This window comes from Thamnophis elegans, chromosome 10, assembly GCF_009769535.1.
Source record: "Thamnophis elegans isolate rThaEle1 chromosome 10, rThaEle1.pri, whole genome shotgun sequence".
NCBI classification, from domain to species: domain Eukaryota; kingdom Metazoa; phylum Chordata; class Lepidosauria; order Squamata; family Colubridae; genus Thamnophis; species Thamnophis elegans.
The window spans coordinates 44,241,565-44,799,367 of record NC_045550.1 but is presented as its reverse complement, the minus strand read 5'-3'; the positions used below and the strand labels follow the sequence as shown (position 1 = coordinate 44,799,367).

Here is a 557,803-nt window from a genome sequence, read left to right as displayed (position 1 = left end):
ACAGCCCCAGGCCTGCCGGAACAGCCAGGTCTTAGTGGTTCCGCTTTACGGAAGGCCGGAAGGGTAGTAAGGGTCCGGATCTCAATGGGGAGATCGTTCCAGAGGGCCGGAGCTGCAACAGAGAAGGCCCTCCCCCGGGGGGTCGCCAGCCGACATTGGCTGGCAGATGGAATCCGGAGAAGGCCTAGTCTGTGCAATCTAATCGGTCTTTGGGAGGTAATTATATACAGGTTATGTGTGTGTGTGTGTCTGTTTGTGTGTGTGTCTGTTTGTGTTGCATTTGTGCTGATAAATAAATAAAGGGAGACTAGTGTAGATTTATTTCAAGCTATTTAGCTCTTATCAGCTAGCCATACCCTTTCTGGGAATCGAACCTAGGCTGTATTACATATCAGGCAGTTGTATAAGCCACTAAGCCACAGGCTCTCCTCCTTTATCAGCTAAGCCAGGGAAATAGGTATGTATTGTGTCACACCCCTGATATGCCCAAATGTGGGAAGAAGCATACTGCTTCCCTTTTTCTGTCTTTCAGCTCACCTTAGGAGCCATCCAGGCAAATGTTGCCTTTATTACATTTGTGCTGTATTTGTGCTGATAAATAAATAAAAGGAGACTAGTATAGATCTATTTCAAGCTATTTAGCTCTCATCAGGTAGCCATACCCTTACTAGGAATTGAGCCTGGGCTGTATTACACGTATACATAAACATAAGTATACCTATACATATGTATGTATACACATACATGCATACATATACAAACGTATTAATCTCCAACAGATTCCAAAGAAAAACAATCACCAACTGAATCCTACACCATTTCTGACAAATGGCAGTCCAATCTCTTCTTGAAAGTCTCAAGTGATGAAGCCCCCACAACTTCAGAAGGCAAGCTTTTCCATTGGTTGATTGTTCTCCCTGACAAAAAATTCCTCCTTTTTTCTAGGTTGAATCTCTCATTGGTCAGTTTCCATCCATTATTCCTTGTCTGGCCTTCAGCTTGGCAGTCCCTCAAATATTGGAACACTGTTATTATATCTCCCCTGGTCTTCTCTTTACTAGACTAGCCATGCCCAGTTCCTGTAACAGTTCTTCATATGTTTTAGTCTCCAGTCCCCTTACCATCTTGGTTGTTCTCTTTTGCACTTTTTCTAGAGTCTCAACATCTTTTTTACATAAATTATATGATAAAAACTTAAGAGTTTTACTCATCAACTGCAAACCTTTTTATTCTCCTTGGGAGTTTTCCTCATTTATCCTAATTGCTGTGTTTGTGCCTCCACAAGCTTGTGTAAAGAGGCATTATGAACTAGATGATCAGATTATAGACGCTGAAGCCAAATACCAATATTCACTGGCCATTATTCTAGGTGATTTCGACAAAGGTAACATAAGGAAAGAGCTTTCAAAATATTTTCATCATGTCAATGCTTGCCACAGATACTTTAAACCATTGCTACACAACACTAAAAGCTGTGGGACACTCTGATCATTGCATGATTGAGCTTGTACCTACCTACAGACAAAGACTTAATAATATCATATGTCAGCTTTGTGAAGACCTATGTGTACCGAACAGGAACTTTTGAACATACAGTAACAATAAATCTTGGTTCACAGCTAAACTTAAGCAGGTGCGTCGTTCCAAAGAGGAAGCCTACAGAAAAGGCTGTAGAATACTGTACAATAAGGCCAGAAATGTATTAACAAGGAAGATCAGAGCAGCAAAAAGAATCTACTCTGAAAAGCTAAGGAATCAGTTCTCAACAAATGAACCAGCGAACATGTGAAAAACTCTTAAAAATATCACCGGTTACAGCAAACCTCCTTCCCAGGCTGAAGGAAATCAACAACTGGCAGATGACCTGAACGTGTTTTACTGCAGGTTTGAAAGGAAACTACAGCCACCTATCTCCACAATCCCCATCCCATACACACCAACAACACCCAAACCTTCTACAACTCCTACAACTAACCTCATCCCATTGGCTTCACAACCCCTGGTGATCACAGAACAGGAAGTCCAAGATCTATTTCACAGACAGAAGTCAGGAAAAGCACCAGGCCCAGATAAGATAACTCCTTGCTTAAAAGTCTGCACTGATCAATTGGCCCCCATTTTCACCCAAATCTTCAACAAATCACTAGAGATGTGTCATGTTCCTTTTTGCTTCAAATGCTCCACTATCATCCCAGTGCCGAAGAAGCCCTCCATTAAGGAACTGAATGACTACAGACTAGTTGCGGTAACATTTGTAGCTATGAAAACCTTTGAAAGGCTAGTGATGTCCCACTTGAAAGACATCACAGATCCACTGTTAGACTTCCTGCAATTTGCATACCGAGCAAATAGATCAACAGATGATGCCGTTAATATGGTTCTGCACGGCACCCTACAACATCTTGACTCTCCAAAGACCTATGCAAAGGTCCTCTTTGTAGACTTTAGTTCAGCATTCAACACCATCATACTGGACATTTTTCTAACTAAACTAAATCAGCTAGCGGTACCTGAAAACACTTGTAAGTGGATCACAAGCATCCTAAAAGACAGGAAGTAGCAGGTGAAGCTATGCAAAATCACATCAGATATCTGTACAATTAGCACAGGGCCCCCCAGGGCTGTGTGCTCTCTCCACTTCTCTTCTCTCTATACACCAATGACGGCATCTCAAACAATCCATCTGTTAAACTACTGAAGTTTGCAGATGATACAATAGTGATTGGTCTCATTCAAGACAACAATGAGACAGGAGAGTGAACAACTAGTCTTGTGGTGCGACAGGAACAATCTGGAACTGAACACAATCAAAACCGTAGAAATGGTGGTAGACTTTAGGAGAAACTCTACTATACTACCTTCTCTTACAATACTAGACAGTATCAACAGTAGAGGCCTTCAAATTTCTAGGTGCTATAATATTTCAAGACCTAAAATAGACACCCAACATTGAAAATGTCATCAAAAAAGCACATCAAAGAATGTTCTTTCCGAGCCAACTCAGGAACTCAAACTGCCAAGGAGCTGCTGATACAGTTCTACTGAGGAATTATTGAGTCTGTCATCTGCACCTCTACAACTGTCTGGTTTGGTTCTTCAAACCAACAAGACAGACATAGACTTCAGAGGATAATCAGAACTACAGAAGAAACAATTATTGCCAACCTGCCATTGAGGACCCGTACATTGTATGAGTCAAAAAGAGGGCCAGAAAATATTTCCAGACTCCTAGCATTCTAGACATAAACTGTTTCAACTCCTACCCGCAAAACGATGCTATAGAGCACTGCACACCAAGACAACTAGACACAAGAAGGTTTTTTCCCCAATGCCATCACTATACTAAACGAATAATTCCCTCACCACTGTCAAGCAATTCACTAAGGCTGCATTACTATTACTATTAGTCTTTTCATCATTCCTATCACCCATCTCCTCCCGCTTATGACTGCAGGACTGTAAGTATGTTGCTTGTATTCTTACAATTTATATTGATTATTTCCTGATTACGTATTTGGCTATTATTAAGTGCTTTACCTTACGATTCTTGACAAATATATGTGTCTCTTTATTTACACTGAGAGTATATGCACCAAAGACAAATTCCTTGTGTGTCCAATCACACTTGGCCAATAAAGAATTCTATTCTATTCTAGTGTGGTGACCAAAACTGGATGCATTATTCTAGGTGTTGTCTTACTAGGGTTTTATAGAGTAGTATTAATACCTCACTTGATCTTGATTGTATCCCTCTGTTAATGCAACTTAGGATTGCATTGGGTTTTTTGGCTGCTGCTGCACACTGCTGGCTTATATTTAACTGGCTGTCCACCAAGATACCTCCCACAATCACTGCTATTAAGACTGGTTTCACTCAGTTTATATGTGTACTTTTGATTTTTCTTACCTAAGTGTAAGACTTTACTTTTCTCTATATTGAATTTCATTTTGTTAGATAGGTCCCAATGTTCAAGTCTGTCAAGATCCCACCCACCTGTGCATCCGCAACAGACCACCCTGTGCATATGCAAGCTAACCCCACACACATGTGCGTGCAACTTCTGCATGGGGGAATTTTCGCTTTCCCTAGGCTTCAGGAAAGCCTCCGGAGCCAGGTGAGAGTGAAAAACAGGGTCAATGGGCCAACCAGAAGTTTTGAAACAAAATTCCATTTTGCCCTTTGGACCATTTTTCACTCTCCTCAGGCTTCTGGAAACTCTCTGGAGCTTGGGCAGGGTGAAAAACAGGCCCAACAGGAACTTCCGGTTAACCTATTGGGCCTGTTTTTCGCCCTCTCTAGCCTCCAGGGGCTTTCCTGAAGTTTGGGGAGGGTGAAAATGGCCTCCCCCTGCCCTGCAGAAGGCTGAAAATCAACTGAGGAGCTGAGGGTGGCCGAGGGCTGCCGAGGGCTGCCATGGTGGCAAATATGGTTCCGCGTACCGTAGGTTCACCATCACAGTTCTAGGGTGTTAGCGATTCCTGTCAGCTTAGTATCATCTGCAAACCCTAACCCTAACCTTAACCCTAACCCTCATCTAAGTTGTTTATGAAGATATTGAAGAGCACTCGGCCTAAGATGGAACCTGTGGTACCCTTCTGCTTATTTCTCTCCATGTAGACATAGACCCATTAAGAATTACAGGTTGAGTATAGTTTGTCCGCCAGTTGCAAATTCATCTGGCAGTGAATCTATCTATCCCACTTTTTTCTAGCTTACGACGCAGTAGATTGTGGTCTACTTTGTCCAATGCCTTGCTGAAGTCTATGTATATTATGTCCACAGTATTTCACTGGTCTACTAATTTAGTCACTATGTTGAAGAATGAAATAAGATTGATTCAGCATGATCTGTTTTTAACAAACCCATGCTGGCTGCTAGTTATTACTTTACTTGTTTCTAGGTGTTGGCAAATAAGTTTTTTTTATTATCTTTTCCAGTATACTGATCTTAGGCTGATTGGTCTGTAATTTCCTGGGTCTGGGTTGTTGTTGTTGTTGTTGTTGTTGTTGTTGTTTTAAGATGGGACTCACATCAGTTCTTTTCAAGTCCTCTGGTAGATCCCTGGTGTTCCAGGATTTTTAAAAGATGTGGTGCAGTGGTTCTGAGACAACATCTGCCAGCTCCTTTAGAACTTTCAGATCCTGGTGATTTATACTCATCAAGATCAGACAGGTGTTCTCTTACCGTTTTTGTTGTTGTTGTTGCTTATATTAACTTTTATTTCCAGTCTGTTTTTTCTACAGTTATGTTTCTGGTACGTTGGGCTACAGTTTCTTTTTGTGTGAAGACTGATGGAAATAATGAGTTAAGCAGTTCTGCTTTCTCTCGGTTGCCTGTTACTTCCTGGCCATCTTCTCACTTTAGTTGAGCAACTGTTTCCTTGATTTCTTTTTCTTGTTATTTATATGTTGGAAGAAACTTTGGAAGCAAGGAAAATCTTGCTTTGGAAGAAAACTGGCCAATAAAATCTCAATTTTATTAAAACGTGATCTCAATTTTACTCAGTCTTCATTTTAGATGGCAAATTTACTGCACTCCTTTTGTTTTTAGTCTTGCATCTGTCAGTTTTATTCTATGCTGTCATATGTTAGTTCTTAATGAATTTTACAATTATAGAATATCCTCATTTAATGACCACTTCTTTAGCTACAGTTTGAACTTACAGCAGTGCTGAAAGAGTGGTACTCCCATGGTGACAATTGTCATTTACAACCTTTACAATCAGAATGCCTAGATATCTAGACTGACTAGTAGACATTGCCATGTTTCTCACTTTTTTTTAATCTTGCTCCTAAGAATATGCAAGCTCACTGATTCAGGAGTGGAATGTTCAATGGATTTTTATCTCACCTTTAATATTTTATAAGTAATTTCAACTTTCCATCTTTCATGCCTAAAGTGGCATTAGAATTAACAGTCTCTTGGTTTCTAGACCAACATCTTAACCACTACATTAAATGTCCAGAAAAGCCTACGATATTCCATTACCTTTCATGTCTAGGACAGTACAAACCACCTCAAGTTCAGAGGATTTACTTCTGGAAGCTGTAAGGAACAGCATAGTCTCTCTAAAAAACACCATCATCTGGGGAAGGTTGTGATATGATGTATATGTCCAGTAAGAGTGTCTATAAGTGCTCTTAAGTGCACCTGTCTGGTGGCAAAGAGGTCGAGTACCAGTCTCCAGCTTTAGACTCAGCCAGGATTGGACTAGACGTATAGATGAATTTCTCTGACTAATTTGTTCTTAATTACTAATTGGCTATTGCTAAAAATTTAATAATTCACTCACTCCCCTGTAAAGGGGACTAGATGACATCCAGATTTACAAAAAAACCATGGTCTCTTAGAGCCGGAAGGGTGGTATGATGATTGCTATCTGCCTGCCGGCAGGACGATACCTAAATCAATATGTTCTCTAGGTAATGCTGGATTTGGATGGGCAATGTCCAACGGTAGTGCTGCAAGAACTTTGGTGAAGATCCTTGGGGATGACGCAAGGCCAAATGGAAGGGCTGCGTATTGAAAATGTTGACCATTGTAACAGAATCTCAAATACTGTCTGTGACTTGGATGTATAGGAATATGGAGGTAAGCCTCCATAACATCTACTGAAATCAAAAGGTCCCCGTGCCATATTCCCACCAGAATAGACTGAAGGGAAAGATCGTTGTCTTACCTGAATGGTAGTTCTCTGTACACTGCAGAAGAATCCAAGCATGGGTTCAACTTCAGTTTGTCTGCCTGATGATCCCTAGAGTTAATTTTAGAGTCTTTTAGCCACCTCCCAGCTTGACTGCTTCAGTTTTCAATGAAGACTTCAACCACAAGAAGATTTGGATGATGCTGTATGCTTTGACTTGGTCATCTTCGTATAATCTGGATGTGGACCTGGACTTTCGGGTGGGATTGGAGTTTCCCGCAGTGCATAGAAAACTAACGTTCAGGTAAGAAAACGGTCCTTCTCCCGTGCACTGTTTGGAAAATCCAAGCATGGGATATACCAAGCTTAATGTCACAAGGGCAGGAAGACGGATTGTCTGGGGCCCTGTCAGTTTCATGGATCATCTGTAGAGCCCTCTGCCCATCGTGGAAATGATACCTTGGCTCAGGCAAATGAGTCAAGTTTATAATTTATAATGAATGGCAATGGGGGGGACCATGTGGCTGCCCTACATATTTTCTCCACTGAAGCTTGCATAGCCCAGGCTGCTGTGGTGGCTGCGCTGTGAGTGGAGTGGGCCATGATATGACCTGGAGGTTGTTGGATTGGTGTTCGTAGGACAGCGCAATGCATATCTGCCTATCTTCCTCAACTATCTGAAGGCCCAGAAGAAGATAGTTCAAGCCATGGTCTCTGGTAAACTGTGGAATCCCCCCCCCCCATATGGTACATGCTATCCTGCTGCAGATCTCGACTAGTCTGAGGCCTAGACACCTGACTCTTGTGGAATCTGGCTATTTCCTGTCTAATCACCTGAGAAATCCATCTCCTGAAACAGGCAGGCATCTTCTCCTCCACCAGGTTCACTGGATGGGTCCCCACATCAGTGGGAATAAAGATTGTCTCCTGTGGTCTGAGAGAATCTTGTGAAGTAGATGGGGAAACTGGTCTAGTCAGCACTACGTTCTCTCCCTGCTCACTAAGAGCCTCAGGTGACCAAGCTCTAGATGTAGGACAGGATCTTAAAGATCTCGAAGGACCAGTGTTGTCAGTTACGCCTAACAAAGATTCACCTGATGTCTTAGATTAGATCACTTATGACTGTCAGATTTTTTTGCTGGCCCGAGTAATTTCCTGATATAATGCTTTTTGTCTCTGTTTGGCCATTTTTTTCCTCGGCTTGAGAAGCCTTCTTGTAAGCCCTAGTCTTGGCCTTAATTTTGGCTGCCACTGCTAGGATAATTAATCTAGGCTTACTAAGACACCCGATATTAGATTTGGACCCCAGAGGTGATGACTCAGTCAGGGCTGGGTCCAAAACAATACTGTTCTCCACCATATCATTACCAATCAGTCAGCCGGATAAAGGTAAGTGTAGTTGTCAACAGCAATCAGGCAAAGTTATGGCAGTCAGCAATGAGGCAGTTTTTGTTGCTAAAATGCTCCTGAGGCAATTCACAATACAGGTTAGGCTCAAATGACCCAAAAGCCCTATAAGCCGGTGGTAATCACAAAACACAGGGCTGGCCCAGATGACCTTTTCCCTGTGTTTACTCAGAGTCCGATAAGTCCTGTGGAAAGCTAATATAATTTTAAATGGTTCTGTCTAACTGACGTAAAAAAAATGGCTTCTGGAGGAAAACAAAATGGCCACCGCTGTTGTCAGGACTCTGAGGCAACCATCTGCATGCCAAAATGAAGAGATGGAAAAAAACCATTGGGACAGTGTAAGTCAATGAAGCCCTCATGGTTTAGGAGTGGTGAGCCTGCAAACAGTCAAATTCGTCACTAGACTCCTAAGCCTCACCACCACCTATGTTTAAAAAATGCCGAAACTGCCAATTTGAAAAGTGGCTAGAGCTGTCAAAAGGGAAACATTGCTTCAATGACTGTCCCGTTGCCACGCTCCTAAAAAAGTGGCGCACACTGTCTCCAGAGCCCAATGGACCCGCAATTGAAATTGAAATTACAATGGTTCATCTGCCACAGCTATAATCAGCTGCTCTCTCTGGTAATCATTAGAGAGGCAAAATCCAGAACTCAAATGGCAAGAAGCCTTGGCTCGCTAGAAACTGGGCTAATGGAGCCCTACAGAAGCACCCACAGTGCTAAACTAAAAGTGCAATGAAGGTACTTTGTATTGTCTTTCTTACCAAAACCAAAAAAACCCACAATCCAGATAATATTAGAATAAATCTTTAAACCCCTGAGCTGGGAGCTCAAGAGAAACCAGTCCTGCGGGCTGAGACTGAATTGAAAAACTGAGTACCTTTATCAAGGAGGTGTGTCTTCAGACTTTCAATTCAGTCATTGAGCTAGTAGGCTAGAATAACCCCATCCCAGACCAGTGACGTGCAGTGAGGTTTATGGCTGGTGAGGCACTGATGTCATCACAATCATATTTGCAAACATTAAAATTCTACAAATTATCTTATCCAATATTTGATTGGCAGCAGTTAACGGATTATGTTTAAAGTCTCATATCAGCATTCTTTACACATACTCAACTTACAACTGTTCATTTGGTGACTACTCAAAGTTACACCACTGAAAAAAGTGACTTAAGACCATTGTTCACTTATGACCATTGCAGCATCCCCATGGTCACATGATCAAAATTCAGATGCTTGACAACTGGTTCATATTTATGATGGTTGCAGTGTCCTGGAATCACGTGATTACTTTGTGCATCCATCTGACATTTTGCAACCTTCTGACAGTAGACAAGCAAAGTCAATGGAGGAAGCCAGATTCACTTAACAACCGTGTTAGTAACTTAACACCTGTAGTGATTCACTTAACAACTGCAACAAGAAAAGTCGTAGAGTGGGGCAAAATTCATTTAGCTGTCTTACTGTGCAAAATAAAACTTTAGGTTCAATTGTGGTCATAGGTTCAGGACTACCTGTCTCCTATTAAAACACGAACACAAATGATCATCATGAATTGCATAGAAAATGGGGAGAATTAATATTCTACTTCAGTTCTTCTTGGAAATAAACAGCTATCAGTAATAAAATTTAGCAGGGAATGGCATACACTGTTGAAAACATATCGTCCCCTACAACCCTGGATAGAAGTTTTGGAAAATATTAATAATTAATTCAATATATGTTGCCTGCACTGGATGTTTGCATAAGCCCTTGAATAAGGAACATTTCTACTACAGAAGTATATATGTTGACCTGCAAAAGTTGCTTCAGGTGAAGTTTTCTGCATATTTAATTCGGAATGGAGGAGAAGGAGGAGGAGAAGGAGGAGGAGGAGGAGGAGGAGGAGGAGGAGGAGGAGGAGGAGGAGAGATGAAAGGCAAAGGGGGAGGAGGAATTCCTACTCTTTCCCCGTGTATCCCTCAGCAGCATACTTAAGGTGACCAGATTTTCAGATTGGTAAAGAGGGACACCTTTGACGGGGGGGGGGGGGGGGGGGCTTGATTAAAATTTTATACGGAGCAACAAAATTTTTCATATAACACAAAAATAGTATTGTAATTTTTTTATTTCAACATAACTACAATTTACAAATATAAATTGTAACCGTTTGCCAAACATCAAAATTTTGATCACATGACCATGAGGATGCAGCAACGGTCGCTAAGTGTGAAAATGGTCGCTAAGTGTGAAATATGGTAATCAGTCACTTTTTTCAATGCCATTGTAACTTTGGTCACTATACCACCTTTCTTGCCACAGTTCTTAAGTGAATAACTGCAGCTGGTATTTTGGATAGAATCTTTTTTTAAATAGTCTAAGACAATTTAAAAAAAGAATCCACACAGAATAAATTGAAGTAAAATTATTTTTAAAAATTCAATGCACAATATATTTCAAAGTATTGTGCATAGAATTTTTAAAAATGGTTTCACTTCAATTTATTTTGGATAGAATCTTTTTTTAAAATAGTCTAAGACAATTTAAAAAAGAATCCACACAGAATAAACTATTTTAAAAAATCCTATGCACAATAAATAAAATATTATTTTAAAATACATTAAAAAATAAAAGAAAAAAACCCAGCTCACTTACTAGCAGGCACAAGTGAGCACTCCAAGTCAATCCAGAATGATATAGATGTTAATACAAAGAACTGAGCAAATTAAAATGGTGAAATTAGTCCCAGGGAAATATTTTTCAAAGAAACTTTGCCACCATTTTTCCCACATCAGCCGACCTCCAACCTCCGTGCCCCTCCCCTCCAGGAAATCTAGGAAGGAACACTCGCTACCTCTCTAGCCAAGTATTTCCTGCAGCTCTATGGTACTTGGTCATTTTTTCTTATAAAATGAGGTAAAAGGGGCACGGGGGGTCCGTTTTCTTGCTTTAACATTTTAATATCTTCAATGAATGTACTGAGACAGAGAGAGGATTTAGACAGAGTGTCTTTTGTCTTGCCCCAGTTAGGATTTCTTAAGCAAATCCACTGGGCTTTCAACATGAAGCCAGAAAATCGGGACTTTTTTAAAATGCCCCGGGACACGGGACAAATTGTTAGAAATCGTGACTGTCCCACTGAAATTGGGACATCTGGTCATCTTACCATAGTATAGTGTGCAAGAGATCAGGTAGATTTCCTTAAGGTTCCCAGACAAGAAGAATTCTGTGGTATTTTGTCAGCTGGAGGTATTTAATACTTATCTGAGTGCATGTAAGGAAAGAAGTATGATAACAATCAGAGCAAGCTCATACTCTTATCAACCAATAAGCAACCTCTTATTTGCTAGCAGGCATTGTTGCATTATTAGTTGTGGGTGTTGAAGTTCAACAAAGACATTCCAAGGAACTATTTTTATGTCTTTTTTATTTCCAAAAATTGTTTTAATTTTGTTTCCTATTTCACAATCAGGAAAGATTGTGAGATGTAGTTTAATGATAGCCCAAAAAAGCAATTATCCAGAGTATTGTACCTCATTACATTGATTAAATTACTATCCTTTACATCACAATAAAAACCTTTGGAAATTAGATAAAACAGATAAAACAAGAAAAGCAAAGAGGATGAAAGAAAAGTGGAAATAATAACATTAGTGGTAATAATAGTAATGATTAAAAAGAGCAAACAGATTCATACGCTAGTAGGGAACCCTTTGAGTCAGATTCCATGTCTTCTGATTGCATTTGGCTGTGGCACAACATTTTGCATCATTCAGAGATAAAAGACAAATGGGCAGGAAGGATTTGTTTACTATGCTCTCTTCATTCCAGTGCTTTGCCCATAACAGGCTAGTGCTAGCCAGAAATAAATAGAAACTAAATGCAAAGTTATAAAAGACAAATAAAATATAAAATAAAAGAGTGGTATGAAAGGGAAGAAACAGAAAACAGAATAACAGAGTTGGAAGGGATCCTGGAAGTGTTCTAGTCCAACCCCCTGCTTAGGCAGGAAACCTTACACCACTTCAGACACTTTTAACCACTTCTGGTTATCCAATCTCTTCTTAAAACTTCCAGTGTTGGAGCATGTACAACTTCTGGAGGCACGTTGTTCCACTGATTAATGAAACTGTTTGGAAATTTCTCCTTAGTTCTAAGTTGCTTTTCTCCTTGATAATTTTCCACTCGCTGCTTCTTGTCCTACCCTTGGGTGCTTTGGAGAAAATAGCTTGACTCCCTGTTCTTTGTGGCAACCTCTGAGATATTGGAACACTGCTATCATGTCTGCCCTGGTCCTTCTTTTCATTAAACTAGACATACCCAGTTCCTGCAGCCGTTCTTCATGTTTTAGCCTCCAGTCCCCTAATTGTCTTTGTTGAAACCTTATGGGGGATACCCATAACACAACCATTTGAACATGGATCTCCACCTAGATGAATATTTTACAATTAGCTACTGCAGTTCTACAAGAAGCAATATTTTTTACAGAAAACTTTGGAAGAGATTTAAGATTTAATGATTTAAGATTAAGATTTAATGGATTTGTATGCCGCCCAATCCCGAAGGAGGTGCTAATTCCAAAGCAAGAACTAGCCAAATTAAGTGAACTTAACTCTAAACCACCATATATATTGATGCTACATTTGATCATGTCTTGAATATGCATCCTATGCTATAAGCTGATATACTAGAAAGACAAGTCCCTTCTTTGAGTAGTTGACAGTCTACTTTGAACGATCTACCCATAGAGGTCCGGACCCTTACCACCACCACCCAGCCTTCCGTAAAGCCACCAAGACCTGACTGTTCCGACAGGCCTGGGGCTGTTGACTAATCCAGCCCCACTTAGACGGAATGCATGATGTGGAATTTTAATAATTGTATCTTTTTATGTTTAATTTTTTTCTATGTTCTTTTACCCTGCTTGTAAGCCGCACAGAGTTCCAAGGGATTGGGCGGCATACAAATTTATTAAAATTAAACTAAACTAAACTTTGTGTGACAAGAAGCACATAGCAACAAGGTGTAGATAGAAGGTTTCTCTTTTTTAAAAAAAAAAAAGGGGGGGGAGCTAATGCACTTGCCATATATTTGTGGTTTCATTTTGGTAGGTGCATAAGGAATGGGCCAAAAGATTTTAGTGGGAAAATAACAAGTATGTTTAATTGACTGGAGCTAAAATCAATTGAGCTTAAAAGTGGTTTGCTTTAGCTACATCTTGTCTCACATTCATTAAAGGCATTATTTGGGGGAACTGAAGAGTTTAGTTACTGTAGAGGACAGTTATCATGTACAGATGTACTTCCCAACCTCTTCCCTTGGGGATCGTTGCACATCTGCCAGGTAGTAGATGATTTGCAAATTATTATAATTTCCAGTTCTGCTCATGACATGTGTAAATTAACTTAGAAATTACATGCTTAGTACTTTACTTCTGTTCCCCATTAATATTTTTTTTTAAAGAACCTTTCTGCAATATGCTACCACAACTTGTCCTTTTCTGTCTTCCTTTACAAACAAAGTTTCCTTCTGTTAATCTAATTTGGGGGTGAGATGAGAGTCAAACACACATGATTAACTTCCCAATGCTGCCTTTGGAGACTGTTTTTTAGAACTTCCCAGGTTAACCTTGAGATTTCCACCTAGCAATAGCACTTAAGAGTTATATACTGCTTTACAGTGCTTTACATCCCTCTTTAAGTGGTTTATAGAGTCAGCATATTGCCCCCTACAATCCGGGTCCTCGTTTTACCAACCTCTGAAGGATGGAAGGCTGACTCAACCTTGAGCCTGGTGAGATTTGAACCACCAAATTGCAATCAGCCAGCAGTCAGCAGAAGTAGCCTGCAGTACTACACTCTAACCACTGCGCTAGCACAGCTCTAAGTATTGATCAGGCTCAAATTTGCTTACTCTATTTATGAATATCCATGCGCTCTACATGGGGATACCCTTGAAAAGCGTTTGGAGACTACAGCTAGTCCAGAATGTAGCCGCGTGAGCGATATTGGGTGTACCGAGATACACCCATATTACACCTATCCTCCGCGAGCTGCACTGGCTGCCAATTGGTCTCTGAACGCAATTCCAGGTGTTGGTCATTACCTTTAAAGCCCTACATGGCTCAGGACCAGCGTATTTGCGAGACCGCCTACTGCCACATACCTCCCAACGGCCGATAAGATCCCACAGGGTGGGCCTCCTTAGGACGCCATCAGCCAGACAGTGTCGGCTGGTGGGGCCTTGGAGGAGAGCCTTCTCTGTGGCTGCTCCAACCCTGTGGAATCAGCTATCCCCACCCTCATGGCCTTCAGAAAAGCTGTTAAGACCTGGCTGTTCCGGCAGGCCTGGGGCTGTTGATCTTATTATGTAGGGTCCAGCCCCAATCAGAACGTATGCGTGTTGGAGAATTTTTATTTATTTTTATTTTTATTTTGTTTGTTTTTCTTTTCTTGTTCTGTGTAAGCTGGCCGGAGTCCTCTGGGATTGGGCAGCCTATAAATCTAATAAATTGAATTGAATTGAATTGAATAGCCAGAATAGAAGTCTATTTATTAACTGAATGAGACATTTTGAGACTCCCACATTTTATCTTAAACATACACACACATCTGAAATAGATTTGTCTGTCTAATCCATTATATCACAATTAAGTGTATTAAGTCATTGTGATGATGGATCCTACAAATTAGCTCATCGGTTAGCAATCTATTAAAGAAATGGACTGGTAAATACAAATGAAAAAATATGTGCCACAAAAGTATTAACCTTATGAATTTTTATGGGACAGATTGAAATACCCTTTCCAAATTAACACCTTTCCCGAAAAAAAGAAAACAAAACAATGGAAAGATGTAAATATTAAGTTCTTATAATGATGGGCAAAAACCTGTCTCTAAATAACATCTGCCAGCCAAAACTGAGGGCTTTATAAAAGCATGCAACCTGGACTGCGCCAGTTTATAAAATCATGCTGTGCTTCAGGGGTTTTGTACAAGAATTCACTTCCAGTTCTAAAGATGGGGATGTATATTTTACAACAGCCACTACAGGAAGATGGTCCTTTTCCTCTTCCAGTCACAGCTACCATAGGTCAATGGCAACATGTAGGTTAGGGCTAGTGGATTGGGAGATTAATCAATAAAAATAGCACTTAGACTTATATACTGCTTCATGGTGTTTTACAGCCCTCTCTAAGCAGTTTATAGAGTCAACATATTTCCCCCAACAATCTGGGTCCTCCTTTTACTGACCTTGGAAGGACGGAAGGCTGAGTCAATCTTGATTCAGTGTTATAGCAATAACACTTAAGCTTATAACACTAACAAATGCAATAGCACTTATGCTTATATACCACTTTATAGTGCTTTTATAGCCCTCTCCAAGTAGGTTAGAACAGGGGTGTCAAACTCATATTATTGCGACATCATCGTGTGATGTATCATGACTTTTTTCCTCCTCGCTAAACCAGCATGGACATAGCCAGCATGTAACGCATCCGGCCCGCGGGCTGCAAGTTTGACATCCCTGGTTTAGAGAGTCAGCATATTGCCTCTAACAATCTAGGTCCTCATTTTACCAACCCCGGAAAAATTGAAGACTGAGTCAACCTTGAGCTGGTCAGGATCAAACTCCTGGCAGTCAGCAGAGTTAGCCTGCAATACTGCAATCTAACCATATGCTACCACAGCTTTTAATAAACAGGAGGAATGCGTTGCCTTCCTTTTGTAAATAGCTGAGATACTTTACTGTATATCAGTAATGGGATTCAGCCAGTTCGCACCTATTTGGGAGAACCGGTTGTTAACTTTCTAAGCAGTTCGGAGAACCGATTGTTGGAAGAAATCTTACTTTCGTTTTTTCCGCTTTACAGGGCTAATCCTGTAAGGAAGGCAGGAAGGAAACATTCTGGTGTTGTTTCTAGCCTAATCTTTATTGCCCTGCTTACAGAAACTGCCTCTCCAGTTAACCCTTATGACATTGTGACAGCTAAGGCGAAGAGCCCATCAACGTGAATGATGTTGAGCTGGCCATGCCCACCTAGTCACATGACCACCGAGCCACGCCTACCCAGCTGGTCATTAGGGGAGAGAACCGGTTGTTAAATTATTTGAATCCACTACTGCTGTATATGTTGAGAAATAGATGGGATTCATCTGTGTGATCCCCATTCATGGTAGTGTGATATGTAATGTATTTAGCTCATGTGTATTTAAATTTTGAGGGATCTTTGAGCAAGTAGCCCTCCACAGCCTTCTCTTATTTAATTAATCACAACTTTGTCTTGCAATTGTTACCATTTTGCACTCACTTATTTCCCTCTCCAGGGTCTAGTCTAGTCATCCATCAGCAGGAGATGATTAGATGAGCAAAACAACATACGCAAGTGGAAGACGCAAGCAATTCCACGGGTAACTCATTGAATCTGATACTCCAGAGAGGGAGACTGAAAAATACTTTGAACAGTACTGAAAAATAAACACCAAAGAAAATCAATTCCTATAAAATAATAAAATGCCCAAACTGTTTCCCATTGGCAAAAACCTTCTTTGGAGAAAACATGTTTCTCTCTTGTTATGCTTCGAAGTTAATCTTCCTCTATATCATTTGATTTCATATCATAGATCTCTAGCAGAGGTGGGTTCCTACTGGTTCGGACTGGTTCAGCCAAACTGGTGCCCAAATACTAGCTGTCTTTTCTGTGGAATCAGCAAGCAAACACAGAACACTGGTTTCTAGAAAAACATCTTGGGAGAAAGGCTACACCTGGCATGGAGACGATGCACTCTGTTTCACGTGGGGAGAGCAGAGCCTGGGTTCTTCCCTCACAGACCAGGTGGCAAGGGGCTTGTGCTCCTCTCCAGCATCTTTCCTCAGACAGGGAGGTCACTGGGCAGAAAACCAAGCAACGCTTCCTATCCTTGGCATATGCCATAGTGTGACTTGATGGTTCGGGAGTGCTGCTTCGGGCTGCCAACACAAGGCCAGACCCATTCTGATGGTCCGCCCCAGATACCATATGGGTACAGTTGATTTCTGGTAAGAAACTGTTTTACCAGAGATCCTGGTCTCTTGCCACAATTGCTTCTGAAAGTTTGTCAGGTTTTCTTTGTTTGATTGTAAATTTACTTTGTTATTGAAAGAAAATACATTTGATATGATAAATCAGATATGTTTATGTGTCTGTCTGTGTGTTTTTCACCAAGTATCAGGCAATGGCCCAGGGGCCGGATAAATGAGATAAGATATCCAAACACAATGAACACACCAGTTAATGAGGTGATTTCAGGCTTTATTAAGTACCTGCAGAAGGCAAATTAAATAGAAGAACCAATCAAATCTTAGAAGATGTTTCCCTTCTCATCCAAAAAGCTCCTTCAGCTCTGATTGGATGGTGGGAATGAGAGGATTGATATTCCTTGCAGACAGCTGGTCATTGGCATTCTTTTAGAGAGTTGTTGAGATGTTTGCCTGATCCTCAGTATCATCTGAGTAGTGCCAACGAGTGTGCAGCCTTTTTGGAACTGCTGAAAAGATTCCCGTAGTCTGCAATTTTTCTGGAAATCCATTCATGCTGCCACACCTTCAGGTCCAAGGATCTCCGTCCAGCTGCTGGGAACCCCATAACCCTCCTATAGTAATGATGATACTGAAAAGCCCTGAGTGTATAGCCCAGACTGTGGACCAGACCATGGTCTGTAACTGTCTGATGCGCATGGAAGTCTTGAGAGGTTTCCTGATAATGCACCTCTTCCCTTCCCCATAAGATGAATTGTTATGCTGGCAATGCTGCAGTCAAGGGACCCTCCTGATTTTGGTTCATTCCTTTTCACTTTCAAAGCTTTGTTTCTCTGTGCTCTACCGTTGTCTATCCATTCTTGGCATTTTGGCATAAATTGTGCTTGTTCTTTGGCCCTTATTTCCTTTCCTTCCTATAGCAATAGCAATAGCAGTAAGATTTATATACCGCTTCATAGGGCTTTCAGCCCTTCTAAGCGGTTTACAGAGTCAGCATATTGCCCCCACAGTCTGGGTCTTCATTTTACTCACCTTGGAAGGATGGAAGGCTGAGTCAACTTTGAGCCGGTGAGATTTGAACAGCCGAACTGCAGAACTGCAGTCAGTTGAAGTGGCTTGAAGTACTGCACTCTAACCACTGCGCCACCTCGGCTCCATATCAATCTCTCCATATTTCCTTTCCCTTTCTCCCTCCACTCTCTTTCTTTTATCCTCCCACCCAACTTAAGGCAGCATCTAGATAATCAAAATTCTTGATGACAAGGGTTCATTGGTTATGAGCCGATGTGGCGCAGTGGTTAAATGCAGCACTGCAGGCTACTTCAGCTGACTGCAGTTCTGCAGTTCGGCTGTTCAAATCTCACTGGCTCAGGGTTGACTCAGCCTTCCATCCTTCTGAGGTGGGTAAAATGAGGACCCGGATTGTTGTTGGGGGCAATATGCTGACTCTGTAAACCACTTAGAGAGGGCTGAAAGCCCTATGAAGCGGTATATAAGTCTATTTAAAAAAAACCAAAAGAATAAATACTTGCTGATACATTTCCAGTTTGTTCATTTAGTCATCTTGATCACAATAACACTAGAAGCAGCAGAAATGAGAGACAAGTATATATCAAGATGGAATGGATGGGGAGTTTCAGGCCCTCCCTCATGGAAGTCATTTAAGGGTATCTCAAGCTACTCATTCACCTATTGCTTGGATTCTTCAGGACATTTTCTCTGGATTCCTAGAGCCATTCCTCCAGATTGTTTCTGGCTTCTTCTGGGGATTCTTGATTGAGTTTTTGCAGAGATGTTTGTAGCTATGCTTGCATATCTGTTTTGGATGCAGTAGAACCAGGCTGCCTGGAACTTGTTAAACATGTTTGAAGCCATCCACCCATTCTTCAGTTTCTTTCAGACCAAACAAGTTCTACCCAAATCACTCTCTCCCATTGAAGAATGGGAATGTTCTGGTAGCAGGAAGCAACCAAACACATAGGGACTTCTATATGCTATAAATAGTTAGAGGAAAAGTGACATTAAGGTTTTGACTTTATTTTATTGTCTAGTTTTCTTCCAAAGCAAGGTTTTTCCTTACTTTGGAAGCAAGGAAAACCTTGCTTTGGAAGAAAACTGGGCAATAAAATCTCAATTTTACTCAGTTTTAATTTTAGATGGTATACCTATTGTTCCTTTATTGCACTTCTTTTCTTTTCAGTCTACTGTGTGTCAGTTTTATTGTATGCTATCATATGTTAGTTCTTAATGAAGTCTACAATTATAGATAATCCTCATTTAATGACCACTTCTTCATCAACAGTTTGAAATCACAGCAGTGCTAAACAAGTGGTACTTATGACTGGTCCCATGTGACAATTGCCATTTACAATCTTCCTGCTATCTTCCTACAAGCAAAGCCAAGAAGTTGTTTGTGCTCTGCCATGTTCAGCAGCAGCTATTCCCAGTTATGGGGGACTCTCATATATGTTCTCCCTGTGTCTTGGCACTTGAACTCTGAGAACATATCAGAACACCTAGATCTCTCGACTGACTAGAAGAGATTCCCGTGTTTCTCACCTTCTTTTGATTTTGCTCCTAAGAATATGAAATCTCATGTTATCTCTTATCTCACCTTTAATATTTTATAAGTAACTTCAGCTTTCCATCTTTCATGCCTTAGAACTCACAGTGTCTTGGTTTCTATACTAACATTTTGATCACTACATTACATGTCCAGAAAGGCTACAATATTCCATTCCTTTTCATGTCCAGAACAGCACAAACCACCTCCAGTTCAGAGGATTTACTTCTGGAAGCATAGTATCTCTAAGAAGCAACATAATCCAGAGAAGGTTGTGATAGATGTCTAACAGATGATGGGAACATGGACACCATTTTAGAAGGAAGCACAGCTGTTACAGAAAAACTCTTTGCATTGCAGTTGGTTCCATTACTGAAGTTCTTTTATGTTAAGATTTTTTTCTCTAACATTTTATGAGAATTTTAGTTTCTCCAAATTATAGTCTGTACTCTGAGATGATCGAGAAGTTATCTTCACCTTCTATGATACTTTAGATATCTCAACATTCTACATCTCTAATCAGTTATTTTTCACAAATCAGAGTGGGGGGAAAGGGAAATGAAAAGGTGATAATTCATATAAAAATAAAATTACTGGTTATTCTTAAACAAGTTAAACAATCAGTCTTTAATTGCGTACAGAAGAAAAGCTTTGCAGTAGTTACTATCTCTTTAAAAAGAAGCAAAATATCCCATTCTATCCTAGTTGCTCATACAATTTTATCATGAGATATACTTTTAATTTTTCATTATTAAATGAGAGGTATAAAATAGCACTAAAGAACCAACAACAAAAGCAAGCGTGCAATTTTTGCTTCAGTTGAAGAACCCTAATAGAGTTCTATTAAGTTAGAGTATAGACCATTATTAAAGATAGTTATCTATCCCTACCACAAACTTGGAACAAATTATGCTACTTCTTTGCCACGGGGGTCAATGTAGTACTCTAATTTCAATCAAGTGAAAAGATGTGGCTTTCACAAGAGTTTCTGTTATAAAGCCATTCTGGATCCTGGTCTTCCATCTGTTTTTCATTATTGAATTATGAGCTATATAAATGGAAACAAATGTCTTCTCCAGTGCTGCCCTCATTTTCTATCTGCAAACAGCAGTATGCTGCAGAACTAAAGATAAATAAGCATTCAGTTAGCATGTGGCATTTCTTCATGTAAAGCCTACAAGATTATGTAAGTTGTTTGTGCATGCCGAAGTATGAGCACAAAGGCCTCAGGGTAATTCAAAGGTTTTTAAGAACTAAGTTAAGTAAACTAGTATTTAATACTATCATTGAGAGCCTTTTCTTATTTCAGCGAGCCATTTCCCTTGCTCCTCCCCCTTCCAGCAGTTTTGAGATATACTTCTCAAATATGAATATGTCCTGGATGATCAAGTGATGAAAGATGGCTTAGCTAATTTCCCACTCAGCTGATATATCATCTATATTTATTTATCTCTGTTTTAAGTGTGAAGTTTCAATTTGTTTGAAGTGTTACTACTATTATACACTCAGTGTTGAAAATAAAATATAAGATAAAATATAAAGGAAACCTTAAGAACATTTTTTCAAACCTGGCTGAAGTCATGTGTAAAAAAAGATGCTAATTTAAAAAGGCCATTTGTAAAAGAATCTTCTAAGTACTTGGCAATTTTTTACATTCATGATTTATGAAAATTTTGTTCTGATACATCTGTTAAGTCTAAGCAAGCGATATTTCAAGAAATGAGCCTAATGAAATATAACTAATTTGCTACAAGAAAATTTAAGGATAAATTATGCATATAGTCCAGAGATGGTATTCAGCAGTTTCTGAGCAGTTGTGGAGAACCAGCAGAAATTCTGAATAGTTTGGAGAACTGGTAAATACCACCTCTGACTGGCAATACCCCCATCTTTTCTCTGCCTCCTGAGTCCCAGCTGATCGAGAGGAAATGGGCATTTTGCAGTAACCTTTCCCTGGAGTGGGGAGGGAATGAAGATTTTAGAGTATCCTTCCCCTGGAGTTTGGTGGGAATGGAGATTTTACAGTATCCTTCCCCTGCCATGGTCACCAAACCATACCACATCCACAGAATCAGAATCCACAGAATTTACTACAGAATCAGTAGTAAAAAAAAATTGAATCCCACCACTGATATAGTTCAATTGTTTCCAAGAAGAATGGCTTCCAACTACATAGGACATTAAAGGCATGTCTGGGGATTGGAGAAATGGCAGGTAAGATAAATGTATTCTATCAAATTTCTGGAACTCACATCCCATGTATTTAAATGAACTTCTTTGCAACTTTAATAAGATTTGTATGCCGCCCACTCCCTAGGGACTCTGGGCAGCTAATGAATATATATATATATGGGCATATATATTCTTTTACAACCCCCGGTATGCCCAAATATGGGAGGAAGATCACCACTTCCACTCTCTGTCCTTCGGCTCGTCACAAGAGACCATCCAGGCAGAAACCCAATATTTTTACTGTTGCCTTTTTACATACATACATACATACATACATACATACATACATACATACATATATATATATGTAAATATATATATATATATGTAAATATATATATATATATATATATATATATATATATATATATATATATATATATATATATATATATATATATATATATATATGTAAATATATATGTAAATATATATATGTATTTGTGCTGATAAATAAATAAAGGGCATACCGGAGGTTGTAAATATATATATATCTAGTCTCCCTTTATTTATTTATCAGCACAAATATAACAAAGGCAACAGTAAAAATACTGGGTTTCTGTCGTGATGGACTCTTGTGATGAGCCAATTGACAGATAATGGAAGCAGTTAGCTCCCTCCCATAATTGGGGCTTACCAGGGGTTGTGACTTTAAATATATATGTATGTATGTATTTGTGCTGATAAATAAATAAAGGGCATACCGGGGGTTGTAAATATATATATATATATATATATATATATATATATATATATATATATATATATATATATATATATATATATATATATATATATATATATATATATATATATACATACACTTAAAGTCACAACCCCTGGTATGCCCAAGTATGGGAGGAAGGTCACACTTCCACTCTCTGTCATTAGGCTCGTCACAAGAGACCATCCAGACAGAAACCCAATATTTTTTACTGTTGCCTTTTTTGTTACATTTGTTATATTTATGCTGATAAATAAATAAAGGGAGACTAGTATAGATCTATTTCAAGCTATTTAGCTCTCATCAGCTAGCCATACCCAAGTTTTTTGGGAATCGAACCTGTGCTCTATTGCCTCCCAGACTCCCTTCAGAGTCTGAAGCAGCCTGAAGATGACGAATGAGACTTCGTCGAGACGTCGCCAAGACATCTCCAATTCTACGAGGGAGAAAACCCGAACAACTAGAGACCCACATATATATATATATATATATATATATATATATATATATATATATATATATATATATATTTAAAGTCACAACCCCTGGTATGCCCAAATATGGGAGGAAGGTCACACTTCCACTCTCTGTCTTCGGCTCATCACAAGAGACCATCCAGACAGAAACCCAATATTTTTTACTGTTGCCTTTTTAGTCTCCCTTTATTTATTTATCAGCATAAATATAACATATATATATATATATATATATATATATATATATATATATATATATATATATATATATATATATATATATATATATATATATATATGTTAAATCTATAATTTCCTTAAATTGCCAGCCAGAAATAATTCAGATTTGAATGATGCATATTTTGTTCTTTGACAGGCTTATCATAATTAACAACCACAGAGCAGATCAATACCATGGATCTTCTTCATGCTGGAATAGTTTCATTAATTAAATAAAATAAAATACTTTTAAAAATAATGACTTACCAAAATGCACATTTTTCTTCTAAAGTGTGTTTTTCAATAAAATATTTTCATACAGGATGCAGAATTTAATTTATCTTTAGTAGGCTTCAACGTTTCCATTACCATGTTTTATCTAAGGAACAAAAATATGTCTAAATAATAGATGAAACTTGCCATGGTAAATATTATTTTTTTCATCACTACATCACTATGAAAAATTTAGTGAAATATGAAAGCATAAACAATTACGAATCACATTGGGATGAAGAATAGATTCCCTGTTCTGATATATTCCTCCTACCCCCAATAAGCAATGGTTATTTCACTGCAGGTTCATGAGATACTGTAAGGCAGGTGAAGCAAGAGGTTTCTTCAACAGAAGCCTATAAGAATATCATTGTAGAAATCCCACTCACTTTATTTTCTCTTGGTTTTGTGATTTGGAACGTATCAACAGGCAGAAATTAAGGCTAGGAAACTCTTTGTTCAGATTCAATTGATGTGTAGTGGCAGCCTTTATTTGAGTGGAAAACTCTAACAGATGCTTATAACCCAGTGGTAGGTTCCGGCAGCGTCCACATGGACATGCATCTTAGCATCTCTGCCATGCTCTCGCTGCTCCGCGGAGCATAGCACAGGCACTGTATGTGCCATGCTCATGCATAGAAGCCTTAAAAGACAGGTAAGGAGCTCAGGCGGGCAGGTGGGCCCTCCTGAGCACCGTACCAGAATGGTATCCAGTGCTCCAGACAGGCTCCGGTATGCCCGTACCAGGATGTACCGCCTACAACCCACCACTGTTAAAACCTTATCATCTTGCATTTTGACTATTACAATCTGAATTGCATGGCCCTGAAAGGCTGGACATAGAAACAATGCAGAAGGTTCAGCTGATACAAAAAAAAATAGCTTCCTCCCTTCTGACAGATGAGACCCATTACGACAAGATAACCTTGAAGTAACATTTACAGTTCCATATTATCTCAAATAGATTTTTTTTATTTTTGAATAAACACAAACACAACACAAAGAATCCTCTTTCTTTACATACTATAGAAAGTGTGTCAATTAAAAGTTATTAAAAGCTTTTGTCCATCTCTTCGACAGTCATCACCTATAATTCATATCAAATCATATATTTTAAATCAAATATATTTATAGATATTGCTATCATCATACCTCAATTTTCATTTAACTTTAATGTCTTTTGCACAGAATATTCCAAAGTTTAAAACGTAACCACATAATGGTATTTAGTTAGCTATTTCCAATATCATCCAATAACATTAAATCCTTATAACCTATTCTAAATAAAAATCAATAATATTTAGTAACCAAGTTTCTAGTCCTCCTTTCCAAATCACTGTTTACAATTTATATACAATTTCCTTTTATTAAGCCAATACATACATACATACATACATACATACATACATACATACATACATACACATACACACACACACAAACACATACACACACACACACACACACACACACACACATATAATCATTATCAATCATTTATTTGACTGTCCATTATCATAACATTTTTGACCTAATATTCAAAGTTTAACTAGATTTAACTTAATTTTTTATTATTAGCTTTTATGTCATAACAAAATTTCTATTCTTCCTTTCATAGTCACCATTTACCATTCATATCCAATTAATTCTTATCAAACCACTACATATGCATCAGTAGTGGGTTTCAAAAATTTTTAGAACCTCTTCTGTAGATGTGGCCTGCTTTGTGGGAGTGGCTTGCCAGCCATGTGACTGAGTTGGAATGGCTTGGCAGTCATGTGGCTGGATGGGCATGGCCAACTTGTAAAATGTGGTGAAACTCACTTAACAATGCTCTTGCTTAGCAACCAAAATGTTGGCTCAGAAACTGTGGCATTTGAAGCACGCAAGTCTTAAAGCTGTCAAGTTAGAAGACCCTTGCACCCCTAACCCTTTAGAAAAAAACCCAGGGTTGTTCAAACTTGACAGCTTTAAGACTTGTGGACTTTAACTCCCAGAATTCCTCCTCCACTCATGTTGGCTCAGGAACTCTGGCATTGAAGTGTGCAAGTCTTGAAGCTGTCAAGATAACACATTGTCCATTGCAATCCAATGTAGCTTAAGAGCCGAGATGGCGCAGTGGTTAGGGTGCAGTACTGCAGGCCACTTCAGCTGACTGTTATCTGCAGTTCAGCGGTTCTAATCTCACCAGCTCAAGGTTGACTCAGCTTTCCATCCTTCTGAGGTGGGTGAAATGAGGACCCAGACTGTGGGGGCGATATGCTAACTCTGTAAACCGCTTAGAGAGGGCTGAAAGCCCTATGAAGCGGTATATGTCTAACTGCTATTGCTACTGCTATTGCTATTTCGCCGCTTATTTCTTCTGTTCTCAAATTTAATTTAGCTTTAAGTGTTTGGGGGCAGTCTCTTTTAAAACAGTAAAATTTCCCCACAAGCTGTACACACTTTCGCTTTCCGTTTCCTTCCGTTCCGGAGCTGTCCCAACTTCATCAGTTTGTGGTTGCACTTTTGTCGCTGGCTAGAAGAACTTCTCTTGGATCAATCAGGGACTTTGCGGGGTCCCTGAGATCAGCAAGACGTATTGTTCCCGATCACTATCTCTGCGGGACGGTTTAGGTCCAGCAACCATTGAGCAGCAAAAGTATTGACTGTGGTCTCGGGACATCGAGATCGTAGGTCGTGTCATTGCAACGTCAGCTCCTCCTTCTTCATCTCAAGTAGGAACCCACAGGAAATATATTAGACTTATTCCAATGAATAGAAAGCTCTGAAAATTTAATTTAATTCTTATCAAACCACTATATATGTATCAGTGGTGGGTTTCAAAAATTTTAGAACCTCTTCTAAAAATTTATTGGTGATGTACTTGTCCATACATTTTTATTAAAGAATGTTGTTACTGATGAATAAGACGTAAAATATCATCAGTTGAAGTTAGGATGGAATGATGACTGATCCTAACTTCAACCAATCCTAACTCTTCCTGAGTTTCATTTTGCAGAGAATTTTGGGATGGACAGAAATTAACAGGATCTTCCCATGTGGTAGCTCCTTAAATGTATCCCTTATGAATTCTTTAACCATGAAAGGAGGCATTTCTCAGGATATTTTGTCCATATGGCCAAATCAAGCATTTAACCCCTTTAACCATATTTCCAGATGGATTACACATTTGAAAAATCTGTCCATATATGCCTGAAAAAGAGCTAACACCTATACAAATTTTGGCATTGGTGAAATGGGAAAGAGAAGCATAAGAAAATAGAAGAGAGAGAATGAGAAAACAAACACTTGCTTTATTTGACTTTGGGTTACTTTCAAAAGTCTTAGTTTCACTATTATTACTGGCTTTTAGGCAAACATATTTCTTGTGAAGTCATTAATTACCCATAACTGGTTTTACGTATTTCTTCCAGCTTCCATCCCATTCATAGTTCACAAGGAATCCTATGCTAATTCTTGGACTAAGAATGTATCACAAGGTTATCTTATAAGATATATTGTAATCCTCAAGAGGGGAAAAATCATCAGATGATTTAAGGAAATATTTTTTAGTTGTAATCATTTTTCTGGAAAGGGAACAAACAAGCAAAATACAGATAAGAAATATCAACAAGATCAGAGAAGTACAATTTATTGTTTGCTGAGATCTCAACTCTACTCCAACTGATATTAGTCACAGACCTTGCAATTGTCTCCCATTGAAACATGTTAACAAGTTAATTGCAACTGTGTCCAGAACATCTTAAGATAGCAAATCTGCATATTAACTACTATGATACATATTATGACATCCTGGATTCTTGGAAAAACAGGATGCGAATAAAAGCCAACACCAATTAAAGGCCTGGCAGCTGTGACTTCACATTGTTGTGAACAGATAGTAATAATAATTTGACCCCCCAGTGAGGCATTATCTTATGAGGGCTTGTATGCTGCAAGGAAAATAAAACATGCATGCTAAGATTAGCTTCAAGAAAGCTAGAACAGAGGGAAGAAAATAAGCTAAAAAAGAAGGCCAAAGAATACATGATTAAAGGAGGTGGGATAACCTGGCATTCATTGGCACAGAGTTTAACAACATACAGCTGGGATGAGAAACTGAAGATTAGTTAAAATCTGACAAAACCTACTTAATAAGGAAAGATCCAAGAAAAGGGGCGGCACTAGGCAACTACAGGCCAATTACTTGCTTACTAACAACTTTCAAATTCTAACTGGGATGGTAGCTGATGTTAGTCTAACAGCCTAGTTGACCACAGTTGATAACAAGTTCTACATTCATACAGTGATGTTGACAAACTCTAGACACCAATGAATATAAATGAGCATGGGATGTTACAGGTATACCAGACAGCTGAAAAAAGGGCATTGGAAGAATATCTGAAGAACAGTGAAAGAAATGCAGTGAAGCTAGTATACTATGAAGGTTTTCTTTCACATTGCTGTGTATATAATAATTTATTTAATTTATATGCTGCCCCACTTCCATAGACTCTGGGTGATGAAAAATCTGAAACCTACTAAAGATATTATCATTCAGTGGTATTTAGTGATAGCTAACTTGATTGGAGTGGTAAATGTTATATGCATCTTTCACTGAAGATCCATTTCAATTCTAAGAAGTGACAGCTCTTTAAGTGTATGTAAGAAATTAATTTTGCTAAAAATAATAAATTTCTTCCTCAAACACATGCTATTTACTGAAGCTCTTTAGGAACAAAAATTTCTTCATTTGTTGCAATGGCTTTGACATAATCTAATCCTGTCTATCTAATGTTAAATCACATTGATTGATCTACAGCAGTAGACTATCAAAAATTCTTAGCTGATCTTGGTAGAACAAAAAAGACTATTACAAACAAACTTTTTCTCGTAAACATGCAATTCACATTGCATACCATACAAAAGCTATTACTACATGAACCCAATATATTAGACTAAGTTCAAGTTGACAGCTTTAGCTCCAAAAGTGAAAGATAGAACTTTTTTTTCTTTTATGGCACCTTTCTCTCTCTCATACTCTCTTTCTGATGCCATTTTTTAAATAGTTGTTTTTCTTTCCATAGTGGGATGCAAGGAAGGGATATAATCATATAACTTTTAACAGAATAATTACTTGCAAAAAACCACTGAAATATAACCAAGAACCACAGGTTTTTTTTACTGTATACTACATGTTAGATATTCCCCACCACCACCACTGACAGTGGTTTCCACCTAGGTCCTCTGTTCTGGCGGGAACAGAGGCTTAATCCCATTGGTCAAAGAGTCTGACAGATCCCTTTAAAAGGGGCTGCTGTCCGAAACTTCCTCAGCCAGATGTTTACCTCACTTGCAATAAAGAGCTGTTGTTACTGAAGCCTTTGTGTGTCTTCCTTTACCTGATCTAACACTACACACTTGTAGATCAGTGTGAATATTGTTGCAATAGAGTTAACTCCAACTGCTTCAGGTTCCTGATGTTGTCCAGAGATTGTTACGTAAAGGTTGATTCTATTCTTCTTAATGTGAGCAAGTCTGCTCAATTAAATTAAGATGAATTTGGATCATGTAGAAATCTCTGTTTCTATTGCAGCAATTTCTCAGAAACATAGGAACGAACATTGATTGAAACCAAATGTTTAATTGTGGAGCTATTTTTAAAAATGTAAAAAGGTTGAATGAAATTTCTAATTAACAACATGTTATAATTCCAGAACTGAATTTTTGCTATACAGACGGAAACCAGAAAAATAAATCAACTCTTTTGATGTATTCTGTCCTGTTACAAAGGATTTGGCTCTAAGTGTGAAGATGTTGTGTTGATATGTTAGTAAAGAATATTATACCAAACTAGATGGTAATACCCAATAATAGACCTCAGGTTACCATTCTTAAAACACAAGATTGTATACAAAAGTTATTTAACTCAAGATTTAAATATCTGAATCTATCACAAAATTCAAAAGACAAAACTCATGTAATAGTTAATATCCTTCCATCTTTCCTACCTTTCAGTGTGCCTTACATGGAAAATTCCTAAGTTAAAATCACCTAATGGAGGTCTTTTTCAGATCACCTCATCAAAAGAGTGAGGTGGACTCTACATAAAATATATATATTTCCATATTTAACACCCCCCCTCACACATACACACACATGTAGGGTGTTCTCTTCCCAGAGAGGTTTAAGTGAGACTCACATTAGCATCATTTTGATGCCAGGTGAGGCCCTTTTTGTTTTCCTAAGCCTTTGAACTGATTTTTTAAATTGTCCTTTCCTTATTATTTTTTAAAAAAATAGTTTTTTGAATAACTGCCTTGGTGTTGCCAAATTTAAGTGGTGAATTTATTTTGAATTTTATCATATATGTTTTTATTCAGACTGCACAACTAAGCTGAAGTTTAAAAAAAGGTTAAATTTATTGTTTGTCTTTGATGCAGCTTTTTCCACTGGAATACAAGAAAAGATTTCATCACTGAGAAGCCTAATTTGAATGAAGAAAATTTATCTTTCCCTGAAATGATTCAGCCTTGTTTCAGGGCTTGTTTTCCGGAATCCATCTGGGACAATATTTCTGATAAAACAGCATCCAAAAGAAATATATACTGAATACGCCAAGAGACCCTGGTGGCATTGAGCCTATTACTCATCTGCACATTGCTTGTAAAAAATCCAGAAAGGGATATTCATCCTTGGTTGACCTAAATAAAATCTTTCTTTTTTCCCCCCCCAATGACACATTTTAGTAAAGAGTCTTTGTGGCTCAAAGGCAACTGTCACGTCTGTGTGGAAAACTAGTTATTGTTTAGCAACTTGTATTTCAAAGGATGGAATAGATGATCAATAGTATCAACAAATTCTCACCCTTTGAAGAACACAGAAATGGAAAAAGAAAAAAGAAAAGAAACCAGAATGGTTTGAAAACATAATAATTATTTGTGGACGAGACCATGAAACTCTTTGCCAAACCTGTCACTTTTCTTCAATTAAATTATCAAGATATTGCACTTCTAACTTCTAAGAGGTCCAAGAAAAAAGCCCTCTGCTTTTCTTCAGATAAAACATCCATGGAATTTTATTTTAAGGCCCCAGGGAAGAACTGCTCCAACCAGGCTTTCTACACTAGGAAGTATGGGCAATCATGGAAGTCTCAGTGTGATGAGAAAATGTATAACAGAAAAAGCAATCACTGCAGAGACCCTTCTCTACTTCACAATAATACAGGATTTTTATTATTTATCTGAGCATTCAGGTGACCTGATTTTTACTTTTATAGTAGTAAAATAGTAATAGTAGTATAGTAGTAAAATAATCCACACAACATTATTCTCAGGTTATGCCTGGTAGGAATGAATAAAACTATCATTTTCTTTTTCTCAAACTCAACTTCTTTTTTTAGAAAAAATCATCAGCTTTATGGAAATACAATGTAAATGTAGGTTGAGGGTTCAATTCTAGGTAGTGGAAAATGTTTTTTTCACCCTAGGATGCAAAGAAAAAAACAATCTGCTATGAACTCTGCATGGCATCAGGAAGGGTATCTAGCCAAACTTTCAGTTTCCTCCAGTCACCCTGATTTTACCCCAAATTAAATGATTACAGTGTCCTAAAAAGGGAGCTTGTATGTAGACTTGTAAAGCCTAGTATGCTAATAATCTCTCTCCCTACCACAATAAAAAAGCAGAATTTATGTATATAGATCCATTGCAGTCTAGGTACTCTCTCTTAATTCATTTGTACACTGGACTTTAAAAGAACTGAACATCATTATTCCAAAAGTCAATGAAAGTATGCCTTGTTTTTAGGTATGAGCCCTAATTATGCAACTTATATAACATCAAAGCAATGTTATATTCTCTTTAAATTATAAACATCTGCTAACTTTGCAATTCTTAAGCATGTTTGTGTATATTGCATACAGATTATATTAATGCAGAATCTTTCGTGACCCTATATGATCTTTCCATAAATTTGAAATGACTTATTTTGTTTTATTTGAAAATAACTCTAAAGTGAATTTAGGGCTAATTTCATGAGAATCTTTTTGGCTTCTATGATCTGTCCACCAAGCTCAGCCTATAGATTTTCCAGCAATATGTGGAAAATTAAGGAATTATCCATTCTTACAATAAATAACTTGGATTGCCACATGGTGCAAAAGTAAAGGATGATTCAATTAAAACAACTTAAAGCCATCAACACATTTCTGGTACTATAGATCAGTGGATTGATTTTTAAGGATGTTTCATCTATTTTGAGGAAAATATACAAGAACTGCATGATGAAAAAGCCACACATGCCTTCAAAGTGTATGATCATTATTTATACTGACTAGGATAATCCCAAACAACCAGGTTTATTCACTTTTTATTAAAACTATGTTATCTTTGGCAGATGGTGTATCAGATAATGCACCTTAGTTCACAGACTACACAAGGAGTCATTTTCATTTAAAACCAAGAAACCCTGTGACTTATTGGGTCATCATTTGAGAGACGGTAGTGCACTATGATATGACCAAAATAAATATTAAATTTTAGTCTGATCATATATTTTTTAATTTTTTTAGAAAATTTTTATTAATAAACATGTAAAATACACACACACACAAATTAGACGTACATCACATTTATACAATACAGTGCAAACAGGAACTTCCTGTTTTTTATAATAGCAATCATCAATCGATATCACTCACCTTATATTATTTCCCCTTCAATTGTATTTCATTTAGATTTCACCATTCGTAACCCTCTTATTTTACTCATAACTATTATTTTTGAGTTTTGTCATATTCTTTCATTGATTTTTGTTTCTTTCCTCCATCCACCTATATCATTTATCCCATATCTGGTAGAATTCTAATTCTTCCTTTTCCTGTATTTCTTTAGTTAGTTTATCCATTTTGGCACACATGATCATATTTTTTTATCCCAATGCTGGATAGTCCCATGATCATCTAATGAGAATGAATATCATTAAAACAATTGTAGTATTTAAAAAAAACCCTTCAATAATAACTCAACAGTTATTTACTAAAAAAAAAAAAAGCAGAAACATCATGGGCAGACAAAAAAGCAGTGGGAGTGAGAATGACATCCAACTCTCCCTTGCAGTGAGACAGGTGACAAACAAATTTAATAATAAATAAATAAATAAACTTCCTCCCAATTTTCCCATTGACTTTGCTTGTGAAAAGCTATCAAAACAGGAAATCACTATCACATTACCACGGGCATGCTTCAACTCTGCAAATAAAAGTGGTCTAGATTTTGTGAAAATTTCAATTCTGCAGGAATAAAGGATCCTGGATATTTTACAAACTCTTTAAGTTAATGGACATAAGATACATTGATTCAATAATTGTTAGATACATTGATTCAATAATTGTTGCACTATAATGAACATTCGGGCTAACTTGAGGGTATAAATAGACAAATGAAGAAATGCCATGAGAAATTTACTAATATCTAGATATCTTTATGCAGCCTTTTAGGAAAGAAAGTCCCTTTTAAGTGGTTCATAGAATAAAAGTATTTCATATTAAACACATAATAAAAATTTATTGTAGTAATAAAATAGGCATTTGGCCTTAAAATATCAAAAATTAAATAACTAATGCAGTCAAACTATCCATAGAACGCAGAATCAAAGTTCAAGAAGCCATAGAAAATACAGTCTTGAGATATTTACATTGGATTTACAGAGTTTCATTGCTACAACTCCAGAAAGTAAAGAGAAGTCTATCTAGCTCACACTCACCAATCCATTTTTTCTCAGAGGAAAATAAATAACAGCATTCATTTCACATATTAAAGGGAATGTAAAACCTTAGGGGATAACATCAATCCTTAGAATAGAATAGAATAGAATAGAATAGAATAGAATAGAATAGAATAGAATAACAGAGTTGGAAGGGACCTTGGAGGTCTTCTAGTCCAACCTCCTGCCTAGGCAGGAAACCCTTCAGCCACCTTAGCTACAATGGTAATGACTATGATGACAATGACAAAGATTAAGATCTTTTTACCAAAACAGGGTGCTAAACAAAATGACCACAACACAATAACTGCAAATCAAAGTAGGTGATCATATTGCAGTTATATCTCTTGGATACTGAAAAAGTCAAAATTTGACCAAATTTATGTGCAACTTTTGCTTAGAATTCTAGCTAAAATTAGTTTTTCTAAAGAATGAATATATCCAATCCACATTTACATATGTTTCCTGCATATAAAGTAAACATTAATGGCATGCTTTCATCTGCATTTTCCCATTACAAAAGCTGTAGCCAAGTAAGTAAGTAAAATCTTTATTACGGTCAAAGACCAGCAATACACATTAATTTTTAAACTATATTAAAAATACTAACATTAAAATATAATTTAAAAGTATTGACATTAAAAGTGAATAATAACATAATGGTCCAAAGGTTGTTAGAGGTATGTCCAGATAATTTGTACAAGATGGTACTATACTTCTGTAGCCAATTTCTTTTCTTATGGACATTGCAGCAGCACAGAACTTTGCCAGTGTAAACGTGGTAACCGGGTTAGTGTCCTGGAGGAGAAAGTCTACATAAAAATGGTCTGCCCTCCCTGGCAATCTCTCTAATAAGGGGAGAATATGTGCAGACTTACAAGCTCTGTATAGCTTGCAGTGTAATAGAATATGTGAATTATCTTCCACTTCTCCTTTACCACATATACAGACCCGTTCTGCTATAGGTGTTTTCTTATACCTGCCCTGGTGGAGTGCTGAAGGAAGAATGTTAAATCTGGCTCCAAATTCTTTGTTTTGGGGAGATCAGGTCATTTAGATATCTTACCGATTCCCACACACTCTGTTTGATTCTGTCCCTACTGTGGAGAGACAACCTATTTAGTTCTTCTTGGAACTCTATGTCCCTCATTCTATTAATTACTACTTGCTTTGCTTGCTCAAAGCCTAGGGACATTAAGAATAATGGTGAAAGCCCATAAGAGCCCAGCTTGTGATCAATTGCCTGTTTCCAGGGGGAAGGGAAATTGTCAGTCAACACTAGTGGGGACAGTCCTTCTGGAAAGAAATGCATTTTAAGCCAATAAATGATCATCGTCTTCCATGCTCTTACCTGAATTTGAGGCATGCCTGTCTCAATTCTTAACAGGGCATTTGGAGTTCCATTGGGTGCAGCTAAGATGGCTCGCAGGAATTTAGTTTGTATTGTTTCTAGCAAGTCTCTCTTTGCAAGGATTCCTGTTTATGCCCCGTAAAAAATTTGTGCCAATATTTTGGCCTCAAAAAGTTTTAAGGCAGCAGGTACTAACTGACCTCCACCTGTATAAAAGAAATGTTTGATTGCATTTGAGGACCTAATGGCTACTTGCAATGTGTGATCCAGGTGTGCCTTCCATGTCCCTAGCAAGTAGAAAACCACACCAAGGTATCTAAATGTTCTAACCTGTTCCAAACTATATCCTTCTATTTTCCAGGAGTATTGGCTTGGTCTTTTAGCAAAAACTAATTTTTTTGATTTATTGAAGTTAAGGACCAGTTTGTTTTGCCTGCAATAGCCAAGTGTTGCCCTAATTGCTCTCTTCAGTCCTATGGGGGTTTGTGAAATGATAGCGGCATCATCAGCATATAAGAGAATTGGCACTTTGCATCGTGCTAGGTTAGGAGGATGGAAATCCGGGTTCTGTAAAAGATCAATCATGGGATTAATATAGAAGTTGTAGAGGGAGGGGGACAGGATACAACCCTGCTGTACCCCCTTTTGTACCCTTACTGAGCCAGTTAAACTCCCTTGGGGATTGCACCTCACTTTCAGGGTGGAATTGGCATACAATTTTTGTATGAGGAAGAGGAGCCGTTTATCGATAGTGGTGCATTTTAATTTCTCCCAGAAGGTGATCCTGGATATTGAATCAAAGGCCTGTTTAAAATCCAGGAAGGCCAGAAAAAGAGAGGATTTTTTAATATGTGTATTTTTGTACTAAATGGTGGCGTAAAAGCTGAAGACAAAGATGTTTTGATTTTTGATATTTGTTTGGAAATCCTGGCTTGTGCTATTAGAAGATATTGTAATACTTGTGTCTTACATAATTCTTTTGAATAATATTCATATTATGTCCTGATTACATGTCATTATACAGTATGTATCTGTCCTTCATGCCTTGATTCCAACTTTGATAACTGTGGTTAAAACTGAAACATGAGACTTCAGAAGAATGAAGAATGTCAAGAACAGTACAAACAATAATAGTATCGGGTTACAAAGGGAGGATCTGGCATTACCTACATGGAGATTATCTCAATATTAATTACGATATGAATGAATTACAAATATTCATCAAGTGAACAAATATTCAAGGGAACACCCTACCTATAGAATTCGTAAAGTAGTGCCAAGTCGATCAGCCTCAGGCTGTTTTGATCGATCAGCCTCAGGCTGTTGAGTGAGGGAAAAAGTGGTGTAGTCCAGAAGCCCTAGGATCAAAAATAGGGAAGACTCAGTAGAGAAAGGGAAACATAATCAGTTCAAAGCATGATGATTTGCCTCTTGTCAAGGTTTTAAGGTTTTGTAGATCAATAGGAACTATAATCTATCTCTCCATCCATCCATTGCCTGTCAGGCTAGCCAAGAAGAACAACCAAGAGAAATTTATCCGAAGTTGAGTTCTTTATTTGTTTCTATACAATAGACAGAATCTTGCCAGACTAAACTTTTATTACTCTGACCCTAAAACATCTAATTCTCTACTAATCTGGGAGATCCAAGGGAGTGGCTCTCCTTACTCTCTTCCTATGCTTCCTATGCAATTCCAGACTATACATTGTTTTTGTCTCACCACGACCACTCCTTTCCTGACTGTGCTTCCTCCTCCCTACCAAACTGCCACTTTACTGTAGTCTATCACACCAGCTCTCCCTCCACTGACACTCTCTCATATCACCTGAATCTATCTTTCAGTCTTTCTCTCTAAAGCTCCATTGTGCATCATATTGCTGCAGTATTGACCCTGCTTCTGAAATAAATCATTTATATGTGCTCCCACTAAAATATTTGAATGCTGATTCTGTGATTATAGAGAACGGCACAACTTAATTCTTGAACAAAATATCTAATAGGTCATTTAGCAGCATAGTTTACCCATAGTTCAGTGTGACAGTGCAAGGCCGGAAACAAACAATGATTATTTTTTCCATGACGTTCCAGCAGCCTCCCCTGCTTTACTGGTTTCTTCCAGTGAAAGTATCATCTGCCTTTATGCATTCAGTAGCAATAGCATAGTAATGCCACAGTGTTTTCTTACCATATGTGGCTTTACACTTTAGCAGAAGATATGAACGAATTAGTATCTAAATGATTAACTTGTTTTGACTCAGAAAAGATCCATTAGTTGGATTTAATTATTGGTCGATGTGTCAGATATTGGCAGCACACAAAGTATGGTATGTCAAGTAAGATGATCTTTTGTTTCAGTGTTGCTAAAAACACTTGAAACAATTGTATTAGTAGAAAATTGTGTTTGTATGTTGGAGGATTTTTTTTTTTTAAAAAAAAACCTATTCTAAAAATTGAAAACAGTAAAGTGGAAAATTGGCCTTTAAAATGATTTCTTTGAAATCCACCAACATGTGAATAGTATGTCCTTCCCTTCTTACTAAATGGAACGAAATTCATGAAAAATTGTGATGGTTTTGGATAGGTTTGCAGTATGTATGCATGTACACCTCAGTGTTTTGCACTGCATGAAACAACCTTCTTTTTCCAGAGACAGATTTCTTTTTTGGCCTAGAAAAAAGGAAAACTGCTGGCTTTTGTTACAGCAAATTTATTTTGAAGACGATTACAAAGTCTAGGTCATACAGAAACATATCTTTCTATTTTATTAGTAACAGGGGCATATAAATTCCAGAGTTATCAGGATTTTGTTGTTTTTAGAGGTCTTTTATGTTAAGACTTATTTGACAAGAGGTGTAAAATACAGGAGAATAAATGCCTAAAACTGCATAAAATTCTGTATGTGTTTGTAAAGTGATCATTTGGTGATACATTCAGAACTTTTATAAACTCCTTTCTTAGACCTGGCAGGCAGGCAAACAAACAAACAAGGAAGCCAACTGGGGATAAAATTAGGTAAAGGAATAAGACCGAACTGTCTGCCATAAAATATTTAAACAGAACATTCTTAATGAGAAAAGCAGATGCTCTTAAGATGCTTAGAACATGAAAAGTTCAGAAATGAAGTAGGACTTCCCCTTGTCGCGATTGTGATGCTGACATTTTACACATATTGTGGAAGATGGCCCATTATGTGTGCATTCTCTGGTTGCCTAGATCTGCATGAAGCAATACCATAGGTGATCACCCAGATAGTTGATTTGGACATCCAGTTATGAGGCCAGTGCCATACACCCACAGAAGCTTTACTTATCATTACATGAACTGTATTTATGTATATGTGTGTGTGTGTGTGTATTGCAAAAGACAACATTGTGTTTTTTCTATAAGCATCCAATCCTTTTTAAGTTCATAAAGGTATTCCTGAAAGCTTCCTTTTACTCACACATAAGCACTGCTGTAGTTACCTACATGACCTTTGGAGATGGTTCCATTTACATGAAAGGTATAAATACATCCTCCCTTCTATAAGACTTCCTTTGCCTATGGACAAAATTGACTGTTTCATGCAGATAGCATTATGGCAAGTTGTTTGAATGTGGATGCACTTTGTTCTGCTGTAGATGCAGCAGAGGTGACTGTTCCATTACTATCAGTTTGGTTACCAGTTTGGTCAGCAAGATAAGGAGTTCTGAGCAGGCAGTGTATCTTAGCCTTAATGATCTGTCCATCAGATGAACTGCCCATCACAGTTGTAAAGCGTGACAGTCATAATATAGGTAGGTCACATGACCAACCTGATTTTAAGACTTTTTAAAAAAGCAATTGTTAAGTAAATGTGGCACACGTAAGTGCCACCAGTCATTAATTGAACAAAGCAATCATTAAGCAAACCAATGTTTTGCTATAGAGAATGGTTTTGCCAAAAACCAAGAGTAAATGCCAGTTTTCAGCAAAACTGCCATAAACTGCCATGACCATGTAATGAGTAGATGCTGCAAAAACCCATAAATGTGGGTTATGAGTAGTCCTAACAGGGACATACAGTCAGGGGAGGCAAGGGAGGCAGGGCCTCACCAGTGTCATGATGAAAAGAAAAATTAAAAGGAAAAAGGCTAAGGTAGTTGCTGCCAGAGTCACAGTGGATAACTCTGCTTAGTGCTAACTGCAGGGGGAGGCGAGAGAACCACGTGCCTCCTTTGCATAAGGAATTTTTCGCCTTTTAACTCTTTCTTAACTCTGAGCAAGGGTTAAAAGGTGAAAAATTCCTTATGCAAAGGAGGCATGTGGTTCTCTCGCCTCCTGCTCTGGCAGCAGCAGGTCTTGCCTTTTTATTTTTACATTTTTTTACATTTTCATCATGGCGGGCGGACAAGAGGAGAGTTGAAATCCTCTGTGACACAACTGGAAAAGGTATGTGGTCGGACGGAGGGAGGGGGGGAATTCAAAATTATTGTAATTTAATTTGTAAGTAATTTTTTAATGTGAGTTTCTGTGTGTGTGTGCGCGCGCGTGCGTGCGTGTGTTTCTTTCTTCACTTCACTCAAACAAACTCTGTCTCAATTTGAGAGAGAGTTTGTTTCAGAAGAGAGGGAAGGGGCAGAGGCAGGGAGGACAGCCTTGTTTGAGAAGAGAGTGCAGCCCTCTCCCCCCCCCATCGGGAGCCCCATCCTCCTCCTCCTCTCCCTTTCCTCCTCCTCTTCTCCCCTTTCTTTGCCAGCTGCCACCTCTCCCCCCCGCCTCCTCCATCCCCGCCGCTGTGTCCGACAGGCATCTCACATTTATGTCCACCATAAACATGAGACGCCTGTTGGACACAGCAATGGGGTCAGAGGAGGCGGGGGGCGAGGCGGTGGAGCTCCTTCATGTTCAGCCCCTTCAGGGCTTTTCCCGCCTCCAGGACATTCCTGAACTGCATGAAGGAAAAGCCTCCCCATCAGGCTTCCTGGGCAGGGAGGCTTCCAGGACTGTCCCGAAGGCAGCGAAGGTGCTCTTCAACTCCTCTTCCGTGCACTTGAAGCTGAGGTTGCGGACGATCAGCGGGGCCTTCTTGGAGGGCCCCCCTGGCCTTGGGGAGCTCTGGTGCTTCCCGGGGGCGTCTTTGCCACCATCGCCACCTTCTCCTGCCCCCCTCTGCTTCTTCTTGGGCCGCACCAGCACCAGGCTTACCCGGCGGCCGCTGAAAATGCGGATCTCACTCAGGGCCCGCTGCGCATCCTCCAGCAGAGAGAAGCTGATGAAGCCTAGCCCGGTGCATGTCACTCTGCCGGGCGCTGTCATGGCCACCGCCCACTGCCTCGCTCCCCCTACCTCCTCCGTCCCCGCCGCTGTGTTCGACAGGCATCTCGCGTTTATGGTGGACATAAACGCGAGATGCCTGTCAGACACAGCAGCGGGGCATTGCTTCTTGCTGCTGCCATGCTCTGCTGCCTTGCCCCCCTCCTCCATCCCTGCCTGGTGTCCGACAGGCATCTCACGTTTATGGCAGACATAAACACGAGACGCCTGTCAGACACAGCGGCGGGGACATTGCTTCTCGCTGCTGCCACGCTCTTGCCTCACCAACCGTAATCCTTACAACACATCACTGGCCCCAAAGTATGTCCATTGTAACTTCAAATGGTTGTTAAAGGACAGGTTGTAAGTTGGGTATTATCTCTACATATATACCCCTATATTGAATTTCAAAAAACAAAAATAGACAAGCAAAAAGAATTAAAATAAAAGTCAAGAAAAAAAGCAATACAGAAGTACAGAAAATAAAAGGAGCAAAAAAGTAAGGAAAATAGAAATAATTCCTGACTTTCTTTGCTACAGATAATAGATAAAAATACACCAAACTCTTATTCTAAAATTAGCAATAGTCCATATTATTTCTATAATCCTATCCCTTCCTAATCTCCAATTCCAGTGGGCTTCAGTAGGCAAGAACCAGATCAGCATAGCTGCAACTGCTTTTATTGATTCAAAATGGAACTGGGGAACTGTAGGCAAATGCCAGTAATTTATACTCTGGGCCCATAGTACATGAAAAACCCTCCCCAAATATGCATATTCTAAGTTTTGCTCCAAAACAGTTGGAGCTAACAGTTAGGGTAATCTAAAGGTTAGTTTCACTTTAGTAGTTAACAGTTAGAGTTATCTAGAGGCTAGTTTCAGTTTAGCAGCACTTAACACTACTATATACATTCAATACATAACAGCTTCGGCTTCTACATCAGCTTCCATTGGGATGTCAGTCTATAATGTTAAGTGATCCTAGTTGGTAATGCCAGTTAATAGGAAAAAGGAGATTTATAATGAACTGAAGGTACCAATATTGATAACATATCTTATCAGACTTGCTAGTTGCAGCTACTGGAAAGTATAATTCAGTTACATTTGAAAGGTCATAGTTTCCCCACTTCCACCTTACTAGATCATTTTGAAACTCACCAAGTTTAATGTTCTTTATACTAGAAATGGCCTACTAGGTACTTCCCACAAACACACTGCATATGTAATGTTTATTTTCATTGATTGCATCCTGCAGTAGGCACTTATTGCCATTAAATTCAGTTCTGATAGTTAATAATTGTTGGTAAATTGTCTAACCATTTGAAAAGCTCTTATTCCATATCAAGACTGCAGATTCCATAAGTCAGAATTATGCTTTAAGTAAAGAAAAGGTTTTCCCCATTCCCATTAATCTCTGCCTTTTAATTAATTTTGTACCATTAAGTTAGGTCTCAACTATTAGCAACAATATAGATTTTGTCCATAATCTGTTGCTAACCTAGTCTTTCAGATTATTGCTTATTCTTATTTTATATTTAATAACCAAGAATAAGCAATAGCATGGAAGTATTTTTGCTAAATAATGTTTAGAAATTATTGGAATTTTAGAAAAAGAACCATTCAATCCTATTTATTGTGAACACTTTCTGATCATCACTCCATTTATCTTACTAATTAGCAAGATGTAACAAGTGTTCATTATTTCTTACAATACCTCTCTCCCACAATTCTTATATAAATAGTTCTGCAAGTGATTAAACTGTGAGGAATACGTAGGATAAACTCAGTCTAACACACATGTGTTTTTGAGATGGTACTTAACCTGACAGCTTCCATACAGACAATCCAACCAGATCTACATAGCTCAATGCTTTTGCAGCAGCAGCAATATTTTCTGCCAGCTCTCTAACCACCACCGAAAGAAGTCAGAAAAGAGAACATGTTCTACCATCATAGCCAGGAAAGTAAATGAGTTATCAGTGATATCATTCAACTTCCTTGGCTAGTGCCTTAAGCCTGAAATAAATTGGGATTAATAAACAGAATTGCATCTACTTATGCCAGGGGTCTGTAAAGAATTCTACTGACTTGGAACTTCAACAGTCACATCCTAGCAACTCGAGAGCTGTTTGAAAATATTTAACTATTGATAGGTAGAGAATCTTCTTAAGTGTAGCAACTATTCTTACAATTGTGGATAGCTATTTTGGAAGAATGAAATAAGGGACAGCCTTTGGACAAGCTGACTTTTAAAAGTAAATCCATATGAAATGGATACAATTCTAAGGACAATGAGTCATAAATACTGCTAGGATTTTAAGATATAATAGTTTCTATCAAATATATCATCCTGTATAAAATGAATAATAAATCTTGCAGTTTTTAACTTTTTTCCAGAAAAGCAACCTCGCCTCTTTTTCACAGGAAAATAAAAATGTAGTTTAAGATTGGTTTGGGAATAGTACTAAAGCATATATTCACACCAACGATCTTCTCCCTGCCTCTCATTGAATACCAGATATCGTTAGCCATGACGTTATTCTGGCAATGCTAGATTGTAAAATAAAGAGACATTAGAGACAGCTTTATTAGTAATGGCAACTCTTGGATTTCTTATCCTAGATTTTTACTGGTGCAGTCAGTGGTAATACATTACCATAGACACTATTGTACCAAAGTTGATTTAGCTCTTATGTTATAGCACTTAGCGCTTAGACTTATATACCCCTTCACAGTGCTTTACAGACCTCTCTAGGTGGTTTACAGAGTCAGCATATTTCCCCCAACAATCTGGGTCCTCATTTTACTCACTTTGGAAGGATAGAAGGCTGAGTCAACCTTAAGCCTGGTGCAATTTGATCTGCCAAACTGCTGGCAGTCCATGATCAGCAGAAGTAGCCTGCAGTACTGCCCTCTAATCATTATGTCACCGCAGCACTGCGGTTATATTGATATTAAGGTGACATTTGGGGATCTAGTAAATGTTATAATGTATTTTTAACATGCATATAAAGTGTAGTGAATGTATAATTCTCAACATTTTGTTTGAAAATTGTATTTCTAGTTGCAAAAGATATAATTCTTTCACAAGAAGTCAAGTGTTTATCTTTTCATTACATGTTTGGCAACAATTGGAATAAATGGGAAAGATCCATGCAGGTTGACCTTGAATTCTGTCAATTGGACAATAGTCAATTGGCAGCAATATAGAAGTTGTTAACCATTGCCTTTTTCCAGGAATTTTTTTGGCTGCCCTGTCTAGTCAGACCAGTACCGTATTTTCACAACCATAAGGCGTACCGGATTATAAGCCGCAGTATCAGTTAACGTTAATTTTTCAAACTTTTTTCATATATAAAGCGCACCGGGTTATAAGCCGCGGTTCCACCACAAAACCGCGATGCCCTTATCCGCGCCGACATAAGTGCGGAGGCAAATCCGCGTCGTCCGAAGCGCTGAGAAAAAAAATGACCCTACCGCCGCGACAACAGCGCGGTGACAGAAGGGCGTTCTACATGCTTCGTTCTTTGCCTCCAAAGGTAGCCCTCCTCCTCCAGCTGACAGCGGCAGCGGGCACGGGGCAAAGCGGGCTGCCCAGCAGCAGCAGCCCGCGGGAAGGGTACAGCTCAGCCGCGGGGGGCAGCAGGAAGCGGAGGAGGACGCGGCAGCGGCTGAGGCTCTCCCGGGCCGGCGAAGCGGGCTTGCCCGGCGGAGGCAGGCTGCCCTCTTCTTCTTCCTCAACAACATCTCCTTGGAACGGGTGGCCTCCACCGCCAGCGGCTCCCCCGGAGGAAGAGGCAGGGCGGGCGGCGGCTGAGGCTCTCCCAGGGCCGGCGAAGCGGGCTTGCCCAGTTGCGGCGGCTGCCCATCCAAGGAGATGTTGTTGAGGAAGAAGAGGCCGGCCTCTGCCGGGCAAGCCTGCTTCGCCGGACCCGGGAGAGCCTCAGCCGCCGCCGCTGCTGCGTCCTCCTCCGCCGCCAGTGTCAGCAGCCCTGCTCGGGCCCCCCGCGGGCTTCCTGCTGCTCCCCATGGCTGTGCTGGACCCTTCCCGCAGGCTGCTGCTGCTGGGCAGCCCACTTTGCCCCGTGCCCGCTGCCGCTGTCAGCTGGAAGAGGAGGGCTACCTTTGGAGGCAAAGAACGAAGTATGTAGAACACCCTTCTGTCACCGCACTGTTGTCCCCGCGGTGATGATGCGCGGTGATGACGTCGCGACTTTAGTGACACGATTTAATCTCCGCTATTTTGCGTAGCGCGGTTTTGTCGTGCCACGATAAGCCGCACGGTTTTTTTGCAACATTTCCCCCCCCGCCTGCATTCCATTTCCTAGCCTGCCTGGCCACTCGTTCATTCTGTTTCCCCCCTGCCTGCATTCCATTTCCTAGCTTGCCTGGCCACTCGTTCATTCCGTTTCCCCCCCTGCCTGCATTCCATTTCCTAGCTTGCCTGTCCACTCATTCATTCCGTTTCCCCCCTGCCTGCATTCCATTTCCTAGCCTGCCTGGCCACTCGTTCATTTCGTTTCCCCCCCCCCGCCTGCATTCCATTTCCTAGCCTGCCTGCCTGTAAGATAATAAATGACAGTAAAAATATAAAGCATAATTATTCTTTTTCTTTGCTATTCTTATATTATTATTATTCCATTTGGAAGGTTATAAGGTATAGTTTAAAATGTTTTGAAATCCACATTTCCTCCCCACTCCAGGGGTAGGATACTGCAAAATGACCAATTCCTCCCCATTCCAGGGGAAGGATACTATGAAATCCCCAAATCCTCCCCACTCCAGGGGAAGGATACTATGAAATCCCCATTCCCTCCCCACTCCAGGGGTAGGATACTGCAAAATCCCCAATTCCTCCCCATTCCAGGGGAACGATACTATGAAATCCACATTTCCTCCCCACTCCAGGGGTAGGATACTGCAAAATCCCCAATTCCTCCCCATTCCAGGGGAAGGATACTATGAAATCCCCAAATCCTCCCCACTCCAGGGGAAGGATACTATGAAATCCACATTTCCTCCCCACTCCAGGGGAAGGATACTATGAAATCCCCATTCCCTCCCCACTCCAGGGGTAGGATACTGCAAAATCCCCAATTCCTCCCCATTCCAGGGGAAGGATACTATGAAATCCACATTTCCTCCCCACTCCAGGGGAAGGATACTATGAAATCCACATTCCCTCCCCACTCCAGGGGTAGGATACTGCAAAATCCCCAATTCCTCCCCATTCCAGGGGAAGGATACTATGAAATCCCCAAATCCTCCCCGCTCCAGGGGAAGGATACTATGAAATCCACATTTCCTCCCCACTCCAGGGGAAGGATACTATGAAATCCACATTTCCTCCCCACTCCAGGGGAAGGATACTATGAAATCCCCATTCCCTCCCCTCTCCAGAGGTAGGATACTGCAAAATCCCCAATTCCTCCCCATTCCAGGGGAAGGATACTATGAAATCCCCAAATTCTCCCCACTCCAGGGGAAGGATACTATGAAATCCCCATTCCCTCCCCACTCCAGGGGTAGGATACTGCAAAATCCCCAATTCCTCCCCATTCCAGGGGAAGGATACTATGAAATCCCCAAATCCTCCCCACTCCAGGGGAAGGATACTATGAAATCCCCATTCCCTCCCCACTCCAGGGGAAGGATACTATGAAATCCACATTTCCTCCCCACTCCAGGGGAAGGATACTATGAAATCCCCATTCCCTCCCCACTCCAGGGGAAGGATACTATGAAATCCATATTTCCTCCCCACTCCAGGGGAAGGATACTATGAAATCCCCATTCCCTCCCCACTCCAGGGGAAGGATACTATGAAATCCACATTTCCTCCCCACTCCAGGGGAAGGATACTATGAAATCCCCATTCCCTCCCCACTCCAGGGGAAGGATACTATGAAATCCATATTTCCTCCCCACTCCAGGGGTAGGATACTGCATACGACGTGTGCATGCTTCAAGTTTGAGCGTAAGTAAAATCAGGAGGGAGAGACCCAAGGGACGTGTGCGTGCTTCAAGTTTGAGCGTAAGTAAAATCGGGAGGGAGAGACCCAAGGGACGTGTGCGTGCTTCAAGTTTGAGCGAAAGTAAAATCGGGAGGGAGAGACCCAAGGGACGTGTGCGTCCCTGCTCGCGGTCATTCGCTTGCGAACTTCAAGTTTGAGCGTAAAATCGGGAGGGAGAGATTTTCGATCTTTTTCCATATATAAAGCGCACCGGGTTATAAGCCGCACTGCCGGTTTTTTATCAAATTTTAGGATTTTCAGTGCGGCTTATAGTCGTGAAAATACGGTAATTGTTTTCTCTTACTTTCACTACTGATTCATTGTTTAGAACACAGTATTGCAGGTTGATTTTGCTGATTGCCAGCAGTTCGATTCTCACCAGGTTAAGGTTGACTTAGCCTCCCATCCTTCTGAGGTCAATAAAATGAAGACACAAATTGTTTGGGGCAATATGATCACTCTGTAAACTGCTTAGAGAAGGATGTAAACCACTATGAGCTAAGTGAATATAAGTCTAAGTGCTATTGCTGTTACTTAGGAGTAAATCAGTTTTAATACCTGGGATTTGTGTGCATGCGCGCACTCACTTTGCTTGCAATGGCACTTCTGAACATGCACATGATGATGTCTGGGTGAGTGGGTTGGCAGAACCTCCTACCACCGCGATTACCGGTTTGCCCGAACTGAGGCAAACTGGAAGAATACCACCTCTGAGTCAAATCAGGAAAAGCTTGTAATGCTACCCATGAATTTACATATGCATTTCTTCTTAATCATGGACCTTTTCATTTACTGGCAAGTTCTATAAAGATTCAGAATAAAATAACATAATAAATTACATTCTGAATAGATAAAACCCATTTTATTTGTTTGAAATTAAATCAATCTTCTATTTAGGTGTGGGTTATTACTTATGAAATGATTGGATTTTATTCCTTCTCATTCATCGTTACGTCCTTTTTCATTTTTCACTATGAAGAGGCGGGAATTAATTTGCATTTTAAAATAGGGGGACCTATGTACATTTTGGAAGAGCCGTCCCACATATATAACATAACCCCATCCTAGTATTCTCACAAGTCAAGAAGAAACTATTCTTGTTCCTTTTTAAAATTTAAAGATTTTTATACCATTGAAATTACACACCAAGCCCCCCAGAGACCTAGATATAGCTTGTGTGTTGCTATGATGAAAATCAGCTGTGGCTTAGAAGGATGGAATTCATGATTTCTTCGTGGCAGCAGTCATGAATAAGAAATCAGATTTGGCTATTCAGATGAGACAAGGGATGTTCAATTGGCAACCCATAGGCAATTGAAGTCTCTAAAACCAACTTTTAGTTTTTAATATATTTCCCAATTTTAAAACTAAAAATATTGTAGTAGAAATATAAATAAACATCGCCAACTAGCCTTTTGAAGGGATTTTTTAAGAATATTTGTTTCAAAATTAGGATTTCTAGTCAATGTTTTTTATACAATATTATTTTATATAACTCTGAAAGCTTAACTATAAAATCAGAGCTAACTATATTTGACATACTAGTTATGTTTTTATATGAACATGTTGTTCCTGGATTAGTGTCTGGGTAAAAGAATATATCTAGAATATAGATTTTATTACTCTTGTCTAAGGACAGCTGTTTAAATTGAGAAAAGATATGTTATTTTTATAATACTCTATTAACATGCTTTCTATGTATTTCAGAAGATACCAGGGTTAGTCACAGTGAAGGAATCTTCAGTGACCTCTGGAATGTGCTTCATAGCATGAAGAAACCCACCAAACTATTGTGAACTACTCAAAGAAGGAAAATAAGAACATAATTTAGAGAATTTAGAATCATGCCAGTAATCTATTCAGAAGCCTGTTTCCACAGTGGATAATAGAGCTGGCAGTCTTATTGGCATGACTGACTGGCAAAGTTAGCATCTCCTAGAAATAATACATTATATGTAGTCTTTGCAACATTTTAAAACAAGAAACATGAGAAAAAATATGAGTCTGTTATTACTATTATAGGTATTGGACAATAGGATAGACATAAATAGTTTGAATTATGCACAATTATCTAACAAAAAGTACACAATCTTAGATTTCATTCAGTGAAACACTCACTCAGTTCAGGAATAAGAGAGGGATAAGAAGAAGGAAGAAAATTGAAATTTTAAAATACTGGGGGAAAGAAATAAAGAGTTGCAAAGCTATTACTGTGGATAAAGCAAACACAGAGACTAAAAGGGACCATACTTCTTGATAAACATGAAAACTAAGACTGAACATTTGCAGATTGTAGAAAACAGCATGATATTTTTATTCCCTTTTCTACCTCTTAATAAGCCTGCTTTAATTAGGTGTGACAGGAGTAAAACACAAATGCCATTTTAGCAACTGTTCCCCAAACAATGGAAACAGTAGCTAAGCAGAAGGGAGGAAACACCCTGGCCAGTTACTTACGTTAATTTGATTAATGCTCAAATTACAATTCATTGTAATGCGTTGTACGTGAAGCTGCCCTTGAAGAGTATCGGGAAACTTCAGTTGGTGCAGAATGTGGTGGCAAAACAATTATGTGTGCCTCTAGAATGGCACACTTAGATCTCTGCTCTGATTGACACCAACTTGTAGTTTCAAAAATTCTATTATGTTCTCTTCTGTAGAATGTTTTGAGATTTTTTTTTCTCTTCTAGGAAAAGTGCAGTGGAAGGGATGATCTGGAATAAATTGATTGTGCAAGTAGGCTCAACATTTTCCCCCAGATAATTTCAATCTTTCCATTTCATGAAAATCATGTATTCAGTTTGTTCTGTTTTGATACTTATATAAGTGCTGGGTACCAAGAATTATCAGTAAAAAGTAACTCATCTTTTCATCCTCTCATCTACAAGAATGGGAACACATTTAATCTGGTAAATTATTACTTGTGTCCTTATTATCTCAAGCTACCGGTAATAAAATCTAATAATTAAAAAGATAATAATATCCACCAAATGTGATTTTTTAAAAAAATCTAAGCCTGTGGTCTTGACTGTTCTTGTCTTAAAGTTTTGTTTTAAACTTCTAGTATATGCCTATTATTCTTTTCCTTCTCCCCTGCCTTGCTTTTTAGTTACATATGGTAGTCTGTGTTCAATTTATAGCTATATTGCAAGCTTAATCATATGCCAGCTGGGAATTTGCTTTCAATTTTTTTTTTTTTAAATATATTTTATTCATTTTCACTTTCCATTTTGCAATCACTTATATACAGGGTATTTGCTATAAGAAAAGAAAAAAAAATGAAATAAAACAAAATAAAAAGAAAACACAACTCATCATTCACAACCCCACCTAACACTTCCATCCTCCATACACCCCATCTACCCCCTCCAACTTTCCTTTCTCCCTCTAACACTCCCCTCCTACTTCCCTTTCCCCTCAAACCTTCCTTCTCCCCTTACTCCCCACACGCCCTCCTTACATTCCCCTTACTCCTTCCTTACTCCTCCCTCTTCTTTCCCTCTACCTCCCTCCTTGGTGTATGCCTTTATTCGAGTGTTGTTTGATCTGATAAAAGTAAAATGAACCAAGGAAAAAAGAAATAAAAAAAATAAAAGAAAAAAAGAACCACCGTATATAAATACATTCTTGTTCTTATTAAGACTATGTTAACACCCCCCACCCCACCCCCCACAAATCCCCATCCCTAATCCTCCCGACTTCCCAGGGCCCACACCTGGCACTACCTTCTGTCTAAAATATCTTGTATACATATGGATTAAAAAATAAAAGTAATATATCAAAAGAAAAAAAAACAGAGAAAAAAAAAAGAGAAAAGAAAAGAGAAAAGAGAAAAAAGAAAAAAAAGAAAAAAAAAAGAAACCACTCTTTGTGTTGATCTCAGCCCCCCATCTTTATCTATGCTTAAATAGTATAAATCATTCTATCTATATTTTATTCTCGTCTCTTACTTCTTTGCTATTTACCCCAACCTTCTGTAGATTCTCCCGTTCCTCTTCCTAAACCTCATGATCCCTTCCGATAAAATTTAAGCAACGTGGTTCATGCCATATATTCAAATATAACTTTACAGACAAGTAATCAAACTTTCCCTTCTAGTAAAATTTAAACAGCGTAAATGATCTTTCTTTACCCCCTTTTCAAACAGTAATTCAAAATCCCCTACTTAGTAAGATTAAACAGCGTAGATCAAATATTACTTTACACAGGAATCAATTTCTATCTTAAGATAATTCCAACCGACTTCCTCTTCTAATAGGATTTAAATAACGTAGTTCATTCCACATGCATTTTACCCTCATCCCTCACTTGTCTGATATTTACCACTATCAAATTTATACTAGCATTTGTTTAAAATATAACTCAGAGCTATTTCAACCAACTTTCCCTTCAAATAAAAGTTAAGTAGCATGGATCATTCCACATATTCAAATAATACTTTCAGCAAGAGTCAGTTAACCTTCTATTTTAAAGTAATCCCTTCTAACAAAGTTTAAACAACATAAATCATTCCGCATTCTTTTTACACTTATCTTAAGATAATCCCAACCGGCTTTCTGTTCTAATAAGCTTTAAACAACGTAACTTTTACCCTCATCCCTTGCTTGTCTGATGTTTACCACAAATAACGTAGTTCCTTCCACATGCATTTTACCCTCATCCCTTACTTGTCTGATATTTACCACTATCAAATTTATACTAACATTTGTTTAAAATGTAACTCAGAGCGATTTCAACCAACTTTCCCTTCAAATAAAAGTTAAATAGCATGGATCATTCCACATATTCAAATAATACTTTCAGCAAAAGTCAGTTAACCTTCTATTTTAAAATAATCCCATCTAACAAAGTTTAAACAACATAAATCATTCCGCATTCTTTTTACATTTATCTTAAAATAATCCCAACCGGCTTTCTGTTCTAATAAACTTTAAACAACGTAAATTTTACCCTCATCCCTTGCTTGTCTGATGTTTACCACTATCAAATTTATGCTAACGTTAATTTAGAATCTAGCTTAAAGTAGTTTCACCCAGCTTTCCCTTCTGATAAAAATTAGTCCGCTTTTTCTACCGGAGAGAGGTCTCAAACCCCCATTCAGTCCTCAAGCATTTTGAAATGTCTAAATTCTCGATCTCCGTTTTTCTGCTTCTCCGAGGGAGGAGGGGCTACCCCCTCCATCTTGCAGCCACATGGCCGGCCGCTTGCCTTCTCCTTCCGCTTGTCTCTCCTCTCTTCCAAGCGCGTCAGGAAGTCCCGCCTTCAGAATCCTACAATAGAAATCTTGAGCCTCCGAAACAGAGTTAAGACGAAATCTTTGATTCTCAAATGTAACCGTGATACCGGCAGGGGCCTCCCATCTGTATCGAATCTGTTGACTCCTAAGCTCCTTAGTTAAAAAGGTGTAGTCCCTTCTTGCCTTCAACATCTGAAAAGGAATATCTTTGAAAACAATCAGGTCCTGGCCGTCAACTCGGAAACTGTTATTATAAAGCTTTTGCACAATCGCATTTCTAGATTCTTTTGTAGAGAAATGTATAATTATGTCCCTCGGGAGCTGTCGCTGTTCCGCTATCAATGAGTTCTGGCGATAGATTTTCCGAATCTGCCAATCAAAGTTAAGTCCCGGGCTTCCCACCGCATGGCTGAAGGCTTCAGCAAAGGTCTCTTTCAAATTCTCTTGCTCCTTTTCACGGAATCCTCTGACTCTTATTGCAAATGCCTTCCTATTAAAATTTATCATCATAAGCTGTTTTTCGTTATCTCTAATTTTTTGTTGTAAAATTTGAATATTGGTAGTCAAATTAAAATTAGCCTTCTCCAGACTTTCCAATTTGTTCTCGATTTCAGCAGAGTAATCTGACAGGGCAGACATGGCTGCAAACGTATTCGCCTTCATTTGATTAACTTTAGATTTTAAATCATCATAAAGTTCCAATACAAATTCCTTAATTTCTTGCTTAAAGGCATTAAAGATTTTAAAGAGATATTCCTGTGTTAAAAATTCTCCAGTAGAGGGCGTAGGAGACAAAGGCTGTGTTTCCAGTAAAGATTCTTTAAATTCTTTAGACACATTTGTAGCAAGACGCTTCTTTGATCTGGGTGCCATAATAAATAAACAAGTAAGCAGCGCTTCGCTCCCCTCTATTTCCAAAGAAGAAGAGTTTATTTTGTTAAGAAGCGGTCTGCAGGAAGATAACACCGGCTGAGTACATCCAGTATCAATCATCCACGGAGAGAAATCGCCATTTTGAGGTCTATTTAGACAAAGAAGTCTCTAAGACGAATGGTGCTGGTATTTAAGATAGTAATAAAAGCATAAATCTCACAGGGGTGGTACCCTCCCGTATCAATTCTAGCTTGAAAAAACTTTGTTTTGTCCTGGGGGGGGCTAGCCTGTCTGGGGCTGCCAAAAAAAAAGGCAGCTAAGAAGAACTGGCTGGAGATAGAAGCTCCGCTCCGGTTGGATCTAATCTCTTTCCACAGCCAAAAAAAGAAAAAGGCTGTGGCTTACGAATAGACCCTAGCCTACGGAGCTATCCTCCCTGCCCCTTTCTTAGCCAAAAAGGGGTGCTATCTATGATCTTATTTAGATATACAGACCAGATCTCTGAGGAGCTCGGTGGAGCCCTCCTCGGCAACAGGCCACGCCCCCAGGAAGCCGGAATTTGCTTTCAATTTTGAAGGAACTTCTTGTGATTCTTATTCCATAGGCTTTAGAGAATGCCAGTTTGTCTTGCTTGTATTTTATTTTAAAAGTACTTTTTAAATTTAGAATAGTGGTGAATGCATGTTTCCTTTTCCAACTTCAGCGAGCATTGGAGTGGAAAGTTATACAGCAACTGGAAGACCTGAAAGCTTGTTCAATGAAGAGCTGCTGTCTTGGAAAATGGGACGACTGATTCAAACACATCACTTTAAAATGACTCAAGGGTGAAATAGGCTGGCTGAATTAAGCAGAACTTATTCCCAAGTACATTAATATAGACTTAAAACCTTAGAGTCCTGAACTTGTCACTGGTTCTTCTCTGTCTAGCTTCTGAGACTGTTAAATCCATACAGGTGTCTTATTACTTATGATGTAACTCTATTTTTGCCTTCATTTCTGTTTCATTTTATTTCCATCTTCCCCATCACTTTAATTTTTGGTATAGATCTCTTGACCATTGATCCTGATCACAGCTTTCCTTATTCCAAGATGCCCAAAGTCCAGAAGTTACGTGAATCCAATTTTCTGTTTCATACAAAAGGGGGAAGTAGGCTGATATTGCCATAATGATTTCAGCGTAGATCAAAGGATTTTTTTAAAAAAAATCAAATACCATTAAATAAAGTAATCAGGATCCAACTCAAAATTGAAGGTAAATTGAAGATTAATAGCAAACGTAGTTAAGATTTTTAGAGTTGCTTTCTCCATCTGTATTGATTTTTATTTTTTAAATTTGAGCTGCCAGAGGTATATTGCCTTAACTGTTAAAAGCTTACCTATTTCCCATTCCATATATAAAAATAGAACTTCAACACAAGTAATTGTATAGAACCATTTGTTCTTCTTGATCTTTAAAGTCCAACTAAGGAATTCAAGGAAACATAGCATTGTTCTCCAGCACATTGTTCTTTTCTCCAGTACCCCAAGACTTTTTCCTCCCACTTATGACTAGTCCCCAAATTGGAATATAACCTAAGCTATAATATGCATTGTTCTAGTTATGGAAATCATTGGACATTTCTTATATGACTTCATATGACCATTACATTACTGTCTAGGTTCTAAGTTCATGATGAAGGGCAAAATATATTCATTTAATTTGGTTCTGTTTTTCTGCTTTTTTATGATAATGCATGCCATGGTAATTAAATATTTTCTGTGTGCTTTTTTCAAGCCTTTTTCTGAAAAAATAAATGTTCTACTACTAGAGGTAAAATAACCCAGCTATTCTTCAATTTATTTATCAAAAGACAAATGTACAGAAAAAATATTAGCAAATTAATCTTGAATCATATCTGTTCAAGGTTTTTGCAGGACATCTCTACAGAGAGTTCACAATTGTTATTAGGCAATGTTAAAAAAAAACACTTTCTTTCAATTTAATTCGATATTTATTTCCAGTTAAATTTTGCAGCTACTGTTATGAAAATGAAAACAGACCTAAAAAAATACTGATCTTTAATAGAACGCATTCTTTCAAGCAAGGAAATTGTTCTTGCCCTTCTCTATTAAAAGAAATAATAAAATGTTTAACAATTAAAATAATGAGCATTACAAAAAATGCCCACTAATTACAACCACAAAGTGAAATTTCAACTATTCTGTTATAATTTGTAACAGCTTTTTAAAAAATAAATAGTAGTGGCATAATGACAGCTTTGAAAAAACCTAATATAGTTGCTTCAAAAATGTTTTCTACCTTTCTTTTATTTATAAAATAGTGGACCAATTGTTGAAAATTGATTATAAAATTGTGAGTTACACTAAGCTGTATTCACTAGTTTTTCATCACTGAATGATTGGTTATAAAAGACCAAAAATATTTTCACTACATGTACTGTATATATTGATTATATTCTATCATCATCATCATCATCATCATCATCATCATCATCATCATCATCATCATCATCATCATCCTTTTAGTTATTGTCTATCCACTGAAGGATAAAAGCCTCTTCCGTATGTTTTCAACCAACATGGTCCTGAGCCTTTTTTTTGTCAATTGGGCCCACAATACTTAGTGATGTTTATCGATCCATCATGTTTTAGATCTCTTTTGTGTATGCTTTTTATGAAGTGGGATCCATTTAATGACTGCCTTGGTCCACCTGCCATCAGTTCTTCTTGCTATGGACCAAGGCAGCCCTTTTCCATTTCATTTTTTTTACTCTCTTGATGGTATCAAAAACTTTCGTTTGTTCGCTAATCCACATACATGTCTTTCTATCTTGTTTTGTAATGCTGAGCATGTGTCTTTTCATGGCTCTTTGCACCACTAGTAGTTTTTAAACTAATTGTGAGTTTAGTGTTCATGTTTCACCACCATATGTTAGAACAGATAGCACACACTGATCGAAAACTTTGCTCTTCAGGCATAGGGAGAGATTGTTCTTGAAAATTACGCTTAGCTTGCTGAATGCCTGCCAACCACATTTAACATACCATTCAATTTCCTTTATAATATCACCTTCCATTGAAATTCATTGGCCAAGGTACACCTAGTAGTTTACTATATATAAGTTGTCTTCAGACATATATTTTTTTCTTTGTTTGATGAATTTATTAAACATAACCTGGGTCTTTTTCAGGTTTATTTTTAAGCCACATGATTCTCCTGTTTGGTTCAGCTTTTGTATGTGTCTTCTAGGTCTTCTGAGAAGAGAACATCATCTGCAAATTTTAAGTGATTTAAATAGGCGTCATTAATTTTAATTCCATTTTTTGCCCACTCTTAGTTTGCAAAATACTTCTTCAAGGCAGGCTGAGAAAAGGATTGCTGATATTGCACCTATTCTGCCTGCCTGCCTGCCTATCTGCCTATTGTCTGTCTGTCTGTCTGTCTGTCTGTCTATACATCCATCCATCCATCCACACACACACACACACACACACACACACACACACACACACACACATCTTGGGGTCACAGGAAATTTTCCATCCTTAATGAGGGAAATTTCCATTGAGTAAGTAGTACAAAAGAAGAATTAACTTCGTTGTGCAAATATATTCAGTTCAGTTTTCTAAAACCAATCATTCAATTAAAGAGATGCACACAAAGCAACATCAAGGAATTCGGTGTTTTTATATAATGTTTATTGAAAGTTTTTAGATACATAAAAGAAAATGAAAAGAAAGAATATAGAAAAAAGACTAGAAACAAAAAATAGGAAAAAAAATTAAAATGATGTGAAAAACAATGAAAAGAAAAAGAACTAATTCAAGCATCAACAATCAGGGGGAAAAAACTTCTGACCTTTTCAGCAGTTATAAACTTATTATCCAACTTTCCATTCTAATCCCAAAACACCCCTTCAGACTCTTATTTAATTCCTTATCAATTATTAATAAATGATCAGTTTTTTTTCATTTTCAGGAAAAGGTTTTCCAGTCTTTTGTAAAAGTACTTGAGGTTTTATATCTACTAAACAGATCAGTTTTGCCATTTCTACTATCTTCACAATCCATTCCTCCACTATCAGTATCTGAATAATCAAGGTATATAATAAACTGAACAACCAGGGTATATAATAAACTGACTCTTCTCTAATTGGCTATTCATAAATCAGCGAGATTCAGTTGATAACTTAGGGACTATTGTCCTATTTATATTACAGACATTTATTATTAAGAATACTATCAGATTGCTTAGCAAAGAAATCAGGAAGGAGTAAGAAATACTACTCATAATTCTTATTTTACCAGCTGTTTCTATCCAGAAATTAGTAGAAAATGCTAAGCACATGAACCTTCATTTTAATAGCAGATCTTGGCCTTCTTAAGTAAAGGAAAACAAAGTTATAAGAGGAATGGATTGTTATAGTGATGAAGAGAGAGGGTGGGAGGGAGGGAGGGAGGGAGGGAGGAAAAGAGAGAGTGTTTCAGCTGTTTTTCAAACATTCAATATTTAAAAGGTGACAAGGCTTAAGTGTTGTTGCTTTCACATATTAGGTGTAGAAAACTGGTCTGACATTTTGCAAATAAAGGCAAAGTACTTTATAATAATTTAAAGACAGAGAATATCTGTCATATCACAAATCTTCAAATCTTGGCACAAAAACATTTACCACAGTTACTTTTGTGTTCATTAGTTTAAAAAAAAACAGTTTAATCAAAGACACATTTGTTGATGGGGAATCTAAATCTCTGTCAAAGAATAATTTTGACTCAGTGGCTGTTTCAGCAGTGCCAGTTCTAACAGAAGAGGGAGGTCATTTCTACTTTTCTTAGTTTTTGTCCAAGCTCTCACTGATCTGCAGAAGAAGTCAGACTCATCAGTGGTTTGGCTCACAGTTGCTGGTAAAGGAAGCAGGCCCTGGAACACTTCTTTAAAATTGGGTTGGGAGAGGATTATATGTATCTCTATTACAGTCAAAATGGAGCCAAGCTGATTGTTGGCAAAGAACCATCTTCTGCTGCTACTGTGCATGTGTTGTATTTTGCAAGCTTTTACCTCAGGCTATCTGCCTCCCTTTCATACCTGACCTAGCTTTTCCATTCCTGTAGTGTAGTATTTTAGGAGACCAGTAGCAGAAACAAGAGAGAAAAGACGGGAGTGGGAAGAATCAAAAACAGAAAATTGCTAAATTGAACATTATTGCATTATTGCATTCTTTGACAAAGTGACAGAATTAGTGGACCAGAGGAATGCCGTCGATATAGTTTACTTGGACTTCAGTAAGGCATTTGATAAGGTGGACTATAACCTACTACTAGATAAAATAAAAGAATGTGGATTAGACAGCATCACCACCAGATGGATTCATAACTGGCTGACCAACCGCACTCAACGTGTAGTCCTCAATGGAACTGCATCTACATGGAGAGAAGTATGCAGTGGAGTACTCCAAGGCTCTATTTTAGGCCCAGTACTCTTCCACATCTTCAGCAATGATTTGGATGAGGGAATAAATGGAGAACTCATCAAATTTGCAGATGACACCAAGCTGGCAGGAATAGCCAACACTCCAGAAGATAGGTTTAAGATACAGAAGGATCTTGACAAACTTGAACATTGGGCACTATCCAATAAAATGAAATTCAATGGTGAAAAGGCTAAGGTTCTACATTTAGGCAAGAAAAACGAAATGCACGGGTACAGTATAGGTGGTACCTTTCTCAATAGTAGTAACTGTGAGAGGGATCTTGGAGTCCTAGTGGACAACCATTTAAATATGAGCCAGCTGTGTGCAGCAGCTGCCAAAAAAGCCAATACAGTTCTAGGCTACATAAACAGAAGGATGGAATCAAGATCACGTGAAGTGTTAATACCATTTTATAATGCCTTGGTAAGGCCACACTTGGAATACTGCATTCAGTTTTGGTCGCCACAATGTAGAAAAGATGTGGAGACTCTAGAAAGAGTGCAGAGATGATTAGAGACTGGAAACTAAAACATAGGAAGAACGGTTGCAAGAACTGGGTATGTCTAGTTTAATGAAAAGAAGGACTAGGGGAGACATGATAGCAGTGTTCCAATATCTCAGGGGTTGCCACAAATAAGAGGGAGTCAAACTATTCTCCAAAGCACCTGAAGGCAGGGCAATAAACAATAGATGGAAACTAATCAGAGAGACAACCTAGAACTAAGGAGAAATTTCCTGACAGTTAGAACAATTAAACAGTGGAACGACTTTCCTCCAGAAGTTGTGAATACTCCAACACTGGAAGTTTTTAAGGATTGAACAATAATTTGTCTGAAATGATATAGAATTTCCTCCCTGAGCAGTGGGGTGGACTAGAAGACCTCCAAGCTCTCTTCCAACTCTGTTATTATATTCTATTCTAAGATAGAAACTGCAGGCCATAGTCGAATCAGCCACTGTACTATTCAATTTGTGTAGGCTTTTGAAGGCCACAAAAGCCATTATAGCACCTTTTTGTAGGAGCTGTGATGGCGTAGTGATTAGAATGCAGTATTGCAGGCTAATTCAGCTCACTGCCAGGAGTTCAATCCTCATTGGCTCAAGATTGACACAGCCTTCCATCCATCTAAAGTCAGTAAAATAAGAAGCCAGATTGTTGGGGCACTGTGCTGACTTTTTAAACTGCTTAGAGAGTTCTGTAAAGCATAATTAATGATATACAAGTCTGAGTGCTATTGTTTTTACTACCTGCATTGCTTAGTTCTTTCTCCTCAGAACCCTTTCTGATATTAGCAGAATCACCCTAAGCATTCAAGACTCCACTGTGTCATAATACTGTATCTGCACACACACGCACAAGCACACACACACACATACGCAAACAGAGAGAGAGAGAGAAAGAGAAAGAGAAAGAGAGAGAGAGAGAGAGAGAGAGAGAGAGATTTTGCCAATTCTGTAACAGATATCCTTTCCTTTTCTGATTAGCACTACATCCAATTAGCATCTAAACTAAGGTGACCAGATTTTCAGATTGGAAAAGAGGGACACCCTTTACCAAGGGGGGGGGGGGGGGCTTGATTAAAAAAAATTTTTTTGTCAAAAGGTCACCCCAGGACACTGAAACCAGCATAAATACAAATCTGTTGCCAAACAAAATTTTGATCACGTGACCATGAGGATGCTGCAACGGTCGCTAAGTGTGAAAAATGGTCGCAACGGTCGCTAAGTGTGAAAAATGGTCACAACGGTCGCTAAGTGTGAAAAATGGTCATCAGTCACTTTTTTCAATGCCATTGTAACTTTGGTCACTAAATGTTTTCCCCCTCCTCGAGACTCCTCACTTCTTCCTTCATTTCTCTTGCTTATCTACCTTCACCTTATCTGCTTTCTGCTCTTTCCCTCTCTTCCTTCCTTCCTCCCTCCTTCCATCCTCTTCTTTCCTCACTCACTCCCTTCCTCCTTTTTTCTCTTCCTTCCTCCTTCCATTCTTTATACGATATAAAATTCAATGAGGGTGAAACACACCAAATCTGGCAAAGCTGCCTTGCACCAACCTGGCCTGCCCATAGAATAGCAGCCACTTTGAGACACATAAACCTGGTCTGAACATATTGCATCACAAAGATTTGCAAAGATCACATTTGCAAAAAGGAACATTTCTTGTAGTAAATACATTTTATAAACAATTTAAAAGTAAAAATCCCCCCAAAATAATAAAAAAGGTATTCTATAAATAAAAGAAATCCTTAAAAACCATTGTTAAGTATTACACCAGCAATAATTTATACTGTCACCATTTCAAACTATCATCAGAAATACGAATCTGTTGCCAAACATCAACATTTTGATCGCGTAACCATGAGGATGCCACAACGGTCGCTAAGTGTGAAAATGGTCGCTAAGTGTGAAAAATGGTCATCAGTCACTTTTTTCAATGCCATTGTAACTTTGGTCACTAAATGTTTTCCCCCTCCTCGAGACTCCTCACTTCTTCCTTCATTCCTCTTGCTTATCTACCTTCACCTTATCTGTCTTCTGCTCTTTCCCTCTCTTCCTTCCTTTCTCCTTCCATCCTCTCTTCTTTCCTCACTCACTCCCTTCCTCTTTTTTTCTCTTCCTTCCTCCTTCCATTCTTTCAGCTTCATTTCTTTTGCCTATCTACCTTCTCTGTCTTTCTGCTCTTTCCATTTCTTCGCTTCTGTTCCTTCCTTCTTCCCTCCTTTCCTATTTCTTCCTTCTTCCTTCCTTCTGCCTATCTACCTTCACCTTCTCTGTCTTTCTACTCTTTCCCTGTCTTCCCCTTTCCTCCCTCCCTCCCTTCTTTGCTTTCTAGTTACATCTTTTCTTCTTTCCTCTCTCCCTCTTTTTCTTTTTTCCTTCCTTCCTCCTTCCTCTTGCCTATCAACTTTTTTTATTTTTTTTTGTTACATAGACGACACATACCCACAACAATAAAAACAAAACAAAAAGAAAAAAACCCATCATCACATATAGCATGTCATTTGGTTACAAGTGTTTTAACATTTATCATTCTTATACATTTATTATTTCATTTAATAGGTTATAATATACAGTTTGGGTTGCTTTGTTTACCATCCCTTCCTCCTGTTATAACACCACCTTATTTTCCCTTTCTTTTCTCCCTTCCTCCCTTCTCTACTTTCTTCCTTCCTGCTCTCCTTTCCCTTCCTTCTTCCCTTACCTTTCTCCTACTCCTGCTCTTCCTCTTCCCCTTTCTACCCTCTCTCCCCCTCTTTCTCTCCTTTCCATCCTCCTCTCCTTACCTCTTTCTTCTTTCCATCATCCTTTCATTCTCTCCTCCTTTCAACCTTTCTCCCAACTCCCTTTCTGGGAGTTGAAGTCCACACACTTTCAAGTCTCCAAGGTGGAGAAAGACTGATCTATCTAATTAATATAATTATTTCTCCCTCTCTTTTTCACTCTCTCTCCAGCACACACACGCAAATGCATAGGGCAGCCCACCTCACACACAGGTAACTCCGGGCGGCTTACGGGAAGAGGACAGCCGACCACTCAACCACGCGGGGGGGGGCAGGATTTCGCCAAGAAAAGTTAACTTTCCTGCGAAAGGGGCCGGCAGCCTCTCAGCTGTTCCCGGCCGGGGAGACCTCCCCCCACTTCCACTCCTGCTACCCTCCTCCAGCCTCCTCGGAGCTTCAAGCAAGCTAACTGGGAAGGCCGGGGAAGAAGAAAAAGCGGCGGCGCGGGGGCGTGGCAAAAGCCCGGCTGCCGTTTCTCTTGCTGAGGGCGGAAGGGGAGGAGGAGGAGGAGAAAGTTAAAGTGGCAGCCCGATCCCTTCAGCAGCCGAGGAGGGAAACGTGCGTTTTGACAGGGCTTGCACAGCGCTGTGCAAGCGCTGCCAAAGTGTCCATTTCCCGGGCGGGCTGCCATTTCTCTTGCTGAGGGCGGGAGGAGGAGGAGGAGAAAGTTAAAGTGGCGACCCGATCCCTTCAGCAGCCGAGGAGGGAAACGTGCGTTTTGACAGGGCTTGCACAGCGCTGTGCAAGCGCTGCCAAAGTGTCCATTTCCCGGGTGGGCTGCCGTTTCTCTTGCTGAGGGCGGGAGGAGGAGGAGGAGAAAGTTAAAGTGGCGACCCGATCCCTTCAGCAGCCGAGGAGGGAAACGTGCGTTTTGACAGGGCTTGCACAGCGCTGTGCAAGCGCTGCCAAAGTGTCCATTTCCCGGGCGGGCTGCCGTTTCTCTTGCTGAGAGCGGGAGGAGGAGGAGGAGAAAGTTAAAGTGGTGGCCCGATCCCTTCAGCAGCCGAGGAGGGAAACGTGCGTTTTGACAGGGCTTGCACAGCGCTGTGCAAGCGCTGCCAAAGTGTCCATTTCCCGGGCGGGCTGCCGTTTCTCTTGCTGAGGGCGGGAGGAGGAGGAGGAGAAAGTTAAAGTGGCGACCCGATCCCTTCAGCAGCCGAGGAGGGAAACGTGCGTTTTGACAGGGCTTGCACAGCGCTGTGCAAGCGCTGCCAAAGTGTCCGTTTCCCGGGCGGGCTGCCGTTTCTCTTGCTGAGGGCGGAAGGGGAGGAGGAGGAGGAGAAAGTTAAAGTGGCAGCCCGATCCCTTCAGCAGCCGAGGCTAATTCTCTGCACGAACGAGAGCGTGGGGGCAGCGGCAGCCGCCCGCACAGAACTTCCACGCGCTTCACGGGCTTCTGCTGGGCGGCGGGAGCCCCGGAAGCGAGAGGAGGTTCTCTGCGGGCGGCTGCCGCTGCCCCCCCCTCTCCTCCTGCCGCGGCGAGCGGAAAATTCTCTGATTAGAATTAGATTAGATTACTCACCAACAAGCGCAGCTGCAACCCCAAAAGACGAAAGGAAAATGGAGACTTGCGCAGTACTCCTCAGGCTAAGGAGTCCAGCCAATCAGTGAGCTGGTTGGGATGGAAAATTTTCCATCCCAGCCAGCTCACTGATTGGCTGGAGTCCTGGCCAATTAAATCAGTGAGCGGCAGGCTGGGCTGGCTTAAATTTGTAGGTAGCAGATAGAACAGAACGATGAGCCAGCCCAGCAAGCTAGCAGCTGATGGGCGGGAGCTGCCAGCGCCAAAAAAAGCGTGCTTTTTAAAAAAGCGTGCGGGACGCGGGAAAATGCATTAAAAAGCGGGGGTGTCCCGCCAAAAGCGGGACGCCTGGTCACCTTAATCTAAACTGTCTTCTTTGCCAAGTAACATCTTAATAAGATAAAGCACAGAAAGTTTGTACAGTTTTTACAGGTTGTGTGCAGGGATGCAGGGATACACAATGAACCAGGGAAATGCTGTGGTAAATAGCAGGCTCATCAGAATTGTACTTGCTGTACCATAGATTTTCCAGGCAACATAATCAAGATTGAAAACTGGGGAGAAACCATTATGGAGACAGTGGGCAAATACATATCCTCTCCAACTTGGGGCAAGGAAATAACTAATGCAAATGAAGCATTACATGGCTAGATTGTCTGAAGAACTCTCAAGTGAAATATTCATTGTGTTGAGGTTCCAACAATCATTGTATGCCATATGTGCACATAATAAATCAAAGATAAAATGTTTGGTACTAGTTATTTGGTTTCCATGGTATTGGCAAAACTGGAGTGAGACTAATTGCTTGCAAACATATTTTGAATTCGATGCATGTGGTTTTAAATGTGGTGTTTTAGCTTCAACGTTTTAAGCTGCTGAATTGTGAAATAGGCATTTTTTTCCATGAAAATGTAGGGGAAAATTGGATAGTTATTGCATCAAAATATTTTCTCTGAAGCCAAACAGTACAACAAAATGATTCAAGATTATTTCTGCTGTTTCAAAATTAAATATATGCAGTGCCCATCTATGCTAAACTATGTAGCAATTCCATTTGAATAAATGAGCTTATTTAAATGAAGCCATTGACCAAATTCTAAAGGATTTTCCAAGAACAACTCTGCTACATTAAATCCAGGTTCACCTATAACTTCATTGTGTTTTTGTAATAGCTTATGGGAGGCCCCCAAGTAAGGCTTAAGAACAATAACATCCTTCTCCTTGTGTTCCCTATGAGCTGGAAAATTACTTTGGATACCAGAGGTAATGTACCATCATCCCAAATAGCAGCCATTACCACAAAACTGGAATGCAGTTTACAAGGCAAAGCAATATATTCCAAATTTGTAGTTCATATATGGTTGCTGTTTTACTTTTATGTGAAAGTAAAATAGTATGCATACTTATAAACTGACATATTTTCCCTAAATTTCATTCCTATCTTTTTCTTTTTGCAAAAGCCATATTACCTTAGATAGTGGAGAAAACTATTGGGATTTGGGTGGTTTAGAAACAACAAAAGACAATATAAAACATAACTAAAAGCACTGTTAAAAACAAAATTAAAAAGGTTAAAAATTAAAAGTTAAACATGAAAATTAAAGTTAAAAAGCTTAAAAGGCTAAAAGGTTAACAAGCTGGAGAGACTACAATCAAGCCACCAGCCATCTTCAAGGTTGCATCACACTTAAAGGTGACCAGATTTTCAGATTGGTAAAGAGGGACACCTTTGACCGAGGGGCGGGGGAGTTGATTAAAATTTTTATACGGAGCAACAAAAATTTTCATACAACGCAAAAATAGTATTGTAATATATTTTTTTATTTCAACATAACTACAATTTACAAATATAAATTGTAACTGTTGCCAAACATCAAAATTTTGATCAAGTGACCATGAGGATGCTGCAATGGTCACTAAGTGTGAAAATGGTTGCTAAGTGAAAAATGGTCATCAGTCACTTTTTTCAATGCCATTATAACTTTGGTCACTAAGCCCATTATACCACCTTTCTTGCCACAGTTCTTAAATGAATAACTGCAGCTGGTATTTTGTATTTTGGATAGAATCTTTTTTTAAATAGCCTAAGACAATTTAAAAAAAGAATCCACACAGAATAAATTTAAGTAAAACATTTCAAACTATTCTTTCTATGCACAATATATTTCAAAGTATTGTGCATAGAATTTTTAAACATGGTTTCACTTCAATTTATTTTGGATAAAATCTTTTTTTAAATAGTCTAAGACAATTTTTAAAAAGAATCCACACAGAATTTTAAAAAATCTTATGCACAATAAATAAAATATTATTTTAAAATACATTAAAAATAAAAGAAAAAAACCCAGCTCACTTACCAGCAGGCTTGCACTCCAAGTGAACCCAGAATGATGTAGATGTTAATACAAAGAAGTGAGCAAATTGAAATGGTGAAATTAGTCAGAAAAATATTTTTCAAAGAAACTTTGCCACCATTTTTTCTACACGAGCAGACCTCCAACCTCCGTGCCCCTCCCCTCCGGAAAAATCAAGGAAGTAACACTCGTGACCTCTCTAGCCAAGTGTTTCCTGCAGCTCTATGGTACTTGGTCATTTTTTCTTATAAAATGAGGTGCATGGGGGGGGGGGGTCCGTTTTGTTGCTTTAATGTTTTAATATTTTCAATGAAAGTACTGAGACAGAGAGAGAGAAGGTTAGACAGAGTGTCTTTTGTCTTGCCCCGGTTAGGATTTCTTAAGCAAATCCACTGGGCTTTCAACATGAAACCAGAAAATCGGGATTTTTTTAAGACGGCTCGGGACACGGGACAAATTGTTATAAAGCGTGATTGTCCCACTGAAATCGGGACGTCTGGTCACCTTAATCACACCCATTCTTAGACCCACGCTAAATGGCAGACCCAGGTCTTAACACTCTTCTGAAAATCAGAAGAGTGAGGGCCTCTCACCTCTGGCATTAGATAGTCCAAAGGGCAGAGTCAACAGCAGAGAAGGCCCACTTCTCCACTGCTTGACTAGGTGGGACATGTGGATATAATTGGGACAGACAGTTCTTCAAATACCCTGTCTTATACTGATCAGACTATTTCTTTTTGCCAGCTCACTGCAGACAACAAGGTCTGCTAAATGGAAATCATGTGGTCTCTTCCTAAATTTATCAAGAATATTAAATATCTAGACAATATTTTATGTTTTTAAAAATGTTAAGCAGAATCATTGTTCTGATGAGAAAGCATCAGGGCATTCCAGAGTGGTAAATTAGCATGAGAAGTAAAATATCACCATCATCACCCCAGAACAGAGCAAAACAGTAACTGCTGCTTGTGTACTGCTGCTATCTAGTGGTCATCCAGATGTTTTACAGCTGTACCCTGCACAATCAGGTTTGTTGAAGGCATGGTACAAATTGGGCAGCACATGGAAATGCAGTGGAGCTCAAGGTATCTGTCTTCCCTGTTTATCGTGTATTTAACCCACTGTATCTTTTGTCCTATTTATTAATTTGTTAATACATTAACAAATTTGCCTTTCCTTTCGAGCTCAGGACCATATATAAAACAATCCTTTATTCACTTTTCTTCATAATAACTACTTTGTGAGATAGGCTGACAAGTCATGAGTAGTACCAAGTCACCATGGGACTTCCATGGTTTGCATTCTTTTTTGACAATATGTAAATGGATATTCTAGTAACAAGAAGTTTCCTTACTGTCCCACTTCAGGAATCTACTCTTGCATTCTGAAAGCTTGAAACCGAAGTTACTAAACTACATGGATATACTGCATAAACTATGATATTAACACAATGAAAGCAAATAGGATAAACTTCATTAGAATCCAAAGACTTACAACTCTAATGTGGTTTCTGTCCAGTTACATTGATTTATTCAGGATTTAAAAATGAATCAGTAATTTAGTATCAATGAACTGTATTCTTTGTGTAACTGAATGAAATGAAGATCTAAATGGAGCTGGTAAACAGACCAAAATCTGTGGTTAGTGGACTGTATGCCAACACAATTAGTTTCATTTTATTTTATGCATTGAAAATCTGCATGCTTTTCCTGTGAAATACAATAATCCACATATAAGAAGAATTTTCTGTGAGTTTTTCTTTCCTTTGGTACACTATTACATTTAACAACAATCCTACTTGTACAAGCTATTCCTAAAACATTTTAAATAAAATGAAGCATTTAATGGGAAATTTCACTTATATCACTTTCATTCAAACAAAAACACTCTCCATTCCTTTGAAAAGTTCAGCAAATTATGTTTTTATGACTTTTTAAAAAAACAGAAAAATGGGAAAAAGCCTTCGCTTTCTCTTTTTGAGGTTTGTATCACCAGGGACCTAACTATAAAACAAAGTAATAAAAATGTTATTAAACTATGTGGTTGGTTTTCTTCAGAAAGTCCACTACATGGTGCTTTAACATTGTGCTGACCTATTTATCTTGTGAAACATTCCTGTAAAACTGATCTCTGGAGTCTCAGCAGTGCTACTGTTTCTAGATTTCCTCTAAATGTATATGAGCCCTAGTACAATGCTTAGAAATGTGCAAGATGAATCTAATCAAGTTCCTCTTAGTTTTATTGAAAGTATTTATTGAATAAATGGTCACTATATCTGTGGTGGTAGAGAGGCAGTTTTCTGAAAAGCCAGCAAAGGCAAGATTCCTTTTAGATACTGATAATATCCAACATTTCCTTTTAAAACAAGCTGTCTTTAAAACTGGGAAAGACATCCAAAACCTCTAAGATTGGTTTAATATCTCCCAAAGCCCTGATTTATTATACTGTGTGCCAAAGAAGAGCACCACTAGCCCATGGGCATCACTTTGGCTACAACTGCAGTATTCAGTGAAGAAGATCCTACCATCCCTTTAAGTTCATCTGCTCTCATCATAAGGATGTTTTTATAATGGTCAACCAAAATCTATCGTTTTATAATATGAGACCCTTATATCTGCTTCTATTTTTTAAATTCACTGGAACACAATTTTGCCTGTACCAGCGGATCAGCCTTTTTGGTTCTGGAAGGTTGCTAAAATATCCCTTAAATCATCTCTTCTTTAGATTAAATAAGATTACTTGATATAAATAAAATCACCCCACTGGGATTGGCTCTTTCCATTCATGCATCCAGAGGAGGCACACTATGAGTTCCGTCAACCTGATTATTCCAGCTTGGGGGAGGGGGAGGTTTCCAGGAAAAGGACCTTGTCTGCTCTTGTTTCTACTGGAACAAGAATATCTTGCCCCCTCATGTGAGGTTGGCCTCAACTCTCCTATATTTTTATAAGGGCCTAAAGACCTGGCTATGCCAGTTGGCCTGTGGCCCCAGGGGGAGACCAGCACAATGAAGGTGGGTGATCAAGTAATAATAGATCCCATCTCCCCCTATTCTGTCCCCACCTTCCTCATGTGCTCCTTGATTTTAATTGTGGTTTTAATTTATTGTTTTAATGTAGATCTATTTTTTTATGTCTGTAAGCCACCCAGAGTTACCTTATGGTTAGCTGGGTAGCCAATAAATAAAATAAATCACAGCGGCATAGTGGTTATAATGCAGAACTGCAAGCTACTTCTGCTGACTGCCGGCTGCCACCAGGCTCAAGGTTGACTCAGCCTTCCATCCAGGTGGGTAAAAGGAGGTCCCAGATTGTTGGGGGCAATAGGATGACTCTGTAAACTGCTTAGAAAGAGCTGTAAAAGCACTGTGAAGTGGAATATAAATCTAAGTGCTATTGCTATTGCTATTGCTATTGCTATTGCTATTGCTATTGCTATTGACATACATACATACATACATACATACATACATACATACCTACCTACCTACCTACCTACCAACATTTCCTCATTTGTTTCCAGAAACTTTGAAAAACATTAAAGGCAGTCCTTATCTTTAGTGACCATTTGTTTAGTGACCGTTCACAGTAATAATGGCACTGAAAGTAATAATGGCTACTTACAATCACAGCATTGCCATGATCACATGACCAAAACCAGCGTAAAGTTATAAAAGCTGCAGGATCCCAGGTTCATGTGATGGGTATTTACAACCTTACGAGCTGGTGTCAGTATCAGATCAGTGATGAATCCAGATTTGCTTAATGACCATATGATTCTCTTAACAACTACAGTGATTTGTCTTACAACCACAGCAAAAGAAGATCATAAAATCAGACAAAAATCACTCACACACCAGCTGGCTTAACAATGGAAATTCTGATTCCATTTGTGATAAATAAGTGGAGGACAACCTGCATTTGTTCACATTTTACAATAACGACAAACAATACAATAAAATGGTTAAAAAAGGAGACTATTCATGAAACTAAATATAAGTATTTCCTTAGTATTCCTCCCACACATTTATTTCCATGCACTGATCTTTATGACATTCCTTTGAGCCTATTCTGACTGCTTGTATAAGATATTTGACTTTTTTTTTTAATTCCAAGGAACAGTGGAATACTTTTTCGCACTGTAAACCTATAAATCATTCTCCCTTCCTCACAGGAATGTACATCCAAAGCACATAGAAAGAACGTCAGAAAATATATAACATCCAATGAGATCTTTCCCGAAAGTCAAAATGTAAATGTAGATTTGGAACATTTTTCAATTAAAGAGCAACGCAGAAACAAGACTTAAGGACATACAGTATGGAGAAAGGTCACAGGCCAGAACTAAATGGGAAAATCTCCCAGCCTTGATTTTATCTTTCAAGCACATAATCACGATAAGTACATCTTCTTTAAAAGCTGCATGTACTGATATGCTTCTTCTTTTTTTTGTGATTCGTTTCCCAAGAACCAGCCTTCACTGCACAGCATTTATAATAACTTCAAAGGGGCTTGCCTAGTTTTATTTAATGCAAAAACTTACAATTAGATATCGGATTTTGTTTGGAAATACAGAGTTCCCATTAAAGGGAGTTATGATTAAAAACAGATGTTTTTTCCCTCCAATAGTTTGACAAAAAATGGCCTTTTTTTAATGGCTTTACAGTAAAAAGTCTAAACATGTTACGTTTCCTTTAGGCAGAGAAACAACACCCAGCAGCTGTATAAGGCAAATAGTGAAATGCAATACATATGTGGAAGATGAGGGTCTATTGAAGATAAAGGGGGAAAGATTATATATGTATGTCTGATAATCTTGTCAATCAATTCTGTCTCATTACCAAATACAATCCCTAAAGGGTTCCTAAACCAGCAGTAAAAAGTGAAAATATATTCTATTGTATAGGAAGTCTTCAACTTACAACAGTTCATTAGGTGACCATTCAAAGTTACAACAGCACTGAAAAAAATGACTTATGACCATTTTTCTCACTTACAACCATTGCAGTGTCCCCATGATCATATGATCACCTTTTCCAACTTCCTGACAAACAAAGTCAATGGAGAAGCCAGATTCACTTAACAACCCTGTTACTAACTGAACAACTGCAGTGATTCATTCAACAGCTGTGGAAAGAAAGGTCATAAAATTGAGCAAAACTCACAGAACAACTGTCTCACTTAGCAGCACTTGGCAGCACAAAACTCACTTAGCAACTGTCTCACTTTGGAATCAGTTGCGGTTGTAAATTGAGGAGTAGCTATCAACAGGTTCTCTGCCATTTCCAAGAAATCAATAATGGCCCCACCCAATATTAGGGAGTGCTTGTGGCCAAAGGATTAGGTTGGTTGCCAAATGGACACATACACATTTAAGAAGGGAAAAAACAGTAAGTGAAGATGCTTCTTGAAATAAGGTTTTGTTCATGAATGGAAACTTTAGAAGAGTTTCTATAATGACCTGCAGATGAGCCGTAGTTGGAGCTTTGAATAAAATGCTTCAGTTTTAGGCTCCTGGTTGTTAGAAATAAAATTTCTAGAATTGTCACAGTGTGGGAAGATATTATTTGTTTAATCATGGTTTGTTGAGTGAGCTGCAATTGACTGAGCGGACATATTATGATGTCATAGGTCATAGTGGTAGAATTCACAAAACATGCTAAGTAATAAATCAGTCAATGATAGCTTAGTATGATGTATGAACCTTTGTGGGTTTTTTTAATGGCAATCTTTCATCTTCCCATGCATCTGGATTTTCCTTGATATGCTAAAAACCTGACTTTTGACACTTAGATTAGGGTGAATATTGGCTTCCATATTTTTATTAAGAATTGATATTCCAACCTCCATCTGGAATATGACCAGAAACCCATTATCACCAACAATATAATTTCATTACTAGATCATATTTGATTTCCCTCTTCCACATAAATCCAACAATCACCAATCATTCATAAAATTCAATAATTTCCACTGTCACTCTCTTTGTATGCATGACGTTTGTGCATCGTGTTCAAAGAGGACTTTGACATTTAACAGGTTGTGGGCTGTCCAGGATGTGTCCACAGGTGGCTGGTAAGGCCTAGACGGGCATGAAATATTCTACCACATGTCGGGCAGACATGTGTGGGCACCATTTTTGCAGCATTTGCAGCTCTGCCTTTGCAGAGTGCTCGCTTCTCTTGTGCTGTGGTTGTTCTTCTGTCCTCAGATGTCTGGCAGCCTTGGTGGATCAGTGTGTGCCATATCGATCGATCTTGTGCCAGGGTTTCCCAGGAGGTGGTGTCAATTTCCAAGGACTTGAAGGAGGCTTTCAACATGTCTTTGTTTTGCCCCATGTTGTCCCCCATGAGATTGCTTTCCTTGTGACAGCTCACCATAGAGGAGCTGTTTGGGGATGCGATGGTCGGACATCCTTGCAACATGGCCTTCCCAGTATGTCTGGGCTTTCATCAACAGGGTGTGAATTGATGGCAGGGTCCTGCTCTGGAGAGGACTTCTGTGTCAAAACAACCCATCGTCAACAGCTAAGAAAAATGTCTTCAACAACACTTGCAAGACAGTACAGAGCAAGCTTCACAAGATGCAGAACTCCTGGTTGAGTACCAAAGCAGATGAAATAGAATAGAATTTGTATGCATACACAGTTGCAGAAACACACATAAAGCCTCTGCCTTTCTTTTCTTTTCGTTTTGACAAAGATCATCGCGGCCAATCATCCCAGCCAAAGCACAGTTTAATTTCACATAGAAAATTCCCTTCCCTCTATTTAGTAATGAATCCCATCCAAATCACCATTGTTTAATAACTAAAATGTGCCAAGATTTTCTGGCAAAGCAGTGCACTAGTGTGGGCTTGTCTAAAAGCATTTGCGATTTCAAAGAATCAGATTCATTACGTTTCAATCATAGTCAAAGCACATGATTTTGAAAGAGCTCTTATAATGGTGACTTTTAAGCTTTCTATCATTTGATTCTATAAGAACTACAATTTAGTTTTCGGCTATATATTCAATTACTTTTTTTAATTCAAGGTTTTGTAGATACAAGGCAGATTTCCTTATAGACAGACCAATAACTGGCCCCCGGACCAAAGCACTCAATGGTCCATTTTCTCCAGTAACCACTAATAATCTTGAAACCACTGGAAACATGGCTGGATATAAAGAGACCACCCAATGATGTATGGAGCTTACTTCTTTCCACTGAAATCCAAGAATTAATAAGTGACAAATACAAAGTTTCAACTGGAACCCACTGCCAGAATCACTTTTGGGAGAGGAAAGAAGATACTCCTTCAAAGGGTTACTGTTTTTAGGGGATAGAACATCCCTACCAACATGCTTACTAGTCTGGTTTCTTGTATTAAAGCAGTTCTCATCATGTTGAAATAATTCCACGGATTATTTATATAGCATCATTATTCTGTATGAAGCCAAAATACATAAGAATAGTTCTGTGCCAATAGTTTATAGTCAAAAAGCCAAGAGGTTCAAAATTTAAAATTCAGCCCAGGGAAAACAACCATGTAGAAAGAGACAGGAAAATTACACATAAATTTCAGTAAAGCCTGCAGACCTTGGCTTAAGGCTGAAATAAGCCGTTTTTTTTTCTTATTCTGCCTCAAGACTGCTGGAACATGCTTGGTGGCTTTGTGACAGCACTGGACTGAGTGGACTTTTTTAATCATTGAGGAATTTGGGGGAATCTGAGTGTTTTGGCGACAAGGTTGGTGTCTTAAGTCTCAATAGAGACTTAAGACACCATTAAATCCATTAAAAATCACTAAGAAAAGTCCAAAATGGTTCCCCTAGAATATTTAGGAGTTGTAAATGGGATCTTAGGGAAGTGGAATATGAATTGTCTCTTTTTTACTTAAAGCTGTACATGCAAACTTCATGGTCATTTTGAAGGAGCTTTTCTAAGTAATAGAATTAGCTATAAGTCTTGGAAACTTATACCAGTAAAAGACAACAAGTAGAAATGAATGAAGATCTTCATTTCAAATGACAGCCAGAAAGATGAGTGAAATAGGCTTTGGGAAGATCTAATCAGAGGCATGTCAAGATGTACCCTAACATGAAAACTAAACTCCACAATATGAAATTCAGACAAAGACATTAGTTTCTTGAATACGTATTCCGAACATAATAGCATTAACAGCTATATTGTACTTTATATAGTAAACCAGAAAGTTTGACTAATGGACATAGGAGTGTTGCCATTTCATGCTCTGTTATGTGAAACAGGTTTTCCTCAGATGAGTTATCATTTTGCTGAAAGAAGTAGTAGCATTTAACCTGCTACTATACCATACTATGTCAAATTTTGCTATCTTATAAATTCATTGGAAAATACGATTTGACCAGGTATATTTAGACTTCTGATGCAATTTTAAATGAACAAAAGCAAGTATTTCAGATAAAATCTCTGAGTTATTTTCAAAGGAAATCACATCTAATCCGCATATCATTAAACTTGAATTATCACAGCCAAAGCTATATTCCTTAGGAAACATGTTCCGTCAGAGTAAATGTCTATGTAAAGTATCTTTATTAAAATGGCTTTTTTGAATTGTAAATGTAATGTCAACAATGAGGTTGACATTCATTTACTTCAGTATCATGCCATGGGTGGTTCAACTGTGTTTCCAGATGCTGAAGTACAACTGCCAGAATTCTTTGAGATTGGTAAAGGATTGCTGGCAGGAATCAATCTATTTGCCTCTAAACTGGATTAATGAGATATGGTTGACAGCACACTATGCTGTTTTCCAAAAGTATTGGCAATACAGCTTCAACAAGAAATAGGTTAGGGATAATGTTAAACCCTTCAAAATATTTTTTTTTTGTACCAGCTTGTGCCTGGTACCCATGACTAGGTATCACCTAATACATGATTGCCACATATTTGGAGAAAGTAAGCAGACTAAAAACTACGTCCTCTAACAATCCATCAGAGAATCAGGATTTTCTGGGAGACAATTCTAGTTGTGCTCTAGTTCTATGAAATTGGGAGAACTGAAGTGGTGAACCACTATTTTACAGTGGTCCTTTGGATCTACCCTTTCAATTGAGGCTACTTTGATTTTATTAAAAAATAATTTTGATTTCATTACTATTATTGCTTCAAACTAAGGTTTTGCACAAGGATTTAGTTCTCACTGTGGATGTTTTAGGTGTTTTAGTGGGTATTTTTTTTTACCATGAATATTTTACAAAAGTAGATATTTTACCTGCACATCACTGCTAATTGCTTGGAGTTTTGTGGGATTTGGCAGTATACAAGTGCAATGAATGAACAAATAAATCCATACTCTACAATTCAATAACTGGATAAAGCTAAAATATGATTTATATATTTGTGTTTTTCTATGCTATATAAATATGATTAATTCAAGTTTATTCAATAAATGATGATTTAAAAACTATGGCTTAGTGCTATGTCTGGCCCTATTCAATCTTTGTCTATACTTTTCTTTCTGCAGTCTAAAGCTAAATGGCTGCTGCTTGTTTTGATTGTTGAATTTTGGTAAGAAGTCACAGAAAGAAGTGGGATGTGGTGGCTCAGTGGTTAAGATGTTGACCTTGTTGATCAGAAAGGTCGGCAATTCAATGGTTCGAATCCCTAGTGCTGCGCAATGGAGTGAGCTCCCGTGACTTATCCCAGCGTCTGCCAACCTAGCAGTTCGAAAGCTAAAACACAAGTAGAAAAAATAGGAACCACATTTGGTGGGAAGGTAACAGCGTTCTGTGTGCCTTTGGTGTTTAGTCATGCCTGCCACATGACTATAGAAATGTCTTCAGACAGCGCTGGTTCTTCGGCTTTAAAAGGGAGATGAGCACCCCCCCCACAGAAGTCGGGAATGACTAGCACATATGTGCAAGGGGAACCTTTACCTTTAACAGAAAGAAAGCCCCTGTCAGTATGGAATGCTGTTGGGAAGGTAAAGACCAGAATGGAAAAATATTTCTATTCCTCTCATTGCCTATGCATTAGTGAAAGTTGCATGTATCAATATAAAGGGGAAATTATCACTGTGGTGTTGAATTATTAACTCAAAACTTTTTAAAGCCTCCTTAAAAATGTCCTGCTTGATATGGGTGCGGCAAAAGTTTTGGATGAGAGATACTTGCACTCTAGCATTAGCATGTTAAATATTTGTCTCTTTAGATAAAAAATAATTTATGTCCTCTTTATTTTGTAATCTGATTCATAGTTTAATTGATGATATAATTTCAATAACCCACATTCAGCATATGAGTATTAAACTTCAGTTTAAAAAAATGGCAGTAGGAGTCTAAGGTAAAAGAAAGGTCATCATTTGTCCTTCTAGGCCTGAGAAACCCCCTCAGCTGGTTCTCAGATGCCTGCAAGAGTATCAGAATAGCCCAGTGGTGGGATTCTAAAAGTTTTAAAAGTTCTGTTGGTGTGGCTTGGTGGGCTTGGTGGGTATGGCAGGGGAAGGTTACTGCAAAATCCCCATTCCCTCCCTATCAGCTGGGACTCGGGAAGCAGAGAATAAATGGGGTCGGGGCCAGTCAGAGGTGGAATTAACCAGTTCTCCAAACTACTCAAAATTTTAGCTGCCGCTTCTCCAGAACTGTCAGAGCCTGCTGAATACCACCTCTGGAATAGCACCTAAATATCATCCTGCATCTTTGCATTCCGCTGCTTTAACCGATAAGGAATGCTTCACCTGCAGGGATTATGGATGGCTCCTCATCCTATTTTTCAGCACCCTTTTATCAGAATGAACAGTTTCTCTTTCTCTCTCTGCAAATCTTGAATGAAAAACACGTTGAAAGAAATTAAGAATTGATGGATTCAGAGTCCAGACATCACAGGGGTTCATTCTAAAATGCCCCCTTCCTTTGGAGGGTTTATTCTTTTTATACAGTTTTTACAAGCAAAGCAATGAGTATATAGCAACAGCATTGTAATTGGCACATTCTCCTTGTCAATCTCTAAGAACATGCCACCCAGAGTAAAATCTCACATAACTCAATAGTTCCTAGTAGTGCCTAGTTCTGCTAATTAGGTGAGCTCATAGACAGTTGAGGTAATCGGTTACTAAGGTGCATAGCAGTTTGCTGCTCACGGCCTCTCCATAACCTTTCCTCTATCCCTACAAAAAATGTGTTTTTTGTCCTGCCCTCCATCTAGCAGCTCTGCTAAACTGTGCAGCCTTACCATAAAGGGCTGTCCTAGCTGATTTCTACTGAGGAAAAACTGCCCTAAATAGTTCTCCATATACATGATAACCCTATCGTTCTATACCAGAGGTGTCAAACGTATGGCATCACATTGTCATCACACAATGTATTGTGACTTTTCCCCCCTTCGGTAAAATGGGGTGAGTATGGCCAGTGCATGACACATCCGGCCCGCGGGCCACAAGCTTGACATGCCTGTTCTATACACATAATTGCTGACAATATGCTTTATTGATTTTTGACAGGACCCATTTCAAATGCAGCAACTAGGAATAATATAACATGTAATTTAATAAAACAATATATCTAAATACACTGTAGGAAACAGCCTCTCCTCTGTGTGAAATATTTTTTGGAATAGAGGCAGAATATTATATTTCCACAAAGGAGAAATGGAAAAAAAACTTAACAAAGGCAGAAAGCAGCCCCAACAGCTTCCAGCAGAAGCCTTAAAGATGGATATCTTGTGGTCATTAAGACAGACTGGGTCAATCTATTCATAAACAAAATGTACAGAAGGTTGGAGCTGGTGGGATTAAAATTTACACACACACCACACAAATTCTAAGAGCAGGACATGACCTTTAGGACATAATAAGATTAAACCATCACCATGGAAATAGAAAAATATACAAAACTCCCTTCATTGCACAATCCCAGGAACAGTTCAAATTCAAAGTCATAGAAATCTATAAAAATCCTTCCACTCATTCAATCATTTTGTCAGCTGTCCCAGAACTGCATGCTGCTGATCAATAAACAGTGCCCTTCTTTCCATTCAGTCTCCATTTTATTTCTGGTGCCTTTCTCTTGGCTTGGAATTGGACTGGATTTTTCTTCCAACAACACAAAAGGACTTGATCTCTTTAAAAACAAGGTTCAAATTGATGGCACCATATGAGATTCAAAAATATTAAGCAAATCAATTGAATAAGGAGAATGGGTAAACCCATGTTTTTTTTTAAGAAGCTACTGTACCATTATTACGGTTGGTCAACAATCATCTAGATATTTCGTCTGGATTTGGTATTTTATCCATCTATTGAGGCCCTCCCAAGGAGCTACAATAGGCAGAGGTTGTTGTTTGATAATATCAAATGTGTCACAGGATGTATCACTGTTTTAATGAAAGCTGCCTTTTGCAATTGTCTGATGGTGGTTTCATCAATGTTGATGGTGTTCAAGTGGCACCTCAGTTTTTTAGGATTGCACCCATGGTGCCTATTACTAATGGTATTTTGTCATAGTTGTTCTACTTCTATTAGCAGGCCTTTGTATATTTTGATTTTTCATCCAGTTTTTTTTCTTGATGTCTCCAGGTACTACAATTATGGTTCATTGCACAGTCCACCAGATGTTTAGATTGGATGTAGCAATTTTAAAATGGTTTACTGCAGTCAGCCAGTTGTTTAGACTGGATTTGGCATTTTAATCCACCTATCAGGCCCCTTCCAAGGACCTGGAATAGGCAGATGTTCTTTGATAGTGTTAAAGGTATTGTTGCGGGATGTAAGCTTTATAGATTATTGTTATTATTCTCAAATAGAAAAACACTTACTATGAATTCAAAATAACCTGATTTCTCATTAGGGGAAAATCCTTTTCATACCTCAACCTTAAGTTTCTGATAAAATTACAAATATAAGGGAAAAACCAATGGAAATCTCATAATAACTATCCTTGCAAGAACTACAATAGTGACCACAATTTGAAAGGAGTGGTTGTAAAATATTTGGCACATCAAATAGAAAGCCAAAATAGGACTTTCACCAAGCAAAGAAAAAAAATGAGAATAACCAGAGTTGGATGTACAAATTAATAGTGTTCCAACAGGATTTATATTCAAAGTTCTGAAGTCTAAATATAGGATGCCTTGGGAAGAATGGGAAATAATTTGGAACAGGAAAGTGTGATTCATGCATCTCGCCTGATGTAACATTTTGTAGAACCAAAAATCCTTGCAATTTAGTCTTTTTAAGAAAGGTGTTTTAGATTTAAGATTCCGTTGCAAAGCGCTATCTTTACCAATGGAAATGTGGTTATGCTGGAAGTGATTTGGGGGGAGGGGGAGAATGACATTCAGAAAAATATAGGAATGTATCCATCCATTACAGACCAGTATCCCCACCCCTCACCCCACTTTCTCTAGTTTAGCACCATAGAGTTGTATCAAAGCCAAATCCAGAAATTTGCAAGGGCTAACTGAGAATGCTGAATTGAAGACCAACTCAGCTTTTCCTCCAGACTGTACCTGAAAAGTTGATGCTTTAGAAGCTTTGTCTATTCTTCGCCAGGAGGGAGATACGCACACCTTGTACTTCCTACTTTCTCAATCGTGCAACTCCATCTCTCAGGCGCTCTGCTGAAGGAAGGGAGGGAAGGAGCAAAGTGGCGAAATGGTGCTATTTTGAAGCCTCTGAAGGATGCCCTGCCTTCTAGGGCAGGAGTCTCCACATGCTGGCTGGATAATTCTGGGACTTGAAATCCGCACGTCTTAAAGTTGCCACGTTTGGAGTTCCCTGCTTTAAGAAGGAAGATAGTCCTTAAGAACCGAGTGGTGGCGGGGAAGCGCCACAGCGGAAGAAGTCCCTCTGGAGCAGCGAATTACGACCAGACAGATACTTATGGAGATTCACAGTCTTCCTGGTCATGGTTACCCCAAAAGTGTTTTTTTTTTCAAAAGGCAACTGGACTTTGTTTTTTTTCTTTGAAGACGTTTCAATTCTTATCTAAGAACAAGATCTTGGATGAGAAGCAAAACGTCTTCAAGGACGAAACAAAGTCCAGTTACGTTTGGAAAAATCCGCTTTTGATATGACCAGACAAGAGTCCGAATCTCGCTCAGCTAAGCTCCCCGGGAAGCTGGAGGACCTGCCAATCCAGGCGGCCCCTCAACTGCGCCTCCTCCCTTTTCTGCCTCCAGGAGGTGTTGGAAAAGCGCGTCCTAGCCAAACTCAAGAGACCAAGCGGGATATCTAGGGAAGTGAATGGGTCGTCGGTGCAACCTCCACACCCGGCTAAGACTTTCTGAAACGCTGGGCGATCCGGGGAAGCCGGGAGGTCTGGAAAGCTTCCCACGAAAGGCGACCGGGCAAGAGAACTGAAGCGGCGTTAGAAGGAGAGAGCACGCGTGGAGACTCCGGCTCCCCACCACGCCTGCTCCAGATCCGAGTGGGCGTGTTTTGATCCTCCCAAACTGGGATCCACTCCTGCCCCGTGCAGCGGCTTCCCTCGCGCGCCGCGCATCTTTCGGATCCTCCATCAAGCGCGGTTATTTACGTGCAACACCCAGGAGCGTGAGGAAACATCCACGCGGATCCATCTAGGGAGGGAGAGCAATAAGGTTCAGGTACGTTTTTATGTTTTATTTTATTTTTATTTCCTGGAACGATATTTTGGAAAGCTCCCGTGGCGTCTCCCCCCCCCCCCCTCCAGCCAAATTTTGTTTGGGGACTTTTTAAAAAAGATGAAAACTAGCTGCTTTGCAAAACACCAGCTGATTCCCTGTTGTATGCGCCAATCCTCGAAAATATGTTATAGTAATAAATGTATAACGTTCGGTTTTTCAAGATATTGCAGACACTCCGTTGGTTTGGTTGCCAGAGAGTGAGCTGATATGGATGAGGCATTTCCCGGTGTCAACCGCAATGCTATTTATTACAGTGCATATTTAATTCTTGTCAGTAAGGCGCTTAACTACATGGCTGTAATTTCTTGGCAGACGTCAGATTCATTGAAAAGAGTTGACAAGACGTTTAAAAACAAAACACCCTGCACAGAAGCTTTTTATTACATTTGGACTTTTGGCCTCTGAATTTCTTCAAGGGTGGATCTTTATTTTGTTCTGGTTTGTTGCATTTTTTTTTTAAAAAAATGTAGCTATCTCTGAAGATCCAATTGGACAGAAGAGTAATTTCCAAATAACCCTACAGTAATTTCAAAGGATATCTGAAAGTACCTTTATTTTTCATCCCCTAAGACTATCTTCATCAGCTGCAATATGTGACAGTCCTGATAAATGAAAAGTGTGTGTGGGGGGGGGAGGGTGTGACACAAATTCAGAATGAATCTAAAATCTTCACATATGCTGATCAGCCTTAAAAGATTGGTTGTCTATTAATTACAAATATGACATTGAGTTAGTGCTTTATGATGCAAGACATGGGAAACAGGGAATCACTGATTTAAATAACATCTGTATTTCATGATATGGTACCTGATGTTTGAGTTTGGGAAGAGAAATTGAAATCTAAAAATCATTATTAGTACTTTTATTTATTTAGTATCACTTCTCCAAATAACTTTGGGTTAAATAAATATTCCTTTTCATGACAACCTAGTACATCTATAGACTTCAAAGAAGACCAGAGATTTGAACTCTATTATTTTACAGTTATACCAACATTCTAATCCTACATCATTCCATGCTCAAATAACTCTTGAATTAGCATCACCAAGAATTCCTGTTCATGATCTTGATGGAAAATCCAGTTTTTTACTATGTTAAATATTTTCAGTTTCAAAATACTATTAGGAAAAGAATCCTATAATCCTACAGCAATAGCACTGATGATGTTACCTAGTTAAGATAATGAAATGCCTGCAAGAAAACAAGCAAGCTCAGAGAGCACCAAGGACCCCTCAATCCTATAGTTTGGAAGGAAGGAAGGAAGGAAGGAAGGAAGGAAGGAAGGAACCACAACTTCTGCACCTTGCAATTTATCGTACCTAGAACAGAAGGTGCATTTACATTTTTAAGCAATTTAGTTATTGTTTCAATAAATACAGTACATCCCATTGACAGTAGTAAAAGGGAAATCAAGAAAGCAAACATTTCTGAAAACATTCTGAAGAAATGAATGCTAAAAAAAAGCTAAGATTTCTTAATCTGCCTCTTCTATTTGATTAAGCTCTTTGAGGTCATGGAATTGCAAGGTCTAGTTTTTAAAATATTTGTATCAAGGGAATAACTCATCCAAACAGAACATGGAGATTTGCAGGATAATACCTGCAACTTTATGGCACTCTTATTTTCCATTAAACTAATTCTAATCTATTCATGTAGCATTATAAAATAAAAAAAGACAAACCAGAATGAAATAGAAGTCCGCAGTAACAAGATGAGGCATAGCTTTCATTCCCTATAAAGGTGGAGGAAAGTAGGAAAATCTTTAACTGTTTTCACTATTGCTTCTCTAGCTTTTTTCACCAGGACGGTTGTCTTCTTAAACTCCTAATTCTTTGAGGCTTAATTTGCTTGGCAGGGAAAGATTGATGTATTTGTCAGCAAAAAACCAATCACAAGCAGATTTACGACTGCTTTAAAAATAAAACTGTGGTTCATCAAGCAGAATGTTTAAATTCCAGTTTCAGTAGCATGTCAAATTCCAGATTGTAACACCTGTCAACAGCTTCTCCTATTCCCTGCTACATTCACTAAAAGCAAAAACCTTGTTAGGAATGTTTAAAGGAAAGAGGAAATACAAGGGATCCTTGGTTAATAACCGTTCATTCGGCAACCATTTAAACTTACAGCAGAGCTGAACAAATAGTATTTATCCATGGTCCCCAAAGATAATCATTACAGCACCTGCTTGGCCACATGATCAAAGTTTGTGTGCTCGGAAGCCCACCAGCACTTATTATTGGCTTTAAGGGCACTTCAATTCTCCCCATCCACCTATCTCCCTCCCTATTTTTCCCCTTTTGGCCACTCTGCAGTCTGCATTGGAGCTTCCTTATGCTCCATCCAAGCTGCTGCTCTGCTCTTGCCTGGCCCTCTACTCCACTTGCAATTCCCAGCATCTTCACCATCTTCTTTCTCAAACTCTTCACAAAGTGCACCTGGCCAGATGCTTGGTGAGCCAGCTGCTGGCCGTTGCCAGTCCTTTTTCCCAAGGCCACATGGGGCCTTGTCTAAGTTATGTATGACCTCATAAAGAGTTCAGGGTGGCAAGGAGAGCAGAGCAAGGACAGAAGGGCAAGGGAAGCACAGGATGGCCAAAGCGGCAGAGATAGGCAAATGGGTTGAAGAAGAAGCTTTTATGAGGTTTAGGGCTGAGAAAGACCAAGCCTGGATTGGGATGGGTCCTTGTCTAGGGACTGCTGGAATTGCCATCACTAAGCAATGGTAGCCATGTGACATGTTTTATAACCATATCACTTAGCAATGTATTTGTGTTCCAATTACCATCATTAATTGAGGACTAATGCTTATGGGTAGTTAAACTGCTGATTGTTTTTTTTCCTTGAAGAAGTAACCCTTATGGCAGCTTTCTCCAATCCACCATTCTTTAGGTATGTTGGACCGTTATTTGAGCATGGAATGATGTAGGCTTAGAATGTTGGTATAATTGTAAAAGAATAGCGCGCAAATCTCTGGTCTCCAAAACATCCAATGGCTGCAGATTAAATGTGTAGCTTTTCTCTAGAACTGCTTAGAAAAACGTAAGTAAAACTAGCCTGCTCAAAGCCACAAGCTTTTGATGTGGCATCTTAATCTGATGCTCTCTGTTGTGTTATTTTCTAGAGTATTCTTTGTTCTCACTTGGCTGGAAGGATGGTCATTTTAAAACTTTTGTCACACAAGATGAAAAGAGAAAGAGGAAACCATCCCTATGCAGTAGAAGTTCTCTTTGGGTTCCTCTTGGCTGTCTTTCCTGGCACCAGTGCCTGTCCTAAGCTTTGTGCCTGCTATGTCCCGACTGAAGTCCACTGCACCTTCCGGTATCTAACTACCATCCCACTGCACATCTCTCAAAATGTCGAACGCATCAATTTAGGGTAGGTTTGCATGATAATGCTGAAATCCTGAAATTAGTAATGCTGTGCTAAAATTTGTTTTGCAGCTTCTTAGAACTTCCCTTCTCCTATGAAAGTGGCTTCCCTTTTTCTACGTTTTTTTCAGGATGCTTAAGAAATTATTTCAAACCTTATTTATTTATTTGTATCTATCCTGCCTTTATTATTTTTACAAATAACTTGGCATGGTGAATCTATCCCAAACAAATTCCTCCTCCTATTTTCCTGACAAAAACAACCTATGAGCTAGGTGGCTGACAAAGAGTGTCTGCAGCAGTGGTAGGTTGCAGACTGTACGCTCCAGTACAGGTGTAGCGGTGCCTGCTGGGAGCAACGGGTACCATTCCGCTACGGTGCTCCGGAGGCCCCCAACTGAGCTCCTTTCCTGTATTTGAGCTCTTTGGCACATCCGCACACATGCATGGAGTGTACAAAGCCTGCACGATGCTCCACCAAGCAGCTGGAACATTGCAGAGGTGTCGCGGAGATAAGGATGCATGCACACATGTGCGCACATGCTGCGTGTGTGCATGTGGGGGATGCCGGGCCTATTGCACCGTACCAGTTGCAACAGGATCCAGAACCCACCACTGGTCTGCAGGGGTGGGATTCTACCAGTTCGATCTGTTTGGGAGAACCTGTAGCTTCGAAGTTCAATTGAGAGAGAACCAGTTCACTCTCACTTGCAAGTGGGCCCGTCCACCTGCCCCTGCACTTTATCTACCTTTATCTTCGCAGCTGAGTCACGTGGCAGAGTGGATTGCCATGCCTCAGCTGTTTTCATTCCCAAGCAGCAATCTGGAAGGTAAGTATTCTGTAAACTGTGCACGCGCGCAGCAAACCAGTTGTTAAATCGGTAGGATCACACCACTGAATGTCTGGCTGAAGGTCACCCAGCTGGCTTTCATGGTTGAGATGGGACTTGAACTTACACTCCCACACTTTCTAGTCTGATGCTTTAACTATTAGACCAAACTATCTCACTTAATATTTTTGAATTTACTTGTTATACTTTGATGGTGCTGTATGTTAGGAGCCATGGTGGCACAGTGATTAGAAGGTAATACAGCAGGCTAACTGGAACTTGACCATCTCAAGGTTGATTCAGCCTTCCAATCTTCCGAAGTCGGCAAAATTGAGGACTCAGATTGTTGGGGAAAATGTGCTGACATTTGTAAATCACTCAGAGAATGCTGGAGCAGTATATAAGTCTAACTGCTATTGCTATTTTCTTTTCTATTATCCATCATTCTTACTCCTACTCAATGTTTTATACCTTCTAGAGTAGTTGCTTACTTTAATTGAAAGAAGCTCAGATTACTAGAGAGATACTGGATCCTCTTAACTAAATAACAATGTTACACAATGCTTCCAATTACCTTACAAGAGCATGGTTTTGAAACTTGCGGGATAAACAAGCACTATTAGAAACCACGAAAGTAGCTTTTTATGGGAAAATGTGGTAACTGAAAAGTCTTGTTATGCAAGAAGTCACAACTGTTTTAAAAGAAAGCAGTTAGTTATTATATTCATAGTGTCACACACTAAGAGGCAGTATGTAACTGGTTTCATCCTTATTATAAATTGTCAAATGTAAACAGCCAGATCTTTCTTTATGGTATGCACTACTTTGGATATTGAACAGTGGAGGGGCACCAAACTCTCTTCTTTTGGAATTTCATCAGTTTTCTTTCTTTTGGAAAAATTGGAGACAACATCTTGTTCATCTCTTTTAGTGAAATTGATAGGAACAAAAAGGTCAGGAAAATTATGACTGCATGACAATAAGAAATAGTAATGAGAACAACTAACATGTTCACTGTTATAAAATCTTTTCAGAGCAACTAATGGCAAGAAGCCTCCTGGCATTCATCTAGAAGATTTCAGCTATTGATTAATTTGCCTATAGTGATAAATTAAAACACATGCATCCAAATTCTTTTGTATGCCTTTATGGCTAAGGATTTTTAGACAAGTAGAAATGATGATTGCTGGCTATTCACAAAATTATTACCATAATCTGTGTGACAGTCACTAAACAGCAGAAAAATATCTAAGTTTGTTGATTTCCTCCTTCTCCTGCTCAATAATGTACATCAATCCAGTTATTCTTTGTCTTGTTTCTGGGTGAGTGGATATAGTTCCAAGCATGGTGCAAAAATATAGTCATTCCTTTAATGGATCCGATATGTGGGGCATTTGGCTTTCTTAATTCAGATGCTGGTAAAATAGTGCTTGAAATTTTACAATCCAGATTACAACAGTACATGGAATCAAAACTGTCAAGTAAATAAATCAAGTATATAAACTTAGAAGATACAGAGGCTCCCAAGATTTCAAACATCTGGTGCACAATGGAAAAGGCAAGGACCTTCAAAAGTTTTTTCCTCCTTCTATTAATTATATGAATGCTTTTCACAATGCTATCCACAAATTGTAGCTGGCTCTTAAAGGTATGAGTGTGCTAGTGTCATCTCATCTATTTATTGAACCATTCACCTATTGATCAAGAAGCAACAGAACAGAATATGGACCAACTAAATGGTTCAGAATTGGGCAAGGAATGTACCAAGGTTGTATACTGTCACCTTATTTACAGTACTTAACTTTCATGATGACTATAGCATGAAAAAAGTTGAGCTAGATGAGCTACAAATTGGAATGAAATTTGCTTAGAGAAACACCAACAACTTTAGATATGCTGGTGATACTGATTTAATTCTGGAAATGAGGGAAGCCTAAGGAATGTCTTGTTGAAGATAAAAAAAGAAAATGCAAAAAGTGAACTCCCGGTCAATAATTTAGAAAACCTAAAATTATATCAATAGGTAGAAGAGCTGAGGTGGCACAGTGATTAGAGTACAGTACTGCAGGCTACTTCAGCTGACTGCTAGATGCAGTTCTGCAGTTTGAATCTCACCAGGCTCAAGGTTGACTCAGCCTTCCATCTTTCCGAGGTGGATAAAATGAGGACGCAGATTGTTGGGGAAAATAAGCTGATTCTGGCTGTAAGAGCACTATGAAACGGTATATAAGTCTAAGTGCTATTGCTATGCCACTCTGATATAAACAGATGAAGAAGAAGTTGCACTAGTAACATACGTTATTTTCATAGGATCAGTCACAGCATGGTGCTGTTGCATTGAAATAATCTGCTTCTGGAGAGAAACATCACAGCCAATCTAAACAACCTATCCAGGTGCAAGGACATCACTCTGTGACAACATAAAATAAACGTACATGTTGCCAAAGATGTGGTTATCTCAGTTGTAAAATATGGCAGTGATCATTGGATCATCAGAAAGACTGAATAAATTAATAACAAATGCCTTTGAACTGTGGTGCTGGAGAATATTGCTGGAAATTCTTTGGACTGCAAAAGGATTAAACCTCCATTTCTGGCTGGAGTAAAACGAGACAGATGTGATGCTCACTGAAAGCATTAATAATGTATCTGAACCTTAGCTATTTTGTACACATAAAACAAAGGTAAGAGTCACCAGAGAAGCCCATGAGGCTTAGGAAAATAAAAACGAATGAAAATAGAATGAGAAAATAAGGTGACTACGGTATCATGACAAGCACAAGTTTACAAGAAATCAAAAGGGTTACAGATAGGCAATCCTGGTAAATGAATGTGCATTGGATCAGGAAGAATTGGAAATGATTGAATGTCTGAAGCACAATGTGAGTTCCAGAGTCATTACTGGAAATAGAGAGGATACACAAGACTGGGAGCTGATTTTGATAGGGTTTATTTTTTTAATTTAAAAAAGGAAAAACAATAAAGGCAGGTGGGTAAGAGTGCCTGGTATACATCAAAGATGATGGCATCCTTGATGTGTTGTCAGCATCTATCATAAATTGATTCAACCAGAATTTGTTTTACGGTAAATCTGTAGAAATTCTCAGTCATCCAAGTCATGGTTGTCCCAAAAGTGCTTTTTTAGGAGGCAACTGGACTTTCTTGTTTTTTCTTTGAAGTGAAACATCTTTGAAGATGTTTCACTTCTCATCCAAGAAGCTTCTTCAGCTCTGACAGGATAGTGGGGAATGGAAGGATTTATATTCTTTGCAGACAGCTGGTCATTTGCATCCTTTTAGAGGGTTCTTGAAGCTTATGTGTGTTCTCAGAGTCACCTGATTAGTGCTCTTGACTCCTGTAGTCTGCAGTTTTTCTCTAGAATTTGATTTCATTTTCTATTTAAAAACATAATAAAGTTTATGTGTCATTACACCAGAGAATGCATAGGTGTATGGTACATTCCACTACTTTTTGTAGTTGTTGCAGAGAAAAATATAAGATATCTTCAGAAACAATTACCTTCTAACTGTCGAATAAGAGAGAAGGATTCTGTGGTTGGTCAGCAATGAAGAGGCAGGTGAACAGGCAGAAGGAATCATTTTTGTTTTGCTTTTAACTATTGAAATAACTATTGTATCAGTTTAGATTAAAAGTGCACAAAGTTTTAAGTTTGCAAAATGCTTTAAATAATGTTTTATTTGTGTAAATAAATTTTCAGTAATTAAGCTTAACAATGTCCCAAATATAATAAAGAATGAACCTTGTGCTGTTCCATGTGACATTAAAATAAATTTATCTTGTTTGCTGGTTTGTTTTTACTCTAATTTTTGACTTGCTTGGGAGAGTTTATGGAACAAACCAGATTAAAATTATCTGGGGTAGATGAGAAACTGTTTAAATATTATGAATTCTAGCACAATTCTAGCAACTCCAGCTAGCATAATTTAAGTAGAATGGAGTTGTCAGATCTAGGTTAGCTACATATGTCTTGAAAGCCACAGCTTCCTGTGGCGCCAAGGTGGCGCAATGGTTAGAGTGTAGTACTGCAGACTACTTCATCTGACTGCAAGCTGCAGTTCTGCAGTTCAAATCTCTCCGGCTCAAGGTTGACTCAGCCTTCCATCCTTCCAAGGTGGGTAAAATGAGGACCCAGATTGTTGGGGAAAATAGGCTGACTCTGTAAACCGCTTAGAGAGGGCTGTAAAAGCACTATGAAGGGGTATATGTCTATGTACTATTGCTGCTATTGCTATTCCTGACCCCAGGTTTAGTTTTTATTCCTGATTCTGACTTATGAAGTTTGAACTCAATCATTCACATGTAAGTCCAATAAGGATTTAAATAGTGAAACAGTATAATTAAAAGCCAAGTTATTATATGTGACATGCAGCCAGTTAAGATAAACCATATTTGCTTGGAAGAAGTATACATTCTAAGCCATGAGCAGAACCATTCATTTTGCTTTTGAAAAAGAAGACAAAATCAGAATACTTGTACACATCCATATCAGCAATGGATTCTGGGAACTATAGTTGTCATGATGTTTATGTTGTCCTAGCTATATTGAATGTGGCTATTCAAATTATAGTTGGAGCCATCTCATAAAATGGAGGGGATGAAAGAAGGAAGGAAGGAAGGAAGATGATGGATTATTTTTAGTAGATCCTATAGAACCGTGATGATGATCCTATGGCACGCGTACCACAGATGGCATGTAAAGCCCTCTCTCTTGGCATGTGAGCCGTCACCCAGTCTCGCTCCATCCTGCATGTGTGCACACCTCCAGTCAGCCAGCTGACTTTCAGGTCTCTGTCGGGAGAGGCATGTGCATGCGCAGGGGATAATGTGCATGGAGGGCAGGGGAGAGCCCCGCCACATCCCATTTTTGGTTTTAGCGGGTTTCAGGGTGGCCTGCCAAAATGGGCTGTGGGGGATGTGCCTGTTTTTGGTCCCAGGAGGCTTCAGGGAGATCTGCTAAGCCCAAAAAGGATGTGCAAGGGGGGGTCACACACATGTGTGGGAGGCGTGGGAGCATGGGGGATCATACGTGCATGTGCAGGGGTCAAACGTGCATGAGAAGGGGGAGGGGTGCATTGCATTATGGGTGTGGGTACGCACACACGCGGTCACGCACAGATGCGCATTTTCAGCAATTGAGGACAAAAAAGTTAGCCATCACTTGTATAGAATATAGACTCAAACTTAGTGTGCAATAAGCTTTTATTTGGATAAAACATTTAAAAAATTTTGTATATAACATTTTTAAAATGTTGACCAAGGGAAATCTAAATCCCATATCTCCCCCAGCAAATGTTATAGTTAACAGTTTCAGATCAAAGCAGTTATAGCATCTGTTTAAAACTTACATATGCAAATCAGCTCACAGAACCATCTTTGTCAGTGAACCATAATTTGAGGCTGCTTTGATAACCAGCTATATTTCAGTGGTCACTTATAATTCAGCAGTTTCTCTGAAACTTTGGCAGTGAACAAGTATTTAAGCTTTCAGAGGCCGGCTGGAGTTTACAAACATGAAGCAACAGCAAGAAAGATGATCACTGTTCATGAATGCCTTTGGCATTTAGTGTGTATCGAGTAATTCCCCTCTATTTCCCAAGATGCAGAGGTCAGGAAAGGAATAGATTTATTCCTCATCTTTTCATTTCATAAATAATATACAGTATAAACATAACTCTGAATCTGTATATAGTGCACAGAATGCACTGAATAATTCTCCCATGTGTTATACCTCATAATCCATAAAAGGGATTTTTGGAACAGACACTATATACAGTACTCGGGAGGTGGGGAATTCACTAGATTACAGAGCGTGTGATTTCTTGTTGCCTATAAGAATCTTCTTCAAGTCTGTTCAAGTAATCTGTTCGTATGCAAGTATTCTCATAAACAAGAAACCATAGGAACAAGATGACAGCTGCACCCTGCAACAAATCATTATTATTTATTAAATTGATATGATTCATGGTTCCCAATAACTGTAATTACCTAGAATTGAAACTGGGAAAGCCTTTTATCATTCCCATGGTGGGATAGAGAAAATGTGCTGGGAAATTGTTCCTCTATTCTGGAACTCCCATCCAATTCTCCAGTGGACAAAATTTGTGCTTTTTACACAGCATGTTATGTCTGGTAAATTGATTTTTCGTCTTTAAATCCCTTCTGTTTGAAATACGTTGCTTGTTTTTAGCATGCCTTCATGTATTTTTACTTATTATCTTGTAAAATACATTTTAATTATTTATTTTATTTATATTATAGTATAATAAAATGTATTAGTTTACTTCGTGTTTTGCTGCTATTAATCAATTTCAGCCCTGTTAAACCCTCATTATTATGCTGCTCTATGTCAGGTTGCAAAATGGGAACTCATGACTCTGGGGCACTGTCACTGTCATAAATATGAACCAGTTGCTAAGCGCCTGGATTTTGATCATGTGACCATGGGGATGTCACAACAGTTGGGTGAAAAACGGTCATAAGTCCATTTTTTTTCAGTGCTGTTGTAACTTCGAACAGTTACTAAATGAATTGTTGTAAGTCGAGGACTTCTTGTATTAAACAGTGTTTAAGAAATTAGGTTCTAAGCCTTTTTCTAATTCTTCCATTTATATGTGTTGTGTTCATGGTGGTTTGATGGTATTTTTTTGTTTTGTAGTGTAATTTTATAAATGTATTATATGAAACAGTGTTTCATTGTTTTTATTATCAGAACACTTTGAGAGGAACAACAGAAAAATGTATAGATTTAACACTGATTAGGTCATACCCGAGTGCATGATAACACGAGCCATATTTTTCATTTGTTATTGCTTTGATCAAAGTAATTTCAATTTTAAATGACAAAATCTAATTACAGTCTGCTTAAACACCTTCAGAACAGAGATTCTATTTTTGTTTGTTTAATGTTTAAACTATAGCTGACTAACTAAACCCAGATATGGAATGAAATATTTGTTACAGTTACAACAATTTGGTTAAACTGACTGAGACAGATTTTTCTGGCCTGGACAAACTGGAATTGTTGATGTTGCACAGTAATCAGATACATACAATTCAAGACAAGACATTCTCTGATTTACATTTGTTAAAGGTAAGATTAAGCTGGAAATTGTCCATCACTGATTTTGTTTAGAGTTGGCAAAGTTTTGCCCTCAAACCTGTTGTTGGGTGGGAGAGGGGGAGAATGGTTATGAGGAGTGTAAGATCTAAGTTTATTACACTCTATTCACCTTTCATTTTCATCATTCTTCTCATTGAATAAATCCTAAACATCTTTGATAAAAAATAAGATTCACTGAGCATAATTACAAGTTCATTCATAGGTTTAAATATGGTTTAGCCACAATTTATTGAATAACCACACTGTTGGGATATACAATTACCTCCCTGCGACCAATTAGATCACATAGATTAGGCCTCCTCCGAGTTCCATCTGCCAGTCAGTGCCGACTGGCAACTACACGGAGGAGAGCCTTTTCAGTAGTAGCTCCGACCCTTTGGAACGATCTCCCCGTGGAGATTCGTACCCTCACCACCGTCCAGACCTTCCGCACAACCCTTAAGACCTGGCTAGCCCGTCAGGCCTGGGGACAAAGATAATTGCCCCCACCCGAATGATGAATGAATGTTGCTTACTATTTTATTTCTATGTATTGTTGTGTCTATTGTCTGTATACCCTCCCCCTTATTTTATGTAAGCCGCCCTGAGTCCCCTCAGGGAAAAGGACGGCCTATAAGCATTAATAAATACCAAATACCAAATACAACATACTAAGTCAAAATCAATGAAACAACATCATTTAGCATAATGTGTGAATTGAGATCATATTCTATTGTTGTGTCATTCTGAAAATCACTTTTTAGAAGTTTTTGAATTACGTGTAACTTCAGCTTAGATTTCTTTTCTTATTCAATTTTTTATCAACAGATCTTAAAGATGAGCTATAATCAAATCAAAGTTATTCAAGCAGATACATTTCATGGTCTCGTGGCTTTGGTACGTTTGCACCTGGATCATAATAAAATTGAATTTGTAAACCCAAAATCTTTCTATGGTCTCACATCATTGAAGTTAGTCCATTTGGAAGAAAATTTACTTAAACAACTTCATCCAGATACTTTTGTCACTTTGAGGTACCTCAAGGTGTTCAGAACATCTGCCATAAAGCATATCTACTTGTCAGACAACTTCCTGACTTCTCTGCCACAAGACATTTTCTCATATATGTCTGAACTAGAAAGTCTCTATCTTCATGGAAACCCTTGGACTTGTGATTGTGCTTTGAAATGGTTTGCCAAATGGGCAGAAAGGCATTCAGGTACATATTGTCTTTTGTATAAATTGCAACAATACACCTCCAATGTCTGCTGGTCTCACTCACAAAAATTGCAGTAATTGACAGGATGCAGAGATAATATATTATACTTTTAAAAAAATATCCAAATGGAAGAGAATATATATAATTCATGGTTGAACTATGGAGTCCTTGGTGCTCTCTGAGCTTGGCTGTTGGCTTAGGGATCTTTCGATACCCAGTTAGGTAATATCAGTATTAATGAGCTTTGCTCAACAGCCATAGAACTATGCTTTCTATGCCATGGTTAGTGTGGTGCGGTTTTCTCTTTGGTAGTTCATTGATTAGGGTATTGTTTGCTTGCAGATGAGCTAAATACAAAACCACTTGGGAATTCCTGGAAGATTGTGATTAAGACAAACCAACCATCAATAGACACATACCAGTGGTGGGTTTCAAAACTTTTTGGAACCTCTTCTGTAGGCGTGGCCTGTTTTCTGGGTCCACTGGTGGAACCTCTTCTAACCGGTTCAGTAGATTTGACGAACCGGTTCTACCGAATAGGTGCGAACTGGTAGGAACCCACCTCTGACACATATAGATAAACTATATTTATACATCATTCAAAAGAAGCAAAAAGAAGAAGGAAACTAAAAGATCAAAACACACCCTTTCTAGCAGGCCAACATCCAAATTTGCAGGAATTAACATCAGACAATCAACCAGAAAACAATAGCCTGTTCAAGAAACTAACAAGGAAAAAACTACACCGCCACCAACAGTGGCAGAGCAGCCTATTGTATATAAGCAGGAAAAAACCTCCACAATCACCTGCACTGGTGTTGTTACATAGTCAAGTAATGAAATATTTGCTAACAAATAACCAAGCATAGAGAACATCAAGTATTCAGCAAAAATAAGATTGTTGAAGCCTGCTTGCACAACTAGATGGAGCATCTGATGGGATGTCACCGCATTTCCTTCAATATTTTTATTAATGACTTGAGTAATGAAGTAGACAAATGTTTATTAGTTAACACAAAACCAAGTGAGAAATCTATTACCCTATAAATCAACATGAGATGAAACTGAATTTAAAATACTATAATGATATTTATCTGAGCCACGTAGACGGTTCTTCACTCAGGGGGGAAAGGAGAAAATGCACTTGACTGAGCTATGGTTTGCATGTAAAGCAGAACAGGGCAATGTTTGAGTCGCAATTCAGTCTCTTAACTTTCCAGAGATGGTGGTGATGGTGATGACAGAAAACATTGGAGAATGTGGTGACAACAAAAGGGGCAGGGACAAAGTTTGTCAATCAGTTTGGGGAGGCTGAAGTGGCAAATAGAAATGTGTTTAAAAGAAACAATTTGAGAACAAAAAATGTTATCACACAACTTGCAGTTTTAATTTCTCATAAGAAGTTTGGATTTAAGGGCCTACTTTGCTCCTTCCAATTATGTTTTGTATTGGCTACTAAATGCTTGCCTTACTGGTACCAGAAATATCTTTCAACTGATTTGTTCTACAATAGAACATCAATTTACTTTTTCTGATCTCTTTCTTTCCAGATGTTGTAAAATGCAAAAAAGGCAAAGAGGCTACAGATGCACTGCAATGTCCATTGTGCACCAACCCCAGGAATTCTAAAGAAAAACACTTAACTGAAATTCCACTACCTTCATTTAATTGTAGTAAACCAAGTATAGACACAGATTTAAAATTGAAAACTGAAACTATGGTAGATGATGGAGAATTCACTTCAGTGTCTCCCAAAGATTTTATGGCCCCTATAGGATCTGTGTCATTAAACTTAATAGACCAATCAGGAAATCAAGCAAACATAGTTTGTAATGTACAGAAACCTTCAAAAATGTCTCCAGTTATATTTACAAAAACAGATAATAACACGCTACTTGAAATATCATTGTCAACTTTTCTTAAGTGTAGCATTGACCACAATCGTATTCATCAACTGTGGAGTATTCTTGCTCTTTATAGTGATTCTCCACTAAAATTGAGACAGGAACACTTATTAACAGAAATGCCTTATATTCGTTACAAGTACAAACAAATAGATTCTAAAAATGAAGACCTTTTCACCGACATAGAAGCTGAACTGACAGCTGAGCCTCCTTGGTTGATGCAGAGTCAAGTGTCAATGCAATTGGACAGGACCACAACTACACTCAATATGCTGCATATCCAATATTCAATTGATGCTCAAATCATTCTTCCTGATGATGTCCCAAAGCCCACCAAACAAACGTGGGCCATGATCTTACGAGACAAGAATTCCAAAACTGAATATTCGGTTTTAGTCAATAGTTCTGTAGAATTGGATTGCCAAGCAATTGGAGACCCTGCCCCTGTAACTGAGTGGCTATTACCTGATGGGACCAAGGTTAAGGCTCCATATGTAAGTGAAGATGGAAGAATAGTAATAGAAAAATCTGGTAAGCTCTCACTACATTCAGCAGATCATTTTGACACTGGACTTTATCACTGTATAGGAACCAACTATGAAGATGCTGATGTCTTAACTTTTAGAATTACAGTGATAGATCCAAGTCTTAAGCACAAACTTTTAAATGGACAACAGCTTTCAGTGTTTTTAGGTGAAAGTATTGATCTTCCCTGCCTTTCTACAGATGGCCCAAGTGCCTCTATTAATTGGGTCATACCAGGAAACATGATTCTTCATAGTTCTTTTAAAAATAAACTTCTGTTTGACAATGGCACATTAAAAATACAACCAATAACAGGACAAGACAATGGCCACTTCATGTGTATAATGGCCAATAAATATGGTGTAGATTATTTGGTTTACCAATTACTTGTTAAAAGTAATTTGAGCAAGTCACAACACCTCATAAAAAAAGATACTCAACTAAGTAGTGAAGCAACAGAAGGGTCTGGCAACCAAGAACATGACTTTAATGGTCAAATTAAAAAATTTCCTTCGGTTCCTGCTGAGGTAACTAGCCAAACATCCACGCAAAATTCATTTACAAATTATTACATACAAAATAAAACCAAAAACAACTACAAAGAAGTATACAGGATCAATAGAGGCAAGATAAGCAGAAGGTTTAGAGGACAAAAGAGATTTGGTCTCTCTACCAAGAGAATCAATCCATTGCATTGGGCGACATTTTTAGAAAAAACAAGGAATATCACATTGTTAAGAAGACAAGAAAATATAACAGTAAAACCAACCGAAAAGATATTTCTGTCTTCAAAGAGCTCAGGAAATGAAGAAGAGATATCTGGAGATGATATATTAGCCGAGGAAGAACTTATATTTTTAGCAACTAGAAGACCTTCAAAATACACCTTGAGAGAAGCATCAGGAAATGTAGTGACAGCAAAATTTGGAAGTATATCAGATAATTACAGCTCCTTTGCAACACATGCCACAGTTACAGAATCAGAACCTTCAGCAACCAGTTCTGTGGTTATGCAGTCTGAGACACCTACGAACCAGAATTGGCTAAATAAGCCAAAACCTGAAATAAAAGGAATAAGCCTTGAAAGATATCAAACACTGCCTACGCCACCAACCCTGATGGAAGTAACAATGCCCTCATTGTTTAAAGAACCCAACAGTGCAGGAAACACTTCAAATTCTTTTCAGACATTGGTAACATCTGAAGAAGCTAATGTCTATTTTAAAAGCAAGCCAACAGTAACACCAACAGTGGCTATTACTAATAATAGCCAATTTATAATTTCACACAGAATTGTTGAAAAACCTGATTTATTGGCAGAAAATGCTAAGGAAGTGTCAAAAAAATCAAACCATCAAGTGCCCTCAACAGCAATCAGTCTGTCTAATGATGCATCGCAACATGGCTATATTTACAGTAGAAAAAAAATTACATTTCAGGTATCTCCAGGCTCAACTATTCTTACCCAGCAACAGATTGAGGTAGCTAAGGATTCTGCAACTCATAGTCCATTCCCCAGATGGTACAGCAGACGAAGAAAAACCTTTGGAAGAAGACGAATTATTAGACCTGACCGTATTCCCAGTAATGCAGGGCATAGATTTGCTTTTCCTAGATCAGGGTTTGTTCCAGAAAGCTCAAGTCTTACTCTCCCTGCAGAAATAAGCATACCAACTCCTTCTAATATATCTGTTGAATCATTTAGCCCACAAACATTTATGTATGCATCGATCAAACCTCAGCATCCAAAATCAACAATTTCAAGTCACACTGTGATATCCTCAAGTAACAAGATAGATACAGATGAAGTGTATGAAGCTTCTACAACTCTCCCCTTCTTCTCTAAAAGCACCCAGATTGCTCCACAAAGAAAAGTAAAATCAGATATACATCAAGCAATCCCTGATATAGATCCATCAGATAACATCCAATTCACAACTGATATCCATAAATCTAAGTTTAATAGAAAAAGTACATTTACTGGAGCTAATATATTACCTTTCATAATCAAATCCACTATTCCCTCTTTTAGTACCCATGATGTCTCTTCCAGTGTTTCAAATGGAGAAATACCATCACCTAATGCTTTTGTTACCAGCTATGTCCAAAAAGAGCTACTGCAGAAGCAATTGATAATACAAACAAAACCCACATCTGAAATACCTGTTACAGATTTTCACACCTCAGGCCCAACATTCAAAAATTCACCAATATATGAAACTGATGTTTCCAAAAGTGACAATCAAACCGATGTTCCCATAGACTCATATCATATCACACATATCAGTGAGAATATATCATTACTAAAAGACAATCCAATAGTATCACTCAGTACTACAGAATCACCATCCCCAGGGCTTATGTACAATGTTACAACTGATCTTAATAAAGAAACTGATACTACAACTATCCAACTGATTCATAATCCTGCTACCACTTCTGCAAACAAGATTTTCAAACTCAAAACATTTCGAAGACATAGAAAGAAGGGTCAAAGGAGGAGAAGACCTCTGCAAAAGTCAATGCCTTTCCATAGAAACATTTCGATCAAAGAATTTGTAATACCCTTTAAAAAAATTATTCCTTCTCCTATTATGAAAACAATAAAAAATGTAACTGAACCTCCTAGTCGCATACTGACTGAATTGTTTCCAAAATTCACCACTATGGATATAGATGCAGTTACACCACAACCAGCAATTCTTAGCACAGCAGATATAAAAAAAGACAATACATTCTTAAATATCACTCAGGAATCCCTTGACAATGCTTATACCATTAAGCCACCAATGGAACTGTCAACTGAAAAACTTTCATCTACAGGTCCACAGATTGAAATGTCATGGGATACAACAAAGATAAGCACAGCATTATCATACATATCCTTGGTAACAACTGGACCAAAGTTTACTAAAGTAGCACAAACTATTAGACAAGTGAATAAGGAAGCTTACCCATATGTGGGACAAACTGCAGCTCCAAAAACACAAATAACAAAAACAGCTCTTCATGTAAAAAATGAGATAAATCCACACATTCCTACTAATGCAATTTACATGACCACTAGTCCATTACTATCCCAAGCAAGACTTATCCAAGCTACACAAACTACTTTGTCTCCCAGATGGGGTAAAATTTCACGGCAGTTTCCATTTTCTAAAATCAGAGATATTGGAAAACCACTCATAATTAACACATTCACTGTATTAAAATCACCTCAAAGCTCCACCCTGTATACTCCTTTGTGGAAGACAGAAAAAAACAATTACATCAGAAACTGGTCTGAAAGAACAGGCCATGTAGCCTCCACCACCAATCCAGAAGGTTTAAATTCATTCTATCAAACCAGATTGGCAAAACCCAGAATAAGTGGAGGAAAATTTGCAGTGTTTACCGTCCTGGCTAATTCAGATGCTTTCATTCCATGTGAAGCCAGTGGTAATCCTCAACCAACCATCCATTGGACCAAGTTACCAGCAGGTAAGCTTTTCAAATTAATATTGTACATGTGTTCTCTTTTCTCATAAACAAGATGTACAGTGGTGGGATTCAACATTTTTTACTACAGGTTCTATGGGCATGGCTTGGTGGGCATGGCAGGGGAAGGATACTTTAAAATCTCCATTCCCTCCTCACTCCAGAGGAAGGTTACTGCAAAATCCCCATTCCCTCCTGATCAGCTGGGAAGCAGATGGGGACAGGGAAAGTCAGAGGTGGTATTTACCGGTTCTCTGAACTACTCAAAATTTCTGCTACCAGTTCTCCAGAACCTGCTGAATACCGCCTCTGAAGTTGTGACTTAAGTGAAGCATGCAAAATTAATTTCTTATGCATGTTCACAGTCCTAGAATTAAATGATGAAAGAATAACCACAATGTGATACAGTGTTAGATTAATACTCTAACAATGACTTAATACTCTAACAATGTCTCAAATCTAACTTTCATAAAATGGAAAAGAATTACATGTGCCAGAAAAATAAATGTATATAAAGAAAACAAACAATAATAACAATCCAGATTTTAGCTAAATTTTCTCTAAGCATGGAAAATAATGGTGTGACACTGTATTGTTGCTCCAGAGCCATACTCAGAATGTTCAGAATGATTCTGAGGGAATTCTGCACTATTAGGTTGAACAGCTATACTTAAAAACATTTTTAACCAGGATCTTACTTAAACCAGAGTATTTTAAGAGGATAGTATATAATGTATACACTTAGTCAGGGGTGGATCATACTGGTTTAACAACTGGTTTGCTTTGCTCTCACATGTGCCTGACATGCCAGAAGTGCGCTGCGCCCTCATGCACAGTTTACAGAAAAATCACCTTCCACATTACTGCTAGGGAGGAAAACAGTTGAGGTGTGGCAATTCACTTTGGATTGCAAAATCCCCATTTCCTCCCAATCAGCTGGGACTCGGAGGCAGAAAATAGCAGGGCCAGTCAGAGGTGGGCTTCAGAAAAGGGAATATAGGTGAGTATAGCACAGGAGCAGGCGGGTGGGCCCAGCTGAAATTCAGAGCTACCGGTTCGCTCGAACTGTTCCAAACCAGTAGAATCCCATCCCTGCTCTTAGTGCAGTAAGGTGTAGTTTTAAGGTAGGGTTGACTCTGGCAACTGTCCAGTGAGTCCCTGAAGTTTTCTTGGCAAACTTTATTGGAAGTGGCTCGCCATTGCATCCTTCAGCTGAAAGAGATGACTGGCCTAAGACCATGCTGCTGGTTTTGCACCTAACAGGGGAAACTCAGTCTCCCGCTTTCTTGCCAGTGCCTTAATTATCACACTCCACTGGCATATTGTGCAAAAACCTAAAGCACCAGCTTTGCATAAAAAGCATTAAACTGTAATATGTTTTCTCTGGTTCAGAATAATATAATTCATCCCATGAGGAAATATTTCTGCTTTTTCCTGAACTAGATGAAAACATGCCTGTATAAATAATGTAGATATGGAGCCAATAAGAATTTTTCCAAATAAACTATAAAAGAAAGCACTTTAAGCCAGGAATCTTGTCCTATAAACCTTAATGTAAACAGTCCTTATGTTAGTATACACAGTTCATTGTTTTTCCATTTCTTGATCAAAATGGGTAAATAATCTAAGGAGGGATAGCATCACATTATATCAAAAGCCTGGAATAATAATCAAATAATTCAAATAAATCATAACCATAAATAATCTTAAAGCTAAATTTTGCTGTTTTACAATAAACCATTATTGGATGTTTATAGCAGTAGACTTAGCAGTAGACTTATATACCGCTTCATAGGCCTTTCAGGCCTCTCTAAGCGGTTTACAGAGAGTCAGCATATTGCCCCCAACAATCTGGGTCCTCATTTTACCCACCTCGGAAGGATGGAAGGCTGAGTCAACCCTGAGCCGGTGAGATTTGAACCGCTGACCTGCTGATCTAGCAGTAGCCTGCAGTGCTGCATTTAACCACTGCGCCACCTTGGCTCTATGTGAAGCTGTTGCAAGTATTTCTTTTTATCCATTGTATTAACAAGAGAAAGTAAACATCACATTATTGTTGATACTGGTTAGATCAAGATTCTTGGATTAATATATGAATGCAGTTATGTGATGCTAGACTAAAACAAAAAAACATTTCCAAAATTATATATATATATATACTTAAAGTCACAACCCCTGGTATGCCCAAGTATGGGAGGAAGGTCACACTTCCACTCTCTGTCATTAGGCTCGTCACAAGAGTCCATCCAGACAGAAACCCAATATTTTTTACTGTTGCCTTTTTTGTCTTTTTTGTGACCTTCCTCCCATACTTGGGCATACCAGGGGTTGTGACTTTAAGTATATACCTCCCACCCTGGCTGGCTGATAAAGGAGTCGGTCTCTGTAGCTCAAATGGTTAACTCCCTGCCTGGGAGGCAATAGAGCACAGGTTTGATTCCCAAAAACTTGGGTATGGCTAGCTGATGAGAGCTAAATAGCTTGAAATAGATCTATACTAGTCTCCCTTTATTTATTTATCAGCATAAATATAACATATATATATATATATATATATATATATATATATATATATATATATGTGTGTGTGTGTGTGTGTGTGTGTGTGTGTGTGTGTGTGTGTGTGTGTGTATAGATGTATAGATGTATAGATGTATATGCATATGTACTCTGAATGTAAAGTAAATACATGCCTAATTAATGGGTATAAGAAGCATAGCTAAACCTAATAATCAGTATATGTATATGAAATTAATTGAGATATTTAATTTGCTGCCTATAGTTGTTCTAAGGGAAAAAAAGCTAAATTGACAAAATAATCCAAAGGGAATTTTATGAAGAAATTCAGAATCTTATTTTCTTGTTTGCAAATTAATACTCTAACAAGCCATGCAATGGGCAACATTTTAATAAATCTAACATTAGTTTCTTTTTGGTTAAACAGGAGCTGATCCATCAAAAAACAAATATGGTAACAGATTTAAGATTCTTCCCAATGGTACACTCTCCATTCAGAATACAAACATCCAGGATCGTGGACAGTACTTGTGCGTGGCTGCCAATCAACAAGGTTCAGATAAGCTTCTGGTCACTTTGTCTGTGGTTACCTATCCACCAAGAATTCTAGGGAAAAGTTCCAAGATCATTACTGTTCACTCTGGCAAGCCAGCAGTTATGAAGTGTGCCTCTGAAGGCCGTCCCATTCCTTCTATAACTTGGATCCTTGCAAACAAAACTCAAATCTCTGAATTTTCAGTGGAAAATGAGGCTGTTTCTCTACACTCAGATGGCACTTTACTGATCAAGAAAGTCAATGTTTATGACCGAGGGATATATACCTGCAGAGCAGATAATCCATTTGGCTCAGATACTATGGCAATAAGGTTGCAAGTCATTGCTGCACCACCCATTATACTGGAAGATAAGAAGCAACTTATACTAGAGACCATGGGGAGAAGTTTGAAGTTTCCTTGCACTGTCAAAGGAGACCCTCATCCAACTGTTCACTGGGTTTTCCCTGATGGAACAGAGGTAAAACCACTGCACCCTTATCTAAATGATAAGGGTTTTTTGTTCCCTAATGGAACACTTCTTATCAGGAATATAGTTCCTTCTGACAGCGGTAAATATGAATGTATAGCGACAAGCTCCACAGGTTCAGAAAGGAGAGTAGTACTACTTCAAGTGGAACACCAAGATATAATACCCCGAATTGCAGCTACATCCCAAAGATGGACTCAGCTGAATTTTGGGAATAGGTTACTTCTGAATTGCTCAGCTATAGGGGAGCCAAAACCCAGGATAATATGGAGATTGCCTTCCAAAGCTGTGGTTGACCAATGGCACAGGTAAGTTTTTTTGGAAATTAATTTAAAACAGTTTCCAGCTGGCCTTGACTGATTTTTTCTGACATGAAGGTTTTTATGGCTGTTGCTTGAGCTGCTTAGATGGCAAGGAGATGGGGAAAATTAGTGACTGGAAAAGCTGTAGAGGGGTTTAGTGTGTAAGTGGAATAGGATAGAAGAATAAAAGGGGAACTGAAATGCTAGAATTAGTTAAAAGAGAATGGATGTAAATAAAAGAATGATGGATAGAGAATAACAGAAGAAACTAATTTAAAATAATGAAATAATTATAATTATAAAATAATAAAATAATTAGCCAAATGCTTACTTGTTGGCTTTGGACCTAGCTGTAATTTAAGACTGAGCATGTAAGTTCCTGAGAACAGCCCTGCTATATGAATATATAAATAACCAAATATTCCAAATAACTACTTATTGTCCATAATCACACCAGGAGCAAATTATTAGAAATAACATGAAATAGGAATAATACAATTGATGGACAAAGATAAAGAGTTAGGTAGAGTTATATATTTTGTTAATATTAAATTCACAAGCATATATTTGGATCAGAGGTGGGTTCCTACCAGTTTGCACCTATTCGGTAGAACCGGTTCGTCAAATCTACCGAACCTGTTAGAAGAGGTTCCACCAGTGGATCCGGAAAGCAGGCCACACCTACATAAGAGGTTCCAATTTTTTTTGAAACCCACCACTGCCCCCCCCACTGAGACAGACAGACTGACACAGAGAGAGAGAGAGAAAGAAAGGAAGAAATAAATAAAGAAAAAAGAAAGAAAAAGAGTGAGAAAATATGAAAGAAAAAAAGAAAAAAGGGACAGAGAGACAAAAGGAGGGAGAGAGAGAGAGAGAACACATGGCCGGCAAGCCAGTCCCACCAGGTCACATGGCTGGCAAGCCACTCCCACAAAGGAGGACACACCCACAGAATAGGTTCCAAAAAATTTTGAAACACACCACTGATTTGGATGCATAAAGAGGAGGAAATGAGATAATTGCAAGATGTTAGTTCACTTTTATTCACTCCTGCAATCAGATAAAGGAGTAATCCACCTTTAAATCATAAACAATGGAAGTACTTTTATGACTGGTGGCAGAGGTCCTGAGAAAAGCAGTGTTTGGGGATGGATGATTTCTATTTGGAAATCTCTCTAAACTATTACAAAATGTTACAAGCCCCCAGCAATTCCCTTCCAAAACAAACACAAATACAAACACATTTTCCTTTGGAATATCTCACTGTTGGCAAGTGGGATGAGCAGACCATATGACATATTATATTCATTAGGATAATTTTCTTAACAGATTAAAGTAACACATTGTTGGTGAAAATTCAAGCAATGAACTTACACAGCAAAAATATTAATGCATAATAAAATGTTAATGCTAGAGAAAATTCTTTGACATGTAAAGCGCTGGTAGTTTGGGCCTTCCACATTAAAATGGTCCTATCAGAAAGTTTGTCTGCTCCATGTAGCAAAAAGCAATGTGTGGTACTAGGTAAATGCAATGTTCTCAAAGTCTACGTTCACAATCACATGAAGTAACAATTTCACTAAGTTTACTTCAGTGTTGCATCTAAGTGTGAACATCAGAAAGGAAGATTAGGGGATTAGAAACTAATCCTTGTAAAGAGGGATTGAGGGAACTGAGTATGTTGTTTAATCTTTGAGAAAATATAACTGAAGGTAGACATTTTTTTAGTACCAAGCAGGTATTACATAGAACAGGGGTCCCCAACCCCCAGGCCACAGCCCACTACTGGGCCATAAGCCATTCAGATTCAAACTTCAGAAGGAGTGGGTAGGCAAGTGTGCATTTGCATGGACACAACCCCATATATAAGCAGCAGGAAAGTGTATGTACGTGCACTCCATTCGCACAAACAGAGCAGCATGCACCTGCTTGCTGGACGCTCTCTCCCCCTCCCCCCTGCTGGTCCACAAAAGCAGAAATGGGAAAATATTGTGATAAAAAGACAGAGTCACAAATTGGGGCATGTAAGGATGTATAACTACATAAAGATAATGATGAGAATAGCTGGGAATTGTAACCAGGTCTACAGCTCTACCAAAATTAGGTGTGTGTGTGTGTTTGTGTGTGTGTGTGTGTGTGTGTGTTTGTGTTTGTGTTTGTGTGTGTGTGTGTTAAAAGCACAATGACTATATATGTATACTTTTATGTTATATCACTTTTTTTACTAAAAAGAGAAGAAAAAATAAATATGTATATTGAAAAAGAATTATAAATACCATCAACATAAAAGGGAGCTTGCTCAGAAGCAGAAATACACCAAGTAAATGAGATGAAGAGTGGGAAGTAGACCAGAAAGGTAAGGAAGAAGAGAGGGAGAGGGCAAAGGGGGAAAGAGGGAGAGAGAGAAATAAAGAATGTTAAGAGGAGGGAGGAGAAGGAGAGAAGAAGGGTAAGTTGAGAAGAAAAGGACAGAGGGAAGAAAGGAGGTAGGGAGGGGGAGGAGAGAGGGAGAAGAAAGTGATGGATAAAGTACAAATATGGTGTCTGGAGAGCAGAAGAGCCAATAATTGGTTTTTGGGAGTTGTTGGTAAGATGAATTGATGTAAACATTTAACAATACAATATGATGTTGGTTATGTAATAGTATTATATCTTATGAAAATGGAAAAATAAAAAACTTTAATCAGAAAAAAAAGCAGAAAGGTTGAGGGACTCTGACACATGTGACACATGGCACAGCTTTTTCTTTAGCCTCCTTTTTGACTTACCTTTTGTAATTTTGGAGAGAAAGTATCACACCTGATTTATAGAGCAAACTTGCCTATTACATGAAATTCTATCTATGTATATGTCAGATGTTCTTTGTGCAGCCTACCTTATAGGTAAAGGTTCCCCTCGCATATATGTGCTAGTTGTTCCCAACTCCAGGGGGCAGTGCTGATTTCCTTTTCAAAGCCAAAAAGCCAGCGGTGTCCAAAGAAGTCTCCATGGTCATGTGGCCGGCATGACTAAACACCGAAGGTGCACGGAACACTGTTACCTTCCACTATTTTTCTACTTGCATTTTTACTTGCTTTCAAACTGCTAGGTTGGCAGAAGCTGGGACAAGTAATGGGAACTCACTCTGTTACGCGGCGCCAGGGATTCAAACCACTGAACTACCGATCTTTCTGATTAACAAGCTCAGTATCTTAGCCACTTAACCGCGTCCCTACACCCTGCCTTATAGCCCACTTAATAATAGTATTTCCTCTAGTTCTGAGGGCAATTTCATTTGTTTCTTTTTTTAAAGAATTTTTTTATGCTGTATTATTATTTTTATAAGTAACTCCAGGAAGCCAATATTATTTCCTCATCGTATTTTCCCCAAAACAACCCTGTGAGGTGAGTTGGGCTGAGAGAGTGCCCCTGGCTCAAGATCATCTAGCTGCCTTCCATGGCTAATGCAGGATTAGAGTTTGTGGTCTCCCCTTTTCTAGCCTGGTGCCTTAACCACTAGACCAAACGGACTCTCTTCTTACTTACAGTACTGCTTACTGTTCAACAAGAACCCAAACCATTGTATTTTACTGTTTTATTATTTTTTATATTTTCAATTGTTATATACTTGACTAAGATGGGCAGTCATAGAACTAAACAAACAAATATCTTTAGGTAAATTGCAAAAATTCTTTTAGCAGCCATTGTATTAAATACAAATCTACTGCTTTCACTTTTAGGACCCCACTAATATAAGTTATATTTCATCAGCACTGACTCTGACAGCTAATTAATTTTTTTCTCACAGTGGGTAAGCTTAGGTGAAGTATTTAGGCTGCCTGTCAGGAATACTTTAATTTGAATTCCTTTACCAATAAGGGACTTTGAGTTGGGTTCCTTCCAAGCCTATAATTCTTGAATAGCTTTTTAAGAATTATTCAGTTACTATGAGAATCAACACCTTTGACATACACCTGAAAATAAATGATTGGTTTATTCCCCTTTTTTTCCAGAATGGGAAGCCAAATCCACGTGTATCCTAATGGATCCTTAGCTGTTGAGTCAATCACAGAAAAGGATGCAGGTGATTATATTTGTGTAGCACGAAACAGAATGGGCGATGATTTCACCCTTTTGAAAGTCAGCGTGACAATGAAGCCTGCAAAAATTGATCACAAGCAGTATTTTAAGAAACTGGTACCTTATGGAAAAGACTTCAAAGTGGATTGTAAAGCTTCAGGATCTCCTGAGCCAGAAATATCTTGGAGTCTGCCAGATGGCACAACAATCAATAACGCAATGCAAGCCGATGATAGTGGACATACGCTGAAGAAGTATACTCTGTTTAACAATGGGACATTGTATTTCAATAAGGTTGGAATGCTGGAAGAGGGGGATTACACTTGCCATGCTCAAAATACACTGGGAAAAGATGAGATGAAAGTGCAGATAAAAGTGGTTGCAGCTGCACCTCGTATCAAGCAGAATTTAAAGGCCTATGCAAAGATAAAAGCAGGAGATGATGCATTCTTTGACTGTGATGCTATAGGGGAACCTAAGCCTAAAATATTTTGGCTGTTGCCTTCTAACAAAATGATTTTAGCTTCTACTCAGAGATATAGTCTCCATATTAATGGATCTTTGTCAATCATTAAAGTAAGGCTTTTAGATGCTGGAGAATACATGTGTGTAGCACGCAATTCTGGTGGAGATGATGCCAAGGTTTATAAACTAGATGTAATCTCTAAACCACCTCTGATCAATGGTTTGTATTCTAACAAGACTGTCATTAAAGCAACAGCTATAAAACACTCAAAAAAGCAAATAGCTTGCAATGCTGAAGGAGATCCTGTGCCCCAGATTATGTGGATAATGCCTGATAATATTTTCCTAACAGCCCCATACTATGGAAGTAGGATAACCATACATAGGAACGGGACTCTTGAAATTCGCAATGTAAGAGCTTCAGATACGGCGGAGTTTATTTGCGTAGCACGTAATGATGGGGGAGAAAGCATGCTGGTAGTCCATTTGGAAGTCCTTGAGATTCTAAGGCGCCCAATTTTCAGGAACCCATTTAATGAGAAAGTTATAGCAAAACCTGGAAAAGCCGTATTTTTGAATTGTTCTGTTGATGGAAACCCACGTCCTGAGATAATTTGGATATTACCAAATGGTACATGGTTCTACGTTGGTACTAGAACACTCCGGTTTTATTTGGGAAGCAACGGCACCCTTGTCATCAATAGACTTTCTAAAGCAGATGCAGGAAAATACAGATGTACAGCTAAAAATCAAGTAGGCTACATTGAAAAGTTGATCATATTGGAAACTGGTGAAACACCCACAATTTTTTTCCATTCTGGAGGGGAAATAAAAAGTATGAATGGGGAATCTTTATCACTTCACTGTCTCGCTACTGGAAGTCCCAAGCCAAACATTATATGGACGGTCCCCAGTGGCTTTGTCTTAAACCAGCCTCAAATTAATGGGAAGTATTCATTACTGGAGAATGGTACCTTACTTATTAGAGAAATCAATATTCATGATAGAGGAAGTTATATGTGCAAAGCTCAGAACTATATTGGTGATTCAAAGGTAGTTGTTTTTGTAACGATTGTGGGACATTCACCAAGGATTACAAAACGACCCCCAAGGAATATTCATACTGTGGCTGGATTGGCGATTCAGCTTCATTGTATGGCATTCGGGATACCAGATCCAGAAATTACATGGGAGCTGCCTAACCATTCATTATTTTTCACAGGCATCAAAGGTCAACTATCTGGAAGTGAGACTATTCACCCACAAGGAACATTAATAATTCACAATCCAAATTCATCAAATTCAGGCATATATAAATGTGTGGCTAAGAATCAGTTTGGCAGGGATTTCACAGTGACATATCTTCAAGTTATTTCAAATGGGAATAAAATCTAAAATGGACCATTTGGCTTTCAAAGATGTTTAATCAAAACCAGTCAAAAGGCATTTCAATTTTGGTGCTATTATTACAATTCTAACTTTACAGTTGTCAAGCTAAAAGACATTTAGGTTTGGGAAGGTTTTGCATTATGACCTAGTGTTGATTTTAAGACAATATTAAAAAGTAACCTTAAAAACTTAAGGCACTTAAGTTTCCAACAAAAATAACAGTAAAAATGACAACATATTCTCTAAAGATACTTGCAATACAAAATATTTAGCACAATAATGGATTTTTAAATGCTAGTTTTTATTTCCCACTTGATAGTATAAACAGTGTAAAGCTTTTGAAAAACATGATTGCTGGTTTCATTTATTATTGATGTGAATGACCATTTTCTAATTCTTGATAGTTTCAAATATTTTACAACAAAGAATATGGATTTGTTTGTAATACTACAATATTCTTTCATGCAGAAGTCCTTTTGTGGGGGCAGTGGAAGAACAAATATGAAATACTTATTTCAATGCTTTTTAAAAAAAATTAAGCTTGCATTATTTTTTTACAATGAATGCTATCAAAACTGCATGTGAAGAAATGAAAATGTAAATATTAATTATATTGCCAATTATTGTATGTGAGGAAATATTTTTATATATCATAGGTTTTAAAGCATACTATTTATTACCAGTATGCTTTATTGAAAGGCAAGAAATCATGTTTCTTTTTATGGTCACATGAAATTAATATGATCCAGAGTGCCCTTAAAATAACAGAAATGGTATGTCCAAAAATATTGTCCTAGTACTATACGTATTATGTACTAAACACATGCATATTGTTCTTAAGCTGTCTTCTCAGGGCAAATTTTTAAAATATGCAAGAACATAATTACTAATAGGAAAAACTTAGCTGAGGAAGTGGAAGTAGCAAGGACATCAGAAAAAAGTTACCATGTAATATTGGAGATAACTGATTCGAAAGGAAACTAAATCTGAATACAATAAATATGTATATTCAACTTTTAAAAAGTCAGATTTTAATAAAGTTAGCAATTATAAAAATGGTTTTGTGTTAGGGAGAAAGTGATAAGAAAGAGAGCTTAAAAATAGTAAGAATTTCTTTAAAGAGGAAGTATACTAAAAGAACAATTGCAAATAATTCCAATGACCAACAAATGGAAAACAGCAAAGTAAACCAATGTGGAAATGTAATAATTATGAAAGTGAAAATGAAAGAAAAGCCGCCACTGACCATCTGACCTGGTGCTATGCGAGTCTTACAAATTCTTTAATATGGGTATTCTGCACCTCTTAGAAGACGATGCTAATGCTGAAGAACATCTTTGATGGCTAAAAATGCCATGTTAAAAACACAGTAGATCCTTTTAAAATGGACAAAGATGTCTAGAAAGGAATGTGTATGGGAGGGGATTGTTATCAAACTCGAGTGGATTACAAAATTATAACTCCCAAAATAAAATTTAGAAATATCAGCCATCACAATAGAATATTTCAGTGGGATGTGAATGATGGTGGATGGATTGAGAAATGAATGCCTATAGCTTGTTGGCTACTTAAAAGAAATCCCCTTTCCTGATAAGATCAAAATTAACAATAAATCCATACTAAAAATTGACAGATTCTATAAAGCAGTCTGGATCTTTGATTGGGAAGCAGGAATGCACACAAAAATTAATTTTACTTAGCTTGATTTATCTGAAATATTTTAAGGAAATATGTATAATATCTAATGCAGGTAAATGAATGCTACAACTTAGCATAAACTATTGTAAAGATGTTGAAGAACTTGATCAGTGCGGAGAGTGGGATTGGTAAAACAGCAATATATCAAACTATATTACAATGTAAGTTAAAATCATGACAAATATTATAATCTTTTAAAAATTGTCAAAGTCATTAGGATGACTAATGATTACCTACCTCACTGAATTTTTTGAGTAATGGCTCATGAGTATCTACATTGCTACAAGTACAGTACATGAGTATGTACACTGAATGAAAAATGTAATATAAATCAACTAGGTTGGAAGCTGAAAGACGTTATTACTGTATATTCAAACTTCCTGTAACAAGAATCAAAGGTCCTTAAATATTCCTGATCCTCTTTCATATTAATCAGATTATATGACCACGTAAATATAATCTAATAAAAAGCACATGTCCTCGGCAGTGTTCCAAGATTTCAGAAATAAATAGAAAAGAGTAAGATCCCTTTTGGTTAGAGCCAACAATCATAGATTATACTTTTAGATGTTAAAAATGTGTTCTTGCAGTGATCGGATAGGATGACTCTGCACTTGATAGTTTTAATCCATCAGAAAGGATAAGTCTGCATTGTGTGATGGTATTTCATGGGAATCAGATTATATAAAGAATTAAGGGTGGGCAGGGGCTATGCCCCTTCTTTTCTAAATACCTCACGATAGTATGAATTTTACATATTCACACTGAAAAATGTGAAAGTATACCTGTTACTGAATGATCAAAATATGAAATTATACCTGTTACGGGACAATCAGTAGTGGGAGTTGGGTTCTACAGGCAGAAATTGTTAAATCCCCGGAATCAAAGGGGACGACATCCTTGTGTCAGTGAAGGTTTGGATTGTGAGTCTGAATACAAGCCTATTGGGAAAATGTAACAGGGAACATGGATAAAATTGGAGTACTGATGGTGAGTAGCAGTTGTCCAGTGATTGTGTAATGAATCCTCATTTTCCGTACTGGCCAGTAGTCTACATAGACAAACTAAAGAGATCCTATCTGTGAATGCTAGATGTTTCAGGATAGTTGCTATGATGCCAGAATTTAGACTTGTAATTGTACTTCACGGTCAATCTCAGTGGGCAGACTAACATGAATTACTGTTTGGACTCCACTTCACTTGTGGTTCTTTCAGTATCAGCCCCTAATACCTAGAATTCCTCAATTTACAAGCAGCTAGGTCTACAGCATAGTAAGGATCTGTCTACAAATGATCCTCACTGCCATCCTAACAAACACAACTCTTTGTCAATGCTTTGAAAGAGAGGGTAGTCTTTTTAGGCATCCATATACAAAATGACCAGAATCTCCAAAATATAGATAGACATCTTGAATGCAACATTTCAGCTTTGTTCAGAAAGAAGAGCTCTGCTAAATCTGAGTAGTATGCATGGATTCAACTTCTAAAGTTGCTAGTGCATGGGAAGGAAGGAATGAAAAAGAATAGTTGCTACAAGCTTCATGCAGACATGGCTATAAATCTCAGATAACCCATTATTCAGGAATTGTCTTATTTGGTAGAAGTTTTGTAAGACATGAATCAACAAACTTACTTTCCTTATTGCACATAAGAATGGAAATCATATAAGCAGAGATTGTCCAATGCAATACACAAAAATCAAACTCATTTATAGGCATATGCTCCAGGATTTATATTTAATGGCTTTTTTCCCTCTTCTCTTTCTAAATTCATGGTCACCTGCCATTCTCCTGATGACCCTGAAAGACACCTGATTTATTTTAAGAAATCGTTGTTTCTAGCACATCTTCATTCTTTACACAGCCAATCTGACAATTTACTTAGCAGGAACAAATTTTGTCAGGCTTGCATTTTTTTTAGATAAATAACTTAATCAGATCCTATTGATGGAACTGAATTATTCCTAGAGTATGGCTCTGGAAACCATAAGAATAAGAATAATTCAGAGAAACTGAATTTCCAGTTTTAAAAATGACAGCAGGACATAGAAAACTAGGAATTAAATCCCATTAGGAGAGAATAACGTAACTGGCATGTTTAGCTTTCAGAGAAGAAAACTGATAATATTTCAAACAATGAAAACAGTGTGATATATTGAAGAGTAAGAAAAATTGAAATTACAAGAAGTTTGCAGTTGTATCTTAGAAAAATCTTCTTAATCACGTAATTCAGCAGTGGAAGCAATTAACAAATAGTGATCACTGTTTGTAGGTTTACTTATGCTGGGTCCGCTAAAAGACTACAAGCAGATGATAGGCTATCATTTGTAGGAAAAACCTGAGCAGGAGATTGAATTCAATGGTCTCTCCAATGTTATGATTTTATAAACAGTGGCTATAGTTCAGGGGTGAACCAGTAATGAACCAGTTCAGGCGAACCAGTAGTGGCGGTGGCAGGAGGCTCTACCCACCTGCCCAGACGTCATCACGAAAGCTCTACGCATTTGCAAACGTTCTATGCATGTGCGCTCTAGGTAAGAGGATTTCATGCCTGCTATAGTTTAAGTTTACATTTTGTACATTTAAACCTATTGTTTGGAAAGAGGATAAGATAACTTCGTTGCCCAATCATGAGCTTCAATATTGAACCAAGATTCTTGCTATCATTAATATGTAGACTACACATCTTAATTTTTTTCAACTTTGGAGGATATAATTCATTTTTGCTGAGTTTACTTTACACAAGAGTTAGGTGCGTGTGTATGATTGTGTGTGTGACTTTGTGTGTATGTATGTCTGTGTATCCTAATTTTCCTAAATCTATAGTTGTTGCTCTAGAAATCCAACTTATTTTTCTCCTCAATATGTTAGCTGCTGAAGGACTGGAGTTGCCTACTTTTCATGCCCAGGTAAGAAAAAAGATGAGAATCAACAAATATTTATATATGGCTAAATTCAACCATTTACTTGACAACTTCATTAATTTTGTTATATGTAACACCAGGAGAAAATCAATATTTCAAGGTTCTCTTAAGAAATTTACTGTTAAAAATGATTTCCTGGTATGAATAAGAATCTCAAGCTGACATTTTCCCTGGCATAATTGACCTGGAATGTGGTGATTTAAAATGCTACATTTTGAACAAATGTCCTGTAAACCAAGATTTAGTCCACCTGTTTGTGAATATAAGTGCATTGTTATAACCATACCTTAAAACCCAAACATAATATTCTGTTTTGATGTATGATGCACAATTTACACAATCTTAATTTGTCTATGCCCCTGTCAGGCATTCTCCATGCCAATTCCCTTTTCAGAAATATAACTTCAATCTTTTGCAGCCTAAGTGCTTTCCAGATGCATGGACATGGTCTGCCCAAATTGCTTGCCTGCATGGCTACTGCTGATAATTTTGGAAGCATGCATACACATCTGGAGTTTGTTCAGAGTGGGAATAGTTGACTCATATTCTAACTGAAACTTTATAAAGACTCAAGCAGCCATATTTGGCTTCATCTATTATAAAAATAAAGTAATCAACATTTCTGTAAATTTGCCAGATTCTTATCAGGCACTGGCAACAAAAAGAAGATTTTCATCATCATTCAGTCTAAGAGCTTCCAGAATAACTATTACAGGAAAAAGAATCTAGAAAAAATAGGCCTTTTTTTTAAAACCTCCAGCCAATTCTTAGTTTTATATTTCAAATTCCATATCTAAAAAGCATATAGTAGTTTCTGATTTGGATTTTCACTGGGTTTTCTATGCCAGTTAGGCATATTTTTGAATATTATCATTTCAGAAATATATTTTTATCAATTTCACCTAACGATAAGCCAGACTCCATCCAATGATAAAATCTCAGGACTATTTGTTGATCTCCAGATTTGATGGACTGTCACCAAATGAAACATGAAATGTAGGAAAACTGAAACACCTACCACCCACCTATAGTGCTGGGATGTGCCATCTTTTGCACATTATATATTTAACCAGTGACTAATAGTAATAAATATTATTCTGCATTTGTTATAATTGCACAGTGACATCAAAGAATATAAAATCAGCAATTTGTTGCAATACCAAATATTTTTAAAATATATTTACAACTGTTAATTATTTTTAAGAAAACAAAGTCTATAATAAGGAAAATAGGCATGGTTTCATTTCAAAGGTAAATAATGTTATACATTCAAATTACAAGAAATTTCAAAAGTTTTTTTTCACAATGTGCAACCTAAATGTTTTCACAGTGTACATAGTAATTCACAGAAATATTTATTACCCTAAATATTCTCATATCATTATGAGAAGATAGAAATGCATTGGCTTGGTGTTGCAAATTCAAATTTTAATCTATATCAATGGACTGATTTGCTTAATAGACATTATTTCCTCCACAGTAATCCTTACTGTAATTCTATCACAAGAAAATTTATAATTATGACAGAATACGTGGTAAAATAGTCTCAAATATTTTAAATATGCCCTACATGAAACACATTCAAAAATTTGTTCATCTAACTCTAAAAATACTCAAAATTCACAAAACAGTTTCTTCTATTTAGTCTTTACCCAAATATGAGCAAATATCACTTCCACAAAGTTAAAATAGTTTCTATTTCAGATATAAATTCGTTGAATAATATAGTTGTGCTTGTGCAACAAAGTTATAAATACAGATGTATTTACATAAATAAAATCAATGTTTTTAACTTCTGAATACCTATTATACAAAATGAAAAGTCATTATTCTAAGGCTCAGACGCTAAAGCCGAGTTCTTACAAACAATCAATACGGTGGATAAATATTAGATTCTACCACTGAGATAACCAAACCTGAATTCTACAGTATAACATCAGTTTCTACTTGATGATTCATTACAAAATGTACCTCCTCACAAAGCTAACACTGTAGGCATGCCTCCTTAATAGATTAGTTGCTGTTATATAGCACATGGGTGTCAAACTTGGGGTGACACCTTGCTGTCACATGACATATCGTGACATTTTCCCCCTTCACAGAGCTGGGGTGGGTGTGGCTTGCACATGACTCATCCGGCCCATGAACTGACAGTTTGACACCCCTGATATAGCAGCTTTTTTTAAACTCCCCATTTGAGACATTTTGTAGTGAAAGCCCTAGCTGCAATAAATATCATCAGTTATTGGTTTTCCATTGGATCTGCACTTAATAAATCAGTGAAACAATTTGCTTCCAGAAGTTGTGGTTGCTCCAACCCTGGAGGTTTTTAAGCAAAAATTGGGCAACCATTTGTTTGTAATGGTATAAGGTTTCCTCCTTGAGCATGGGGTTGGACTAGAAGACCTCCAATATCCCTTCCAACTCTGTCATTCTGAATTCCTTCTCTTTCTCTTATACCAACAGTCTATGACATGTTAAAATATAGGACAGGGTTCCTATTTATAGAATATTTCTCATCTATGAAAACATGCATATAGATATATACCTTCACACATACACGCACATGCATGCATATGTCCATATGTGCACATATGCATGCATGCATGTATGCTTCCTACAGAAACACACATATACATTCTCTGGCATGTTGAATGCTCCAATTACTAGAGAGAGCTTTAATCATAACATGGTAGTCAGAATCCTATTACCTATTGAAAAATTGTAGTTCTTGGAATTATTTTGGATCATTCATAGACTACAAAATAGCAAAAGGCCATTTTAATATCTAGTGAGCTATCTAGTGAAAACCCTAGGAGTATGTTCTCTGAAAACAGAGGAAGCAATCTGAAAGAAATAATGCTTCTTACCTACAGTATCTAAAGGTGCAAGCTGTAATTCTTTAAAGAAAGGGCATAATTTACATCACACAAATGTTAGCAGTGAATGGATTTGGATAGTAATCACCCTGTACTACAGTGGTTTCCAAACTTGGCAACTTTAAGACTTGTGGACTTCAACTCCCAGAATTCTCCAGCCAGCTCTGCTTTGTTGGTTCCCAAGTTTGGGAACCACTGCTGTACTAGGTTATAGCCTGAAATCAGCTGTGACATCTCCAACACCAGCTAACAATTCCTCCCCTTCCCCTCGAAGTAAGATGCACAGTGATAATTGAGGCTTTGAAATCACATTTTGATTCTTTGCATGTCATCACTGAAAAATAAATTTAGCAATTTTATTAGGGTTAAATTATGGCTGCAGATCAAGAACTGTGGAGTCCATTTGGAACCCAATGTGCTTAGCATAGGACATGAAAAAAATATATGCCATTCCTATATAAATATACACACAACCAAAAATTAGCAAATGAGGGGAAAATAATTAATAAATATATAAATAAACAAATAAATAAAGGTGTCTTTTTAGTCAGCATTTGGTCCAGCACAGTATTAATTATTTAGAAAAACTTTTTTTTGCACAAAAAAGAAATAGTCAAGCACCAAATCCATATATTTTGCAGCCGCAGGTTAAGTCCCACATAATTTATATTTCTGTAATTTGCTACGGGCAAAATGATAACATAAAATCTTCTATTTCTTACATATTCACATTATTGGCAACACACACGCAGACAAATGGTGAGAGTAATTAGTGCAACAAATTCCGCTCTCCCTGTTCTTCAGTGCAAATACTTTCTCTTCCTGACATTTTTCAGTTTCAGAAGTGTGGAAGATGACTGTACGGATTCATACCTTGCTGGGGCTGGTTACCTAAGGAGCAAAAACATAAAAATGGTGTAATGTCATCAAATTAAAATCCCATACAGCAGGTCAAAATGTATTTCCAGGTAACAATTGTGGGGGGAAATATCGAAAGCCTTAGTTTGAAACAGACATGAACTTTACATGCCTAAAATTCAAATAATGATTATTCAAAGGCACGTGTATGGGGCAATGTATATATTTTGAATTCTAAGGAACTGGATTTTTTTTTCTGAAGCTCTTTTTATTAGTTTATTTTTTTAAGAAACGCAGTGTTCTGGTTTCACTCACCTCATAAAATCTTCATACTGCTCATATACCTCTCCTATCACTTAAGGCTATGGGAAACTAATGGCTAATAAAGGACTAAAGGCAAAATACGAAAACATTTGGCAATAACCAAAGGTGCTGTTCTCCAGAGGACCAAGTGTGAGTATATTTGGATTGCAGGAATAAGCTATGGTGTGATCCTTCTGTTGGAATTTCTCAAGGTGGAAGTTGTTTTTGAATGAACTTAATATTTCATGACTCCCATGGCAAGCATGAGTTTGGCTAAGGTGATCTCTGTTCCAATTTATACAGAAGGTCATATATTGCTTCTTGTCCATATTTCAGAACAGATGAGGCATGAAGATGGAAGTCTTTTGTCATGGTCTGGTCATTTTCTGATTCAACATATGAATGATTAGAGTCTTTAATCTCTGAAAGGATGGATAACTAATTTAGACTGGTCCACCTCTGGTATATTATAGATTTGACAATCCAGGGCTTTAAGAGTCATTGAGAATTTGTCTCCCCAATTGATTGGTAGGTAGTTCCATCACAGAACATACCCATCCATGCCTTCGCCACCTACTTTGGGAGATGATGAATGCTTCCTTGAAGAGGATTTTGAAAATCTGGTAAGGTATTAGCTTCAAAGGATTCTTGATGAAATGCACCATTTGAATCCTTTCCTTCAGATTCAAATTTGAACTTGGGACTGAAGCTACATTGTCGCTCTTATGGTTGATCTTCATTAGGATCTGATTGGAATGTACCCTTTCTAATCCTATGGGATTCAACAGCATTAATCATTGTATCCTTCTGAAAAACCTGTAAGAGTTGCGGACACTGATGGTTTCCAATGGATTAATGGGGAATAGTCTAGTCTTTGGCTTCTCCATGATAAGTGCTACAGGACTTAACATTTGATAATATGTTATTAGGCTTCTATATGAAAATATATGTGTTTGGGTGAGAGCATCCTGTGATATGAGGTAAGGCTATCATCAATATGATAATGATACAAATTGACCTGTGGCTGGACAAGAGATACTATGGAGATCTTTATTTAATGTTTGGAAGCTATAAGCAACTAGATGTTACAAAACCAGCTTGAATATAATTTATTTATTTAAAACACTTAAATAGCCAACCCTCTTGTACTAAATCCTGGGCAGCTTACAACCCCTCCCACCTGCCAAATAAATAAAACATCTATTTGCAATAAATTCTTTTCATGTATAAACAGCCAAGCATGTTTGTTTGATGGGTCTCATTCCCCCTGAAGGAACAAGTCTGTAACTTGAGGGTTCACTCATGGCTTGTACTTAAGCAACACATAAAGCCTACAGCTTGTGGGGGGGACATTGTTCAGCTTTGCCTGATGTATAGTTATGATTTCTCTTGAACTGAAATAGCCTTGGCACCTGTATCTAACATCTTTCTTACCTCATGCTTAGGCTACTATATTGCTCTTTACCTGGGACTGCCCTTGAAACTATTTGAAAACAACTATGGAAACTTGGTTCACAATAAGGCTGCTTATGAATGCTCTACAATTGCCTCACAGGAATAATTGCCAATAGATTTTCCAAGTCCAAATTACTAGTGTTAACACATATGTCATTTATATATCTTGACACACTGCCTGCCATGGTCAAAATCTACCCATCCTGTATAAACATTCTGACAGAAGATATTTGGGATCTCTGTGTCACAATGAGTCAAGACTGGAAACACATATTTTAAGTGACAGCTCCGGAATTATGAAAAAGCTTGACCCTGAGATAGATCAACTCTCAGCCTGTTGGAGTTCTGCAAAGTTCTAAAAATGATCTTATTTAGACAGGCATTTAGAATCTATTGATGGTTTGGATTTGAACTGGAAAACCTTCGGCTTGTTGGGTTCAGTAACAGATTGTTTTATTGGAGATTTTACTTCTGTAAATTGTCTAGAGCCTTGTAATAGGTCAGTATATAGGTCTGTAATAAATATATTAATTCCTTATATTATTGGTTGGTTAGCTAGTTAGCTACATAATCTTGAATGTATATGAGTAGATCTCCATCCATTTTTTTAACAACCATATGAAAATAAATTTTATATGCAAGTAGGTTGACCACCAATCCATGACAAATAAGCTGAAATACAATATTTAAAACATTCTTACTAAACAGCAGTGTCCATACATCTAGTTTGTAAGATAGGGGCTTTATCACTAACAACATTCTTTTACTCTCCAGCAATGATAGCCAGATTTATTATTTAACCATAATGAGTTGGCAGTTAACTGTTTTCCAAATATGCAAAACCCCAGATGGAAAGAAGCAGAAAAGAATCTTTATCTAATGCTACATACTTACTTGACAGCTGTTTTTGGAGTTGTCTGACTAGAGCAGCTGTTTGTTGTTGCTGCTGTGTCTGCTGCAAACCTTGTCTTGGGAACTGCAATATTCAACATCAGAAAAAATTAGCAAATTACTCACAGAGACATGTATATTGTCTTCCTAATCTCTTGTTTCTTGGGAAAGTAATGAGAAAGTGCTCATTTCCTATGGACTTTTTTCTCTGGCAAATATATATCCCTAACCAAAAAGGTTTTTTTTTCCTCCACTAAGGATCCTCTTCAAAGTCTTTAGGGGTTTGAAGACTTGAATTTTTAGAAATATAAATATCAAATGTTTTCAAGATAACCGAAACTCTTTTAGTAGCTATTATAATTTACCTTCTTAAATCAAATCGTTTATTGAACAAATGACCAACTGAACAGAGTCAAACTTGCCAGATTTGCTCATTCTCATTCACCATCACTACTAACAAGTAATAAAATAACAGAAATACACAGTCTCAATATCTCAGTTACACAGCTACAGAATGTTGAAATAAAGCTAAGGGAAGTAGCAGTATAGGACAAGTGGCACAAATGCAGGTAGTCCTTGATTTATAACCATAATGGAACTGCCATCTGTGACAGCTGTAAAACATATTGAATAGTACAATTTTATAACCTGTCTGCAGTGGTCATAAAAAACATATATAGTATTTGTTAAATAAACCAATGTTTTTTTCATTGAAACCATTATAATTAACACACACACACACACACACACACACACACAAAATAAAGAGCCAGTTTTGGTCTAGTGGTTAAGGCACCTGGCTAGAAATACGGATATGTTTTCAACCTTGAATTATTTGTGAAACTAATAAAGGCGGGATATAAACAAACAAATAAATAAAAATGGAGATAAGTACCATGTTCTGGCACAACCATCATAAAATATGGTCATGTGACCATGATAGGCTGCTAATTGCGATCTTTCATGCTGCCATTAAGTCCTCAAGTATACCCTGATCAGGACACAAAGGGGAGGTAGTATCCATATTGTCAGATTTCCAACAAATGTCCTAATTGATTCATGAGCCTTGAGTCAAATTTCAAAAGAAAACCAGTCATTTATTAGGAGCATTTTGGCAATGCCTTTTTTCACATTCAGATCTTAGCCTTATGTGAATTATAGCTGAACTTTACCCTTGTTCCTTTCCTCCCCTCAGTCTGTGTCATAAATCACATAAATCACATTCCCCAATGAGGTGAACCCCTCCCAAGTCTGCTGTGGTAATCTGAGATCTGACTCTAGCTGAAGGTATGCATGGAATGTGCTCCCCGCCTTTTCTCAGTATTAGGAGTTGTCACATATGTTGTCTGCATGTCACCACAGTTGCAAAAGGCAGAAGCTACCAGATAACCCCATTTGTTCAAGGTGGTACTCAGTTAACAATCCACAAGGTGGTACTCAGTTAACAATCCCTAAGAACAGCAACCAGAATTTGTGATTGCTAAATGATGCAGTCACATGGTATCTTGCTTTATGACTGCACTAAAAGCAACAATTCCGGACTCCATAATGGTGATAAGTCAAGGACTACCTGGACTTCGCTTTTCCAACATAATGAAATGGACAGATAATTTATAAAATATGCATGTCCAATAAAGTAGAGTTTTTTGATACATTAAACTCATCTCAAGATATTAAGAAGCACCGTTCATATTATTTGAATTTCTTAAATGTTAATTTGTTAGAATGGTTACCCTTTATGCTAGAATTCTCACAAATAATTGATATTTATCTTAATAATGTTTGTTTATACAAAGTGCCATAATTTAATAATCCAAAATATATACTAGGGTAATTTTGGCACCAATTCATATGTTTTCAATGCAGTCAAAACTGTGCAGTGAAGCTATGTTTTATGTAAATATATTGTCATTTCACAATTTGGGTGAAGTGCATGTAGCCTGTGGGTTGTGAACCCTGTGCTAAATGGTAAAACTTTTGATTTGTATTATTTTCTTAATGACTGTATGAATCAGGTGAAAATATTACAGGTTATGACATAGATAGAATAGCAGCATCTGTTAACTATAAGTCAGAACTGCCCTTACACTCAAAACCGAAAATGAACAGGAAATCCTAAAACGCTCAAGCCAACTCATTTTGGACTTGTCTGTATTTATTAAAGCCAAATGCACTTTAAAGACTAAAATTAAACTCATAAAATCCTGGAAAAAATGCTAAACAATGTTATCCAGGATATTTGATAGATTCTTATGATCTAAGAGGAGTTTAGAGTAGATTAGCCAAAATGTGCTCTCGGAGTGTGATAGGGAAAAAATATTAAATCTTTTGAGATAAGTTATCAGGTGTACATGTCAGAAAAAAATAGCAGTTTTATTTTTTCCCTTCTTTTTTATCTTTATGTCTAATCCCCTGTTAAATAGCAATAGCAATAGCAGTTAGACTTATATACCGCTTCATAGGGCTTTCAGCCCTCTCTAAGCGGTTTACAGAGTCAGCATATTGCCCCCAACAACAATCCGGGTCCTCATTTTACCCACCTCGGAAGGATGGAAGGCTGAGTCAACCCTGAGCCGGTGAGATTTGAACAGCCGAACTGCAGAACTGCAGTCAGCTGAAGTAGCCTGCAGTGCTGCATTTAACCACTGCGCCACCTCGGCTCTAAATGGTTAAGGCATTTTAATAATCAAAACTATTCAGCTACATTTCAATATTTTCTCTTAAATATTAACACCCGATTCTTAAATTAGTTTTTTAAAATGTAATCTGCTGTGAAAAAAGTCAAACTAAAACTTATATAACAGAAAGTTGATTTTATGCACACACACACACACACACACACACTTCTAGTTATCATGCTTAGCTATAAAAATCTAGATATAAATTTACAGAATAATCAAAATAAATATTTAAATGATAGAAGAATTAAGATAAATGAAAATAATATCTAGTCTTGTAATTTAAATCAAATGCAATTATGTTATGGTCTCAGAAAATAGGGGGGGGGGCGGATAACATGCCCACAGATTGGCTAGAAAGGCCCCAGTGTTGCACTAGCGTGATTTTAATTTCTTGCCTGCCAAAACACATTGGTATTCTCAAAACAAAGTAAACTCCACAAAATTTAGTGTATCAGGATACTAAGTGAACATAACAACTAACTGAAGAGTTCAATTAGGGATAAAAGCTCTCTTTCATCCCTAATACAGGTAATAAAATCGTAAAAGAAGAAAATTCTTGAAAAATCGCAGTCTCTGCTTCATACTTGAATTGTGGACTTTAAAGCCATATTTTAACATAAAGTTACCTGAAGTTGCTAGTTATTGAAATTTGAATTTGACTATGACTGCCAGGCATTTAAATGACCCCAGCAAAAAATAAATATTGTGACTGTTGCTATTCATTATTTTAGGATGTGAATGATGAATGTTTTGTGTGACAGAATATGTGGTATCGCAAAACTCAATGTGAAACTCAGAAGCATCTAGATACTAAGGAAACTGCATAAATGATCTTTAGCAATAGCAATAGCAATAGCAGTAGACTTATATACCGCTTCATAGGGCTTTCAGCCCTCTCTAAGCGGTTTACAGAGAGTCAGCATATTGCCCCCAACAATCCGGGTCCTCATTTTACCCACCTCAGAAGGATGGAAGGCTGAGTCAACCCTGAGCCGGTGAGATTTGAACCGCTGAACTGCTGATCTAGCAGTAGCCTGCAGTGCTGCATTTAACCACTGCGCCACCTCGGCTCTAACATTCAATATATTCAGAAGGTGCAACATTTGAACATTCAGAACTTGGGTGGCGGGATGAGGATTTGGAAGAGCACTATTAATCAGTAGTGCTTTCTGCAATTTTTGTTCAATTGATAAGAGTGCATCCAGATTGCCTATTTAACATGCTTTCCTGATCTGTGAGGCAGCACATAGTATGCTGGCATGGTTTCCTCTGTCTACATAGGTGGTCTTATTGTGCCTCAGTGGGAAAACCAGAAGTGATTCTCTCCTGTTTTCTGCATAGCTCATTTAACTGCTGGAGAGAAAAAGCATCCATCAATCATTGCTCTTAATATGGACAGTGGCTGGAGAGGAGCCAAGTTTTAATAGCTAGTTAGGGCCATCTGTGTGCCAATAGAACCAATAGATGTGTTTAGCCATCTGTTTGAAAGTAAGTACTGTTTTAGCAACCTCATTATCAGCTTTGCACAAAAAAGACTCTGATCTGCCACCTTTTCTGGCAATAATGGGGCTATCATCTAAATGATGTGCTTATCAACTTGTGTTCTATTCTACAAAAAAAGAGCAGAGGTGGCGCAGTGGTTAGGGTGCAGTACTGCAGGCCACTTCAGCTGAGTGTTATCTGCAGTTCAGCGGTTCTAATCTCACCGGCTCAAGGTTGACTCAGCCTTCCATCCTTCCGAGGTAGGTGAAATGAGGACCCAGACTGTGGGGGCGATATGCTGACTCTGTAAACCACTTAGAGAGGGCTGAAAGCCCTATGAAGCGGTATATAAGTCTAACTGCTATTGCTATTGCTACAAGACATTCTCTCTTTGAAACATTCAGGTTTCCATAATGCAAGTATCTTCTGACTTCGTTCCAATAGACTAAAACTGGAATTCTAAAGGTTATTTCCTTTGGAAAGTTCAAAAAGGAAATTTCTGGCCATTTATGAAATGTGAAGGCAATATGTTAATGTGGATACTTGTCTCTTGCTTTAGAAATTAAGCAACTGTTCCCAGATGTGTATTTTGGCAAAACAAAAACAAAATCATGATTTTTATAGTTAAATTACCCTTTTCTTATTCAGAAGCATAAATGCTTCTCAACCGATCCTCTAAATCAAAATAAATAAAATTTATTAACACAGCGTCTAAATTCATTTGTTTAGATCTCTGTGAGAAATTTAAAGCAAAATGAAACAAAGACATTTTCAATAAATTGATAGAAGAAGTTGAATGTTGCTGCACAATATTTGACTAAAGAGAATGGATCCTTAAAAATGTTCCCTAAGTATTTGGAGCACAAATGGCTAGCTTTTTTTTTTTCTATAACTTTAGTACTTCTTGGAATAGCCAGGTGATCACATAAGGATCTTACCATTGTGCTGTTTATTCTATAAAGTGCTAAAGTTGTAGAAAAGATAATTGCGTTACTCTCAATAATAAGGGCACATGGAACATTTACAAAGTGAAAAAGCAAATAGACCTCCTCTGAAAAAGTCTCCTGCACCTCTCCTGAGAACTTTTAAATAAATTAATCTAACCCTCTAAAAGAAGTAGTACAAATAAGTCTTTTTCAGTGGAAGTAGAAATTATCAAGCATAGCGGGCAGAGGGCAGCAGTATTATAACACAGTTCATCAGGAGGTTGATGATCATTGTTCAAATTAAACACATTTTTAGCAGCAATAAATTTGATTTCAATCAGACTAGTAGTGAAATTCAAAGATACCTAATCCACTAGATGGAGTATTTGCACAAGCATTAAATATATATACACAGTTACTATCACAATGTTTCAGAAAAATATCTACTTCCTAAATATGGGAAGCATTATATGGGTAATATTCCAAACAATAATTACCCCATTAGAAAATTTACAGAGATCATACTATAGAGTAGCCTAATTTTTTACACAAGAGACAGAAATAGACATTCAAAGCCACTTCACTCTTATTATTGTGAGTGTCTTCTTATATCAATTCCACCTTTCTCCAAGAACATGGAAACAAATAGCAGTAATTAGTGGGACATGCTAGTTTAAACCCTATGACTTTCTCTATTGTGGAAGAAGTCCAGAATATGGTTTATTATGAATATTTGTCTTACGAAAGATTGTTGTTGAGGCTGCATTGCTTGAAGGCTAATGATTTGTTGTTGATTCTGTTGCTGCTGAAGCTGAAAGAAGAAGAAAAAGGGAAAATGATTATAATTCTGTTTACCTTTAAAAAAAGTTGTAAAAGTTTTTTACAAGTTCTTAGAGTCAAGCTTCATCCTACTGAACATGTTAAGATATCCATTTTCCTGGTAACAATATGGAAATTGTCTTGGGATGTTTTTGCAACTCCTATTGCAATAATAAGGCAATAATAATGCCAACTTTCAGAGGATGACAAATCTTGTAGTTGATCAATAAATTAACTAGTAGAAGTTGGATTCAGATTTTTCCCCCAGTTGGATTGATCATTTACAGAAGGCTTTTGACATTAGACTGAGAGCCATATGACCAGATTAACTTCCCCTCTCCCCAGCTTGAGAGCATGTACTGTAGTAACATTCTGCTCTAAGAAACATTGCTTTTTAAGAGTTGCATTCACAAAATACAAATAATTTTGTATTTTAGAATTCCTCCTAGCTGCCACCTTTGTAGTGCTTAATAAATGATAAGAATTAATTCTCATTTCCCAGTCTTTGTCCAGTTTTTCTAATTAAATCATCTATAAATTTCCACAACTTTAAGTTGTTCAACTTGTAATAAAGATCCTTCTGGAGATATGAGAAGATAGGGAAAGAGTTCAGGCTTATGTGGACATACCTATAGGAAGAACTAATATAGTTCAATGAAGCATTTCCTGAGCTTTGCATACATTTCAGAAGAAAAGATATGGTAGATTATGGTAAGAAAAAGTCAGGAGTAGGGTAGGAGTAGCTAATACATTTTTCAGCTAATAGATTTTTATTAAAAGGAATAACCTTTTGTGAGTTGTAGACCACCATCAGATGACTAGACTGATAAAGGATTTAAAGTGAGGTGCAGCCGGAGAAGACAGATTGGTTATGCAGAAGCAGGTTACATGTATTGTAAATCAGATTACTAGGATCTTATCAATTAATTGCAATGTATTAAGAAGCACATTATATTTGTTGGGATCTTTAGAGATTGTCTGAAAATTTTGGATACATGTGTATTTAGCAATATTTCCCTTAGGGGTTATATTAAAGTTTATATTATAAATTTTATATTATATTTTTTTTCCAAGATGGCCATTTTAAGGTCTGACAGCATAGACTCTCTTGGGAATGGGTTATTAATGTCCTCGAGCCTACAAAGTAGACCTAATCGAGAAACTGGATCCACAAAAAGGTTATAATTGAGCCTCAGTGGTGCAGTGGTTAGAGTGCAGTACTGCAGGCTAATTCTACAGACTGCCATCTGCCTGCAGTTTGGCAGTTCAAATCTCACCAGGGTCAAGGTTGAGTCAGCCTTCCATCCTTCCAAGGTTGGTAAAATGAGGACACAGATTGTTGGCGGCAATAGGCTGACTCTGTAAACTGCTTAGAGAGGGCTGTAAAGCACTGTAAAGGGGTATATAACTCTAAGTGCTATTGCTATAATTGTAATTTATTGTTGTTTTTCTATAATGTTCCCAAACTGCACTACTGAAAGGCTAAAGTAGACTTAGTAAGGGCTTTAATCCTTTCATGTGATCCCAGGCTTCTACAATTTACTATTATGAAGAATTATGAAGATAAGTAACTGAAGATAGTGCTCTTGTAGAAAGGTCTCTAATTAAGAGGAGAGCCATCACCATTCTGAATAGGTATTTTAGAGTAGAGCTGTATATTGACATAATGGAGCATTACCTGTTCAAATATTGTCCTATGAACACTCTGATCATTGTAATAAAAATAATCATTTCTAACCAAAATTAAAGACACCAAACCTGAAGGAATCTTTGTTGCCGAATTTGCTGTTGCCTCTGTCTCATCTGTTCCTGAGACACTTGGACAGAGTAAAGATTTGCCTGGGCAGATGTGGCTGAAACTGCATCCAGAGGTCCTCCAACCAAGTTATTCTGCTGCAAAGACTGGTGAACTGAACTGAGAGACATTAAAAAAAAATACAGAGTTTCCAAGTATGAAAAATAGAAGTAAAAAAAATAAAATTTATGAAATAAACCATTTTATTTACTTTTGTCTATAGGGTGATTGTTGAAATTTGAAATTTGAAGATATTGAAGATACATCTGAACATACAACTATTGTTTGATTGTAATAATAGGTTTAACATGGTTGTTAACTATATTGCTTTCCTCTTATACAAATATTGTAAAATAAATAAGTCCAATGTTCTATAAGAGCATGAAATAATTTCAGTGGAGTATCAACTAACAAAAAACAATACATGGATATTAATAAAATATTGATAAATTAAACAGATGCATATTGAAGCTCCACTTCTCAGCTAAAATTTGTAAATAATTTCTTTTATTTAAATCATTTTCATCCCATAATAGAACTATGATGAAACTTTTTTGAAACACATATGAATAAATCTTTATTATGGTCAAAGACCAGCAATACACATTACTTTTTACAATATATTAAAAAAGTACTGACATTAAAATATATTTAAAAAGTATTGACATTAAAAGTGAATAACAACATACATGTACTCAAACTGTTCGGGTCACTCCCTGGTTTACATGGATGAAAAGCTGATAAGTATGGGAGTAAATACAATCAATGTACATTTGAAAGTGAGTTGCCATGCTATGCTAAACCAGAAGTTAATTTCTTTGGTTTTAGCTTAGTAATGTTATGTAAACTACAACATTATAGTTCATAGACCATGATTTATAAATTGTCATGTTGCATGAATCCAGTCAATTGTGAATTCATTATAAAACAAAATGATACACTATAGTTAAAATAAACCATATATTAGCAAAGGATACTTCCATCTTAAATATCCGTCTACTTTAAGGATTGAAATGTGATCATTATGGAATAAAGACGGCTTTGAGAAATTAGCATGTTTTCTCTTTTCTGCTCAGTGTGTACTGATACTGACATCTTTACACACTAATCAAAAAAGATATTGATGCATTTGAGACTGGAAAGTTGTGAACCCTCAGCAAAATAGCAATTTAGTTGCAATTTAGATTAAGATGGAAAACTAGAAAGAAAAGATTAAGCTTCACTGAGTTTAGATACATGATTCTGGGGGAAAACAAACTTTCTCAGCCCATTTTACTTTACTAAACTATTATAGAGAAAAATCAGGCTGACTTGCAGATATAATAGCTCTCTCAGAAAAGATATATAAATCCTATTTATATCAAAAGATTTCTGCAAAAGCAATATATCATAGACCGCATGATAATATAGAAAATTATTCCACTTCAGAAGTCATTTATACCCAAATGTATTTTACATGCAGTTTTCCACTCAAAAATTCTTTATTCTGATATTCATATTAAAGATGGAAATGTGGGGTCCTGATACCCTCTGAACTTCGCTTTCTGTAGAGGCTTCATTAGCAAACTAGATAACTTCATGTCTGCTAGATATTCACCAAGCTCAGAGGGCAGCAAGGAAGCCACAGTTCACAGCTCCCTGAAATACAAATATTCTCTTCTAAAGATAGAAATAAAAATCAGTTTGTCTAAATGTAGATAGCTGAGTGCTGAATGATATATTAAGTTAAAAATATTAGTCTCAGGTTATATTGAGATATTGTGTACCAATTCCAAAATTATTTGAATAAAATTTGAAAGTTTCACATATGCATTCCTGGCGAGTTCAGCTACTGCCAGAGAAGCAAGATTTCAATACTGCCTTGTTAAAATTAATTTGTTAAAAATAATATTTATGACTTGTATAGAAAATAATTGGAAAATGGAGATATGTTTCAAGTACAATTATAATTTATATTTATTGCCTATGCGTAATAAGGATGTACAAGTATTAATTAGTAAATTGAACTTTTAAGTCAAAGGTGTGAATTTTTCATTTTACAGCTTGCAAAAACATTTAATGTGAATAACAAGAAATTCGGGAGGCTGTGCTTTAAACATCATTCCAAGAGAAAGCCTCAGTAATGCTACAAGAATTTAGTATTCCATTCAGCAGAAGATTAAAAAAAATATTTTCTAGGTACAAAAAAAATAAGCAGTAATGATTTAGATGAAACTTTAATTTGCAACTGAGAAGGCATGTGTGCTTTCTTTTGTAAAATAAACCATTTTTCCCTATTCACTACTAAGCATTAAGACTGCAACATGCTTTTCATGATACCCTCAAATGATGAAATTTGTGCAGAACAGGTCCAACATTTGCCATTCCCCAGTGGAGCAGCTGAATTTATCCTTGCCTATCAGTTCCTTTGGCAAGGGGAAAATAGAGAATAGAGATTAGATGCCTCTATTCTATCCATTTAAGATCAGTCATGCACTTTACTTAAACTGCTTGTCACAGACAAGCAGGATTTACAACAAAATTTGAATAGACTCTGCCTTTTCATCCATAATTAAATCTGGGTTCAAATGGTGCTAAGAACAAGAAAGTCTATTTTCATAAACACAGAAATGAAACATTTGTTTTACTGCCTCGGGGTGGCTGTCTAAAAAAGAAAAACTGATTTTTTTTAAAAAGCTTTTAAAAATTGATATTACATCTTTAGAAAGATGGTCTGTGGAATTAGACAGAAATATTATACCTTTGAATGACTGAATAAATTAATAGGATCTCTTGATTAGCAAATTTTAGGACCACTTGGTTTATAATTTCCAAAAGCCCATTTAATAGCTTCAAAACACATAAATTAATTAAATAGAAATTACATAATGATATGTTTTTAAATTATGCCGTACACACATATACACACAGAGAGAGAGAGAGACAGAGAGAGAGAAAGAGAGACAGAGAGAGACAGACAGACAGACAGACAGACAGAGAGACAGACAAGGTGAATTCCAAATGTATATAGCATCAACTTAATTCTATCTAGTCTGAGTAGTAAAAAGACAGGTTGAAGCTACATGTAATTCAAAGCAAAGTGGGGCTTGGGAAATAGTATAGGGATAACATACCTGTCTAGGTAGGGCTGACTGTTTGTATAAGATTTCCCCAATCTGATCCCATTAAGATATTTAAAGTTTCAACTCTAATTTGTTTTGTCCTCAAACTAAGTTGGAAGCCGAAGTGATTTGGAAGGAATTAGACTGTCTGAATTTATAAGAAATGCATTGTTTTCATTTTCCCCCAGAAAAGTACAAAACATCTGGTTAACAAAGTTCTGGAATCATAGGATCTTACCGCTGATTGCCTGCTAAAGGCTGAAGGTAGGAAGCTGCTTGCTGATGAATGTACCCGCTTGGCTGCTGTTGCATTTGCCTTAACCTTTCCATTAAGACTGGACTAGAATGAGTTGCTTGAAATGATCTAGGATTGTAGGTAGGTGAAAGAACTAAACCCCCGGTCTGTTGAGATGGCAATGACATCTGAGTACTATACATTGTATAGCCATGAGGAATTGTCTGTGTGGAAAACAGTTCAAAACACACGATTTGGACTTTTAGTTTTTCTAAACATCTATGCATTTTACTGGTTTTAAAAATACTGTAACTTGAGATAGGAACCTCGTATGTCATTTTCTTTCTTAAGCTAAATTGAGTGTTCTAGCTATTCATATAAAGCTCATGTCAACTTCAATTTTTGTTTCTTTGTTTAACATAAAGTCTGGATGATGTGGAAGAAATTAAAGGTATAGAAGTAGATGCTTCCCTATACACAATTTAGGTGAGAATGGGTAGACTATTTATGATTATAGTGATTTTTTTCCGGTTTCTGCAGTTGTGTCACCCATAGCTTTGGTATAAAAATATTAGTTCCCACAAATAGTATCTGTTAGTGGTTATTGCTTGTTTACAACAACTGGGCAAGACCATTTATTAAAGAGGGAGTCATGAAAGGCCACTTTCAGGACTCTCCTATTTTTCAAACATTGTAAAACCAAGATTACTATATCCACCATCAAATTTATCTGAATCCCACTGAGCCAATTTTTAAGAGGGATGCTTTACCTGTGATTGCTGTATCCCTGGATACTGTGTTAGCTGAGAAGAGGAAGGGCGGACTTGTTGAGCAAAAATGGAAGCCTGTTCAATTGTTGGACCCTGTAAAACAGTTCACCAATAAAATTAAATGCTGCTTGTTATATATCAAAAGTTTACCAATCTAAACATGCTCATTTTGAGCCAGTTTGATCTAATAGTTAAGGTACCAGGCTAGAAATCAGGAGATGGTGAATTCCATGGTCACCTTAGGCATCAAAGTCAACTGGGTTACTTTGGATCAGTCGTTCTCTCTTAGCTCAACACACCCCACAACACTGCTGTTGTGGGGAAAATACAAGATAAGAAAATAAGGAGAAGGAAAGATATTAGATATGTTTGCTGCCTTGAATTAGTTATAAAAATAATGAATAAAAAAAATCTAAAAATAAGTGGTAGAGCAATATGTGCAATAGCAATAGCACTTAGATTTATATAGTGCCTCATAGTGCTTTACACTCCCCGCTAAGTGGTTTACAGAATCAGCATATTGCCCCCAACAATCTAGGCCCTCATTTTACCAACCTCGAAAGGATGGAAGGCTGATTCAAACTTGAGTCAGTCAGGATTGAACTCCTGACAATGAGCAGTTCTTGATGCAGTGGCTGTTAGATTGACATGCAATTTATTGCAAGTACTGTCAGTCTCTTAAAACACATGTAGTGTAAGAGTAAGCTGGTGTGACAAAAAGATCTTTTTTAAGTGAGATTATTTTTGTGGGCAGATTGCAATATGTCTAAATTCTGTTTCCTTAAGTACTGTCCAGTTTTCTGTGCACAGACCAGCCATACACATTAATTGAGACAAATGGCAGATAGCAATGGGCAGCAGTGAACATAGGAATATTAATGTGTGTACATAATATATTTGGTATTCTTGAAATTGGATTATCTTCCACTATTCCAATCCAGTGAATTTTTGGATGTGGAATGAGAGACACTATTTTGTTTCCTACCTTCCTGTCCTGTATATATACACTAAGCTTACTTTGAACCCATCATTATTTTCTTCATTTCCTTGTCCTAAATGAAGAAAAGTTTAAATAAATAATCCATCCAACTTCTAAATATAAGACAAAACAGTTTTAAAGGCCTTGCCTGGCTCTGGTGCCTAAGAATCCGCTGTTGTTGAAGCAATTGTTGCTGCTGGTGATGAGAAGAAAGAGTGTGAATTGCTGGGGGCTGCATCATATTGCTGGAACGTCTCTGCAGCATGTTAGAGAGCACTTGTTTTGTGTTGCTTGGCACAAAGGAGCCTGTAGGATCCAATCTGGAACCACCTTCAAAGACATTGATTAACAGAATAATTACAGGATCACTAAGCCTGCTCCAGATGTGATGCTACAGGTTGGGAATCAAGCTGATTGGTTAACTGTGAACCAACAAAGGTTTTCTGGACAAACAACATATATTTTAAAGGTAAAGTAAAAGATAATAAAAGAACAATATTGTTGGAAGTATCTAAATTCAAACATTAAATATTACAGTAATATAGTAGGTATATAGTATACTAGAGTATAGACTGTTAACCTTTAGAATCTAAAGTTTTATGGTTTCACTTCCTGGAGCCACATGTGGCTCTTTCCTCCCTCTGCTGTGGCTCTGTCACCAGTCGGTGCCACAATTTTGAGAGGCACTTCCGGTGAGGGTGGAGGGAGAAGCACAGTGCACCAGGAGAAGACTCTATGGCAAGAGGAGGGTTTTCAAGTTGTCTCCACAATTGATAGGGCTTTCGGTTATGACAGGTAAGGAAAAAGTATGCCGCGCTAGAAGGAGACTCTATGGTGGGAGAACTGAACTTCCAGCCAGCTGCAGAATTGAACAGGGGGCTTCTGGTTAGGACCTTTGTGGTTCCCGGTGTTTTTTTTCTGTGGGAAATGAGTCCAAATGGCTCTTTGAGTGTTTAGGTTTGCCGACCCCTGCTCTAGAGTATATGGGAAAATGGCCTGCAAGTTATGGGGATTTAATGAGGAAATATATATAATCTCTATAATAATCAAAAATAATTATTTTCTGTGACAGATTTCCCTGCTTTACCTGGTGGAAGAGGCTGGTTCTGGACAAAGTAACTTGACTGTTGTGGTTGTCCTATAACATTGTAACCCCACAAAGCAGATTGAGGATGATGCAACATTTGGGAATAAAGTGGTGAAAAATTAGGAGCCATTCTACATCCATTGTTCTGAGGATATTCCTTGAGCAAAATAGGAAACATTAAACATTATTGACATTCAAATGATAACGATTTATAAATCATTTTTCCTTATGAATTATTAGGCAATTTATGACTATTACAATTAGGCTTTATTTCACATATTATTTGGCTGTCTCATAATGCTTAGTTTTCTACTATTTTTCTGCATACCATAATCTACTAACTGTACCTATAATTATATCAAAGCATCATTATTTAGGTAATTAGAAACATTCCTGGGATGGAAATTACAGGAAGGAATTAGGTAAACTGTCAATAAATTCAAAATTTTAAAACGAAGCTTTCTAAATTTTATAATTTCAAGAAATGCTTTCCATATTTGTTTTAAAACCACAATATCCCGGTGCATTGTCAAGGACAAGATGTATATGAACAGTAAGTATCACTGTTTAGTTTTGTTGGGCTTCTCTGGACAGTATATTTTCTTCAAATGTATTTCAAACTGTGAAATTGCATTTTCATAGCATTGAGGAAGTACATTGGTATACAACCTAAAATCAAGTGGCTATAAAGACAGAAGTTCTCAGGAAAAGTTAAATAAATAAATAAATATTTTGAAATGGGTTTCGATATTAGTAGCTGGATTTGGTAGTTAGGCTGTTGGTTTGAGCTCCAAGCTTGGCAATTTGGTTGCAAAGTTTTGTCACATCTCCTTGAATAGTGATGAAATATTTGCAACCAAATTGCCAAGCTCAGAGTTCAAACCAACATCCTAAATAAGTACCGTATTTATCGGCGTATAACACGCACCGGCGTATAACACGCATCCCCCATTTTAACACAAAAATTTGAGTAAAAAATTTTTTCATTAAAAATAAATGACTTGGAAGCTCGGAACTTAATGTTGGATTAAAATTTATAACATTAGAACATGAATTACTTCCCCACCCTCTTCTGTCACATCATTTTCCCCCCTCTGATCCCCCTGTACCACCTAATCCCCCCCCCAGATCCACCTGTACAACCTAATCCCCCTGTACCACATAGTCCTGATACCACCTGTACCATATAACCCCACCCCCCATATCACATACTCTTTCCCCCTGCGCCACATAACAAGCCCCCCCCACATAAACCCCTATTTCTATATGTTTTTGTTTTCACCACAGTACCTGGCCTGTGTCGCTAGCAGACTCAGGTTACTCTTTAATTGCGCTGACGAGTAACGTCCTCAGCGTAACGTCAGGGACGTCACTCGTCAGAAGTACGGTGGCCTCAGAGGGTCCTGAGGAGCAGCCTTTAAAACAGCAGCGCGGGCGGCTGCGGACTCACAGCTGATTGGGAGAATGCCGGCGCGTACACTTGGGACCAGAGAGCAGGCGGGCGGGAAGGTAAGCACCCGCAATGATGGAGAAAAAATACAGGCAGCGGGCGGCTCTCTGGCCGCTGCGAGCCGCTGCTGCTAGGATGGGGTTAAATCAGGCAGCGGGCGGCTCTCCAGCCGCCGCTTGTTCAATGATGGGGTTAAAGCGAACAGCAGGTGGCTGGAGAGCTGCCGCCACTGCTGCAAGGTAGGGGTTATATCAGGCAGGGTAGCTGGAGAGCCGCCGACGCTGCCATGAAATGGATGCTGCACTTCTATGAGTATCATGGGCGCCGGTGAATCAGCTGGAGCAGGCAGTTTGGGACCCGGCGTATAACACGCAGTATCGGCGTATAACACGCAGGCAGGGTTTAAGCTTGCAATTTTAGTTTTAAAACTGCGTGTTATACGCCGATAAATACGGTATTTTAAAATATTGATAGATATAACCCATATACAGTAAACCAAAGCTCTTTGGGGCCCTCAATTATTTTTAAGAATGTAAAGGAGCGCTGAGACCAAAATTTTTGAGAAGCACTAGGCAATGAATTTATTGCAATATGTATTGAAATTAGAGTCCTAAAATAATTCTCTTATTTTAACCCTTCATTAAGCATTATGTAGCAGGAGAATCTTTACTGAAGCATATCTGAATAGATTTTACATGAAGATGGTTCAAGAGGACTGGGAGGACTGCTTAGAAAAGAAAATGTTCAATTATTTCATAGAACTGGCTACCACATTGTAGCCAGTTCTGTTAATTAATTTTGGAATTTTATATATTTGATATTATCTCCTTTCAATTTCATTGATGGGATGGAATTCAACCTGAAACATCTCCTATAACTTTGCCTTGCTTTCCCAAAATATGTGGGAATTAAAAAAATGATTTAAAAATATCATGAGAGCCATCTATAGAATTGAATGTGGTGGTCCATCCAATGGTTTCATCCCCACCCCCCTCTCAAAAAACAGTGCTGTCTCAGTCATGAAAACGGAAGCAAGCACTTCTGCAAAAGTCTTAGAAAGGCACACAAACTGTTCTGCTAAATCAGCAAAAATGACTAAGTGCTATATTTGTGAGTGTCAAGAGATTAAGCAATCCGTCATGAAAGGAATGGCTCTTATGAAACTTATAATGGTTCCACAAGCCATTTATGATGAAAGCTACACTCACTAGTACTGAAAAGCTATCACCCTTATCCAAAAGGCAATTGATTCAAAAAAGAAAAAGAAAGAAAGCTATTAGAAAGAAATAAAGAAAGTAAAGCTTGGCAATGTATAATGCCCCTAGAATGAACATATTGGAGGGACTGAGTAGTACAGTTTTGTCTCTTATCCTTCTGCAAGATGTCACCTAATGTTGCAATAATATTACTCGAAAGGATCACAATGAAAATCTTATCAGCCCATTTTTAAGAATGCAGAAAGCAACATATCTCCCTTCCAAATCTCCAAAACACCTTTCCTGTCATGCATGGGAGATCAGGAAACTGTAGTCAGTTCAAATGCACGTAAAGGTTTATTGTAAATGTTCTATAAGTATCTGAACTACTAATGGTCAAAGGAAACACATGGTACATAAAAGTCAATGGAATTCAAGGTGGCTGGACTTAGATCTCTTATGGGCATGAAGGGACTCAATATGTTTGACATCTCTCTCAGGCTCAGCCTGGTCATCTCCTACATTTCCCTACTCATAAAACCAACTAATCTCATGAGATACTGTATATTTGTCCCTGTATACAGAACTTACGATATTTAATTTTATGTTATTTCTTTAATGTCTGCTCACTCACATGAAATCATCTGATGGTTACCAGTACCTGTCAAGATGACCAATTCATGCAGGACCACTTTTTAAACAAAACTTTAGATCTTTTAACCACTTACATCAGTTTTGGAAGCTGCTTTTGTCTTTCTTTTTCTGCCTTTCCCCTTTCTTTCTTCCTCTGCTGAAGGTTTTCCCTGATCTGAAAGCTCTGCTGACTTTCTTTCTGGTTCCTGAGATGCAGGAGTGGTAGGTTCTTCTTCCTCCTCCTCCTCCTCAGGAGGAAGAGGTAAAGGTTCGAGGTAGTAACTTCGTGGCTTAGGTTTAGGGTGTGTGTGGTAAAGCAGAAGATGCTGCTGCTCCTCATATTTTATGACTTTCCTATCAATGCGAACAGTTCCAAACCAAGCCCAAGACAATGGAGCTGGATTCTTACTGCCTTCCAGTAAATCCCAAGGAGATACTTTCTGTTTCATTGAAACTTGAAGCCCCTGTTCCAAAATAAATAAGATGACAGTTTGCTTGATCACAATTTCCTTCTAATTTCGAAATACATATAATTGCAGTTATGAGCTGACTATTAAAATAGTGTTGCATATAATCACCAGAGAAAAGTATCAGTAATATCATGTACATAATGATACAATTGATTGAATGATATTTTACATGTCAAATTGAAACATGTATAAACATGACATGAAACAAAGGAATATATTAAAGTTTCTATAAAATTATGTTCAACAGAAAGTTGATATATCAGGAAGATTTTAAAGAAAAATGCTTATCCTTGCCTGTTTCTTATCTATGGAATCAAATCCAGCGATTTTGTTTCCCTTCGTATCAATCAGTGATCCCATAGGCTCACAGGCAATAAGGTCACACATCTGCTTGGGCAAAGGCAAGAGCTGACGAACTTTGTCAATACTTTCTGAACTTTTATCGCCCAGTTCTTTCTACAAGAGAACAAAAAAGGGGGTGAAAGTTTTTTAAAAGTTTTAAAAAATGAAGTTCAAGTGGAGAAGTTTCAGATGAATCATTTCCTTGTACTTTTACTAATTTTATTCAAGTTGTGTAGCACAGTTTTTGAAAAGTGCTTCATAAGCTTTTCTTTTCCTAGAACAAAAATTAATTGCAGGATCTCTCTCTCTCTCTCTCTCTCTCTCTCTCTCTCTCTCTCTCTCTCTCTCTCTCTCTCTCTCTCTCTCTCTCTCTCTCTCTCTCTCTCATCTTAGTCAAAGAACTATGGCCATCAGATCCTTATTTTAGCATTCAACCAAATCATGATATCAGGATTAAGTATTCTGAAAACCATAATCTTACCAATGTTTCAAGCAAATGTTTTTCCTATCATTTGCTACCAAGAATGTTTAAAGCAGTAATGCAAAGGATCTGGCCCTTTTGTTTCTACATTATACTTAATGTTACTTCCATATACCAATATTACTTGATGAGCATCTTAATATTTCTAACAGAAATACGGGAATGTATCCTGCAGCATGTCAGATTATCTGTCCTTTTAGTTGACTATCTTCTATTCTGAAAAAAATCTCCAAGGTATCAATCACAATTTTTTGCATCACATCCTACTTGATCTCCCTTTTTAATGGGGAAGCCAGGAATTGTTTCCAGCAAAAAGTTGGAGGAATTCAAACAGTATGTTTTATCTAGCCATAGAATAAGCATACGCGTTTTCATATTGAGCACAGCTAATACATGTGAGGAAGTAGCTTTTTGAAAGAAAAGAAATGTTATATTTATAACGTTGATTTAAATCATATTGTTTATGTATACTTCCTCTTAATTAATCAAGTGAGTATATTGCTACTGTGTGTTTGTTTGATAATATATTAGTAAAAGGGTTCTACAGCAAAACACTACAATCTGCTGGATTGCAGCTGAGGCCAGACAATTTAAAATTTGGGAAATGAACCACTTCAAAATGTAAATGTTCTCCTAATTAGTTTAGCTTAGTTTAGTTTAGTTTATTGTCACTGCACATGGTACAACGAAATTAAATGCTATCTTCAGTGTACATTATAACTATAAACAATGAAAAACATTCTTTAAGAATGTTTTGAACTGTCTTAAGGCAGCAGGAGCTATAAAGCTCTTCCAAAGAGGAGAGAGGACAATCAATGATCCTTTGGACAATGAATCCTATCTGCCAGAATGCAATTGGCAAACCATTACACAGGTGCAGTAAATTAAAATACTCTATTAATTTCACAGAGATAGCTGATGTTTTGTCCCAGTCTTCCCCAATTTGATATCTTTCAAATGTGTGGGGTCACTACAATCTCAGATTTCTTCATTCAGTATGACAGTCTGTCTGTCTGTTTGTCTGTCTCTGTCTCTGTCTCTCTCTCTCTCTCTCATCTATCTATCTATCTATCTATCTATCTATCTATCTATCTATCTATCTATCTATCTATCTATCTATCTTATCCCACCTTTATTTTCGGACAATTCAAAGTGCATAGATACCTGGCTCCTGCCTCCCCACAACAAAAAGTTTTTGAATAGGCAAGGATGATAGGTAATTATAGACCCAATATTACCGAACATTTTTTGAGCCCTAGGGAGAACTAGAACTCACAGTCTCCTGGTTTCTAACCCACACATTAGCTGCTAAACATTTTACAGAAATCAAGGGTCAGATGAAAACACACTTTGAGTTTTTTCACCAAATTCATGTATGCTCTCTTGTTCTCTTCAGATCCCATTTGAGATGCAATTGAGAGGTCAGAAGCTAAAGTTCCATTGATCAGCACACTCAACATGTCAAGCACTGTTGTAAATAATTCACTAAAAAGGGAAAAGGAAAAACAAATTATCTTCTGAAGGGCAGTACTAGTATCTATAGTAAAGCAGAGGCTTAGTATTTCTTTCTAAAGTGTCAAATCATTCACTGTTATACCAACTCAAGCATGATGAAGTAGCCATGTCTTACAGCAAACCAAGGTAAATAAATTGTAAATTGTAAATTTAATGAATTTATATGCCGCCCAATCCCGAAGGATTCTGGGCGGCTTACATAAAAACAACTCTAAAAGAATACAAAAAATATAAAATAAAAAGAAAGCAGGTTAAAAAACACATCATACACTCAGTCTTAGTGGGGCTGGACCTCAGTTATGAGGTCAACAGCTCCAGGCCTGCCGGAATAGCCAGGTCTTAGTAGCCTTAAGGAAGGCCGAGAGAGTGGGCAGGGTCCGGATTTCTGGGGGTAGATCGTTCCATAGGGCTGGGGCAGCTACAAAGAAGGCCCTCTTCCGAGGACTCCGAGGAGCCGCCAGATGACATTGTCTAGTCAACGGCACCTGGAGAAGGCCCATCCTGTGTGATCTTATCGGATGCTGGGAGGTATGTGGCAGAAGACGGTGTCGTAGATATCCAGGTCCTAAGCCATGTAATGCCAAAATAATTACACACGTGCAACAAAATCATCATACAAATACTATATATATATATATATATATATATATATATATATATAATATATATATATATATATATATATATATATATATATATATATATATATATATATACTTAAAGTCACAACCCCTGGTATGCCCAAGTATGGGAGGAAGGTCACACTTCCACTCTCTGTCATTAGGCTCGTCACAAGAGTCCATCCAGACAGAAACCCAATATTTTTTACTGTTGCCTTTTTTTGTTACATTTGTTATATTTATGCTGATAAATAAATAAAGGGAGACTAGTATAGATCTATTTCAAGCTATTTAGCTCTCATCACCTAGCCATACCCAAGTTTTTGGGAATCGAACCTGTGCTCCATTGCCTCCCAGGCAGGGAGTTAACCTTTTGAGCTACAGAGAACGACTCCTTTATCAGCCAGCCAGGGTGGGAGGTATATACTTAAAGTCACAACCCCTGGTATGCCCAAGTATGGGAGGAAGGTCACACTTCCACTCTCTGTCATTAGGCTCGTCACAAGAGACCATCCAGACAGAAACCCAATTTTTTTTTTTTTCCTGTTCGGAATTTTCTTCATAATTCCAGGTTGCTTCTCTCCTTGATTATTTTCCATCCATTGCTTCTTGCCTTGCCCTCTAGTACTTTGGAAAATAAATTAACCCCCTCCTCTTTGCATTCTTTCAAATACTGAAATATTGCTTTCATGTCCTTACTAATCCTTCTTTTCTCTAGACTAGCCAAACCCAAATCCTGCAGCCATTCTTCATATATTTTAGTTTCCTGGCCCTTAATCATCTTAGTTGTGTGAATCATGACATAAGCCCTATATTTTTAAACTTGGATTGCAAAGTCACATGCAGAAATATAAGGACAGAGTTTATGTTTTAAAAAGAGGAAAGGCATCTACAACTGTTATTCTCAAAGAGAAATACCATGTGACACCATAAACTTTGTGCAATATTTCAAATCAGGTTGTGGAGTAATATCATCTCCCATGCTCTATTTTATTTTATTTATAAATGTTGAGGAGCAGCCAAGCCTACCTTGTCAACACAAACATTATCATACTTACCTTTGTCTAAAACAGTAACCAGCACTAGTCAAACCACATTCATATCCTTGGCTGAATCCAAGGTAGTTAAGTTACCTTAATTTAAGAAAACTCATGAATAGAACTTGGAGAAATTATTTTTGAAATTAGTTTAGAATTTAAAATACATTAAGAATTCCAGATCGATCTGGAGCTCTGTTGTAGGTTAGACAGGCCTTCGGGAAAGCCTTGCCAGCTGCAGAAGAAATGGGCCTAGGTGTGCGAGGACTGGCTGCAACTGTCCGAAGGTAAGTAGTAGGGCAGTTCTATCCCCACCCTAGCTTAATTTTTACCTGTGTACCCTGGAGTGGGCAGGATCTTAATTAAGGATTATTTTGGGAGGTAGGGCTTATGTTGGGTACACAGGTAAAAATCAAGCTAGGACTTACTTTTTGAGCAGGTCATATTTATGGGGAAACACGGTATTTATTTACTAAATGTATATGCTGCCCAGAGTCACTTGATAGTCAGATGGATGACATATAAATTTAATAAATAAATAAATATTCCCGTTTTTGCAAAATGAATGAATTTTTGCATTACAAATAATATTGTTACTCAAATTACTAGAAGCCATATTATATAATACGCATTAGATTGCACATACTTATTGGTTTGCATGTCAACAGTCCCCGATGTTATTATCTGAAGGAGTAGAAGTGCCCAGTCTGTGGTCCACTGAGTACTTCTTTGCACTGTATCAAACATTCCGCCAACCTAAAGCATTGAAAAAAAAAGAGATAAAAAAGATAAACCAAATGTGCTGTACAATCATTATTTTCTAACTATTCTTTATGAGTAAACCTGCACTGGAAATGTTTTAGACTGTAATATTGTATGGTGTGCAGAATTCCAAGCAGCTTAAGTAGGGGGTGAAAATATGACTATGAAGGATAACCTGAGAGCAATTAATATGTGATCAAGACTTTTTTTTTCATTTGCCTGGACTTTTTGTGATCAAAGGGAAAGAAACTAGGAAGTTTTTTCTTCTCTCCAGTTATTTTCTGATGTTTGATTTATCACATTGTTATGTGTTATTCTTATTTAATCTTATATTTGTGATACCACTAAGTTTAATCTCTTTAAAGATGCCAAATTAATTTAAGAAATAGAATAAACAAACAAACAAACAAATCTAAATTGTAAGGAAATGCATTATTTATTCTCTAAAGAATGAGGAACAATAATTAAATTAAGAAACCTTACAAGTCGCTTTCTGCTTCAGGCAGCCTGAAAGATCACTCTGGGAAGAGGCACAACATTATTCTAAATAATAAACAAATATCCCCTTAAGTAAATAAATATTCTTCTTTCTTACCAAATTAAGACGGAGTTGTAATGCTTCATGCATCATTTGTCTTGCTTTAACATCATCTTGGTATCGTTCTTCCCTCCAGTTGCTTAATATCTAGGAAGAAAAATACGTTTGCACCTATGTGCTCTATTTGTTTATAGACCTGTATAACATGATACGTCTTTTTAACATGTTATAGGGGTTAAGATATTATAAGATTTCCACTTGAGCAGGGGGCTGGACTAGAAGGCCTTCAATGTCCCTTCCAACTCTATTATTCTGATATTTGCTGCTGAATTTATTGTACACTTCTCTTCTTATTTGATCACTTTGCACTTCTGCTTGCTTTATTTACTCTGTCTCAACCGTTTAAACAGAACGCTACATTTATGGAAAACTACAATATTATTTCCTATTATAATATTTATTTTGAAATTCTTCAAAGTAAAATATTCTGTCAGTTAAAACAATGATTATTTTAATATTTTGTAGTAAGATTGAGAAGTGGTTTATTGTTGCTGCTTCCCTAGGGCTGAGAGAAAATGACAGGCCCAATGTCATCCAAGTGGCTTTGCACCTAAGGTGGGACTAGAACACAAGATCTCCTGATTTTTAACCCAGTGCCTTAACCACTGCACTAAACTGGCTTTCCTCTAGTAATAGCTATATAAAAATCCCATATTAACAAGGCAAATAGTAAATATCCCTCCTAGACAATACAAGGGTTTGGATTTTTTTGGGAACAGACTGACGATATCTTTCCACTTGCCCAATCCATTTACAGGTAGTCCTCGAGTTATAGCCATAAAGGAGTGTAGAGATTATGGCCATGAATCATAATACTGGTAAATTCACTATGTAGTTTTATAACTTTTTTGTGGTGGTCATTAAATGAATGTGACAATCATAAACGTAAATGCCACATTTGTTAAACAAACCCATGGTTCATTTTGCTAAAAACTGAAAATGCTGGGTTTTTACAAAACCAGCATAAAACATGGCCATAGGACTGTGGCATTCTGCAAATGGATATAAATGTGGCTATATTTTCATGCACCCAAACTTAGGGGGGCAACTATAGAAACGTTTGATATGGGTTGCATGTCCCCTTTTTGAGGTAGAACATAAGTCAAGGACTTATAGGAAATATTTTGAAAGGTTGAGGTTAAATTTTGAAGCACTAATTTTTTCTTACACAAAATACAAAATTAATACATGCTCCAAGTCCAATACAAAAGGGATTGTTAATTCTACTACCTCATTTACTTTAATTTGTAGGACAGGTTTTAATAGACAGTTGCATAGCTTCTGGACAGGACTCTTGTGGAAATTGTGTCTTAGTGCCTCAAAAGTCAATTCTCCTTGTCATATAAGCTTCCATTGGTACAAAGACAAGTGTTATAGGAGATTACAATGAAAAATAATTAAATATCTCACCAAGTTCATATACTGTAAATGTAGGAGTTCATTTGAATTTTGTATTATTCCTATAAAAAGATCTGGAAGGCGTTACTGAAATGGAATAAGACTACTACTATAATACAAGGAATAGGTTCTTGTTGACCTGGTGCAGAGATGGGTTGCTCCCATTTTGGCCCGGATTGGGTGAACCAGTAGTAACAGCAGTGGAAGTCTCCGCCCACCCACCCGAACGCTTCTGCGCATGCAGAAATGTCGCACTCATGAGCACGCCCAAACCAATAGCAAAAAAAAATTGGCAACCCACCACTGGCCTGGTGAGTATTTTTATTTCTGAGAAATTCAGCAGATTTGTAGAATACTAAAAATGGTGAAGGAAATCAGATCAACAAGATTTATAAATGAATTACTTTCACTGATTTTGCCACAAAGGGTATGAATGTAGTTTGAGATATAGTTGAGATATAGTTTCCCATCTGCCTCAGTCCATTACTTTAATTGGTTTTTAACAGATGCAGAACACAGCACTGTCTGGTTATTACCTGATTAATTTGATTTTGCAGAGATGTTAGAAGCCCTTCACGCTGTTCATCCTGTCCCTTGAGACAAGTGAGTACCAAAGATAGGAATGGTTGCTGACTCAGAAGAGACATACTTTAAAAAAAAAACACAGGATGGACACTGAATTAGATGTGTCTTTCTGCTACTTCCTCTCTCCAAATTCTTCCTTCCCCTTGTCAGTATTTCTCTAAAAGGTTTTCTTTATAAATTCTCATCACTATTTAAAAACCACAAAACTGTTCCTGCCTTTACTCATGCATGTGAGCAAAATGATGTGTCAAACGGACTATGGTCAAGGCGAAGAGAGCTTCCCTTATGAGTCATTCTCCAAGGCAGATGGGCAGTTTGTGAATGTGATAAATAAATCAATAAAATATTCTAAAAGTAGGAAGCTTCTTCAAAACATTGATAACTTTTGCATGAATAAACAGTGTCTGAAAATAACAATTTACAGAAGTACACATTCCCGCTATTGAAAAATGCATCTTAGAAAGAGTATTTTTTAAAATTTTCTGCAGTGATCTATAAATCAATTTACATAAGATTCTTCAGGATAGCAAGCATAAAATGACTTGTTTAGGCAAATAATTTAATATTGCCTAATAATAAGAGATTATGAAAGATAAACATCTCAAATCGTCTTGTACTTTGAGACAAGTCAGCTGATCCTAGTGACAAGGTAAAGAAGTAGATTCTTGTTTTTCCTGTTTTTCCATTTTGTATTTTACTTTCTTGGTGACAAAAATAGTATGCAATTTTTGAGGCTATTTAGGTTACTAAGTAACTCAAAGAATATTAACAAGGAGCATTTTCTCATCTTGGCATCAAAGTGTTATTTAATTCGTTTTTTAAAACTGGTTCAAGACAAATTAATACTAATTAATGGCATAAATTTAATTTTGAAATATGAAATTTGATGTGGATAATAACAGAAAAGAAAGAGAAAATTCCAAATTTAGACAAACACCTATAATATGAATTGGTATTCAGGAAAAGACAGACATCTTAGTATGTCATGATTTACCAAATTCCTAAACACAATCCTAATATTTATTTTTTTACAAAAGTATATTTGTGGTAAGTAGATCTACTGCAAAAGCAGTCAGCTTCACGTTTAAATTAAGGACAAAATAAGTTATTTTGATGCCCTTTTCTTAGTTTTCAGGATAAGTATTTAGTTTACTTTTCTAAACACAATATTTATAGTAATAGGGAGCACCACAAGTAGACTTCATTTCATTTAAGAATTTACAGGGCTCATTTTCTTAAAAATGAATTTACTACACTTGAGTGTCCTCCCCCCGCAAAAAAAATCAAATCTGGTTTCTACTGGTTTCTTTAAAGAAGGATAAAATTCTACAGCTCATCTTTGCAGCAGAGATTACTAGTTTGAAATACAGCCATATTTTCCAGTATCTTCTACCTCTTCTGTTTTTGCCTGTCTCTCTCCTTCTTTGAACATGATCCCAAGTGCTGGCCTTTCTCTAGTTCTTCTCCAGCTGCTTTCAAGACTCGGCCTTGAACAGATGTCGGCAGCTTTGCAATCAAGGGAGCCACTAACCATACACCTTGTCTTTCAGAAGAACTAAAGACATGAAACAAATCAGATTTTTGAGCAGAATATTAATCAATATGTTCAGTACTTTTTCTCACACACACATACTTGCACACACGCACATACACACACATAGACACAAGAGATTTTAGTAATATACTATATGCCTTAAATAAGACTGAGTTCTGCACAGGGTATTATTATTAGCATATGGCATTGTTACATAAACCAAGTGACCACAATCCTATTGCAGAGTTAGGGCTAGGGTTAGGATTAGGGTTTGACTTTGGCTGCCAAGTTGAATAAAACTATTTCTATTGAAGAAAACGCTCACATGCTTTCCAAGGTAGCCACAGGAGAGTGAGCTGGCTTCGCACCAGATAGAAACATGAGAACATTTTCCTACAGCAGTATCCTAGGTCTTCCCAAATGGACACCGCAACCAGAACAGTTCAGAACCACACAGGTTTATAAATAATGGTTAAATAAGAATCAAATAAATCTTAGATTAAACTGAGAACTGGTGTGGTTCAAGTTAACCCTCAGCCATAGCTGATGTTCACTGTATGATTTTGGCCAGTCATGCTTTGTTTTGAAGAGGAAAAACTTAAAGAGAGAATGCTATGTATGTGCCACTTTATGCTTTGGGAAGAAAGGATATCTATCTATCTATCTATCTATCTATCTATCTATCTATCTCTATCTGTCTATCTATCTATCTATCTATCTATCTATCTATCTATCTATCTATCTATCTATCTATCTATCAAAATCTATATCTATATCTATGTCTATATCTCTCTATATATATATCTACTTCTCTATCTCTATCTCTATCTCTATCTCTATATCTATATCTATCTATCTACCTACACACACATACAAACACACACACACACACACTGGATACACAAAAACACACACGCACTGGATACAGTATTAATAGTTTACAATTTTTTGATTGTAAGCTGCCCAGAGGCATTAATTGAGATGGGCAGCTATAAAAATTGAATGAATGAATGAATGAATGAATGAATGAATGAATGAATGAATGAATGAAATTCAGTTTGACTAAGTATTATTTAGAACTCCTGATTTAACACTCTGGATGTAGACTGCTTAGATAGACATTTCTTATTTCCTCCCATTAAGAATAAACTTGTTAAAAATGAAAAATAAAGACATTATATCTCATCTTAAAGTAACAATTATTTTCCTTAAAGTTAAAAAAAAAAGTAGAGTTCACCAAGGAGTCAGGTCTAATTTGAAGCTTTTAAAATGACATTTTATTAATTTCAGCAATCTATTTTATTTCTAAATCAGAGAAGGATTATCAAATTATTTATTCATTCACTCAAATTATTTATTTAACCTGCAGCTAACATTGTGTTTATCTTCTTTAGTGTGTATTTACTAAACAATCAAGAGAATGAGGACATTCTCACCTGCCCAGGAACTCCTTGGCGGAAATAGTTTTTGCAGGCAGAAGAAATTATTAGTACTGTGTGAAGATTTCGGTTCAGCACACTATATTTCTCAGAGTTAAAACCACAATTATTCAGCAGCAGTTTTTGTGAGTAGACCACTCTCAAGGGCTTCTATTTTTTTTAAAAAAAAGTGCCCACAATTTCATCATTACCAATTCAGATTGGTTACATTACCTTAGGAATGTCTTTTTACAGTTCTGCCTTGTAATAGGCGTGTCAGCATTTCCAAGAGCGTTTGGATTGAAGAGGCCTATACCAGAGTTAGAAGAGTTATTGTTTAGATCAGCGGATTGCTGAAACACTTCTATTGTCGCCTTTGCAATATTATCCAACAAGCTGTTCATTTCAGCCACAGACCCAGAACCCTACAGTAAAACATAAGTAAACTAGCGCATTCATGTTATGTTTGCTCATACACTAAGTTATTTTGTAAAGGTACATAATTAATTAAAAAGAAAGGAAGAAATACTCACAGGTTCCTTCAGACACTGTTTGATCATTAGCTGAAGTTCCAGCCATGACTGTCTAAGAGTCCACTGGTCTATATTCTGGATCAAAAAACAGAGGAGAAATTTTTTCTTCATAACATTTGTAGAATTATTATTTTCATTAATAAAGTTGATATATGGTTTTATTATGTGGGATGAAATATTTGGCTACAAACAGTGACGTGCAGTCAGGGGAGGCAGGGGAGGCAGAGCCTCACCACTGTCATCATGAAAAGAAAAAAAATGTAAAAGGAAAAAGGCAAGAGCTGAGGTCAGGCTGAGCTAGTTGCTGCCAGAGTCACAGTGGATGACTCTGCTTAGTGCAACTGTTTAAAAAAGCCTCCAAAAAGTGCCCTCTACAGGAGAAGGCAGGAGAACGATGTGCCTCATCTAGTCTGACTTTAGGCGTTTTATGATCACACGAGCAGAGTTAAGCAAGTGTGGTGTGTGTGTTTGAGAAGGGGAGAGGGGGGAAGAGTGGGAGGAAGGAGGGGAAGGGAGAAGAAAAAGAAAAAGAAAGAAGGAAACTTATTTCGCAAAGGAGAAAAACAAATGCTGTCGCTTTAAATCAGAACTGAGCATGTCTGGCTGAGGAATTCTGGGAGTTGAAGTCCACAAGTCTAAAAAAAATTGTGTCAGTGCCTCACCAGCCATAAACCTCACTGCACGTCACTGGCTGCAAATGAATATTATATACAGCTAATTTTGATCAGGTGGGATCCTGTGGGTGGATTAAATTGAGAAAATCTGTCTGCAGAAGGGGAATATGACTTTATAGCAATACACTTGATCAAAGTTTGTCTTCCATTCAAATCTAGTTTAACAATGGGAATGCCATCTGTGCATATGCTTTTGAGTTTCCATATTCAAATCCAGCACTTTGCATTTCTCCCTGTGAAAATTCAACTTGCTAGTTTCTTCTAATTGTTTCACTCTTTTATGAGTCTCTTGATTTGTATACTGTTATCAAAATGTTGTTTGCCTCCCCACCCACACCCCTGTAGATGAGATGATCTTATCTTCTATTTCTTAATCCAAGTTATGTATAAATATGTGGCATAGCACTGGGCCTAAAAGACAGCTTTGTAGTAGAATGCCATTCAACTTGAACCATGATGCATCCAAAGATAATTGTAGAACATATTACAACGAATAGAAGGTGAATCATAGCCTGCATCATAACAACAGTGTTGTGCAGCTATCCTCCCCATCCCCGAACCAATAGCAATAGAATATAATGTATAGTTCTGAGCATCAAAATTTTAGCAAAGACACTGAGAAACTTAATTGTATCCAAAAAACAACAACCAAAAAGTAGTAGAAGGCTGTCCTATAATTTTCCTAAATATAAGAAGTATTTAAATAGAGGCTGGACCGTGATGGTCAGGAAGTCTGTGGTAACATATTCTCAGACTGATGCAATTTGATTAGATAATTCCCAATCAATTAGAACTGATTCCATTCTATGAATCAATTATTCCACTTTTATCATTGCACACTGTTTCTATTTAACAACTTCTGGTGGTGCACTGGTTAGAATGCAGTATTGCAGGCTAACTCTGTCCACAGAGGTTTGATCCTGATGGGCTCAAAATTGACTCAGCTCTCCATCCTTCTGAGATTGGTAAAATGAGGGCCCAGATTGTTGGGTGCAATATGCTGACTCTGTAAACTGTCCACAGAATGCTGTAAAGCGCTATGAAGCAGTAAATAAGTCTAAGTGCTATCAATAATTATGAAACAATATTCCAAATATTTACTTCATTTGGAAAAAAGTAAGCAACAATAATGCAATGGAAAAAGCAAATCAAACTTTTTTTCTTATCTGAGCTTAAATAATTTCATTTTAAATGTGGTTACCTGAAGAATGCGCTTGATGTGTTGTCTCTGAGGATTGTCCCCTTCTGCACATTCTTTAATACTGTGCGGGTAACAGATAAGCTGCAACAATTTCTGTGCTTGTTTGTTGGAGAGAACTGGATCCAGGATAAGATCTTTGTCGGTACATAGCCTCTCGGGTTCTTTCAAGCAGTGTTCTCCTACCCATTCCTACTCAAAAAATTAGATGGAGAATAAGTATCAGTACAAAAGTCAAAGCTAAACTTAAATGTTTAACTTGAATGTAGCTCAAGTATATAACAAAAACACAGTATTTTTCAAAAATAATGAAATCATACTAGATATTACTTCTGTATCACAAAAAAAGGAGTCTAACTTCATCTTGCACTGTAACTTCAATACTTGTACTGAAGATCTGACTTGAACATAAATATTGTAGATGTCATTTCTACTGTATACATGATTTGAAATAATTTTGAATAAAATACCGGTTTGCAGTATTATAGTTATTACATGTAATATATTCATATCTTGCCTTTTCTTTGCAAGAGTTAAAATGTATGTCACTGGCATTTTATCATCATAATACTATTAGCTCTAGTTTAGGCTATACGAGAGACTGGACATGATTGAAGAGATTGAAAGTCAAGGTCTTGATTGTCTTTGGTCCTACTCCACATTGATCCTATTTACACTTAGCAGAATATACTGGCAAGGATAATGACTTCAATTCCACATGGACACACAGACCAATGCATACCGCAGGAAGTCTGCAGTCATCAACTTTCACAATCTCTGGAGTATGGCAATAATGTCACTTGCAAAATTGTATCTATGTACACAATAATAAAGGAAAGGAAAGCAGGTGTTACCTGCTGACAAATGCTTCTTAGTACATATCTAGCATATTCACTGAGTGTAGCAGTTTCTATGGAAATGGTTTTTTCATACAAAGACTTTGAGGTAGCTTCCCATATCTCATCATCGTTTAGATCTCCCAATAATCTCTGTACTGAGTAATCTGAATTTTTCAAGGAGGGAATATTGTTGCTTCCAATTTCAGCATCACCTATATTGTAGGAAAAGTAAAAAAAAGATGAAAATATGTATTAGTCCTTTAATATAGTTTGGCTTTCACCTAAGTACCCTCTTAATTTATTTTTGCTTAATGCTACTTTCAATTTTAGAAGTTGTTGTTGATATATTATTTTAATATTTGAGGATTTTTGGCTTTTTTTTTTTAGAAAAGTTAGTCTAATAAACATTTCTTCAATTATGTACACTATAGTATAATATAATTTACCACCCTAGAATTCTTACAAGTATGCAAGATTAAAAAAATATATATTACAGCAAATAAAAAACAATGCCATACAACACCAAATTTAAATACTTTAATAAGCAAACACATTAAAGATGAATTTATATCACTGTAGAGGAAGAATACTGATTGGTAGACATTATGTTATTTAGCTATTAATTTTACATCCTGGCTTTTTTTCCTAGGAGTTTAAATATAAATGGAGGATATTTCTTTGTTTTTACCAAGTACAATAACTTAATTCTTATGTTAAGCTGGGAGGCACTGATTGGCCCAAAGCCAACACTGAGATCTGTGGACAAGTGGGCCTTCAACTTAGTCTCCATTGGCCTGTGTCAAGTGCAAAGGATCAGGACCATATCTGTTTGCAGTTTGCAGCACAGAAGATTTATTTAGGCCTATACAGAAGAATCTAGTCAATGAATGCTCAGCACTAAATTGACACTAGATAAGGGTCAACAGAATTCAAGAGGGGGGGGGGGCTGGACTTGGATGATTTGTGGAAAGGCAAGGTCTCTAAGCTGATGACACATTTAACTCCTTCCCCCAGTTCTGCCTACCCGTCTGCCCAATATTTTAACCAGTACCTTCCAGATCATCTCATCCAGTTTCCTATATTATGTCCCATTTGTTCTTTTATTAACCTATGATTCATCCTGAAAGATGTTTCTGGCACTGTGATTCACTTCCTAGAAAAGTTTCAAGTTTAGAATCTATCATGTTTTCAGTAAATATCCAAATGTACATCTGAGAGTAAATCCCATTGCATGTCCAAACAACTAAAAACAAGGACCGTTCCGCCCCTCTTTCCCATTAGTCTGCTAAATATTGAATTCCCCAACACTGACTCCTGCCTAAAGATATTTATCTATGTATCAGGGCTGTGTTGCTATTATCCTTCTCATCTTTCCCATTACTTTCTCCTATTGGTTATCTTATGATTTATCACTTTGTTGTTTATATGTACACTGAGAACTTATGTTTGTATGTACACTGTATATTTGTATGTATACTCAGAGCTTGAGAGACCGCCTGCTGCTAATTACTTCCAATAGACCGATCAAATCCCACAGATTAGGCCTCCTCCGAATTCCATCCGCCGGCCAATGCTGACTGGCGACTACCCGGAGGAGAGCCTTCTCTGTGGCTGCTCCGACCCTCTGGAACGAGCTCCTCGTGGGGATTCGAACCCTCACCACCCTCCAGGCCTTCTGCAAAGCCCTTAAAACTTGGCTGTTCCAACAGGCCTGGGGCTAAAGAGTTTTTTGCCCCCCTTCTCGAATGGTATGGTTGTTGTGTGTTTTTAAATTTTGTATTGTTATGTCTCGTCTTTTTTATCCCCCTGTCTGTACCCCCCTTCCCTGATTGAATTGTGAGCCACCCTGAGTCCCCTTCGGGGGAAAAGGGCGGCATATAAATGTAATCAATCAATCAATCAATCAATCAATCAGCTTATGTGCCAGAGACACATTCTTTGTGTGTCCAATCACACTTGACCAATAAAGAATTCTCTATCCCTCTGAGGACCATATGCCTAACTTCAAAGTAAACATGTATATGAAGAACTTTAAAGCATGATCATACCAAGCATAAGAATTGCTTTCAAAACAGCAAATACTGCTCCCACTTCAATGCTGTTGTGAGCAGCACTTAAAAGGCGGCGATCGCAAGATGACCGAATTCCTGGAAAACATTTTTCTGTATAAAAAAAGATCAATATGCTTTAGGAATACTGATTTATGTTTCAGTGGCACAAAAACTATTTTACTTTAAGAGAGGAAATGAATGTGGAGTTCTTACCATTTGACAGTAGGGAAATCATGGGTGTTTGGAAGAGATGTAGAAGAAGCCGGCAAGTCATCCTTGCCCCTGGCTCAGCATCTGGATCTCCACAAGCTAAGAAAAGAGGACAACTTTATTATTACATCACAGAAATCTAAATTGTCATCCTCAGTGCAACTGAAAAAAATCCTTTCAAATGATTTGAAACATTTGAATAAAACAAAAATAAAAAATAAGGCTTTCACATATCAATGCTGAAGAAAACTCTTCCTAAATCAAATGTTCTGCAAAATAAAAAAAAATTAATAAAGATTTTTTCATAAATATATTTTGATCCTGTTTGGCTATCTAATTTTCCAGCTTAATATTTCATCTTAATATGAAATAAGAAAAGATTTAAGCTATTGTTTAACGTGTTGAATGCATTTTAAGATTTGATAGATACTGATAAGACAACATATGAAGAAAAATGACAAATGTGAATTATATGATTGAAGAAAAATGATTTGTAAAAAGACATAAATGTTGGATGTAACAATGAAGAAAGATTATGGGAAATAACAATGGAGGAACTGGAAAATATAGAATAGATGTAAAAAATATTTAAAAAGTGAAATATGAATTTGTGTGAGACTTTTAGAAGTGGTTTCAAGTAAACATAATGCAAGAGCTAAGATCGGATGAATTTATAAAAATTCAAAAGTAAGACAATACCATGAGAGGGAAAACAATAGCTATGCAACACACTATACCAAAGCCCAAAGCAAAATTAATATTTTATGGCAGAAACATCCCAAATAAATATTTCATGGCAGGACATCCCAAATAAAAGAATAATTTAAAAAAACCACATTCAATTGATAAATGCAAAAAAGATAAAATGCTTTGATTTCTAGCACAGAGACAGTTCGTGAGCAAATGGGTTGTTCTACAAACAATCTTAGCAAATCTTGTTCCCCAAGAAGTGGGGACTTTTATTGTTTTAATACACATTGAAACCTCACCTGCTGTAAGTAAAGAAGGGAGAGCTACGTGTTGAACAACATCCTCAAGGAAAAAACATTGACGAGCTATCAGTATTGCAACAAAGGTAGCTAATGAATCATGGAATGAAAGATCACTCACCTTAAAGGAGAAAGAGAAAGAGAAAAAGAAAGGCTCTACATTTCTGTTGGTTCACTTGATAATACAGAAACATGGTCTTTTTACATGGATTTCATTTTGTAGAAGTATGGTTTTCTTTTGTATGGTTTTCTATTTCCTTCTATTGATCGATCTACCCTTCCCTGATTCTGTGCCACAATATATCATTTGCTAGTATTTAGCTTGTTTTGACCCCGCAAGTCAGAGATCTGAAAGTGTGAAGTCACCATTGGTGTACAGAGATAATACAACTCGGGACAAAAGTAACAGTGTTCAGCAGCTAAGGTAACTTGCATCACAATTAACACAACAGGTAGATACATCCAGCTGCCACCAGACTATACTTGTTCTACTGCACTGAAATGACTTTATTATAACATTATGCCAAGACAAGACACCATGATTCAGTTATCTTGTCAATGGGGAATTATCGCCCAAACTCGGAGAATAAGGGAGTACATAAAATGCTACCCTAATTTTAGTTCAAATTTAATAATTCCACTATTCTATTAAATGTTGTTAATTAATTCAGTGTATAAAAAGTTCTATATAGAAAAGTCCTTGGACTTCAATGAACAGTTACAGGTTTCTCAAACTACTGCTTTCCCTTTTACAATGGGTGTCAAACTCGCCATGTCATGTTGCCATCAAGTGATGTATCACAATGGTTTGTCTCTTTATGGAGCTGGGGTGGGCATGGCCTGCATAACGCATCTGGCCCAAGGGCAGTCAGTTTGACACCCCTGCCTTATATTCTGGTATCAGACAGAATCTCTCATGAAACCAGTGGAAAATGCAGAACATTGCAGGAACAACTCACGTAAATTAACAACTAATATTGTGTTATGTGTAAGAAGCATAATACCAAAGAATTATCTGCCTTTTTTATTATACAAGAAAACTAGAAATATTAACCATGCGAAATAAAAATCAGACATCATTTTATGTTCATCTTTTGCACTTACATCCACACTGCAGAGAAGATCATTAAATCCCCAGACATGATTTGAAGAACAGCAAAGGGCTTTCAAGACTCCTAACCACTCTGAACTTAGGACTGTACAGCAAGCAGTTAATTCTGCACACAAGTTGGCAATATCATTAATTCTAGGAGACAAAAATTAAATTTTAAAAATCAGGCTAATAGTTTCACGACAGTCAAATATTTGCTGTGTCCAATGATCTGCAATCAAACACACTTTCTTTTTATTAACATATTTAGATAAAATAAATGTGTAAAGAAGGAGAAGAGAAAAATGAGTCTATGCTTGTAAAATATAAGGAGTTAAAATATATTATTTAAATTAATTCTGGGTATAAGCTATTTAAGAGTCTTCTTAAAATATTACTACTCAATTATCAAATAGATGGATTATCTAACAATTTTCAGTTAGAAGAGTTAGTCCTGTATCTGAAATTCAAGAGATTGCAATGTTGCAGGGCAATCTGATATCTTCCAATAGCAATACCACAGTACCTTACAAGAAGATGCATAAGCTTTAAGTAAAAATGCAATTTATAGCATCTGTCATATATGAATTTCTTAGCAGCATGCTAAGACAGTTTTATTTTAACAATGTTGGTTGAATGACTTATAAATATTGGCTTCACATATTAAGCCATAAAATATATTGGGTTTTTTCTTCATGTTTAGCACACAAAGCATATTAGGATTTAGGACATATCAGAATTTAGGGTAATTCCATCAGTGATGGAATTGTTAGAAAGCTTTATATCATCGGGGAACATTCTTATGCATGATTTTCCTTCAAAAAGATATTTATGTAGAAAAAGCAAATGTACCATACTATACTATACTATACTGTACCGTACTGTACTGTACTGTAATAGCAGCATAATTACAAATTTTAGAATTTGGAGGAAGGAAAACTATTATCTATCTATCTATCTATCTATCTATCTATCTATCTATCTATCTATCTATCATCTATCTATCTACCTACCTACCTACCTACCTACCTACCTACCTATCTATCTATCTATCTATCTATCTATCTATCTATCTATCTATCTATCTATCTATCTATCATCTATCATCTATCTATCTATCTATCATCTATTTATTTATTTATTTATTTATTTATTTATTTATTTATTTATTTATTTATTTATTTGGTTGATTTAGAACCCACCTGACTCAAGAATAACTCCATGCAGCTTACATTTAAAATAGGAAAACAAAAGAATCTAAACATCTGAACAAAGTGTACAACCAGCCAGCCAGAGCTTCACAAACACCCCATTCTAAGTCCTGGGAGAATACAGATTTTTAAAGACTTGTGTAACAATACCACCATCAGAGTGGGATATAAACTCCTGTCGGAGGGTATCATTCCAGATGGCAGACACAATGACAGAGAAATCATACCTTGTCATCCCCAATATGGTTTAATTGAGGAAACCAATGCATACCAAATGGTATGAGACCATAAGAGATATCCTGGACCTAGGTTTTGAAGGGCTTTATGGGTGATAAATAGCACTCTGAACTGTATTCAGAAGCTATTAGCAATCAGTTTATCTTGGAATAGTATCACATGGGTGACTGCTTGCACTGCTGCATTTTGAACTAACTGCAGCTTCTAAGTGGTCTTCAAGGGCAGCCCCATTACAGTGCATTACAAGAGCCTAATTGTGGAGTGATTAGAACATGAATAACTGACTAAAGGACCTACTGATTCAGAAATAGGCACAACTAGCAGACCAGATGAAGTTGAAATTGTGCAAAGATTCTTAGCCACAGGTGTCCTTCCCATTGAAACAGGAGCTGTGAATCCAATACAGCGCCTAGATTGTGCAACAGTGTTGCATGTGGGAAGAGGAACCCTATCCAAGAATAAAGATGGAAAATCCCCAGGTCCAGAGGCCAAAAAAATACACAGTCTTGGCAGGACTAAGTCTACATTTGTTCCTCTCCATCCAGCACTGCAAACCTTGGCACTGGGACAAAACATTGAAGCATCACCTGGGTGGCTTGGAGTTGAAGTGTACATAAACATATTAATGATATCAGAACCCAAACTGACTGATGCCCTCACCCAATTGTTTCATGTAGCTATTAAACAGAGAGGGACAGAGTCCCAGGGCACTCCACCATGAAGAGCTGTCAGGCCTTTGGGGTGTTCCAGACAAGAAGCACAAACCATGACTACTAACAATACATTTATTATAATGCTACACTAATAGAAAATTGCAAATATATCTTCTTCCTTTACTTTTACTTTCCAGAAAACTAGATCTCTAGGGTTCCTTCAGAAACACGTCACACGTCTCTCTTCCTTCTCTGGGCTGAGATACTTTTGCATGATAGTTGTCTAAGCTGCAGCTCTTCCTCCTGTTTTCTAAGGTCATTCTCATAGGGTCACTACATTCTCAGATCATTACAGGGGCCAAAGGCATGATTGGTTCTCCCTCCATTGTCAACACTGAACTCAGCCTCTGAGAGTGAACCAACATAGCACAGTGCTCGCAACTATCAAACCCTGCAGCTGGTCCAGCCAAAGAGGTGCAAACTCTTAGCCCAATCAGCCTGCTTTCATTATTTTTTTTAATATTTGAAATAAAATTTAGAGGATTGAATCCCTATGTCAAAATTATCCATGTGCAATTTTGTTCTTCCTGTATTCTTATAGGAACATCTTATGTCAGCACATCTTATAATGTCAGAGTTTATGGAAGGGAGCCATGGCAGGAAAACCTGCTGATAGGAGAGTAATCATCAGTGAAGGACAAGAGCAAGATGTCACGTTACGATGCATACCCTACTTCTTGTATGCACAAATGTATGCACAGAGTATGAGGAATAAACAGGGAGAATTAGAAATTCAAGTAAAAGATGGCAGATACAATATTGTTGCCATTACAGAAACTTGGTGGTATGAAACTGATAAATGGAACATACAGCTAGAAGGATTTAAATTATTTAAAAGAAATAGATCAAATAAAAGAGGAAGTAGAGTTGCACTATATATAAGAAATAATTACCTCTCTACAGAAAGAGAGCACAACAATGATGGGAGCTATCTTGAATGCATTTGGGTCAATATTAAAGGTTGGGGGGGAAATGACATTGCCATAGGTCTATACTACAGGCCACCCAACCAAGCAGAGGAAGTAGATGAACTTTTTGCTAGTCAGCTAACTAAGGTATGTAGGAAGCACACCACAATAGTAGTGGGGGATTTTAACTACCCTGACATCAACTGGGAAACAAACTCTGCACCAAGTGGAAGATCCAACAGGTTCCTAACGAACCTAGCTGACAACTTTGTTTCCCCAAAAGTAGAGAAGGGAACAAGGGGATTAGCCATATTGGACTTAATTCTCACTAACAGAGAGGAAATGAGAGAAGGAGTTGAAGCCACAGGAACCCTGGGGGCAAGTGACCATGCAATATTGGAATTCAACATTATGCAAACACAAGTAGTAGAACAAAGTGAAACTAGAATCTTGGACTTTAAGAGAGCTAATTTCAATAAACTTAGAGAGAGCGTGGGAAAAATTCCATGGATGAGAATCCTCAAGGAGAAAACAACTCAAGAAGCTTGGGAAATTTTGAAAAATGAGATTACAAAAACCAAGTCTAGCACAATACCAATGAAGAAGAAAAGTTACAGCTTCCAAAAGAAACCAGCATGGCTGCATAAAGAACTCTCTGACAAATTGAAAGACAAAAAAGATAAGGATAAAAAGTGGAAAGGGGGGACATAACTAAGGCAGAATATCAGCAAATAGCCCGGGCATGTAAAGATGAAGTGAGGAAAGCTAAGGCTCACAATGAAGAAAGGCTTGCCACAAAAGTAAAAAATAACAAAAAAAGCTTCTTCCAACATGTTAAAAACAAGAAAAAGGTTAAGGAAACAATTGATACATTGCTGGGAGAAAGTGGCAAGAAGGTGACAAGCAACAGGGAGAGGGCAGAACTATTTAACTCATATTTTGCATCTGTCTTTACACAAAGGGATAAAACAGTCCAACCTATCAAAAACAGCACCACAAAAATCAGATTAGGAACACAAGTTGAAATAGGGAAGAAAATGATAAGTGAGCACCTGTCTACCCTAGATGAGTTCAAATCACCAGGACCAGATGGATTACACTCCAGGGTTCTGAAGGAACTGGCAGACGAGATCTCAGAACCACTGAACTTTATCTTTCAGAGATCCTGGAGCACTGGGGAACTACCAGAGGACTGGAAAAGAGCTGATGTGGTTCCCATCTTCAAAAAAGGGAAAAAATAAATCCAGGAAACTACAGACCTATCAGCCTGACCTCAATACCAGGAAAAATTCTGGAAAAGATACTCAAGCAATGAATTAGCGAACACCTAGAAGCAAACAAAGTAATAGTCAAAAGCCAACATGGGTTTGTCAAAAACAGATCATGCCAGACTAATCTTATTGCATTCTTTGATAATGTGACAAAATTAGTGGACCAGAGGAATGCCGTCGATATAGTTTACTTGGACTTCAGTAAGGCATTTGATAAGGTAGACCATAACTACTAGATAAAGTAGAAGAATGTAGGTTAGACAGCATCACCACCAGATGGATTTATAACTGGCTGACCAACTGCACTCAACGTGTAGTCCTCAATGGAACTGCATCTTCATGGAGGGAAGTATGCAGTGGAGTACCCCATGGCTCTGTTTTGGGCCCAGTACTCTTCAACATCTTCATCAATGATTTGGATGAGGGAATAAATGGGGAACTTATCAAATTTGCAGATGACACCAAGCTGGCAGGAATAGCCAACACTCCAGAAAATAGGCTAAAGATACAGAAGGATCTTGACAAACTTGAACATTGGGCACTATCTAATAAAATGAAATTCAATGGTGAAAAGAGTAAGGTTCTACATTTAAGCAACAAAAATGAAATGCACAGGTACAGTATAGGTAGTACCCTGCTCAACAGTAGTAACTGTGAAAGGGATCTTGGAGTCCTAGTGGACAACCATTTAAATATGAGCCAGCAGTGTGCAGCAGCTGCCAAAAAAGCCAACACAGTTCTAGGCTACATAAACAGAGGGATAGAATCAAGATCACGTGGTGTTAATATCACTTTATAATGTCTTGGTAAGGCCACACTTGGAATACTGCATTCAATTTTGGTCACCATGATGTAGAAAAGATGTGGAGACTAGAAAGAATGCAGAGAAGAGCAACAAAGATGATTAGGGGACTGGAGACTAAAACATATGAAGAATGGTTGCAGGATCTGGGTATGTCTAGTTTATTAGAAAGAAGACTAGGGGAAACATGATAACAGTGTTCCAATATCTCAGGGGTTGCCACAAAGAAGAAGGTGTCAAATTATTTTCCAAGGCACCTGAGGATAGAACAAGAAGCAATGAGCGGAAACTAATCAAGGAGAGAGGCAACTTAGAACTGAGGAGAAATTTCCTGGCAGTTAGAACAATTAATCAGTGGAACAGCTTGCCTTCATAAGTTGTGAATACCCCAACATTGGAAGTCTTTAAGAAGATGTGGGATAGCCATTTGTCTGGAATGGTATAGGGTTTCATGCCTAGGGAGGGGGTTGGACTAAAAGATCTCCAAGGTCCCTTCCAACTCTGCTATTGTATTGTATTGTATTGTATTGTATTGTATTGTATTGTAAATGCAATGACAAATAAAATAATCACATCTAGTTTTGCATAGCTTTATCTAACTTTCTTGTTTTGATCTAATTGCAGACCCCAATGGGTAAGTCCTTGTGAAATCTGTCTAAATAAGAAGCTTTATATCTTACCTGTCTGCGTCTTGATGGCCCATGCAGACATTCATTAGTGCATTACACACAAAGCTATAGCGACTTGGTGCATTGTCACTCAGAATCTTGCCCAACATTGAATATTTAAGGCTGCGAATGGAGGGATTCTCAATAAAATCCAACATGAATTCAGGATCCCATAACAAATTGGAATTTGAAGGTTGAACGTTGCTATATATGGTCTGCTTTACCTTTGAACAGGCACTACTAAAAAAAAAGGAAACAGAAAGAATCAAGCAAGGAAAACAACCATTTCATACAAAACAAAGTTATGCACCTAATGAGTACTGGGTACAATTTACTTTGCAACACTTGCTCATAAAGGATTGTACATATAAAATAACTGAGAAGAATTGAAACTCCAGTTTTCAAAGAGACCACAAAATACACAGTTGAACCAGCCAAAATTGCATGATTGAAAAGTATAGTGTTGATCCCCAACCTTTCCAGCTCCATGGAGTGGCAGAAGTGGCAGGTTGGGAGAGGATGGTTTCACACATGTGCCACTTGCGCAAATGGAGCTTCACACACTCTTTTGCCACTTGCGTAATCCTTTTCCCAACAGATCACTTGCAGTATATTGTCTACTAAAAATGAATAACAATGGGTCTCAAAACCAGGTAACTCCTAGTCAATTCTTGAGTGATGGATTAAGATGTTGCAGTACAACAAAGGAAAAATGTAAGAAAACTTTTCAATAGCAAGTTCAAAAGCAGGAAAAAAACATATATATGTATGTATGTATGTATGTATGTATGTATGTATGTATGTATGTATGTTTGTATGTATGTTGTATTTGTGCTGATAAATAAATAAAGGGAGACTAGTATAGATCTATTTCAAGCTATTTAGCTCTCATCAGCTAGCTATACCCTTACTGGGATTTGAACCTGGGCTATATTACATACTAGGCAGGCATCTTAGCCATTAGACCACAGGCTCTTATCTGTTATCAGCGAAGCCAGGGTGAAAGGTATCTATTAGATTTTTACAACCCCCGGTATGCCCAAATATGGGAGGAAGATCACTACTTCCATTCTCTGTCCTTTGGCTCATCACAAGAGACCATCCAGGCAGAAACCCAATATTTTTACTGTTGCCTTTTTGTTACATTTTGTTGTATTTGTGCTGATAAATAAATAAAGATGCCTGCCTAGTATGAAATATAGCCCAGGTTCAAATCCCAGTAAGGGTATGGCTAGCTGATGAGAGCTAAATAGCTTGAAATAGATCTATACTAGTCTCCCTTTATTTATTTATCAGCACAAATAGAACAAAATGTAACAAAAAGGCAACAGTAAAAATATTGGGTTTCTGCCTGGATGGTCTCTTGTGACGAGCCGAAGGACAGAGAATGGAAGTAGTGATCTTCCTCCCATATTTGGGCATACCGGGGGTTGTAAAAATATAATATATATATATATATATATATATATATATATATATATATATATATATATATATATATATATATATATATATATATATATATATATATATATATATATATATATATATATAAAAATAAAGAGAGAGAGAGAGAGAGAGAGAGAGAGGAGAGAGAGAGAGAGAGAGAGAGAGAGAGAGATAATATACCTAAATCAAGTGGCAAAGGGTATTACTACATGGCTGGGTATGATTCCATACACCAAGTTGTCTATCTGTTTTATATCCTCTCCGACAAACATCTTGGACATTGTCATACTAGAAATAAGAGGGGCAGCAAATGCAGTCAAAATCTTGCTGCAGAGGTTTTGTAAAAAGAATGGAGATTTCCCCATGCCATATATATTGGGGGAACCACATCAGCATTAACAGAACCCTTAATTAGTAAGAGAAAGAATCTCAAATGAACATTCAACCCCTGAATATTTAAAAGACCCCTTGCCGTCCTTTACAGATCCGACTTAACATCTGGCAATTCCAGAAATAGTCTTGGTTAAATGTTTATTCTGAACATAGCTGTATGATTCAAAGTGCATTCCAAATGGGGTGACATTATTCCGATGCTTATAAACACATACCAATCTCTTTATTTATTTTTTCAAGCTTTTACTTTTTCCGCCCTGGTCTATAACACATTTTCTGAAAGCAGGCAGATTAGTAGTTTATACTGATTCCAAAACATCAGTTAAATTTTACGCTAAAATAAAATAATGGTACAATTCTCTATAAAGTTCTCATTCCAGAACTCAGAAGCAAACTTATCCATTACTATGTGTATACTATGCATAACAGAACCCTCACAGTACTGTAATACGTGGCAGTGACGTAAAGAGAATTTTAAAACATTAATGATTTGAAACAGGCTTATCTCTGTATAAGCACAGAAAATGTTTCTCAATCACTAGAAAGGGGAGCATGAACCATATATACACAAATATAGAGTACCACATACACACTATTCCTTTTTAAGATCAACATTAAATACAGCACACAAGAGCCGTAAGAAAAGCAGTAAGACCAAAAAAGTTAAAGGAATAAGATAAGGCAAATCTAGCTAAATCTAGTTCCTTTTAACACCTTCTTGTGGTTATCTATCTTTGTGAATCATCCATAAACTGCTTCATATATTGTCTTTTATTCTTTTAAGTTTTCATTCCCTCTCTTTTTGATTATCTCAATCCTTCTCTTCACCTCCATATCCTAAGGTGGCACACCCCCTTCTTAAGAGGCTATCCTTGGGCCCAACTGTATTGGAAAACATATGATCTAGTCTTTCATCTTCTCTTTTATGGAACATTGTTGAGAGAAAAGTTAGTTTCAGTTATAGAGAGAACTGGATGAATAATCTGAACCCTTTTTAACCTGGGTTCATGCTAAGATATCATATGGAGAGTACATTGGTTGTGGTTATGGATGGCTTTTGGAGAGCTTGAGATGGAAATGGTGTAACTGACCTGGATATCTTAGCGGCTTTCAGTATCATCAACAATGGTATCTTTCTGGATTCACAATAGAAAATTTCATTTATGTATAATGTTTCTTTAATTTTCTAGGTCAAACATGTATTAATTATTAATTATTAGATTCATATACCTTGTTGTAGCATAATATTCACTACAAATCATATTGTGTTATCAAATAACAGCATGAGATCAATTGCATACTGATTAAACAAACAGGGATGTTTCCAAACACCTCTAGAATATCCACTAACATTTTGACTACCTTTATTCATCAATATATTAAATGAAAAAGATACCCTAAACCCTTATCTTACTTCCTGTTCTATACTGAGCCACTTTCTAAACATTTCAGTTATTCTCAGAAATATTCAGCTATCAACCTTAATAACTAAACACAATTCAAACATCTTTACATAATAATAGACTTTGTCTGAATCAACAATCACAAGTCTTTTTCACATTCATACATCTCTCAATAAGGCAAACAGCAACATTCCAATGCATGATAATGGCATTCTTTTAATTGTCAGGTACAAACACATTCTTCACATATATATAAAAGAAGTCACACTGCTGTTCCAGATATAGAACAGCAGTGGAAATGGATAGATACATTAACTCTGATCCAGATATGGAATCAATACTTTTAGTCTTTTCAACATACAACAGTTCTGACTTGTTTTCATCATTTTTTGTGAAGACACTAACATTTATAGCATTTGTTTCAATTTGTGTAATTTAAAAGCCCAACAAAGCTTTAGAGAAAGGAACAGGAAAGATCTGAAAACCATTATTATACATTCATTAAATTTCAGGACTGGTCATATTAGATAGTAGAATATAGGGGTACCACTGAAGGCATGATAATAACAGTGGACAGATGAAAAAAATAAATATTTGCCAAGTTATATAAAAACTTAGGACAGAGACAGTTAAGCCACAAAATAATTTGGTACTATAGTGTTGACTTTGACTTTGAAACTGTGCTAAGAATTAATTTTGCCCCTAATAAAACATATTTTGTCCCTTCAGACTAATTAGAACTATAACAAGTGGATTAAAAGACCCATAATAAATACCTTATACATATTTTAGTGCATTTTTAAAGCAATAGGAAAAACTCAACACTTGGTTTCTCAATACATGCAAACTTTTAAGAAATACTTTTAAGTTTCCTTTAAGCAACCTGTCCACAGTGGAAGGTTTAAGAGATTTGCAGAAGTAGTATTAACACAGCAAACAGGCAGAGATCATGCTTGGCTTTTCAACATATGACCAGAAGCTTTAGAAAGTGTAGATAATATAACTCATTTTGAAAATGAGGTTTTTTTTAAAAGGAACTTCAATCAAAATGAATAATACATAGGAAGTCACAGTATGTTAACTTCTGATTTGTATAAAAACATTCTTCAAAGAAAACAGAGGTAAGAACTTCATTTGAATTTTTTTAAATTAGATCATCTGATTCTACATTTTAAAAAATGTAAAATGTTTACTTTGAGTTATATATCATAATCTTATTGGAAAAGCTAAGCTGTATAATACAACAAAAGTAATATACCTGTTCACTTCCGATACATTGATATATTTTGTTTGTGTGTGTATGTGTGTGAAAATAGTACTTTCACAGGTAATTTAAACCAGACTTTTTAAGTTGTCAGTTAATAGAAATAAAATTATGTAAATTGAATTCAGTAAGGTTGAGGTGACTTTAGCCATTTTTAAAAAGTAAGGTTGACTTCCCCTATTTTGGTCAACAGATGCAAAGCCAAAACATCAAGAAGCAATACTTTATTTCATATTCCTTTTTTCAGAAGTGAATTATTTTATGTGGGATGGCAACATATTAATATTAGGATAGCTATACATTTATTTATGGACAAATATCTCAGAGAAATCAGTCCTATTTGTGAATCTATTAGAAAACAGAAAAAAGTTGAAGTAAAATATTAACTGAAATCAATTATAATACTATGCAATCCTTTTTTTTAATAATGTGCATGTCTTGTACTATGTTCTCCAAGTTGTATGCAGGTTTCACAATTCATAATGAGAAATTTGCCTGGAAATCTGTAGAACTGAAAACCTAAGAAATCTGAAGGGAACTTTTGGGGGAAACTTTCAAGTCCAAGAAAATATGTCTAAAATATTAAACAGAAAAATCCCAAATTCTATCCCCTTCTAACCATTTATTTACAAAAATTATTTACTGCTTTCTTCTAACTGTAAGGTCAATTGTTAAATAAGGATGGAATAAAAATTTCCATAGCAGAACCAGAAAATATGTGTATCAAATGCCAAACAGAAATGTTTCTGTTATATTTTAGAAAGAATTCATTTGTTATAACAAACATTAAAACAGGTAATAGTGTATATGCATAGAAAAAATAGGTATTAGGAAAATGAATGTAAAATTGTGTTAGCAAAGATTGGATAAAATATATAAAAATGTCAGTAATAGGAAATTGTAACTGAAAACATATAAAACATTTTGTGTGGAAGTGCCTATCTAAGTCAAAATGAAAGCATGTACATGATCTTTTTAATACGTTGTAAAAAAGCATCTAAATAAACTTCTTTATACTTCATAACAGTCAGATGTGTTGGGATTGATGTTATTAATTCCAATTCCATGAGCTATAGATCCCATACATCTGAAAGATAACAGACTGATGAAGGATTGTTGCATGAAAGTTAGTTGAAATATAAAGTAAAGTGTACATTGTTACTACTAACCTGAAAAGATCTCCAAATTTACTTCTAAGATAGCTACAGGATCCATACAGATCATACAGGTAGGCTAAAATACACCTTTCAGGGGAAGAGCATTCTGATGGATTGACTATGTGTTTGACAACACCACATAATCTATAGAAAGATAAATTCATTATTAAAAATTAGAAGTCAGTCACAGTACTGTCCTTTCACATGATTTAAAACTAAAGGATTGAATATGGTCTTAAAACCTATTCTGAATTTCCAAGACAGCGAATAATATTTATATTTAATTCTAGAAATACAATTGCATACAAACCAGATGAAGAATTTGCATCTTATGTGCTTGGAGCTATCTATGACCCTCTAATGTAAAGCCTTCTAAAACATTGCCAGCAAATTATAACTGTAAATGTGATGATTTGGGGAAATAATCAAGTGCATGGGAAGTAATGAAATTAAGTGTATATAATTACTTAACAATTATTGTTTAATTCAACTTTAGATTTATCTTGGCTTGCTGGAACTCAACTCTAAAGCTAGATACAACCTCAGTCTAAAACAAGGTTCTGTATATCCACCCTAGCTATGTTATGGATCTGTCTATACTACAAATATTTTGATACTCTCTAAGCCATAATAGCTGATATGTACAAAACACAAAACACACGGTCTCTTCAATCAATGTAGTTAAAACTAATCTGGTTATAAAAAGTGTGTGTGTGTGTGTGTGTGTGTGTGTAATTTTAAGGCTATAAAAATAACACTTATAGAATCACAAAAAAAGAATTCAAATATATAAAACCTAGAATTAATGTGGAAATGTATCCTGTCCAACACGTAAATGTATCTATATTGTATTAAACTACAATTCAGATCTTCCTTCTCGGATCATGGCCTATTTTAGAATTGAATTGAATTGAATTGAATTTATTAGATTTCTATGCTGCCCAATCCCGAAGGACTCTGGGCGGCTTACAGAAATGAAAAGAAATTAAAAGAACTTAAAAACAATAGGACACACGAAGTTAAGAAAAGGAACGCAACAAACACCCAATCAGAAGGCCTGCCGGAAAAGCCAGGAAGAAGTCATTAGCTGAGAGATAAGGCTACTTCAGGCACTTTAAAATCTTAGATTGGGAAAATAATGAGTATTTGCATTTCTAATTCTATTAAGTTTCTGCCTTTCTGATTACATGAAGGTGTTAAATTTATCATCGAACTCTCTAATAACACTGCATCCTAATTACAAACTGAACATACTAACATTAGAAAACTAGTGTTTGAAAAACTACTACAAACCCTTCAAAAACCTGAGCAGTTTGATCTGGATTCAAAATGAGGCAAGCATGATAATGCCTTAGCACAGCTACAATGCAAACACACAGTCCAGTTGTGTAATTTCCTGCCAGGCTGGATGACTTCAGTAGTAGTTCAGCTTCCACCACACTCAGCTCATTCAGCAGCTAAAATAAAAGGTTAAATATCGCTTTAGGATTCCTCTCTAAATCTAAATGCCACAGAATTGCATTGTAGTTGTTTGCAATTGCTGAACTATTTAAGTGGATATACAGTGGTTTCCGATAGAAAAAATTCTGGCCTCCTAATCAAATCCTAATCAAAAGGTACCTAGTACACACTAATTTGATCACATCCACTCAATGAAGTGTCCTGGCCTTCTATTACATGTAGTTGTATTCATAGTTTATTTAGAATATTATCTCAACCAAGAACAACAAAAACTTAATTATTGATCTAAATGATATGTTCAAGAAACCACAGCTGAAGCCATTCATATAACATGGATTTTATGGATCTATATTATGGATCTATATGTTCCCATGAACACTTGGTAGTCAGAAAGCATCATCACACTGATCTGACACTCCTGCACTGATACTCATTGCTTATAGCTTAGAAGGCCTTAATTCTGGCTTCCTGTGATATATAAATGCTCTTCCAGTGTTGCAATCTCTTTTTATTAGAAGAGATACATTAAAAATGTAATAGATTACGGACAAAAATATAAATACTCTCAGGCAAGTCAATAATTTGCAATGATCTTCCCTCACCTGAGAAGTCTTTGACTTTTCTCACAAAGTTCTATATCTGGAACAAACTTCTATTTATTCTCTTTCAAAAAAGATTTTCCAATCATTAAAGTATACCAAAGTTGAAGTGAATCTGAAATACCTCGACTCTCAGAAACAAATTCTAGATTTAGATATTTCTTAGCATGAAAAATTGTATTACTGGGGTTGGATAGAGCGTAGTATTGTAATTATGACTCTAAATGCTATGTAGTTTCCTGACTTAAGGAGTGAAAGCCATTTTTACTCTTCATGAAGCACCTTCGCTTCAGAAAGGTACTAGAAACTTTGCCTTATTTTAGCTGAGAATGGAAATAAACTACCATGCCATCGGAATGCATGCATACTGGCATTTGCAAACTTATTGCTAACATCACTAACACAATATCACTGCCATTCACAGGAAGAGGCAAAAAAAGAAGCCCACTACATTTGTATGTGGTTGATGTCACATGAACATGCAAAGTGGAAGGACTTTAATCATGCTGCTGCAACTGTTATCTTGCCTTTTTGGATCCCACTCTCTCCCCACGGACACAGGTGCCTAGCGCTGACCAGCTAAATTGGGTATGAATTATCTTCATCTATCTTGTAACATCTAATTATTTTACAAGATTCCAATGTGGTCAATGCAAAATAAAATTCTGCTGATTGGGAAGTGAACATTCTACGGATCGTGAAATATCTTGCATTCATTCCTTTAAAACTGGCTTCAGAGAGAGAGAGAGAGATTTCCATATTAATAAAATGGAATGGGGGAAACTTAGCAATTCTCTTTCCAGTTATTGAAAGTATTGTTTTAAATATTTTGCAGTTTTCTTAAAAGCTCTTAAAGTTGGAATAAAATAGTTTAAATAAATAAACTTCATTTTAGGTACCTGAACAGCAAAGTCAATAAGTCCATTAATATTTAAAGCAGGTTCCATTAGATCAAAGATAAATTCTATGTGATGAGCTAGTGGAAGATGGTATGATGTTCCTGATGCAAAACTAGTAATCTGCTCCAGAACATTGTTGGAGATCTGTTTAAAAACAAACAGACCCATTAGCAAAGTGAAGCACTGTGGGAACCAGTACAGCAAAAAATTAGAAAGCATACATACACATAACTGTAAGGGGTGGGATGGATGTATAAAGTTATAGAGATATTAATTCAGAGAAAAATTATAGACCAAGGTGAAACTGAATATCTACAAAAAGTCTGTATCTGAAAATTAGGCTTCATGGATGAGTTGATGCTTTGAAGCTCTGGGAAAAGGTAGATGCTGGATGCATTAAAAGAAATTTATTTATAGAGTGTACAGTTTCATGGCTTCTGTTTATTGATGAAATGAGTAATACCACATGAGACAATAAACTATGGTCCTATCTTCTTTGGAGCAGGTATGAAACTGGAGGACATTCCTCTTATTTCCCCAGAATTATTTTAGGGGGAATAGAAATGTATACTTCCATCTAAATAATTCAAATGACAATCAGTTTGATGTAGTGGTTAAAAGCACCTGAGCTAAAAAAAAATGTGAACACTGTACATTCTAATTTTGCTTTATGTAGAAAACCAGGTTTGCCCTCGGAAGTAGGCAATGGCAAGCCGGTTCTGAAAATTGTTGCAAAGAAACTGTAGGTCAAGTGTTTTTTCCAATGAGACTGGCCTATCAGGGCAACCTGATCTACCCAACTATGGGACAGAGCATACTGCTTCCACTTTTGCCTTTCAGTCCCAATCCAAGAGCCCTCTTCCTTTATTTCTTTGTCGGTAAATTGTAAATTCAACACAAACTGCAGGTCCTTCTCTAGAATGTTACCAGAAACCAAGAATGACTTAAAATCCTACGTATAAGCATGAATATATATATATATATATATATATATATATATATATATATATATATATATATATATATATATATATATATATATATATATATATATATATATATATATATATATTGTATTTGTGAGCATTCTGCTTCTTTGAAAGAGATATCACTTGGCAATTTCAGTTATGCATATATTCAGTGTCTTGAGGTCATTTTATTATGGTTGTATTGCTTGACAACTTATTATGAAAAGGGGGGAACCGACAAAAAGTTAGGCCTTCTCTTTAGTAACCCCAATATTTTGGTATTCTTTCCTCCCAGGAAGGTGCTTGGCCCTCTTGTTGCTGTAATTTACAAAGACATGAAAGCAACTTTCAAAAAGCAATGGTCATTCAGCTGCTATTTGTTTTTTAATGTACTGCATTTTAAAGAGGTTGGGAGGTGGAATTTTATTCTATTTTATAGTAGGCTAGGAGGTTTTAATATATATTTTCAACATTGCCTGAAGTTGTGTGATAAAATCAATTTTAGAAAGAAAGAAAGAAAGAAAGAAAGAAAGAAAGAAAGAAAGAAAGAAAGAAAGAAAGAAAGAAAGAAGTACAAATATTACCTAATGTTACAATAATAATTAACAACTTTATTAAAAAGCAGATTTTAAAGTTAAAGTTAAAGTTAACCCCCAAACTGCTGCATTTTTTTGTCTACAATTAGAAATTCATCATTCCTTGTAATTTTCTAATAATTACTAACTGTTGTAGTTCTATGTGCTTGTCTCATGGTATTTAGTGGAAAATATGAAACTTAACTCAGACCAAGTTTAACAATGGCATCCTTCAAATTTAAACAGTTTCTTCCTCCAGCCTGCCATACTTTCCTCAAGTTAAATTTTGCAGTCAGTACAAAATTCCACTTTCTATCTTTTGTCCACAAAGACAAAAATGTACCAGCACTGAAATTCTTCCTAGCTCAGCCCTAGAATAGTTTTAAACTCTTTTAATTTGTTTCAACACCACTATAAAGATTTAGTGTGGTGAGAATGTCTGATTTACACTCTATTGTACTATTGAAATTCAATGAAAGTATTACAAAAATGAGCTTGCAATGCTGCTGTGTCTGTTTTCTTTTGTGTTTGGCATCAAAGCAAGCACCTCCAGCTGTTCATGCAGGCTAGGGCTAATTTTCTAGTGATGACTATAGTATGAATCAAGACTCTTAAGTTCCTGGCAACTGTGATTTAAAATGACATAGGGAGAAACTTCATTTAAAGTACTTTAGATCAGGGCTTTCAAACTTGATTTCATTGCGGGATGCATCAGGGTTGTGTTTGACTTCAGAGGGATGGGTGGGCGTGGTCAGGATGGGCATGGCCAGTTTGAGGTTACTCGTGTCGGGAGTGCCTATGGTGGCCGGAGCGCTCTGCCAGCCAAAATGGAGCTCCATTTTCACTAGCAGAGGCACAGCAGGCTGGTCTTTTGCTGTTTCCAGGGTGGCCCTGTGGGCCTGGTCTAACCACCCCATGGGCCAGATCCGGCCTGTAGACCTTGAGTTTGACACCCTTGTTCCAGACGAACTAACTATTATAACTTGAGAATGAAGACAGAGGCTCTTATTCAGTAACACTGTAACCAATTTTAATGTAGCAGTAACCTGAGTGAAAGTAACAGTAACTTGCAACAAAGTAACTCTAGTAGACCGGGCTGTGTGCGCGGCTAAATGAATGTAACAAGAAGTAGACCGGGTAGTCTGTGGAGAAGAGGCAGCGAAGCAGTTCCGAGTATACCGGGTTGTTCGGCTGCTCTGGTAGATCGGGGTGGCGGTTGGAGAGAGTCTGCCCTTTTATATTCCAGCAGACTCGCGCTTGACAGCTCAGCAACTGACAGGCGCGTCTGATTGGCTAAGACGCGCCTGGCTGCTGCCGAGCTGTCATTCGTAACAGCGAGGACTACCTTTTACTATACAACACTAACAATTACATGTGATTCAAAAGTTAGTAAATTTAGTAGGTTAGTCTGAAATGTTTTCTTTGTTTTACTACCCACTCATCTAAAATCCATTTTCCAGCATCTTCTCACAGTCCAATCCTTTTTGTATACTCAGAAACACATGCACAAATTTTCAGTAATTTAGCCCTGCTGTACTCATCTAGCAGTTCTTTCCCTGTGATGAAACTTCCATTTTATACTCCATGTATATTGTATTACGTTCTAACTTCAATGCGATTTCTGTTATTAATGCATAGTAGTACCTGACTTGTCACTTGATGCTGGTCAAAGTATGAGAGCTGCTGAAGTTTTGTAAATACAGTCTCTAAAGTTGGAAATGCCTCCTGCCTGTTCTTCCTGACTTTTTGCCCTTCGTCGCCACCTAAAACATAAGTTTGTTATGCTTTGCAGTAAATAAAAGTCATGTCTTTTTTATGTCAAAAGCAATTTAAAAAAAAAAAAAAAAAAGCATCTCTATTTAAATATATTTCTGAATCAAGAATATGAAATTACATTGCAATCTGGTATGGAAAACCCTCAGCTTCTTCCTTTTTTAAAAATCACCATACTTTTCAATTTACAATCTTACAATGTTCATATAAGTGGCTTCAGAACAATGCCATAAATTCTTGTAAGAAAGTCTTCCCCTGTATGGTATTTGCTTACATTTTCTAAATTGGTTATGAAAAACCAAACCATATAATTGCAAGCTAATTGCAAGGAAGAGCCGAGGTGGCGCAGTGGTTAGGGTGCAGTACTGCAGGCCACTTCAGCTGACTGTTATCTGCAGTTCAGCGGTTCTAATCTCACCGGCTCAAGGTTGACTCAGCCTTCCATCCTTCCGAGGTGGGTAAAATGAGGACCCGGATTGTTGTTGGGGGCAATATGCTGACTCTGTAAACCGCTTAGAGAGGGCTGAAAGCCCTATGAAGTGGTATATAAGTCTAACTGCTATTACTATTGCTATTAATTATAATTGGTTTACACGTTATATGCGTCACAGCAGTCTTAAAATAGTTATTCTCAGAAGCGTAATTCTCATTAAAAACTTAAAAATGTTATAAAGATGTCCCTTCTCAACCCACAACTGTGCTATTCTATGCACTGCAAAATAAGCATCAACAGCTAGTTAATTACCACTCGTTTCAGAAGTGCTTTTCTTATTTAGGATTTTCAGAATATCTCGGGTAATCTTCTTCAGTTGATGCCTGGCCTCTTCACGTTCCTTTCCAACTCCATAAAGAAGTATCATGCGCTGGTTATATTCATGACTTGATGATTCATCCTTTGAATCAGAAAAGAAACAACAGGTATTGACAAATAAATAAAGTACATCGCTTTTCTAATGATAAGAGAGTATTTCTTCATGGCTTTTCTATGAAGAACTGACTGTCTGGGAATTATGGAAACAAAAGTTCATCTATGATACTAGAATAGCAAAGGCAGACCCCTTCTTAAAAATAATTACCATATTTTTCAGACTATAAGACACACAGGTGTATAAGATGCACCAAGATTTTGAAGTGGTAAGTAAGAAAAAAAGCTTTTTTTCCTCCCCTACCCCAGGAGTACTCTGCAGGCTTTTGCAGGGCTGAGGGAGGGCAAAAATGTCCCCATTGTTGTGAAAAATGGGCAGAAAAATGTGGGCAGTTTCGCCTTCCCCCGGTCCTGCTGAAGCCTGCAGAGTACTGCTGAGGGCTGGGGAAGGCAAAACACCTACGTTTTTGCAAAAAACGGCCTGTTTTTTTGCCCATTTTTCATAAATATTGGATGCGGGGGTGGGACTTCAGTGTATAGGACACACCAACATTTCCATGCTCTTTTAGGGAGGAAAGGTGCATTTTATACTCCAAAAAATACAGGTAACTACTTGAAAATAGCTAGTATATTGGATTTGACATTATTTCAGTAATGGAAGTTCTGATCCACTGAATACTTTAACAAAAGGTATGAGAAAGACATAATTTAAGCAAGCTCCTCATTTTCCCTAGAACAGTTGTCCCCAACCTTTCTGGCTTTGCAGACTGGTGGCAGTGGGTGAGTAGTAGCAGTGGTGTGGGGTAGGGAGGGGATGGTTTTGCACTTGAAACCTTAATCTCATGATATGTGCAAATAAATGTTTGCATGCTCATTCACTGCTTGCCTGGCCCAGTTTCCTACAGACCAGTGGTGGGTTGCAGGCAGTATGCTCCAGTACGGACGTACCGGTGCCTCCCCGGAGCCCTGGGTACCATTCCAGTATGGTGCTTCGGAGGGCCCGCCCGCCCAAGCTCCTTTCCTGTTTTTAAACTCTTTGGCACTTCTGTGCATGTGCACGGCACATACAGCACCTGCGCAATGCTCTGCTGAGCAGCTGGAGGCTCGCAGATACGTTGCTGGAAGGTAAGATGCATGTGTGCGCTGCATGTGTGCACGTGCTGCATGCATTCATGTGGAAGATGCCAGGCCCCGTTGCAACTATACCGGTTGCAACGGGATCCAGAACCCACCACTACTACAGACAGTGTACCGGTACCGGGTGATGGACTGGGGGTTGGGGACCCTGCCCTAGAACATTCTCAAAATCTTCAGGATGCTTGTACAAGTTTTGTATGTATGTATGTATGTATGTACGTACGTACGTACGTACGTATGTATGTATTCAAGTAAACCTTTATGTTCAGTTCATGCATATTAAAAACAATGAAGAGTGTAATATAACCATGAAGTCTGATGATAGAACAGGAGTGAGAAAGGCACAGGTTCTAGTCCTCCCTTAAGCACAGGAGCCAGCTGGGTTATTTTTGATTGTACAAGAAAGTAATGGAATACCACTTCTGAAATCTTGCCAAGAAAACTGCATGGATCTGATCATGAAGTTACCAGGACTCAGGATTCAATAAGAGGAGAGAAGAGGCTTGGCTTCAAAAATATCATGAATACAAAAGTGAAGAACTCTATATATAGAAGCAGTAGTCTTTAAATATGATTTCAAAGAAAATAAATGCATTAAATATTTAGTGAACCCAAACTGAGGCTACTCTTAATCTGATTGGAAGTGTTCTTCACAATGTAAAATTATAAGATATTTCATATATTTCATCATAAGCCTTCCTATGGGCAACTCCCAACAACCCCAACCAACAATAATAATGGTTAGCCATGCAGAAATTTTCTTCATGTCATGAAAATTTGAAATTTTTGATGATAAAATATTAGCAGATCATAACTCTGATCAACAGGGTTTATAAATTTGCACAATAGATTGTAGCTTAAAACAAGGCTTCACATAAAATAATAAAAATGCACAAAGAATACAGTATTGAATCCATTCTGAAAAGAGGTACTTATCTTTTACTAATCATAAAGCCATTCATTTCATTAATGTAGTTGAGCTACCCAGCATAGTTCCTTCCAAAAAGCTTTTAAATTATATTATGGGGGGTATTTTGGGTTGTTTTTCAGCAGTATTGTTTAATTTGATTTGCATCAAAAGATTAGGGCCAGACTCTACTAGCTTACATGAGCGCTCTTCTAGTTGAATTTAAAAGAATAATGACACTGGGCTATGAAATATTTTTTAAATTATTTTCTTAATCAGAAAACCTTCTATTATTATGATGCAGGACAGTAAGTTTAGAAAAACTGGAACCCTCCCTCTGGTTTCTAATTGATTATATTGCAGCTGTTTAAAGGAAAAAGTAAAATTAAGCCCTTTACTTCCCCATATGTGCTCTGACTCACTCAGTTCTATCACTTCTGTTTTGCAAGACCGATCTCTGCTGATGGAGTTTGCTACATAAGCCTTATTTTGGAGCAAATAGTCAATCCAAAATAAAAAGAGAGGAAAACAGATCAAAAAACCTTTCCAGGAAAGGTAACTTTCCAATGAAGGAAAATCCAGACACTTAAGGTAACTTCATATTTTTCATTGTAATTTTAGGATGCATTTCTGTTCAATAGACCTTTCTTATGATTTGCAGAAGCAAACAGTTCAGTATATACATTTTAATCTTTTAAAACATTCAGATTATTGATGTTTTATTTTGTTTTGCTGTAATTCTGTAATGTTAAAGTAAAATCCTCACTACAATGGACATTTCTGCAGTTCTGAAGTCCAAGAACAATTCAATCTATATCTTCTAAAAGTAAACACATTTTTACTTCAGTTTATTTTGGACAAGATATATGAAATTCTGATCTTTCAAACATTTAAGATGCATCTTAAATATAAACATGTCTTAAATATGAGTGTTTGACATAAATGGACAAAACAGCATTCACAGGTATTTGTGTATACACTTGTATTAATTAACTTTGCCTATCAAAGTAAAGCAGCTGGAACATTTTTTACTTAAACTGACTAAATGAGTTTTCTTCGATTTGTTTTGGTTTTATGAGGAAATTGCAGCACTAGGATTACTATTAAAAGGTCTCTGAGTTCAATGATATTGTCGTCATAATGTCTTTATTTTTTTTACAATACTGACATTCCTTCAAGTTAATTATATTGTTCTTCCATGTGAGTACATTACTTTGTGAGTGATGTATTATAACAATAAATTGGTTGAATTTTTTCATTTAGAATCTCAGTTATGTGGGTTCTTGAAACAGGGTGTATTTTTTTATTTAAAGACTTTTATTGTTAAAAGAAAAAAAAACATTAGACATGGTGAAACCATCTTGGTGATCTCTCCACCATACAGAGTATAACACAGGTCTCTTGTGTATTCAATATCCATTACTACTTACTAACTATATATACATACTTAACCTCTTCTATATGATTACAATTACAATTACAGTAGCATATTGTAATGCCTATATTGTATCTTATTTCAGTCTATGCATCCTTGTTCTTGTTTGATCCAACTTCCCATCGTTAAATCCAACCACTGATAAAATCTATCCCAGATCTCATAGTACTCTGTCTTTCCTTTGTTCTTCAGTTCTAGCATCAGTCTCAGTTCTAGCATCAGTCTCTATCACATTCTGCCTAGTCAAGCATTTTCTTTGTTATTTCTCTTTCTTCGGGTATGCTTCCACTCTTCCATTTCTGAGCATAAACTATTCTTGCAGCTGTTAAAATATGTAGTGTTAAATATATTTGCTTAATCCTCTTTGACAATTCCTAATAGGAATATTTCTGGTTTGAGTTCCCATCTCTGTCCAGTCATTTCTTCCAACCGTCTTCAAATCTTTTGCCAATATTCTTTTGCTTTGCTACATGACCAATACACATGGTAGTAGGTTCTTGGAAATTGACCACATTCCAGTATTTAGGTGATAATTTTTTATACAGTTTGGCTAGCCTGGCTAGAAGTAGGTGCCACCTATAGAAAATTTATATAGGTTCTCTCTGTACGATGTGGCCAAAGTCAGTTTCCTGAAACAGGGTGTATTTTATATGCTTATTCTCTGGATTACAGAGCTGTAAACCTAAACTGTCAATTATTTATTTGCAACATTATTTAATTAGGTCTTTTTGAATTTGTACTTTGCAATTCCTAAACATGCAGAATCTTTTCAGCAATGAATTTCCCAAACGAATGCTTCCCATGTGGGTTGGATTTTCAGTTTAGCATCGCTGGCATTTATGGCAGCTGCACCTCAGATCGTTTGAAGGGCATCGTTTCAGGACAGGTCTACTGCTGACACAGTGTTCCGATCACTGCATTGAAAAATCTTTCTATGCCATAAGTTCTATATTAAAAAGCTATCCATGCTGTTACTTGTATACAGAGAGGGCTTAAAAATACTGGATTGAAGCATTTATTAAAATAGCTGACATTTATGACTAATGTGCTTGTTTTGTTTTGGTAGAAAGCAATTAACGCTACGATGGGACTAGACTTCAGCCCTCCTGAAAACAGCAGCAATTGCACCACAGACAGCAAGATGAATCAAGTTGTCTTTCCTTTGTTATATACTATTATCTTCTTTATTGGCATAATCATGAATGGCCTGGCCATGGGAGTTTTTTTCCAGATCCCCAGCAAATCAAATTTTATTGTCTTTCTCAAGAACATAGTGATTTCTGACATCCTGATGGTATTAACGTTTCCATTCAAAATTCTCAGTGATGCAAAACTGACTTCCTGGCAATTGAGAGGGTTTGTTTGCAAGGTAACTCAAGTCATATTTTACTCCACCATGTACCTCAGCATTATTTTTTTTGGACTTATAACAATTGATCGATATCTGAAGACTGTCAAACCTTTCAAATCATCAAGAATTAACAAACCACCAGCAGCCAAGTTTTTGTCTATAATTATCTGGGTTTTCATGTTTTCCGTTTCCCTCCCAAATATGATTTTGACAGACAAGAAGCCAACATATGAGAATGTGAAGAAATGTGCTGACCTAAAATCTTCCTCTGGACTACTATGGCATGAAATTGTTACATATATTTGCCAGTTTATCTTCTGGATTAATTTTGTTATCATAGTTGTATGCTACATACTCATTAGCCAGGAACTATACAACTCCTACAAAAGAACAAGACGTTTGGGAAAGGCAAACAAGAGGACTGTGAATATCAAGATTTTCTTAATTATTGGTGTGTTTTTTGTCTGCTTTGTTCCTTTCCATTTTGCTAGAATTCCTTATACTCTGAGCCAAACCAGAGATGTTTTTCAGTGTTCAACCCATAATATTTTGTTTTACATAAAAGAGACCACTTTGTGGTTGACTTCCTTGAATGCATGCTTAGACCCATTCATTTATTTTGCCCTCTGCAAATCATTTAAAAAGTCTCTTTTAACCAATTTGCATAGATGTTTAAGGAGAACAAGAGAAGATCATAGTAGAGAAACGACAGATGAAGAGACACCAATGTAGATAAACAAGAAACCTAGTCAAATATAGTTTCTATCACTCTGATTTAAGTTATATTTTCTAATAGAAATTTGTCATTTTTGGTTTTACAGAAATCAGGAATTACATATAGCCCATGATACTAATAACCAGCTACAGATCATCACTGCTGCACTTTCTTTTAATATCATAGCTACAAAGAATGATTCACACTAAGAAAAATTAATTGGACAGTAACAAAATTTCTGTACACTTAAAGAACAAGGCTCTTTAGAGGAAGCAGGGAGCACTAAGTATACAAAGAATGAAATACTATTAAGAAGTTCAGTGATAGTGATAAGTAGACATCACTCAGAAATCCTATAGACTTAAAAAGAAAAAGGTGTTTCAAAATCTTCAACCCAGAAATTGCTATTAGTAATTTTTTATTAACATCTTTTTAAGGTCTAATTCCCAGACATTCTAAATCAACACCTTCAACTCCCTTTCCCTTCAGAAAGGCAAAACTATTTATGCATCAATAAATTTTTGCATCATTTTTTTTCAAAACACCTGAGCCCTTTGTTTCTTGTTTAATTAGAAGTCTATTTTCCTTGAATTACTTATGTAAACTAACCAAACAATTTTAATACATTACTTGGTAGTTTATTTAGTTAATAAAACTAAATAACACTGGCAGTTATTTAATATAAATCATTTCCCCCCAAATTGTGGAAAAGAGGCATCTAGTTTTGTTTATAACAATTTAGTACCACAAGTATTTAAGAAAACAGGATAAGCAGTACTATAAGCATTACTTTGTAAGTATTACACTGTAAGGCCATATTATTATTTTTACTTTAGAATAAGATCTTATTTGCTGCATATTAGTGTCTGATATGAACTGTACCATGAAATCTATGATATTTAGTGACCACATAGATTTTTTTCAGGACTTTATATCAATAAACATCTTATAAATCACTGTTTGAGTGCCTTCAAAAAATTTTTAAGAAATAAAATAATGTCCTATACAAATTATTTTTGTTAAATGATGTAATATTTTGGAAAAAAAAAACCTGCATAACAGAAAATATGTCTTTGAAAGAAAGAAAAAATTTCTGCTTAGTAAGTCTTTTTTTCTAAATTGCTTTCTTAAGCTGAATAAAGTTCTTCATGCTTTTCAATTTAATTTTTTTTAAGTACATAAATTAATTATAATTCTGGTATGGATGTCATGTAACACACAATATAAAACTAAATTTTACTGAGTTGAAAACGGTAATCAGTTGCTAACTAATTACTAAAAAAAACCTGTGAAGTAGCAAATTATAAGTAAGATCATGGCAAACGACAATTGCAAAAGTCACAAACATCAAATCTCAATCACAGTATATGAAGCTGATTTAGAAATCTTGAACAATATGTTTGTATGATTGGCAATTATTTCATCAAATTCACAAATTACTAGGGAACAGTTTTGACCATTGTTTTGCTTGATGAAATTGCTGTGTAGGATAATAGTAGAGAAATTAGGGGAGTAAATAAATGGGAAATGAAAGCAGTTTTAGGTTGTGGTTTGTATATTTAAAAAAAAAAACCAAAAGGAAATAAGACACAAGTGGAACCAATTAAAAAACATATATGAAAATCTAATCAGAACATGATAGATGTCAACGTTTGTAACTTGATGTTATTTAAGCAGTCCTTCTAACTCGCTGCAATCCACCTGATTTGAATAGAAATATTGATATGAACAAACATCTAGACAAGTTCATTTAGGGTGAAACTTATTTCAAGGACACAATAGTTGTTTTCTAACCTGAATAATACATGCATTATAATATATATTGCTTGATTGTAAGCACTGTAATTCCTATTTCATTGAATAATATGCAAAAGAAACATTATAGTTTCACTTTTATCAAAAAGAAATGGAAATGCAAAATCTTTGCAAAAGCGTAAATTAAAAAAGACATTTGGAGAATTAGGCTACATTTAATATCCCCCTTCTTAGTAAATTCTTCAAAAATCCTAATGAACACAATTCAATTCACTAAAAACTTGTTCATCTTGCCAGATATTTGTATCCATTCAATGCACAATGGTGGTGTTTAGTTATAATATTGTATCCAATTTTCTTTTATTGTTGTTGTTGAATGGGGGTTGCCTTCACTATCTGCTTTAATTTGGCCATGCTTTCATCTTCTCCACAATGGCTTACAAATTTAAAAATCTCATAAAACTATAGTGGTACTCAACTGCTTTGAAAATCATTGAATTTGTTACTTTTTAATTTGTTCATTTTGTCCCTTTACTCATCATTTGTTTGGTACTCAATGCACAAGGTAGAACTTGTCAGTACTAGTTGGCTTGTGACTCACTACAATAATCCTTATGGGAAGAATTTGTTTGGTAACTGTCATTTTTGGTACTCATCACGCCTCCTGGAACCAATGGTGAGTACCAAGGTACAGTGTACCGTAAAATACACCTTTTGGTAAAGAGTTAGGAAACCAGGATAACATTAACATACACTAAAAGCACATACAATGGATGGTATTGGATAAAAATCATGTTGCTTTGGATAAAATTCTCTCAAGAACTTTCAAATAGGGTGATAATTAAAAATGTTCTTCTGCCCTCACTACTTCTCTTTCTTTAGATATTTAGCTGAGACACAGAATAGAACTTTCACTTTCTGGAACTAGTCAATGAACATTTTCTACAGTGCCACCAACACTTCCACAGTTTTTCTCAGCATTCTTTTCTTGGTTGTTAGGTTTAGCCAAACTCAATTCCATGTTTCAGGCAATCTGTGTGTTTTTTTTTCTGTAGATAGAAGGAACTTTATATTGAGTAATATACTTCCAAATATTTGGTGTATGAATATTTTTTCTTGAGATTTGTAGCATTTGAACCAGATAGGGGGAAGTGGAGAGGATGTTTTGGAGACAGAGAAGCCAGGCTTGTGAAAAATGAGGAACAAACCTGAAGCAAAACTGCTTACAAAACTAAGTTGTTCTGTTCTACATTTCCAAGTCTAACGTCAGTCCAGTACTTCTTCACAGAGAGGTAAGCAATTTTATTCTTGCCTTATGGATCATTAACATCATTATTATTATCAAGCTACAAAGAGAAATACCTAAAGTCATAAAAAATTTAAAAGAGTTTTCAAATATATTATTTCTATATAAAATATTTCATTAATTTTAACCATTTTACTTATTTGGGATGAGATATAACATCTCTTGTGAGATTTTCAGTTGAGAAAATACTCATAGTTTGCTAGTCAGTGCATATGTGGAATACTTATGCATACAATTCAGTAAGATTTCAAGGAAAGGCTTTTCTTATAATTTGGACAAAAATCAGGATTGGTTGGATAAATCACATTTATTATGTATTCTTATTTCATTTCTTCAGAAAATTGTAGAGAATTTATAGTGTTCTCTGTTCACTTATGGTTACCTCCCATTGGTTAGGTTAGGAAGAGAAGATATGGAAGAAAATAAAAGAATGTGACAATTTTAAGGCCACCCAAGTTATCAATAGCTGTGCTCCAAAGAAGCCATCTGGTCTGAAGCACAGAGCAGAATCTTTGTCTTTTTATGAAAGGAGGAAGTTTCTTAAAGTACAGCTTATGTCATACTTGGAATTCAGTAAAAATTCAAAAGGCAGTAATAAAAAACAATACTGAGCTATTTAAACTGACCAATTTAATCGTCGAATTTATTGTTTGAAGTAGTAATATGATACAAACTCAACTAACCCAAGGATTTCAATAACTTTTCACAGAGAAAAATGCTGCTGTTTATAAAAGACTACATAGCCAGATGTGAAAGAGAAATTACGCTGACTATTTAATAAATTAATCCATTTTTTGACTTGCATGCAACATGGAACATGAACTAATTGTAAAGGCTGGGTTCCCATAACACACTAATGCATAGGAAAGCTACCCAAATTTTTAACCAACAACTGTATCCTATCATATACATATCACTGAACATGAACGTAGCACAGTATTTTTCAGGAGGTTAGAGAAAAGGCACAGATCCTGCTCTCTGCTTCAGATGGATTGCTTTTCCAGCAATCTTTGAAACTTATCAGAATGGCATTTACAAATATGTACAACAAAATCTCGGCAATCACTTAAAGAGAAGGAAAGATTGCATTTAGAAATGCACTGGAATTATTTTATTGCTTTTGTTTTGCTGGGTCTACCTGAACTTCTCAGTGTATGTTTAACACAAATATTTATATCTGTATCACAAATGCACATCTATCATTTTGTTTGTGGGGTAGGGAGGAACAATGGGTTAAGAAAGACGGCAAACACATTTCTCTCCTTCCCATTTGGCATTTGCGTAACATTAGCAGCTGTCCAAATGTATGCATGTCGTTTCCATCCTGTCTTTTGTTAAAGTAAATTCATTAAGTCGGATTACCACAATTTCCACCAAAACCTTTGGCTTTTTAACTTCCTTTTCCAGGAAACAAAAAGAGCCAAACAGAATGTGCAGCCAGTTCATTTCTTCAGCCAAACTGCTGGGTCTGAGCTTTAAGCAGTTTTCCAGCTCAGAGATCTATCTAATTGGAAGAATATCTCTTTCCACAAGTACTTAACCTAACCTCCAGGATTTTCTTGTGCACCTTTTTTTTCAAGGTCTGTGCCAAATGAAACCCAGCAGATAACCAGTGAAAAGGCCTTTCCAGAATTACTTTAATGCTTTTTTTAAACTGGTGAGTAATTTTTAATTATTCTTTTTGTATCTTAAATAATCTATTTTATGTTCCTAGAGCTGAATGTATATGATAGTCTATAAGTAATGTTAGTCAAAGAAATAATGTAATTGCTTTGCTTTCTATGGTTCTGGAATATCTGCAGGGGGGGGGACACCCTCAGATCATTTTCCCTGTGTGAGCAAATTCACCCATCCTTCACTTTGCACCAAAGTTAGAACCAGGTTCACACAATTCTTAACCACATAGAAAATTAAACCTCTTTTTTGATATGAAAAATTCCAAATGATGTAATGTCATATATGCTTTCAAAATGTATGTATTGCTCCTGAAAATCCAAAATGGTTCTATTTTGTTGCAAAGTCTAGCTGCTTTCCAGTCTTCTTACTTTTGTACTTTTTTTTTTTAAGTAAAACCTTTACGCGTACTTACTTTCTATAAATATTATTATTTTCCCCAGATTCCTGCTTAAACCATGAATGGAAGTATCAACGCTTCCAACTGGACATCTGCTTCTGGGCAATGCCCCCGAGATACCAGGACATCTCATGTTGTATTTCCAATTTTGTACAGCATTCTTTTCCTTTTGGGATTTCTACTGAACAGCGTGGCTGTAGTTGCTTTCTTCCAGATTCCAACCACTTCAAGTTTCATTGTGTATCTTAAGAACACCGTGGTCTCCGATTCCATCATGACTCTCATGCTGCCTTTCAAGATTCTAACAGATTCAGAAATGGGGTTCTGGCAACTTAAAGCATTTGTTTGCCGTTTTTCAGCGGTAATATTTTACCAGACCATGTATATAAGCATTGTGCTGCTTGGACTTATTTCCTTAGATAGGTTTCTCAAGATCATTCAGCCGTTTGGGAAATTCTGGTTGCACAAGATCTCTTCAGCTAAAGTGGTTTCATGGTCTGTTTGGCTCTTCTTCTTTGTCCTCTCCTTGCCCAATGTGATCTTGACAGACCGTGAGGCTACATCTCTCCCAGTGAGGAAGTGTGCTTCATTGAAAAGTGACTTGGGACTGAAATGGCATGAAGCTGTCAATTACATCTGTCAAATCGTCTTCTATACTGTGCTGATTTTGATGCTTCTGTTTTATGTAATTATTGCTAAAAAGATTTATAGCTCTTATAAAAGAACCAAGATAGCAGAGTGTAAAATTAAACAAAGAGCCAAAAGCAAGGTGTTTATAATTGTAGCAGTTTTTTTCATCTGTTTCGCCCCTTATCATTTTGTTCGGGTACCTTATACTCTTAGCCAAAGTGGCCAGAGTATGAGTTGTACTAAACAGAATCAATTATTCATAGCCAAAGAAAGCACTCTCTGGTTAGCTACTGCAAATATATGTATGGATCCATTAATATATGTGTTCTTATGCCGGAAATTTATAGAAAAAGCCTTTTGTTCTAAATTACAAAAATCCAGGTATACAATTCAAGAAAGTACAACCCTGGCATTGGATACTGGAATATCTACATAGATGTTATATTTTCAGTAAATAAGTGTGGGAAACTGTTTTTAAATGCCAATTGCAGGTTATTAATAGAAAACAACTAAATAACATTCCTCTATGCTTGGCTAATACATCATTGTATCTCAATTACTTGGGTTGTGTATTTTCTTATGTGGGAAAATAGAATTATGATGTTATCTGCAGGTATTTCAAAAGGAAGATCACACAGCTATTATCACAGTACATTTGTTTGATAATTGTTTTCTTAAACTGAAAAATAGAGACAAGCTTTGTTTAGTGCCATATTTTGCTCTACAACAGAATACAGATCTGTACTCCAAAGCTTTGGCTTTAGACCAAGGGTGTCAAACTCAATTTCATGGAGGGCCGCATCAGGGTCGTGTTTGACTTCAGGGAGCAGATTGGTGTGGCTAGGGCAGGAATGGCCAGCTCGACGTCACTTGTGTCGGGGGCACCTCTGGTGACCCGACTGCTCTGCCAGAGAAAACAGGCTCCCAAGCTCCATTTTCAGCTGCGTTGGCCTTCTGCAACCCTCTGCCAGTGAAAATAGACCTCAGAAGGGGGGCAGCCCACCTGCCACCTGAACTCTGTTTTTGCTGGCAGAGGCACCACAGGGCTTACTCTTTCCAGGATAGCCCCATAGGCCAGATCTATGTACCCACGGGCCAAATACAGCCTTTGGGCCTTCAGTGTAACATGCCTGCTTTACACAGTGTACTTTCTTTAACCATTTGGTTACTATCAATTCATTCATATGAAATGGTATTTTGACTGGGATTTTTTAATTGTAATCATTTAGGTATCAGACAAATATTTCAGTATTGTCCCAAGTTTTAAAAAAAATGTCCTACTATTCTGCATTAGTACATATTTCATATGTCTTATGATATTATGTAAACCAGCTAGAGAATGGGGTTTCCGAGTGAACTAAATAAATGTTAGAAATATATACATATTCTGATTCTTCTCAATTCTATTTTGTAAACAGTCTGTATGTATTTCTGCTATTGCCCAAGATGTGCCTGATTGGTAATATTGCATTTCCAAAATGGTTATGATTTTAATCTTTAATGTTGCAATAAACTTGATCCAGATTACATAAAAGGTTATCTTTACCCATACCAATAAGTCCCAATGTTATTTTTCTCGAGAGAATGCCTTTTGACTTCCTACAAGCATTCCTGGCCCTTAAGGTTATGCTTACAACATGAGGGCTTTTTTTCAATAACCACCCTCCAATTTGGGATGAGTTTCCACTGGATCTTTGTAAAGTTCTTTTCTCACTTCCCTTGAAAAAAAACATTTGGCTTTCCTTGAATAGTATTTTTGGGTGGTTGCTTTTAGTTGTCATCATTCCCCTTTATTATCTTTACTGATTTTATCTGTTTTATTATACTTTTTAATAGTATGTACATAGCCTTGAAGTGGTTCATGCTTTAAATAAAGCCTAAAGTAATGTCTAGAAACCAGTAATTTCAAACTGATAAAAATGCATTTCTTATTTTCATAAAGGTGACTGGGAAAAGGCTAATAATTATAATCATAACATGCATTTTGATCAGATAGCTAGCAAATTATAATTAATGGGGGTTTTTATATTATAAATAAGTCTGCTTTAAACAATATAAAATGCATAATTTTGACATAAATAAGTGTTAAGTCTGGCCTACATATTAAATTTAGAGGATAATCCAATGCAAGTTTTATTTAAGAGAGATAACAAAATATTCAAGTAAGCAAAAACATAGAGCTATAAAATATAACAGCAATACCATCCAAAAATTCAAAAAATCTTAGTAATGTCTACTGTAGGTGGGAATTTGGGTTTTTTTGTGTATTGTGAGGGAAGACGCAGGAGCCATGGATGCAAGACAGATCTTTATTTCAAACATGGTTTGAGAGGCGACAGATTTCGCGTGGCTTTTGTGGCTGATGTTCGCGTGGCTGCGACTGGCTCATTCTTTTTTTATTCCAGGCTCTGCGGGAATCGCAAATCCCATCCTCGTCGCCAGTTTTGTGTAGTGTGAGGGAAGACGCAGGAGCCATGGAACAGAGAGCAAGATCTTTATTAAGTACAAGATGACAGCGATTTGAATTTCCCTGCAAACGGACAGGGTATTTATACTCTCCCGACAGCAACTGTCATTAACTGTCAAATGACCAGCCAATCAGGCTATGCTGCGTCCCAGCCAATCATGGCGCAGCATAGCCTGTTGCTGGCGTATTCAACAGGGTTTAATGTAACATAACTTCTATTTTACTGAAAGGCCCAATGTGGAATCTGAATTAAAGAACCTGGAATTATGGTCATAAATTATTGCGACCATAAATTGAAGCACCAAGTGACCAACTTCAAAGTTACAGCTGTATTTTTAATAATCATCATTAAATGAAATACTGCAATCATTAAGTAAATCCGTTTTCTCCAAAGCATTTTTTGCTGGAAACTGGAAATAAATGCTGGAAATCAGCCAAAAATGTTGCACATTGTAGCAGGTGACTTCAGGATGAGGGACCAGATTAAAAGGACAGCAGATATAATAATTGGTTTTTATCTTTCTGGGAGTTGATGGCAAGAAGAACTGATGTAATTATTACTTAATACAATATGATATTGGCTATGTAATAGTATACATGTGATTATATGTTATGAAAATGGAAAATAAAAAAAATTACTATAAAAAAAGGGATAGCAGATATAAAAGAATAACACAGCTGGAGCCTGAAAATCTTCTAGAACAATATCCGCTCAAGCAGGATACCCTATACTCGTGATGGCGAACCTATGGCACGTGTGCCAACTGTGGCACGTGGAGCCATTTGTCAGGGTACGCAAGGCGATGCCCTGTCAGCTGGCCAGCATGCACGTGCTGGCCAGCTGACTTCAGCCTTCTTTTGCAGTCATTTTTCACCCTCCAGAAGCTTCCCCGAAGCTTCCAAAGCGTAAAAAGCCAGCTCTATGGGGAAACTGGAAGTTTGGGAACAGACTTCTGGTTTGCTTGTAGGACCCCCCATCCCCAGAGCATAACTCTAACCCTAACACTAACAATCTTTTCAAATCAAATAATATATGCTCCTCTTTGGTAAATTCTGCTTAGTAATATACTTGGCATAATATTAAACAAGTGGTATCTTGCACATTAAGCCAAAATCGATGGTCATGTTCTGCAAACTTAAGCAGCTGCAATTTAGAATGATGTTTCCATTATCAGAGATCCTAATGAATGAAAATTAAGGACAATCAGTCTCATTAGTTTGACAGACAATCAATCTTTCAAAACGATTGCTCTAGGAAAGAAAATCAAAATCTTCTTAGAAGTTACCTTCTACCATTGAAATATATCATGCTGATAAGAGATAACACTTTAATTTTATTGAACTTGAAATATGAACTTGAACAATGAAATTATTGTTGTTATTAGTATTATTAGTATTATTAGTTAGTATTAGTATTATTAGTATTATCATTAGTATCATTAGTATCATCAGTATTATTAGTATTACTATATCATGCTGTTATTAATAGATTTAAAGTCATGCAGAGATATAGATAAATCCTTTCAATTTTTTATTATGCCTGACAGATTAAATAAAAACTAAAAATGAAAAAAGGAGATTTAAAGGAAATAAAAAGTAGAGAAAACCAAGAAAGAATATTAGCCAACTATGGCTAATTGGAAAGAAGATACCAAAAAAGCTATAATTCTAACTAAATTGATATTAATGAAGCAAACTATGAAAACATTTTTTTTATTTAAAAAAAACCTTTTAGGCAATGCCTAAAAATAATTTATATCAGTGATTAATTTATACGAAGTTTGATTTGGACAAAAGGAAGACTTTGAATTTTTTATTCTTTCAAAGATCAAATTGATGCAAATTTAAACTTACTATTAAAAATAACCTATTATTTAAATGTGCAATTCTATATTATACCTCTGTGAAAATAGTGCGATAATAACCATAAGCCAATCTTGAAAACAATAGGATAAATAGTGCAATTATTGTTGTTGTTGTTGTACCCTGGGCCTAGTGCTTTTCAATACAGTTTATTAATAATTTGGTTGAAGTGGAGTAAATGCTTATGAGCACTGCAGCTAACTCAGCCTGAGTTAGTGAATAGATTAAAAGAAATCAAATGTGAAACAATCTGGATAAATTAGAGAAATGGATTTAAAAATAACTGCAATTTAACAGGCATATGGAGCCATCAACAAAGAAACACATGCAAAAAGTACAGGTATAGAAGATACATAATTTGCTAACAATATTTGTTACTTTCAAAAGTAATTAATTGCAACTAAAATTTCTGCATCTTAAATTTTTGTCAGACTTTCTCCTCTTTACAAATCAGTACTGTTTCTCATTTTCAAAAATACGTACCAAAAAAAAGGAAAAAATGTTCACACATCAGCTTAAGTTCACTAAATCAGCTTTTCAGAACAGCAGCCATATTGTATTTGCAATAAAGAGCTTCACACATAAATTGAGGCATAATGAGAGGTGGTATTCAGCTGGTTCGGACCGGTTTGGATGAACCGGTAGCAGAAATTTTGTTTAGTTCAGAGAACCGGCAAATACCCCCTCTGATTGACCCTGCCCTCCCGCTCCCATCATTTCCTGTCCTATGTTCCCTTGTTTTTTAGCTCAGCTGATTCGTGCGGCAGAGCGAATTGCCGCACCTCTCTGAACTAAAAAAACAGCTCAACTCACCAGCGCTGATACCAAGGATGGTCTTTGAGTGCTGTGTACACGAGTTTTAAGTTTAAGTTTTATTTTATTTATATGCCGCCCTATTCCCTAAAAGGGACTCAGGATGGCGAACAACTTAAACGGGAAGGGGAAACATACAAGTACAAAATAAACATATTAAAATGACCAACAACCACACCTGTCAAGAGGGGAGGGGAGCTCATCAATCCCAGGCCTGCCGACACAGCCAGGTTTTAACGGCTTTTCGGAAAGCAGGGAGAGAGGTGAGGGTCCGAATCTCTGCGGGGAGTTCGTTCCAAAGGGCCAGAGCTGCAACAGAGAAGGCCCTCCCCCAGGTCGTAGCCAGATGGCATTGGCTGGTGGATGGAACCCAGAGGAGGCCGGCCCTGTGCGATCTAATGGGTCTTTGGGAGGTAATTGGCAGCAGGCGGTCTCTCAAGTACCCAGGTCCAATACCATGAAGAGCACACTTTCATAGAACCAGTAGAAAAAGATTTGGAATCCCATCACTGGATAATCCTAATTCATTATCAGAAATTTTATTGCACATTTATGAGTCCAAAATCAGTTTAGCACTAAAAGCCAAAACAGATTATGCTGTTAGTTAAGCTTTTTTATTTCTTTCATTCTTTTCAAGAAATCTGAGAATTCTGGGGCATGTCTTAGAAAATGAAAAAAATCAAAATTATGATGCTAAGATGAATGTTCTAAATCCAAAAATAATCAGGGAAAACATCTCTTTTGCTCTATTTTTGGATGGTGTCAGTTTCAAGCCATGCAAAAAAAAAGATTTCCTTCCTTTTTAAAAGCACTACTATCTTTGGTTTGTTGTGAAGGAAAAATATAAATCATCTTTTGCCTCCAGACCTTTGGCAAGAACAAAGGGTGAGGCACTTTAGTCTCTGATTCTTCTTCCTTTCACCAAGTTCTTGTTTTTACATTTGCAAGAGTGCAGTTTGTTTGTACTTTTTTCTTTGAAACTAGAGTAAAACCTCAATCTAGTTGGACATTCCCACGGTATATGCCTCTCCATTGCATAACTTAAATATTGCACACCAATTAATTCAAATTACAAAGCAAAAAAACTATGCTGAGTGCACACAAAAATTCCAGATGGTAGGACCCATTTCGCAATAGAATAAATTGTTTCAGAAGATGATGGACTCTCTTCCACTAAAAGTTTTCAAACACAGGTTAGAATCAATCCTTAAATGTGCTGAGCAGTGGTTTTCTTATAGAGGTAGTCCTCAACTTACAACAGTTCATTTCATGACCGTTCACAGTTGCAGCGACCCTGAAAAAAGAACTTATGACCATTTTTCACACTTATCATCCTTGTAGCATCCTCATGATCATGTGATCAAAATCCAGATGCTTGGCAAGTGATTCATACTTATGACCATTGATCCCATCATTTCTATTGTTGTGAGACATTTGTTAAGTGAGATCTGCTCCATTTTATGACCTTCCTTGCCACACTTGTTAAGTGAGTCACTGCAGTTGTTAAATTAGTAACATGGTTGTTAAGTGAAACTGGCTTCCCAATTGACTTTGCTTATTAGAAGGTCACAAAAGGTGATCACACGCCCAGGACACAGCAACCATCATAAATAGTTGCCAGTTGTAAATGTCTGGATTTTGATCATGTGACCATGATGATGCTGCAACAGTGGTAAAAATGAAAAACGGCCACTTTTAAGCCACTTAACGGCCACTTAAGTCACTTTTTTCCAATGCTAATGTACTGTAGCTTTGAACAATCACTAAATAAATGCTTGTTGAGTCAAGTATTACCTGTAATCATCCCTGCTAGGAACAAATTAATATCACTTAGAATGTAAAAGAAGCAAAGAGTAAAACTGCAGGAGAAGTTGAATGACTAAAGCATTTTGTCCTGCAAGAACAAATGTGAACTTGAGAATGTAAGTGATATATAAACTAGTTGAGTCCACAGTGGTGGGATTTAGAAACTAAGTGAGAGTTCTATTTCAGAAAAAGAGAGAAAAAAAATAAATTGATTATGATAAATAAAGGAACTATGAAAACAAGGACAAGTAATCTGTATAAACAAACTTGTAATAAATCTCTTAATATTGTTAACAATTATAAAATCTAAACATTCAAGGTCATCTTTAGGCCAAAGCTGAGCAGGCATTGGTTTAGCGTGCCAAAATCTAGGCAATGTCAACACCACGTCTTCATCTGAATCATTACAAAGTGTTAATCTTCCCACCAGCAGAATGTGGAATCATCAGCCAATGTTGCCTAGAGGCACCTTGTGCTGGCACTCGTCACAAATAGTTCAGTGGTCACACTAGCTTTTACACACTTTGTTAAGGAATGCATTCCAAGATTGGAAGAGATTTGCAGGATTATTTTACTGTATTGGGGTGGGGGCGGTTGTTATCAAAAAAAGTCAAGATAATGCACACGACTGATTGATGGAATCTGCATCCTTTATCAGGTTGCCCAGATTGCAGTTTCACATCTGGGATTTAACTGATCTCAACATTAATTCTTGCAAACATATTTGTTCTGACCTAGGTTTCCCAAGAGCATGAAACAAACTCCTGGTCCAGACAAAAACCTCTTTTATCAATTAATGTGAATTCTGCTCATTCACATCCAGTAAAGCCTTTCAAGGGAGGATTTACAGTCACAGACCTTAGCTGGCTTGGAGAGCTGATAGGCCAATACCTGAAAAAACTAGGCAAGGAGTCTCGGAGAGTCACAAGCCAATTAAGCGAACTAATTGTATCCTGCAATTCCACTCCCTGTGGCCTTACTCCCAAGTCCTGTCCTTTAGCTGTTTGGCAATTCTGTGCATGCACACACTGGAAACAGGCTCCAGCTGTTGGTCTGCTTCACTGATGTCTGACTCTGAAGGCAGCTGATAACTGGCATATGGCTCTGCCCTCCTCTCTTCCTCTGACACAGAGGAACCTTCCCCAGGCTCCAGGACTGGCCCATGTTCCTTCCCAGCCTCCTCACCATCTGAATCTGCTGCCAGCTCTGCTGGCCGCTGGCGGGCCACAACGATATTACATAAACAACTTCCAAGCAACAAAGGTTTTAAAATGCAAAATAAAGACTTTTGTGATAATCAGCAATTGATATCACAAATCACTGATTGCTACCTTATATTTTCTACTGAAAAACTCTGAACCTCTACTGTTTTAGAGGCTGAGAATGCCACCTTGATACAAGTTTGTCTGGCTTTTCATCCAACACATGCAAAAACCAACACATTTTAAAGTATTGCCTCTAAACTGGATAATATCTCTTTCCTGTTCACTCCCATGCCATTATTTATTGCAGAACTCTTGCTAATCCACCTGTAATAAAAATAAAATAATACTCTATATACTGTAGATTCTCAGCTATGTACTTTATACTTGGCTCTTTTTTTGTTATTAATGTCATGAGGTTTTTCCATTACCTGCTGACAGAGTTTAACAAGCCTTAGCTTGTGGGCTGGCAAACAAATGCTTATGTTAGAAGCACACCAAAGTTCAATTTTAACTACCTCAGTACAATAACTGTGTTAACCCATCAAACTGTTTTAGATGTACCAATTCAACTATATGTTGTGTCCAGTGACGTGCGGTGAGGTTTATGGCTGGTGAGGCACTGACACAGTGGTGGGTTTCAAAAATTTTTAGAGATGTGGACTTCAACTCCAAGAATTCCACAGCCAGACATGCTCCGTTCCAATTTAAAGTGACAGCATTTGTTTTTCTCCTTTGCAAAATAAGTTTCCTTCTTTCTTTTTCTTTTCCTTCTCCCTTCCCCTCCTTCCTCCCTCCCTCTCTCCCTCCCTCCCTCCCTCCCTCTCAAACACACACACACACACACACACACACACACAGAAGTTGGATTGGACTATGTCTCCTACCCCCTTCCCTCTCTCTCTCAAACAAACTCTATCTCAAACAAGCACACACACACACACACACACACACACACACACAAAGTTGGATTGGAGGGAGTCAGGGAGACCACAGGAGGAGGCAGGAAACCAGTAAAAGAACCATACTGGAGCACACACACTTTCCCCCAGCCCCGGAAGGATCCAGCCCAGCTTCACTGATTACAGGTTTGAAAAGATAACGTGGTTCTGCCTGCAATCAAACTACACTTGGGGAGGGAGAGCACTTCCCTCCAGCCTTTGTCCAAAGCCCCGCACCAGGAGGATAAAGTTTGAACTCCTCCCCCTCCCTTCGACCCACACATACCTTTTCCAGCTGTTTCAGAGAGGATTTCAACTCTGTTCTTGCCTGTCATCATGAAAAGAAAAAAATGTAAAAGGAAAAAGGCGAGAGCTGAGGTCAAGCTGAGCTAGTTGATGACTCTGCTTAACGGTTTTAAAAAGCGCCCTCTACAGGAGAAGGCAGGAGAATGACGTGCCTCACCTATGCCAGGAATTTTTAGTCTTTTAACCCTTGTTTAACTCTGCTCGAGTGATCATAAAACACCTAAAGTCAGGCTAGATGAGGCACATCGTTCTCCTGCCTCCTCCTGTAGAGTGCGCTTTTTTAAGCACTAAGCAGTCATCCACGGTGACTCTGGCAGCAACTAGCTCAGCCTGACCTCAGCTCTCGCCTTTTTCCTTTTACATTTTTTTTCCTTTACATGATGACAGTGGTGAGGCTGTGCCTCCCCTGCCTCACCTGACTGCACGTCACTGGTTGTGTCTATGTTTCTACAATATTAGTCCTACAATTTCTGGGCTGTAAAAATCAGAATAATCACCAGATGCAGAAAAAGTAAAAGTAAAGGTGTCCCTGAGTGTTTTATTTTGCTATTCATGACCAACTTTATTGGGCAGTGCTCATCTCTGTTTCTTCAACCAAAGAGTCAGGTTGCCCAGAGATATTTCTGTGGTCATGTGCCCAGCATGACATCATACCACAGCACAGAATGTACAGAGAAACACAGAACACTGGTACCTTTCCATATGCTTTTATGTGGTACCTATTCATCTACTTGCATTTATATGCTTTCAAAATACTTAGTTGGAAGGAGCTGGGACAAATGATGGGAGCTCACTCCATCTTGTGGCACTCGGGTCTTGAACTGCCAAGCTGTAGACCTTTAATGGTCTAAGACTCAGTGTCTTAACCACTGAGTCACTGCATCCCATAAATCACTAGATGGCAGCAAGAAATAAAAAGACTCTTGTAAGCCAAATACAATACACATAACAATAATATGTAAGTTAATACAAATTAAAATAAACAAATTTATCAGCAATATGCAATTAGCGCTAATGTAATATTATTTTCATGAAAAAAAACTGAAGCTTTAGTTAAATAACAATGACATTTAGACAGAAATAGATCATGATATTGCAGTGGATGTAAAAGGCACCTTAAAAATGCTTTCATTCTGGATTTTACAAAACTATGCAGGTAGTTCTTGATTAGAGACTGGCACGTTTAGTGACTGCAATTATGACAGTAATGAAAATATCTTTACAACCAGTCCTCACATTTAAAATCTTTTCAGGTCTGTAAGCAGACCTGTAAACTGAAGTAAGATCATAAGCACAATCACAGGTTCACATAGTGACCATTTCACTGTACAACCAAGTTGCCTGTCCCAATTGCATTTGCTAAATAAGGACTACCTGCATTCTGGTAAATGGCAAAGTTTATCATATGCAAATTTTCTTTTCTTAGGAAAACTCAACTGGCAAAAAATGACAGTCTTTGAACAAGCAGAAGGACAAGTTTTATTTGTATTTGTGTCTTTTCTGAATTAAAGTTAGTCTAAACCTTATCTCTCATTCAGACGATCTCCAGCATCCTGGTACAGCACAATTATCAAAAAGACAACATAAAAATGCTAATTGCTTTATTCACTGATAACATACCACATATGAGTATAAATTATTTTGCCTCTGTCCCTTTGAATTATTTTCTTTGTGAATCATGGTTATTTTTTAAACAGCGTTGCTGCTCCTTGCACATATCTCAAATGAAAAGTAAGCATCTTTTACCTAAAACTTTGCATGGGTAAAACACGCTTTTCTGATTTTTTTTCCTGTGCCGTCTATCACTTTAATTTTGCCCTTGACTCAGAAAAAAATAGTCCTAATTTCCAAATCTCACCTACACTAGTTTGTGAGTCATGGTACTGATCAGCCAGTTGCTCAAGCTCTTCCTTGCTGAAGCCATTCGGAACAGTTCAGGCATAGAAGACCTGAAGGACATTCTTCTTATTAACAAATTCATTTTATTCAAAGAGATTTTATATATTTCCAGTCAGGATATATGTTTATCTTTTTTTTTTCCTGGTTCAAGCTAACAAGAATTTTTTGTTGTTGTTTTGGGGAAGAACACAATGCAACCTGGAAGTAGTGGGAGGAAAATGAAGAAAGAAAAATGACAGGTAATGTTTAAAAGTTCTCAGACAGGGAAGCCTATGGGCTGTGATTGAATTTTGTGTTATTTCATGATCTTCTTGTTCAACAAGGAATGTAATTTGGAGTGAAGTGCAATTAGCGAGAAGGAAAGTGTTTCTGAAGGTAGAAATCTATACTGATATTTGTTGAATTAATTATACAGAAGGAAATATAAGTTGCTCTATATGTAAAAGAGGATAAAGTTCAAAATTGGCTTATTTTATAGTAGAATGCAAAGTAGCATTATATTATAAAAATTTGTATGTTCCATTTTTTTAAAAGTGAAAGAATACTCTTAGAACTTCTCGCTCTTGTTCAAGAAAAACAACATTGGATTTTAACGCTCTTAATTGTACCACGGATACAGAAGGATCATGCTAGCACATGTCAGACTAGAAATCCCTAAAAACTACCATAAACAAAAGTATTAACATTCCACATTTTTAAATACCATAAGTGTAGTTGCTAAGCTTTCACTCTTGGTAAAAAAAAAAAAAAGACAAAAAAATAGGACAGTGCTGTAAACTTCTCTACTGGGCAATTTATCTGAAAGGTAGATAATTTGAATTTTCAGAAAGTTTAAAAATAAATCCTGTGACTTATTAAAGTTTTCCTACTTCACTTATATTTAATATTTTTCTTTTTTATGTAAAGATGTAAAGCTTCTGTTGCGGAGTCTGAATAATTTTACAAATGTTGCAGGTACATTGTTCTAGGATTTTTTTTTCTTTAGAGTCAAGACATTAAATATGTAGAATTATTGAATACGTAAACATCATTTGTTGATTCCTTTGACAGCAGAATCAAAGACCAAGTGCCTTTCTTCATAACTTATTTGTTCGTTCTGTGGTTTTCAAGTAAGGTTGTGAGAACAGATCTCCTTGATAGTTGCCAAAAATTACATGAATGTGTGGAGAGTCAATAAGGACTCACAGTGACTCACAGTGGGCATGTGAGATGAACCATAGAGATGGTGCACAAGTTCTGAAAATTCTCAGCCTGTACTTTCTTATTTCCTTTCATCTACAACTTTCCCCGTTACATAGAAGTTGTCTTTCACTGTCTCCATTCTTTAATTATGATTGCCTTTCCTCCACTCCCAACCCTAAAGGAACTCTGGACAGAGTGAAGTCACTCAGCTATACAATTTCTCTTGCAAGTAATAGCATGCAGTATTCTCTGGATGTATTCTACTTCTAAGATACTTGGCAATTTAGGACATGTTGTTCTCTACAATATAGTCGTCATAGTCATAAGGTATTACAGTCCCTAGGAATACTTTTACAGTTACATATCTAAATAGAAAATGTTTTGTGAATTTATTTGTAAATATTTCATAGCATGCTATGAAATGCCAAATGATTAAAGGCAAATTTGTAATGATTTATTGGAACAGATTTATCTGTACTTTAATTTGCTCCAGTATAGAACAGCTCTTTCCTTTGCAGAGCTTATTTTAAGCAGACAGACTAAAGAAGATGGGACCTGAGAAATAAGAGGAACTTAGATTAAATATGAGCTGTCTTATGTTTACTGCTTGTCTCTGAGTAAAGTAGCTTGCAAAGTTAAATAAAAAATGATGAAATAAGAATGGATTATTTTTGCAACCAAGTCAATGAATGATGAGAGATTTTTATTATAAATACTTCATTTTAAGACTGAGGGTCCGATGCTGTTTGCCATGATATGAAGATTAAATGGTCTATTTGAGGCAATTCTCAGATATCAGACTCCTTTATCTATAAATAGAAGACATATAAATTGAAGGCTGTTTCCAAAGCAGGATATACCGTACCTGCAGCAGGTTAATTACTTAATGAATGCAATGTTATTTATCCATTAGTTTCTCTTTTACTATCTTGAAATAATTCACATACAAATGTTTTATCTTTTTTTCTTCTAATCTACACCTTTCAATTTTGAATTCTTAAAGTCTGGAAAACAGAGCTAAAAGTCCCATGTGCATTAAAAAAGCAAAATGTATTTATAGAAATGTTATTCAATTCAGAAGAAAAAAATTATGCTTGCAATGAAAATAATCTCATCTCTATTATTTATAGTTTGATGCATACCAAGTCATTAAGTAAAAATTGCCCTAGTTTAGTTTACAATTAGAAATTAAATGATGGGGGGGGGGAACAAACCAATGAAAAAAGGCATGAGTAGAGATTCCAAGATTTGAAATACTGGAGGGTGGTGACTTTGGAAGAAGAAATCAAAAGAATGCTATGGGCCATGATCCAAGGATCACAAGGTGGTTCCCTAAACAGCCATAGGGGCAGTGCTTGTAGCTTACTTAATCTTATCATGTGGAATTATTACCATGTTTCCAACTCTGTTATTCTTCTAAATCATGGATTTCAAATTTTATAAGAATCTTACAATGGATATCTCTAGTCAATAAATTTCCTTTTGATGCAATTTTATATAAAGCAGTATTTCTCAACCTTGACAACTTTAAGATTATAGATTGATGTAAAAGGAAATATGAGCAGTTGTAACATAATACAAAAACCAACATAAACTGCAGCTAAAATGGTCGTTCCTATTGTTTCTTAAACTACCACTGTCTTACTCTGTTTCTTGATTGTTTTGCAAATTTCAGGCACAGAATTGTTCTTCCTAGAAATAGTCAATAAGGTTCTTTAAATAGAAGCCCAGTATGTATGTAAAATTAGTGTTACATTAACATGTTGTAGATGGGTGCTTTTACTGCTTTAAAAAGTGGCTAGCACTTTTGATAACTTGGAAAATTTTGCACCCTCCAAATCCAACATTTAGAATTCCCAATTAGCAAAGTCATATTAATTGTGTATCCTGGGAATTCCCATCCCAACTTATTTAGAGATCACTAGTTAGAATGTTAACTTAGTACGCACACAACACATCTCTCACTGATATTGGTACTACTGTTTAAAGCATGCTGCTTGTTGGTATAAAAAGCAAGGCAGGATATTTAGAAACTTTTAAAAGACTATGCTTCAGTAAATTAAAAAAACATAAGCACAGGTTCCTAGTTTATAGATAAAAAGTGTATTGAGGAGCCTTGGTGGATCCTGGGCTTGTTATTTTCTTGTACATGTTTAATTATCCAATTAGGTAACTTCATCATTGCTAGCAAGATGTTAGCACAGTATAGCACTGATGATGTTGGGTAATAGAACATCTGGAGGAAAACAAGCAAGCTCAAAGCACTAAGGACCCTATAATTCTATCCTGAGCTAGAAATATTCTCTTCTAGGAGGCACACTGTACATGACAATGTGGCAGAAGATGCATATGCAACCTGGCATAAATTTATTTACAAAGAATTTATCAAAACAACAGGAGAGGATCCAAACTATTAACTGGAGAAATTTCTTGGATGAGAAGAGAAATATCTTCAAAGAAAGTCCAGTTGCCTCTTCAAAAAGCACCTCTGGGACATCTAAACTAGTGTTTTATTGAATGCAGGGAGTCAATGAACTTTTGAATCTTGGGCTTGCCTCAATGCAAGATTGGTAACTGTAGGTCTCCTTTTGTGCCCCCAAGTCTTTCTGTCTGCCGTTTTTGGATATTCTTTTTAAATAGTTGCATAGCACTAGCATAGCACATAGTTTCTTTGTCACTGGTAAGAAAGCCTTTAGACTCCATTGCTGAAAGAGTAGGCTTAATTTTCTGATAAATGGATGTTTTGCATTTCATCATGGCATTCACTTTATGAATAAGAAAGTCTACCATGGTAGATGTTGTATAGGCACCCACAATATCATCTCAAAATCTCAAGTATGTATTGAGCACTGTCTTCAGTGTGAAATATTGTGGTTTCTAACAGAACTAACAGAGGGTAAGAAAAGGACAGCTAATCCAGAGACACACATAGTACTCACATAGTACTCTTTTTCCACCATAGTAGTCCTTTTTCAAAATGCACTTTTATTGTTACAGTTAAAATATAAATACAGTTATGTTTATATTTTAATAGCATACAGTGAACATCTATTCATTTTAATTACAAGCCTAATTAACTATCTGGTAGATATTTAAATACAAAGCTTGCTTGGAATTCTTTCACTGTTTTAATTGCTATGTGATATTTCTCATGTGTCTGACAAAAAGAGAAAAATCCAGCCTTGAGACAAAAGGCAGCAGAGTCTCAGCCTGTCCTGACATAAGTGCCTCTTGGGAATTAGGGCAATTTTATTTTCTTAGCTTTATATCAGGTTCAGTAGAACAAAGCAATAGAGTTAGTTTTCTCTGTTAATCCTATATTAAGGCGAATTAATATATAGTTAGGGAGTCGATATAAAGAATATGTAAAGGAAAGAACAGTGTACACTTCCCCTACTGTAGCTATTGCTGCAATGGTGGGTTCCACTCCCGTTGCAACCAGTACGCTGCAACAGGGCTGGGCATCCACGATGTGCATGTACACAGTGTGTGCATGCATACCCACTGCCCGTGACGCTCCAGCTGCTCAGTGGAGCATCGCGCAGGTGCCATATGCCCCATGTGTGTGCGCAAATGCCTCAGTCGGCTCAAATAGATGTAAGGGGAGTGGGCAGGCCGGTGGTCCCTCCGGAGCACCGTGCTCCCAGCAGGCACTGGTATGCCCATACTAGGGCGTACCGGTCATATCCCACTACTGTATTGCTGGGACTTATTACTAATTGTGTATAGAATTACTTATTTAGGGCTAAAATTATGTTAACTATTTCTTTCAAAGTAAGCTATATAAGCAGATAGGCCACAGCACCATTGGATAGGTGCAGCTCTATCTTGAACATGGTCATAGCAGGAATTTGAAGAATGTTTTAATTTATTGTTGTAGTCTCAGAGTAGACTATTTTACCAATTTGCCAAAGTAAATTTACTTTAAAGTCTGTCAGTGCTAAAATTAATTAATCATGTTCAATTAATACCATGGGTAAGCAAGAACAGAAGTAAAAAGTTAAGGTACTGTAGTTTGGACTTTACTTGTTTTCATTTGCTAAATATTGTCCAAACTATTACATACTATAAAAACACACAAATTGAAGCAACAATGAAACATAGTTCTTAACTATCATGTAATAAATCAATAGAACAGATGCATAAGCTTATTATATACCACAGTTAATGCACTTGTTGCTTTTTCAGTTCTCCTTTTACTCTTTTGTGTTAAACAAAATATTTTCACTGTAAACGTCTATTTCATAATTTCAGTATATGTAGAATGGATAAAGTACGTAATTTTGCTTCCCTAGTTATGTACTTCATGATTTGCTTCCTAAATTATGAATCTCATAAATTATGTACACTTTGTGATTGGAAGAAAAAAAATAAAGCATAATTGTAATATAATTTGTGGGACAGGCTATATTAACACTTGTATAACTTGGTATGACAATCTATAGAATTGTAGAAGGGCAGAGTCAAAAAAGAAATCAGCCTAGAATCCCTACATAGCCACAAACAAAGTCCAACCTTTCTTAAATACAGTTAACCCATATGTAGCATCAAAATAGTGCTAACCATTGGTTGAATAGATTCCCGTGCCTAGGCATGAGTAAGAATAAATTGGTTTCATTGGAACTTCAAATGTGGCCCTGATCTTACATGCCTGACAAGAATATAATTAAGGGACTCCTGCCCCCCCAGGCTGACCTTGAGTCTACGCTGGTGAAGTAGAAATATTTTATGCCATTTGTTCAGAATTATTCCATCTCTGAAAGCATTGTTGTTATGGGGAAAACCTTGGTTTACTTCTGCTTTCAGAAGTACTCAACCTTCAACATTAGCTAATCTTGCTAAATTTGTGTCTCATTGCTTGGAATTTAAACAGCTTTCTTCTGTTTGGAAGGTAATTGCTCTGGCAATTAAATGCAAAGCAACTGAAATAATGCAGATTTTGCTTTGGTTTAATTAACTAGTTAGCTGTATTAATTTATGTTTATGCTAATAATGATTAAGCTATTAAATTTTGTATTTTGCTTTGTTATATGCACATTTTCTAGAATGGCTATGAATATTATAATAAAAAGTCAACACGGGTAGTCCTCACTTAGATACCACAATCGAGGCAAGAATTATCTGGTCATGGTTTGTTGCAGTTGTTAAATGAGAAACCCATGTAATCACATCATTCTCCCAGTTGCAGCCGTTAAGGAGGCCAAAGAAGGACAGGCAGTTCTTTCACTCTATGTGCAGAAAAGAACTCCTTCACTGGATGGAGAAAATTCAGCCCATCCAGGAAAGGGGTTTTCTGCACTCTTTAGCTGACCAATGCTCCATTAGGCCAGCCCAGAGAGGAAGTTCGCTTCCATGAAGAGAATGAAAGAACAGCCTGCCCTCCTTCAGCAGGCAATTCTTTTACTGTCTCTGCATTCCTTCTCTGGGTGGGCTGAACAAGGGGCATTCTGACTTCTTTTGGCTAGGCAGTTCCTCCCTCCACTCCCTGTGCAGAGGAGGATATTTTCAGCCAGAGACTGGAAGATTTCCCTGCCAGACTGATTTGAACCAGCATGGGGTGCTCTCCTTTGGTCTTTCCCCTGATATATTATTGGCTTCAACAATAGCTAGTGTAATTGAGCAGATGACTGAAGGTACAGAAATACAAAATTACCTCAGTCAAGCGTCATGGATGCATAGTCTTGAACTTGACATAAAGAAAATATACTTGCAAAAAAATGAGGAATCAACACATGGAAACTCTGTTAAAAGTTTGTATAAGAAAAACTGGAGAGAGAAGCAAAAATGACATTGTCCAAATAGATTATTTTGGACTATCTGGGCAGACAAAAGATTCATATCAGGCCTTGTGTCAGATAACAAGTCTGTGTCATGTGATAGTGATAATAGAAGATTTCAATTATCCAGATATCTGCTATATTCTGTCAAGGTGGATCTCTAGCAAATGCATGTCCTCTCTTGCTGATAACATTGTATGGAAGACGGTGGATAAAAATAAGGGTGATCTGTTTTTCTAAATCTAATTTTTATCAATTTGTTAAGAAAAGACTTGTACCCTTATGAATAACAATCATGTTATCATTAATTTCAGTATAACCAGAGGAAAAGGAACTGAAAGAATTAGTCCTGAATACTTCAGAAAAGTGGAGTTTTATGAAAATTGGATTGGATTGGATTTATTACATTTATATGCCGCCCTTTTCCTCTAAGGGGACTCAGGGCGGCTCACAATTCAGTCAGGGAAGGGGGTACAGACAGGGGATAAAAAAACGAACATAACAATAGACAATTAAAACACACAACAACCATACCATTCGAGGAGGGGGGCAAAAGCTCTTTAGCCCCAGGCCTGTCGGAACAGCCAGGTTTTAAGGGCTTTGCGGAAGGCCTGGAGGGTGGTGAGGGTTCAAATCTCCATGGGGAGTTCGTTCCAGAGAGTCGGAGCAGCCACAGAGAAGGCTCTCCTCCTGGTAGTCGCCAGTCGGCATTGGCCAGCGGATGGAATTCGGAGGAGGCCTAATCTGTGGGATCTGATCGGTCTATTGGAGGTAATTGGCAGCAGGCGGTCTCTCAAGTACCCAGGTCCAATACCATGAAGGGCTTTATAAGTGACGACTAGCGCCTTGAAGCATATCCGAAGACCAATAGGCAGCCAGTGCAGCTCAAGGAGTATAGGTGTTACGTGGGTGAACCGAGGTGCACCCACAATCGCTCGCGCGGCTGCATTCTGGACAAGCTGAAGTCTCCAAATGCTCTTCAAGGGCTGCCCCATGTAGAGCACTTTGCAGTAGTCCAGTCTAGAGGTCACAAGGGCACAAGCTAAGTCAGATCCCATGGTTTAAAACATTGAAAGAGAAAAGTATCTGGGAAGAAGTATCTGGGAAGAATGAGAAAGTCTATAAAATGAGATATTGAAGGAGAAATCATGAATATTTGTACACCAAGAAAAAAATAGAGAAACTAAGAGACAAACTTGATCTCTCTAAAATGGTGAAAAGGAAAAGGAAAAGGAAAGAGATTGGAAATGAAACACATAACCAATGAAGAATACAAAGATTATGAAAGTCTTCAGAAACTGGTAGTATAGTATTAAAAAGTTTAAGCTAAAATTGAACTGAAATTATATAACAGAATGACATTTTAGTACATGAGAGACAAAAGGAGAGTGCCAGAAGGTGTAGGGTAAGAAGAAAGTGATGAACTGTAATGGCTGATGCTGCGAAAATAATAGTTATCAAGGGCTCTTTTGCATTTCTCTTATTTCAAAATGGAAACAGAACCTTGTTAGTAATTTTATGCAATTGGAAGAAGTTTAATAAACAAGGAGGATTAAGAGAGATCTTAGCTAATTTCAATGATGAAACTAGTAGAAGGGAAAACAGAATTGCTGTCTATAATCTTTGAGAACTGAAAGATTGGTGATTGTGCCAGGAGACAAGAAGGGAACAAATTATACCCCAGCTTTAAAAATAGGGGAAGCCCCAGAGAGGTGGGTCCTGACATCACTATGACACGACATGCAATCTTGGGGCTACAGGATTGCTCTGTTGCTGGATGATCCTTTTGGGATCTAAACCATTCTGAAGGAACAGTGATAGAGAAGGGCATGTCCTGCTGATCTCAGGGGCATTGCAGAGCCTCTGATTGATCCAGAGAAAACTCTTTTGCCTGCAACAAGAGAAGCAGCCATGGCTGCAGAAGGTTGGGACAGACCCCTGAAACGGAATCAGAATAGGAGAGACAGTGTGTCAAAATGGTGAGAAAAATCTTTATTATTAGAGAAGAGAAAACCCAAAAGACTAGAGTTAAAATAAAATTGAAGACAGAAGAAAGCAAGTGGGGAATTAACCCTGGTTAAAACTATTGTGTTATCTTTTCACTTTAATTTTGTTTGTTTTATACGGATGGACTTTTTACAAATGCCTCTTACTTTTAAACTGGACTGGTCATTTTTTTTCCTTCTTCCTCTATACTTTCCCATTTTTGTATCGTGGATTAAAAGTCTTTCCTCGCAAGGCTCATCCGGATCGTAATCTTTAAACATTTTTTTCTCTTCTGGAGTTCAGAGCTTAGAAAGAGGCAAAAATAGAGGGAAAAGATGTAACATTGCCATCTAGAGGCTAGAGACTTGGTAACATCTGCTATTACAAAGCTATTGGCTTGTTTACTGAAAGGGTCAGTGGAAAGCAGTTCATTTATACAGGTGTTCCTTTGAAGGAAAGAGAAACCTTTGACCTGAAAAACTTCACTGAATTTGTTTGACACCCAGCAAAAGTCTTGGATGTTTTAGTGGCCGTGTTTATAACCTGGAAAATGGTGCAATATGAAGAAGAAACGGAACTAACATTGCAAATAATTATGCTAGAAATTCAAAAAGTCTTAACAATCACAGAGAGAATTGAATAGACTTGAAATCATAGATCAAAATACAGAAAGTATGGAGGGAAGAGTTGAGAATACTTATAAAACAACAATGAAATTTGAGGACAGAGTTCAAAAAATCACAGACACATATGAAAGTGATAAGAAAATTGTTGACACTGACAGCAAATCGAGAGTGGACGGAAATGAGAAGTGCAAAATACATAAAGGAGAGATCGATGAACTGGAACTCTCTGTCAGATGTCAAAACATAGGTGAAGAAAGGGGAGAAAATTTGGCAGAAAAAAAATGAGAGTAATTTCGGCAGATACAGGATGATGAAATGAAATGTCACAATAAAATTTAGTTAAATGTAGTTAAACTTTTGAGTACTATGTATAATACAAAGTAATAATAGCTATAGTCAAATGAATGATCAATAATTATAATAAAGCATTTATATATACTAGATTGATAATATGAAATTTTATACAAACTGTAAGTGAGCATGATGGAGATGATGTTGAAAAACCTTTTTATAAAAGATAAATAATTCTATATAGAATAGAATATAAAGATGTAATATCATTGGATGATTTCAGGATGATGTAATCAAACGCCATAATATAAATTTACTTCAAATTTAATATGCCTCATAAAGAAAGGATGTAATAATAGCTATGCTTAATGGATGTTTAACCATTATAACAATTTGTATACATGTATATTAGATTGATGATACTAATAGTGGGGAAAAAACGTGGAATTGAAAATTATTAGAGAATGTTATCAATACTAAAATAATAGAATGACTTAGAATAGGATATAAAAAAATCTTTATTATTGGATATATTGAAGATGATATAATGAATCATTATAATACAAATGGATACATATTTAGAATACCTTGTTCAAAATGGAGAAACAATAGTGATAATCAAGTAAATGAAGTATAATAATAAAAATGTATATAAGATATTTGATTGCCAATAAGTGATTTTTGATAAAGCTAAAGTGATGACTATGGAAAGGACGCAAAAAGACCTTGTAACCAATCGACACGCTGTATGCAGTTGAAGAGGTTTTTATGTTATGTGTTTTGTGTGTTTGTGTTTGTTTGAAAATAAAATTTTTATTTTAAAAAAATGGGGGAGCCCCTTATAAATATAGATTTGTCAATGATGTATGTGAACACTTAGACAGGCATGTTACAATCAAGAGGAGCTAGCAAAGGTTTAGTTTCTAAATAATGTGAGGTGAACATTACTTCCTTCATTGAATTATTATTTTAGTAGATTAGGGGAATACTATGCACATATTTTATCTGAATCTCAGAAAAGTTTTTATTTGCTAATGATTGCAGTGATCTATATTGCTGTTCTCAGCAATGGCATCATAAGGAAGATGAATGAGTCCCCTTTAAAATATTAGCCGCCCATTGTCATTTTGTGTGATCTGCAAAAGTACAAGGAAGTAGATCAGTCTACATGTCAAGCCTGTGTCAGCCAAGCTATGACAAGAAGGGGTGACTTCTACTTTGCTGGCAGTCCTCAAAAGTTGAATAGTCATTAGTCAAATGACTCTAGTGGATCATAGGTTGCAGGAGACAGCTTATAGCATTCTTCTCAATTCTATAGATTTATGTCTTATTAAAATTAAAAGATAATTACACACTGTGTCTAGAACAATGGTGGGTTGCATGCGGTATGCCCCTGTACGGGTGTACAGCTGCCTGCCCGGAGCACCGGGTACCGTTCTGGTACAGAGCTCCGGAAGGGCCATGCGCCCACCTGAGTTTCTTACTTGTATTTAAGCTCTTCGGCGCTTACGCACACAGAGCACGCAGCGCTTGCGTGATGCTCCACCGAGCAGCTGGAGCATCGTGGAGGTTCGCTGTGGCATTGCAAGAGGTAACGACGCATCCATGTGCGTTCATGTAGTGGATGCCGGAACCCACCACTGGTCTAGAATTAAACTAATGAAATTCTGACACTCACCTAACAATATTGTAACCTAAAGCATCAATATAATGGATCAACTGAGTAGAGATAATGTTCTAACTATATTCCCCAAAATATAGTCTAGTCAAACAGTGATGTTGCTTTGATTGAAAATGTGTATAAAAAGATGCACGATTATGTTTACCAAATGGATTTGTTCTAGTATATATTCCATATTTGCTCTGTTATAAATAGCAAAGTTTGCCTACAAAAAAACCTAGCACTGTACTGTTCTAAGCTCTTAATGCCAAAACTGGAAAAATGGCTAAAATATACAAGAGAATTCCCAAGGTACTTTTTATTGTTTTTGAAAAAAACTAAACTTGTATTAATCCACTAGAGTAAACACTTGTAACAATCAAGGATGGCAATTTTAGCTGAAATGCCAAGTGCTGCATTGGTGCTCCACTGTAGTAGACAATTACACAAAATCTCCTCTTATGAAGTTCAACAAAAATATACAAACAGCAGATGTCCACACCCTGTGCAAACAGCCTCCCTCATTTCTTTCAGAGTTGAGATCTCTCTTCTCCATCAAAACAGACTTTCTGTCAACCTGCTATGTATTATTTCACAGGCTTCAAGAAATAGAGCATCCATATCAGGCTACATCAAAAACACATCCAGAATTAAAATTATTGGATTGTTTGTAATCAGACACTGAAACAAACAAAACAGATGGAAACGGAAATGGCAACCCAGGCTGAGATTTGTATCTCTTTATGCAATATTTTTTAATCATCCTTCATTTTGAAACATATAGAATAGATCAGATATTTTTATCTATTATCCTTCAATCTATGATTTGTTTCTTGAGTAAGACTGTTACTTCTATATCCAAACCTGTCCGTCAACTTTACTGATGAATTGCATAATACCTGTAACATCGTACATACCTTTTATACAATTATCCCATTTGATAAGCTCTAACTTATACATGTTATACAACATAGAATAACAAAATCTATTAAAATTATTAGCGAAAGTATTCCTCTTTTCTTTTAAATTCTTGTTGAAACAGCTATGTAGTGCATTAGCAAAGGACAATTAAAGCCTCTGTTGATAGTCAAATTATCAAATATAAAAATATTTGCAAAACACTTGATTACGATTTGGACAAACCTGGTTAGGATTATTTGCATTTGAATATGAAGCAACTTACATTGACTGCAAGGCAGTGGGTTATTCTATTGAGCTATGGTGGGAATTTTTAACATGTTAAATGCTGTCATACTGAATTCCTTAAAGAGAAAAATTCAGATGTTTATAATTAAGCAGGAAGACTTTGTTTTGTCATAAACTAATGTCAAAAATGCACAAAATGAAATAGTGCAAACAATGGAATAAAAGTGATTGCCACTCCCTTCTGAATACACAAGTAATAATTATATATATATATTTGACAAAATGAAATGTGGAAGCAATCTTCAGTTGGCCATGAAATTTCAGAATGACTTTAAGATCTGATAGGCAGCAACATTTTAATAGCTTCTATTTGAGATTCAAATTAGTTGACTTTTAGTCCTTTGTATTGCAGCCCTATACATACACTTCTTTAAATGTTACTTGATTTTAAAACCATTTCCAACATTCTAACATATGTTCTTAAAACATATCTTATATCTCATCATAATCTATGTTATATATTTTGAATAGACTATACCTGCTTGAACCTCACTGCCAGTGATTGTCTGAATTGCCATAAAAAGCGTTGGGAAGGCAAATTTTGGCATGAGATAAAGGTTAATGGAATCAAAGAGATGTTGGACTTAGTCCAGTTGTGGTTATGTACTGGCAATATGCTGATTGCTTTTTTGACTCTGCTCTCAGGCTCTGTTACTCCTTCACCTGAAATTTTGGAATAAATCCAAATTCATCCAACCAGCTATCTTTCCATACTTACATTCAGTCTGGGTTTAGTTCATTTTGTATCTGAATCCCCTTATAACTTGCCTGCATTCATATAGATAAGCAAAGAAGATAATAGACCTGAAGTGATTTTTATGAAGGAAAAATTTCAGCCTTTCATAAAAAATATAATGGTCCCAGCATACTGCTAAGTCAGTGTCTTTCTCTCTTTCTCACTCCTGGTCTCCCACACACACATTTTCTTTTCTTCAAGGATTCTCAAATGAGTCCCATAGTTTGAAGTAGTTTGATCGTAATAAGATTTATTCAATACTTGTCGTATATAAACATTGTTTTGCTGTTATCTAAACACTAGGCATACAAACTTCTTTTTCCAAGCGCCCAAAACATAGCAGAGCATCTGTATTCAGTAATTCTCATACAGGTTCCAAAGTATATTTTATAGAAATATAATGTATACCAGAACAATGCTGGTCATTCATAATGTAGACAAAATGAAGAAAAAAGGTTGTGACCACTAAAAAAAACTACTATGTGGGTAAATCTCTGCTGATAAATATTTACTTACATATTTATCTCTACCTCTGATGCATGCAGAATGCCAAGATTAGCTCTCCTTATCCATATATACAGTCATATTCTCTCTTTACCCCGAATCAGGTTTATAAAAAAATCATTCCATGAGGATTTCATGATGAAACTAAGTTGAGGAGACGTTTGATGACTTGTACAAACAATAGAAAATCCCTGACATCCTCCAAATAAGCTTCACATCTTAGTATTTATTTTTTCTGCTTAGATAATTCTGGGAACAGAAGAATTCAATAGTATTCTTTCCTCTGTTTATAATGATAGGGTTTCTTTATTTAACTTTCATGTTACTGGAAAACTTACTAAGTACAAAGAAGAGCAACCAAGATAATTAGGAGACTAAAACATGATGAATGGTTGCAGAATTTGGGTATGGCTAATCCAGTGAAAAGAAAGACCCAAGAAACACATGATAGCAGTGATCCAATATTTGAGAAGCTGCCCGAAGAAGAAGGCATCAGCCTATTTTCCAAGCACCCAGAGACAAGACAAGAAACAACCGATGGAAACTAATCAAAGAGAGATCCAACCTATAACTAAGGAAAAATGTCCTGACAGTAAGAACAATCAACCAGTGAAACAGTTTGCCTTCAGAAGTGATGGCTGCTTATTCACTGAAGGCTTGTAAGAATTCTTATTTGGTGATTTGTCTTTCAACTTACAGCAGAGACTGCTGATAGAGTTCAACTACAGTTGTTGAAACCTGGATCTTTTTCTATTGGGAAAGAAAAGATTTAAAAAGAAGAGTGAGGCACAGTTGGATAGTTAAAAACAAAATAGGAAGCATTGATATAGAAGAATGTAAACTGTGTTAACAAATTAGAAATATGGTCATTATGGAAAAAAAATAATATTAGTACTACTTGAAATCGAGAGTTCCATCCAAATCAAGACCACTGATTTGAGCTCAATTTGTGTTCATTAATAAGATAAGGAAAGAATGGCAATACAGAAAATAACTGTCACATGTTTCTTCACAACGTACCATCATCTCCATCTGCTTCTTTCCCTGTCCAGTTATTGATAAGATAGTTACACTGAATTATTTGCTTATTGTAAATATTTACATTTTTATATTTTTCAGAAATTAAAATTTGCACAATCCATCATATACTGCAGATCAGTTTGCCACCAACATGACTTCTGAAAAGCATTTCATGTGCAAATCAACAGTAATAATGGGGTCTAATATATCATATCTGAACCTTACAGGTAATAATTGTTGTGTTTTTTTAGGGGGGAAGGTAAAGAAGGAATTCTATAACTTTTAAGTGGTTTCCTCTGCTTTTCAGCATAATTTTGCAAGATTCACATAACATTTTGCAAGCAATGTTATGATTATTTCATTGCTATTCAATTGTCCGGTTGAGTCGCTGCTATTTTCTTTGCAAGATTTTGGAAGTGGTTTGCCATTGCCTGCTTCATGGGGTGAAAGAGAATGACTGTCTGAAAGTCACCCAGTGAGATTAGAACTCACTGTCTCCCGGTTTCTTGCTTGGTGCCTTAACCGCTACATCAAATTGGCTTCAGTTTCATGAGGACTTTTTCTAATCTTCATATAACATTTAAGATAAATGCCAGAGCTTTGGATAATCTGTATGCTTTATGAAATCTTACAAAATAGTGTTAATGGTAGGGAGAAAGCAATACTTTGAAAGGAAACTATTGACACTGCAGCCAATTTATTTAGGTGAAGCTAGTTAGTAAACAAATTGTGTTTTCTATGTGAATTGCATTATGATTATAATTATATTATGTATAGTTGTTTCATTTAGGTAACATATGTTTCCCAACAAAATTATCACTCTGATATTCACGAGAAACAATGAAATTTCATGAAGCTCCTGGAGAAACTTTTAGCTTCTTGTGAATTCCAATTTCTTTTTTAATTATTATTAAAGTTTTTTTTGTCAAAACAAAACACAACACATTAAAATCTTCCTTTTTTACATACTGTAGAAAGTGTATCAGTTGGTTACAAAAAGACTTTGTGCATCTCTTCCACAGTCATTAAGCATAATTCATATTAACTCAAGTATTTTAACTCAGATATTTATACATGTTACTGTCATCATATCCCCATTTTCATTGGACTATAGTCGTTTAAACGTCCTTCATCATAAATATACCAAGATTTAATACATAACCACATACGGGCTTTCATTTACTATTTCTAAAATCCTCCAATGACACTAAATCCTTATATCCTATTCTAGCTAAACATCCATAATATTAATAACAAAGTTTTCTATCCTTCCTTTCCAAATCACTGTTTACAATTTACATCTCATTTCCTTATATTGTACCCATACATATGTACGTTATTATCATTATCCTTCCTTTATTTGACTATATCCTGCATCATATCATTTTCCCCCTAGTAATCAAGACTTAAACTGAATCTAGCTTAATTCTTTTTTATTATATTAACCTTTATATATAATCCAAAAGGGTTTCTAATCTTCCTTTCATGGGTACCATTCAATATTCATATCCAGTTATTAGTTATCATAACACTACACATTGTATACATTATTATCATTATCAATTATGTATTAAACTATATCTATTATCACTAAATTTTGCTAAGTTTAGCTAGTTTTAAATTATACTCTTCCATCTATCAACTTGTATCTTTCCAATAACAAACAGTGTCATATCTTCTGCCATTTGTGGCGTCAGTCCTCTAATCATCACTTTAATCAGCTTTATATGGACTCCTCTTAGCAACTCTTTGCTTATAAGATCTCTCATGTAATTTGACGCCCTTCTTCTGTTTCCTTAATCTGCTTCTTTGATTGTTGGTGGTGTTTATCAAAACTATTGCTAATAAGATTTCTCTCTTTAAATCCATAATTCTTTATTTTTTCCCCTTCTGTATCTTCTCATCTGGGGTAGGTTCCCCTCCATTTAATTCCTCTTTCAGTATTCCATTCTTTCCATTTTCAGAAACAAACAAATCACCATAAATATCAGCAATTTAATTTCTTTATATTCATTTTCCTCTTCGATTTTTTGGATTTTAACTGCCACTTTTTCCATTTGATGAACATATTCAACTTCTCCATCATATTTTACTGTTAGATGCACTAAGTAATCCAACTTCTTCTCTATCCTCTCACTTGTATTTGATAATTTCTGTGTTTCTGAGAATATATTTTGCAGATTTAAAACTTCTTTCCGGTGCTGAAAATGTGCCATGATTTCCAGCTGACAAACACTGCTACTCTAGCTTAGAAGGTTTTAGCAGGATTAAGTATTACAATAACATTTCACCTTTCTCTGGTTAAAAATCTACTTCAAAGGAACATCTGTGTGTTTTTCTTCTTCTTATCACTCTCTATAAATAAGCTGTAAGTCTTTGAAGTGCCAAGCCAGGATAATCAGTGAAAAAAGTATTTCGTTTCCAATACACAAAAATCTAGTTTCTGAGTAGCAGCGTTACAATGTTACCATTTCTTTGTTTCTTTTTTTATCTTTTTGTATTTCAAGTTTTTAAAAAGGTCCGATTCTTAAATGAGTTAGAAAAACACCCACAGTAATGAAAGAGGAGAGTTTTAGGTCCATAATTACAGAGAATAGTCAAAGGAAAAAAAAATAGAAGAAGGAAACTTAATCTGTTTGTTTAAAAGGCTTGCATAAATTCCATCCGTAAAAATAGCATTTAAAAAGTAAGATAACCCACTGTTCAAAACAAGTCCAAATTTAATTCCGCCGCTTATTTCTTCTGTTCTCCAATTTAAATTAATTTTAAGGTTTTTAAAACACTAAAAATTCCTCACCAGCTGAAAACACTTTCTCTTTCCATATCCTTCCATTTTGGAGCCGCCCCGACTTCATCAGCCATTTGGCTAGATTTTTTATCACCAGCTTGAAGAGTTTCTCTTGGATCAATCAGAGACTTTGCGATGTCCCTGTGATCAACAAGATGTATTCTTCCTGTTCACCGTCTCTATGGGATGTTTAGGTCCTTTTGGACCAACCAGAGGCAAAAGTGTCAACTGCAATCTCAGAGCATTGAGATCACACGTTGTGTCGTCGCAACTTCGGCTCCCCCCCCCTTGTGAATTCCAATTTTATTAAGTATTAAAAGAAAATCATTTGTTTTGAAAGAAACAAAGTGTCTTTTCCTTCTTACAACCATTATTTTTATATTAAATTTAGAAGTTTAAACAGCCAAAAATATATTGGAGAAAAGTGTGCTAAGTACTTAAGCCTAGTTTATTTCATGTTATCATCTGAAATGCTGATACCATTAATATTAATGTAAAATTTAATATTCAATAAAATAATATTAGTTTTCGCCCAGGAACATATTATTTCATTCATCAGATGAACATAACAGAAGATGCCTATGTAGGAAATTTGGTTGAAAATAATCCAAATTCCATTAGGGCAGTAACTTTATATGCTAATACCAACTTAGGTTCCATAGACCCCAGTCCAATTATCAGCTATATTTCCTTTTATGTAGTCTCTTTATTATTCTTCATAAATTTGCTTCCTGAATTGACAGCTTGCAACAATTATTCAAAATTTAATTGGCCTAATAAATTTACTTTAGTTATTATTAAAGTTGTTTAATTATCTTAATAATTACATTATTTAGTTTTAAAATACTCACAAACATTTTGCCAATCTAAAGCTACTCTTTGTGTTCTTGTCTTAGTCTTAAAAGCATATATAAAGTTATTCTATGGGTTATCCCATCTTTATCATTCATTTTATTAATGTTAAAAAAGTGTTCCTCCTTTTGTAAATTAAAGTCATAGAGCATTGGATTGCAGATCTTTCTCAAGAATTTCCCATAAACTGTTCCTTCCTTTTCTATGCATACTTCTAACAGTGTAAATCATGTTTAACATTAACTAGCATACATGTTGTACATTATTTGTAATCAGCTACAAAAATGCAGCCGAATTCAGTAAAGATGATCCATGATTGTATGAACTCTGCATTTAGAAAAGCAATGACACTGGCAGAAATTTAGAATTAGATATCAGTTACCTCGCCAATCCTATATAACTATTTTTCCTTTATTCGGTAGATCACATAATGTATCTTACTGATAGTCTCATATTTTAGACATGCAATATTACACCACCCACACACCCCACACACCAAAAAAGGCTTCAAAGTTTTCTTAGGAAGTTTGTTCAATTGCTGGATTGATCTTAAGAATTATAACACAAAAGATGTATTCAGAAATTACTTCTTTCTCAGTTCTCTTTGTATCCCTAAATATTCAGAGGCAAAGCTCAACAAGCCCTTGCATGCAGCAGGAACTTACTCATCTGTATTACTAAACGTATTCATTATTTAAAACAATGTACTCCCTGCCACCTCATTGTTGTAACTGTGGTCTAAAGCTCTTTTTTTTTAAATACAATATTAACACAGTACTAATAATTTTCTTGAAATACCAGTTTTGTTGCTGAAAGGCAGCTTTAGAAGAAAAACTTTCCCAAATGAATTAAATGTCAAACTTTATATGATCCACTGCAGAAAAATACTACAAAGCTTGACTTAAAATCTGTTGTGTCTCATTCCGTGTTTCTTGTAGTGGTCAACCTGAAGCTTTTGAAAAACTGAAAAGGGTAGAATAAAGCAACAATAATTTCCTGATGTCATTCCTCAGGGATTGAATGGAGTTGAATATGGAAACACACAAACCTAAATATCATGACCAATAGAACTCTTTCCAGACATTTCACCTGTACAAAAGTGACCCTTAAGTGATCTTTGAGAATATCGAGTCTAATATGCAGCTGAGTTCTTGCAACTTCAGCATTTCTTCTGCGTAAATATTTCCTACTAATAAGTAAGAACATCTCCACTCCACTGCTGCACAATTCTTCTATTTCACAGTTCCTTCTAATGCTGAACTTTGTCTTTTTATAATTTTGCCCACTAATTCTAGTGCTGCTCTCTGAGGCAACTACTCAATTATAGGTTCACAATTACTTGAATTTAAGCATTTACAGTAGTCTGTGTGAATGTGTATAGTAGCACATAACAGACAGTTATAATCAAATGCCCTTTACTACTACCAACTGCATAATTAATTCATTTGGGTAAATACATATTTTTAAAAGGATGCTACTTTATTGAAACTCCCAGTTTCCAATCCTTGCTATAAAATCAATGAGACATGATGTTAAAGCACTAATTATCATGATCTTGGCAACTTATATACCATTTCTACAATCATAACTAATAGTGCAATATCAAGATTAGTATCAAGTTATATATGTAAACCTGGTAGAAAATTGGTCTGTTCTCATAGCACCAGATGCTCCAGTCCTATTATACTGAATAGATCTTAGGAAGAGATTTATTTTGGTTGAGAGAATGCCTAGAAAGTACTTCTTAAAGACTCTTGGGTTGGGCAAAGAAGGAAACTTCAGCATAATACTGACTTGCCATAAATAAGGAAAGTAACCCACATCACACTACAATAGCAATAGCAATAGCAGTAGACTTATATACCGCTTCATAGGGCTTTCAGCCCTCTCTAAGCGGTTTACAGAGAGTCAGCATATTGCCCCCAACAATCTGGGTCCTCATTTTACCCACCTCGGAAGGATGGAAGGCTGAGTCAACCCTGAGCCGGTGAGATTTGAACCGCTGAACTGCTGATCTAGCAGTAGCCTGCAGTGCTGCATTTAACCACTGCGCCACCTTGGCTCTTAGCCAAGATTCTCATGTCTTATGATTCCTGGCCTTTGAACTAGAATCAAAAGAGAAATGAGTCAGACTTTTCTGCCCATCATTGTGATTATGATTTATGTTAATACTTCCTGAGAGCATCGTTGAAATAGTTACAATTTTTTAGTCTGTGTCTGTCGTCTGCACCTCTATAACTGTTTGGTTTGGTTCTGCAACCCAACAAGACAGACACAGACTTTGGAGGATAATTAGAACTGCAGAAAAAGCAATTATATCCAACATGCCTTCCATTGAGGACCTGTACACTGCACAAATCAAAAAGAGGCCCGTGAAAATATTTACAAATTACCTCACATCCTGGACGTAAATTGTTTCAACAACTAGCCTCAAAACAACGCTATAGAGCACTGCACACCAGAACAACTAGACACAAGGACAGTTTTTTTTCCCGAATGCCATCACTCTGCTTATAAATAATTCCTCAACACTGTCAAACTACTCACTAAGACTGCATTACTATTAGTCTTCTCATAGTTCCTATCACCCATCTCCTCCACTGCAGAACTATAACTTTTTTGCTTGTATCTTTATTGATGTTGTTTCCTGATTGCTTATTTGTACCCTATGACTATCATTAAGTGTTGTACCATATGATTCTTGACGAATGTATCTTGTCTTTTTATGTGCACTAAAGACAAATTCCTTGTGCGTCCAATTACACTTGGCCAACAAAGAATTCTATTCTATTCTATTTAACCAACCTTTTAACCATCATTTCTATAGATCATCAGTCTCCGGGTCAAGACATCAATCTTTGGGCCAATTATTCACAGACCTAATTGGGAATCCCATCAATAATGAATTACAACTATTGTTTTACCTCTGCTTTATCTCCTTATATTCTTGGCAAGCATCTTTCTGAATAGCTTGGCCGTATGGATTTTCTTCCACATCAGAAGCAAGACCAGCTTTATATTCTACCTCAAAAACATTGTAGTTGCAGATTTGCTGATGACTCTGACATTTCCATTTAAAAATTATTGAAGATTCAAGGCTGGGCCATGGTACTTCCATTTTTTCCTATGCCGGTTTACAAAGGTTTTGTTTTATGCCAGCATGTATACAACAATCGTTTTTCCTTGGACTTATTAGCCTTGATCGATATCTGAAAGTGGTAAAACCATTGGAGATTCCAGGATGTACAGCATTACTTTCACTAAGATTCTGTCACTTGTGGTTTGGATTGTTATGGTGTTTTTAGCTTTGCCAGATCTGGGTCCTGACTAATAGTTACCCAACTAGGATAAATACCAGTGACTGCTTAAAACTGAAAAGCCCATTCGGAGTCAATGGCACAATGCTATCATTTACTTCAATAATGGCATATTTGTCATTGTGCTGATTCTATTAATAGGATGTTATATTGAAATATCCAAATATATCTATAAATCCAGCAAGCAGTTTATTAGCGCTTCAAGTCACAAGAGGAAACACAGTCAAAGCATAAGGGTGGTGGGGACCGTATTTTTTATTTGCTTTGTGCCATACCACCTATGCACAATCCTTTTTACTTTGTGCCAGTTAGATAATTATTTAGGTGCTTCAGCCCACAAGATCTTGTACTACTGCAAGGAGTGGCTATTTTCCTATCGGCAAGCAATGTCTGCCTAGATCCAATCACTACTTTTTATGTGTAGATCGTTTTCACGGCGGGCTTTTCAGAAAATCAAACATACGGACAAGGAGTGAAAGCATCAGATCCTTTCAGAGTATCAAAAAGTCAGAAGTGAGGATTTATCATGAATATACTGATTTGTGACATCATTGCTAAGCATTTTTTTTAATGGTTATTTGTACCAATGTTTTATATTTGTAAATAAAGGTATTTTGCTTGTTTTACAAATCTGAATATATTTTGTGATTAACATTTTCAGCCTTTCCATGATTTTCTGTTTGAAAAGGAAGAAAATAGTTGTTCAATAATTATTACATAATATATGTCCTTTGACAAGTGAGGATTTTTTTTTTACTTACATTAGGATTATTTTAAAAGATATATGGTGCCATCTAGTGGACAAAAGCAGGGTGTGATACAATGCAAGGACTTAGCAGCTCAAACAATGCTATCTAAGGATAGTTCAAAACTGTAGCTAAGTGCTTTTCTCCCAGGCTGCTCCCAGCTGTTTCTAAAGACAACTTCAAAAATTGCAGCCTTGTGTGTTGGCAATGGGACTAAGCCATAAACATAAGGCCCGATTGGTTGTTTCCCTATTTCTTGCCCTTCCTATCCCTTCCTTGCTGATTGTTTCCTCTAACTAGTTCTCATATTTTCCTTAGTTTTCCCAGATATTCTCTCTCTCTCTCTCACACACACACACACACACACTCACACACACACACACACACACACACAAACACCATTATTGCTCTTCCTGCCCTAACTTTCCCATATAATATCTTTTGATAATAAACTTTTCTTTGCTGACTTATGGGTACCATTATTGCAATGATGCTACAGTACTCAAAGCATTCAGGGACATGTTGTCCTTTTACTTCTACTTATCTGAAAATCAATGGGAATTTTGCAACAAAGTACACTGATTGTAACATTTCTACATTCTAAAACTTCCCAAAGATGATGTTTAAAATATAAACAAAACGGAATATAAGCTTTGCAATACTAAGTCTGGGTGCAGAAAATCAGAGGGTGCATAGTTCATTCAACATCGGTGGATATCAAAAGGGAGTTCACTGGGAGACATAAGGATTGAATGGAGCAATAGTTTCTGGGTTGAGGATAGTTCATTGACTTAACTGCCCCCTGATGGATCACCAAGATTAAGTGGGGGGGGGGGAATAGCATCTGTCAATCATTGTACATTGCAGCCTATTAGAGCAGAGCAAAATAGCTGCACAGGACATGACCCACCATTGCGAGAAAGCATGCAAGGTGTTTTGACCAATCACAGCTAAGCTGTCAAAAGATAGAATGGAAGCCCTGAAGACCAGAAAACAGTTTCTTTGAAACCAAAAGCTGTAAAATACAGGTGTGAGATTTATTTCATTGGCCTGGGAAAGGGAGAAAGATGATGTCATAGGTTTCAGCTGTCCAGAAATGATAGCAATGGGCCAAACAGAAAGTATGGCTTGTACAGATTCATGGTTGCCTAACTGATATTCTGTAAAACTTAAGTCAGGCTATAATACAATCAATTTAGGCAGAGACCTCATAATAAGCTGCTTTTAATTCATCTTACAAGGCACGACTGGACAGGTTTCTCCAATCTAGTTTCCAGTCAGGTTAGCTTTGGCATAAACCACAAGACTAATTTAAATAGCAAACAAATAATCACGAAAGGGTTCCCACTGTGCCAAGATAAGTGGTAGCCCTGTTTCAATCTATTTCCTCCTTGAAGAAAGGGAATACTAATTAAAATTCAAGGCAATCCACTTACTCATATTTATAGCACTATCTGAAGCAAAATATGAAATGCATTAACTTCTCCTCAAAATTTTCCTTAGGCAATCATAATGCAAACCTTTAAAATAAGCAGTAGAAGCGAAGATGCCATTTTGAATTTTATCAAATGGAAGCTTTAAAAGTAAGATTATTAGCAGCACTAATGTGCATAGCCAAATGGTGGCAATATATTACTGTCAATAACATATAAACTGGCATGCCTAACAAATTCACACTAACATTAATTCAAGGGAGGTTGGACTTAGTTTGCTTGTGGCTATATAGGGATTCTAGGCTGCTCTTTTAACTCCACCCCCAAGTTCTGGCACTTCTACAGTTCCCACCCCCCCCAAAAAAATTAATGTCTCTAATATATAGTTCTGTGCACTTTGGTATTTAGTCATGCTGGCCACATAACCACAGAGACGTCTTCAACAGTGCTGGCTCTTCAGCTTTGAAAGGGAGATGAGCACCGCCTCCTAGAGTCGGAAACAACTAGCACATATGTGCAAGGGAAACCTTTTACCTTTTTCTGGAATAGCCACAGGGTCCCTGAATATAGGGACGTGGTAGCTCAGTGTCTAAGACACTGAGCTTGTCGATCAAAAGGTCGGCAGTTTGGCAGTTGAATCCCTATTGTTTTGTAACAGAGTGAGCTCCCGTTACCTTCTCAGCTTCTGCCAACTAGCAGGTTCGAAAGCATGTAAAAATCAAGTAAAAAAATAGGAACCACCTTTGGTGGGCAACATAACAGCGTTCTGTGCGCCTTCGGCATTTAGTCATGCCAACCACATGGCCACAGAGACCTTTTCGGACAGCGCTGGCTCTTTGACTTTGAAACAGAGATGAGCACCGCCCTCTAGAGTCGGAAACAGCTAGCACATATGTGCAAGGGAAACCTTTTACCTTTTAATGTATAGTTAAACACAATCCAAATGCAACTCTTTGATCTTATGACAGAGTTATCTTAATACATGCATCAAGCCTTTTTAAAATTCATATCAATTTAATTATGCATTATTTAAAATGGGCCCACTTCAAAGAGTTTCTCAGCAACTAACAGCAAGATATAAAATGGATTAAAAACATGAAAATAAATAATATAAACACTATAAAATACCCATCAATACCTATGATGGCCATTCACAATCAACTAAAGTCAAAGAGAGATAGAAAAAGGAGTGTATTCGTTTTGTTTGTTTGCGAAAGGCATTCAGAATTGGGGCAATAGAAACATCCAGGTTATTCTAAAGACTGGTGCTCTAAGAGCAAAAGTCCTTGTCCCATGGGCTTTTGAGGAGTAGGTACTCCCAAGAGACTTTGTAGATTTGACCACATAGGCAGAATCAGTTCCGGCTATGACAATTCTGGAGGAATCCCACTGCTGCATCTCACTGGACTTTAAAGGTAATAATCAGCATTTTGAATTGGGGCTGAAAGCCTATCAGCACAATGACTTTAATTTTGAAGTTATTCTATTATGGAATTATTGTCTCACCAGCAAAATAGTCAAACATTATGATAATTGTACAAATATCTCTCCCTTACCTTACCAGAAAATAGATATCCACCTGACCTCCACATCTGCAGATGCAAGTAGTTCTTGGCTTACAACCAAATATTTCGCAACCATTCAAAGTTACAATGGCATTTAAATAAGTAACTTATAAGCATCCTCCCACTTATGACCATCACCAGATTCCTATGGTCACATGATCAACATTTGGGTACTGGGCAGCCTGCATGTATTGATGACTGTTGCAGTGTCCTGGAGTCATATAATCTCTATTTGTGACCTTCCCAGGAGGTTCTGACAAGCCCAATCAATGGGAGAAGTTGGATTTGTTCCACATGCAACAACCTCGGCAAACAAAAGGTCATAAAATCCAGCACAACCAACATAACAATTGCCTTACTTAGCAGTAGAAATTCTAGTCCCAATTTGGTTGCAAGTTGAGGACTACCGGAACTATAGAGAAAAATGTGATGCTAAAGTAAACACAGTTGACAAGATTCTATATACAAACTCCTGTTTTCCTTTAAATAATCTGGTTAATAACAATGTGTGATCTTCTAACTTTCATGATGGCATGTGGTTGTGAAGGGTTTGACACAGATCACTCTATTCATGGTTGTATTATGTGCTTGTATAATGTCATCAACACTTTCCTGTGAATTTCTTGGGAATAACAGTGGCATAAAGGTAGACCTCAACTTTCAACCCACAATTGGGACTAGAATTTTCTTTGCTAAGTTGTTAGGTGAGCTGCAACCCCTACAATCTTTTTGCTATGGTTGTTAAGTGACTCATTGTAATTATAAGTGAATTGCACAATCTTTAAGCAAATCCAGCTTCCCCCATTGATGCTGCTTGTCATAAGCTAATTGGGAAGGTCACAAATCACATGACCCTGGGACAGTGTAGTTGTCATAAATACCTGCCAATGGCCAAATGCTCAAATTTTGATCATGTAACCATAGAGATACTGCAACGATTGTAAATGTGAGGACTGGTTGCAAGTCATTTTGTTCAGCGCCGTGGTAATTTCAAAAGGTTGTAAATTGTTTACAAATGGTTGTAAATTAAGGACCACCTCTGCTGGCTTGGTATTTTGAGGTTTGAAACAGTGGTGGTTCTCTGGGTGTGGCTTGGTGGGCATGGCCTGGTGGGCATGGTAGGCAAAGGATATTGTAAAATCTCCATTCCTACTGCACTCTGGGGGAAGGTTACTGGACAATCCCCATTTCCTCCTGATCAGCTGGGACTCAGGAGGCAGAGAATAGATGGAGGCAGGGCCAGTCAGAAGTGGTATTCACCGGTGCTCCGAACTACTCAAAATTTCCAAAAATTTATATTTGATAGTAAGTCCTAATTAGCCAGGCTTTCTTCTTAATAAGAATGCTCAAGAATAAATCTATAATTGAAATAAACATAGAATGTGAGACAGAGAAAAAGAGACAGAGAGAGGGAGGGGGGAGGGAGGAAGGAGGGAGGGAGGGAGAGAGGGAAGGAAGGAAGGAAGGAAGGAAGGAAAGAAAGAAAGAAAGAAAGAAAGAAGAAAGAAAGAAAGAAGAAAGAAAGAAAGAAAGAAAGAAGAAAGAAACAAATAGGAATTATGCCAACATTTAAGGAAATGTAAACAATTGTTCTAGCTCCTATGTCATTTCATTCTTAGGCGTCACAATGTAGCCTGTTTTATATAAGCACAGCTACTTCTTTTTAAAAGTTCATAGGGAATAAAGGCAGACATTGTGGTATGTGATGTTTCTCAATCTTAGATAACAGAAGATGAATCTACAGTTGATGGTTCATTCAAGTGGCATATTTAATGCCACCCGTGTTCTTTAGAATTATACTGTGGCAATTTCATTGTGTTCAATGTTATTAATATTAGGACAAAGTTAAATAGTTATTCCTCATATAATTAGGTTTATATCAGAAAAAAGACTATTAAAAAAATTCTTTCACATAATTACACCAGGAATTGCAGCTTCTTGGATCCATAAACTCCTCCTGTGTGGCTCTCAACAGGTGGCAAATTTCCAAAAGATCTGACTGATTCTATACAGCAGTTCCCACAAGGACTTTTAACATATACTCATCATGATTTCATGTATTTTCATTTTAAACACTATTCATTTCTGATTTGATGTAAAAAGAAAATAATTACAAAGCATGTTTCAGGTTTTTTTTTAAAAAGGGAAGTTACACTAACAAAATCGAACAGCATTTTGTCTGCAGCTCTTGCAGTTATTCCACTATTCCATTATCTCTTTGCAAAGCACCAGCACTTCTTCCATAAAAATAATGCAGTCCTAGAAAAGATTTTCACTGCTTCCATACAAGGCACATATCACTTTGAAAAAATTCATTAAATCTCACCAGATAAAACAAAAAACAAAAAAGTACGGTTAAATATATTTTTTCTGCTTAATATGGAAGTACAGATAGAATATTTATTACCAAAGATGTGTACTTCAGTAATTCTAAAGTAAATAAATGAATGTGTGGTTCGTTGCTTCTGCCAATTTTGTGGGAACTGTTTAGTTTCTAAGAACTGGGCACGTAAGGAGGAAATTAGAATTTGTAAGAGTTGCTATAGCTATTAGGGAACTATCATGGTTTCAGCTTCAACATTTCCTTTTTCTTTTTTTTTGGCAATATTTTAGATTTGGCACTCACAATTTAATCAGCCTCTCATGTCCAGCCCAGTATCAGCTGGGAGCTGCACACTCTACAACTCTGGGGCTTTTAAACCAGTGTGGGAAGTGCTGGGAACTTCATTTCGGCATGGATTTGAAAGGGCATCATCATTTCTGAATCATCTGAAAAACTACCAAAGTTTATACTGGTAAGAAGTTACTATACATTTATTTGTTTGGGGGTTTTTAATATATTTTTGTCAAAATGCTTGATCCCAAATCTTGCTTTAGGATTATAACTCCAAACAGCAGACTAGAAAAAGATATTTGAAACACAATAAATGGAATAGATGTCTGCTAAATATGTCATCATATTACTGGTACAGTATATTATTTTAACAAATAGTTTTTTGACTATACAGCATTCAATTGCAACACCATTATAAAGGTTATGTTAAATCTCATTAATAAGATGATATATGTTATGATAACATAATCTAATTTAAAACTAGTAATAAGAATCAAACACCCCAGTTAGTTTACAAATAAAAATAATATTAGTTATTCATTATTAGATATACATTGCATTAAATATAGCTTTCCCTGAACTAATACTCAAGTAGTTATAAAACTAGCCATATCTTATCTTTGTACCTCTCATACGTTAAAAAAATCTATAAAATGTTAAATCTGATTACATTTGTATTAAAGATTGCTTGCATCTCAAATATATCAGTATAATTAGCTATCTCCTTATAGTTACTGGGATGTGATGAGAATTTATTTTTTAAAAAAAGATTTTGGTGAAAAATAAAAGTGGAAAACAAGTTTTACGTGTTATCTGTAGAAAGCCAGGAAGGCAAAACATACCATAACTAGAAAGTGGAGAAAAGTTAAGACTCTTTAAAAGTCTTATTTGTATTATTGGACTGGATACTTGCAACACAAAGTAAATTTAGCTTGATAACCAGTGCTAATGAACAAATGACTTACCAGTACCTCTTATTATGAATATTCAGTATAAAATAGCATTATTGAGCAAAGAATATAGCCCATGCTGGTTATTTTTTACAGAAATATTGCACATTGCACAAATTACAATATTTAAGATATGTTTATTACTGTGTTATTTTTATTATTAAAACAAATTATTATTCATTGTTAGAAATCCTTGTCTTTCTGTAAACTTTCATGCTTGGCAGAATAATTTTGGGTTTCTGACATCAGAGCAATCCAGTGATTTCAAAGCTCTGCAGAACAGAAATGGGGGGATGCTTTTGGTTTATAATAAACTGTGCTTTTTAGGGATAGGTTGAACTGAATACCAACATACATTACACTGCTGTATGGATGGCACTGGAGGAAAATATAGGTTCTAAAAAGAGGGGAGTTACAGGCTTATGCAATACAGATGTGATGGGATATGATGACAAGGTATTTCACTGTATATAATAAATTGTGCTTAGAGGATTCAGAGGGGCCACTAGAGTACAATTATGAAATAATAAGGAAAACTACAAAGTCAAATGTGGCTTCTGGAAATAAAGAGCAAAAGAAGAATATTTTATGACATAGTTTCTTTCTTTTGCTTTTCCTGCTCATTTTCCTATTCCTGCTTTCTTACTTCCCTTTTCTTTAACTTGTGACCTTTCCTTGGCCCTTGAAATATTTGATGCCTTAGGAACAAGTTTAGTTTTCTTGGAAATACATTTTTGTAATGTATTTCGTGGCTCAATTTAACACCATAGATTCAAGCAGTGCTTTGATTTTCCTGGGAAGATATACTTGGGCTAGGGGCTTTTAGCTGGGCCTGCAATTCTACTTTGGGTGTTAACAGTTGGTATAAATGCTACTCTGGTTTGCAAGCAGAGAAATGAAATGGGCCCAAATTTCTTCTGGGCCCATACTGTGGTAAGCTGTTACAAACATTTATTGTAGGTATTGAGTTGCTCACATTGAAATCAATCAGTCTAAAAAGATCACAAGACATTCTATGAACATTAAGGTCTCCAAACGCTCAACTTTTCTCTGATCTTAATTTAAGGAAATGGATCTATATATCGAGCTGTTGTCTTAAAAGGCCAGACTGAAATTTTGGAGTTGTTTCAAAGAAAAGAGAGTTGATACATTTTTCACTGGTTTCCATAAACACATTATATATGTAATCCCATGCAGTTTATTTCTGCAATCTCTTTGGCCTTCTCATGTCCAAAGTCAAGTTCAATTGTGTAAATATCACATATTTCTTTTAGAGCCTTCATTTTTAAATCAACTCATTAAGTTTTGGGCTATAAATGACAATTATAGAAATTGCCAATGTATGCAGAAATATTTCTCACAAAGGTATTTATGGATTTGGGGAAAAAACAAATCCTAGTTGCAATTGGGTAACTTGTAACTTGTCAACTAAAGAAAGGAGATTTTAAAAAGAAAGAAAGGAAGGAAGAAATCTGAGTACCGGTAATACCAATACTGTTCACTATACTTCCCTATATATTTATCTGATATAACCGCATATAACCTTCTTTCATTTTCATACACTTCATATATTGCCTTTTCTTTAAACTTCTCATTTTTTTCTCAAAACATCTATAGCTTATGTGGTCTTGTTCCTTCTCTCAATTTTATAATATTTGTAATTTATTCCTTATTCGTCCATTCCATACTTCTTGGCATGTTCTTCAAGACAGAGATTTTCATTTATGTCAACTGCCAATCATCCCTTGCAAGAGATTGCATATTACTCACTGCCTTTCCCTCAGCATTTCTACATCTTAAAATTTCTCTGTCAATTTTCCAATTTTAGCAAAATTTTACCTAGGAACATAAGGTCGTCAACTTTAATTTTGCAACATTTATATGTAATTTGGATTCAATCACAGTATTTCTTGTACCTGGTTCTAACACATTAATATTCAGATCCATATTTCTCACTTTATCATTAAATGAATCTGGTGATGGTCAAAATTGACATGAGTTGCTTCTTTTCTCTCACATTTTCTGCAATCCTGCGTTTGTCCCAGAAAACCTTATATAAAATAAGCCTCAGTGTATTTTTATCAATAGTAATTCCATAAGAGTAATAGTAAGATTAAGATTAAGAATAAGAGTAAGAGTAATTCCATAATTCCATAATAGTAAGAGTAAGAGTAAGAGTAAGAGTAAGAGTAAGAGTAAGAGTAAGAGTAAGAGTAAGAGTAAGAGTAAGAGTAAGAGTAATTCCATAAGAGCCGAGGTGGCGCGGTGGGTAGAGTGCAGTACTGCAGGCTACTTCAACTGACTGTTATCTGCAGTTCGGTGGTTCAAATCTCACCGGCTCAGGGTTGACTCAGCCTCCCATCCTTCCGAGGTGGGTAAAATGAGGACCCAAACTGTTGGGGGCAATATGCTGACTCTGTAAACCGCTTAGAGAGGGCTGAAAGCCCTATGAAGCGGCATATAAGTCTTACTGCTATTGCTATTGCTATAATAGCACTTTTCTATTGAGAAAGTTTGCCTACAATTTTCTCAAGTTCAACTCATTAAAAGAAGTAGAAATGCTAAAATGACAAAAACTGACTTTATAGACTTACATAACTTAAAAAGGAGACAGGAAGGAAAAGCTGCATTTATGGGAAGTGGAAGTAGGATTGGAACATTTATCATTATAGTAATTCCAGTTATTTCTAAATTGTGGTGTCCTGAACAAGAATTCAATCCAGTTATGCTTCCCCCAATTAAAACAGGAGTCGCAAATCAGAATATACATGAAGTATGAGACAGATTTTTTTCTGTGTGTTCGGGAAGGGATTATAAACATACAATTTTATTTTAAAAAATATCACATTACAATCTTATATTCTAAATACTTGGTCATAGTGAAAAGGCTTCTATATGTGCAGAAATCAATTTCCATAATCAGGATAAAGTTAAAGATAAAGGTTCCCCTTGCACATATGTGCTAGACATTTCCAACTCTAGGGGGGGGTGCTCATCTCCGTTTCAAAGTCAAAGAGCCAGCGTTTTCCAAAAAGGTCTCTGTGGCCATGTGGCTGGCATGACTAAATGCCGAAGGCACACAGAACGCTGTTATCTGCACACCAAAGGTAGTTCCTATTTTTTTACTTGAATTTTTACATGCTTTTGAACTGTTAGTTGGCAGAAGCTGGGACAGGTAACGGGACCTCACTCTATTACAAAGCAATAGGGATTCAAACCACCAAACTGCTGACCTTTTTGATCGACAAGCACAGCTGAGTTACCACTGAGTTACCACTTCCCTATATTCATGTGGCTATTCCAGAAAAAACAGTAAACATCAATATCTGTTTACAAAAATAATAATTATATATAGGTCCATTTCATCAGAAGCAAAGTATGTGATGAGTTATTCTAGTTAATAGATTGTGTGCATCTTTTGTGTGCATCTACAGATGCATTTGTATCTGTAGTATTTCTGGGAATGACCTTGGGAGACAGAAGCTGAGACAGCCATCAAACAAAAGGTCTCTTAGCCCAGAGAAGGAAAAGGAATGTGGGAAGCATCTCAGATGGGGCTATACCTAGTTTTAAGGAAAGGCAGGGGATAGTAAAGTATTTTCAGATCTGATAGATTTTGTTATAGTAACCCTTACAATAAAGGTAAGTTAGTATTCATCGTTTGTGCTTGTTGTATAGATTTCCTCAAACAGCTGGTATAACTCTTACAAGTCTGAAAGAATTGATCATCTCATTTACTTCCCAAAACTAAGAAGAGTCCTTTTTATGGTTTTTTTTCCTTCTGTGAGCTGAGATATCTTTTATAAGTAGGTGAAGTTAACAAATGAGAGCACCAGGCTTTAAATGTTGGGCTTGGACAACCTAGAACTATGCTGACTAAGGTCTGACCTAAGTGTAGTCCACAAAATTATCTGCCACAACGTCCTACCTGTCAATGCTACATCAGCTTCAATCACAATAATACATGAGCACACAATAGATACAAACTCAAGGTTAACCGTTCCAAACTCGATTGCAGAAAATATGACTTCAGTAACAGAGTGGTCAATGCCTGGAATGCACTACCTGACTCTGTGGTTACATACCCAAACCCCCATAATTTTAACCTTAGACATCTACTGTTGACCTCACCCAATTCCTAAGAGGTTTTTAAGAATGTGCATAAGTGCACCAGCATGCCTGCAATCCTTGTCCTACTGTCTCTATTAATTCAAACCTATTTACTTTGTTCATATTTATGTTTTATGCTTATACTTGTTATCTTTTACATGTTTGACAAATTAAATAAATAAGTAAATAAAACATTGTTAAAAGATGCTTTATAAAAAGGTGAGTTTCTGAAGTTTGAGGAACCTGGAATGAATATTTCTACTATTTATATATTTCTTAAAATATTTATGTGTTTATGGGCCTATGTAAGAATAGGCAATCTTGGCAAGCTTTAAAAAAACTGAGCAGAATTACTGGCTAATACTGGACTGGAAAACTATCAGGAAATGCAGCTTAAACTAAATTGGCAAGTTGAGTGGGGGACCATTTCTAAGAAGATAATGGCAAAATATTCCTTATTCTTATAAGAAAACTACAAGCAGGTGTTGTTATCAGAGGCTGACTTCAACTTTCAGTAGAAGCAATTAATTATTTCCTTCTATCCATTAAAAATTACCATTCTCTGACAGTACTCAAGGGTAGTGCATCTCGACATTAAAAGAAACTGTTTACAAAACTAAAGTAAATAAAAACATAAAAATCACACATTTTTGTGATGACTATTGTCTAAAGATTGCTTTGATCCTGTTTGAAATTATATTTCAAACAGTAATACTTTATTTGAGAAGGTTGCCTTTTTACTTGCAATGGCATGTGGACCATATGATATTATAAAGAGAAAAATGCATGGAAATTGTTTTCTTAAACTTAACTTGATCTTTTTTTTCCCCAGGGACTGTAAATGAACTGAACATGGTCGATTCAAGGAATACTTCAGAAAGTAACTGCGATAGAAATAAAATCATTACCCAACAAATTATTCCATTGCTCTACGGTTTCATTTTTATAGGTGGAATACTGTTAAATGCAGTGGCAGCTTGGATCTTTCTTCACATTCCTAGCAAGACAAGTTTTATTGTTTATCTCAAGAACATTGTCACAGCCGACCTTATTATGAGCTTAACTTACCCTTTTAAAATATTTTCTGACTCCAAAATTGACATTGGCAGCTCGACATCGTTGTCTGCCGCTTTTCTGCTGTCATCTTTTACCTAAATATTATATTAATATAACATTATTTGGACTCATAGGCTTTGACAGATGCTTTAAAGTAATGAAGCCCAATTCAGCACTTCTGCTTTCAGTGTCCAGTGTAGCAAAATTGTATGTCTGGTCGTATGGCTGCTACAGATTGTTATCTCTTTTCCCAATATTATTTTAACAAACCAACTTCCTACAAAAAACAATTCAATTGACTGTATGAAGCTCAAAAGCCTCTTGGACTCCAGTGGCACAAAGCTTCAAACTACACATGCCTAGGAATTTTCTGGATTGTGTTTTTCTCCTAATAGTCTTCTACAGTTGCATTGCCAAGAAAATATATATTTCCCACCAAAAGTTTAAGAAAAACTCCCACGCTGGCAAAGAAAAGACCAACCGAAACATTTTCACCATCATGTTTGTGTTTATCGTTTGCTTTGTTCCGTATCACTTGGTCAGAGCCCCATATACGTTAAAACAAATCAAACCTGATTACGACTGTCAGATTAAAAATATACTGTATTACCTAAAAGAATTTACATTGATACTGTCAGCTGCAAATGTTTGTCTTGATCCAGTTATTACGTATTCCTTTGTCAACCGTTTAAGGAAAAACTGTACCAAAAATTGCATCTGAAAGTTAAAACATCTGAAGAGTTTGAAAATTCTAAATCAAAAAAGTCAAATGCTATTGTTGAAACTGTTATTGTTTTATAATTTTAACAGCAACATTATGGAAATGTGGGCATGTTGTTGTATTAAGGAAACAGTGTATGACTGATAAAATAATATTTGCCCTACTCAATCATTGCTGTAATACCTATCCAGAAACCCTTCTCCTTACATGATGAATTGATTACACACTTAATTATTCAAGTAGTACTCGATTTCCAACCGTAGTTGGGATACATGATCAAAATTTGGATACTTGGCAGCCGGCATGTATTGATGACTGTTGCAGTGTCCTGGAGTCATATAATCTCTATTTGTGACCTTCCCAGCTGGTTCTGACAAGCCCAATCAATGGGAGAAGTTGGATTTGCTCCACATGTAACAACCTTGGCAAACAAAAAGATCATAAAATCCAGCACAACCAACATAACAATTGCCTTACTTAGCAGCAGAAATTCTAGTCCCAATTTGGTTGCAAGTGTAGGACTACCGGAACTAAAGAGAAAAATGTGATGCTAAATTAAACACAGTTGACAAGATTCTATATACAAACTCCTGTTTTCCTTTAAATGAGCCGAGGTGGCGCAATGGTTACGATGCAGTACTGCAGGCCACTTTAGCTGACTGTGATCTGCAGTTCAGCAGTTCAAATCTCAACAGCTCAAGGTCAACTCAGCCTTCCATCCTTCCGAGGTAGGTGAAATGAGGACCCGGACGCGGGCAAGTTGCTGACTCAATTTGCTAAAAAATTTGTAAACCGCTTAGAGAGGGCTGAAAGCCCTATGGAGTGGTATATAAGTCTAATAAATAAATAAATAAATAAATAAACAAATAAATAAATAAATCTGGTTAATAACAATGCGTGATCTTCCAACATTCGTGATGGCATATGGTTATGAAGGGTTTGACACAGATCACTCTATTCATGGTTGTATTATGTCCTTGTATAATCTCATCAATACTTTCCTGTGAATTTCCAGGGAAATAACAATGGCATAAAGGTAGACCTCAATTTACAACCCACAATTGGGACTAGAATTTTCATTGTTAAGATGTTAGGTGAGCTGCAACCCTTTCTAAAATCTTTTTTGCTTTGGTGGTTAAGTGAATCATTGCAATTATAAGTGAACTGCACAATCTTTAAGCAATCCAGCTTCCCCCATTGATGCTGCTTGTCATAAGCTAATTGGAAAGGTCACAAATCACATGACCCCTGGGACAGTGTAGTTGTCATAAATACCTGCCAATGGCCAAATGCCAAATTTTGATCATGTAACCATGAAGATACTGCAACGATTGTAAATGTGAGGAGTGGTTGCAAGACATTTTTTTCAGTGCCATTGTAATTTCATAAGGTTGTAAATTGTTTACAATGGTTGTAAATCAAGGACCACCTCTGCTGGCTTGGTCTTTTGAGGTTTGAAATAGTGGTGGGATTTTTACTACTGGTTCTGTGGATGTAGCTGGTGGGTGTGGTAGGGAAGGATAGTGTAAAATCTTCATTCCCTCTCCACTCCAGGGGAGGGTTATTGCAAAATTTATTCCCAATCAGCTGGGACTCGGGAGGCAGAGAATAGATGGGGCAGAGCCAGTGACAGGTAACATTTAACGGTTCTCTGAAACTATTCAAAATTTCCACTACCAGTTCTCCAGAACTGGTCAGAACCTGCTGAATACCACCTCTGGTTTGAAAGTTGCACACAGTGGATACACAGTTATGTGATGCTAAGTCTAATTAGCCAGGCTTCCTTCTTATTAAAAATGCTCAAGATAAAACTATAATTGAAGTAAACATAGAAAGTGGGGGCGGAGAGAGAAATAAAGAGAGAGAGAGAGAGAGGGAGGGAGGGAGGGAGGGAGGGAGGGAGGGAGGGAGGGAGAGAGAGAGAGAGAGAGAGAGAGAGAGAGAGGAGAGAGAGAGAGAGAGAGAGAGAGAGAATAGGAATTATGCCAAGACTTTATCAACATTTAAGAAAATTTAAGAATTTTTCTAACACCTATGTCATTTCATTCTTACGTGTCAACAATGTAGCCTGTTTTATATAAGCACAGATACTTATTCTTTTCAAAAGTTCATACGGGGAAAAAATAGACATTGTGGTATGTAATGTTACCCAATCTTAGACAACAGAAGGCTCATTCAAGTGACATATTTCATGCCACCCATGTTCTTTAGAATTTATACTGTGGCAATTTCATTGTGTTCAATGTTATTAATATTAGGACAGAGTTAAATAGATATTCCTTATATAATTAGGTTTATATCAGAACAAAGAGCATAAAAAAACTTCTTTCATGTAATTACACTTGTCAGAACCATGAACTCTTTCTGTTGGCTCTCAACAGGTGGCAACATGAGATCTGACTGATTTTATACAGAAGTTCCCACAAGGACTTTTAACATATTAATCATCGTGATTTCATGTATTTTCATTTTAAACAGTATTCTTTTCTGACTTGATATAAAAAGAAAATAATTATGAAGTATATTTCAGATTTTTTTAAAAAAAGGAAGTCCACACTAACAAAAATCGAACAGCATTTTGTCTGCAGCTCTTGCAGTTATTCCATTAATAAGGATATTATCTCTTTGCAAAGCACCAGCACTTCTTCCCTAAAAATAATGCAGTCGTAGAAAAGATTTTCACTGCTTCCATACAAGGCACATATCACTTTGAAAAAATTCATAAAATCTCACCAGATAAAATAAAATAACAAAAAAAGCATTGTCAAATAATTTTTCTGCTTAATATGGAAGTACAGGTACATCTTTATTACCAAAGATGTGTACTTCAGTCATTTTGTACTGTTTCTAAAGTAAATAAATAAATGTGTGATTTGTTACTTATGCTAATTTTGTGGGAATTGTTTAGTTCCTAAGAACTGAGCATGGAAGGAGGAAATTAGAATTTTGAAAGAGTTGCTATAGCCACTAGGGAAATTTTATGGTTTCAGCTTCATACATTTCCTTTTTTTGAGGGGGGACAATGTGTTTAGATTTGCCTCTCATGATTAAATCAGCCTCTCATGGCCAGCCCCAGTATCAGCTGGGAGCAGCAAACTCTATAACTCTGGTGCTTTTAAACCAGTGTGGGAACTGCTGGGAACTTCATTTCGGCATGGATTTGAAAGGGTATCATCACTTCTGAATCATCTGAAAAACTACCAAAGTTTGTACTGGTAAGAAATTACTATACATTTATTTGTTTGGTTTTTTTTTTAATGTATTGTTGTCAAAATGCTTAATCCCAAATCTTGCCATAGGATTACAACTCCAAACTGCAGACTAGAAAAACACAATAAAAAGTAGATGTATGCTGAATATGTCATCATATTACTGACACAGTATATTATTTTAACAAAGAGTTTTTTGACTATACATCATTCAATCCCAACACCATTATTAAGGCTCTTGTTAAATCTCAGAGAAATTTAAAACTAGTAATGAGAATTAAACACACCAGTAAGTTACAAATAAAAATAAAGAAAATATTTAGTTGTTCATTACATTGAATGAAATATAGCGTCTCCTGAACTAATTACTCAAGTAGTTATAAAACTGACTATATCTCATCTTTGTACCTGTGATACTTTTAAAAAATCTAGAAATAGTTAGATCTTATTGCATTTGTATTAAAGATTGCTTCCATCTCAAATATATCAGTATAATTAGCTATCAACTTATAGTTATTGGGATGAGATGAGATTTTATTTTTTTTTTAAAAGGTTTTGGCAAAAAATAAAAGTGGAAAACACATTTTATGTGCACATGTGGAAAGCTAGAAAGGGAAAAAATGCCATAATTAGAAGGAGGTAAGTTAAGACTCTTTTAAAAGTCTTATTTGTGTTATTGGACTGGACACTTTCAATATGAAATAAATTTAGCTTGATACCCACTGCTAATGAAGAAATGACTTACTGATGTCTCTTATATGAATATTCAGCAGTGGTGGGTTCCTACGGTTCCTTCGGCCAAACATGTAGTGGTTTGGCGGCCTGGGTCATTGGAACCAGCAGCGACCAGGCCTGCCACGGCCAGAAACAGGTTCTCTGGGTGGCGCAATAAGCATCGCCATCTTGTTTTTTGTTTCTGCGCACACACAGAACAATTTTTATTGCAGCACACATCGAGCGTGCCGACAAGTGAACCCACCCCTGATATTCAGAATTAAATAGCTTTATTGAGCAAAGAATATAGCCCACACTGGTTATTTTGTGCAGAAATATTACACATTACACAAATTACAAGATTTAAGTTATATTCATTACTGTGTTACTTTTATTACTAAAACAAAGTATAATTCATTGTTAGAAATACATGTTTTTCTGTAAACTTAACACTTGACAGAATAATTTTGGGTTTCTGACATCAGTGCAATCTAATGATTTCAAAGCTCTGCAGGACAGAAATGGAATGGGGGAAACGCTTTTGGTTTATAATAAACTGGGTGTGCTTTTTAGGGACAGGTTTGAACTGAATACCAGCATACATTACATTGCTGTGTGGACAGCACTGAAGGGCCTTCTCTAGTTTATTTCCCAAGGGGAGAAGAAATAAAAGTAAGTTAGTATTCATCATTTAGGCTTGTTATCTAGATTACCTCAAACAGCTGGCATAAGTCTTACAAGTCTGAAACAATTGATCATCTCATTTACTTTCCACAAAACTAAGGAGGGTCCTTTTTATGGTTTTTTTCCCTTCTGTAAGATGAGATACCTTTTATAAGTAAGTGAAGTTAAAAAATGAGAGCACCAAGCTTGAAATGTTGGGCTTGGACAACCTAGAACTATGCCGACTAAAGTCTGACCTAAGTGTCATCCACAAAATTATCTGTAATAACGTCCTACCTGTCAATGGCTACATCAGCTTCAATCACAATAATACACAAGCACACAATAGATACAAACTCAAGGTAAACCATTGCAAACTCGATTACAGAAAATATGACTTCAGTAACAGATTGGTCAATGCCTGGAATGCACTACCTGGAATGCACTACATACCCAAACCACCATAATTTTAACCTTAGACTGTCTACTGTTGACCTAGGAATGGTTTGAATTCCTAAGAGGTTTTTAAGGGATGTGCATAAGCACACCAGCGTACCTACCATTCCTGTCCTACTGTCTGCATTTATTTGTACTTGGCAATTTGGGCGGGGAATCATTTCTAAGAAGGTAATGGCAGAATATTTCTTATTCTTTTTAAGAAAACTACAAGTAGGCGTTGTTATCAAAGGCTGATTTCAACTTTCAGTAGAAGCAATTAATTATTTTCTTCTATCCCATTAAAAATCACCATTCTCTGATAGTACCCAAGGGTCTGCTTAGGCAGCGCAGCTCAACAATAGATGTTTACATAAGATACAGTAAATAAAAACATAAAAAAATAACAGGCTGTTTTGCGATGACTATTTGCTAGAAATTGCTTTGATCCTGTTTGAAATTATATTTCAAAACAGTAATACTTTATTTGAGAAGGTTGCCTTTTTACTTGCAATGGCATGTGACCAACTGATATTTTAAAAGAGAAAAATGCAGGGAAATTGTTTTCTTAGAGTTAACTTGATCTTTTTATTTTATTTTCAGGGACTGCAAATGAACTGAACATGGTCAATTCAAGCAATACTTCAGAAAGTAACTGCGATAGAAATAAAATCATTAAACAACAAATTATTCCATTGCTCTACGGTTTCATCTTTATAGGTGGAATATTGTTAAATGCAGTGGCAGCTTGGATCTTTCTTTACATTCCTAGCAAGACAAGTTTTATTGTTTATCTCAAGAACACTGTCGCAGCCGACCTTATTATGAGCTTAACTTACCCTTTTAAAATATTTTCTGACTCCAAAATTGGACATTGGCAGCTCAGCATCGTTGTCTGCCGCTTTTCTGCTGTCATCTTTTACCTAAATATGTATATTAATATAACATTATTTGGACTCATAGGCTTTGACAGATGCTTTAAAGTAATGAAGCCCCAATTCAGCACTTCTGCTTTCAGTGTCCGGTGTAGCAAAATTGTATGTCTGGTCGTATGGCTGCTACAGATTGTTATCTCTTTTCCCAATATTATTTTAACAAACCAACTTCCTACAAAAAACAATTCAATTGACTGTATGAAGCTCAAAAGCCCTCTTGGACTCCAGTGGCACACAGCTTCAAACTACACATGCCTAGGAATTTTCTGGATTGTGTTTTTTCTCCTAATAGTCTTCTACAGTTGCATTGCCAAGAAAATATATATTTCCCACCAAAAGTTTAAGAAAAACTCCACGCTGGCAAAGAAAAAGACCAACCGAAACATTTTCACCATCATGTTTGTGTTTATCGTTTGCTTTGTTCCGTATCACTTGGTCAGAGCCCCATATACGTTAAAACAAATCAAACCTGATTACGACTGTCAGATTAAAAATATACTGTATTACCTAAAAGAATTTACATTGATACTGTCAGCTGCAAATGTTTGTCTTGATCCAGTTATTTACGTATTCCTTTGTCAACCGTTTAAGAAAAAACTGTACCAAAAGTTGCATCTGAAAGTTAAAACATCTGAAGAGTTTGAAAATTCTAAATCAAGAAAGTCAAATGCTATTGTTGAAACTGTTATTGCTTTATAAATTTTAACAGCAACTTTATGGAAATGTGGGCATGTTGTTGTATTAAGGAAACAGTGTATGACTGATAAAATAATATTTGCCCTACTCAATCATTGCTGTAATACCTATCCAGAAACCCTTCTCCTTACATGATGAATTGATTACACACTTAATTATTCAAGTAGTACTCGATTTACAACCGTAGTTGGGATACATGATCAAAATTTGGATACTTGGCAGCCGGCATGTATTGATGACTGTTGCAGTGTCCTGGAGTCATATAATCTCTATTTGTGACCTTCCCAGCTGGTTCTGACAAGCCCAATCAATGGGAGAAGTTGGATTTGCTCCACATGCAACAACCTCGGCAAACAAAAAATGTCATAAAATCCAGCACAATCAACATAACAATTGCCTTACTTAGCAGCAGAAATTCTAGTCCCAATTTGGTTGCAAGTTGAGGACTACCGGAACTATAGAGAAAAATGTGATGCTAAAGTAAACACAGTTGACAAGATTCTATATACAAACTCCTGTTTTCCTTTAAATAAATCTGGTTAATAACAATGTGTGATCTTCCAACTTTCGTGATGGCATATGGTTGTGAAGGATTTGACACAGATCACTCTATTCATGGTTGTATTATGTCCTTGTATAATCTCATCAATACTTTCCTGTGAATTACTTGGGAAATAACAGTGGCATAAAGGTAGAACTCAACTTACAACCCACAATTAGGACTAGAATTTTCATTGTTAAGTTGTTAGGTGAGCTACAATCCTGTCTACAATCTTTTTTGCTATGGTTGTTAAATGAATCATTGCAATTATAAGTGAACTGCACAATCTTTAAGCAAATCCAGCTTCCCCCATTGACACTGCTTGTCATAAGCTAATTGGGAAGGTCACAAATCATGACCCTGGGACAGTGTAGTTGTCATAAATAAATGCCAGTGGCCAAATGCCCAAATTTTGATCATGTAACCATGGAGATATTGCAACGATTGTAAATGTGAGGACTGGTTGCAAGACATTTTTTTCAGTGCCATTGTAATGTCATAAGTTGTAAATTGTTTACAAATGGTTGTAAATCAAGGACCACCTCTGCTGGCTTGGTCTTTTGAGGTTTGAAATAGTGGTGGGATTTTTACTACTGGTTCTGTGAATGTAGCTTGGTGGGTGTGGTAGGGGAAGGATAGTGTAAAATCTTAATTCTCTCCCCACTCCAGGGGAAGGTTATTGCAAAATTCCCATTTACTCCCAATCAGCTGGGACTTGGGAGGCAGAGAATAGATGGGGCAGAGCCAGTGAGAGGTAGCATTTAACGGTTCTCTGAACTATTCAAAATTTCCACTACCAGTTCTCCAGAACTGGTCAGAACCTGCTGAATACCACCTCTGGTTTGAAAGTTTGCACACAGTGGATACACAGTTATCTGTGTATCTGTTATCAGCGTGTCCAGAATACAGCCGCGCGAGCGATTGTGGGTGCACCTCGGTACACCCACGTTACACCTATCCTCCGCGAGCTGCACTGGCTGCCTGTTGGACTCCGGACGCGCTTCAAGGTGCTAGTCATTACTTTTAAAGCCCTACATGGTATCGGACCTGCCAATTACCTCCTTATGACCAATCAGATCCCATAGATTAGGCCTCCTCCGGATACCATCAGCTAGCCAATGTCGACTGTCGACCCCCCAGGGGAGGGCCTTCTCTGTGGCTGCTCCGGCCCTCTGGAACGATCTCCCCGTGGAGATTTGGACCCTCACCACCCTTCAGGCTTTCCGCAAAGCCCTCAAGACCTGGCTGTTCTGGCAGGCCTGGAGCTGATGAGTTCCCAGCCCCACTTGAATTGTTGCGATAGTTGTGTAGCTTTTAATCTGTTTCTTGTATCTTGTTTTTGTCTTGTTCGGTTTTTTTGTATCTCTCCCTTCCCCACTTGTTTGTTAGCCGCCCTGAGTCCCTCGGGAATAGGGTGGCATACAAGTATAATAAACATAAACATAAACAAACATCTGATGGTAAGTCCTAATTAGCCAGGCTTCCGTCTTATTAAAAATGCTCAAGAATAAAACTATAATTGAAGTAAACACAGAAATTGGGAGAGAGAGGGGGGGAGGGAAGGAGGAAGGGAGGGAGGGAGGGAGGGAGGGAGGGAGAATAGGAATTATGCCAAGACTTTATCAACATTTAAGAAAATTTAAGAATTTTTCTAACACCTATGTCATTTCATTCTTATGTGTCAACAATGTAGCCTGTTTTATATAAGCACAGATACTTATTCTTTTCAAAAGTTCATAGGGAATAAAGGCAGACATTGTGGTATGTGATGTTACCCAATCTTAGACAACAGAAGGTGAATTTACAGTTGATGGTTCATTCAAGTGGCATATTTCATGCCACCCGTGTCCTTTAGAATTTATACTGTAGCAATTTCATTGCGTTCAATATTATTAATATTAGGACAGAGTTAAATAGTTATTCCTTATAGAATTAGGTTTATATCAGAACAAAGAACATAAAAAACTTCTCTCATGCAATTACACTTCTCAGAACCATGAACTCTTCCTGTGTGGCTCTCAACAGGTGGCAAATTTCCATGAGATCTGACTGATTTTATACAGAAGTTCCCACAAGGACTTTTAACATATTAATCATCGTGATTTAATGTATTTTCATTTTAAACAGAATTATTTTCTGACTTGATACAAAAAGAAAATAATTATGAAGTATTTTTCAGTTGTTTTTTTTAAAAAAAGGGAAGTCACACCAACAAAAATCAAACAGCATTTTGTTTGCAGCTCTTGTAGTTATTTTATTAATAAGGATATTATCTCTTTGCAAAGCACTAGCACTTGTTCCATAAAAATAATGCAGTCCTAGAAAAGATATTCACTGCTTCCATTCAAGGCACATATCACTTTGAAAAAAATCATTAAATCTCCCCAAATAAAACAAAAAAAAAACAAAAGAAGTATGGTCAAATTTTTTTTTTTTGCTTACTATGAAAGTACAGGTAGAACATTTATTACCAAAGATGTGTACTTCAGTCATTTTGTAGTGTTTCTAAAGTAAGTACATAAATAAATAAATGTGTGGTTTGTTACTTATGCCAATTTTGTGGGAATTGTTAAGTTCCTAAGAACTGGGCATAGAAGGAGGAAATTAGAATTTTGAAAGAGTTGCTATTGCCACTAGGAAACTTTTATGGTTTCAGCTTCATACATTTCCTTTTTTGAGGGGGGACAATGTGTTTAGATTTGCCTCTCATGATTTAATCTCATGGCCAGCCCCAGTGTCAGCTAGGGGCTGCAAACTCTACAACTCTGGGGCTTTTAAACCAGTGTGGGAAGTGCTGGGAACTTTATTTCGGCATGGATTTGAAAGGGTATCATCACTTCTGAATCATCTGAAAAACTACCAAAGTTTGTACTGGTAAGAAGTTACTATACATTTATTTGTTTGGTTTTTTTTAATGTATTCTTGTCAAAATGCTTAATCGCAAACCTTGCCATAGGATTACAACTCCAAACTGCAGACTAGAAAAAGGTATTTGAAACACAATAAAAAGTAGATGTATGCTGAATATGTCATCATATTACTGACACAGTATATTATTTTAACAAATAGTTTTTTGACTATATATCATTCAATTCCAACACCATTATTAAGGCTATTGTTAAATCTCAGAGAAATTTAAAACTAGTAATGAGAATTAAACACACCAGTAAGTTACAAATAAAAATAAAGAAAATATTTAGTTGTTCATTAAATTGCATGAAATATAGCGTCTCCTGAACTAATTACTCAAGTAGTTATAAAACTGACTGTATCTCATCTTTGTACCTGTGATACTTTTAAAAAATCTAGAAATAGTTAGATCTTATTGCATTTGTATTAAAGATTGCTTCCATCTCAAATATATCAGTATAATTAGCTATCAACTTATAGTTATTGGGATGAGATGAGATTTTATTTTTTTTTTAAAAAAAGGTTTTGGCAAAAAAGTGGAAAACACGTTTTATGTGCACATGTGGAAAGCTAGAAAGGCAAAAAAATGCCATAATTAGAAGGAAGTAAGTTAAGACTCTTTTAAAAGTCTTATTTGTGTTATTGGACTGGACACTTTCAACATGAAATAAATTTAGCTTGATACCCAGTGCTAATGAAGAAATGACTTACTGATGTCTCTTATATGAATATTCAGCAGTGGTGGGTTCCCACGGTTCGGGCCGGTTCGGCCAAACATGTAGTGGTTTGGCGGCCTGGGTCATTGGAACCAGCAGCGACCAGGCCTGCCACGGCCAGAAACAGGTTCTCTGGGTGGCGCAATAAGCATCGCCATCTTGTTTTTTGCTTCTGCACATACACAGAACAATTTTTATTGCAGCGCATATCGAGCGTGCTGACAAGTGAACTCACCCCTGATATTCAGAATAAAATAGCTTTATTGAGCAAAGAATATAGCCCACGCTGGTTAATTTGTGCAGAAATATTACACATTACACAAATTACAACATTTAAGTTATATTCATTACTGTGATATTTTTATTATTAAAACAAAGTATAATTCATTGTTAGAAATCCTTTTTTTCTGTAAACTTAACACTTGACAGAATACTTCTGACATCAGTGCAATCCAATGATTTCAAAGCTCTGCAGGACAGAAATGGAATGGGGGAAATGCTTTTGGTTTATAATAAACTGCTTTATGCAGTTTATTGTGCTTTTTAGGGACAGATTTGAACTGAATACCAGCATACATTACATTGCTGTGTGGACAGCACTGAAGGGCCTTCTCTAGTTTATTTCCCAAGGGGAGAGGAAATAAAAGTAAGTTAGTATTCATAACTTAGGCTTGTTGTCTAGATTACCTCAAACAGTTGGCATAAGTCTTACAAGTCTGAAAGAATTTATCATCTCATTTACTTTCCACAAAACTAAGGAGGGTCCTTTTTATGTTTTTTTCCCCTTCTGTAAACTGAGATACCTTTTATAAGTAAGTGAAGTTAAAAAATGAGAGCACCAAGCTTGAAATGTTGGGCTTGGACAACCTAGAACTATGCCGACTAAAGTCTGACCTAAGTGTCGTCCACAAAATTATCTGCCACAACGTCCTACCTGTCAATGGCTACATCAGCTTCAATCACAATAATACACGAGCACACAATAGATACAAACTCAAGGTAAACCGTTCCAAACTCAATTGCAGAAAATATGACTTCAGATTGGTCAATGCCTGGAATGCTCTACCCGACTCTGTTATTACATACCCAAAACCCCATAATTTTAACCTTAATCTGTCTACTGTTGACCTAGGAATGGTTTGAATTCCTAAGAGGTTTTTAAGGGATGTGCATAAGAATACTAGCGTGCCTACCATCCCTGTCCTACTGTTTCCATTTATTCGTACCCATTTACTGTGTTCATATTTATGTTTTATACCTATACCTGTTATTTTTTACATATATGACAAACTAAATAAATAAATAAATAAAACATTGTTTAAAGCTGCTTTATAAAAAGGTAAGTTTCTGAAGTTTGAGGTACCCGGAATTAATATTGCATACTATTTATGTATTTCTTAAAATATTTATGTGTTGATGGGCCTATGTAAGAATAGGCAATATTGGCAAACTTTAAAAAAAACTGAGTAGAATTATTAATGGCTGGTGGAAATGCAGCTTTCAACTAAATTGGCATGTTGGGGGGGGGAACAATTTCTAAGAGGATAATGGCGAAATATTCCCTATTAATAAAACTACAAGCAGGTGTTGTTATCAGAGGCTGACTTCAACTTTCAGTAGAAGCAATTAATTATTGTCTTCTATCAATTAAAAATTACCATTCTCTGACAGTACTCAAGGGTAGTGCATCTCGACATTAAATGAGGCTGTTTACATAACTATAATAAATAAAAGCATGTAAAATCACACGTTTTTGTGGTGGCTATTGTCTAAAAATTGCTTTGATCCTGTTTGAAATTATATTTCAAAACAGTAATACTTTATTTGAGAAGGTTGCCTTTTTACTTGCAATGGCATGTGACCATATGATATTATAAAAGAGAAAAATGCAGGGAAATTGTTTTCTTAAACTTAACTTGATCTTTTTTTTTCCAGGGACTGCAAATGAACTGAACATGGTCGATTCAAGGAATACTTCAGAAAGTAACTGCGATAAAAATAAAATCATTACCCAACAAATTATTCCATTGCTCTACGGTTTCATCTTTATAGGTGGAATACTGTTAAATGCAGTGGCAGCTTGGATCTTTCTTCATATTCCTAGCAAGACAAGTTTTATTGTTTATCTCAAGAACATTGTCGCAGCCGACCTTATTATGAGCTTAACTTACCCTTTTAAAATAGTTTCTCACTCCAAAATTGGACATTGGCAGCTCGACTTTGTTTTCTGCCGCTTTTCTGCTGTCATCTTTTACCTAAATATGTATATTAATATAACATTATTTGGACTCATAGGCTTTGACAGATGCTTTAAAGTAATGAAGCCCCAATTCAGCACTTCTGCTTTCAATGTCCGGTGTAGCAAAATTGTATGTCTGGTCGTATGGCTGCTACAGATTGTTATCTCTTTTCCCAATATTATTTTAACAAACCAAATTTATATAAAAAACAATTCAATTGACTGTATGAAGTTCAAAAGCCCTCTTGGACTCCAGTGGCACTTAGTTTCAAACTACACATGCCTAGGAACTTTCTGGATTGTGTTTTTTCTCCTAATTGTCTTCTACAGTTCCATTGCCAAGAAAATATATATTTCCCACCAAAAATTTAAGAAAAACTCCACACTGGCAAAGAAAAAGATCAACCGAAACATTTTCACCATCATGTTTGTGTTTATCGTTTGCTTTGTTCCGTATCACCTGGTGAGAGCCCCATATATGTTAAAACAAATCAAACCTGATTATAACTGTGAGATTGAAAATATACTGTATTACCTAAAAGAATTTACATTGATACTGTCAGCTGCAAATGTTTGTCTTGATCCAGTTATTTACGTATTCCTTTGTCAACCGTTTAAGGAAAAACTGTACCAAAAATTGCATCTGAAAGTTAAAACATCTGAAGAGTTCAAAAATTCTAAATCAATGTCAAATGCTATTGCTGAAACAGTTACTAATTTATAAATTTTAACAGCAAAGGTCTTCAATCTTATGGAGATGTAGGGATGTTGTTGAATTAAAGAAACAGTGTGGCAGATGTCCCTGAATTATAGTTCAGAAGTTGAATCAGATAGACAGTAAATTAAGATTGGACAAATTGAGGTTTAACACTGACAGTTTATCAGAGATCTGTGATGATCAAGCAAGTTTTCCTTCAGTTGCACTTTTGTCATTTGCTACTAATATCTCTAATGACATCAGCTTAAAAATGTTCCTTAGCTTCAGAGAACCTCAAAGCTCTTCTAATCTGCATTAATAATCTGCATTATTAATATGCCTGTAGACCATGGAAGCTAACTTCAAATTCAAACCTCAGTGCCCAAAGACCAGCAATAATAAATATAACAATTCTGGGAGAAACATTAATTAATGAGTAAAAATAATCAGAAAGTACTGTAATGTCTTTGCATACTATGTTTTGAATTATTACTCTTCTCTCCTGCACTAGGGTTATTTTCTCTGATGTCACACACACTGTTATAAAGCAATACTTTACTTGTTCACAGTTTCCACAATGTCTCAATTAGATTATAACTCTCATCAAAAGAGCATGCAAAAAGAACTTAGGATTTTAAGTCTGTGAAGAAAATACAGACCTAGCAGTGTTTAGGCATATAAAAGGATACCGCAGGAAAGGAACTAGAATAAGAAATAATAGTATTAATTGCAGTAATAAAAATCTTGCCAAAGTTGCCAGAGACATTTCCTCAATAGCATGTAAATCTGTTTAATATATATGATGGAATAGTACAGCAAGATTTAACAAAAAGTCTTCTTCAGCTGGTCCAATAGCCTTGATGTTTAACTGGGCAAGTCATTTTATTATTACATTGTACCATTGCTATAGGAACAATGCTGGTTACGAAATGTTGCAGAGTACAATTCAAGGTACTGATCTACCTTTAAAGTCCATTATGGTTTGAAAAGACTATATAACCCCACCCCACCCCATGCCATGCCTTTCCTAGATAGTTTATGCTTGACCGGTCAAGGGAGACAGTTAAAGCTTGATGAAGACTAACATCTAACAGGAGGCTGGGCTCCAGACATTTGCTGTGAGAGCTCCTCTCCTCTCATTTGGAATAGCTTCTCTCTTGAGGCAAACATGGGCCCCACAGTTATGGCCTTCTGGAAGCTGGTAAAGATAACAGCTGTAGCAGAGGGCTTTCAAAGATCAGTTGCAGAGTCAGTGTATATAAATTAGTTAACATATGAGCATTATATTGGAATTTGTAATCAATTACTGTTATTATTTTACTTCACTATTATTATTCATTTATTATTGTTGTGTTTAGTATTGTTTTTTGTTATTAACTGTAAAACATGTAGTGTCTTCCCCAAGTAATTGGGAAATAAATACTGTATTGTTTTCAAGTTCTTTACAATTGACTGATTATGTACCATTTTATCATTTTAACTCCAGTGACCAATAGATGATCTACACTCAATCTATTTCATGTCTCCCAAAGATGCACTCATACCTCTGTGACTGAGTTCATCCACTTTGCTGCTGGTCATCCTTTACTTCTCTTTCCTTCTAATTATAGTTTCTGTGCATGTTGTTTTATTCCTAACAATACAAGAGTTGTTTATCATTGCTTTATCCCAGGGTTATGAAATGATGCCTTTGCCATTATCGCTAAAGTGATTGTTTGCCTCCAGCATCTTCCTATATCTCTGTTGCACCTTATAGATGCCTGCTTGCTTTAGCTGGGCAGCTGGGAAGAACTTCACATGCATTCAGTGGTGGGATGCAACCAGTTTAACAACCAGTTCGGTGAGTGTGTGCTTTGTGCACGTGTGTGCCTAATGTGTGCTTTGTGCATGCAGCATTCAAAAACCACCCATTTTAAGCTTAAAAACTTACCTTCTATGTCAGCGTAAAACAGCTGATGCATGGAAAATCGTTGTGCTGTGCAAATCAGCTGAGCTAAAAAACAGGGAAATATAGGACAGGAAAGGACAGGAATGGGTGGGCAGGGCCAGCTGCTCATCGGAACTACTGGTTCACCCGAATGGGTCCGAACCAGCTGAATCCCACCTCTGCATACATTTCCAACATTAGTATACCCTTCTGACAGTCTTCAGTTCCTACTTTCCTGGAACACACCACCACCACCACCATAAGGTAGCAGAATAGGATTGGGATGGGGTGGGGAGAGACTTTGAGTCAGTGTTGACACCTATCATTCAGCTGGACAAGTCCCTCCAGTTTTCTTGACTGTATTTCAGAAGTGACTTGCCCTTGCCTCCTTCTTCGGTTGAGAGGACATGACTGGCCGAAGGTCACCCAACTGTTTCACATGTAAGGCAGGAGTAGCACTGACTACAACATCTAGTTTCTAGCCTGGTGCTTTAACCACTTCCCCAAACTGGCTTGCTTCTTTGCAATAGATCTCTTTAATATCTGTTTTAGATTTCAATGCAAAGCAGACCAAATTTCGTCAGATCTTTCTTTCTCTCTTTAAAAAAAACTTGGAATTATCTGGCACTTCATCTGAATATGACTGAACCAAACTAAGAGATGATTAGCCCTGCCTCTCCTCTCTTACCTTTCTCTGCAATAAAATCTTAGGGCAAAGGAGGGCACCAATACATTTTATCACTTTCACTGGGGAACTGCATCTCTCTCTTCCCCCCTCTCACTCTCTCTCTTCCTTTTTTTTTATTTGCACATATCTGAAAAATAACTTTGTGTTGTTCTTAGTGTCTTTCATCAACTTCACCTCATCTTAATCTTTTAGCATTTTTGATGCCATTGCTATATTTTGGCCTCTATTTACCCTTGTAGTTTATAATTCATTCATCTCCTAAATATGCCTGTTATGGGTGCAACCTCAATCCTGAGGTTGTTTGCCTGCCTCGGAGCTCTTATTGAATAGGATGTGTTACTTGGAACCCTGACAGTCAGCTTTCTTACTTTTTTGTGCACATGGATCCTTTCTACCACCCTCTTTCTCCCAACCCCAATTGAAACTGTTTACAAATCAGTTTCTGCTATCTGCTTTTTTTTAAAAAATCACCCACCTTCCATTGCATTTTCTCCATTAACTGCTCCCACCATGAAATGCTATTATAATTGTTCTGAGTTCATTAAAACCTACCTCAGCATTAACTTCTCTTAAAAAAACAAAAAGTCCACTATTGCATAATACCTTCCACTCAATGCTCCTATTACCCCCATTTTTTCAGCAAAGTCTTCCCTTTGAGTTAAATCAGTTGAAGTACAGCTAAATCTTTACACAATAGAGATACAACAATAGAAATTCTACAAGAAAACTAGCTTCCTTTCTTCATAAAAAATCATTATTGCCTATTCCTAATTTTACTTACTCTCACTTTCTCACACACATACACAAAACGCTTGTTACAAAAACAGAGAATTGATTTTATGCTCCTGTGACAAATTTATTTTGCTATCTTGCATAAGATATTTTTCTATATCTTTCTTTAAGCAGCTTTAAATTAGCTATCTTGCAGACATAAAGATTTTCAACTAAATTCTGATTTCACATGCATCAACTGGAACACTTGAAAGGCACAGGAAATTCTACTTTACAAGCCACAAACCAAAGAAAGAACACGCTGGGCAACATTAAACAGAGCTACTTCTGTTTTTCTGATAAGACAGCAGGTATGTACCTCTTAAAATATAATTCATTATCATTCTCAAACTATTTAATTTCATATGTAGTATTGTATTTTTTTTTATAAATCTCCAGGATAAAGTTGAACTTCATCAGTTACTGAGATTTAACCTGAGATAAATTAAGCATCTGAGAATTTAAAAAGCAAGACAAACCAACTACTTTGGTGCTTTCAAATATCTAATGTAATACAGGTCCAGGAATCCATTACTGCCTCAGAGAATTGTTTTTACATTATTTAGCCCTTTAGATTTAGCAGAATGAGTAACTTTTTAAAGCCATAAATAGAGGTGTAAGTAAAATATGCCAAATATAGAAAACAGCATATTTACTCATGGCATAAATTGTGTGTGAGTGTGTGTGTGTGTAGACAGACAGACACTATTAATAAATGACTAACAGCTCCTTTGCCACCACATGCAATGAGCTACCTAAAACAGCTGATCATTCCAGCTCAGCTCTGCTCTCAATTGCACTCAAAATTGCTGAAAATTCAACAAGAGATTCCCACAAGTAGGTATTAGCCAGTTCTCTCTCTCTCTCTCTCTCTCTGTGTGTGTGTGTGTGCGTGTGTGTGTGTATGTGTGTGTAACTGTGCACAGATAATCACAATCGAGCCCAAATTTATGTTGCTAAGTAAGATAATTAAGAGTTTTACCCCATTGTATGATCTTTCTCACTATAGTTGTTAAGTGAATCACTGCAGTTGTTAAATGAGTAGCACAGTTGTTTGTTAAGTGAATCTAGCTTCTCTGTTGACTTTGCTCATCAAAAAGTTGTAAAAGGTAATCACATGATCCCAGGGCACTGCAGCCATCATAAATATGAACCAGTTGCCAAGTGTCCAAATTTTGTTCATGTCACTATGGGGATTACACAATAGTTGTTAAGTGCAAAAAATGCTCATAAGTCACTTTTTTCAGTGACACTGTAACTTTGGATGGTCACTAAATGAATATTTGTAAGAATCTGACCCGTAGTCAGATTCATATGTTAATTTTAGTCAAAGAGTTTTAATGCTAATCATGGCAACATCCATCCATGCCACAAAACTAGCACACATATCCAATTACCTCTGGTTTTTGTACAACTCTCTTTGCAAGGGGATAAATGAATTCCAACATTTTATTCTTTGTGTGAGCAAATAATCCAAAATCCAAGTTAAGAATTGATTTGGTTGATAATAGTTTTTTTAAGTAATTGCAATAGTTTATTTTTAGGCAGCTTAGGCTAATTTACCATCATACAAAACACAAAGCATAGACTAAAAATAAAAAACTAGTAGCAAATATAAACAAATTATTAAATATAATTTATAAATGATTATTAAAAGTAGAAAATTGGATTAATTAAAAGGAAACCACAAACTACTGTAAATTCTGTAACTGAACATACCAACGATGACTAAGTCAAATACACACTTCTTTAGAGACAGCCTGCAAGCGTCTTAAATCATACTGGCAGTATTGGCTGTAAATACAGTATGAATGCCAGATGTATAAAAGAGCTTTGTAGATCAGGGTTGAAATGAGATTTATAATGCCAAGAAAAGTCAGTGGACATTGCCATTTTCAATATAATGGAGATAAGATGTAGTCTTTGTAGTGAAAATACAGCTTTGGCCTATTATGTCAAGATGTCAATAATTTATAAATTATAAGTGGAACAGAACTCACAATAAAGGGATCCAAAGTCAGAAGTCAAATGACCCTTGCTGTGAAAACCTCATTCAGATAATAATATTATTGCCTAAATTTCACTTTTTCAGAAAATTTCACTGTTGTCAATTCACAAACAAATAGAGAGAAAAATATACAGAATATCACCAGTGGGAGATTAAATTTAATGTACATATCTGTTGTACTGTGATGGCAACTTAGATCATACCCCACAACAGGGAGTTTGCTCTTAATTCTGGACAAGGGAAAGATAAAGGGGATATCACCTAGCCTAACTTTTCTAATAACATTTTGGATAAGGGAAACAGTGTCGATCAAATCTAGAAGCTTCCACATCTGATACTTTTCTAAAGAACATTAAACAACCAAAAATTTCTCATGCCTTCTATGGCTAAGGAATTCTGGAGTTCAGTATTCAGTAAGAATGAAAACATATGTTCCATTCCAGTAATCTGGAATTATTAACTGTAACATATTTGTAATTATTCACCAGTTAAAACAAATTAAGTCACCAAAAGGGTTGTATTTACAGCAGTGGGAGAAAAAAGCCAGACTAAAATATGACTCTCTCTGACTGTAAAATTGCTAACTACAAAAGGAATGTAAAAGGTTCATGGCAAGGTTTATACTACTAAAGCCTCTTCAAGTCATTGAAATGCCTACCAAATTGGATATCATGTATTATTGTTATTACAAGTTTGTTCTACTCTTAACAGTAAAATAACAGGCACAGAACAGGATGCAAAACCACCTTTGAAACAAAACAGCAGACCGAGCTTCTCTTTATTTATGGCAGGCTGAGGCAGGTCTAAACTTTTTCCATAGTTGTCTCTCTCTCTGCTCAGTGAAGTACAGTTTGATCAGGAGAGCACGATAGAGTTGGGTATTTTTACTTTTTTCTTTGCTTTGGTTTGCTTTTTAATTATTTTCTATTTTCTGGGCAGAATATTTCTGGATTAAACAATTAGCAAATAAATAATGTACAAACAAATAGCCACAGAGCTGAAGAAATGAAAAAAAGGAGAGTCCTCTTATTCTGATTGTGAAGGTAGTGGACAATCATAACATGGTACCAATAAAGGAGGATATTTATAGGGTTGAAATGCGGGGTCCTTGGTGCTCTGTGAGTTGGATGTGTTTCTTGCAGATGTTGTATTAACCAAACTAGGTAGTTTTTTTTCTGATTTCTCTTAATATATTAATGACACTACACCTTTTTTAAGACTGAGAAGGCAAATGGTAATATTTCATATATTTATTGGAAACTCAGTGTTCATTGTTTTTCATTTGGGTGAAGTTACTTTGCTTCTGCTTCCTAGAAGTAGCAATCTTAGCACATTTATGTTGAAGAGGAAATGATTGCTTTTATAATTGCCTATTCAGCATTCATACTCAATTTACTACAATTGTTACTACTTATACTGGTACAAAACTACCACTTTTGTTGCAGACTAACACCTTAAACATGCCTACATGCTATCCAACATGCCTACATTCTATCCAACACTACTATTTATATCTTAATTAAGCTATTTTTAAGGTTATAGGCAAACAAGAGACCTTTCTCAGTCACAATGCCTGCCCTTTTCCTATCCTGCTCTTATTTAAAAGCTTTTTAAAATTCTTTTCTACATTAGATTTGATAAGTTGTGGGGCTCTTATGCAAATACCCAAGTGTTAGTTTGTGTGTTTTGTTACTCTACCCAAATAATTATTTTTTTCTTTCTTCCTTCCTTTCTTTCTTTCTTTCTTTCTTATTCTGTCTTTCATTCACAGATTTGAGGCGATTCCTACAATTTGGCTCTACTTTGAAAGATTCTAGATGGCTTCAACCAATTCTTCAGACTGCAATATTTATTCTCAGATGCAGCCATTCACTTATATTTATTATTTGATTTTTCTTATTGGGTTCATCGGCAGCTGTTTTGCCCTCTGGACCTTCCTGAAGAACAAGAAGCATCGCAAATGCATAAATGTTTACTTAATTAACCTACTGACCGCAGATTTTTTGCTGACCCTTGCCCTGCCAGTGAAAATAATTGTAGATTTAGGAGTTGCCCCGTGGAAACTGAAAATATTCCACTGTCAAGTCACAGCATGCCTGATCTACATTAATATGTACTTATCAATCATATTCTTGGGATTTTTAAGCATGGACCGATGTCTCCAATTAACAAAGGGATACATGATCTATAGGATTCAGGAACCTGGTTTTGCCAAGATGATTTCAGCAGTGGTATGGATAATGGTTCTCTTCATAATGGTACCAAATATGATTATTCCAATCACAGAGGTCAAAGAATCACCAAATGTGGGATGCATTGATTTCAAAACAAAATTGGGAAGAGACTGGCACGTGTTCACCAATTTCATATGTACTGCAATATTTCTGTATTTTTCAGCTATGGTGCTCATCTCTAACTTTCTCGTGATCAGATTACTTTTTCAAAACAAAGGCACAGAAGGCTATCCCAATGTAAAAAAGGCTCTGGTAAACATCCTTTTAGTTACCGCAAGCTACATTATATGTTTTCTTCCTTACCATATTGTTCGAATCCCATATACGCTAAGCCAAAGCAAAGCTCTAATCACAGACTGTTTTCTCAGAGAATCTCTCTACAAAGCAAAAGAATCCACTTTGCTTTTTGGTGTATCAAATCTGTGCTTTGATCCCATTTTGTATTTTTATTTTTCAAAAACATTTAGACTAACAGTAACTAAAAGTTTTGCATCCTTTAAAGGTAGACACGTTTCTCTAGATGATCAAGAAATGCATGGAGAGAAAACACCAGACTTTCCGGTTACAGCTGAGACTGCAATCCTTTCCGCATGAACGGGACATTAAAAATGCATTTGTTCTTCAACTTCATTAGCATCCTGTAGACTTCTATGGTTTGAATACGGCTGGGGATTATTGGGGGCGAAAAGTGGCAAGGCTGAACAGAAGGAGAACATAGACCTTTCAGGGAGTATACCAAATATATTTCATCCTCTAGATCAGTGGTCTCCAATTTTTCTGGCTCGGTGGACCAGCGGAGATATCAGTGGTTATGGGGGAGAAAGCAGGAATGGTTTTGCGTGGACAAGAGCTCATTTCACAATGCAAGTTCACCCACAAACACTCCCCCACCAGTTCCATGGCTGGGTTCCCAATAGGCTACAGTCCAACACCAAGCTAGAGAGCAGAGGTCAGGGATCCCTGCTCTTGATTGCAATGAACCTCCCAGAGCAGATCATAATTAAATAATTAAATAGTAAAAATATAGGATCAACATCATCATACAAAGTTATAATTAAAATATTAGAAAATAAATGAAAGACATGAAACATGAACACTGGCTAAAAAGCTCATTTAATAGACATGTGTAAGATTTAGGTCTCACTTGTTACTGAAAAATGTCTCCAAAATTTGCCCAAAGATTATTTCATTTCATCAGTGAATAATTGTTAGATGTTTCCAGAGTTCAGATTAAGAACTTTTGAGTGTGGTGAGTCACATAAAGATCTTAAAAGAGATGCATGTTTTTATGATCTGCTTAACAGTAAGTACATTATTTCTTCGTTGGTTTTAATACACGCATGAACTGTAAGTTATTGAAAGAGAAATTCTAATGAAAATGATCACAGATAAAAGAAAAAGTACACAAACTGAGAACTTTCTCATGCATGCATCTGAGCCAAATATGTATCATTTAGTACATAATTTTCTATTTTAGTCTTCCCCTTATTGCACATCTGCCATTGATAAAGTAGAACAGATGTGTGTCAGCTCATTATTCCCAAACTGATGTCCTTCAAATCTATGGCAATGTTAAGCCCCTTTGAATAGAACTCAGTAGGAAAATACAGTTTTCAAAGGATTTCATCAGGTATTCTAAGCATGGCAGTAACTTGATACATTTAAATTGCTGACAATTTTCAGGCTTACAATCAGGAGGACACCCAGTTTTCAAAAATTGAGGGGGAATAGATTGCTAACTCTGGTTCTAAGCCTAATATCTCATACCTGTGAGATCATGCACTTTTCAAAAGGACCCCATTTTTAATTATTTATAAAATTGTGCTTTCACTAAAACAAAATGTTTTATCTCTCTGGACAAGTTCCTGCAGTTTGCTTGGCAAGATATTCAGAAGTGGTTTGTCACTGCTTTCTTTCTGGGGCTGAGAGAGAATAACTGGTCAAAAGTCGCTCACCTTTCTTTATGCACGTGATGGGATTAAAATTCAGAGTTTCTCAATTTGTGGCTCAATGCCTTTAACTACTACACCAAACTGACTCTCTGAAGTCTATGTAGCAAAAAATTCATGCATGAGAGTTGAATCTTACATTATATCATAATGTTGATTCTATCCATTCCAAGTTACATTTCTAATTGATTAGGTCCCATTACATATAACAGAATATGTTTAGTTATGATTAAACTATTACTCTTTTCAGGGAAGTTTAAATAATGGAGAAGCCAGTTAAAGAGCAAGTCGCCATGCAGCTAAATTGTGATGTAGACTGCAGATGACAATAAATTAGGAACTGAATAAACTTACCCAGACACATTTCCTAAATAATATATGTATATGAAGTGGATCTCATTGCTCATAATTTTGCATCACCTCTTAAAGATGGGAAAGGTTACTTACCAAAGGTATAGGAAAATGTGTAGCATACTGCAAATGTCGAAGGAGGTGGTAATTTGATGGAAGAATCAGCTCCCTTCCTTTTTCCTTCTTTGTAGACTTTTCGTTATTTACTGAAGCTCTTCTGTTTTGTACTGGTATTGAATTCAGATTTTCACAAGACTCCCCAGGCATTGGAGAAAAGATCTAGGCCATTTAAAATATTTAATATTATAAACATAAATGTCCTCCAGATTTATAGTATGGTTATTTTTAAAAAAAGAAACAAGAAATAAATCAAAGGTATCTATGATTTATTTTGAATATAATGGAATGATATTAAAATAGGCAATAATGAATAGTGAAGTTAATGAGCAGCTGGGATTGCATTCAATACTAACAATAAAACAGTTGCTATTCCAGAAAACCCCCTGCATTCCATGAAAGTAGCAACAGTCACTTATAATGAACAACTTCCTATTCCAGCTCCCAGCTTTTACGTTGCAGTAATAAGAAAATGGAACAAATGCAAACTTCTTAGTAAAAAAAACATAAAGATAGGGTAACTGTTTCTAATGCCAAAGAAACCTGCCTATGTAGAGTTAGTTCTCGACTTACAAATATTTGTTAAGTGACCATTCAAACTTACAACAGCATTAAAAAAGTGACTTATGACCATTTTTCACATTTATGATTGTTGCAGTATCTCTGTGGTAACATGATCAAAATTCAGAAGTTTGGCAACTGTCATGTATTTATGATGGTTGCAAGGTCCCAGAATCACCTTTTGTGATCTTCTGATAAGCAAAGTCAATGAGGAAGCCAGATTTGCCTAACAGCTATATTACTAACTTGATAACTGCACTGATTCGCTTAACAATTCTGGCAAGTATGTAAAATAGAGCAAAATTCACTTAGCTGCCTTGCTTAGCAATGGATTTTGGTTGTAAGTCGAGGGCTACATGTGCCCACTGTTCTCTTTTAGGTAAATATAGATAAAACATAACGGTAGTCCTCAATGTACAATCACAATTCAGAGTTGAATCATTAAGTAAAGCAATTGTTAAGCAAGATGCCCACATGTTGGCATCATTCAATTCCAATTCTCCCAGTTGTGGTCATTAAGTAATTGCATGGGTTATTAAATGGATCACCAGATACAGGGCCTTCTACCTGTCCCACCATGCCTGAGATGCCCAGCCAGGCCTCTTCACATTCTACCACACCTGGGAGATGCAGGGCCTTTTCCCGTCTACCATGGCCTGGAAGCCCAGTACTCTCCTCACCATGTCCAGGTCCGCTTAGGTTTGCCTTTTTCTGCAGTTGCAGGCGTGACTAGACAATCTGAGATGCGACCTTCCTTCTGAAGCTGCTTCACAGCATCCATAAGACAGGTCCTCAAAATAGCATGAAAGATGACTAGAAATCTAGCAAATGCCGTGGTTCTGAATACTTCTTTCTAGTCTTCAGAATGATCACATTTCCTAGTTTTCCAGCAGATGAGAAGAACACCAGGTGTATAAATGATGGTCAGATCTTCAGGATTTGAGCTCCATTTCTGCAGGTTGGTAGAGGGGCTGAGCGATGCACAAAAGAAGAAAAAACCTTCTCCAGGCTGTATAAACACTCCTTGAATCATCGAGCATAAGCCATTTCTTCAGCCCGATAGAGGGGTTGAGCTCCAGTCAGCAGGCAGTTCTTTCAGCCAGGCCTGAAACCAGGTGGGCAGCAGCCTGAAACCCTGCCTGCTTTCTCACTGACTTTCTAAGGAAGCCAACAGAGAACATTGCAAATGGCAATCACATGATTGGGAGGGGGTAGCTGGCAACTATTTGTTAAGTGAATATCCATTGCCATAAAACTGAAAAGTGATCATGTGATCATGGGGAGAAGAAAACATTATATTCTTAACAGTTCTTGGAGCTTGAAGAAGCTGCCTTGGTTGCCAGTCTGGTTCTGGGTGCAATTCCAGGCTACTTGAGGAATTGTCTCATCCCACTGAAATTGGCCCGTCCCATCCATGCCAGTAGAGGAGACATGCTGTGGGCTCTGTCGGCCCATTTGTTCTGGCCAGCAGGTTCCAGCAGAAGGGCTTTCTCTACCATTGCACCTGGAACATTTTGTCCCTGGAAGGTTGGCCCCAACCCTCCTGATCTTTCATAAGGGCCTAAAGACCTCACATTGCCAGTTAGTTGGGACCCCAATGGAGGAGCATCACAATGGAGGTGATTGATCAATTAACAAAGAGATCCTATCTCTCCATCTCCTTTGCCATCTGTAATTGGATTGGTGTGTGGGTGTGTGGGTGTGTGTGTGTGGTGTTATGTCAAAGCACCTGGTATGCCCAAATAGTTTATAAGCAAAAATGCAACAAAATTATATATGTGTATGTGTATGTGTATGTGTATATATTACGTATACGTATACGTATATATAAAATCCAGAAGTGTTTTATGGGCTATATAGCACACTTTCGAAGACCAGCATAACTTTGAATGGCTCACTAAAGGGTTGGTTCTAAGTCAAGAACTACCTGGTTCAATATGCATGCAGATATTTGTAAGTTTTCAGCTAATATGAATCTTGTTATATCTAAACATCTAGTTCCTTCACTGCAATTTGCATGTGAAACAATCACATTTACAATCATATTACCACAGGATTTCTATTGACTCATACTACTGATGAGTACCAACTTACTACTGTCAGTTAGCAGTAGCTCTCTGGGATTTTAGAAAGTGGGCAATCTGACATTTCAGTTTGGTTTCGTTTTGACTTCAAATAAGCAGCAGTCTCAATTAGCATGCCCAACAGACAGAGTTTCTTTAAAAAATCCTTTTTAAACTCTTCCCTGCTACTGATATAAAGTTTGGAAATAGCTCATCATGCAGTAAGATGAAGAGCCTCTATACCCAGGCTAACATTGAATTAAATGCTTACAGTTAATTCTATATAAATGGACGGAGATGATGATTCACCTATTTCAGAAACATCTAAAACAAATAGTTTCTATTATATCAAGAAAACAATTATAGTATGCTTTTGTACAATACTGAATATTAAAGAAATGTAAAACATATTTATTGATTTTTCTTATTTTATAATATGGGAAACATTCATCTTTGATGACTGATTATTCAGGAGCACTTATTTCTACACATCACACTATACGCAAACATTCTCTTTGGAATCTTGGCACTCTACATGCTGAAATTTGCTTCAGATGATATGGCTATCCATATTAAAGTAACAAATAAGGGTGAACATGGCTAGAAGGTCTATGAAAGAATTTGTATTTCAGGGTTTTCAAAGGAAAAAACAAAAATAATATGAAGATATACTTGAACTTGTGCATGATGCCTTCACCACATTGGCATTTTGAACATTAGTGAAACTAAATGAAGAAGCTTGAAAACCTAACGTGATACTGTTTTTCAGAATGAAAGTAGATTTCTTCTAAACAAATTGAGGTATGTGAAAATGTGAAAAGAAATGTACAGTAGGCAAGCAGAGCATATTTAATGATGTCATGTGGCAAAGGGAAGAATGAATAAATACATAGTTTGTGGGTTTAAAATAAGGAGTTAAACCTACTGGAAATTCCGAACCAAAGTCTGTCTTAAAGTCATTCTTGTCTACATCATCAAAAATATTAGTGGTTCCTGAGTCAATATACATGTGTTCCATAAGACTATGTTCCTAATTGTCACCAAAGAGACAAAAACAAAAATGTGAGTCAGAATGTAGTGAAAACTCTTTGGACTGATAACAAATTATATGAATTCAAGCATAATAAAGATTACTGATTTCCGTATTTTTCCGAGTGTAACACGCACCTTTTTCCCCTTAAAAAAGAGGCTGAAAATCTGGGTGCATCTTACACACTGAATACAGCATTTTTGGCCTCCTGAAACCCCGTCCCCTTTGCAAAAATGGCCATGCATAGACTTTAGGAGGCTTCCAGAGTGCTCCTGGGGGCTGGGAGGAGCAAAAATGAGTGAGACACAGGCCATTTTTTATCATTTTTGCGTCCAGCCCCCAGGAACACTCTATAAGCCTCCTATACATGCCCTTTTTTGACAAAAAAAACCCAGCCTGTTTTTGAGAAAAATGGGCCATTTTTTGGAGGTGTGAAGAGTGCAAAAACTTTTTTAAAATTTTCCTCTTCAAAATCTTGGTGTATCTTATACTTTGGTGTGTCTTATACTCTGAAAAATACGGTATATGCAAGAAGAGTGAATACTTTATAATAGTCAATGGGCATTACAATCAAGATAGGTTATCTTTGGTATGTGCTTAACACAATACAATTAAGAAGCTTGAGGAGAGTTTACTCAGGAGATCAGCCTGTAAAATTGTTTACAATTGAATGAATGATCTCCCAGGAAATGAGTTTTTCTGCTGTGGGATCAGGTGCTTCAATGAAGAGGAAGAAAAAGTGTAGCAAACCAGTTTTGGCTGCTCTAGACGATTACAAATTTCTCTAAGGCACCGTAAATTACAATGTATTTAAAAGCTGGAAAGAAATTATTGTAGTTCCAAATAATAAGCAGTCTTAAATATATGTTTGTACATTTCCTCTCACACAACTGCGCTTCTTATCCTTCTCCCAATCATATCCCATCTCTAAGATTTTTCTTAAGGCTGATTCTGGAGGGTTTCTGGTTTCCCCAGTGCTGTTTATGTTACCTAGTTGGGTAGTGAAACATCTGCAAGAAAAACACCAAGGACCCCACAGCAGTGGTGGGGTACAAAAAATTTTACTACTGGTTTTGTGGCCATGGCTTGGTGGGCGTGGAATGGTTTGTGGGCATAGCCTGGTTCGGTATGGCAGGGGAAGGATACTGTAAAATCTCCATTCCCTCCCCACTCCAGGGGAAGGTTACTGCAAAATCCCCATTTCCTCCCAATCAGCTGGGACTTGGGAGGCAGAGAATAGATGGGGGTGGGGCCAGTCAGAGGTGGTATTTACCAGTTCTGCAAACTACTCAATATTTCCACTACTGGTTCTCCAGAACTGGTCAGAACCTGCTGAATACCACCTCTGCCCCACAGAAATTATTGGATTTTATCAAACACCTCAAAAAGAGAAGCAAGGGCCTCTATAGTGTGTGTGTGTGTATTGGGGGGGGGGGAGTTCCCAAAAATGTGCTTGCAAATTCTAACTATATCTTCGCTCCTATATTGGTGTCCCCACACAGGAATAACAGACTTGCACTAACTATTGTGACCTTTCAAAGTTGTGCTTCTCAGGATTTCTCAAGTTGCAGTTGCCTGGCATGCATTGGCACAAGGATTCTGTAACATTTATTATTGCTTCATTATTATTTTTAAATATTGTGCTTGCATTGTGACTTTTAAACTTTGTTCTGTTTATTTTTATTACTGTAAAACACCAGGAAGTTGTATATTTTTGGAAATATTTGAATTAGAAAAGTTCATTGAAGTTTTTTTTTCAAAAGTAACTACTTCTACTGTTATTGTTTTATCAATACCATAGGAAGCCAGACAATTACAACATGATAGGTGTCACAGTCAAGTAGCATTTTATTTCATTTCATCCACTAGCAGCCATGGATACCCAAAGATTATGGCAAATCGCAAATTGTCCTGTAAACGTATTGTTTCAGATTTCTTCCAACATTACATATCAATTCAGAAATCAAATAATCCAATCTTACATACATACACTATTTATTAAATTTATATGCGTCTCATCACCATGATAAGGCGTCTCATCACCATGATAAGGCGTCTCATCACCATGATAAGGCAGCAACGGACTCCTTACCTCAAGTTTCACATCATGTTCCTTAGAATAGTGCTCATCCATGTTTTCCCCAGTTGGTGAACGTGCTCTAGAAGCTGCAGCGACAGATAAGTCTCCACGTGATATTAAAGTGCACATGTAAGCGTCATGCGAAAAAACATCATGCCGTATAAATTCACCAAAAAGCAGCACTAGGTTTACAAATTCAGTTTTTTCATATTCACTGTTTGGATCAGCTGACAATAGATAAAAGAGTTGAATTTTATTAAATACCCAATAAATCCAAGCAGGTACAAAAGGTAATACAGTTTCTGGAAAAATGTTAAATGTATTTAATCCTAATTTGGAACAGATATAATTTGATACTTACGTAATGAGGGGGCTTGAGTATCTAAAAATCTAAGGAGAACGTTCTGGAAAACAGGCAGGCTAGATCCAGCAAATGATGCTGAAGAAATGGACTCCTTTTCATCCATGATTTCAACTTCCCCACATCTCTATAAAAGTATATAAAATAAAATAATAGACTTGTGGTATCGTAGCTATAAAAAATATCATTTCCCCTCTTTTTCCAGCAAAAGAACAGCTAAATTAAGGAGAAATGACTTATCAATTCATTTGTAATAGGAACAATGTGATAATCTATGAAGAAATCAAATTTAAGAGTTCCCTGAATCTTAGCTTAGTAAAACACAAGTATAAATTAAGAAACTGTATTCCAGCATCACTGTGTTGTTGTTTTTTTGCTAAAGAAATGAAAGGCTATTCCTACATCGCTCTCACACACTAGCACTATAAAAGATAACTTTGATTGATAGTTATTATCTGTTAACAACAATGTGAAGTCATAGCTACCAGTTCCTTAGCTGGGGTTGGTCTTCATACACATCAAGTTTTAGAATACCCAAGAAACTAGAATATTGTTATTTATTGGTCAAGTATATGTGTGGATCCAAGCAGTGTGGCCTTTTGCAATCCACATAAATTTTTAACAATGTGCAGATTTTTTATATCTGATGTGCTATGAGCCAAAACTTTATACTCTGTATGTAGCAATCCCACAATATTTTAATGTTTATTTTCAGCTATTTCTTCAGTTCTACGTTCCCATTCATTTTTCATTATGGGTACGTGATAGAGTTTGCATATAACCCAATGAATCATTTTGGTGACAATGTTATGTTGTTGTTTATAATCAGTTTATGTGATCTCTTTCCATAAGATGAATCTACTGTTTTCTCCGTTTCTTTGCACAATCTGCACTTGGAATCACTTGGAATCCATTTCTTTGCACAATCTGCACTTGGAATCACTTGAAGTACCCTTGATTGCACTACTTCAAACAGCTTGGTCTTCCACAGCCCAAATTCAGTTTCTTTTTTTTTTTAATGTTCGAGGCTGTGCTAGGTTTATCTGAAACTACTTTCCTCTTGATCCTTGGCACAAATTAAACTATATAAGGCTTTTCATTGACAGCATTCAGTTTTTGTTTTTATTACAATATTTTGAAATTCAATTTTTTGTTTCCTCTACATTTAGTAAGTTCACGTTTTTAACTTCCATTAATTGTTGTTTTTGGCTGTCTTTTATATAATTAGCCAATGTCTATGAAAATTCTCATGACCATCCAGGTCATGGTTGTCCAGTTTCAAAGGCAACTAGACTGTTGTTCCTTCAAAATGTTTCTCTTCATCTAAACAGGAGGTATGTGGTGTCGTATTCCCTCCCCCTCTGTTAAGAGAGAGCTGTTCACTCTTAATGTAGATGGCCTTTTTGACCCCTCTTTCAAGCTAAAAGAGGTTTGAACCAAAAGAAATTTGAAAGAGGGGTCAAAGAGGCTATCTACATTAAAGTAAACAGCCCTCTCTCAACAGAAAGGTAGGGATACAACACCACATACCTCCTGTTTACAACACAGTCCTTTCAGCAGTTCCAAGAAGGTTCCATACTCATTTGCACTATTTAGATGAACTTGAAAGCATAGATCAGAGATGGGTTCCTACTGGTTCGGGCGAACCGATAGTGGTTTGCCAGCCTAGATTGCGGAAACCAGCAGCAACCCAGGCCAGCCATGCCTCCAAACTGGTTCCCAAGTCGGGGCAGCATGTTTTTTTTTTCATTTTTTAATGTTATGTGCATGCACAGACCTATTTATGGGCAACTGTGCATGCACACGGAGTGCAAAATTGCACACACACTGAAACGGCAGTAATGCTGGCAGAAACCCACCCCTGGCACAGATGAATTTCCAAGTAGCCTCAACAACTCTCAGAATTAGTGCTAATGACCAGATGACTGTGAAGAATATAAATCCTTCCATCCTCCATCATTCAATCAGAACTGAAGAACCGTCTTAGATGAGAAGTGAAACATCTTCTAGGAAAAACAAAGCCCAGTTTCTTTTGAAAAAGCACCTTTGGACAGCCAGTGCATGCTTTTCTTTTTAAGTTTGTTTCACCAGAAGTAAATCTCTGCTTTCATTTATGGAGGCAGGTATAATCTATTAATATCACTACAGGGATGTAATAAATAGTGAATAGGCAACAGTTTTCTAGTTTTTCAGTCTACACTGTCCAGTTAATAATTCCAGCAATATATGATGTCGCAAGAATGGCCCAGCCATTTATAGCATTGATGGTATTATTATGGTTTGTAGCACAGTCAGTCAGATGTTTAGACTGGATTTGGCATTTTTATCCACTGACTTGAGTCTTTCTATTGAACTATTAAGACCTAAGAGCATCTCAGCACATAGGCAGTTCCAAGTAGGATGGTTGTTGTTTTTTTGCAAAGTCATAATATTGAGGTCTAATAAATTCTAATTTTCCATGTCTCTAGGCAGCTCTTTGGTATTGCTCCAAATGTACAACCATTGATTTATTCCTCAAAAGTCACTCAACTTCAATTATAATTTTATAAATCTTATAAATTTGTTAATTTTATTTTCTATTGTGGACATTTTAAAATATGAAAACTATTGCTGCTTATGCTTTCATTTGCTGTAAACCACCAGGGATCAGTTGATTGCAGAAGGTATACATTCAACAAATAAATAAATAAATAAATAAATAAATAAATAAATAAATAAATACACTCTTCAACACTGGAACATCTTTTATAACCTTTCTGTAAATAGCGACTAATGAGACTAATGAGATTCTAGGTTGCATACAAATATTATATACATTGAATAAAATAATTAATGCAAGCCTTCATGAATTAAAAATATTACTATGGTGGTTCCTGAGTTACATGAATAAAAAGGAGCTATTGAATCTATTCACTATATTTAAATATCTTCTTTTACATGATGTGGTAAAAGAGAATATCTAACCATAGCCTGAAAAATCATTTCAGCCATTTTAAAGTTGCAGTTTAATATTTTTCTTTAAGTTATACAATTTTGATTATGTGTCATAATACATTCATAGGAAGTCCATGTGTAAATGTTTTTTCATTGTTTTCTCCAAAAATGTGAGACACATGCTAAAGCTCCTTTAGAATTATTCTAAAGTTTCTCTGTAGAGAGATTTGCATTGGAGATCAGGAACATCATGCTTGATTTCTAAAAGTTGAACCAAATTTTCCTTTAGAAATGAAGACTAGCAGATGACTTACTTCTGCCTCAATTTCAGTTTGCCTCTTCTCCAATAGTTTAGCTACAGCCATTGCCCGGTGCTTACCAGATCTTTTACTACTCACAGCCCATTCACAAAGCAATGTTACAACAGCTTCATCGTTAGAGGCAACCTATTAAATCACAAATCAAATGTGTTATTCATTTGAGTGTTAGAACATTTTAAAGAATATTACATAAGAATATTTTATTAGAGTTTTACACTTTTATTTAGACTTATAAATCATGTTTTATTTGGGTTTCTTTGATATTTGTTGATCTTCTTATTCTTGACTAATCACAGCCTTGAAGATAGCTTGCCCAGAGAAGTGAGACAAAATGTGCATTTCAAGAACAGCTTCTTAATTAAATGCATTCTCAGAAAATGTAAGATTCTCTGGAAAGAAAGGAAGGCAGGAGGGAGGGAGGGAGGATTGATTAGATGGCTGGTAAGAGGATGGTGGTATTGTAAAGGAATCTTGATAGGAAATGAGAGGTCCCACTCTCAGTCTATATTATGTGGTGTTATGCAGGATTCAGTATTCTTTCCACTCCTGTTTAAGGTCCATCTGAAGCTGATGGATGAGATAATCTGTCAACATGGGGTTGGAAACCATCAGTATGCTGATGATAGCCAGCTTTACATCTCTAACCCTAATGATGATGTCCTTTTTCAGTACCTGGAGACTTTGTGGATCTGGAGAGGTAACAGCCTTCAGCTGAACTCTTGTTAAGACTGAGCAAAAACCTTTACATAATTTCTTTTCAGTATTCCATTAGATTGAAAAACAAATAAATAGAAAGAATAGGAAAACAAAGGAGTACTACTTTTGATCCAACACAGAATAGAATTGTGAATAATTAAAAAAAAATAGCAAAGGATATAAGGGAATGCTTTAGGAACTGAGTTTTGATAGCTTTTAAAAAAAAACCTACTGTTTTTACTTTTAAAGCCTTCAGGTATTTATAATTAATAATATTTTAATTTATTTCTGGCCTTCAAAATTTCTAAATAGGTTCTTTAATTGTATTCCACTGTTCCATGGTTTTGTTTCAAGTTTTGTATATTTTATCTTTTATTGTACATTGTATTGGTGTTTTTAATTCATAAAAATCACAAAACTGTTACCCAGTAGATTTTGCCCATAATCCACAAAAATTACAAAACAACATTAACATTTGACTAAAAATAAATAATAGAACATAAGAGCCAGTTTGGTGTAGTGATTAAGGCATCAGACTGGGAACTGACTGGAAACTGAGAGACGATGAATTCTAGTCCCGCTTTAGGCACAAAACCTGTGTGTGTGTGTGTGTGTGTGTGTGTGTGTGTATTCATATTGAATGGAATAATACAGGAGTGTGTATATATATATGTGTGTGTGTGTGTGTGTGTGTGTATGTATATTTGCATTTGTGCTGATAAATAAAGAGAGACTAGTATAGATCTATTTCAAGCTATTTAGCTGTCATCAGCTAGCCATACCCTTACTGTGATTCGAACCTGGGCTGTATTACATATTAGGAAGCTATATTAGCCACTAGGCCACAGGTTCTCCTCCTTTATCATGTATATGTGTGTGTGTGTGTCTATATATATATATATATATATATATATATATATATATATATATATATATATATATATATATATATATACATACATACATACATACATACATACATATATATATATATATATATATACATACACACACACATACATACATACATACATACATACATACATACATATATATACATACATATATGTCTCTAGTTGTTCGGGTTTTCTCCCGCGTAGAATTGGAGATGTCTTGGCGACGTTTCGACGAAGTCTCATTCGTCATCTTCAGGCTGCTTCAGACTACTTCAGGTTTGGTGTTTCCAGGAGTAGTGGAAACACCAAACCTGAAGTAGTCTGAAGCAGCCTGAAGATGACAAATGAGACTTTGTCGAAACGTCGCCAAGACATCTCCAATTCTATGCGGGAGAAAACCCGAACAACTAGAGACCTACATACTAACACCCGCGAAAACCTCAGAAAACATATATATATATATATATATATATATATATATATATATATATATATATATATATATATATATACATACCGTATTTATCGGCGTATAACACGCACCGGCGTATAACACGCATCCCCCATTTTAACACAAAAATTTGAGTAAAAATTTTTTTCATTAAAAATAAATGACTTGGAAGCTCGGAACTTAATGTTGGATTAAAATTTATAACATTAGAACATGAATTATAACATTAACTCCTCAACATAAAGTGCCTTCCTTCCTTCCCTCCCTCCCATCCCTTTCTTTATGTTTTCTTCATGCTTTCTTTTCTTTTTCCTCTGCTCTTTTTAAATCCCCCCCCTTCTTCTCCTCCTCTACATTTAGGTTGGATTAGTTTGTACAACGGTCATCAAACTTCTGAAGTAAAAATAAATAAATAAATCATATTTAAGAAGAAGAAGAAAAAGGAAGACGTTTTTAGTTAAGTCAAACGTTTTAATAAAAGTTTCATCTTTTAAGATTTGTCCAACACATCCAATTGTAACCTTAACAGTAAAGAATATCACCCCAGCTGCTAAAGGTTCAACCAGTCTGAGAACCATTGAAAAGACAACAGTGCAAAATCCAAAAGACACAACTTCCTCACCGCCATTGCTTTGGTACCAAATCTTTGAGGAAGGGGCTCCAGAAAGAAGGAGGAGGAGGAGGAGGAGGAGGAGGAGGAGGAGGAGGAGGAGGAGGGAACCAAAGAGAGGCTTTTACCGAGTCTGCGCCCCACAGCCAGGACCGTCCTTGCGCCTCAAGCCGCGTTTCTTCCCCGCAAAGCCCTTCGGGCAACCCGAGAGTTCCTTTTGGCGCCAGAAGGGCTTTGCAGGAAGAAACGCCGCGTTTCTTCCTGCAAAGCCCTTCTGGCGTCAAGCGGAACTCTCGGGTTGCCCGAAGGGCTTTGCAGGAAGAAACGCGGCTGGAGGCGCCAGGACGGTCCTGGCTGTGGGGCGCAGACTCGGTAAAAGCTCTCTTTGGTTCCCTCCTCCTCCCCCTCCTTCCACAGTCTGTGTGACGCTGCCGCCAGGCTGAGAGCTGCCGCTGAAACAAGTTTGGGGAGGTCCTTTGCAGGCAGCCAGTTCTAGCTGCCTGCAAAGGACTTCCCCACGTTTGCTTTGAAAGAAACCTCTGCGCGGGAGTTAGAAACCTCTGCGCGGGGGTTTCTTGCCATGTGCGCGGCCGCGCGGCCGCGCACCTTAGAGGGAACAGTGGACCCGGCGTATAACACGCAGTATCGGCGTATAACACGCAGGCAGGGTTTAAGCTTGCAATTTTAGTTTTAAAACTGCGTGTTATACGCCGATAAATACGGTATATCCATTTCCATAATTCTATAATATGTGATGAACACTATGTACACACACATACACATACACATACACACAAATACAAATATTCTAGTGTTCATCACATATAGAATTATGGAAATGGATATATATATACAGTACAGACACACACATTATTCTAGTGTTTATCACATATTATAGAATTATGAAATATGCATCTTCAATTCATCTTATCTGCAAAAGTACATTAATAATTGAAAGTTACCAGATATAAATTATATATAATAATAATTAGAAGCTTGGGGGCTGCAATCCACCATCATTCCTTCTCTGGATCCCAGAACTTTCAAAGATGGAGGAGGACAAAAAATTGATGTTTTTTTTTCCATTTGAAGTTGGCAGAGCCCTGCAGATGCTCTAATGTACCCATTTACACCTGAAACTAAAACACTTGCAAAACACGCTTTGGCTTTGTAGAAGGGGAAAACAGCTAAGAACATCCTGTTCTTCCTCTTCCTTTTCTTTACCATCTGTATAACCCCAAGATAGTGAAGTAGAGAAACCACAGCTGCTCACTATCTCCAATTCTCCAATTTGCTAGAATTTTACCACATTCTGGTAGTCACCCACACATAAATGTCACTTGTTCCTCTCAACAGAGACCAGCTCATGAAGATCTCTGGTCATGAGGAACAAACAGAATGATGCTTAAATACTAAAATAATAAAAACTTAAAGATTTAGGTATCTATTTGTCACAGACCTTTTTTCCAGTTGTATCTTCAACCTCAAATGTGAAATAAATTAAATTGGCAAAAGGGGAGGTTAGATTAAACAAATGTATATAAATGTATATAAATTGTGATACTACAAAATAAAAACTAATAGTGACACCATTAGAAGGAATACAAAACACTTGCTTCTAGTTTCAGAGAAGCACAGTTGTTCCTATGAACACCTGGAAACAAGGTCATCCAAAATAATTTTCTTTACAGACCAAAGCCTGAGATTGAGTTAATACCATAAAAGAATAACAACACTCAATTGCCAGCATTGAAATTTTGCTCTTCTTCCAGAACTTATGATTTTCAGAGACTGATCCAAAAGCACACAGAGTATAGATTATAAAGCTCGATTTGTTTATTAGAAATAGCAACAATTTATTGAAACAGAATAATCTTCAGGCAATGATTCTATACTAAGCTTCTCTGAGTTGGAAAATTATAGGTGTCCATATTGTCTATTGTATGAACGGGGATTTTGATTAGGAACAGAAATAGAACGCAATGACTAAAACCAAGGTGGAGTCCAGGAAGAGCAGATGTAGTAGTGAAACTTTCTACTAGGAAAAGCAGATTAAGGACTGTAGGCAGAGCATATAACTAAATTTACAACAGCGTCTTGATTTATGAAGAACAAAACTAATGGTTCTTTATGAAGAACAAACTGCATGGTCAAAGCTATTTTAGGCACTACCAGCACCGTGACTACAAATAGTATGAATATTCAGGCCATTTCCTTCCTTAGGCCACTCTACATCTGATGAGTCAAATTACAAAATGAGCTGGGTGCTGTAAAAAATCTGGATATCTATAGCATCATACTTATGTATCTTACTGCCTTAGACCAAAAATATTGACCTTAAAACTTTAGAATCTCTATGAACCACAAATCTGTTGTTCCGTCTTTCATTTATGTAACATGCTCCAGATTCTGCTTAATTTATACAATACTTTCCTGCAACTTAAGTTCATATGAAGGATCCTAACAGAGATGATTACAAAATTAAGTACCAGAGCTTCATCTATTATTAGTATAAAGATAGATGTGGAATAATTTTTAAGCAAACAATTGATTGATTGATTATATGCCAATGGATTGCGTGAACTGACAAATACGCACACGACAAAAGCGCGCCGACAAAAGCGCAGCGAGAAAACAGCGACATCATAAATACACACACAACAACGCACCGACAAAACCGTGTCCACAAAAGCGCGATTTAAGTTAAGGTAAGGGTTAGGTTCAGGGTTAGGGTTAGGGTTAGGGTTAGGATTAGGGTTAGGGTTATTAGGTTGTTATTAGTTGTTTATTTAAGGTGCGCTTTTGTCGGCGCGCTGTTGTCAGCGCGCTTCTGTGCATTCGTTGGTGCAATTTCGACCTCGCTGTTTTCTTGCCGCGGTATCGTCGGCGCGCTGTGGTCAATTCTTAGCAACTACATAGATTTTCCCCATGGTAATTTATCCCTAACCTGGTCTTTCAATGCAGAAGGAGCATAGGGTATCCCATAGTCCTTGTTCCCAAGTGAAGTTCCAGACTAATAGCACTGATCAAGAGGTAAGGAAGCTGCTGCTAGTAAAAATTCAAGGCATAGTATTGTAAGAAACAATAAACTCTTCATTAGGAAAGTATGACAGGATTCGGTTCTGTAAAAATTCCTTCCTTGTTTAACAGAGATCTAGAAAACTGGGTGGTAGAGCGACAGTGGCATAAACAAAGCAAAAATAAGAAAAACCAGCTTGTTCTTCCTCACAAAAGCTAAACATTCTTAAGCAATTCAGAATAACAACAGTGACTTTCTGCAACCAATGTGTAAATGTTTACAGGAACTAAATTCAATTTTCTATTTAAAAAGGAACGTGTGATAATTTTTGAACACTTAGCAGTAGCTTAATACAAATAATCAGAAATGTGTAGAATATCATTTTAAAAAATGTATTGATGACTGAAATCATATCACACATCATTTTAACCCAACTTTCAAGAACTTTAAGGGAAGACTGGTCTGGTTACCTTTGGACCCAATTCCTCCATGTATGGAAGATTTTCAATACCTTTTATGGCTATGTTTGTTTAATTCAAACAAGACAAGCTGTTGGCTCAAAGTTGCTTAAAGCAGAAAAGATGCCTATTTAACTTCATATTAAAAAGTAAAATTAGCTTAAACTATCATATTTAATAGTGATTAATAAAATAGTATTTAATATTTGAAAATCTACTTGTTAAAGATAGGTTCCTTTCCTGTGGGATGGTAAATGCATCCTACATTTAAAAAATCTTAATATATAGTAAACTCTACAAATAAATTAAATATGTACTGCTGATTCTTAGTAAGTTGTGTGTTACCAAACTTGTAATGTTACGTTAGTTGACAAAAGCAGAAGAAGATCCCAAAAGTCAACCAAGCATCAAAGAACAAAATTCAAAAGCTGCAGCTTCATATGTAATAATAATCCTCAGCATTATTATTTTTTTGCTTCTCAACTTTGCAATCTCTCCTTTGCTGCTCAATCTTTACAACAGGAAATCAACTGAAAATTCTAGTAATTTTAATGTTTAGTTAAGTCAATTTCTTATACAACTTTCCGCAAAATCAACTAATAGTATTTGCCTTTCTATTTCTGAATTTTTCCAAAACTTCATTTCATTCTGCATATTTGTAATACTGTCTTCTGATCTGCAGACAATTTTCCAATTTATCATTTAGAGTATGCTAAATAACATTCTGCTATAAAATAACCTCAATGTCTTTATGAAGTAAAGTATATCTTTTTCTTATGTCAACCAAATATTATCAGCAAACCACCTCCTATGACAGGAAGAGGTTAAGATTGTGTTAGTGAGGCCTTTCCCATATCACCCACCACAGATCCACTAAAGCAAAAAACACTTTGCAGCTGAAAAATACATTAATACATCAATAAACAGACAACTTTATCAACTTTAAACAAGAAACATTGGCCTATTGTAGATCAGCCATAGCTGATAGTAGCACATGCTGCAGCCATATTTTATGAAAATTGGATTAAAAGGATATGAAAACAGAAATTTCATACAAGTTTCACAAGTTTCAAAATAAGACAAAAACTATGTGTGATTTAGTCTCACATAAACCTAATACTAGAATTAGTATTCTAGTATTTGGACGTTAAAGTCTTACCAGGCTCAGCCTTCCATCTTTCTGAGGTGGTAAAATGAGGATCCAAATTATTGGGGGTAATATGCTGACTCTGTAAACTGCTTAAAGAGAGCTGTAAAGCAGCATATAAGTCTAAGTGCTATTGCTATTGCTATTAAAGCTGCCACTCTAATCAAACTTTTCTATTATTAAATTCTCTGTTTTTAACCTAATTTTTCTACAGATGTGGGAAGGATACCTTTAACAAGAAAAATATCAAGGAAACTATGGTAAGGGATAGAACATGCAAAAGAATTTCAATGGGCAATGACACATACAATTTGGTCTGCTGAATATTTCCCTATCTGCACATCTATTTGTTTGATCTACATTGATGGATTGTATTTTTTCCATTTAATTTCATTTGTAGTTCTTAAGAATAGGACTGTACAGTAGTGGAAAGAGAATAAGTAGACCATAATTATTCCTTATGAGTTAGCCCTTTTCTTATTAGGAAAACAGTTAATGAAGATTCTCTAACTATCTTCTAGCACAGATCTTGTGGAATAAGGATTTAGGGCAGGCATCATGCCCGATTGTTTTCCTGGTAGCATATGCTTTCTTATTCATTTCCAAAAGAGTGAGCATTCAGTTTTTCACTCCAAATGGACAAAAATGAAGGGTAGACTTATTTTTTAAGAAAATGTTTCATTTTGACTCAATGTCTGTGTTAGCTTTTCTAAGAATTTCAGCTACTGACAACAAGATGTATGACGTGAATGTTTCTTCCAACTCAGCTTGTTTAGAAGGGTTAGATTAATCTTCTGGTTGAGCCTGAGGTATGCTTAATATATGGGGCTTCTTGCATGAACTAATGTTACACATCATGAATAATGAAAATTAAAGAGAAACTACAGCAAGCCAGTGGAAAATAGCAAAGTAAGCAAGTAGCCAAATGTTTCTGATCAGAACTTAGAGGTAGCTCTAAGAACTGATTTTCCAAAAGAAGTAGTTTTGGGGTAAGGGGAAGATGATAACCGATACCAGGAGACAGTATTGTCTCTAAAAGCAGACTTTTAGCATGAGGCTGTGTATCTTCTCCACAAAATTAGATGAAAAGTAACATCAAAGGGTAGTAGCAGAGTTCATGAGAACACAAAAACATGGCTTTGAGAAGCTAAATAAAACTGTGATGTTGACTGAACTGAAACTTTTGCTACCGATGGATAATTTAGTGCTAAATAAGTTGTTTTTATTAAGGACTTTACTGGAAAACTTTAAAGGCATGTTCTGAGTAAATACTCAGCAGGCAGGGAAGGGATAAAGGTTGCTGTGAGTAAGTTCTCTCTGTCCCTTACTTTTTTACTGTAGGAAGTTAGCATCTACTCTTCTCCTAGAAAAATGATATTTCCTGGGAAATATTGAAAAGGCAGAATATATTTCCCTGGATAAGAAATGGGGAAACATGTTTTAGGCAGGAAACAGAGTCACTTTTAATAGCCCCCACCTTTGTTTGTGGGCCATTTTTAAAAATGCCCAAGCCATTCTATTCTACATAACAAAGAGTCGCCCTTCAGCTCTAGGGTGATGAGATTAAGGCATGATAGTATTAGCCCTTTACCCATCTCACCACAGGGCACCTTGGAAAAAGCAATGCTCAACCAAACTTGGACTCAAGACAGCCTAGAGAGTTGCCCCTGCTTGGCCCCATGGGAGTCTAACAACCAATCAGAATACATTTCTTACACAGGAACAGGAAACAGAGAGGTGGGGCCGAACAGAGTATGAAAAAACCAGCAAGCCCCTTCTTTGTTCTCTTCTTCTTCATCCAACATCTGGAAGCACATGATCACTTTTTTCCCCAAGACCTCAAGCCATGTGGTCCTGTCTACCATTAAACCATCTTTCCAAGCAGCCCCCATGTTTCCAGTGTCTTTTTCCCCACTTGGAACTGAACCCAGAAGGACATTTCTTCAACATTACACAAAAGTTTTATTTCTTAAAACTTCCAAAAGTTATTCTCCTACAACATGAAATAAAAAGGACACAACTTATATTTATTCTCCAAGTCATAAATATTACCTCAAAACACTTGGCTTTTCCTGATGTATTCCTAAAGAATTCTGGATAATTTTAAAATGTTATATAATTAAGAAAGTTAAAATACACTTTTAACAAGTTAAAATAATCCAATAGTTTTTTTTTGTTTGCAAACTTTATGTTCAAAGGCTTTGAATTTGTGTTTACACAAATTTGCAAAGATAAAGATACCACAACTTTCATTAAGAAAAATATGATTATGTGCCCAGTGTTGATTCTTCCTGACCCTATGGATAGATTTTCTCCATGATACAGAAAACTAAACACTAAATAGTAGTAAAACCATACTGCTAAAGTAACTTTTTATTTATCTATTTATTTTTCTATCTCCACTCACATCAACCAATTGACACTTTTACATCAGCTAACACTAACTTTAATTTTAATAAATTTAGTCACTCAAGTATTTTTGTAGACTTTTACTGAAATTCATCAATGTTTCAGTCTAAATAATTTAACTGTTTTTTAAATTGTATATATGAAATAATTTCACTCTTGTATATGCACAAGACACTCAAAAATTATATGGTGAAACTGAACAAAAAATATAATCCATAACTTGCTAGAAAGAAAAAAACTACAAAAACTATTTTGAAAAATATTCAGGCCTTTATATCATGGTGTCCAGCTTTAAAAGAAGATACACTGTATTAGTTTTGCTCTTTTTTTGATAAAGAAATAAACTGCCATCTAGTGGTTCAAATGCTAAACTGATCACCTGAACCATGATTTAATGGTTATTATGGCCAAAATATATCAGTATTTTATTTGTCATAATGAAAGACAAGGAAAAATGCTACATCTCTTAGATGAGATTAAGATATCATGGAAAGCAAATTTTCCAGCTAACTATAGTGTCACTCCCATACTAGTTTTTTGACCATGTATTCCAGAAAAGTTACTCACAACTTTCTAAAAATATTATTCATCTGTAGCTGAGAATTGGCAATTTGTCCAGCTGCAACCAGAAGCCAACATCAGCACGTACACAATTATAGCATTTGTTCTGTCAGTTGCAAGCTAAACGCTTTAAGGGAACACATTAATTTATGATGTTTTTGTCATTTCCAGCATGGAAATGCTGGATTTGGCAAACAACTGTGGCTATCGTAAAAACACTAATAAAATTAAATGAAGTTATGTAGATACCCACTTAAAAACCATCCTGACACAACTGAAAATCCAGTCCCAACTCTGATCATAAATTGAGGACTACCTGTATGAACTCATACAGCGTTCAACTTACCTGCAATTTTGCCAAGACTGAGGAAAACATACATGATAAAAACAACTAAGATTTCTAAAGCATTGTGGCCTAACTATTTACTGGTTAGATATTCTACAAAACAGAGCTTTTTCCCTCTTTCGTTTGATAACATTAATTACTGCAATTCTTGAATAACTTTAAATGAACCCCTGTAGTAAATATTATACTGAGGGATTTTGGTATATCTACTTACAAAACTTTTTTTTTGTTTCTTCCACTGTTATCAAGTTAATTGCATGACACAAGTTAGAATTTTGAACCATAAGCATGCATTAATATTAATAGCACAATTATTAGAGTTTTGAATTCACTTTGAACATTTTTAAAATGCAAATAACTTTCATAAATAAATGTGAAGAGTGGAGCTTATCTTCTGAGGACTATTAGTTTTCCTATACAGTCTAGCTTTCAGCCCCAGGATCTCTTGGAATTGTCCCATTCAATACTAATTAATTTAGTTATTTATTCATATATTCATACCACTGAAATAGCTGTTCATTTCATGAGATAACTTTAGATGGAGTACAAAAGATATATTTTTTAAAAAATTAGCCCAAATACACAGAGAGAGACAGCATATAATACACTATATCCTTGGGTTAAAAGATACAATTCTAATACAATTATTGAAACAGTGACTAAACAACTAGCCCAAATGCATTTAATGCCTTGCAAAAAGCAAACAGGGTTGGGGCCAACATATCTCTGGGGAAATAGTGTACACACCTTAATAATCAGTTCTGATCTTATTTTAGGTTTTTTTTCTAGACTATTATGCTGTTATCTATGGCAGGGATCTCCAACCTTGGCAACTTTAAGCCTTGGCAGACTTCAACTCCCAGAATTCCCCAGCCTGGCTGGAGAATTCTGGGAGTTGAAGTCCACAAAGTCTGCCCGGCTTAAAGTTGCCAAGGTTGGCGACCCTCTGATCTATAGGAAGAAATTAACACTTTCCTTATTCTATTTTTAAGGTAAATCCTGTATTTGAATGTGTATTTCTACTTTGACCAAATCTCCCCTTGGTTTCTCAGAAGTACATCCTACGAATACCAGATAATAAGCCTTGTTGAACTCAATGGGACTTACTTGGGATAAAAAGAAAAGATCCTGCTGTTAGCCTTGTTTTTATCAAAGCTAATCAGAAATGTCCTTCCATCAAATATGCTACATATTTGCTATGCTACATAAGTACAATCAAATCCAAATACTAAAATGAAAGTATTCAATTCAATATTCAATCCTGTAGTTTTAGTGTTAACCTGAATGTGAAAATAAAAATATATTCCTCTGCAGTGTTATAGAAATGGTTTGAATAATTATTTACATAAATGTTTGGTTTCAGCAATGAATCAGCATCATAAAATTTATTTTGAATGCCAGAGGAATGGGAAAGGGCAGCTAACATCAAATCATTTCTGGAAAAATGTAAATACTTTTATTGTGTTGTTATAGGCACAGCTGTTCATTTGACATTTCTGTACACAATTGTCAGATCAAAAATATAGTTTCTTGGCAAGTTGGAATCACAAAACATAACATAAATGAAGTGGCACAACATTGAAAAAAATGTCTCAGACTTTAACTGATACCTTGAAGTCTACGTTACAGACTTCATATAGACCATAGAGTCACAATCTGAAAATCAACTAGAAGCAAATATATTGAAGAATAATACGACTAAACACTAGGGGAAATGAATATGAATAATGTAAATACCTCCTGGTTATCCTTATTATGGGTTCCCCAGAAAATCTTGTTATAAAGGATTTCCATTGAGTTGCTAGAATCTGAACGATCAAAACAGTGTCTATCCAAAACCTCCAAAGTGTGCAAAACACGGCTGATAGTAACCCCTGGATTAAAAAAAAACAGAAAAGAAAAAATGATGGTACATTCAAATTGTGACATCATAATTATTACAATTGTTGGAAGAAAACTGGTATTGATTAGGAACTGCCCTTTGTATTGTTTTATGGAATTCCACTCCGAATACTTTTGATTGTCTTCCTTATCACTAACCTTTCCCTACAAGTCCTATGTCTGTCCTCTTAATTAACTGCTATATTGATAACTAGGGTTTTGAAATGTGTTGATAGCTATAAAGCTGTTATTGTTTATTAGACACTTAAGTAAATCTATAAGGTAAGCTTCTGTAACCAGTGTCCACCAGATCGCTTGAGCTACAGATCTTATAACTCCCAATCAGCATGGCAAAATAATGAGATTTGGAGACTGAGATCTCTGAAGAGCATCCTATTAGGGAAAGTTTCTATAGCATAGAAAGCTTAAAGATGTTAAGTATACTAACTGAGTAGACTCTTACACATACACTGAGAAAACTTTAAATGACATAAATATTTGAGAGTGGGTGTCTATTCAGTTTAAGTGATAAAAACGTAGTTGATTGAAGAAAATAGATTTTCTCTGAATGTGATTAAATGGGAACGTTTTGTAGACTTAAAATATGAAAAGAGATTTCTGATATTTTAAAATTATATGTGAAAGTACCATGAGGCTCAACTGTGAAATGTGGAACAAAAATCTCTTGGGAAAATGCATAAAACTACTGGAACAATAGAACAAAATATATCCTTTAAATAGTTGGCCTGCTTACCAGAGGAAACTATAACTTTTCAAAGGAAGAAAAAGAAAGATAAATATCGGAATGAGACTTATCTCCTCTTTTTTCCTTAGGGACAGGCTGTGATTCTTGGGAACTCAGGGGTACATGCAGCTTCTTACTTACATCAAAACAATCCTTCCAAAAATAGCCTGGTCAGTGTTCCCAAAATAATCCCAAAATATGACAAAATAGTCAATAAGCATAATTTTTGAAATACAGAAGCAAGGCCAGATGTTCACATTTTTTTTCTTTTTGGAAGACAGGTATTTCTTTCACTGATTTCTCAACACACACATAAGCAAAAATTAACACTTTTAAGTATCACTTTTAAAGCAATCCCCTCCCCCAAGAAGAAAAAAAGAAAGATGACCTTGGTGAAGCTCAACTCCGTGTGTTTGTGTGTGTGTGTGTGTGTGTGTGTGTGCGCACGCACACAAATGCAGTTTTGGCAATAGTACAGAAGTATGTCCATCGTGTTGTTCTGAGAAGTTCTGGAAGTTTTCATTCAACTTCAAAGTCTATCCCATAGCTTTGGAGTTTTTCCTATGATCTCAATAGTTTCTAACCAGAGCCGTCTTCTTTTATCTTCCAAACTCAGACAAAGAACAGCAGCCACCTCTTGGTAAGCACTATACAAATTAGCACTGTTATTTTCCTCTTGGCAATGTGTTGGGAAAGAAGTTATTTAGATTATGTTGATGAATCATCATAATAACGATGATTTTTGCACAAATAAATAACAGCTTAATAAACGTAAGTATTGATTCTAATTATTCAGGACTAGAACAGTTGGAAACAGCATCTAGACCATTAAAGCGTGATATTCAGATTCATGGAAATATCACCATAAATAGTTTCAATCCACACATATTACTAATCACACACTGAATCACAGTAGGGAAGAACGTGGTGCGCATGAAGGCCAACTTAAGCTAAAGAACTGGCAGCTGTTAATTTCACATTGTGTATATAACAGTAATAACAACAGTAACTGCATTTATTTCTACTATTGCAATCACATCTTATCTTTATCTATTTATTAGAAAATTTATTTGCTGCCCATCTCGTATCCAACAACTTGGCATCCTTAGGTGGGGTTGTTTCAAACCCATGACAACATTTTTGATAAAAAATAAAAGTAGCAATGAATATTTTTGAACATACTCATTCCAGATCAGTTCATCTTCTACACTCTAAGTAGACAATACCAATATATTTAGAATAAGGCTTTAATCCAAGACTGAAAAGCAATAAATGGTAACTAAAAGGCAGTTATCACTTGGTTTTAAAAATCAATGAATTTCACTGGATGAAATATAAGTCCATAAAGCTTCATGGCTTTCACAATCCATTTTGGTGCTTACCTGCAGTTGATTCTTGGCACTTGTCAAATGACCACCGTACTTCAACAGCTCGGCCCCTTTGTTTTATCTGCTGTTCTACTTCAAAAATCTTTGCACGGACCTGTAAAGAAAGCAACAATTGCATAATGCATAATGTACTACATAACACATACATTTTAGTGCTGGCTTTGCCAGAGCATGAGGATATATATCTGAAAAATGAATGCATGGATGAAAACAGGAAAGTAACATACTCTTGTAAGTTACAACAAAATAGCCTTTTGATCTGAAAAACCTTAACATTCGTCTTTCTGAAAGTTTTAATTAAATTTGTTAGCATTTGAAAAATGCTGCAAAGGAACAAAGGAAATGGTGTGTTCTTTTATATGAATATTCCAACATTCTCGGAAAATTCATTTCTAACAGTCTTTTTTCTACTTTTCTTCTACATTCGCATGAAGCAAACTCCTACCCGTTCTTCCTATATAAATATATGAACTCTACAATGGAGATGCAGGAAAAGGTGATGAATGAGGGACAGCCACTAGCTGTAAAAGACAGGATTGTGGGATTTTTCAGCAGAATGGATTGTTCATGTTTTGAAACCCAAGTAAAAACTACCTGCTGATTGAATACAGAATTTCCTCCTGGCATTGGTAAGCTGGATGGAGAAACTTGAAGTAAATCCAAAGGTGAGCCAGGATTTATGTTTTTACTTTCATTTGTAGAATAATTCCAGACCAAGGCACTTGGGCAACAGAGAGTTATAGTCTGAAGTAGAAAATGGAAAAACTTAAATGATGTAATTAGATTATTCGATTTTATAGAAAGCAGCAAAAAAAATACCTTTTAGAAAAAAGGGTTTTGTTTTGTTTTTAAAGTGCACACAATTTGTTCAAAATGTCTTTATACCTATTTCATTATATTCATCAAAAAATATATTGGTTTAAGATCATTGCAATTCAAGAAATAATATGCGTTTAAAAATTAAACATATTCTTCTCTGAATTCTCAAACTGAAGCAAACCATCAGAATTGATTTAAAAAAATAAAATAGAACGTATTATTTCCCCAACACCCCAAAAAACTAGAGATTCTACTGGTTTTGTAGACTACTTTTACTAGAGAACAAAAGTAGATGCTCACCTTCATGATACATTATAAAAAGTCACAGTGAATGGGCACAATCCTAAGCCTTTTACTCCAATTTTATAGCTATGTGATTATTCTAGACAGTCAGAAGAAAATGGTCTTTCTAGAAAATATATTAGAAAGTAAGAAATAATCACCCAAATATTTGTCAGGAAAAACACTATTTTAATCCCAATGTCTTCCTGATTAAATTTCAAACGTATCTGAGATACTTTAAATTCAATTGCTTAAACAATTGCTTTCTGTAAGCAGAGGGACGGAGAGATCCTCAATGCGGTACTTATTCAATAGTAACATAACCAATAAATGTTATTTCAGAATATCCTCTTGGCTATGCACTTACCTGCAGCATACAGCTTAGGCCGTATACAAGAGGGCGGTGTTGGGGGCAGGAAAGGAAATCTGAGCAGGCAAGCTGGGCAGGATTGACTACAGTACCAGTTGTCGAAGAGCTGGGAGCTGCCAGAGGAGGATTATTTGGTCCGATAATAATATGAGGCGAGTGGGCAGCTATGAGGTTAGTATTGTCACTTATCAACAAAGAGACACGTCTGGCACAGAAGTAAGCAAGGCGACGCGACAGGTAGGCTGACTGAACAAACTCTTCAGAATACTGAAAGACATTAGTTTTTTAAAACCATCATCAGAGTGCATATCGAAATTTCCCATCCAGTTGATGTTACTTTCTTTAGCATCCCCAAACATCAAAGTCTTAATTCCTTCTAAGGACTTCCAGGCTCTCACACAAGGAAGCGTTTGGTGTATCAAGTCCACCAGCACTTTTTTTTTCAATTACAAACTTTTCCAACCCATCTCTCCTAAATCAGAGTTGGCAACCACAGGACTTCCAGTACCTTTTATGTGATTTCCTAGACTTCTGTCCCAGACCATTCCCCCCATGGCCAGGCTCTGTGCTGTCCGTTTTGTCTGGTTTATGGGGAAAAAGATCTGGTGCGGGGTAAGGGGTAAATGGAAACCTTAACTCTCAGAAGAAAAAGAGCTAGACACTGAGAGAATCGGTAGTCGTATGTAAATAAAAAGTATAGGGTGAGTTCTAAAATAGACTTTTAAAATGTTAAATACTATAGAATCAGGATGGGAATCTTTTCAGTCATTCTTATGATTTTCTATACAGGAATATGTAAGCAACGTTTTAAATGGGCCACAAGCTGAATAAAACCTTGTAAGATTTCCACATTCTTGCCTGAAATCTCACAAGATCTATTGATGCAATTTGGAGGTCATTGCCATCTCACTTTCAAGCTTCTAGTACCGGGATGGCGAACCTATGGCATGCATGCCACAGGTGGCACACGGAACCATTTGTCAGGGCACGCAAGCATTGCCCTGTCAGCTGGCCCTACAGACAAACCAGAAGTGACTTCCGGTTTGCTCATAGGGTTGTTTTTCATCCTCCGGAGCCTTCAGGGAAGCCTCCCGAAGGTCCCTGAAGGCTCCAGAGTACTAAAAATGGTCCTACGGAGAAACTGGAAGTAACTTCTGATTTGCTCATAGGGTTGTTTTTTGCCCTCCATAGCCTTCAGGGAAGCCTCCGGAAGGCCCCTGAAGGCTCCGGGGGGCTAAAATCGGTCCTACGAGCAAACCAGAAGTCTATTCCTGAATTTCTGGTTTGCCCATAGGGCCATTTTTTTGCGCTCCAGAGACTTCAGAAAACTCCTGGGGGGGCAGGGGAGGCTGTTTTCATCCTCCCCAGGCTCTCATAAAGCATCTGAAGCCTGGGGAAGGAGAAAAAAGCATGAAAAAATGGGGGTGGAGCATGGTCATGTGCACATGTGTGCTGGGGGTCACATATTGCATTATGGGTGTGGCACACCTGCACACAACCCCCCCCCTGCGCTCCCCTCTTTTGGCACGTGAGCCAAAAAAGGTTCAGCATCACTGCTCTAGTAGCTTTGTGAATTGAAAGTGAATTTTTGCAGGCATGAATTTTACTGAGTTCTCTGTACCAAGACTTATTGAGGTGAAAGTTAGCACTGATACCACTCTAGAAATTGAATGACCTTTGGTCTAGAATTAACATATTTCCCTGTATATTAGGAGTTTGAGATTTGAGTCTTTCTTCCACAGCCTTACAACTGTTAATTACAGAGAGGAGACAAATATTTTAGTCAATAAACTGAAAGTTGGCAGATATTTTTTATTTATACCTGTTATTTGACTTCTTATCTGACATAAAACCTTGCATTCCAATTATAAACAAGCTACACTCAGTTTAACATTCTGAATTCTGAAAACATCAACTGTTTGAGTATTTTGGGAAAGTGGCAAATTACATTAACCTTTGTACCTGCAGCATTAGTGGTAGGAGGAGTTTCAAAAGTTCATCATCAGCTGGTCTTATTTTTTCCAAGACATCCAGGATCCATGTTAAATATTCATGTCTTTCAAGCATTCCTTCCTTAAGGAATTTTAGAAATATATGTAAAGAAATTCCCAAATTCAGCAGAAAACAATTACATCACTGATTCATTGCTTAAGATGCCAATTAAGAATAAATGCCACAAAACTTAATGTCACAAAACTGACATAAATTACAAAACAATGTTAACATTTAAAATTAATAGTTTAAAAGTCGCATACCGGTTACCTAAACATCTGAAATGAAACAGAATCATCATTATCATCCTCCAGTGTCAATTCAGTTCTTCCTGTAATGGTGCTTAGCCAAAACCTTACCATTCACAAACAAGAATCAGAAGACCAAGCCAGATTCACTTCAGTGAAATGCAGTGTTCAGAGTTGTTTAAGCAAAATAAATAGATAGGGAAATGAATGAAACAATGGTTGATCAAGAAAGAAAGTAGAAAAGGCAGAGGTTTTTATTTAAGAAGATTGAATGCTCTTGTAGCTTGATTGTTCAGACTACTTACTTATACTAAAAAATTGTTTTACGCACTTACAGGTATAAGTGTACCTAATATTCCATTCTAAATGGAAACAGAATGCTTTCTCTTTTTTGAGGAGGCAGAAAAAATGTAGGGACAAGAAATAGACTAAAAGTTTGAAAGTCTGAACTGAAGCCCTCTACTACAGCTTGTTGTGTATAACTACTAGTTGTACTATATTTTAATTGTTCTCTTTTTGACAAAGACTGAGTGTGTATCCAAAATATGGTAAATATATGCTAAATGGGTTCTATACTTCCTTTTTCTTGGGAAGAATGTGAAAGGAAGGCATTATTGGATAATTCTATAGAGTACATCTTTTTCAAAGAGTACAAGGTTAATTTATTCTGCAACTAGTATAGTTTTATTTTTCATTAGAGATGCACAGTTTTGGCATGTATGCTGTTTATAATACCATTACATATCAATTAACAGCATCTGTCCTTGCTTAATAACTCTAATTGGGACTAGAGGTTCTACCACTAAGTGATGCAGTTCTTAAATGAAACAACATGAAACCACACTGTTTAGTGAAAGCAGTTTTGGTTGTCCCAGTTCCAGTTGTTAGGCCAGGAACATGCCATGTTAGATGAGGACCTCATGCTTCTCCTGGCCTGCTGTGTTTGCCTCCACTTAAACTCTGCACACCCACCTATCTACCCCACAACTCTGCCTTTTGACTATCCTGCACTCCATTGCTGCTGCACCTCTGCCAATCTCTGCTACCCCAGCTGTCTTCATCATCTTTGTTCTCCAGCTGCCAAGGTGTGCCTAGCCAGGCCTTTCATGAGTCAATGAGTTCAGGATGGTGAGGGTGCAGAATGGAGTGCAGCGTCGTAGGGATGGCAGAGACCAGGGCAGCAGGGAACGCAGAATACAGGGCAGCCAACTGGGCAGAGATGGGAGGGAGATAAACAGGTAGGAGAAGTTGAAGCACAGATTGTGAATGTAAATGCAGGTAGGCTGCCAAGCACCTGAATTCTAATCAACTGACCATAAGAGAATTGCAATGGCCGTAACTTTGAAGATAAGTCATAAATATCATTTGTTCAGCAGTGTCATACATTTGAATAGTCACTGATTGAATGTTCATAAAGAGAGAACTATCTGATAAAAGTAGTATATTCATAAGCTGTTTTTTGCAACTATTTAATTTTGAATCGTCTGACTGATAAGTCTTCATTGAATATGTTTAACATGCACTTTTTTCACTATAATCTGACATTTCTCATAACTACTCATGTAGTTTAGTATAACTACTAAATATATGCAGATAAATAATTTGTGGTCAGGGCAGTGATTCTGATCGTTGCACGAAATGATGAATGACATACAGTAAATGCACATCTGTAATATTGCTGTTGCTACTGCTCTTGTTATTTGCATTGCTTTAAATTATTAAATTCTACATTTCTCCACACCTGATATTTCAGATGTTAACAAAAAAGGACTATCTGGCCGGAAATAAGACTGGCTTTAATTACCAACTATTTAACATTTAATACAGCCTGACACTAAACACATTATGAGCAAGGAGACTGAAAACAAACTAGAATCATATTGTACTGCTTTGCAAAAATTTTATCCTGCTTCATTGTAAAAAAAGGTTACCTGGAACATATAAAATGCCAACTTTTCATTATATTCCCACTGCTTCAGAGCTTGTTCCACTTCACGAGGCACAACTACAGAGTTTTTGCCTTGGCCTGTAGACATGTGATAAAATTCTGCAATCTTTACCAACTGTTCTCTTAGGTATCTGGTAGAGATTTGAGTCCATTCTATAGAGACACAAATTAAGTAATCATTGACATTTACTTTTCTTCAATGACAAAACTGGGCCAAAAAAAATCAACACAATTGATTTATATTCAGCTGAGCTTCACAAACCCATAATCTTCAAAATAGTGATCAGTGTGAGAGCTACAAGAATCCAGTTTAAATAGCTTTTAGCATGACAATCTCTTTATTACAATACTTTCAAAGAATGCAAGCTTGTACCTGTAGTTTGCTAAAGGAAGTTTAATGTCTTGTTTTCAGGGATCACATTTATGTATTTTGAGCAAGAAGAAATGAATTATAGTTTGATATGAACCAGGTTTGAGAATTCATTTGAGAATAAAAATTATTCTTCAATAATTTCCATGTAGTATCAGTCATCAAGTGAAAATAATTTGCTTCACTTTGAGAACATAAATTCAGAATTGACTATTGGCTTTACATAGACTCTTTATGTAAAATAAGTGATTATATTTGAAATTAATATTAATTCTTCTCTCACTCTGAAGAGTCATCATCTGATTCTGATACAAACCATAGAGACTTCAGAGCAGAGTTATATTTTGCAACATTGCAACAGTTGACACCAAGGAAAGATTCTAAGCCCTCACAAGGGCAGATCCCTCAAAAACTATGACCAAGGGATCAAAAAGTAGAAATTGTTTAATTACAAGGAACAGGTATCTATCCCCCACACACAGGTCTGCTTAGGAATCAATCTTTCCTCCTGAACACAGAGTAGACCTGAAGGATGGAGCAGAGGCATACAATATTGAAACAAATTTTATTTTGCCTTTGGAAATATTCAGCAAACTTGTCTTCATTTAAGAACTATTGAGCTGCTGAACTGTGACACCTGACTGCCCTTCACTTTGAAATTGACCTCTGGAGCTTCTTTGGTTCCTTAGCTGTTTACTTTCCGCCATCTTATGGCTAGTATCTGAGCTACAAAACTGGATGGCAGCAGAAAGATCCAGATCATCTGTCATTATCTTTCCTGATATTTGTAATTCAGATCTGTTAACCCTTGCTGTGATGTGAGCACATATATTTTTTCTATATTCAAATTATGCATTTGAGAGCAACTCAGTTTACAATTTTTAGAAAAGGACAGCAACATTAGCAGCTTATTATTTGAATATTTCACCATTTCACAGTTAACACTGTGCATTTTGATTGCTTAAATCCCAGTGATATGAACTCAGGTGACAAGAGATGTGGAACAATCCATTTTGCTATCCAATACAACAGTATCCACTCCCAATGATAATTGCCATCCAACAAAATAACTAATTCTCCTGATCTCCCTTATCTGCATACCCCTCTTACTGTATTTCTGAAATCAGCTTCCACCTACACATCATGCACTATAAAAGGAGAATGCAGCTCAGGAATGTTGAATCTTTTCCAAAATGCAGTTTTAATTCTCAAATATATTTTAAACCAGAGGAATTCCTTTTATCTAATGCATAACATGGAGTTATATTTAAATACACAGTTTTCATTTTGTTTCATAGAGTTCAAAACTAGATATTATTCATTAAAACACATGGTAGCTGAGATGAAGATTTCTACAGTGTCAAATGCTTTAGAGATGACATTTACAAAGTTCATTTTTCAACTATTTTGGCATAGCTTTCATTAGCTGAAGACCACACATCTGAGTGGTATATTGAGAGATACATACTCTTCAAACCCATGAGTAGCAAAGACAAACTCAAAATTTGTTTTATTTGCATAATTTAAGTGAAATTAAATATGCTTAAGATATTTGTCTCTGAATATATAGTTATTCATTTTCCCCTTCTATAACGTGAAAAGTAGCAATTTGTAATAATCTTTTATGGTTTATTGGCTACCTGCAACAGATGTTGATTATGTCTTAGTGACTAAATTGCTTCCAATTCCTACAAGCCAAAAATTCATTTTCCAGCCTACATTTTGCATAAAAATAATATGGAAAAAAATGGTAAGTTTTACACTTCCATTTCTTTAGAGATGCAATGATACATAGTTTATTTATTTTTTCAAGAGATATTATAGTAATAAACTAAGAGAATCGTTTCAATATTATGCCAGTAGATGTTTCAGAATGGAATCCTCCATCACTATCAAAGATTTATGCAGTACTGCATTAATGTTACGGACAGAACATGCCAAAGGGAAAAATATTCAAATCAAACTGTCAACATATCATCTTTACAGCAAAACTCTACTTCCTGCTGACTATTGACTGAGCCTTTCTATTTTCATAATCCATGCGCCTCTGAGATACTCACCGAGATCAACATATTATAGAGTAGATATGAAACAATCCTAGATTTAAAATGATGCCTCTGGGCATTCAAGAAAATAAATTAGTCTTATTACTTCTACAGATCAGTCAATAAAGTATCTCGGAAATTTAATGTGACAGCTATTAAAAAACTAACATTCATTGTATTTGCTATATCAGTAAACATGCCACAGTATATTGTATGCTGACATTTTAGTTAGTGATGTAAGTACTAAATTTATTTCTCTCACCAAAAATATCACTCGAAGCCAAGACCGCCAAACAGAGGCTGTCATACTTTGGTCATGTCATGAGAGTTGAGTCACTCGAAAAGTCAACCATGCTGGGAATGATCAGTAGCAAAAGGAGAAGGGGCGGCCCTAGTATCTGTTGGCTGAACACTATAAAAGATGACACTGGGATAACCAGGGCAAATCTGAAGGAGACAGTATAACACAGAGGGACCTAGGGAGTGCTGATCCATTGAGTGGCCAAGGGTCAGACACAACTGAATGACTGATGACAAAGATGGAAGTACTAGAACCGTGATGGCGAACCCATTGGAACAGGTGGTACGCGGAGCCATATTTGTTGGCACATTAGCTGTTAGCCCTGGCGTGCATGCACATGCCAGCCAGCTGATTTTTTGCCCTTCTGGAGGGCCAGGGGAGGCCATTTTTTTCCTTCCCCAGGCTTCAGGAAAGCCTCTGAAGGCTGGGAGGATGAAAAATGGCCTCAACAAGGCAACCAGAAGTTCGGAAATGATCCAATTCTGGCTTCCAGGGAGTGGGGGAGGCCGTTTTCATCCTCCCCAGGCTTCACAAAAGCCTCCAGAACCTGGGAAGAGGTTGTGCGCATATACACAGGGGGGTCTCGCATGCATGTGCAAGTGGGCAGGGAGGATTACATTGGTGTAGGTACATGGGCACACCATAAGAAAAGGGTTTGCCATCACTGTACTAGAAGATTCTCAAATTTAGTTAACAAAACTTAAGGCACAATTTGACTTCTTTTCAGCTAAGTATGATGAATGTCATAACATTATATGTGAAAGGGAGTTTCATTACATTACATTCCTCTTATCCAGTTATTTTAGGAGCTAAAGTTTAATACATCTGGACAGCACATGGTTGAAAAACTATTTTACATATATAGTAATAAGTCATATTTTGCAAGGCAATTTATATTTGCTTGGAGGCACTAATAGATAGCTATGAAGACAAAAGTCTATAATATAAAAGCAATTGGAAAGAATTATTGTTTGAGGCAGGTTTAATTAGGCATCCGGAACATGTCATATCAGCACTACAGTAAGGAAAGCTCTAGCCATATGCATGTTTGTTATGAAACTCAGCTAAGCACATCTTATTGAGCAAATGCACAAACAATACAGAATAGCTTAATATGCAAGACTGAATCTCACTTTGTGAAAAAATGAAGGTATAAACATTTTTAAACTAACAGCAACGACCAGAATATTTCTTTAAAAGTCAACACCAGTGTAATTTTTTAATATACATCTTTTACTTTAAACTTAAAGTATGCTTAAAAAGGAAAATGATTTGCATAAGAAGTGAAAGGTAAATCTAGATTCCACTTTTACTGTGAGGTGAGCTCTCAAGATTAGAAGGGAAAAAGCTATTGCAAACAAGCCCCCTTCAATGAATCATGTTGGCAGATCTCTCTTCAGAAATAATATTTAAATAAATGTGGGGAAAATCTGAAAACTTCTTGATGTAAATTGACTGAAAATACAAGTGAAAAGGCATAGAAAATTCTCCATATTTTATAAACTTTGCTAAAAAAGATATGAAGAGATGTAGTGTAAACTAGCTTTATTTCCTTCCATTTTTACCCTATTTCCTTAATTTATTAACTACTTTCCTCCACTCCAAATTATGTTTAGCCCAAAGGAAATAGCATGATGAGTATGTATTATCTACCAATATCAATAGTTTAAATAAAAGGAGTGATCCATTTTGAAAATTGAATATATAGTGACTAAATTTCTAATTAAGCGATGAAGCTACCATTCTTGAAAACATGGTGTTAATAATGTAAAAACCAAATGTCATTAATAGATACAGCCTATTTGTCTAGAAAACAGCTGTCAAACTCCCAGCCCACAGGCCAGATACATCACACATGCTGGCCACGCTCACACCCGATTTAGCGAAGGGGAGAAAGTCCCAATACATCATGTGACACTGACATGATGATGTGAGTTTGACACCCCTGGTCTAGAATCTGCTCATGTTTCTCATTTAAGATAGCAAGAGAACAATTAATATATTTACATTTAGGTCATTAATCATGCTTTAGCTTTCATTCTGCTCTTGTACTAAGCTTATGATTCTTGGTTTTTTGAACTGCACAGACACCTACTGTAGTTTATGAAGCATACAGGAAAAAGTGAAGCACATCAACTTATACCCTCCATACAATAGCTGTGCAAAAATAAGATATTACATTCAGCATTTATTACCAAGATTTGGATCAGCTGCCTGGCGTTTCTTGATTTTAGCTTCAGAGATGGCTGAGTAGTAGGCACACGTCATTTTTATCAACCATGCCGCTCGCAAGAGTGGCACAGAATATCTTGCTAAATAAGCAAAAACGTCTTCCTTTTTGCTGAGAATCGGGACCTATATTTGAAGACGAAGAGAAAGAACTTTAAGAAGTGGATACAGTATGCTAAACCTTTTAATAACAAATTGTAACATCTAATTCAACTTTAGAGAGCGAACAATAACTGAATGACATCTGTAGTGGGTTTCCATTATTTTTACTACCCGTTAGTGACTGATTGGTATCAGATTAGTCAAACTGTTGCTTCTTGATATGTCAAAAATAATTTATAGGTTTAAATAATATAGAGTTAATCTGGATCAAATGAAATTCTGTATTATTCTCATTAAAAGCTGCTTTATTTCTAATAGTGAACTTAAAACACACTTGTTGACAAAATAAATATTTTATTCATTGATCAAATGCATTTCTCCATATTTTTCAAAGAATATTGAATAACAATAGCTTTATTATGCTGCTTCTGAAAAATGTTTGAGGCAAACTATTCTAAACTTATGTAGTCTGTTACATTGGCAGCTCTTACATCTCAACGTAATTAACAGCTCCCATAAAATGTTATATTTCTTAAAGATGCAAGCCCAAAATGTTGTATCTAAGTCCTGTGAAAAAGAGAACAGTTCCATTAATGCAGATTTAGTGAAGATTCTTAGGTGACATTTAGGCTTGATTTAACAATATCTAAAAATGAGCAACATTTCTACCCATCAAGAAATAGATTTTATCAGGTTTCCTGAAATATTGAAAAGTTTCCTTCACTATTGTGTTTAGGATTCCTATTATTTTCAAAAACTTCCTTTTTAATACTGTCTAGAAGTTTACACACAATATGTTCACTTTACTAGGAAACAATATGTGTTAGTCAGCACCTAAAGTGGTGGACACCTTAGTAAAAGACAAAATTCTAACATTTTTCACAGCTCGCCACAAGGAGTTTCACACAGATATAATTTTTTACCAGTTTTTACTCTTTTTATTGTCTCTGAGGACTTGAGCAAGTTTCAGTATCTATTTGTGCAATATATCATAGTTACGTACAACTCACTGGAGGACAAGGTGTCATTTTACGCACTGCATTCCAACATAGATAATAAGAGGGCCAAAGCACTTCTTGTTGCTATTATGTACAAGCCATTCATAACTCTGAAAATCCAGAAGTCTTGCTCTAATACGCATATTCTCCATGGCCATCCAGTAGCTACCTCTGTCTGCTGCTGAATGTCACTTCTTGCCAATATTTGCAGCATTAGCCAGAGATAGTATTCATTTGTTATAAGTCATTCTCTCCTGCTCCACCTCATAACTCAGTTAGTCAGCTTTGCCAGTAACTAAACTTAGCATTTCAAGCATCTACCCAAACTGACACAACTCTGTACTATCTCAAATGACCAAAACTGATTGGTGATTGTTTTTCACTGACAAGGGAAATGAAGGAGAGAAATCCACCAATCCCTTTCCTTAAATCACTTGCAAGGAGTAATTAAGGAATCATTTACTGGCCTTATTACTGCCGGACAATAGCTATAGGAACAAAATTGTTTTGTCCACCAAGAGAGTCATAAGTAATACATTGTACAAACAGCTGTAGAAACTTGCATGAGTCCTTAAAGATCATTTATGCTGGCATCCTTTTCGGTAGGCTCAGCATCAGGTCAGGTATAAGAAAGAAGACACCATAGAAAATTTGAGAAAGGGAGATGAAAAAAACAATACGGATTGTTAGAGATAAAAATAGAACAAGAACTTTCATAATTTATTTTGCAAGAAGCTGGACTTAATGAAATGCCTTGCTTATTTTGTTAATATTGCACACCTCCTCCCCTCTCCCAAATAGTGAAGAAGCCATCCAAGTACCTTTTTTGCTAGGAAAGTCAGAGGTTTATTTCCTGCCAAATCTGCAAACCACGTATGAATTGCACTCTGGGACCGAGCAGTAACTAGCCAGTAATTGTCTTTAGCATTTATTTGCAATTTCTTCTTTCCTGTATCCTGGAATGTATTAAGTTTTAACTTCTCTGCTAATATGCTGCTAAAATAAGCACCAATCTGATAAGAAAAGAAAACACAAACAGAATAAGCATTTCCTAAAAGAAAGATATAGATAGATAGATAGATAGATAGATAGATAGATAGATAGATAGATAGATAGATAGATAAAAAGATCAAGTGTACTTTAAGTACTACCTTGATAAGATTAGCCTCTAAATTCTTTATTGTAGTATTCAGATACTTGATAATCTAAACAGCTAAAATGGTCTCCCATTATCGTTCAGGTGTGGATATACAAGTTATTAACAATGAATATTTAAATATCTCTTAGGAGATAACTGGATTTCTTCGAGGGCCGGATCAACATTGTAGTTCTCCTCTGTGGACCAGTGTGGGGCAGAGGAGGGATGGATGCCTCCTGCAGCACCTGCTGGCCAAAATGTGCAGCCCCCTGTGCCTCATTTTCACCCTCCATGGCCTCCTGCAGCACTCTGCAGCCAGTTTGTGCCCCTTTTCAGCCTGTTTTTGGCCCATTTTTGGGGCCGTTTTAGCTGCCAGAGGCATTGCAGGCCGGTCCTTTGATATTTCCAGGCCAACCCTCTGGGCCAGATTTAAGCACCCCACAGGCCAGAACCAGCCTGCAGGCCTCGAGTTTGACACCTGTCTTAGGCTATATTAAAAATAAACCTTATTATTAAGGCATAATTGCACTTAAAGAACCTGTCCAGAAAAGGCAATTGTTAATTTTGAAGTCTGTGACATTTTCTTTCTTTCAAATATCAATTAAAAATCATTTGTAAAAGTAGATCCTTAATCAGTATATTGAAGACTCATTTCAGACCAATATATCCAGACGTTTCAATTAAAACTGAAGGAGTAAGGCACTCCGCATTAGGAAATCAATATCTTTGTATGCATGCATTCACATGTATGCATGTATTCACAATTTTCAAATTACACAGATTTTCTGTTTAAAAAGTTTTAAAAAAAAGACACCCATTACCAAATCAATAAAGAAAATATTGCAAAACAGCATACCACATTTGAACTTCTTTAGAGGAATCACTTTTCGGTTGCAAAAAAGCACTTACCTTGGATGGGTTAATAACAATATTTCTAGCAGACCCATGTTCATCTCCTGAGAAAGCTGGCTGATTACTGAAACCTTGTTTTACATTTACAGCAGTTAGCTCATCCTACAAATAAAGAATAATGTTAACTTAGTTTTGCAAGCAGGTTCCAAATTCAAGTGAGGTCAGATTCTCGCTAAGGAATTAAAATTTCTGTTGTGCTATGCATATGAGACACATTTCACGCTTTCTTTGCAAATGCAAATCTGTTTATGAATTTTTGTTATAAATATTTTATACACAAATATCTTATATTATCTAAAAATAATTAAAATTTGGCACTTATCAAATTGATCTGAATATTTTTTTTAAAAAAAAGTTAGACAATGTCACACATTAATGATACAAACTCTGGGTTCTTAAGGTAAAGGTAAAGGTTCCCCTCACACATATGTGCTAGTTGTTCCCGACTGTAGGAGGTAGTGCTCATCTCCATTTCAAAGCTAAGGAGCCAACACTGTCCGAAGACATTCTCCGTGGTCATGTGGCTGGCATGACTAAATGCCAAAGGTGCATGGAATGCTGTTACCTTTCCATCAAAGGTAATTGCATTTTTACATGCTTTTGAACTGCTAGGTTGGCAGAAGCTGGAACAACTAACTGGAGCTCACTCTGTTATGCAGCACTAGGGATTCAAACTGCCGAGCGACTGACCTTTCTGATCAACAAGCTCAGCATCTTAGTCACTGAGCAACCAAATGGGACACCATTTGGGTTCTAAAACATATAGGTAATTATTTCTTCTACTTCAACTACTACTAGTTTTACCCTAAAACATTATCCATGGAAAACCAGTTTGATGTAGGAGTTAAGGCATCAGGCTAGAAAGTTAGTGAACTGTGAGGTCTTAGTCACACTTTAGACATGAAGCTGGCTGGGTGAACCTGAGCCAATCTTTTTCTCTCCGTTCTAAGAAAGAAGTAATGGCAAACTACTTCTGAAAAAAATCTCGCAAAGAAAAATGCAGAGACTCATTCAAGTCTCCAAGAATCAAATATGATTGAATGCGGGGAGGGAATCAAAGATCTTATCCAGATTGGCATTTAGGAATGAGACGATTTATGGATAATATAATAAAACATATTTGAGTACTTTGGTTTACTCTGTTACTTGTTTCAATTAGTTCATTCAGCTGTTTCTGTTAGCATTTTACATTACAGAAACAAATGATTAGACGACCCAGGATGCAATTGGTTGTGGTTGTGATTCAGGTGACCTTGAAGGCACAGATAAACTCCCCCAAGTGGCCGCACTAGCTCTCAGAGGGAGTGTTAATGACCAGAAGACTGCAAAGTAATACAATTCTTCCCTCTGCTTCCATTTTATCAGAACTTATCCTTCAATCCCACCCTCACCATCACAACTGAGGAAAGTTCTTGGGTGAGAAGTGAAACTTTTTCTTTCTCCTCTCAAGGAAAAAACAGTCCACTTGTCTTTTTGGGGGGGAAGCACCTTTGAGACAACTATGACTTGGAATGACTGAGAATTTCCATAGGGGTTTAGATGCTAGTTTTAGTTAATCTGGTTAATTTAGTTAAGACTAAAAATAGCCTTAACACAACATGCTATTATGTTTCATTCTTATAAAATTCGGCAACAAAAACACTCTGGACTTCAACAGAGATCAAAATTCAAATCCTTGTCATTAGTTTCGAAGCTAACTCATGTCAACAGTGAAGATGAACCAGCCTTCTGTTTAAACAATAGCACAGCTGTACAGATGAAACTGTGGTTCATTGTAATCCATCTGAACTTCTATTTAAAAGATGCAGATGCAATTTTGAAGATATCCTTAGTAACTATATCCTTCACTGGTGTCTGCATAAGTTTGTGAAATGTCTAACTGTGATCATGTGCAAATTAATTATAAAGCGAAAACTATATACTGTGTCGCAGTTTAGCATTTAAAGTATTTCTGCCTCTGGCACATCATCTTTCCATTGGAAATTAACTCCTATTTACACATCAATAAATCATGTTTCCTAAGTTTCTATCTTGCATAACCTACCTACAAGGAGTAATGAATCAAACAGCCTATATCAGAAAGGATGATGTTTTTCCCAGTCACGTATATCAGGGCCATTTAAAGGACAAAAGGTAGAGACTGATGCTACATTTTAATGTATTCACTAAACCAGTAGTGGTGAACCTTTTAGAGGCCGAGTGCCCAACTTGCAACCCAAAACCCACTTATTTATCGCAAAATGCCAACATGGCAATTTAACCCTAATAATGAATAATTTGCCTCCCTCTCTCTTTCTTTCCTTCCCTCTCTTTCCCTCCCCTTTCTTTCCCTCCCCCTCTCTTTTCCTCCTTTCCTCTTTCTTCTGTCTTTCCCCCACTCTTTCTTTCTGTCTCTCTTCCCCCCTTTCTCTTTTTCCTTCCTCTCTTTCTCCCTCCCTCTCTTTCCCTCCTTCCCTCTCTTTCCCTCCTTCCCTCTCTTTCTCTCTGTCTTTCCCCCCTCTTTCTCTCTCTCTCTATTTCCCTGTCTGCCTCTCTCTATTTCTGTCTCTCTATTTCCCTCCCTTTCTTTCCCTCCCTCTCTGTCTCTCTCTTTTTTCTCTTTCTCTTTTTCACTCTGACACTCTCTCTCTCTCTTTCTCTCTCTTTTTTTCTCTTTCTCTCCCCCTTTCTCTCAGTCTCATATAACTATTTATCCATCCATCCATATATCCATCCAACTATCAATGCTCTCTTACCCATCTTCACATGATGTTTGGATCCAACCACGTGGGCTGTGGAGGTGAAGTGGAGGCTGGCAGACAAAGCCAAGCATTAAGAGATCCCCATGCAAAATAAGGCAACTCCAACATGGATTCTGTCAGGGAGACACCCCCCTTCCCTATCCCTCTTTCCCGCTTTCCATGGCAGAGGCCCGCATGGCCTGAGCACAGCTGTTTCCTTGGAAATGACCAGCAAGCAAACAAACATGGTGCTCCAGCTAGGAGGTGGTGGTGCAGAGTCCCACCTTCGGCCAGAGAGAGCAGAGCAGGCAGGACATATACCTTCCCCATCACATCAATGGCACTGGGCGGGAGAGATGTCTGAGCCAAACATTTGGAACTGTGCTCGGCAGAGTTTGCAAGTGGGCTCGGTGGGGGCGTTTAGCGGGGAAGGAGACACTGACCCATTTGGTTCACTTCAGTGCAGGGTGGGAATGCAGAAGGCAGAGGAAATCCATGCCTCTTGGCATTCAGCCCTCAAAAATTGCTTTCGGGTGACTGGGAGGGGGGGGCGAGGGACGGGGCCAGCCAGTGGTGGGATCACCCAACAGGGTGCTGCAGTGAAGAGATGAAAGAGCCTCCGCTTGCCAACATGTATCCTGTGACATACTATGCTGGGGCAATGGCACATGTGTCCACAGAGAGGGCTCTGTGTGCCACCTCTGGCACTCCTGCCATAGGTTCACCACCAGGGCTCTAAGCCATAAAATATATATCTATTATCTTAAATAAACAAATTATAGAATGTTATTGAAAAGCAAAATTGAGCAAGTTCAACTATGTACAGTCATTTCAAAATGCATATAAGGATTTTTTTTTGAGCCAGCTGAGACACATCCTTTTGTTTAAATGAAACCAGCACACTAACTTTCTAAATGCAAAGAGACACTTTTGAACAAAAAGTCTTCCTTGTGCCTTCAGGCTTGTAATCCCAGCACTTCTCTGAAAAATGTACATTCAGTCTTAATGTTTGCAACAAAAAAATCCCATACTGTTTGCCTTTGTTGTACCACACTATCAAATGTACACAGTTCCCAATTCAGAACAACATGAACAGCTTCAAATAACAGCAACCACAAAGCATTCCATTGATTTGCACCATAGATCTTATTTTTATCCAAGAACTGGATGTTCTATATTGGGAAAAGTTTTTTTTTTCTATCCATAGATACACAGATAAATTTTAGATATAAATCAGGAACAGCAGACATAAGATATTGTAACAAAAGTGTTCTATCGCAATAGGCATCTGCAACAAAAAAAAATCTGTTCACCATTCAATCATCACACAGGTAGACCTTGATTATAACCATTCACTTAGTTTGAGGTTTTCATTTAATGACCATCTGAAGTTACAACAGCATTGGAAAATGTGACATCACAGTTTTTCACACTTGATCATTGCATTATCCCCATGGTCACATGATAAAAATTCAGACTCTTGGCAATTGGCATGTAGTTATAATGTTTCCAGTGTCCAGGGCCCTATGATCATTTTTTCTGACCTTCTGACAAGAAAAGTCAGTGGAGATGCACTGAACTGCGTTACTAACTTAACAATTGCAATGATTCACTAACAACTGTGGCCAGAAAAAAAAAATCTCATAAAATGGTACAAAATTCACTTAACAACTATCTAACTTAGCAAAAGAAGTTTGGGGTTTAAATGTGATTGTAAGCCAAGGACTACTTGTAATTCCTTGGTCTTACTTTATGGAACATGATATTCACCCATTGCATGTTTATTCACATCCGTTCTTTGATATTTCATGAGAGCCCAGTTTCATTTTCCAGAAGTATTGGGATTACAACTCTCAATATTCCCAGCCTATATGACCTAAAAGTTTAACAGCAATCTATCTTGTTGATCTTGTTAGCTGCTTTAGGGATTATTAGAGTTATTCAGCAATTAAAACCAGCTGTAAAACAGCAGTGATTCAGACATGACATAGTGACCTAGTTTATTCCTCAAATTAAATCACAATTGGCTGGGTACATATACTGCCCTAAGCCATAAACAAAAATGCACAAATGATTCCGTTTGTCAATAAAGCTGCTGGTCTCTTGGTGTGTGTGTGTGGTTGTGTGTTTGTGTGTTTGTATGTGTGTATTTCCAAGCTGTGACATTTGTGGCGCGGTGGTGGTCACTGCACATTTTGGGTTTGCCTTTTGCTTTGGTGATTCATTTCAGTGGAGACATGCCGTCGTTTGCATTCAGTTGGACTCAGAGAAGACAATACAACAAAACCAAGCAAAATATATTTTACCATGATGTAAAAATCCATATTCTGTTTCCAAGCACAGAAGAATCTCCCCCTTTTATACCTCAGTTGCTTTTCTTCTTCTTCTTCTTCTTCTTCACTAGAACTACAAACTAAGATTCATTCACCAGGAAATGGTGGTTAAAAAGGAGCAAGATTGAACAAAAGGTGTCAACATTCCATGGGGAAAAAATGTTTCAAATGTGTTGGGATAATAAGATCCCGGATTCATTTTCACTTTTATAAATCTATGTGATTGCTAAAAGTCAACACCACTCATTTCACATAATCAATCAAATCCTCACTCGAATATGGAGAAATTCATAATCTGCATTTAAACTATCTGCAAAAGACATCACGATCACATATTCTAATAAATTGTTTCTAGTTTAAGATGCAATCTCTAGGATTACAGCTCTATACAATCAGAATCCATAAAGTATTTAGGACCATTGTACTTCCAGATTCCAATCGTAATTTTTTCAGTTCTGATTTTTTTTACATCAAGCTCTTTTTTAAAAAAAAATCAGCCTTGTAAAAAATATACAGTGTTTTATTCAAAAAATTTATTTTTTTGAATTATCTTTACTCCATTCAATTTATGTCAGAATCACACAATGGTTTCAGACAGCCATCACTGTTCAATGCACAACTGCATAGACGACCTGAATAGGCTGAATCACAACAGTTTTTTACAAAGGAAGGTTTTTTTTCTCTTTCAAGCTTTTACACTTGGACATTATTGGCAGATAATTAAAGCAAACCTGAATTGTAACTCCCTGATATTCTACATATGCCAAACCACAAATGCATGTTTATTTTGAAAACGCCTTGAGGAAATCTATTGGATTTATTCACTGCAAACACTGCTTAGCCTTACATCCAATTCTTTAAAAGAAAAAAAAAAATAGTTTTACACATGTTTATTTAGTGTACCAGATTGGGTGGGAGGGGGAGCAGAAAATTAAAATAAAGGAGACAATGAGTTCCACACATAATTTTGCAATAGCAACCTTTCCACATTTCTTGAAAATTGTATTATCTATATTATCTTTTCTACCTCAAATCAATATTCACAAACTAATTTTCGCAGGAGATGCTTTGATTGTCAGAAAGGATAGATTCCCATATATTACAATATCATTTCTCTTGGAGGAAACCTCAGCATCAAATTATTAATATTTCTTAGTTTGAATCCAGATGTGGATAATTACAAGTTCAGTGAATTCAATTTATTTCATTTTGATCAATAATCAGTAATTATATAAAATCCAAACTCATTGAGTTCTTAATAATACCAGAAAATTAAGTATTACATTCAAGAAGAAAGAGCATGGGACCAGTTATTATGGATTCTGAATGTTTATATAATATTGAGAAATAGTATACTCTAAACCTATGAATTCTAAATTAAAAAGCCAATTATTCATGATGATAACTTAAAAAACACAAAGGTGAATCCAAGAATTCTATAGTAAATAGGGGGGGAGATGACCTCTTCTAACAGCATTAAGCTAGGGGGAAGTAGAAATTCTGAAATACACATAAATGTTGCCAGTCATGTCACGGAATTATAAACTGGGGAAAAAACCTCTCTATTGAACTTCTGCTTGATGATATATTCTATATGGACTAGACAGGACTAAGATAAGAAAAAATAGTATAGCCCATAATATTTATGCTTTATATTATGGATATTTCTCCAGATGAAGCTACAGAAAGCCATTTTGTGTAATTAAAACTTGGGGTACCTAAAATAAGTAATATCATCATAATAACTAACATAGTGATTAGCACCGATTATGTTACCTAGTTTGTATAATGAAATGTCTGCAAAAAAACAGCCATGCTCAGAGAGCACCAAGGACCCCTCATTTCAACCCTGAACTACAAATATTCCCCTTTAAAAGTGTATTGGCCACAAAGGTGTATGTATATGTATGTATGTATGTACGTAATACATACATACATACATACATACATACATACATACATACATACATACTGGATGAAAAGCGGAATTATCCATCATTAAATTAATATAGACTTTATATAAGAACTTGCTAGGATGCACCCATCCGACTTTTTCTTTGTAGTTCACATCCAAACACTTCTTCAGCATAATTGCATCATATTCATAAAATATTCACAGAGACTCTCAGATAAGATTCTAAAAGGTATACAATAAGGTCTAAAATGGTTTCACTAATTTTAGTTACACATAATTACAGAACTGTGCAAAGACTACTATACTCACTTGGAGGGTCAAATACAATGGTGCAAAAACACAGCCCCCCTTCCTCCTAGGCAGTCAACAGACTAGAATTTATCTAGAAGCCTGTTCACACATGTCTATTTAGCCTAAGGCTACAAATCATCAAATGCTCATAAAAATCTATTCATTCCACATCTCTGGAAAGATAAAGCAGGTTGGTAATCTTTATAAGGATGACATTCCTCTCTCACTATGACAGCTCTCCTATTCCCACTTCATGTGACATCTCCAAGATTGCAATTTGGGTAGCAATGTGTTTTCCTTTTTGAACAAAATTTTGTTGGTGAAGTTGACCTGGTGAAATTGTCCTGGAGTTTTGTGAAAGTTTTTGAATCGGAATAGGATAGGCCGGATGCAGCTTCTCTGTCTCTGATAAGTAAAGTTTTGTCCAAATTGTTTTCCATTAGCTCCAAGGTTCAAACAAGCTTCAAACGTGACCCTAGTAAGTAAGAGTCACATTTAAGCACATACAACCTTTTCAAGAATCAGTTTCAACCAATACACCAGATTCAAGAATTGGATCCCTTTTATGGCTTTTACAATTGCAGCTTATTTAATGGCATATTTTTATGCAAAAAGAAAGGAAAGAAGTGAGCAAGGTCAGTCAAATGTGCTTATACTGAATGAAGAACTAGCCCTACCCAAACTATATTAAATATTAATAATTGTATAATATTGCACAATTATATATGTAATTCTATTTATTTCTATGCATCAACTTCGGAGAATCTATTGGCAGAAAAGCAGACCAAAAGAAATACATACAAGACTTTCCTTGTTTCAGGAAATCAATACAATAAATTAACACACCAGCATATTAGAAAGGCCATCGGATATGTTGTATATACAGTGTATTCTCAAGGCACAAAAGGAATGATTTTAGATAATTTGTTTATTAAATTTGGCATGTATTGGCTGGATCCAGACAACCTATTAAGCAATAATGTGCTTTGTTCAGTTTCAAATTGTGGAATTCATGAATCTAGACAGTTATGGGCTACTTTATTCAATTATACTTTGTTGAATACATGACTATTAGCTACGTTTAAGTAGAGTCAATGCTTAATAACCACAATGGCTAAATTTACTTGACAAGCTAAGCCAAAGATAACAAACCACATTATATCTTAAAATTGTTTTCAAACTCAAGTCTGATGTATTACATCAGATTAATTTGGAATTATGGGAATTTGTATTTATATCATCAATACATAGAGAGTGGGTTAAATATGAACCAAGGGAATTCAAGGCCATAAAACCACAGCTGAATTGAAATCTCTACAAAGAAAGATGCTAGGTCAAAGATTATTGCTTCAAGCACATCAGTTTTTGATAACCAAAACATGGTATTTCCATACCAAAGATTGTAAATTGTATATCTTTAACTCATTCTGAAATGCTAAGAAGATGGATGGCATGGAAATATAGTATTCTACATACATACATACATACATACATACATACATACACACACACACACACACACACACACACACACATTGAATTAAAGGATAAGAGTAAGATTAATTACAGTGCAGATCCCAGCAGTATAAATATCAACTTCCTAAGATATAAATCCACTGAACAATTCCTAGTTTAGGTTTTTAAAATGGCAGTAAACAATGTACTGATCAGATGACATATTATTACATAGTACACAAAATTATTATTCTATAAATTGATAGGTGTTAGAACAGTCTATTTTTCTCTACGTAACATGAGACAAAGTTATTAAAATCTGAAAAATAAAAAAAATAAACTTATTTTTTCACATTCCATATGGGTATTTTTAATAATAGAAAGTCTGGGGAGATTAATAAAGACCTTCAGTATTATACTTCTAAAGTGTTTTGAACTATAAAATAGCATCAAGATTTCTCTTATGGCCCACAGTACTTTCCAGCCTTTTTTAAACAAATTTTAAGATAAAGATGAAATTTTCCTAACTCCAGATGTAAAAAGTTATAAGAATTTCACAATCAGCCTTATGAGGTAGTCCAGATACGAAGCATGCCCCAATGAACTATTAAACTTACTTTTTTGTAAGATTGCATTAACATAATATTGCAGGTTTGAAAGTACTGTACATCTCTTTCTCTGTCACCTTTATAGCTCAGGAAAATAGAGAGCGTCCCTTCTGAGACTTTTGCTATCACCACATTCCTTCTGCAGCTAAGCTGCCTCTTATTCAACCATTTCCCTAGTTGTGGATCCTCCTTTGCATTCCAAGGTCCCACATATCACGAAATCCACACATGAAAGGGTTTTTTTACATTTTCTATGGATCACCAGAAATGGACATTATTAACAAAAGTCATTGAAGAAAGATTTGAAATTTTTACTTTACAAAAAGTTTTGATTAAAAAAGAAATTGTCCCTTCACAATTATATCAGTGGATAATGTCAAGAACCCTGATGGCACAGTGGTTAGAATACAGTACTGCAGGCTACTTCTGCAGACTACCCGGCTGCCAGCAATTCAGCATTTCAATTCTCACCAGCATAAGGTTGGATTCAGCCTTCCATTTTTCCGCGATCGGTAAAATGAGGACCCAGATTTGTTGGGAGCAATATGCTGACTCGGTAAACTGCTTAAGAGTGGGATGTAAGGCACTGCGAAGCAGTATATAAGTCTAACTACTATTGGTATTATGTATTAAAATTTCAGAATACAAAGGTTTGAAGAAACTGTGGACATTATCTTCTACACACACACACACACACACACACACACACACACACACACACACACACACACACACTCCTGCCCAGAGCAGGAATCACTATTGACTGATACTAATTTCTGGGAGAGGAATGGAACTAAGCATGTCTCTGAAGACTGAAGACAATGGTTGCAGCAAAGAGTGAACGCCTGGTTAGTAGACTAATTCTTCAGAACCACTCTGGATAAGAAAAGGACAAGATATTAATTACATATGCACCAGACAGTTGCTCCTTGTTAAAAGATTATAGGTCAGCAAGTTGAGTACCAGATGAAGGGACCAGCCATCATGCTTACAACTGCATTGTGGCTTTTTAAAGGACACTCTATTCATCAATCTCACTTTCTAAACATTTTCAGGAATTGCCTATTTAACTATCTTAACACTATTAGAGACTTTCAAATTGGTGAGTTGAAAAGGTGCCTGGTGAGTGATTTTATTTCCATTCATAAACAAAAGAAAAATTAATCATAAGTTTAAATTTTAAAGATTTGGAAATAAATGATAAAAAGTTAAATACATAAGACTTTGATTCAAGAAAGGTATAAATGAATTAAGAATCCAAACAAATTTGGAATATTGAAACTTTTACTATAATTTGGAAATAAGTATATAAAATAAAGAGCTTTTTGTGGAAAGAAAATCGTTTTACCTATCTAAAATGATAAGAAAGATTTGAGACTTTATGATTTCAGAAACTGGATAAAGAGGGAATTAAGGATTCCAGCAAAAAAGGAAACTTGCCTTTGGGTTCTGATAAATATGTAATATTTACAAAATAACATTAAAACATTGAAAATATTCCAGAAGAATTTTAAAGAATGAGGCCAGAAATTAGCCGCTACAATGTCAGAATGATGTCTGCTTCTGTAGATAAACTATGACCAAAAATGTTAATGAAGGAATGGCAGATGTGAAACAAATTTTGCCTGATGTAAAAATGTTAGAAACAGAAAAAATAGATAACAAAAAAAAGTGAGTTGTAAGACAGAGAAGGCAGCCTGGAACAGAAGAACAAATGACAAGCCAAGAGAATAACTTGGATAAAGACTTTCTACTGCATATACAACAGATGTCGGTTGAAGTTTGACATTCAAAGTGGAAATACAAATAATAAACCAACAGAATAACCTGGATAATTACTTTTTACTGGACTTACAAAAGAGATTTGCTAAAGCTCCCAAGAAGATGGGGGAAATCTCCCCTTTGACATGGGAAAAATAAAAATTAAAGAAGAGCCAAATGAATGGATTCAAGGTCAATATTGTCAGAAGAAAGGTATATGAAGTTAGTTTGTTTGACCGAGATCAAAATAATATGTGTCTCCATGAAATTCTGGTAACCTTTTGTGGACTTTTTCTGAAACCAAGACCAAAACATTTATGATCTATGGATTTGTAAATAGATAAGGGGTGGTTTATAGGAATAAAACATATTTGTAACATTAAAAGAGTAAAAAGTTATTACTTTTGCTTATACTTGTGATGAATATCAGAAGCAACTTTATATATTTCTTTTCTTTATCTTACTTTCTTCCTTTGCTTTTTTCTTTCTTTGCAGGTTTTATGCTTTCTTTCTATTTGTCCTCCTCTCTCTGAGTTTAGTTTGTATTTGAGATTACTATTGTAAATAAAATATTCAATAAAAAGTATAAAAGTAGATGCAGTCTACCATAGCATAATGTCAACAACATCACTGTAAAGATAAATACATTGTATATACAATGCTTAAATCAGCCTCTGACTTCTTTCCTTTACCTTTGGAATAACCCCTTAGACCCAATACTTATTTCCAGCATATTTTGTGGAACATATATCTTTTTCATAAGCTACTTAACTGCTCTTCTTTCATCATGTACATCTATAATGAGAGCCAGCTTGGTGTATGGGTTAGGGCAGGAGTCGGAAAACTTAAAACACTCAAAGAGCCATTTGGACCCGTTTCCCACAGAAAAGAAAACACCAGGAGCCACAAAGGTCCTAACCGGAAGCCCCCTGTTCAATTTTGGAGCTGACCCGAAGTTCAGTTCCTCCACCATAGAGTCTCCTCCTAGCGTGGCATACTTTTTCCTCTACCTGTCATAACCAAAAGCCCTATCAATTGTGGAGACAACTGGAAAACCCTCCCCTTGCCATAAAGTCTTCTCCTGGTGCACTGTGCTTCTCTCCCTCCCCCCCTGGAAGCTGCTCTCAAAATTGTGGCGCCGACCGGTGATGGAGCTGCAGCAGAGGGAGGGAAGAGCCACATGCAGCTCCAGAGCTACAGTTTGCTGATCCCTGGATTAGGGCATCATGCCAGAAACCAGGAAACCATGAGTTCTAGTCCCACATTAGGCATTAAGCCAACTGGGTGATCTTAGACCAGTTACTGCCTCTCAGCCCGAGGAAGGAGGCAATGGCAAACCACTTGTGAAAAATCCTGCCAAGAAAATTGCATTGATCTGGAACTAAAAAAAATATTTATATTACCACATGTATATACAATTATTGTAACAATTATTTCCTATAAGAATTATAAGAGTTTCAGCTACATAAAATAAAAATTGCTCCAATAGGACAAAGTTGTAGTGTAACACCCCTTTCTAAAAAGCATTAAAACAGATTTTACCTAGATTCACCCAACGCTATGAAGTGTAAACTATGATTAAGTAACCAACCAAAACATGTTGGAGCATGTTGAACGAACCAAACCATCGGACTAAGATATAATTAAAGTTTTTTTCTTATGGCTTAGCATGCATGATGAGTGCCAGTGTGAACTGTTAACTATAGTTTTGGCTGTGGGCCAAACACGGCCTTTTTATGGGAATGGCCATAGCCAAGCAAGAAACAATCTGCCCATATTACAGCCAAACTGCTAAACCACATAAAGGTTACAATACAGTTAAGGGAACCCTTAATTTATCAGTTTCTTAGTTACTTGCAACTTTAACCTACAGAGGACAGAAATTAATGGCAACTGAATATCAAGTGAGTTAAGGAATCCCTTGATAAATTGTACTGAGCATTATAACAACCTTCCTTCTCTCACCCTCCCCCCCCCCCCAGCAATTATCTGTTAATTACACGGTGCCATAACGTCATGGTTACAACCCAGTGCCACTAGCTGGAACAATACACGCAAAGTGCCAGTGTTTTGAAAGTCATCTGATTTGGGGTGACTAAGAGAAGCAGCTTCACTCCCATCTGACCAAATGTCAAGTCACTGGTCCATAAGCAATGTCTGTCAGAAAAGCCCCGCTTAAGGAAAGCTCGGGAATGGGGGGAAAGGGAAGGGAAGAGAAGCCGTTTCCACCTGCTGGGGGAGGGGTGGCCTTCAGTCACCAGGGGTTTAAGACTAGCCCGGGGGCTTGATTTAGGTGCGCAAAAAGGCAAGTCGGGGTTTCGGAGGAGGGGAAGCGCCCTTTTCTTTTCTAGCTGCTGTCTTTCAAAAGTTTGGGGAGGGGGGGAGGAAGTGCACCGAGAAGAGACGAAGAGGAGGGGGCGGGTATCTACTACACAGCCCCAGAGTGCGTCAGGGCCCGTCGCGCAAGCATATCGCCTCCCCCACTTCCCCAACCCATACCTCAACGCTACGAAATCTCTCCGGGTCCGCAATCAGCCTTGCGAGGAGCTCCGCTCTGAGGCTGGCAGGCGCCTTCTCCTCCTCCTCCTCCTCCTGCTGCTGCTGCTGCCCACCTTAGCCTTCCCTTCCCCCTCTCAGGTGATCTCCGGGCAAACTTCTCCCCCGGACCAGGTGTATGCGCGGACGGGCGCCAGCGAAACCCCGGGCTTACCTCCTTCTGCTTGGGGTCTTGCGGATAGACGTCGGGCGGCCCCAAACGGGACCGTTTGAGAGGTCTCTGCTCATAGCTCAGGAGCCCGAAGGCGGCCATGATCTCTCATGTTAGCCGGCGAAATGAATGAGAGAGAGAGAGAGAGAGAGAGAGAGAGAGGAGTTGGAGATGGAGCAGCCTCTGAGCACCAGGGAGCAGCACTTGGCTGGCAGACAGACTCCCCCCTCTGGGTCTGGCTCTTTTCCTACGTGGGAGACATACATAGATACGTACGCGGGGAGAGCAAAGGGCGGCTAGGATGCGGCAGGATTGCAACCCAACCCACCCACAGAGGCAAATGTCACACCCCCCACTCGCGCAGACAAACGTCCCTGGAGAGCTGAGCGAAGCGAGGGTGATGGCAGGGAGAGGAGGGGGGTTGACAAGAAGGACCAGACGGCGGGGTGAAAATGGATAGAGAGGCCAAGGAGACTCCTGTTCCTTCCTCCCACACACCAAGAAGAGATGAATCCTTCCTTCCCAATAGTTGCAGGATTTCTTCCTTCTCTTACCCTAGGCCAAATTCCACAGAGAGATATTGAAAGGCTTTTAAAAAACAAAAACAGGCATGTAGTTCCCATGACAGCAGACACCACTGCCCTTGCCCCAGTAGCGCATGAGGTTTCAAAGTCACAAGTTCAAATGTCCTCCACACAAAGATCACGGACCTCTGGTCTAAAATAGGTTATCACACCCAATTTCATGCCCAGTATTGCTACAGTGGGCTAAGTGAATTTCCGTCTCTCCTATAAATTGGAGACAAGAGAGTAAAATCAATCTAACTGATCTTGACTATAACTTGCCTTAACCAGGATATCTCAACCATATCGGTTCCTTAATTAAATGCATTGACTGGCGGAATGTGTTAGCATGTGTTGCTGTTGGACTCGCATGACAAATTAGCATTGGTTTTTTTTTTTTTCCTGCACTGGAAGATTGTGGAGAGAAACTACTTAATGGAAATACAAAAGGTGATACAAGGTATTTAAGGAATATTACGTAAACTATGTTAATCAGTTCTGAGTGTTTACTTACAGAAGTCCCAGTGAGGCCTGTGTAAATCTGTATCTGCTACATCACTGCAACAAAATATATGATGCAATCAAATAGTTAATCAATGCCCAAGGCACAGGAGATCCTAAATGGAAAGATTTGTTCTCTTGGCAACCAACCAGCCACTCCAACAGATTGCAGCTGCCTTGGCTAGTGGTATAGAGCGTCCTCCATTGCTCTATACCACTACACCAAACTTGCAAAGGCTTTCATCATTGTTCATGCTGACTTCCCAGAGAAATGGCATAGCTCAGCCAGAACTGGGAAAGGAAGATCCTCTCTCTGATCCTCTGGTTGTACTGCCGAGCCATACCTGAAAGCTGCAATTTGCAGAAAACAGATTTAAGGCCTTGTATTCCAAATCTCCCAAAAAAAAAGATCAAGAAGAAAATGGGATGAGAATTCCATAATGGAATTCTATTCCTGAGAATTTAAGGAGAAAGAATCTTACCAGTGTGTGTTTGGGTAACAGGGTAGTTTAGTATTGCTAAGACCTTTCACCAGCTGTCCCCTGTGTAGGACCTTTCACAAGCTGTCCCCTGTGTGAGAGCAAAATGCCAAAAGTGTATTTGTGTGTTCATTTATATGTTTACCCATCTATTCTAGGTTGCCCAATTTCAAAACAACTCTGGGCAGCTTCATGATTTAAGAGGGGGGAAAGGGAAAGCAACACTATATTAAAAAAAAAAAAAAAAAACAGTCACTCCAGAGGAACAAACAAACATTCCCTTCAAATGCCCCAGGTCCCAGGCCTGGGGAAAGGACCAAGTCTTTAGAGATTTCTAATGCAGGTAAGTTATTAACCTGCCCCCAAATTTAGAAGCTGTTCAGCTCCTTTCTATATCTATGTGTGGCTTCACTATGTAGAACTCAGACAGCTCATCTATTTTCCTGTAGGCCTAAATGATAAATCATCAGCTGGGCCATGGGTGAAAGATTACTGCTTCCTGGCCATAAAGATAGTTGGAGAAGTAACTATTTTTAGAACAAGTGCTGCAGGAGATGGGGGAATTTGATTTTTAATGGGGGCAATTTGAACCTTATTTAAACCAAGTTTGTGACCTTTTAGACTTCCTCCACATAAGTAGAGTTCACTTTTTGAATAAAGTAAGAATTATATGTCACCGGTCAGGATTTTAGAGATGCTTAGGTGGGGCATGGCCAAAAAAAGGTTGGGTATCACTGGTCTAAACTGAAGAATAGAATGATTAGGGACGACATGATAGCATTCTCATGGTACTTAAGGACTGTGACCCAGAAGAAGGGTCAACTTATTCTCCAAAGTACCCAAGGGCAGGACAAGAAGCAATGGGTGAAAGCTCATCAAAGAGAGATCCAATCCAGAACTAAGAAGAAATTTCCTAAGAGTGAGAACAATTAATCAATGGAACAGCTTGCCTCCCAGAGTTGTGGGTGCTTAATCACTGGAAATTTTCAAGAAAAGATTGACCAGGAAAATACAACTTTCATCTAAGATATTCAGGATAGTCTCAACTTTAGAAACACCTGAACAAGCAAAAAATAAATTAAAACAGCAGAATAAAGTTTGTAGAACCATTGATGATCTCTTCTCCAGAATTCTTGCTCCAAGGGGCAGAAGTAGAACAAGCAGGGAGAAATTTAGAGATAAATATATACGAAAATTGTTAATGACAAGAACAGTTCATCTCTGCAACAGAAGGTGACACCAGGAGCTGGTTGTATATGCATCACTGAAGTATTTAACTAGATACTAGATAGCTCCCATTCATGAATTTTTCAGGACCATCATATTTTACAGTTTCTCCATTAACTAGGTCACCTGGCAGGATTTTGGGATCTTTTGGCTTTGCTTATCTGATTCACTTTCTATGCCAACACCCATTTTTATAGCCATTTTAAAGGGACCCAGAAAGCAGCAAATTTGGTTTGTCTTTCTGGGCTCTGGGCTCAGTTATTTTAATGTATTCCATTCAGAGGATCTTAAATAAACAGTAAGCCAGAATCACGAGTAATCATGATGAAAAAAATGTTTTAGGAATTATCCCTAGATACAGTGGAACCTAGGGTCATGAACGGTTCTGATCATAACCAAATTAGGTGCCGACCAAAATATCCCCTAAATGTTTCACTCTGTTCATGAACCCATTCTCGGGTGGTATCAAACACAGCCACAGCAATTTCCCTGCTGTAGCGTTCTCCCCTTCCGTGCCTTTGTGTGTGTGTGTGTGTGTGTGTGTGTGTGTTGTGTGTGTGTGTGCACATGTGCAGTCAGTCTTGCTTCTGATCATGACCAAATAAGGTGCCAACTAAAGTCCTGACCGGAGGTCCCACAGTACATAATTTACTACAGTGAGAGGAATAATTATGATCATCAGAAAAATCATATTTGCTGCCCTGACATTTCATTTATAAAAGAGTTGCGAACTCAACCAAAAGCAAGATATACAATATTGTAAGCAGAGAAAGTACAACGTTGCAAAAGGCAACATAAGCTCTTCTTGGCCCCTAATTGACAGCAGGGCTAAAACTGGTAAAAACATGTCGCCTTGGGAAAAGCGAACACCAGAAACTTAATTATAATTAAAATAAATCCCTTCGGGATGCAGGAATCTTGAAATTACATAATGTGGTACCCCAAAATATGCACCCCATATACACTCAAGAAATCAAGATACCCAGTAAGGTGAGAAAATGATGTTTTCACCTTCCAGAATGGCATGTCCTTCAAAACAAACACCTTGATCCACACCTCACAAAGGATCAACTTTATTATAAATATCACTAGGGTCCAACCTCCCATTTGGTAGTTACCACAATTGCTGTAACCTATGCTAAACTAATAAATTACCCTCCTTTTCAAGCAGCTCATCCAGTGCATCTCTTTCATAACCTGGCTTGGAACCAGAATTTTCTTCTGACATTGTATCAGTATTTTAGTGCATTACCTTCAACTATATCTAGTTTTTGCCTCTTCTGCGAGCTTGAAGGCCACTCAAGCATGCTATGAGCCAAAAGATTAAATAGAAATTTAAGTCTCTGCAACCTTTGTGCAGTGCATTTTCCTCTTTAAAAACCTTTCAAATGTTTTTTTTTAAGAAATAGGAAAAAGATCAATTTTGCAATTCCACCAATTCTTAGAAATTCTGGTAGTAGTAGATTGCATAATTGATCCGTAATCTTTGCATATCTTTTAAAGATTATTGTAATCTTTGTAGCATAAAAGAATATGCTTTTAAAATCTTTATATTTTATACACAGAAATCCAGGAAGGAATGAAGAAATTTTACTGATAGCAACCAAAACTGTATTTAACCTAAAAAGCTACACATGCAGATGGCCACAGAAAAACACTCACATTAGTTCATATTTTAGAAGTTAATGATATGAGTAGATATAAGCAAATCAGCTATAATATCCTTTCTTCTATAGATTCCTCTATGAATACATTATAGATTTACCTCTTTTTTTAAAAAAAAAACCTCTTTCATAATGAAAGGTAATAATACATTAATAATAAAATCCATTATATAAAAATAATGTCTGTTCTTGATGATAGGACTTAATTTGGAACAATAGATAAAGTATATTATAAGATCATGGTCTAATACCGCTACATGCAAAAACTTGATTTAGGAAAGCAATTACTGTTCATAAAGTATAGCTTTTGAATTTAGAGCTCTATGAAATCTTCTCACCTGACAGATTACATAAATATTCATTTAGCTTTTTAATTAGTACATTCAATCTCTGAATAGGTTGCCTACTGTGCCTATGCAGAATTTCAGTCACTTGAATGCTGGGTTGACTAATTCTCCAGTGGGGATTGTAACATTTTATATTTCAGTATAACATCTCTATTTTAGGGCAATTAAAAAACCCATTATCATCATTTTCTACTTTATTGACTCTTTTTTCCTTCTTCTACCATTTCCACACACTTGTGTCCATGCAGGTAGTCCAAACTATTTTCTTAGTCCAAATACTTCTTAGGTTTTAACACAAATACTTTATTTTCAAATATTTCTGACAGCACAGAGTATCAGGGCCAATTTTTATTACTAAATCTGGGTTTCAAAACTAACAAAATACCATTATGGAACTGTATTCATTTCTTTCCACACATACACAGAATTATGTGTGTCACAAACTTTAAGTGAAATTTATCATGACAGAAGTGTCATTTTGTATTGTCAACACCAACTATACATGGTGGTTAAATGTTTGGTTAAATGTGGAAATGATCAGTCCATTTCATTTGAAAGAATCAATGGTTCTCGCTTCATTGAAATATCAAAATTAAAGAAGTAGATTATGACACTTGTATTGAGGAAACAAATTATGCTCTATTCCTAGTGACTTCATGCATACTTTCATGTTGCTTTCTTGATTAAAATACCAAATTTGATTACAAGACCAAATAAAGTGGCTTTTCAAGTTCCCAATCTAACCTATAGCCCTGACTAACACTTCTGTCACTTCACCATGAATCTCCTCCTCATCACCATTGCTTGTCTGCTGCCGTTAAGGCTGATCTTGGTCTCCAAACAAAATGTCAATTCAGATACCTGATGGAGATTTACACTATCAGAATTGGTGCTGAAGGTCATAGGATGGTATACATAAGAGGAAAATATGACCATAGCACTACTATAGTGAAATAAAACTTCTGGCATAGGATAGGTATCAATCAAGATAATATTATGAGGAAATAACAGAAAACAATGATTACTGGGTCATGTGAAGGAGCCATATTTGGATTCAAGTTGTGAAAGGCTGCATCTCCCTTTTTTGATGCTTTTGAAATGCTAGCCTGGAAATTAAAGATAAATTTATGCTTTGTCTTCTATCAGTTGAAAAGGTTGATGTGAAATTAGATTTTGGAAATCAATTAACATGTTAACATGCACTAGATTCCACCCGCATTTTAAAAAGAAAATTTAGATAAATAAATCCATTGCTGGAACAAAATGTTCTGGACAATCACCGGATTCAGCCTAATTTCTCTACTATGTGTTTGCTGTAACCTTTATAGCTCCAAATTTCTTCATAGAAATTTCCTCTAAACCTATCACCACTAAGTGCCAAAAATGTACATGCACATTAAACATTCAAAACATGTCAGTTATTTGGGGGGGGGGAAATATCTGGAATTAGCGTATTATTCTTAGAGCTCTGAACATATAAACATAATTGTTGGTATGAATAACCTGCTTAGAGGTGTATAAGAATTGGTGCAAGTTCTCTTCCCCGCTTCTTACAATATGTATGAGGAAAGAACAAGGCAGCAAATTACACATGGAAGGATAATTACATATGCATAAATTAATTAAGAATGCCATGGTTGAATTAGTCCAGAAAGAGAGAATGAAAGAAAGAATTCATATAATATGTTGCTTGGTACTACAACATGCTTAAACTTTAGAGATTATTTGCCCTGCTCAAATTCAGAAAACTGTTCTACAAATGTCAGGTTTTACATAAATCCATTTCAAAGCACCATTAGAAAACAGGTACTGTATGTGCTATACACAATGTTCTACTTACTATTCTACTCTTCTTCAGTGAGAGATTTACAATGAATAAGTAAGAAGTGTATCTAAAATCTACAAGCTTTGAGTTCAATTAGTTGATTCTACTGCACAATGAAAATAGTTAAATCGTTGCGATTGAGAGAAATGGAGTTAGGGGGATAATAAACAATTCCATTTAACAGAACTAGAACATTTAGATGTGCATTAATTTAACTATGAAATTGCTTAACTAGAAAAGTTGTTTGAATTAGCGGAGATGTTTACAAAGAGACTGTTTTTGTCTCTTTGCTGGCACCTAAAGGTCATCTGGGATTTTGCAGATAACACTTGTTTGAAAGAAAGCACTCATCCAGTTGAATGGCTTTGTGACAAGTAGTAAAATAGTCATTACCAATTGTCCATTCATATGCCCAATCTGAGGATCTGAGGATAAAATAGAACAATGTCAGCCTTATTTTAATAATAATATTAAGCATACAGACCTCGTATCATCTGCCTGAATCACATTTTAGTGCTATGCAAAGATAAAATGTTAAAATCTGAATATTTTTTTTAATTGTGTTCTTCCTGATTTAAATTTAAGCATCATTTCCCCCCTCCCTGCACACAGTGGCTAACTTAATCCAAGAGCCAGGTCTCATTCTGGAATTTTCAGTTCACCCAATCAGACAAAGGCTATTAAAAACAAACAAGCCCAAAGAGGGCACTCATCAAATTACACGGAGGTTTCCATCTGTTATTTTAACCTTTGTTCTCAAGTATCATTGAGAAGGGATGCTTCAAAATCCACCTTACTAAAGGTTTCATTTGAAATTGTATTTTCACATTTTTCTGCATGCTTCATCTAGGATTATATATGCCAGCCCAACAGAAGAAAGTTGTTTTCTGCATAGCTGGTGTGTTCAGTTTTGCTTGTGCTCTGGCCATTGCAGCAGCTATAGGAACTCAGCTATGGATCCAAGGAAAAATTATTTGCAAAACTGGAGCATTGCTGGTTAATGCTACTGGCCAGGAGTTAGATAAGTTTATTGGTGAAATTCAGTATGGACTATTCTATGGGGAGAAGGTTAGACAATGTGGCCTTGGAGGGAGACCTTTTCAGTTTTCATGTAAGTAACAATGACAATCTGAATTATTTAATACTTTGTGCATGCTATCATGGTCTGACAGACAAAGTAAATGAGCTTTCTCCTGTTTCTTCTGAAAGATTTACAAATGGGAAATGCAAAATTATAGTGCTGTAATATATATATTATAATCTATCATTTTTTTAAATTGATTTCTGTTTGATACTCTTATACTATATTATATACCTTTGCATAGGAACAGGCAGGCTCAACCTACAGAGGTTTGCATGGAAGTAACATCAACTTAATTCCATAGGGCATTTTTTTCTAAATACATTTGCAGAAAATTACAATATTAACTTCTCAGCTGCTTCCCCCCTCCCCCATAGACCTTTGTCTTCTGTTTTAATCTGCTTAAATGAGTGGGAAGAAGTGCAGGGAGACATGAACTTTAATTTTAATAGATGTAGAAAATGAGAACTAAATACAGTAGTGCAATCCTACCTGTAGGCAATTCCATTTATGCAAAAAGAAGGGTACTTGTCTTAGACCCATAGATGTGTAAATATAAGGTGAGCTCTCACAAACCTAATATGGCTTAGTATTTTTAAAAGAAAGATGGATTCAGTTCCAATAGATTTATTTGTATATTGGAACACTACCTTAAGTTGAGAAATAAAATGTTGATTGTGCTGCTAACAACTACTCTCCTTGATTGACACAAAAGGAATTATACTTTGGAATGCAACAGTTTATCTTCCACCCCAAAATATTGTTAAAGCTGCCAGTCACAGAGCTGACTTCTTTGAGCATCACACAAATCATGGGTATGTAGACAACAGCTGATAACATGTCACCTAAAGTTTATTTTATTTTCTCAGCAAAAATTGGCAGGCAATCTGCAGAGAAGCAGTTCTGGAGGCTCCAAATAATTTCCAATAGTCTAAAATCTTTGCTGTGATGGTAACCATAGTCATTCAAGATATTGACAAGAATAGCCTTGTTAATTAAATTTTACAGCAAGCAGCTTGTACACTTTTGTTTTGTCAAAAAGTTCTCTTTATTCCTTTCCGCTGCAATTTGAAGATCTACTTTTCAAATTGCAGCCTACTATTTATTTTATGAATGTTGTTGTAAAGAATGGAACAGGAACTTGATGTTATTATTACTAAAATCATCTTGCTTAACATTCCATCCCCATGAACTGCTGTACTAAGGGTACATGAGATAAACTGGAAACAATGCATTTTACTGAACCTTACTCTCCAGATACAATTGCATGAAAAGGATAGTTTTAGATGAATTGGATTAGTGAGAAAACACAAATCCACAAGTCACATTTAGATGATTTCAATAATCCAGTTAAATTTAACTACAGTTTGCTGTGTTTGAATCTGAAGATTTATTTCAATAATTCAGTTAAATTTAATTACAGTTTGCTGTGTTTGTGTAATACAAACTTTGGTTTATAAACAACAGAAACATAATCTTCTAATCTTTTCACTGATGCCAGAATTCAGGCCTAGTTTAAAATGAGGCAAACTAAATAAGTATGCTCTTACAATATGCCTGAAAGTGTTTAGTTATGACGGGTAAAAAGGATCCTAAGAATGGAGACCATTCGTCTCTTGTAATATGAGAGCTTGGTTACTAATTTGTTAAATGCAAAATGGTGACCAATCTGGAATCAGGCAACAAGGCAAGTTTCATGTTTTTGTTAAAAAAGCCATGATGACAATATAACTGTAACTTGAACATGCCTCTTAAGCAGCTGCTTCATCGGCAGTGCAAATAAAGCCTCTCTTTTTTTTTTCACCCAGCATAAGCCAAAGGGGATAGTGTTGCTTTATTAGGGCAGGGGGAGAAAAACACAGCCTGGATGTTACATTGCTGCTCTAGTCAAACCAGACCTTGCTAAATGGGGCAGAAGAGAAATATTCTTCATATGCAGTGGGGTATACATGCTTCAGAAATGATTAAGAAATCCAATCTTGCACTGGTGTTCACTGAAAAGCTGCTTGCAGTTTTCTGTTCAAGGCTGGCAACAGTGTTGCTGCTTTTAAGGATCACATGGACTCTGATAAGTGGATTCCTTAAAGCAGTAGCTACAGAAGCAATTCCTTTCAACCTCACATAGAAATTTTAAAGAAGTAGCCTATTTCCCCCAAAATAAGACCTCCCCGATAATAAGTCCAATCAAGCTTTTGAGTGCATGCGCTAAAATAAGCCTTTCCCTGAAAACAAACCCTCCCCTGAAAATAAGCCCTCCCCAAAAATATTGCAACATGAGGTGACCACGTTTGACGTCTCCTGTGCCTCAAAAATAACAAGGCCTAAATAAGGCCAAGTGCTTAATTCTGGGGTCAAAAGAAAATAAGACCCTATCTTATTTTCGGGGAAACACGGTATTTCTCAAACTTGGAAACTTTAAGATGTACGGACTTCAACTCCCAGAATTCCCCATGCTGGCAGGAGAGGTTGAAGTCTACCCATCTTAACGTTTGAGAAACACTGCTTTAATAGAGAGCTTGCATTCACACAAAGTACAAATCATTTCCAAAATGTACACTATTAAGTGAATCTGGCTTCCCATTCTCTTTGCTTGTGAGAACATCGCAAATGGTGATCACATGGTCCCAGGACACTGCAACCATCCAACTAGCCAAATACTGCCACTGTTGGCTGATGGTGGTTGCCCAGATTTCACTGCAAATTTTTACACCTACCTATCAGGCAGAGGTGGGTTCCTACCAGTTCGAACCTATTCAGAAGAACCGGTTCATCAAATCTACCAAACCAGTTAGAAGAGGTTCCACCAGTGGACCCGGAAAGCAGGCCACACCTACAGAAGAGGTTCCAAAAAATTTTGAAACCCACCACTGGTCCTTGGATATGATTATTCTACACTATCATGGTCATATTTATAAACCTCAGTGCCTCTATGAAAGGTAAGGTTGACTACTGCATTTGTGGTGCAATCAGAACATTGCGTGTATTGAAGTTGTTTTAACGCAAACCCAAGATGCCTTTTAAAAAACAAGTTTACATCATATTCTTATGCATGCCAGTGCTGTGTGTGAGGTAATTTAAGGTGGTTCTGACAAGTGTCGTCGGCATCTTCCTATCCGGTCACATGGGTGGCAAGCCACTCCCATAAAGGAGGCCACACCCATAGAGTAGGTTCGAACAATTTTTGAAACCCAACACTGCTACCAGGAGATATTAAAAATCAACTCTGGTGTTTTTTTGACTGCAAAACAGAAGTTCCTTTACTTAGTTACAGAACAAATTCCTATTGAGGAGGCATAGGTGTTAGAAAGAGGCACAAACCTCTGAAGGAACATGTTGGACACTGGACATACTCCTGTCATTATAAACAAGCACAAAATTATTTTAATAGAATTTTAAAATGTAAGTTATTTTAATAGAATTTAAGCATTGTGTTGCCAAGTGATCCATTGTTCAGGCTATTGGTTCATTTGGATCCCGAGAAAAATAAACCATTGGATAAGGAGATTTCAAACTTTATCATTTAACCATAACAGGAACTAAACAGAAACACAACAAAGCATAAGCATTCCAAGCAAGATGGTTTCCCTTCAGCTGCAGGGAGACCCGTTTCAAGCAGCAGAGGTAGTCCAAGGCCAGGGGTGCACAGCGCGGACTTTATAATCCTGTGCAGAGGCACAGAGCTTAATGGACATTCAGTGTTATTAAATCCTGGCACCAAGACTTCGTGGCTCTGCTTCCATGGTCACCAGACCGCAAGATCTGGCCTTGACCAGATAGTGTATAATTCTGGAATGGGAACGATCATTCTGATAAGCCAATGCTCGCCTAAACAATCTTCAGCTGTTTGCAAATTCTTCCTCCCTTATTTATCAAGGAACAGTAAAAACAAGTAGATTAACTATAGCTTGGAATGAACTCAATTTCCTTAATATGAAGGAGAAATCAAAATATAGATAGGCCTCAACTTACAATCCAAATTGGGACCAGAAATTTCATTGCTAAGTAAGGCAGTTATTAAGTGAATCATGCCCAGTTTTATAACCTTTGTTGTTGTTAAGGAAATCATTGCGGTTGTTAAATCATAGTCTCCCTTTGACTTTTTCTCGTCATAATTGTTTAATGTGGTTAAAAATGTCATAAATACAATTTCCAAGCACCCAAAGTTTGATCGCAAGACTGTGGAGATGCTGCAAGTGCTCATAAGTCCAAGGACCAGGCATAAGTCACTTCCTTCACGACCACTATAACTTCAAACAGTCACTAAATGAATGGTTGGAAGTAAAGGACTACTGGCATGCCAGTAAATTCCTCAAAATACAAAGGTGTTCCATATTGCAGCCAGAGATACATGTTATGAGTAAAATCAAATTCTAAACAGACAAATGGACTAATAACAACAGATGAATGAATGTTTATAAAATGTTGTGGCTTATATTTATTTGACAGCATTTCCAAGCAACACCTAATAAACTCTGGGTGTCAAACAGTAAAGCAAACTGTAAAACAAAACAACAGCAACAGTGCAATTAAAACAAACCACCAATGATACAATAACATTCCTATTAGGGTTTATACTATTTCGTCTACAATTGCTCTTCAAAAAATTGCTGTTTTGTGCTTTGGAGACAGCAGCAAATTTCTCATACAGCCTATCTACATCCATTGAAACTGGTAAGCAACCCATGGTTCTAAGATCCAATCCAGCCTTCATGTGCTGTAGGTATGCTTGGGCAATATGATCAAAGGCTAGAGCAGTGGTAGTCAACCTGGTCCTTACCGCCCACTAGTGGGCGTTCCTGCTTTCATGGTTGGCTGTAGGGATTTGCTGTAACTCTGCTTTATAAATTTTATAAAGTAAAGTTACTTCCCTATTTTATAAATCACCATTTCTGTGGAACTGGTGGGCAGTTAGAAAATTTTACTACTAACAGAGATACAAAAGTGGGTGGTAGGTATAAAAAGGTTGACTACTCCTGGGCTAGAGGAATAAATGAATATCCCTTCTAAATTTGGAATTTTGATTGTCTCGTTTACAGGAAACTGGGTAAAGCATATATATTATATGTGTGTGTAATATGTACAAGGCTGTGCATATATGGCTTTACCAATACATGCAAAAAATGGTGTCTATGGTGAAATGTATATAATCCTTCATTACTTGGGTTGTTTGTATATAACTTACTTTGTTTTTATACTGAAAACAGGTGTTTGTACTGAAGTCCTTGGCACCAGGAAAGTGTGATTAATCTAGGGACAGCAGAAAGCAATGATGGTATAAAATAGTGGTAGCACTTTTAATGCCCTTTTTATGGGCTTATATTTTATTTTGCACTGTAGCTTTAAGTCAGCTAATTCCTATGAAAAGTTTAACACTCTTTTCATCAGTCTTTGCAGCGCCACTCATGCAAACTCTATTTAAATCACAAAAAAATGTTCCTTGTGATGTTACCATTTACTTACGTTAGCTGTGTCTGCATATCAGTGCATTGAGTCCCTGTGTGTCATGCTTGAGAAGAAAAATTAAATAATCTGCCCATTTTTAAGACTATTCTCCAATTAAATGTATTTCCTGTTAACCACTATATATTTTTTTTATTGTAAAATGAATTTGTCCTGCCTGTAAAACCCATACAGGCTCAGAGAGAGCCTTCTGCTTCGTTTCCTCTGACTTTTGTCAGTTTCTGGGTCAGCAGTTCATTTTCTAAAAGGCCATCAGCATTCAGATTTATTCCTCACCGTTTAAAGTGGCTTTGCTTTGAGGGCAACATTGTTGCAGATTAAATTTTATTAGATGGTCAGCTATAAATTTTAATGATATATTAAAGAAATTTAAATGTACTGTAGCTACGGAGAGAAATAGGTGGTGTGTGGCATGATGTCAAGTCTAAGTATTGCAATTGCTTAAAAAAATGTTCACACTAGCTATCGAAACAATCAACATTTTGTGATTTACATGTACATTATGCACATTTTCACACAATATTCATTGTAGCTCAAAGCAGGTTTACTCATGATCATCACATGAGTTTACTCGCCAGCATAGCTTTCCATAATCTGGAACTCTGCATAAAATAGGTTTATATGTTGCTTTAATTGTGTGATAAGACTACAGATGCCACAATGTGTATGGTGACCTAAATTCTAGCTTGGCATAGTGGGAGAAGGTACAAATACATTTAGAAAGCCAAATTCTTGAAGTCAGTTATTGAATGCTTAGTTTGACATTTTTAGCTTTAACCCGTGCTGTTTTGTGCATTCTGCTACATTGAGCTCATCACTTATTTAAAAATAAATTAGAATATGACAGATCACTGAAATTCCCAACATCATCATAACGTAAATCTTTGGATATGCCTGTAAAGTAAAAAATTTTCATAGACACTAGATGCCTTAGACATAATCAATTTTGTTGTATATATAATCTACAATTGCAATAAAGCTATACTACATTTGATTAACTTAATGTTTGAAAAATTATCCTCTATAAGTATCCTTGAAAGGAGTACAATTACTTAAACCATGAAAGACCAGTTGAAATAAATATCATAGTTTTATCTGTCATCGGCAATAGCTTCTTTATCCAGATACCTTATTTCCAGAGAAGTGTGCATAGGCATATTTACAATTCTAAAATCTACACCAACTTTTTATTAAATTCTAAAAAACTTCACCAACTTTTTATTAAGTCAATCAAAATATTCTTTTGTTTATCCATACCACAATAAATAAATTTTGTGACTTTATTTGTTTTGTTTATTTCTGCTAGTACAGAACAGAACAGAATAACAGTTGGAAGGGACCTTGTAGGTCTTCTAGTCCAACCTCTTACTCATACCTTATACCATTGCAGAAAAATGACTGTCCAATCTCTTTTTAAAAGCCTCCAGTGATGGAGCACCCACAACTTTTGAATGCACTGATTTATTATTATAGTCTGCATATCTCTATCAGCTATTGAATGCAAAAGTGGTAGGATAGTGATATTTATTTAAAGAAGAAACTGCTCTTCAGGTTAAACTAAATCTCCCCAAAACTTATAAATCAAATGCGGGGGGGCGCACAGCAACAAAAACAATTCTCATAACAAGGAAATGTGTGAAAAAGGAACAAAATAGTGTCAGACAAATCTTTTGGGGGAACGAGCATATTGGGAACAACTATTTCTTCACTTAGCACCTGTCTTGCCTCTTGAAGACTAAAAGCTTGGAGACAAAGCTTTGATAATGATCTGACATGTTCGGGCAGGCTTGTTGGGGAAGACATTGTCCTTCTGATAAGTGGATCCAAACTTACACAGATTTTAGAGATTAAGTTCAGGACAGGACATTGAATTGTGCTTGTAAATGAAAAAGTAATTAATGTTTTTACACCAGTACATCTAAGCCTCCCACTTGTGGGCAACGATCTAATTTGCAATATTGAAAACTAGAGCATCATTTCAAAGTAAGAGAATGTTCTAGAAATCTGCATTTTAAGCCCAACAGCACCGTCTACCACACCATTACTCCACCAGTAAATTATAATATTACGATGAAGTGCAGGCATCTCAAACCAGATGGAATTAGAGAGTTCAAATGAAGTTGCAGATAATTTATATTATACGTGCTATATAAATTTATTTGCAGTACCTACATTGCTTTTTCTCAGCATGTTTTAACCACAGCCAAGCAATTCTAAGGAGTTATTAGCACCAGTTTAATCATACCCCTGTGGACTAGGAGCAGTTATCTTGTATTCTACAAATCATTCTAAAATATCTGTTGTAGCTAACTCAGCAGAGGTATTTAAAAATCAGTAGAAAGATTAATCCACAAACAATTCTCCATATATATATATATATATATATATATATATATATATATATATATATATATATATATATATATATATATATATAATGGATGTATATATATAATGGATATATATATATAATGGATATATATATAATAAATAGTGCATTTCTTACTATATATTAATACACAATATGTTTAATAAGACTGAACCAAATTAGAAAATGACTCACAAACAAAAAACATACCATCTTTGGAATGCATGCTGTATTTAATTCAGGCCTACAGATATCTTTTCTTTTGGATCTTTGGCCTGCCACACTTTCTATTATTCTAATATGCAGTTTCTATTGTGGGAAAATGGGATAGGGATTGTAAGGAGTTACATACTATGTAGCCATAACAAAATTTCTCCTAGAAAGCCAAGGTCATCCTTTGTCTTTGCACCTCTGCACCTGACCGGAATTGGATGGGTGGAACTGCCAGCATGGCAGTGGGAGATTGGACCATGTGATGGACTTCTGGATCTTGAACTTTCAACTAGGTGGAGAAAACCGGGAAGCTTTATAGAATAGAAATTTTGAGCAATACTTTGCCTTGGACTCTGATTTACTTTTGGATGCTATTTGGAATGCTGACATTTAAATCATTTGGAAATTAAACTGTACAGGTAGTCCTCTTAAAAGCATTCAATGAGCAATCATTCAAAGTTATAAAGGCAAAGTTGTAAAAAGTGATTTATCGCTGTTTTATTGCACTTAGGACAATTGCAGCATCCCTGTGGTCATGTGATCAAAATTCAAATGCTTGGCAACTGGCATGTATTTATGACAGTTGCAGTATCCTGGGTCATGTGAACATCTTTTGCAACCTTCTCAAAAGCAAAATCAGTGAAGAAGCCTTAATAACCATGTTACTAACTTAACCACTGCAGTGATTCACTTAACAACTGTGCCAAGAAAGCATGTTAAGCATGTTAAGTGAGTTTTGCTCCATTTTACAACTTGCTTGCCACAGATGTTAAGTGAATTACCGCAGTTGTGAAGTTAAAAACCACGTTCTTAAGTGAATTTGGATTCCCCATTGACTTTGCTTATCAGAAGTTTGCAAAAGATGATCGCACATCCCCGGGACACTGTAACCATCATAAATATGAGTCAGTTGCCAAGGATCTGAATTTGGAACATGTTACCATGGAGATGCTACAATGGTCGTAAGTATGGGGAAATGGTCATGAATCACTTTTTTCAGTGCCATTGTTCACTGAGCCGAGGTGGCGCAGTGGTTAAATGCAGCACTGCAGGCTACTGCTAGATCAGCAGTTCAGCGGTTCAAATCTCACCGGCTCAGGGTTGACTCAGCCTTCCATCCTTCCGAGGTGGGTAAAATGAGGACCCGGATTGTTGGGGGCAATATGCTGACTCTCTGTAAACCGCTTAGAGAGGGCTGAAAGCCCTATGAAGCGGTATATAAGTCTACTGCTATTGCTATTGCTATATTCACTTAATGAACTGTTGAAATTTGAGGCATACCTGTACACTAAATAATGGAGAATAACCTGAAGCAAATAAATACCGTGTTTCCCCAAAAATAAGATAGGGTCTTATTTTCTTTTGACCCCCAAAATAAGCGCTTGGCCTTATTTTTGGGGAGGGCTTATTATTTTTGAGATGCAGAAGGTGGCGAGCATGGTCACCTCATGGCTGCTGCTTTGTTGCAATATTTTCAGGGAGGGCTTATTTTCAGGGGAGGGCTTATTTTAGCACATGCACTTAAAAACCCAATTGGGCTTATTATCTGGGGAGGTCTTATTTTCAGGGAAACAGGGTAATATTGTCCATATATGACTGTGCTGCTGGCTAGAAATTTTTGGACTGAAGTCTAGCCCTTCTGGAAGATACCATGTTAGGAAATGTAGGAAACACATTGGAACGCTGATTGGCAGATTGATGTACCTCAGTCAGGTTTGAATATATGAGCTTTGTTCCAGTAATAAAACAAAAGGAACTTAAATGACACCAAACTACATTTAAATTGCAAACCTTTCTCAGAAAATGGATATGTATTAAAACATAAACAGTGACAATATGTCCTCTGTTATATCAGTTTTACTATCTTCATATAGTTGCCTATTTTATATATACTTCTATTTAATTTCAATCCTCGATCATAAATAAGTTACTAAAACATCTTGCCTTGCTTATCAAGATTCCTTCCACGTTGATAGTAATTCCATGTTCCAGTCACAATGATTGATGAGGCAACATGAAATGTCATAGATAAATAAATGACTATTGTTGTGCATTATTTTTTCAGATTTTATAAATAATCAATATTTTCCCACTCTGTTAGTTTTTCCAGAATTATTCAAAATTATGCCTGCAAGTATCCATGTAAGTGTCATCCTCTTTTGCTTGGCATTGTTCGTCTTTGCACTGATTGCCACTGGCTTCTTCATGTACAATGCGTTTGGCACTCCTTATGAAACCTTACATGGTCCATTAGGACTCTATCTGTGGAGCTTCGTTTCAGGTAAGATCAGTAATACTTTGGCATGTAGATATAAATGCCTTTACCAGATTCTTGTATAAGATGAGGTGGTCAGTTATTCAAAGCATGTTCCCAAGCATTTTTTGCTGGTTATTCATTTTATTTTACATTGAAAAAAACAAAGATATGTTTTCTTTTTAAACTGATTTTTCTACTCAATATGTTGTCATCATCATATGCAATCTTACTTGATATTTTGACAGTTGTTAAAAGAATTGCTCCAGTTGTGATTGTTACAGCCTCAACATCTCCTTCTAGTGTGAGCTGTCATCCTTCCCTTTTCCTTCCTTCTATTTTTTTAATACGGGTAATGGATCCACATAGTGGCTAGACCCTCAACATAGAACTATGCTTGGATTGTGAAATATTAACAACAGTCTAAAAGTGACTTGTCCTGAACAGTTAACCCACTATAACCCTTCTGGAAGTTGGGAGTTTGAGATGCTATAAACATTTAAAATAGCTATTAAAAGAACACTACATTGTTACATGTGCTAAAGATTAAAATGTAATTTTATACCCAACAGTTTTACAAAATGAACAAAATAGCTTACATAAAATTGGCAAAGTACAAAAGTAGACAAGACGCAGAACTACAAACTAACAAGCAAAATCCAACTTGAATTTAAAATAAATCTTGGTTTAAAACAGCTCTGAGTTATATAACTTCCAAACTGTATCCTTAAATAAAACCATTTTCATTACTTAAACCTTCTAGCACCTACTTTAGGAGATATTGATTAATGATTCTTTCACATTCTGCATGGAAATTAGAAGGCTTTCCACTTGCACAACAATCATCCACAATATACCTTACCATGGTCTGAATAAATCCTTCATTCTCATGTGCATGTAAATCCTTGGGAACATATGTATACAGCCAGGGATCAATCCAAGGAAAGAATTGGTACTGGGAATGTGAGTCTTCACTTATTGACTATAGACTGCCCACTGGGTCTATCTGGGGCAGAATCACCCCAGCCAGGAGCAACAGTGGGGAAAACCTTATTAATGTAAGGACCAAATACCCAAAGCACTCATTCTTGCTTGGGTTCACTCAAAATCCATTGCAATCCAGACCCTTCTAGATTCCAGACACTGGGACAGGACTATTCAATCTTTTTGTTCAAGTTGTACTGTGGGAAGCTGGAAGCATCATCTACAGGGAGAAAACTTCCTTTCTGAAGAATCTTTGAACAGAGATCTGGCATGCATAGCACATTAGACCCCTAGTTTTTGCTCTTAGTAGAAAAAGCTATTTATGACTGTCTCAAGCAACAGGGAATAGAATTAGCTCAGCAAGTACACTTGCTTTACAAGCAGTGGGAAAGAAATAGTTCAACAAACATTACTATTCAAACAGATTAATAAGTTTTATTTTTCATGCACAAACAGATTTGGGGGAGCTTTGTTTAATTTATTTAAAAAAAGCTAGAGTTAGCATGTTTACCCTTTGATACATGAATTGGAACACTCATTTTAATCCAAGCAAGTAACAAATAGAGCAAGAAAGGGGATCTGTCAGCTGAAGCTGACGGGCTATACAAACCAGGTGAAACTCAGTGGAGTGTGGATTTCAAACAGATATATTTAGAGAAAAGGTGGAGAAGAAATGGAGCAAAATCGAGATATAATTATCTGTTCTTATTAATTATTGGATTCAACTGGGACCAAACCTCTTAAGGAAGAAAATAGACAGAAGAGCTAATTTATAAATATTGAAGTATAACAACAAATGTTGTAGAATTAGGTTGAAAAATTGACCAAATATTAATTTTGCATTTCTTTCTTTTTCAGTTACTTGTGGCTTTCTTATTTTGATACTGTTTTCTTCAGAAGTGAAAATCCACCACCTCTCTGAGAAAATAGCTAATTATAAAGAAGGAAGTTTTATTTTTAAAACGCACAGTGAGCAGTTTGCAAAGTCCTTCTGGATCATCCTGGTGTGCTCATTGGTACACTTTATGAACATTTTGCTTATACGCCTGGCTGGATTTGCGTTTCCTTTTTCAAAATCAAAAAATTCTGAGGCACCAAATGGAGCGATGGATATAATGTACTAAACATACTTTAAATCTTGATTTATGCAAATAATTCATCTTGTCTTTTTTTCCAAAAGATGCAAAGAATACACATATTTAAAAGGTTGGTTTTTATAAGTGTATTTTAAGGCAGAAACATACACAGGTTACCAGCAAACAGAACGTAGTAAGAGCTTTATTCAGTAACATTATTTTCATTAGATTATCATTTTTCATCACAGCAATACAAAAAGAATGTGAAACAGAACACCTGCAGCAATCCATAACAGAACCTGTTTATTTCCTATTTATAAAATTGTGTTGAATAGTGTTTGTTCAGAAGTATTGTCAGTTCCTACTTTGAAATATATTTGAAATATGTGCAGCTAACTCAGTTTTCATTTCAAAGAAATAAGGGCTCAAGAATTAAAATTTAAAACATGCAGCAAGTCATACAGATTAAAAAATTGATCTAATGAAATTGTTAGAGATGAAAAAGTGTGTGCAAAATCAAGTATGAATCAACATTTCTAATAGAAATGAAAAGTGCCAATTTGAAATCAGACATTATAATTGGCATCCAGTATTTTCAATTCACCTCAAAGGAATTTTTCACAAAAGGAGAGTTTACTCATCTGTCGGTCTCAAGCAGCTTCTGTTCATTGACTACATCTATTGTGTGCCATCTTGTATTATTTCTATTCTACAGGAAAGCATTTCTGTTAGAAATTAATGTTCTATAATTAATTCCTAACTGAAATGTCTTTTTATGAACTACCAAAGATGTTTGTACCTTCTGTTTAATGTCATATTTGAGAGCGCTTGGCCCATATGTAGTAAACTATGCATACAGAAAAGTTGTAATATTTTTCTTTCCTTATTAAAATATGTATTTTAGTTTCCACCGTTATCCTTTAGTTTGGGATCTGATCTTTCTCGTATAGAATTTTATGCTTCATAAATAAATCTCTTATACTTCCCCTATACTTCAAATAATTGTCAGTAGAAAACAGAAGAAAATAAAATATCTGTGTTGGAACTTATTCTAACTCATCTTGTATGTTAGTATTATGTGTAACAAGAAATTTTAGTCATTATATCTCTGACATTTTTAATTTTATTTTTCTTTTGTACTGTTATTCTGTTATTTCATATTTATTCTCATCTTTACAATTCTAGTTCCAATAGTTGTGCTATTTCCAAAATGCATAATGGACATTTTCATATATTTTTGTGTATCAATTTATTTCTTCCCCCAGCATATTCCAGTACCTATGTCAGAAAATCATCATGCTGCATTATCCTAAGATAACTGGACTATGTAATATAATAAGAATTAGAGACAGCATGTCTGAAAAGTATCAAATTTGAAAAGGTTGTCATAAAGCGTATCTCAAGTAAAACAATAATTTGGTTTCTATGGCATGCTAAATCATATTGTCAGAGGCTGCACATCACACTAAACTACAAACTAAAAACCAACCAATCAATATTGAATTGCAGTCCAAGACTAAATAATAAATGTTAAAACAACCAAATATAAGTCCTCAATACAACCAATAGTAAGCAGTAAATCACTTACTTCTACTGTTGGTCTGAAAACAGCAAAGTCTTATTGTTCTGGGAAACAATTTAGCCATGTGTGGTTTCAGGATGTTTATCTTGTAGGGGAACGACTATAGAAAAGAATATATAACAACAACAAATTTTATTGTATAAAACAGAGATTCAAATTTGAGTGTAGGATTGGTGTTCTAAAAAGATGTTGGATTACAAAAATGATATGGAGAAAGATGGTATGGATGTGAAAATGGACTTCAAAATGCCAGACTGATATGGAAAAAGATGACAAAATGATTTACAAATGAACCCAGCTGATGTCTTAATAATTAAAGATACATACAAATAATAAATAAATAATAATAATAATAATGTGGAAGACCTTCTTATCTCAGATTTCTAAAAGGAAAGTATGAAACAAAGGAAACTGTTTCTGAGAGCAGATTAAGAGAAAATGATAAGAGATCAATCAGTGGGACATTAATGTGAATAAGGATAAAGCTTTTTAAAGTTAAACAGAACATCTACAAAGTGAATCAAATTGATCAGAGTTAAAATACGTAAGTTGAGGTTTCTGTTATTAGTTATTAATGAAATTTATTTTTGACCAGGATTGAATGATGCAGCTGTAAGGATCTGTTTATAAGTGGAAAGATTTTTCACTTTGTTTCTTAGAGAACAATATTGGATTACAAAATGATTTTTTTATTAAGGTTAAAATAGGCGTGTTAAAATTTCTGATAACTCTTAATAGACTTTTGCTGATTAAAATTAAATTATGTATTTTTACTTCTTTAATAATGGATTAGATATTGGAAGAAGAGGGATTTTAATTGAAATACTAGAGAAGATGTTAAGTTACTGAAATTGTTTATACTTGCCTAGAGGGAGAGGGGAATCATCTTTTTTTTTCTTTTTTCAATCACTTTGCATTTTTTTCTTTTTTTATATATTTTCCTTAGTTTGTATTAGTCTTTTATCTTTGTGTTTGCAAACATCAATAAAATTATTGTAAAAATAATAAAATAATGTGTGAACTCCACTCATATATTCAGGTTTATGGTTCAATATAGGCAGTTGGGGTATTGATTAAACCACCGTTATCCATAAATAGGCACATCATACAAATACAGTATAACCAATGTGGTTTGGTAAAGAAATATTGGTGCATTTTGGCCAAAGATATAAACTCACATTTTATCAGAGTAAATCAATAGTACAATTGTGTTATGAAGCTGATGAAATTCTTATGGTCATTCCTCAAGTTTTCATGGTTTATTATAGCCTTGCAAATACCCCTCCCCCAAATATTATCTTTACTCATATAAATGCCAAAGGAGTGACTCTTTATAAAATTAGACTAATAAAAATGTTATGTCTCCCCAACCTGGCAATATGGAAATAGCATTATGTCAAGGTGACCTTCTTTCAGCTGCTTACTAATGGTTCTGTCAGAACATTTTGAGGACTTTTCAGTACTCAGATAAAAGCCGATCTGAGTTTTGTTATGGCTTCAGACTAAAAATGCCAGGAAATCTAAGGGAATATCAAGATGAGAATTCTAGAAAGTTATTAGCTGAAATAAATGGAATTCAAAATAAAAACATTTTGGGGTTGGGAGGTCGTAGGACAGCTGCAGAAAACATAAATGCTGGCTTTAAAGATGCAAATTCCATTTTGTGGTTTTGGGAAGGATTATCCTGCTCAAAATATAAAAACCTACATATTGCTTCAGAGTAGTATTGGGATTATTTCTTTCTTTCTTTACAGTTCCTTGGGATTCCTGCAGGAACATCTGTCATTCTTCGTAAACGTCATTCAAAAATCTCTAAAGCCAGGGGTACTATCCAGGGTCCTGAACCTTTCCCTTTCCAATTACAAACCATTTTTTTAGATTTTTTTTTATCCCAAGTTTTTTATTTTTCTAAGTAATTCAAAGAGGTGAACATGTCTAACAATCCTTCCTCCTCTTATTTTACACACAACAACTCTGTGGGTGAGTTGGGCTGAGAGATCGACCCAAAGTTACCTTTTATGCCTAAAACAGGACTCAAATACACAATCACCTGGCATCTACGTTGGTGTCTTAGCTACCAATCCAAACTGGCTGTATTGTTCCCACTTTCCTGATCTATCACCACAAAAACATGGAAATGAAGCTATTGTGTTAAAATGAGGTAGAAAGTCCATGATTCTGCCAAATTAGTAGATATTGGACTTTTTAATGAGTGAATTAAAAGCGCTTCTTTCTATTTTAATCATTCAAGTGCTGTCAACTTCCTGGGACTAAACAGTACAGAAAAATACAATCGATACTGTGATGAAGTTGTATTTTAGAGAATCTTGTCACACATTATTGTCCCATCTCATTAGGCATATTACCAAATCAGAAGCACTATACTGATAGCAGAGCCTTAAAAAAAAGCTGACGGAAGTTCATTTTCTACCGACGACTGATTTCCCAGAAGATAAATTGCTTTATAATGACATCACATGTTTAAAATGTATAGGGCTGAAATAGGACCTAGAATAAAAAATAGTGGAAGTATCATTCTTTCCTTTTTGAAATACATTTTCTTTCCCTCTTTTTTCTACTACAAGTCAAGATAAAATATGTTGCTTTAGCAAGAGACTAGAAGTGTTTCTTTCAAATACTTTTTACCAAGTGCCACAAAAAATAGCTATCATAACACATGTAGTCATATAGCATGACTAGAGTTGATTGCAGATATCTTCAAATCATATGTCCTGAAATTACCATTGGTTTATCTGTGAGTAGCAGAAATCCCTAGGAAGTTAGCTGAGTTATTAATTTTCCTACAATGCTTCAAATAGTTGACACAGCAACTATTCATGAAATTTGAAAAATCATGGCTTGTTTGCAGGCAAGCATTTCCTGGGAAGCAATGAACTAAGTCATTAGTTTGAGACTGCTAGAATTTTGAGCTTGCTCTGACTAGAGACAATTTTATCAGATTGTGTTGCCAAACCTTTTTTCATTTTACAACTGAAATTAAATTCATTTCTGCACTCTTGTAGAACATGTAGGCATGTTCTAGAAAGAGGAAGTAATTAAGAAATGTAATTGATCAATAATAGTAAACAATACTATTTACCAATTACTATATTGCTCAATATAGGTCTGAAAGGTGAGAAAAGTATTGACATTTCCACAGAAACAAAGGGGAGGGTGAAAACTCCACACATGGCCAGACAGAATCCAAGTGAACATTAAAGATTGGTGGCATTTTATGATGAAAATGCAGGTGTAGCTTTTAGTAGAATAGAGATAGAGAATTTTGGTCCCTTCCTTGGACATCAATTTGCAAGTAAGAAAAGCAAAATCAATGGAGTAGATGAGAAAGAAGAAGAAAAGCTAAAAATGAAGAAAGTTTGAGTAATTGGTTGCAATGCCACAGTAAACAGCAAATAGAAATCTCTCTAGCAGGAAGCAGGCAAAGGGGTGTGAATATAAAACCAATATTTATATTATAGTCCATTTAATTTAAAGGGATGATTGTGTGCTTAGATATAGATTTCCATTATAAAAGTCTTAGTTTCAGATTATCAAGAAGAATGAATGTGTTTCTCTGAAAAAAATAATTCTTCTGATAATCTCAGAAGCTCTATTTAGTACTATTTATCTGCTATTTATACCTCTTCTATGGTTATTTATGGACTGCAGAGGCTTGGCAATAATTTACAGATCTCAAAGGAACTTAAAAGTTTAGCTATCACTCATAGGAAGCAGAAGACTCCCAGAAGCACCTTGCCAAGATTAGAATAACAGAGTTGGAACTTAGAAGGGACCTTGAAGGTCCTCTAGTCCAACCCCCTGTTTAGGCAGGAAACCCTACATCATTTCAGACAAATGGATATCCAACATCTTCTTTAAAACGTCCAGTATTGGAGCATTCACAATTTCTGGAGGCAAGTTGTTCCATTGATTAATTGTTCTAACTGTCAGGAAATTTCTCCTTACTTCTAAGTTTCTTCTCTCCTTGATTCATTTTCACCCATTGCTTCTTGTCCTATCAGGTGCCTTGGAGAATAGTTTGACTCCTCTTCTTTGTGGCAACCCCTGAGATATTGAAACACTGCTATCATATCACCACTTGTACTTCTTTAAACTAGACATACCCAGTTCCTGCAACTGTTCTACCTATGCTTTAGCCTCCTTCATATGTTTTAGAATTTTTATCACATACAAAAATGAAGCCTCTGCTTATAAGCCTCTGCTTATTGCACTGCTTATACACAGCAGTGCAAAGAAACCAGAGATTTGTGCAATTATTCGCCAGGGTTTAAACTCTAGGCTTCTTCTTCTTCTAGTCATTCTGAATTCACAGCTATTTACTGAATGGCTTGGTGGCTTTGAGCATTCCTTTCACAGCAGCTCTCACTAATCACTTCTGCTTTCAGCATGCCATTCAAATATAGGCTAACTTCATTTTAAAATCAACACCTAATCATGGTTTCAACCTGTGATTATCCCTGCCCAGAAACAGCAGCTGTTTTTCTTTCTTACAATAATTTTATTACACATGACAATTAAAAACATAAAAACCAATATATATATTTTTAAAAGGGATAAAATGAATAAAGAGGTTCAGAAAAGAAAAAAGAAAAAGAAAGAAATTAAGAAAGAATAAGAAAAAAGGTATATAAAGAAATGATTTTTCCCTTCATCACAAGCATAAATAATTTTAGTAATTTATCGCCTTCTCTGGGATTAAGTTAATTACGGTAAATGCACTCACCCCTTTCCACATCCATGCCTACAGCATAAACAGCTGCACTATACAATTTTAACAAATAGCATAAATATAAAACCTGCCCTTGCAGATGTTACACACATCTGCTCTCAAGTCCTGCAACCACTTTGCATTGGTGTTACATGTCTTCCATTTCTCCCAAATGTTCCTCAGGTACTATTCCATTTCTTGTGTTGGTTACTACAGTATATTGTTATCCTGAAGTTGGGAATACACCTTGGATAGTTCTATGAAGAACAAGGCATTTATCTTCTTGGTTTCTGCTTTCCTAAAGTATCTCCTAGCCACTGCTGTTTAAGTTTCAACTGCTTAAAATATAATCAGGTCCATGTATTTTTTCAGAAGCCAAGTCTTATCTTCATACCTTTCTATAACTCCAGCAGTTATTAACCTCTCTCTGAGTTGCCTTGACCTTAGCCCCTAATCTGATTTTCTGGAGAGGTATGAACTGCTTTTCTTCTTGATTGTGTGACTAAGCATGCCCACAATGACAGCAGCTGAAGTGTATACCAGTTTATTGGTTTAAGTTATTGTGGCAGTAGGGATTATTGTGAGGGTATCTGATGGTACTTCTTTACTGAGTCTTGGTAACTGGTCTTGTGCATTGATCATAGCTAGCTTATCTATGATCTTATGCAGTAGTGGGTTGCAGGCAGTACGCCCCAGTATGGGGATGCAGATGCTTGCCAGGAGCACCGGGTACCATTCCAGTATGGTGCTCCGGAGGGCCCACTCCCCCGCCCACTCCCTTTACCTGTATTTGAGCTCTTCGGCACTTCCATGCACGTGCATACATCATACAGCACCTGCGTGATGTTACGCCGAGCAGCTGGACCATCGCGGAAGCGTCGCAGGAGCTAAGGACGCATGCGTGCATGCTGCGTGCATTCATGTGGTGGATGCCAGGCACCATTGCACTGGTTGCACCAGGATCCAGAACCCACCACTGATCTTATGCATCCTATCAGCTGTTGTGCTCTGTAATGGTGGTAGTGATGTTCCAACTTCAATGGTTGACTGCACATCAAGTTGTTCTTCTTGAATATGGGATGTAATGTGTAGTAAATCTATCTCAAATTGTGAGAGCATCTACCTCTTCATTATGTTGAACCATTGAGTAACTAGTTGTTTCTCAGTTAGTGAAAGATATAGGTTTTCTCTCCTTCATAGTTGCCTCATACATTTCATATATCCCCTCTCATTAGGTCTGCTATTATAGTAGCCTTCCACCAATTTTGGGTTCTCTTGTCCATGATAAACTTGTTTCAGTAGCCCATTTATCATCAGATTGTCCTGCTTCCTAAACATCAGACGCAAATCTGGTTAATCAGTGTGTCATCCAATTATATAGCTCTCCTATTTTGAGTAAGCTGATGAAGCATTAGTAAGGTCAGTTAAATCTGAACCCCAGTCTCCCAAGTTGAAAGTAGCCTTCTAACCATACCTTATCAAACTGCATGTTACATATACATATTATGTATATGTATACAGTTGTGTGTGTGTGTGTATTCCCTTCTTACCCATATGTGTCAGTGTGTGTGTCCGTGTGTCCATGTGTGTGCTCCATTCTTTCCTGTAAATTTTCCATTTTCCTGTTTTATTTTCCATTTCATTTCGTACAGTCACATATATACTGTGCATAACTGGGGCCATATAACATTGAACAATAAATACAGCCATCCCTCTTGTCAACAATACCCCCCAAAATACAAACCCAATATACCCCTTCGACCCTCCATACACCCTTTCTTTCGCCCCCCTCCAACTTTCCTTCTTCTCTCCAACATTCCCCTCTACCCTACTTCCCCTCCCCTCTATCATTCCTCTCTCCCACTACACTGGAGTGTGTGCTCCATTCTTACCCTTATCCTGTATCTTCCTCAATTTCTGGTCTTTTATCAGGTTCTGTGCAGGATCTTACCTATTCCTAATACTGCAGTCCTCTGGACAGACAGCTCTGATTTTTGTCATTCCTGGGATCTGTTGGGGCCCCTCCCACTTAGGAGTGTTTCTACCACTACTTTGGTCTTTTCTCCGGTTTCTCATACTCCTTCCTGATTTTGCTATAAATTGCCACAGCTACATCTATCACCACTGCTGTTTTGGGGTACTTTATCTGGTTGATTGGCAGTAGCTATTTGTCTGTCTGGATCTGAATCAGGAAATGCCACAGGAATTTAGCCTCCTATTTCTCACAATCTTCTGTGGAATCTCCCATCGAGACTTAGGACATCCTAGTCCATATTCTGTACAGATCTTCCTACATATAATACCAGCTACTTGGTTGTGCCATTCTGTGTATATTGTTTCTAACTCCCACTATATGCAGCAGTGGTGGGTTGAAGGCAGTATGCCATAGTACGGGCATACCAGAGCCTGCCCAGAGCACTGGATACCATTCTGGTACGGTGCTCCAGAGAGCCCATCCACCCGCCCAACCTCCTTACCTGTCCTTTAAGCCTTTGGCACTTCCGCACACGGGCATAGCGCAAACGGCGCCTGCACAATGGTCCGCTGAGCAGCTGGAGCATCGCGGAGGCTTGTGGAGGCATCGCTGGTAGGTATGACGCATGTGTACACCCTGCGTGTGTGCGCACGTGCCGCATGCGTCCATGTGGGCGATGCCAGGCCCGTTCCAATCGTACCGGTGGAATGGGATCCAGAACCCACCACTGATATGCAGATACAAGCCAACATAGTGGAAGGGTATAAGATATACATATATACATATATACATATATACATATATACATATATACATATATACATATATACATATATACATATATACATATATACATATATACATATATACATATATACATATATACATATATACATATATACATATATACATATATACATATACATATACATATACATATACATATACATATACATATACATATACATATACATATACATATACATATACATATACATATACATATACATATACATATATATATATATATATATATATATATATATATATATAGAGAGAGAGAGAGAGAGAGAGAGAGAGAGAGAGTGAGTTCATGGGAAGCAATAGTGGATATCAGGCACAACAGTGAGAGCAAGAGTGGTCTGGGCAGCTCTACATTTGCGTATCTTTTCATCCAATTTATGAAGAAAATTTGCAGTAAGTTTATGAGCAAAAATTAAATTTGGCTGGTAAGAATAATTTCTCCTCTCCCAAGTTGGACTTTCCAAGTACTCCTGGATTTCTTTCCAAACAGACAGCAACAGCAAAACAGCTCACCAAGAATTATTTGCTCTCCAATTACTGCTCAGACCTGGGTTTGTAGCATGATTTAAAACAACTGTGATGTTTCATCTAGATCAGTGTTTCTCAACCTTGGCGACTTTAAGTCCTGTGGACGTCAACTCCAAGAATTCCCCAGCCAGTGCTGGCGGATTCTAGGAGTTGAAGTCCACAGGACTTAAAGCCGCCAAGGTTGAGAAACACTGATCTAGATGTTCAGAGAAGCCCTATTGCCACTTTATTTATTCTGAATTTATAGGCTTTGCTCGTGTAGTTTATTTCACCGCTCACCATAACAGTCCTGTCCTGTCCCATCCTGTCCTGACCTATTCATAGAAACTCATTAATCTCATTAAATTAAAATAGCATTGTGGCATTGCAGTGCAAGCTCCACCCTTTGGGGCCATGTGTATAATGTAATGACATATGTTCCAAAGAGACAGCCATAAAGCTGTTGATATCATTCTGACATCCCCTGCGGATACTGATTCTTATTTTATCCTTTCTGTACCAAAATATATTCCAGAAAAGAAACACACATCTTGTAGATAACCCAAAGCTAGAGACAAGTGCACACATTTCCAAGATATCTGAGGTCCTGCCCATGCTGTACCATTGGACAGAGTGGGCATACTCCAGATCCCATTACTCAAACATTGCCACCTGATGGGGCCCAGGAAGTAGGCACCTGCCTGGTGGAATAGCATCCCCAAAGAGTTCTGTATTGCCAAGATCATACCTTTAAAAAATCCTTGTGTTTTCCTTGGTTTCCTTGTGAAGTGGCTTCATGTGAATAAAGACTGCATTCGCACCTAGAGCTTGAAAGTAATACCATTACTGTTTTCCCAAACAAAGAGAAAGGTAATAAGAGTAAGTGTGCCTGGGGAGGTATTTGGCAAAATTCTCTCTGATAAGGTTGATGATGAAACAGAAGTTGTGGAGCTGAGTGCTACCCTGCATTGGGCAGGAATCTGCATCTACATTTTTGGGTTAGGTTACTTCATCTGGTACCGGATCACCAAGCAAATGATTAAATCATGGTATCAGATCCAGGCATATCATATTGTTTGAGAGTATATTTTACTCAGTGAAGATACAAAAAATGTTAACACTAAAAAAAAAAGATTAGACAGAAGATCTGATGCAACGGCTGCTTTGTTGCCTTTTAAAATACCGAACTAAATATGAAATATATTCACAGTTTCATAATTAAGCATCAGCTTCATATTAGTCACCAGTCACTTGTTTATCTATTTTTTCTATATGACTCATCTACTAGATAAATCTAAGAACTCAGATGTCACAATACATGTCTGTTCCTAGTTTTGGATTTTAAAATGTACAGTAACATATTTCTATCATCATCACCAACACCGCCATCACTATAATCTTACAAATAATGACCTAATGTGATCAAGTATTTAAATATCTTTCTTGAAACATCAAAAAAGATCTGACAGAAATGCCAGATATCTAAAGCTAATCTAAAAGCAGGGGAAAATAATCTGCTAGTGTTTGGAAGTGAGAAGTACAGCATTTTTCACAGTTTAACTTTATGTGTGATGTTAACATATATGTCACGTAGAAACGTATACATATATACATGTATAGCTGTTTATATGCTAGCTGCCAATAAGGGATATTTATAAAGACCACATTATCTTCAAGTTAAATTTCTCATTTCACAAATGTGACATTATCTTATAAAGAGAACTTTGTGAAACACAATTTTTACTGCTGGATTTCATGTTAGGGCACAATTTTGGTTTCATTTTATCCTGCCAAGCATTCTGCTACCAGCAAACTGAATAAAGCATTAACCCTCATATATGCTGCCGCCTGCCCAGTGGTATGAAAGTAATCTATCAATCTTCTTCACTGGATCCAATTTCCCTGAAATGAGTATGTAATTGCAGCCTGTTTTTATATAAATCTGTGTCTGGCATTAAACATTTATGCCATATATACAATGGGCAGAAAACACAGGGCTATGTACAACTCTAATGAAAGTTTAATTGCAATGCAACAGTATTAAGTTTACAGTAAGTGTAATGAGGAGACAGGAAAGGGGGCAAGGTCCTAGGGTATAAACCTAGGTTCAAACCATTTCTGATAGGTAATTATATAAAAGAGGCTACAGTATTTTTCTGTCTCGGGAAGCTTATTGCTAATTGTGAAAATACATAGCTTTGTGCATCAAACAGATGGACAAGGAAGCATCTAGTGATATGTGCAGCTCAGTCCAAATGGAGCTAGAAGAGATATCCAGCAAAATAGCAGATCTAGACAAGTGGAGAAAGATTTTCAACGTTCGTGGGTAAGGTTTTTTCCCTCTATAATTGTATAAGTACTAAAAATTAGATGGCTTTTAAGGTCAAGGTTTTATGGAAATAAGACCCACGTAATTTATGAAGACTTTTTTGTAAACATGTTTAGGACTGGAATGTTCCCTATCTAATGTACTAAGAGGTGAAGTGGTTTGATACAGAATGGTAACCTTTATGATGATGTATGCGTAAGCTATCCATTTGCTAGATGGTTATTTTCAACTGTGTTTTTCTCCATAGGTTGGAGATCAGTCACAGGACCTTTCAGGTAAGTGTCCTTCATACTTTTTCAGTATGTTGATCAGGTTGATCTTTGTTCTCACATAAAATTGAATGTATCAGTAGATTAATCTTGCCTCAACAACCACTCATAAAAATAGCTTGTGAACCTAAGAGAGATGATGAGAGTTTTCACTTGTGCAATAAATCAGAGAAACTATTCAAATGGGCACTCAAAAATGTTTTCACACAGAGATGTTTCTCAATTTTTGTAAGTTTAAATGCATTTTAGAAACCTTTGCATATTTAGATACCTTATGTATTACTACTAGTGCATTTTAAGAGAGAGAAAATCTAATCCAGTTTTTCTACATCAATTTCTAAAGCATTCTAAGCTAGACATTTGTTTTTCTAAAAATATAGATATGCTTAGGATAACTATACAATTCTGTCTTTCTCCAGCACTGTATCCACACATTTTATGGTTCTATTTTTACAAGTAAGTGTCCATATCTATAATATCTGTGGTCCAAGAATGATAATTAAAAAGTAATCACAGCAACAGCACAGCAAAAAAATTTCATATGGACATTTTGCATTAAAAATAAAGTGAATCACATTGATTGTGTTTTGATTAGAATTGTATGTATAACTGCTGATAAGATCAGAAGCCACACACACAAACATATAATATACATATTCATGTTTTCTGATCTTTTATTATTTTTCTCTATCCCTTTTTGCTTTTGCTCTCTTCTTTTTATCTCTTTTCACATTTATTTTCACATTTACTTTTAATTTCCTCTTTCCTTTTTCACATTTACTTTTCTTTGAATGTAATTCTTATTACATTATAAAATCTTTCAATACAACTATTTTTTAAAACAATACAGTAAAAAAGTAACTGTCATCACTAAAATCAACCTGAAAGTGAAGAAGTGAGTTTATTTATGAATGCAGAGACTACGATGTACCTCAAAAAGTATGACTTGGTCATCTAGGTTATGTATATGCGTGAAAGTGGGAAATCATAGCTGGTATGGTTTATATTTCAATCCTATTGGTGGCAAAAATAAAGGAAGAATTGGGTGTGTTTTGCAGGGGAAAGTGTAGCATTCTGAATAAATGTGGTAATGAGGAAATTATTCTGTTACGCAATAGTGACGGGAGATAAAAAAATCAGAACTTGAAAACTGATAAATAACTGCTTTGTTGTGTGATGTTTTGAAATCTTGGTTTAAGTGTAGATCTATTTATGTAAACAAATGGAAAGATTGATGACAAGTTTTGAATATGGGTCAGAATTTTGGTACTGTCAAGAAGGCATCTTGGGAAAATGATATGAAAGAAAGGGAAAGACTCTAGAATAAAAACAAATTGATTGCTGAAAGAGAAAGTATGAGTTTTGTCTGAATAGGAAACAGATGAATTGGGTATAAAGAAAGAGGATATGAAAGCTGTTTGAAACAAATGTGAAAAAAATCCATTATAGAGTTCACAGAAGTGTGTGTGTCATCAGGGAGACAAGTATGTTGTGATAGGCAAGACTTAAATTTAGCAGCAGGATGCTCATGATTGACATATGCCTTTGGAAGGAACAGAGTCAACAAGAAAGGTCTTTGTGCTGTACAGAGCGGGCGAGATAGATGGATAGAGAGACAGAGATACTAAAATAGAGAGACAGAGAGACAGAGACAAAGATGGATGATGGATGGATGGATGGATGGATGGATGGATGGATGGATGGATGGATGGATGGATGAAGATAGATAGATGATAGATAGATAGATAGATAGATAGATAGATAGATAGATAGATAGATAGATAGATAGACAGACAGACAGACAGACAGACAGACAGACAGACAGACAGACAGACAGACAGACATAGATTTTGGTAAAAATAAAGAAGAGGGGGGAAAGAAATGCCTTTATTAAAGACCCTATTGGACAAGCAAAAAATGTAGATGAAGCCGTTCTGCATCCTATGTACTTCTCTCAAAGTGACAAACAATAGTGATTATGAGAGATACATACACAGCTCTCCAAAATGCTGAAGATAAATAAACCCTTCCTTCTACAGGAAATGGAAGGAGAAGCTTATAACCAAAGATATACTAGGTAGCGTCCATAATATGTAGGAATTTTGTCAGAAAGGCCAAGAGCTGAGGCCTGTAAGAGATATCAAAAACTACAGAGTGCTCTTTGAGTTAGTTAGAAACAAATGGACACCCAGAGACTATAGTTCCATTGTGAGGAGAAAGTATGAATTAGCAATAAGTGATGATCAGAAAATAGAATTTCTTAACTTCTATTTTGTGCCTGTCTTCTCTCTGAAGAGAAATAGAGCACTCACTTTATTTTCATTCTGCATTGGATGAAGAAGAAAACTCCAGTTTGGGATAGACAAGGAGAGGGCAAGAGACAACTTAGCTGAAATGAAGGAAATAATGAAGGTGATCATGGAATCATTTTAACTCTCATAGTGTTTAAGAACTTCCAGAGGCTTGTACAAACCCAAGATGAGCAAAAATAGAGGGGGGGGGGGGGAGAAGAGAAACTAGAAATATGTCAACATATTTGGATGTGATTGGATAGGCAGGAGCTAGTAAAGGTTTAGCTGCAAATTAATCATGTTGCATTACTACTTTAGTAGATCAGAAAACCATACGCCTATTATATCTGGATCTCAGCCAAACCTTCAGCTAAGTTGCCCATGACATGTTCCTTAAAACAATGGTAAAGCATGGCTAGATGATACTACTGTTGATGGACTGATGATTGTCTAAGATATTGTACCCAAGCATCCTTGTTAATGGTTCCATTTCACTAGGAGGGAGATATCAAATAGAGTGCCATAGAATGTGTAATGGATTCTAAGCTATTCAGTATCTTCATCAGTGACTGAAATGAGGGAGTTAAGGAGTTCCTGATCAGCTCTCCAGATAGTACAAAAATGCTGCAGCTGGATAATACTTTAACAGGAAGAGATTTTTTAGAAAAAAAATCTAGATGTTTGAATTGTGGGCTGAAATGAACAGCATGGAATTCAAAGAAAACTGTAAAATTCTTCATCTGAGAAGGAAAAATGAAAGGCAGAAATATGTTCATAATAAATGTTCCATAGTTTATTTATTTATTTATTAAATGTATTAACTGTCCATCTTATTACAGGGTGATTATATAGAATGCAGGAGATCCACATTGGCAATAGTGCATGTGAAAAGTATGCGGTGTCCTTATCAACCATAAGTTAAACCTTAGTTTGCGGTGTAATGCAGCTGCCAAAAGGCAAATGCTATTTTGGAGTACATTAATAAAAAGATTGGCCCTGATCACAGTAACTGTTCATTTTAATTTTACCCAATCAGAACCTATTTGAAATATGTGTCCACAACTGGGATCGGACCAATAGTTCGAAAAGGATAGGGATGAATTAGATAGCAATAGCACTTAAGACTTATATACCACTTCACAGTGTTTTACAGTCCTCATAAGTGGTTTACAGAGTCAGCATATTGCCCCCAACAAACTGGGTCCACATTTAACCAACCTTGGAAGGACAGAAGGCTGAGTCAACCTTGTGCTGGGTCAGGATTGAACTGTCAAACTGCTGGCAATCAGCAGTCAGCAGGAGTAGCCTGCAGTACTGCATTCTAACCACTAAACCACCACGGCTCATGAGTAGTGTTATGACTTTTTTATTGTGTTTGTAAAGAGAGGATACATCCCATTTGTTGGAAGAATGCCATTATTGTTCCTTTGCACAAAAAAAGGGGGGGTAATAAGAGGGAATAGTAAAACTACACATGGATTGATTCATTAAATATTCTTGGACAGGGATTTTGCAGAATTCCGACTTAATAAGTATAAGTAGTCACAATACCAATACTTGGACATGCAGTCAGGTTTACGCCTAAAAGGTCATAGACCAGTTTTAACTCTTCAGCAGTTCCGTGAGAAATGTATGTGCGCATGTGCGAGGAATGGAAGATGGCTGCTCGAGTGAAACGCTTGAGCTGTGTGAGGAGAGAAGAATAGAACTGAGAGGGATGGAGCCCCAGAACTTCAAAGGGAGAAACCCCCTCATTGAGGTTATCCACTGAGCAGTCCGGGGGGAGCATTTTGGTTGGAGGGGGGTCACCCAAACAGCCCCTAGATGCCTGAATGCTCTGAACCTTTTTTCCATCTTCATGCCGGCTTGCGGTAAGACGACGGCGCTTAAGTCCAGCTTTCTGAATTTGGCGGTGGCGGCAATGGCGGCGTTAGGACAGCAAGCCTCTAAACTCCTGGCCGCTAGACTTTGAAGAGAGGAGTGGGGAGTGCCGAAAGGAAGGAGTGGGGGAGCACTGAAAGGGGTGTCGCTCAAGTGGCCCCTAGACACCCTGAATGCTTTGGATCCTTTCCACCCCCCACGCTGGCTTGTGGAAAATGGCAGCGGCGGCACTCTGAATTCGCCCTGAGTTCGGCATTTTTTAAATTTAGTGGTGGCGGGAACGAGGGTGCTGGGATGGCAAAACTCCAGCTCCTAGCTTTTTGGAAGGGAGGAGCCCCCTTACTGTGAGATTGGGAGCAGTGGCGGTGAAGGCGCTAAGGCGGTGTGCGACCAGGACAGCGTGCAAATTTTGATCTCCGTGCTGGGCCACAGACTTGGTCACAGACTTGATTGAGTTAACGTGCTGCGTTGGGGCTTTGAGGAGGAGTGGTGTGTGGTTTTATCAACTGGACCATGTCTACCATGGTTGGGTGGTTGGCCTGTGCTGCTGCTGCTGCAACAGCCTTCCCAGCCCCCCACAGACTTCCCCCCTCCCCCCCTCTCTTTTGCTACCCATTATCCATCATCTGCTACCCCGCAGGAAGACCTTTTACGACCGCACCCTTGGCCGGGCCAGCTACCACTCCAGTCATTTCCAAACTTTCAAACTTTGGACTTTTGGACCTTTTCCCCCCACTCCCCCCCACCCCTCCTACCATTGTTCTGAACGTTGCCCTGTTCCATCTACGCCCCCTTGGGACTGTGCCCCTTCGGACTAACGGCGAGAAATGGGGGGGTGAGGCTTTGGACTGCCTCTTGTTCTAACTTGGCATTTATGCCCCCCCATCTACATCTACAACTATCCCATCCATCTTTGACTCTGGACACTCACCGCCTATGCCTTCACATTGTATATTTGTTGATTTAGAAAAGCATATGAAAAACTGAACAGGCTTGTATTATGGAAATTTTTGCATGTATTAAACCTTGGTTGATGAATGCAATCGGGTAATATTTTTGAGAGTAAAACAGAATGCCTACCAAATGGTTTTGAGCAGGATGTAATGTGTTATGTTACCTTGCTGGTTTAATGTATTCATAAATAAATGTATTGGGACTCTGTAAATGAATTATAATTCCTTAACCTATAATAACATTAAACAAACAAGTCTAATATGTGACAATGTTAGAGTTGTGTTCATGGGGACATGAATGCGTGTGTACTTTGAATACAGATGACGCCATTTTGCTGGTAGAAAATTCAAATGATTTGCAAATGTTAAATGAATTGTCTGATGCAATGAGGAATATGGCTCTAAAACGTAATATATCAAAAGCCATGATAGTTGTTGTTTCCGGGCTGTGTATAATGTAGCTTTCTCTAAAAAGAAATAATATGATGGGTATGTATGAATATACTATATGGATAAATACACATTCCAGCACACATTAATCACTTAGAGATACCTTCAAAATTGATAGATGGATTCCTTATATGAGATCAGGGCAAGAGCATGTTTTTTTTAATCCACCAACAATATTTTGAGTCAGCCAATGTTTATGCAAGTGAACAAATATTAACAGAATGGATGTATAAACCACGCATATGGCTGTTTTAGAATAAACAGCAAAATTGAGATCTATTTAGTTCAGTAGTGCAGCAATTATTCTTTATCCATATAAATATACTGCATATGGCTCATAATCAGCCTTCACTAAAAAACAAATTAAAAAAACTATTTAAAGCAACTATTAATTTATGTGGAGACAGGAGAATAATTTGAAATTTCTATATGAAAAAAATATCTCTATTTTACTTTGACATTTGTTTCTAAATAACATCACTTTTCTTCAGTAATTCAGAATATTGTATTAAGTCTGTTCTCCCTTTTAAGTGCCACCAGTCACTTGATAACTTGTGACGTCTTTCATTCTATCCGTTAGCTATGGATAGCAGACTGAAACTAAGTCAGCTCAAACGATGGGTAGGTTCTAAGTTAAGTTATATAGAAATATTGCAGGAGGAAGTAAACAGGAATCAAATAGTAAGTAAGACAAATATTTGTCTTTTCTTTCTTAATAAGAAAGTGAAACTGACATGTATGCTTGGGAATTCCAGGAGTTGATTATTTTTAATTAGTTAAGTTTGCTGTAGACTATAATACATGAATCAGAATATAAATGAAACAATGTATGTAGCTCAGGAGTAATTGTGAATGCTCATTCTGAGCCTCCAAACTCCAAATATTTCAATGGAATTTGCTTCTAAGGAAATTTGCTTAAGGTAACCAAGTGCCCACATTATTATTGTACCAATTGTACTTTCTGCAAGTAACAATATTGTTTGCCTTTAAATTACTGTCATCTTTTTTTAAGAGAAGCATCTGAAAGAATTGAATTTTCAACCAATGAGTGAAATTAATACAAAAACCTTGCTATTACCTTCCAGTTAAAATGCTCTCATGTTTCTGTTTGTTCCTTTCTTCATCTTTTTCAGAAATACCAAGACTGTAAATCTGATAATGATAAAGAAGATGCCTGTGGAACATGTCAAAATATAAACCCCTCAGAACAGAGCAGGTTTCCATTTAATACTTTATATTCAATTCCCAAAGCTGTAATCATTTCATCAGACCTAGGAGGGCATCCCATCTTATTGGAAATGGCTCTGGTAAGCAGATCTTATCAATTAAGCATGAGCTGAAACTTAATCTTGCCAGAATTAAGGAAACAGAGAATTCTTATCCAGCCATGCTGTTACGAAGAAGACTGCAGGATACTGCTGTTAGAATAATTAAAATAGATGTTTATGGGGAATGATCACTTGAAATCCACAAACCTGATACCTCACTAGGTATAGAGCAACATAGACATTAGAACCAGATCTCACAACAAAGGATAATGCGTCTGAAATTACATGAGTTATTTTGGTGAAGAAGGGCTTTCTCTTTTCGGCACCCTCTCCTACTAACTAGCTAGCATATAAAACAAGATTAGTGAAACAACTCCTTTGCTTGCCTAACAAGCGATGCTCAAGCAATCAAATCACATTATGATTTAATATGATAACCTGGTTTACATAACCTGCTAAAACATAGTTGACTTCTATATTATAATCTAATTTAACCTAGACTACCAAATCAAATGAATTTAACCACAGTACTGGGATCTCCATAATTTCACACCCCCTAGTTCCAGGGCTATTATATGCTTGTTCCTGTTGACTACCACAATCTCTGTTTGAAAGTGTACTTCCAGCACTCCTAGGCCTCTGTTTATTTTGTTACTATAGTGTTGTTCTGGAAACAGGCTGTCAAAATTATATTTAATGATCTGCCTTGGAAAGGATCAGTTTAAAGGGGTTTCAAAACAAAAGGTTACAAGAATAGGGCATGCCATACAATTCCCTTGTTTTGGCATGGTTGCTCAGGAGGATTCATATAAAATAGAGGAAATGCTCTTCACTTTCTATGACATTTTAAGAATGGTCTTATTGATTGCTTTGTAAGCTAGCAATTTTACTTTGTTTTTCTTCTATCTCTAAATCGTTTGGCTCCAGGGATTTTTTGTTTTTACTTGGCTCTCTTTTTATTATGTCTTACAATGATTGTATATATGAGATTTTTAATATATCTACATCACCAAGAGATCTTTGATTATTGGCCGACTTAACAGTGAACTAAATAAATCTATTTTTCCCATTCAAAGGAATTGCGAAGGATGTTATTTGGAAACACATTTCAAGTCTTCAACTATGAATGGAAAAGATCATATTTCAGGTTTCACCACCCTTTTACTGATTTGGCCTATGCCTTAGAGATGGATAAGGTAATGTCTGCCCAACATTTTTTTAAATTGATAAGTACTGTATTTTTTTCACTATAAGATGCTCCATACTATAAGACGTACCTAGCTTTTGGGGAGGAAAAAAAATCTGCCTCTGCTCCCAGCAATTTGCCTCCTTGCAGCAAACAGCAAACAGTCTGGTCAGCTTCAGCAGAGCCTGCTTTAGGTGGTTGGATTGGCCTCCCAGAATACCATTGATCAGCTGATCCAGGCTATGGGGATCATCACTGCCCATCGCCGTCATCAACACCGATCACCACCACCACCTATTGCTGCCTCCTGCACCCCATTTTCAGCCTCCCCATGTCCCATTTTCAGCCCATTCCAGGCAGTAGGGATCGCTGCTGCTGATCACTGCCACCTATCACCACTGATTGCCACTGCCAATTGCCACTGCTGCCATTTGGATCGGCAGCGATAGGTGGCAGAAATTCCCACCGCATGGAACAGGCTGAAAATAGAGCACTCAGAGGCTGAAATGGGGCATGTGGAGATAGCGATAGGCAGTGGCAGTGATCAGTGGCGATGACAGCAATGGGCAGTGGCGATCTCCACACCCTGGAACAGCTGGAACAGCTGATCGGTGGTATTCCGGGAGGCTCATCCAACCACCAATCAGCTGCTCATGCTATGCTGAATCTGCCCAGGCTGTGCTGAAGCTGCCCAGGCTGTTTGTTGTTTTCTGCAAGGAGGCAAATTGCTGGGAGGCAGAGGCCAAAGGGTCTCCACCCTTCAGGTGGGGACCAGTAGGTGACTGGGGCTTCAGCAACATTCATTCTATAAGATGCACAGACATTTCCACTCACTTTTGGGTGGATCTTATAGTGCAAAAAATATAATATTTTATCAGGATCTCACCTATTTACTGGAAGCTCCAATCAAAGCCATATTCTTCCATTCCTTCTGTCTTCTTGAGAGACTGCCTGCTGCCAATTACCTCCCAAAGACCCATTACATCGCACAGGGTCGGCCTCCTCTGGGTCCCATCCACCAGCCAATGCCATCTGGCTATGACCTGGGGGAGGGCCTTCTCTGTCGCAGCTCCGGCCCTTTGGAACGAACTCCCCGTGGAGATTCGGACCCTCACCTCTCTCCTGGCTTTCCGAAAAGCCCTTAAGACCTGGCTGTGCCAGCAGGCCTGGGGTTGATGAGCTCCCTTCCCCTCTCGACAGGTGTGGTTGTTGGTTATTTTAAGTGTTTATTTTGTATTTTCATGTTCCCCTTCCCGTTGGAGTTGTTCGCCGCCCTGAGTCCCTTTTAGGGAATAGGGCGGCATATAAATAAAATAAAACTTCAAACTTCAAACTTCTCTTTTCTGGAATAATAAAAATGGATTGCAAGCAATCTTACTCACTTAAAGAAAGATTTATATTTTTAGATCAGCTTTCTTTAATAAATACTTGAACAAAGTCTAGCACATATGGAAAATGTCAAGTAGTAGAAGACTTTCTCAACTGATTATGTGATTTTTAAGAATGTTTGCACTTTCTAGAGAGAGAATTGGTAAATCCCTCCTTTATACTGTAAGTTCAAAAGTTTCAACTCAGTGCTTCAAAACTTTTCATGTAAAGCCAAAAAAATCTGCATGCCAAGTGTCTGTTGGCAATATTTACCTTTCAAACACAAAACATATTCATAATAATGTGAGCCAGTTTGTTAAACTAATAAATAAATAATAACAGTGACCAATAATTTATTAAATATGTATGCCACCTGATTTGCACAGTCATGTAAATCTGGAAAACACTATTCATACTCAATTTGTGATATAGTATTTCCTGTATCCAAGACCTCTGCTTGACATCTTCTTCCTGCCAGCTAAGCAGACAGCAAGGAGTTAATAGATTTTTGCTTAATTTCATGACATGGAAAAATGTTTGCCCACTATTGTTCTAAATAAGAGCTCGGGAATGTATGTTGCGTAACACTTAGTCTCCTGTAAGGATTGGAGAAGGTCCCCCAACACATTGGGTTTGTATCATAGTGTAAGCAAATCACAGAGCAATTGACTCTTGATTTTTGTTTTTTTTCTTTTAGGGTGGAGCCTCAGCAATCCAGATGGCAGTTCAGGTTCACATCATGAAACACTTTTTGTTTGTACAAAACAAAGAAGTAAATATCTCCCTTCAAAGGTAAGGAAATGTATGCATCTGGGATGGGGGGAAAGTTTTATTTATTAATTTCTAGATGGAGCAGGAAGAACATCGTACAGGTAGTCCTCAATTTATAATCACAATGAAGTCTAAAATTAATGTTGCTAAGCGAGACAGTTGTTAAGTGAGTTTTGCCCCATTTTACAACTTTCCTTGCCACTTTATTCACTTTATTAAGTGAATCACTGCAGTTGTTAAATTAATAACACCATTGTGAAGTGAATCTGGCTGATTTTGCTTGTCCCCAAAAGTGATCATGTTACCCAGGACACTGCAACTGTCACAAATAGTTACCAAGCATTTGAATTTTAATCACATGACTATGGGGATGCTGCAATGGTCATAAGCGTGAAAAAGGGTCGTAAGTTCCTTTTTTCAGTGCTATTGTAACTTTGAACGGTCTCTAAACAAAACTGATATAAGTGGAGGACTGCCTGTAGTAGCATTTTTAAATCATGACTTAGAGCAGAGAGACACTGCTTCTTCTGGACTGAAAACATCAGTTGGACTTTGAGTGGTCTGCCTTGGGTTTCAGTCCCCAAAGCAAGGGTGGGATTCAGCTGGTTCAAATCGGTTCAGGGGAACCAGTAGTTCCAGCGATCAGTTGGCCCTGTCCACCCGCCCCTGCACTAGTCTTTTCTATATTTCCTTTGTTTGAAGCCCAGCCGATAAGTACGACAGAGCAGATTGCCACGCTTCAGCTGTTTTCCACCAGAGTTGCAGTAGAAGATAAGTTTTAGAGCTGTTTTCAAACACACTGTGCGCATGTGGAGCACTTGTTTGGCACATGCATGTGTGAAGTGCACGTATGCATGCAAAGTGTGCACTCAGTGAACCGGTTGTTACCCAGTTGAATCCCACCACTGCCCCAAAGTGACAGGTAGATTTCGATACAGGTAGTATCTAAATCTGATTTTATTTCATTTATTCTTGAATTTAATTAAAATTGGAACATCATCATATTTTTCTCCAATAATTCATTTGTTCAAAGAGTTTGGAGGTCTTGATGACCACAGCCAAGGCTTAATGGTATCCCTTGTAGCTCTAAAACTGCAGGATTTGCAGATATTTTCATGTGAAGGGCAGTAAGCCTTGAATCTCCCGCTCTTCTCCCACAAGTCCAGAGAGGGAATGTCACTTCCTTCAGAGTTCCTTTAATTAACCATATGTAATTTCATTTTTCAGACAGCACTCAGTCCTAAATTTGAGGAGTGTAGAGTGTAGTAGAATCACTCCAGCATCTATTCAATTCATGTACATGTTAATTTGCTGCCATATCTCTATCCAGTGGAGTGACACTAAAGGGCAATTTCCACTGTGAGTTATGAATAGGCAGGAACTTTATAATTTGCATTAGGAAAACAATACAGAGAGTAAAACACAGAGAAATAATTTAAGCAGTAATAAGCAGTGGGACTTAGTGCGATGTATCTTTATGCACACAGCAGGAAGCTTAATCATAGCTAGCACTCCCTGCCCATTAAACTCAGCCATCTTAGTTACAACTCATTTCAACAGCATAGTACATAGTAACATAGCTGAACTGTTTCTTCCCACCTTCTTCCACAAATGTCCACAGCAACAGCCATCCCTCTGCAAAAAGTCTCAGGAAAACGGTCCCCCCTCACTCAATTCTGCATCACTCCAGGCTCTAATCTGCTTCTCCCAGTATCAAACCTCAAGTTTCCTCCAGTTTGGCAGTTTCCTCACAAATGAAATCTGCCAACCATTTTCTCTGTCTCTGTACATTATCTGGCCTGCTACTCCATCTCCAAGCTGCCTCCTCTCTGATTCCAGAAAGAGGAATTCCAGCTGTCAAAGCATGGTAGATTTTATTTATTATCTGTCTGTCTGTCTGTCTGTCTGTCTGTCTGTCTGTCTGTCTGTCTGTCTGTCTGTCTGTCTATCTATCTATCTATCTATCTATCTATCTATCTATCTATCTATCTATCTATCTATCTCTATCATATTTAAACTCTGCCCATCTTGCCTAGATGTGACTCAGTAAAAACAAAAGGATATAACGCTGAAACATTAAACAAATATTAAAACTAAGCCTGGTTTAAAATGGGCAAAGATGGGAAGGGAACAAGATGCACATGAGAAGGAAATGGATCTTATCTTAGTCCACAAAGCACTTCCAGAAGGACACATGCGCATGGGGGTCCCAAGCCAAGCCAGTTGACAGAGCCAGATTTTCAGGCCCATTTCGAAGGCCAAAAGGGTAGGTGCTGATCTCACTTTGGGGGTGGGGGTGGGGGGGCATGATGTTCCAAAAGGTGGAAGTCACAGCACAGTCTTCTCCTGCCAGTCAGCATTCCTTGACTATTGAGGTCTGCTGGTGCAGGTGGGATGAGCCAATCCCATTGGGGTTCTCAAGTAATCTGAATCCATATGAACCTGCACAGTGGCTGCTGGGCAACATTCTGCAGACTGAAGAAGGGTGGAGAAATCATGGTGTTTTGTTGCACTTATCACCATGAGGTAGGTTTTAATTGTGGTTGTCATTCATGTTGGTTGAGTTCCCCCCTGATTTCCTCCTTTTAATTCTTGCTGAATCACAACTAGTATTTTTATCCCCATTGATGTTGATCCCTTGGTCACTTCAGGCTGCCACTCTCTAGGTTAATTTCTTTTTCCTAACCATCTCTCTAAGCTAGTGTTTCTCAATCTTGAAAATATTGCATATTGGACTTCAACTCCTGACATTTCCCAGCCAGCATGTTGACAGGAGAAATGTGGGACATATCTTAATTTGCTATGGTTGAGAAAACCGCTGTAGGCGAAACTTCTGCTGCTCAACTTTCTCCTTTTTTGCACTTGTTTGTCTATTTGTGTCTCTACCTATGTTCATAGCTTGTTATCTCTTTTTTGTCTCTGAGGTCCATTTCTTGCCTCTTTATGATCTTGGGGGAAAACCCTCCCTTCAGAAGGTTTTCCATTTCTGATTTTCCTACCAACTCCAAGCTCTCTCCAAACCCCACTTTATCACTTTGCTTAATCTCTTTTCACCTTAGCATCTCCAAAGATCTTTTGTCCTCTGCTTTTGACCTTCCTCTGCTAAACATGTGAAAGTACCATATTTTTTTGCACTATAAGAGGTTCCGGACCATAAGGCGCATCTAGCTTTTGGGAAGAAAACAAGAAAAAGAAAATCTGCCTCTTCCTCCCAGCAATTTGCCTCCTTGCAGCAAACAGCCTGGTCAGCTTCAGCACAGCCTGCTTTAGCACGAGCAGCTGATTGGCGGTTGGATCGGCCTCCCGGAATACAGCCAATCAGCTGTTCCAGGCTGCAGGGATTGCATTTAACATTAATCCTGGTAAGTTTCATCACCCAATTTAAGAAATCGAGATTTGAACCTACCTTGTTGAGTTCAACATTTGACCATAGTTTCTTACTCAATGATATATGATATACATGTAATTAATAAGAGGAACCATTTTGGAAACTTTTTCTCAGCCACTTAGGGAAAGCTCTGGTATGAGAATGCATCCAAGTCTTGCATATCGTATTTAAATATCATGCTAAATCATGGTTTGGGTTTTGTTTTTACACGTCCAATCCAATGTCTTGGAGAATAAAAATCAAAGAAATGGTTCAGAATCTAGTGATTTACTTTCATGGTTCCCTACAACTTTTTTCTGTTTGGATTTCCAGTATATCTGACATAAGCCTTAAAGAGCAAGAAAAAACTCTTACGACAGCACTAGCCGATATTCTGTGGACAGCAGGAGAAAGTCAGAGAGCGACTATCTGCCTTATCACGGATGGTGCTTACTTTACTGCAAATATAGACTATGAAGTGGATCACTTTACTGAACAAGTAAGATAAGCTATTTTAAAGATTGGGAAGGGAGAAATATTTTAGTTGCGTTTAGACCCAACATAAGAAAAACTCAAAGGTACAAAGCTAAATAAATTCCACCCATTCAAAGCCAGAATTCCAAGAACCTAAGTAAAAGTACAGGGAGCCCTTGACGTACAACCGTTCATTTAGCAACCATACAAACTTACAATGACACTGAAAAAGGTGACACACAATTCGCCATTTCTCTTATGACTGTTGCAGCATTCCCACAGTCACGTGATCAACATTTGGGCACTTGGCAACTGGCATGTATTTACAACAGTTGCACTGCAGTATCCCATTTGCAATCTTTGCAGCCAGTTTCCAACAAGCAAAGTCAATACAGAAACCTGGGTTCACTTAATGACCACATGATTCACTTAACAACTGCAATGATTTGCTTAACACTATGACAAAAAAATGTCCTAAAATTGAGTGTGACTCACTTAATCACTACTTTGCTTAGTAATGGAAATTCTGGCCTCAAATGGACTATATATGTCTATATATGTACGTAGGTATGTATATGTATATATACACACCTACATACCAGAGGTGGTATTCTGCCAGTTCAGCCTTGTTCGGTAGGCAACCAGTAGCAGCGGCGGGAACCTCCACCGACCCGCCCATCATCATGGACGCTCTGTGCATGTGCAGAAGCGCCATATGCAAGTGAAGCAAGCGTGCGCACACACAGGCTCCCAGTTCCAAACCGGTAGCGAAGATAAGAAGAAACATACATACATATATACATACATACATACATACATACATACATACATACATACATACCACATAAGTCGAGGACTATCTATAATATTGACAGGCTATTTGGGGAAGACTGCTGTATATGATAAAAGACGAAACCATATGTGGGATGCAAACATTCAAACAACCCACTAGATGCAAGGAAAGAGTTAACTTTTTTGTATTACTTTGCTGCTCTTTAGGAGGCATCCACATTTTTCTAACCCAGTGAAATCTGGCAGATTTTACTAAGGTGAACTCTAGGATATGCGAGGTACATAATTCAAATCAGAATAAACAATGCTTGTCTGTGATAATGCTGAATGAGGTAGTTACTATATCTCACAATATTTGTTTTTACTGGAATCCAACCAGTTTATGGCCATTCTGTAGTTCTTAATATTTCTTTGCAGGTTCAACTGTTTGACTTTTTTGAGAAAGAAACAATGCAGCAGTTTATCTTGAATCACATACACTGCGTAAGTAGAGAGTGTGCAATTCATTTGCAAAATTGAATCTGTTCCAATCATTTATTTATTTTTATTATACTCAGAAAGAGAACTACATTTCTGTGTATTTTTCTCTTAAATGATTACTTGTTTGTTTAAATGTTTAAATGTTTATTAACATTTGTAGGCCGCCATTTTCCCTGAGGGGACTCAGGGCAGCTCACATAAAATCAGGAAGGGGAATACAAACAATGACGTAGACACATATAGTAAAAATAATAAGCAACATTCATTCATCATTCGGGAGGGGCGGCTATCTTTGTCCCCAGGCCTGACGGGCTAGCCAGTTCTTAAGGGCTGTGCGGAAGGCCTGGACGGTGGTGAAGGTACGAATCTCCACGGGGAGCTCGTTCCAAAGGGTCGGGGCTACTACTGAGAAGGCCCTCCTCCTTGTAGTTGCCAGCCGGCACTGGCTGGCCGATGGAATTCGGAGGAGGCCCAATCTATGAGATCTAATTGGTCGCAGGGAGGTAATTGGCAGAAGGCGGTCTCTCAAGTACGCAGATCCACTACCATGCAGGGCTTTATGGGTGACTAGTAGCACCTTGAAGCGCATCCGGAGATCGACAGGTAGCCAGCGCAGCTCGCGGAGGATAGGTGTTATGTGGGTGAACCGAGGTGCACCCACAATCACTCGCGTGGCCGCGTTCTGGACTAGTTGAAGTCGCCGGATGCTCTTCAAGGGCAGCCCCATGTAGAGCACATTGCAGTATTCCAGCCTAGAGGTCACAAGGGCCCGAGTGACTGTTGTGAGAGCCTCCCGATTCAGGTAGGGAGGGACTTCCTGTTTACTAGGGATTATTCTTAAATCATCCTACACAGGATTGCTGTATGGTTCATATCCAGAAGTGTTAACTAATTCAATTTTATTCTGCTGCTAAACGTTTCATACATTTTGAATAATCATGTTTGCTTTTGTATGGAGAAGTTTTCTTCTCCAGCTCATGGGTTAGAGTGGATAGTGGGTCCTGTCTACTTGATTGTTGTTCTTCTAGCATTTGGTTATTTTAACTACATTTTAAAATTATTATTTTCTGTATATAACCCAGAGTTGTTGTTGAATTTTGCAGCCACGTAAATTTTAAAATAAATAAATAAATATATGCTGGTGAAGAAAGGGTGGCTCAGTGACTAAGACGCTGAGTTCGTCAATCAGAAAGGTCAGCAGTTCGACGATTCAAATCCCTAGCGCAGCATAACGGAGTGAGTTCCCATTACTTGTCCCAGCTTCTGGCAACCTAGCAGTTCAAAAGCATGTAAAATGCAAGTAGAAAAAATAGGAACCACCTTTGGTGGGAAGGTAACAGTATTCTGTGTGCCTTCAGCATTTAGTCATGCTGGCCACATGACCACGGAGACGTCTTTGGATAGCTCTGGCTCTTCGGATTTGAAACAGAGATGAGCATCACCCCCTAGAGTCAGAAATGTGTGCTAGGGGAATCTGAATCTGAAGAATTTTGGAAGTCCCAGTATATCTGGAAAATACTGGGTTAGGGAAGGCTATTTTGGATAATTTTGTAATTAAAAACAAGAAACAACATCTAATTACAATTGTCAGAGAAGTTGGGCAATGTTAAAATTATTGATGTTTTTTTTTAATCTATTTGAATCAGCTAAACTCTGAAGGAAGTCATGGGGTGATCTTATTTCTGTATAGTTTACTTTTCTCCAGAACATTTGAAAGGTAAAATGTTTTTTTTCCTTTTTTAAATACTTAGATTTAAGTTAAGCAACTATTTACCAATCAATGTGTATACCTTTAAGATTCTGCAAATGCTATTTATATTCATAAGTAAAGAAAGTTTTATAAGATAAGTTGATTGATCCATATACTATCAATTGTAAGAAAAAATTACATGGGATAATGCAAATGTAATTGTTAATTTGCAAAGTTATCAAGTTTTGGTCAAAAAGATTACTGTGACGCCATGGGCTAAATCCAGTTGCTCAGAAGAGATTTAGCAATATTATTTTATTTAGGCATATTGAAACAAGTCCTACCCACTTCCACAAATGTCTTTCATGCAATAGCTGGTCTCTTTCTTACTCTCTGTAGCCTCTCAAAATGATTCTTGCCATCCTACCCTACTTTAGTTTTTTGTTAGGCAGGTAAGCATATTTCTTTTTTTTAAATGCATTCATTGAGCTAACATGCTGATTTTCCAAGGTTGGCTGTTTAGAAACACATTCCGGTAAATGGGAGGTTGCCACTTTCAGCATTTCAGCATTCCTTTTTTATTGTTAAAAATTCTATAATTAGGCTAAAGGGGAAGAGTGAGCAGGCACATTAGTGCTCAGGCATGCCTGCCTAGGTTGTACAATGATTCAAATTCAATAGAAGAGTGCTAATAAATGAGAATATTTGTAGGTCAGTTTTGACCGTGACCCATCAAAACCGCGGTCCACTAAAGCGCACCCGATTAAAGCGTGTACCTGACGTCATCATCAGTGCGACAAATACGACCGTGGAGAAAAAAGGGCGCTTTAAAAAGCTCTTTTAAAGCAAGCCAATTCACATAAAGGTAAGGGTTAGGTTTAGGGTTAGGGTTAGGTTTAGGGTTACATTAAGCATTAGGTTTAGGGTTAGGTTAAGGGTTAGCGTTAGGTTTAGCGTTAGGTTAAGGGTTAGGTATAGGGTTAGGTTAAGGGTTAGGCTTAGGGTTAGGTTTAGGGTTAGGTTTGGGGGGTTAGGTTTACATTTACACGTTAATTTTAAGTTTACCGCTCACAGCGTGCTGTTTTCATCGCGCTGTGATGACGTCACGTACGTGCTTTCGTCGAGCGCACTTTAGTCTACCGCGGTATTGTGGTGGAACCATTTTGACATGAGGAGTCCTTGGTGCTTTCTGACCTTTGGTTGTTGTTTTTTTGAAGATGTAGGCAGATGTACCTAGATGTAGATCTAGGTAACCTCATCAGTACTAGTCCCTGGTAGTGATATGATTGGACGGAGCAGTATGCCAGATTTGTGCTATTTAGGGACATCCCTAGAAGCGTAGTCACTATCACTGATGATGTTACCTAGTTTGGGTAATGAAATGTCTGCAAGAAAATAAGCAAGCTCAGAGAGCACCAAGGGCCCCAGAATATTTGTAGCTCAGGGCTGAACTATGGCGTCCTTGGTGGTCTCTGAGCTTGGTAGTTTTCTTGCAAACATTTCATGACCCAGTCACGTACCCAATGCCAGTTGGGTAATGAAATGTCTTCAAGCAAACAACAAACCAGAGAGCATCAAGGACTCCATTTCAGTTTCACAGAGAAGCTATTCAATATATATGGATATAAACATAGTCCTTGTTTGCAAACAGTCCCATTTTTTTCCCTTGGGGAAAAAAGAAACCTTTGATGTCTGGAATCGCTGAATGTTTTTCTGTTGGTTGCAATGTCACAATAACAACAACAGAGTTATAACCATGTACTATGCAAATTGTAAATATAAAACCAAAGTAGGAAAGAAAAAAAGGTTCAAGAGATGCAGGTGATTTTACAGAAAAGCTCTTAAAAAAAACCCTTCAATTAAATGACCCTTAATTTTCCAGGTTCATGTTTGTTATATCTTTGCTTATTATTTCCATATCCTGCGTCTCTAAGGGAGATTTATTTGATTCTCTTCCTTCTATTTTATCAATTTCATAACTCTGCTACTGCATATAAATTAAACTTGAGTGTTTATATAAAGAAAAAGGCTGGACATGATCTCAATAATATTTTAAAAAATGAAATGTGCTGTGAAATAACAAATATTCATACAGAATAACCTTCATGACTCGATCTGGTCTCCCAGCTAGGTCTGATGTTTCAGTTAGTATCATACTGATTATTACACCCTGCAATGATGTTAAACATTGTTCATTCTCCTTCTTATAGGCTTTGCCATAGGATAGCTGAAACAGGATTTTGTATAGATGGCAAACTATAAATAAAATGAACTTAATTAAGTGAAGTTTATTAAGAGTTAAACTATAAGTGAAACTAATTCTGTAGCATTTTCTTTGTGTTTGGCTAAACAGGCTTCAGAGAGATCTCGACTTCACCACAACTCACTTGTTACATTGTCAACATGGAGACATTAGCTGCAGACAAGTATGTTTCTAAATATGAAATTTATGATCTTTGACTATTTTTCAAAAGTACATAAAAATGAAAAAAAATAATATGTTGCTATACTTTAATGAGGGACATAGTGGCTCAGTGGCTAAGACCCTGAGCTTGTCGCTCAGAAAGATCAGCAGTTCGGAGGTTTGAATCCCTAGTGCTGCGTAACAGAGTGAGCTCCCGTTACTTGTCCCAGCTTCTGCCAACCTAGCAGTTCGAAAGCATGTAAAAATGCCATTAGAAAAATAGGAGCCACCTTCAGTGAGAAGGTAACAGTGCTCCATGTGCCTTCAGCATTTAGTCATGCCGGCCACATGACCACAGAGATGCCTTTGGACAGCACTGACTCTTCAGCTTTGAAACAGAAATGAGCACTACCCCCTAGAGTCGGGAACGACTAACACTTATGTGCAAGGGAAACCTTTACCTTTACTTTATATTTTAATGTTTCCAGTTACTGGGCAATGTTAGGTTTTAGGGTTTAGAGATTGTAGCCAAGACAAAAGATTTCCTGATGTTTTGCCAGCAGCTGGAGCTGACACCTTCAGAGGCAGGTTGGTTTGCCTAGCAGACTCCAGGCAACTGAGCAGAAATTTATTGGGCTCTTGTCTTTATAGTCAGGTCTCCTGATTCTTAATATTACCTGGAAGTATAATATTGGTCTTTTCTCCCTTTAGGCAATTCTGAATCTCATTTTAACAGGCAGGGCAAGTCCACATGTGTTCAATGGATGCCAAAGGCTTGACACTGAAGGCAGCGTGCAAAAAGTACTGCATGGCATTCTCTCGCGTAGTGATGTTGGCTACTTACGATGGAGCAGGGAAGAAGCAGAACAGTACAGATCTCTACAGGTGTGGGAAAAAAGCATTCAGCTTACAAGTATTTGAAGGAGTTTTTCTCCCTTGATCAGCCAGTCCAGTCCCCATAAGAGGGTCTCAAAATAGCTTTGAGACACCATGGGCCAACAAAAGTGAGGACAATGAGAAATGACAGCCAGCATATAGAAGAATAAAAAAAACATATTTCTTGATGAAATAAAAGGTTGATTTAGTTTAGCATTTTGTTCTGACAGGGTCCAAGCAGGTGTTAACAAGAAGCTCTTAAACAGATGTCCTTCCTATAATCCCTTCTCCCAGTAACTGATAGTAATACTGGACATTATATGTGCAAGCAAGATTTTCAGCCTCTGAGCAGAGACACTCGCCTGCAATCTACATCAGGCCTCCCATGGTCTCTCTGCTACTCTTAGGCACCCTGCACTCCTTACTCTACTGCATTGCCTCTCCACTCATGGGCTGAAAATCCTGATGAGATTTCTGCTCCCTCTCATCTCTGGAAGCTGGCTGAAAAAGCTCCCTGACAAAAGCCAAGCCAGCACAGGGCTAAAATCCTTCAGTGCTCCTTGCCAAAATCCAAGCAGACTCAGAGCTGAAATCCTTCAGCAAGGAACTTTCTGGGTCAGACCCCAGAGATGAGAGGGATTCCTTTGGGCAGGCAACGGCAATTTGCAACAGTCCCTGCTGGTTTTCCCATTGACTTTCTGGGGAAGCTGGCAGAGAAAATTGCAAATGGCGATCACATGATCATGAGGCACTTGCCGACCAGATGTAAGCGTGAACAGGTTGTTAAAATACCTAAACTGCAATTATGTGACCATGAGTTGAGGGCACATCCTCTTTTATCTGGAGAAGTTCCAAGGAACCAGTCTGTTCACCATTGGTCTTTGCTGCAGTCATTGGCTCCATTTTAGCAGAGCTGTCTTAAGTTTACCATAATCCCCCAGAAGTCATATTTCATGTGTTTAAATTTCTGCTTAGTATTTGTTAGGTTGGTGATGTTGCCACAACTCTTAGAAGATAATTTTATAATTCATGTGTTTTTCTCTTTCATCATTCAGCTTCGCTGGATAATTCCGGCTATTTCTTGGACTGCCATAACTTTCACAGTCCACTTGACATCATTTTAGAAGAATTGAAGATCTTAGGAAATGGTAGCTTACTATCCCAGACATGGCTAATTAGACATCCCTCAGAAAAATCCAGAATTGTTCCCAGGGTGCTTGAAATAAAGAGCCACTTTTTACAGACAATGAATCTCATTTTACTTTTATGCCAGTTTAACCTATTTAGAGTTAAGTGTTTGCATTTTAAATTTAGAAATATGTAATTCCAAAAAAACATGCAAATTCATTTTATTTCACTTGATGCATAACTACAACTTTTATACTCCAGGTTGGAAGCATGTTGAAGACACCAAAATTGCCAATATGGCTGTGCAACATAAATGAAACATACAGCATTCTCTTCAGCTTAAACAGGTTGCTATTGTCTGATTGGAAAATGGAACATCTCTTTGATTTATATTTTTATAAAGGCAAGCCCTCCCAAAAGAAAACTATTCATCTAACAATAGGTAGGCATTTATATTTCTTGGAGAAGTATTAAAGAAGATGCTTATTTCTTTTTCTTTCCCCCACAAGTAATGCTTAAATCCATTTCCCTGTCATTTCTGATCATTGTAAATCAAAATTTAAAAGTGATATTGATTTAAATGCCCCTTCTAATTTTTAACTGTAAAGTGATGAATCCCAGATTAAATAGTATTCCTAAAATTCTTGGAAAATCACCCAAACTACGAACAAATTAAAATAAACAATATAACACCTTAAAAGATCCAGCTCTGACTAAGAATGAACTTGAAAGAAATACAGTTTCTGGGGAAAATTCCAAAAGTATTGCTAATAAAGATAAGGGAAATACTACAATTGTTTCAAGCCATATAAGCCATTAAAGGACTTGCCTAAAGATCATATATATCATAAAACTGCTCTCTATTTTTTACAATAAGTGATGTGCTAGAGTGCGATTATAAAAAAGTGAAGGTTTGAATATCATAGCATGGAATACTATGCTAGAATGAGAAGGCAAGAAGGGACTTTTTAAATGGAATGGGACAATTCATTGTGACCAACTTGCCATGGACAAATCACCATGGGACAATTCGCTATGGACAATTCACATCAGGACAATTCAACAATTGGGTTTAATTGTTCAAAACAACTACAAACAAATATTTTATTTTTGGTCATTCACATTTTATTTTGTCCCTCCTTTGGTATCTGTTTTTAAATGGTTCTATTCCACAAGTTCTTCAATATTAGTGTAACTCTTGTTCCACAATGAATTGTCCCATGGCAAGTTGGCAGCGATGAGTTGGCCATGGTGAGTTCACAATGGCAAGTTGATTGTGGAGAATAGTCCTACATCCCTTTTTAAATATTTGAGAGGACTCCATTCAGTGGATAAATATATTAATAAATAGATGAATGATTGGATGGAGAGAGAGAGAGACAGAGGGAGAGAGACTGAGAGAAAGAGAGAGAAAGAGAAACAGAGAGAGAAACAGAGAGAGAGACAGACCAACCATTGAAATCAATGGCCCAATAAATGTGTGAAGAAATTCCAACATTCCATCATGTTGGAATTTCTAATGATCATTCTAATGATGTAGAATGATAAATGCATAATTGCATTTTCATATTTCAAAATATTCTGGGATTCATAGACTTGGAAGAGGTCATTTAGGCCAGGGGTCACCAACCTTTCAGACCTTGGGGACCACTAAATTCATAATTTTAAATCCTGCAGACCACTAATATGATTTTTTTTTAAAAAAAGATAAATAGTATTTAGTACAATATAAAAATGCAAAAAAAAAATTCTTCAGACCACCAAAATTTTCTTGCAGACCACCAATGGTCCCTAGACCACTGGGTGGTGACCACTGATTTAGCCTATTGAGCCAAAGTCTTTGATCAATGCTATTATCCAAATTAAAGCATCCTTTCCCTACCTAGCCTTTATTTGAATATCTTCCATGAAGGAACCCGGTATACTTTTGGATAATTGGTTTCACTGCTGGAAATGTTTTTTTTCTAACATTTAACTGATATCTGCTTTCCTATGTCTTCCATTTCATGTACTCTGGAACTGATCTTGACCACTTGGTCTTCTGTATCAAGAACTGTAGGCAATAGTCCTAATCTGAAATGTAGCTATGTGAACATAGGGCACAATTATTTTCTTTTATATCATTTCTTTCACGAAAGTTACATTTTGTGAGCTTTATTCTAAGAAACATTTCAAAAAGTGACTGAGACTGATTTGCACTTTTAATTTCAATATATGGCTACATGCTGAATTAATCCTAAATTGAACTCAAGATCTGTTTTGCCTGAAACAGAGTAAATGCATGTTTGCTGTTTTCTTCTCAGATACACATTCTCATCACTGGGAAGAAAACCATTGTGTGGATGACAGGGATCCCAACAAGAGAGTGCCATCTCTGGAAATGGCCATTCGAACTAAATGGGAAGGAGCTGCCATCAGCTGGAATGGGACAACTCCTTTCTTCTGATCCATGGGACTGGAGGAGATGGTCATCTTTAAAGGTGCTGCCCACATGAAAGTGAGAAGAAGGAAGACAGTGTATTACTAATTTTAAAAGTTGCTACTGCGAATTATAGAAAAAAATTAGCATAACTCACTCAATTGCTAAATCACTCAATACATCAAGATACAATAGATGGTAGCAAGATGAGTATTTGTCTGTACAGTCATCATTTAGTGACCACAGTTAGGATCAGCAACTGGTCGCAACTGAAAATGTGCAATAAGCAGTCTTGCTCTTGAATAGAGGGAATGGTGAAAATTATGCAAATAGTATTATTCCTCGTGAACATAGTTTTATGTGATGTCAGGCACAAAAAAAAACCACTTCTATTTTGAAGGTTTTCTTATGGCATAGAAAACATCATTAATTTTAAAAAATAGCCAGGGTATGAATCTCAGTTTTATTGAACAAGTCCAAACAGACCTAATCAAAATAGCCAATGAGCTGATGCTTGAACTGTAGCTTATTGATATCTCACTGGTTCTCAGTTATGTGTTCAGAAGCTCATTATAAGCAGAACTGATTTTCTTCAGATTAATGCTATCACAGCATCAATCAACGAAGTGATAGACATACCAGTGGTGGGTTTAAAAAAAATTTCGAACCTACTCTGTGGGTATGGCCTTCTTTGTGGGAGTGGCTTGCCGGCCATGTGATCAGGTGGGAGTGGCTTGCCAGCCATGTGTTCTCTCTCTCTCTCTCTCTCTCTCTCTCTCTCTCTCTCTCTCTTTCCTTCCTTTTGTCTCTCTGTCCCTTTTTCCTTTTTTTCTTTCATCTCTCTCTCACTTTTTCTTTCCTTTTTTCTTTTTTTCTTTCTTTCTTTCTTCCTTTCTCTTTCTCTCTCTGTTTGAGCCTGTGTGTGTGTGTGTGTGTGTGTGTGTGTGTGTGTGTGTGTGTGTGTTATGAAGATGCCGGCGACACTTGTCAGAACCACCTTAAATTACCTCACACACAGCACTGGCATGCATAAGAATATGATGTAAACTTGTTTTTTAAGAGACATCTTTGGTTTGCGTTAAAACAACTTCAACACACGCAATGTTCTGATTGCACCACAAACGCAGTAGTCATCCTTACCTTTCATAGAGGCACTGAATTTTATAAATATGAGCATGATAGTGTAGAATAATCATATCCAAGGACCAGTGGTGGGTTTCAAAAAATTTTGGAACCTCTTTTGTAGGTGTGGCCTGCTTTCTGGGTCCATTGGTGGAACCTCTTCTAACCGGTTCGGTAGATTTGACGAACCGGTTCTACCGAACTGGTGCGAACTGGTAGGAACTCACCTCTGAGGCATACATATTATGTCATGGGAGCAATATTAGCCCGGATTTCTTCTAGCCATTGGGTCAAGAAAGCTCTTGGATAGTAAAGACCTAAATAGAGATAGTATCAATTAGAATTTACATCGCATTTTTGTTGCTCTGTGCATGTGTGGAAGGTCCTGCACATGCACATAGTTGGTGCATGTGAGCAAAGCAAGTATATGTGCACACATGCTCACATTTGAGAACTGGCAACAAAGGTAAGTTGATTTCACCCCTGGAGCCGGTCACAATTGGACTGTCAAACTGCTGGCAGCCAGCAATCAGTGGAAGTAGCCTGCAGTACTGCATTCTAACCACTGTGCCATCATGGCTAATTTTGAACCCAGAATCTACATGGTACATGCATGTTGTCTCAATCCTGATCTTAATGTTTTGAATGAAACAGTCCGCAGGAGAACCTTAAGAGCCTGAGAAGTTTGCATACATGAAACATTCCGATTTTGTCCAGTAGAATGTACAGAGACGCCCCTTTTTAGAACTTACTCAATTTGTGAAAGTCTGGGACACTGAAATCTCTGCAAATTATTATGATATAAATACTTTTGGCTTAGATCAAAGGTTTCTTTAGAAGTGGTAAAGGTAAGGCTAAGCATGGAATAAACAGGATTAACACTATGGGTAATGGGAATCTGGAATCATACTCTTTTAACAAGGCAATATTGAAGCTGAAAGATGCCATGGATAGGCTGTTGGACAAAAGATAAAAATGTTTTTAAAAATTCTGCCAAAATAAAAAATCAATAACAACATCTATAGCAAATCAATCACAAAAACAGCAAAGTAAGAGTAAACAAAGGTGTTAATACATATTAAAATAAAAAGTTTTAGAAATAATTTTGCAGAAATTCACAAGAATGTACTTGTGTGTTTCAGTCAGTTTGTATTTTCATAGAGGAATCAAATAATTACAAGAAGTAAAACAACTGGTTGTTAAATTGAAATATTTTCCCATGAGCAATTTCAGTGTTTCAGTATGTTGCTGATAAGTTGCTCCTATTTTAAATCAGTATAGAATAATAGAAAGAATATAAAAATAAATTACTGGTAATCCACAATGGTAAGATTATATTGGGTAAATTAATATCATTGGAAGCCTTAAAACCTAAAAAGCTTTGAAAATAAATGTAATTCAATAACCATAAAATGTTCAGCGCATTGAATATATAATTTATTCTTAAGAATTAGAAAAAACAAGAGTATGAAAAACTCAGAAACAATGAATCTACAAAGTCCTTTGATGTACAGCCTGCATGTCCCTGCTATCTGCTTGTCGTCTTCCATTCTCACTCATATCAAACAACAAAATCTGTGGTGGCACTGAGAATGAGGGTATTGCACTGAGAATGTCCTCATGGTCTTCTGAAATAATCCAGAAGATGGCGCTCAGAACTACAAATGAACCTTTCAAGTCAATGACGTTCGTTGCAATATCACTGTTTAATCTTCACAATCCACAGAAAGGAAGAAGCACAATGTTGTTTGTGAAACTTTCACCAACAATGGCAAGGTAAATTTGAGGTACCAGTTGTGTGAATTCTCTAAAAACACTCTGTACAAACCAACTTGTTACAACATGTATACACCCTGGAAAATTCTAATTCACCTTAAAGCACAAACTTTGTGCACCAACTAGTCATGAGCCACCCAATAGCATTTGTGAAAAAAATCTTGTATCATGTTGTGTCATAAGTTAGTACTGTAGTAGTAACAGTCTTGCTAATAGGATTCTGATAAATTTGGATAATAGGTCACCCTAAAATACCTATTGTCATCCCAGTGGCCTCAAGATGTGTTAGATTTTAAATCTCAGAATCCATCATGTATCAGAGAACGTGTAGATTATGGTTGGTTTGAACCAATACATCTGAAAGAGACCAATTTGGGGAAAGCTAAGAATTTTTTAGCAAATCTACTATTCTTTCAATATATGAATGAGAAATTGATGGATTCTTGACCCTTCTGTTTTCTCCACCTCATTGTTTCCCATCCTTCCAACATTTTTATATTTAAAACCAATAGTAGGTTCATAGGCCTTATAGGCAATATCTTTCTTAGGGCAATGGAAACATTGAAATGTTATATCTCTATTTTTCCATCCGAAATTGCAAAATAATACAGGGTTTCTCCCCCCCCCCTCTTAAATTATCTTTCAATAATGAAAACTTTTGGAAACTCAGAAGCTTTAGCTTTTAGCTAAAAAGCTTTTAGCTAAAGCTTTTGAGTTTCCAAAAGTCTTCATTATGCAAACTTAGTTGGAGCAAGTGGGGGGAAAAAACACTTTATCACTTTGCATTTTGGACAGAAAAATAGAGATCCTCAAGACATGCAAATGGCATAGCTATCAGAGTAGTATTCAATTGAATTGGAGTCTTTCAACATTTTCTGGGAATAAAAGTGAAATGCTGATAAATTCCACATCTTAATTCATCCTTTAAATAACCACCTGTTTCCAACCTCTGGGGAAAACAAGAGAAATCAGCTAGCAATCTTCCTATTTAACAAAGATGGAAAGTACCTTTTATCTGGCAATTGTTCTTTACACAGCTGACTAATTCAGTGCATATTTGTTCCTCTAAAAATGCCTCAGCATCTCGTGCTTCTCCATGTTTGGGATATAAAAATGTGCTGTTACTGTTGCACTGCACTATACTTATGTAGGTGTGACACCATTTTGTATTTTTCTAATGTTGGCTTATTATGTGCTCCCAAATATTACCAAAGTTGATGTGTTATGTGATATATAAATAATATACTAAACAAATAAGCCCAAGTCTCATTTTTGTTTCATGTTATTACTTAAAGACGCATCCAGCATATGATGGACCCATGGGTAAAATCTTCCCTGTTCGGCCCGCTTCAGCCAAACCAGTAGGGACAATTGTTGCTGGTTCTGTGAACCGGCAGGGAAAAAAAGCTTCCGAGGACCGCATGGTTCAGCTGTGAGCCATGCAATCGTTGGAAGTCCCACCCCCCAAACTTTTAAAAGCATTTTTTGCTTGCCTATTCTCCTGAACCAGCAGGGAAAAATGCTTTAAAAAGTGGGGGGAAAGCTTCCAACGATCGCACGGAGGGGAAAAAATGCTTTAAAAAATGAAAAAGAGATCTTGTTGCATAATCCATTTGCATGACTTGAATTTCAACCTTCAACACCTGATGAGCAGGTTTTACAATATTCTGCTGTAGAACTCTCCAATACAAAGCAAAATTCATATTGCAAGTATTTTATCCACTTTCATTGAACAGAACTATCCTGGGAGAACCACTAAGTTAGTAGCAATAGAAATAGCAATATACTGCTTCATAGTGCTTTACAGCACTCTCTAAGACAGGAGTGTCAAATTCACATCATCACAGCGGCGTCACATGATGTATAGGGAGGGTTTTTTTTACCTCTGCTAAACCATGGGCTTGGAGTTTGAAACCCTGCTCCAAGGGGTTACAGAGTCAACATATTGCCCCCCAAAATCTGATTCCTCATTTTACTGACCTCAGAAGGATGGAACCTTGAGCCGGCAAGAATTGAAGTCCTGGCAGAGAGCTGAATTAGCCTGTAATACTGCAGTCTAAGCAGGGGGCCATGAAAAAATTCTAAGTCTTTGCTCTCATCTTTTTCTCATTTGGATTTTTGTAGCCCAGATCATATAGTCATAACCAAGGGAATGTAAAAAAAAATGAGTTCATGAATGAGTTCTGTATTGCCTTATGAATCCATTGCTCTTTAGGCAGGGAAGAGGACTGACATATTTTTCCACTATGAGAAACAACTTGAAGAATTCCTATATTGTAGGATTTATTGAGCAAGTTGTACTAATCCATGTCTCTATCTTTTCATCACTTTGGGAAGGGGGGAACTGCCTATGAGTCAAGTTTCTTGTACCTGCAATTTCATGGGCTTTTGGTTTTCCTGCTTAGGAATTCTGAGAGTTAAGTCCAGAACATCTGAAGAGCACCAGACTCAGTAAGCTGAGTCTACTTTGTTGACAGCACTTTTCTAGTGCCCCAGTTAAAGGGATCTTCCTTATCTACTGTATAATCCTTTCAACTGACCTGGAATTGTCTGCATTTGTAAACCATGTGCCCTACTGGGCTATTCTCAAGTTTGCTCAAAACAGAACAAGACTGTTACTATGGTGATTTGGAATGGGGTCAAAATATCAGGTAGGAAAATGTATATATCCACTCCATCTTTCAAAGTATGCATTAAAGTATTACTCATTATAAAGTGCTTGTAAGTGGAATGTTGCATTTATGATACAATTGTAAGGAATGTATTCCAGTAACATAATTTATTTTCTCAGGAAAACTTTTCATATATACTTTAAAGAGTTGCAGTTGGCCAACATTATTTTTTTTTGTCTCTAAATGTATCCCTAGATACTATTCTAAAATGGGCTTGCAATTGTCCAACATTATTTTTTGCCTACGTGTAAACTCCCAGGTGGTATTCTAAAATGCATTCTTTATTTCCAAGGTCCAGAGGAGAAAGAAAAAATAAACAGAAGCAGATGCACATTTTGGCAAGTTATTGCTTTTCCATCAGGGGATGCTATATCTGGGAATATAATGAATTACAAAAACCATCTTCTTTTCTGTTTGTTATCTTAAGGTTCCATAAGAATGACAAGCTGTTATATTTATTTTAAAATCTCTCTCTTCTGCAAAGTGCTCAGAACATTTGAAGCTGATCTCTTCTCTTATGATGTCTAACTAAAGATTTACCCTGGTATTATGCTAACACTGGTGCAGGTAGTTACTGGATAGGACAAAACATTCAGAAAATGAGCTATCATTATACTCAATGCTCCAAGTATCATCATTTTAAAGAATGTATAAACTCAAATTTGTGTTTGTGTGGGTGGATGTGTAACACGCACATGTCCTTTTGTGGACATGTAACTTGTGTATAAACTAGATTAATAATTTCAATGGTTTGCATGACACTGTAAACCGTGGTTTGTTTAACCAGGATCAATTGCATAAGACATTAATCAGGTTATGTTTGCACAATATGCTAGGCATAACCTATCACTTATGAATCAAAGTGCCTTGATTCAGGCAACGAGCTAACCAAATTTACACAAATCGTATGATTTGAAAACCAGAACCTGGTATTTAGTACAGTGGTATGTAGGATACCAAATTTGTCAGATATAAGTGAGCTATGTGGTACCCTAAAGACTAATGGTATGCATGGATCTGCAGACTAAAGCCACAAAGAATTATTATTAATGCTTTAAATTGCATTAAATTGCATTTGCCTTTTTTTGAAAATTAGTCATTTTGTGGAAGCACCCACAACATATTTTCAAAATTTCAAAAAGATCCATTTAAGCATAATAACAGGGACAAAGCATTAGAGAATAACTTGAGATTATTATTAGTGTGGGGGCAGGGAAAACTACTTCCAATAAATGCTTCTTTGCTATCTTTGTATTTTAAAATTTACTTGTTAAGGAAGAAATGTAAGTTAATAGCATCACATCTGTTGTATTCATTTCCTTATTCTGTCAAGATTATGCTATGAGTCTTTACTTATGTAGCCAATAAAGCATCACCCACATACTGGAGAATCACCTGGAGGTTTTCAGAAATATGATATGATAAATACACACAGGAACAAAACACCGCACTGACGATGAGAATCTTAGTGGTGTGGGAGAGGAGCTGTTACACTTCTGATAGCAATTTCCAGCTTGCAACAATGTATTTTGCACTAGCTAGAAACCTCTGATTCTGATTTAATATTTGAAGTTAGGCATGATAACATAGTTTATGTTTATAAAAGAAAAAAAGAAAGGCCATCGCTGAGCACAACAAAGTATTCCATAGAATGTTTCCTGTAAATAATCTTATGGCAGAGAGAATGAAACACACAACTTCAGAAGTTTTTAAAAAAAACCTGTCATAAGAGTATGTGATGAAAATGATTTCTCATTTTTATGTGACCCTACGGGTTACAGCAACATACGAGAAAGTTGTGGTAATGGCCAATTGACGCACAAATTGACAGTGCCAAAAAGAAGAAAAATGCAGCAGCTCTCAACAGAATATCACATGTCATTAGCAGATACATGTAGGGCACCTATCCCTAAAGTGTACTACAAATCCATTGCAATAAACAGATGCTATGAAATTGCTTCCAATACAATAAGGTACAATTTTCAACTGTGATAACCCTGATTTCTTAATCACAGTCACATCTATCATCATAACTACCGTACATAGTTCTTAAATTGTTCCTCTCTGAGTGTGGAGGAAATAAGTTCATTTTTCAAACTGTTTAGACTGGTTTTTTTCAGAATTACAACATTCTTTATGACTTTTTACTGACTGCAATGTCTTAAATCCTGTTTGGCACATATTCCATTAGAATGTTATTCTTCATAAATAAGGAAGAATATTTCTGGCCTTCTGAAATCCTTTGAAATGACTCCCAACATAATGCTACTTGGATAGGTTCAAACATCTACATGCCTAACCATGAAATATGCAGTAGTGTCTATTTCCAGCTTGTCAACTCTCTTCAGTCATTCAGATCAATGAATATATATTCAGACATGGCAGAAGACAAAATTACAAATGTCTCCAGGAAGTAGGATAGTTCAAGATGAGTTGATGAGTTGATGATCATACAGTTGTGCTGCTTCATTTGCAGAATTATATAATGGGCTTTGAAGAGATTAGGCTGTGGGAAGTTATCATCCAGCCCTCTCCCAGAAAAACGAAATATCCTAGGAAATATTGAAAAGGCAGAATATTTCTCTGGATGTGAAAAGAAAGAAACATGTTTTAAAAGACAGAATAGTTGCCTGTAGCTTCCTGCCCATCCCCACTGTTAATGAGCCATTAAGACGGCCAGGCTAGTCCACTTTACATAATAAAGACTTCACCAGCAGCTACAGGAAGGCATGATAATATTGGAACTTTACTCAACTGACTACATGGCATCTGAGAACTCATCCATACCTGGATTCAAAACAGCCCAGAGAGTTGCCCCTGCATGGCCCTATGGGAGTCTGACAACCAATCAGAATACATTTCTTACACAGGAACAGGAAACAGAGAGATGGGACTAAACAGGTTATAAAAAGCCTAGCAAGCCCCTCCTTCAGCCTTCTCTTCTTCTCCACCAACATTGAAGCATGTGATCACCTTTTCTGTTCAGGGCTCAAGCCATGTGGCCCTGTCCAACAATAAACCATCTTTCCAAGCAGCCTCCATGTCTCCAGTGTCTTTTTCCCCACTTGGAGCTGAACCCAGAAGGACATTTCTTTCATCAAGGCAATTCTGTATCAGAACCTTAAACTGCTCCTGCTTAGTGCCCCCAGATGAACTGTAGACTGACTGGAGAAAAATGTTTCTGATTTTTAAGCACTGGGACTGGATTTAGCTTCAGACTGTGATTTAGCATGGATCTCATTGGACAATTCCCCTTTTATTCAACTATGCTCTGGAACATCACCACATTGCATTGCTTACGGACACACATTCATATCTGTAAGTCCATAGTGTCCTACTATACTCCCCAAATGCTGGAAATAACAATTCCTGGTATTTGGTAGTTATTTATACAGTGTTCCCGTTATTCCAAGGAAATCCTTCCTCATTAAGAGTATCATGTGCTCTGCATTCGTCTAGTACTAATCCTGGTATTGATTCCAAAACATTGACTCTTTTTTCATCCATATAATAAGATTGCAGCTGGTTGTGATAACAGTTTCTATGACATTTTTTGCCCTTGCTTTGGAATCAAAACCAGGACTGCATCCTCTTAGGAGCTGATTGAGAGCTGATTGGTAGACTTGCTGGAAGGAAGAAGCCACCTTTTGAGCAGTTGAAGCCAGAGCTCTGCCTTCCTATATCAGGCTACCCTTGAATAATCAAAGCACAGGTGGTCTGCTAGTTTGGGTTTAATGTGATGTGCTAATTGCTTATTATATTATAATTTTAATTTATGCTTAATTTATTTGTAACGTGCATTTATATTATGGATTTTATAACTATATTGTCAGCCAATATTTTTACAAGGAATATATTATGATAGGTAGTGCAAGGGACAGTCCCAGTTTTTAGTATCACTGTGTTGATTGCTTGAATAGTCCTTGGGTGTTTAGTTTCTATGTATGATAATTTTGTTTTATCATCGGCAAGAAAAAATAAATCTGTACCATGAATGGATGCAGAAAATAAAGGAAGAATTTATACTGCAATCTCTTATACATATCTAATCAGAATTAAACCACATTAAATTTAATCATACTTTGGAGCAAGTAAATACAGTAGCTGCATTTTGCCCACACTTCTTATCCAAATGAGTACAATGCCAAATGAGTACAATGTTTAGAAAAAAGGTGTGGAAATACTCAATACAGAAACAATTGGAGCATTTACACATTCTGATTTCTTATCTAGCATTCCATTGCTCAATCATAATTCTCCACACCTCTTAGCTAGAAGTAGAAAACCATTGCAAATCGGGAAATAGTCCTTTCCACCAAGCAATTCACCTTCAACACGTCTTCTAACAGAGTGTTTGCAAGAGAGCACTTCACTGCATCCATCCAAGAAGTAAAAAGACAATTTTGCACCCTAACTCATCCTATCTCAGTAGACACAACATTAAAAATGGAAAATGTTCCTGCCACCACTTCTTAGATAATGAATCAGCATTATATAAGCAAAAAAGAGACCAAAGAAAACCTAGCCGGTATCTCAATTGTGTGCTGCCATGTTTCAGATGTTCAATACAATACAATACAATACAATACAATACAATACAATACAATACAATACAATACAATACAATACAATACAATACAATAGCAGATTTGGAAGGGACCTTGGACCTCTTCTAGTCCAACCCCCTGCCTAGGCAGGAAATCTTGTACCATTTCAGACAAATGGCTATCCAATGTCTTCTTAAAGACTTCCAGTGTTGGGACATTCACAACTTCTGGAGGCAAGTTGTTCCACTGATTAATTATTCTAACTCTCAGGAAATTTCTCCTCAGTTCTAAGTTGCTTCTCTCCTTGATTAGTTTCCACCCATTGCTTCTTGTTCTACACTCAGGTCCCTTGGAGAATAGTTTGACTCCCTCTTCTTTGTGGCAACTCCTGAGATATTGGAACACTGCCATCATATCTCCCCTTGTCCTTCTTTCTATTAAACTAGACATACCCAGTTCCCGCAACAGTTCTTCATATGTTTTAGTCTCCAGTCCCCTAATCATCTTTGTTGCTCTTCTCTGCACTCTTTCTAGAGTCTCCACATCTTTTCTATATCATGGCAACCAAAACTGAATGCAGTATTCCAAGTGTGGCCTTACCAAGGCATTATAAAGTGGTATTAACACTTCACGTGATCTTGATTCTATCCCTCTCTTTATGCAGCCTAGAACTGTGTTGGCTTTTTTGGCAGCTGCTGCACACTGCTGACTCATATTTAAATGGTTGTCCACTAGGACTCCAAGATCCCTTTCACAGTTACTACTGTTGAGCAAGGTACCACCTATACTGTACCTGTGCATTTCGTTTTTCTTGCCTAAATGTAGAACCTTACTCTTTTCACTATTGAATTTCATTTTATTAGATAGTGCCCAATGTTTAAGTTTGTCAAGATCCTTCTGTATCTTTAGCCTATCTTCTGGAGTGTTGGCTATTCCTGCCAGCTTGGTGTCATCTGCCAATTTGATGAGTTCCCCATTTATTCCCTCATCCAAATCATTGATGAAGATGTTGAAGAGTACTGGGCCTAAAACAGAGCCTGCATACTTCCCTCCATGTAGATGCAGTTCCATTGAGGACTATACGTTGAGTGTGGTTGGTCAGCCAGTTTGGTGGTGATGCTGTCTAATCCACATTCTTCTACTTTATGTAGTAGTAGGTTATGTTCTACCTTATCAAATGCCTTACTGAAGTCCAGGTAAACTATATCAACAGCATTCCTCTGGTCCACTAATTTTGTCACTTTGTCAAAGAATGCAATAAGATTAGTCTGGCATGATCTGTTTTTGATCAGCATAATGTGATCTTGTTCGTGCATGAAAGTTCAGCCAGAAGCAGTTTACTGATCTGCTCATCTATTATATTGCCATTCATGCTAAATTCACAAGACAGTGTACCAGTGTGAAGCAGTCCCTTAAAACTACGTCAATTAAATGTGATGAAGTCAAAAACCATCTAAATTTAACAACAACAAAACTGGCTCATGGCTAGAATCACAGAAGAATCACATGCTCACAAGAAGTCAAGAAATCTTTTTCAGTGGAACAGGGCACTGCAGACTAAAAACTGAACTCATTCACAAAAATTTAATGAATATATATTTTATATACAAAGAACAAAGTGATCTGAAACCCAGCTTCTGTTTGTAACATTTCTTGGTGACTAACAGACTGATACTTGTGTTGATTATGCTGATGGGGTGATAAGAACATTTTTTTCAGAAGGAAGCTGCTCCATACTGTTTCAGATTACTGAAAATCAAATCTTGAAATATTTGATTGCACATTACACATCATTATCAATAGGCTAATAAGAGGGAATATGACCCTTTAAAATACTTTTTAAAAATAACTTTCTTTTCCAAACATACTGCGGTTCCTGGGAATAGTTGTTCAAGCACAACTTTAAAAAGGCTATTTTACACGCCTGACATTTTCTTCCAGAATATACATTAATTCGTGGTATTCATTTTTGGCTGGAAGCATATTGCTTCTACAATTATTTTTTTATTTTACATCTTCTTTATGGAGACGTACTTTTTTTTCAGAAAGTCTTTGGACACCCTATTGAGCTGTTAGTTTATTTATGTTTGTTTGTTTGTTTCCCAATCTTTTCTATAATTGAATGCCCTTGTCCAAAGTACCTGATTAGAGTCTTAGAATACATTCTACTTTTCTGTGCGAGCTCAAAAGTACAAGGGTGGAAAAGGACACTCTTCCTTAATTTTATCACAACAATCCCAGGAGGAGGGAGATTGGGCTGAGATCGATTGGCCCCGAACTGCTCAGAGAATTCCACGGCTGAGTGGGAATACTGACTTAACATGGGAGTCCTGCCTTACTGAACAGCTGCTTGGGTTAATGTTGTTTATGCTACCCTCCCACAAACTGCATATCTCCAGCTATGTGGATTGTGCTTTCCAGCAGGGCCACTGGTGACAATGCTGAAAGAAATATAGGTCTTTAAGCACATACCGAGTGAAAATACGAAAGACTTAGCTGCACACTATCCAGGGTGCATTGCTAGTTCATATTTCCAGACAGTTCTGGGTTTCAAAACACAGCTGTTTAACTCTGTGCTGCAGATAAACTCTGGAATCATTTTTATCAGCAGTATGTGTTTTATCGAACAGTTAAATCATTCATAAGTGCAGTGTTGGAAGAAATGTCCACCTGGGTTCAGTTCCAAGTTGGGGGAGAAGACACTGGAAACATGGAGACTGCTTGGAAAGATGGTTTAATGGTGGACAGGATCACATGGTTTGAGATGTTGGGAAAAAAGGGAAGAGAAGCTGAGAATGCCCTGGATTTATGCCCTTTCTGGGCCCCATCCCAGAGCTTCCCATTCCCGTGCAAGAAATACACTCTGATTGGTGATCAGACTCCCAGGGGGCGGGGGTCTTGGCTAACTTCGTAGGTTGTCTGTCTTTTGAGTCCCAAGCTTGGTTGAGTTGTTGCTGGGTGATGATGTAATGAAAGGGCTTTGGGATTCCTATTATGGCTCTGCCTAAAGTAGGTAGATCTTTGTTATGTAGAATAGACTGATTCAGGCCTTAATGGCCCATTGACAAGGGGACGCAGTTGCAGGGAGCTGCTTTGTCTTTAAAACATGTTTCTCTTTTTCTCATCCAGGGAAATATAATATTCTGCCTTTTTAATATTTCCTAAAATATTTCATTTTTCTAGGAGAGGATGGGTGCTAACTTCCTACAGCAGGAAGTTGACAAGCCTAGTGGACCTGTCCACCAATACTATTGGTAGTAAACGCTATTCATTTACTATTGCCACTTATCTCAATTGCAGAGTTTTCCATAAGTGCATGGGTGGGGGTGGGTGGGATTGTTTTGTGATCAGGTCAGGGTTTTTTTTTACATCTGTTGGTACACCTTTCAACTCTTCGGTCTGCTGGAAAAATTAGCAGCCAGTTTGCATAAGTGAGGTTTTTGTTTTTTTTTTTAAGTGAAAAAGTCGGCTATAATAAACCCATTTTGGGGAGATACAGTGAACTGAAGATAACTTTACTAAAGCAGAGCTGACAATCATGGCAAAGACCAAGCAACAGGTGACAATGAATGAGAGATTGCCCACTTGTTGCTCTGGACATCTGGTCCTTGCAAGGAGACTGCAAGTCAGCAATATTATGCAGGTTTGAAAGCCAAGAGTGCCAAGATCAGTCATCTTGCTTTCAACTACAGCGGAGTTTTTCAAAGGACACTAAGTTCAGAAAACTCACTTTCTAATCACTTTTGGAAATTGCCTTATCTTATCCATCTTAATTGCCTTATCTTATCCATCTTAAAGCTATTAGAGTTCAAAAAAATATTCACCGGGCCTGTTTATCTTTAGAATAAAAAATAATTTTAAGCTTCAGAACTTAAATATTTGAAATAACCAGGAAAAATCTTTTTAGTTTTTTGAGCAAAGAAAGTTATAAATGGATCAAGGGTCCAAAAAAATTTGGAATGCTGACTTTTATTATAAGATATATTTTTTCTCTATTATTTTCTCTTTCTCTGACTTTATATAAGATTTTACTATTGTAGTATAGTATAGGTATAGGTATAAGTATAAGTATGGTATGCTATGCTATGCTATTAGTATTGTATTAGTATTAGTATTAGTATTAGTATAGTATAGTTAATATTATATTAATTATATTATATACAATACAATAGCAGAGTTGGAAGTCTTCTAGTCCAACCCCCTGCCTAGGCAGGAAACCCTATACCATTTCAGACAAATGGCTATCCAAAATCTTCTTAAAGACTTCCAGTGTTGGGGCATTCACAACTTCTGGAGGCAAGCTGTTCCTCTGATTAGTTGCTCTAACTGTCAGGAAATTTCTCCTCAGTTCTAAGTTGCTTCTCTCCTTGATTAGTTTCCATCCACTGCTTCTTGTTCTACCCTCAAGTGCCTTGGAGAATAGTTTGACTCCTTCATCTTTGTGGAAACCCCTGAGATATTGGAACACTCCTATCATGTCTCCCCTAGTCCTTCTTTTCATTTAACTAGACATACCCAGTTCCTGCAACCGTTCTTCATATGTTTTAGCCTCCAGTCCCCTAATCATCTTTGTTGCTCTTCTCTGCACTCTTTCTAGAGTCTCCACATCTTTTCTACATCGTGGCGACCAAAACTGGATGCAGTATTCCAAGTGTGGCCTTACCAAGGCATTATAAAGTGGTATTAACACTTCACATGATCTTGATTCTATCCCTCTCTTTATGCAGCCTAGAACTGTGTTGGATCTTTTAGCAGCTGCTGCACATTGCTGGCTCATATTTATATTATATTATATTATATTATATTATATTATACTATACTATACTATACTATACTATATTATATTATATTATATTATATTATATTATATTATATTATATTATATTATATTATATTATTATATTATATTATATTATATTATATTATATTATTACATTACATTACATTACATTATAACATTACATTATCATATCATTTTATTATTCAAAAATAACCCCATTTTCTCATTTGTTCTTCTCCTCTCAAGGTAACAGGAAACCATGTCCATTTCTTGGGCAGTTTGATCAAAACAGATCTGGAATCCAGAAAAGACTGTTTGGGGATGACATGTGGTTTCAAGACCACAAACGGTATACCTCTAATGGAAAACAGGTGTTGGTACGTGTGCAAGAGCAATACAACCAGACTGATCTGAAAGTATCTAACCTCACTCTTGATTCTGGGGAAGCAAATTAAGATCGTCCGGTTACATCAGCATGGCAAGATAGCTTGCATCAGGTGCTTATGGTGTTACGTCAGGCACAAATCTTCTGATCCAGAAAGCGAGAGACCTCGCAGACTTTCCCGGAAAGGTATTTCTGTCCTTTTTCAACAGACAGGTAGGAACGGCCAAGAGTTAATTCGCTTGGCCTCTGGGGGGGGATAAGTAACACAAGGAGGGGATTATTTTGAAAGTCGGGATGCTGGGAAAGCAGTGAGCGAAACACCCAGCAGATGGCGGTCAGAGAGCCTCAATTCCGTCTTCGCTACGCTTGAAACAATAGAGGAAAATAGCTCTCCTGCCCATCGATCCCTCTCCCGCCGTCCTCTGCCCCCTTTCTCTCTTACTTCCTCGGCCGCCGTTTGGATCGCGGGGAAAAACCGCGGGAGGAAAGAGAGAAAGAAGAAAAAAACCGAACGAAAGAGGGTAGTGACTGCCGTCTCCGCCTGCCATTCGCAAAGGTTTAGGGCATGCTCAGTAGGAGCCAACCTCGACTTGGGAGCAGCCTGTGACTACACCACCCCCTGTCTCTTCCTTGCGTCAGATTAATGTTCCGGGGAGGGGTGGGTGGGGGGAGCCGAGAAGGAACCACGCTCGGTTTGTCCGGGGGGAGGAGCGGAAAGGGCTGCTCGGGGGACGAAGGACTTGGCTCGGAGCGCCGAGCTGGCCCGCCGTGGAACGTTGAGGCTTCTCTTTTGGAACGTTGAGACACTTTGGAACGTTCGCGGTTTCCTGCGGCGCCAAGGCGGAGGCCCCGAGCCGGTTCTCCGAGGAACGGCGGCTCCAGGAAGACGGGGGTGGTTGTTTTTAAGCCCCCTGCGGGGCTTGGGTGAGCGATCCGCTCGGTGTCCGCAGTTCGATGGTTTGTTCCGACCGAAATGAGCCGCCCGTCCTCCGCCGGACCCAGTGCTAACAAACCTTGCGGCAAGCAGCAGCAGCAGCACACGCCATCGCCGGCTGCTGCTCCCGCCGCCAACACCGCCGCCGCGGCCGCCACCATCTCCGCTGCCGGAGCCGGCTCTTCCGCGGTCCCTGCCGCGGCCGCTGTGATCTCGAGCCCTGGAGCTGGGGAAAGCAGTGGGGGGGCGGTGTCGCCTCAGCACCACGAGCTGACCTCGCTCTTCGAGTGCCCGGTGTGCTTCGACTATGTGCTGCCCCCGATCCTGCAGTGCCAAGCCGGGCACTTGGTTTGCAACCAATGCCGGCAGAAGCTGAGCTGCTGCCCCACATGCCGGGGATCCTTGACCCCCAGCATCAGGAACTTAGCGATGGAGAAAGTGGCCTCGGCGGTCCTCTTCCCTTGCAAGGTAAGGCGGGTGGGAGAAGCCGGTGGGGCAATGCCATCGGGAAGGAAGGAAGGTGGGCGGGGAGAAGAACGGGATGGAGCGACGGGGACCGATGCTGTTGGTCTGAGCACCTGCCCTTGAGGTTGCGGCAGGGAATCGCAACTGCTTCTCCAATAATTTTTTAAAAATCCCCCCGTTTCCCCTGGGGAAGACTTCAGGTGATCGCCTTGAAATTGTAGTTCTGATGAGAAAAGTCTTGGGTTTTCCGTTCTGGGGTGGGGGACCTCTCGCTCTCTAACACGCTCGTGAAAGTGAGGTGTACCGTGTGTGTATGCACACGCACACACACACACGCCCTGGGATTCATTCAGACAACCATTCCAGTCGCTCTTTCGGTTAAGAATTGCGTTCTCTTTACTCTTCCTATTGGACCGGGCATTAGCATTTCCCGAAACGAAACGAAACGATCTGTTCAAGATTTCTGCTCACAAACCATCTGCCGAAGTGAGAAATGAACAGAGTGGTTGCGACTGCATTTTCTAGGGAAGAGACTGAAGTTGAGATAGGAAGGCACCGGATATAAATCTCACCTGGACCATGGATTGTAACCAAGTCAATGTTCCTGTCTCAGCTCTTGCTACTTGCTCTATAGGCTATTTAAAGGTAGTATCTTAGGTCAGCAAGTCCTCAAGTAGATCCTCTTCAGTTGTACTGGTGCTGCCTTTGGCCATGGTTAGCGAATGATTCCTGGAGTTGCAAACCTGTTTAGGTTGGAAGGATAATCAAGTTACAGAATGCTGCCCTAAAGGATTGTTGTAAAAAGATTGAATTAAATGTATGTAAATGCAGTAGTCTTGAGGACTTAAAAAAATAGGTAGGCTGTGTAATCACTAACCTTGTTTTCATAGATCTTTACAGCAAACTTGTCTCCCTAGCTGAGTTACTCTGGGGGAAAAGGGGCGGGGCGGAACCAGAAACTTATATGTTTACTACCATAGTCTTTTTTAAAAAATATTTGGTTGTTAAAAGGTGGTATTGGCTGTTTTTCTCATCATTCCCGCCCCCCTCCAATGTTCTCCATAGTTCTTACAAATCGATAGTAAATCACTCTGGAATATAAATAGGAAGTGTGAGATTTCTTATGAAATGGAAATAAAGCTTCTCAGCCTAAACAGAGACCCTGTGGATCAGTACCAAGAAGGAAAATGGGGAAAAAAAATATGAACATTGCTAGTACATTAAAGAGGAAACTCTGGGAATTGGAAATCTGGCTAATTTGGATAAGCTATGAAATCAGTCTTGGATGAGTTGCATTGCCATGGAAAGATCAGACTGAATGCTTGTAGGCTCACTACAAAGAATTGCTGTGGCTGGAAAATATTTTTTTTGCAAGCTTCAGCTTGAACAGCAGTTGTGGCTCTGTGTGAAACAATTGAGCATGGCTTGGATAATATCTTCATTAATTACAAACTAGACAATAGCAAAGTATTTAAGAGGTGGTGCCTGTGTAACTTCAAAGTGCAACTTTTTTGATGCTGGCAACTTACAAAAAATTGGGAAACAATTAAGTTTTCATACCAACTGATTCTAGTTCAGAAGTGCTAATGTAAATAAAGCAATCCCAAATGACTACAGGCAGGAATTTTTGTAAGGTATAATAATTTTTTAATAATCTTGCCTATGCTTGCAGAATTGTGTAGAGGATACTTTATGACTGCTAATCACTAAGATGTGTTAGATTAATATGGACAAGAAACAGTGTTGCAGCCATTAATGAAAAGGCTCTGTGGTCTGTTCTTTTCAATTGAAATGTTAAGGGTGCTGCAGAAATATTTATGTTTAAAACTTCCTCCAGTGAAGTTCATGGATGGCTAGTAAATTTAAATTTGTTTTTCAAAACTTTCTTTATGTTGGTGACTGTGCCTATTGTCCAAGATTACTCTTTTTTATACATTGTTTGATGAAGTTGTAGCACTGAAAAGTCTCTAAAGCAGGGGTCACCAACCTTTCGGACCTCAGGGATCACTAAATTCATAATTTTAAATCCCGTGGACCACTAATATGATCTGCCTAATGACCAACTGGATGGGCGTAGCTAGGTGGTCATGTGACTGGGTGGGTATGACCAACTTGGTGTCACTTAGAATGGGGCCAGTTCCATGCATGATGTAGTCCCACTGGAATAAGGCCCTCCGGCTCTTCGCCACCAGCAGCGCTTCCTCCCAGCCTTTGCTGAAAGCCCTGCACCAGGAGGCTGAAACAGACCCCAAGTCAAAATTTCTGCCCCCCTCCGACCTGCACCAAAAGACCTCGAAGGGGGAGACTCTCTGCTGCAATACAAACGTTCATTGCATGTCTCCGGCCCAGGGGCCATAGTTTGAGGACCCCTAATTTAGTGCAATATAAAAAATGCAAATAATTTTTCTGTAGACCACCAACATTTTCTTGTGGACCACCAATGGTCTACAGACCATCAGTTGGTGACCGCTTTTCTAAAGCATTTTAAATAATAACAAGAAATAAATGTCCCAGTTAGTGGAGGTTGGGAAAGAAATATTCTTAAATATCTGGAGAACATCACTCTTTGACAGCTACAAAGTCATATGACTGGTAAAACAGGAATAAATGGAGCTGTTCTAAAGTGCAGGTTCTCACCACTTTGTATTAAGTTAAATAAAAGCTTCAATAGCAGCAGTTATAGAAGTTTCTATAACAACAGTTTAGTATGCATAATAGTTAATGGACGCCCTGCAGTAATTTAACTAGACACTTTTACAGACTCTCTTGGGATGATGCTAACCTCTATGCTGTAGTATTTAGTAGCATAATGTAGTATATCATTACAGGATGCTTCTTTTAGGCAATTGCTATCCACCTGGTGACCTATACATGTGTGAGTATATCCATTGGCCATGTTAGCTCCAAAAAATGGGCATAGTGATTTATATCTGAAGATGTCTTGATTGAGGAAGGTTGCTTTCAGCTGTATGTGGCCTGAAGGAGTCTTCTCTTGATCTCTCTTCCTTTTAGTTGACTATTTAATATTCCCTACATCTTATGAATCCTTTTTCCAAATCTTTATCAGATATTATCAGTTTAGGTTTTTAAAATATGCATCTTTTTATTTACTGATTGCTACCCTGTTTCCCTGAAAATAAGACATCCCCAGATAATAAGCCCAATCGGGCTTTTGAGCACATGTGCTAAAATAAGCCCTCTCCCAAAAATAAGCCCTCCCAAAAATATTGCAACACAGCAGCAGCCATGAGGTGACCATGCTTGCCGCCTCCTACACCTCAAAAATAAGACCTCCCTGAAAATAAGGCCAAGTGTTTATTTTGGGGGTCAAAAGAAAATAAGACCCTTGTCTTATTTTCGGGGAAACAAGGTATATGTCTGCACGCACATGTGTAGACATGTAGCACATGTACTAACTGCTCCTTATATTTTTTCTGGTGGGGGAACCCATTTTACTTCTCAAATGATAGCCACCCAACCATCAAAGTTCATTATTAAATAAAAAGATTATAGCTAGTCGATATGGTGAGCATGGATTCCACAATGTAACACTGATTCCCTTAGGATCCCTTCTGTGCTATTTATTGCTTCATCTTTAAAATGTCTCTTTACCTTTTTCTGCTTTCATGATACTTTTACTGGGGGAAGCAGCTACTGTACTGCATCTAAGTGATCTAATATTTAAAAAGAAAAAGATGTGTCAGCTGGCAAGGGAGAGAGCTTTTTTTACCCTTTTTAACACTACTAATCTCAAGAAGCCACTCTTAACTTGATATCCTGGTATCAGTTTCAAGTGTCTTTTGCTCCCAAGAGTTAGGTTTAAGCTGATCAATATGCACTCTAAACCTTCTAAAGTGTCATTGAGACACTTTAGGTCAGCTGATAAAAGCAAGATTGGAAATGCTACTTGAGTTATCCAGAGGAAAGGCTCCAAGGAAGAAAAGAAAGCTGAGGTTGAAGAAGTAGTGTTGTCCTATTGATCCCCAGGTATGAATTAAAGGGGGAGAAGACATCAGATACAATAATTGTTTTTCTTTCATTTAGGGAGGGGGAAGCGTTTCGGGTTCCATATTTGGGTTCTCTAGTTCAAGGATGAAACATATTGTTTCCTGAAGATGTTAGGTAAGAAGACTGAGTGAGACCTTAAACTGGACACTTTCTGTCAATCATACCTGGGATGTTGGATTAGATGAACCCATGGTATGATACTTATGTCTAGTTCTGCTCAGCATAACAGGCTATTTTATATTGAATCCAACCATTGGCTCAATTAGATGGCTTGTCTTAGATAGTGAAGGGTACAGTTTCCATCAGATTAATTTAACATGAATTGTGGTTAGGAAAGATGGCAGCTGTGGTCCAAATCAAATGGAGAACATTGACAGAGGAAAGTTGTCTTACATTGATTAACCGTATTTCTCAATGGTTTCAGCTGCAGATTTTTCCCAGCTCTATTTAATTTGTGTATTTCCAAATTGAACTGGGAATATTTTTCATATAAGCATATGTGTTACTTCTGAACTATTGAACTGTTTCCCATTAAGCTACCCAACCCATCAAGGATGTAGTAAGACCTGTCAGGCATTAATCAGCTCTTTTGTCACCAAGAGGAAATACTTGAGCAAGAAATTTGACAATGTATACCACCTCATTCTGATCATCAGATTACCCCTATGAAGACTTAATGGTATGACATTCAGCTGGCTTGAACATTGTACTAAAAAAGCCCATTAATCAAATTAAGAGTGATATCAAGTGGGCCGTACCAAAATTCAGGCCTTGGTTTCTACTCTTCAGTATTTTATTAGTAATGGATGAAGAGGTGGAGGAACGCTTATCAAATTAACTGATTATACAAAACTGAGTGGCCTAGCTAATACCTTAGAAGCCAGAAATGAAATATCAGAAAATAATAGAGTAACATTTAACATGAAAAGTTCTTCAGTAGGAAACAAAAATCTGAAGCACAACTACATGATGGGGAGTAGTAGCTTAATAACAGCATTTGTGAAAAGCTGATTAGTAATTTATTTCAAATTAAATATCAGCCAGATGATGTCACGTAGACTATCAAGATCTGTTCTCTTTTTATTAAGAGTTCAGGACATGGAATAATGGATGTAAGTTACAGGAAGCCAGATTTTGATTGAATATGAACAAAGCTTTCTCTAACAATAAGAGCAGTGAGATGGAATAAGAATAGTGAGACTAGAAAAGTGGATTTATTGGTCCCAATGTTGCACTGCTCTACTGCTTCATTGGATGTGTTTAAGTGAAAGCTAGACAACCATTGGTCAGGGTGCTTTACTTTGGATTCCTGCTCTGACTCCTGGTTGGACCTGATGATGTGAAGTTCTCTTCCCATTTTATGATTCCATGGCAAAATGAAATGGCAAATAAGCTTCATAGAACTTATGCGAGCCAGTATGGATATTTTATGCACACTGTTTGGATTGGCATATTGCAAATGAAACATGATGAAGGTAACTATAAGGGGAAAGTGAACCTAATTTATTTTACCTTTAGGCAAAATTATAATAATTTAAATCTTCATTGCTATTTATACTTTAGAGACCTTTTATTCTGCAGAAGCTTCTGTGTTTATAATTTAAAAATCAAGCACACATTCAAAAAGTGTTTAATAAATACTGGTTTCAGGCTCAATATATGCTAATAAACTGTTGCTCAAATGAACTGTTGCTCAATTGGAAAACCTGGGAAACAAAAGAAACAAATTATGCACAATGACCTGGGAATAAATCTTTTGAACACTGAGTAAATATGTATATAAGCCAGACTAAAGTTCAGTTATCATTTGGGGAATTGGCAAAATCAGTTCACTTTATTCATAGTATTTTTAGCCTGCTCATATTGAAAATATTAAAATCAAGACAGGCATACACATTAGTATCCATGTGAATTTATTTTACAGTATTTACTTAAAAGATTTCCAAAAGGACTTTTACCAGTTCACAGAAATGAAATAAAGTGGGTACATTTGGGGTAAATAATTGTCACCTGAAGACAACAAAACAGGTGTCAGTCATAGTTTTTTGAGGTGAGAATATTCTACATCTGAAGTTCTGAAAAAAACTTTTGTAGCAAACTTGGGTAATAAGACTGAGAAATTATTATTATTGTATCTGGTCACACAGTCAGCAAGATGTTTAGACTTGATTTGGCATTTTTATCCACCAGTCAAATCCTTCCCAAGGACTTGAGAGACCGCCTTCTGCCAATTACCTCCTCGCGACCTATAAGATCTCACAGATTAGGCCTCCTCCGAGTTCCATCTGCCAGTCAGTGTCGACTGGCAACTACGCGGAGGAGAGCCTTTTCAGTAGTAGCTCCGACCCTTTGGAACGATCTCCCCGTGGAGATTCGTACCCTCACCACCCTTCAGACCTTCCGCACAGCCCTCAAGATCTGGCTATCCCGCCAGGCCTGGGGTTAAAGATTATAATCCGTCCCCACCCGAATGATGAATGTTGCTCTATTTTTAATTATGTATGTTTTATACGTCATTGTATGTATCCCCTCCCACATAAGTTGTAAGCCGCCCTGAGTCCCCTCAGGGAAAAGGGTGGCCTATAAATAAACTTATACTATACTATACTATACTTATGATTGACAGATGTTGTTTGATGGTGTTAAAGGTACTGTATCTCCATAGGATTTAAGCTGTTCCAAAGAAATGATAGTGATTTTGTCAATATGGATAGTGGTCAAGTAATGTTCTGGTTGTTTCGGGATTGCACCCAAGGTGCCTATTACTATTGGATTTTTTTTTTGTCTCGGTCATTCTATTTCTATTTGCAGATTTTTGTATTTTGTTATCTTCTCCAGTTCTTTTTCTTCTATTCTTCAGGTGCCAAATCCACTATCTAGACTTTTTGGGCTTTCTTATTGAAAATTATTAAGTCAGGAATGTTATGTGGCAGGTGCTTATTTGTTTGAATTCTAATGTCCCAGAACACATGTTCTATTACTTTGTCCATTTTGTGGTCCCACCAGTTCTTGATTTCAAGCAAGTGATCTTTCTTGCAGATATTTCATGGCACTGTTGTTGCTACTGTATCATGCCACTGCTTGTAACCAGTCTGTATAATCTTCTTGCAGCTAACTAGGTCCATTATCCTTTTTTATTCTTCAACTGTGTAGTGCATTTGCAACATTTTGCACCCAACTATTTTCCTTGTTAAACAGGGTCTGCCAACATCACTGTGTGGATGAAATGCATGATTCATTGTCAGGGCGTAGTGTAGCGTAGCATAGCATAGCACAGTACCTTGGAGGTCTTCTTGTCTAGCCTCCTGATCAAGCAGGAGAACCTATACCATTTCAGATAAGTGACTGTCTAGTCTCTTCTTAAAAACCTCTAGTGATGGAGTGCCCATGATTTCTGAAGGCAAGCTGTTCCATTGGTCAGTTGCCTCTGTTTATACAACCCAGAATTGTATTAGCTTTTTTGGATGCTGCTGCCCACTGCTGGCTCATATTCAAGTGATCATCTACTAGGACTCCAAGGTCCCTCTCACAGTATACTGTTTTTGAGCCAGGTCTCACCTAATCTGTACTTATACCTTTGATTTTTTCCTGCCTAAATGTAAAACTTGCTTTTTATAATGTAAATGTAAAACATTGCTTTTTTATATATTATTTTTCTAATATTTCTATCCAGAACTTTTAATTATGCTTGAGTGCATTTCATTATTCCAACTGCATATCTAATGACTGGAATAGCCCAGGTGTAATGCCTTGGTGATATTTCCTCCACCAGGTTTAGACTTCACTCTTCCTGATGTATTCTAACCTTCTTCTCAACTTCAGTGTACTGGATGATGTCAGATTAAATGATGTCCAGTTATTTGTAATGAGTAATGTAACTATTAATATTATTTCCATGGGGCATCTTGATTCCTTAAGCTTTTACTATTTTTCCTCTATTGATGGTACATTTGTTCAGGACAAGCTCCATTGCAATATCTTGGTTGTATATATAGACAGTGTGGAACAGCTATTCTGTTTCAGGTGGTGCTTTTCCACTGAACTTCAGATCATCCATATAAAGGAGGTGAGATACTTGCCAGATGTTTTTAAGTTTGACAGACATTGTCTGATTTGTTTAGTATTATTGTCAGAGGAATTAGTGCAATAACAATAGTAGTGATGATAGTGAATTTCCTTTTAAAAATCCTCTCTTGATATTAACCCCTCCCAGTCTATCACCAATGACCAACAACTATGTTTTCCATTGTGCCATTGATCTTTGCACAAAGCTTCTGATGTTTCTCCTGAGTTGAATAGGTTAGTCTTTTGTGACTTAGAACAGGTGGTTTCCCAAGTTGGAAGGGAAGAAATACATCATCTTTCACACTTAGGGCTTTTTCCCCCTATTTGCATTTCCTATTCTTACATCTCTGCTTAAAATCTATATTGCTTGTGGTCTGTTATTTTTAAAACTCCTGCCTTGCTTCTTGAGTCATTTCTCTTCCTGACTATATTTGCTTCAGAATTTGACTGGTATGAGCCAGAAGGCTATAGCACTTCCTTCTGACCCGTCTGTATCTGTGAAAATATTTTTTTTCTTTTTCATATCTGCCTCAATTAAGGGCAGCACTGTCAAACTTTTCCAATGAAGTCAGGAAGAAAATCTTAGCTGTTTCTCTTTTCTCCTGCAAGTTTGAACACTCCATGGATGAACACAATTGATTGAACACAACCACGATGATTAGGGGACTGGAGACTAAAACATATGAAAAACAGTTACAGAAACAGGGCATGGCTAGTCTAGTGAAGAGAAGGACTGGGGAAGACATGATAGCAGTGTTCCAATATTTGAAGGGCTGCCCCAGAGAGGAGAAGAGAAAGCTATTTTCCAAAGCACCTGAAGGACAGACAAGGAATAATGGATGGAAACTGACCAAGGAGAGATTCAACCTAGAAGTAAAGAAGAACTTTCTGACAGTGAGAGCAATCAACCAATTGAACAGCTTGCATTTGGAAGTTATGGGAGCTTCATCACTTGAGACTTTCAAGAAGAGATTGCCATTTGTCAGAAATGGGGTAGGGTGTCCTGCTTGAGCAGGGGGGTGGGGGTGGACTAGATAACCTACTAGTCATCTAGTACATACAGAGAGAGAGGGGGGGGTGTTAATCTGTATATTGGCACAAATTGTATGGGAACCGGATCATTAGCACTGAACCTTCAAACTAAATATGTACCGAAAACATCCTTTAAGATGATTTCATTTTGTTAATACTCTAGGTAAGAAATCCCTAATGGAAGGCAGGAATCTGTTACCAGAAAGTGTCTATAAATTGACTTCTTGGGCTCTTAAAAGGCAAATGAAGAATACATACTACTGGTTTTACTTTTCTCCAGTAATTTGCTCAGAAGTGTTTTACTGTATCAGACATTTCAGATAAGGCTCACTTATTTTGAACTGCAGCTCTAAGCACTATATCCACTTATTTCATTCGTACACTTTGTGTATTCAGGTATACTATTAAAACCTCTGAAAATCATTTCTTAAGTGGGCAGTATCAATTGCAGAGCAGTTGGTGAAAGGAAGGCAGAGTTCACTTTTACTGATTTGACTTAATAAGGAAACCAATCCCCTGTAGACATATAGCTAATACAACTATTTGTGTCTTTCAGAGATATTTGTGAGTATTAAAGAAGATATTGTATTTGTTCTATTGACCAAGAAAAATCAGTACTATTTATTTGCCTTTGTCAGTTGCCCATTTAAGCCCACCTGTTTGAAAGAATGAGAGTTATTCTTCCCTTTTAACATAGGTGTGTTGCCAAAAACAAAAGTCACAGCAGTAGGCTCATGTTACTGTTATTTAGTATAATGTCATTGCTTCAAAGAGTTAATAGCCTCCAAGGAAAGCGGGGAAATCATAGCACATTATTAGAAGTACTAGTTTTTCCTGCTTGAGAAGAATATCATGGGAAAAATGCAGTTCATGCATAATATAATTAGAGCAGATAACTGATGTCAAAATTGTGTTGGTCAACCCATCTATCTTTTAAACTGATTTATAGTGATCGCAATACATGAAACTTTTATATTATCAGTCAACTTAGCTATCTTGAGATTTGTCCCAGCTAGTTGTTAGAATCAAATTGACTGTGGCTGGTCTCAAAAAGCTAAATAGACTTGGATTGATTTACTACATGGATTGAAAACTATTGGGAACTCCTAGGCTAGAAGTTAAAAAACATTCCAAATGTAGAACTAGTACATTACTTCTCTATAGTGGCTAAGAAAACTGCATGATTTTTTTCCTGAAGTCAACAACTGACAAGCTTCTCTTGAAGGCAGTTTTGCTTTCTTATTCAATCTGTATAAGAGTTCTAGGATACTAGATCATGAAAATCAATTTTGGGAGAAGTTGAGATGAATCCAGAAAACCTAAACTCAATCATCTCCTAAATTGAATTGATTTAATTAGTTAAATTATAAACTTTTACCTCAGATAAATGCTGATTTATTATGAATATGGCACTTTTATAGGCCTCATGTGGAAGCAAGGAAGCAAATTATGACCATAATTAGAACCAGACCGGCTATCACTGAGATGGTTGTTCAGTGAATTGCACCCAATTTTATAACTTTTTAAATCAGGGGTAGTCAAGCTTTTTATACCTACCGCCCACTTTTGTATCTTTGTTAGTAGTAAAATTTTCTAACCACCCACAGGTTCCACAGTAATGGTGATTTTATGAAAACCTAATGAAAATGTTTAAATAATGCTATGAATTTTTTTTTAAAGTCAATTAAATTTTTTAAAAAAGGAAAGTGCTTCAGTATCGCACAAAACCCCTACCGCCCACCATGAAAGCTGGAACACCCACTAGTGAGCGTTAGGGACCAGGTTGACTACCACTGTTTTAAACTGTCATCGCTGTGAATCACACAATCATTAAGCAGACCCAGTTTCCCCCATTGACTTTGCTTGTCAGAAGTTGGAAGTAAATTTGCAAATGGCAATCTCATGGCCCCAGGATGCTGTAGCTGTGATAAATACATGTTGGTTGTCAGGGTCCTGCATTTTGATCATGTGACCATGGGGATGTTGTGACAGTTATAAGTGCGAGGACTCATCATAAATTTTTAAAAAATCAGCACTTTGTAATTTTGAACTATCACTAAATGAATGGTTGTAAGTCTAGGGCTAACTGTGCTTGCTTTAATTGCAGCCACATCAGTCTTCAAGTTCATACAACTACTATTCCAAGCTTGTTTTCAGTACTGTTATCAAGACAGGAGTCTTCCAAGTGAAAAATGTTGCATTTCCCTGTGTTAAATTTTCTTTAGTTTTTCTTTCCTTTCTTGCCTTACCATTCTTTACTATAGAATGAGTATATCATTGGACACCATAGGTCTCTGTCAATAGCAGCTTATTCTAATGCTTTGCCATTTCCAAGTTCCTTTAAAATATGCCTGAAGGCCTTTTTAAATATTTTTGGCCTGCATGATTGAGTCTTCATCTGACTGATTCAAGCAGAAGAGGGAAGGGAAGGGATAATATTAAATAGTTGGCTTATTTAGAGAAGAAATCCTAACGGCTTATAGTACTAATAGGTAGGAATTAATTGTGTTGACCTTTTCTAGTCTGGGCTACCAGCTCTCCATGTTTTCTGTTCATCTTTCTTCATATCCAACCGTACCTAGATTTTTCAGGCCACATCCAAAGTCTTTATCAAGTCCTGATGTAAACAGAAGTTCAGGAAATGTCAACATCAGAAATATGGATCTTAACTTCATTGAATGTTTTTTCAACCTACTAATCTTCCTTTAGTTTTGGATTTATTAAAGCATCTTCTCTTAATTTAATTCAGCAGTTCTCCTTTCTGGTCTTAAAATCAGGGCATCTATCCAGATTAATTCATCTTTGTTCTTCATCTAAAAATAATGTTAATTAAAATGGACCAATAGATCCTTTTTGCTCTTGTTCTGTCCCTGAATAGCTTTTGTCTAACTGAATCAAAAGCTGTTTTGTAAAGATCAAATATGAAGAAGAGCAAGATAAAAGAGACCAGAAAAGGCTTGCTTTTCCACAAATGTTGTTGATAAATCAGATGGGGCAGAGCAGCTATTGATCCTGGTTATATTGTTGGTGCATTTAATGGATAATTTATGAACGGATTTGAGTTTCTTATTCACAAGGGTAGGATTTTGGCTGCTCTAGGATGTATCTTTGTAATATTTGGACTAGATTGTAACAAGCAGTGTGGGCATGGCAAGAGCCAGTCACATTTTCTGGCTAATTTATTATTTTAAGAATAGATTCAGACTGGCTTTGTAAATATTACTGGGGGAGGGGTTGTACAGCTATAGAACACATAACCAGTTACAAAACCTTACCATAATACTTCTTAAGCAATATTTACCCCATCCAGTAAGATATTATGTACTATTGCTATGTTTTACAGCCGAGATTCAGAGAAACGCATTTATTCAGGTCAGCTAAACAACTAGAGATGCAGTTGTATAATATATATGACATTTGATTAGCATGTTAGCCTTTTTATGGCTTAGCACTTGTTGCAGAAATCTAGCCTGTTTGGTTAGTTTAAGTAAGGGTTAATTCAGTAGCTAGGTTAAACAGGTGATATAACCTAGTCATGCAGCTGGGCTGCTATGCACAAACAAGTTTTAAGGAGTCATTAGAGAAAAGAAGGGATCTATATCAACAGAGCTTAGAAATCTAAGAAAGGAAATCAAGAACTGTAAGCTGCCCAGAGTACCTTAGAGTAGAGATAATAAATAAAGAAAAGAAAAGAAGGAAAATCTGAACATGGCACAGAAGACAGACTGTGACATTATAAGTTCTATATGGTTGACCCACTACCAGCTCAGCTGTTGCTTCCTATTAGGGCTGCATGACTCTGGTTCCCAAAGAAGTTACAGTATTTCTCCAAGAGATCTTGACCCTTTGTCCATTCAATTCTTCTCAGACACAACATTGAACAATACTGGAACCTGCTGCTTTGGGTAGCTTTCCACTTTTTTTAATATTAAAAGATCAGACTAACATAGTTTAATGGGCAGGCAAAGGTCTCGGTAGACACATACAGAGGCCTGAAGCAGTGGTGGGGTTTGGATCCCGTTCCAACCGGTATGGTTGGAATGGACCCAGCGGCATCCACATGGACATGCGCAGCGCGCACATGCATCTTAGCGTGCACATGCATCTTAGCGCCGCCGCAAGCCTCTGTGACATTCTAGCTGCTCACCGGAACATCGCGCAGGCGCTGTATGCACTGTGCACGTGCACGGAAGCGCCAAAGACTTAAAAGACCAGTAAGGAGCTTGGGAGGGCCCTCCAGAGCACCATACTGGAATGGTATCTGGTTCTCCGGGCAGGCTCCAGTACGTCTGTACCGGGGCGCAGCGCCTGCAACCCACCACTGGCTTGAAGATACCAGAGGACTGTATCATACTACAATATTATTACTTTAGCATCACTGTTTGAAAAAGCAGAAGATAATGCAGATAAAAGCATCATGTGGTGCTTGCTTGTGTTAATTGAAATCTCTTGTGGAGCTCCAGGGAGACCCTGTCTATCACGATGTTGTAGAACAGGGGTAACAAAATCTGGCCCACTGAGTGCTTAGATCTGGCCAGTAGGGCCACTCTGAAAACAGTGAAGGACCAACCTTTAGTGCCTCTGACAGCAAAAACGGAGGTTGGGAGGACTGCATGCAGCACTCCTGAGCTCAGTTTTCACGGGCAGAGGGCTTCAGGAGCCATTGCAACAAAAAATAGAGCTTGGGAGCCGGTTTTCGCTGGCAGAGTGCTCGGGCCACCACAGGTGGCCCTGACGTGAGTGATGTCAAGCTGGCCATGTCCATCCTGACCCCCTTAGTCAAACACCACCCTGATGTGGCCCTCAATGAAATTGAGTTTGACACCCCTGTTGTAGAAGGATTATCTTCGAAGCAATGAAAATGTTAGATAAGATGTTGGAAAGCCCTATTTCAAACTATTTGTTGAGCCATTAATGATTTGAGCTCATTTGTTGCCCTTGGTTCAGTTGCCATTTCTATAATACTCTCTCAAGGGAATATTATAAAATAAAAGGAAAGGAAGAAAAGAGATTAGATAACTCAAACTCCTTGAGATAGAAATGCAATATAGTAAACATTACATCCTTCCTTTTACAAACTTTCTTTCAGTAGACTTTGGCCGCAGTGGATGAAATCTGTATTTTCACATGATTTTTCTGTATTTAATATACATTAAATAAATTATTCAAATTTTAAATAAAGCTGGCTGAGGAATTCTGGGAGTTGTCGTCCATAGGTTTCAAAGTTTCCAAGGTTGGAGACCCCTGCTATAGAGTTTTTACTCTTTTAAATTTGGGTTTTTTTCTGAGTTTTTCCTCAGTTGTTTTCCCACAAGTCAAGGCTATCCATTTGTTTGATCTCAGGTAGGAGAAGAGCAACCCTGCCCATGATTTTGCAATCTTGCTTGCTTGTTCTGTCATTTTCTGATTCGCTTGTGGTGCTTGCTACTTCAGCACTTTTAATACCTTTCCTGTCCATTCCTGGTAGACCTCTTTCCTCTTCAAGGAGAAGCTTGGAGGGGTTCAGACATCAAACAAAGTCTAATGAGACTTCTTTGCTTTTGGCATAGTGTGGAAAGTCAGCCGTTGTGATCTGCCAGTCAAATATTTTGCATGCATACTAGACATCTTAAGCTGTGGTTAATTTGATGAGTGAACCCCATACTTATATAGGATTTCAGCTTTAGTACAGGATTGATTTAGTGTTCTTGGGTTGTCATTTTCATTGCTCATTGACAAGGATCATTATAAACTTGGATGTGCATCCCGGCTCAGCTTGCCGCCTGTCTCAGGATATAGTTGCCCATCTGACATTTTAAAGAGAAAAGAAGAAGAAAATGTAGTAAGTGAATAAACGAATTGTTATAAAACTAGTGATTTTAACAAAAAACAAACAAGCCTGGAATTCATCTTAGGAATTCTACTCATTTTAGAAATTATAAGCCTAGAGATCTACAATTCAGCAAGCTGCCACAGGTATTATTGACTTTTGTTCCTCACCCAATTCTGATTTATGCACACCTGGCCTTCAGGTGAAAGTATTAAGTAAACTGCTCAGCTGTATGAACACCTGCATTGTGCAGATGGCACTGCTGCATTACTAGGCAAGCTTTTTTGCTGACGTGATGCACGCATCCTTTGCTTTCCTTTGTCTTTTCCCTCCTCTCTAAGATGCCTGGTTCAGCAGATCGAACTGCAGATTGTTCTTATCTATTGTGGATTAACAGCCTCTTCATCTGCCTGCAGCTTTGTTCTTGCTACAAGCAGAAGCTAAGCTTTTAAAGTTTTCGTAGCCCTTGGATTCAAGACAGCCCCACTTCCCTGGATATCTGAACTGGGATAGAGGCTTCTGAAAAGATGGATGGGGAATTTAATCACATAATTTTACAGAGAGGGTTCCTTTTTGGATTGTTTCTTCTGGGAGCAGCAACAGACTTCTGTCCTTTGTCCATATCTGAATAATAAAGATAACCTGTCCTAAAGTGAGAATCTGAGGCATATAATGCCCAAAACATTCAGTAAACCAAAAGACTCAGTAGCTCAGAGAAGAAAACAAAAACATGAGCCATCCACAATTTACAGTGTAATGACTATAACAGACACTGTTTAGGACAGACAGGCAGAATACTAGCGGAGCACTTCCATGAACATCAGCTAGCAATCTGAAGACACAATGCAAACTTCTTTATCTGACAACAAACACATGGTCAGACTCAACTCAGTCATGGTTTCAGCTGGGAAACTGTGAGCATCCTAGACCAAGCGAAATCTAAAAATGCTGGGGAATTCAAACAAAGCAGCCATCAATAAACATATGGGGATAAACTACACTTACACCACATTCAAAAGACACAATAAAAAAGCTAAGAAGGAAAATAAAAATCCAGAAGACATCCACTCCAGCAGCCTACTTCTAGATAAGCAGAGATTAATATCAGACGAATAATCAAGCAGAAAACAATACCCTAATCAAGGGACTACCAAGGAAAAAATCACACCCCACCAGAACTGGCAGGGCAAGCTACTGTACATAAACAGGGAGCAAACACTATCCTCACATGCACTGATGATACTATCTAGTTGGGTAATAAAATATTTGGAAGCAAACGATCAAGCTCAGACGGCACCACTGTTCAATTCTAAACTATGTATATTCTCTTCCATGAGATTCTATTCTAGCAAACAAAGTGTCCAGAATTTTTCCTAAAACATTAGGAAATCACCTGTGTCTAAATTCAGTGCTCAAGCTATAAAGCTTCGTTCAGACCCAATAACAGAAGTAGGTGATTTAATCAATGAGATCTTAGTGTATTCTCAAATTGTATATAGTTGTTTTCCTTTTCATGATTGAGCCTGGTAATAAAAAATACCTTCATTCTTTCTGGCAAGGCTACAGTATTATCAAAAAATGCCACATGTACAAGATTTCTGTGTTCATACTTTTCTGACTTACTGTCCTTGAAATTCTTTTTTTCTCATTTGATATACAGAAAGCAGTTAAGATCAAGGCAGATCCCGAAATATTTGTTGCTCCCATATTTCCTTGATCGTTGGCTTGTGCTTATGGACTAGAGCATTAGATTGCCTACTCGAGGTTAGATGGAAACCAAGAAGGTTGCTTACATCCTTAAATCTGAAACTGTGCCCCAATACACAATAAAAGATGGGTTGGAAACATGATGCTTGTGGCTTCTGAAAATCAAATGAAAATTAAGTTTAACATTAAAATACTGGGCATTTGAGTTCTTTTGTAATACTAGAAGATTAGATTTCTGATGAGATTTCATGTGATTGCTGTAACATTGATTCCTGGCTTTTGCAAAGGTTACTAACCCTGCTGTAAATCAAATACATTTCACATTTGTTCAGTTTTCACAATTCTTCCACTATCAAAGAGAGCAAATGATACTCCAGTTTCTTTTTCCTCATAAATTAAAAATTTGCATCCAAATGCAAATTGTCTACTTGCCTGGACCAAACCTAATACAGTCTTAATCTTAATAAGTTAATTGCAGAATACAATCACCGTGTTTCAAAAGTTCTATTTCTGATTGTATATCTAATCTGCACTGTTATAATTCGCTAATTCAGAAATAATAATATAAGCAAACAATTAACTCTGTGACTAACACAGCATGTGCCAACCTGTTCAGCTGCTGAGACTGTGGCTAACCATGATTGTGGGAGGTGAGGTGGGGGGAGGGGTTAGCAGTCTCAAATAAAATGTGAAATAATTGGAAGGGACAATGGCTGAATGGATTAAAACATTACGAATGTCAGCTTTCTGTATTCAAATTTCAAAGATTTAGGTATAACTTACATAAACCCTAATGATCCATTGATTTCTGGGTGGTACACAACTTTATATTTCTTGGTCTGTTTAAATGGGTTTTCTCACCCATGGCTTTTACATTTGCCTGTGGACAATAGATCATAACTGTAATCTGAATGGAGCACTTCAGAAGAGTTTGGAACAGTATTTCTCAATCTCAGCTACTTTTTAAGATGTATGGACTTCAACTCTCGAATTCTGCTGAAGATGAACTGCTGAGGTTGAGAAACACTAGTTTACAGCATCTTAGAAGATGCTCAAGAGACATCCTTTCCAGGATGCATGTCCCAGCACCCTCAGCAAAATTGGCTGGATGCTGGGTCACACCATTTTGCTGTGTCAGTGTGTCTTCACACCCTCCCACACCCTCCACAAACTATATAATAGTACTGTAGAATTGTAAGCAATCAGAGGGGAGGGATCACTTAGTCCAATCCTTTTTAATGCAGGAATGACACACTCAAGTATTTTAAAGTTGTCTTTTCAACTGCTGCTTACATGTTGCCCTAGAGGAAAACCAACCGCGTTCCAGTCTATATTATTGAACAGTAATAAATATTTGATTTGTTTGAATGTATGCAAATAATCCTTTCTCTTTGACAAATGCTCAGAAGATACATTTTAGGCACTTTTTCCCCATACATAGCCATACTTTTCCCATGTATGTCAGAGGTGATATTCAGCAGGTTCTGACCAGTTCTAAAGAACCGGTAACAGAAATTTTGAGTAGTTCGGAGAAGCGGTAAATACCACCTCTGACTGGCCCTGCCCCATCTACTCTCTGCCTCCTGAGTCCCAGCTGATCAGGAGAAAATGGGGATTTTGCAGTAGCCTTCCTCCGGAGTGGGGTGGGAATGGAGGTTTTACAGTATCCTTCCCATGCTACGCCCACCAAGCCACACCCACAGAACTGGCAGTAAAAAAATTTGAATCCCACCGTGTGTGTGTGTGTGTGTGTGTGTGTGTATGTGTGTATGTGTGTTAACAGGTAGTCATTCAATTACAAATTTAGAAAGGAGTTCTCCTCCGTCTGATGCCCTCCACATGTTAGAGTCTGGAATTCTCATCCTATCCAACCACTGGAATCCTGGGAAGAAGTTGTCACTAGAAACATCAAAACTGTTTTGAGTGAGGCTGTTCTGAAATTTCATAGACCTGCCTTTTGATTTGTTGCGCTCTCTTTCATTTGTAATCCTCCTGATTTCCCAGCACCATTTTTCTCTCTAGGGGGAAAAAAAAACTTCAAAAAGGAAGAGATGAAATAGAAGCTCTCAGTTGGGGAAGGAGCGCATCAGACTGAGGAAGGTTGCAAAGCATCGTAATTCATACTACTCTAGGAATATGTAGCTATTAATGGATCAAACTCATACTAGCCATTATTCCCGAATATCATAGATTTGAAAAAGATAAAAGCTTCAGAATCAGTTATAACCTGAAAATCCTAACCAGGATTTGACTTGTGAAAGATCTGCATTAATGAGTCATTTCTACAACCTGTCAAGGCTGACAGGGCCAGGCAATTTTTTACTGACAAAGATTTCTCGTGATATTCTTAGAGAGGGGAGATGTGGACCATAAGGCAAGTATGGCTAATGTTTCAGGAAGAATGTCGAAGATTTTATTTGCTTTTTTAAATGCTTAATTTTGCAGCTGTCTCAAAATGCGTGGTAAAGTGGGTCAGACCACAGACCTGGTCTAAGAGAAATGTGAGAGCTGCAGGTAGGTCTTGGTGGCCATTACTGCCCACCTATCCTGCAGGATACATATACCTGCTACCGTATTTACTTCCTGCTCCCATATTTCAAAAGAATTGTCTAAAACATTCAAATTTATTATTGAGACAAATACGGCCTAAAGTGTCCTCTTTTTACAGGGAGGAGGTGTCTAGACATTTCCTTCTAGAATGCCTTTCTAGTCAGATGAGTCATGTAATAATCACCCCCATGTTTTTTAGCTGTCAGAAAGAACCAATAAGAGGCAAATCAAGACAGATCACTCAGGTACAAGTTATTAAAAACAATGAATATAAAAGTGTCTGTCAATAATGACCATTAGGAGAGTTAGACAACTGCAGCACTCTGCCTTCAGCTATGCTCAGATATATTCCTAGTTTTCTCTCTTCTTGGGATTACAGAGGTACATACACAAACTTCATAGCCTGAGCAATAAAACCTAAATATTCTTACTGGGATTAAGACACAGTCATCATATACTGTATATGTAGTATATGGGTCAGATTTATAATCCAGGTTATGTACGCTTTATGCTAAAAGTATTTGCATTCCAAGGAAACTGAAGTATTCTGGCAACACAATATTTATGCATATATATTTATTTTTAAAAAGTCTTTGCCTGCATAGTTTGAATCATCATCTTTCAATTCAAAGAAGCTGCAGTGGTACTGAGGGAGAAACTAAAATAAATGGACACCAGGCAAAGAAATGAGTACTAAGAGCAATTTTCAGCATCTTTCATGCCTCTTGCAGAAATGCTAATTTCTTTCATTGTAACCATGAGGCCTGGAAACTTAATAATTTAAGTAGCTCATCCATGCACTGAGCAATTGCAGTAGAGTCCAGAATGATTTCTTATAAGAATTCCTCAAGTACCAGTTAATAGAAGTGCCTCCCTTTCCCTCTCTCTCTCTCTCTCTCTCCCCTCTCTCCCTTTCCCTTTCTCTTTCTCTCTCTCTTCTCTCCCTCCCTTTCTCTCTTTGTCTCCCCTCCCTCCCTTTCCCCCCCCTCTCCCCTCCCTTTCTCTCTCCCCCTCTCTCTCCCTTTCCCTCCCTCCCTTTCTCTCTCTCTCTCCCCTCTCTCCCTTTCCCGCTCCTTTTCTCTCTCTCCCTCTCTCCCCTCTCTCCCTTTCTCTCTCTCCTCTCCCTCCCTTTCTCTCTTTGTCTCCCCTCCCTCCCTTTCTCTCTCCCTTTCTCTCTCTCTCTCTGTCTCTCATTTGATCAATATTTATGTAAAATTCAAAATATTTTGGCTATTTTCTGCAACAGTGTTGCAGTAGATCAAAGAGCTGCCAGCCAAGAGTTATTCAGGGGTTACAGATCACTCCAGTAAATGTCCCATCTGTTCACCTTGTTCCCAGCCCAAAAAGATTGCTGCAAACGACCAGGGAATAAAAAGGCACCAGCCTTCCCTCTTGCAGAGAACATATTATTAGCACAGCACTAGGCAGCTCTCAATACTGTCAGGAAACAAAAATGCTTCATACCTTTTTGTTGACTTAGCTCTAGCTTTTCCGTTGGGCTTGGTAATATCTCACTTAGCAACCTCAGCAAATCTGATCAGACTTCATAGGTAGCCCAATTATGAATGCAGCATTCAAACGGCAAAATGCCATGGGAAATGCCTCAGTGCAATTATACAAGGTAAAGTGTTAATCCAGGATAGAATGATAACTGCTGGGTAAAAATAAGTTCCGCTTGAAAACCCTTGATGGTAAATGAATAAATGTACAAGCCATGTCAGTCAAAAGAAGTGTTAGCAGAGAAAACTTCTGTTTGGAATTCCAGTGCATTCCAGTCACTATTCCACAGCCAATGGTCTCTCTCTCTCTATGTATTGATCTATCTATATTTATTTATTTATTTATATCTTGCCTTTATTGTTTTTATAAACAACCCAAAGCAATGAACATAACTAATACTCTTTCCTTATTCTATTTTCCCCACAACAACCACCCTGGGAAGTGAGTGGAAATGAGAGAGAATGACTGACCCAAAGTCATGAAGCTGGTTTCATGTCTAAAGTGGAACTAAAACTCAGTCTCCTGGTTTTTAACCTGGCACCTTAACCAGTAGACCAGACTGTCTTCTTAACTTACATTAGGTTGCCTTGATTTCCCCCTCCACAGCCTTTCTGTCCTTCTATAAATGTTGCAGTGGCCCCGTGCCTGCTAATGGCCCTTGCTCGGACATAAGCTGTTCCATTTTGATATGCAAGTAATAGGACTTGCAACTTGTACATTATCAATGATGATCTACTGGAAACAGTTTAAACTGAATTTGTGGTTAGAGGTAATATTCCAGACCAATAAATAAACTTACATTGTTTATCTGATTCACAAACTTAAAACGTCCTTTAAACCTTTGGTGGCCTTTCAACTCCGGCGGTCCTTGGATGAAACCGATTATCTGGATTCCTTTCAGTCTGGATTCAGGCCTGGCTACAGCACAGAAACTGCTTTGGTCGCGCTGATCGATGATCTCTGGAGAGCCAGGGATAGGGGCCATGCCTCTATCCTAGTGCTCCTTGACCTCTCAGCGGCCTTCGATACCATCGACCATGGTATCCTTCTGCGGCGGTTGCGGGAGGTGGGAGTGGGAGGCACCATTCTTCGGTGGTTCTCCTCCTACCTCTCGGACAGGTCGCAGTCGGTGTTGGTCGGAGAGCAGAGATCGACCCCTAGGCCCCTCAACTATGGGATGCCGCAGGGTTCGGTCCTGTCCCCCCTCCTATTTAATATCTACATGAAGCCACTGGGTGAGATCATACGTCGGCACGGGATAAAATACCATCAATATGCGGACGATACACAGCTGTATCTGTCCACCCCGTGCCAACTCAGTGAAGCGGTTGAAGTGATGTGTCAGTGCCTGGAGGCTGTCAGGGTCTGGATGGGAATGAACAAGCTTGCACTCAATCCCGACAAGACCGAGTGGCTATTGATGCTCCCTCCCAAAGATTGGCTATGTACTCCATCTCTCAGGCTGGGGGGTGAAATTATACGCCCCTCAGAAAGGGTTCGCAATTTGGGAGTCCTCCTGGACCCACAGCTGACTTTAGAACATCATCTGTCGGCTGTGACCAGGGGGCATTTGCCCAGGTTCGCTTGGTGCACCAATTGCGACCCTACCTGGACCGGGAGGCCCTTCGAATAGTCACTCATGCCCTTTTGACCTCAAGACTGGACTACTGTAACGCGCTCTACATGGGGCTGCCATTGAAGAGTATTTGGAGACTTCAGCTTGTCCAGAATGCAGCCGCGCGAGCGATTGTGGGTGCACCTCGGTACACCCATGTTACACCTATCCTCCGCGAGCTGCACTGGCTGCCCATTGGGCTCCAGACATGCTTCAAGGTGCTAGTCATTACTTTTAAAGCCCTACATGGTATCGGACCTGGGTACTTGAGAGACCGTCTCCTGCCAATTACCTCCCTAAGACCTATCAGATCCCACAGATTAGGCCTCCTCCGAATTCCATCTGCCAGCCAGTGCCGACTGGCAACTCCTCGGGGGAGGGCCTTCTCTGTGGCTGCTCTGGCCCTCTGGAACGATCTCCCTGTGGAGATCCGGACCCTCACCACCCTCCCGGCTTTCCGCAAAGCCACTAAGACCTGGTTGTTCCGGCAGGCCTCGGGCTGATGAATTTCCAGCTCCATTTGAAGCTGCGACTGTTGTTCTATTTTAATTTGTTTGTCTTTTATTTTCTTATTTGTATCCCTTTCCCCCTTGGTTGTTAGCCGCCCTGAGTCTCTCGGGAATAGGGCGGCATACAAATTGAATAAACTACAACTAACTACAACTACAACTAAACATAAATAGAAAATGATTCATTGTATTATAAGAAACAATTCAAGTAATTCAAGTATCGTATGCAATGGATATGCAACCCCTTTCTGATTTTTGGAATCTTTAAATGTAGGTACTACAAGTGTTAATTTAAATAACTTTTGGATGACTTATTCAGTTTAACCCACCTCATAGGGTTGTTGTTATGGGAAAGATAGGAGAAAGAAGGAATATTAGATATGTATATATGTATATAACACAGAGACACTCCATTTTCCTTGAGGACTTAAAAGGGATACATAGCTTCCCTTCTCCAAATTTCCTTGCATAACAACTGTGCTTGAGAGAAGCTGGGCTGAAAAATCTCAAGAGTGAAGCTGAATCCAGGTTTTCCCATATGTTCTCCTACTTTCACCACATGGCCTCCTTTTTTATGAATAAAGACTCTCTGAGAACTGCGTTCTGAAGTTAAACTAGATCAGTGTTTCTCAACCTTGACAAGATATGCAGACTTCTTGCTCATGCTAGCTGGGAAATTCCGGAAGCTGAAATCCACACGTCTTAAATTTGCTTTGGTTGAGAAAATACTGGACTAGAGGCATGTCAAGTACAGTATATGAAAGACGATCCAAGCAGCATACTTCCATTGCTTTTCTCATCTCCTTGCAAAAATAGTCCTTCCTGGCCTAAATGAACTCATAATCTGTAAAAAGCAGATTCTTATGCTTCTCCACGTCATGTTGTTCAGCCATCCCATCTGTTCCACCCCTACTGTTGTATGTTATTAGGTGATGTGAAATATGAGTGTGGACACCTGGCATCAAACAACAAAAATCTAAGCAGAGAGTGAGTCCTGCTCATTCTTCAAGGGTTCTGTAAATCACAGAGCATGCTAAATCTGATGGAGGAGAGAACTGGGGAGGCAAGGGTTGAAAATTGTGTTGAAATGTCAATAACAGAGACTACAATTCTCTGGTTAATTTTTTAAAAAAAACTTTTATGCATGCCCTAAAGGGTGGGGAAACAGGATTGCATTGGATTGAATAACAAAAACCAAGGCACTTATTTATGTATGCTTTGTTTTCTGAGTTTTATTCAGACTGCAAAGATTTAGAACTTTTCTGCAACCACCACCATTTACCCAGAGTTACTGCAGAAAAAATGTACTTGCAATTCTCAGTAAAGTGACCTGTGTCAATAGCAGAGTACTTTGAAATTGAAGTATAGATTGGCAGGGGAAAAAAGAGAAAGGAAGGGGGAAATAAAATGCGGTGACATCATCATTTAGGTAAATTCTTCCGGACAGCATGCAGTGGTAAGAAAATGAGATCTCTTGTTGAAATCTGAGCAACCTTAGCAAATTTATATTATGCCTATTTTGATTCTGGAATTTATTATTTTGTTATTGCAAACAGTTAAAAAATATTGTTAAAGGGTGGGAGTGAGCGATAAAAAAGATTCAGCATTTCTTCTCAAACAAAACAATATAGCAAGCTTGTAAAAAGCCAGATTCTGAAATGAATAGGAGTTGAATTTAAGAGACCATATGTAACCCATACTGACACAGCAGGAACTGCATTTCTGTGGAATAGTGTTTAAAGATGAAGTGTGCTTGTCATTACACTTGTTGAATCTTATCTCAAAGAATAAAACCATGATAAAACTCATGCAATTAAACTTCTTACAAATACTCAGATGTATCCTAATATCTGAAGGGCCTAATAATGCAGCTTTCAAAAACCAATAGGAGGTTGAATTGCCCCTGCCCCGAAAGGATTAATTATCCTACTGAGACAAAACTCTTAACAGCAGAGCATTATAGTTGCATATATGTGGCATCTTAGAGATGTAATTAAACAAAAACATTTCCATGCAGAAAGTCCCTGGTTCTAAACCTACCATAAGAGCCGTGGTGGCGCAGTGGTTAGAATGCAGTACTGCAGGCTATTTCTGCTGACTGCTGGCTGATTGCAATTTGGCAGTTCAAATCTCACCAAGCTCAAGGTTGACTCAGCTATCCTTTCGAGGTCGGTAAAATGAAGACCCAGATTGTTGGGGGCAATATGCTGATTTTGTAAATCACTAAGATGTAAAGCACTATGAAGAGATATATAAGTCTAAGTGCTATTGCTTATTGCTATCTCATGACACAGAACTGGGAATATCTGTTTACCAAATTCCTAGGGGAACTAATGATATGTCCTGCTGTAATCCAAGTTTCTATGTTACTGATCAGGAGAATTTGTTTCCTTTATCCAGTGTCCACCAAAATTAAGACATAGAGTTTTGATATATAAATGTTGGATAACCATTTGTCTGAAGTGGTGTAAGGTTTCCTGCCTAAGCAGGGGATTGGATTAGAAGACCTCCAAGGTCCCTTCCAACTCTGTTATTCTATTTCTATGTCAGGAGGCATAAGCTTTGAATGCAAATAGTTTTAATTCAGTCTGGTTAAACATTTGGGCACCAAATGATGAGAAAGATCTCCATCTATGGCTCTGGAGAGCTCTTACTAATCAAATTAGATGATGTTAGGCTGTACAATAGAAGGAAGTAGAATGATTTTGCAGAACATGTGAGAGCTTGAATCAAATAGAAAATAAACAATTTAACTTAATGATCTTTCATCTTTTCAGTATGCCACCACAGGCTGTTCCCTGACACTCCATCATACAGAAAAGCCAGATCATGAAGACATTTGTGAGTATCGCCCTTACTCCTGCCCATGTCCAGGAGCATCATGCAAATGGCAGGGCTCCCTGGAAGCTGTGATGTCTCATCTAATGCATGCTCACAAGAGTATTACGACTCTTCAAGGAGAAGACATTGTCTTCCTCGCCACAGACATTAACTTGCCGGGAGCTGTTGATTGGGTGATGATGCAGTCATGCTTCGGCCATCACTTCATGCTGGTTCTGGAGAAACAGGAGAAATATGAGGGCCATCAACAGTTTTTTGCCATCGTCTTGCTCATTGGCACTCGCAAACAAGCAGAGAACTTTGCATACAGGCTAGAACTGAATGGCAACAGACGGAGGTTGACATGGGAAGCAACACCACGATCCATCCATGATGGGGTGGCAGCAGCTATCATGAACAGTGACTGTCTTGTGTTTGACACTGCCATAGCACATCTATTTGCAGATAACGGGAACCTTGGAATCAATGTGACTATTTCTACGTGTTGTCCGTGATTTTTTGTGTAACTTGTGAAACCATGTGGTTTCTCTGGGCATAGTGCTTTCATGTTTTGCGGAGTCATTTCTTTTTTTAAAAAAATGGTATTCAACTGTTGCCCTGTCTTTTCCTTCTCATGCAGATCATAAGTACATGAGGAAGAGCAGGAATTTGCCACCAGTGCCATCACAAACCCGTCATTCACTTTGGAGTGATGTATCTGTAGTGTAATCTATATAAATATATACACTCCCTCCATTATATGAAATCCTGCACAAATGTTAATCACTGGGTGGCAATGCACCCACATAGGGAGTGTATCTTCATATGTAATACAAGTCTTACCCTGACATTTTAATAAATTATATTCATTGGAAATTTTAAAATAAGATTTATCAGAATAGTTATTATAGCAAAATCAATGCCCTTTTAATCCAAAAGGAAAGAGATATATTTTTAAGAGTTTCACTGGCATTTTTAGAGGGAGAAACAATATAAAAAGCAAAGTTTTTTAAAAAAAACATAGGGAATAAAAGACGGGGACATCCATGAGATGTAGATCTTCAATGCCTAAAAAGTCCATGTACAAGTTTGGAAAAATGAGGTGCTTAAATACAGCACTTCTTGTTACAAGCAGGGAACACCTTATTTAAACAGTTCCATACAACAGAAACATGGTACAGCAAAAATGATGTCACTAAATTATAGCTTCTCTCCTATAAGGCTGTGCCACTTAAGGAATATTTTTTTTTACTGTGATAAAATTTTTGAAAATGTGACCATTTACCCACAACATGGAGTCTATTTCTATAATCTCAGTACTTTGGTGGTTCCACTATACTTCATCTCCAGGAAGGAGCAGCACACTGCTTCAAGCAACTGATAAAAGTCCTTGACCATCTTTGTAACAAAATATTAAAAGGAAAGAGTAAATAAAAAGAATGTGACAGTGTTGGAATTGCTTTATTTTTAAGCTTTTAACACATAGGAATTTGTGGATATAACATTTTACAGTTTTGCACACGGGAGAAAAAGTTTACTTTATCAAGTGAGCTTTCTTGCTGTTTTTCTGGCTGGTGAATTGGTTGAGTTTTTATCTTTTTTAAAAATGAATGTTTTCTATTAGGAATGAAGACTTGGATATCTGCACAGTGGGCCCGTTTCATCCACTCATCTGCCTATTTCTATAAGAGTTGAAGAGAGTCTTTGTCAGAGCTGCTTACCTAAGGATTGCAAAACACACACACACACACGCACACACACACACACACACGGCATACTTCACATGCACATTAATATTCTAAAAAGTGATCTAGAATAACATAAGGGAAATAGATATGAGGGTGGTCTTCTTTTCTGCTATTTAATTTTTTTCTGTTGGCATAGCCATATTTACTCTAGTTTTCTAAATAAACCTTTTGCAAAAAAAATAACTTGTGTGGGCTCATTTACTGAGTAGAAAAAGAACACCTGAGCATCAACTTTTCATTCATATCGTAGCTGCCAAGGACAAATATACCTCAATGGGACAGCACATCTTATGCACTGGCCTAGTAAGCTTTTCCTGGCACAGTGACAGTCAGCAAACAGACATGGAATTTATTCTAGAACTGTATTCCCATGATGTCAGATGATCATGACATTAGTGAACAAAGTATGTCGCATCACATATGAAGTCATTCTGCATGACCATTACTTTCACCACAGATCCCCATACTTCTCATCTAGCTTTCTGACTGAAAATATAGGTGTTCATAATCCATACTAGGGATGATAATAGACTGGAGAAGGTTGAAGTTAACTCTTCGAATTCAGGAAGCCAAAGAGAGCATAGTTGCTTTGGTTTTAGACATGTTTGGCTTTTCAGTCTAACAATATACTGTATATTGACTTTTATCAAATAACAATGCAAAAATAAATGAAGAAAATTGAGTGTTATGCAATATGAAAGCACCTGGTTTAACTTTTGGTAGTGCTAGGACCTTTTTCTGCCCAGGGAGGGAGGCAGCTATTTGCAGCTACTCAAAATCATACAGAATAATTATTTGGCATTCTGAATGTTTTTATTTATTTTTTCCTGGTATGGAGAAAGCCTTTACTTTCTAGAATTGAAATACCTCACTTTTGACCTGTTGAAGATCAATTGGAAAATAGCTGTAGATATATTTTGATTAATATTGACTAGGTATAGATTTGGCTTTTTTTTTACTGTGCAATCAAAAATATTTTTTGTATGCAGAAAAATATCTGGCCTAAATACTACCGAAGCTCACTAATTAAACTTCTGAATAGTTTTTTTTTACAAATCATATTTTATCCATTTCTAACTTTTTTTTAAAAAATGCCTTTTCAAGGACTTGCTTACAATGTTGCCATCAAACAGGTGTGAATATTTAAAAGCACTTTCCTATTGTTACTAACCCATTTCCAGTGGTTCTCCAGTGGCCTACTTTCCTTTCATCTTTGTACTTGCTATGTCTGACTTACTAGTTCATAATTTTCATCCTTGCCCAATTTTCATCACCTATTATATGACTTTTATACAGCCAATAGAAAGGCAACAGATTTGTTCTGAAATGCCACAAAGAGCTTCTGCTAAAGCCCAATAATCCATTTTATCCTTATTGTTAAAACAGATTTGACAAGTTAATTATCCGTTACTCATTTGATAAAATCATCTTAATGAATGCATATGCCGCTTTTACAAAGGGTTGCCTAATCATCCAGGTTACAGATCAAATGTTATGGCTTAATCAACTTTGTTACTGTTGCATCAAAACAGTTCTGTGCTGTTTACCTGTTCAACCAATAAATCACTTTCAATATGACTTGCCAAATAATAATAGTTATGACCTATTTGTACTATCTGGTTTCTATTTCTGCTTTAGAGAAATATATCCCAAAGAATTTCAAACATCAATAATTAATTACTGATAAGTTACTGATACCAATATAAGATTTAGACTAAAAGAAGAAATTATCTTGAGGTGGTATCTAAAATATCATTTTTTCATTTGTATAATCCTGCAAACAATACCTTGAACATCATAAAATATCAACATCTACCTATCCCAGGTCCTTTTAAAGGATTCAATAGGTGTACAAATGCCAAATCCAGTCTGAACATCTAACTTACTATGTGACAAATCAACAATACACATTTTCTATAATATTTTGTAGGGATCAAATGTTACACTTTCTATAAATACATGTATATCAGTAGAAAATTACCAGAATTTTAAAATGCTCCTAGAAAACCATTTTAACAAAACTTCAAAATCCTTCAGCTCCTACTACCAAATATAAATTTTAGTGTAACAGGAAAATTTATTAAATATATTAGAATTATTATATTAATGGTATTTATTTAAATTTTGATCTGATCCCATCCAATTCTTTGTCTTGATCACACTCATTTTCTAGAGTATAGAAGACACTGCTTTGAGGTGAAAAAATAGTCTCAAATCAATTGCATTAAGAATTCATGGTTTCTTGGTCTATGTGCAATCCTATTCTTATGTGTTTTAGTGAACAATTCAACAATTATAACTATTTATAAAGTAATGCTTGTAAAAGTCTGTAGAGATTCTCAGTCATCCAGGTCATGGTTGTCTCAAAGGTGCTTTTTCAGGAGGCAACTGGCCTTTATTGTTTTTTTTTCCTTTTGAAGATGATTCACTTCTCATCCAAGAATTTCTTCAGCTCTGACAGGATAGTGGGGAATGGAATGGTGTGGAAATAAAAATGAATTTCCACTGGAAAAAAATTGCAGACTACGGGAACCAGGAGCACTACTCAGGTGACCCTGAAGACACAGATAAACCTCCAAGTGCTTCAAGGACCCTCTAAAAGGATGCAAATTATCAGCTGTCTGCAAGGAATATAAAACCTTCCATTCCCCACTATCCTATCAGAGCTGAAGAAGCTTCTTGGATGAGAAGTAAAATGTCTTCAAAAGAAAAAAACAAGAAAGTCCAGTTGCTTCCTGAAAAAGCACCTTTGGGACAATGCTTGTAAACTGTAGCTGAAAGCATTACTGCTTGAAAGATAGAGAACTAGGATGTTGGAAAATGCTGACTTGAGCATAAGATGTTAACAAATGCAACACCTTAATACTTCCATGACGTACAAGAAGCGGATTGCAAATATTCTGGCCCAGATAGTCTAGATCAGGCTTAACCACATAGCTTTATAACATAACACTTTGGGAGTAGAAAGTCTGAGATAACTTATGTGGATGTAAGCAGTTAGAAATAAATTTAGGTCACAGCTTAAGGAAATCATGGTTCAAGTCTTTCTGATCTTCATGGGAGTGTGATGTCTTCTATTTCTACCCATCTGCTGCAAGGATTTCCTTTGTAACTCTGAACCTTTTGCACTCTAGTTGACCACATTCAGATGTTATTGGTCTCATCTGAAACCATATCCTGAATGTGAGTCTGATCTTTAAAGCGTTTGGTAAATCTCTTGGAAAAGTATCTGTTGTGACAGACAGCAAAATGTCTTATTCATGTAGACAGATGAGTCAGTTCTCAGTTAAGAACTCTATTAAATTGTTCCCACTGTTTCATTTAGCACAAATTAAATGGTCTGATACCTACAGAGGGGAAAATCCCTTTTTGAGACATAGATTTTAATTATCCTGCATGGGATAGATTTAGTGACCATAGGTGTTAAAAGAAGTGAACTCACAGAACTCAGGAGATGACTTAAGATCCTTTAAATTGTGGCACTGAGTACCTAGAATAGCTACTATGCATTTTAAAAGTGACCTCATTTGGCTATTAAAGCCAGTCTGTTAGCACAGCAATGCCTACAGCTGTTCTTCCTTGTCACTTCCCGGGATGTTTTTTGCATTCCTCTGCCAGCAAGCCAAAGGGGCAAACATAATCTTTGACCACAACCATATAGAATTCCATTATGATGAGCAAAACCTACGGAAAGAGGAAAAGAATGCCGCAACTTCCTCAGCAATATTTCCAACCAAAATGTAAACCATCTCAGCAACAAGAGATTTTTCCCAGAGATTTTTCGTGCTACTCAGAGCACGAAATGGATTTTCCCCCCATCAGATAATAAAATGGATCAGAACAAAACAAAACAAAATTAAACTATGACCAAGGATGGTTATGAAAAAATTATCTCAAATATAGAAGACCTGTGACTATATAACAAATGTTTACTTTTGACTCTGTGATGACTAATATTCAGTAAAGCTGCATATAAAATATTGAAGTGTTAGTATCCTTTAGTGGAACATTAAAAATGAGATATGATATAAAATATAATCAACTTGTAACCAATAAACAAATTTACTGAATGTCACATACTACAGAGTCTACCTAGATTCCTAGAACTATTCTCAGTAGTGGAGTAACTATAATTAATCATGTTTTATTTATTTATATGTGATATCTATATCCTGTTTTCTTGCAGAAACTCATACTGGCATACAGTGCACTCCTTCCTTCAATTTTTCCCACAATCACTACCTTGTTGTCTAGGTTGTTGCTACTTTCATGGCTAAGGATCAGCTAGAACCTGCATCCTCCCAGGATCTAGACGCCTAAAAACTTCTTTTTGTAACAACCCTGTAATCCAGTGGTAGTCAACCTGGTCCCTACCGCCCACTTATGGGCATTCCAGCTTTCATGGTGGGCGGTAGGAGTTTTGTCGATACTGAAGCACTTTCCTTTTTTAAAATTTAATTGACTTTCTTAAAAAAAATCATAGTATTTAAAAACGTTTTCATTAGGTTTTCATAAAATCACCATTACTGTGGAACCGGTGGGCGGTTAGAAAATGTTACTACTAACAGAGATATAAAAGTGGGTGGTAGGTATAAAAAGGTTGACTACCCCTGCTGTAATTCCTTAAATTGGAGCATAGTTGGGCAACTGGGTGGAGCTGAGCATTTACAAGCCAGATGCTTTTCCTGACGCCACACCAAGTTTTCAGCAGATTTTTTTTTCTTTGTGCCCTAGGCGAGAATAATTTGCCACAATCTAGGATTGAACTCTCAACCTTCTAAGTGGGAGGTGAGCATCTTCACCACTAAGTCACCACACTGCTTATCTGGGTGCCTAACAACAAATCATTAAAACCCTCCTATCCTACATTAAAACAATAATAATTGGATAGTTATCCAGAATAAACCATTGTGGGCCAAAGATCGATAGAAAAAGAGCAGTGTTCAGGGTCTTCTACAGCACTCAAGGAATAAGGGGTCACACATACATCCACATATTTCACTGCAAAGACCTGCTTCTTCTCATATCAGCGAAACTCTCAGTAGATCATCTCTGTATGTTTGGAGTAGATGGGCCAAATCATTATTTGGTAAATCGGCCCTTGATGTAATAGCATCCTGCCATGACCAGAATCAATTAGTTATAAAGCGTATACAGGGGAGGGCTGCTACGGGTTCACCCGCGTTTGGGAGAACCCATAGCTAATGTTATGGCCAGTTCGGAGAACATCCAAATCCCACCCTCGGCTGGTCCCTCCCACTCCGCCGCTCTCCTCCCAGGAGTGTCCATGTGGCCCGTTTTGAATGTTAGATAACTGCAGGGGCCGCCTAAGGCTTGGGGAGGGGGGAAATGGGCTTCCCAGAAGGCCTCCAGAGCCCAGGTGAGGGTTTTTGTCCTCCCAGAGGCTCGAAGAAAGCCTCTGGAACCTGGGGAAGGCAAAAACTCCCCCACCCCTGGTACAGGAGGCTGACTAGGCTATGCCCACCATGGCCATGCCCACCCAGCAACAGGGCAGAGAACCCATTGCTGAAATTTTTGAAGCCCACCCCTGAGTGTATACATACTTACTGAGAAGCACCAACTACTGAGCATTGTGGGATCAATTAATGAACACACAATTGTACGGTGATCAGAATTCAGGAAAATTTCTATACTGGTTTTGGATTTTAATTTTTTTTTTACACTGTATTTGTTCATATACAAATATTTAACCAGAGTTCTCTCTATAATGTACTGGTGTTATTAGATATGAAGTGAAAATATACATTTATAATATAGTGTTACGTATCATCAATGCTGAACTAAGAGATTAGAGTTGATCGATACATTTGTTAACACAAATAAACTGCTCTGGAACTATACATGAAGAAGCATCTGGAGGGGTGGATCTGGACAGATAGTGATCTGGGTACAAACAAATCAGTATGACAAGTTAGGAGACGGATTAGTTACATAAATATTACATAAACCATTTGAACCAATTCTCAGATGAAGGAGTCATCTGGCTTGTAAAGAAATCAATCAAGTATGGGAAAAGGTCAAGGTGAGAGACATTGAGAAACAACTGGAAGGTCTGAATAAGATGTGAAACAACCTCAGCTCACAAAGGATAAAAAAACCTGCATTTCTAAGTGAAAGAGAAAATTTCCATGATTGCTGAGCTCACATCACCACTCTGTCTATACAGCCCCATTTTTTGCTTCCTGCCATTAAAATCTACCTCATGAACTACTTAAGCCTACATTTTAGTTGGCATATAATTGGATATATTTGCTTTCTATTTACTTTTCTTTATTCTTCTAAGCAAATTTAAGCGATTACCTCTGTGTTAAGTTCTCAACTCGCTATCTGGTAAAGCAGAACAGATTCCATTTGGTTTTCCTATCTTTGTTCAACATTTAAGCTTAAAAAGGAAGTGAGCCCACAGGGAGTTTTCAGCAGATGCTGAATTAAATGCAATCAGGAAAGCTATTGTTCTCTAACAAAAATGTAAACTGAGAAGTTGGGCAAAATAAGCTCTGATAGACTGGATTTTGACAGACTCTTGGGGAAGGAAGAGATGTCTATATTAGTTTGAATAACCATGTCTATCAACTCTGGGTAGGTAGCTTGGTTAGCTTATTTTGCAATCATTCCATAATAAATAATTTTAGGAGTTATTGGTGTAGCACAGAGCATCTGCTTAAGAAAAACTGTACAGGATATAACAATAGAGTAAGAAAAGAGGATGTCAAAAAAGAATACACTGAGTATAGAAAGTAAAAAATGTGTCCTCTTCTCCCTCATAATCCAAATCTGTTCCATCCCATGTTGAACCATAACAACCACATGGTGCAACAAATAATTTAAAAAATGGATACATGTACTTTTGTCATATCTAGTTAATGTAAGAATTTTATACAAAATAGTGCTTCCGGAATGAATAATTGTGATTAAAAACATTAAACTAGTAGGGGTGCATAGAATGATTACAAATGGAGGGAAATAAGGTTTGGAAAATCTGTTTTTAAAAAAGGCAGTGATTGAAGGATTCCTAATCTACTTAAATGTCAATGTGATGTGTCATTATTTATACAGATAGTCTTCGATTTACGACAATTGAGCCCAGAACTTCTGTTCTTAATTTACACATTTGTTGAGTTTTGCCCCATTTTACAACCTTTCTTGTCACATTGTTAATGAATCACTGCAGTTGTTAAATTAGTAACACAGTTGTTTAATGAATCTGGCTTCCACATTGATGTTGCTTGTCAGAATGTCGCAAAAGATCATGACCCAGGGGTGGGTTGCTGCTGGTTTTACTACTGGTTCGCAACCCACACACTGTGCGCCCATGCGCTGTTCAATGTAAATTGTTCTGCGTGCATGAGAAGATTTACAGTGAACTGCACATGTGCAGTCACTAAAATCCAACATGGTGGCGACATCAGTGGCGGTGAGGGAACCGGTTTGGGGGGCAGGTCATGCCTGGGTCACTGCCGGTACTGTGATCCAGGACTGAATTTGGCCAAACCCAGCCAAACCGGCAGCAACCCACCTCTATCATCACCACGGAACACTGCAATCATCAGAACTGTGACTTAGTTCCCAAATGTCTGAATTTTGATCACGTGACCATGGAGATGTTGCAACTGTCGTAAATGTTGTAGGAAGTTATCACCCAGCCCTCTCCCAGAAAAATGAAATATCCTAGGAAATATTGAAAAGGCAGAATATTACATTTTCCTGGATGTGAAAAGGGAGAAACATGTTTTAAAGACAGAATAGCTCCCTGCAGCTTCCTGCCCATTCCCCTTTGTCAATGGGCCATTAAGATGTCCAAGCCAGTCCCTTTACATAATAAAGAGTTATCCTCTTCAGCTCCAGGGTGATGGGATTAAGGCATGATTAGCCTTTACCCACTCACCACATGGCATCTGAGAACTCAACCAAATGTGGATTCAAAACACAGCCTAGAGAGTTGTCCCTGCATGGCCCCATGGGAGTCTGACAACCAATCAGAATACAAGCTCAAGATCAAAGGCCAGAGATAGGCATAAAACCAGGGACTTTCCTCATCTCAGCTCTTCTCTTCTTCCTCACCCAACATTGAAGCATGTGATCATCTTTTCTGTTAAGGGCTCAAGCCATGTGGTCCTGTCCACCATTAAACCATCTTTCCAAGCAGCCTCCATGTCTCCAGTGTCTTTTTCCCCACTTGGAGCCGAACCCAGAAGGACATTTCTTTCAACAATGTGAAATATGGTCATCAGCCACTTTTTTCAGTGCCATTGTAACTTTGAATGATCACAAAATGAACTGTTTTAAGTCAAGTATTACATTTTTACTGATGCAACTAATATTATTTTATTTTCCATGCAGTACTTTATTTGCTGGTTGGATATGGGGGGGGGGGGGGGGGTTGTATACCCAAGATACTGTGAAAGCTGAACAATACAGTTGGGACCTGGAAATCTGACCAAAGCAGCTGGAGAAAACTAGGGTGGAAAAGATGGATTCTTGAAAATTCATAGCAGGCCATGTGGCCTATACAGCTTCCCTCTTCAGAAGGAAATGGGCATTTAGGAAACACCCCTCAGCAGTTTTCTCCCTTTGTTAATGCCAGGAAACAAGCTGATTAGCCAATAAATCAGAAACCACTGTCCACGTGTCTCATGAAGTTGCAATGTTGCAACATCCATCATTTAATGCACTTGTTACTCAAATTCTGAAAGGTAAAGAATTGCTCAAATTCAGTTCGTGGTGTACTATATGGACAGGTCCCTGCAATTTTCCAATCTGCTCTACAGCGTTACGATTTCCGGGTAGCCTTGAATTACTAATCACGCCAGATGTACTTGGCTCTTTTTCCGAGATGAGTTAAGGTCTGCTACATGCTGCCCCCTGCTGCAAACGTATTTTTAAAAAAGAGGCAACAGGACTGAACACGCAGAAGCCAAACCTCTTATCACTTGCTGCGTGAGGCGTCATAATTTATTAGCGTTGCTAATAACGTGCACGACCAAACATTCCAGACGGAGAAAAGAACCAGCCTGAAAAGTTTCTTATCGATGAACAGGCAAACGGGGTCAAGGAATCTAACCTCAAAGGGAGGTCGGGATACAAGGCACCCGCACCCGCACCCGAAGCACCAACAAATAAGCCACGCGGAATGAACAGCTAGTAACGGATGGAGTTTCCGCCCAGCCGTGACAAGGAGCGCTTGAGCTCCTTCCCTTGAAGTCCGGGAGAGTCGAGTCCTGCTGCGCCGTCTCCCGAGAGACTAGAATGCAAAACATTTCACGTCACAATGCACAGAGAACATCGGTTCTCCAAGCAACCCGTGGCGTTTTAAAGGGGCCGTCTGAAGTGCAGTGAGAGAGAGTTGGCGCGCGGATGATGGAAGGATTTTCTCAGACCCCACGGAAAAATCGGGATGGAGGCAACGATTCAGGTGCTGGTCTAGCCTCGAATGCTCTGTACCATCGGGGTCCTAGAGAAACACGCGAAGAAGTCACTGAAAAGAGTATGGTAGGATAGAAAAAGGGGCGTTTGAGGTGTGCCGCCCCTCAGGGACTTGGGCGCAGACCGCAAGAAGCGAGGAACACGCGTGAGTTTAGTGTCACGTGCGCAGAGAAAGACCAACGGTCTCCAAAAGCAGAAGTGTTGTTATGCTCGGCTAATAAACGCCCATCAGTTGATGAGGGTTTTCTTAATGGGGGTTTAGCGCACACAGAATAGCCGTTTTTCGTCTGAACGTTGCTTAAAAGTTCAAGCTTAGGTCGAGCTTTACGAATCTTCTTGTAAATGATAAATGGAAGTTACTCCTTTATATATAGCTTGTTCCTGTTTTTTTATGGGAATTGAAAGTGGTGTTCTTGGGGGCCTTCTAATTTTAGTGCCACAACAACAACTCTGGGGAGTAAGAATTTCAGAGCCCTGAAAATTGGAAGGGTGAGTAGATGTGGAACACCAATGTGTGTGGTTGGTATCAACTATGAAAGAGGTTTGGGAAAGAGCTGGAGAGAGCAGCCAGATGTTCTCCAGTGCAGAACATTTCTCCATTTCAACATTATAAATACTCTGGGAACACTTATTTGTTGGTTCCATCCTTCATGTTGTCAGCAGCTGTTGAGCAGAAGAAACGTAAATCGTCCTTAAGTGTTTCTCTCCCTCTCGCAACCTTTAGCATAGAGGTGTATAAAATCGGTAAGATTTCTTGCACCACATCTAGAAAAGAATCCAGCAATTGCATTGATTTGAAACCGGTAAATAACAGACAGGATTTAAGTAACAGGGGTAGGATAGGATCAGCAAGGGGCTCAGGCAGTTTCATCCTGGTTTAGTTTTTTTATGCAAACATTTGGGCAGAAAGCACTTTGGCTCACTAGTGAAATCAAGGCCTAAGGAGATTGGATCAATTCACCCAATAAGCACTGTGGTTGAGTGGAGGCTTGAATTTATGGCTCCCTGGTCCAAGCCCAGAACCACCGATTTGGTAATTTCTTTCCCTTTTTACATTTTTCCCAAGGCAAAATTCCAAGAATAGACTTTTCTCTTACAGTGTTATCATGGGAATGGTTGAGGAATTTTTGCTGTCAGAACTGTAGACACACTCTACATTTCATTCTTGCATTATCTGGCTCAAAGGAGATTAGGATGGGAGTTGAGATAATTTCTGTCAGTGAGATATATACCTCATACATGAGTCTATCTCTTATATTTATATCATATATTTGTCTAATCTTGTGGGTTTAAACTAATTTGAATTTTATTTTATGTGATTCAAAATCTAGTTTTATGTTCAACAGGCAGTATCCATAGATACATAATGTGGTTAATGGATCTCAGTGGTATCTTACTGTAAAAGTATAGTTTCTGTAGTTAAACACAATCACAATCACTAAACATTTCAGATTTTTTTTTTGCCAACATAGTTTATTCATGATGTATCAGCTATGTGTCATGTGTGAAATAAAAAGAAGTTGACAATATCTAATCCAGTGGTAGTAAACCTGGTCCCTACCGCCCACTTGTGGGCGTTCCAGCTTTCATGGTGAGCGGGTAGGGGTTTTGTCTGATACTAAAACACTTTTTTTAATTTAGTTGACTTTTTAAAAAAATTTCATAGCATTATTCAAAAACATTTTCATTAGGTTTCATAAAATCACCATTACTGTGGAACCTGTGGGCGGTTATAAAATTTTACTACTAACAGAGATACAAAAGTGGGCGGTAGGTATAGAAAGGTTGACTACCCCTGATCTAATTTGTCATCCACCACTGTTGAGAGAAGGGAGTATGTCTGTCAAAATCTTCAAGATGTTGGATATAATGTTACAATCCAAGGCCTGTCCCACCATTTTGCAGATTTTGGCCATCCCTTTCTTCCCTACCCCAAATGCCTCACCGTTATCCTTCTTTACAAATAATCTGATGTTGTCTAAGTTATGTTTGGTTTTTAAAGTAAGGAACATAGGATGAGCATCTGCTTTTTTTAAAAAAAAAAAGCAATCCATATTTGTGCATATGCCACACAGTCCCACCCCAATTTTTTTAAAATTGTAAAATGGTAGATGGGTGATAATGCTTCATCCTTGGAAATTCCCTCAAAATTCTTTATTTAAATAACAGAATATTGGGAGACTTGTATAAATACTTACTGCTTTTTTACGTTAACATCTACAGGGTTTAAATATTATTTTTCTCCTTGTCTTTATTATTTTTATAAATTACAAGGCAGTGAACATACTGGACATAGTATTTCTTTTTATTTCCCCCATAACAACAACCCTGTGAGGTGAGGTGATCTAAGAAAGAGTGACTAATGGAATAATTCTCTTAATAGCTTTAAAGTTTTTGAAAGAAAATGGTTTAACTCAAATCCATGAGATGTATCATGATTTTTAAATCCCATTTTAGGTCTCAGTCAAAGCAGTGACTGATCCCACAGAGATCTCCTTGGAAATAGATGAGGTTGAACTAAGACTGGAATCAAATCCTGAAACATGAAATTTGCTGGATAAGTTTGGGTCAATCTTTCAGTCTAAACTATTGCTTAGCGTTATAAAAACATTGGGTGGGAGAAAGAACATGTATTTACCTTTTGACCTTTTAAAGAGAGGTCAAATTTTATTTTATCAAATAAATATTCTTAACTTCTCACCTATGATTTTCTCTGGATGGAATGGGGATCGTATTTAGCATTTTTCAGTTCATAATTCAAAACCTAGTAAATTCATCCATATATTATAATAAGTGTCTGTATTTACCAGATAGCAAAGATGCCGGAGAAGGAAGTTCATCTTCTGAAGCTGATAATTCTGATAAGTAAGTGAATGGTAAAAATTGTTTTCTTTTTATCTATAGTTCATCAGAGTATTGCAAAGAAAATGAATATACTCTCAAAGCCATCCAATAAAATTCATTAATAATAAATTTAGGCTAAAAGTCCGAAAGTAATTTCCCTATGCTTCACACCATTAACTTATGGTATTAGTTGCCAAAGATGTGGCAATTGGAAAGACTTAAAGCAACAGGATGAATTAGGTAGTGTTATGGAAACTAATAGAAATCTCTCACAGTACAAGTAGCCAGCTAAATGCAAACACAACTGTCTCACTTGAATGGCTTGTCCCACAGAATTATCTGGCAAAAATTCAGATCGGTCCCTTGATCTTTCAATAATCTACTAGAATTTATTGATCCTTAGTACCAACCATTCACATTTAGACTCTCAGTCTATGCACAAGAGAATAATTGCTACAATTTCAATAGGAAGTGGTCAGCTTTAGTAAGAGAAGTTATATAAAATCCTACACTTTTGAATAGCATTCTCCTGAAAAAGTGGTAAATGTCTTAGTAAAGTTATCTTCATTGGCCCCAGTGCTGCATTGTAGCAATACGTTCCCTATAAACTGACATCGATTTATTCTCATACAGTGCACTGGAAGATAATGTGACAATTCCAGAGCAGACTACAATTGAGCCCATAATTTCTGTTGTTAGGTAAGGCAAATGTTAAGTGAATTTGCCCAGTTTATGCCGTTTCTTGCCACAGTGTTAAGTGAATCATTACAGTCGTTAAGTTAGTAACACAGGTGATAAGTGAATCTGGCTTCCCCATTGACTTTGCTCATCTGAATGTCACAAAGATGATCTATGGCCTGGGGACACTGAAATCATAATAAATATAAACCAGTTGCCAAGCACCTGAATTTTGATCATATGACTATGGGGATGCTGCACAGGTCATTAAGTGTGAAACATGACCATAAGTCATTTTTTTTCAGGGCCGCTGTAACTTCATACAATTACTTAATGAATATTAGCATGCAGAAGAAATGATAATTTTTTTCTTGTGTAGCATATTTCCATTTTTTATATTTATCTATCCAACACAGGGCTCTTGATCTCTAGCCAGGTGGAACATTTTAAATTAATCTGAATAAAATTAAGAAATTGTTTTTTGCTATTTTAACCTCGTAGTTAAGAACAGGAACCTATGGTGCTAGTGGTTTGAATTTCCCTCCAATCTATTGAATGGAATAAAATCTGAAGCCAATAGATCTATATCAGGATTTATATGGAACTACATACAGTTTAGGCATTCCCAATACGTAAGTACAGCAAAAGGGTTCGAAATAGTAAGGGAAAAAGTTATAAATATAGAAAAATGAATGGAAGTAATAGCTAAGATCATTTACCAATACCATTCATTACACCTCTCCTACTCAGTCCTTACAAATCATCCTTCTACAGATCCATGCACCACTTCCATAAATAGCAATTAAATATTAGTTCTAGCTTCCCTCATTATGGCTAAAAGTCCTCAACTTTGTTTATATATATATAATAAGAGTCAATATGGTGGAAAATGCACATCTATTGCTAAGCTAATATCTTGGGTTCCTGGAGTAATCAGTTGCTTATTTTGCCTTCAATAATTCATATACTATCATTCTATTTCTTGTAGGTCTTCTAAAGAAATCGTAATAGGAGAAATAATGGTAGTCCAGATATGAGATCAGATAGAGGTTCTTCAGAGAAAAGATGGAGTTGTCTTCCACAAGTGCCACAGGGATATCAACCTCAAGCACAGGTACTTTGTCTCAATTTCCTTATAGAAATTCAATAAGTTAAGAAGGCAGAGAATAAGGAATTTCAAAGCCATCACACTGGTCATAAAGAAACATCTAAGTGCAATTGCATGTATCTTTCTGCTCCAATCTAATGTTCTCCAAATGTCGTGGGATTGTAGTTTCCCCAAATTTTCAGCCAGCATACCAAAGTGCTCTAATTCCAATGATTTGAACCTTCAGGAAGATCATCACTTATAGGTCCCAAAATTAGGTAGTCATCACACTTGCTGACTATAATATTTATAGAAATTTGCCCTATAGTATTATGTTAATTTGGCAATATAAGATCTTCAGCAGTTGCATTCATTCCTATATAATGCAATAAATTTTCTGCCTATGTCAGAAATGCAAATAAAATATATCAGTATCACAGTTCATGGTCAACACACACATGACCTTAGGAAGAACTACAGTACTAATAGCACTAGCACTTAGACTTATATACATCTGCAGAGTGTTTTACAGCACTGTCTAAGTGGCTTACAGAGTCAACATATGCTCCCAACAATATGGGTCCTTATTTTACAAGATCTCAAAAGGATGAAGGCTGGTCAACTTTGAGACAATCAGGATCAAACTGCCGGCAGGGGCAGAGTTAACCTGCAATACTGCATTCTAAACACCACCACCAATGTAATTCCTTATTGATGCTGGATCTCCTATTAACGTGACAGTATGCAAAGAAAAAGTATAGTTGGAGTAACCTCTTAGCCAAATGAGTACCAAAATGATGGCATTAAAATGAAATTTAGCAGAGTTATGTTAGAATAGATTTATCTGTTTCTGTTTATATGGATGCAGACTAAACTATGTGCAATCAAGTTCTTCATTCAAAACAATGCTTGTAGGAATTTTTGACAGACCCTATTTGTCTTGCAAGAGGTAGGGGAAGACAGCTATAATAAACAGTCGAGTCAAATCTGATTCCATTTGAAATATCTGAGAAGGAAGAGGGAGGATAGATTTCATTAAAACAACAGAAGCCCAGATTGGTTCTAGATGCTATTACACTTGGCATAGGATCTTTTCAAAATCAATGGAATTAGTCATATTTAATCTGTTGGTCTCAATTTTGATCCAAATCAGCTACAACAATAGTAAACATGCTATAATGCTTTAAAGACTTAACATAAATTATACATACTATTTCAATGCAACAAAACTATAACACAGGTTGCTATCATGAGTGTTGCAGATGAAGCTAAGAGTTGGTTCATGAGCTGACAGTGGATGCTATAGTTTAATGATAGTTTTCTTGATTCATAGTTTTCCATTAAATATCTCGGTTTGAAATAAAGGAAAATTCTTGTAGCTTGGGCTTTAGATTTTGGCAGTAGTTTGCTCTCCCAGCTTGTTTCAATTTAGTTCCTGAACATTTTGTTACCAGACTAGGTAACATCAGCAGCAGGATTTTCTTGTCCTAGCTAAAGAGGAATAAGGCAAGAAAACCCTGCTGCTGATTTACCTAGTCTGGTAATGAAACATTTAGAAACTAAATTGAAACAAGCTTGGAGAGCAAACTACTGCCAAAATACTTCAGTTTAATTGGATTACTGATTGATTTTACAGAATGTATGCCTCACCCTAATCCTTAAAGGCACTGGATATCATACAGTGTCAAATAAACAACAAATGAAAAACAGTATAAAAATATAAAACACAAAAAAACAAAGATAAAACCCATAAGGTGCCCCACCCTTAGCCCTACTGAAATTCAACAGCAAACTGACCAAACATTGGTTCTGTAATTTAGGCCCATTGTTTGTTTGTTTTGCAGTGAGGATATTAAGGATGAAATATTACTAGCTGGCTCTAAGAGCAGCTGTTATTATTCTTGTCCCATTCCCACTTAATTCCCATAGAAACAAGCTGAACTCCTTAGACCAAAGATGGCAAACACAATTTCATTGAGGACCGAATATGGGTTGTGTTTGACCTTAGTGGGCCAGGGTGGGTGTGGTCAGCTCGATGCCGCTCATGTTGGGGGCGCCTGTAGTGGCCTGAGTGCTCTGCCAGAGAAACAGGCTTCCAAACTCCGTTTTCGGCTGTGATGGCTTACTGCAACCCTTTGCCAGTGAAAATTGAGCTTTCACCGGCAGAGACACCCGGCCCAGTCCTTTGCTGTTTCCAGGGCAGCCGCGTGGACCAGATCCAAGCACCCCATGGGCCAGATCTGGCCCCTGGGCCTTGAGTTGCTTTAGGGCCAAAGCATTGTCTGACAATCTCAGGCCACAATCTTTCCAGGATCATTTGCCACATCTGCTGACGACCTGAAAGTTTGGAGTCTGAGCCAGAGATAATCTGTTGGTCATCTTCAGATATTTAGTTCACTTTCTGCCAAGACAGAAAGGTCTGGGTGGTCACAATATATTCAAGACATAGAGATGGGCTAGAAGCCATTAAAGCTATCTCAAAATAAATGATCTATAGGAAGGTATTTTATATTTAAACTTTTCATAGCCAGTACAGACCAAAATTTGGTTTCCATGTGAATGATACACTTGTTTTATGAAACAGGAAAAACAAAGAGCTTCCGAGTATATTGGAGGAGTTCGGAGAGAAAGTGAAATCAGAAGGTGAGTATTTAAGATGAGTAGCAGTCTAAATAAAGTGAGATCATGTCACTATTAAGTAACAATGTTCCATGCTTTCATGTTGTCTCTGTACATTCTTCTCTTCCAAAGATGGTTGGAAAGGTTGGAAATAACGTATGTTCCTTCTAAATTGTGTTTTAAACAATGAGTGTAATTATAGTCTCTTTTCAGCCAGGCAGCTAACAGGTTTCCTAGGAATCAAGGTATCTGTCGGTTTTGTGAAATGCTGGACTACATTGTGTAGGTCTAATGATGTATACACATGGGCACCTGCTGGGGACAGGAGAATAAAATACAACATTAGCATATTAAATTAATTAACAGTAACAGAGCTAGAAGTAACCTTGGAGGTCATCTACTCCAACCCCCTGCTCACACAGGAGACCTATACTAGGGATTTGAACCACCAAAATGCGACATTTCTGATCATCAAGCTCAGTGTCTAGCCACTATTGACCTTGTGTCTCAAATTCCACAACATACTTGAGTCAGACTTCGGGACTCAGTCGATAATGGTGGTATTTCTCTGATGATACAATTGTGCATGTGGCATCATTGTGGCTTACTGTGAGTGTTACTGCTTTCTGATTGACGGAAATGCATTCTAGTTGGTTTTTTTAATCTTTTAAACTTATCTATGGCTACAGTTTTGTGCTTGCCGCTGAATTAATTTTTCATGATTGATGTATTTCTTTTCTTCTCTTCTTTCTCCTCCTTTGATATGTTTATCAACTTGTTTCTTGGAAGAATTCAGTAACAAATAAGATTAATTGTGATCAGATAAATATCTCTCAAAATAAGAAAGTTTTCTATTTTAGCCCACTAAGTATTAAGAGTTATACTGGATCTTCGCATAGAATGCTACCTTATCTGTTGGTAAATTGCCTCCAATATTTCGCTTTTCTATTGTTTAAAGCAGTGGGCAACAAATATCATTTTGGGGCATGATGCATTGGAGTTATTTGAAGATAATTTGATTGCATGCTTTCTTATATCTGCTGAAAGGGAAATATGGACACGATTGCTGATATGCCTCAGAGACCCTTAGAAATATCTGTCTCAATGCAGACAGATGCAAGTTGGCTTCATGACCACATCTACAAGAGAAAGTGTAAGTAACAAGTTTATTGCAATGTTGGAAAATATATATATATATATTCAATATTATATTATATAATATTTATATATATAACTATATATAATATAATTGAAGACATTTTCATGTCTTGAGGAAGGAAAAATCTGGTATTTGTTTACTCTAACTGGAGGTGCTTTGGGGTTTCTTTCCACAGCATTTTGCTATTGATATGTTTTGTTACAGAAAGTAGACTATTTGAACCTGGAATCCTTGGCATATAACAACATGCTTTACCAACCATTAGTGGTTCTTCATGAAAGTACAGTTAGCTATGTACCATAGGCAGGGAATGAATTTGAACCCAGGATTTTCTGTTAAGCACAAATCTTCATTCTGCAATTTATCACACTATATAATTACTACTTTATCATTGTCTGAATATCTCTAGGGAACTTCAGTTTGTTTATGGGGATATATCATTGCAGGCTTATTGGAAAGTTCTGTCGCTCTGAAATTTGGGAGCTGGACTGTTAAAGATAAAGGAATGGAAGATAATGTGCTAATCTTAAATAACTTCACTGATTGCCACCTTTCTGGTTCTGATTGCTATTTATTTTTCCTAGAAAGCCACATACAACTTTGGAGTCTAGAGTTCAGAAGGATAGGCTACTTCCACTCAAATTTGTCCAACTGCTAAGGGCCTTTTATATAAAATTTGTAGAGCTCAGGTTAATGAAGGCAGTAGAACAGTCTGAATTGTGACACCCTGCTGTAGAATACTTTTTTTCTGGGAAGATCTTCTGGCATTGAATCTGGTTGCTGCAGCTGGTGTTACTCAAAACTGTGTGCTGGTATTGTTTGGTATCCTAATTGTACTTTTCATTTAAAAATATATTTTTTGCTCAATATGAATTGTTAAATTGTTAAACTTTATTAGAAGCTGAAACACAGTACATATTAAATCTTTTAGATAAGAATGCATTAACCGAGTTTAAAGCATATGTCCAGGCTCATGAGTATCCTGCTTTTACTTTACGAACTATAGTTAGGCCACTGCTTTTCAACTGCTTGGCAACTTTGTGTTCATTTCAACTCCCAGATTTCCCAGCTAGCATGGAATTGAAGTCAGCTAATGTGTGGTGACCAAATTTTAAAAAAATATGATCTAGAATCCTCTTGGTCAATTTGGTATCAAATTCTGCTATCCTGCTTGCTACCAGGTGCTACCAGTTCTAAAGTGGTAATATTGGAAGGAGTATTTAACATATATCCAGTTTTCATTTCATACTTGTTATTTTTTTTAATGTTTTCTGTCTGGCTTTTACCTTCTGATTGAATTCTGTATTCCTCTGATCATTCAAAATCTAAAGTGGAAAGCTGAGTAACATTTTCTGAATTATAAATATCAGGGTTTAAGTTTGAGGATATTTTTCCTACTCTGTATATTTTAAAGGAAAATACCTAGAAAACCAAAAGTTTTCTATTCCTTGTCAGGCTGAAAAATGACATAGGTAAGGTGGTGACAAAAAACCTAGGTAGAACATCCAGTGAAATGGATGTGGTTTAATTTAAACTGAATGATGAAGTAAAGTGAGTGTGTGACTGTGTGTGTGTGTATGCCACCTCATTGTTATCTTTGGAAAGGGCCTTAGGGTAATCATGGTTACTCATAGTTTTGGAGGCTGTGATCTCTAGTTAAAACCCTTGTGGTTGGCAGTGCATGCTGTCTCTGCAAATTGCAATCTCATATTGCTGGGAAAATTTAATTTTTCTGGTTTGAAAAACAGCATGAAAGCAGAGGAGCCTACATGGTTCCCAGTGACCTGTTTGGACATTCATTTTCTGCCCAGTTGCTGCCTCTGATCATTTTCTATTTAACCTATTTTTGATCTTCTTCAAAAGAGAGAAAGAAGAAAAGAATGTTGATAGAATTGGGCTGCTTTTTTCCCCTTTTCAGCTCCCCTTTCAAGCTCCAAAGGAGCACCAAGAAGAGGTTCCTCTGAGAATGGTAAGTTGCTACCCCAAAACATTTATTATTCATTTTGAGAATAATTTTTATTTCTATACTTTTTGAATCCACAGATTCCTATCAATGAGCTGTCAGACTGTCTGTACATCTACCATGTTTCCCCGAAAAAAAAGACAGGGTCTTTTTTTTTTAACCCCCCCCCAAACTAAGCGCTTGGCCCTTATTTTGGAGAGGCCTTATTTTTGAGGTGAAGGAGGCGGCAAGCATGGTCACCTCATGGCTGCTGTTGAGTGGCAATATTTTCGGGTAGGGTTTACTTTTGGGGGAGTGCTTATTTTAGTGCATGCGCTCAAAAGCCCAATTGGGCTTATTATCCGGGGAGGTCTTATTTTCAGGGAAACAGTAGTATGTTATTGCCTTTTAGCACTAGGCTGCTAAAGACATTTAGCTTTAATTTCCATGAAAGCCGAGGCATTTTGATGGTTGCTGGTAGATTCTCTCTGTCTCTGAATTGTATAAAGGCTTTGCTGTGATTTTCTGGCGTGCCTGTCAGTATCTGCGACAGATTCTAATCAATAATTAGGTAAAGGTAAGATTCCCCTTGCAGTATGTGCTAGTGTTCCGACTCTAGGGGGCAGGCTCACTCTCCGTTTCAAAGCCGAAGAGCCAGCACTGTCCGAAGATGTCTCTGTGGTCATGTGGCTGGCATGACTAAATGCCGAAGGCGCACGGAACCCTGTTACCCAAAGGTGGTTCCTATTTTTCTACTTGTATTTTACATGCTTTTCGAACTGCTAGGTTGGCAGAAGCTGGGACAAGTACACAGAAGCTCACTCCATTACACGGCACTAGGGATTCAAACTGCCGACCTTTCTTATCAACAAGGTCAGGATCTTAGCCACTGAGCCATCGTGTCCCTGATCAACTAATTAAAGTTACTTTAATTAGCTGAGGTTGTAAAAAGGGCCAAAGAGCAAGTTAACAAACATGGACTGTGGAAAAACAGGAAAAGGTAGCTTCTTCAGGCTATCTCTTTGCTCTGCAAGTTGGTGAGGGGAGGAAAAAAACAGGTCAGTAATAGAACGATAGTATTAACTGACTGTAATAGTAAACATATAACTGACAGTCATCAGGAATGTGGTAAATGTGGACATTGATTGCAAAGTCCCTTTTTCATCGCTGTTGTAATGGAGCAATTGCAGTCTGAGATGGTTCTAAATGAGAACTAACTATATATTCCATAAATTATATGCACTATTTTTATAATGTTCTAGCACAGGTGTCAAACTTGTAGCCCGGGGACAGATGCATGATGTGCTGGCCCACACATCTCCATTTTATCAAAGGGGAGAAAGTCACGATATGTGATATGATGACACAAGTTTGACACCACTGTTTTAGAAACTAAATGATCCCACTCTCTCTTCCTAAAATGTAGTTTTCTTCCAGCCTAATTTCCCCAAACTGCTGACCCAAATGTATTAGCCCCACAATGCTGAGAGTGCTAATCTCTGCATTGTCCAGTGAGACCAATTTGAAGAAAGACTGCTGGAACCTAAGAATCTATTTAGAGTTGGCTTTTTTTTTTAGAATTTCACTGGCTACCACATGCTAATCTGATTAGATTGGGATTGAGAAATTTGTGGTTCTGCGTGCTGTGGAATTCTAGATATTGAATTAACATGTTAGGCTAACCAGACCATCACATGATGTAATAATATGATTTGTCAGGGAAAGCCTGCTATATTACATAGTCATGGTGTTTGTTAATTTGGATGTAATACAATGTATTGCCTAAGCTATATATATATATATATATATATATATATATATAATATATATATATATATATATATATATAAATATAAAGTTCAGAAAGAAGAACATACCCTTTCGTAACTAATTTGTTTATTGATTCCTAGATATCTATGCTGTTGTGCCCCAAGACCTCAGCTACTTAGAAATTTTTATGCGACACAGAGGTATTGATCATATGTGGTCTCTATACAATTTAGTGGAACTTATTTTCATTTTAGTTTGCCTATCTCCTTCTCCATCCCAGCCTCTCACAGTTAAATAAAAATGGAGACTGTTTATTGTGCAGTGATGCTGGAGGAATACTCTGAACAAGTGGTTGAGGTTTGCAATAATTTATTTTTCTCTTTTTTTAAGTTTAGAGAAGACTTCTTAAAACTGTTTCAAGAATCTCTGCAGACAATTTCCAGTGTTGGCCCACCTACTATTATAGCTTATAGACCAGAGTCATCAAGAGCAGATATTCACATTGAGGTAAATGAAAGTTTAATGAAAAGAAGGTTTAATGTTTAGTTTAATGAAAAGAAGGGCAAGGGGAGACATGATAGCAATGTTCCAATATCTCAGGGGTTGCCACAAAGAAGAGGGAATCAAACTATTCTCCAAGGCACCTGAGGGTAGAACAAGAAGCAATGGGTGGAAACTAATCAAGGAGAGAAGCAACTTAGAACTGAGGAGAAATTTCCTGACAGAACAATTAATCAGTGGAACCGCTTGCCCTCCAGAAGTTGTGAATACCCCAACACTGGAAGTCTTTAAGAAGATGTTGGATAGCCATTTGTCTGGAACGGTATAGAGTTTCCTGCCTAGGCAGAGGGTTGGACTAGAAGATCTCCAAGGTCCCTTCCAACTCTGCTATTGTATTGTAATGGCTCTACTCACCCACCTCCTGTACATTACTTTGCACTGTAAATTTGTAACTTCTTACTCTTTACTGAAATAGTCAACACTGTTTACCCATTTCCCTTTCCTCCTGGATAGGGAGGAGCACTTTGGAGAATGAGGGTGAAGAAGGGAATTAGGAGAGATTTTAAGAAGACTGATTGTTCCATTTTCACTGGTATTCTGCTCAAAATTCCAGTTTCCCATAGATCAGGGGTGACAAACTCAAGGCCCGCAGGTTGGATCAGACCCATGGGGTACTTAGAGCTGGCCCATGGGGCTGTCCTGGAAACAGCAAAGAACCGGCCTGCGGTGCCTCTGTCAGAGAAACGGAGCTAGGAAGGGCTATGTTTTCTCTGGCAGAAGTTTGCAGGAGGCCAGCACAGCCAAAAATGGAGCTGAGGTGCCCGTTTTCTCTGGCAGAGCACTCGGACCACCATAGGCACCCCCGACATAAGTGATGTTGAGCTGGCCACACCCACCCTGGCTATGCCCCCCCCCCCCGGAGGTCAAACACAACCTGTGGCTCTTAGTTAAATTGAGTTTGAAACCCCTGCCATAGATATTTCTGCTGGGGAAAGAATTGTGGGAATATATATTATGTTCAGTTTAGCTTGGAGGATTAACCTTTGGTTTCTGAAGAAAGAAAATAGTTACCAGTACACGCTTCTACAAGTTTACTACTTCAGAATAAAATTGCCTGACAGAATACTTCTCCTTAAAATTCTGTACGGATGAAAAATTCTGATGAAAAGCTGTCCGTACCAGAAAAAGTGGTGCATTGCCTTCTATCCAATATATTAATTTCTGATTACAGTTAGCTTTCTTTCTTTTCAAGTTTATAATGCTGAAGTATTTAACAAATGAAAAACACAAATGCAAGCAATAGTACTAAAAGATCAATCCAGCCACAAAAATTATAAAGTAATGAAAGAGGAAAAACAAATCCCCTTTTGTAAATTATGTAACAAACCAAATAACTCCCAAGAATTTGGCCATAAATTCAGTTTTTACCTTTCTATTTCTGGACATAAGAATATGAAACTATTCATACATGTGGTCTTCTCACTTGCAGTCTGACATCTCAATAAGACTGCATCATATATAAGATTTTAGGCTAGCTTAAGTAAATATCCGAAGATACATAAACAAAATGAGATAGAGCAGCTGCCTTGGATAATATTGGCAAATTCATTCTAAGAATATAACAGCTTTTAAAAGCCAGTTGTCTCTAAGTTCCCTAATGAAATTGCAAAATGAATCATTTACAGTTGGTTTTAATCCCTTTAGAAAGAAGAAAAAGCAGGGCCTTTTCCTACTTCTGAAACAGGTGGGGGTTAGAACAAAAAAGCAGCAATGATGCTTAGTAATTGTAGTGCACAGCTGTCTAACACCATCTGTTCCAAGGAAGTTCAGAAATAAGACATGAAAACGCACAAAAGGGTTTTTACACCACCTTTCCCATACAGCAGGATTGCTTTCATATACTTTATGTGTTGTTTACTACAGACAGAGCCAGCGTCATCCATGTGACAATTCATATTTGTGGTTTTCATTTATTTTCTGAGGACTGGCTTTTTTTTTTTTTTACAAACTTTGGTTAAACATTCCTGAAAGGCTATTAGAAATAAACAAATATCAGGGCAATGTGACATCAGCCAAGGCTAAGTAAAAGCATAATTAGCTCTCAAGTTGAAGTTAAAAGATCAAGTTTGCTTCAAAAGCAATTGGATATTTGACCAAAAATCAATGATTTGAGATTTTCTCTTTTCTCCCAATAAGCATTTATAGATACAGATCAATATATCTATACCTACAAATGCTGCTTAAGGGAGACAAGAAAAATCTTCCTACCAATCAGCCAGCTTTTCATGTTGAAATCTGGAAAGAAGAGTAGAAGGGACCATTTTTTTTTCTATATACCTTGTGCATACAAAATCCTTTGACAATCCAATGTTTTTTTTTACCTAATCTTTTCCATTGATGTTTATTTTATTGGGTTCTGTAGGGTTTTGTCTAATTTTGTGTTCAGATAATTGGTGTGTATTAAATTTTTGAATAATACTAATGATTCCTGCCAAATTCCAACCTTGCTTAATTATCGCACATAGTATGAATAGTATAGTTGCTATATTCATAAATATTAATCTTAAATGGTTTTATAATGGGGAATAGGAAATTATGAAACAAGCAAAAGTTTTTATGTTTCATTGATTTCTATTACTATGAGCTAGCATAAATTTAATACTGTCATATAGTGGGTTTTAAGAGTTCTTAACTAAATTTTACAGCTAAATGCCAAATTACCATCTGGTAATACATATAGCTAGATAATTAATTTAGAGAGAGTTGCATGTTTCTTTTTCTCTTGTTAAGTTAAAGTTACCCGTGTCATTTCTGTTTAAGCATTCTAAATAGCAAGACTGTGTAATACTTTGGATTTAATTCCAAAACAGAGCTTTAGAGTGTATGAAAGCATAAGCATGGCTTCCATTTGCTACTCATTAAGGCAGCCATGTCTTTCTCAGGTTCATATGGCTGTGGGTGCCATGCGATCTCAGGAAAAGATGTGATACTTCAAGTATATTTTGTGGAAACAGACCTAAAGCAGCCCTATTGAGAAGTTCCAGAACATGTTAACAGTAGATGGACAAAGTTATCCTTGTTCAGGATTATAATTCATCTCACTTGTTGTAACTGGGGTGGGTATCAATCTTAGCAGCAGAAACTATAGAGTACAGACAAGATGGCAGACACAATTTTCAAAGTCAAAGTTGTGCTTGCATATATGATGTATATAAAAAATCAGGTGCAGCTTTGATTTGCACCATCTTGGCTTTTGTTATCACACTCTGCAGATACCCATGAACCTTAGTTTGGACAGGATCTGTTCTGAACTCATTAAATCACTGGCGGACAAAAAATGTTATGTGTCGTTGTGGGGTGAGAAAGCAATCAAAGCATCTAATTCACACAAGTTTGTTCTAAACTCTGAGCAATTCTGTTACAGGTAGCCTTTCACTTACAACTGAGCCCTAAATTTCTGTTGCTAAATGAGATGTTTGTTAAGTGAGTTGTGTCCCATTTTATAACCTTATTTGCCACAATCGTTAAGTGAATCACTGCAGTTGTTAAACTAGTGACGGGTTTTTAAGTGAATCTTGCTCCCCCACTTGACTTTGCTTGTCATAAGGTCACAAAAGTGGATGACATGAGCCTGTGACATTACAGCCATCATAAATATGAGTCAGTTGCCAAGCGTCTGAATTTTGATCACGTGACCATAGGGATGTTGTAAAGATCATAAGTGTGAAAAATGGTCATAGGTCACTTTTTTCAGCGCTGTTGTAATATCAAAGGATCAAGGACTACCTGCAATAGCATGCAGAAAAGATAATTTTTATTGTGTAATATATTCCCATTTTTATTGTTTATCCATGCAAACAGTGGCTGTTTATTTCCAACGAAGTGGAACATTTTAAATTAGTTTGAATAAAATCAAGAAACTAAATTTTGCTATTTTAACCTCATGGTTAGGAATAGGAATCTAGGATTGCCAGTGGTTTCACTTCCTCTTCAGTTTTGTTATTCAGTAGTTATTATTCCGTCCCATTGTAAGTTGAGGACCATTTGTATTTGTTTTTTAATGGAAAGAAAGAAAAAGATCCAAATATATTTAATCCATTCACCTTGGTTAGTGCACAGGGAGAGAATGAAAGCAAAAACTGGTTGGAGTCAAAATGATTACGTCTTGATGACTACAGTCCACATAGGCCTTATAGTCAAAATGTCAACATAAAATGTGATTTTTAAATAGCCAACATAATAGGCCAAATTTTGTGATTTTTTCCTTCAGGAACTCCTTTACAATATTCTTTGGGCAAGCAAACAGCATTTGCCTCTTCTGTTCCTGTTTCCTTCTCCAATTACCCATGAAACTTTGCTTTAAATTTCACATTTGTTAAGTAAATAAAATTCTCACTCCTTCTAGATGTGAATAAATAAGATGGCCAGTCTTTTAAACGTTGAGTGTACATGTGGCCTACATATCATTCATGACAATCCTCCCCAATGTAATATATGTCCCACTGATTTATTTACCATAATGATATACTAACCTCCTACAATCTGTTTTGCTCCTCACAAGAAACACTGCAAAGCCCAAGTCAGTGATCATTTTCCAGTAGCATTGTTTTTAAGTGACGGTCGTAATGTTTATGCCCGAACGGTCTGCCATCACTCTTCAGGCACTGGTATTAATCCAGAGTCTTTAAAATGAGGCTCTTCCCACTCGCCCAATCATCTGTTATTTTGAGCTGCCCACTCTACTGTTGTATCAGGGGAGTTTTATGGTCCTGTTTTCTTTACTTTAAACTCAGAGATGTTTACAATAATCTGTGACTGAGAATAGGGTTTTTATATCAAGATATAGGTACATTTTCTAATGATACCAACCATGTGTTTTATGTGCGTGTTAATAAAATGCACATGTATCTATTTTGAATTTTGCTTCAAGAAGATACAGGAATGGGTATTTATCATTCTGTAATTTCCGCACCTAGTCCCATCCATGACAGGATCATGCTAGTGGGAAGGGAAAGTGGCTACCAAAAAAACCCCCATAGACTTCATCAGAATATCTAATTTCCTGTACAAGCTCAGAGCCATTAACAATATGGGTAAACTGTATTGGTAACATCAGTTGCATATGAGGCATAAAGGCAAGCACTTCATTGAACTAGAAAGTTCATAGAAAGAAGCACACTTTTTCTGGAATGTCATTTAAAACAATACCTTTATATACATTTATGTTTAAAGATTGATTTTTCCAAGCTGGATACCTATTGATTCTTAGTCAGCATAGCCTTTGCTGAGAAATTTAGGAGCTGAGATTCACATCCCTAGAAGGCCCTCAGGTTGGGAAAAAATATTCTTTATGTAGGTATATATAAAGGCAGGTCGATTTTTACTCTATTTGCATTTCAGCTGAGAAAAAAGCCCAACTCTGGGTTCCAAAACAGGCCAACTAAGAAGTCCCAGGGTGATGTAGAAGTGTGGGCACAAAGCAAAAGAGACCCATATCCATCTGATAGGTTTCCCTCCAGCAAGAGTAAGTCCACTAGCCTGTTTTGCAACCTCTAGAGCTCTCTTGCCTGTCGACATTCAGTGGCTCTTTTGTGGTTGAATCAATGCCAGTTTTAGCATTAAGCCTTAAAAAAGCTTAGCATCCTTTAACTGGCTGAAACGCCCCAAAGTGATCCTGAAATCTGCATTACTTTCAAATGTCACTACTTTACCTAACCAGTGATGATAGAGCCTCCTCCTGCAGAGTCAGAACATTCTAACATGGGGAGCCAGAATGCAGTATTTTAGGGGAGACTGTTCTAGTCTGTACAATTCTACCCTCTATTGGTAACTGGGTCGGCAATGAGGAGAAAAAGTTCCACCCCATAGAAACCCAGGCTATGAACCCTATACCTTTTGTCTTGATAACTGTGATAAAACTTTCCAAAATGTTCCCCTCCCTTCTTTTCTGCAGGTTCCGAAGGAAACTCTAGAAACATGTGAATTCTGTGGTAGCCCCATAAAATACTTTCCTTCATTTGAAAGTCTGGAACACATAGAAGAATGGGGAAATGTAAGTAATGACAGCACATTTACCACATGGTTTTCCATTGGGTACAAGGTTCATCTGTCCAGCTGGTAACAGCAGGACTTGCTTTCCAGCGTTTCTGTTGCCAGCAATGCCGGGAGCTTCATGAGTTTATTGTCAATGAAAAAAATCGCTATCCAGTGAAAATGGAGAAGATTAATATTGCCCCTCATAAGGCCCATGGAAGTCAAGCTGACCGAGAACGGGCAAAAGAAAGAGCTCGACAAAGGTATGGAAAACTGGGGTGATAATAAATTTGAGCCCTTAAGATGATTTGGGGGACCACTGAAAACTGATACCTCAGAGCTACCTGTACCTCTGAAAGCTCTTCATGCTTCCTTCATAAATCTCTAGATGTTGATACCAAATTTAATGTACAATATGACAGAAAGAAAATTACTAATTACACAGCTGGAGACTAATAACTATGTTGAATTTTAATTTAAATGGAATAAAAGTTTATTTTTGTCCTAACCTCACCCATTACTTTTTGGAGTGCAATCTATAGAGTATGCAGCTTAAAGTTAGGTAGCTATTCTCAAAATGGACCACTTTAAAACACCACTTACAGTGCAAGCAGCAAGAAAGGAAGTAGGAAGGAAATGTACAACATAGAATTTAGAATAACAGAGTTGGAAGGGACTTTGGAGGTCTTTTAGTCCACCCTCCTGCTCAGGCAGGAAACCCTATACTATTTCAAACAAATGGTTGTCCAATCTCCTCTTTAAAACTTCCAGTGTTGGAGAATTCACAACTTCTGGAGGTAAATTGTTACTTTTGTTAATTGATCTAACTGCCAGGAAATTTCTTATTAGTTCTAGGTTGCTTCTTTCCTTGATTAGTTCCCATCCATTGCTTCTTGTACTGCCCTCAGGTGCTTTGGAGAATAGTTTGACTCCCTCTTCTTTGTGGCAACCCTTGAGATATCAGAACACTGCTATAATGTCACCCTTAGTCCTTCTTTTCATAAGACTAGACATATCCAGTTCCAGCAACTGTTCTTTATGTTTTAGCCTCCAGTTCCCTAATCGTCTTTGTTGCTCTTCTCTGCACTGCATTCTAGAGTGTCAACATCTTTTTTACTTTGTGGTGACCAAAACTGGATGCAGTATTCCAATTGTGGCCTTACCAAGACATTATAAAGTGGTATTAACACTTCACGTGAATCTTGATTCTATCCCTTCTTTAATGCAGCCTAGAACTGTGTTGGCTTTTTTGGCAGCTGCACCACACTGCTGGCTCATATTTAAATGGTTGTCCACTAGGACTCCAAGATCCTTCTCACAGTCACCACTATTGAGCGAGGTACCTCTTATACTGTAACCTACATTGGGTTGTATTCTGCAGAAAATGCAGTAGAGAGTCCTGATCCAGGCTGAGATGTACAAAACAGATTAAAATTTAATTCTAGCAACATAGTGTTACTATTGATGCAGAAATCCTCTGGTTCTGTATATTGCTTCATGTAGAATTGCACTTTCCCTTGGCCTGCAATTTTGGGGTTCTCCTGGACTCTCAGATTCTGGAGAATATCGAGTGGAAATCACATCCAAGAGAGTTTTGGTACAGTTTCATCAAGCATGCCAGTCTATTCCTGAATTAAAAGATACCGGAGACAGTAACCTATGCCACTGGGTTATCTCAATTACACTACAGAAGTTTGTCTGTCCTTGAAGACCATTCAGAAGCTGTAGTTGGCACAAAACGCAATGCCTTCTGACCATCACTAACCAATTTAGTAGCATAATTTCTATTCAAGAACTGAAGTTGCAGGTTGCACAAAAGCCTCAGGTTCAATCTCTCTACCTACAGTATAATCTTGCCATGGATGCATAGCCCTAGAGAGGGAAGGCAGGGACCTGAAGTATGGCATTCTCACTGACAGCCCACTCTGAGGTCAGGCTAGTCCCCATCCATTACCCTTTAGGAAGCAGGTTAAAACCATTCCCTTCCCCAAGGCATTTAGGGGGAAAGAATTTAATAGATGATCGCAACAGATATTTTTAAAGCTGTTAATTTTTTTAAACTGATGTTATGGATGTTTTCATGTATCCCAGTTATAAGCTGCCTAGAGTTATTTTGAGTAGGGGACAAAGAACTGTAATAAATAGATTTAAAAAAAAAATTCACACACCTCATATTTTAATGTTGCAGGCTCAAAGAGAGACAAATTGCAAAACAAGTCGCTTACATGGCTGTAGAAGCAGAAAAGAGTGCATTACCAATGCATATCCCTGAATGTAAGTTGGATTATTCCACTGTTATTTATGTTTTTGTTACTATGCACAGAAGGAAGAATGATTCTTTTTCCGTATTCATTCATAAAGAAGAATCACCCAAATGCATATCAAAACTTTAGCTCTAAGTTACTCAGTATAATTTCAAGATTAATTGTGAACTAGAACCTAGATTTCCCTTAGTCCATTACCTTTATCATTATAACATATTGCCCCTCAGGAATCTATTTTTATTTGATCTGATGCACCCAAATATGGGCAGATCACAGTAATTTAAAAAATGAATACAACAAAATATAAAAAAATAACTACCAGAAGAGCAAAATTAACTACATAATAATCACCAGATTATTCTAACAACATAGCAAGCAGGAAACATCAGGCGACAACCATCTGCCCTACTTCAAGTCCTGGGTAAATACAGATAATCCTTGATTTATGATCACAATGGACCCCAACATTTCTGTTCCTAAGCAAGACAGTTGTTAAGGGAGTTTTGCCCCATGTTATGACCTTGTCACAGTTGTTAAGTAAATCACTGCAGTTTTTAAGTTAATAAAATGGTTATTAAGTGAATCTGACTTCCCCATCGACTTTGCTTGTCAGAAGGTTGCAAAAGGTGATCACATCACCCCGGACAATGCAACTATCATAAATAAATAGATACCAGCTGCCAAGTGTTCCATTTTTTATCATGGGATTTTGGGGATACTGTAACGGTCATATGAAAATTGTATAAGTCACTTTTTTCAGTGCTGTTGTAGTTTTGGTCACTAAGCAGATGGTTGTAAGTCGAGGACTACCTGTAGGCAGGTCTCTAAGGCCCAAGCACAACTTGCTTATAATGCAAGTAGAAAATGATTGTGTATATAGAGAAAATGAGAACAATTGTTGCCAGCTTTGCACAAAGGAATTTTTTCTCTGTAGCATGTTCTCCAACAATTTCTAGCTACAGGATTAACAGTAGACTAGAATATTGTCTAATCAAAGGAATTGGAAGGAGCTGTTTAAAATCCAATCATCTGCTTTGTATTGAGATACAAATTTAAGTATTCTAGATAGATAGCTACCAAGTCTGTGTTTGAATACATCCAGCGAAGAATATTCACATTTCTGGGTATGAGGCAGCCGGGATATCACCATATCACCTGGGTATATGAGCCCCCAGGCTCTAACTAGCTTTTGAATATCAATATAGACTTAATATGGATTTTTATTAAGTTGCAGCAAACCATACTGGAACAGTGTGGCAAGACACTATAAAGGAGGGGCACAGGAAGCCAAGCGTGGGTGTAGATGAACAGAGATGAAACTGCCGATAGTTTAAGACATTATAGGAGCTTCTCTTTTTGTATTTTTCCTATGTACTTCTCTGTTTGTAACATTCCAAAATGAACTTCTCCTTTTCGAAATGTCATATTTGTCTCGTGTATGGAAACACCGTGAGAAAGCTCAGTTTGTAGCACGGTATAAAACTAACCCCCCCGGGCAGAGCCCAGGCAGTTCAGATTTTGGTATGTGAGCACGCTTAACTCAATGCATCAATAAACCTGTCTCTCTTGCACCTTCGTGGTCTCACGTCCCGTTTTTCTTGAGCATTGTGGCGAAAGCCTCAATCTGCTGCAACAGGTATTTGGTTTCATTGTTAAATGGAATTATACCTCTATCGTAGTTGTCTTTAAAAGCCCCTTACCCTATCATTAGCTATTCATTTTAATGATGCCATTTTCAGTATGTCCCAATATCAGTTACTGAGATAGCAAAAGCATTAAAGAATTAGGGCTGTTTTGTTATTTCTGGAGTTTCTCTTGAAGCCTCTGGATTTCTCTTTATGCAAGATGCTGGACTTCATGACCCCTTGTTTCTAAATCAGTTTTAACATACAATAGCTTTATTATTTTAGTGCTGCTTTATCATAATTGTAAATTTTAATTGTGATTTTATTCAATACATGTTGCAATCGCTTGCTATAATTTTGAAACTGCTTGGGTTTCATTGTAGTAATGTTTTATTTTGAAAGCAAGTCTGGATCTTCCTATTGCAGGACAGGGCTTTAATAAATATCCCATTAAATTAAAATAGTTTCCTCTAATAGTGTGAGCCTCAGATCCAATATTTGAATTCTCCTTGCAAAAGTTGCATGAATGGTGATAAAGGCACTTCCAAAGTAGTAGGCAATACTACTTTGTTGTTATTTATTGGATATATATGTTGCCAACTTTATTCAGACTAATGACATAGAATGCCACTTATAATTTTCCCCCTAACAATACTTTAGATATAATCTTACATGTTGACAGTTGATAACTAAAAATCCACACAAAGGAGTTTGCTTGTTCCTTATAAGTCAATCATCATTTAACTCTTATTTAATATTTTATTTTATAGACAATAAACAGCTTAAAACAATTTCCTTCTTAATGTCTCAAGAGACACTTTCTTCGGCAATAATTCATCCACCAAAATTAAAAAAGCAGAGGTTGTGGACAATACATACAGCATCTCATGCTGTGATCTCACTATTGCAAATGGAAAGGTAAACACCTGATTCTATATACTAGAAGCAATTTTTGAATTTTACATTTCCGGCATAAAAATATGCAACTTTTTTTAGAGCTGAGGACTAAACTTTTAAAGCAATGTGCTTAATATACCCATGCCAATTATACGTGGGATTAATATCAAGTAATGGCTAGGAGCACTTGATTTGAATTTTAAAGGTGAAGTAAATATAGCATTATTTTCACTATATGATCATTAATTTATTTTTGTGGCAGTGAAAATACAATTCTTTAAAAAAAAGAATTTGTCCAGGAATTAAGGAGTGCAAACAGCACTGATAACAATGGTGAATCCATGCCATTGGCATGGGCTTGTAACTAATTTTTGAATTGGAAAACTAAAATAATCCATTTCAAATGGGAATTTGAGTCCCCCTGGGATTGAGCGGCATATAAACCCATTAAATTACAAAATTACGAATTACGAATAGTATTTCAGAATACTTTACCTAAAGTGCAAAGGGAAAAAAGTGTATTTGTTACAGGGCCCTCTCATTTTCCTTCCTCCCAATTAAGGCGATATACCTTCCAATCTTTATGCCATCTTTTGGGACATATAAAAATCAATGTACTTGGGAGTCAGATGACATTGTTAGCCACTGCAGACAATAATAGGACAGACTGCAAATTGAATTTCTAGTGTAAGGCTCCATTTCCTCTCTCATTTTCTTGGTTTAAGCTTGTCATTTAGTTGCTGGCATACTCAGATTTATCTGTTTGTCTACATAATGGCATGTATATATATATAAAACAAAGCATGTAGTGCACTGTGGCCCTTTGTTAATAATAAACTAGATTTCTAATTAACTCCATTTTGTACACCAGCCTTATTATTCTCTTTATCTTACCTAGCTCCTGAATCCCATAGGGAACTCTAATCTGCATGTTGTTCTTTTTTTTCATCAATAGTTGATAAAAAACCAATTCATACAACAGTACTACAAAATGGTGTGAAGTTCCTTACCATGTTTCCAGACGGCACTGCACAAATATTGTATCCTTTTATGACATACTCCTTTTGTGACATACTTTGTTCTGTGGAACTGGATCAGAAGCAAAGGGCTGCAGCAAAATAATCTGCAGCAAAGGTCTTCGGGATGACAAACACAACTAATGTTCTGTTCCTGCTATGCTTTGTAGTGACCTTATTTTTTTATAGCCACCTTAATATACAACAATCACCACAGTTAAGATTAGAATGTCTAAAATGTATTGACCTACAACAATTAAACCTCTATGGCAATGCTTCTCATTCCTGGTATCTTTTAAGATATGTGAACTAACTCCCAGTGTTCTAAGAGATGAAGTCTTCACATCTTAAAGTTGCTAAGATGGAAAATAATGTTACAGCACCATAAGCTGAGGATTCATAGGATCACTTGACTAGACAAGACTACAACTTCATAGGCAATAATGCAATACCAAAGTCTGCTTACTAATCTCTGTTGTCCCATTTCTGATGCCATAAGGGTCCAAATTTTTCATAACTACATGCCTTCTGGAATCCCGGATTTTGCCTGACAAAAATGCAGATGACAGTTAACAGAGATACAACATATACATACAGAGATACAGTACAGCAACAGCAACACCCCTCATAGAGTTAATCATAAACTTTTCTGCTGCTGAAAAATGGAAAAGGCTTAAGGCTACTTTTAAACACTTTTTCTATTTTTGTACTGTGTCTTATCAAAGCCTATTTCATGATGCAGGTAGTAAAATGCATTGAGTAGTCTTTTCAACATTGGAGCCATTCATCTTTGTTGACTTCATCATCCAGAATTCCCCAACTACCATGGCTGAAAGACTGGTGATGGGTTTTTATCCATCCAAGTGAGACGACAAGTTGAGAAATGCTGGGCTGGGTTATAGTTCAGGTCTCTTGCAATATTACAGTTCTGAAGTACAGATAGTCATTAACTTACAATCACAATTGGGACTAGATTTCTGGTTGTAAATCATGCATCTACTTCTACAATATTGTGATGCTTGTTAAGCAGATTACTGCAATGGTTAAGCAAATCTGGGACTTTTAGGCCAACACTGCAGTCATAAATGCAAGCCGTTGTTTCAAATGAGTGGTTTTTTTGCTAGAAATCAGCAAAAAAAAATTGTAGTCATCTGACCATAGGATGCCGCAATCTATTGGGCAGGTGAGCAATTGCCAAGTGCTCAAAAGGCAGTCACATGATTGAGTGGAGAAATGTCAGGTTGTATAAAGTCCAGAAATGCTTTACGGCTGTAAAACACCCATTTTGGGCCTGTCATAATTTCAAGTGGTTATTAAGTGACCAGTCATAAATTGAGGACTACCTGTGTTTTGAACCCTTACGTGACAAGGGTTCAGACAAGATCAGACCCTTGAATCAAGCTGAGAAACGGTTGCACATTTTAGTCTGTAATCAAGTCTTGGCAAACTTGAGCTTCTAGACATATAAAGTATTTTATAAGTTATACATACTGGTGATCATTTTCCTTGTGTAGTATCATCGATACTGCTGTACCACTGCAAAATTAGGGAGTGTTTTGATATTGGTACAAAATTATAATAAAAGTTCTACTTCTAAGGTAGCTAAATCTATTCTGTTTAAATAGTATTTGCTATTTAAAAAAAGACCTTAGCTACATGTACAGCTATCCATCTGGAAATCTGGCAATTATTATTGTACAGAATAAAAATGCAGGGTACATTTGTATAGTCCAAGAAGATAAGCGTGAGAAGCCCAAAATCCAGGCAATATTTGACTCTTCTGGGAAAGGAACTTGTTATCATCCAAACCAAATTGTATGGTGAGCTAACTATAAAGATTAATTTTTTGCTGTGGATTTTGTATTTAATATTTAATATTTCATATTTGTGGTAGGATTTCCATTACTTCGACATATGCAGTATTATTAGAAACATCCTTTTGTGACTGGAACCATGCTCAAGTTGTAGAAAATACAATTATTTCTAAGTGATAGATGATAAATTTATCATGCTGCAATTTTTTGTTCACTAGCTTTTTCCTTGAAATTGCAAAAATTATAAATTTGCTAGTCATTTCTGAAGTGTGATTGCTAATATCATGTTGCTTTATTGCTATTGACAGAGAAGATATGTTAATTTAGTCTTCTCATGCCAATGCACCAAACCATGGTTTACCAGTAATTAGTTGTTTTTGTGAATGGTCACATTCTAGGTATCTTGCATTTTATTGTCCACTAAGCTTATAATTTATTTTCCCCTAATATAATTTGTATGTTTATTTAGACTTCATGCATATTATCAAGTAAACATTTGCAAGAAACTTACGTTGTAACAAAAGCATTACTGTTTTCATTATAATGGGCTAACTTGGTTGCAATTCTGGAAACAATTACAAGCCCTTTTTTATGTATTTGCTTGGAATGATGAGGCAAAGGAATCAATAACTGAGCCGAACCTGTCTTTGTAATTTTTATATAGAATATGTTAAGATTGTGGTTCAAATATACAGTCAGTTTATTTTTCTTCATTGTAGGATAAATATTACAATTCGAGGAGGACATTACTCAGATCAAGCTGGCAACAAAGTGAAAACATGGATTTGGCCCAACAATCTACAGAAGCACAATCCTCGCGTAGTATTTAAACCCATCTTTCTATCCTTGAACCTTAATGTTGGTGTCAGGATACTTGGGCAAGATAAAATTGCCATTTCTTTTCTTGCAATGGGAAAACAAGCAAAAATCACGTAGGAACCAAAGTGCAGGTACATGTCAGAGAAATTAATGTTTACCTAGCCTTACAAGTTACAATTAAGCAAGGCATGGAATGTTTTGGGGTGAACAGAAAATCTTCAGGGAAATACAAAAACTTACGTTTTATTCAAAATTGATCGTTCGTGTTCTCCAGCGTTATTAATCTGTATAGCTATATTACCTAATTTAAGTTAATTGCAACATTGCTTTCATTCCCATGCAACTGTTTGAATTTCTGCTAGTCAGAGGTGTGCACTTTGGATACTGAATTACTTTTTTTTCTCTTAAAGCCATTGCTGAACACCTTCCATGGCCAAAGTGTGTAGCTGAAGATGATCTTCTGCTCTTCGCCAAGAGATTAAAGATTCTTCGCATCTTTGCTAAACTGAATAGATATTTAGACTTTCCTGCCAGTGACTGGTGGACTAAACTGCAGCTCCCTTCATTTCTTTTGAAACAGACTTCGAAATTAATATACCTTTGTAAAGAATGTGAAATAGGCTGTGCTCTGGATAAGATAATAATGGCAATACTAAATTCACCAGTTTGATCAACAGCTGATTGTTGTTTGATGTTGACTGAACAGTATCACTTGCTTGTTTAAAATATTTAATATTTATTAATCTGTTGGATTCTGTAGGTAAACTTATTTATATTTAATATTTATGTATTCATAAAATATACTATATATGGATATATGTTTGTTGCATTAGAAAATATAAATATGAAGCAAACTTCAGTAAGAAAATTGAATTATAAGGTATAAGATTCAGTAACTATTCATAAAACTCTAAACCCATTTTGCTATGGTTAAAAAAAATCATAAGGTTTTTAAGTCCATACTAATTCATCATAATTCATCTGCTTTTATTTCTCCACACTTCTTCAAGCAAGATAGTAAAATAAAACAATGGTTGGGCTGAGGATGAGGATGCTCAAGCCACTGGTTTGCATTTAGTTACAATCTGGATTGAATTAGATTCTACCAGCCACTGCCATGTTTTCAGATTACACATAAGAGTTTTGTAAAAGCTGCTGGGAAAAAAAGATTTGTTGTTCCCACTGTCTGAAATCAAACCATCCAGTAAGTACTCAGACTCATGTCCAGATTTACAAAAAATACCTAATACACCTTTATTAACTGTAAAAGCAATAGAGAATAAAAAGGTATCCTTTATATTAACAATGCTGTCTTGTTGATAAACAACCCTAGTCTTGATATATTAACGAAGTGTTATCCACTACACATGGAGGAAACTATTTTCTAGGATGTATGTTCCAGGGTCAGAAAATAACTTTCCATATACAATGCTGATGCTGATATTTTCCAAACTACAGAATGATTGTCCTAAAAAGGAAAATACTCTTAGCACAGCAGATCATTCCAGACTCTCAAATAATGCATAACTGGTTCAGGTGCAATAAAATTCTTCACAATCACTTGAACACCATTTCATGACTTGTAATGGTTCTATTAGCATAGGTAAATTCCATTTATGTATATATGTAGTTGATGAATCCTCAACTTTATAGATGATTTTATATAAGCACTTTCTATTGTTATTACTATCATCCAATCAAGGCATAGTGTTACAAACTAATTTTGGACAAAAAAGCTATGAATTCTTGTTATCTCTTGATATCTCCTTTTTCTTTGAGTTAATGGACTATTGGAAGTAGATGTGTTTAACAAATTATACCCTCCGAGGAGTAGAGAGGATTTAAAAAATGTAATTGAGTAATATGGTAAAACAGCAGCAAAAATGGTAGGACATATAATTAAAAAGGTGGGGCTGGGATGGCTATTACTTATTTTCCATTTCTTTTCATCAAAATACTCTACTAAGAATCTATGTTAATAAAGCACTCTAAAAGCCCAATTATGTATCAAAATACTTTATATTCCTATGAATGCTTTCCTAGATGTAAGCATTTAAATCAATGGGATTTGTTTGGAGTAGGATGTACTGGTATGAAAAGTTCAATATTTATATAAGTGCAATTTGCAGGGACTCTGTTTTTCATTTTTCATCCTAGTTTATTTTATCACAATTTATTTACTTAAAAACTGCCCAAAAGCAATCCCAAGGAAGCTAACTATAAAAAGGAAACCAAATGAATGGACAACCATAAAATTGCAAAGGACACAACCCTGAAAAAGTCCCTCCCAAAATATGCTTATCAAATAATAAACTTGTCCTAAATGCTTTCTTAAGTAGCAGTAGAGCTAAATAAGCAGAACCAGACAAAGTGCAAATGGACCTCATGGAAGAGAATTCACAATCACAGAAATAAAGGTATAGATAAATCTGCCTCGCATAGTTTAATACTATATTCAGAGGCACTAATAACTGATTGGTGTGTAACTTAATTCATACAGCATGTTTATAAATAGTCAAAGTACTACAGAAAAGTTCTCACAAAAGGCTTGATTTTAATATGCCATTATTGCCAAGGTTAAGGCTGAAAAGCTCTTTTTTTGTTCATGGACTAGTTCACAAATTCAAGTTTTAAGTGAGATATCCAAGTAATTTGAAATTATTCATCTGTTGGAATTGTTCTGAAATTATCTTATATACAGAGAGAAAGAATCAAAAAATGACTAGCGAGCTCTTAACTCATTTTAAAGGGTGGGATTTAAATACATACCTACTTCAGGTGTTTGCAGATTTAATTTTAAAAACTGAATATAGATTTCAATCCTTTAAACCATATTCAAAATACACCAGGAGCAATTATGCTATTATGACTATTACGAGTAGAGTTTCCCAAAGATCCACATGAAGACAAATAGGACACTCACACTGTATTATCTGTTTTAAAATACTTCATCAGGTAAACTATATCAATATTTACTTACTAGTTAACCCATCTTTATTTTCAAATAACCAAACTTATGGCTGAGAGGAAAGCCTCTCTTGATCAGAACTGTGCTTATCTGGTTTTTATGCAGTGGAGATTGAACATACTGTTCTATAATCTGAAAAACTGTTGAAGGGAGAAGAGGCAGAAATTAGATCTGATTTAATTCCATTTTATAAATCATTTCATATTCCAAAGTTGGAATGGCCACTGCCTAAATCAATAGACTTACATGGCTTTATTTGACCTTTTCCCTTATATTTCATCAGCCTGGCAAACTCAGCCCTTATATCCTTGTTGTACAATGAATACACAAATGGATTTATCAGTGAATTGGTTTCTCCGAGAAGGAATAAAAAATCCCGTAACAGTGGGCTCAGATTGCAGGATTTACAGGTAGCTTTCACAATGGCAGTCCCATAATAAGGGCCCCAGAATACAATGAAACAAACAACCACAATAAGGGTAGTCCTCAGAGCTTTGACGTAACAGAGATGAGCAGAAGGCATATCTGCATGCAGGCAAGAGCGCTGGATCTGCTTATGCTGTCGATAGGCAATCCTTCCTACCGGAGATATGCAAAAACACCAAGATCAACAATGCAGGAGTGAAAATGCCGAAACAGATTATGTAGATGTAATCACTTTTGGCAGCAGACAGGAGCCCACAGTTACCCTTCAATTTGTTCTGCCGCAATCCTGAAGAAATAAGTGGCAAGTGTCCTACCAAGAAGGAGAGAACCCAGAGGACTACAAGAGAGAGGATTACACGTTTCTTGCTCATGAGGGAGGGATAATGAAGGGCAGTTTTACCGCCAAATACTTGTCCAGAGAAACCAGGAGTAAGGTGAGAATAGAGCCAATACAAGGAGTAATACCCATGCAGATCCTTATAAGACAAAAAACCAAATTCGTATCAAACAGTGCATCTGTTGCATCATCCAAAGCATCCACAATGCACATCACACCCACAAGTAGATCAGCAGCTGCCAAGTTGAGGATAAAGACATAGTTTCTGCTTGACCTCTTCTTCAACCGACGGATGATAATGATTATCAGTAGATTAGCAGATGGGATAAATATACTTAAGATGACATGTAGCACTGCACAAATAATAGTTGACATCTTCTTTACTGTAAACTAGTAGATATATTAGGCTTAGATATGCATTGCATATGCAAACTGTATCAAGTCTTTAGGAGTAAATTTGCTTTCCAATCACCAAAATGTTTAGTCACAGCAAGAAGTGAAGACATGATAGCTACAATCCTTCTCTGGTCAGGTTTTCCTCAAAATGATGGCTAGTCTGTCTCAACATTTTTGTTGCCAGTTTGCTTCTCTTGTAAAATTCATGATACTCTTCCCTTGGCAGAGAGACATCTGAAGATACATGGAGGATCAAAGTTCTCCCAGTTAAAAGCTTCAGACAAAATCAACTAATTAGCCGAAATGGAAGGGATGTAAAATAGTCCGGAAGCAAATTTGTTCTATTTATGAAATTCTCTGATGCAGAAAGATAAGGAAGGAGTTTAACAAACAAAGAGAGACACTGCAATATCAGTTACCATTACAATCTAAGGGTGTGTGATTGTTTGTCTTCTCCGTGCATTCAAATGATCTTATGTGATGAAACAACCAATAGATAGAACTTCTCCAGAGTGTCCCTAGCTACTGGAGCCTGGGAACAAAACTTAGTTATTTCAGAGGTCTAAGAAAAGGAACAATTCTTCCAGGTGGGAAAGGGATATTGAACTTAAATTGAAAAATAAATTAGAAAACTATCACTGGAATGCAAGTTTTGTATATAGAGCCGAGGTGACGCAGTGGTTAGAGTGCAGCACTGCAGGCTACTTCAGCTGACTGCAGTTCTGCAGTTCGGCTGTTCAAATCTCACCGGCTCAAGGTTGACTCAGCCTTCCATCCTTCTGAGGTGGGTGAAATGAGGACCCAGACTGTGGGGGCAATATGCTGACTCTGTAAACTGCTTAGAGGGGGCTGAAAGCCCTATGAAGCAGTATATAAGTCTAACTGCTATTGCTACTGCTATTTGTAGCTTGTCTGGGTTCAAGGGGACTATTAAAGAATGATTGGGAAGACATTTTCTAGATTTTTCTACATTTACAAGTAGTCCTCAACTGAGACCAGAATTTCTGTTGTAAGTTCATCTTAAGTCCAGTCCAGTTAGATCTCTGTTTTTACAGTGGTTATTATGCAAATCACCATGGCTGCTAAGCTAATCACATAGTTGTTCAACAAATCACATTGTCATTAAGCAAATCCAGCTTCCCAAGTGGATGTTTTTGCTGAAAATTGGCAAAAAGGTTTGTAAATTGTGATCACGTGACTGGCGGATGCTATAACCAGCTGTAAACACAAACCAATTGCCAAGCACCCAAACTGCAATCACAGCACCATAGGGATGGTGTGCGATGTGATGATTGGAACTGCAAGTGTATCCTTTGGCAGGTCCATGTGACCCCACTGCGGTATATAAGTGTACTGCTATTTTCAAGTTGCACTGGTTGCCAGTGTGCTTCCAATATGATTCAAGTGCTGATTATGATTTACAAATCTCTACCTGATCTCTACCTACCTCAAATGCTATTTGAGACTACCTGTATTCAGCAGCTTGTACTGAGAAACTACTTTTTTAAGTGAGACATTTTGAAAGAATTAAAAGGTACTTCATGCAATGTAAGTGTTTTTTAAATAGAACCTACTATTAGGGTTGATCTATTAAATCCAGCCCATTTTTTTTGTAATGCTGGACCTTGAGAATAAGCTAATAGATTGAAAGAAGAGTGCAGAATGGATACATTCAGAAGTTAACGGAAAGTTACAGAAATAAATGGTTGTGAGAAAGATTTTCTCTGTGCAGAGAAAAGTTAATTGAGATAAAATTCCCTTGCCTGAATGAACATATGAGCACACTTTGGCTAGGAGAGATTATGTAGTACAGTATTTCCTTGAAATAAAAGCACACTACTAAGAAGCAGTCAAATATAATATAAAGAAAGTTGTGGCACATAAATAGAAGGTGCAACATAAAATACAATGTGTAAAACATTTTTCTCATGCCCCTCAAATAATATCCTTTAAGATTTATCTTAGTAACTATAAACAAAGGGAGAAACAACTGGAATTTTACAGCACTTTTAAAATATTTTAATACGATATAAGGAGAAAAAACTGGCAAGTTTGAAGCAAACAGATTATTTTTAGAAAAGACCCTAAATTATGCTCACATATGGCATTCTAAGGTTGTTACAATCTGAAAGAGCAATGTTAAATTTAGGGAGATAAGAAATGATAAATAATAACAAAATCAAGTACTCAGTTGAAAAACCATCTATGTGGAATTTAAAAAGTTATACTTAGCTCCCTAAACTCAAGGAAGAGGGGAAACAATACATAGGAATACACATTTGAGAATGGGGATTTATAGCATAGAGACAGATGTAGTTGACTGCTATATTTAGTTAATCACATGGAATGGTTCAACTGTCTTAATTCTAACACTAACTTATCCTCTATTCAAACAATATATTCATTAAGTTTACAATTATTGCAGCTTCAGATTTTATGTCAGCTATTTTGAGATAGATATCACCAATCTTCTCATTAATGGTCACCAAAAGAGATGCAGTAATAGCTCTGCAAACACTATTTAAAGGAGTCTGTACTTTTGGGTTGTTTCAAAGCAATTAACACAGCTTTGTCAAGCTTTTATAGCTTGAAGCTTCTATTTGTTTTAAGAGTAACTAATTACAACAGCTTTATATGTGCCTACTATAGGTGCTACATTATCTTAACTTCTGACCAGTAAGCTCTAACATTTGGGTGGCAGGGTGACAGGAGCTATAGTCTGTGTATTTGGAAACCAATAGGTTGGTGAAATCTGCACCAACATCTTGCAGAGTTAGCAGGAGGAGACTTTCAGGAATATATTTATGTATTATTTCCTACAGGCAAAACTAAACATGTGATACCTTGCTCTAATATGCCAATCATGCACTTTAGAAATATTCTAACAAAAGGTAAATGATATATATACTATTAAAATTATCATGTTTTGTAACTTTAACTAGGCAAAATTATGCATCACAGAGCAGCACTTGTTGAACCATGTACCTCAAAGGGCTAAATTACAGAATGGGCATAAATCAGAAACCCATGACTTCCATAGGATTGAGATTCAGCATATTGTTGCGTCAGTGCTGCTGTGACGCCACCTGGAGGTTCAGTAGACCAGTTGCACCCTAGCCCTCTTGCTGGCTAATTAAATTAGATAAATTATTCCTTTGGCCACTGAGATCAAGCAGAACAGTCCTTCCCTAGCCCTCCAGATACCGGGTAGGCCAATCCCCTCATCAACTGCTGGAGACCAGTCAGCGACTGTCAAACTGACAGGAAATTCACTTCCATTTCCTTTGTTTTTGACCTTGGTCGTTCTGTTTCCTCTGTTTAGATAAGGAAATATCTCTGAAACAATGCACCAAACAGATCATGGGTTTCTAGTATTTAAGATTTACAGCAATTTTATGAAAATATAGTGTGGAAACAATCTTCTATTTTGAATGTCAAATTCTTAGTACAATTAATAGCACCTAATTTAACATTTTCATTCCAAAGTCACACACACTATATCAGTACATGTAAATTTGGAGTTCTTTCAGGTTTATTTTTCAATGAGATTAACCCCAGACACACATAAATGTACATAAAACTGAATTAAAAGGGCCTAAGCCGTATGAAAGACTTAGGTTTTATTGAAGTCCAACAGTTTCGATATATAGTAAAATATAAAGTTGATTATATATAAAAGCAGAATTCTATTTTGATTGGCTATGGTGGTTAAGCTTTATATATTTATTTCTTCCCTGAGATGAGATTTACAATGATGTATTACATAGAATTTGAAAAAAATGAGAAGTTTAAATTTGGAACAAGAGAAAAAGATATGTATTCTGAATGAAATAAATAATGAGAGTGGGAATATTACAGAAACCTAAATACATTACTATATATCCTATGACCAAACCAATAATTTCCATAGCAATAACAAAATATATTTGAGGATGCAGAGAAATATCTGTTATTAGTTGAGCAAACGTTATGGCACACTAATTTAAAAAATACACCATGTTGAACATATCACATAAACATGTGTGGTATATATGTCAAGCAATACTTAATCCTGATTTAAAATAAGACAAAAATCCCAAATGTATTTCAAACTAAGTCTTTCTCACAGAGTTTACAGTAGGCATTACATATACTGAACAAAACCAAAAGGGTTAGAAATCCACAGACCATTATGAATTTTCCATCATAACTGACCTGAATTAAGTAGATTTAAATATATATATATATATATATATATATATATATATATATATATATATATATATTAATATATAATATATATATATTATATATATATATATATATATATAAGATATATATATATATATATCATTGGAACTGCTGATTTTCATAAAATCCTTGAAGTTTGAAAATGAGGTGATCAATATATCCATCAAAATTTGTTTTTATTATTTCTTCATATCTTTAAATAGTTTTAATTAGTTCTTGTTCCATGCTGGTTGTTTGGATTTTTTTATTTGTTTTGTGGTTGAGGTAGAATCTCAATCATTCTGCAATTTTATTGTTGTCACCCCCCCCATTCAAAATCTACTAAAATATTGTAGATATATGGCAAATAAGTAAACACGTTGTTCATTAATGTTTGCTGTACTGTCAGTCAATGTGTCTAGGTGTCAGAACTTTATTTTTGAAAACATAATTTTTACAATCAAGGGTAATATTTGTAGCTCAGGGTTGAAAGGAAGGGTGTTGGTACCTCTGAGCTTGGTTGTTTTCTTCAGATGTTTCATTACCCAAACTGATAACATTATGAATGTCTGCAAGGAAAACAACCCAGTTCTCCGAGCATCCACCTCCAGGAGCACCTCATAATTGAAAATTATTTTAAAAACAGCTTTTTACAAGGAATTAATTTTGTAGTAAGAGTAGAAACAAGTATCTGCAAAGCTTGTGCAACTATGTAAGAAGTCAGAACTAATAGTTGCAACACTACAGGCAGTCCTCAATTTACAACCACTCATTTAGTGACCAACACTGACAAAAGTGACTTACGACCATTTTCCACACTTACAGACATTGCAGCATCCCTGGGGCCATGTGATCAAAATTCAGATGCTTGGCAATTGCCATTTATTTATGACGGTTGCAATGTCCTGGGGTCACGTGATTTTACCTTTTGCGATCTCGTAAGCAAAGTTAATGGAGAAGCCAATTTACTTAACAATTGTATACTAACTTACAATACTAACAACCAACTGTGGCAAGAAAGCTAATAAATGAGGCACAATTCATTTAACAACTGTTTTGCTGAAGTTTGGGGCTCAATTGTGACCATAAGTTGAGCACTACCTGTAACTGATGTTTATCAAAGTAGGGCTACTGCAAATATCCACTCTATTCTTAAAAATAAGGGGACCCATCATGTCAATGCTTTTGCTTTGGAGACACCAGTGTGCAATACCCTTTTGCTGGGGAAAGCTTTATTTTCTATCCCAAACCTCAAACTAATTTTGTCACACATCAGCTCTAGATCAGTGGGTCTCAACCTTCTTAATGCCGTGACCCTTTAATACAGTTTCTCATGTTGTGGTGGTCCCCAAACCATAAAATTATTATGTTTTCTGTATTCTTTCAAAAATATGTGTTTCCGGTGGTCTTATGTGACCCCTGTGAAAGGGTCGTTCGACCCGCAAAGGGGTCCCGACCCACAGGTTGAGAACCACTGCTCTAGATGTTTCCTAATGTAAATTGATATTTGAGTGGAGAGGGGAATAGTTTTCCTCCAGAAGATACCACTGAACAATGCTAATTAATAAGATCACATTATACTTTGGAATAGGGAAACCAAATGTCAGCTATAAAAGACAAACTTGAAAAAGTTCGGAAGCAACATACAATCTTAAGAAGTGGCAGTTTAAGGTTCCCAGACTTTGAGTTAAGATGGTTAGATTTCCATGTTGAGTATGTTACATGTTTGTTATTCACCATCTTATTTATTGTTGATTGTATATTTGTTATTTTGTTATTAAGTTGTGAGCTACCCAGACTTTTGGAGTCAGGTGGCATATGACACAAATAACAATAACAATATTGAAATTATTGCATTGCGGAATGGAACTCTTCATCACCACCAACTTTTAAACTAAAAGTTGATTTAATTATGATTATAAGTTAACCATAAGAGTAATAATTAACAACCAAATAGCAAGTTGTGCTCTCCTGGACTTCCAAATAATAATAAATTATTTGCCAGAAATCACAAGAGACAAATTTGAAATAGGTATCTAGGTGTTGTTTGCTATCTACAGGATTATGTTGATCAGATATGATTAGTACTTGGAGGACCAACATGAAAGGCCAAGAAAGTCACAAACAAATCCCAAAAGACACAAATGGCAAACCATTTCAGTATAGTTGTGGAAAAAATACCATTGATATGTTGAGTTAAACTCAACTCAAGTAAGATTTGACTTTTTAGGTGTTACATTTGCAGATTATAATTACTAGGATTTAGCATGTTTTATTTATTCCTTTATTATTCTATTAGACAGAGTTCTGGAAGATCAAAATATCCAAATTTTAGATCTTAAATTGGCCTTAGAAATAGACTATCATAGATTATACTTTTTTTTCTTTCTGTGCTATTGTAGCATTTCAGTGTAACAAAACAAGTCTTAAAATATCTCCAAACAAGAACTCAGAAGAACCTTAAACCCATGTAAGAAGTTATGCAAATTCACAACTTAGCAAATCAAATTAATTGCAAGTCCATCTATGATTATATGCTTTCTGAATCCAAACTGTTTATATACACGTAGGACATTATAAATGGAAAGTACAACCCTTTTTTCTACATTTTTAACCTTATTTGTTACTACAAATGTATTTGATCAGTTACTCAAAAATTGGGAACCAATAGAGGCTGCAGCACAATTGAAAGAATTGTGGCTGGAGCCAGAGTATATTTTGTTGAAAATAAACTACTCAATGAAAACCTTTTCTTCAATGAATTAAATTAAAAGTTCACACAGTTCAAAATATTGTTTATTTTTCAACGTGTGGTCTAAAAATATTATCCTTTAAAAAGTGGGATTACTTTTTGGATGTATATGTTTCAAGTAATGCCAAATATTATGTAAGGGAAATTCCAAACATCGATAATGTATATGAAATTTTTGCTTCTTTCTTCAATATATTATTCAGACAAGTTTATGAAGTGATTTAAGCTGATTTACTCACAGTAAATGAAATTTCTTTATTTAAATTAGTTTACTTAGTTCATATTTTTGACAGCATAAAGGCCGACTACTTGATCGTACAATTTGGGCCATGAAAGAGACTTCAAATTGTTGAGGGAATCTGAACATCACTTGGACTTCTGAAGTCATGACGTAGAAGGTAGTTACTCTGCATATAATTTGTTTATATAATTTAATTTTACAATGCACCATTCACTCAGCAATATACTCTGAAAATATACAAAACTTACATAACCAAATCAGTATTGTTCAGCAGCCACCAATTATCCAAACCAGTTTAAAAGACAGCCAGTACTTCTCAAGATTGATTTAAATCACAAATATTCTATAAAGGCCACATAAAGCAAATGACTTTTTCCCAGGGAAATATTAGAATATTAACTAATTTTGCCACCTTAATAGACATGAATATAAGAGTTAGATCAAGACTCCACTGGTTGCATTTAATCCACATTAAATTTAATAGGTCTGAAATGCAACTTAGTCTGGATCTAATCAAATGCAAAAAATTGCAATCAAGTAATACCTGCATTTTTTTTTCTAAAACTGAACTGGCTAAATTACTTTAAAAAAACTATACAGTGTTATTGCACTCCTTGAATGTGCAGTTCTTGGACACATACCAGTACTGAAAGGGATCTTGCATTAAGATGTTCAGAAGGTACAACATGAAGACAAGTAGACCATCCAGTCTGTACCAACAGCTTTCTGTCTTCAGTACAGACCTTCATTTATTTCATTCATGTTGCCTTTCGAAAGTATCACTTAATGTCTGAAAGTAAAATAAATCAAAACAGAACAAGTTACAAGATAGCCTCATAAAGCAAGCTCAAAGATATTCAATAAAAAGGATTAACACCCCCCCCCCCAAAATTAAGGATTTCTCCATAAGCAGACTCTACTTCAGCATCCTTCAACCTTTTTGGCACCAGGTTCCAGCTCCACAGAGGGTGATTTTTAAGCAGACCGGGAGGTGTGATTTCATACATTGCCTAGCTCTCACACATGTGCAAATGGGGCTTCACTCGCTTGCGTGGACAGGTTCCTGGCAGGCTGCGGGCCAGTGCCTGTCTGCACCCTGGGGTTTGAGGATCCCTCTTCTACTTCACTACTTAAATATCCTAGATAGGTATAGAATATGGTCAGAAGGAAAGATCTAACTGTCAACAAATTCCAAATACTCCTTCTTGATCAGCTAAATGCTTTAACTAATATTAAATAATTGTATGATACATATATACACACACACACATATCAAACAAATTAATCATTTTAAAAACTTACAAGAAGTTTTCAGTACTGATGAATGGGGCTATGATCTATGATGTGGCATTTGCTCCATATGCACATTGAGTTTCATTTCATTATCAAGGATTTGAACAAGTTGCTGCATGGAAGGAAGATGCCCAGACTCCAGCTTAGACCACACAGGGACATCTAAAAAGCATAGGTAAAAAAGAGTAAAATATATAAGGTGAAGAAACAGCTTTTATAGCTACCTACATTCAAAATGCTTATGCAATCTATGGATACAAGCTGGTCCCTTCTAAACCAAGCAAGAATTTCACAATGCTGAAAAATCCACAGAAAATATAAACATTGCAATTCTGCAAACAAAACGTATTCTCAGAAAGCCTGGAAGAGACAATATGCAAAATCTCAGTATTGTTGTTCTAGTTACTCTGTAGTTAACTATATCATTCATGAAGATTTTGGGATTTCAGTGAGTATCTGAAACTACAAATTCAAACAGCTACTCCTTTTGTTAATGATTCAAAACATTGAGAGTAAGAAATTAAAGTTTTGAAAAGTAAAACCAATATTTATTTATATTTAATTTCATTTGTTTCTTTTTAATATCAAATGATAAGACATAAATTCTCAACCAACTTTAAGCAGGCTCTTGAAAACACACGGCCATTTTTAAAACATTAGTTCAGTACAAAATACATGCATGAAAAACCCCCTCCAATTCCCTTATCTTATTTGAGAATTTTCAAAATGAGAAATACAAACTGATTGCTCTCTAAATTCAAATGAAATGACCTTACTAATCTAAAGAAGACCATAACTAACATTATTTCACTGTTAGGATACAAATGTAATAAACAAAATAAGTAAAATAATCTTAGTTTTGTGAAAGTTTAGGCTCAGATCCAAAGAGGTTCTTTTTATCTTTAGAAAATCGATGTCTGATCTTGAGTATCAAATGACATTTATATATTGATAAAATTCTTAACAAATAAAGTCCCCTCAAATCAGGTTTGTTTCCAATCTATGTCTTATACGGATACATAAAGTCAATTTTAAACTTAATGGGAGACAAAAAATATTGAAAACTTACCATTTAATGTTATTTCAAATGCACCTGTTGACATACACTGGTTCTCAATCATGTTGCTCAGGAAGAAAACCATCATACAAGCATATACCTAAAAAGAGCATTTATCAGTTATTAAATCACACAATATGTTATATAACATATTTGTGAGTTCCCCAATTAAATACATAGCAATATCTGTTATGCATACTTGTTTATTATTCTTTAATAGATTTACTGATTTGCTATTTTTATATTAGAAAAATCATTTATATTTAGAAAAAAACAACTTATGAATAACACTGGAACATAAAATTTTAACAAAAAAGCAACCTAAGAAATGCAATATATAAATACTGTGTGTGTGTGTGGTGTGTGTGTGTGTGTGTGTCTAACAAAAGCTCCATTAAAAAAACTTATAGTTTCACAATCTGCTTATTAATATTCTGCTACAGCCCTAATAATACTTAATGAGCATTTGTTCAGTATTATTTAAGGATGAGATGATATAAATCTTACCAAGATGGCTCGGAAATTTTTAGTCAAACATTAAAGAAGCACTTTAAAAATACACTTTCCTCAAAGAAAGTATATAACCAGGACCAAGTTATTAAACTTCAACCCATTCTTCATTCAGTTATTTATTTTAAAGTATTAAAATTTTAAAATTAAATTCTAATTTTGAAGACGTTAAATAGAATTTTAAACACTCTTATATCAATTATAACCTTTTTGTTGTTGGGTGCCAAAAAATGCATGCTGGCACAGGTTGGCTTCCCTGATTTTGCCCTCTTCCAAGGTGGGGGAAGGGCTGCGGTCGGGTTCTGGTAGCTGGGAAAGAGCTGTAGGTGCTGACGCCCCCCCTGCTCAGGATGTGACCTGGGGGGCCTCAGCCTGAGGTCCCGAGGTTCTCTGCTTTAGTCCAGCCGCAATTCCTTGTTTTATAGCTTCCGCTATAAAGTCCTGGTAACTAGTGGGCATGGCTGGCATGGCTGCAGGGCATACAAGGCTGGCAATGAAGCCAGGTGCTGTTCCGCGTGAAGGCCAGCCACAGTCGGGGTGAAGGTGGCCTCCACGCTCCCACCTTGGAAATGAGGCCCAGTGGTCCCCCAAAGCCTCGATGTGTTAATTGGCAGCATTGGGCTAAACGGACCAGGATTTAAATCAAGCTGCAGTGGCGGCAAGGGACTTGGTTGCATGGTGCCCATGCCTCCTTCTGTTGGGAGGAGGTATTTGAGTGCTTACTGTCGGAAGAGGCCTTGGATGCCCTCTTAGTCTTTAAGCCCTTACTGCCTGAATAGCTCTTGTGGGAGGTCTTAGCCTGAGATGGGGCTGCCCTAATAGGGGAAAGAGGGGCCTTTGCTGTAGCAAGGAGACCAGGGTCAGATTCAGCGACATCCCTGCCAGTGCCTGAGGAGGGCTCAGGCATACCATCGTCGGCCATTCTGCCACCAAAGCAAAGGAAGGCATAAAATGACATCCGCAGATCTTTGGGGCACTCTGGGCTCCGCCCCCTCTGAAAATGGCATTTGCGCCTTTTTAAAAAGCAGCTGAGGTCTCTCAGAACAGCTTTGAGCCTCGCAGAGAAGCGCTCGCATGCCCTTACGAATTTTCAGCTTGTCAGGGCACTCGCAATCGTCCTAGGCTCTCCCTTGTGGCTTGCTGCTCTTTTAAAGCGAGGGCAGCCTCGCCCACACTGTCGGAGCCGCTTCGGAAATCGGTGCGCTTCCCAGCCGCTGTGCGGCGTTCAGGACTCTCTCCCTGTCTCGTGGCTGTCAGATTTGAAAGAAAATGCCGCCCGTGCACGCTGTCCGTTATTCTCTGCCTCCCAGGCGCGGCGTTTAAACTAGCGAGAGAGCAGACTGCTCCTTGTGCTGTTCAGGGGGGAGGTGCGTGGCCTGTGGGCAGCAGCCCTGTGGTCCCAAACGTCCAGATCCCCAAAGTTTGGATCAAGGATACTCACAGTTGTTGTTAAGAATCAAAAGTTCTGAATCTATTAAAGTTTTGACCAAATAAGGTAAAGAAAAGAAGGATAACACGACCGTCCCAGAATAGAATGAGTCGGAAACTGGGTGTTTCCACTCATGGAGACGGGTTATATGGTGGTTAATTAATTAGTAATCAGACTCAGTCCAATCAGAGCACGGACAGTGTCAACCCATGCATGGATGCTATCTCCACCCTTACTGAGAACAATGGTAAGCCACTTCCAAATAATATTGCCAAGAAATAGGGGCTTGTTCAAGCAGTCCCAGAGTTAAGACTAATACATAGGCATACTGTATGTATATATACATATACATACACATATATACACACAAACAAATCTTACTTGCAGCCAAAAAATCTCTGAGCCCATTTTTTTTCATTCCTAAATAAGATGTTTTAATTGTATTACTATGCTTGTAATGTTTTTAAAGTACATTGTTTCAAATGTTATAAGAGGATACTCATGTAATGTGGTTGAATTAAGTAAACATAGTATAAAATCTGCTTCTAGCACAATTAAAAAATAAAATGCTATTAAGAAATAGTACCTTATTTTCTTGTCCCCACTGCCAGACACTTGGAGTTTGCATGCCAAATAAAGCAAAAGGATCCTTGCCAACAATAATGAAGCCTATTAGCACTAGTTTGAAGACTGACAAGAAAGATGCTATATGTCTGGCAGAAGAAAAAAAAAGATAAGTTAATTACCAGAGTAGGATAAAATAAATTTAACTAATCTAAAGAAACAAAAGTTATGTCATGCCAATGTGAATTCCAGTGGATTTTGCTTTACCATATATCTGAAAAGCTGCACATAAACTTTAAAGAACATTAACAATGGCTGAATATTATTCTTTAAAAATGGAGTCTTTGGTGTTCTCTGAACTTAGCTATTTGCTTATAGATATTTTACTACTTTTCAGATTGTTACATTATTATATTGTACCCAGTAATTAAAACTTAACCAGAATGCAATCAAATATTGCTTTTGAGATTTCTTAACATTACAGAACTTGATATCACCCAATCCATTCAGGTAATTCAGGGGTGTCAAACTCGTGTCGTCATGGCGGCATCACGATGCATTGGGAGTTTTTCTCCCTTTGCTAAACTGGGCACGAGCATGGCCAAGCGCATGACGCATCCACCCCGCAGGCTGTAAGTTTGACAGACCTAAGGTAAATTGCTTAGCATATTTTAACTCAGAACTAACTTACCTATATATAGGTTGGGGGAGATAGTTTTCCCCTTCAATGCGGATGTCTGGGTACCGCTGGCTAATAACCCGCATGTACTCTTCAAACACCCGCCTGTATCCTCAGGAAATACTGCAAAAAGTTTTTTATCACAATTAGTACTGGTGTGATTGAGTATTTTATACATACATATACACACACAACCCTTTCCTCCATACCACTCTGATAAATTCAAAAGCTCTAGAACTCTAAGGCAGATAATTAAAATACTGGCAATGAGAAAAAACAAAAAACGAATATCCCCCAAAAGTGTTTTAATAGGTAATAGTTGCTAGATGTTTCTCACTTTTACCCGTGATTTTGTATAGAACAATGCTTGATATATAGATTTATACTGAGGTTGTAGAAATGTTTCCCCTCGTTATATTATATTGGAAAATGACTAATACTGATATTTTATGGTTTTATTGTGACATTAGTTTATACTGTATTTTTATTTAACATACTGCATGTAGATACACACTATGCAAAACTATATGGCTAACTTTAATTCCACCCAGTATACTTTGACCTTTAAAATATTAGCAAAAATGAATAGAATAGAAAATAGCAGCAATTAAACAAGATTACATTTTTTTGTGCAATACCATTTGTAACATAAAATTATTACTTTGTTGCTTCCATAGTGTTTCACATTAAAATTTGTTACAAGTCTTTCAGTAATCAGTGTCTATATTATATCTGAATGTACAACAATCCTGTAGTATCTTGATAAGAAACAATTGGAAAAATCAGAATAACAGCTTTGGTAGTAAACCAGTCTCTTTCAGCATAAAACAAAAAAGACTTATTTAGTGCTATGACTAAGGAATTGTACATAACATTATTTATTTAAAAACTTTATTAAATGGTTGTTTTAAAAATAAAAACCTTAAAAGACTAATGTGAAATTGTTTTTTAAAATTATCTCCTGTTTTCCTACTTTAATTCCTATGTGTTTTGTTATGCTGATGCAACACTGATTCATCAGAGACATAACAATGCTTGTTTAAAAATAGTAAGAAATAGGCACAAATATTCTTAATTCTGAACACTTCATGGGGGAAAAAGAAAAGACAATTAATTAAGAAAAGAATCAAAAGATACCTAGGGCAGAACAAAAACAAATATTCTCAAATTTCAAAATCACAAAATCTTTAATCAAATTTAAGTGGCGATCTAGCTTGTTTAGTTTCAGACTTGTAATTCATAATGTTGAAATCTCATTTCCAAAAGTATGTATGTATGGACTTAAATTTTTAAAAGATATATTGTCAGTTCATATTCACCCTTAAGAATGATAAAAATTTTGCTATTTTAGAAATATTTTGCTAAAACCGATGGCTAAAAAATTCTTAGAATAGAGCATTTAATTCAGCAATATGTGGAGGATTATATCTCCAGCACCCATCACAGTTGGCTCTCCTGGCTCAGTTTCTTCAAAGCTGTAGTTTAGCAAATCTAGGCAACCCCTGGTATCCAATTCCACGGGAAACGCTACATATAAATGAAATGTTAAGTATGCTTACTGACAAGAATTATCCGTTTTTAGAATTATTCAATTGCTGTGTCAATTCTATGCATATAAACTCAGGAGTAAGCTGAGTAAGTCTGCACTGCCTGATTTGAATAACCTGTATTTTATTGCTTCATTCCTAACCATATGTTACTGAGCAAAGATTAAGTTAACTTGTTTTTTATTTGGGGGGGAGGTTGCAGCTAGGAAAACAGATAAAAAGATGAGCAGAACCATCTACAAACATTTCTACCATGTTTCCCTGAAAATACGACATGTCCTCATAATATAGCCATGTCACATTTTTCTGGTGGGAAAAAATATAACCTCCCCCCCCCTGCATATGAGACCCCTGGACAACCCGCCACCTCCGGCCAGGCAGAGCACCGCTCACCAACCTAGCAGTATCTCGAAGGTGGCGGGTTGTCCAGGGGTCTTATATGCAGGGGGGAAAGTGATCGCGTTGCTTGGCGCCTTCGGGATACCGCTAGGTTGGTGAGCAGTGCTGTGCCCAGCTGAAGAGGGGTGTTGCCGGGAGGCTGCTCTCTTGCGAGCAGGCTCCCAAAGAGCCAGGCACAGCCTCATGGATGAATGGCTGTGTTGCGCTGTCGCAGCAGCGGAACATAACAGCCATGAAGCGACCACGCTCACGAGCAGCCACCTGGCAAACCCCCTTTGCAGCCGGCAGTGGCCACTCTGGACGCATGCTCTATGGTTGTGGGCCAGTTGCCTGCAGAGCATACAACCATAGAGCGTGCGCCCAGAGTGGCCACTGCCGAAAGACTTGGATTGGAAGCCGTGGAAAAAGCCAGGCTGGGATGGCGGCGGTGGTGCTGCCCTGACTCCGTAATGAGAGCTGGGCCATGCATTGTGAGGCTGGGAGGTGGGTGAGCAAGAGCGGAACAGTCACTCGCGCAACCCCTCTCCAGCCGTGCAGAGCGCCATTCACTGGCATTTGGAAGGCGCCAAACCACGGGAGCTGGGCAGCGGCGAACAGGCACTCACATGGCTTGGCTATACCCCTAGGCCAGTGAATGGCTCTGTGCCAAGCTGCAATGGGGGTTTGCCAGGTGGCTGCTCGTGAGCGTGGTCGCTTCATGGCTGTTGTGTTGCGCTGCTGCGACAGCACAACATAGCCATTTGCCCATGAGGCTGTCCCCGGTTTTTTGGGTGCCCACTCGCAAGAGAGCAGCCGCCCGGCAACCCCAAAACAATAAACCCTCCCCCCATAATAAAGCCCAAGCCATATTTCATAGGTAAAAAGAAAATAAGACCCTGTCGTATTTTCAGGGAAACATTGTACTATCCCAAGTTAACTGCTTTTTTCACTGTAAAGTCACAACCCACACATTACCAGATTAAAGACAACTCTGTTTTCTCTACAATTTCTGAATTTCTGCATCCCTCATCCTCACTCCAATCAAATAAATTCACTGTATGTAATCACACTTTAGGCATTTCTAAACTGTCAAGTTATATTACAGATAATCCTCGACTTATGACCATAATTGAACTCTAAATTTATATTAGTAACTGAGGAATTTGTTAAGTGTGTTTTGCCCCATTTTACGCTCTTTCTTGCCACATTTGTTAAGTGAATCTAGGTTTCCTATTGACTTTGCTTGTCAGAAGGTCACAAAAGGTGATCATATGACTCTGGAACATTGCAACCATCAACAAATATGATCTAGTTCTCAAACATCTGAGTGTAAGTCATATGACCATGAGGATACTGCAACGGTCATAACTGTGAAAAATGGTTATAAGTCACTTTTTTCATTGCCATTGTAACTTCGAAGTGACACTAAATGAACAGTTGTGTCAAAGACTACATGTACTCATCTACCTTCAAGCTGATGAAAATTACGCTGGCATGATTCTGCTGTCCCACTGTCAAATCCTATCCAGCTGTATCATCAGTGCCCAGAGTAACCTCCAACAGAAGGGCTAACAAAATTTAACAATCTGACAATTTATATACAACTTGAAGATTTCCTTGGACAGCATCAGAATAAGTGGGAAAATACTATTTAAATGTAAAACTGTCAGTTGTGCTAAGAAAAAGATGAAGGCAAGTAATATGAGACAAAAATGGTTTAAGGCATAAAGTCCATACTAATGATACTTTCCAGCACTATATATTACAAGTAATCTTCAACTTACAACTACAAATGAGCCCAAAAATTCTGTTCCTAAGCAAGACAGTTAAGTGAGTTTTGCCCCATTTTATGACCTTTCTTTCCACAGTTAAGTGAACCACTGTGGTTGTTAAGTTACTAGCATGGTTGTTATGCGAATTTGGGTTCCTCATTGACTTTGCTTGTCAGAAGGGTGCAAAAGGAGTTCATATGATCTTGGGACACTGCAACCATTATAAATACATGTCAGTCTCTGAAGTTTGATCAGGTGACCACTGGGACACTGCAACAGTTGCAAGTATGAAAATTCTTCATGTCTTTTTTCAGTACTGTTGTAACTTTGGACACTAAATGAATGGTTGCAAGTTGAGGACTACCTGTACTGTTCTCAACTCTTTTATCAGAAAACACCAGCTCATGTTGTGCTATTAAGCACTTAAAGTTACCTCTCTGACTTTCAAGGCCTTCCAATTCTTAAATAGCTGCCCCGTATTTATCTGATCTAATTCCAAGCTCACTTCACACACATCTTTTAGCATAATTTCAAAATATACTCAGTAATCTACAGAAATGTAAATGAAAGGCTAATGAGATTATTTAAAACTGGATCTTGCCTGTTTAATATGCATACTACGGATGTGGCAAGTTTGCCTTGATTAGGAAGGAGAGTTTGCTTTGCCAATAATTCTTGGGGGAGGGGAGAGAAAGGCAAAGGTTTTAGTACTTCCTAACTATTACAATATTGTATTTTTGTAGCCTCACACCTGCCTGCATCTCCATTCTATCCTAGATATACAGAATCCACACTGTATAGCAAACATTAATACAATCAAGCGAGTCCAGAAGTATTTCACAAGAAGAATATTCCACACCACTGCTCACAATAGAATACCTTATGCCACCAGGCTTGAAAGTTTGGGCTTGGAGAAGCTAGAACCAGGCCGATTAAAGTCTGACCTAAGCGTAGTACACTAAATTGTCTGTTGCAACAACCTGTCAGCCACTACTTCAGCTTCAACCACAATAATACACGGGCAGACAATCGATACAAATTCAAAGTAAACCGCTCCAAACTCGATTGCAGAAAATATGACTTCAGCAGCAGAGTGCCTGGAATGCTCTACCCGACTCTGTTGTTACATCCTCAAACCCCTCCATAACTTAAATCTTAAATTGTCTAAGTGGACCCTCACCGCATTCCTAAGAGGTCCAAAAGGGGCATGCATAAGCATACCAGCATACCTACCGTCCCCGTCTTACTGTCCCCATTTAGTCGTACCCATTTCCTGTGTTCATGCCCATGTTTATACTTATACCTGTTATCTCATACATGTTTGACAAAATAAATAAACAAACAAATCAATAAATATCTCCTTGCTGTTATTCTTAATATTAGCAGCAACCCAACACCGAAGCTGGCGCCAAGTCCCAGCCGGTTTCCCTAGAAAAGAGCCAATCTGCAGAGACATGCAGAGATTTGCATCGCCTCCTCGGCTTCTCTCAAGCGCCACCATCTCTCCGCCTCCTTTCCCCGCAGCTTCCAGAGTTCAAGATCGGCCTCCATTCCAATTCCCCCCGCCCCTTCTCCCCACCACACCCGGCACTTCCACTTGGGTCGGTTCCCCCGTCGTGACATTTCTTGCCGCTTCCCCACACCAACCGCCGCCGCTTCCTGAACTCCCTAGAGCACGGAAATGAGGAAGCGGCAGCGGCGGCGACGGGCCGGGGCTGATCTTGGCGCCAGCTTACGGTGGGGAATCAGCGGGCAACGCAACAGGCCTCCGCACTCACCAGATCTGGAACTTGAGCAACGGCCCGGTGGCGTAGGCCATGCGTAGCTTCTTCCCAGGCGGTAGACCGCCCGGCTGAGCTCCAGCGCCGCTCAAGGCCACCGCCACCAGCAACAGCAGTGCCAGGGTCGGCTTCATCTTGCTCCCGCTGCCCTCTGGACCCAGAACGGCCCCTCCCTGCGCCGCCTGCCGACCCCCTGGGCCCCGGTGTGGAAAGCTTCCACCGCCCGCTCCGCCGACAGCGCTCAGGTCACGCGAGCCGGCGTCGTAATGCGCCTGCGCCGGAATGTACCTATCGCGAGCCCAAAGGGAAAGGCTGCTCCAACCGCCGCCGTCCTGCCCTTCCCCTCCCCCCCCTCCTGCTCAGGAGCGGGGAAATGAACGAGCGGGCCCTGGTATCGCTCAGGGAGGGTCGTAGGAGCTCCTCGCCGTCGCCTGAGTGCCGGTTCAAATACGCGGCGCAGGGTGAGCCTCTGCTGTAATGGCAACGGAAAGGAATGACACCGTGCCTGCCTCAGATATGGTATTGTGACAGTCGTGTATAAATTCATACACAAGTATGTGGTGGAAGTTCATAGCTGCTTTGCGCGTTGGAGCAGGTCACTTTTACACGGGGGAGGGCGAGATGGAAGACTCACTGGCCGTGAGGGGCAGAGATGCTTGAACTGTCGAGAAGCGAACTGGCGATCGCTTTAGGTGTGTTGGAAATGTGGGGTCCTGTTGTGGATGTGTTCTCCTAAAGGAAGTGTTTCTCAACCTTGGCGACTTTAAGTCCTGTGGACTTCAACTCCCAGAATCCCCCAGCCAGCCGGCCCGGTGGCGGGCTGGGGGATTCTGGGAGTTAAAGTCCACAGGACTTAAAATCGCCAAGGTTGAGAAACACTGTAAGGTGATTGCTGTGGGAGAATTCGCAATGGTAAGCATAAGCTGCCCAAAAAATATCTGGGCGGAATAGGACTAGCAGGATGTTCTTTACAATCCCAGCTTGTGTGTGATAAAACTCCCCCCCCTCTCCAAAAGTTGGGGGGATAATTTATTTTATTTTTTTGTTGTTGAAAATGTGGGATGCAGCGACTTATTGGAAATAAACTATACACAATAAACTTTGTTACCTGAAGTTTTAGGCTTCGTTGTTAGCCTTTTAATAAAGGTAATATTAGCATCATCTTTTGAAATTCGGGAAACCATGTTTTCCTTATAGCCAAAACCATTTCTTTTATGGCCAATAACTTCAGCAGGAGGGGGAGCTTATTCTGAATGTCCTTGAACACCCCTTGAACACCCTTGCAAGTTTTAAGAAAGTTACAAGCTCAACTGGAAAAAGGAGTTCTAATGTAACCCATAAATTTGCCACTTTTAGAATCAATGTTTTCCATTGTTCAATTCTACATTTAATCACATCTGATCAGTTGGTTTCCCACATATCATATATACTGAATGTATCATTTATTTGTGTACCCTATATTTATATCCTGTATAAATATTTGATCTCCCTTAACAAATGATTTTTGCTTTTCTTGAATTACTTTGTGATTCATATTTTTGGATGGTAAAAATGTCCCTTTGCAAAAGTAAAAATGTTTTTATCTCCCAAATTCAAGGATCAGGTCTTCAGCTCCACGCCAACTTGGGTATTGAAGCAACAAAACTAGCACTTTAAAAAAAAACTTGTCAGTTTCCAATTTTATTTTCTTTATTTAAAATAATATTTTGGGCTGAGAAATTAATAGCTGCCACATTTTAGTCACTGAAGTTTCCCTGGAAACAGAACTATACCTGCTCAGGTTGGCATGGCTAACATAATACTATTTCTGAAGTTAAGAGAATATTTATTCCATCTTCCAAAACTTGAAAGTTAAGGCTTGGTGAAATTTGACATTCTTTTGAAGAATTATGCAAAGAATCCCTGATTTGAAAGAAAATGGTTGTTTCTGTTTTTAAACTACCGAGAGTAGCAGTTTATGTTTATTTTATTAACATAGCACTGTATATGTAAAACATTTCTACAGCAAGACTGACAGTACATTGAGGCACCCTAAGAACAACATCCTTTTCTCAAAGAAGTGTCTCTTCCCACCGCTAAAATGATTCTTCTTCTTGTGCCATATCCGTCATCAGACGTTGGCAATCATGTTGGCGATCTTATTTTATCAATAGCCGCACAAAATAGTGTTGTTGAGTTTTGTCCAAGCAAGTCCCTTAGATTTGAAGCCATGATGTTCTTCTTCTGCCTGGACTTTGTTTGCTTTCAATCTTTCCTTGGAGGAAATGATTGAATTGAAATTATATGGTCATTAATGAAATTAAGACTGAATTGGTTGCTAAAATGCAATTAAGGTACTATTCAGACACTATTCAGATACTTCTGAAGTTAGACATCTGCCTGCCACATGGAGGACTAAAAATATATTTTTTTCAAAATAGGAAGCTGAAGTTTTTATTAGAATCACAGGTACATTTTCTTTTAGATGAAATTCTGTTACAACTCTAATGCTGCAATCTGCTAGTTATCCTGATCTCTACACCTAAACAGTAGGCTGTGCTACATTGTACTAATAGATGTCTTTTTTCCTCAGAAAAATTCTAGATTTTTAAAAGCACATTTCTCTAGAAAATCCCAGCCATAAGAAAAATATCCTTATTGTGATCTTCTGGATTCTTCATAAATAACGCAGTTGCATAATTAGTCTCCAAGGAATCCTGCTTCAAAAATAATGATCCTCCTGGGTGTCACTCTAAGGTACCAGTCTGTTATTGAACATAAAAATAAGAGTAACCAATGAGGACATCAAACTGTCAACACTGTATTTTTAAATCACAATTTTCCTTTCATAACATTTCTTACTGGAACTAGGAAGTTGTAGAAGCTGCAGCACCCAAAGAAATGAACCTCACATGCAGGAAAATTGAGATGTTTGTCTAAATTTATTCATTGAGCTCTGCAAATGGGGAAAATGAAAATAGAAGAGTTGTGTATCTAATAAATTCAAATAAGTAAATAAAGGTAGACTGCATTGACACAATATGGGCTAAACATTTTATAGTGGAGAATATTTATATGGATTATTTTTTCAGCCCATTCATTTCCTCTCTGTCATGCTCAAAAGACCATCAATGAGAGCTGATGTTTACAATATTTTTTCATCAGAATTAAGAAAAAAACAGTATGGTAAGGCTTCCAATCATAGGTGTCCTTGACTTGCGATTGGTCACTTTGCAACCATTCAAAGTTATGACAGACCTCTCCAGAATGATTAACAACCAGTTTTGAAGTTCCAACAACCAACCCCAGTAGTCACCCGATCACATTTTGGATGCTTGGTAATCAGCCCACGTTTACATCTCTTTGCAGTGTTCACAATCATGTGACCATGGTTTTCAGCATTTTTTGCCAGAAGATGGCATTAACTAAAATGGGCTTACTTAGTGACTGCCACATTCACTTAAAAACCATGCATTCATTTAATAAGCACCACAGAAAATATCATAAAATTGTGTGTAGCCATGTGATGATGCACTTAATGACCATCATGACTTAAAACCGTAATTCCAGGCTCAATGATAGTTGTAGGTCAAGGAATAACTGACAAACCTTAAATAGGTTCAGAAGCTAGATAAAACTTCCTAAGAAATCCCAACACTATAGACTAGGCTAAGAAGGGTTTTTTCACCCTCTTACCTAAGTTTTATATAGGGATTAATTAAATTCCACAAAGGATTATACTAATAATATTACAAGTCTCATGGAATTTGTAAGACATAAAATATAAAGTCTTAAAAAGTACAGAGAATTCTTATTCCTACAAATTACTATGTTTGATCAAAAGTTTCCAGTGATCTTTATATCTCATTAGCCATAAGAATTTTAATATTTTCAGTATTGTCTTAAAACTGCTATGAAAAAATACTACAAATTTCAGTGCAATTCTAAATATATTTTTTCAGAAATAATTTTTCAGTATACTTTTTTGATAAATTAGAATATCTTCTATTGCTGGTTATAATTACCATTTTTTTTGGAGTATAAGCTGATTGGCAGTTGGATCTGCCTCCCGGAATATTGCCAATCAGCTGTTCCAGGCTGTAGGGGTTTCCACAGACCATCGGCACCTCCGTGTGTCACATTTTTGGCCTCTGCACACTCCATTTTAGACCCGTTCCAGGCTTCAAGGATTGCCACAGCACGTTGCTGCCAATCGCTGTATCTGCGCTTCACATTTTCTGCCTCCGCATGTCACATTTTTTGGCCTCTGCACACCCTGTTTTCAACATCTGTGCATCATGTTTTTAGCGCATTCCAGCTGGGGATCGCTGCTGCTGATTCCCGCCACCTAGAACTGGGCGAAAACGTGATGTGCAGGGGCCAAAAATGTGACGTATGGAGGCCGAAAACAGATGAAGGATGGAGCCAGTGGGTGGGCAGGGCTTCGACAACATTTGATGTGTAAGATGCACAGACATTTCCACCCACTTTTAAGGGGAGTGCGTCTTATACTCTGAAAAATGCATTATCTTTTTCTACTTATTTCTGCTTTGTGAATAGATGTTGTGGCCATATTGCTTTATGCTCTGTGCATGCTAAGCAAAGATATATGATAACTCTTTGGCTTTCAAAACTGTGAAAAAGATCAGCCAATGATAGCAATGCTGCAATGAAGGATATTTGCTATAGGTCTTGAGAGTGATATATTTGATTTTTGGGGATAATTTTCTATCAGGGATAAATGCTGAGTGAGAATGGAAAACAAGAAGAGAGCAGCTTAAATTGAACAAATATTTCCACAGTTCTTATTCTATTCTTAACTTGGTAGAGTCTACAGTGTATACATAACCACAAACTGCCTCCTAAAACTGTCCAAACCACTAAGAGAACTACAGTTCTGGTTTTCCACTCATTTGAAAATCACTCTTGGGTAATTTCCAGTTTGAGCTATCAGTACATTTGGTCATAACCCATTTTTGTGAACTAAGGGGAATAAAAGCCAGGAGACATTGTTTCTCAGTTGCTGCTCTGGTGTGGCTTTGTGGCAAACCCTCTCCTTAGAATTACAGTATAACTTGCTTGATCACTTCTAATTTCCGGAAGCTGTGGAAGAAATTTCCAAAAGTGTTTAGTTGAATAATTTACAATCGCAAATAAATTAAATAAATCTTTAATTTATTTCATTTTGAATTATTTATATTTACTTTATATTGATTTCATTATTAATATTTTATTGGTTCTCTTATTATTTGTTATTCTTCAGCACTATAATAATGTATCCTTTAATACTTGTATTTGATTATTTACCAGTTGTTTACTGGTAAATTATTATCAGTTATTTGTGAAGTTTCCAAAAGATGACCTAATTATTTTACGAGCCTCAAGACAAAGTTCAAAAGAAATCCATTCATTTATTAGGATCAACATTTTGGCATGTTCTTCTGCAGAGCCGAAACTGATCTCCGCTTAATGGCATCTGAACTTTACCCCTGTATCCCCTCCCTTCTGTCTGTGTCATAAATCACATAAACCAACAAGGTGTTGCGGCAGGCTATGAACATGTGCATTTCACACGCTAGCTGTAGAAATATGAGACCTGACTCTGGCCAAAGGTCTGCATGGCATTCTCTTTTTTATGTCAACTTGATAATAGTCATGGAATGCTTTACAAGTTGGCATCTTACCAATAAATGCTATGCTGCTATTGATAACTTTGCAAATTATTATAAATTCCAATGAAGCAAAACATCCCCTTCCCTAATTACCTTCCAATGAACTGGAAAACAATCAACACTGTCAGTGCAGCCATAAAACACATAGCAGTTCAAGAAAAATTGATAAAGCTTAAGAAGATCAAACGACTTTGGAAAGCAAAAGAGCTATAAGATAAACCCATAAAAGTAACTCTCTAGAAAGAAACTTTTTGTAAAATACTGCCCTTGTTCTTTCAATAAATGAAAGTTTTTATAGTTCCACCCCATTACTTCACTGACCTTACTTAACATGTTATGCTATGAACCAATTCAATGTAAATCTATTTTTCTACATCTAAATATTTGTATTATCTAATGAGCATAATGTCAACCCTGAAGCTAACCTGACTGAAGCCATTTTGAAGCTTCAATGTTGCCACACTGAGCTGAGGGATAGGGAGTGGGGAACAGAGGTAGCTGGGGTTTTGTAGCCAAAACAAAATACTTTCTCCTGGGAATCAAGGACATTCCCACAGGTGGCTAGAGAGAGGGAGAGAGGAGGAGTGATGTTACTAGGGAACTGGATGGCACCTTGATTGGACCATGTGACTGATGGTTTGGGAAAGGAGGAAAACTTTTAATTAGATGAAAACCGCAGGAACCTTCAGAGACGTTTTTCAACAGAACTGTACCAATATGATATATCCAATAAAACTATTATTTGAGGAATCTATCTGCCTCGGAATTCTATTTGCTATTGGTGTATTATTTGGAACGCTGACACATAAATATATGAGATTTATCGTTAGAAATTCAGATCTTCGTATATTGCCTCTGGTATAATTACAATACAATAGCAGAGTTGGAAGGGACCTTGGAGGTCTTCTAGTCCAACCCCCTGCTTAGGCAGGAAACCCTATACCGTTCCAGAAAATGGCTATCCAACATCTTAAAGACTTCCAGTGTTGGGGCATTAACAACTTCTGGAGGCAAGCTGTTCCACTGATTAATTGTTCTGTCAGGAAATTTCTCCTCAATTCTAAGTTGCTTCTCTCCTTGATTAGTTTCCACCCATTGCTTCTTGTTCTACCCTCAGGTGCCTTGGAGAATAGTTTGACTCCCTCTTCTTTGTGGCAACCCCTGAGATATTGGAACACTGCTATCATGTCTCCCCTAGTCCTTCTTTTCATTAAACTAGACATACCCAGTTCTTGCAACCGTTCTTCATATGTTTTAGTCTCCAGTCCCCTAATCATCTTTGTTGCTCTTCTCTGCATTCTTTCTAGAGTCTCCACATCTTTTCTACATCGTGGCAACCAAAACTAAATGCAGTATTCCAAGTGTGGCCTTACCAAGGCATTATAAAGTGGTATTGACACTTCACATGATCTTGAATATATCCCTCTGTTTATGTAGCCTAGAACTGTGTTGGCTTTTTTGGCAGCTGCTGCACACTGCTGACTCATATTTAAATGGTTGTCCACTAGGACTCCAAGATCCCTCTCAGAGTTACTACTATTGAGAAAGGTACCACCTATACTGTACCTGTGCATTTTGTTTTTCTTGCCTAAATGTAGAACCTTACTCTTTTCACCATTGAATTTCATTTTATAAGATAGTGCCCAATGTTCACTTTTGTCAAGATCCTTTGATGAAGATGTTGAAGAGTACTGGACCTAAACAGAGCTTTGGAGTACTCCACTGCATACTTCCCTCCATGTAGATGCAGTTCCATTGAGGACTACACGTTGAGTGCGGTTGGTCAACCAGTTACGAATCCATCTGGTGGTGATGCTGTCCAACCCACATTCTTCTACTTCATCTAGTAGTAGGTTATGGTCTACCTTATCAAATGGCTTACTGAAGTCCAAGTAAACTATATCGACGGCATTCCTCTGGTCCAGTAATTTTGTCACTTTGTCAAAGAATGCAATAAGATTAGTCTGGCATGATCTGTTTTTGACAAATCCATGTTGGCTTTTGGCTATTACTTTGTTTACTTCTAAACAAATGTATGATGGTACACAATGAGGGGTGGTCTGATCTCTGCTTATAAATAAACTAGTGCAAAATACCAAGCTGATATACTTAGATTTATATCCTAAAGAGTACATCATCCATCATGATGTCATTATGCTAATGAAGTGTGAGATTTTATGTCATTAGAAATGACATAATTACACAAATAATTGACAGAAAAGAAAGTATCTGTTGAACAGTTTGCAATAATTCCAATTTGGTGGAAAACTCTTAACATTAAAGAATTGGTTCAAATACTGTTGCAAGATAGTCATGCCTATTTTCTATGGCACACTTGGTTGCACAAAGACAATGCGTGGGACTTTTGCTAGCTGCTTTTCCTGCCACTCAGGTTTAGGAAGTGCTTTCTCCTCCATTTCATAAAAGACATTCTTATAGTCTGAGTATTTCATTTCCTGTGCTGACAGGAAACAACTATGCTATACAATTATTGTGATGAATATTGTATAAACAAATGAAATCTGAACTAGACAGGATCAGATGTGCCAAGGATATTAGAATTTACTACACCAAACTATGTTTCAGCAGACTTTGCAGGACATTACAAGATCAATCCTGTCAGTTGCAAATGGACTAGTCTCCATCTTTCTAGGGACAAAAGGCATGAGGTATTAATAGCAGTAGCACTTACATACTGCTTCACAGTGCTTTACAGCCCTCTTCAAGCAGTTTAGAGAGTCAGCATATTGCCCCCAACTATTTGTGTCCTTGTTTTACCGACTTTGGAAGGATGGAAGGTTAAGTCAACCTTGAGCCGCTCAGAATCAAACTCCTGGAGCGAGCAGTGAGTTAGCCCTGCAATTCTAACCACTGCATCATCACAGTCTTAACCCAAAAAACATACAAAGGATGGGTGGACCAGAATTCAGAACAGAATTCAACTGAATTTGTACTTCAGAAAAGGTGCATTAAGCAATTAAGGTGACATGGTCTGATTTAAAAACCTGCTAAGGTAGCAAATATGAATAAAATTTTAGCTTATAGTAGTGTGAAAGCTAAACTATTAACAGCCCTTTGTAGGGATCTATAACATCAAGTGTCAAATGTGAGGGGCGCTGTTTAATAGTGATGAGAAAGTCTATCATTTGCAAGTGAAAAAGCTATTGCTTGACTTTTCCACTAGAGGGCATTTAAAGCATTTGTTTCTTTTTCCTGCCAGGTATCTGCCAACGTGACCTTATTTTGCAATAACTTTTAGCATAATAGAATGCAAGGTCGGAAGAGATCTTAGAGATCACGTAAATGACCCCCATACCCAGTGCTACTACTACAATCACAGTGTCACTGAGAGACATCCAGCCCGTTAAATGACTCCAGCAAGAGTATATTATCTCACACAGTAGTGAGTTCTAAGGTGAGCTGCTGTTACTATTAGAATATTTTTCCCAATGCAAGACCAAAATGAATTTCCTTGCATTTAACCCCATTGTTTCTTTACTAGTCTTCAGGAACAATTCTGAATAATTTTGTCCCATGCTCTACATAACAACCTTTCATGTATCTGAAGAAAATAATCATGCTTCTCTGAATCTTCTATTTTTCTAACTTCAGCTATTCTTCATAAACTTTCTTCCAGCCCTCTTATCATTTTAGTAACAATCCTCTGGATTTGCTCTAGCTTGTCCTGGGAGGATTTGTCAAATGCTTTATTCAAGTTAATGTTGTATTAAATTCCCTTTTTAAAAAAATCAGGTTTGTTATGATTTATTCTTAATAGGTCTAGACCGGCTCTTCTCTTTCACTCTCTCCTAACTCCAAATGTAATTATGAGAGTCCACCTTTTTCCAGGATATGTGTAACTTTTCAATCTCTACCCTGGCTTCTGATGAGGATACATGACAAACCAAATATTCTTCAAAGGGCAGGAAATGACATTGCAGCAAGAGATCAGCAGCCACTCAGTGGATTCTCTCCAGAAAAAGGAGGAATTATAAGATCATCCGCTTGCACTCTGAAGATTTGACAATAGAGAAAGCCAGAAGGAACTAAATATTACATTTAAAGAACACTTAAATTTGACTTACTAATACAGAACGGAGCAAAATAATTCAACATAGGACATATTGAAGGATATGTGGGAACAATAGACTTGAATAATTTAATAATTAATCATTTTAAGAGTCTCTGCCAATATTGACAATCTGTGTTTAAAAGATGTTGCAGAAAGGAACAAGTTTTATCAGACAAAATTGAGACATTTAAAAGTGGATTTAATGACAGGCTAAAGGAATGAAATGGAAAGAGATGCTACACTGGATATACAAATGAAACTAGCTGGTATCTTAATAATTAAAAGGAATATACAAACCAAACCAAAAGAGTGACTTAACTCCCTATATTGAATTTACAAAAGAAGTCTGTTAAAATTTTGAAGGATTTTGTGAACAAAGAAAAGTATAAAAAGAAATCAAGTTCTAAGACATTACATGAAAGGCTTAAAGATAAAGATTGCTAACATAAAATAAATTACATAAAGTTGATTTATTTAATGATTAAACTAGATATATTATCTCTGGAAATCCTTAATAGTCTATTGCTGACAAGGACTGAATGACAAGACTTTTAAGGATACATTTATAAATAAGAGACAAGGCTGATGTGGGATATAGAAAAGATAGGGAAGAGATCATTTGTTTTGAAAGGGTGATAAGTTGCTAAAATTTATGCTTGTTGTGATGAAGGTGGAAATCATTTCTTTATATATTTTTTCTCTGTTTTACTATATTTTTTTGCTTTTTTAAATTTTCTATATTATTTTTATTTTTAGTTTGTATTACTTTTTAACTTTTTAATTGCATTTAGTAACTTTTTAAAAAAACCCTCTACCTTGACCATTTTTATTTGGCTCTCTTTTTTCCTAATCATTGCTCCAATCTCAATGATTTTATTTTTCTACATTTTTCCAACTTTTTTGAGAAGCTGCAGTGATGGGTAAACATAAGGAAGTCCATTAGTATGCTATTGTTTCTTTCCATTTCTTATTTTTTTATACATTGTTTCTCACATTGCAAATATATTGAATGAAATTTGCTAGATGAAGAACTTTAGCTAAAAATAGTATTTGGATACAAGCCAAGAGTTGCAATCAAACTTGAAAAGTAAATGTAACCCAGAAAGTTGCAGTAGAATTGGAAAGTAAATAAATCTATTGCAAACTGGAAGAAGCTGCCACTAGAACTAAATAAATTAACTCCAGTACTACGGATATACTTGCACAAGATTGTAGCTGAAGAAATGTTATTCATTACCTGTATATGTTCGTATAGCTATTGTATTCTTATTGAAGCTAGTAAACCACAGTAAGCTATGAGCCATGTTGGCACAGTGGTTAGAGTACAGCACTGCAGGTTACTTCTGCTGACTGACTGCAATTTGGTAGTTCAAATCTCACTAGGCTCAAGGTTGACTCAGCCTTCCATCCTTCCAAGGTGGATAAAATGAGTTGGGGGCAATATTCTGGCTCTGTAAACCGCTTAGAGAGGGCTGTAAAGCGGTATATAAGTCTAAGTGCTATTGCTAAGTGCCATTGCTTATGTGCATATAGAGATTGATATTTTAATTGATGAAATGTGGAATTTACTTTATAGGTCACCTGATGGCTGAAGAATTAGCAAAGGCTGATTTAAAATGAATTAGATAGAAGCTGAAGGGACCCTGCTGGAAGATCCTCCTTGTGAATCAGCTTCTCAAACTCAAGACCAGGTACTGTACTGCTTTAAAACACATATATCAGAGCTGTCAAACTCACAGCCCATGGGCCAGATGTGTCACATGTTGGCCACACTCACGCCTGATTTAGTGAAGGGAGGGGGAAGTCGCAATGTCACATGATGTCGTGAGTTTGACCCCTCCTAACATAGATATAAACTCTTATTTCTTCTGGCTTTATCATATTAAGTGATGGTAACCTATTAATGAAACGTTTTGTTCCTGAATATCCAATCCGTTTTTATTTGTTGTGGAAAAAGGCTCTTACATTATAGGAAACTGATTTTATGTATGTATATATAATGTAAATATGTATACATCATACATACACACACATTTATGTATGTATATATGTATATGTACATATGTATGTTTTAAAGCTGTTTTTAAGAACTTAAAGACCTAGAAAACAAAAATGTGTGTGTGTGTAGTATTTAGTATAAACCATGAAATAGCTAGTGAAGCATCACAACCAAAGCACAGTATGTAAATCACATGGTTTGCTGATTGAACTGCAAACTTCTACATATATATGTACCAAGCCTTTGTTTAAAAACAATATATATCAGGATTACATCTTAAACTTAGCATTTGCCAAAAACATAGGTACTTCCAACATACTTTATTTGGATTTCAGCAATACTGTTTTGGAATTGAGATAACTGATTTACTTCTAAATTATAATTATTTTACATTTTAGAAGGTAGGCAGGAAAAAAGTTAACCTATATGGAAAGTAATAAAAGTGAGCATTTCTAATTATTTATTTTCAAATGAATCCATAGAAGAAATTTTTAATTTTAATTTTCTGTAGCTCAAACATCCAGTTCCAAGTCTTCCAATTCTTTTAGAAGGATAGCCTCTTTCTGAATTTTCTCCATCTACAATATAGACATAAGACAATCTTACTTAGTGCACATAATGAAAAAATAGTATAAAATATAATCAACAATTATTTACAAATGTATCAGATTTAAGATTGCCTGTCTTCCAGATTCTTTCTATGTTCATCAATCTATTCAGATATGACAAATGACGCCTCTATGCTGCTTCAAATAAAACAATAAAGCTTCCGAGGTGGGTGAAATGAGGACCCGGACTATGGGGGCAAGTTGCTGACTCAATTTGTTAAAAAAAATTGTAAACCACTTAGAGAAGGCTGAAAGCCCTATGAAGCGGTATATAAGTCTAATAAATAAATAATATTTAACTTAATGTAAGACAATAAAACTTATGAAATTGTGTAAGGTTTAGAAAAGAAACCAATAGTTTATTTGAAACTTATGTGAAACAGATTGCATAAATAAAAGTCCTTTGTTGACCAATACCCAATTTCATTTATAATTATCACTATCACAAGTCACTAGCACTGGCTGCTTGACTATCATGCTGGTGGCTAGAAATTATCTGCTTAAGAAACAAAAGAAAGTCTTTACTGTGAAACTGACTAGGGTCTTGTCAGTTAAGAAGAAGCAGCTGCTAGTTGGCTAATAATTTACAAAGCAATATTAATATACATTTTCAGAATTCAGGTGATGTACAAATTATAGACAACTCTATCTTAAGAATATGATAAGCATACCTGGTTTTTCTCTAACTGTTTACCTGCAGCAGCCTGATCTTTAGCTGTTCAATAGCTTTGAGTTTCTGTAATTCAGAAAACATTGTTAAAAGCACGGCAAAAACAAGATTTGTTTTCTGTGGTGCATGCACTTATGTGGAGGATCTTATATATATATATTGAGCTGAAAGAGAATACTGCAGTGTCTTTACCAATGTCTTTATATTCCTTTCGTATACACTACACAAAAACAATATTTCAATTGGTTTAATATAAAGCAGATTCTTAAGTTCCTAGAAAATATCCAAACTTCTTACCTCTCTTCTTTGGTTGTACAGATACGCATAAGACTTACATATAACATTTAACTGTTTAATTTTGGTTTATTCCCAATGTTGCATCCTGCAGCACCTAAACTAATCAAATGCAGATTTGGATAGCACATTTTTTGCAGTTTGGGGACAACGTGGAATTTTATAAAGCTTATACCAAGGTTGGCCCTTGTCACTGCCTCAATTCAAAGTATCCAGGCCCATGATGTAGTCCTACCCAACCAATGACTTTATTACACCACAACTATACTCTTGGGGCTCTGAGAAGGTAAGACAGATAAAAATGATGACAATAATAGCAAAAGTACATTTCCTATTTCCCAATCAAAAAAAGAGCTGCATCTCCTAGCTTAATATGCTTTATATGCTAAATTGCTGCGGTTTTGTAAACCAGCAAATCTACAGGGATAGAGGGGATTCAGAAAATTCAAGATGGCAGCCATAATGACAATTCTAGTGGCCACTTTTGATGGAAGTTGGAAGTTTTGGATGCTGTACACGTTTTCAGAGGCCATGTGGTCCTAGGACCTCATGTTATGTACCTTGGACATATAGCTTCAGCTGTCACAATAAGAAAAAGTAAAACAAGGATCACTAATACTGCTGTTCAACAAAAGGAAATGGGGAAAGGATCTATCAATAGCTTTTGTTAGGAAAAACTTACCTTTTTAAGATTTTTTATCTTTTTCTCCAATTCAGGATCTCCTGATATTTCAGAGGATATTGCATTGCTCGATTCATTTTGTATTGGAGGAGCTGGAGTGATTTCTTGGTTCCCTTTAGCTCTTGCCTCCTTTAATGAAATGTATCATTAGTTAAGATGACTTTTAAATGAAACCATTCTAGGCAGTAATTTTATTGATTAAGATGTTTTGAGTTCTCTGGAATTTTTAACTTTGGCTTATGTGATAGTGAAAGAGTGGACACTTTGAGGTTAATACAAAATTCTATGCAGAATACTACTAAACAATGATTTACAAAATACTATGGGTTCAAAATGCAATGAATCATGCTTAAGAAAAAATAAATAAAAACAGCTTATACCTGTTTAGCCACCTTCTTGGCTTCATGCTTCTTTTGATTTTTCAGTGCTGTTTTAGATAATGGCTTATCACCACTTTTTGACTGTGTTCTCATGTTCTGGGGTGGCTCATCCTCATGCTATGAGGAGGGAAATCACAAAAATAATTGATGTATAAATAACCAGCTATAATTAACTGGTGCAGAGGCATAGAAGACATAGCAGGTATCTTCCGACACTCTTCCGTGAAGATAATGGTTACTTACCAATTTAGAACTAGTTACAGGTTTATTTCTGAGAGCTGGAGGTCTATACGCTGGGGCAGCCTTGGTTCCTCATTTAACACTTTGCTTGGAACAGCATGATATGTTATTGGCTTTGCTGGAAATACTCCGTCCAAAAAGGGCTGCCAAGTAACTTGCCAAAGTTCTGCATTTGGCTGAACTTCGTATCTGTATAAGACAGAGCCAGTATAATGCCAGATCTTGAATCCATTCCCAACTCTCAGCCTTGGAGAACATGTAGCTGTTACTATATGCTCTCCATCAGGGCACCATGCAAATATGTAGAATCAGAGGCTTGTGGTTTGGAAATAAGTTTGTAGTTTTTAATATCCCATACATCGAGTTGTCCACTAAGATTTCCAAATCCAGCTAATACTAAGATCTGTCCTTGAGGACTGTAGTACACAGCATTGTGGGGACCAGTCCCGAAGTCAAACACAGGATCACATTTTAGATTGAAGACAGTAGATTTAGCAGGCATGAAACCATACACAACGCAGAACTCTGTGGCATTGGGATTCCAGGCTGCATCATAAATTGGACCATTTTTTGCTGTACAGGGAAAAAAAAACAGCTGAAATTGTAAAACAATATCTAAGTTGATGAGAGACAAGTAAAATAAAAAACTTAAACGTAATACAAATTACAATTGTTCAATGAATTCATAAGTGCTACTAAATTTGCTAATAAATGTTAGTTAAAAAGCCAAATAGGAAGGAGGAATATAGTCTGTATCTACTGTAGAACCAAAAATTAAATATAGAAGGCAAGCCAAGCTAGTTTTCTTATTTGCAAATTGAAAATGGTTTTCGGGTCAACTTGAATTGTTTTAAGAAGTGCCAAGCCCCTGATCTATGACTTTAAATAACTCAAAATTAAATTATACATCTTTGTATCTGTAAATTGTTGAGAATCTAGAGACCACCACAATATGTTTATTTAACATTATATTTAAAATTGTGTTGGCCTGCTTGACACTATAAATGTTTCTTTGCAACTAAGTAGCTACAGCTCCCATTTCTGTTCAGAATCAGTTAACTGTGAACAACCTGGCCAGCAACTGGAGAAACATCTGCCAATTCATCAGCCACAATATTACCCAGGTCCCTTGCCCACACTATCAGTCATAAAAGATTGCTGAACAAGGGTTACTGTAACCATTTTTTAATAGTTACATACATTATTTACTTTTATTATAGATTGGAAAAAGCCTCAATAGGCTTAATAATAAGGAACAGTTTCAGAATTCAGATCACATACAATTTTGCAGTTGTAAGTCATTGGATCTTTTCCTTCCATGTGGATATTTCTTTTAAATTTGGTTATTACATAATCATGATGAAACTATAATTCAAGGTCTAAATCTATACAGTTTCATTAAATGCAATCATATAGAATAAAGTAATTAAGCAGTTTTTAAGAGAGAAATCCTTAAAATTCTTTGGCAGCCCCAGAGTCTCTTTCTAGTGTAAGTCTGGAAAGAGACTTCTCATATAGAATTGGTCTCTCTGTTCCATAAACATCTTTTTTTATATATGGAAACTTTCACTTTAAATCTTAAATATTTTACTCCATTTTAGTCAGTAAATACTGGTTGATCATAATATCTAAATATGGCTCTTTAAAGGTGATCTTCAAATTCTCATGGGATTCTCTTTCCATCATGTGTTTAAATGCTTTAAAACATAATATAAATATTACTAGAGCCACTTACGTAGTGTACGACAGCCGTTTCTCCATTGGTTGCTATGTAATGTAGAGTTTGTTCTCCATAATAAGATGCTCCTGTTTTATCAACTTCTGTACTAGCTATCACAAGCATTGCAGTGGCTATTCAGATGAAGAAGAAAAGTTTATTTTTAAAAAGAAACTACACAGTAATCTATTTTTTTAATAATAAACATATGCACTCTTGCAGTCTGAAGAGCAGTATGATTTTTAAAACTAGCTGTGGATAAAGGAGACCATTTTAATCCCAACATCTTTCTGTTTCTTCTAAATCATAATTTGCAGCTGATGCCCTCTGACTGTTGGGCTATAATATCCAGGGAATGCAATGGCTGAAAATTATGAAAATAGTTACTTAACAAAACCAAAATGTTCAAGTTAGAAAAAGGTGCTTTGGTTTCTCCTCCAGATCCTTATTCCTAAAACAGAGTTTGCACAATGGGAACATTTCTCAGTGTATTCTGAAGAGCTAACTTTCAAATAAGTGTACAGGGGTTTACTGTATGTTAGAATTATACAAAATGGAATTGCCATAGCATAATACCAAGTATAAATGTCCTTTGGGCATTTTGATTATTCAAGCCTATATCTGACTACATATAGAAAAAGAAAAATAGACTCAAATAAAGACAATGTTTTTTCTAAAAAAATACCTTTGCTATTCCACAGCATTTTCACCCTATCAGCTTTAAAGAAGCTTTTGTTTGCCAATGCCGATTGTGGGCCTTCAAAGTTAGGATATTGGTAAAGCCTTACAAAAGATGGGGCTCCTTTGGTTCCAGGAACATAAACAGCAACCTGCATTAACAAGAAGTGAAATATTTGTTAAAATAAACATTAAAAATAGGTATGTTCTAAAATCTGGATGAAATCAAAATTGTACTGGGGAAAGAATTCAAAAGAAAGCACCTTGGTTGGCTGATCTCCTGGCGATAACACAAAATCATTGATTTTCTGCAGATGAAGTTTATTTGCAATTGTACCTGCAAAGATCACCATCCTCAAGTTAACAAAATAACAAAAACGTTTGTGAATTGTTAGGTAGCATTGCCTATGGGTTTTCAGCAAGTAATAAGTAAATAAACAATTGTAAAATATATTGTACACATGGCATATTTGCTACTTTAAAAGATTTTACATGAATTGTATATCTTTAAAAGTATGAGAAAATAACTGACTATAAATTTTATCTCAAGCAGATTGAATTTAATGTAAATCTTGTAATATAAAATATTTTAAAGCTTAAAATGGCTGCATTTTAGGTAAAATACGACCATATAGCAAAAGGTTTAGAGGTAAATAAAAGATATAAGTAAAATTTCATATTACATATAGCCCTCACCTTACAATAGTTCATTTTGTGACCGTCCTAAGTCACAACAGCACTGAAAAAAGTGACATGATCATTATTCACACTTATGACTGCTAAAGCATCCTCTGGTCACATGATCAAAATTCAGATGCTTGGCAAGTAACCAGTGATAATTATGATTGCAGTCTCCCAAGATCGTGATAATCTTTTGCAAGCAAAGTTAATATGGAAGCCTTATCACCTGCCGTAATTCATTTAACAACTATGGCAGGAAATGTAGTAAAATGGCAAAACTCACTTAACTGCCTCAGGAACAGAAATTTTGGGCTCAATTGTGTTTGTAAGTCGAGGACTACCTATACTTAATGGAACTTCAAAACTATTAAAGACTAAAGGTGGGAACTGCAATAAAGCAAGCAGCTGAAAACATAAGAAAATCATGAAAAGATTAAACATGGATTGCTTATCTAGAGAACAAGAAAGAACTTGCATACTGAAGTTGTTGTTTTCAAAGAAATGAAGTTCATTGTTAACACTCCTGGCACACAGGCTTTCATCATCTGACCAGCAAGGACACCTAATGATTAGAGAGTGGGGTGGAGTGAAATAAATATTAAAACCAACACCTGGTAGTTGTGGCCTTCAGAAAAAGTATTTTAACACTATTTTTAAAAAGCAGATTTTAAAATATTAACATTAAAAGTTATATATTTAAGTTGTAAATGTGAAAAGCAAATTCATAGATTCTAATCATTACTTATTATATTTTCAAATGTCCCCAAGAATATGTTCTTCTCTGAAAACAAGTTACATTTTTTAAGAAATTAAAAATCAATGCCTGAAAAAACAGAGGACATGCATGGAGAACACAGCTTATGGAACCTTTCCTTTTTGACCACAGGACCCATCTTTATCTTTTCTGTACAATGAAGTGATTTGTTATATCATCTGCATCTCTGTTGCTGTATTTGTTTAGACACATGCATTTGGAAGCACAGGACAGGATGTATGCATTATCATCTGATCAGGTGGGATAGGTATTCAGAATGAAGCTGGTAGAAACTTTTTGAGTAGCTGCCCATAAGCATGCGGTGGGACAATATTTTTAGAATTTTTGTCTCTCCAACCCATAGACCATTTTCCAACTCATTTTTTCTTTTGCTGGCTTCTCTTGCAGACCAAACATGGTCTTATTGTGTTCAGTTTTGTAGAGTTAATGTGTTGAGAGCTAGAAAGATAGAGATCAAAGGAACTTTCTGCACAGTTGAAAAACGTATTAGACATTCTAGTGTTTCAAATACCATGTTCTAATAATAAAGTACATTGAAATACTACTTACCAGTTCTGTGACTTTTTCTGGATAAATGACTTCAAGCATTTTCCATTTTTCACACTGAAAAGTTGAAGGTTAGGTTCTCCTGCACCATCTTTTGAAGCTACAACATACCAAATGTATACATTATACCACATCTCCAAAATTATCGCTGTTCCTCTGCAATACACCACCGATCCAGGTGATGTTTTGTTGCAAACCTTTGATAGAAAAGGAGCTTTTCTCCCATAGTCCCTTTTTGTCAAGTACAAAGTAATATTTTTATCATCAAAAATTGCTAACAGTGATAGCTTTCTTCCTCTCAAATCAAAATTAGCCATTCGTGCCACTGTAAGATGAAATTCACTAAACTACTGGATAAGACAATTCTCAGTTGTCAACCTTTTGCTGACAGAAAGATATTTATGTATTTGAATATTTGGAATGTTGACACTCTACTGTTTTTTTCTGCAATATCATTTTAACTGCCAACGGTAGTGGAGTAATGGAGAAAATATGTGGCATGACAAATCATAAAACAATTTCCTTTTTCTGTCGTAGCGAAACCATTTTGTAAAACAGTGCAGCATTAAAAGTAATCACACTCTTCGCACCCCTTTGGAAAAAAGAAATAATATCACATATGGTTAGGCCCTGGGGGCCTGGATTGTTTATTAAGCATAGAAGTGAAGTGTAGAGATACATGGAAATGTGTCTTCAAATATTTTAATTTATTTATTATATTTATTTATTACATTTCTATGCTGCCCATCTTCCCTACATGGTGACTGTGGGCTGCACAGAAATTTAATACCTGAAGAATATCGCACAGAAAAAATCAGTACACTCTACTGTCCCAGAGTTCACAATATAGAAATAATATTTAAGTTAAGGAAATCAATGTTGGGGATTGATTAAACGTTTCTGGGCAATACAATGAGGTTCAGAAAAAGGAACATAGCTCAAGTCATACACATTTTTGCTGTTTTTGATTGAATCCTCTTTTCCTCAGAGGGTGTATATTTTGATGTTCCAGGTCAGAACAAAAAAATAATCTACTTGATCATTATATTATTCAAAATTACATGGTTTGCTGTCATGTTGCAGTAGCTGGAGGAAAAACCTAGAATACCACTTGTATAAAGCTGCCATGTCACCAGGACATTGCTCTTTGGAGAGAATTCAAGGCAAACTGCCTTTGGCAGATCAAAAGAATGCAGCAGGTTGTGGTTGGCGACATTTACAATGTTTACTCTGGAACCAAAAGAGGTCAGCTCAGTCAAACTTGATTACTCTGGTTAATTAATAGCTTATTAGCTGTTCCTTCTAAATTAACTCAATTCCCAATCACAGAAAACAGTTTCATTCTTCCAGTTACTATGTTGCTTGATATTTCATCAATGCACTAATTCAGAAGCCTCAAAATATAATTAATTAAACTAAATTAGAATATATAGAACTCCAGAGTTTCCAAAACTTGTACACACACATTTCACTAAAATGTCCTTGAGAATCAAGGTAGGTAGACATCATTTCCCTGCTGATACACCACATTTCCCCTTTTCCCCCTTGGCCAAAGAAACCAATACAGTACCTATAGTAATAGGAACCTTGGGTACAATTCTAAAATATCTGGAACATCACTTGAAATCCATCAGTCATTTGCAAAAGGAATTTTTTCTTGGAACAACTTACATCCTACAACAATACCTTTAACACCTCAAACAAAATCTCTACCCCAGATTCTTGAAAAGGGCTCGACAGATAAAATGCCAAATCCAATCCAAACATCTGGCTGACCAACTATAAATTATGAAATTATATGCCACCCAAATCCCAGTGATTCTTGGTGACCTACATTTTTAAAAACATTTAAAAAAATGCAAAACTATAAAAAAAACTATGATAACAACCCGGAGGGGAACAAAAGGAAGAAAGAGACATCAGTTATCTTTAACAAAGGCCTTGGCAAATAGCCAGGTCTTTAGGGTTTCTTGTAGGGTGGGAATCATCTGAATTTCAAACTTCATTCCAGAAGATAGGGTCCTGTTGCAGAGAAGGTGTCGGGGGTTCAGAGAGATGACATTGTTTAATTGATGAAACCCAGAGTGCACCAACCTTGCTAATTAGAACTAGCCAGACAACTACGATGAGAGAGACAGTCTCAAGCATTTAATCTAATCAGTGGAAACTACAAAAACCAAGTCTTTATACTCATTACATCATTGTGTGATATATTAAAACTTAAAAGAAATTTGCAAAGTTTCTCTCAGTTAATCTTACCGCTGGAATATTTTATGAAAATTTATTTCTTTATTCATTAGTTTATTCATTTAATTTGTATGGCCACTCATCTGAAATTCATGAATCTGAGCTAACAGCAGTTAAAAATACCATGAAAATGTAAGTTTAAAAAACAAATGTAATCAGTAACTGAGGTAAAAACAATACAATCAACATAGCCATTGCATAGATTCTGCCATAAATAGATGGAGCATCCTCTGCTGTTAGACCTAATGGGACAGGGAGTCATAATCGGGGAGAGAATAGGGTACTACCTATATAAAATTAAGCAAAGATATACCCTACTTATCCAGAATATCATAATATAAAAATAATTTGTACTCACAGTCCACCAAAGCAGATGGTCCTCAACTTACAACCAGCCCCTTAAAACAGGCTCTCGGATTTGCATGGGCCCTGTGGGGATGTTCCATAACTGAAGTGGTTAGTGGATTTAAAAGTAAGCTCCATCTCTACCATATTTTATATTGGTTCCTTCCTTTGCTAATTTTGGTTAATGTTAAGGTTTGCCATATTTATGATTAAAATATTTTTAAAAATTTTAAATTTTATCATTTAGGGTGACCCAGAATTACTTACTAGTGATATAGGTAGCATATAAATTTATAAAATAAATAAATATACCAGTATAGCCAAGTCCATTATACCTTTTTCTATTCCTAATATATCAATTAATAAATGGAAATATCGGAAAGCTTGTCAATTTTTTATAAAATAAAATCTTAGAATTCGCATTAAAATAAGAAATAGAATGATCGCTAGTACATAATTTGGGATGTTTGCCTAGTTTTAAAATAAATCTTATATACACCTCATAAAAGGAAGAGGCAATTGGTTACAAATCTCACAGAAAAATGTAACCTACATGTTGTGCTCTTTTGAAAAAGATTCAATCATGATTCTTCTCCAAGACAAATTCCTTAGAAGCCAAATGAAACAAGTATATTTACTGATTGCAAAAGTCATAGTAACCTGCTTTATAATAGTGAGTATGCAAAATATTTTCCTACTGGAGGCAGTATCTGGCTAAAACTAGTGAGCTTATTTAAGCAATGTTTTAATATATATTATTAGAACTATAAACACCCCAAAACACAGAAAAAGACTAACTTTTCTCCATTGCCCCATGCAAAAAGGGATCCATCTCTGTGAAAGTAAACAGTTTTGCATTTTTCCCAAAATCCTGAAGCAAAACAAAACAAATTAGAATTTAAATAACTCTTAAAAAGAAAAAAGAAAATTATTTTGATGAAATACGAAGTATCAATTTTTTTTAAATGCTTCCATTTTTTATTTTGATATAAAAGAAATAAACATTACTATAAAACTAAAACAGAAGTGAAATAAGCCAGATGAGATATATTTCTCACCAAAAACAAATGCAGATTTAACTATGCATTCCAGTAACACAATGGTATGTCCATAGTATGCTTGTTTCATTTCTGTCTCAGATATGTGAATAAATATGTGGAATTGCTTCATTTTCCACTTAATAACAAAAAATGTCCTGCCCTATCCACATTAGCAGCTAAAGATGTAAATTAATAGTCCAAAACATTATTATTATTACAAAAACCTGAGTAATATTTGAAGTGGCAACTAGAAATGTACATTCATATTTACAAAATTTAAGCTCTACTGAACACATGTGGAGACATTCCAACCTCCACATATGTATCTGACTATCTGTTATTGTTATTTTTCAGAAATGGGCATCCTAAAGCACATTTAATAAAGCCAAAAATTTAAATACCTTTGAAATGTTGTATGCTCTGTAAAATGAGGTGACCCATGCAACATATAGAGTCCTTCAGATCCTCGTACTGGCAAAATAATGAAATAAGTCATATGTTTATTTTGCTCCAACTTAATACATTAATCCTTAGTTTCATACAATAGAGAAAATTTTAAGTTAATTGAACATATTTCAGTTGAATAATAAAATATGAATTTTTATTTTGTACAATAACCATGCCAATCAGTGAACAAGCAAACCCGAAGCCTCATATTTATTTACTTGTTTATCAATATATATTGTGCTCATCTTGCAGTTTGAAGCAACTGTAAACAACTTACAACATAATAAATCAAATGGATATAAAAACAATCAAAAGTATAAAACAGATTAAAATTACAAAAACCATGGGTTTAGAGTAGAAAGGTAGTGGTGGTTTCTGTTACTATGCTAGTCACTTCCATCCAACAACTGCTCCTTCAGGGTCTCATGCCAACTGACATAGCCAGCATTTCCTGAAGGGCAGAAAGGGGGAGACAGACCCCACCTCCTGCAGCAATGTTCCAGAGGGCTCTGGCAAAAAAGGCTCTTGTGGACCTCACTGGCCACAACTCCTTGGCTGATATGGTCTACAATAGGCTCTTCTGCCAGCATAGGTGGAGCAGGCCAATCCCATTGCACCTTCTGAAATATCCTAGAACTAAGCCACATAGGACTTTAAAGCTAATGACCAACACCTTGAATTGGACCCAGAACAGATCAGCCGCCAGTGCAGCTCACATATCAGTGGTATTACATGTACTGCACTACACTACCTGTACCTCTGAAACTGTAAATGCTGCTGCATACTCTGTAACTGCCTAGAGTTGCTTCGAAATGAGATAGTGGTAAATAAATTGAATAAGTAAAATAAACAAAATAATTCTGGGCCAATTGTAGCTTCTGAATATGCTTCAAGGGTAGAATGTAGAATATGTTGCAAGAACCAAACAGGAGATAATCAGGGCATGAGAAACTGAGCACAGAGACTCACAATACAGAAAAGGATTCAGTTGGTGCACAATCTGAAGTTGTGGAAAAGCTGTCCTAGGCACGACTGCCATTAACCTCAAGTTGGGGAGTCAGCATGCCTCAAAATACTAGTTTTAAGAAGAACAGTGGGAAAAGAGTTTGTCACTATTTGCTGCTTATAAGCACCCACAAAGCACCCAGGAATCAATCAATCAAATTATGCAGCTGTCCCTCTCACAGAATATTCCAATAATCCAATGCTTAATGTGGCAGTACATTTTAGCATGATATAAAGTAGAGGAGAAACACATTCACTATTTCCACTAAGCACTTTTATTTTAAGTACTTTTATACTGACTTAAATTTAAAAAAGCCAGTGACTTAGAACAAAATTACCTTAAACCAATATTGAAATCTGTACAAACGCATTAATATTACGCATCTCATGAAGTGGCACTTACTCTCTAATGTCCCATTGTTAGTTATTTCATTGACATATTAACTCCAGTAAAATGGAAGGTAGTCATTTAAAATTAAGTCTTGGAGCATGCCTCTGGCATTAGCTTTGCAGAAATATTTTAAAAGATTACTTACGATGCTATGTAATTGTGGTGCAAACTAATATAAAATATCAAAGAACACTTAAAATGAAAAGTACAATAATCCAACCTAAAAGTAGTTTAGGTTGGATTCGAACACATCTTCACATGAATTAATACACTGCTTTACTTGAGTTCAGAATTACATAACTGTTCAAGATATAGCTCTGCTTCAGGATTCTGGTCTGAATTATTTATGTCAGAGAAAAGCACGGGTTCATGCATGATGACTCCACTCCCTCTCTTTGAGCTCTAGGAGTTTTGTGGTGCTCAACTGCTTTCATTGGCAATCTAGGACATTTTCTAAACTGGAGAGAATATAGCATGACACAAAAAGCAGCCTCAGGAATGCATGAATTAGAGATCCTTGGTGCACACTGAGCTTGGTGTTTTCTTGCAGACATTTCATTACCCAAACCAGGTAACAACATCAAACTACTAGCATTGACGATGTTACCTAGTTTGGGTAATGGACATCTGCAAGAAAACAACCAAGTTCAGTGTGCACCAAGGATCCCTCATGTCAATCCTGAGCCTCAAATATTATCCTTTATCGGCATGCATGAATATATCAGATGAAAGGGTTAGGGCAGTATCTGCCCCAGCATAACCCTAAGCAGGACTTTAGTACCACAGTAGATATCAAGCATTTCATCATTAGTTGAGTATGCTGCAAGAGAGTTCAGAGGTTATCTGATCATCTGTCACGTACTAGTAAATTAGGACCAGGTAGGGCAATGAGGCCTCTATAATAAGGAGGAAATCTGCCAAACCGAAAAAGAGCCTTAGGAATTCATTAGAAAACAAAATCATTCTGGGGAGTTACCACTCAAAAATTAGAGGGAGGAAATTATGTAGGTGATAATAGATAGAGGAAGTTGGAAAAGATGGGGAAAGTGTCTTGGGTATTAGCATATTCCAACCTGTCTTCTCTCCAAGTCTTGAACAAGTGAAAAGACATTTAGCTTCTTTAAATTCTGAATGAGCATAAATGTGCTGAGTGATCATAAATGAACATTTGGGTATATTCAATGCATTTAGTAATGTTTGTAAGCTTAAAAGTATAGTTCTTCAAAACGTAACTTTTTCCCTCATGGTTGAATCCAGACTCTGTGACAAAGTGTGTAATAGAATGTCTGCAGCTAAACCCTTGTATATGCATGCAACCAAATGCTCTTCCCCGACAACTTTTTCCCTTTAGAAGCCTACGTTCGCCATGCACATAATACCAAATGTTCTGCACTGGAGAGGTACAACTCCCACCCCAGAAAGTGAAGGCTTATACAAAATCCCGCTAAAAATTGCCGCCAGTATGTGACGTTCTCTGGCCTGTACCAGACATCACAACAAGCCTTACAATGGGAACCATTTGACAGAGAATGAGCCTGGTTGATTTATTCTGAACCCACCTGCCAAGAGCGGCGTGGGAGGCGCCATCTTTATCCGGATGCGGCACTTGTCCTTCCGGGTGGCCCCCAACGGGTCACAGCAGAAAACTGTACACGTCTGCTCTGCCCTCCATCGCCAGCTCAATAGCGGAGTTTTTTCCGGGTGACGTGTTGCAAGCTGAAGGGGAGGATAGGGGAGGGCCTTTGATCACCTGGCCACGAGAAAGCCCCGCCACAGGCTCCTTCAGCGAGCTCAGCGCCCATTGGACAATGACGACAAGAGGCGGGCGCTCCGTCAACTACGCTTTTCAGGCGAAAGCGTGAAGAGCGGCGGCTCGAGGAGAGTCTCGCTTCCGGGGGGGACGGCTCTCCCGCCCGCCCGCTCCGCCGCCGCTGGGCAACGCGCTTCCGGAGGGTGGGATCAGCGTGAAGGGCAGTTGCTGCTTACGCGGCGGCCTTGGCTGGGAAGAGCCCGAGAGGCGAGGGCGGACGGTCCTCCCGTGATCCCCGGCGCGGAGCTCCCACAGCCCAAGAGCGGCGTCGCTCGACGAGTGCCAGACGGAGGCGGCGGCGGCGGGGACGGCAACAGCAGTCAAGATGGTGGCGAAGCAGCGGATCCGGATGGCCAACGAGAAGCACAGCAAAAACATCACGCAGCGCGGCAACGTGGCCAAGACCCTCGGTAGGGGCCGCCGTCTGCTCGCTCCCTTTTCCCGCAGCTCTCGGCGGGCCGGTACCTAGCCCTGTCCCCTTTTCCCAGGCAGAGAGAGAGAGAGGAGCCGGAGCAGCCGAGGCGTCGCTGTTCAAAGCCCCGTCTGTCTTAAAGCAGCCCAGCCACCCTGGGAGGCTTCATCCCGTTTGGCTTCCCTTTGCTTCGGCGACACCCCCCCCCCCGCCTCCCTCCGTCCCCGTCTTGATAATCCCCGGGAGGGTCTGTGGCGGGGCGGGGGTTGAGGGTTCCTGCCCAAGGCGGCTGCGAGGTTTCGGTCCCTAACCGTCGATGGCTTTTCCTGCAGAGAAACGCCCCGAGGAGAAAGCATCGGTGGGACCGTGGCTGTTGGCGCTGTTCATCTTCGTGGTCTGCGGCTCGGGTAAGTGTCTGTGCTGGCTGCAGCTGGGGGGAGGTCAGGTTTTCCCCGAGAATTGAAAGGGCCGAGCGAGTCCTTTGGTTGTGATCCAGATTGCTTCAGACCAGATCAGGCGGGGATAAGAAACGCTCAGTTGAACGTTTCCCCGGTGAAGAAGAAGAAGAATGTGACATTGCATCTGACAGGCCTTCGGGTGAAGATGTTTGTGCATTTGGGAGAGAAGACTTTTATTGCTGCAATAGTTAAGAATACTTTACCAGATTTGGCAATCAGAATGTATGATGCAGATATGTACTTCTCTAATTTCCAAGCTGCTTGGTCTTGCTTTTTTTGATCAAGCTTTTTTTAAAAATAAGCTTACACTGATCTTTATCTAATTCTGTAACAATTGTGTGTGAGTAACCCCTGAATGTTCATTTCACAATTCATTTCTATCTCTTCGTTGAAAATAATAGGCTTCCTGTATACCAGATGTCTCAGGACAAAGCTTGAAAAAAAGGATGAAAGCTTATGCAAAGTAGCTTTAAGCACTGTCATTAAGGGAGTCATGTGACTATCACCTGTGCCTTTTATCAGCTTTCAACTTTGTTTACCATTACAAATTATGTAAGGCTATATGGATTTTATTACTTGATCCTAGACTTTATATTTTAATTTTTATAGTGTTCTTTCATTTTTATTTTTATGACTTTTTTGTATATTTTTATTGTTATATACCTCCCAGACTCTCTTCTGAGACATGGCTAACTGTATAAATGCGATATATACTTTCCAAATATCCTTGACAAAATTACATAAAAAGCAGAACTTGCTGCCTTATACTTGAACTTTAACTGTTAGAGTGGTTTGCACATTCATTAACAAGATGCTTATAAAAATAGGCAACAGATAAAGGAAAGTAGTACTGTACTATAAACATCTAAATTTACAATATTGTAATCTAAATATTCAGTAGTAGAACTTTGTACACTGCAATAACTTGTTTACATGTTATTAATGTGTGAATTGACTAATGTCATATTTGAGGGCATTATTTTATTTCTATGCTATTGAATAAGTTGATAAGTGAATGATAAGAGGATTGAAATAGGGGTCCTTTGAGATAAGGGTGCTAAAATAACTAAAAAGGTATGTGCCGTTTGATGAATGCTAATGTACTTTGCTTAGTAATACTCCTTTGTTTTGTTTTGTAGCAATCTTCCAGATTATTCAGTAGTATCAGGATGGGCATGTGAAAGAGTTGGTCTTTAAACAAGATATTTTCTTCTGTGAACTATGAACTCTCATTCCTAATGTTCGATAACTTGGAATTTAAATTTCCTGTCGTCTTGCTTCTGAAGAACTGTCCATGTTGGCCACATGTCATTCCAGGTTCTTTCACAAATCATTCCAGGTTTTCTAGTCCATGCCACAGTGCCTTGAAAAAGCACCACATGTATAAAGCAATAAAGAATTATTGTTAACTTAAAATGGTGGACCTACTTATTCTGTGAATCAAATTCATGATTTATGTTGATATTAAGGTATCATAAAGTATATTTTAAAATATAATCAGTGTAGATAGTGATTGCATCATATGTAAACACTGATTTTGTTAATCTTCTGTATAAATGGAAGTGTTTTATTTAAAAGAAAGTGAATCTTATTAAGTGTAACTGTATAACTAGTTTAAAGCACATTCATACAATTCAATTAAAGGATACCTGCTATGTTTTTTTGCGTATCTAAAACCCATCTTGCATATGTGTAGCTTAGTTTAGTGTAGCATGTGGCAATTTAATTACAAATCTAGTAGAATACCTTATCCTTTGCTTCTTTTGGATCTTGTTTTATTAAACAATGTAATGTAAACCCAGTGGCTTAACTGACCATAATTTACATATAGGAACAAAGCTCTTCAGTCTTAAAACGCACCAGACGTTTCTCAAATGCTTAGCTGCTACTGTTAAATTGTATTGAATGTCAGTGTTTCTTATGCCATTATTGCATTGTTGGGGTAAGATAACTGTGGGCACAACTCAGAAGATACATTCAGGATGTAAATACCACCTCTTGATGTGTTTTGCATCAACCATATGTTGTTTATACAGACAGCACTAACATGCATGTAGGCTGAACAGTACCCCACTTCAGTTGTACAAATTAACAGATTAAACATACTGCTGAATCCAAATTTTTATATTACTGTGACATGAGCCATTTTCTGTAAATTCTACTGCATGTTAATGTAGAAGTCAATGAAACGATGTAAGGGTAAGTGGGTTGCACTTCACAGGGTAGTAAACGTCAGATTGAAATGTTCTTACCACTATTAACAGCTTCTTGCAAAGTATATAGCAAGGAAAATGCTTAGTTTGGTACTCTATCAGGGAATGCCTTATAGAAAGGTAACTTACTACTTTTAAAGGGCTGAGTGGAACTTTAATTAGGTAAATGACTCTTAATCCTGAAAAATGGGATGATGGGCAGATTACTGGAAGGCTAGACTTTGTACTGTTAGCAGTACATTCTGTAAATGGGAAATGCTTGTTGTAATCTAAGAACAATTTCCAATAAATTACTTTAAAATCTGCTGTGTTAAGTTTTCAAATCCCTGATTTAATTTGCATGAAGAAAATCCTATATTAGGACAATGTGTTATTTTTCTGTTCAGTGCCAGTTTATAAGCTATAAAGTTTCCCGGTTTGCATTTAAGAATCTCAAATCACTACTCCTTTTAAATTACTAAAGATTTAAAATATGACAATGCTATTAATGTATATATGTATATATTAATATCTTTAATGTGCTATGTCATATGTCCAATTCCAGATAATATTCTTATTGAAATATTTTACACTAAGCAAAGTTTCTTGCACCGTTTTCAAGCGTAGCATCATGTAAAATGCAGTGGAGTACTCTGGATGAACAGTTGCTAGGACAAGATACCAAATTGCAGCTAGCCATACAATTAGGATTTATCTAAGCTAGTCAAATGCACGTTGAGTTAGTGAGGACGCTTGTAACTAACACAGAGATGGAACAAGAAGCACAATACAACTCGATATTTAAAAACCAGGGCAGTCTGCCCAGAACAAATTGGTTCTGGATTTGTAGGCCATTTGTTTACAATATTTGTCCAGCTTGAGCTTCAGTTTGTTATCCTTGATTTCCATTGCTTCACTTGAGCTGAAGAAAAATAATAACTGCATAACATTAGTGAAAGGTCATCGTCTGTTGGTCATGGTATTATAACATCTTTTTAAATGATAGAACAGGAGGTGTGATGCTTATCACATACAGTATGCAGATGACATCAAACTGGAAAGAGGACCTAGATAAAATCATAAGATAAAAATACATAATGACTATGACCATGAATTAAAAATATTTTATTAGGGGCAGTCATATGTGCAATTATAAGATCAGTAATAACTATCCTAACTATAGTAAAACCACGTATGCAAAGCAAATTAGTTGTGGTGGCTTTAAAAGACTACACAATTTTAGATTTGGAGTTAGGATTTGGGTTAAGGCTACATAAGGATAATATCCAGTTCATGCAAAATATACCACTTTATGGTTTGGTTCTACCTCATTTAGAATATTTCGCCCAATTCTACACAACAATTAAAAAAAAAACATGGACAAACTGGAATATGTTTTATCCCGAAGAGTATAATGCAACTGGCAAGAGGCCTTGAAATTAAAAGTAATTAAAACGATTGACTATGTACCCATACAACAAACCCTAGCCATGTTCAATTATTTGAAGAACTGTTGCATAAACAAAGGCAACTCTATTTTCTATTATGTGAAGCCAATCCAATCCAAACAAATCATATTATAGTAAAGCGGGTTTAAATAGCATTAGGAAGAATTTCCTGACAAAACAAGCAGTTCAGTATGGGAATCTATTTCTTGAAAGGTGATTGACCCTCCTCTATTAGATATTTAAGATGGGGGTGGATCTTTTTAGGATGATGTCTAAGACTGGCTTATTGGAAACACTTCCTTGACGTTTCCAATAGGAAGCTATAATATAGTTTAAACTTCTTAGATGTAAAGATTTGCTTGCTTAACAATTTGTTGGCTATATTCATTTGACCGTTTGGAAGGCTTTGAAGACCGGGTTCTTCTTCCTGACCTTCATCCCCCCAGGCCTTGTGCCAGAAGGTTTCTTAAGCCAATATAGGTGCAATTGTGGAGGTTTGCTATGGTGCCTTTGATGATTATGATTATCTGTACTTTGTTTTGTTTGTGTGTTTTTAGGGTTTTTAAAAATGTTTTTTGTGGATTGTTGTTAGCCACCCAGAGTTATATACAGTATTTAAGATCAAACTGTCACATAAATCTTCTAAATAATTGCATAAATGTGTAGCACTCATTATGTACATATATGTACTCATTTTTCTTTTTGATTTATGGCCACCTTTTCTGCAGTGGGTTGAAGCATAAATACAGTACCACGTTCCTCCAGTTCTTCCAACAATGCAGGTTGAGCTGAGCAAACATGACTGCCCTGAGATCAGTAAATGAGCTTTCATAGTTGAGACACAAACATGGATCTTCCTAAACCAAGTCAAAACTGAATACTGGCTATTTGAATTAATGACTTGTTTTACTGAATCACTGATTGGTGCTGTCAAAATGTGATAGGGTAGAGGCTCACTGGCATACATTGAGCTAATGAGTCATATACATGCCCCATAGAGAATCCTTAGTATGAGATACCATATGTTGGTAATGCTGCCATAGGTAGTGAGGAGGTGTATGGTCAGGATTATGCCTCCAAATTTTCAGTAGTTCAAAGACCTGGAGACTATGAAGAATGGCTGCAGGTTTTGGGTCTAGCTAGTCTAAAGAAAAAAGAATTAGGGGTGCCATGATAGCAGTATTCCAGTATTGAGGGGCTGCCACAAAGAAGAGGGGGGGTCAAACTTTCTCCAAAGCACCAGAGGACAGGACAAGAAGCAATGGTTGGCAACATATCAAAAAGAGAAGCAACCTGGAATTAAGGAGAAACTTCCTAATAGTGAGGACAATTAACCAGTGGAACAGCTAGCCTTCAGAAATTGTTGGTGCTCCATCACTGGAGGTTTTTAAGAAGAGACTAGACAATCACTTATCTGAAATGGTATAGGTTCTGCTTGAGCAAGGGTCTTGTTTAGAAGACTTCCAAGATCCCTTCCAGCTGTATTCTAATTCTAATTGTTGTTTCCTTTCATCTTTTCTTTGGACGTTCTTCAACGTTTTGCTAGCTGACATCATAAGATTTTTACTTAAAGGCTAATCAGATAGATATTCAATAGATGGTGCTTTGTAATTTTTTGAAGCCTTGCTCTGAACCATGTAAGACATATACATATTTGTGTATTTGTGGTGAGAAGAGAAAGTTAAACTGGATATAAATCCATTTGTCATTAAATACCAGAAACTGTGACTCTGTTCCATGACATGCTGATGATCTTATAGACATCCAGAAAGATTTTCTGATTGGAATTGTACACTTTGGGACCGTTAAAAGATGAATGTATTGTAGGCTGGATGCAACTACTGGTAGCACTGTGCATGATAGTTAAGAGAGTCATTTCTTTAAAAGTGAAGAAGTATGAATTCGACACTGTGCAATCAATTTCATGTTGACCTTCGCAGTATACATTCATTTGAGATTAGGGCATTTGATGTGTTTCCTGCCACTTTTTGCCTTTATTATGTTTTCTACAGAATAAAGGAGGTAGGGTTTTTTTCAATTTCCCATGAACAGGAAGCAGACTGAAGGCATTTGAGGCCACCTTTATGGGCATTGCTTAGATGAGAAAGTGACCTGTTTAGGAATTTGTTAAAGCTTTGAAGCAGGACAATTTCAGTATGTGTAACATTTTCTACATCCAGTGAGTGAACATTTTTATAACCTGTCTGCTTCACCCCATCTGTTTGATATATTCTTTTTGACAACATATAACAACATCTTACAGGCTTGTATATCAATCATTCTTTGACCTAAATTCTTAGTCCCCTCTAGTGTCCAGTTTTTGAAATCATGAAATTGCTTAAGCATGTAAAACCAAACCAGAATCTATTTCTCACAAAGAAAAACTGTTGTACGTTATAATTAATTCCCACATCTTTATTTTAAAGTTCCAATATTCCATTTTTATCTGGATCCATTAATAGCTTTTTAAAATTAAAATATATTGAGCCTTTTGCTATTTATTTCAGTCTCCATTGCAGAAAGAAGCCACCCAGAACACACGTGGGAAATCTCATGTCCTCTTCTTATCCAAAAAGGTTCCTGGGAACCAATAATGGTATTCTATTCTCTTCACTATTGGTTCGGTAGCAGGAGCATGCACAGAAAGTCCCATGCTGAGGTCAGGGTGGGTGGCCGAAGCCTTGCACCACTGCCACTATCAGTTCACCAAAACCGGTGCAAACCGGCAGCATACCACTCTGCTGGGAACTGATCTACTCTCTAGTTCTATAGTCTTTGCCATGGCCATGGCTCTGCTTTCACCGACAATCTTCAATGTTCCATACCTTCCCCCAGAGTCCCAAATGCAAAATATTGCTATAACAGGTCAGCCACATACCATAGCCCCATGATGGCGAACCTATGGCACAAATGCCACAGGTAGCACACAGAATTCTCTCTGCGGGCATGCAAGTCATCACCCCAGCTCAGCTCCACCATGCATGTGCATGAGCCTCCCGCTGACCAGCTGGTTTTCGGGCCTCTGCTATACATGCGCAGTGGGGCAGGGCGCATGTGGAAGACACATGTGCATAGCAGGGGAAGGACCCATGTGTGGGGGTTGCATGTGCATGCACAGGGCCCCCCAAGATGCATATAGGGTCGTGCATGTATGCGTGGGGCCATGTGCACATGTGCACGAGATGGGGCACACAGGATTTCACATGCATTGCATTATGGGTGCATGTACATGCATGCACTGTTGCGCGCACATGCAGCTTTTGGCACACAACGACAAAAAGATTAGCCATCACTGCCATAGCCCATGGCCCACTATATATGTTGGTCCAACAGTATATTAAATCCAATTAGTTTTTTGCCCATTTTATCATACAGTCTTTAATATATTCATTTTCAGTTTCCATTTTCAGTAAACGATTATATATAGCACTAGCAATAGCACTTAGACTTATATGCCACTTCACAGTACTTTACAGCCCTCTCTAAACGTTTTACAGAGTCATATTTTTCCCCAACAATTTGTGTCCTCATTTTACCGACCTTGGAAGGATGGAAGGCTGAGTCAACCTTGAGCCTGGTGAGATTTGAACTGCCAAATGGCAGGTAGCTGGCAGTCAGCAGAAGTAGCCTGCAGTACTGCACTCTTAACTACACCACCGTGGCTCCTATACATGTTAGCAATAATATGCTCATCATTTGTACACAATCCAGTCTTAACATTTTCAAAGTCTGGATGGCATTTTTCACAGTTAAATTTTGGTATACATGCCCATCCATAGTGATCTTCATTTTCTCACATCTCAGTTCTCATCTTTATAATTGATTAAGATGCAATGAAAAAATATGTTAAAATACACAAAATGTATATTTTGTGATAAGACAGCCACACATCACATACATTCCACCCTGTATATAAAGAAGACAGAGAGATTAGATAGGATTTTGCTAGTGATGGGCAATAGAATTGTATTCTTTACAATTGTGAATAGTTCACTAGTGCCCTATACAACATCAATTCTTCTAAGTCTTTTCACTTCAAAGTACTAAATTATGTTGACTAATATAAAATGGTTTCTTTTCTCCTTCCCCTTCTTCTTCTCTATTTCCTGTACACAGGAAATATCCCCTAAAATAACATATATTATCTTTGTTTTAGGTTTATGAGTAAATAGTCTTACAGTCCTTCACCACAATTTTGCTTTATTTGTTCTTTACAGTCTTGCAATTCTTTTCCACCACATTTTTCACCACTTCAGGTTGACTTTTTATGTGATAGGCTGACTGCAGAGAAGCTATTTTGAACTTTATTGCTTTTTTGGTTTGAGGCAGAAGGATTCTGCATTTGAATGTATAGATATTATAAATGGTTCAACAGCCCACAGCAGTGTCTAAAGTGGATCAAGCATGTGTCAGGTGTTAGCAACAGTGCGATACCAGCCTCCAGTTTTCAACATACATCATCACACTGCTTGTACACCAAATCATAATGAACTCCTGCGGACACTGCTATTGCCTGGGAGCTATTTTTGCTCCAGATGATGAAGGAAAGAAAGGCATAAGGCCACATATATGACATATGGAGTGTGAAGAGAAATAAAAGCATATTGGAAGGAAAAAAAATATCTTGTGTAACAAGCAGTTGCAAAACCTAGAGTGCCAGTTGTCTGACTGTGTGCAAGCATTTTGGACTAGAGGCTTCAAAAATTTCAGCAATGGGTTCTCTGTCCGGTTGCTGGGTACATGTGGGCATAGTGGGCATGGCCTGGTCGGCCTCATGCACCGCCTTCCCTCGGCTCCGGAGGCTTTCCTCGAGTCTCGGGTGGGGGGAACTGCTTCCTCCAGGCTCCGGAAGCCCTCTGGAGGCCAAAATTTCCAGGAGGCTCGTTTTCCCCCTCCCCAAGCCTCTGTGCGGGCCCTGCACTTACCTCACATCCAAAATGGGCTCCGTGGAGACTCCTGGGAGGGGTGGGGTGGGCGGGGCCAGCCAGGAGTGGGATTTGGAGGTTCTCCATACCAGCCATAATATTAGCTACGGGTTCTCCCAAACCCAGGCGAACTCGTAGCAGCCCACTCCTGACTAGAGGTACAAAGATTTTATGCAATTGTGAGCTCCAGTTTTCTGCAGAAAGACTGAATTAATAGGCACATTTCGCTAATCTCACTTGCTCAGCCTGTTTGGTCTGAGCTTAGCATTTATAGCATATCAACAATCATTGTTTGAAAAACACGATTTTAGTATTTTAAGGTTAAATGTCTATGGAGAGTCTCAGTCATCAGGTGATGATTGCCCCAAATGTGCTTTAAAAAAGAGTTTATGGTTTTTCTTTGAAGACATTTTGCTGCTCATCCAAGAAGTTTCTTCAGCTCTGACTGGATAGTGGGGAATGGAAGGATTTCTACTCCTTGCAGATGACTGGTCATTTGCATTGTTTTAGATTTAATTAATGCAAACAACCAGCTGTCTGCAAGGAATATAAATCCTTCCATTCCCCACCAGCCAGTCAGAGCTTCTTGAAAAAAGTATTTTAATGTTAGTTAATTTTATCTCTCTCACCAGGAGTTAAAGGTGGATTATATGGGACCTCACTTCTTACATGAAAGAGGCTTGAGTAAGAATAACTGTCCCCAAATTACTCTGAGACTTTCCATGGCTGAGGCAGTAATACAGTATTCAATTTCTATAGGTTTCATATTGTACGAGCCCAGCCAATGGAGGTAGTTAGTAAGTCATGGAGAATTGTGGTGTAACATGTTATATGAATTCAGCAAGTTTGAGGTCATTTGCTTAGCTAAAGATAAGGGTAAAGGTTCCCCTTGCACATATGTGCTAGTCGTTCCCAACTCTAGAGGCGGTGCTCATCTCCGTTTCAAAGCCGAAGAGCCAGTGCAGTCCGAAGACGTCTCTGTGGTCATGTGGCCAGCATAACTAAACGCCGAAGGTGCACGGAACGCTGTTACCTTCCCACCAAAGGTGGTTCCTATTTTTCTACTTGCATTTTTACATGCTTTCAAACTGCTAGGTTGGCAGAAGCTGTGACAAGTCACGGGAGCTCACTCTGTTACGTGGCACTAGGAATTTCGAACCGCCGAACTGCTGATCTTTTTTATTATTAAACTATTAAATTATTATTAATTATTAAATTATTATAAAATTATTAAATGCCACCACACTTAGTTTATTCGATGGCATAATTAATGGTGAAGTTCTTAATGGTAACTCCTATGGAACAACTGAACTCCTGTTGGTGCTTTGTGTTGTTTGTGCATTGGCCAATTGCTGCTTAACTTAATTTTAGTTTTTGCTAAAAGACCAAGCCAATACTCCTGGCAAATAGAAGGATATAGTTTGGAACAGGTTAGAACATTTAGATATCTTGGTGTGGTTTTCCACTCGCTAGGGACATGGAAGGCACACCTGGATCACACATTGCAAGTAGCCATTAGGTCCTCAAATGCAATCCAACATTTCTTTTATACAGGTGGAGGTCAGTTAGTACCTGCTGCCTTAAAACTTTTTGAGGCCAAAACATTGGCACAAATTCTTTACGGGGCATAAACAGGAATCCTTACAAAGAGAGACTTGTTAGAAATCATTCAAAATTCAATCACAAATTCAATCACAAAATTCTTGTGAGCCATCTTAGCTGCACCCAATGGAACTCCAAATGCCCAGTTAAGAATTGAGACAGGCATGCCTCAAATTCAGGTAAGAGCCTGGAAGATGATGATCATTTATTGGCTTAAAATGCATTTCTTTCCAGAGGGACTGTCCCCACTAGTGTTGACTGACAATTTCCCTTCCCTCTGGAAACAAGCAATTGATCACAAGCTGGGCTCTTATGGGCTTTCACCATTATTCCTAATGTCCCTAGGCTTTGAGCAAGCAAAGCGAGTAGTAATCAATAGAATGAGGGACTATGGAGTTCCAAGAAGAACTAAATTGGTTGCCTCTCCACAGTAGGGACAGAATCAAACAGGGTGTGTGGGAATCGGCAAGATATCTAAATGACCTGATCTCCCAAAAACAAAGAATAGAGCCAGATTTAACATTCTTCCTTCAGCACTCCTCCAGGGCAGGTATAAGAGAACACCTATAGCCAAACGCGTTTGTATATGTGGTAAAGGAGAAGTGGAAGATAATTCACATGTTCTATTACACTGCGAGCTATACAGAGCTTGTAGGTCTGCACATATTCTCTCCTTATTAGAGAGATTGCCAGGGAGGGCAGACCATTTTTATCTGGGCTTTCTCCTCCAGGTCACAAACTCAGCTACCACGTATGCAGTGGCAAAGTTCTGTGCTGCTGCAATGTCCATAAGAAAAAAATTGGCTACAGTATAGTACCATCTTGTACCAATTATCTGGACATACCTTTAACAATCTTTGGACCACAATGTTATTAATGTAAATACTTTTAATTATATTTTAATGTTAGTATTTTTAATATAGTATAAAAACAAATGTATATTGCTGGTCTTTGACCGTAATAAAGATCTTATACCTGCTTAACTTCATTGATTTATGACTGTAAAACTCTGACAAAAATACAGTAATGCTCCGCAAGAGCACCACCTACTGGCAGAATCACACACAGAAACCCAAACCTATGTGGGCAATAGTTTCATTCCTACGGCTGTATAAAATTGCTGCAAGCTGTCAAATTTCCTAAAACAAATCGAATCACATCTTTGCTAGATCTCATTTGCGGTGATGGGGAGCCTTGAAATATTACAGCTGGAGCTTAACGGGGGAGAAGAAGCCGGCTCCTTTTAGAAAGCAATGTAAAAGAGGGCAATTCCCCTGCAGCTATCTGTCCTTTGGGAGATGATTTCCTCCTAGAAGGGGCCATTGCTGCTACAAATGTTATCAAATTAGGCAAAGAATAATGGGAATGTGATGAACGCAACAATCCTTTATTTGTATGAACTTCATCCTGTCCTATTGGAAACCTAAAGTCCCCATTTAGGGACCACCTCATTTAAAAAACTTTCAGTTAATCACAGCAATGAAAAAGAAACAGCTGCGGTGGCCTAAAAGTGGATCTCACAATCAGGAGGTTGTGAGTTCAATTCTAGGTAGAGGCAGATGGTGGTGGGGGGAGTCTCCTGTTGGGCAGGGGGTTGGACTAGATGACCTGCAAGGTCCCTTCCAACCAGGGGTGGGTTTCTCGCCCCGTTCCAACCGGATCGGTTGGAACGAGGCCGGCGGCGTCCTCACGCACGCACGTGGCACGCGCATGCACGCACGTGGCGCGCGCATGCGTACTAGCGTCTGCGCGATGCTCCAGCTGCTCCTGGAGGATCGCACAGGCGTTCTGCGCATGCGTGGAAAGCGCGAAATTCGAAAAAACCGGGTAAGGAGCGGGCGCGGGTGTGCGGGCGCGCGCGGGCGCGGGGGGGGGGGGCTTCGCCGTTCCCGGAAGTTACTTACTTCCGGGTTCGGCGACCAACCGGATCGCAGGGACCAGTGCGAACCGGTCGAAACCCAGCCCTGCTTCCAACTCTGTTAATCTCTTACAATCAGTCCTTGTATTTATGACCTTCAGAGGTCTGTAAAGCAAAGGAAACTGAAGCAGATTGTAACCATGGCCACAGTTTCACAGTTAAGCAACCATTTTGCTTAATGGGCAAGTTGTTGGTCCTAAACACAGACTGTCTGTATCAGTGTGTAGCCATGCAACTGAAGCCCTGCCCTCCTTTTTAACATGCAAGATTTTGATTGCGTGGCTGTGGCTGCCATTTTGACCAATACTATTCATCTCCTTAAAGTGGACTTGCTTGAAATACGGTGAAGTGCTGAGAAGCAATCCAGTTCTGAGATTGTAGAGCACTAAAAGTTGATATGAATTAAAGAATAGGTTTTTTCCCCTTAAACTGCAATCCCATTCTCCTTGGTTATAACTTTGGAGGGGGAAGCTGGTTGTTCCTGGCATTGAAATCTCTGAAAAAAGGCACATTATAGGTTGAACAAGGTTCAGAATGGGAGAGGTTTTGGATCCAAAGAATCCAGATAAATTTAGCTCCACTCCACATTCACAAAGCAGTTATATATTGTCTATATCAGTAGTGAAATTCAATTTTTTTACTACCTGTTCTGTGGGTATGGCTTGGTGGGCGTGGCAGGGGAAGGATACTGCAAAATCTCCATTCCCTCCTCACTCTTGGGGCCAGCCAGAGGTTGTATTTGACGGTTCTCCGAATTATTCACACTTTCCACTACCGCTTCTCCAGAACCTGTCAGAACCTGCTGAATTTCACCCCTGGTCTATACACATTCTCTCATGCTCTTTGGAAGAACAAAAGAAGGACATTAAGAAGGAGGATGGCAAGGGCCAGAAAAACCTATGAATCTATTCTCCATTCTACCCTACTGATTTGTCAGTAGCAAACTACTGAACTCAGCAAAAAAACAGAGTTTAAAATGTAGCTGTAGCTTGCACTTCCTTTTACACGCATCATGCAAGATTGTCTTCTTCCTCATTAGATTTTGTAAAGGTTAGCAATTTGTAAGGTATCTCTATATTAGGTTATGTACAAATTTGACCTTGAATCTCATCCTGAAATTGAACACTAAGGTTCAATAACTGCAAGTGGAAAAGCTTATGGACTCCAAAAAAAAAAGAGACATTGGACAGTACTAAGGAAACAAACTATAAGCTCTTTCTTCTAATGTGATGTTCTCTTCTAGATCAGCGTTTCTAAACTCAGCGACTTTAAAATGGGTGGACTCCAATTTCCAAATTACCTCCTCCACTCTGGATAGTTGAAACCAACACATCTTAAAGTTACTAAGGTTGAGAAACCTTGTTCTAGATGCATCAGATCTTTTTTCTAATTACTCCAGATAGCTGGTCTTACGGGTGGCTAAGGGAGTTGAAATCACATATAAATGGAGAGAATCAGACTGAGGAATGTTGCCAATGTAGCCTGGAAGGGTTATTAACATTTTGCATCCAGTCTAGATTGCACTGTTCGTTCCCAAACCAAAAGTGGCCGTGGAGGGTAATATGTGGGATTAGGAATGTGGAAAATCAGGTACAGATTTCCAAATCTGACACTTTTGGAAGGCACCAAGTGGGAAAAATACTGCCAAGAAGCAATTTAGATAAACGGTCTAGAAAATTAAACCCAATTCAAAAACTGTCATCTTATGATACACCATTTCACCAGTTAAAAGTTCTGGGAACAAGAATTTTAGTAGTATACATATTCTTTTCTCCATTTCTAAGTGCAAAAAAACCCTCATATTTTTATTTCTTTGTAGAATCTACTGAAAATCTAACTAGGAATAACATATGCAACTTCAATATGCCAAGATCCATCTCCAAGTGATATTAACAAACCTTAAATTTCAGCCTCACTTCTACTAATGGTAGTACAAGCCCAATCCATGGGAGTTAATGTTTCAGCGCCTAACTTTCATCATCAACAATAATGTTGTCCAGTGTATACATGCAATTTTCTGATATTGCACTGATGAAATATGTCTAAAGATGTAGTGTTGGAGTATTATGAAAACCTGGCAGTCAACTGCAGAGTACTATACTTACCTCATCATGTTTCTCTCAATCAGTGGCCGGAAGTTTCAGTGAAGATCTATTTCCAGGGGTAGGCTGCTGAGGGTTCACAGGGGTTCAGGAGAACCTCAGCTAAGATTCTGTGCCGTTCGGAGAATCCCCAAATCCCACCCCTGGCTGGCCCCTGCCCACCCTGCCCCGCCCCTCCCAGATGCAATAAGTGAGGGCATGCACGAGGCTTGGGAGGGTGAAAACAGGATTTCTGGAAGTTCGGGATGTCTGGAAATGGGCCCCTTTCTCCGGAGCCTGGGTAAGCTGTTTTTGCTCTCCCGGAGGCTCGAGGAAAGCCTCCACAGCCAGGGAGGGCAAAAACATCCGTCCCCTCTGTGGTGCAGGAGGCTGATTAGGCCACGCCCACCATGGCTATGTTCCACCCAGCAACTGGGCAGAGAACCCCTTGCTAATATTTTGAAGCCCGACCCTATCCACGTCTATCAGGAAAGAAGATTGAGGGTTGGTTGCCAAATAATGAATGTTCAGTGATAAAGATCTATTCACTGCTACAATTTTGCACCTAAATTTACATTAGAGTGCAGAGAATTAGCAGAAGGAAGTATGCAAGCTGTTTCTCAGAAAAGCAGTGCAAGAACATGCATGATTGAAGTGACAATTGCATGCAAAGTTATGCAACACTAGATACTCTTTCAAACATCATTTGAGGTGGTGAGCACTATTTCCATACTTTTTCTTCTTTTTCTCCAAGAGAAACCCAGAGCAATAATCGTTTTGAAGATATCTCAGCATTATAAACGATGACACAGCTCATGTATTGTGCTGGGTCATGTTTCAGAGTTAATCAGAGTTTGCTGTCTAAGCCAGTATCCACTGTCTTCCATGTAATCCGGGTAACCATAAATGGCTTGCTACCGTAATCACAATTGGTTCATACAAAATCTAAGACAGAACCAAATAAATTCCATTAATAATTAGAGTGACTGGGGAACCCAGCCATTTTTTAAATGAATATAATAAATGTTTATTCTGCATTCTTCCCAGAGAATGAGTTCTCTGTTAAGGATGGATTAGCTCTGAAGACAATATTTTTCCCTGACACATTCACAAAAACCAGTTAACAGCCTTGTGAGGTAGACCAGGCAGAAAGCATGGCCAGATGAGTTAATTCTACTTTTACGGTAAAGTTGCATTAACAGACTCTTGCAAAACTGAAAGTACATTTTTCTCCACAGTCCCATTGACAGCCCAAGAAATTAGAGAAGCTTCCTAAACTGCTTGCCCTACCCATATTCCTTTTCTGGGCTAAGTAGCCTTTTATCTGATCATTTCCTTGGCAGAAATTCTCTCTATCTCCCAAAGTCATTCCCACACACCATTACACCCATAACACTACAAGGATTTATATTTGCAATTCTTTGTTCAGTCTTTGTAATGGTCTGTGAGAATAACTTTAGGAGACAGGAGAGACACAACCTAGACAACCATAATCAAAAACCCATAGTAGGAAGGGGGGGCAATAGCAATAGCCGTTAGACTTATATACCGCTTCATAGGGCTTTCAGCCCTCTCTAAGCGGTTTACAGAGTCAGCATATTGCCCCCAACAACAATCGGGTCCTCATTTTACCCACCTCAGAAGGATGGAAGGCTGAGTCAACCCTGAGCCAGTGAGATTTTGAACAGCCGAACTGCAGAACTGCAGTCAGCTGAAGTAGCCTGCAGTGCTGCATTTAACCACTGTGCCACCTCAGCTCTTCCTCGGCATGGAAAGTGACTCAGAAGGGACCCTCCCTGAAAAGTAAACTTAAGGCAGGGGGAGAGAAGTGCTTTCAGACCTGCAAGGTTCTGTTACTGTAACCTTACAGTAAAGATACAGTAAAAGTACAATATAGGTTGAGGAACATAGATCTCACATGTATTGAAGCAGGGATGGGCTTCAAAAATTTTAGCAACGGGTTCTCTGCCTGGTTGCTGGATGGGCGTGGCCATGGTGGCCGTGGCCTAGTCAGCCTCCTGCACCATGTTGGGGGGGGGGGTATTTTCACCCTCCCGGGCTCTGGACGCTTTCCTCGAGCCTCTTGGAGGGCTCCCCCAGGCTCCGGAGGTCCTCTGGAGGCGGGAAACGGGCTCATTTCTAGCCTTCTGGAACTTCCAGGAGGCCCATTTTTTTTGCCCTACCCGAGATTCCACTCAGGCCCTGTACTTACCTGGCATCCCAAACAAGCCGCATGGAGACTCCTGGGAGAGGAGGGGAGGGGTGAGAGGCGAGGGGAAGGATGGGTGGGGCCAGCCAGGGATGGGATTTGAAAATAGATTCTTAGCTAGAGGTTCTCCCGAACCCGTGCAAACCCACAGCAGCCTGTACTGAAGGATGGTACTCATGATTTCTCATGCTGCTACATTTTGTACTTTTCAAGTTCAGCCCCATGTAAAGCAGTAAACCAAAAGCAGGAGGTTTATGAGTAAGACCTCCTGGTCTAGGAACAGTTACAATTGCAAACCAAGACAAAGCTTGTAAAGGTCTCTCTCACCACTGCTGCTACCTGGTCTTCAAGTGAGTGCAGAAGGACCCCCAAATTGCACACAGGATCTGAATGGGACAGTGTAACGCCATCTACAACAAAAGATAGAAAGTCTCCAAAACCAGGAGGTCCCAAAAACCCAAAGCCACTTGGTCTCACTAAGGTTGAACTGAAGCCTGCTTTTTCCAATCCAAATTCCCACAGCCTGTAGATACCATCATGGTATTATTTGCTTCTTGCAGTCTACAGATCTACTTTTAAAAAAATTAAGCAACATGCTGTCCAGCTGCCTAAAGTTTGTTGTTGTTGTTGTTAGTCACGAAGTTGTGTCTGACCCATTGCAACTCCATGAAAAACGTTCCTCTAGGCCTTCCTGTCTGTCCTCTACCATCCTCTGGAGTCCATTTAAGCTCACACCGACTGCTTCAGTGACTGCATCTCATTTCTGTCATTCCCTTCTTCTTTTGCCCTCAATCTTTCCCAGCATTAGGTTCTTTTCCAGTGAGTCCTTCCTTCTCATTAGGTGGCCAAAGTATTTGAGTTTCCTCTTCAGGATCTGGACTTCTAAAGAGCAGTCAAGAGTGATCTCTTCTAGGACTGACCGGTTTGATCGCCTTGCGGTCCAAGGGACTCACAGGAGTCTTCTCCAGCATCAGAATTCAAAGGTCTCAATTCTTTGGCAGTCAGCCTTTCTTATAGTCCAACTTTCACAGCCATACATTGTGACTTAGGAAATCATAGCCTTGACTATACACACTTTTGTTGGCAGGGTGATATTTTAAACTCTATAGCAGTTGAATACATTGTGACAAATGTAAATGCCATTCATTTCAGTAGACCTACTCTATGATTAATCTTGACTTACATAATAAAAACAAGCAAGCAGACTTCCCAAATCAAATTCCCAAACCCACCAAATACAATTCAGATGAGAATATGTTACAGTACTGGGTTTCAGACACTTGTCTGAAAACTTTCTACCTGCAGGTGGTGATAAAGTATAAGACAGAACAATAACTTGGGAATTTCATGGAGAGGGTGAAAAGAAGCTGCTACCTGGGCATGTTATGCTGTCAAAACTTGGATTAGGATCAAATTTTATTTTCTCTGTTTTTGTATTGCAGAAGAAGAGGGGGCATTCAAAAGACTTCGGTTGTGCCAGCAATAACTTTTGTGGGATTCCAGTTTTTAAAGGTGCGCAGAGTTCTTCATTTGAAAGTTGAGCTGATGTCAAACTTCCAAGGGCAGTTCACAGGAACAGAAAACAAACAGTGCTTGCAATTTTCCTCCTGGCACCTCACCAGGCACTGTGGGAAGCAGGGCCTTGAATAGGTGCTATTTAAGTCTAGTCCCCACTGCCACTTCAACTATTTTTATTAAATCAAACAAGCTTTCATACTTTTAATAAACTTTTTGTGTTTTCTGTTTCATTCTTTGATTTGAAAGACAGGGTGGATTTATAAACATTGGATATGGAACTGAAGAGGTTTAAGTCTCAATTCCTCTTTCCCAATGAAACTCAGGTGTTCACCTGCCCAAACTTACCTGTGCTAAGCTGCATTCATGTATCAACTTAAGCGTCCATTTAGTTTGGATCTGGCTGAGGCCATTGTGCAAAGCATTCCATTGATGCCTATTCAACAAACTGTAGTTAAAGACATGATGGCTTGATGCTATACTGAAGCCAGGAACAACACTGCTGGGAAGTGACTTTAATCTTTTGATTTCCTTAGCTAGAGTGGATGGTGATGAAAGTAATAAACAGGGGAAAAGGCAAAAAATTAAATTAAATTAAAGAATTTGAGACTCTAGAAAGAGTACAGAGAAGAGCAACAAAGATGATTAGGAAACTGGAGGTTAAAACATATGAAGAACGATGAGGAACTGGGTATATCTAATTTAATGAAAAGAAGGACTAGGGATGACATTATAGCAGCGTTCTGATATCTCAGGGGTTGCCACAAAGAAGAGGGAATCAAACTATTCTCCAAAGCACCTGAGGGCAGGACAAGAAGCAATGGGTGGAAAGTAATCAAGGAGAGAAGAACTTAGAATTAAGGAGAAATTTCCTGACGGTTAGAACTGGAATGGAACAACTTGCCTCCTAAAGTTGTGAATGCTCCAACACTGGACATTTTAAAGAAGAGATTAGATAGCCATTTGTCTGAAATGGTGTAGGGTTTCCTGCCTGAGCAGGGAGTTGGACTAGAAGACCTCCAAGGTCCTTTCCAACTCTGTTATTCTAACTTCTAATGATGAAAAATAACTATTTGTTATTTTCTTCTCCATCGCTACTCAAAGCTACTCTGCTGAGAATGCTCTTCTTTCAAAGAACCTTCAGTTCGTATCCTGAAATGATTCAGTTTGCCCTTCCTTTGGCATTGGAGGGTCGCCCCTTTGCCCCCACCTCCTTTTGGGAGGTTTTCTATAAGGAGAATCCAAACAAAGCAACTCCCACCTTCGCTCTTCTTGGTGTATTTTACTTGGGAGACAATGCTTTGCTAAACTCTTGTGCGTCCAGTTACTTGAGGTTGCTTTAGCATTGGGTGTTTGGTTTTTTTTGCATGTGCAGGCACCTATCTCATCCTGAATCATACTTCAAAGAGAACCTGGTGAGCAGACTTAGCTGCAAAGGACAGCTGGCATGTCTCCTCTGTATGCATTTGGAGTGCTGAAAACCCTCTCACACCCCCCACCCCATGTTCAAAAGGTTTTGTTTTCTTTGTTACCAGCTATCATGTGATGCAAACACTGCCTGCAGCAGTTGATTGACTAAGCTGGTGCTGTCACACCGAAAACAAAGAAGGGGCTTTGCAGTGATAGGGAACTGGCTCATATAGCACAAAAGAGTAGCAACGGCATATATAAACAAACAAAGGCACCCCCCCACCCCACCCCGCCTTCCTTTCATTAATTGGATTCAAGCAGGGAAAGATTTTAAAATGTTTCTGGGTTGAGATGGAAATTGGGAGCTAATTTTAATTCTTGAGGGCCTTTATCCCCCGCTCCCATGTTTATTGGACTCAGTGCAAGAACTCAGAAAACCTTTCCACTAGGTCTTCAGGAGTGGTTAGAGTGACATTAGATTGGTGCAAAGGAGAAGGTATTTGGGAGAAGCTTCTTGTCTAAAGAAGGATTAAAAAAAGCAAAGAAGTCTCAGAAAAACTCTAGGATGTTCTGGGAATTCCTTAGACACTTGAAGTATCCTTCATTGGATTTCTGGTTAGACATTAATCTTTTGGGGAACTTGAAGTTTTCAATAATAACAAAACCAACTTTTTAAAAAAGGAAAAGAAAAGGTCGAAACACAGCTACCGCATAATATTCTTGATCTTAAAGCTTTGTCCTGTCTTGGAAATGGATTCTCTGTTTCCTTCTATTGTGGGAAGTTATCATCCAGCCCTCTCCCAGAAAAATGAAATATCCTAGGAAATATTGAAAAGGCAGAATATTTCTCTGGATGTGAAAAGAAAAAAACATGTTTTAAAAGACAGAATAGTTGCCTGTAGCTTCCTGCCCATCCCCACTGTTAATGGGCCATTGAGAAGGCCAGGCTAGTCCCTTTTACATAATAAAGACTTCTCCACTGCAGCTGCAGGGGGAAGGAATGTTGGAGCTTTACTCAACTGACCACATGGCATCTGAGACCTCATCCATACCTGGATTCAAAACACAGCCTAGAAAGTTTCCCCTGCATGGCCCCATGGGAGTCTGACAACCAATCAGAATACATTTCTTACACAGGAACAGGAAACAGAGAGGTGGGACTGAACAGGTTATAAAAAGCCTAGCAAGCCCCTCCCTCAGCCCTTCTCTTCTTCTCCACCAACATTGAAGCATGTGATCACCTTTTCTGTTCGGGGCTCAAGCCATGTGGCCCTGTCCAACAATAAACCATCTTTCCAAGCAGCCTCCATGTCTCCAGTGTCTTTTTCCCCACTTGGAGCTGAACCCAGAAGGACATTTCTTTCATCACTATGATATTTAATCTGATGAGATAAACTTAATCAAGCATGTTATGATTTGCTAGCTAATTTTAAATCATGGTTTAAAGCTATCTTGGCTAGATATATTTTGGAAAGCAGGTTTCATGTAGATGAACTGTTAATCCAAAATATAAGTAAAGCAATCTACAGAAGAGTGTGGGAATGACTCACCCTCAAAGTAGAGAATGAAAAGTTTGGCATTGTCTACTGAAGAGTAACACCATAAAATGAGATGTTACTCAAGAATTTTCAGCTGACGTAAGATATCACTCAGACTTAGGAAATGCTATACTTTTATTCACATTGGTGAATAAAAATCAGAAGGACATAATCTATGGTTGCTCAAATTCTTGCTGGAAACTCTCATAATTCTTCCATAAAGCTCTGCTGTGTTTTAATGTGGCTTGGGGAATAACCACTCCATTTCAAGATTAAATAAATCTTAATTTTTGTTCTGATCCTGCAACACAAATTGTAAAAGCTCCCTGTGTATTTCAGGTACAAAAATTGTATAACTCTGATAATTACTATAACCTGCTATTCACCTATGGCACAGTGGCTAAGACGCTGAACTTGTCGATCAGAAAAGTTGGCAGTTCGGCGGTTTGAATCCCTAGCACCGCGTAACGGAGCTCCCATTACTTATCCCAGCTTCTGTCAACCTAGCAATTTGAAAGCATGTAAAAATGCAAGTAGATAAATAGGAACCAGCTTTAGTGAGAAGGTAGCAGTATTCCATGCATCTTCGGCGTTTAGTCGTGCCGGCCACATGACCATGGAGATGTCTTCAGACAGCACTGGCTCTTTGGTTTTGAAACAAAGATGAGCACCGCCCCCTAGAGTCAGGAATGACTAGCACATATGTCATATCACCTAGGGATTAAAATACTGTATATTCCTTAATTTTATTCCTCTACAATGTGTGAAATTGGCTAGTTTTACTGACTAAATATAAATTTGAAACTGGATGTCTCTGATTTAGTATAATACCCTAATCACTAAATCATATTGGTTCTCAGGTTTATTCCTCTACAATGTGTGAAATTGGCTAGTTTTTCATGACTAAATATAAATTTGAAACTGGATGTCTCTGATTTAGTATAATACCCTAATCACTAAATCATATTGGTTCTCAGGTTCCTTCTTTTCTGCATCTCCTTACCTTTAGATCAGTATACCTATAGACACTTTGGAACAGGGCTCTGAAATATTCAGCAGATATATTTATCGAATGTAGTCTGTATCTTTTTTTTTTACATGACAAAATTCAAATGAATCATAAAAACCCCAAGTGGGAAAAATACTACATTACAAAAAGTTGATAGACATGGAGCAAGCAGAAGGAAGTCCAAGCTAGAAATGTCCCTTTTCTTTGTACTCCTGTTTGGGTCTCAGATAACTGAGACATTTAGAATAAGACCGCTAAACTGAGATTTACATAAACTATAACTTCATATTCATACTCATGGTTTCTATAGAGAGAGACATTGCCAGCTGCCCTTTAATTCTGGTTAACGGAAGTACCATTTTCTCTTTGCTGTTGGATGATATGGTAGCAGCTGGCATAAAAACAAATGGGAACCAAGTGTACAACATCTGGAGGGATTAAGTTGGCTACCATAAGCAGTTGACTCTGAAATGTGAATATTCCAGAATTTGAACTCAGTTTGAACTCTTGGTGGATCAAAGTATCTTATTTTGTAAATTGCTATAAGAAATGCTTTTACAGACTCTGAGCAAATAAAACAGTGATGTAGTTAAAGGGGGGGGGGGAGATTTCCACCATCTGAAGTGCCCCAGAAATGCCAAGCAAGACAAAACAATTCAAGCACTTATTCTGAGTCTTTATGAGGCCTTTGGTTATACATATTCCGTTAGACTTTTACCAAAGCTGCATACCAAATGTTATGTATCTTATTGGGAGTAGATAGGTCCCTTTGAAAGAAATCTCCTTCTGTTTTGCCTGTAAGGAAAAATCGGAAGTTACTTGTTTCATTGCCAAATCTGTGTCAAGAGATTTAAGTGTAAAAATAAAGAATTTGGGTATTTTAAATCTTGGTACCTACTGCTTCATACTGTCATGTTTGTTCATTTAAGCCAGCGGTGAGTTGCTCCTGGTTTGGGCCGCATCGGGCAAACTGGTAATAGCAGTGGCGGGAGGCTCCACCCATCTGCTTGGATGCTTATGCATGTGCACAGAAGCTTCTGCGTATGCACAGAAGCGTCATGCGCATGTGCAGGAGCGTGCCTGAACCAGTAGTAAAAAAATTGGCAACCCACCACTGATTTTAGCATGTTTCCTGTCATAAATTTCAACAATGCCCTTAACCCACAGCTTTTCTGTTATGATTATTTCCTTTCTCAGTCTTCTATACAGATAACATAGTGATGAAATTGGTGGCATATGATTAGATTAGATGATAGATAGATAGATAGATAGATAGATAGATAGATAGATAGATAGATAGATAGATAGATAGATAGATAGATAGATATAAGAAAAACCTCCAAAATATGTCTTTTCCAGTATCTTAATCTGTTACTTGGAGTGACTTTTTATGTGAAAGATGGCACCATTTTAAACTCAAACTACGTAATAGAAAAATCATATTGAAAATTAATTTAAATAAAAGTAATTTGAAAACAACATTAACTAAAGTAGTGTAAGGAACATTCAAAATTACATTCAAAAATTGTAATCTTTCTAAAGTAAGTATGGTGCCCTGTGACAAGATCTCTCTCAGCTCCATAGTGGATCTAAGTCCCCACGATGATTTGTGAGGATGAAGGTTGTGATTGTATTTTGGATATGTTTTACACTTCTTTGAAAGGAAGGATAATTAATCTTGAAAGTAGCAGTGATTATCATCCAGCCTTCCATTCTTGAGGAAGCTATTGGAAAAAGTGGTAGGACCTCAGTAACAGAGTCCTCAAGGAAATGAATTTTCTGTTTTTTTACAGCTGGATTTCAGGTAAAGTTGAAATACCATTAATCTCTCTCATGGAGGACTGGTTGAAGATGTACACACTTCTGAGTCCTATTAGGATTTGCCTGGGTAGATTTTGATAATAATACCCTTCTGAAGAATTTTGGATTGGAGGAATCATTCTAGTTTTGCCCCTCAGCAGGCAATTTCAGCCACAGTGGTGATAGTAAATGAAGAATGGCTGATTTAATTTAATTTGATGGCTGCTCCAGTATAGGAACTGCAGGGCTCAAACTTCTTCATGCTATTTAACACCTACACGAACCTTTGGAAAAGATCATTTGTAGAATGCAGTCAATAACACTATCCTGCTACTAAATAATTCAATATCATCCCAGGCTGAGCTGGATGGGAATATTGTGGAAATCTGACCCATTGGATGATCAAAACAAACTCAGACTGGATCCTTATAGGACAGCGATATTATTTACTAGTGATAAATCTGAGTCTAGTTTTAGCTCTTGTTGGGATAGGACTCCTCTAAAGATGCAGATCCATAATTTGGAGTTTTATTTCTTGGTTTCCATTGGAGAAACAGGTGGAAACTATGACCAAGGGGAACTTTGCCCGGCAACAGCTGGTGACTATTTGTAGGACTATCTGCATGAGGATAGTCCTGACCACAGTTAACTCATGCCTTGTCACCTCTCAGTGGAATTATCACAACATGATCTATGTTGGGCTGCCTTTGAAGATAACCAAAGTTTTAATTGGTCCCAAACCACAAAACTTCATCTGCTGATTTGAGGCAGCAAAAAATTTAGCTACTTACATTTATATTATTAATATACTGGTGAGTGATTTGTTTCCAGATCCAAGTGTTCCACTGTGCATTTGGGCACTAATGATGCCCAAGCCATTTTGTAAATAGTTAATTGATTGTTTTTGTTTTCTCATATGTAATTTTATTAAAACTTTTAAGCAAGACAAAATAAGCTAACATAAACAGAAAGAAAGAAAAAAGAAATGAAAAAAAGCAGAAATTGTGAGAAAAGGGAAAAATTAAGGAAAACTAGAAAAGAAAGAACAAAGTGTAAGGAAAAGGGCGTTGGTACTTACCTGATACGCCTCTTCTCATAGTGGGGGGAGGAGTATCCAGAATGGGTTGACCTTATCCTCTCGTGATTGGTTTGAGTCAGATAAGCTCTTTGGGCTCCGCCCCCTGGAAGTGAGCCTGCCCAGTTTTATGACGAAGAGCTCTCTCCGACTCGTTGCATCATTCGCTCCAGACTCTTGATTCAGTTTTTTTGCTCTTATTGTCTTCAACATCAATAATTAAATAACAATATAAACAATGAACATAACACTTAGTTGTACAAACATAGTCAGGGAGGGACTGGATACTCCTCCCCCCACTATGAGAAGAGGCGTATCAGGTAAGTACCAACGCCCTTTCTCCATAGTGAGGGGGGAGGAGTATCCAGAATGGGACGTACCAAAGCCTGCACGTCCCTAGGGAGGGAGATCCCTGAGGCCCTATGTCCCCCACTCAGGCCTGTTGAGGCACGGGTCCTGCCCTGTGAACCGCCTGCAACACCCTGCGGCCGAACGAGGCCTCTGCCGAGGCAGAGGAGTCCAACTTATAGTTCCTAACAAAGGGAGAGGGGGAAGCCCATGTGGCTGCCCTGCAGATTTCGGCCAGGAATGCTTGTGTGGCCCAGGCCGTGGATGTGGCTGCACTCCGTGTGGAGTGGGCTGTGATATGATTTGGTGTCTGTAACCCCTGCGATTGGTAAGCAGTGACAATGCAGGTTCGCAGCCACCTGCCGATAGTGGTGGAAGTTACCTTATTACCCAGGGATCCTGGTTGGAAGGAGACAAACAGGGCTTCGGATTTCCTGTTTGGCCTGGTTCTCCTGAGGTAAATCCTCAGAGCCCTCCTAACGTCCAGAGTGTGCCACTTCCTCTCCAATGGGTGAGAAGGGTCTGGACAGAAGTTGGGCAAAATCAGTTCCTGGGCTCGATGGAAGCAGGAGCACACCTTGGGAATGAAGGATGGATCCAGCCGTAACACCACCCTATCTTGGTGGAAGACACAGAGATCCTCCCTGGTGGACAGCGCCTGTAGTTCGGATATCCGCCTGGCGGAAGTGATGGCCACCAGGAAAGCCACCTTCAGGGTCAGGAACTTAAGGGAAACTGTTTGTAATGGCTCAAATGGGGCGCCCGTTAGAGCGTCCAATACCCTGTGTAAATCCCAGGAAGGGTACCTGTGTACCGTAGGTGGTCTGAGGTTGGAGGCCCCCTTAAGGAATTGCCTGACCATGGGGTGGTGTGTCAGGCTCTGATTTCTGCCACACAGGAGAACTGATGAGATGGCTGAGACCTGTCTCCTAATTGTGTTAGGAGCTAACCCTCTATCCAGGCCCGCCTGGAGGAAGTCCAGAACCTGAGGCACCGTAGCCTGGATGGGGTTGAACCCCCGGGAGTTGCACCAAGAGTCAAAGGCCCGCCACGTGGAGCCATAGATGCGCTCTGTGGAGGGCCTGCGGGCGGCCTGGATAGTCCTTATCACCCTGGGGGAGAAGAGGTCTTTCCTCAGGATGCTCCGCTCCACCGCCAAGCGGTCAACTGGCTGCAGCTTCCGCTCCAAGTTGTCCCCTCGGTCCGGTTGAGCCAGCCGGCTCTGATGAACCCACCCCTGCTGTATGTTCTGCCCTCAGCGAATGTTGTCTAAATTCATAGGCTATCTGAGGTGCTTCTGCGATCTCTCATAGTCGGGCATCCCATTCTGAGTTTGTGGTGGGTTCTGGCATGGGGACCAGCCTGTCTGACCCTTTCCCCCCCCCCCCCCCCGGCCATAAGGGTGCTATGATTCTATGGCTAGGATTAGCGCAGAGATATTCAGAATGTAAACACAGACGGAGTTTAATGGGCGGCCACTAGAGTGTGTGTAAAGATGGAGTGAGGGGAGCTAAGGCTCACAATAAAGGCCTGCCGCAAAGGTAAATTAATAATAATAACAACAAGAACCACAACCACAATAATAATAATGAAATAGAATAAAATACAAAAGGGGGCATCTTCCCGCCTGATAAAACCAAGAAAGATTAAGGAAACGATTGGTCCCTTGCTGGGAGAAGTGGCCCGAAGGTGACAAGCAGCAGGGGTAAGCCGAACTATTTAACTCGTGCTTGGCATCTGTCTTTACCCGAAGGGATAAACAATCCAACCTATCAAGAACCGCATCCCAAATTCAGATTAGGGACCCAAGATGAGATAGGGAAGAAATGGTAGCCTGTCTATCTTAGGCAAGGTCCAATTCCCAGGACCGGGTGGGTTACACCCAGGGGTCTGAAGGAGCTGGCGGACAAAATCTCCAAACAACTGAAACTATATCTATCAGAGATCCTGGAGTACTGGAGAACCACTATAGAATTGCTGATGTGATTCCCCCCCTTCAGAAAGGAAGAAAACCGTCTCGAGAGCCCAAGGCCAACATGGGTTTGTCAAAAACAGATCATACCAGACTGGCCATATTAGATTACGGTGACAACCCTAGTGGACCATAGGAATGCCATTGATATAGTTAACTTGGACTTCAGCAAGTCCTGATAAGGTAGACCATAACCTACTATTAGATAAAGTAGAAGAATGTGGGTTAGACCTAGTCACCCCAGGTGCCTTGGTAACTGGTGCACCCACCTGTACTCCTCAATGGAACTGCCTCTTCATGGAGGGAAGAGTGCAGGGAGTCTCCCAAGGTTCAGTGTTGAGCCCAGTACTCTTCAACATCTTCATCAGTGATTTGAATGAGGGTGTTAGGTGTGTAAGCTAACATTTGGGATAGCAAAATATATGCCATGATAGTAGTACTGTTTCTTTAAGAACTGCTGTTATCTCAAGCGGTCATAAGAAGGAGCCGGAATGACTGTTAGCTCTCTGTTTGTTAACGGCTGATGGGGGGGGGGTGTCATCAGGTTAGCAGATGACCCCCGGCTGGCCGGAATAGCCAACACTTCAGAATACAGGCTAAAGCTACAGAAGGATCTTGATACCCTTGAACATTGGGCACTACCTAGGGAAAATGGGATTCAAGGAAGTAAGGTTCTACCTTTAGGCAATGAAGGTGAAGTGCACAGGTACAGGATACCTTGCTCCACAGTAGTAACTGTGAAGGGGATCTTGGGAGTCCTAGTGGACAACCCCTTTAATGTGAGTCAGCAGTGTGCAACAGCTGCCAGAAGAGCAACACAGTTTTTGGCATCATAAACAGAGGAATAGAATCAAGCTCCCATGAAGTGTTAATCCCACTTTTTAAGGTCTTGGGAGGCCACACTTGGAATTCTGCACTCAGTTTGGTCCCCATGAGTAGAAGAGATGTGGAGACTCTTAAGGAGAGTGCAGAGAAGGCAACAGGGGATCAGGGTACTGGAGACTAAAGCCTATGAAGAACGGTTGCAGGAACTGGGTAGGTCTAGTCTACTGGAAGGAAGGACTAGGGGAGACGTGATAGCAGTGTTCCAATATCTCTGGGGTTGCCACAGAGAAGAGGCTGCCTGACTATCCTCTAAGGCACTTGAGTGCAGAACAAGAAGCAATGGGTGGAAACTAAACAAGGAGAGAAGCAACTTAGAGCTGAGGAGAAATTTCATGACAGTTAGAACAATTAATCAGTGGAACAGCATGCCTCCAGACATTGTGAGAGCCCCAACAGTTTTTAAGAAGCTGTTGGGTGGCAATGACAATAGCAATAGCAGTTAGATTTATATACCGCTTCATAGGGCTTTCAGCCCTCTCTAGGTGGTTTACAGAGTCAGCCTAATCAACCATAGGAAGCCATTTGTCTGAGATGGTATAGGATATCCTGCCTGGGCAGGGGATTGAGCTAGAAAGCCTGCAGGTTCCTTCCCATTCTGCTATTGTATTGCATAGTATTGTATTGTATTGCATTAGCCGTTTGCCTAGTCACCCCCACCCTTGGAAGGTCTTCAGTAACCTGATTGGGGGCTCCATTGGGAGCTGCACTTTAGCAGCTGGGCTGAATATTCTCCCCCCCCCTGCGTTTTTCCAGGCTGCAGGGGGCTGCCGGCTTGGGATTAACAAAACAAAACACAGTTTTTGCTACTGGGGCCAGTAGGCCTCTCGCCTCTCCCGTTCTGTCTCCTAATTAAAGGAGAGTTTTCTTAAAGGGGAATCAAGAATTAACCACGACAACACAGCTTGCTACTGATGCCCATCAGTCTCTTGCCCCTCCCGCTCTGTCTCCTAATTAAAGGAGAGCTTTCTTAAGGGGGAATCAAGAATTAGCCATGGCAAACGCAACTTGCTACTGATGCCCATCAGTCTCTTGCCCCTCCCGCTCTGTCTCCTAATTAAAGGAGAGCTTTCTTAAGGGGGAATCAAGAATTAGCCATGGCAAACGCAACTTGCTACTGATGCCCATCAGTCTCTTGCCCCTCCCGCTCTGTCTCCTAATTAAAGGAGAGTTTTCTTAAGGGGGAATCAAGAATTAGCCATGACAAACACAGCCTGCTACGGATGCCGGTCAGCCTCTCGCCCCTCCCGCTCTGTCTCCTAATTAAAGGAGAATGTTCTTATGGAGGAAGCCTTCTCCTGTTACTTGGCAGCCAGAAAGGTAGGAAGGGGGTGGTTCTTCCTGCAAGCCTTGTGGCAGCTGCCTTTGTGATTCAACAAGGAAGTAGGCTTGGGGGGGGATTGATCCACCACCTGCCTCTTTAACTCCTTGATAGGCCTCCTTTTGGCCCTTTGCTGCCTCCCTCGCTCTTGGCTAATGCCTCTGCGATCGTCTCTCACCTTTGTAGGTCTCCTCAAGTGGTGGTTGTTGTCCTGCCGGCCTCCTGAGCTGCTGGGGGCCGCCATCTTGGACCACGTGGCTTCAAGATGGCCCCCGGCTCCAAATTCAAAAGGCTCCTCTTTGCTGGAGCACATGGAAATGGCTTTTGCCTTTGCAGGCTTGCCATGCGGCTGCCGCTCATCTCCCGCAGCTGTTTTAGAGCCTTTCCGGCTCTCACCTTGTCCACTGGTGATAGCTGCCAGCACAGGTTTTCCTTTTTAAAAACCCTCGTGGCTGAGGGGAGCGGAGGAGCGCTTCTGCTCCTGAGAAGCCTCTCATCAAGGGCTGCCTCTAGGAGGCATGTGTGCCCGGTTCTCCTGCTTGCCCGGCAACGGTCCTCACAGAGTGACTCCATCTCACTCAATGGCCAGGGCAGCGTGCCGCCCCAGAGGGCTTGTGGCAATCCAGTCGTTGCAGGAGGAGGCTGTGTGCGATGAAGGGAGGCAGGATTCGCCGGGTCCAAGTTTATTTTCTTTAATCCTTTGTAAATTACTGGAGGTCTGGAGAGGTGCAACCTTTCCCTTGATTGGGGTGAGTCAAATCTCCAGCTCTTACAAGCCTCAGCTGTTAGGGCTGCCTGCTAGAGGCTTTTGCCCGTCCTCCTGGTTAGGGCTGCCTGCTAGAGGCTTTGCCCTTCCTCCTGCTGCCCGGCCAAGCTCCTCACTGAGAGTCTTCGGATGTCCTCAGTGTCCAGGGCAGCCTGCCGCCCCAGGGGGGCTAGTGGCAGTCCCAATCCTGCAGGAGGAGGCTGTGTGTGAAGCAGGGAGGCAAAACTCGACGGGTCCAAATGAATTTTCCTTTAGATCCTAGTAAATTCCTGGAGCTCTCGAATGAGCAACTTCTCACGATTGTTTTGAGTCAGAAAACTGGGCAGGCTCACTTCCAGGGGGCGGAGCCCAAAGAGCTTATCTGACTCAAACCAATCACGAGAGGATAAGGTCAACCCATTCTGGATACTCCTCCCCCCTCACTATGGAGAATGGCTTTGATACAGTATTCTTCACAGGTTTAATAAGTACAAATATATTTTAACCTCTCATTCTAAAATTACATATTATTCTTCCTTCTATAATCTAGCCTGTCTAATCACAAAAACCATTTTATGCAAAAAAAAAAATCCACAAGATCTTCCAGTGAGCAATAAATGTATGTTTTTTCTCTAATCAATGAAGTTAATTTATTAATGTCAGCAAAATCTGTCAATTTCACTAGCCATTTCTCCACAGTGGATAGTATTGAATATTTCCATCTCTGTGCATACAGTAATTTCACTGATGTGATCATATATTGAAATAATTTTCCATGGCTTTATTCTAATTGTTTATCCATTAATCCTAAAGGAAAAGTTCTGAATTCAGTTGAATATTAATCTTTCAGATCATCTGTATCAAAGTATGTATTTGGATCAAAAAAAAATTTAATTGTGTGTTTGTTAATTGTTTTTGTTATGTATCTCTCTATTTTAAAGCTATTTGGGATCCCATTGAAAAGGGGCACTAATTCTTGTGTTAGAGTCACTAAGCTCCCTGCTACATCTAGCTTATACAGTAAAAAGTTTAGATACAAAATCAGAAGCTTTCTACTGCACAAAGGACTCTTTTATGTCTACTTCTAGTACTGTTACCGTACTGTAGAAACCTTTTAGAAAAAAAGTGAGTGCAGCTTAATGCTTTCTTTGGAGCGTTCACATCATGGACAAAGATAAGAAGGGATAGTACAGTATAGAATTGGAGGGGATGAAAGCAGTATTACATAATTCCCCCAAACTTTCTAAAAATATGCAGAGTAGAATCCAGAACTTGCTACAGATTTACAACCACAATTGGGTCATTGATCAGAATTTCTCTTGCTAAGCAAGGCAATTGTTAAGTGAATCATGCTGAATTTTGCCTTTTTTGATATGGTTGTTAAGCAAATCATTGCAGTTAAGTGAATCATATGGTTGTTAAGTAAATTTAACTTTCTCCATTTACTTTGCTTACTGGAAGCCGGCTAGGAAGATAGCAAATGGCATCACGTGACCCTAGGATGCTGTAACCATCGCAAATGCATGCTGCTTGCCAAGCACCTGAATTTTGATCATGTGACAATGGGGATGCCGAGATGGTGTGTGAGGACCAATTGTGAGTCACTTTTTTCAGTGCTGTTGTAAGTTCAAACAATCGCTAAATGAATGGTAGTAAGTCAAGGTCTTCCTATTTTTCTCTGAACCCCAAAATAAACCTGTGCAATGTTGATGCTTCACAAGTCTAATATACAACTAAGTAACAGATTGCATTCTGTGTAGTAATCATAAAAATGGCCCTCTTATTTAGGTTTCATACACTTACAGAGAAATAAGCAGTATCTCATGAGCTTTGATATGTCACTTAAATGAGATGGGAGGTGTAGAAATTTAATAAAATAAATAAAAATAAATGTTAAAATCCTGTCTATTCCAGATTTCTATTAGAATGTGGTTTATTCAAAATTTAATAATTTGTGTGCCATCTATTCCTTAAAATCTAATATACCTATATTATGACCAGTGTCAGAGAAGTAGCACGTATGAATATTAGCTTGAATATTTTCCCCAAACACTAACCTAGGGATCTTCTGAATATACTTACAGCCAGACCTTTCAACAAAACTGCAGTTTAATTTCAGAAAGTGTTAAAATATATTGTACATCAACTTCTGACATACTACGTTAGTATACACAAATGGTCTCTTGAAACTGTATTTATGAAATGTACATTTTAATTTAAATACTCAGTATACACTGCACTTAATCTGCATGTTGCATTTATTAAATACATTAAAATCTGCAATGTAACAAAACGTTTTCTGCATACGAAATTCAAAACACCATTTTAAATGAACAAAAGATGGCTCACTTCATTTTTTAAACTAGTGCATAACACACCAGCTCAGCTCCACCACACTAGCTGTTCTTTCTTTTTTTTAATTTGACATTGTTCACAGACTATTACATATCACAATAAGAGTGCTGGATAAAACATGAGGTACGAAAGTGGTTCAAAGATTATAGGTCATGCAGATCCATGCTAGACAGCAAAGAAAAATGTGAATGAGAACACTAAATAAAAATACATAAAGAATGTGCATTATAAAATAAAAACTCAATTACACAGCTTTGCTTCTTTGGTTACAAAGTAGGTTGAACAATTTCACAGCTTTTTATTCCCCCCACCCCCCCACCCAAAATCATACGAAATGTCAAAAAGCAGAGGAATCATGGCAATTTCTCTATTAGAAAGTAGAAACAGAAATGAGCAAAGTTTTCTTCATCAAAATAGCCCATCAATTATTATATCACAATGACTGGCGACTACCTGTACAGATGCACTATGGTCTTCATACTTACACTATACAAAAATTTACATTCAAGCTGGATCTTAACTACTGAAAATAAATACCAAAAGGTAAATTGCCATTAGTGTTAGAAATAGGCCAGGATTCTTTTGTTCAATTATTGCCTAAACATTTTTTTTTCTATTAAACTCAATCCTGTCTATCAAGTTTTACTGATACTTACATTTATTTTTTAAAAAATTAAAAGTTCTGTGACATTGTTCATGTACATTATGAATAGCAGCCCTGTAATAAATAAAACAAATAAATGAAACTAATGTAGGCAAATGTTACTTGTCATTGAAAGAACAGTGGCTCTAAAGATGAGTTGTTACTGTGTGAAAATGCAAGGCTCAAAGTAATCCATGAGTAATGGAAACCTTGAAGAGCCTTACTAAAGCTCTTAAAGACCTCCACTCATGTGCATCAAACAAATGCAGATTTTTGCATTATAACTCCTTCTACATTTTCCCTTGTGCACTGATGGCATAATTGGACACCAACTGTGTAGTATGACATCTCAGTGAGGGAAAGCGCTTGCAGAATGATTGTCTAATACTGAAAAGGCCAAAACACACAACTGAAGCATGGCTACCTGCTTTCATATAAAGTGGAAAGAAGACCAGTGGCACACAAGGACAGATTGCTTTCAGTTCTTAATGAGGCAAGAAAGCTTTATGCTGAGGAGACATTCGGCTGCTGTGGAGGTTGCGTTGGCTGTGGAGGCTGTGCTATCACTGTTTGCTGTTGAGAAGTGCTACTTGGATTGGCCTGTTGGGTTGAGAGTTGTGATAACTGATCATTGTTTGAAAGAGATTTTAACAGTGCATTTTCCCGTTCAAGTAAAGAGTTTCTTTCAACTAATTCTTTTATTTGTTCCTTCAGTACTTCCACTTCTTCTCTGACTGCATACATCAAATGGCTTTTCACCAGATCCTGTAAAAGGAAAATCAAATAATAGAGAACTTCATATCAAGCTGTTATTTAACTCCAAATACTTGAATAAAACTCCATTATGAGCTTGAAAAATATATATCAAGAAATCTTAGATAAACCACATACACTATCAATAATACTGCTAAATATATAAAGTAAAATATAAAAAAATAAGAAGAAAAAATAAACTGTAATCTAGCTTCATATTACACCAAATGTTTATTTTACTCAAAAGGAATCATGGCTCATGACTGGGATAGAATCCATAGTGAGAAGTTATGATATTTCTAAAAACACAAGCCTATGCATTTTGCTAATAGTTAATGTCTCCATGGATATGAATGGAAACTTTTCATCAAGTATTGATCTGAATTAAGCACCTCAGGTTTACCTTTGAAGAAATGAAAATAATAAATTAATGTTATATATGTGGCATAAGTTGCTGGCTTTTTACAGCTGGTCCACAACTTATGAGGTCACTTAGCAACTGTTCAAACACCATAATATTTTAGATGATTGAAATAATATTAATTCTGATGCGCAACTTTTTAGATGATTGAAATAACATTAATTCTGATGCAGAATTTAAACTGTGTTTGCCCAGTTAAAATATTCAGAATTTGAATATTAATTACACAGCAAGTATTAGAATGGACAGTTTTATTGCTAAAAATTCTACAAAAGCTCCAAATTATTTCAGCATTGGTGCTACTTTGCTCATCACAAAATTGCTAAAGTGCAGATAGCCAAAAAACTAAAGCAAACCATAATCTGTGCTGTACTATGCTATTCTTTTGTGATTATTATTCTCTACCTATAAAGAATTTAGGACAGATAGAGAATTCTAAAACATATAGCTATTTATATTAAAATCTCCAAATAATACTCTCACAATCACAGTATATGATCAACACTGTAGGCAAAATAAAGTTGCTGTTTAGAGTGCGATGACTGGCAGATAAGTTTAATAAATAAATAAATAAATAAATAAGTTCCTTACTTACCATTGCCTGTTCTATTTTGTTATCAATGGCTACAACACTCCCACCAGATGCACTGTTTAAAAGAAAAGCAAAGAAAAGTCACATAGGAGCTTTGAGTTCACTGAAACGTTGTTCAGCAAAAGTGATGGAAAAGCAAAGTCTTCCATTATAGTTTCACAAGTCAGCATTTAGCATTCAATGTTCTTCTACATTTTAGTGATCATTACAAACCTCCAAGATTGGCTACTGTTAATTCCATATGCTCAGGAACAAGGAAGTGTGGTATCTTCAAATCATAGGCATTGTATCCCAGAGAAAGTGAGACATATTTAAATCTCATCAAAATCAATGGGAACTGAGAATATTAATGTTTTCAATAGAACTTAGACATAACTAGTTCATGCTGGTTTGGGCCCAAGATATTTATGCCAGTTTCTGGCCCTTGTTGAAACTGAGCACAGACCTCCTGAGAGTATAAGAAAAGAAATATTGCCCACATCCTATTGGCTGTTATGAGCTCCCATATTTGAGCACATTAATATGCAACTCAAATAGTTCATAATCATAACCAAGTCAACCACTATGTGTTTGAAAGTGACATTTTGATACAAGTCTGCTAGATCAGTATGGAAATATGTAAAAGCACCTTACTGGCACAAAATAAGCCAATTCTTTTACAATAAAATGACACAAAACTGATTCTTGGGAGAGTTCCACTTCATTGTAGAATACCCACAAAAGATAGTTGGCTTGATCACCATGGTCCAACACTTTAGCATTCAGTTCAAATTGTACTTTTGGAACTACTTCCACATCATTTCCACCAGACATTTTACAGTATACAGAACCTGGTTTGAATTCTAGCCAGCACTAATTATGTTTACATCATCCTGTGCCATGCTGATCAAAATGTCATCTCCATATGGTTTAGATTTTTAGTACATTTAATAAATTTACTATAGAAAAAAACCGACTACATGGCATATTTTTTAGCAAAATATTCGGCATTCACTACTAGACAGTTACATCTATTTTTCATTTCTTTATCTATTATTGGGCAGAGAACTTAAGTCGTTATCATACTATGTCATTATTCATGTTTTTATAATCTAGCATAAAAATAAGGCAAATTCAGTGCTTTTAACTGGATATTAAAAAAAATTCCTTCCATACTGATTTTATTTTAAATAATTATAAGTGATTTTCAAATAAATATATAGCGCAAAATCTATCAAAATTTTAGGATCTCCATCGTTTAGTTTAATGACAAAAATAATCTGCATTAATATATAACTTCAATTATTAATATTTCATTCTTTTATATATGTATGTATACTACAATGTCTTTTATGGCAAAGTATTGGCATTATTAAACAAGAACAATAACCGCTGTAATAATTAAAACACTCCATAAATAAATGAAATTATTTTCAACGGATTTGACTTTTTCCCTGACTTTCCTCATTGTAATAGTAAGAGCAAGTTGTGATTAATCTGGGAGATACTGGTCAGTTATGAGCTGGCACTTACGAAAATTAATTCAATTTTTTAAAAAAAGTTTAAGGAATATTAAAGAAACATCTGATTGCCAAACAACATATCTAAAGCAGAAATATGCAATTATAGTTTGTATTTCCACTTGCTGAAAATTTGTGTAATCATTTCCAAATTTCTCAGGTCCATAAGAAACATAAGAGCACATAAAGATAAATGATGTAAGACTGATATGATTAAAGCATCATTAAGAACTTTCAGCAGTATGTTTAATACTCGAATAACTTATTTTTTTTTGTTCTTTCTCTGAGTCATTACAGTTGCTTTGGATGAATTTATACAAATACTAAATATAAATGTTCAACATGAAAAGGTATGTCAATTAACATGCATTCCATACAGACAGGAATCATAGCATTTCCAATTTAATTCTTACCACCAGGATAGTGCATGAAAAGAATTACCAATACTACTTTATTGTAAATTTATTTTCCATTGTGTCTTCCTTTCTATCATAGGAAATATTTAAATCTTCTCTATTTATACTGTAGTTGGGATCCACCTCAAAATTCCTTGGTGAGGTAGAATAGAATTGTACGATATATTCATTATTTAATAGCATATATTAAAGTGAAATATATCAGCCTTCATTTAAGTGACACCACCATGATGACGTGAGTTTGACACCCCTGACTTAGAGCCAACAGATTCTTGTTAAAATGTGGACTTTTAGCAAGTTTTTCAAAACAGGCATGAAAACAAAATGTTCATTTTGTTTCTTTTAAAGGCAATCAATAATGGAAACATATTTTTCATTTAAGAGGTTTTCACTCACTCATTTAAAAACTAAATGCTTAATATTTTATGTTGGTAAGTATTTATAAAGCAGTCTTAATGGTCATTGTAACTTTACACTTCCACAATCTCCAGAAAAATATCTCATATTTTTGAGGCCTTTACATTTTTATTACTAAACAAGCAAGTTGTTTGCATTTAATTAAGTGTAGATTTCACAATTCTATAATACATGAAAAATATGTTTAAATGCCTTTTTCAGGTTATTTGATGTTTGCAATAAAACCTGTTACTTAGGAATATAACTGCATTTACCTATGTTATGAAACATTAATATTCAATATTTTAAAATGGAGCAAGTGCAGCCCTATTAAACTTTTTGGAGTCAGGCAGCATTTTGGATCACATGCAAAGAGTAGGGGAAAGGGGCATTGTTTTGTAAAGGTTCTACTCTTTATTGAGTATGTGATTCTAATCAGTTTCTCGACAGTAGTTTATGTGATATAAGCAATTGAGCCCTTGACTTCTCTATTTTGGGATCATACAAGATTCAGTTTTTTCTCCTTTGCTGTTTAACATCTAACTAAAACTAACTTAAAAGAAACCATGTTTTAGTTTGGAATAAGTGATCATCAATCTATTGAAGATTTATACACTGCCACCATAAACCAAGCCAGAGATGCAGTGGGGGTTATTATCTGATACCTAGGGGTTATGAAGGAATAGATGATCAAAAATAATCTGAGATGCTGGCTCCTACAAAGCCCAGGATAGGATTACACTCCCTGTGGAAAACTGTTACATGAACCTGCTGGGAGATATTGTGTATCAATATGCTGATAAATATACATTGCCATCCCTAACTGAACTAGGTATGCCACAGTAATCCGTAAAGTCTGAAGGTAATAATTGAAGATTTGGATGGGTAAGGATCAGAGTAGATTCTTGCATTACTGCACTACTACATTTGTTTCTACCTCAGCTGGATAGGCTTTAGCTCTTGATAAGATCATACTCCCTCTAAAGCAGGAGTGTCAAACTCATGTTATCATGGCAGCGTCATGTGATGTATCGGGACTCCCCCCTCCCATTGCTAAACAAGGAAGGGTTTTTGCCAGTGTGTGAGGCATCTGGCCTGTGGCCCAAGAGTTTGACAGCCCTGCTCTAAAGAAGCATGCCTGCAGTTGGGGGTTCCTAGACTCACAGCTCCTGCTGAAACTCCAGGTAAAAGACATAGCCAAAGTCTCCTTTGCTCTGTGTTGGTTGATATGCCAACTACTGCCCTTTATGGATCAGGAATCTTTTCCAACAGTAGCTTATGTCCTAAATATCCTTATATTTAGGTTTAAGCGCTGCAAGACATTCTATTGGGGGCTTTCTTTGAAGACTACTAGAAAACTAAAATTGGTTTGTAAAGCACCTGCCTTCTTCCTGGTCGCTTTGGAAATGACACCTATTTTGTGATGCACACTGGTTATCAATAGCATTCAAACTGCTGATGCTTATGTATAAAGCCTTGGCTTGGTTCTCAATTACCTTTGGAATCATATCTTCCTAAGTAAAATTTACTTATCCTATGCAGCTAAGGAGGCTGGAGAAGACAGACCTTTTCTTTCAGCTGCCTCTATAGTTCAGATTCATGTTTTCTCTCTTGAATTTCAAAAAGTCATTTAAAGCAATCTTATTCTGTTGGTGTTTAGGAGGCCTGGTCTGGTATTGCTGAGTTTTATACTAGTTTACACATATATTTAAAAATTGGTTGTTAAAATGATTATTTTTAATTAAGGAAACAATTGGTCCATTGCTGAGAGAAAGTGGCAAGAAAGTGACAAGCAACAGGGAGAAAGCATAACTATTTAACTCATTTTTTGCATCTGTCTTTACACACAGGGCTAAAACAGTCTAACCTATCAAAAACAGCACCACAAAAATCAGATTAGGAACACAAGTTGAAATAGGGAAGAAAATGGTAAGTGAGCACCTGTCTACCCTAGACGAGTTCAAATCACCCGGATGGATTATACCCCAGGTTTCTGAAGGAACTGGCAGACGAGATCTCAGAACCACTGAACTATATCTTTCAGAGATCTTGGAGCACCGGGGAACTGCCAGAGGACTGGAAAAGAGCTGATGTGGTTCCCATCTTCAAAAAAGAAAAAAAAAAAAGATCCAGGAAACTACAGACCTATAAGCCTGACCTCAATACCAGGAAAGATTCTGGAAAAGATAATCAAGCAGCGAATTAGCAAACACCTAGAAGTAAACAAAGTAATAGCCAAAAGCCAACATGGATTTGTCAAAAACAGGTCATGCTAGACTAATCTTATTGCATTCTTTGACAAAGTGACAAAATTAGTGGACCAGAGGAATGCCGTCGATATAGTTTACTTGGACTTTAGTAAGGCATTTGATAAGGTATATCATAACCTACTACTAGATAAAGTAGAAGAATGTGGGTTAGACAGCATCACCACCAGATGAATTCGTAACTGGCTGACCAACTGCACTCAACGTGTGGTCCTCAATTGAACTGCATCTACATGGAGGGAAGTATGCAGTGGAGTACTCCAAGGCTCTGTTTTAGGCCCAGTACTCTTCAACATCTTCATCAATGATTTGGATGAGGGAATAAATGGGGAACTCATCAAATTTGCAGATGACACCAAGCTGACAGGAATAGCCAACACTCCAGAAGATAGGCTTAAGATACAGAAGGATCTTGACAAACTTGAACATTGGTCACTATCTAATAAAATGAAATTCAGTGGTGAAAAGAGTAAGGTTCTACATTTAGGCAAGAAAAACGAAATGAACAGGTACAGAATAAGTGGTACCTTGCTCAATAGTAGTAACTATGACAGGGATCTTGTGAATCCTAGTGGACAACCATTTAAATATGAGCCAGGAGTGTGCAGCAGCTGCCAAAAAAGCCAACACAGTTCTAGGCTACATACAGAGGGATAGAATCAAGATCACGTGAAGTGTTAATACCTCTTTATAATTCCTTGCTAAGGCCACACTTGGAATACTGCACTTAGTTTTGGTTGCCACGATGTAGAAAAGATGTAGAGACTCTAGAAAGACTGCAGAGAAGAGCAACAAAGATGATTAGGGGACTGGAGACTAAAACATATGAAGAACGGTTTTAGGAACTGGGTATGTCTAGTTTAATGAAAAGAAGGACTAGGGGAGACATGATAGCAGTGTTCCAATATCTCAGCGGTTGCCACAATGAAGAGGGATTCAAACTATTCTCCAAGGCACCTGAGTGTAGAACAAGAAGCAATGGGTGAAAACTAATCAAGAAGAGAAGCAACTTAGAACTGAGGAGAAATTTCCTGACCGTTAGAACAATTAATCAGTGGAACAGCTTGTCTCCAGAAGTTGTGAATGCCTCAACATTGGAAGTCTTTAAGAAGATGTTGGATAGCCATTTGTCTGAAATGGTACATGGTTTCCTGCCTAGGCAGGGGGTTGGACTAGAAGACCTCCAAGCTCCCTTCCAACTCTGCTATTGTATTGTAATTGTTCTTTTTTGTCTCTTTTTGTGTTCTTTCTTAAAAATTGCACGTGGCCACAAACTGACACAATAAACAAACAAGATAATGAGATCTAGTATTCAGAGATAGGAGGGAGAGGACTGCAAGTAAAATAGTCACACATCTCTTAAGTATCATTAGAATAGTTGTGACTCTTACATGTAAAGTTATTAGGCAAGAATTCTTCCAATATTTTAAGGGCTTATACACTTAAATTATTCAGTGGCGTTATATTATTTCCTATACTATTTATTCCATATTTTGGTATTTTCTATTGTAACTTAACATTTGCATGGAAAAATCTAATATTTTAAAATATTCATTGCACTTTTAACACATTCTTAATTTATGCATTTGTTTGAATGTGGACTACAGAAATCCAACCATAAAATTCTGTCCAAAAAAGAAATTCACTTCAGTGTCTTCCTCTCTCTCTCTTTCTTCCCATCTCTTTCTCCATTTCTCATACAAGGTCATAAGTATTTTTTTTAGGATTATAAAGGAGGCCACTATAGAACTTACAAAGGAAATGTGGAATTTAAATATAGTAATACACTGTATTTGCAGACACACAAGAGGATATATTTTACAACATATTTCTAACATCTAGGAAAAGAATACCTCAAATTCAAGACTAACGCACACATTTATAAAGAGTGGACCAAAAAGAAAGTGTGCTTTTCTCTCGAAACAATCTCTATATATTACAAGTAAATACTATATTACAATTTCAGGAATTGGCTCATTTATTCCTCTCTCTGGCTTTCTAAACATGTACTATGACTACTAATTTCATTAGGACATTTTAACACACACACACACATACAAAACTTTTTCAAACTTATATGAACTGTTACTTTGTTTCACCTTTCAACCATTGCTTAGTGAAAAGATACATAATCTGAAGCTGGAGAAGCAGAGATTTTTTTCATTTTTTATTTCACAAGTTTATCTACCTTTCTCTATATACATATGTAAGATGGATATGTAAGATATTTGGGTAGAATCTTTGATGTCAGATGAATCAGATGTTTAAGATCCAAAGGTAGTTTGTAACTTTGAAGACTTTTAACAGATTTAGTCTGAGCTCTCTCCATTGTAGCTTTCCTTCCATATGTAGATAAAGCAGAGGCTTTTTGACACTAATATAGGTAGTCTGCTGTTTAGTTTTTCTCTCATATGTCCCTATAACAATCTTTGAAGAAGTAATGTTCTGTCTGTGTCTCAATTCTGATAGAATCTGTTTAGAAAAATTTGCTTGGAGACACAGAAAGAAAGAAGAAATATTTATATTGAACTAAAAATCAATTACCCTACTTTCCATTTTCATTCCCAGTTTTTATCCTAAAAATATTAAGAAAAAGTATTTTATAGATAGCTATGATGAAATGCTTGACTATATTGGGCTGATACTTTGCAAACCATATATACTATTTTCAAAACATTTTGCCAAAATTAAAGTAGCTAATGAAGTTTAATAATTTTATAGTTAAACATTTTATTAAACTGAAAATCAAAATCTTTTAAACCAAATATTAAATTCAATTATTATTGACTCATACAACTTTAAGTACTATCTAATAATCATCTAACTATTCGGTGAGATGGGAAAGCAGATGAACAAAAAAGTTTTTAAAAATTATGAGTCTGAATGATTATATCAGTGGTAAATAGTAAAGGTTTAACATGGTAAATTGACGTAAGATAACTGATGAGAAACTTTCTTTGAAAGGGACATTTTACAGTCTTATTTTTAGAATTGTTACTGCCAATAAAACATTTTTATTACTTAGTGAACATATCTGAAACAGAACACATGCTGATGCACACAAACTTTCTAGAACATTTGTTAAATACTACATTCTAATTTGGAGAAGTTCAGAATTTAAAGAGGTTCAGGAAGTACAAATCAGAACAACTCATTTCCAAATACAAACTGAATGAAATGCTGAGTCAAACCAATATGTCAGATGTACTGAGACTGGAAATGGCCATTGACTCAGAATTCTAGGGGCAGTATTTTCAACACGCAATATGGATCATCACAAAGAGGAGAGCTGTGACTAAACAAAATTGTCAATACCGATAGGCAGACTTTATTTCCCATTTTCTTGCATTTATCGCAAAGTCAGAATATACTAGGCCAACCAGCAAAAATATACTAGGCCAAGCAGCAGTTTGATTGCTCCCTGGTGTGTCCTTTTTAAAGCTATTCCACAATCTCTTATTCTGAGTAATTAAAGTAGTGAAAGGCTCCTGAGGTTACTGCACCTAGCAACAAGTGGTAAGAAAAAAACATGGTGTCTTCCCAAAGGAAGCTTCAACCTGGCCAAGGTGTTTAATTCTTAAAACAATAATGTAAAATACTGTATCTAAGACAGAAAGGTTTCTTCAAATACCTAGCTCATACTGCTCAAGGTCCAAGAATGAATTTTTAGAGATGGCTAAACCCAAGAGTATAAGGAACAGTCAAAATCATATGTAGTAGAAACATAATGTGATCAGCAACTGGTTTTGCCAGCTGGTCATCTCCAATATGGTAGGTAACATCATTATTTTCAAATCAGCGCACAAATTCATTTATTACTCTAGGGAATCATGATATCATACATTTTGAGAACCCCTCCATTACAGGACAATATAGCCTAATTTGACCCTATTCACATCTCCCTCTTGTTCATGGATGCTACTCACCTTATCTATGTAAGTACTGACTCCTAATCAGAATTTCAAAGGGGAAAAAAGGCTTATATTACATTATAAGCAGATTTTGTATTCCTTAGAATTGCTTTATATGAAGCATCTGGATATACACTTGTGAATCAATGTTACTTAGATAAAACATTTCGGCACTAAAGTTGTGATGGGCTCCCACTCTGCTGATCTTCTAGAAGGATGTCAAGGTCTAGCTTTGGCAACTGGCATAGGGATCAAGAGACACATGTTGATAAATGAAAACAAATACAAAAAAAGGGTGATGTGCATGAAAACACCCTCTCCTCTTTTTAACTTTTTAAACTTGATTTTACTCCTGTTTTTTAACTTAATTTTAATCTCTATCTCTTTTGTATGGCTATATGGTTTTTATGTGTAAACTGACCAGAGTCAGGATCCAATCTGGGTTGGTCACCAGGACCAGTATTTTTGTCTTCTCAACTTTTGGACTTGTGCTAGAGCCCATCCTCAGGGAACTTCTCTCCCACTAGAATGTGTCCCTTAGATGAGATAGATGGTTTATAAATTTGATAAATAAATATATAACAGAATTCTGAGTTATGGATACATCCACTACAACTACAATGTCAATGTAGTTAGATTCAAAAGTCAATAAATTAGATTCAGGATTTGTTTCCAGTATCATTGATTCAGTTTTATTCCCTCAGAAAGTCTTGTTTGGTTGAAACTCTTCTCTTAAAACTCCATGTGGTTAGATTCCTAAACCTTCCAAAGTAGAGTTGAAGGGTTTGCTGCAGAGTTTGTAGAGTTGAATGAACACAGAGGCCGTATCAGTGATAGAAAAGAAAAAGTTGCTCTTTCTCTATTCCACTAGTGTCTTTATGTACTGAGGGAACCTATCAGTTCACAAAATGCAACATTTGCACTCAAGCCACACCATACAAAATAGTGTGAACAGAAATGTCTGGCAAAAAAAAAATCAGCATTTAATAAGTAGGCTATAGTCTACAATCGATTTCTCCCCTTTAACTGTAACATCCATGTTTTCTACATTTATCAAATTTCAGATTAAAGAAACCTGATCCATATATTAGACTATTATATGCATAGCAATAAAATATCATATACTGTACATATCAATATATAAATAATAACTATCTCCCACGTGAAAGAGAAAAAACCTTCCTTATTATTTATCAAAAAGACTATGAATTTCTCCATGAAATCCGAGGCTTTCCAGAGTTCTTGATAGCTCTCAAATAGATACTCTTGAGATACTAAAGTTGCCTCAGCGGAGCAAGACACGATCTGAAGGAAATGCTGAAATGAATTCTGCACACATTTTGAAAGAACAACCTGCCACGGAGAATAAGTATGAATCTGTCTTCAAACAGTTCTATCTATTCCAACATTATCACAGAATTGGAAAGGATATCTAAACCAACTACCTGCCCTCCTTCTTTCCTTATAGATACATTTGCTTTCTTCCAGTCTTCTGAGTTCTTGCTAGATCTTTAGGAGTTCTCAACAATTATTCAAAGTTAATGTAATCATCTCAATAGTCCAGAATGTAACTCATCTAGCCCCTGATGTTTGAGTTCATTTAAAGTGGGTAAGTGTTCCTTTAGCCTCATCTTGCCTAGCTTGTGTGGCAACTTCCTCCTTGAATTAGGGGCACAATCGTAGCCAAACACGGCTTTATTTCCTTTCAGGGAAAAAGCTTTGAAAATAATTATGGTATTCTGTATTCTCATCTATTATTATTCCTTATTCCCCACAACAATTTTACATCCTATTTGCTTTTCTTTTTGTTTCTGACACACTCAGGAAGGCTCCTTTTCACTCATTGGACATTTGTGAACTCAGCACATCTCGTTTCAATCTTTCTGATACTATCTCCACATTTTTGGTCTTTCTTTGGTTATATGTTCTTCCTCCAATTTTGTATTATATTATTTGGCCTTTTTCTAAACAAACCGACAATTTCTTTTCTCTATTTGTGGTAGAATACCAGAAATTGAATCAAGCTTCTATCAGCCATGTTCCCTTTGGTTAAATTTGCAATGCATGAAACTGATAGGTAACAATGATATTAGGAAATTTTGCTTTCGAAACTAAATCAGTGAGATGAATATTACTAGATTCCTCTTTGACCCCTATAGTGCTTGTCTTCATGGAGCTAGTAGATCTGAGACTCAACACACAAAACCACAGAATTATTATTTTTCTTTAGTCTTATGGCATATTGAAACCCCAAAAGTGGAAATAAGCTATTAAAAGTACTTGAGGATCTCAATCTCAATACTGAAAACAATGGCTTTATAAGCTCTTTTGAATTTGTTTTAAATATGAGTAATTCAGATTATTGTGATTTTAAATACTGTATTTTTAATCTAAAATGTGTTCTTTAAAATGTTGAAATCAGCAAGCATGTGAATTGAGCAAGCTTTAAGAAAAGCCATTCAGTTTTCTTTGCTTCAATACCACAAATGCAAACAAACAATGATGCTTAATGTTCAATTAGCAGTAGAAAATATAAAACAGACAAGAACACCATAAGCCTGAAAAGCCAACATTCCAATCTTTTAATATTGGAATCTGCTAATATTGTGAGAAAGCAAATTGCAGCTGTTGAATTAGTAACACAACTTTGACAAGTGATATCCTCAAAGTTGAATTTGTTTCAGTTTCTCGCCAATTGCCTTGCTGTAATTGAATGATCTTTTAATGCTTTAATTTATCATGATTCAATTTGTAGATATGTTATAATTGTTATTTTGTCCAATAAATATAGATCTCATATTTACTGTTCTTAACTCTGAAATTTAAGATTCTGATTTATTTTCAAAATACTTTAGTCAGGCCATTTTTACTACTGATAGTTTTCAAACATTAAGTCTGAACTGTTGCTAGTTACAACTGATAGAAGTTCTCATTTTAATATCAATGAACATCTAATTTTAAAATACTCTTCTCCCAGAAAAAGCTTGTGATATATGCAATGGAGCAAGATTACACATGGCCCAAAAGACAACAGTTATGTAACTAAGAAATTTTGAGATACTTTAATTCCCCTACATGGCAAATAAAGGAAGGAAAAGGAAGAAGATACTAAAACGAACAAATTACTTGATGACGAGAAACCTGCACAGTGCAAAGCTCTTCATGCATACTTAAGCATGTATGCTTTCCATACTCAAATATTCATACCTATCCCAGAGGTTCTTTGATTCCTGTAACTTGTTCGAATGAAACACTTGGTAGAAAGTAGTTGAAGGATTCCTATGAGAACCAGGAAATGAAACAAGATTGAAAATGAACAATCTTTTTGAGTAAAATTATGTGTTCTGGTTTAAACATTTAGATAAGCTAGGTTCAAAGCTTAGCAGATATATAATAGATAAAAGAGAAACAAACTATGTACAAAATATTCTTCTTGGATATTAAAGAGAATCTTGCTCCTTACATCATTTTCAAAATGTGTCAATCAAATCCATTTAGGTGCTTACAAGTAGAATATAATGATAGCATTTATGATTCACCTAGCCCTGATATTTAAATGGCACTATCTTTTGAATGAAGAGTTGTCTGTTATCACTATGCACTGATAATATGGATCCCGAAGACAGACCATGCTATAGATATATGAACAAGGTAGTTTCCACAACTTCTAAACAATGAACTTAAAGGCACACAGAGGAATGGGAATCCAAACATAAAACCTGATGCCATTAACCAGAACAGTTCATATTTGCCAAGCAAGTTATTCATGTCTGATTACCTGGACGAAAAACCACATAGATGTTTCCCAATAAGTAATTTTCTCAAATTATCAACCTTAGGCTTAAAAAAAAGATGTTCTAAAAAAAGGAAAGTCTTAAAAAAAATATTCTAAACTGTTATTGCTTAACAAACTGATGTTCTGTGAGCAAAAATGAGATAGCATAGAAAAAGACTGACAAATTCCATGCTGGTAAAGACAGAAACTGGATTAGGAATAAATTCCCTTTACCTAAAGATAAAGATGACAGGCAATACATCCTTCACAGAAAGTTGATCACAAAAACAGGACATCACTGTATTAGAAAGGCAAGAATATAACTATTTAGGTATTATTTTTTTTATGCATTTCAGCTTGCAGAATGATAGGTTTCTCCAAAATCTGAAACAATTTTCAAGTAGATAGCAAAAATGTTTTATCAGTAATTCCCATAATATCTGTACTCTTTTCTTAACCATTTACTATCCCATAAGGGAAATACATATTTCAGCTGCAGCCTGAAGAAATAGAAATCTTATCTTAAAAAATATTGTACCTTACTTCTAAAAAACCACAGAGAAAATACTGATTAAAATTATATTACGTTGCAAAAAATTGCCACGCTAAATCCTAAGTTTGCATAATTCTCCTTTGATCAGATGTTGAGGACTTTCTATTTTCAATTCCCAAGGCTCTAGAACAGTGATGGCGAACCTTTTTTGGCTCGCGTGCCGTAAGCAGGGGGAGCGCAGGGAGGTCGTGTGCGGGCGCGCCACACCCATAATGCAATGCGTGACCCCCCCAGCATACATACGCACATGACATGTGCAACCCCCCCCATTTTTTGCTTTTTAATGCTTTTTTCGCCCTCCCCAGGCTCCAGGGGCTTTATAGGAGCCTAGGGAGGGCAAAAACAGCCCCCCCCGGAGGCACTTCGAAGGCTTCAGGAGCATCCCTGAAGCCTCTGGAGTGCAAAAAACCACCCCTATGGGCAAATCGGAAATTCAGGAACGGACTTCCACTTTGCTCGTAGGGCTGGTTTAAGCTCTCTGGAGCCTTCAAGGGGCCTTCCGGAGGCTTCCCTGAAGGCTCCAGAGGCCCCAAAACAAAACTATGAGCAAACCGGAAGTCACTTCTGGTTTGTCCATTGGGTCAAAGCCCCCCGAAGGGTCTGGAGGGCTTAAACCGGCCCTACAGACAAACTGGATGTTCAGGAATGGACTTCTGGTTTGCCCGTAGGACCCGCTTTTTGTGCTCCGGAGGCTTCAGGGAAGCTCCTGAAGCCTCCAGAGGCGGGAGGCTGTTTTTGCCCTCCCCAGGCTTCTATAAAGCCTCTGGAGCCTGGGGAAGGTGAAAAATGGCTTTTAAAAAGTCTGAACTCAGCTGGCCAGTGTGCGCAGGACAGCTGACAGGGCAATGCCTCGCGTGCCCTGACAAATGGCTCCGCATGCCACCTGTGGCACACGTGCCATAGGTTCGCCATCCCGGCTCTAGAATCATCGTCAAATAGGTACTACTGATAGCCATGACTTTTGGAAACAGAAAATTTCTGACTATAAATTGTGAAGTTAATTTATTTCCATCATTATACTTTAGCATTTTGATGGCATGCTAAATGCAGTTCATGTAAAACAGAAAGGAAACAGGCCCACAAGAACCTGAGGGCTTGCTGGGACTTGTTCTTGTAATACTAAATTGTAATTTCATATTATATTTGAATGTTGACATAAAAATTGAATACCAAGCCATACCTAAGGAACTATTACATACAAAATTCAAGGAATTATCATACAAACCAAATACAAAATAGAAACTATTATAAATCTGACAAATGCAATTTATGTCATATAATACAATGTTACCATTTTTATTAACAAGGACTATGCGTGTATTTTCTCAGGAAACACTAATTTGCAACATAATCATTACCATCTTTCTACAGTTTTCCTAGACAATTGCCGTGGTGATTTAAAAAGAGAGAATGATGCAGTGTCTAGTTAACATGTGTGTAATTAATGAATTAATTCAGCTTAAAAATGTTTCCTCTTTCTCTCATCTACAGTATTATTATTCTACATTAACGGTATCCTTTTGACTTGCCTGAACGGCATTGTGTGAATGTATAAATAATGTACAGAAATCACACAATAATGCTAAAAGATTACAATCTTGTGGGGCTGTATTACTATCGGTAGCTGTCCAGGGCTGCATGCAGTCTGTAGGCTGGGCACATCTGTTCTACATAATCAATAAATATTATTTGTTTGAGAAGGCAAAATCTGTAAGTTAAACCTTATCAACAGATTCTGATAAAAATCTTGGTTAGGCAGTATTAGATAAAGAGGAAACTAAATTTGATAAATTAAATAAAAATATTAAAAACAGAAAGTAAATCAGGGTTACTTCAAAGGAGTATTATAGAATGATTGAGATCGGTAGTACTGTATAACCTAGCTGCACATTTCTAAAATTAACCAAGACACTAAGCTTCTTAACAAGAAAACCTCACTGTGTAAATATAGAAAAACGCTTATAAAACTAAAACAATTAACAAAAACTGTGTAACATTATGGTACATATTTTCTTACAAAGACACTGGTTTTCTGAAAAGAAATGAATTGGAACATTTTGTATTTATCTTACATTATATTTTGTGGGAAAGTATTTTAAAGTATTGTATAAATCTATTTTTAAACAATTTTCAATACAGTTTAATTGGAGTATTCAACTAAGAAATAGTAAATTTAGTCTAGCCCATTAAAATATTTTATTCAAATATTTGAATAGTATGTACCTAGAATGCATTTACTCTTAAATAATTAAAAAATATAAAAGCATAGAACATCATCTATAGTTTAGAATGACTAAAATATATGCACCTAAATGCTCTTTGGAATTATGATTTAAGCCATTTAGATTCATCAGTATTGTTCACTATTTTAACACATAAAGTTAAACAGTTTATGAATCCATAGTTTTATGAACAATTATTTAAAAAAGATCATTACAATTCCGAAGAAAATCTACTTCAAGTGGCTAACATTTTGAAGTAGAATATCTTATAACTGAGTAAAATAATCACCAAGGAACAGGATGCTAAAGAACAAAAGATACAGGATACTTGAAAAATTAAAATTAATACTCTAATAGCACAGTAAAAAGTTATTGCCTCAAGGATATGGATATTTTTTTCTTTGACATAAAATGTCCACGTACTATGAACAGAAGGAAGTTTATTTAACACTGGAAGTTTTTAAGAAGATGTTGGATAACCATTTGTCTGAAGTGGTGTAGGGTTTCCTGTCTAAGCAGGGAGTTGGACTAGAAGACCTCCAAGGTCCCTTCCAACTCTGTTTCTGTTTCTATTCTATTTTATAAATTTTGTTCACTCTTTTAACCCACAAAATGTATCTTCAATGTAAGAAACATGGAGTAGCTCAGAATGGATGACTCAACTACCCATAATCTCTTTGTAAAGTTCTATTACACTCAAACAAGGGTTATGCGGTATCTTCCCAATTTGGGATAATTCTGTCCCCATCAGTTCACTACTTATCCAGAGGGCTATTTGTGAAATAGGCAAGTGTCTTTACATTAATTTTTATCTATCTAATCAAATACAGTAAATTTGTTACTATTTTTAAAATACATCGCATATAATTACACACAAGCATTACACATCCTTCCAGAAGAAGGCATAGAGAATGATTCTGAAAGACAGTGGGAAGATACATTACCAAGGCAATGATCAGGCAAGGATGGCTTGAGGCCATTCCAAGAAATAAACATAAGAAAAACCATCACACAGACCATTTCCTAATTCAAATGAAGATAAAAGTGAAGGAGGAGGGAAGCACTTTCCCATTTGCAAGATTCTATTACTATGGCTATTCTAATAAAAGTAGATTTAAATCTATATTACATTGGTTTCCTAGTTTGGTTTACCCTACTGGGTTGGGATCAATCTTGAAAGTCTCTTATTCTTTCTAGAGAGGCAGTAGATCTCCCTATTCCTGGATAGTCTAAAATTCTTAAGGTACACCACTACTATCAGCAAGGCACTATACTTCAGCATTGTTGGAACATCAGTAGTAAGTGGATATATAAATAACCAATTTAAAAATTCCATGCTGCAGCTAACACAACATTTGGACAGAATTTATCTCAACCTGCAGCAGCCTGCAGCACAACCAGTATTTCTGCATTTTCATGGGAACTTGCCAGAAAAATCTAGAAGAGACCAGGACTGATTCCTGACTTTCCCAACTCAAATGTGAACTATTTATGGCTGGCAACCTAGTAGAGTTTCTCAAAGATTGTACCAAGATCACTTTCATACTGAATTTACTATAAGGAGCAGCTAGAGTTGGCAAAGACAGCATACACACAGACCACAGACATGAAGGTAAGAGGTGGCTACTTTAGTGTGGCTTTCGACAGATTTTTTGCTGGCTCCCTGATTGTCAAAGAAATTTGACTTGAAGTTTATTGGCCCCTTTCCAGCTAAACTTGTGACTACTGATGTGTTAGCATCAATGAAGATTCTGTTTTCCATCAGTCTTTGATTATGAGAGGCGCATCATCTACCCTATGCATATTAGGAAGACTCCAGCTTTGTTCATACTGGTAGATAGAGAAGAGTATGAAGTGGAGACTATTTTGGACTCTGATACAAAGGCAAAAATTTAAGTAAGAAAGATTGCAGGAGGCTGTGATAGATATGCATGTTCCATAATGGTATGCCAATTTCACATGAACTATCTTCCATTACAAGAATGGGGCAAATCAGAATAGGCAAAGTTTTACTTCCTGTAGGGGGTTATAGAACTGACATGTGGGAGAAAGGGAAAACACCTCGGTTTATCTACATTCATGATATAAGAATGGAAAGGGGAGGGAACAATTACCAGAACAGGAAGATGAAAAACAGGCTTGCAACAGGAAGGGTAGGGGAGTTACCCCTCAGGGCATAAATGAGTAACAAAATTTGTTAAGTGATCTGGAGGAACTGCTGGCTGAAAAGGGAACAGGATATTTGCATTTCACTCCCATGGCCTCACTCTGGAAATGTGGGAAGAGGACTGAGGCTGACAAAATAAGTGATGTGGAAAGCAGAGAGATTGGCCCTGAAGGACAGTGGGAAGATGTGTTACCAAGGTAATAATCAAACAAATGCATCATAATTTTTTTTAAGAAAACACTTCAGATAGGCCTCTCCTAAAATCCCACAAAAAAGTGAGGAAGAAAGCACATTCAGACTTGCAAGATTCTGCTACTATAGTTGTCCTAATAGCAATAGCGCTTAGACTTATTTGCCGTTTCACAGTGCTTTACAGCCCTCTGTAAGCGGTTTACAGAGTCAGCATATTGCTTCCAATAATCTGGTCCTCATTTCAGAAACCTCGGAAGCGTAGAAGGTTGAGTCAACCTTAAGCTGGTCAGACTGAACTCCTGGAAGTGAGCAGCGAGTTAGCCTGCAATACTTCATTCTTACCACTGCACCACCATGGCTCTTAATAAGAATAGTTTTACACCTACATGGCATTGGTTTCTTAGCACTGGCACCTAGTCAGATTGTAGGTTTCAGTGAATCTGAACAGAATCTGGCACAATAATATATTATTCTATGTATTTGCAGTATAAAATATTTGTTCATTGCATTTTGTCTTTAGAATTATTTTATATCATTTCAAATTCATCTAACATGTACAGTACATCCTAACTCAATATTGTTATATCTACTACTTTTCCTCTAAAATACTTTTTGCAATTTTATGTTAATAGTGGCCTCCTAGATTATCTGAGCTATATTTATTATTAATTTATTGAGTGTGGCATCTACTACAGAGGTCATGCAATCACTGATATACAACATTAATAAAACACAATATAGGCAGACTCAAGTACACACACACACACACACACAAACACAAACACACACACACACTTTTACAACTCTGTAATCACTTACCGTATTTATCGGCGTATAACACGCACCCCCCATTTTAACACAAAAATTTGAGTAAAAATTTTTTTCATTAAAAATAAATGACTTGGAAGCTCGGAACTTAATGTTGGATTAAAATTTATAACATTAGAACATGAATTATAACATTAACTCCTCTTAAAAGGCAAATATGAAATGAAAAAACACCTCTTTGAGCAAAAAAACTTAATCAGAATCACTGCTTTTTGGAAAACCAAAAACCTCTTCCTCATCTTCACTCTCTCCCTCTTTTTTCCCTTCCTTCCCCCTTCCTCTTGCCTATCAACTTCATCCTCTTTGTCTTTCTGCTCTTTCCCTCTCTTCCCCTTTTCTTCCTACCTCCTTCCTTCTCCCTCCCTTCTTCTTTTTCTTCCTTTCTTCTTCCATCTTCCTCCTTCTCCTTCCATTCTTTCTCCTTCCATCCATCTTTTCTCCTTCCATCTTCTCCCCCCCTCCCTTCTTCTTTTCCTCCCCCTTCCCTCCTTCCTTCCTCTCCTTCCCTTTCTCACACACAGGAAGGGGAGGGGGGCTATCTAGTCGCTTTCACAGCATAATTTCTTTATCTAACTTTTAAAAAACAGTGTGCAAATCAAACGAGATTTTCGTAACCTGCGAAGCACCAAGTTATATTATGTTGTTACAAATTCGCAGCTACTCCATTCTTTCTGATAGGGAACTACATTTCCCAAGATGCCTCAGGTCCTCAAAGCGCTGAACGCAGCTTTGCAATTGACTCCAGCGAGGCCCGGTAGCCGGAGGCTGGGGTGGTTGTCAGGGCGATGCGGAGCGGACGCGCCGTTTGTTACTGCTTCCAGCAATCAAGACGGACAAGGGAAGCGACTGAAACGGACGCTGGCCGCAGGAGAGCGAGGCTGCTGCCAGCCGTTTCACCTTGCGCAGCGAATTTGACTGGGTCCCGGGGCTTCTGCCGGGCGGCAGAAGCCCGGGAAGCGAAAGGAAGTTTTCTTCCCTATTGAAACAGAAGCCGCAGCAGGAGAGCAGGGCTGCTGCCGGCCGTTTCACCTTGCGCAGCGAATTTGACTGGGTCCCGGGCTTCTGCCACCCGGAGTATCGGCGTATAACACGCAGGCAGGGTTTAAGCTTGCAATTTTAGTTTTAAAACTGCGTGTTATACGCCGATAAATACGGTAATTCAGAGTCGAGTTGGGGCAACTGGATGGAGCTGACCGGATCCCGTTCCTGATGCCATGCAGAGTTCACAGCAGATATTTTCTCCTTGCACCTTGAGAAACATCTGCCGGTATCTAGGGTTGAACTCTCAATCTTCCGAGTGGGAGGCAAGCATCTTCACCACTAGACTACTGCGCTGTGTGTATGTGTGTGTGTGTACACACCTGTACCTATGTACAAACAGTATATCTATATTTATAAAGTATGTGGACAATATATTAAGGTAAAACCATAATGAAATCACCATAATACTGTATATTGTCATAGTCACAGTAGTATAGATGGTACAATTCAATATTTAAGGAAGCAAATCAGTGTGCTTCTAGCGTGGCTATGATGAGACCATTGAAGGTGCCTTAAAATTTCTTGAGGGAACATTCTCAAACTATATGTATTATCATCTGTTCTGATAATTTTTTGGGGGGGTATGAAATATACACTACTTCCATGATGGTATGCCCTGCGCAACTTTCTGTTCTAATGGAGCAGCTAAAAGTCTACACACACAGCAACCAAACTGGATAATTTCACGGTCAAAAACTACCGTTGCAGCAACTAGATTATCTGAGCTAAAATAATGACTGCTCCATAGTAATATTTTTCCATTTCTAACTTCCTGCAAATCTGTAATCTGTAATTAAAGAAGCAGATTCTTTATCAGACTAAATATTTTTTTCTTTGAAATCATAATTCAAGATGCCAGATATTCATTGTTGCCCCCTTTAATTTGGAAAGGGGAATAATCCTATGAAAATATTTTACTGAAAACAAAATATCCTTTAAAAGTAACAGCAAAAAAGACTTTCTAATTTAATAAAAAGAAATCTTGCATAAGTGAAGAAGGATGATAGTAGTTCAAGTGAAACATTATAAATATTTTCCATTCAGAAAACTTGGCCTGTCTATTGCTAATTTTTCACAGAAAGGTAGCATGTTGTTTCAATGCGTCTTCTCTATTTGGATTAAAAGTGATTTTACTTGGGTTCCATTGGAACCCATGAGTGGTTTACTTTTCAAATGTGATATTTATCAAATAACATTTAAGCATTTTTCTTCCACCATCTTAAATAGAAAAATATTCAAGAGTTGATTTTACTGTTATGAATCAACCATTTACTTTCTAAATCAATTAAGATGCCATTTGTTTCTTTCCACATTTCTAAAAATCTACTTAGAAACACTAGCTTATTGTTGTTGCAGCCTTAACATATCAGCCAACTTTTAAAAGGATAAATAATGTGAAAAGTCTTCTGTAAGTTCATATACCTCAAACGTTGGTTAGAACTTTCATGGCAAATTTTTAAAAGGATTTTTACATCTGAAGTTCTAGATGACTTGGAAATGTATGTTTCAATTCTCTATTTCTACGATTGGCAAGAATGAGATTCACACATGAGATCTGGTAAAGTTGGAATATAGATCTTCTTTTGTTTTTAAAGGCTAGAGATAAATCTAATATTTGTCCTATTAGACTAAGTTATCTAATATCAATTCTATTGATCAATTTAGCAACAAAACTTACAAAACTAATAATTCTTATTCTAAACTATTATTAATCTGAAGGAAATAATTTTAATGACTTTCTTCTCTCATTGCACCGATCTCTAAATGTTCAAAATAAATTGGAAAAGTAAAAATGGGATAAACTCTGTCTCGGCTGGTCTGGACCGAGTATGGACATGGATGTTATTACCCCTCTCAGTGGATGAGAGTGGTGGCAATAACAGCAGTGCTGACAAGAGAGGCAGCAGACTGGGTAGCCGATCTCCATGGTGGCCACGCCCAGGGAGTTGGCCAATATGGGACTTTTCCTGGAGATGCTTCAGGTACGCTTTGAAGATGGGTCACGAGTCCAACTAGTGGAGGGGGAGCTCCTGTTGCTGAAGCAACAGAATAGGTCGGTAAAGGATTATATGAGGGGCTTGTCCCAGGGCCGGTGGAGTAGCTCCACTCCACTCCCCCTCCTCATCCTCAGGCCAAGGTCTCTCCCTTCATCCCAGCATTGGAACCCCAGCGTGAGGAGGCATTGGCATCCTGGGTCCCCTCTCTCATCCAGTTCCTGTCAATGCGGAACTATGCCACCACTCCACTTTCATATTTTCTTTCACTTATCATTAAAATGTCATATTTAAAACACTGCATGCCTGCTAATGCAGGTAGCTAAATATTTATTCAGCAAACCTTTTCCTATTAACTATATGAACATGATATGAACAAGATGCTAAGTCCTAGACCTTCCTTAGGCCTGCATTCCCTTAGGCATGAAAACTGGGAGACTTTGTACCAGTCATTCTCTCACCCCAACCTACCTTACAGGGTGGTTGTTGTGATGAAAATAGAAAGTAGGAGTATTAAGTTTGCCATGCTGCCCTCCCCCCTCATCCATCCATCTATCCATCTCAGGATAAAAATATAATTATGAATTTTTTTAAATCCAAAAGGTACAAAACTGAAGAGAGATACTAGCTAAAAACTGAAACACAAGAGTTTATAAAAGGTTTCTCATATCATAAATTAGTGACATAAGACAGATAGGGTATGATATCCTTTTCTGCTGGAACAGATCGTGAAAGCTTGTTATTCTATTGGAAGATAAAGCATCATCTGGAAAAGCTCAGCAACTAAAATGATGGCTTATCTCCAAACTATGCCGGTCTGGTTATAGAATAAATATAAAACTTCTTGTGAACTGAATTGGATGATAAGTAGTTAATTCATATGAACTAACACTGGCTTATTAACCATATTAAATATATTGCTGTATTTCCAAATTTTAAGTGCTGAAACACCAGTCCTTTTTAACAAAAGGAAAAAAAATTCAAAGTGGCTAGACTTATGTTTTTCAAATAAAGACCTTTAGAATAATTTTTAAAGGGCAAACTATTAAGATATCTGATCCAGTCATAATAGTCTCAGCTTTAATGGGGATAAATATTTCTATCTTATGGCAACATCCAATCAGATCACAAATATATTTTTGGATGCCACTAAATAGACAGCTTTACTCCATTTAACTAACCTAAAATCCTAAAAAAATATTGGATTTGTAAACAGGAAGTTTAAGTTTGGCTATTTAAAATGTTTAAGCCAACTACTTCAGAAATGGGGCTATACAAAGAGTATACTTTTTCCTTTATTTCATTTGCTGATATTTGACCTACATTCATCATTGCCTTTTCAATGACATGTCATTTCTCTGCTACAATCTCAATAGATTCTAAATTTATTTTTCATTCATAGTGATTCTAATTCAGTCATCACCAACCACACAGGCTGAAGTAAATGAACATAAAATAATAGAGAACCCATTTTTCATTAGTCAGTGCAATAAGTCTATTAGGACACTTACAAGCCAATGTGAAGCTCATATTTATTCCATGGAATCCTTTCATGGGTATAAAGGGCAAGAGAACTTCTTCTCTGATCAATTATGACAACACAAGTTATTTAGAGATAAATACCAAGCCCAATCTAACTCTGTAACTCAGTGCCAGAAAATCCACTGTATAATAGAAATAGGGAAATTGGCTTATCAAATGAAACAGTATTAGGAAAAACTACTACTAACAATATTTATTTTTAAAAAACTTTGTGAAAAATATTAAGCATTTATCAATAATCAAAATTCTTAATATAATGGTTTGCTTAGTATAGGGAGGATAGATAATTGTGTCACTGATATTAAAATTTATGATTTTTGCTAAATAAAAGACTTGATGTATGCATTTGAACTTTGCAAGGTCCTGTTATTCTAATAAATGGAAGCAGTTTTAATAAAATTATTTTTAAAAATGTCTAAAACATGGTCTTCCAACCTTTTGACTTGGGCTGCATATAAAATATATAATACACTTCATGTACATAAATAACAAATTTCCGCTATTTGTATTTTTTAATATCTTGTGGGGTTGCATTAATAGCTGTCAATGGCCACATGTGGCCCAGACACACCTGTTCTAGAAAGATAATTATACAAGTTTAATAATATGCCAGGTAACTGCCACTAAAATTTAGGACAATTTAATAAGAAATTATTCCTTGCATTCACTTTCTTCTTTAATTATATCCCAAGATTTAAGGTTCCGATTCCAGAACATTTAAGACTATCCTGTTTAATAATGTAAAATATCAAGATCTACAGTTACAGCATGATCTGTGTATATTATGAATGTAATAGATCTAGAAAGGATTGGAATGAACTTTAACTCTCATATATTTTGATGAATGTGTAAGAAAATCTGTTGTTATCCCATGAAGTTAATTATATAGAACTACAGTGAATCTCAAAGGATGTACATAAGCCTTGAACTGGGTTCATAGCAAAAACTAATTTTAGATAATGGTTATACCTGTTAGCAAGCTTAAGAAACAACTAGGAGGGGGAAATCAATAATAACAGGATGTGAATAGAGCCTAGAGCCTACTATTTTCAGTTTGTACAATCTTTTTAAAATCTAGCCTTCAAATAGCAAATATAAAATGCTATGAACAATAGATTAAGAGACCATCATCTCTACCATATCATACAGTTAACTTTTGTTTTTCTTCCATGAAGAAAAAAGCCTCAAAATGTTAGTTTTATCTTTATAATATTGTATCACAGATTTGGACAATATACAAAGACATTTTTAAATATAACACAAACGTGGTTTGTGAAGAATTTCTTGCAAATTTTCAATCATTTATTGGGACTGCTGAACCCATACAGTTCATATTGATTAACTAAGTCTTTCTATACAGTCTATGGTATTTATTACACCATGTATCCATCAATTGAAAAATGAAGGTTTAAAATAAGTTTTCACAAGAGCCAAAAGTATAATAATGAGTTTGTTGTATTTCTTAAACAGTCTATGGATTTAAAAGAATATAAGTTTAGCGATCAAATATATGCTAATTTATTTAAAAATATTTTTATTTGAATGTTATGAAGCATTTTCTAATTTAAAAAGTAAAATTGTAGCTTCATATATTTATTAATTTGATATAACTCATAGAGGACCTTTATTAAACCAAAGTAGAAAAATTATGTCGCCTTTAGAGCAAGCAGATCAATCTACTTTTTAACTGTATATTTTCAGATTTAGAATGTTTGCATACTACCAATTCAATACCATATATTGAGATCAATTAACTGAATATTAAAATTCAATTATACTATCATAATCTGTTGAACAAAGCTTCTTCTATTCACATGACACTAAGACATAAAACTAATTTATGAATCCAGTAATTATATAATTCTTCTGCTGATGAATATCAGACCCACCCAGAATTCTGAAGACCATCAATGAGAAGAGATATTATTTCCGATGTAGTTTTAAACAACCTTGATAATAATGGGGTGCAAAATCATAGAAAACTATAATAAACTTTACCAAGTAAGAAAACAATGTTAGCAAAAGAATCTGTGCTTTGAAATCCTTCATATTAAACAAGACTTCATTTTGAAATTCCAACCTATCCAAAATCTGTAAAAAAAAAAAACAGTATTGTAATACCTACAAATTGCTTCAGAACTAATTCTACGGATTTGTAGTACTATTTACTTTAATAGGATAGGTTAAAAACTGATATTTTTTATTACCATGCTCATTTATTTTGTTATAGAACTTCTTTGCCTCAAAATTTAACTGTAATAAGTAGCTAAGCAATATAACTTAAGTACACAGAAATAAGTAACTACCTGCTAAAAATAACAGGTTTCTCCTGAGCATCCCACACGGTCATATTTAATGCCAACCAATTAACTGGAAGAATCTTAAATTATATGAACCATATACATTTTAAATCAAGCACAATGCTACCTCCTCTTTTAATTACATTATAAAATACATTTCTCCCTATTTTTTACAATTTATTTCTTGATTTCCTGTACAAAAATCATGTTTCTGCTGCTGTGGAAATTCTATCATAGAAAGGGGGGAGAGAATATATTTGAACATTATGTGCATATAAGTACACTATTAACATACTGTCAGTTTTGAGATGAGGGCTGTGTAAAACTGCAATTCCGTTTTCATTTGGGTATACATATGACTACAAACTATTTGGACTGAATGAATTATACTATAATAATAATCAGAAAATGAAATGGAATAAATTCAAAAATAGGTATTTCATATATATTATTCCATGATACCATGAACACAGGACTTTAACAAGCACAATCCAATTGGAGAAAAAAGACTGCAAGCTTACAATGGTGTGAAGAGTGAAACTTGCTTACAATTATACTACACATATATTAAAACATTTTATATTGATACATCATTAATCCATTAACACTTAAACCTTGTGGATAGCAAAGTTGCTATGGAATTTATCTTTTATTGACTTCAAGTTATGGAAATAAAACCAGAAGTTACAATAAGGATGCATAATAATATAAAGATGCATGCCTCTATTATCAGATGGTTTATCTTTAATAAACCATAGCAATCATTAATTATACATAATATTCAATTGATAATAATAGACTGTCAATTGCTGTAAAGTACAAAAGTCTCTTGTTGCATTTAAACATAAGTAGATTTGTTGACAATACGATTTCATAGATATATGAGTTTGCTATTTTTCCAAGTGGAAAATTTTTATATCATGCTTACAACTTATAATGAAACAGAATATCCTTGAGATCACAAATCTGCATAATTGAAAGTTTCTTCCTGAAATAAATATTTTAGGGAAAGTTTTTAAAGAAAAACCAACAGAGCAAGCCTATATATATATATTAACTGAGAAATCCTGGAACATATTTCCAAGGTGATTTAACAATTGCAAATTTTGATGCAAACTATTTCTTGTTCTACATTTTTAGGTTTACTTACATTAACTTTTATAAAGCTGTTTCAGAACCAGTGTCTTAGTTCAAGAATGTTCAGCTTTACAGAAGAGATTGGCATTTTCTGCATATCCTGATTTTTAAAAAAATATGAACTCTTTTTATCCCCTCTTACTTTACTTTTGTGATTACATCTTTTAAACATACATTTCTTACTGAACTGTATTTCCTTAAAGCATTTTGATGCTTCAACGAATGAGGGAGCTCTACATTTCCAAGAAAGCATTTAGAAATATTTTATCTATGGAACTCCAAAATCTAGGAAAGGTTTGGTACAACTTATTTCAAACCAGAACATGCCGTTGTTTTAAAAAATAGCATACTAAAATTGCAATCCTAAGCAATTTCTTTTCAGGAAGCAAATTCCAATCAAAATTTAAGTGTAGCATGCGGTTCAGCAAACATCCTTTAAAACACAACAGTGTGCTCTTTTAAGATTTTATGTTCCTTATGAAATACTCACATACCTGTAGCAATGATAAAGATTCTATTTAAAAAGAAAGTCAATGTGGAACCTTCTTTACCTCTATCATCTTTTTCTTAAGAAATACCTTTTGTTAATATCTGCAGGTTTATATTAAAACTCCTGGCGGATATATATTCCAGATTATATTTATTTCCTCATATGTTTCCTTTCACATTTGTGAAAATATATAATTAGTTATTTGATAGAATATGTTGATAGTCCAGTTAATAAGGCTAAATTTAATTATTTCTAGTTCATGCTAGAGAAAAATGAAATAAAGTATTTCTTTTCAAGTTACCAAATGTACTTGATAGATTCAAGAGTTACTGTAACTGTTTCAGCAGAATAGAAGTTTATCTTTTTTTATTTAATGTCTATGATCTCATTTCCTTAAGATCTTCCTTATAAAGTTTTCCACATAGTTTTGCAACATAAATAGTTTAGTAATGAACCAGAGAGATTAAAATTTATCCTACTTGTCTATCTTATCAGCAAGTACCTTGAAAGAGATTTAACATATATTTAAACTCAATAAACATTCCAGTAAAATGTGTTTCCAACAATACATTCCATTTAGAAAATATAAAAATAAATAAATACCTGTCTTCATCACCATCAACAGGAATAGCTATGCCAAAGACAGTGCTGGCAAGACTGTTCATAGGAGTAGTTGCAGGTAAATTAAGAGGGTTTGTTAAACTGTCCGGAATAGGTGGCTTCACATGAAGTTTGTTTTCAGCAACAAGAGAAAGTGGTGGTTGAGGTAGGGGTTCAGATTTTCTTCTACTATCATCAATCTGGCCTAAAGGCTGTGTCTGAAATTGTCCAATGTTAGATTGTGGTAGATTTGTAGGTACACTGCTTGTGCCTTGCATTAATGGAAGGCCAATATGTTGCTGGACAACACTGGAACTTCTACTGACAGTTGTATGGCTGGTCAGCTGAGATTGGACTAAAGTAACAGAGGCATTTGGCATAGAAACAGAAGTTGTAGACACATTAGGCACAGTAGTACCAGGTACAGCTACAGGCACATTCTGAACTCCGGAGACTATATTGTGTGGAGTACCAGCCACTTGACTGCTGCCACCCATTTGCTGCTGAGTCATGGATTTCTGTTGAACAGCCCCTGCATGTCCAAGGCCTTGTACCACACCTCCTGGTTGAGAAATGACAGTCTGAAGTGGAGTTGTCAGTCCACCCTGCATTAGCCCAGATCCCTGTCCTATTGTTTCGCCTGCTGGTGAAGCAACTCCCATCACTGGTGCTAGAGGTGAAGGATTCTGACCAACTACCTGTGCTGCTGGAAGACTGGAAGCTCCAGTGCCTGTGACCGAGCCAGAAGCAGCCTGTTGTGTAGCTCCTTGAGACTGCATTACTGTCATATGCTGAATGTACTCTGGCTGACCAGGAGTCTGGGCTGACACCATGTGTACTGGTGTCATTTGCGACTGAGAGTAAGCAAACTGCTGAGACTGTGCCACTGGTACATTTGCTTGCTGTACTTGCTGTTGTGGCATAGGCAAACCTGGCTGAGCTATTGCTACATTTGTAGTTGGTAAGCCTTTCCCATTAGGCCCAGCTTGCCCCATGCTCTGTGCATTTACCTGTGTCTGCAACAGAGGTCCCATCACCTGCTGGCCTGCTACTGTGGCTCCCGAATAGATTGGCTGAGCACTACTATGAGGCTGCTGACCAATAATAAAATTAGGCTGCTGTGGAGAGGGCTGGTTTATTTTCTCTGGCTGGAGTAGCTGTGAAACAGCAGTAACAGAACTGTCAGCTAAGGAGTCAGGGCCATGCGCAGAAGTTGCCACACCTGAGACAATCAATGAACTACCAGTAGCACCTAAGCCACTGTCCCTATCTTGAACAGCTTGTTCAAAAGTACTGTTGTGTCTAATGCAATCACCAGTCCTGGCTAACACAGCCCCACCATCCGAGTCCCGATCATAGTATTCCATACACGTCCATCGTCCCCGTCTAAACGGCTCTCCAGTACCATGGTCTAGCTTGATCACTCTGAAGCGAGAACTGCATGCAGCAGCAGCCGTTAGAGGCATGGCTGGCGGACCAGCAGCTGGTTGCACACTGCTGCCTCCTGTCGCTATTGAGCAGGCTTGGCTGGCAGTCGCTGAAGGCATCACAGTGCTCCTGGGAACCGCTCCTCCATTGGCAACAGGCACAGCAGAAGGCGGCGGCTGGATCCCTCCAGAAGCTGCAGCAACAGCAGCAGCAGCTACTTGGCCATCCAGAAGCAAATTGGGAGACACTGTCCCTGGAGTCTCAGCATCACCCACATTGTTGAGAGTTTCCTCGGAGGAACTGCGCTCACAGACATCTTCAGGTCCATAGTCGGTGGCACGGGACACATCGAAAATCTCCGATGAAACATCCTCTGTGCGGGATTCATCCGGGTCGTCCAAGCTCTCGGTATCCTCCGTGATGCTGCTGGCCACCTGGGCCGTCGTCACACTTGTGATCTGAAAACAGCTCTTTTTCTTGGCCGGCATCTTGGACATGGCTCCTTCCGAGAGAAACGCGGCTGAGAAGTCAAGGGGTTCCGCCCACCTGCCCTCGCCGGAGTCGACGAAAAACTAGGTGAGGACCTTGAAAGGGGTCCGAGCTGGCCACCACACACAAGCCTGGCCGGGCGTAACGAGGAGGAGGATCACGTTCTCTCTACGGCGCAGTCGCTGGCCGTCTCGCACATTCCTCCGGCCTCCCGACGCAGTCCGGGCTCAGCAGGCGGTCACTAGGCCTGGGGTTGGAGACGAGGCAAAAAGGGAAGGGGGGCGGCGGCCGGGCTCCTCCTCTTCCTCCCCTTGAGTAAAGCGGCGGGCCCCTCGGCGGGCAGGCGGCGGCGGCGCCGCCACCACCTCCTTCTCCTCCTCTCGCCTCTCCGCGAGTTCCGCTGTCCCCTTTCGCAGCCGAGGTTCCTTTCACAGCCGTTCTCGGGTTGCGCGGCCGGGGTGGCGCTATCACTCAAGCCGCTCCGCTGCCGGGCTTCCGGCCAGACCCGGGATTCCCAAGGCGGGACAACGCCGCTGATCCGTCCGCAAGCTTTCGGAGAGGGGCGGCGGCAGCCGGCGAGGCGTCCCTGAGGCGCAGGCCGCCCTGCCTCCCCGCTCTACCTGGAGATCAGCACCAGACGCATCATCTTCTGGGGAAGGAGAGAAAAGAGGGGACGAGAACGAGTCCGGTCACAGCGGCCCCCTCAGGCGGGCGGGCCTCCTAGACGTGGCGGGGTCGCTCGCTCCGTGCCGCCAGAGCAAACTCCCCCCGTCTGCCGAGCCAGGTGGCAGCCAGGCGGAGCGGCCGGCCTCCTTTCTCCCTTTTTCTGAAAAGCGCCGCGCACGCTCCGTTCCCCTGCGCCGCCGAAGGAGCTGAAATTCAAACTGCTCACTCCCCTCGCTCAAGATGGGGCTCAAATGGAGCCGCGGGGCAGGCTGGGAACTGGAGCAGGGCTGCTACTGCGGCAGCCTCGCTTGTCCCCGCCCCCCACGCAGGGGCGCGCGCTGACATCAGCACCAGCGGACCCGCCCCTCTCCAGCTCGAGCGGGTGAGAAATTTCATCCGGCCGAGAAAGGGGCGGGCGGGGAGGGAGGGAGCGGAGCGTGACTTCTCTGAGTCAAAACCCCTCCCCCTTCGCCACCGTCATGTTAACCGTTTGGAATATTCCACTGGCTCCACCTCGCCTTCTCTTTCTCTCAGCAGACTTGGTATCTTCCCGGAGGGCGGGGGAGACCGGGAGGGGGGGGGGAGAAAGCGAGGGTAGGAATGATGTAGTGCCTTTTTTTACGTCCCTGCTTCTACTCCACGTCGAAGTTTTATCTGCCCCGGTTGTGGCACTTTTATCTTTAGGATGTGACACGCCCGCCTAAGTTATACTATAACTTTTATAGCCTCCTCTTTGCCTCGAGGATTTTTCTAATGAGGGAAGGGCTTCCCCTGCTGCTAGGACTACATTTATGAGTCTGCTGGGTTTTTTAAACTGGTTTGGATTCGCATTACAGTCAAACGTTTATCCACTTCCACAATGGATTTCACTTATATTCTTTGCTTTGTTTCCCACACCAGCTTTGATAGCCCAGTATGGCAAAAATGGCCAGAGAACTAGTGGACAAATGTGTAGGAAATTTTGTTTCTTTTCTGCCACGTGGTGTTTTCCATGATTTGGCAGCCTCAAATAGGAACATGCCTTATCAAACGGGGCACTACATTATATTTTGACTAAAGATCCCCCAGGCAACAGATTCTGGGCTGCCAAAATCCAGGCAACCACTAGATGGTGACACAGAGCTGTCTGCATTTTGGCAGTTCAGACAATCCTGGATAAATTCTACAATCTCATCCACATTGAATAGAATGTTTGTTGCTTGTTTTTTTAAAAGATTTTGAGAGCCAAATTAACAGTTCAGAATATTTGCCTATGCAATTGTAACCCAAGGGATCAAGTGCAATTTGTTTCCATGAAACAAATGAAAGTGTTTAGGACAGAGCATTGTATCCTTCCAAATGTGTGTTAAATTTCAATTCACAGCCACCTGTAATCCAGTAATCAATGGTAAAGTATGTCAGGAGAAGTAT

General features: G+C 37.4%; 18 protein-coding genes and 2 long non-coding RNA genes across 27 annotated transcripts; 15 read left to right on the top strand and 5 right to left on the bottom strand.

Moving 5' to 3' along the window:
• Window positions 1-82,415: 82,415 nt before the first annotated feature.
• Window positions 82,416-111,159, top strand: IGSF10 (immunoglobulin superfamily member 10). The gene is made up of 6 exons (XM_032225916.1): window positions 82,416-82,657; window positions 90,462-90,591; window positions 91,429-91,819; window positions 93,370-97,728; window positions 100,670-101,573; window positions 105,560-111,159. Exons 1-6 carry the CDS (start codon window positions 82,434-82,436, stop codon window positions 107,484-107,486), a joined length of 7,935 nt encoding a protein of 2,644 aa, XP_032081807.1. The 5' UTR covers window positions 82,416-82,433; the 3' UTR covers window positions 107,487-111,159.
• A 3,773-nt stretch (window positions 111,160-114,932) lies between these two features.
• Window positions 114,933-306,265, bottom strand: MED12L (mediator complex subunit 12L). Of its 4 annotated transcripts, none has more exons than XM_032225905.1 (44): window positions 306,203-306,265; window positions 291,856-291,960; window positions 290,630-290,821; window positions 288,675-288,834; window positions 283,747-283,916; window positions 281,538-281,648; window positions 279,573-279,842; window positions 278,699-278,848; window positions 278,099-278,198; window positions 275,828-275,964; window positions 263,492-263,623; window positions 260,244-260,370; window positions 259,895-260,109; window positions 257,698-257,802; window positions 254,128-254,310; window positions 172,482-172,629; window positions 171,608-171,726; window positions 168,421-168,564; window positions 166,755-166,918; window positions 165,474-165,605; window positions 159,808-160,035; window positions 154,000-154,141; window positions 152,896-153,016; window positions 151,910-152,005; window positions 151,694-151,807; window positions 149,661-149,857; window positions 148,810-148,998; window positions 146,935-147,009; window positions 146,636-146,826; window positions 144,843-145,004; window positions 143,401-143,512; window positions 141,464-141,553; window positions 140,753-140,862; window positions 138,284-138,419; window positions 136,406-136,567; window positions 135,737-136,105; window positions 132,363-132,519; window positions 131,424-131,605; window positions 130,297-130,389; window positions 129,530-129,750; window positions 126,154-126,310; window positions 124,319-124,387; window positions 118,491-118,572; window positions 114,933-115,871 (listed from the first exon to the last, which is right to left on the bottom strand). In XM_032225905.1, the coding sequence occupies exons 4-44, from the start codon at window positions 288,745-288,747 to the stop codon at window positions 115,819-115,821; spliced, it is 5,988 nt and encodes a 1,995-aa protein (XP_032081796.1). In that variant the 5' UTR covers window positions 288,748-288,834; window positions 290,630-290,821; window positions 291,856-291,960; window positions 306,203-306,265; the 3' UTR covers window positions 114,933-115,818. The 4 variants fall into 4 exon arrangements, with proteins under 4 accessions (XP_032081796.1, XP_032081793.1, XP_032081795.1 ...); XM_032225902.1 differs by lacking the exon at window positions 306,203-306,265 and adding an exon at window positions 305,652-305,945 and having other exon boundaries at window positions 159,808-160,032; XM_032225904.1 differs by lacking the exon at window positions 306,203-306,265 and adding an exon at window positions 305,441-305,554.
• P2RY12 (purinergic receptor P2Y12) lies at window positions 175,087-179,133 on the top strand. The gene is made up of 2 exons (XM_032225914.1): window positions 175,087-175,236; window positions 177,147-179,133. The coding sequence occupies exon 2, from the start codon at window positions 177,165-177,167 to the stop codon at window positions 178,161-178,163; it is 999 nt and encodes a 332-aa protein (XP_032081805.1). The 5' UTR covers window positions 175,087-175,236; window positions 177,147-177,164; the 3' UTR covers window positions 178,164-179,133.
• P2RY13 (purinergic receptor P2Y13) lies at window positions 181,005-185,754 on the top strand. Of its 2 annotated transcripts, XM_032225913.1 has the most exons (3): window positions 181,005-181,193; window positions 182,788-182,864; window positions 183,325-185,754. In XM_032225913.1, the coding sequence occupies exon 3, from the start codon at window positions 183,340-183,342 to the stop codon at window positions 184,345-184,347; it is 1,008 nt and encodes a 335-aa protein (XP_032081804.1). In that variant the 5' UTR covers window positions 181,005-181,193; window positions 182,788-182,864; window positions 183,325-183,339; the 3' UTR covers window positions 184,348-185,754. The 2 variants fall into 2 exon arrangements, with proteins under 2 accessions (XP_032081804.1, XP_032081803.1); XM_032225912.1 differs by lacking the exon at window positions 181,005-181,193 and having other exon boundaries at window positions 182,349-182,864.
• On the top strand, window positions 209,584-217,699 carry GPR87 (G protein-coupled receptor 87). The gene is given in 12 exon segments (XM_032225566.1): window positions 209,584-209,665; window positions 210,331-210,423; window positions 216,664-216,711; window positions 216,714-216,740; window positions 216,743-217,014; window positions 217,016-217,061; window positions 217,064-217,155; window positions 217,157-217,226; window positions 217,229-217,513; window positions 217,516-217,558; window positions 217,560-217,593; window positions 217,595-217,699. Coding segments are annotated over 12 exon segments (1,197 nt in total).
• On the top strand, window positions 223,420-231,011 carry LOC116514353 (P2Y purinoceptor 14-like). The gene is given in 8 exon segments (XM_032225908.1): window positions 223,420-223,692; window positions 229,404-229,670; window positions 229,673-229,726; window positions 229,729-229,791; window positions 229,794-229,943; window positions 229,946-230,008; window positions 230,011-230,289; window positions 230,292-231,011. Coding segments are annotated over 7 exon segments (993 nt in total). The 5' UTR covers window positions 223,420-223,692; window positions 229,404-229,423; the 3' UTR covers window positions 230,429-231,011.
• Window positions 235,549-237,834, top strand: LOC116514355 (P2Y purinoceptor 14-like). The gene has a single exon (XM_032225911.1). The coding sequence runs from the start codon at window positions 235,993-235,995 to the stop codon at window positions 237,001-237,003; it is 1,011 nt and encodes a 336-aa protein (XP_032081802.1). The 5' UTR covers window positions 235,549-235,992; the 3' UTR covers window positions 237,004-237,834.
• On the top strand, window positions 240,367-244,314 carry LOC116514352 (P2Y purinoceptor 14-like). The gene is made up of 2 exons (XM_032225906.1): window positions 240,367-240,415; window positions 243,103-244,314. The coding sequence occupies exon 2, from the start codon at window positions 243,123-243,125 to the stop codon at window positions 244,128-244,130; it is 1,008 nt and encodes a 335-aa protein (XP_032081797.1). The 5' UTR covers window positions 240,367-240,415; window positions 243,103-243,122; the 3' UTR covers window positions 244,131-244,314.
• Window positions 246,644-252,361, top strand: GPR171 (G protein-coupled receptor 171). 2 transcript variants are annotated; one of them, XM_032225909.1, is made up of 2 exons: window positions 246,644-247,800; window positions 251,269-252,361. In XM_032225909.1, the coding sequence occupies exon 2, from the start codon at window positions 251,315-251,317 to the stop codon at window positions 252,323-252,325; it is 1,011 nt and encodes a 336-aa protein (XP_032081800.1). In that variant the 5' UTR covers window positions 246,644-247,800; window positions 251,269-251,314; the 3' UTR covers window positions 252,326-252,361. The 2 variants fall into 2 exon arrangements, with proteins under 2 accessions (XP_032081800.1, XP_032081801.1); XM_032225910.1 differs by lacking the exon at window positions 246,644-247,800 and adding an exon at window positions 248,270-248,326.
• Window positions 306,266-313,112: 6,847 nt separating the features above from the next.
• On the top strand, window positions 313,113-326,706 carry CLRN1 (clarin 1). The gene is made up of 3 exons (XM_032225928.1): window positions 313,113-313,365; window positions 323,478-323,657; window positions 325,473-326,706. Exons 1-3 carry the CDS (start codon window positions 313,113-313,115, stop codon window positions 325,736-325,738), a joined length of 699 nt encoding a protein of 232 aa, XP_032081819.1. The 3' UTR covers window positions 325,739-326,706.
• Window positions 326,707-337,500: 10,794 nt separating this feature from the next.
• On the top strand, window positions 337,501-362,319 carry MINDY4B (MINDY family member 4B). The gene is made up of 12 exons (XM_032225686.1): window positions 337,501-337,613; window positions 337,864-337,891; window positions 344,594-344,767; window positions 345,805-345,924; window positions 347,980-348,074; window positions 351,754-351,919; window positions 353,104-353,169; window positions 354,813-354,883; window positions 357,210-357,282; window positions 357,972-358,145; window positions 359,526-359,706; window positions 361,568-362,319. The coding sequence occupies exons 1-12, from the start codon at window positions 337,501-337,503 to the stop codon at window positions 361,708-361,710; spliced, it is 1,404 nt and encodes a 467-aa protein (XP_032081577.1). The 3' UTR covers window positions 361,711-362,319.
• Window positions 362,320-377,427: 15,108 nt separating this feature from the next.
• Window positions 377,428-405,124, top strand: SIAH2 (siah E3 ubiquitin protein ligase 2). Its single transcript, XM_032225917.1, has 2 exons — window positions 377,428-378,367; window positions 403,937-405,124. Exons 1-2 carry the CDS (start codon window positions 377,939-377,941, stop codon window positions 404,492-404,494), a joined length of 987 nt encoding a protein of 328 aa, XP_032081808.1. The 5' UTR covers window positions 377,428-377,938; the 3' UTR covers window positions 404,495-405,124.
• A 9,305-nt stretch (window positions 405,125-414,429) lies between these two features.
• On the top strand, window positions 414,430-419,808 carry LOC116514258. Its single transcript, XR_004256083.1, has 3 exons — window positions 414,430-415,160; window positions 417,982-418,036; window positions 419,682-419,808. It is a non-coding gene; the product is annotated as an uncharacterized LOC116514258 (long non-coding RNA).
• Window positions 419,809-422,008: 2,200 nt separating this feature from the next.
• On the top strand, window positions 422,009-444,599 carry ERICH6 (glutamate rich 6). Its single transcript, XM_032225685.1, is given in 16 exon segments — window positions 422,009-422,423; window positions 423,447-423,552; window positions 425,477-425,527; window positions 427,411-427,454; window positions 427,456-427,470; window positions 427,661-427,777; window positions 433,725-433,823; window positions 433,913-434,067; window positions 435,993-436,078; window positions 438,464-438,535; window positions 438,538-438,611; window positions 439,546-439,576; window positions 439,579-439,630; window positions 441,271-441,426; window positions 442,140-442,365; window positions 442,643-444,599. Coding segments are annotated over 15 exon segments (1,545 nt in total). The 5' UTR covers window positions 422,009-422,423; window positions 423,447-423,452; the 3' UTR covers window positions 442,910-444,599.
• On the bottom strand, window positions 442,648-447,061 carry LOC116514344 (glucose-dependent insulinotropic receptor-like). Its single transcript, XM_032225891.1, is given in 3 exon segments — window positions 442,648-445,790; window positions 445,792-446,021; window positions 446,024-447,061. Coding segments are annotated over 3 exon segments (936 nt in total). The 5' UTR covers window positions 446,346-447,061; the 3' UTR covers window positions 442,648-445,406.
• Window positions 447,062-454,030: 6,969 nt separating this feature from the next.
• On the bottom strand, window positions 454,031-464,815 carry SELENOT (selenoprotein T). The gene is made up of 6 exons (XM_032224792.1): window positions 464,576-464,815; window positions 459,113-459,223; window positions 458,444-458,570; window positions 455,931-456,018; window positions 454,871-455,023; window positions 454,031-454,358 (listed from the first exon to the last, which is right to left on the bottom strand). The coding sequence occupies exons 1-5, from the start codon at window positions 464,710-464,712 to the stop codon at window positions 454,899-454,901; spliced, it is 588 nt and encodes a 195-aa protein (XP_032080683.1). The 5' UTR covers window positions 464,713-464,815; the 3' UTR covers window positions 454,031-454,358; window positions 454,871-454,898.
• A 100-nt stretch (window positions 464,816-464,915) lies between these two features.
• On the top strand, window positions 464,916-477,110 carry LOC116513636. Of its 2 annotated transcripts, XR_004256022.1 has the most exons (4): window positions 464,924-465,097; window positions 473,450-473,644; window positions 475,878-475,992; window positions 476,992-477,110. It is a non-coding gene; the product is annotated as an uncharacterized LOC116513636 (long non-coding RNA). The 2 variants fall into 2 exon arrangements; XR_004256021.1 differs by lacking the exon at window positions 476,992-477,110 and having other exon boundaries at window positions 464,916-465,097; window positions 475,878-476,701.
• On the bottom strand, window positions 476,610-490,810 carry EIF2A (eukaryotic translation initiation factor 2A). The gene is given in 17 exon segments (XM_032224794.1): window positions 476,610-476,878; window positions 477,580-477,617; window positions 477,620-477,644; window positions 478,555-478,683; window positions 478,935-479,051; window positions 479,178-479,236; window positions 479,239-479,472; window positions 479,475-479,747; window positions 480,906-481,025; window positions 481,577-481,721; window positions 481,833-481,906; window positions 482,730-482,812; window positions 483,575-483,671; window positions 484,683-484,801; window positions 486,962-487,040; window positions 487,603-487,674; window positions 490,606-490,810. Coding segments are annotated over 17 exon segments (1,758 nt in total). The 5' UTR covers window positions 490,634-490,810; the 3' UTR covers window positions 476,610-476,812.
• Window positions 490,811-490,985: 175 nt separating this feature from the next.
• Window positions 490,986-494,243, top strand: SERP1 (stress associated endoplasmic reticulum protein 1). The gene is made up of 3 exons (XM_032224793.1): window positions 490,986-491,266; window positions 491,601-491,675; window positions 492,866-494,243. Exons 1-3 carry the CDS (start codon window positions 491,182-491,184, stop codon window positions 492,886-492,888), a joined length of 183 nt encoding a protein of 60 aa, XP_032080684.1. The 5' UTR covers window positions 490,986-491,181; the 3' UTR covers window positions 492,889-494,243.
• Window positions 494,244-523,910: 29,667 nt separating this feature from the next.
• TSC22D2 (TSC22 domain family member 2) lies at window positions 523,911-556,688 on the bottom strand. Of its 2 annotated transcripts, XM_032225336.1 has the most exons (4): window positions 553,814-556,688; window positions 538,177-538,248; window positions 526,484-526,535; window positions 523,911-525,479 (listed from the first exon to the last, which is right to left on the bottom strand). In XM_032225336.1, the coding sequence occupies exons 1-4, from the start codon at window positions 555,733-555,735 to the stop codon at window positions 525,219-525,221; spliced, it is 2,307 nt and encodes a 768-aa protein (XP_032081227.1). In that variant the 5' UTR covers window positions 555,736-556,688; the 3' UTR covers window positions 523,911-525,218. The 2 variants fall into 2 exon arrangements, with proteins under 2 accessions (XP_032081227.1, XP_032081226.1); XM_032225335.1 differs by lacking the exon at window positions 538,177-538,248 and having other exon boundaries at window positions 553,814-556,687.
• Window positions 556,689-557,803: the final 1,115 nt, after the last annotated feature.

Bases quoted from the DNA above. Each gene is read 5' to 3' on its own strand.
- P2RY12 (XM_032225914.1), top strand. From the start codon at position 177,165: ATGGGACTAGACTTCAGCCCTCCTGAAAACAGCAGCAATTGCACCACA.
- CLRN1 (XM_032225928.1), top strand. From the start codon at position 313,113: ATGCCAGCCCAACAGAAGAAAGTTGTTTTCTGCATAGCTGGTGTGTTC. The intron at 313,366-323,477 runs GTAAGTAACAAT...CCACTCTGTTAG, and splicing joins GAGACCTTTTCAGTTTTCAT to TTTTTCCAGAATTATTCAAA. The intron at 323,658-325,472 runs GTAAGATCAGTA...TTTCTTTTTCAG, and splicing joins TCTGTGGAGCTTCGTTTCAG to TTACTTGTGGCTTTCTTATT.
- SERP1 (XM_032224793.1), top strand. From the start codon at position 491,182: ATGGTGGCGAAGCAGCGGATCCGGATGGCCAACGAGAAGCACAGCAAA. The intron at 491,267-491,600 runs GTAGGGGCCGCC...CTTTTCCTGCAG, and splicing joins CAACGTGGCCAAGACCCTCG to AGAAACGCCCCGAGGAGAAA. The intron at 491,676-492,865 runs GTAAGTGTCTGT...TTTGTTTTGTAG, and splicing joins CTTCGTGGTCTGCGGCTCGG to CAATCTTCCAGATTATTCAG.
- P2RY13 (XM_032225913.1), top strand. From the start codon at position 183,340: ATGAATGGAAGTATCAACGCTTCCAACTGGACATCTGCTTCTGGGCAA.
- GPR171 (XM_032225909.1), top strand. From the start codon at position 251,315: ATGGCTTCAACCAATTCTTCAGACTGCAATATTTATTCTCAGATGCAG.
- MINDY4B (XM_032225686.1), top strand. From the start codon at position 337,501: ATGGACAAGGAAGCATCTAGTGATATGTGCAGCTCAGTCCAAATGGAG. The intron at 354,884-357,209 runs GTAAAATGTTTT...TTGGCTAAACAG, and splicing joins TTCTCCAGAACATTTGAAAG to GCTTCAGAGAGATCTCGACT. The intron at 358,146-359,525 runs GTGTGGGAAAAA...TTTATACTCCAG, and splicing joins AACAGTACAGATCTCTACAG to GTTGGAAGCATGTTGAAGAC.
- IGSF10 (XM_032225916.1), top strand. From the start codon at position 82,434: ATGGTCATTTTAAAACTTTTGTCACACAAGATGAAAAGAGAAAGAGGA. The intron at 82,658-90,461 runs GTAGGTTTGCAT...TATTTGTTACAG, and splicing joins GTCGAACGCATCAATTTAGG to TTACAACAATTTGGTTAAAC. The intron at 90,592-91,428 runs GTAAGATTAAGC...TTTTATCAACAG, and splicing joins CTGATTTACATTTGTTAAAG to ATCTTAAAGATGAGCTATAA.
- MED12L (XM_032225902.1), bottom strand. From the start codon at position 305,750: ATGGCCGCCTTCGGGCTCCTGAGCTATGAGCAGAGACCTCTCAAACGG. The intron at 260,110-260,243 runs GTAAGTATCAAA...ATCTATTGTCAG, and splicing joins TACTCAAGCCCCCTCATTAC to CTGATCCAAACAGTGAATAT. The intron at 126,311-129,529 runs GTAAGATCCTAT...AATGTCTCTCAG, and splicing joins CCTTTAGCAGGCAATCAGCG to TTCAGTTCACCAGTCTTTGC.
- LOC116514355 (XM_032225911.1), top strand. From the start codon at position 235,993: ATGGTCAATTCAAGCAATACTTCAGAAAGTAACTGCGATAGAAATAAA.
- SIAH2 (XM_032225917.1), top strand. From the start codon at position 377,939: ATGAGCCGCCCGTCCTCCGCCGGACCCAGTGCTAACAAACCTTGCGGC. The intron at 378,368-403,936 runs GTAAGGCGGGTG...TCATCTTTTCAG, and splicing joins CGGTCCTCTTCCCTTGCAAG to TATGCCACCACAGGCTGTTC.
- LOC116514352 (XM_032225906.1), top strand. From the start codon at position 243,123: ATGGTCGATTCAAGGAATACTTCAGAAAGTAACTGCGATAAAAATAAA.
- TSC22D2 (XM_032225336.1), bottom strand. From the start codon at position 555,735: ATGTCCAAGATGCCGGCCAAGAAAAAGAGCTGTTTTCAGATCACAAGT. The intron at 538,249-553,813 runs GTATTTATTTAT...TGGTTCTCATAG, and splicing joins GTTGATGGTGATGAAGACAG to GAATCCTTCAACTACTTTCT. The intron at 526,536-538,176 runs GTATGAATATTT...TCTTTTAAACAG, and splicing joins TCAAAGAACCTCTGGGATAG to TGCATCTGGTGGGAGTGTTG.